The sequence below is a fragment of the Vulpes lagopus genome, chromosome 7 (assembly GCF_018345385.1).
Source record: "Vulpes lagopus strain Blue_001 chromosome 7, ASM1834538v1, whole genome shotgun sequence".
Classification (NCBI taxonomy): domain Eukaryota; kingdom Metazoa; phylum Chordata; class Mammalia; order Carnivora; family Canidae; genus Vulpes; species Vulpes lagopus.
Window position 1 is genome coordinate 76,921,068 of NC_054830.1, and position 489,299 is coordinate 77,410,366.

The 489,299-nt window shown below is 47.6% G+C and overlaps 3 protein-coding genes, 1 non-coding gene and 1 pseudogene across 8 annotated transcripts; 3 read left to right on the forward strand and 2 right to left on the reverse strand.

The window, feature by feature from the left end:
• Nucleotides 1-364: 364 nt before the first annotated feature.
• GALNT12 (polypeptide N-acetylgalactosaminyltransferase 12) lies at nucleotides 365-38,634 on the reverse strand. Of its 2 annotated transcripts, none has more exons than XM_041764485.1 (10): nucleotides 38,204-38,634; nucleotides 25,877-26,046; nucleotides 20,601-20,790; nucleotides 16,748-16,933; nucleotides 13,991-14,108; nucleotides 12,412-12,588; nucleotides 9,991-10,122; nucleotides 4,288-4,401; nucleotides 3,205-3,351; nucleotides 365-792 (listed from the first exon to the last, which is right to left on the reverse strand). In XM_041764485.1, exons 1-10 carry the CDS (start codon nucleotides 38,566-38,568, stop codon nucleotides 655-657), a joined length of 1,737 nt encoding a protein of 578 aa, XP_041620419.1. In that variant the 5' UTR covers nucleotides 38,569-38,634; the 3' UTR covers nucleotides 365-654. The 2 variants fall into 2 exon arrangements, with proteins under 2 accessions (XP_041620419.1, XP_041620420.1); XM_041764486.1 differs by lacking the exon at nucleotides 38,204-38,634 and adding an exon at nucleotides 26,387-26,505.
• On the forward strand, nucleotides 7,140-7,241 carry LOC121496349. Its single transcript, XR_005989177.1, has one exon. It is a non-coding gene; the product is annotated as a U6 spliceosomal RNA (small nuclear RNA).
• Nucleotides 38,635-53,311: 14,677 nt separating the features above from the next.
• On the forward strand, nucleotides 53,312-101,387 carry ANKS6 (ankyrin repeat and sterile alpha motif domain containing 6). Of its 4 annotated transcripts, none has more exons than XM_041763050.1 (15): nucleotides 53,312-53,701; nucleotides 58,207-58,709; nucleotides 61,536-61,580; nucleotides 62,247-62,451; nucleotides 63,444-63,550; nucleotides 65,514-65,662; nucleotides 66,905-67,103; nucleotides 68,092-68,141; nucleotides 71,149-71,358; nucleotides 72,285-72,438; nucleotides 73,347-73,516; nucleotides 80,973-81,159; nucleotides 86,425-86,492; nucleotides 92,237-92,353; nucleotides 99,175-101,387. In XM_041763050.1, exons 1-15 carry the CDS (start codon nucleotides 53,349-53,351, stop codon nucleotides 99,277-99,279), a joined length of 2,622 nt encoding a protein of 873 aa, XP_041618984.1. In that variant the 5' UTR covers nucleotides 53,312-53,348; the 3' UTR covers nucleotides 99,280-101,387. The 4 variants fall into 4 exon arrangements, 3 of the variants coding, with proteins under 3 accessions (XP_041618984.1, XP_041618985.1, XP_041618986.1); XM_041763051.1 differs by having other exon boundaries at nucleotides 80,976-81,159; XR_005989003.1 differs by lacking the exon at nucleotides 86,425-86,492.
• Nucleotides 101,388-128,444: 27,057 nt separating this feature from the next.
• On the forward strand, nucleotides 128,445-477,303 carry GABBR2 (gamma-aminobutyric acid type B receptor subunit 2). Its single transcript, XM_041763142.1, has 19 exons — nucleotides 128,445-128,897; nucleotides 238,370-238,507; nucleotides 268,732-268,902; nucleotides 304,949-305,050; nucleotides 317,857-317,922; nucleotides 323,659-323,859; nucleotides 338,792-339,028; nucleotides 377,418-377,478; nucleotides 390,727-390,807; nucleotides 394,168-394,318; nucleotides 397,403-397,535; nucleotides 412,512-412,619; nucleotides 421,706-421,828; nucleotides 457,551-457,661; nucleotides 462,035-462,259; nucleotides 464,647-464,829; nucleotides 467,358-467,487; nucleotides 471,215-471,332; nucleotides 474,453-477,303. The coding sequence occupies exons 1-19, from the start codon at nucleotides 128,574-128,576 to the stop codon at nucleotides 474,616-474,618; spliced, it is 2,829 nt and encodes a 942-aa protein (XP_041619076.1). The 5' UTR covers nucleotides 128,445-128,573; the 3' UTR covers nucleotides 474,619-477,303.
• On the reverse strand, nucleotides 355,357-357,441 carry LOC121494542 (annotated as a pseudogene).
• Nucleotides 477,304-489,299: the final 11,996 nt, after the last annotated feature.

A 489,299-nucleotide genomic window follows, 5' to 3' on the forward strand; every position in this document is an offset into this window, starting at 1 on the left:
TCTCTGCCTCCCCTTCTGTGTCTCTCATGAATAAATAAATAGATAAATAAATAAATAAATCTTAGAAAGAGAAAGAAAAAGAAAGAAAGAAAGAAAGAAGAAAGAAAGAAAGAAAGAAAGAAAGAAAGAAAGAAAGAAAGAAAATTTCAATGATATGAAATGATATGACTCAATACAAAGTTCCTAGTGTCCATCTGTCTACCCTGAGAAAAACCTAACCCAATGTTTGAGGTGTTAATCAGCTGATGCAGAGTACGCTACGTGAGTCTAATTTCCACACATGCTAGGAATCCTTGCAAACGCTGAAAACAGAATATTTGTTTTTTGCTAGGAGTAACAGAAAGGCATGACAGTAGAACATACCTCTTGTTAGAAAAATATTTAAAGGTTTTTAATTCTCTGAATACCAAGAGTTAACATTTTATGATCACCCTTTGAAAACAGGGCACTTGGGAGCAATTTTGAAGTTTTCAAAATCAGTACAGAGCTTATTAAATCCAACATCACCTTCACAGATTGTAAAATGACTTCCTTATCAACGTAGAGCGGCCAGGTTTCAGGTGGGTCTGTCACTGTCGTCAGCCAAGTCTCTGCTGGGCAGAGTCCAGGGGCCTTCCATACCTTCAGTGAGCTCCTCGGTACAGTGACACTTCATTACATGTGTTCCTTGAAGAGCCATTTCTGATGTTCTGAGTCGATGCAGTCCCGCAAGAGTGGTACGAAACTGTCACTTAACGCCTTCCTCTCAGCCTGAACGCATTTTTTGGACTGTACGTGAAATAGAGAACCATCCTACAAGAGATAACCAACACTGGATGCTTAAGATAAATAATTCCCCCAGAAAATATTTTTCCTTAAAATGTGTTCTTAAGAGCTCAGGTGATTTTTGTCATTTCAGAGATAGTTTACTGAGCGCTAAGTGTCTGCCCTGTGCTAAGGGGACCCAGGACCACACGTGCATAGGGAAGGCCAGGTGGGTAACAGGTGCCACAGGCTCGCCTCTCCTGGAAGCTCCGCACCGGGGTCTCCAACTCCACCGTCAGGCCTGGTGGCGCCACCTGCTGGCTGCTCTGGGGACCTGTCAGACCCTCTGTCTCATTCCTACCTGTTACCTTCAGGGAAATCAGGATCAAAGATCCTTCATTAACCTCTCTCACTTCCCTTAGGTCAACTAATTCCATCCCTGGTGATGTCTTTCTCTTAGACTTTTTTTTAAAATTTCATTTATTTATTCATGATAGACACAGAGAGAGGCAGAGACATAGGAAAAGAGAGAAGCAGACTCCTTGTGGGGAGCCTCATGTGGGACTTGATCCTGGGACTCCGGGATCATGACCTGAGCCAAAGACAGGTGGCTCAACCGCTGAGCCACCTAGGTGCTCAGATTTTTAAATGTAGAATCAGGAAACTTGGCTGTAGTCCCAGATCGGCCGGAGAACAGCTGGGTGAGGGGGCACGTCACCTGCGACGACACGGGTTCTACGGGGACCATGCCAATTTCCACAATCCCAAAAGATCACAGTCCTCTTTAATGCCTCCCTCTTCTCTTCTTTTTCCCAACTGTTGCTGGCCGCAGCAAGTCTCTTCCCAGTCCTGTAGTTTGTCTTTTCCCTCCACCACTCTGTGCTGAAGCTGTACACCCCAGGGAACTTAATCGTGGCCAAGGAGTAAATGGACACAACAAGTGATGTACCTGTTCTACGGAGAGAGAAACTTTGGGAATAAAATTATATGTAGAAGAATCTCAAAAATCTTAACCTTTGGGGATCCCTGGGTGGCCCAGTGGTTGAGCATCTGCCTTTGGCCCAGGGCATGATCCTGGAGACCCAGGAGCCCATGGAGCCTGCTTCTCCCTCTGCCTGTGTCTCTGCTTCTCTCTGTGTGTGTCTCTCATGAATAAATAAATAAAATCTTAAAAATAATAATAAATAAATAAATAAATAAATAAATAAATAAAACAATAAAATCTTAACCTTCAAAACACTTAAAGGAGCTCGCAAGCTGCCTTCAGAGTACCATGAAAGGAAATGATTAAGTACAGCATCCCTTTTCCTCCCCTTCCAAGGAAACTTACTTTTCCTTAAATGGAAAATCTAAGATAAAATTTTAATGACATTTCAAACCAATTTTACGATTTCTAGCTTTCATTACTATTCCTTAAGGACTTACAAACAGGTTCTTGTTAGAAGAAAGAAGAGAAGGGGCCGGGGTGGGGGTGGCAGAGAAACACAGACCGGGGGAGTCTTCCCTCTTGTTTTTTATATCATGGATAGCACCATGGTGCAAGGCTTGTCCAGGAGCCTGCAGATTTCACTGCTAACCGTAATACTGTCTACAGGAAAATGTACTCCAGCTTCTAATCATACTTAGAATTAACCCATTTATAAGCAACAGAGACCAATCCTTCCATCCCTGGGGGGCAGGTTGGGAAGGAAAGCTTCCTATGGAGATAAAAGAGAACTAATTTTTTTCTTTTGAATTATTTTCTTTGGATTTCTTCCCTGCTTTTTAGTGAGTCAAAGGGTTTGACAGATTCATGAGCCCCCTTACAGCTTATAACAAGTGTGGTGGGGCTAGCCTTTCAGGCTTGAAATAATACGCAGTCCCACACTTGATCTTAGCTAAAAGGCCGAGAGCGATAATACCCAGTTCCAAATCAACAATAACTATTCTGATGGAGAGCCAACTCCCTCAGAGAGATGTTTTTTTAGTGATTATCCTGCAAGTAACAATTGATCTCTGCAGAGCCTTGTGGTTCCGAGGACTATTTCTGCTTCACATCTAATCCACACTAGGGGTGGACAGGTTGCTACTACTGTTGCCATTTTACAGCTGGGAAAGACGAGGCCTTAAGAAATGGAGTAGCTTTTACCTGGGTCTAAGCTCACATCCTTACACTTTGGCTATTTGTTTCACTCATTTAAACCCCATTTCATCTTCAAATGTGTTTGCAACAGCTCGTCTTTCCATTACTGTGGCTACAGGTCTCGGAGGGTGGGACTACTGGAGGGAAGCCAAAGCACTACTGATGCCCGGTGCTGATGCTGGATGCTGGATTCCAACCACGCTGGGGGAAGCCCCTGGTCTCCCTGTATGTGGCCACATCCCCAAGACAAGGACTATGCCAGGGGGCATGCTTTACTTTCACTCCCCCACGCTGGCCCACGGGCCGACAGCAAGGAAGGCAGGAGACAGCTCGCTTACCTCTTGCAAGATGAACTTCTGATTCTCTGGGGTGATCTCCTGGCAGAGATGCATGACGAGAACATCCGTTCCTGCGTCCACAGCGATGCAGGCCTCTGGCTGGTGGGTGTTATAGCGTATTTCATTCTGGGACGTGTACTCAAAAAACTAAAAACAGAGAGGCCAACGAGCACCAGTTACTCTCTGATGTGGAAATAGGGAAGTCGCTGGACAGGAACCTGAGGAGACTCCAGGCTAGAAGAAACTCGAATCGCACCCCTTTGTCTAGGTGTCTGACACCTCGTCTCCTATGTCCCCCATGGGGCCTGTCCTGGTGGTTTATCTCCCTTCCTGGGCTGGGATCCTGTTCCAGTCTACAGACCTTCGAGGACTTGCTCCCCTGCTCAGCCTGAAGTTCAGCACTTCACCCAGACAGGCCTCCCCAGGCCACCAGCAATTGCCCTAAACACTGCTTTGCATGGCACTGTGCATCCAAACGTATAATTCTGCTTAAGCATTCATTCTAAGGAAGTTATTTGAAATACAGATCTATTGCTTTTTTCCTTCTCTTTTTTTTCTGACAAGAAGTCAGTGGCAGGGTTACATACAATCACAAAGACAGGCAAGCAGGGACTCAGTTATAACTAGATAGTAATATAGCCGTATAAAGGATTATTAAGAGGCCATTCAAACTGATATTCTCAAAGGATGTCTAATAACACATGAAAAGTATGATGAAGTAGAAATAATGGGATAGAAAACATATAGACATTATGATAATAACTATATAAAACAATAATCCAAAGGCCTTGCCTACAAAAATATGGAAAGTAAATATGTCTTCATTCTAATGGCAGTTGCTGGGTCCTGTCATTTTCTTACTGCTTCTATTTTTTTGTATTTTCCAAATGTTCTACAATGAGCGTATATTACCTTGATAATGCAAAAAAAAAAAATCAAATGTTTAATTTTTTTTTTAAACAGAGAGATTTCCCCCTCATTTCCCTCTTTAAAGACCCATACCAATAGCTCTTGAGAATAGATCCTCCTGCTGTCTGCTGCCCCTGGCCCAGGAATGTGAAGCTATAGAGAAGCAGCACCTACCTGGTTCTGACCCATTCCATGACAGATGTACAGAAGGACCTGGTATCCCACGACCTGGTTTTCATTGGGTGGGTTGTAGTCAAAGCAGTAATCTTTCAGTCCTTTGTTCTGGAGCTAAACAAAACATAAAGGTGGCATTTTGGTCCAGGTCCCGATTTATATGTAACACAGATCCCACCCCAGGCTCTGAGAGTAATCACTCCATCGGAGAGGAGTGCCTGCTTTAAGAACTGGCAGGACTCAATGGGCAGTCCGGGTGGCCCAGCGGTTTAGCACCACCTTCTGCCCAGGGCCTGATCCTGGAGACTCGGGATCGTGTCCCACGTCAGGCTCCCTGCATGGAGCCTGCTTCTCCCTCTGCCTCTCTCTCTCTCTCTCTCTCCCTGTTTCTCATGAATAAATAAATAAAATCTTAAAAAAAAAAACAACTGGACTCAATGGTAATAGCCTCTTACATTTTGACTTTTGAAAACGCTTTCCCATTCTATACTATAGGCAAGAATCATAACCCCAGTTTTCAGATGATAAATCTGAGTTGCAGAGAGTTTAACTCTTTTAAAAAAATATTTTATTTATTTATTTGAGAGAGAGAGCACAAGGGGAGGGAAGGACAGAGAGAGAGGGAGAAGCAGACTCCCCACTGAGCGGGGAGCCCAGGACCCTGGGATCAAGATCTAGCAGAAGGCAGACACTTAACCTCTTAACCACTTAAGAGCCGAGCTACTCAGGTGTCCCAAGTTTAATTCTGTATGGCCTGAAAGCTTCTATCTCTCCAGTTCTCATTAGTGGAGCCTTATTGCTGCACTGGTCCAAGTATAACTGAGTTGTTGCCTCACACATGCACCTAGGTCTCCTGCAAGTGTGCATCTGCAAAAAGATATCCAGACTGAGAGACTCACCATGCCCCAGATCAGAAGTCCACCATTCTAGACCACAAGAACAGCATAATACAGAGCCAATGACTTGCCCAAGGTCACACAAGTGCAGACACCTGTGTCTGAATCCAGGCCCCCCCCCAGCTCCAAATCCAGTGCTCTCCCCATGGCTCAACACTATCTAATCTAATGTCATCTCTAAGGTACCTTTTAGATCTAAAATGCTTCAAACATTCTAAGAGCAAAAAACCACGCTCCATCATCTTCCCTTTCAAAAGCCTCTAACAAAAGACACATAACTTTCCAAATCCCTTTCTGGAGAGTTCAAAGACTCCCTCAGTGAACTCCGTGTGAACCCCACTCTTGCCCTGGCTCTTGTCTACCCTTGACTAGTCTGTTCCTGAAGATAAGATGCAGCCATATAGAAAGAAGGTTGCACAATCCACTAGCTTATAAGGCATAGACTTCCGTGTTCTTGAAGTCTCTTTGCTTTGTGAAGGAATCTGGGAACAGGGGATGTCTAAAATAATCAGAGCATCTCAGATTTGGAAGGGCTCAAATGTCATCTAGCAAAGTCTTGACCACCAAAGGACCTTGATCTTAAATGAGCTCCCTATGTTCAGAAAGATTTGAAAAGAAACCGCAAAAACATTAAAAGAGGTGGGAACCTCTAAAGATGAAAACTGAGATGAACTAAGGTAGCTGTATCAAGTTGGTGAGGTATAGAAAAAAATGATATTAAATGACTTTAGAACATTCCGTTTTTTAGAACATCCCATATTTGATTACATTTCCTTAGTGAATTATGTTCTATAAACAAATAGATCTGCAAAGAAATCTTAAACTTCATTCAGTATTACACTGTCAATGGTAATGATGTGTGATTACTTTGAAACTACTTTAAATATAGTTTAAGATAAAGCAAATAAATAATATGCTAATATTTTTTGAAATTAAGATTTTCAGCATAAGAAAAAGAAATATAGGTATAATATTAAAGAAGACAAATTTTGTGAGATTGCATTTGAGTTTGAGCATGAGCTCATGATTTGTTTCTCAGAGATATGCAGTTCCTTTCTCTGCTTTCTGAAAAACTATAGTTCTATGCCCTCTCACATGGTCCCCACTGGTCACACGTGGCCACCAGGCACTTGAAATGTGATTAAGTCCACACTGAGATATGCCCTAAGTATAAAATACACGGTAGATTTCAAGATTCAGTATGCACTCAATAAATTTTTACAACTACCTGTTGAAATGATGATACTGGGGATATATTGAATTAGATAAAATGTATTATAAACTTCACTTGCTCATTTTAAAAATACGGTTTCTAAAAAATATTCCACTACTTATATGGCTAGCATTATGTTTCTGTTGTAGATCGTGCTCTAGAGACAAAGACCACTGCTGGCATCCAGACTGTGGGCTCTGACCACTCTTCCCCACTCAAAGGGTCAGGGCTTCTGGGAGGGATGGCAGCAAATGTAGAAGATGAGTGTGGCCAGAATCAAGGAAAGAACAAACCAATATAAAGAGTCAAGATCACAGAAGCCAAAATAAAGAGATTTTCACTAGCCAAAGATGGGTAACCCAGTTAAGACAAACAACAACAACAACAAACGCAAAACAGACTAATTGATTGAAGCACACTGGCCATATAAAAACCCCACTGCTTTACAGTGATGCTCAAGAAAAGAAAAGGCCAAAAAGCAAATAAGCCAACAAACAAAAACAACCCATTCAGTACAACTGGAGGAAGTTAGAGTGCCAACTCTTACTCTGGAAACAGGCAAATAGAAAAGACTTAAAAATGTGTTGTGCCCTTTCTGAATGAACTCAATTTCATGGACACCCAAATGTCCTGGTTAACAAGGGAATGTCCTTCTTTACAGAAGAATCTCAGCTAATAATCCAGAAGAAATGAGAGCACTAGAAAAAGCACCATTTGGCAATGCCATTTAAAATATGGGTCTAGGGCTCGCTTCAGCAGCACATATGCTAAAACTGGAATGATATGGAGATCAGCATGGCCTCTGCACAAGGATGACATTTCTCTGTGAAGCCTTCCATATTTAAAAAGAAAAAAAAAAGAAATACAGGTCTAGGTAAATGATTATCAACAGCCACCAAAAAACACAAGAGAGAAGAGTGAGGTGGCCCATGATAGCCTGTCCAGGAGAGGCTCCTTGGACCCACTGATCAATCTTATCACCCGAGGCAGGACAACCAGAGGTGAGGTGCTCCTGCTATGACACAAGAGGAGCACAGAGCGCCCATGAAGTGTTCTCGCCATAAACAGTTGATTCCAACTCCAATCAGACCTTTAGACCTAATTTCCATTTTCAGAACTATGGGTGAGAGAAGCACAATTTAAAAGACACCACAGGGAAACAATTATGTAACTCCAAGGGTGAGATGCTCTACGGGACAACAGATGCTGTTTTTTCAACAAGTATTTGCAAAAGGGCAGAAAAAAAGGGAAGAAATAAGAAGTTATTAACTTATTAATTTATTGTTAATAAGTTATTATTTTGGGTTTTGCTATTTGTGTTGGTGACTTCACTGTTCAAGTTATTAATAACAAAGACAAGACAAAAGACCTTAAGCCTTAGATGAAAGAGCCACGGGAGGAAAGACATGGCAGCCAAACACAACAGGTGGACTGGATTTGAATCCCAGTTGGAATGAGCCAACCACCCCAAGAAAGATGTGAAAAATCGGGCGGATCTGAGTAAAGAGAAGGTAATAAAGGATATGAAGAAATGACAGCTCATTTGATTGTGTGTGATAATGGTCTGTGGTTCTGTAAGACAATGTCCATACAGACATGCAGGTGGCAGTGAACAGGACTGAAATGACAGGATGCCTGGACAAAGAAAAATATGAGAGGATGGAACAGAGGAGACAGAGAGCAAGACAGGCAAAATCATGATAATTCTAGAATCTCGGGGTCAGGGTTCCTTACACCATTTTCTCTGCTTGAACATTTTCACAGTGAAAATGGAATTTGCTGCATTAATGATCTGCTTTGTATTTATTTTGTATGTGTATTTAATGTCCATCTCCCTAACTTCTAGAAGGTGGGATAGTGGTTGTCCTTTTGCCATCAAATCTCTGATGCCCAGGGCAGTGCCTAGCACAGGGTAAATTCCATGTAAATATTAAAGTTGGAATATTCTGAAAGTTCTTGATACTCTTGAGGAGCACAAATACATTGAGTAAGTGAAAATTTCAACAAAATAGGCAGAGGTTTAAAAACAATCAAGAGACCCTGCATATTAGGGAGATCATTGTTGACAGTGTTTACTTTTTTTTTTTTTAAGATGCCTGAAGATGTAGTTGGTTCTGATTTAGTTCATAGTTGTGGAGAACTTATGTTCCATGCAATGTGCTCAGAATTCTCTCTCTCTCTTTTTTTTAAGTTTCAGGGATAGAGTTTAGTGATTCATCAGTTGTATACAACACCCAGTGCTCATTCCATCACATGCCCTCCTTAATGCCCATCACCCAGTTACCACATCCCCCCACCGACCTCCCCTAAGCGACCCTCCATTTGTTTCCTATGATTAAGAGTCTCTTATAGGATCTCTCCTTCTGTTTTCATCTTACTTTATTTTTCCTTCCCTTCCCCTATGTTCTTGTTTTGTTTCTCAACTTCCACATGAGTGAAATCATATGGTATCTGTCTTTCTTTGATTGACTTATTTTGCTTAGCATAATATCCTCTAGGTCGTCCATCCACGTTGTTGCAAATGGCAAGATTTCATTCTTTCTGATGGCTGAGTAATATTCGATTGTACATATATGCCACATCTTCTTTATCCATTCATCTGTGGATGGACATCAGGGCTCTTTCCATAGTTGGGCTATTGTGGACATTGCTGCTATAAACATTGGGGTGCAAGCGCCCCTTCGAATCACTGTTTGTATCTGGATAAATACCCAGTAGTGCAATTGCTTGCTGGGTCACTGGGTAGTCCTATTTTTATCTTCTTGAGAAACTTCCACACTATCTTCCAGAGTGGCTGCACCAGTTTGCATTCCCACCAACCAGTGTAAGAGGGTTCCCCTTTCTTTGCATCCTCGCCAACATCTGTTGTTTCCTAGGATTTTGATGGATTTTTATCTTACATCTAGATCTTTGATCCATTTTGAGCTTATTTTTGTGTATGGTGTAAGAAAGTGGTCCAGTTTCATTCTTCTGCACGTGGCTACCCAATTTTCCCAACACTATCTGTTGAAGAAACTGTCTTTTCTCCATTGGATATTCTTTCTGCTTTGTCGAAGATGAGTTGAACATAGAACATCCTGCTTTGTATCTATCAAAGGCTTCCAGAATGGAATACGGGCACCTCTGATCAACATGACACAGCAGAGGAGACCTCCCTAAGTTGGTGTAGTTCCTCCCAAGAGCCTAGGCACTGGACATTTTAGTTGACTTCATTCCAGAAACATTTCTTTCAGGTTCTTTGAAATAACCTAAGTGGCTCTTCTTTCCCCACTACTGTCTTTATGAATCCCTGAGTTGGGAATTATTAACTGGTCCAGGCACTGAAGCCTGACATTGGACATGGAAGCACAAAGTAAGCCTAAGTTTCCTCATCTATAATACAAGACTTCTACTCATCAATTTGGAGATGGCTTCTAGTGCTGACATTCTGGACCCAAGGCCCAAATGTGGGGAGAAGGAAAGACAGTGCATGAATGTGGGGAGGGGTGGGGCCACGAGGAAGGCTAGTAGTCCCCCGCTAAGGGGACTTCCCCAGCCAGGAGTTGTTGATCAGGAACCCCCTGCCTACCAGGGACAGGGGCCCGCCTCGCTCACCATCCCGAAGAAGCCAGGCCTGTCTTCAGGCACGTGCAATTCTGGGTACACGTTCTCCAAGAACCACCTGAAGTCCTTACACTGGAGCTTTGCACGGAGCTTCTTCCTCTCTGTCACATCCCCAAAGGGTTCCTGAGAAAACAGCAAAAATGGTAAGTCCCTGCAGGTCACATATCTCCTATCAAAGTCCCATCTCCACAGATGTCCCCTCTTCAACAGCGTTTAAAGGACACAACGTGTCTGGTGATGAAGTCAGGGAGCTGCAGAGCCCTGGGGCTGCACTGGATCCTTGGTCCCGGGGATTGGTGAGTGCATGATCACAGAGCAGCGAACATCAGCGGAGCACATACCCCATGACGTTCTGAATTACTGTTGATCCCTGAGTATTCACTTTCAAACAAGGTTAAGTAGCCTCGATGTAATCACACTCACAGACCTTATGTGCTCAATATACTGAAGTCTGAATCTATACTTACAGCGGTAAGCGCAAAGCGCTGGGAGGGTAAGTACTTGTGAAAGGTTAGTTTTCTGGACAAAACCAATGATTCAGAACTTCCAAATAGCTGAACAAAAGCAAGCATCTGTTTAGCATGGCCACAGGAGCAATGCCAAGTGCTGACATATGACTGTCCCTGCACTATAATGTTAAAGCAGTTTACTTTGGGGCACCTGGGTGGCTCAGTCGGTTGGGCATCTGCCTTTGCCTCAGGTCATGATCCTGAGGTCCTACGATTGAGCCCAGAGTTGGGCTCCCTGCTCAGCGGCGAGACTGCTTCTCTCTCTCCCCACTACTTGTGCTCTCTCTTATCTTTCTCCCTCTCTCTCACATAAATAAATAAAATCTTAAAAAAGTATTAAAATTTGACAAGCTAAATATTTAACAAAATGGTAATAATAGGAAAACATCTGAGTTAACGTTCAGATTTTTTTACTTAAATTTCCCAGTGGTTCCTTCTTTGGGGAGTCATGGTGCCCTCATCTTCAAATTCCCATTTTAACATGTGGCCCAGGCATCCAGATAAAAAAGGCGTACACAGTGGCCTTCTAAACAGGTTATTCTTTGGGAACCCTCAGGAAGAGGAACTGTGTCTTCTAGAGTGGGTAATGGGAAGGAACAGATATTTCCACCCTGCAGCCTTGGACAGGACAGAAAAGCAACAGACCCTGGCACCTAGAGGCAGAGAGGGGCCAAGGGGTGGCCAGGAGCAGGTCCGCAGGAGGGCACATGCCCCAGGCTCAGCTCTGCATGATTCGCCCACAAGGCCCTGGACAAAAATCTCGCAACTTCAGTTCTGTCACCTAAAAAATGAGAACTTCATAGCTACCCTGAAGGGCTGCTGGAAGAATTCAGAAAAAGATTTTCTTGGTGGCTGGAAAAGAGAGGCTTTAGAGCACACCTCATCTTGCCAAGTGGCCCTCTTAGTTATGCAGATGCAGGGTGGGTGTTCTGTCCCGGGGGCCTGCAGAGCTGGCCAGTGCAGAGGCAGTGCACCTATCTGAAGTTTATTTGGAACCCTAAAATCAAGACCTGTGGTTGCACACCTTTGTCGTCATTCGCAAACATGCACAGAGCGGCCGAAAATCAGAGTCACCCAGCGTGATGGTCCTAACAGAGGTCATGACTCAGGTCCCATACTGTCACCAAGTGTCCTGTTCACGCTCTGTCTAGTGCCCCGTTTTTTGGGTTTTGCTGTTTGTGTTGGTGACTTCACTGTTCAAAAGCCCCCCAAGCACCATGCTGGAGGGCTCCCTAGAGTTCCTAGGTGTGAGAAGGCTGCGCTGTGCCTGATGGAGAAAATACACGAGTTAGACAGGCCCCATTCAGGCACATGTCATGGTGGTATTGGCCACGAGTCCGATGTAAAGGATCAACAATATATCCTTCATCATGTCTTTCAACAGAAATACACACAAACCAAATTATGTCTTTTTAAAAAAATTTTATTTATTCACGAGAGACATAGAGAGGGAGAGACATAGGCAGAGGGAGAAGCGGGTTCCCCACAGGGAGCCCAATGTGGGACTCAATCCCAGGACCTCAGGATCACGGCCTGAGCCAAAGGCAGATGCTCAACGACTTGAGCCACCCAGGCATCCCAAAACCAAGTTATGCCTTGCTCAGTTGGCAAAACTGTCAACCTGCAAGAGGCATGCAGGGAGCTAGCCCTGTAGTCCTGGGTTCAGCAGTCTGGAATTCAGGGTTGGCAATGACTGCACAGACTGTAATTACTGTGAATAATGAGAATCAACTGTGTGTATTATTATTATAAGTAGAAGAATAAAGTTTTCCCACACTGGTATCAGGAGTGCCCAATTTATTCTCTATTTCTGGACCATAGGTCCGCTATGGTGGGGAGGCCAGACTCAGCTGCTTTTGTTTGGATGAGGCCAGCCAGGGTGCAGGCGGGCCAGGGAACTCACCAAGCGGGCATGGGGGTTGCGATGGTAGTAGAGCTCCTTAAAGTCATCCATCCACACTTCAGCTGCTCGGACGCTGTTGGCCAGAGCCTTGTTGCGGGAGTAGGGAGCTTGCTTGGGGAAAACGTGGCCAACGTGAGAGCACGGGTGTGTCTCCAGGGTCCCACCGCATTGCCAGATCTGTGCACAGATTAGGGAGGAGGCCGGTGGGTGAATTGGGGGGTGAGCCGCTGGCCTACAATGCCCGCAGCAGGCAGACTGGGCACACAGATGACATGAGGAACACTGCCAGGGCCTGGCCCTCCATGGGGCAGGAGGCCACCTCCCTGGCACACACCGAACACAGATGCAGCCCAAGAGCAAGGACACAGCCCCGAAGACAAATAAGCCATCGAAAGCAAGACCCCAATGTCCATGCACTAAAGCTCATGCACTTGACTCACAGGAACACCCATAGCTGACCTCAGTGGGGACCCCTTTACTCATTATGTAAAACACAGGCTCATTACCTGGTCTCCTAGCCACAGAAGATAGGAAAGCAGCAAGGAAGGAGAGAGGTTTGGAAGGGGGAAAGGAAGAGCTTCTAGAGGCAGGCAGAGCAGCCTGACACCTAGGGAAGAGGCAGAAAGACCATTAAGAGCACACCCTGAACCTCAACCTCAGGCTGAGTTGTCTGAGACCATTTCACGCTGGGGCAGATGGCCACAAACACCCCACTGTCCCCAGGATGTGTGACCGGGCAAAGTATCTGGTACTTAGAATGGAAGTGGGTGAGTTTTCCGTGGAGGGCCAATTCGTATTTACTAACCCCGTCTAAGCAGGAAACCACATAAAATATTGTTGAAATTTACAATTTTCTACTAAAAAGTACAGACATTGACATAGATTTTTGATACATAAAATGCAAGATTTGGGGAAACCCACCGAAATGCTAGAGGTCTCTCAAAGGGGCATCTGTGTGCCACATGCAGCAGAATCAGTAGGTGGGCTGGTCTCAAAAAGCAGGTTCCTAGTCCCAACCAAAAATCTATCAAACCTGACTTTCTGGTGACAGTACCTGTAAGTCTGCCTTTTTGGCAAGTCTCCCTAATGATTCTGACGCGTGGCAAAGTTTGAAAGTCCCTGTGCTAAAGAGGGTACTTCGTAAGTAATTCAGCAAATCAAGGTTCCAAGAGATGGGATCGGGAGGCAGGGGCCTGTGTTTTAGCCCAGTCTCTGCCACTCACTGTTTGGGTGACCTGGACCCTGTTACCTCCCCTCTCCGAGACCCAGTCCCATCCTGTGGCAGCACGAGAATAGAACTAGGTGACTTGTAAGGCCCTCCCCTGCCCCAAATCTGTGAAAAGTACATTTTTTAAGAAAGTTCAAATAAGAAGACAAGGATGTTTATAGGATGTGTGCATCACTACTCTATCATCTTTCAGGACCGTTAGATACAATCTACCAACATGGAGGAAAAATCTACCAGGTTCTCCTGGCAAATCCTATTGTGCTCTGAGAGAGAAGGAGAGGGGGAGAAAGAGAAAGAGAGAGAGAGAGAACAGGTTAAGAATAAGACCAAAGAAAAGACTGGAATACTTACCCTAAAAGAGAATTCCAGGTTTTCTCCGCCCCAAACTTCCATTCCTGTATCATAAGACCCCAGATATTCAAAATATTTCTTACTCACAGCAAACAGCCCTCCAGCCATCGTTGGAGACCTAGAAGAGTGTGATAACCAGATTGCAACGTGAGCCCCGGAACTCATCACAGTTGAACTCCTGCCCACCCATCTCCAGGCACAGCCTGTGTTCCTGCCCTGGGCCAGGGGCTATGCGGGGCCTGGAGGCATAGATGTGTCCCCACAGTCCCTGCCCTGGGGAAGCTCACGGACATCTCCACACATACTGTGCATGAGATGACTCATCTCAAGCTGGGGTCCTTGCACACACATGAGAAGTCATGCGGCAGGTGAGGGAGGGTTCGGCCTGAAGAATAAGGGGAGTTGGCAGAGAAGGGGAATGGGATGGTTCTCCAAAAAGACACGAGCATGAGCAAAGGCTTGAGGGTGAGAGAAAATCTCATACTTCTAGAAGCATAGACAACAAGGAGAGTCAAGAAGAGAGATGTGTTCCCCAAGATGATGGCTAGTGCTGGGCTGCGGTGGCCTTGGCCATGCAACCACAACGCAAACACAGACGCCCTTAGGGCTGCTGAAAGCACCTAAGGCAACGCCATCATCTTAAATCTCCCCCAAGGCCCGGGCCTCTCCTGCATGAGTGGCCTCTCCTGCACCCCAGGTGGCCAGCTTTGGCCTGCTTCTTCTGCTTCTGTTTTCTCCCCATGAGGTTCCTGTAGAACGAGTACTGGCTCCAGAAAGGGCCCAAGGCTTCCGTCCTACCACAGCAGAAAGCTGGAAAGGTCAACACACCCAGAGATGCAGACTCAAAAGGATGCATTCAGAAATGGAGAACCACATATCAAGAGCCTAACTGTTTAAAAATTGTAAGATCTTCCAGGAGCACTTCTGGGCCTTGGCAATGTATTGGCTTAGCCTGTGCTCCAAGCTCTGGGCCAATGAGAAAAGGGCAGCAAGACTCCTTGTGGAAGGGAAGGCTCTAGACTACAAAGCACTTCCATGAGTGTTCACCCTAAAATTCTAGAAGTAGGCAGGGTGGATATGCCTGTACCTATTTCACAGGTGAGGAAACTGAGGCCCAGGGATATTACAGGAAGGGAAGGGCAGCTGGCCATAACATCCCTGAGCACATATGTGTGTATGGGGGGGAATCACGAGAGTTCGTGTCAGCCTCCCAAGCTGAATATGTGACCCTGGATAGGATCCTTCCTACTCTGAGCCTCAGTTTACAAATCTGTTCGGTGAAATGTTGGGGAGGATCGCCCTCAGGACTCTTACAGAAGCCTAGGCATCATTCAATCTCTCCCTTCCCCATTCTCATTCGGTCTCTCTCTTTTTCCACAGCAGCATTTCTGGAGTCCCCACTTTCCCTCCATCTTCTCCTGCACCATCCTTCCTGGCTAGAAGACTACAACACCTCCTAATGATGTCCCTGCCCGCTGCCCCACCCCTGCAGGCCCCTCATCACATGGCATCCAGCGACCTTTAAAGACTGCAACAGGCAATGGTCATTTCCCAGCCCCAATCCCTTCAATGGCTCTACCCTCTCAGGGTAAAGTCCCAAGCCCTGTCCTTGGCCTTCCAGACTGGACATGCCTTGGCCCCATTCATCTCTCTTCTCCCATCTCTCAACCAATGTCTCCACAGGCATTTCCCTCTAGCCACCAGTGGGTCATCTCAAGGTCAGAACTCAGGTGGCAGATTCAGAAGCCCATCTGCCAAACATGAGTGCAGACTGAAGACACCGTTTCCAAATCAATACACCAGCAATATAGCTGATGTCTGACCTCCATCTGCCTGACTCCTGTATCTGCCTCCCATTTGATCCTGAACTTGGAAGGGGAGGAAGAAGCCATATTATTAACTTCTAACACCTCAAAGAATGAGAGCAACTGATCCCTCTTTGAGCCCACTTTACTCAGACTCAGGTTTACCCACTGGCCATAGGTGGCCCATTCACCCCCAGGGCCATCTCTGCCAGTTGAAAAAGGACCTGAAAGTGTGTCTTCAAAATGTTAAGCATGAAATTACCATAGGACCCACCAATTATGCTCCTATGCATACACCCCCAAAAAACTGATAACAGGGACTCAAACAGATAACAGTATCCTAATATTCACAGCAGCATATAATAACCAAATGGTAGAAACAATCCACGTGTCTATCAGCAGGTGAATGGATAACCAAACATGGATATATATTCAGCCATAAAAAGGAATGGAATTGTAGAAGAATCTTGAAAACATTATGTTAAGTAAAAGGAGCCAGACACAAAAGGACAAGTATTGTGTGATTCCACTTATATGATCTATCTAGACTAGGGAAATTCATAGAAACAGAACGTAGAGCAGAAGTTACCAGGGGTTGGAGAAGGAGAGACATGGGAGTCATTGCTTGATAGGATGATGAAAAAAGTTCTGGAAGAATGCAGAGGTGATGGTTACACGATACTGTGAATGTGCTTGATGTCACTGAATTTAAACACTTCAAAATGGCTAAAGTGGGAGATTTCACCACAGTTTTTAAAATAAGTTAATAAATGAAATATACCAAAATACAATCCATGTGTGTAGCTAAGATTTTTAATAAAAATAAATAAATGCTCTGGAGAAAATGGGAGAGCAACAGCAAACCAGCCCTCCCAAGAGCCCTCCCCAACACGGCAGCCAGATACAACAAGGCATGCTCACAGAGCGAGCAGCCTGCAAGTCACCCCCTAACCTGATGACATCAATGGGGGACCGCATGCGCATCCTCTCCCTCTCAGGGACCACGTGCCACGTGAACACCAGCCTCCAGTCGAAGCCGCCGATCTGAGGCTCCCTGGGGTTGCCCAGGTACTCAAACGTGTTCCAGTCAATCACATCGATTACAGGGCACACCACAGCCGACTCTTCTTCGTGGATCCTGCAAACACCAGGACGCCCCATGTGCCTCGCCATGTGGATGGGTGGCAAGAGGACGAGAAGGGAATTTGGGGATGAACTCTCCTCATCCTTTCACTTGGAAGGAGGAGCACCTGTGTGACAAAGCCTTGTGCCTCTTCCTATGGGTCTCTGTAGCCATGGCAGGCCCTGGCAGGTGGTTACCGTAGGGGATGCTCAGGTGACAGGGGAGGCCGAGGAAGCAGGGATTCTGGCCTGAATATGAAAGGTCCCACAGTTTTAATATTCTTATTCCATCTACGGATATTCTGGATAAACTTGAATCCCTCAATGAAAGTCGAGACATGTGAAAATCAAAGATCACTTTTACAACAGATGATCGATTTTCAGTTTCTAAAGATTGCAAGAGGTTTCTTCATTTAATCACAATGAAACATCTTCATGTCAAGAAATAATTACCCCCTTAAAAAACAGAGATGTACCCAGACCAAAGGATCAGCTTTGCAGTTGGAATAAAAATTTGAGTCCTGCCCCTTATCTGCTGTGTGACATTAGCCAAGTCACCTAACCTCTCAGAGCCTGTTTTGTGTGTGGCTAACGCTGGCACAATAATACCTACTCAGAGGGTTCATGGGAGGACTCTCTGAGGGAACATCTGTAGAAGATGGCTCGCAGAGCACCTGGTACTATTGTTCTTCTTTTAATTCTTATTATTGTGAGATATTATAGCAAAAAACCTGGTCCTCTCACTTTCCACTGCAGTTATCAACCTGCGTGTGTCTGCTTCATCTCTTCTCCACAATCATGATTACAGACCCGGGCACCCTTCAGCAGGCTGTCGTATCAGTTTTTTGTATCTGATAGCACACCAGGAAAGATGCACTGAGACTGGGCCATGTCCAAACGCTGGATTTTTCTGGGTTACATTTTGGGAGCTTTTAGGTGGAATTTGAGACCTAAAAATCCTAAGTCACACAGGGCAATGCTGTGAAGAAACAAGGATGAACCAGACTTGAGCTGTGAGTGTCCTTAGAATAATACTAGAACTGACGAGTCACTAACCTCCACCTCTGAAAGGAATAATACGCTGAAGGTTAATTGAATTTAAATTTAAAAAAAAAATTTTTTTTTTTAAAAAGAATAGGGCAGTCCCGGTGGCTCAGCAGTTTAGCGCTGCCTTCAGCTCAGGGAGTGATCCTGGAGACCCGGGATCGAGTCCCACATCAGGCTCCCTGCTTGGAGCCTGCTTCTCCCTCTGCCTGTGTCTCTGCCTCTCTCTCTCTCTCTCTCTCTCTCTCTCTCTCATAAATAAATAAAGTCTTTTTTTAAAAAAAAGAAGAAGAATATCAGGAAGTCAGGGTGGGGGAATGTGAATACCAAATTTGGGTGAGAATTACAATATTAGGTGAAATTTCACTGTTCGAGATAGATTATATGAATAAAACCTGTGAATTCCCCAAAGTGAGGAAGTTGTAGGGTGGGCACCCACCAGCACCTAGTTATTAAATAAACTGGGGCCACTCTTAGATGGTTTGAAGGGACCAACAGCAGACCTCTCTGGGTAGGTTCAAAGAAGCTTCTTACTTAGCCCCTGGCAGAGAAAGAACTCGTGACTCGCAATCAAACTGGCTGGAGGCACGGGGAGCCTAATTTTTATAGAAAATTAGGAGGTGCCAGCATTGGAGTAAAGGCCCCTGGGTCCTGGTCACACAACAAGCAGACCCTGTAACAGCACATCCCACAGATGGGGGGCAGGGGCAGGTGTACTACTAGCACCTGGGGCAGAACCATGCTCTGCTGTGTGGGGCTAAGCTGCCTGGCATGAGATGTCTGGCATCCCCAGGACGAGGTGTGCAAAATGCCAGGAGCACTACTTACCTGACTTGAGAACTAAAGTACACCTTCTATTTTCAAAACCCCCTGGAATAATGGGGTACTGTTCCTATTGGACCATCTGAGTGGCCAGTGTGCCAACTCCGGTGCATACCTAGGTCCCTGGAGAGCTTCTGAACCATCCAGAAGCCCAGGCCCACCCCCAGAGATCCAGATCCAAAGAGTCTGCTACGAGAACAGGAGTTGGTATATTTTACAAGTTCCCCAGGTGGGATTCTTTTGTCTAGAGATACGGAACAAGGACTTGTCTATGGGGAGGGCTGCCTTGCTGCCCTCCACAGGATGGGTTAGAGTGGAATTCTGGGCAGCATTAGCACATCAGCTGCCTTTGACCAGCCTAGAGGAGGCCATCTGTGTGCAGGGTGGGGAAGGGGTGAGGGGTGAATCCACTGGTCCAGATTCCAGAGGGAATTCTTTAGCTGTCACCATGTTCTAAATAACCTCAGACTCCATCACAGGCTTGAGGAACCCTGGATGCTTGCTGCCAGTGAAGTTCATCAGAGCTGAGGAGGAGAAAGAGGCAGCTATGGCATCCATAGGGGACAGGACCAAACATAGCAGAAGTAGCAGAACAGGGGACAGCCTGGTCTCACACAGGAAGAGAAGCAAGTGGGTCCCAGCTCTTCCAGACAGACTCTAGCAACCAAAGTGCTAGAGGCCATAGGAAGGCAGTTTGCCAACTGCAGAGACCCAGATCCTCTGACCCTTTGCCTGGTCCATAGGGAGGAACCAGATGCAGAGTCCCCTCTGGGGGGGAAGGGAGACCCCCCAGAGCAGTTCCTAGTCTGCCAGCCTGGCTCCTGACTGCTATGATGCACAATTAGGAGAATGGGGAGAGAAAGAATGAAGAGAACAAAAGTTGGGGCCCAGTGACAGTAGTTTTGGGGGACAGTCAGATTGGAGGGGTCAGGGGAAGACACTGTGGGACAGCAGGAGGTATGTCGTCCTTGAAGACTTTTCATGGCTCCATAAAAAAAAAAAAAAAAAAATATATATATATATATATATATATATATATATATATATATATATATATAACTGTATTTTATGACTATATTGGTATAAGGATAAACACAATTCAGGCTAGATTCATTATTTTTTCCTCTGGTTTAAAAAAAAATTATATTCATTTTTTTCCTCTGGTTTTAAAAAAAAATGCAGGACGTCTGGGTGGCTCAGCGGTTGAGCGTCTGCCTTCAGCTCAGGTCATGATCCCGGGATCCGGGATCGAGTCCCACATCAGGCTCCTTACAGGGAGCCTGCTTCTCCCTCTGCCTCTGTCTCTGTCTCTGCCTGTCTCTGTGTATCTCTCATAAATAAATAAAATCTTTAAAAAAATAAAAACAAATTTAAAAAATGCAAAAACATTTTTATGGGTCTGTTAACATTTCTCGGGCCCTAAGCATTGTAGACACTGAGTATAACAGATAAGACAGCCTTGCTTGAAAGAAATACACCAAAATATATATTCTTTAGCAGTGTGATTCTATATGATTGATTTTTTTTTTCTTGGTTGATCGTACTTTCTAAGTGTTCCACAGCAAACAGGTAAATAGTAATAAAAGCAAACACTCATACATGCTAGCCTCCTACATGCTAGCATGTTCTAAAGACTGCATGTGTATTAATTCATTGAATGGCCTCCACAGCCCTGTGGGGCACAGACTGTTATCATGCCCGGTGACAGACGACTGCCCAAGCAGCATCTGACCCCAGGTGCCCAGCAGCTCTAATGCCCCACGTAAGGAGCTTCCGCTTCTGCATGATGTTGGGCCCACACCCACATGCTCACGCACCTCTGCAGCAGCGGCTCGAGCCACCCCTCGTGGCACTCACAGTGGCAGTCCAGGAAGGTCAGCACCTCGCCCTTAGCCGCAGACGCGCCCAGAAGCCGGGCTCGCACCAGGCCCTCCCTCTTGTTGGCACGGATAAGACGCACCTTGGGCAGCCCAGATAGCTCATTGGCCAAGCGCTCCTTTAGATGCTCTGCGGAGGCAAGTAAGACAAGCAGGGTCACCGCCCCACACCCCAAAGTCATGTCCTGCCAGGGCCTCACTATCCCAAAAGAGAACACACATAAGCCTCCTTTGCTCTGCACCTGGGATGTCCTGACCTCACCCAGAACCGGGGCGGGAAGCGTAAGAAGGCCAGGGCAGGCTGGAGCAGAGGAATTCCAGAACCACCAAATGCTTCCCATCAGAACACACATGCACTGAATTGTATGCTTGAAATGGGTGCATGTGGTATGTGGATATATCTCAACAAAGCTGTTACTCTCTCAGAAATACATCATACCTTGATGTGTGAGCATTTAAAGAGACAAAACATAAAAATTGCCCAACCACAATGTTTCAGAAAAACTGGCCTACTATAAACTTGGTTTATTTACGTTAATTAATTATGTAAAATGCTATAAAATTTTAAATTATGTGGAATTATGTTAACAAATAATAACCTCCCGTGCCTAATTACTGTTTAGGGGATTTACCTATAAGTCACATGAGTCTTAAAACTATCCCATAAGGTAAATACAACAATTATCCCCATTTATAGATGAGAACCAGAGAGGCTAGGTGATATGTCAAGATCTCAGAACAAGTGAGCTAAGGAGCCAGGATTTTAACCTGGTGGCCCTGGTTTGAATCCAACAGTTAACACTGCCTCCCAGAGCTTCCTTGTACAATCTCTTATCCTTGTGAAACAAATCCAAAACTTGTCAGGAGGATGTGCTCATCACATTTTGCGGAAGAGGAAATGAGGCTTTAAAAGTTGAAAAGTCATGCCCACAGCAAGGGCTGGCCCCCAGACTTGCAACTCCACACACGATCTGGGACTGGAGGCCCTGATTCACACCCCTCTGTGGGTCACATGGAGGTGGGTGGGAAATAATCAGGCAACCTAAAAATGAGACAATCTCTCTAGGTCAATGTGGGCTTTGTCTGAAGTCCTCAATCATCAGCAAAAAGGAAAATTTTATGAACTGTTCTAGGTTGCTTCATAGTTTGTAAAAATGTTTCCCTAAATATTCTTGGCACTCAAAAAAAAAAAAAAAAGAGCATTCATTGGTTGATTTTTTTTTTCAATCCTAAATATAACTGCAAGTAAGCTGACAGCAGGAATAAGGGAGCTGACTTCCCAAGGAAAGCTAATTAGTGGCAGTGCCCAGTAAACACCCAAGAAAATGCAGGTGCAAAAAAAAAAAAAAAAGGAAAGGAAAGAAAGAGAAAAAGAAAATGCATGGGTAGCCGTTCTTTATGGATTTGGATTTGCTCAGCATCAAATTTATGTCTGTCTGAAATGTCTCCCCAAACCCTGGGAGGGGCTGACACTGGTTCAACCCTGCTCAGACTGACACACAGAGGGTGGCAGGGAGGAGGGGCAGATCAGGGCTCTGATCTCATTACAGGCTGTGGGGGGATATGTGGCCCACGCTACAAGCCACCACTATGAAGAGGGAAGCCTCGGCCCCACAGGGCCTTACACTGACATCCACGAGAGAACAGAGCTGTGCCGGAAGGGCTTCAAACCATAGCCCTGTCTGTTGAGGTGCTATTCAGTCCCACGAGGATAAAATAATTAATCTGATCCTTGCTTCTAAACGAATACATTTCTGAAATGTTTTTGGCACTCTACAGGTTTTTAATATTTCATAAAAGAATAAGTTACCATTTAACAAATGCTAGCAATACTCCAGGCACTGAGCCAGCACATGATCAGCCTTCATCTCAATCCTCACAATAACCCTACAAGGTAGGAACTGTTACCCCATTTTATGGGGGCCGAGGTCAAGGTTGACGCTGGACTCGCTCAAGACTGTGTAGCCACAAAGCACTGGAGCTGGGCTCCTTGTGCACTATGATCCAGAACCAGTGCCAACGCAGATTTAAAACAGCCCTGGGGGCAGCCTGGGTGGCTCAGCGGTTTAGCGTCGTGTTCAGCCCAGGGCGTGATCCTGGAGACCCAGGATTGAGTCCCACGTCGGGCTCCCTGCATGGAGCCTGCTTCTCCCTCTGCCTGTGTCTCTGCCTCTCTCTCTCTCTCTCTCTCTCTCTCTCTCTCTCTGTGTCTTTCATGAATAAATAAACAAAATCTTTAAAAAAAAAAAATCCCTGGGAGCAAGGGAGCAAAGGAGCAAAGGAAATAGATGAGTACCTACTACGTGCCAGTGGACATGGGGTTCTGTCCGGCATAAGATCTCATTTATTCCTTGTCGCTCTTTGACATAAGTATGGATAAACCCATTCACAGATGAGAAACTGAGGCTCAGAAAAGACAAGTGACTTGTCCCAGGTGTCATGATAGGTTCACAGTAAAGCTCACCTCCAGCCCAGATGCCCTGACCCAGAACTTCACTCAGTAGGCTTCACTCAGCCTCAAGCTCGGGTCTGGCTTACACGGTGTCCTAGAGAATGCCAGCTGTCCCCAAACACCCACTCTCCCTGTGGGTACACACAGCTACCCATCATATAGGCTACAGTTCCCAGCCTCCCTTGCAGCGAGGTTTGGTCAAGTGTCCCCGTTCTGCTAAGTGGGATATGAGGGCAACTTCCCGGTCTGGCTCCCCAGCTCCTTGAAACCCTACTACTACCAGGAGTGAGCAGGAGGGGAAGAACCAGCCTGGGGCATGCAGACCAAGGCAGCACCACATTCTCGAGAATGTGCAGCTACGGGGCAGAAGGAGCTGGGCCCTTAACACTGTGGAGCCCGCCACACCGGCCCTAAGACTGTTATGCAAGAGGTGTGATGTGAGAGACACCAATTTTTATCCCGTGTAGATTACTGTTATTTTGACTTTCTGTGAGAACACCCAAACACACCCACCAATTAGGACACATCCTCCTGGCTTTGAAGTCAGACAGACCAGGCCCAGAGCCTGAAGCAGCAGAAGCCCATGAAGCAGTAGCTGCCCAGGGATGGTGATTTGGCTCTCCCTGTTGCTGCGGCCTTGACATTTCTCCTCAGTTGAGCTTAGGTGCCCTCACTTCGGCTAGTCACATGGCATGTGGCATGATAGCAGCAACCCCAACACCCCACCCATGGGGTGTTGAGTCATGGGTGACTGAGTGACCTTCCCGTTTCCTCCAACAGCCCTCAGATAATTCCCATGAGGTTTATTATATTGAAGCCTACACCCCTTATCCTGGCCTCCAAGGCCCTACTGGCCTGACCCACCTGTGCAACCTGTTCCCATGTCACCTCCCCACTGACGGTCGGCCCGAAGAATACCTGTTCACCCTCGCTTCTTCCTGCACCTGCTACCAGTTTGCCTCCTTCTCTACATCCTAGCTATTGGCTTAAAACCACCTCCTCAGGGAGGCTTCCTGCCCCCCACCAGCTAGAGGAGGACCTGTCCCCAAGCTCCACGTAGTCTCCCACTTCTGTTTCATAGCACTTTCCACCTTGCTATATTACATTTGCTATGTCATTGCATTATGCTATGCTATTTTATATTGTGTTGTATTATATTATTCTTTACATGTTCATTGACCATCTCCATCCACATCTCCACTCACCAGAATGTGAATTTTATGAGAGCGGGGATTTGTGTTTCCCACAGAATCCCCAGTGCCTAGAACAGTACCTGGCACACAGCAGAAACTCAAAAAACATTCAGTGAATAAATAAGGGCCAGCCCTGGACTGCATGTAAATTGCTGGACCCCAGGTCACACTGGTCGGGCCTATAGGGATGTTGGCCACTCTCTCAATGGAATATCTCTCCCTGGCTTCAGTTCTCCTGTCTGGACTGTCTTTCTTTCTTTCCTTTCTTTCTTTCTTTCTTTCTTTCTTTCTTTCTTTCTTTCTTAAGAATTGAGAAAGAAAGAGAGGGAAAGAGAGCTAGGTGAAGGGGAGAGGGAGAGGGAGAGAGAAAATCTCAAGCAGACTCCTTGCTAAGCATGGAGACTGATGTGGGACTTGATCTCAGGGCCCTGAGATCATGACCTGAGCCAAAATCAAGAGTAAGATGCCCAACTGACTGAGCCACCAAGTACCCCTGCGCTGCCCCTTTTGGATCTCATCTCAAACTTGACACATCTAAAGCCAAATGCCCCCTTTCCTCTCCCAGACCTGTCACTCCTGCCCTGGGTGGCTTTTCCAACTCTGGGATAGCACCAGCACTCATCCGGAGACCTAAGCCAGGAGCCTGCAGGTCCTCTAGATGTCATGTCTCAAATGTCCCTCCTCCCCTCCCTACCCCTTCCCTCTACCTGCACCTGACTCCAAGCCTCCACCTGTCACCTGGGCCACCTCTACAGGACCTGGCCTCCCCAAAGAGCTTCCCTATACACCATTTTCCCACAGGTATCTCTGGCCCAGAGGGATCCCTCAAAGGGCAAAACTGCTCTCCTGTTTAAAATCCTACCTTTGGGGAAAAAAAAAAAATCCTACCTTTGCTCTTCCTGCCCCAGGACAAAGTCCCAGTTGGGCCTCATGTCTAATGCTGCCTATACCCTTCTCATGTTTCATCCCTCTCCTCTGCCTGCCCCCCTGAAGCAGCTGCTCTTTCCTGAACTACCTGCAGATCCTACACAATCCAAGCAACACCATGCCTCCGAGCCTTTCCACATTCTGTGCCTCTGCTCAGAACACCCTCCTTCCACCTCTGCTGCCCAGAAACCACTCAGCCTTCAAGACGTAAGGTCAGGGATCCCTGCGTGGCTCAGCAGTTTAGCGCTGCCTTCAGCCCAGGGCGTGATCCTGGAGACCCGGGATGGAGTCCCACATCAGGCTCCCTGCAAGGAGCCTGCTTCTCCCTCTGCCTGTGTCTGTCTCCCTCTCTGTGTCTCTCATGAATAAGTAAATAAAATCTTAAAAAAAAAAAAAAACCCAAAAGACATAAGGTCAGACACTATTCCTAGGTGTTGTGTGTTCTGCAGCACCATGTGGCAGAGCCATCAGCACTCCCACATCCTCAGCCTGCTCTGAGCTCCCCGAAGGCTGGGGCTGGGCACAGGGGGACACAGGAAGCCCTCCCTTCCTGGACCCCTACCACCTCCCATAAGTCACACCTTTGCCTCCCAGACACTACTATGGAAAGCCAGGCCCCTCGGGAGCCCGTATCTGGGGCTTACCTCTATCACTGTAGTCATCTACAAGGATGACTTCTTCTAGCAGGATGTCTGGGGACGTCTCAAGGACACTGTAAACTGTCCGGAGGAGAGTTGACCAGGCTTCATTATAAAACGCTATGACAACAGAAGTCGTGGGCAAATTCTCATAATCATATTTCTTCTCTTTGCACCTGCAAATACAAGACAGTTTCAGGAATTGAGAACCCGCTGCGGACTGTGTGTACCGGGCCCAGGATGGTGCTGGGGATGGAGGCATGAAGGCGACACAGGTCACGGTTGCGAGGCCTCTTCCTGGGGAGTAGAAAATAATCTGCTGGCATCTTCCAGAGCCCCCCGTGTTCCACTAGGAGCCCGAGCAGATTCTAAGAAAGGCTTTAAAATGACGCCAAGAAGCTTGAACTGTGGGACACTGTTTTTAAGCTTTAAAGCCATTTTCAGATTTGAGCAACAGACAAGCAGACTCCAAAGGGAGGGAGACTGCCAATCCTGCCTCCTCAACAGCTCTCTCACCTTCCAGCCCCACTGCCAACTGCCAGGCCTGTGCTCGGCCGTGCCCTCCGCCTGGAGCACCCTTTCCTCATTCTTCTCCCTGGGAAACTCTCTGCCCTCTTTCTGCCCCTGTGCAGGCTGCTGCAGGCTGCAAGAGGGGCCCCTGGCCACGCCTCCATCTCAGCAGGTGTCACTCACTGGCTGGCTCTGGGCTCTGGCCCTGGCTGGAGTCTCACTGTGCTCCCCAGCACCACCCTGGCCACACCTCTGCTTACAAAGGCGGTGTGCTGACCACAGAAACTGGAGCCACCACTAGAACACTAGAACAGTCTAGAAGGGCTCCGGGGAGGACCCTGACTACCCCCTCTTCCTGGAGCCGTGCCACCCCTCGCCTCACTCAGCTGTGGCCTAGTGATAGGGGTGAGGGGATGGGCCTTTGACTGGCAATGAGAGGAACCAATAAGCTTTCTCCTTCTTTCCTAGAGTTTCCTGTTACCTTACAGGGAAGTTTCCCTACTGGACAGAGAACTCTCCTCACAGTGGCTGATGATAAACTCCCAGGGTCATTCCAGAAAACTGGGCCATGCCTGGAAATCATCAGCAAGACATGGCCAGAGACAGGCAGGCACAGAAACCCAAGAAGGGCACCTGCAGGCCCCTGGGCTGGAATGGTAGGCTGGCAGTGCAAGATGGGCAGACGTGCCCAAGACCGGCCACACTGCCTGGGCACAAGGGAAGGCCTTACAGACGGGCGGGGCAGCACGTCACAAGAGACGCAGAATCCAGTAGGATGAGGAATGAATCTACTCTGCTGACCAAGTGCCATGGGCCAGGCGATGTACCACTGTGCCCTTACCTGTAACCAAATATTTCCCAATTACCTACTATGTGCTCAACTGAAAAAAGAAAAAAAAAGCTCTCCTGCTCCCACAGAGCTTACATACAAGGGGACAATAACCAAATAAGCAAGCATGTCAGTAATTTCTGAAAGTGATGGTGCTATGAAAAAAAGCGGGATGCAAAACAGAGCAACTGTTGAGGGGAGTGGGAAGGGGGAAAGGGTACAACCTGCAGAATGGGTAATCAGGGAGGGCCTCTTAGAGGAGGTGACATTGAGGATGAGACCTGAAAATGAGGGGCCTGGTCCTGCAAAAAGCAGAGAAAAAGACCTTTAGGTATGCATTTTATGTCTTTGTGGTTTTTCTCCTTTTATTTTCTCCTTTTTCAAACATTCCTTAAGAAAATTTTCAAACATACAAAAAGTAGAGAGAATATTTTAAGAAATTCCTGGGACCTTGTGCCCGACATTCTCAAGGCAAAGTCAATCTTGCTTCATCTATGCCCCCACCCATTCCCTCCATCCCAGACTAGTTTTAAGCAAAACCCAGCATAGCCCAGCATCCATAAATATTTCAATAGATCTCTAAGAGATAAGGACTCATGATAAAACACAAGAAAACTGAAACACCTTAAAAAACTAGTGACTCCTAAGTGCTTCCATATCTCCAGTCTAAAATATTTCATAAAAATTCAGACGGTAATGGTTGGAAGACACACCATTCTTTTAAGAATCTCTATGTTGTGGGGAATCCCTGGGTGGCTCAGCGGTTTGGCACCTGCCTTAGGCCCTGGGCGCCATCCTGGAGTCCCAGGATTGAGTCCTGTGTCGGGCTCCTGGCACGGAGCCTGCTTCTCCCTCTGCCTGTGTCTCTGCCTCTCTCTATGTCTATCATGAATAAATAAATAAATAAAATCTTTTTTTAAAAAAAGAATCTCTATGTTGCTTAACAGTAGAATGAGTTGATTTTAAGATGCATTCAAATCTCAGAAATGTTTATATATGAAAAAATGACTTAAAATTAATGCAGTGTAATACTTTAACTCCCCAAAACACTTCCCATGTTGGCATTTATTGAGACTAGGCTCAGAGAGGTGAATTACTGGGGCAGTTCACAGAATTCCTGCGAGTATGTACCTGCCCAAGGTCCTTATGCCCAGACACCTTCCCTCCAGGATGCTCAGGCAGGATCTAAATATAGGTCCCAACACCGTCCCTCCCTGCCCAGCCCTCCTTCTTACAAGACCTGGGCAATTTCTCCTGTCCTTCCTCTCAGGGTCCTGCTCTAGGCCCTCCTTCCTAAACTCCAGAACAGCTTCTGCCGAGAGCTTTGCTGTCACTGGGATGGCTTTTGTACATGAACAGGCTTATCTGGGAGACTCTGTAAGAGGCTGGCTCTTCTCAACCACCTTTATATATCTGCTGCATTTGCAGGCCTTGCTCTGGACACTTGAGGAAAAGCCAGCCAAGGATGGAACATCACAGCTCTGATGTCTTGAAGTGACAGGGCATCCCCAGCAGCAGGACCCGAGTCCTTGGACACCATGGGCTTCCAATTCATGGAAGCAGTTATTTAGCACTGTGCTCCTCAGTGGGGAGTCCAGCCCAAGCTCAAGGGGAGGAGAAGTAGGCTCCATTCTTTGCAGGGGAAGATAGCAAAGAATGTGTGGATATGTTTTAAAACCACAACACAGGATCAGAATGCAGCAGAATGTGTCTTCCAAGATCATGTGCTAAGACACTGAAGTTTCCTCTTTGTTTCCTCCCATGGATCATCCATTCTGTCAGAAGCCAGCTCCACTGCAGTGAAATGAGGATACTCAAGCATCCTAGGGGGAGGTTTCTGTCTCGAGGGCCACCAACCAACAGCCTGTCCTAACCAACCAGCATGGATTGAGCCCTCTTGAAAGCAGCTCTTCCAGCCCCAATTAAGCCTTGAGATGATGAAAGCCCCAGGCAGCATTTTGACTGTGATCTCATGAGAGATTCAGAGCCAGAACCACCCAGCTAAGCCACTCCCAAATTCCTGACCCACAGAGATTATGTGAAATCCCAAATGTTTATTGTTGCTTTAGGCCACTAAGTTTATGGTACTGCATAGGCTGAAATAAATCACAAGGAAACTGTCAGCTAAACCCAAACTGAGAGACGTTTTATAAACCAATAGGCCTGTACTCAAAAACTGCCAGTGTCCTAAGGGACAGAGATAGGCCCAAAGAGACACAACTAAATGTCACCCTTGATTCTCAATTAGATAACAGAGCAGGAAGGAAAAGCTGCACCAAAAATTGGCACAGTTGGAAAAATTCAGTATTGTAGAAACGTCCTGAATTCGATAACTACGTCATGGTATTACAAGAGAATGTCCCTGTCCTAGAAAACGCATGCAGAAGTAACAAAGGATAAAGGGCGCTTAGCACTGAAATTTATTCTCAAATGTGTATAATACTATAGTACAGAGAGAGGAAAAAAAAAATAAATGGAGCAAAATAATGAATGGATCTAGGCGAAGGACGTACAGTAGTTTCTAATGCTATTTTTCAATTTCCTCTGGCTTTGAATTTTTCAAAATCAAAAGTGTAATATAATAAGAAGGAAAAAAATGTTATGGTTGCCAAGGGTATATCCAAGCACCAAGCTGATTCTGATTCTAAAAATACGTATGTCAAGGCTAGTGGCCCTGTTCTATCTCACTCTTTCTCAGTTCCACCAAAATAGCTGCCTTCCTCCAAATATGTTACAATAAATGGAAAACATATATGTGTATAAAAATATAAATAAGTGTATCTGCATTTTAAAAGCCCCTGACGAGTAGTCAGAGTGCATGAAGAAGCCAGAGCCCACTAGAAGCTTGAGATAGAGTTGCTTAGACTCCATGAAAAAAAAAATGTGTTTCTGTGCAACCTAAAGATTTTTTTATTTAAAAAAAAAAAAAAAAAGGCAAAAATTTAGTTTCTCCACAGGCCCAAGGAGGAATGAATGGGAAATAAGGACAGTAAACTGAGGTTTTCAAAAATGAAGTTTATTCAATTTAAGCAATTGTCCTATTGTGCGAAATCACATTCTTACTGTTCAGTATTAAAATGTATTTCTTCCAGGATGGGAATTAAGTAGGAGGGCAGAAAAAGCTCTGCATGACCAAATAACGTCTGTTCCTCCTCAGTATCTTTGTTTATGTGTTTTCACTGCTCTGCAAAACCCCAAAGCCCATGACCACTGTTCTCGAATGTCTAGGTATGCTCTCTATTTGTCTCCCTTTAAATCACAAGAGTTCTGGGTACCAGTTGGCAAAACATACTTAGAGCTTCAAAATGTTCCTCTTCTCTTTAATCTCATATCAATATATCTAAGACCTCCTTACAGACACCCCTAAGGAAGCCTGCAGTAACAATCTTTCTTTGTAACATTATTTATAACAGTGAAAAGCTATAAACAATTTGAACATCAGACAAGAAAATGCGAAACAGTGCAGCTGCATGAAGAAAGGCTACAAGACCATCCAAAACCACGTTTTCAGAGACTATTTGACAGTAAAGGAGAACAGCCTCACTGTAACGGTAAATCAAAAAAGCAGGGTACAAATCTATAAACAGCAGTGTGTGTGCCGTGCTCACGTGCTCACATGCAAACAATAAACAATAGGAAGAAATATGCCAAAAATGTTAGCAGTGGAGATCTCTGAGCAGCAGAATTATTACGGATTCTTTCTTCTTTACAGTTTTCTGCATTTTAAGATTGTTCTACAATGAACATGCCTCATTTTTATAATCACAAAGATTATTTTTAAAAGATTGGATCATATTTCTTTAGCTTCCCATAGCAAATGTCCTCACTGAGTGATAATTTCACACTCTGACCACTCCTTTTCTCTTGGCCTGGTAGAGTTTCTCCTTCTTTCTTTAAACGTACCTTAAAGGCATTCTCCTTCACAAAGTTCAATATATCCTTCTGGAATGTCTAAGTTTGTTTCCAGGAAAAATACTTTCCCCCCTTTTCCTTTTTTTTTTTTTTTAAAGCAAATTCCCAAAAGTTCAAATTGCAAAATAAACGCTGCTGAAAAAGAATATGCAATTCACTTTCATTGCATGATCAAAACAAATTGAAAGGCTTTTACAAATGTACAAGTCTGACCTTCTAGAACTGTGAATTAACTAAGTCTTTGATTCAGTGACCCAACTTTTCATTTAGATCAGTTAACCAAAAAAATTATTTAATAACTCTGATGTGCCTATCCCTATCTTAGGTGCTTTGACAGAATATAAAATAATTATATGGCATCCTTCTCCTGGCTGATAAAAAGCGGTGCATCCTCTAATTAAATAAGAACAGCTATGCATCCATCACTCAGGGTTCCACTTTTGCCTAGTGGAAGCTCAGAGCCAAATTCACTGCTAAATCATAGTGAGCCATCCTTTCCTTAACTTTCTGGTATAATCCATGTGTTTTGTAAGGGCAGTGGCTGAACTGCGGTTTTTGCTATATTTTCCACATGCTTTGTATTGTACTGGTAATAATAATATTTATTGAGTGCTGACCACATCATGGGCAGTGTGCTAAGCACTTATGTGTTATTCCACTTTCCCTCCACAACAACCCTCTTGGGTGGAGAATATCATAATCTCCATTAACACAATACAGGTCTATTATAAGGATGTGAATGAATGGATGCAGTAAATGCCTCCTCATTTTCTTTTATGTTTATATTCATGTTATCACATAAATGTCTTTAAAAAAAAAAAAAAAGAAAAGAAAACCTGGGGCACCTAGGTGGCTCAGTCTGTTGGGCATCTGCCTTCAGTTCGTGTCATGGTCCTGGAGTCCTGGGATCGAGTCCCACGCTGGACTCCCTGCTCACCTGGAAACCTCCTTCTCCCTCCCTCTCTCTCTGCGTGCCTCTCCCTTTGTTTTGCTCTCTCTCATATCCTTTCTTCATGTTACTGCATTTTCTCTTTCAGGAACCATGTCTCCCAGACTCTCAGTTTGCGTGGTCTGTGCAAGGCTACACACAAGTGCATGCACACACACAGATGAATGTGTGTGAATACACACCCCTAGGAAGGTTACATGCTCCCCAGGCCTGACCAAGGAACATTTTCCTGACGACATCAGGTGGGTCCCTGAATCCAGGGCCCAGAATAATCCAAAGTTTGTCCTTATCCCACACTTTTCTGTTACAGAAGTCAATATATTTTCTTTTATATTCAGGTCAGTTTGCATTGGGCTTTCAGTCGCTTTCAACCAAAAGAACTACAGCTAATAGAGAAATAGAGGGTTTTTTTGTTTGTTTGTTTTTTGTTTTGTTTTGTTTTGTTTAAGTGAATGTAGGACTTTCACTTCTGGCAATATGGAAGAGTACAATGCTTAGGAAACCCTGTTGGAAAATTCTTGATAAGATACTGGAAAAAAAAAGAATTAAATGGATGGCTCAGCTTACAGAAAAAGAAAAAGTCATCAGAGTCCAGGAAAATATGAAGATACAAATCTAGATATTAGAGTTATGAGACAAAGAGCATTAAATGAATAGGCTTAAGATGATGAAATGAATAAAAGAGGCCATCAAAAGAATGCCAAAGAAACAAGAATGATAGGCAAATTTCACTTAATATCAACATCTCACAGCAATGGTGCAAGTCAGGGGACCATAAAAAACTATCTTCAAATGCCAAACTACCTATCTAGAATGATATACCCAAATAAAATTATCTTTCAAGAACAAGAGCAAAATAAGAATATTTTCAGATAAGTAAAACTGAGAGTTTACAGCAATGGCTTTTCTCTACAGTAATGAATATATGATATGTTTCAAGAAGGAAAAGAACCCCAGAAAGTTCTCTGAGATCCAAAGATCACCCAGCATTCAGGAATGAAGGGCAGAGACAATGATAACCTCAAGGTAAATGTAAACAAAATAATGCAGCATTTTAAAAATGTTTTAACGTGTTAGTTTAAAAAGCAAGACAGGGCAGCCCCAGTGGCACAGCGGTTTAGCACCGCCTTTGGCCCAGGGTGTGATCCCAGAGACCCGGGATCGGGTCCCATGTCGGGCTCCCTGCATGGAGCCTGCTTCTCACTTTGCCTGTCTCTCTCTCTCTCTCTCTCTCTCTCTCATGAATAAATAAATAAAATCTTTAAAGAAATAAATAAAAAGCAAGACAGAGGGGTGCCTGGGTGGTTCAGTAGACTAAGCACCTGCCTTCAGGCTCAGGTCATGATCTTCAGGTCCTGGGCTCAAGCCCCGCATCCTCACATCAGGCTCCCTGCTTAGCAGGGAGTCTGCTTCTCCCTCTCTCTCTGCCCCTTCTGCTCTCTCTCTCTCTTATTTGCTCTCTCAAATAAATAAATAAAATCTTAAAACAATAAAAATAAAAAGCAAGACAGAATTAAAATCCTGCAGTAAAATGGCATATAAGTTGGGAAGGAAGGTTATCAACGTTAAAGCATCCTAAGGCCCATAGTTAGTGATTAACTTTAGATCCTGCTGAGTTGAATACGTTTTTAAATTTACCACTCAAGATGAGAAATAACAGAACCGCCAAATTAGTAGAGAAGAAAAAGTGGAATGAGAAGAGGAGAGAAAGACTTCTATTGACTCAAAAAGGCAGCATTTTTAAAAAAGGAAAAAGCAAAACATTTAGAAAGTATAAAATAGGATGGCATAATCAAAATAATCAAACCTTAAGTGTCTTGTAAGCATGAGAAATATATATATACACATTTACATATAGACATTTTATATATATACACACACACATATACATATATATATATATACACATATGGACATAATTAGTTAAAAGTCAAAGATTGTCAGTCTGGATGTTTTCTTTAATGATCACACTAAATCTAGCAACATGCTATTTAGAGACAAGCCTGAAACATAAGGACATAGAATGAATTGAGCGTAAAAGGATGGAAAAAGGTATCATGAAAATACTAACTAAACCTGAACACGGTTCTGCAGACCGAAAGCAGTGGTTCAAAGAAAGGATGCTACTCGGACAACCACAGATGGCTCTGGGAAAGATTAATAAAATAGCCTGTGCTTTACAACCTTGTTGGGGAAGCAAAGAAACATCAGTCTGACCTCTGCGCCATGTGTGATGTTGCTCGAAAGATACTGTTGTGATGACAACAGTCAAGCAGGCTGCCTCTCTGCAAGAACGGAAATCCTAACCAATTCCTTCCTGCCAACCCCAGTAAGGTGAACTTTTCTTTTGCTGAATTACCTATTTAGACTTATTCTGAAACTCTTCACCATCCCAGCACCCAAGTCCTGATCCCTGAACTCAGATGCACATCTGCAATTACAACATTAATGAGGCTAACACCAGAGCAAGCATCCAAGGAACACCTATGTATTGTTGGCACGCTTTCCTCAACAGCAGCTCAAAACTCTTCTTCTACAGCAGAGAATGTCTGATGCTCGCATATGGCATGTCCATCCCCGTGCCCGTAGAAATGCCCAGGGCACTGTCCCTCCACCACAGTTTTCTCATCTCCTAAATAGGTCAGAATACAAACAAGAATGACATTATAGTGATTATCTTAAGGCTTCTCTGATCTACAAAAACTGACGCCCTTTGCAAATATTGGTACATCTGCAACTATTTACTCATGACACATCTTACAAGTGACTGTAATGTCATCACAGTTTCAGGTGCAGTCAGTCTGTTTTGAATCCCTATTTTGCCTACATTCTGGTATTCTCCCGCTTGCTCAAAAGCACCCACCCTTAATCTTCTGAGTAATTAAAACCCCGAAGACCCTAAGACAGTAGTTTGCAATCTTATGTGCACATTAACCTCAACCTAGGCCCTACCTACAGAAATTTCTATTTAATTGTTCTGAGGAAGGTCCCTGGCATCAAAATTTCTCAAAGTTCCCCAAGGCCACAAATCCAGTTTTCTGGCTCCCCACTTTGGCCTACTGCCATCTCAGATGGAAAGTTCTGTCTCCTTGCTCGGCTCAGAGGAGATGGTGTTTGTGAGTCTTGTAACAGAAATAAATAACAGGAACAGAAATAAAGCTATGCTCTAATCCACCGGCATGTGCATTATCAGACTTACAGAAAAGCTGGAGTCTACACCAAGTTTCAAGGAATTAGAGCTGACACTGAAGCATCTCTACAGGTCTGGCCTGTCCAAGAGAGGAGACGCAGTATCAAGGCTTGCAGACGCCAAGAGTCCCTGCGTAGTTCCCAACTCCTTGCCTGTGGTAACAGGTTCACCCACTGTAGTGTAAAAGGCAGGCTAAAAATGTGTGTGAGTCTATGTACATACTCACGTTTGAATATATTCTCACTCACATACCCATAGATATATTTTTCAAAATCTATTTCTTTTTCTCCAAGATTTTATTTATTTATGAGAGAGAGAGAGAGAGAGAGAGAGCATGAACAGGGAAGAGGGGCAGAGGGAGAGGGAGAAGCAGACTCCCCACTGTGCAGGAAACCCCATGTGAGGCTCGATCCCAGGACCCTGAGATCATGACGCAAGCCGAATGCAGACGCTTAATCAACTGAGCCACCCAGGCGTCCCTCAAAATCTATTCCTATACCTGGAAAAGTCTAAAAGGATACACGGCAAAACGTTAACAGCAGTTCTCCTGGGGCAGTAGGTTTATAGATAATTTTTATTTATTTATTTTGCTTCTATGTATACACCAACATTTCTAGAGTGAACATGTATTGCTTTTATAATTAAAATAGATAAATAATTGCTTGTACCCCAAAAGGGAGGAGGGAATAAAAGATCTGGGTTCTAGATCAGCTCTGCCCCAGATCTGCAAATTACCTTGGGAGCACGGCTTCTCCTCTCTGGTTAGACTGGATGCTCCCTCGGGGCCTTTCCCTTTGTGACACTCAAGGATCTTAACCATCCCTAAGCAGAGGCTTATCAGTTAGAGTCCCAAGGGACTCCCCCACCTGTACCTCCACTCCAATCGCAAATTTATATTTGCTGTTCTAGTTTCTCAGGCTAAAACCGCAGGCCCTGATTAGGTGCCTACCTTTGTATGAACTATAATAAAAGTGAGTCTCCGTAAAAGGCCCTGACCTTTCAGGCCACACTGAAGTTATGGCTCAAGGCCTGGCCTGGCTGAGACCAACACAGATCAAGCTCACCTTTCTCTCCAGCTAGGCGAGAATAATCCAACAAGCCTTGCTGCAGGAATTAAAGGCAGGAGGCATTCATACTTCTTATCACGCTGGGTTTGGATTAACTTCCCAGAGTCAATGCAATAGCAGGATCTATAAGCAAATCCTGATAGGACGCAGGGCAGCTGTGTCACCATGGAGACGGGATACCATAAGCCCCGCAGGTTATCCACAGTGCTTGAAAGAGGTTTCTCAACCTGGGACAATAAAGCAAGTTGGAACCAGGAAAAGAAAAACTTTACCACCGATCCCTGGATGACTCTTAAAAAGCGACCTCCAGACTACATTGTTGGCAACAGGGAAGGGAGGAAATGTAGCTAAGAATTGAGTGCACGGTGTGTTAAATGTTTTATTAACTCCTCGGTTGTGTTATTTCTACTCATTCCTCATTTTGCAGACAGGGAAAGTAGGGAGAACTGCACCAACACTAACAAAGTTCTACTCAAAAAGATTAACAGTGAAAACGCCTCAGGCCAAAGCACCAGGCTACACATGAACAGATACCGCAAAATAGGAAGGACAGTGAAGTGCAAGTCCATCACAATTCTGCCAAAGGGGGGATGGGGAGCCACTTCTAAAGACAGTACCCATGTTTTCTCTGGCCTAGGATTCACCCACCCCCAAATCCTGCAATGGGCACAGTGCCAAGGGGGCCAGGAGGGTCACATCCCCCACAGCCAGCTGCACCACTTCCTACCTGTGGGGCTTTAGGTGAGTCACCTGTCCTCCCTGAAACCTCTGCCACACCTCTAAAGCCGGAATGCCAGAAAACAGGGAGCAGCGGCAGGTGCCTGGTGCTCGCCAATCTCTGAGGTCTCTTTTCCTCAAAGCCTTTAAGAATGGGCTCAAGAGGGGACCTGGAAGATCCCCACCAACGAGGGAAGGAGAGAGAAAGACAGGAGGTCTTGCTTCCTTTTCTTAGGCAGTGAGCACAACCTGCTGGGCCAGCAACTCCAATAGGAATTAGGCCTCTGGCCACACAAGCTTGGGGCCTGCTGGGTGCACAGGAGTATGCTGAGCTGGCCCTCAGCCAGAGGGAGACTTTCCCACCACCTCCTCCCTGCCTTCCTCTGCCTAAAGCTCAGCAATCCAGCTCCCAGTGAGGGGGGAACCCTGGACTTGGCCTTCCAGGGCGACCTTTCAACTCTCCAGCTGGAGCGCCCTCCCCTCCTGGTTCATTCAAGAGCCTGGCACACCCAGATAAGTGAAAGGGGAGCCTATCTCCAACTCTAAGAGTTCTGAGTTTCACCAAGGTAGGGACATACTGGCAGAGCTGGGGGTACGGCAAAACCAGGAAGCACCCTTAGACCTGTCTGCCCAGCTCCAAGCCTCTGGCCACTTTTTCAGGGCCGAAAGACAGACCTTCTTTCTCAAGGGGGAAGGAGACAAGAGACCACCTAGTGAAAGATCCATCAATTTCTGAGACTTTGGGGATCCCTGGGTGGCTCAGCGGTTTAGCACCTGCCTTTGGCCCAGGGTGTGATCCTGGAGTCCCGGGGATCGAGTCCCACATCGGGCTCCCTGCGTGGAGCCTGCTTCTCCCTCTGCCTGTGTCTCTGCCTCTCTCTCTCTCTCTCTCTCTCTCTCTCGAAGATCTATAATTTAAAAAAAAATTCTGAGACTTTGCTATTTTCATTTTTTAAAAAACTCTCGTGTCCCGTCCCCCTCCCCGCACAGGAGCCCTTCCACCGCCCACTTCCGAGGAAGGCTCAGCAGACGCGCGATCCCCAGGTATTCCGAGACCCTGGTTCCACCGGCCCCTTCGCATAGAGAAACTGAGGCCCGAGGCCCCGCGGGCCGCGTGCTCCGCCCCCAGCCTCGCGCCGCGCCAGCCCCGCGCACTCACAGCGGGTTCCAGCGCTCGGGCAGGCGGCGGTGCAGCGAGATGCGGTCGCTAAGGTAGATGTTGATCTGGTGCAGCCGCACGCTCTCCTCCTGCAGCCGCAGCTCCTCGCCCTGCAGCTGCAGCCGCACCGCCTCGCCCCGCGCGCCCAGGGCGTCGCTGGGCACCGGCGGCCGCGGCAGGACCGGGGCGCGCCGCCCGGGGCGCGGGGCGCGCGGGGGTCCCGGCTCGGCCGCCCCGGCCCCGCGCCGCGCCCGCAGCACGGAGCCCAGCCCGGCCAGCGCCAGCAGCGCCAGCAGCGCCAGCAGCGCCTCCCGGCCGCGCCGCAGCCCCCGCGGGCAGCGCCTCCGCGCCGCGCGCCCCCACATGCGCCCGCCAGCTGGGGCCAGCGCTCGGCTCGCCCGGAGGCGGCGGCGCAGCCCCGGACCCGGATCCCGGAACCGCAGCCCGGCGCCGCCCCGCCCCCGGCCCGCCCCACCTGCGTGCCGCCCCCTTCCCCGCCCCCCGCGGGCGCCGGTCCTCCCCGGGGCCCCGCGGGCTTGCTGGGACCCGCCCTTGCCCTTCCCCGCGGGGCCGCGTGCGTTGGGACGGAGGTGACGGCCCTTCAAACCCTGAGCTCAGCGCCCGGCACGTCGTCTGCGCCGAGTAGCGCTGAGTGCGCCCTGCAGGATGCTGCGAAGTTTACTCCCTTATCCCCTCCGACCCTATCAGGGGTAGTAGTAGCGTTATCAACTCCATTTTACAGATGAGGAGACTGAGGCACAGTGAGGCTAATACACCCCAGATGGTCCCGGGAGGGGGGATCCCTGGGTGGCTCAGCGGTTTGGCGCCTGTCTTCGGCCCAGGGCCTGTTCTTTTTTTTTTTTTTTTTTTTTTTTTTTTTTATTTTTTTTTTTTTCCCAGGGCCTGATCTTGGAGACCCGAAATCGAGTCCCACATCGGGCTCCCTGCATGGAGCCTGCTTCTCCCTCTGCCTGTGTCTGCCTCTCTCATGAATAAATAAAATCCTTATATAAAAAAAAAGGATGGTCCCTGGGGGCCTGTAGGCCTAATTATAAATTAATTTTTTATTGGTCTTCAATTTGCCAACATATAGGATAACACCCAGTGCTCATCCCGTCAAGTGCCCCCCTCAGTGCCCGTCACCCAGTCACCCCCAACACCCCCCCCCCCCCCCCCCCCCCCGCACACCTCCCTTCCTACCACCCCTAGTTTGTTTCCCAGAGTTAGGAGTCTCTCATGTTCTGTCTCCCTTTCTGATATTTCCCACTCATTTTTTCTCCTTTCCCCTTTATTCCCTTTCACTATTTTTTTATATTCCCCAAATGAATGAGACCATGTAATGTTTGTCATTCTCCGCTGCCGAAGGTGCAATACTGCTTAGATCCCTTAAATAACACACCTTCCCCTGGCAGCCTGTTGGTCAATCTCGCTGTTTTTTTACTCCTCACTTTACAAAAGCCTCCAAGATACTGATCACGGGAATGAGCCCCCTGAGAGAAACATATGCAGAAGCACCCATCATATGATCGCACACCACCCCAGGCCATTCATTCCCCTGACCTTGGTCAGAAGTTTCCTTTGAGGGGATTGAATAAATGAAGGAGCCACCAGGGTGCTGGAAATACTAAACAGTTTCAAGACTAGAGTGAGGTATGAGGCTGTCTCCAAGGCAGAAGATTGTAGGATGGGCAAGGCAAAACAAAATCAGTGATCAAAAGAAACAATATTTCAAAAAAAAAAAAATCAAAATGAAAGCAAAAAAAAAAATCTCTGATGAACAAAACATAAAAATTTTAAATAAAGGTAAAATCTGATACTGTGCTTGCAAGGCTCATCTCACTGGCCTCACTCACCCTAAACGCAGCCCTGATTCCATGTCTTGATTTTGGTGGGGATTACAAGGATATATAAGTAAAAAAATATCAAGTTCTTCTTCTTTTTTAAGATTTTATTTATTTATTCATGAGAGACACAGAGAGAAGCAGAGATGTAGGCAGAGGGAGAGGCTCCCTACAGGGAGCCTGATGAGGAACTCGATCCCAGGATCCTTGGGATCGCTACCTGAGCCAAAGGCAGACACTCAACCACTGAACCACCAAGGCGTCTCCAAGTTCTTCTTTTAAAAATAAGCACTTGACTTATGAAAGTTGTAAGTCAATTCAAAACATAAAGAATAAATAAAAAGAACTAACAGAAATAAAAACAAGGGAGAAGCCCTGGCCTCCAGCACAAATGCTGAAGTCCTCAACTTGACAGGAAGAGGCCCTCAGAACGTGACTCCAAACTCTGCAAGGTCTACCCCATACCACTCTGGAAGAAGGGAGAGGAGTCTCGCTGTTCCATATTTTTGCACATGCTGTTCTCCCTGCTTGGAACGCCCTGGCCCACCTGGCCCACCTCTATCCACCCTTTGAGGCCATGCCAAAAGTCACCTCTTCTGTGAGGCCTTCAGCAACTTCCACGGCCTTGTAGGCAAGTACATTTCAAGATTTCATCATCCTTTTGTGTGTGGGTTCCACCAGAGAAACAGAACCAGGAGGAAATATGTTAAGAGATTTATAGAAAGGAATTGACTTACACAATTGCCCGGGATGGCTAAGCAAGTCCAAAATCTGTAGGGCAGGCCATCAGGAAGTGAAGGAAGAATCTGCGTGAGCTGAATCTGCAGTCCATGGGCAGAATTTCTTCTTTTCTAAGGCAGCCTCAGTTCTGCTGTTAAGGCCTTTCAACTGATTGGGTCAGGCCCACATAGATAATTTCCATTAGTTAACATCAACTGATTACAGACATCAGTTATATCTGCAAAATATCTTCATGGCAACATCTAGGTTAGTGTTTGATCCAACACACTGGGGATTAAAGCCTAGCTAGGCTGACGCATCAAACTGACCATCTCTATTAGTTTCCCAGGGTGGCCATAACAAATACCACAATCTGGGTGGCTGTATTCCCTCTCAGTTCTGGAGGCTAGAAGTCTAAAATCAATTTGTCCTACCAGCAAGGCCATGCCTTCTTGGAAGGCTCTAGGGGGGATTGCATTCCATACTTTTCTCTTAGTTTCTGGTGTTGCTTGAAATCTTTGCCACTGCTTGGTTTATGCATGCATCACTCCAACCTCTGCCACCGTTGTCATTCTTCTGATGTGCATCTGTCTCTATGTGTCTTCTATTCTTCTTCTAAGGACACCAGTCAAATTGGATTTGGGCCCACTCTAATGACCTCATCTTAACTTAATTATGTCTGTAAAGACCCTATTTCCAAATAAGGTCACATTCCTGGGTACCAAGGCTTAGGACTTCAACATATCTTGTTGGGGGACTCCATTCAATCGGTAACACCATCATACTTTGTTACAATGCTTGGTATGCTGGATCGTGTTTAATTTAACCGTAGCCTTGTAACAACAACAACAACAACAACAACAACAACAACAACAAGAACAAAAAGTAAGGGACTTAGAGTACAGGCTGTGGTCACTTCATGATCACAGAGCTTAGTATAGTATCAGACACAGAGAAAGCACTCAATTAATGGCTGCTTTTGTGTCTCCTGCTCCCTTCCGTAGGCATTTATTTGAATTCCCCAGAGAGGTATCTGATGGAAGGCACAACCTGGTGAAGTGCAGGGAGGAGTTACTCCCAAAATGTAACGAACATAAATTCTCCAGGTCTTGTTGGAAGGGCCTCGGTGGTAACCCAATATGGGAATTTTCAAAAGTCTGCTCCTAGAAAGCCAGGGGACCACCCAGGAAGGTTAAAAAAAAAAAAAAAAAAAAAAAAAGGCTGGTTGGGTGGGGCTCCAGTTCCCTTCCTTAAAACCGGAGTGTTGACACTTTTATCTGCTTAATGCTTTGAGCTTCCTTCTTAGATTATAGCACCCTCCTTCCCAATGACCAGAAGAACCTGTTAACAACACCAAATGAATTGTGCCACTCAAGCCACAGCAGGTCAGTGGCAGAACAGGAAATAAAACAGAGTTAAGGTGTGGCAGACACAGGTGGATGTCTGCCAACACCCATTCTCCTCTCCTTCCTTAACAGTAGAACCATGGGTTTTTGTTTGTTTGTCCCTCTGGGCCCATGGTCTTCAAACATAAAGACTAGAATCTCCAGCCTCGTTTGCAGGCAGGTTATGGCCACGGGACTGAGCATGCAGCCAATGGGCTGTAAGTGGGGTTGGTGCTTCTGAGCAATGTCCTTAAAGGAAACTTCCTTACCCTTCCCTCTTCCTGCTGGCTGGACTGTGGATATGAAGACTAGAGTTCAAGCAACCACCTCAGGTCATGAGGTCAAAGTCATGCAAGGAGGGTGGTGAAACAACAGGCCAGAAGGAACCCAGGTCCCTAACATTGTGGACAGTGAACCAATCCTGATGGGCTCCTTTCAGGCTTTGCTTATGTGAGGGAGAAAGAAGCTTCAGTCTTGTTTGAGCCACTGTTTTTATGGATGGGGTTTCTGTCCCATCCAGCCAAATCTAATCGCAAGTGATATGCAGGATAAACTGCATAAGAATTCCTCCCAAATCTGGCTCTGACAGTGTGGCTGGTTTTAAAACAAGGCTGCAAATTATTTGACACTCCCTTGCCTCCAATTGGGGCAGACCTGTAACTGCTTCAACCATGAGATTATGATAGAAGTGAAGCTCTGTGACCTCACTGGCTAGGAATAAGAAGCCAGGAAGCTTCCATCTTGTTTAGAGGATTACTGTTCTTGGAGCCTTGAGCTGCCAGAGAAGAAGTCCGACTATATCGGTATCATCCAGTTGTGCCCAAACCTCTGCTGGCCCAGCCAGCCCTGGCATCAAACAGGTGAGTGAAGAAGTCATCTTGGAAGTGGCACCCTAGCCATTCAAGTCACCCTGGCCATTCAGGTCACCTCATCTGTGGCCCCAGACATCATGGAATGGAGAAGAGAGGTGCCCTTTTCAAATTCTTGACCCACAGGATCCATGAGTACAATATAAGGTAGTTGTCATTTTATATCATGAAGTTTGGGGATGGTCTGTTATTGAGCAATACATAACTAGAACAAATGGATGATTTTAGTCAATTTTTTTTATAATTCATGAGAGACAGAGAGAGAGGTAGAGACACAGGCAGAGGGAGAAGCAGGCTCCCTGCGAGAAGCCCAATGAGGGACTTGATCCTAAGACCCCAGGATCACGACCTGAGCCAAAGGCAGACACTCAACAACTGAGCCACCCAGGCGCCCCTAGTAAACAGTTTTTTAATTCAGGAAATATTTATTAATCATCTACTATGTGCCAGGCACCATGCTAGGGTCTAGGCATGCTATAAAGAGCAAGTTTCAAAGAGAAACAAAACCAAATACTAGTAAAAGTGATGAGGACAGATCTTAATCAGTAATGCACTATTGCAGTAGGGAAGAGGGCCCAGCACTAAATGATCCAACTTTGATTTATACACAATGACTGAACATTTTAAATAGAGTCAGGGAAGTGAAAAATTACAAAGGAATGATCAGTGTAAATGCTGATAATGCCAGCTGTGTCTGTGGCTGGCATGTATCAAAGTTAGGATTCTATTCTCACGCAAAACCTGGGAGGCAAGAGGCCCTATCCTCCCCAGTGATTACATTTGTAAAGGAAAGGCTTTTGGTCCTCGGAAAAGACATTCTAGATTTATAGGAAATACACATACATCTCAAAGGGCTAGAGAAAGGATTTATAATTGTAAGCCCTTCTTACTAAACTCTCTAAGAAAGGGTAGTTGGGGCCGACAGTTAGCTGTTAGCTATGATAAACCGTCAATTCTTTGGGTAGCCGTGAGCTTCTTCCAGCAGATACTTAAGGGGGGCTGGGGTCATACTGCCAGTTCAGCCTTGAGCTGTTAAAAACTCTGTTGCTGTTTAAGTCTTTAATATGAAAGCAGGTAGGTATATAAAACCATCTGCGTTCAGAGTCTTTCCTGTTTATAGGCCAAGCTTGAGGCCTAGATGAGAAGTGGGGTCAGAGGAGCCTGGCTAGGGTTTGATCAAGGAGAGAGTCTTTGTCACAAGAGAGATTTTTGACATCATGGTGCTTAGAATGCAATGGAATAGACAGGTATTAAAAAGGTAACCTTCTAGAGTTGTGGTTAGCATGTTGAAGAGGAATTACAGGTGCTAAAAGGGCTTATAACAGATTAGTTGAGGGTTTTAGAAAGGCCCCTCTGAGAAAGTAATGTTTACATGGATACCTGAATGTTAAAGTGATATCAGGGATTTGAAATCATATTTTAGGTTAATGTGGAACTCCCTTTGCTGGTTTCCAGCTCAGGGCAATGAATAAGCTGGTTTTTTTTTGTTGTTGTTTTTTAATTTTTTACATCCTGGGAAGCTACTTCCAAAGCTTTTTTTAATCAAATATTTTCTATTCTCAAGAGGACCACAGCCAAAAAAAGTTAAGAGGCATAAATCTGGTCCAATGCTTTCATTTTACGGATGGGGAGCCTGAGACACAGAGTAGGGAAAGGGCCCTCCAATAAGCTGGTGTCTCAGGTACAGGTATGATCTCACCTGCTGCCCTTGTAGATTCATAGCTGCCCTGGAGGAAAGTGCCTGCCCACCAGCTCTAGGAGGAGAATGGGCTTAGAGTGAACCTACAAAGCAGCTCCCACGTAGGACAACCTGCTGCAGACACCAACTGGTAGGAGGTGATTCCACCCATGGGACAGAGTCTGCCAGTTGGTACTAGAAGGCAGGTGTGAGAGGAAAGGCCTGGAGCTGTGCCTTCTGGACTCCGTCCAGACGCTCAACACAATTAAGATCTGCGGTCAGATTAGAAAACAGACAAGGATTACAACTCATAATGTCTTGGATCACCTTACCAAATTGGAATGCTTCCTAATACAAGCTCGGCTGCAGAGAAGGAAGTGATGGGCCTGACACAACACGGGTTCAAGTCCCAGCTCATAGTAAGAGCTGTCGTTTACTGAGCATCTGTGTGCCGTAAAACACCAGACCTTATTCTTCATGTCCCATCTCATTTCACTGTCCTGACAACGTTGCAAGGTAGACAGAAAAGGAAGTTTTGGCTCAGGGAGGGGAGATGATTTTAGCCAGGGCTGAAGGACATGGCAGTGGCAGAGCAATGATCTGAGTCCAGGCCCCTTGATTCTGAATTCAGGATTTTCCACCACACAGGATTTACTGGCAGACTGCTATGAGACCAAAAGGCAACTTAGCTTCATGTGTAGAAGCACAACTTCACAGCTCCCTTGCCTGACATCATACCTCAGCCCCATCACGTTGCTCTGTGACCCTATGCAAGTCACTTAACCTCTCTTGACTCAGTTTGCTCATCTGTAAAATGGTGGTGATAATAATTGTACCTCTCAAGTAGGATTTTGGGAGGACTGAGTGATGTAGTCCACACAGCCAGCCTCCCCAGGCTCAAAGCAGGGTGGGAAGAATTTCTGGAAGGGCAAACGGAAGGGGTCCAGCACTTTGCCATTCAAAGAGTGGTCCATAGACCAGCAGCACTGGAACCACCTGGGAGCAATTGGAAATAGTACAGCTTGTTAGTACAGGTAAAGTACGAGGGGTGGTCAACAGTGAGAAGCTGGCACCCACAGACAGCCAATTCAGCTGGGACGTTAATTCTTTTTGCTCCACTTCCCAAATTGAGTACCTTGTCCTTTCCTTGGGTTTGTTGTTCTTTTGGAGAGCTTATTTGTTTTTTTGGCTACACCATCTCATTTCATCAGCTGTTCAACCAACAAACAGACTTCTCTAGAAGGCACTTGTGATTTGTTGTATTAGCTCCCTTCAAAGGGGTCATTACATCCCTTTTAGAGTTTAACCTGATGTACGGTAGATGTGGTGTTTCAAACATTGGTGGAGCAAAGATGGCTTTTTCAATCAATGATTAGGGCAACTTGATAGCCATTTGGAAAAAAATAAACTTACATCCCAACCTCACACCCTACACCAAAACGAATTCCAAATGATCTAAAGATGTTAAAATAAAATAATAAAAAAAAATCCAACAAGTATTGGATGAAAAATCCCAGAGACCATTGTAGAAAAGATGTATAAAGTTGACTACATAAAAATCTTAGTATTCTGTAAGGCCCAAAATAATATAAACTCAAGAGACAAAAAACAAATCAGAAAGAGATATTCGCAGATGGCATTTCCCCAACAAAGCAATAGGGAAATAAAAAGAACAGAAATAAAAATGGCTGAATGATTTAAATAGACAGTTCCCCCAATAAAGAAATGAAAATGGTCTAGAAACGTATCACTATGTGTTCAATTTCTCTATTTAAAATGAATGCAAATTAAACTTACTCTGAAATATTTCTTCACTTATCAGATTGACAAAGATTTAAAAGGTTATTCATTCCAGTGTTGGCAAGGATGTGAATAAACAGGCTGTATATTCCTACCACTGTTGGTAGGAATGCAAACTGGTATAAGCTTTTAGAAAGCAATTAGGCAACCTTTATTAGAAGTGTTAATGTTCGGGCAGCTCTGGTGGCCCAGCGGTTTAGCGCCACCCTTGGCCCAGGGTGTGATCCTGGAGATTCAGTCCCACGTCGGGCTCCCTGCATGGAGCCTGCTTCTCCTGTGTCTCTGCCTCTCTCTGTGTCTGTCATGAATAAATAAATAAAATCTTTAAAAAAAAAAAAAAAGAAGTGTTAATGTTAATATCCGTTTGTTTTTTTGCTTTTTCAAGAATTTTATTTAAATTCAATTTGCCAATGTATAGCATAACACCCCGTGCTCATCCCATCAAGTGCCCTCCTTAGTGCCCATCACCCACTTACCCCATCCCCACCACCCACCTCCCCTTCTGCAACCCTTTGTTTCCCAGAGTTAGGAGTCTCTCATGCTTTGTCTTCCTCTTTAATTTTCCCCCACTCAGTTTCCCCCCTTTCCTTATGGTCCCTTTCACTATTTCTTATATTCCACATATGAGTGAGACCATGTTAATAACCTTTTGATTCTGCATGTCACATCAACAGAAATAGATTCACAAGTGCTCAAGAGATGGGCTTACAGGAAGCTTATTGCAGTATTGTGTATAAAAGCAAGAAGTTATTAATAACCCAAATGCCTATTAATATGAGATTATAAAATAAAGTATTGCACATTCATACACTAATATACCACAGTATCCCTAACAAGAATAACACTAATTCTAGGTGTTCAACATACAAATGTGTTTAAGATGCAGTAAGTCAAGAAAAGCAAGCTATAGAACTGTATAGATGGTATGACCCTATTTTAATAAAATACGTTAACATATATAAAGGAAAAATCTCTAAAGAAATATTCACCAAACTATTAACTATTATATTTATTTCTGGTGAATGAGATTCTGTGGGACTTTCCTTTTCATTCAATTTATTCATTTTTTCAAATATTTATTAATTACTTACCACCTATGTATCATTGATCTCAAGGTGCTCGCATTCTATATTTGCACAACATTGGAATTCTTCTCAACGAACATTATTATCATATTAGAGAAAACAAGTTAGACATTTAAAAGTAAATAAATACTCTAGAGATTATTTTACTTCCAGGCCCTTCCTACCTCCTCTCTAATCCACTGCACAGATCTCTGGAATTCAGTACCCCTGCTCCCTCACTTTTCCTACCACTACCCAGATCTTGCCCAGTCTTTCTGCCCAACTGGTGGTCAAGTTCTCCCATGAAGCTGTCAGTGATACTTCCAAATCGAGACACCTTCTTCTGAATTGACAGTGAAAGCTCATAAACTATCCTCTCTGCAATCATGTGGAATTCCCTGGGATCCAGCGCCATCCCTATCAACCCTAATATGCCATCACACACACAATGCCTAGTGCACAGAAGGCACTCAATAAGTGTTGATTGGATGAGGACTGTGTTGGTGATGGAGGTGCACTCCTCAGATCACCCTTCAAGAGAACCTGCTGGGGGGAGCACAACTGATAGAGCCTCCAGCTGCTATGCCTTCCTTTTTTTTTTTTTTTTTTAAAGATTTTATTTATTTATTCATGAGAGACACAGAGAGAGAGAGAGGCAGAGACACAGGCAGAGGGAGAAGCAGGCTCCACTCAGGGAGCCCGATGTGGGACTCAATCCCGGGTCCCCAGGATCACACCCCGGGCTGCAGGCAGTGCTAAACTGCTGCGCCACCGGGGCTGCCCTGCCTTCCAATCCTTTATGAAGTTCTTGCTGAGGCTATGTTTCCCCTGGTTTCTCTCAGCCAGTGACTTAAGCATGGGTGGTACAAGAACCCAGCTGCTACTGTCTGATGCAAGACACCCTAGTAGGCCATCTTTACCTGGGGACTCCCCATTGGCTTGGCCAAGACATTTCCAAAACTGCAGAGCATTCTGGAGCCATCCTACCCCAGCCTCTCCCATTCCCCTCTCCCAGTTGTACCATCTGCCTTAAGGTCTGAAGGCCCTCCTTTCCTTTTCCTCCTTCTTCCTCCTTTATCCAAGCATTTCTCTTAGGTAAAAGACAAACAAACCCACCTTGGCATTTGGTTCTCAGAGGACCCAAAACAACACAGGGATCAATGAAAAAATACTGGAAGAGAGTTCATACATAATAAGACTACAGATACACTTGCATAAGAGATTTATGTACAAAGATGTGCTGGATCCATGCTTCAAAACCTATGTGCATGTGAATCATCTGGGGATCATGTTGATATGACAACACGATCTGGTTCAAAAGGTCTGGGGTGGATGTAAGATGCCGTGTTTTTAAGAAGCTTTCAGGTGGTACGGAGGCTGCTGGTCCAAAGACCACATTTTGAGCAGCAAGGTGCTGGAATATGTATATGCACCACTGGATCTCTCTCATCTGATGACTGTGGGGATCATAGTAGCAGGCTCCAACCTCTCTCTGGGTAACAGTTGGGTTCAGCCAAGGAGGAGCACTAGAGGGCAGGAGGAGGGTGAGGGCAAAAGATTTTATTCCTCTGGGGACTGTTCCCTACGAGGTTATTATAGGTTGGCTGTGTCTCTCTACCCCAGGTCCTAACTCCCATCAGCTAGATCTCTCCACTTTCTCTCTTACAGAATTTCAGTAACTGTTCCCTTCCTTCCTCCTTCAGGCCTGGGGTGGCAATGGCTCCCTACTGTTAGCAGCTTTGGACGACTGCACCAGCTCTTGGGGCTCTTGGTAAACTCTGCCCGCAGTTCTGTAATTAGTCCTTTAATAAATGTTCCTCATTTCTTCAGCCAAGTGTACCATCTGTCTCCTGCTGGGACCCTGACTGCTGTAAGCACTGTCAGCGCAAGATTTTTTATAACAAGCAGAGCACTGGAAACAAGGTAATTGTGCATCATTTAAAAATGATTAAATAAATTACGGTACATCTGCTTAATGGTGTTACATGCTACCACTGAAAAGGATACATTAGATCTGTATTCCTATTCACCTACCTATGGAAGGTTGCCCGAGACATTTGTTAAATTTTTTTAAAAAGCAAGATTCTGAATAGTCTGCATAGTATGAATTCATTCATTTGAAAAGTAAAATATGCATTTGTTAAGGCAGAGATTGCAGGGGGTGACAACCCTGCCTCTAAACGAACCAAACAAAAAGAAGGGTACAGTGGCAGGGGGAGTGGCGAGGATTTCCCAACTCCCATCTCTTTCCATCACTTATTTCTGCTTTCCTGTGCAGTAGCTTCATTCCCAGGGAGACTGTCTTCAAGTGGTGGCAGAGCAAACACCAGCATGGCTTACAACATCTGGACATCCTGACAGCTGACAACCTCAGCAGAGAGGTCTTGTTCCCAATTGCTTTAGCAAAAAAATCCTGGGCTGAAGCAATCAGGGTAGGCTTGGGCATATGCTAACCACTGAACCATTCTTACAGAGTGGGTAGGGAGGCTCCCTAAAAGAAAGAGGACATTTCTTCCGGAGTGGGAGAAGCAGGGCAGGTGTAAACAGCAGATATTCACTCTTACGGGAATATTTGTAGTAGACATTTTTTTTTAAAGATTTTATTCTTCCATTCATGAGAGATACAGAAAGAGGCAGAGACATAGGCAGAGGGAGAAGCAGGCTCCCTGCTGGGAGCCCGATGTGGGACTCGATCCTAGGACCCCAGGAACACACCCTGAGCAGAAGGCAGATGCCTAACCGCTGAGTCACGCAGGTGTCTCTGTGGTAGACTTTGTTATTCTTTTTGGCCGCCCAGCATCTGAAACCCCTATCCAGGAGAGTCTCCTACCTTCTAGGGCACCTATACTAGAGCCTACCTCCGGCTATACATGCTGAAAATGCCAGAAATGCACTTTCTCAGCCTCCCATTTTATCAGGCAAAACACAGGACCCAGGCTGAGCCATTGACATGCTCTAATCTCAGGCTGGAGATTGTAATTCTGGAGCTGGTAATTCCAGAAAGAGCCTGTGCAGACTTCATCCTGGTATAGGGAGCAGCCATGGCATGATGTGAAGCATCGTTCTTGGTTGTGGGGCTTCCAAGATTGGCCCTCATAGGATCTGTGAGCTACAAAAAGAACCTGGTATTAAATCCCCTTTCTACTTAAATTATCCAGAGGGTTGATTTCTACGGCTTGCCATCAAGAAGGTTGATCGATGCCTATATGTACGTATGCATGTTTGTATACGTGTGAAATATCCTTGGAAAGATGAGACAAATGTGAATATTACCTATGGGGAGGAGAACTAGGAAAGTGGGAGGAGTTGGAAAGGGGCTTTTTACTTTTGTCTTATGCCCTTCTGTACCGTTGGAATTTACATTTTACCACACATATAACTTTATAATGAAATAACTAGTTAGTAAAAAGTTACCTGAATAAATAGAATAAAAGGATGAGGTTATTCAGGATTATCACAGAAACAAATGTATTCATTTGACCTTCGAAAGGAAATCGTCCTCACCTCTGCTGTGGATGGAGCCAAATCTGGAAGCAAGTGAGCAAGCGTGTACCACCTCAGACACTTGGCCTACGTGACTAGCTCTAGCCCTGTCACTCCCCTGCTCACTTTCCACGGCTCCTCGTTACTCACAGAATAAATCCCGCAGTCATTCTGGCACTGAAGCCCTCAGTAATGTGAGCCCTGTGTACTTTCGAGACTTCTCATCTTTAAACTTTTGCTTAGAAGACTTTTTCTTCCAGTCCTGCTGGCCCACCCAGATCCTAAGGGTATTACCACCTTCTCTGATGGGCCAATGCCATGACCCTTTTTCTGGCCCTCATCAAGTGTTGATCTGTGTTATAATTCTATGTGTACAGGACTTAGTCATTTACACATTATGTACCCTGCACATCTGGCCTTCTGCTAGGCTTTCAGACCACAGCTCAGAGTCTCTGGAAACGGGTTACCCCATATCAGAATGTTAATGTTATCACAATGAGCAGGCGGTGTAGGCGTTTGCGAACAGGGCCGCTCTTGTTAGAAGTTATTGTTCCCCTCTGCCTGGATTGCACTCTCCCCCAAATGTCACCGTGGCTCCATTTTTCAATTTCCTCGGATCTCTCTGCAAGTGTCACATTCTCAGCGACCTCTACCCACCCTATTATAACATCCCATCCTCTATCTGATTTACTTGGACTTACGCTCTAATTTATTGTTTCAATAGCACTCAAGTTACTTGTTAGTGTATTTACAGTTTGTCTTTTTCTACCGTCAGCTCCAGCTTCTCCAGCACCTAGAACAGTGTGCATAGTTGGCACTCCATCAATACTTGGGACCAGGGTCCCAGTCACAGCGCTCCTGGAGGGTGTCGTGTGCCTCAGTCTCCCTTAAACTCAAGTGTCTCCACTGTAAATTGGGGGTGGTCACCTGAACCCTCGTTGGTGGCTGACAGCATGCTGCGAGGATCAAACACAGGTCTCAAACTTCAGTAGGTATCAGAATCACGGGGGGGAGGGGGGTTGGGGGGGAGGCTTGTTAAAATACAGGTGCCGCCCCTCCCCCCCAATATAATTTCTGATCCTGTAGGTGTGGGGTAGGGTCAGGAAATCTGCATTTGTGGCAACGTCCCAGAGGGAGCTGATTCAAGAATCAGCGGTGAAAAGCGAGAGGCACAGGAGGCGCTCGTAGCCTCAATCCTCAGGTGAAGGCCCCGCAGGACGTCCCGGGGCGGGGGGCGGGGAGGTGTGGGGTACAGGGTGGACCACCCGAGCCTCACTTCAGCCAACCACTATTTGGGAAGCCGCAGCGAAGCGCAGGCGCCGGCGGACCCAGACCCGGGGGCTCTGAGCTCACAGCGCGAGCGGGCTGCAGCAGCCGCCCCGACCTCCGCGCGGGGCAGAAGCCCCCGGAGCAGCCGGGCAGGGCCGCACCCGCAGAGGCGCACCCGCCGCCGGAACGCGCGGTCCCTCCCCGCCCGGCGAGGACGCGCGGCTCCGGCCCTGGCGCGCGCCCGGCCCACAGTAGGAGCGCGGCTCCCACGCGCGCCCTGCACACAGTAGGGGCGCGGCCCCGGCCCCCGCGCGTGCCCAACACACAGTAGGCACACAAGAGCGCGGCCCCGGGTCCTGCCCGCGCCCGGCACACAGTAGGCACACAGTAGGGCGCGCGGGCCGGCCCCCCCCCACTCAGCACGCAGTAGGACCAAGGCCCCCGCGCGCGCCCGGCTCCCCCCCGCCCGCCCCCCGCGCGCCCAGCACGCAGTAGGACCGCGGCCCCGGCTTCCCCCCTCCCCCCGCGCGCCCAGCACGCAGTAGGCGCGCGGCCACGGCTCCCCTCCCCCCACAGCGCCGGGCACGCAGTAGACGCGCGGCCCCGGCTCCCCCCGCCCCCCTCCCCCCGCGCGCTCCCGGCACACAGTAGGCGCGCGGCCCTGGCTCCCCTCCCCCCCCCAGCGCGGGGCACCCAGTAGGCGCGCGGCCCCGGCTCCCCCCCCCAGCGCGCTCCCGGCACGCAGTAGGCGCGCGGCCCCGGCTCCCCGCCCCCCCCCAGCGCGGGGCACCCAGTAGGCGCGCGGCCCCGGCTCCCCCCCCAGCGCGCTCCCGGCACGCAGTAGGCGCGCGGCCCCGGCTCCCCGCCCCCCCCAGCGCGCTCCCGGCACCCAGTAGGCGCGCGGCCCCGGCCCCCGCGCGCTCCCGGCACGCAGTGGGCGCGCGGGCGGCGGGCGGAAGGGGGCGCTGGCGCGCGGTATCCGGGGGCGGAGCCGGCGCGGCGGGCCGGGCGGACGGGCGCGGGCCGCGGGGCCGCGATGGGCGAGGGCGGGCTGCCCCCGGCCTTCCAGCTGCTGCTGCGCGCCTGCGACCAGGGCGACACGGAGACGGCGCGGCGGCTGCTGGAGCCGGGGGCGGCGGAGCCGGCGGAGCGCAGCGCGGAGCCCGAGGCGGGCGCGGAGCCCGCGGGGGCCGAGGCGGCCGGGCCCGGGGCGGCGGCGGCGGCCGGAGCGCCGGTGCCCGTGGACTGCTCGGACGAGGCGGGCAACTCGGCGCTGCAGTTCGCCGCGGCCGGGGGCCACGAGCCGCTGGTGCGCTTCTTGCTGCGCCGCGGCGCCTCGGTCAACAGCCGCAACCACTACGGCTGGAGCGCGCTCATGCAGGCGGCCAGGTGAGCTCGGGGTCGGGTCCCCAGGGCTGGCGTCGGGCCGTCCCCGGGCGAGCGGGCTCAGGTGGCCGCCCCGCCCGGAGCCCCTCCCGCAGACGCCCCGGGAGGTAAAGGGTCAGGGACTCGTTCGAGAGAGCTGGAGTGGTGAACTTGGAGCAGCTCGGGATCCTAGAAGAAGTGGAACCGCTTTTTAATAATAAAACCAGAATCTTTTTTTTAAAAAAAGATTTTATTTATTCATGAGACAGAGAGAGAGACACAGGCAGAGGGAGAAGCAGGCTCCCTGCAGGAGCCCAACGTGGGGCTCGATCCCAGGTCTCCAGGATCAGGCCCTGGGCTGAAGGCGGTGCTAAGCCGCTGAGCACCCGGGCGTCCCTAAACTCAGAATCCTAGGAACAGTGGGCCTTTCGAGAAACAATCTGAAGACCTCGTCGAATAGAATCTTAGAGACACATGGTCTTAGGGGTGTTCGTTCATGCCTTCTTGCAACCTAGGTTTCCTAAGAACCTACCTACTACTCTCCCTAGCCTAAGCGAGGGGGACCCTGCGGGATCCGGGGAGTCCCACCGTGAGCAGCTCGCGCACGCGTGGGCAGGCCAAAGAGATCGGGCTGGATGAGTGGGGAAAGTGCAGGGAGCTCTGGGCAGGGCAGACCCAGTTTGGGGAAGTGGAGGAAGGTTTTTGGTAAGGATGATGTATTTATTCAGGTTGAGACTCTATAGGAATTAACCAGGACAGAAGTGGGAGGTGGGAATGGGGTGATAGGAGGCCTACGCAAAGGTTCGGAAGCAAAAGTGAACCTAAGGCATAAGGCGTAGGACTGCTAGAACCGTGATCAGTACTAGGAGAGGGCTAGAAGTAGTGGGAGATGAGCCTCCCCTGGAGAGGAAGGCAGATGCCATGTGGCTGGGCTGAGAAGGATGAGCTATCCTAAGGGCACTGGGGAGTAATAGATGGTTCTAGGCAGAGTGAGCGACACGATCAGATTTATGTTTTGGAAAGAAAGATCACTTTCACTGCAGTGTGAGGACAGATTGGAGGGATGGGCTAGAGTCGGAGAGCCTGGTTAGCAGCAGTCTAGGGAGAAGTGATGGTAGCCTGGACCCGAGCAGAGGCAGCCGTGGGAGAGCAGTGAGGTGTTCGAGATGTACTCAGGAAGCAGGGCGAACAGGACTTGAAGCCCTGGTGGGAAGGAACTCCGGTGTACAGTAAAGTCACTCACCCCTGTTGGCCATCTTTTCAGGCCCCACCCACTCCTCAGTTTGGTCTCTGGTGGATGTTCTAGTAGCAGGAATGGTTACATTCATGTTTTTTCCTCTTCTGGACATGATAAGCTTTATTGAGCACTTATTGTGTCCAGCACGGTGCTAAGTGCTTTAAGTGAGGTAACTCATTCAATCTGCAGAAACCTCAGGACGTGTAGGTACTGTCGTCATCCCCATTTTACAGATGAGGAATTGAGGCTCAGAGAGTTAACTTGCCCAAGGCCACGCAACTCATACTGTGGCAGAGTCACATTCACAATGAGGTGGGTGACCCCAGAGCCTGTGCTCCCAGCCTGTGCTCTCGGCCACCAATCGTGTAACCGACTGTTTCCCCTTAGTGTCGACCACAGGGAAGCTACTCGCCAAATTGGCCAAATGCTAAAGGGACAGGTTCCATGGTGTTTGCTTTGGCCCCAACTTCACCCTTGGCCTCTTTTGTTCTCCTGCTCTGTCCATTTCTTTACCTGATTAGTGAGTGTGGCCTCTGTGCCCAGTGCTTTGGGTGGTAGGCGTTTTTGCCCGGTCTTTATTTTTTTTTTTAAGTTTTTATTTATTTATGATAGTCACACAGAGAGAGAGAGAGGCAGAGACACAGGCAGAGGGAGAAGCAGGCTCCATGCACCGGGAGCCAGACGTGGGATTCGATCCCGGGTCTCCAGGATCGCGCCCTGGGCCAAAGGCAGGCGCCAAACCGCTGTGCCACCCAGGGATCCCTTGCCCGGTCTTTAAACACAAGTGTTAATTGACAAAATTAATTGGTAATCACAGCAGCTGTTCAGAAATTCCCACGCTTCCCTATCCTCAGTAATTACCTATTAGAAGCTTAGCATCCACAAAACTCTCAGCCTTCCTTGAATTCTTTTAAGTTTCCATCGTAATTGAATGACCTCCCGAGCTACCTGTGAGTTCAGAAATGTCAATCCAAACATCAGCACTTCTGTTCAGATTCACTCCTTTCCTTTCTGTCAACACTTTTTATACCAGAAGAGCTGGGGTTTCAGATTTTCGGGTCTAGGTTCCAAGTTTTGACTCCATCACTTTCAAAAGGAGACACTCTGCTTTCCACTCAAATCTTCAGTTTCCTCATCTGTGAAAAAGGCATTATTAGTTTATTTTAGGGTTTATTAAGATCAAATAAGATAAAAATGTGACAGTACTTTTTAATCTGCTGTAAGGAATTATACTAGATTTTATTTTACGCTTGATAGCTAAATAGTGGGATTTTTAAAAATTCTCTACTTCGGTGGAGGATACATGAGTTCTGTAGTCGTTTCCCTGGCCTTCATCCAGACCATCCTCTGCTTGGTGATGCCAGTTATTCATTTGACAGAACCTACTGAGCCCCACTGCAGGTCAGCCACCAGTCCTGTCCTCGGAGAGCGTACAGTCTAACAGGAAGACACAGTGGTAGAGGCGAGGACTGGGAATGGTGGGTGCCCGGATGAAGGGCACCTGAACTCTGGAAGCTGCTCAGAGGAGGTGAGCTCTGAGCTGAATCCTGAAGCAGGATGAAGGGCCTACTGAGATCTGGACAGGAGGGTACTCCGGGCAGGGAGGCAGGATGGCAGAGGTGTGGGAGGAGTAGAATTGGTAGGTACATATAGGCCAGTGAGAAGGGGATGACATGGGGGTTGGGCAGAAACGAAGTTGACCAAGTCCAAGTGGACAGGCCTCTTCGAGCAGTGGGAAGCTGGAGAGTGGCCATCAGGTTTGGGTTTGGCGAGTCTTCTTTTAGGTTTGGGCATCCCCACCACAGGGGATGGGCGGGAAGGACTGAGACTGGAGGCAGGGAGACAGATTGGGGTTGCAGCTTTCTGCATTTGCATTCTTGTCCTTTTGCTCCTCTGCTCTTGGAGAAGAGGAGGGACAGGCCCATCCCCCTACAGGTGGAGGAGCCAGTTCACCCAGCTGTCTCCCTCCAGAGGCTGAGGTGACCTGGTGCCTTTAAGGTTCATGTCCCCAAAGGTATTTACAAGTTCAGGTCAGGGTTTGGCATTGGCTCTGCCTCCACGGGGAGAAGGGAGGCCCTGGGCTTGCAGGAGGTACCAAACTCACTTCCGGAAAGGAGGGGAATGCAACCAGAGATTCAGAATGCGGCCTCGCAGATGCAGATGTTCTGCAGGCGTTATGGTCTGGTGCCGCCGGCCCCTCTCTCGTCTTTCTTTCCCGGTTAGTCCTAAAGTTCCTTCCAGCTCTGACGCTGGCCCCGCTGAGCCAAGTGTGCCAGCCCAAACCCTGCAAAACAGATCTTTTCTGCCCTCTGGCGGCAAAAGAAGGTTTGATCTTTGCTGGGAAGAGGCATCTGTTTTTTTGTATTGGAGTTGGTGGTCGCCCAGCTGGCTCCCTGGCAGCTCCAGTTTCCTGGAGGAAAGCCCCGCCCAGGCCCAGTTCCTGGCCCCTGGCAGCGGGCATTCCTGCCAGCAGGTGGCAGCAGGCCTCCGGTGAGAGGTGCCTGAGCCCGGCTCTGCTGACCCAGCTGGGCTACACCTCTTGGCGTGGGGTGCACTGGCTCCTCTGCTGACCCAGCTGGGCTACACCTCTTGGTGTGGGGTGCACCGGCTCCTCTTGAAGCACCTTCCTTTTGCGTTTGAGGATGGGTAGACGGGAGTCAGACATGAGCCCTGCCCACGGGAATCAGCACAGGCAGAGAAGTAGATGCCAAGGCCACAAAGCAGAATAAAATGAACTCTCTGAGATGTGGAAAGCAGTACGATATAGTGGAAAGGGTGAGGGCCTAAGTAGTTTCAGACAACCCTGGGTGCTGACACTGACACGGCCTCTGACCAGCTGCGTGACTTTGGTACTTGGTGTAAATATAAAAGGTAAAATGATTATTTTAACATCTGATGCTTAGGCAGCGCTCCTTTGGCCAAGCACCGTGTTGGGTGCTTATCTGTATTATGTATCTTTACCTAGTAACTCATTTAATCCTCAACAGCCATTGAAGTAGATACAGTTCTAACACTATTTTTCAGGTGAGGCAGTGAAGGCACGTAGAAGCTGAAGGTCTTTCTCAAGGTGGTACAGCTAGTGATTGGCAGAGCTGGATTTGAACCCAGACAGAGCAGCTGTTCACCTTTGTGATGGTGGATAGGCAGGGCCAGCACAGCACCTGGCAGCAGAAGACCTCTTACCATGAGTGGCTATTATGACTTTAATGATGAATGACAAATGAGGATTACATAAGCTGTCTCCTTGTCAGTGTTCCATGTTTGTGTCACTAATTCTCCATATTCCTGGCAGATTTGGGCACGTGAGTGTGGCACACCTCCTTTTGGATCACGGAGCTGACGTCAATGCCCAGAACCGGCTAGGAGCCAGTGTGCTCACTGTGGCCTCTCGGGGTGGCCATCTGGGTGTGGTGAAGCTACTCCTGGAAGCTGGTGCCTTTGTGGACCATCCCAACCCCTCAGGCGAGCAGCCAGGGGCAGGGGACAGCAGGGACGAGCTGTTGGACATCACAGCCCTGATGGCCGCCATCCAGCACGGACATGAGGCCGTGGTGCGTCTACTGATGGAGTGGGGTGCAGACCCCAACCACGCAGCCCGAACCGTGGGCTGGAGCCCACTGATGCTGTCGGCACTCATTGGGAGGCTCAGCATGGCCCAGCAGCTGGTGGAGAAGGGGGCCAACCCTGACCACCTCAGCGTGCTGGAGAAGACCGCCTTCGAGGTTGCACTTGACCGCAAGCACAGGGACCTGGCAGACTACCTGGACCCGCTGACCACTGTCAGGCCAAAGACAGGTCAGGCTGTGCCACTGCCAACCCTTCCCTTCCCCGTGGCTTCATAGAGTCTCTTAAATTCTGTTTAAATGACAAAAGCTGAGGATTGCCCAACCAGGGGGCAGGTACAAATCAGAATCAGTGGATCTTAAGATGTGCTATGCAGTTGGGAGTGCCTATTGCTTGCAGATTCCTGGGCCTCCAAAGAGCAGTTTGGTATCTGTGGGAAGAGTCTAGAACCGCCACAGCAAGGCCCTTCCTTTTTTTTTTTTTTTTTTTTTAAGATTTTATTTATTTGAGACAGAACATGTGCACTTGAGCGGCGGGAGGGGCAGAGGGAGACAGAGAAGCAGACTCCCTGCTGAGCAGGGAGCCTGATGCAGGGCTCAAAGCAGGACCCTGAAATCATGACTTGAGCCGAAGGCAGCCGCTTAACTGACAGCCACACAGGTGCCCCACGGTCCCTTCTTTCTAACCAGATGATTCTGATGCAGGAAGTTCTAGAGTCTAGACTCTAGAACAAGAATCAGCAGACTTTTTCTGTAAAGGACCAGATAGTAAATATTTTAGACTTTGAGGGCCAGCCTCTGTCGGAACCACTCAGTTCCACAAGAGTGAAAGCAGCCATACATTATATGTCAACGAGTGGGTGTGGCTGTGTTCCAATAAAACTATAATTACCAAAACAAGCTGAGGAGCCGATTTGACCAAGACTATAGTTTGTGGACCTCTGCTCTAGAACCGTGTGCCCTCTGCCTGTGAGGACCGTGGCCTTATAGGGGAGACAGGAAAGATACAGGAAGTAAGCATATTAAATGTGCTAAGTTACATAGTACGTTAGGTGGGCAGTACCATGGTGGGGGGAACGGGCAAGGTTGAGGTGTGGGATGGGGGTTGGGACGGTGCAGGCTGTGGTGTGGTGGGTGGCCTGGAGCACAGGAGATTGCAGCTGACTTGCAGGAGCTGAGGGAGCACTCCAAATAGGCTCTCAGGGAAGAGCCTCTGGGTAGGCCAGCAGCAAGGGCAGAGGCTGTGTTATTACAGATAGGTTATTAAATACATAATCATTAGCCCGTAGCTGTTTTTGTGAGATGCCAGGAAATTTGCCTTGAAGACCCCTCAGTTCTCTCCCTCATGTTAGCTGCAGGACAGGGTGTCTCCCTACCCCCACTATGGTTGTTCCTTGGGCTGGGCAGGGTCCGCAGAACTGCTCTGCTATCGATGCCAACCTTGGCATCCGGAACAAGGGAGGGACCAGTCCAGGGTCACGTGGCGTCAATGGCACAGCTGCCCCAGCCTCCTGGGGTCAGGCTAGAGGGTCAGTGATTCTTTTGTATCAGATGGTTGCTTAGCAACCAACAAGAAGGCCAAGTGACACACTTTTTCATCCAAGGGTCCTGGCATGAGAGGGCCCCGCCCACAGCAAATTAGACTCTGAGACACCTAAAGGAATGTGACATATTTAAAACAAAGATGCAGAATTTTTCTTAATAGTATTGCACAAGGAGAATTAGACATCTGGTTCCATGGCCTGTCTATACTTCTCTGTAAGAACTCTGGAGTTAGGGGATCCCTGGGTGGCGCAGCGGTTTGGCGCCTGCCTTTGGCCCAGGGCGCGATCCTGGAGACCCGGGATCAAAACCCACGTCGGGCTCCTGGTGCTTGGAGCCTGCTTCTCCCTCTGCCTGTGTCTCTGCCTCTCTCTCTCTCTCTCTCTGTGTGTGACTATCATAAATTTAAAAAAAAAAAAAAAAGAACTCTGGAGTTAATGTCATTTCTGGGGTTGATGCTAGTTGTAGTAAAGAGAACAAAAATTGCTGTTTGGGTGAGGCCTAAGGCTTTCTTTTTTTAATATTTAAATTTTTTAATTTTTATTTATTTAGCTTCTTCCCAGCTGCCTGAGGGGGCTGACCTGGATCAGAGATTTAGCCCAGAGTTACAGGTTCCCCTCCCAGCCACTCCATCTCTAGAGTTAGTCAAAGATTGCAGGAAGTCTTGCATTTGGCCACCTGCGAGAGGATGATGGGTCCTGAAGTTGTCTGCTTTCTGACAGTAGCACAGTACCTACTAGCCCAAGCTTGGAGGAAGATAACAGATGAGCAGATAGGGGCGAGCACGGGGTGGGTGCAGCAAGGCAAGGTTTGGGGGTAGACATGGCTCCCGTACCAGCTGGGCTGAAGGGACCAGCATGAAAACATCAGGTGGGCAGTGGTCTGCAGGGGGCCATGTCTGCAAGTCTGGGGCAGGGGTAACTTGAAGTCATTCAGATTGCTTCTTCTTTGGGAAAAACAAAAATTAACATTGGCTTTTCTGGTGGCCACATCCACGACCTCCCACTGGCTCAGCTGTTCAGTGTCTCAAGGGCCCTCTCCTTTGGAATTATTTCATGGTTGTACATTTAGTTTTTACTAGAAAAGAATTGCTTTTTAAAAAAATTTTCATAGGAATCCAAATGTTTTCCAAGACTATACTTTTCCATTACATCTAAGAGGGGACATCCCAAAGTTTGGAATGCCCCAAAATGATTGCTTTGGGTGTGGGATGAGGAAATGTTCTACTTATTTATGGTTTTTTGGCCAGATGACTTCCCAAGATCTATCTCTGGAGCATTTGCAGGCACTCTCTGATAGTAACTCTTCCAGCAAGGGCCACCGGATTCGTCCGTTACATGGGTCTCTGATCAGATTGGTTTTGGAAAGTAGATCTCTTTCAAAACTAGGCTGTATTAAAAAATAAAATATAATATAATATAAAAAAATAAAACTAGGCTGTATTGTTACATGCATGTGACTTTTTCTGTTCTATGAAACCTTTTGTGGTTAACTTTTAAAATCTTTGTTTACCTAGATGAGGAGAAAAGGCGGCCTGATATTTTTCACGCATTGAAAATGGGTAAGCGCTTTAGAAAATCTTTTTGGAGATTTATGAATATAGGGACACATCCTCCCAACCTAGTATTTATAGTGCTTTTCAAGGCCACCCAGGGTGTTTGAGAAAGAAACAAGCGTTTTTGTTATTTCCTGACTCGGTAGTTTCACACAGGGAGGTTCAGCCCCTGGAGACTGGTAGTTATTATGGTGCTTTATACACAAGTTCCAGACTACCCTCCCTGCCACTCCCATCCCCAGCCAAACCCTGTGGCTATGTTCTGGCTTTTCCCTACCTATGAAATGCCTCACTGCCTACCTACCCACTCCACTATCTTTGTGATGAAGCCTAAAATCTCCTCTCCTGATTTAGACCCTACCTCCGGGAAGCCCTCCTTGATCTCACCCCCCAGGGAGCTCTGAGCTCTCTGCATGTACGTTGCCTTTCATGTTTCCTTCATCTGTTCTCTTAGGATATCAATAACACTGCTCTCTTTTAGTAAAACTATCTGGGTGCTTGCCTCCAACCCTCATAGATTGAGAGATGCGCATTGGGACTACCTCTTCTTCACCTTTGTAGCCCCTGTGATGCCCAGCACAGAGGCAGGCTGAGCACCTGTTTGTTACATAAACCTGCTGGATAAGTAAATCCAGGCCCACAGATCACCAGGTCTCCTGCTTCTGTTTGCAGGAAACTTCCAGCTGGTCAAAGAGATTGCAGATGAAGACCCCAACTATGTGAACCTGGTCAACGGGGATGGGGCGACCCCATTGATGCTGGCAGCTGTCATGGGGCAGCTGCCTCTGGTGCAGCTGCTGGTGGAGAGGCATGCTGACGTCGACAAGCAGGACAGCGTGCACGGCTGGACGGCCCTCATGCAGGCCACCTACCACGGGTCAGTGCCAGCTCCACGCCCTCAGAAGGAGGCTACGGATGCCCTGAGCCGAGATAGGGTTCTTGATGGGGGCTTTCTGGTCCTGAGACGCTGCAGACAAACTCTAGGGCTGTAAAGACCTTGAGGCACACACAAAAAATCAAAGCCACGCAGGCTCATTCTATCCTGCATTCCTCCTCTGCTGTGTCCTGATTCCTGTTACCTCATCACCCCATTTACCAGTGATTGTAAAGACCCCATGCAGCAGGAACATTTTATGCAGGAAGAGAAGTTTCTGTAGGTTGATTTCAGTTGAACACAGTAATGGGTCTGTTTGGAGTGTTCACACTGATGTCCTTATGTCTGTGTCCTTTTGGAAATGCACATTGGCCATTCATACCATTGGCTCCTCGGCGACCGGTGGTGAGACTTGTCTTAACCCTCTCCTTTTGAAGAGGTCCACCATTGGCTGGTGCTTCTGAATCCCTTCTCATCCTGTCCTCCTGGAGGCTGCCTCTTTCGGGTAGACTGACCCAGAGGCTGGGAGCTACAGACAGTCTTACAGGTGGTCTGAATCCAGATTACCAGCCCTTTCCTTGCCCTCTTTCAGGTTATCACAGCACTTTCCTATGTCATCTCGAAGGGGTTTGTCTTTCAGTTTGGTAAGCCTCAGACTTCTGCATCAGACACTTTGGCCTATGTGAGGCTTCCACGGAGGGGCAGGGGGAAGGATTGGGGGCAGAAGGAGTAGGGACCTGCGTGTGGTAATGGTGACCCTGTGGTTTTCCTTTTGTTTGTGGAAGGAATACCTAGGCTTTGGATTGCATCATGTTCAAGGCAGACCTGCCCATAGGGGATGGGGACAAGGAGTATGAGACTGTTTGCAGCTTTCCACGGCCTCCTTTCAGGCTTGAAGATGGGCCACTAGTTAATATCATCAGCTTCTTGCCCAGGAGCAAAGCCAGGCTTTTGCCTTCAGTGCATCTAACTCCAGCTTTTTCTTTCCTTCCCAGGAATAAGGAAATTGTCAAATATCTGCTAAACCAAGGGGCTGATGTCACTCTTCGTGCAAAAAACGGGTACACGGCCTTTGACCTAGTGATGCTGCTGAGCGATCCTGGTGGGTTGTTTCAGGGAAAGTGTCGTAAACCTGCGTGGCCTCTCTCTGGCTAGGAAAGGAATTAATTGCTTTTGTTTTAAGCCCTTGCTTACTGTTGGGGGAAGTCACTCTCAAGCTCCAAGGGCTCACCACGTGTCCTCAGGCAAGTCCCTTCCCTCCTCAGCAAAGGCTTGGCTGGTCCCAGGTAGTCCCTTAGGCTCCTCCAGCGCCACCCTTTGGAGAGTCTCCCAGGAGGGAAGGCCAGTGAGACATACATCTGCCCTAGCAGTCCGCACAAGTCCTAAAAAGGTAACTGGGCTCATAGCTGGAAACCCTGACTCGGGGAAATAAAAATACCCCTTTGACGAGCAGAATCAGAGCTGGAGCAGTGGCCTCCTCTGCTGCATTGTGTAGGTGGAGGCCACTGGGTCAAGGGCACCATGCTGGGGGTGTGGCTGTCACTAATCCCACCTCTCTTGGTCCCCACTGGCACCTGCTGCTCCCCTTGAGCCCCAACCCGTGTGACAGGCCCTCCTCTGGCACCTGAGGCATCCAGTTAGGCAGCTCAAGAATTAGCGTCTGTCTATCTGTCTATCCTCTCTCCTGTTGCCTTGGAGTTTCAGCCCAAGGAGGTTGAGAGGCTGGAAGGCCTTTCTGACCCACAGACTTTGAACCTGCTGGCCGTGGGAGAGGACTACTTCCGCAGTCCCAAGTGGAGTTACTCCTGCCTCTCTTGGCAGGCTGGTGGCAGGCTGGAGTGCCCTACCTCATCACCAGCATTGCCGCCCTCCTCACCCCTGCTGCAGGCATTGCCACCCTCACCCCATCCCTGCTCAGGCCCCACATGTCTCAGATGCATACTTGGTTCCATTTCATCCTCACAGGGCATGTGAAGGGAAGCAGAACTGCTTATCCCCTTGTGGAGGGGAGGTGACAAGGGCCAGGGGAAATGACCTGACCCAGCTGGCGGGGTGGGGTCTCTGCCCAATTCCAGTGAACTCACTCTGCCTCACTGGAGACCCTCCTGGCATGCCAAGAGTTGGTGTCATCAGAACCCGTCTCCTGCATCACACACGCTTTTCTTTTCTTCTTTTTTTTTAGATTTTATTTATTCATGAGAGAGAGAGAGAGAGAGAGAGAGAGGCAGAGGGAGAAGCAGGCTCCATGCAGGGAGCCTGACACGGGACTCTATCCCAGGTCTCCAGGATCACACCCTGGGCTGAAAGTGGCGCTAAACCGCTGAGCCACCGGGGCTGCCCCATGCAAGCTTTTCTTGAACAAACTCCTGTCTCGCTGTGCCTCTTCTCTGTTACCCTCTCCCCCCAACCACTTCCCCACCCCTTGCGCAGTAAGACAGTCTCTCCCTAGTTGATTTTTTTTCTAGTGGGTTTTTCTAGTTAAGTTTTTGCCTGAAATTTAGAAGAAACACATGCATATTATTGAACACTGGGAGAGAAAAAAGTCAACAAGAGGAAAACACCGTTAATAGTTTGTAGCATTTTCTTGTCAGTTTTGTTTATTGTGGGTTTTTTTGGTAAAAATAATAACAGTTAATAATAATAACAATAATAATAGCAATACTTAACCTTTCTTAAGTACTTACCTTATGCCAGAAATCCCCTCAGATCCTCCAGACACCTTTATGTGATGCCTACTGTCACCCCTTTTACAGAGACATGGAGAGGTTCCCTCATTTACCTGCAGTTAATGCAGTCAGGGAGGGGCAGAGGGAGAATTGAAGCCCCTGCCATCTGGCTGCAGAGTCTGTATTTTTAAAACACTACTCCTCTTTCTGTGGGGAGAGGGCTTCTGGGTTTTCCTTCTGGTTAAGTGGATTGAGCCCTGCTGGCCTGTGCGCTGGCTTCTGAAGACCAGACTCTGGAGTGCAGGGTTGAGTTCGAAGGCCGAGGGGGTCGTCTTGAGCCCTCTCTCCATGGCCTAACAGACGTATTTGCAGGTAAAGCGCTGCCTTTTATGTCCATAGACACAGAACTTGTTCGACTGCTGGCGTCTGTCTGCATGCAGGTGAATAGAGACAAGGGCCGGCCCAGCCACCCACCACCTCCACCTCACTCGAAGGCCCGACAGCCCTGGAGTGTCCCAGTGCTGCCCGATGACAAAGGCGGGCTTAAGGTTAGCCTTTTCCCATCCTCAAGGGCTGTAGAGAGAACCTGGCTGATGGGGTGGGGGATGCCTGCTGCTTTCTGCTGACCCAGGAATGTTTTAGGCTAGAGTGAAGGTAGCCCAGCAGGAGCAGGAAGTGAGCAAGGGGGTGGGCATCAGGGGAAACGGAGGTGATCCTAACGCATTATGGTTGCTTTGCAAAACGTGGGTTCATGTTGTCAGATTGTCCCATTATTGCAGGAGAAGCTAGAAAACCATATTTTGATGTGGAGACTGAATTTATAGATGTCGGGAACTAAGAATTTTGCCTGATATAGTACTGAGCCGGTCGAACCAAATGCCTCTCCTCCCAGGCCACGTGTGTGTGGCATCTGCATCTGCACGTGGGATACTGCTGCTGGCACAGTTCTCGGGTCTCCCCGCAGCCCACGGGCCTCCAGCCACTGCTTTCTGGAAATAACAGAACAACCTCCAGTTGCTCGTTTCTAACTGCAAGCCAAGTATCTTTCTTTGAATTTCTCAGCCTCCCCATTCTGTTCTACTTGCCTGAAGTCAAACTTACCTCTCCATCCTGTCTGGGGTCCCAGTGCCTCCACAGGTCTGCAGACTTTATATTCCTTTCCTATTCATAACTCACGCAAGCCCCAGGTCTTCCTTTCAGTGTTGTTTGCATGGGTCCCTGCAGTCCTGCCCTCCCTGCCATCTCCCTCAGCCAGGCCCTCACAGCCTCCCCTCCCACTGTGTCATAGCCTCCGAGCTGTCACGGGGCTAGGGGACACCCTGGGGGGTGGCACTAGTCCTCTATCTAAGTGGGGAGGCATCAGCTGGTGGAGCAGATGGCCCAGGCCTTGCCATGGACACCCAATACCTCTCACACTGTCACCGGAATGGGGGGAAGAGGTGACTGATGTTACGGTGTTTGTCATTGCCTCTTGTCCATCTGTGTGTCTCTGACTCACTGTAAGACTGAGCAAGTTGGCACCCCACCTGGGTCTCCATTTCTCAATCTGTGCAATGCAGAGATTGATGAGATGAAGGGTGGCAGGTAGGGTCCACTGTCAGAGGTGGGCTCCCAAGGGCTGAGTCAGGAATGATTTAGAGAGAACCGTGGCTTTGTGGGAGAGGGTGTGGTGGCTGATTGGTAGAACTTGTGTGCCCAGGAGAGCGGAAGGGAAGGGTGCATAAAGTGTAGTCAGCATCCCTAGGATGGGTGCTCTGGATCATGACCTCTACTCTGTGTTCCCTTGGCAGTCCTGGTGGAACCGAATGTCCAATCGGTTCCGGAAGCTCAAACTGATGCAGACCCTGCCCCGTGGGCTCTCCAGCAACCAGCCTTTGCCTTTCTGTGATGAGCCAGAGTCAGCGCTGGACTCCACAATGAGGGCGGCCCCCCAGGATAAAACAAGCCGCCCGGGGCTTCATGATGTGGCCCCCACAATGAAAGAGAATGGTGAGAAAAAAAAATGCATGTGCTGTAGTATTTCCAGAATGGTCAAACCCAAATTCTCTGCCCTTTGTCCTACCTCCTGGGCTGATGTCAGAGCTGAGATGATATTGGAATGGGACACTGGGGCAGCCCCGGTGGCGCAGCGGTTTAGCACCGCCTGCAGCCCAGGGCGTGATCCTGGAGATTCTGGATCAAGTCCCACGTCAGGCTCTCTGCATGGAGCCTGCTTCTCCCTCTGCCTGTGTCTCTGCCTCTGTATCTCTCTCTCTTTCTCTCTCTCCCTGTGTCTCTACGAATAAATAAATAAAATCTTTAAAAAAAAAGAGCAATGGGACACTGGAGTAAAGTGGCTTGTCTGGGGAAGGACAGACAGGGACACAAATACGGTGTGGTAGAATGGGGACATAAGTGTCAAGAGTCCCTGGTTTCTGTCCCCCACACCGTGCTGAGGGACCTGAGGCTAGTCACGGCCTCTCTCTTGCCTTCAATAGGTGATTTTAGCAGCTATCAAATGTGATTGTTCTCTGGCACTGGAAGTGTTTTGAAACAGAATGAGTTATCCAGGGTGGGGATTTGGGGGGGTGGATGGTGAGCTTCGCACCACTGGAGGTATTCAACAAACGGGATGACTTTGCCAGGGCATGAAAGGAGATTTCCACGCTGATTTGACAGTTGATTAGATCATAGCCCTCTGACAGACGCCACACCCAGACTAGCTCCTTCAGCACCACTGTTTGAGACAGACTATTGAGCTGGATGCACCACTGGTCTGACCCGGCATGGCAGTGGCTTATGGAAAAGTTGAGAACATGCTTTGAGAGATACATTTTAAATGCTTTCCTTCTATTCAAATATTGAATACCAATTATCATTAAATATTTAATCACCCAGGAGAGTTGGTTTTCCAGGATGAAGGCTGACCTGGTCACTCATCCTCATGCCGTGAACTTGTTGGGAGGGTCATTTCAGGAAATTTCCATTTGTCTCTCAGGTCCTGGGAGCGCAAGAGGAGACAAAGAAGATGTGTTATTGACAACCATGGTGAGTGTGGGGCTTTCCTAAAAGCATTTCAGGTCTCTCACAATCATTAGTTGATTGATTTACAAGGCTAGATGTAGACATGTCTGTCTGTGGTGGTCACACATGGGGCTGATAGCCAAATGTGTAACAATGGAACAGCTCTGGCACTGAGGAATCAGAACCAGCCCTAAACTGTGGGTCAGGCTGTGCTGGTGCTTAGTGGCCAGATGTAGGCCCTGCTGGTGTTTGCAGGGAGGCAGCAGTGAGGACAGGGCTCTGAAGGGTAGGACTTGATGGGTGATGTTGGACTCCCCATTTTGGTTATAGGGAGTCGAGGGGAGAAGAGTCACGGAGGAGGCTGTGTTTCCAGCCTGAGAAGCCTCAGTCTCCTCATCTGTGAACTAGAGATGTGTCAGGATTAGGTTTTGCTACGAGTAACAGAAGGTCCTCAAATAACAATGGCATGAATGAAACAGCAGCTTATTTTTCTCAAATGCAGTTCAGGACTGGTACGTTGACCCAGGCAGGGACCTGGTTGGTTCCTTCTACCCGTGCTTGGCTTCTGTTACCAAGATGACTCCCAGAGCTGTGGCCATTGCTGCCTTATTCCAGCCAGCAGGAACGATGAGGGGAGAAACCAGTGGCCACAGGGGGCACATACCAGGTGTCAAGTTTCCTGGGAACTCCCACATCACTTCTGCTTATATCCATTCAGCCAACGTCCGGTCACATGGCCACATCCCACTGCACGGGAGGCTGAGAAATGAAGTCTCTGTTACAGGTGCTTGTGTTCCATCTCAATGGGTGTCTACTAAGGAAGCTGTGGAAGGTGGATACTGGGGGACAGCTAGCAGTCTCTGACTTAAGGGATGCTCTCCCTCACAGTTGTTCCTTTGAATAAGATTATCCCCAGGAACTTCTTAGCATAGTTCCTGGCCCAGAATGAGCTCTCTGTTATCTGCTCTGTGACCTTAGACGTGTGACTTCACCTCCCTGGGCCTCACGTTCCTCAAGTTTTAAAATGAGAGCCTTCTGGTTGGGGTTGAACTCGTCCATTTAGCTCGGAGATCCTGATGTGGGGGCCGGCCAGGAGAGGGCAGTATTGGAGAAGAGAAGGGAGCAGGGGCTGCGGGGAAGGCCGCCTTCCTGCTGCCTCAGTCCCCCAGTTGCCAGTGCTGAGCGCTCCAGGGATCCACTGCCTCCGCCCCGCCCGGCTGTGCAGCAGGTGTGCACCCCGCCTCTAGACCAGTTTACCAAGGTGGGAGCTTGGGCTGCCCGACGTTTGATAATCGCATTAAGTAGCGGTAATTACTCCAGTGAAGACAAGGGCTGTTACTGAAATTTGGGAAGATGCGGTGACCTGTAAAGAAGAAACATAAAATCACCCTTGCTGACACATACATGATCAAGAGACGTCGTGTGCTATTTATCTTTTGAATATTTTGCTGACCATGTTTTAGCACCTACAAGCGTATCTGTATATATAACGACGGCAAATACGTGCCGGCACTAAGTGCCAGCCGCTACTCAGAGCACGTAACATACGTTCACTCCTGCGGTCTCCCCGGCAGCCCTGCGAGGCCGGCACTGTCCTCTTCCCCACGCTGTGCCGAGCCTGCCTTATTACCGGTTTGTCTGACCAGCTGTTGCATGTCATCAAACACTCTTTAGCCACGTCACGTCCAGTGGCTGTGCGATACGACATTCCATCAAGGGAACGTGCCTCACTGACCGGTGGAGCCTCACCTGTTTGGACTTTGTGGGAGTTTTAGTTTTTCGTTATTGTTTTCACAGATCTGATGAATATTCTTATGCCTCAATTTCCCCCGCTTGCCTGTGGTTTCCTTGGGGTAAATGTCTAGGAATAGAATTTCTGGGTCAGTGGGTGTGAATGTCATTGGCTTGCAGAAAGTTTGCAACGATTTAGACTCTGTCCCCGAGCAGTGAAAATGCCCATCTGTGGTGGGTTTGCAGCTGCGAGCGTCCCTAGTGCTCGCCCAGCCCAGCCCCATTGCTGGAGGGGGTTGCTGAGGTCCACACGGGACAGCACCATTCCCAGACTCGCAGAAAAGCTCGGGACGGCCAGGGTGGGACCGAGGATGGCCACACGCCTGCCTTGGCACTTGCTGTCCTACCTCCCCGTGCCCTGTGGAAGGCACCAGCATGCTGGCCTGCCCCTCGGCAGATGGAGGATGGCCAGGGAGCCCTGCCGAGGGGGCGTTCGCAGCCATCCTTGTGGAGACGCAAGCCTGCCCGGCTCCCGAGGCGGGTTTAGCTGTGGGATGCCCTTCCCTGCAAAGCACCATCTGGCACCAAGTCCACTGTCTTTTCTTAATTAAAGTTAGTGTGGACCGTGTGGATGCTTTTCCTTGACAATCCACCAGTCGCCATTGTATGGATTTTATACTAGTCCTAAGTCACATTTCCAAAATATAAAATTACAGTTAAAAATGTCAGCAGTGGGAGGTGTGGCTGGAGTAGGAAGGGTGTGGTGGGATGGGGAAGGGAGTGAGTGCTGGGCTCACAGGGAGCCGACCTGGGCCGCCCACCCCCCACCCCCACCCCACCCCACCCCACCCCCACCATGCCCTGCCCCCTCCTCCTGAGACCCCCCCCCCCCCCCCCCCCCCCCCCCCCCCCCCGCACGCATATCCTGCTCCTCTGGCTGCCAGACCTGGCCCATGCTGTTCCCTGGGCCTGCAGCGCCCTTCCCCCAACCCCCTCAGGGTCCCTGTCACAGCACACTCAGCCTCCCTTGGGCCCACCTCAGCCCCCCATCCCCTCTGTCTCCATTTTAACTGCTGTGATGACCCAAAAGAAGCTGAGGCTGGAGCAGAGTAAACAAGGGTATTGCTTAGTTGCTGGGAAGAGAGCAGAGGAGACCACATGGGTTCTGGCCGGGTGTGTGTTGGGGATGACGGGGTAACTGATGGTGCCATTCTCTGAGAAGCAGCAGAAACCTGGAATCTTCTGTGTAGAGCTGGGAGCCCCCGAGGGGCTCATCTAACCGACAGCCTGTCTTTTTCAGCTGCGCAATGGAGCCCCCTTCCCCAGACTCCCGAGTGACAAGCTGAAGGCAGTCATCCCCCCTTTCTTACCCCCTTCCAGCTTTGAGCTGTGGAGCTCCGATCGGTCCCGGACATGTCACAGCGGGAAAGCAGAGCCCATGAAGACTGTGCTGTCCCAGAGAGCCGGCCGGGGCGCCCCCGTGGGCGTGGCTGGTGGGAGCACAGATGCTGTAAGTCGCCCAGCCCACGTGCTTTGACATGTCACTCACTGAAGTTGGGGTGTGTTGCAGGCAGAAGGGACATCAGACCTGCTAATCCAGCAAGGCCAAAGCTTTTCTTTTCTTTTTTTTAAAGATTTAATTTATTTATTTGAGAGAGAGCAAGAGTACATGAGCAGGGAGAGGGGCAAAGAGAGAGGGAGAAGCAGACTCCCCTCTGAGCAGGGAGCTCGATGGTGTTTTGTCATACCCACAAGGAGTGTGACTTTAACTTTTTGCCCTTAGCGGTCTGTGACTTTGTGACCCTTGGTGTGTCTCTGTAATGTCCTGAGGTAGTCCCTCTTGATGTGGGAGATTATCTCCACGTGTGTAGACTGTATACACTATAGATACAGTAAATGGCAAACCAAAGGTGGGGATTTAGGACCTTGCGCTGCCACTGTGTGATGAATGATGGAGGCTCTGAGCCTCCATCTCTCTGTAAAATGGAACTCAGAGCCTCCATCTCTCTGTAAAATGCGGTTGACCTTTGCTTGCTTGCTGCTGCCTCTTGGGGCTGTTGCAACAGCAAATCTCTAGTGGGAGAGTGAGAGCCTGGCCTCTGAAGGTGCTCGAAACAGGCAGGGCTGGTTTGCATCTAGTGTGCATTGTGGGAGGGGTTGAGTGATCGTGAAAGTGGGGTGAGTCGGGGAATGTTACGTCACAGGATCTCAGCCTGAGCTAATAGTCTGGTTGCCAGCAGAGAGAAATAAACTCTCTCCTCTTTTGGGGGGCTCCTGGCAGGCTGAGCACGAGTTGGCAGGGGTGTGCCGGGCATGTAGGCATCAGCTAGGGTGAGCCAGTGGAATCTGGGTTCCTCCCCACTGTGATGATGTGTGTCCAGAGAAGGGAATAACAAACCCTAACCACAACACACAACACCCACCTTCTTCTTGCAGACTCCTGGCAGGCCGGTTAAATTTCCATCTCTCTCCAGAAGCCCTGCCTCTCCTGCCAATTCTGGAAACTTCAACCACTCACCTCATTCCTCAGGTGGCTCCAGTGGGGCAGGGGGCTCAAGCAGGCACGGTGGGGAGCTGCATAACCGCTCAGGTGGGTACCAGGCAGGGCCACTCAGGGAAGCCCCTTGGGGCTGCGGGTGTGACCTGCCCTCTGCACTTGCTCGGTGGGCAATCCCAGAAACAACTGCATGCGCCCTGTTTTCCTCCTCCATGTGGCTCAGGGCTTTTTCAGTGAATTCAGTTTTGCCCTTTGCCCTCCAGAATGGCACTGCTCCTACATGTGAAATATTTACAGCAGTATGTGGTACCTAGTTATTGCCTTACTGATGTTGGTTATCGGTGTTCTCCCTGGGATCCTGTCTGGCCCTTGATATTATCATTTCTCCCTCTTCTTTCATAGTAATGCAAGGTTACTGGTGGGTTTGGGGCACCTGGGAGAGGGAACAGGGCAATCTACTCTGAGAATTATGGGATGAGGAAGTTATTGACAGCTGTGGGAGTGGGCTTGGTAAAGCTCTGGAGAGGGTGGGGGTGGGGGCGGGAGCGGTCAGAGGCCACACAAGCTGGCTGCAGAGTGGGAAAAGCGAGGATTGTACCTGCACTGCCTCTTTTAACACCTGTCACCATGATGCCTTCAGAGAACAAGGGCTGCTGTGTCCTGATGTCCTGATTAACTGATGCCTGTTAATGCGTTATATAAAAAGAAATTTTTTTGTGAAAAGAACTCTTTAGAGAAAAGAAAGCAAAGCATCACATTCCTCTCTTTTTATTTTTACAAATATTTTCTTTGTAATATATCTGATGGGTTTGGCCTGGAGACTCTGCCTTCAGTTTTCATGCGCAGTCCTCTTGTGGTCAGCCCTGACCCCCAGCCACACGGGGTCAGGGTGCGTCTGGGAAACACGTTTCCATCTCAGCAAGGGCAGCACACAAGGCCCACCATGCTCACGTTGCTGGACCCTGGGTCCCTGGCAGTCATTTCTCTTCCTTTTTCCTCAGGTGGCAGCATAGACAGCGTCCTGTCACAAATTGCTGCCCAGAGGAAAAAAGCAGCCGGATTATCAGAACAGAAGCCCAGCCACCCGTCAGGTCCTGTTGGGCCAGCGCCAGGGTCCAGCTCATCTGAACTCCCAGTCTCCCCAGCAGGCAGCGGAGGTCCTGGTGGCAAGGTGCGTGTTCTGGTTCCATCTCCTCCTGTTCGACTCCCAGGTTCTGTCCTCACAGGGCCCACATACTAGGGAGCCCGGGCAGTGCTGCCGCAGTCATGGGATGGCCCTAAAGACAGGGCCCTTGCAGCGGGCTGCTCCGGAACTTTTTGGGGAGGGCTGATCATGCAGGTGGCTGCCAGGATCCCAGCCAGTGCCCTCCGGCCCTGCACACCTGGGTCTACCTCCCACCTGCTCTGGAGGGCACCTCTGGGTGCCTCGTTCAGCCTCACACTGTGTACGTTTATTCATTGTCTAGAGCAAAGAGGTGTGGAGTGTGGGATCAGGAGCAGACTGCCTGGGATCAGATCTCAGCTCCACACCTGAGCGTTTCCGGGGTTAGGGGTGGGCGGCACCTGCTGAGCCTGCGTCAGCTGTAAGTGCTGATGTGAGCAGCAGTAGTAGTCATGCTTTGACATCATTCCTTCACTGTGCACACTTCTGGGGCTTCTGCTTTGAGCCTAGCACTGCTAGCAGTAAGGGTGTAGCAGTGAACCGGGGGTGACCACTCTCGGACTATCACTGCAGACTCCGGCAGTGAGAGGGGGGATGCTGCGGGGGCACAGATGGGGACCACTACCCAAGCTTGAGGGCATCAGTGACACCTAAAGGAGGTCTGAAGGATGAGGAGCCAGATGAGGGGGCAGGGTGGGGCAGGGCAAGAGGCAGGGATGAGGCTGCTCCAGAGTGAGGAGTAGCACGTGTGGCACTTTAGCCGGGGAAGAGCTGAAGGAATGTTGGAAGACAGGCCACCTCCCTGCTCTGGCACCATTCCTCCATTAATGCAGCCCAAGAGCCATCAACACGTTGTTAATCTCTATGGAGTTTGCAACAGACAGGAAACTGCAAATGCCTCTCTGGAGTGGGAAGTTGTTTAGTGTCTTTAGATCTGCCCCTCCACCTCCCGAGCCCCTCCACCTGAGTTGTTACTGGAGAGAGTCCCCCCAACTCCAGTGTGGATTCCTGGTGGTAAGTATAAATGGACTCTTCCACCAGGTGGCCCACCAGGTGCCTTCCTCCAGTGGTGCCATGTAGCCCATTTCATCCTCTGAGAGGACGTTCAGGCACTATTCCACTCTTCATATTTTTTAGATGTCTTAAGTTTTTTTCCCTGAGAAAAGTTAGATCATCTGAAAGCCTCACCCCTGGCCCCTTGCCCAGAAATGTCTCCAGAGATTATGTTTTAATGGATGTATGAGAAATAGACTTTATTTTCTGCCCACCCCTGTTGGTTACATAACTTTTTGTTACTCAAAGCCCCTTCTGCAATCAGGCCTACATAATTAGATTCCCTTTACAATATAGCTCCAGAGAAAGTTTCTTTTTCCCTATGCATTAGCATGGTTTCCATTATATTGAAAATTACTCATGTAATAGGATCTATGTAATCCTTGTAGAATTCAGCTCTAAAAAATGTCTCTACTGTTACTTTCCTACATTTTCTTTCCTCAGATAAAAAGAATTATATAACTATTGTATTTCTCTTTTTGCCTTTGCTGCTAGGAAACTCAGAGCTACTAATTAAAGTAAGTCTTCTAATCTGGGCTTTGACATAGTTTTCCTCTTCTCTGTTGTTTAAAATTAACTTTTTCTATTTTTATGATTTTATGATGTGTTAGACATTAATGGTTTCCTTTAACCAGTGTTCAAAATAGGTAAGCGTCTAAATTATAAGTTAACTATTATCTCACTTGACTGCATCTTGTCAAATAATATAACCTATGTACAAGCATATTCTAATGAAAGGAGATTGTGTCAAAAAATACATTCAGGAAACGAACTGGAGAAACCATTCGGTTCAGTAATCGCCTGATATTCTTTTTTTAAAAAAAAAGATTTTATTTATTCATTTGAGAGAGATACACAGAGAGAGACAGAGACAGAAAGAGCAGGGGGTGAAGGAGAAGGAGAGAAGCAGACTTTCTGCTGAGCAAGGAGCCTGACTTGAGACTCAATCCCAGGACCCTGGGATCATGACCCGTGCCAAAAGCAAATGCTTAACTGACTGAGCCATCCAGGTGCCCTGATCACCTGATATTCTTAACAATATGCTGTAGTCTTGGGGAGCTATCTAAAAATTCAGATTTCTGGGTTCCTCTCAGCATAACTGAATGAGATACTTCAAGACAGGGTCTGAGGACTCTGATTTTCCCCCTAGAGGATATTGCAGCCAACCCCATCCAGGTCTCTTAGAAACCACTGCCCTAAATCAAAGGACACAAGAGTGGGCTTTCTGTCAAAGGCTCCAGCAGGAAAATGGAGACATGAAGTGCTTTTCAAAGACTCCCCTAGGAAGAATTAGAAATTAGTATTCAAAATAGGAGCCTCCTGAATCTGGTTTTTGTACTTTGCTGAAGACAAGCACCACCACAATGGTGGAATATTCACAAAGTATGGCTTCTATCATGTTTACGAATCAGCCTAAAGTGAATCTGAGGAGGAACAGAATCGGCGAGGGTGGTCAGAGTGTGTCCATGCTTCCCGGACCTCTAGAAGCCCAAAGTCCCACTGAGTAGATCAGCTCTCTGTTTCCACCCTAAAGTTTAGTGGTTTAAAACAAAAAGCATTTCTTTAGCTCATGAACCTGTGGGTCAGCATTTCAGTCTGGACTTAGCTAGTCAGTCCTTCTGGTCTGGAGTGAGGGGGATCACTTACACATTCAGCTGTTTGCTGGGGTGACCAGGATGACTGGGCCATGTGTGCCCACAACAAGTTTAGATGTGTTCTCATGGCAACAACCAAAGACATGAGTTGAAAACCAACCATGTTGTTTAAGCAAGTCAGCACACCCACTGCAGGAAAACAGAGTTACATGGGAGGAGTTGAGATGACACCACTAACATAGTCTGCTATACTGAGAACATAGGGAATAGTTCAGATATTTCTGAGCATCTCAAATAATCATATTAATCTGTCCCCAACCCCCAACAAATATTGCTGCCCATAAGGTCAAGAGTATCATGTTTCTTTGCGTTGATATATCTGTTTAGTAGGGATTTACTAAGTGTCTCCTGTTTTAATCAGAAGCTTTATTATTGAATGTCTTTCTTTATAAAAAATCAGAAAGAAGAATTTATTAACAATATAGGGAATATAGGGAACTAATTGACAAAGTCTTTCAAAATCTAAGAGAGGAGACTTCTTGTTCCACTCTGGGATGTAGTTAGAAGTAGCATTAAAGGGTTAGCAGAAGGAGAGGTGTACCCATTTCCTAGCATTAGAACTGTTTCTCTTAGCTTCTACTATCCAATCAAGATGTCCAGTCTTACCAAAAATTACAAGACATACAAAAGGGCACGAAAATCTGCACTCTCAAGAAACACAGCGTCATTGGGATCTGACTCAGATATGACACAAGAGTGGGAATTACCTGACGGTGTATTTTTAAAAACTACAATTAATTGTTAAATACTCTAATGGAAAATTTGAGCATGAAACGTCATAAATTGTTTCAGCAGATAGGTGGAAACTCTAAGAAAGAATCAAATGAAAACTCTAGAAATAGAAAACATGTAACAGAGATAAGGCATGCTCTTCAGTACACTAGACACAGCCAAGGAAAGAATCCACGAAGTTGAAGACAGGGAAATAGAAGTCACTTGAACTGAAACACAGAGGAAAAAAGAAGTTAAAAACAAGAACAACAACCAAAAACAGTTGTGGGATAATATCAAGTGCTCCCACATACAAGTAGTAAGGATCCCTGAAGAAAAAGAGAGAAAGATAGAAGGAATATCTTAAAATAATGCCTGAAAGTTTCCCCAAATTAATGATAGATGCCACATCACAGATCCAAGAAGTTCAGAAAACACTATAAACACTATAGGATAAATGTCATAAAGAATACACCTAGCCATATTATAGTTAAGCTACAAAATAACTCTCAAAATTCAACAATAAGAGGAACATCTGGGTAGCTTAGTTGGTTGTGTGTCCGACTCTTATTCTTAGCTCAGGTCTTGATCTCAGGGTCATGAGTTCAAGCTCTGCTTTAGGCTCCACCCTGGACATGAAGCCTACTTAAAAACATATTTTTTAAAACTCAACAATAAGAAAACAATCAACAAATTATAAAAATATATTGTGCAAAGTGTCTGGCTATTTCATCAAAAATATGCAAATGGTGAAACATACGAAAAAATGTTGAACATTAGCTATTGGGAAAATGCAAATTAAAACCACAGCAGGAGCACCTGGATGGCACAGTCGGTAAAGCATCTGCCTTTGGCTCAGGTCATGATTCCAGGGTCCTGGGATCCAGCCCCACATGGTTCCCTGCTCAGTGGGGAATCTGCTTCTCCCTCTCCCACTCCTCCTGCTTGTGCATGCTCTTTCTCTTTCTCTGTCAAATAAATAAGTAAAATCTTTAAAAAAAATAATAAAACCCACAAAAAGATATCAGTATAAATTGGAAAAAATTGGGAAAAAATATAAAGTTATAGGTGCTAGTGAGCACAGGGAGCTACTGGCACTCAGTTGCCAGTGGAAATACAAAACAGTATGGCCACCTTGAAAAAGTTTGGCAGTTTCCATCAGGCTCCAGCTCAGTGAGGAGTCTACTTGTCCTTCTCCCTCTGCCCCTCAACCATGCTCGTGTTCTCTCTCTCGTTCTGCTCTCTCTCTCTTTCAAATAAATAAATAAAATCTTTTTTTTAAAAAGGGAAAAAAAGTTTTGCAATTTCTTATAAAACTAAATATACACTTATCATACAAACTGGCTATCTCCCTTTCTCCTAGGTACTTACCCAAGTGTATTTCCAAAGATTTATTTTATTTTTTACTTATTTGAGAAAGAGAGAGCACAAGCATTGGGGAGGGAAAATCAGGCCCAGGACCCTGGGGATCATGACCTGAGCCAAAGGCAGACACTTAATCAACTGAGCCACCCAGGCGCCCCTCAGATGCATTTTCAAAAACCATTTGTGCCAAAATCTATTTGTGAATGTTTAGAGCAATTTTCTCCATCATCATGCCAGAGTGGAGACATGTCATCAACAGGCAAATGGATAAACTAACTGTGGCACATCCATATGATGGGACATTGCTCAGTAGTGGAAAGCAACTTGAATGGATCTTCAAGGCAGTTTGCTGCACCAGACCCAAAAATCTACAGATTGTATAATTCCATTTATGCAACGTTTTAGAAAGGACAAGACTGTAGGGATGGAACATAGATCATTTATTTCCATGGGTTGGGATGAGGAAGAGATTGACTAGAAAAGGATAGGCCAAGGGAATCTCAGAGGTGATGGACTGTTCAGTATGTTGCACAACTCAGCATTTATCAAAACCCAGAGAATTATACACAACAGTTATTTTTGCGGTATACAAATTTTAAGAAACAGTATCAACCAGGAACCAAAGATGGAAGCAGACCATGACAACAGATCTAGCTATATTACAGATGACTGACACCACCACACGTTGGAGAGTGGGGCGGGGGAGAGACTATGTCGGGTGGATATGGTAAGGCCAAATAAAGACAAATAACCATACCCAAACTCTGTATTCTAGTTGATATATTTTTTTCTCATAGGGATATGGGTTAAATTTTGAAACCATTTTACATGTAGATACTTTTTGTATACGTATATATGCTTTACATATATACTGGGGCTGAACAAATAAGTAAATAAAATGAGCCCCGTTTTTAACTGTCAGAGATTGAATCAAATAAGAAATGCTAGAACAAACCCCATGGATGGGTTGGACTGTTGTCAGAGGTGTCAGTGTGAATCAGTATGAACGCATGCTTGTCAATATGTGTGCTTATATGTATACAGATATAGTAGTAAGTGTGGCTACATATATACTTGGCTTACTGTGCTTTATTTCCTTGCTCTGTCCACTGAGATCACCTAGAAGCAGTGACATCCCAGTAGCCATGAGCAACCTAGTACCCAGATTTTGGTTTCTAAATACCACTCTCCAATAAAAGGGACCACAGCCTTGGAGAAGTGCTTTATTCCAGTACTGGATCAGTGAAAATATAGGATGAGCCTGAGGCATTTTTATGGTGTCAGAAAGAATTTTAAAAAGGTGGGCATGTCAAAAGGACATAGGAGCCAACCTGAAAGATCTCAGTGGCCAAAACTGGGACAATTTGAACAATAAAATAAATAGCAAGCTATTAGATTATAGCCCAAAGAATAAAATAAATATCCATGAGCCCATACTGATAAGGAATAAATAACTGAATAAACAGGGAAAAGGAACAACTCTTCCTTACAGAATCCCAAATAATAAATGGGAAAGAAAGAAGGGAAATAGCAGATCTTGTATCATTAGAACATCACAGTAGTAATTGTTATAGACAAGATCAACTGAAGAATGCTAAAATTACTGGGAGAAACATGGTTTAGCTCAAAGCCTCCTGCTCCCCAAGTACTTTTTCATTATAGAGGGCAAAGGTCATAACTTCATCATGGGGAAACTGGACAGATGCCACCTTAACTAAGTGATGAAAGGCAACATTATCTGTAATAAGAAATGGGTGCTTGGAGACTCCTGGCATGATGCAGTAAGAATGGCTCATTCCCCCTGGGGCCATTAACCCCCAAGTCCACAAGCAAATCTAATTATGAGAAAATAGAAAACAGACCCAAACCAAACTGAGGGACACTCTGTGAGCACCCCGACTCTCTGACAGCGTCGAGGTCCTGAAAGGTAAGAGGGATCTGTCACAGGTTGGAGGAGGTCAAGGGGACACGATAAGTCAGTGCAACATGGGATCCTGGACCAGAATTGGGCCGTTAAGTGGAACAACAGTGAGATCTGAGTGAAGTCCGCAGGTTAGCCAGTAGTATTATAAGACTGTTAATTTCTTAGTTTTGATGATTGTGCTACGGTTATGTAAGCTATTAACGTCAGGGGAAAGGATACACAGGAATGCTCTGTTCTATCTTTGCAACTCTTCTAAAATCTAAAATTATTTAAAAATCAAAAGGCGCCTTTTTTTTTTTAAAGCTAAATGACACGCATACAAAGAAGGGAAAAATGATGTGTTCTTTGGTGAAAGGTTGGCAATGACTGGTTTAGATGAAGGAACATTAGGAGCGGAAAGGGACTTCATGTATTTATGAGCCACACTTGCACTGAGAGCTGGATTAGCTGAGAGGTAAGGGGACTTGGCCAAGGACACAGCACCGGTAGCTGTATGGGCAGGACCAGCACCTGGTGTCCTGGCTCCTCACATGCCACATTTTCCACCTTACCCCCTGCCTCTCTGCTCCAGGAGATGATCTTCCTGTGACTGTTCTGACAGTCCTGTTCCTGCTTTGCATGGGTTTTGCAGTAGATTTCATAGTCCTGGTTAGAAATCTCGCTGAGTCAGATGTCGCTCGTGTTCCCTGTTGGTGTCTGTCTTAATCGCTTCTACCCTCCAGGTGATGGCTTACATTATTCGTCTTGTTCTTTTCAGCAGAAACTGGAGACGAGCAAAAGGCCTCCGTCTGGAACTTCCACTACCTCCAAAAGCACCTCCCCTACACTCACACCCTCCCCTTCACCCAAGGGACACACGGCTGAGTCCTCAGTGTCATCCTCTTCATCCCATCGGCAGTCCAAGAGCAGCGGGGGCTCCAGCAGTGGCACCATCACTGATGAGGGTGAGTCCCCCAAAGTCCTGAAATGCCACACCTTCCTCTTTACCATTGAGACCTGGCAGGTACTCTTAAATTCTACAGCCATCCTCAGTCAGGTTTTTAAAATTTCCAACAAAAATACCTATCCCTTTTCTTCCCTGAATCTGCCTTGTATTTTTATCTTTACTGTGCTGATGGTATGGTAAGCTCCCTTAAATAGTTTTTGAATTATATGTTCACGGTGAGTTTTGTTTGTTTACACAAACATGTACTTGTAGAAATACATCTCCAAGACCAGTTATGGACCTTTCCCTGGACCTTGTATAAGTCAGAAGTCTATCATTGGCAAGTAATGCAGTCTTCACTCAAACTGGTTTAAACAAAAGCAAACAACAGAATTTGTTGGCTCTCATAATGGAAGTGTCTAGGGTGTACTTCAGGCATGTGTAGGTCCAGGTACTTTGGGAGTGTTTCTCTCCATATCTCAGGTAGGCTGTCTCTAAGCAGTGGCAAAGTTGTCCCTCAGAAACTTCAAGCTTGCTTACTTTTGCTGCTAACTTGGTAACACCAGCAGAAAGAGTGCTACTTTCTTAGCAGGTCCAGCGAACTTCTGGAGTAAACGTAGTTGGCCTGCCTTGGCTCTATTTACAATGACGGGTCATTTGCCCATGCTTGATGTGTGTCCATGGCAGTGGAATGTGTTGATTGGTCAGGCACAGGTCATGTGTCTGCTTTTGTAGCTGGGGTCAGAGTCTACGGAGAGAAGTGGCTCCTCAGAGGAAAATCACAGTGCTATTTCCAGAAGGAGAGGATGAATGGTGGGCAAACAGAAGCAGTAACTGTCCCCTATAACCAGAACTTTGGAACCTAGGCGTGTGAATTGGCAGTCCCTTCCGTGGAGATGATGCAGAAGGGAAGATTGACAGGGCAGGAGTGGAGGCTCAGCTGCAAGGCCCCAGATAAAGATAGGAAGAGATAAAGACAAAGGGAGAGGAAGAAGCCTGTCCTTTAAACTGCCCTCTGTGGTCCAGGGGTAGGAATAGAGGGGGGAGAGGGAGTAGAGCTTTGGTGAGAGATGCGGCCCAGGCAGGTGCCAATCGAGTAGTATGTCAGAGAGGGGAGAGAAATTTCAGGTGTGCGAGGGCCTCACGCTCCTGCAAGGGCACCTGGCTGCAGCTGCCAGGAGAAGGGGGCTGAGCACGCTCTGCCCAGCAGGTTAGATAAGCTGAGAGCAGCTACCCAGGCTGTGGTCTGGACTGAGTTGATAAATGCATGCTGCCATTGGCATCTTCTTTATTTGGGGGCTGCTTTTATTGTTTTGTGATATCTAATGCCATCATTAATAACAGCTTCAGAGAGTCACTAGCAAACCCCATTCTCCCCTAACTGTGTTTTCTATGTGGAATGTAAGGTTTCCTGCCCATGAATTCTCCTACCTTGGAGGCTTTTAGGAATGTAAACTCCTAGAGGTTCAGTTAGGTACTCATACTCCACCTTTCTCTAAGACAGAGTTGAGACTGTATCTGTATGCACTGTCTGTGCCCATGCTTTTCCTTCTCCTTCATTTTTTTTTTTAAGATTTTATTTATTTATTCATGAGAGAGAGAGGCAGAGACACAGGCAGAGGGAGAAGCAGGCTCCATACAGGGAGCCTGATATGGGACTCGATCCCGGGACTCCAGGATCAGGCCTTGGGCCGAAGGCAGCACTAAACCACTGAACCACCCAGGGATCCCCTCCTTCATTGTTTTAAAAAGGATCGCAAAGCCCTAGTTGAGATAAAAATAAAAGAGGACCTGACAGCAATTTCTTTTTAATTTCTCTGGCGTAGAAAGCCTAGTTTTCTGTTCGAGTTCTGTGTCCTGAAGCAACAAGACCTCTGTCCTATGGGCATGAGATTGTCACTGGACAGAGCTGCAACCTGTACCCCAAACAACATTCTTGTGGGAAACATGTGGCCCCAGTCAAGGACCGCCTACAGGCCTCTGCCTGCCCCATCTTTCCACCTGCTGTCCTCTCTAGACTCTCTAAGTAGTGGTGAAGCCTGTGCACTGGGTGCCTTAACTTGTGCTGGGTGTTAGGATAGCTCACGGTCAGGCCAGGGATTCGGACGCATGCAACATAATAGCATTATATGATTTTGACACAAATGGGATCAAATCTGTTTTATCAGCAAACACGGAGTTGCCATGGCAGACTTCACCAAAGAACAAGCATTCAGGCCAGGCCAGAGGGCTGAGAAGAGGCAGGGCAGTGGCTGGCCAGAGTCAGTTGTTGAATTTACAGGAAATGTACAAGCCAGCGATTAAACACAACTATTAAAAGTCATTACAAGAAAACACTACCACCTAGATATAGAATAATTACAGGTATTATATGTGTAATATCTGTATATTACATATAAACATATTCACTTACATATATATAAAAATACATAAGCTATATATTTACATATTATATAAAATATATAAAATATATTATATAATATAAATATACCTGAAAACAAAATATACATAAAGCATATGTAAATATACATAAAATCAATATAAAACATAAAGCAGGGCAGCCCGGGTGCCCCAGCAGTTTAGCACTGCCTTCAGCCCAGGGCATGATCCTGGAGACCTGGAATCGAGTCCCATGTCAGGTACCCTGCATGGAGCCTGCTTCTCCCTCTGCCTGTGTCTCTGCTTCTCTCTCTCTCTCTGTCTCTCTCTGTCTCTCATGAATAAATAAATAAAAATCTTAAAAAAAACATAAAGCATATATAACATAAAATCTATAAATATAAAGATGTAATATATAATATATAAATTATATATAAATGTATATAAGCAAATGTATATTAAAAACATATATAAAAAATAAAAACATAAAAACATATATAAAAGAATCCAAAGAAAAGAAATAAAAAGTCAAATTATGTGAATTTACATAATGACACTAATCATATTAAATTAGGGGTATGTGGTATTTAAAACAAATTGTATTATTAACTACTTTAGTACATTCTACTAATATCTGTGCTCTTTATGCGATAGGAATACTATATAACGGTGCATTACTATGCACATCCCTTCCCAGTTCCACTTCCAGGAACATGGGTTGTGTTGGCATCTTGAAATCAGCCAGGAAGGTGTATTGACTCCATGACGTCAGCAAGTGCCCCTGATCAGGGTTTGGTTTATTGTTTGAAAGACCATTATGATGTAATCTAGACAATGATGGAGAGAATGTGCATTTTGCAGGCGAAGGTTAAAAGTGTGTCTGTTACATTGTGACTAACACAAAAAAATTGAGAAAATCTTCTCCCAGGATTTTAAAACCATTATCTCACTCGGCAGAGTTGCTCACGTGCAGGTCCAATATGCGTCTTCATTGTTCCATTTCATCTTACATGTTCCCATAAACAAAACTATCTGCCAACACCCATGTTGGAACTATACTCACTGGCGAGGGATTCAAGAGGAGGGCAAAAATCAGTGAGAGCATTCAATGAGGTGCCTGGAATGCCATGCAAGCATTGGCTAGATGGAATTTATAAGAAACGATATCGTGTAGTATATTCTGATACGTAAATTGTGTGCTACACACCCCTTATCTTAATAAAATCTGCAACAAACTTATGCACCTACCTATCTACTACCTATGTACATACATATATTTTCCCTTGGAGAGCCAGTTGTTAGCCATTTACCAGCATGCTGCTGTGGAGGGAGCCCCAGGAGCAAAGGTTGGGCATCATGCAACTGTCGGCGGATTCTGTGTGGACCGGGGACTCCATTCATCTCATACATCCTAGCTCAGTAGCACTCTTCTGTGAGTCTTCACCCAGTCCTTCAAGCTGGTCGGCCGTCATCCCTGTCCCCACACCCCCTTGGTGATACCCCTCATCATGCAGTTGTCACCAGTGATGACAGAGAGGTGTCAGAAGGGGTCGGGTGCATAGCACAGGCCTGGGAGCTGGACCACTTGGTGTGAATTCCTGCTCTGCCACAGACTGGCAGTATGATCTCATCCAAGATGTGGTAGCCAGCCTTGTGACGCCTGGCTTCCCCATCTGTAAATGGGGACAATGATAGGATGGATCTCAGGGGGTTGTTGGAAAGAGCAAATGGGTTATCCATGTGCAGAGTGTCTGATGGTGCATCAGCCTCATCATTTTTATCTTCCCAGCCACACTGAGCTCCTTCACAGCACAGACCTTTCCATCTGTGCACTCCCAACATGTAGTAGGCATGTTGCTAGCTGCTGTTGAATGAATGAATTACAAAAGGAACTCAGGCCCCCTAACCTCCAGTCCACTCTTCTGTGAATTGCACCCACTGCCCCAGGACCTTTGCACTTGCTTTCCTTCTGCCTAAATACTGCCTGGTGATCTTTCCCTTGGTATTGCACAGTTCACTCCTTCATTTACTGCTCAAATGGTACTTTATAAAGGAGACCTTCGTTATCCGCCCTCTATAATAAACAACATTCTCCCATTCCCTGTCATCTACCCGTACCCTGCTCCATTCTTCCTTGCTGCCTTTGGCCTGGCAGCCTGCTTATCTGTTTTGGTCTCTGTTGAGTCCCTAATGCCTTATCTGGTAAATCCCTGTCGAATGTGTGAATGGATATTTTTTCAAGCCAGTCCCCCCTCCCCTTTCTTGCTGATGCTATTCTTGTCTCCTTTCTTCACCCTGAAATCTTGCTATCCAGAATCTTCTGTTTTCCCCTGCTCTGGGCCCCTCTGGCTCTGCTGTTCCACTCGGGTGTATCCATCCTTCCTTTGGGAAGCCCACAGCCTCCTCACACTGAGCCAAACTCCAGTTCTGGTCTGAAGCCACCTACTTGTTCTCTTAAGTTTTTTCTCCGCCTCGCTGACAACTTGCTGGCATTAGCATTTGCCGCAGGTGTGGCCACCAGTATCAAGAAATCACAATTAAAAGCCATTCTTGGACAGAAAGTAGAGTTTTAGTACCATCAGCTAGAACTCCGAGAACTTAGGGGTTGCAGCCGTTGGAGGGTCACCTGGCCATGGATCTCCCCATCTTCTGTTTCCACTACCCAGTTTGGGATTTGGGGAGATGCCAAGGGCGTGCACGGAGGGGAAGTGTGGCTGACAGGTGGCTCAGACCCACCCCCCAGCTGCATCCCCATGAGTGGAGCTTAGATCTGCTTTCTGTGTTGGGGTTTCTTGTGACATTTCATTTGAAATAAGACTGCCACTGCTTTATGAGTTTGAAGACCACTGTTCTGATGCATTTTGCCAAATTCTAAAATATCTTTTCACATCTTTCCCTCTCAAAGATGAACTGACTGGAATCCTTAAGAAATTATCCCTTGAGAAATATCAGCCCATTTTTGAGGAGCAAGAGGTAAGGGTGTTATTTTTGAACGTCCATCTGAATCTTACTGTAAAAAATATATCATCTTAAATATATGGGTTTTCATCCTGCAAGCTTCGATTGATCTTTTTCACTGAGACAGCTGAGGAAATGGAGTTTGTGTTCAGCACATTTAGTTCAGTTCATCACAGTGAAATCCTGGGGGCCTTATGGCTTGTTTTGTTGTAATAGAATTTTGTAATTTTGAGCACTTCTCCCCCTAGTAAAGTTTGTGTCTGTCCTGCACACACTTTTGTTGAAGGGGATCAACTGGCAGGCTTTTAGATTTAAAGTGGGTCAAAAGCAAATCCTAATGAATCTGTGCTAAGTGTCTGGATGTAGGGTCTGTGTTAATCCAACAGAGTTCCTTTTGCTTAAAAGCGCTCACAATCACATTTAAAAAAAAAAAATTACTGTTCTGCAGTTTGGCAGTTTCTCAAAATGTTAAACATAGAATTACCATGTGACCCAGCAAGCCCACTCCTGGGTATATGCCCAAGAGAACTGAAAACATATGTCCCCACAAAAAACTTGTACACGAATGTTCACAGCAGCATTATTCACAATAGCCAACAAGTGGGAAACAACCCAAATGTCCATCAATTGATGAATGGCCAGATGCGTTATCACTGTACCATGGAATATAATTCGGCCATAAAAATGAATGAAGTGCTGAACGCGCTACAACACGGATGAACCTGGAACACATTATGCCAAGTGGAAGAAGCCAGACACAAAAGGCCACATATGGTATGATTCCATTTATATAAATGTCCAGAATAAGCAAATCTGTAGAGACAGAAAGTAATTAGTGGTTGCCAGGGAGTGGGGGGAGGAGTGACTGCTTATATGGGTGTGGGTTTCTTTTTGGAGTGATGAAAATGTTCTAAAATTGAGTGTGATGGTTGCACAACTCTGAATATACTAAAAATCACTGAATTGTACACTTTATTTAATTAAACATTTTTTTTCATTTGCAGAGTTGACCCACGATGTCACATTAATTTTAGGTGTACAACTCAGTGATTCGACAGGCTAATCTTTCATACTGTGTTCACCACAAGTAGAGCCACCCTCCTTCCCGTTACATCACTATTGCAATACCACTGACTGTGTTCCTTGTGAGTTGTACACTCTAAATGAGTGGACATTGTCGTTAGGTGAATTATATCTCAATAAGTTTTTGAAAAACTTACCATTTTGGCCAAATAAAGCTCCTCTGCAGGGCCACTAGCCACCAGGGTATAATTACTGGTTTAGAATATTCTGGTGCCTGGTCAAGTATATGACAACTGTCATAATTTCGGTAGCAATCCTGAGAATCACTCACTGTCCCTGACAAGCTTGAGATGCTACTGAAGAGTTTGTATTTTGTTTTCAGCAGCAGAGTGCAGTGGCTTTCTTCTTCTTTTGCTTTCTTGCTGTGTCCAGCATGTCCTTCTTGCCTCTTTGGCATTTTCAACCTTAGCAGTGATGTTTCTCGTTGCCAAGAAATCTTTCCTGTGTGCTACTGGCAGCCTGCTTTTGTTTGCTGTGTCCTGTGCCCTCTTGGAGTACACAGGGAACACATCTCAAGGTGTGCCTCTGTTTCTTGAGGTGTCTTTGTTTCACAAGGCAGCATTTGTCATGAGTTCTTGGCTGCGTCCCCGTTTTGCAGCTGGCGTGCCTGGGGGCACACCTGCCCTTTGCCATTCTCTGGTTCTCACAGTTGTCCCTTGTAGTGAACTGAAGTATGTTCCAGATGAAATTTGATGCTTTTGGAGGTTTTTTTTTGGGGGGGGGGGGGTGTTTTTGTTTTTGTTTTTGTTTTGTTGGGTTTTTTTTTTTTTGCTTTTGGAATTTTGAAGAGAAGGGAGACCATGCAGATTTGCTGTGGTCTTCACTCACCCACTTGAAAGTCTCCATAGCCTTTGGGATCAGGGAGGGTGCTGAGGCCTCAGGCAGCACTTGGGGAGGGTTGGGAGCCACTGGCTGGAGGATTTCTGAGTGTATTGGGTGGTGTGAGGTTTAGCAGATGCAGTGCCCTTGTCAGGAGCCAGCTGAGCTGTCATGCCTCCCCAACCCCCAAGCCCCACCCAAGTGCTTAGCTCCTCTCTGGACAACATATAAGCTAGGGTAGCAGCGTGTGAGAGTTGCTGTCTATCCATACAGAGATCCCGTGTGCCCTCGAAGGCTTTCATGGGACTCAGGTTTTTTGTTTTTGTTTTTTTGGGGGGGACTCAGGTTTTAAAACCATTGATTGCCCCTGCCCTCACCTCCACACCCATCCCCACAGGTACAGAGCACTGGTTAGTCCCTTAAGAAACTCCTTAAAATACCTGACATGCAGTTAGTGCTTTTCCCTCATTTCCAGGGCTCATAAATATTTCTCCCTATTATTTTATGCTTTTAGTCCTTGCTGAGAATTTGAAGAAGAATGAAGTTAATACATTTTCTCATCTTGCCATACTGAAACTAAAGACAGACTAATTTAAATTTTCAACTCTCTACCTGCATCAGGATGGATTTGGTTACATATATTGAAAAATCCCCAAATAATAGTATCTTAAACAAAAGAGAAGGTTATTTTCCCCACAGCAAGTATTCAGGGGAGTCATCTAAACTCTGTCTGGCTCTGTGCTCTACCGTCACTAAAGTGTATGGTTCATCCTCCAAGTCTAGTATGGCTGCTAGCGCTCCAACCATTACATCCATATTCCAGGCAGCTGGATGGAAGGAGATAGCGGGAAGACACATGCTCTCCTTTTTAAGAGACTTCCTCAAAGTATCATAAACCCTCTTATATCTCATTAGCCGGAAGTCTGTCAGTTGCCATACTCATATGCAAGGGAAACTCAGAAATATAGTGCCTTAGCTTCATGGAAATGTGCCTGGCTGACAACTAGGATGCTTTACTAAAAAAAAAAAAAAAAAAAAAAGAAGAAGAAGAAAGAAAAGAAAAGAAAAAAAGTAGGGCATGAATATTGAAAGGACACAGATGTTTCTGCCTCATTCTGCTAACCCTTCAGAAGTACTCACGTGAGGAGAATTTCGTCTCTGGTGCTCTCCACCTAAAACGAGCTGTGAGGATTTGGCAGCCCCCAGGGGTGACAAAGGTCAGGGATTGAGAAGGTCAGTGCAGGTGGGGAAGCAACAGAATCCTGGTGGATGCGCTCGTTCAGTCAGCAGCAAACACAGCTCAGGTCCCTGCCCCCTACCCGGTCCCCTTCCAGAGCCTGACCCCAGCAAGCAGAAACACCCAGAGCATTCTGAGAGCCCAGGGAAGGGGGTCTGCGGAGTGAGGGCCAGGGGACACCTCAGCCAAGCCTCAGCTGAGCTTTGAGGGGCGGGAGCAGGGCTGGCGGGCCTCTGGGAAGAGGAGCAGACGTGCGCAGAGACCATCAGCGCTCGGGCCTGGCTCGTCCGGAGCAGAGAGCAGAGCCCGCGCAGGCAGGGCCCGGCCGGCCTGGCCGCGCTCCTGTGTGGACGTCGGGAGGCAGCCCCGTGGCCTCTGTGTGGGGCGGGCCAGGCTTGTGGGGGAGTGAGGGGCAGACTCAGGGAGAGCCCCCAGCTCCTGGGCAAGAGGGCAGAGAGGTGCTGAGGAGCTGGCCATGGGGGCAGGGGGCGGGACAGTGGGCACGGGGAGGCGCAGGCCTGTCAAAGCCCTGTCGTCTGTTCTTCCAGACCCGCAGCCCCGGGTGAGCCGTAAAGTCCCGGAGCCATGCCGGGAGGCACCTCGGGCTTGGGGCAGGGGAGCGGCCCCTACCCACCGACTCAGCCTGCTTCAGGTTCTTTCAATCCGGGACAGTAAAATGACTATTAAAACACAGAGGGAATGATAGGGGACATTTTTCCAGAAAAAAAAATACCTCTACCTCCATCAATTGTTTTGAAGAATTTTTTTTTTTTTAATTTACTCATGAGAGACAGAGACACGGAGAGAGGCAGAGACACAGGCAGAGGGAGAAGCAGGCTCCATGCAGGGAGCCCGACGTGGGACTCGATCCTGAGTCTCCAGGATCAGGCCCTGGGCCGAAGGCGGTGCTAAACCGCTGGGCCACCCAGGCTGCCCTGAATGCCTACATTTAAAGTGAAGAACTGAGGATTTCCAATAAGTTACAAAAGTTTTCTTTTAAATTGTTGCAATATTATGTCACATAAAACTATCATGTTTTTATAATTTAGCTTGTAAAGCTCCAGGTAGAACCCACAACCACCCATAAGTTAGGTTGGGGGAGGGTTCGTACATTTCAGGTGGGAGACTGAGGCAAGGCCCGTGCCCAGGCGGGGGTGCAGGCGGGGCCTGAGGCCCTGTCTGGCTGTGTCCACGCAGCACCGTGGGGGGCAGCGCCACCTCCTCTCCCGAGCCCAGGCCGGACGGGGGGCTGTGGGCAGCCCAGCTCACTTCCACCTCTCCCAGGTGACTGCCCTTTGGGGTCTAATTTGCGAGGACCCATACGGGGGACATAACTGCTTAATTCTTAGGGAACATCAAGTCGCATTAGCACGGAGGCCGCTGCCCTGCGGAAACGGCGAGAGGGCGGCCGAGCAGCCGCGGCACCGAGGGGTGATGTGGCCCCGCAGGGAAGAGCAGGGGCTCTGGGACCCGCTGCCCGGGCTCCAGGCTTGGCTTCCACGGACCGGCCCCTTTGCAGACTGAATCTCTCCGTACCTCAGTTTCCCTGTCCCCCAACAGGGGAGATTAGCAATCACACCTTCTGTCATCAGGTTTGAACGACTCAGTCTGTGTAAAATACTCATGGCATGAGCTTCTGCATCCTCCCCTCGTCACCTCGCGGTGAGGCCCTAGGACAGACGTGGGGTGCACACCGCAGCGTGAGGCTGGCACCGGCCACGTCTGACCCTCAGAGGACGGGCGCCGCCACCTAGCAGCCACACAGCTGGGCGGCCCGTGCACCCTTCGCCCGGAGCTGAGGCCAAGCTGGGAGGACAGAAATGTTAGGGTTTCCCCTGTAGCAGCCGAGGGCCACGCGGCTTTGAGGCGCCCTTGTTCTCAGCCCTTCTCCACTTCCGTTCTCCGTGGCCCTTCTTCCTTTATCGCTTCTGCTTATTGATTTGCTCACTGCGTCTTCCCACAGTCTGCCCCTCCCTTGTCCTCTGGTGGGGAGCGTGCCGAGTCCTGCCACATATGCACATTTGCTATGAGGTTTCCAGGATTGCTGGAAACGCAGCAGCACTGGGATCAACTATCTATCCTCCTTCTTTCCTTTCTTTCCTTCTTTCTTTCTTTCTAAAGATTGTATTTATTATTTACTTATTTATTTATTTATTTATTATTGAGCAAGTGTAAGCAGGGGGAGCAGCAGAGGAAGAGGGAGCAGCAGACTCCCCGGTGAGCAGGGAGCCGGATGCAGGGCTCCACCCCAGGACCCTGGGGTTATGACCGGAGCCCAAGGCAGGCACCCTTGGGATCAGCTTTCTACTAGCAGACTTGGATTTGCAGCACGCCGGCCACCCAGACTATGGTCTCAGAGACTCCTCTCCCTTGCTCAGTGGTCAGGGTCTTTCCACAATGCACCTGTCCTGGAATTCCCGGGCCTAGAGCCGAGGAGAGTTAGTCCTTAATAATACTTTGAACTAAACTCTCGTGGTAAAATCAGGAATTGGAAGTAGTAAGCCATAATTAATTCACTGCTAATAAGCACGCATGGCCCATAATCATATTTCCATTGTGGTTGGGAAGAAAGAGGTGTGCGTCAAGCCGATGGCAGCGAGCCCCCCTTCTGTTTTCCCAGGTGGATATGGAGGCATTCCTCACGCTCACGGACGGCGACCTGAAGGAGCTGGGTATTAAGACCGATGGGTCCAGGCAGCAGATTTTGGCAGCGATTTCTGAACTGAATGCAGGCAAGGTACTGTTCTCCATCTTCTTCTCCTGTTTCAGACGGCAGAGAGCATCACTAGGATCCTGAGCCCTCTGTGATCCCAGGGACGTTTGGGGTCCGATTGCATCTCCTCTGGCACATCTGGCAGAGGACGGCCCCATGGGCACACTTCTCCGCACTGAGTGCTCACTACCCACCCCCACACACACACACACCCCCCCCCCCCCCCGCTCCTTTTCCAGACCTCTCCTCCCTTAGGTGCCGCTAAAACCCTCCCTGTGGTACTTTCAATCCACGTGGCTGAGTGTCGCCCTCCGGTGACAGTGGAAGCAGAGCTCCTGGTGAGGAGGGGCCTTGGAGTCAGGCCCTCCTGGGTGTGAGCCCACTCCTCCCCTTACTCACCATGTCCCCTATGAGCCATCACCTCCCCTTGCTCTCCTCATCCACTGCGGATGGTGGGGAGGCGACGGGGTCGTTGCCAGGACCAAAATGCCTACCAGCGCCCCTGGCACGCACAGACCCGTCAATCACTGTTGTTATTGTTGGCACCCCGCTTCTTGTCCAATGTGAAGTTTCTGTTTCATCAGCTTTAAACCAAAGATTAACAACGCACCCCCCGCCAAGGGCACACATGCGAAAAACAATTGGAAAAAAATGCACAAGAAGCAAACCACCACTCACTTTGCAAACCTTAGAGCACGGCTGGGGTTGGGCTATTCCAGCTCCTTTGCTTTCTCCTTTTTTCCCTAACGTGGGATGGACTTTTCTGCCTCACTGCCACAACCTAGAGGACTTGCTTACCTGTTGCTTTTTCACGCTTTGCCTGACAGCCCCCGTCTGGGGAGGCAATCACGCCCTGCGTCCTGGGATTTGCCATTACAAGTAGCACCTTAATGGCTCTCTCTGCCTCGTTCCTTTTTCTTCTGTTGTTTTGTTCCTCAGGCTGTGCTCCTTGATACGAGGTTATGTCAGAGAGCATGACCGGTCCTACGGTTCTGTCTGTGTATTGCCGGGTATGCATAGAAATATTGAACAGACTTAGAGTGCCAGCAGCAAATAAATATTCATGTAGCACTTTATCATTCACAAGACACTTCACATACGTTTCCCCAGTTAATCCGAGGAGGCTGCATCCTCACCGTTCCCATGTCCAGCTGGCGAGGGAGCAGAGCCTCAGGGTGGGAGGCGGGCCGGCAAGTGAGGCAGGACCTGCACCCGGGTCTTCTTCGTATGTTCCCACACGCCGTGCTGTGTGGAGGTGGCTCCTGCCAGCCCCACCGGGGCTGGGGGTGGTTGTGTCTGTTGCTGTCACCATTATGATCATTTTATCTGTTGATCGGCTATAAGGTGGTCCTTCAGGGTGATTTAATTGGCAGTGCTTCCAACACGTGTGTTTTATCTTGAGTTTTTACTGTCTGTTCTTTTTCTTCTGTAAGTGGCCTGTTGCTAAACACTGCTCATCTGTTCTGTGGGCCCGGGCTGCCTCACTTTACAGACAGGGAAGCTGAGGCTCAGAGATGGAGAGTGAGCCCTGACACCCAGACCAGACCGTTTCTGCTCTGCTATCAGATGTGAGGGGCAGGGGAGGGGGTGAGGCAGGCACGGGGGTTGCTGGAAGTTGCTGGAAATGGACCAGTCTTGGCTGGTAGTGAAGCCCCAGGGTGGCTCATGGGGCCTCAATCAACCAGAACAAGCCGTACAGTCTTTGGAGCGTTAGATCTAGTCATGAAAAATAGCCCATGAAAAATAGTCTTGGAAAAATAGCCATGTCCCAAGCATTATATGGGTGTTGAGCACCGAGGATACCTTGTGCCCAGCACTGCTCTGAGCATGTCACATCATTCATTTAACTTCACAAAAGCCACTGAGGCCAGATCCAGTTTGTAGGTGGAGGAACTGAGGCACAGAGATTAAGGAACTTGACTGAGATCACACAACTGGTAAGTGGCAGAGTCAGAATTGGAACCCAGAGTTTGTATGCTGACCACTATGCTGCCCTGCCTCAGTGTGAGCCACAAGTGCATATAAAGGAGAGCTCCTGACCTTGAGTGGGGGCTGGAAAGGCAAAGTTCTGGAAGACATCCCCATGGTGGTGGCAGGAGGGCTGGGATCTAAAGAAAGATGGAAACCTTCAGGTAGAAAGGTAGAAGAGTGCAGACTAGGCAGGAGGAAGCACATGTGCAAAGGCCCTGTGGTGAGAGGATGTGCCATGCATTTCAAGAACTAAGGAAGTGCTGGACCTGAGAACAAGAGGTATGGTGTGAGGGAAGGCCAGAGGAGACAGATGAGGGCCCCGGTGGTTGAGGGTGACCCAGTCAAGTAAGGGCAAGGGCTTTGTAGAGGGAGTAGGTGAGTGATGGTAGGGGGATTTGGCTCAAGGGTTACAGGACCCTTTCTGCTCTTGTCCTCCAGAGGCCAGACATGTGAGCCAAGGAGAAGATGGAGGTGGGGGAAGCCAAGCCAGTCAAGGAAAGACAGGAAAGTTTCTAGTTGTAGGGCCAGTGAGGATCATGGAGGGTGTGAGAAGACTGGCCAGGAGCTGGGCGCCACTAGAGTGTGACTAGATGGTAGGGAGTGGGGTAGGGTGTGGTAGATGGTAGCTGCTGATGCTTCCAGAACCTCTCCTCTGCCCTCAGTGGCCATGGCCTTTGTGGCCCAGGATCACAGAAAGAAGACAGACTGGGCTGGTTTGCAAATCTTAGGAAACTTAACTGCCATGATCAGAGTGGATGATGTGCCATCTCAAGCCCACTCCAAAGGAGAACATTTTTCTTAACATTTGCACAAACTGGGACCTTTTTTCATTTTCTCTAAAATTCATTGCCCCCATACTCTGTTCCTATAACAGTCTGTCTCCTGTACCAAACAAGGCCCAGCATAGAGAAGCAGAAGCGTCGATAGCTACTGGTTCTTAGTTCAGGCTGCATACCAGAGGACCATCTACCGGGTGGCTTGTGGGCAACAGGAATTGTTTCTCACTGCACGGAGGCTGACCATTTCAGATCAGGGTCCCAGCGTGGTTGAGATCTGTGAGGGTCCTCTTCCCAGCTGCAGACTGCCCACTCCTCATTGTGTCCTCACACGGCGGAGAGCAGGGAAGCAAGGTGTCCCCTCTGTCGTCTTAGAAAGACTCCGCTGCCGTCACAAGAGTCCCACCCTGGTGACCTCATCCAAGCTCCGTCACCTCCCAAATGCCCTCACCCCTCACGCCATCACGTTGGGGGCAGGGTTTCCACATATGAATGCGAGGTGTGGGGACACATTCCTCCGTAGCAGTGGTCTTCTTCGGGGGCCACCGGCTGACTAGCTCCCAACCAAGAGACCTGGATGCTTCTGACCTGCTAGATCGAGGGGACAGCTCTGTCCCACTCCCATCCCTCCCACAGGCAGCATCCACCCTCAAAGTCAGGCTGTTCCACATGGCAGCATGCAGAGGGAGGGTCTGAACTACAAAAGTCCTGTGGAAGTGAGGACCGTGCATCACAGTGTGCCATGGAGCAAAAGCATGATCGGGAGAAGCTAAATATTACAAAAGCAGTTTATCCTCTGCACTACTTGGGAGTAGTGCAATTACCATTGCAGATATTTGCTACTTTTTAAGGCAAAGAAGTTCTCAGGCCGAGCGTGGCTTCCAGAAGCCCTTTGGATGGCCTTTGGATACCCTGGGCCTCAGCTGTTCTGGGCCAGACCCGCTGGCCAGACTTTAGGGCATCCTGCCTCTTTCTTGATTGTCTCAGGACACCCACTCCGCCTTCAGCATTCACACTCTTTTGCAACCCAACCTCAGCCAGTGGAGTGCCCAATGGTTCCAATGCTCTGGACATATTCGAGAACCCAGACCGGTACCCATAAGAGAGGGGAGGCCCAGCTTTCCTTGTCCACCAGTGTCTTCATGGCTGTGGACCCAATTTAGGGTTCGCCAGCAGCATTTTTAAAAACAATAGCGTAGAAAATATCAATATTCTTTGCGGGTAGGAGGGTAAAATTTGTTTCGGTTGTATATATTTACACATAACGAGGTGATCTAAAATGTGTTTCTTACACAATCAAAAATAGTTTGAACATTTTAGCTTAAAACGTTTTGTGTTTTGTTCTGTTTTGTTGGTGAATATGAACCAAAAACCTGGCTCCACCATAAGAATTCCAGCAAAGCAGTCCTCTAAGCCATGGGCCTTCCGGCTGAACCTCCCCACTCCAGTATTCCAGCTGTGATGTGTACTCGGGTCCACTTATTAGTTTATTAGTTTCAAACAAGTTTGTATGTTGGAGAAGGTCAACCAGAAATTTCACCTTTAGTTGATCCTAAGCCATCGTTTCTGTGTATTGCCATTTTGTGTGTGTGTGTGTGCACGTTCAAAGCAGTGCACGTTCATTTTACTAAATTTGCACAGTGCCAAAAAGGTGAAAAGAGTTTTTAAAGGAATCACGATCCAACCACCCAGAGGCCAGTGCTGTTCACATTTGGGAAGATCACTGCAGTGTTTTGTGCCAAATGTTTTTCTCTCTGTGGCTGAGATAAATTTGGATCTATAATTTTACATCCTTCTTTCTTCATTTAACATTAAATATATGCAGTTACCCATGTCATTAAAAACTCTTTTTAATATAATACATTTGCATGGATGTACTAAAATTACCTTATTTTAAATCCCTACTAGTTGGATATGTAGATATCCGAACTTTCTATTAATAGTGCTGCAGTGGGCAACTTTGTGTATAAGTCTAATTATCTCCTCAGAATAGATGTCTAAAAGTGGAATTGTGGAGTCAAAGAGTCTAAATCAAGGTATATGGCACTTCTTCCTGAATTACTTTCCAGAAAGAGCCAGTGAACATCCCCACCAGCTGTGGGCGTGTGACTCCAGTGTCAGTGAATCCCCGCCAGTCCTGAGTACTCTCAGTTTACTTTCAAATTTTTATTAGTTTGGGAGGCTAAAGAGTGTGCCTCATTTTAATTTCTATTTCTTTAGGTACTGGATAGACCGGAACACTTTTTTTCTACTTTTCATGGCCTTTCGCTTTTTTCCTTTAAAGAATTATCAGGCAGGTCCTTTGAAACTCAGGGGCTTCTAAGAGGCAGATATTGTCATCATCTTCAGTCAGCTGTGGACATGAACAATGATGGTTTTCATTATCCACAGCTCTCTCCTAAGTAGGAGGCATTGCTGGAACCCTTGCTCACCCTGACCCCATCTCTCAGGCAATTCAGGCTAAGGTAGCATTTAACAGTGACCTTGCCGTCACCCTCCTGTTTATTTGTTAGCCCCCTGCAGTTTGTAGGGTGTCACCCCATTCATTATCTCTGGTGGAGCCCCCTCACAGCCTCAGTGTGTCCTCCTATCCCCATTTTACAGATAGGAAACCCAGCAGCATAGGGTCCTGCCTGGGATGCCACTGAGAGGGAGCCGTAGACTAGGGAGTCACGGTCCTCTGACCCCGAATCCAGTGCTCTGCCCTCTGCCCTGTTGGACTCCAGGGGAGGTCTTTTTTTTTTTAATTTTTATTTATTTATGATAGATGATAGTCACAGAGAGAGAGAGAGAGGCAGAGACACAGGCAGAGGGAGAAGCAGGCTCCATGCACCGGGAGCCCGACGTGGGATTCGATCCCGGGTCTCCAGGATTGCGCCCTGGGCCAAAGGCAGGCGCCAAACCGCTGCGCCACCCAGGGATCCCCCAGGGGAGGTCTTTTTCTGGCTTATTTAACTTACTTGGAAGGATTGGCATGCCGGGAGGTCTTACTGCCTGTTCAGGTGTCCAGGAGGCCTTGATGGGAGATGAGGTCCCCGCTCTCAGGGCTCATGGAGGAACCGTCTGGGGTCTGGAGAGTCCATCCATGGAGAGTCCACAAATTGTACAAAGAAGAGACAATTTGTAATCCGAGCTCATTCTGTGGACTTATTTTTTCCCTGTCTACTCTTAGAGAACAATCTGCCAGAGATTATTCATTTTTAATCTGCTTTACATTTGGAGTGCATTTGTTGGTTTTAAAAAATATGTGTTTAGTCCACACTGCTGTCCTCTGAGGACAGGACCTGTCAGCCTCCTGCTGCTCACACAGGGTCTGATGTCACCAGCCACATTTGAGTACTATTATTATCCCCATTTTATAGATAAGGAAATGAAGGCTCAGAGAGATAAAGTGTCTTGCCTCAGGGTCACCCAGATAGTAAATGGGAGGAATGGGATTTGAACCCAGGCTGTTTGATTCCAGTCTCTGCTCTTAACCTCTGTGTGTCATTGCCTCTCAGCCGGGCATTCAGTGAAGATGTTCTCTGGGCTGAAAGAAACATCCACCCTCTCCCTCTTTTCCCATCTCAAAACACGTGCGTTGAGGGGGTAGGGATGGGGGGAATGTTGCAGGGATAGAGTGAGAAGTGAATCACTGTGAAGAGCAACCTGACATCTTTTGGGCAAGAGGGAGTAAGGCAGTTCAAACTCTCCCTGTGTAGCAGAAAGAAGTTCAGCTCCCACTCAAATTCCCTGGAAATCTGAGAGCTAGAAAGACACAGAGTGAGTCTGGAGGAAACCTCCCTTGCAGGCCATGTGACCTGGGGCAAGTCGGTCCTGCTCCCTGGGCTCTGTGTCCTGTCCTTGTCTGAGGGATTGGACCCCTGCATCTTAGGGGCCCTCTCCAGCCTTGATGTGCTGTGACCGTGGGTACTGGGGGACATTCTGAGTCAGCATGTTTTTATTAAACTCAGTACTCTTATAATTAGATAATTTATTTTCCCCAAGACACCCATGGGTTTCTCAAGTATGAGTCGAGCATTAACAATACTATGTCAATTGAACTAATAGTTAAAATATTTAACAAGACTTTGTGTCTGTTTTCAATTTCCTCCACAGGGACGCGAGAGACAAATTTTACAGGAAACCATTCACAACTTCCACTCTTCCTTTGAGAGCAGCGCCAGCAATACCAGGGCCCCTGGAAACAATCCCTGTACATGATCTCCCCTCCTGTGGTCACCAGCCTGAGCTTTCTGAATCCCAGTATTGTCCTGTCATAGCAGTGCTCCAGCCACCATCAGCTCTTCCCCATTCCCTGAAACATGCCACGCTTGGACACACCACCATGCCTTTGTCACATTCCCTCTGCCCAGAATGCCCGTCTTCTCTTCCCTGCTGTAGTAGTTGGTGACCCTTGTTGCTGTCACGCAAACGCAGTAGACTTAGCCTCACATGAAGTCCTGTATGGCTGCTTCTGCTTGGCAGGTGGCTTCCCGCTGTGATTTGGGGACCCAGTTCCTTCCACCTCATGGCCCTGTCATCCCCAGGGGCCTCAGCATCTGGCTGGCAGTTTCTGGCTGGCAGAAATGGGAAATGCATGGTGGAGAAGGCACAGCCATTCTTAACTACCTTCCTCTTGACTGCTAGTGTTCCATCCACTCCTGTTCACGTTCCATTGGCCACCAGTAGTCACAAGGCCCCACCTGGCTGCAGAGGAGGCTGGGAAATGCAATCTTTGTTCAGGCAGTGGCTGTCCAGCTGCAAGTCTGCACTAAGCTGGGGCAGCACATGTTCTAGAGGAATCTAAGCCTTCCCTGGCATGTCTTCCTGTAAAACTTCTAACTTGTCCTTTGGTATACAAGTCGCCTACCCAGTGAAGCCTTTCTTGACTCCCTTCCATAGAACTAACTTTTCAGCCCACACGGTCCCTTACTGCTTGTTTGTAACTCTGTTCTAATGCTTGGCTGCACCTACAGCATACAACATACAAGTGTTCAGGACATGTATGTTGAATGCATTTTTCTTCATTGCAACAGCAACCTTTTCTGTAGGAAAAAAGAGTAGGCCCACTGTGTGATCTTGGATTCCCTTCTCCTCTCTGGCCTTCAGTGTCCTCACCTGCAAGATCAGGGGTTGGGCAGGATGATGCTGTGATAGTCTACGCACCTCACCCCATATCACTGTAGGGCTTCCTGCACTTCAAGTGGGAGAAGACCCTAATTACGTTGTGGAAGGATTTTGGTGCTCAAACTTTCTAGACAAAGGAACCAAGTGTTTGGAATTTCTTGTACACCCCATTAATGCTATGTTCCTCAGAAGGGAATTGGTGCTTATAGTTCTCTGCGGTGTCATATTACTTTAGTGGGCTCCGACTTCGAAAACCCAGTAGCTTTTGGAAGTGTTTTCAAATGAGTAATTTGGCCAACACTTGCTGCATTTCTGTAATGTGCTGGGTGCTGGTGATACAGAGGCAAACTAGAGCCAGCCCACCCTTGGGGACCTTGATAGGCACGAGAAGACATGAGTGGACGGTCCCAACCTCGAGAGACAGCATGGCACAGGGGAGCTTGTGCTCTGGACTCGGGCTCCAAGATCACCTGCAGCCCCATGCCTGGCCAGCTGCGTGGCCTGGGACAGGTCACTTAACCTCTTGCTCGGAGCTGAGAGCCACCGTGCAGAAAGCATTGGGTCTGCACAAAGTCCGCAGTTGACCGCAGCCTTCACAGAGTTCCCATCTTTGCCATGAGCCCTGCCAGGCCACATGATGATCTCCTTGGGAGGTGTGGTCTCTCGTGTCCCTCCCCAGCCACGAAGGTCTGCTCCCCCTCCATGGCTTCTCGAGGCAGCCATGACCACGTCGCCCAGAGCCACCTCATGCTCACCCTCCACCTGTTGAGCCAGCTCGTCCTCCATCCTCTCAGCCTCCCACCAGCCCCAGCCGACTTGCACCGTGACTGGAGAGGGCGGTTTCTCTCTAGCCGTCACTGATAGGCTTCTTTATAAAGGTCCCTCAAGGCCAGGCCTTTAAGGAAGACATGGTCATTGAACACCTACTGCGTGCATCAGCCTGACCTCCCCACCACCCCAGGGAATCCTGTGCACTCGGGAGACCCAGAGGGAAGCTGCGTGCTGGTTACACAGCCCGGGTGGGCAGAGCTGGCCAAGAACTGGACTGGCGGGCTCCCGGGCCCACGCCTCTTCCACTGATCCACGTAGCCTCCTGGAGCTGGAAGCGCCCGGGGTTCTCACTGTTGTACTTGTGGCTTCGGGGGTTGGTTATCAATAGGCCGTGGGTTGTTTGCCCCTGAAATACATTGGCCCCCGAGTTATGTGCTTTGAGTTCTTGTGTCTGCTGCTTGCTGCTGTCCTGTTTTTTTCCCTTTTTTTCATGAGCCCGATATTTGTGCAGCTTCCTGTCAGGTAAGTTTATTTGAACATCCATCATACACGAAGAGCTATGCTGGAGGGGGTCCGCTTTCCACAGTGCAAGCTCCCCTGATCTCATCCGATGACCCGAGATGACCAGCAGGGCTGCTTCCCATTTTACAGATGGAAAAACTGAGGCTCAGGGAGGCACCTCTCTTGTCTTTTTCACTGGACTCAAGTGGTTCTTTCCTTCCAGGCAGTTTGTGTGCTGCCTGGTGAGATTCCTGGCACCCTTTCCAGGCTGTGTTCTCTCCCCTTCCTGGTGACCCCCCACCACCCCACATGTACCTTCCACCTGCCTGCAAGAAGCTGTTCTCCATAGTGTTTCCCTTGCTCGATGACCTTAGCCAGCATTCCCAAAGTGTGTTCCTTGGAACACTAGTTCCATAGGATATTAATGGGTTTTTCATCAAGAAAAAGGCAGCATATATGTGAAAGTGCGGTGAGGCTTTGTGATCAAATAGGTTTGATGGGCACGTCGGTTAAAGGCCGGTTACATGATTGTCCAGGGGCAGGACATCTCCCAACCTTCAGCATGCCCACGTGTGCTGGGCCCTTCATGGGGGCCATGTAGCAGGTGACACTTCCCGTATGTTCTCTCCCAGAGCGCTGCTTCACTGTGCTCTTACAAGACAGGTTCCTTGGACACTGTCAGGGAAATCTGCTTTGACTGTGGCAGCCGTGAGGACTCACAGCCCCTGGGAGCAGGGGAGGGGACACTGAAGGGCCATGGCTGGGTCAGGGGTCCTTGGTCCTCCTGTGTCCCCAGCATCTCTTGGCAGAGGTGCCCTGGTTGGCAGTAGGACGTCAGGGTAGGGGAGTCTCCTGACTGAGGTGATTGGGACCCTGCTCAGAGGACTCCACATCTGTTGCAGGGTGTCTTCGGCAGGGTAGAGGGCCCTCTCTCCCGCCTGCTGTGTGCTAGCTGTCCAGCCACGCTTCCCCAGGGGATGCTCCCACCTTTTCCCAGACCGTTACATGGAGGCCAGCTAGTTTTGCAAGGAGAGTGTTTACTCTTGCATCCCTTCACTCGCCAGACATGCACTGAGCATCCAGCCTGTGCCTGCTCCTGCTTGTGTTTTGGATCCAGGGGTGAAAATACACTCAATCCAGCCCTTAAGTAACCCCCAGTGTCTTCAGAGGTGTAGATAAAACTCTGCAGTGCCGTGTGAGGAGTCTTGTAATGAAGGCCTGTGCCAGGTCCGTGGCTCCAAGAGCATCATCTGTGATGGCTCAGGTTTGGCCCCATAGGAGAGCGCTGGCGGATGAGGAAGCCAACGGCCCCCAGACGGGGCGGGGTGGGGGGGAGGGGACAGCCTGTGTGAAGTGAGTCCACATATGACATTTGTGGATTACATATTGCTGGTGTTGAGTTAAATACCTGTTTTTCTGACTTGGGTTGGTTTTGTTTGTTTTTGATTTGGGTTCTTTTCTTTGAATGCATAGAAGCGATCTGTCCCCCTGGAAAGAGCACTGAATCTAGAGTCAACTCCAGCACCTGGTTTTGGCTCAGCCACTTATATTGAGTAACAGTGGGCTTGTTTCTTCCTGAATCTCAGTTTCCCTTTTGGTTAAGAGGAGTTAGTGCTCCCCAAGGTGCTAAAGATCAGATGCAAGTGAGAAAGCCCTTTTCACACCGTGTGAAGCTGTGCAGATTTGAGAAATCGCCACTGTGGTTGCACATCTGAAATCAATCTCCATCTCCCTCCCTCTGGCTCCCTCTCCCCATCTCCCGGTCCCCTTGTCCTCCCTCCACCACCTCCCACTTGCCCAGATGTAGCTGCAGCTGGGGTGGGGAGCAGGGAGTAAGGCCAGAAGAAGAGGCCTCCTGCCAGAGGGAGCAGCAGCTTAGATGGCTTGTGCTGGCATCGGAGCCCGAGGAAGCAAGGCTTGACAGTGGATCCCCACACTCCAGCAGTCCTAACTCGGGGTATTCGTGTCTTTGGGATTCCCAGCAAGGTGGACAGAAAGAAGCAGGAAGGCTTTCCAGCCAAATTGCAGGAGCTGATCCAGCAGACAAGGAGGCAGGAAACCCTTCTAGTTTTCTCTTCCCTTGGAGCTGCCCAAGGACACAGCTACGCAGGCCAGGATTGGACCACACAGCTGTGGGCACCTACCCTGACCCGTGCCACCCAGAATGCCTCCTAAAGCTCGAGACCCTTCTAGGGAAGCTTTTGCAGCCCAGCCTGAAGATGTTGTGAAGCATCACCCGTGCCCATCTGTCTTTGTCCCTTTCAAGCAACATAATCACGTCTTTTTAACTAATAGATCTTGTTGAACATGTAAGGATACCTGATGTTTTTCCCTGATAAAGTCAATACTAAATTCTGTAGGACAGGCCGGAGAATGAATCTCCTCCCTGGAGGAGGTGGGAGGTGAATCACCTCCTCTGGGCAAGTTCTCCTTAAATATTTCTGGAAGGCTTGCCAGACTGTCCTCAGGGGGCCTCTTCTCCTCTGTACCATGCAGTCTAAGAGGGGATTAGACCCTGCCTTGAATTTCAGCCCCTCATCTAAACAGCCAGTCGCTATGGACAGTGATTCACCAAAGCTTGGGATGACAGAAGGGCAATCAGCACAATCACTGGAAGCCCAGTTCATCTGTCTCCAGTTCTTTTTAAGGTAGAGACCACCCAGGGCTCGCTCCTCAGGGCCCTGCCCAGTGGGGTGAACCAACGCCAGCAGGTTCCCAGTTCGGTCAGAGCCAGTTCCCTAGGGCTGATGGACAAGGGGCATGGCTGTCCTCTTCAGGGAGACCTTGTCCTCCCCTCCTGGGTGAGGCTGGGGTAGAGTTTAGCCTTATCTAAGTCCTCAGCAAGGCAACTATATCTTTTGATAAGAGACCAGATTGCCTTTTTGTTTTTTTTGGGGTTTTTTTTAAGATTTTATTTATTTACTCATGAGAAACAGAGAGAGAGAGAGGCAGAGACACAGGCAGAGGGAGAAGCAGGCCCCATGCAGGGAGCCCGACGTGGGACTTGATCCCAGGTCTCCAGGATCACACCCTGGACTGAAGGTGGTGCTAAACCACTGAGCCACCCAGCTCAGCTGCCCCGGGTTGCCATTTTGCTGCAGCCCCCCAGAGTTGGGTTTCCATGTGGCTCACCACCACACCTTACTTTTTATTATTATTTTAGTGTTATTTCCACGCAGGGACTTGATTCTGTAAAGGATTTTTGTCTGCCAAATGTATATTAAATAACAGTGAATTTGTCTTCCCACTTTGATTTTGCTCGTCGAAGGCACAAATGCTGCTCAGATTTCTTCCAGTGATAACCGTTGCGGAGCAGGTGCCTGTGGTGTGTGGTGCATCTGTGAGCTCCCTTGCCTCCCTTACAATTGCCCCGTCAGGCCGGCCTTCAGGTTCCCTTCCTACCAATCCAGTGACTGTGGCACACAGATTTTGTTTTTTCATCATAAGTATACTCTTTAGTCCTCATCACCTATTTCATCCACCCGCCCCCCACCACCCCTCCAGTAACCACCAGTTCTTTGTGGTTAAGAGTCTATTTCTTGGTCTGTCTTTTTTTTCCTTTTGTTCATTTGTTTTGTGGCCCACAGATATTAACCTTACCAAGGCCATTAACAAGGCACAGTGGGTTTGAATGCAGGTCTCACCTCTTCACTCCTAGGAGGAGTCACATTTTCTCCATGCTGTCTTGCTGCCTTTCAACACAGAGAGAAGAGAAACGTTAAATTGGTTTAAGCCCAGCCAACAACAAAAATAAAACCTGTTAGTCTGTATGGCTTGTTCACAATTTTTTTTTGGCAGGCGGGGGGTGGGGGTAGTGCTCATGAAATACTATAAATAGCTGGGAGATTCTCTTTGTTCTAAGAATTCCTACAAGTCAGGGGACTGCCTCATCTCCACCTCTTCTGGTGTCAGTACCTCGTGTTGGTGTGCTCAGGACTGTAGCACATAAGGGGGTGAGGGTTCCAGTCCAGCAGCAGCTGGAGTAAGGCCCAGTGGGGCCCCAGAGGGTGGAGCAAAGACACTGGGAGTAGAGCAGGCTTTCTCTGAGGAAGAACATTCCAGAACCAGAGCTACCCAGGAGGAGGAGCATTCCCCAGCAGGGCCTCCAGAGGCCAGGCCAGCCCCTAACAGGGCAGCTGGAGAGGTGAATTCACACTTTAAGTGGGGATTGGACCATGCAGTTGGTTCCCCAGTGACCCAAAGGTAGAGATGGTGTGAGGAAAACAAGAAGGCGATGAGTTTACCTGACATGAAATATATGCAATTTTCTAAGACTGGCCTTGGCGCAAGTCCCTCCTACTTTGCGAGAGAGGGTGGTGGTGATGGTCAGTTTAGTTTTATTGATGTGTGAATCCAAAAGTCTGAGAAAAACTTTTCTGCCCTGTGATTCTATGAAAATCTATAAAAAGAAAGGGGAGTGGCTCTTCAATAAGTTAAATATAGAATTACCAGGTAACAGCAATTCCACTCCTGAGTGTATACCCAAAGAATTGAAAATAGGTATTAAAAATAAAACCTAAATGCAAATATTCAGAGCACTAGGCACAATAGCCAAAAGATGGAAACAATCCAGATGGCCATCAGTAGACAAAGGGATAAACAAGATGTGCTAGAGCCACACAACAGAATATTATTCAGCCATGAAAAGGAACGGAACGCGGACACGTGCTACCACATAGACAAACCTTGAACACGGCGCGCTGAGTGAAAGCAGCAGACAGGAGGCTACGTATTATGCGATTCCATTTAATACGAAACTTCCAGGATAGACAGACATGTAGAGACAGCCAGAGTTTGGGAGGCTGAAGAAATGGGGAGTAACTGCTTAATGGGTAGGGGCTTTTCCTTTTGAGGGTGATGGAAACGTTCTAGAACTAAATAACGATATGGTTGTAGATCGTGAATGTGCTTAATGCCACTATATTGTGCACTTTAAAACGGTTAATGTGGTTAAGTTTTATGTTCTACGCGTTTTCTCCTAACTTTTTAAAGAGAAAAGGGGAGCTCATCACCTGGCTGGCCTTCCATCCTTCTCCTGTCGCTCTGCTCCTCTGGACCTTGTCATCAAGGTGAAAGACCCATAACCACCTCGGGTCCTCCTCCCCTCTCCCTCCCACTCACATGTGGACACACACTTTTCTGTCCCCTCTGCCAGAGGGCCGAGAAGGACAGTGGGTCTCAAGTCGGGGTCTCCAGAGCCTGTTACAGAACCTCTCATGCGTGAGCGGGGCTGCCCTTGTCCTGGCTCTGGGGAGGCAAGTCCCTTTGGAAGGCGGGAACCTTCCAGGCACCAGATAACCCCAGGCACTCCAGGCCGCTTGCCCTGTCTCTGGCTCTCATTGCTTTTCCCCAAGGGCCTCGGAGCTTCTCCGCTTCACTCGCTCACAGCTCTTTCAGTTGAATAATCGTCTCCACTTTCATCACAATCAGCAACGCTCCCTTTGAGTCACAGACGAGTGTTGGCAGAAGCCCTTCCGTGTTGGCGTGGACACCCGTCGGGTGAAGGACTTGAGCCGTGGAGTTGATGCCTCCGAGGGGCTCAGCCCCATCAACTCCCCGTTACCTGCCACTGCGGCCTCCTGCCCTGGGCCCAGCTTCCCTCTGCCCAGTCCCATCGCCCTGCCCCACTACAAGGATTGCTCCCAAGACAGCTCCTAAACCACACACCACAGGCTGATTTCTACTTGGGGTCAGCTCCTGGACAACCCAGCCTGTGAGCAGGGTTTATAAATGGGGAGGCTGTGTGTGCCTAGAGGGGAGCCTCAACCATGAAGAAGGATCTAGAACTGGAGGCTGTATGCCAGTGTCGCTGCACCTTCTGCAGGTTGGCTTCATTGGTGAGGTGACCTCAGGGAGGATTGATTTTACTAACTCCTCATGGGGGACAGCGGTCAAGAGCCTGAGTCAGAATCCTCTGAGAGAATGCCCACCAGGCCACGTGGAACTGCAGGCTCACGACAGGCGTGTGGCTGGTGGCAGCCCTCCCCAGGTAAGCAAGCTGTTTCCTCGTCATTGGAATGAGGGCTGACATGTTCTTTCACCGTCTCAGGCACTGGCGATGCACCAAGGAAGCAAAGTGTCTGCCTTCGAGGAGCTTTTGATCCCTGGGGTTGGGGGTGAGGGTGGTAAAAATCCTGGCTCACTGGCATTATGAGGATTAACTGAATAATCCAAGTCCGGTGCCTGGCACAGAGTGAGTGCTCATGGGGCATCGGCCACTTTTATTTTTAATTTTTTTTTAAGATTTTGTTTATTCATGAGAGACACACACACACAGAGGCAGAGACATAGGCAGAGGGAGAAGCAGGCTCCATGCAGGGAGCCCAACGTGGGACTCGATCCCGGGTCTCCAGGATCAGGCCCTGGGCCGAAGGCAGCGCTAAACCACTAAGCCACCTGGGCTGCCCGCATCAGCCACTTTTAGTCGTGCTTTCCTCTCCTTGTTCCTTGGGGGTCAGGGACAAAGGATCTCTGCACCAGCCATGGTGCAAGGGACACCGTGCTTTGCCACATGAATGAGCCCCGAGCTGGCAGCTATTAGAGGAGCATGGTTAAGGACCTGCAGCAAGGGCCAGGGATGCACCCAAACAAATTGCAAGAATGAATGGAGAATATGTGTTTATTGCAAAGCAATGGACTTAACGCACATAATTCAGTTTACAATCTGCAATTATATACAAAGAATACGGAAGAAAGAACTGGACAAGAAAATATGAGGTGCAGACTGTTCTTTGGACCTGTGTGATAGCTCCACCTTGATCTCCATTGTGTCACACACTTGTACATGGATCCCCTAGCATTCCTGGGTCATGTTGATTTTTTTTAAAGATTTTATTTATTTATTCATAGAGAGACACACACACAGAGAGAGAGAGAGAGGCAGAGACACAGGCAGAGGGAGAAGCAGGCTCCATGCAGGGAGCCCGACGTGGGACTTGATCCCAGGTCTCCAGGATCACACTCTGGGCTGCAGGTGGCGCTAAACTGCTGCACCACAAGAGCTGCCCTAAAAATAAACTTTTTAAATAAAAAAAAAATCAACTTGGGCAGCCCCGGTGGTGGCAGCGCAGTGGTTGCAGCGCAGGTTTTCCCTGCATGGAGCCTGCTTCTCCCTCTGCCTGTGTCTCTGCCTCTCTCTCTCTCTCTCTCTCTCTCTCTCTCTCTCTATGTCTATGAATAAATAAATAAAAATCTTTAAAAAAATAAAAAGTTTATTTTCAAAGAAGTACACAAGTCATTAACAATGAGAATATTTTGATGTGCAAGATGTAACATATTTACGTTTTTCCATCCTCTGTTGAGAGCCCTGAGATCAGGGACAGCTCTCACCAGAGCCCCACGGGGGCTCCAGGATACAGAGCAGGGCGGGGGGCGGGGGTGGTGCAGCTGGAGGTCTAAGGAGCCCTTCTCTTGATGGAAATCTCCCACCTGGGAAAACTCTCCAAAGGGCTCCTGCTGACACTCCCAGTGAGGTCTCCAACTTCCAGCGTTTTTGACCGAGCTTGTAACTGGAGGCCATAATCTATGAGCATGGCTGTCTGCATAGTCATGCAGAGACTTTGTGGTAACGTTTGCATGATGTTCTTAGAACCTACAGCCTTGCTACTCAAAGTGTGGTCCTCAGACCAGCAGCTCTGACACCCTTTGGAGGCTTCTAAGAAATTGAGGTGTGCCCCCACATTGCTGAGCCCAAACCCGCATCCTCACAAGACCCCCTGGGGATGCATGTGCAGGCTGCAGTGACAGAGGATGCTCTCCGAGGTCCCTTCCATGTGTTAATCCCCTCATCCACGACATCCTTATGAACACCATGATGCCTTCATCTCTTACACGGAGAAGGAAACTGGCTCCAAAAGCCAAGTGATCCACCCAAGATCACATGCTGGTTAGAGTAGAACTGAAAATCACCTGGGCTTCTCAGGCCCACTGACATCCAGTAAGCACTCATTGTGCTTTTACACACATACTAGTTTAATCCTGTCAGCCATCTGGAGATACCGTTATTGTTAACCATTTCACAGGTGAGGAAAACACATCACAGAGACGTCAAGTAACTTGCTGAGGTTACATTCCTTGATCTAGACCCAGTATATAGGACTGGAATTGAACCACTTAGAAACTGTAAGCAAGTAGATGGTCTGCAGGGCAGGGCATTCATACTCACCCTGGTGTAGCCAACTTCACCTGAGGTTCCAAGTCATAAAACCTGGATCTGAGTCCTGCTGACACTACTCTGGGCTGAGAGGGCAGATCAGCCCATCTCTGAGACCTTGGTTTTCCCGTCTGTGAAATGGAGAGAACAGCAAATGCCGTCTGTTGAGACTGTGGTGAGGAGTAAGTGAGATAATAAATACTGGAGTGTGTTGTAAACTGTAAAGTACGGTGCACATGCTACTTAGTGGCTTAATTCTCCAGGGACCCTGGCACAATGGTGGAAGAGGAAGAAGCTTGGAGACCGGGGAAGTTGCAGTAGGTGGAACTTCGAGGTTGTCATGGGAACCAAAGCTCTGAGGCTGATCAAGGCAGGAAATACCATCTGGTTTTAAACACCAAAAAGCCTCAACTCACACTGGACTTATTTCTGTAAACAGCAGAATTAACATCATCCTGTAGCAGTAACGTCAGCCCAGAGCAATCTAGAGATTGTCTTCCTGCTGATTTCCCTGGTCAGATCCAGACAAAGCACCTAAGGTACTCCTTATCCATTAGCTGGCACTTCCCCCGAAAAAGAAATGTGGACAAGTCACTTAGCAAATCTGAGCTTAAATGGAAAGAAACCATGCTGGGAGACACTTTCCCAGCCCTCCTAGGCTTTGCAAGCCAGGAGGGAAGGCTGGAGGTGGTGTCCAGGGACAGCGATGGGGGTGCCTGGAGCCAGGCAGAGCTGACTCTGGAAAGGTGAGAGCATCTCAGTCTTTCCTCCAAATTATGAGAGAGAAAACAGAATGGGATGACACCTGCCTAAGGTCACACAGCACATCGGTGACAGAACTGGCACATGCATCTGAGCCTCCCAAACTCTAAAATCCCCTTTTTGTCCTTCTCCACCAATCGCTGCTGCCTTTGGTATTTGCTCCTGCATTGTCATGTTGCTCCCCGGGAAACATGAGACTTGGGATTTCTCTGGTTCCCCACGGGCTCTGTGAGATGAAAAGCAGAACGTTTCTTGAGTCCTGCACCTCCCAGGGATTCGGCTCAGGAAGCCATCACTTCTTTGTTGTTTTCTTGGGAGTAACAAGGTTTCTGCAAAGCACATTTGTCCAAATGAATCAGGATGAAATTTTAAAAACGAGAGGGTGACGCCTTTGAGTTTTTAAAATCTAGAGGAACGTCCCGCTTCCATTGCAGCTCCGGATTCAGCAGAGGTCTTCGAGGCATGAACGCTTTTCTCGCGGGGGCTGCTAGGAATCATTTGAGGTGAGCGCTCTGCTGGGAACGCAGGCCCAGGGAGGCTGCCGTGCAGTCCGGCTTGCCCTGTTTTCCCATGTGCACTGTGAGGCAGCTTCCACGTGACCACCTCTGCAGTTCCTGTCGGCTCTGATACTCTGTGACTTGCTAATCATTTTTTTAAGACAGGAAAGAAGACCCACTGCTCCTAGAGTTACCCTGATACTTGTCTCCACAGCTGACATGTACCTGAGTTGAGAAGCATCAGGATTTGGCCCTTCAGCTCCTTGGTGGCTGGGCCCTGGGAATGTCCTCTGAATGGGGCTTGGCTGGAAATAGTCTCTATCCAGCCTCGGGGAGAGGGGGCATCTGAGACCACTGTCCCGACATGAACCCAGGACCCTTGGCCGAAGCTGGCGCGGGACACCCCGGGATAGCAATGACAGAGCGCATGCCCACGGCTGTGTTTTCCCCAAGTCACCTCACCCCACCTCAGACTCCCAAGTTCTGCCCTCAAGCTCCTCTTCCCTTGTCCACCCACCAGATCATAGGCAGCAGCATCTCCTGGCAGTGGAGTAGGCGCTGAGGACCTGGGATGTCTCCTGGCCCCACACTCCTGGGGATGGCCCTGCTTGTTCGGGATCCTGTTGTATTAATGGGAAGCTCCACTCCCAGGGGCTGTCACTCACCCTCTGTCCATCCCACCCCTTTTCCACTTGCTCAGAGCCATCAGAACCACCTCATTGCCATCTCAAGGAAGTCCCTGGGGCTCAGCAGCTGGGGTTGGGGAGCCCTGGGGCTGCCAGGGCTATAAGAGAGCCTCAGCTGGGAGAGGGGAGGGAAGATCCGGGCAGCACTGTCTGTAATTTGGTTCCCAGGCAGGAAAGTGGGGACTGTGGTTCTTTCATATTTGGAGTTACTTTTTTGGCCTGAAACAACTTGAGAGCTAAACAGCTAACAGAAGAGCTAACCCCCCCACCCCAGATCACTCCATGTTTCTGTTGTTTCACGAGCTACTTGGCAGCTTCCCAGATGTAATCTGAAAAGGGCCCCATATCGGGGAGGGCAGGGAGAGATCCAAGAAAGAGGCAAGCCACTCTAGATTGGTAGGCCGTGGGGTTGATAAGCAAGGGAACTTACATACAAGGCTTGTCTTGGACGGCTGCAAGAGGAGTGGATCTCTTAAAAATTTATACAGAGGTCTTAGCTGGGTTTAGTCATGTATACATCCAGATGGCCTTAACACCCCCTTACGATCCCCAGGCTGTGTCCTTAGAGCAGCCTCTGGGAGTGGGGAAGGCAAGTGGAACCTGCATTCTAAGGACAGGTGTGAGATGAGGACCTTCTGGTACCGGGGTCCAGCTCCCAGGTACAGTAGCAGTCACATCGCCTTGGTGACCTCCTCCAGCAGTTTCTAGTCTAAGGGCAGGGGGATAGCAATCCTAGATGTTTGGGCCTGAGAACTCTATGAACCTCGGAATTTCTCAGCCTTCTCATCTGTAAGATGGGGATAATAAATTTCTTCTCCTGTGATGACTGGGAAGATTAAATGAGAAAAATGAAACTTGGTGCTTAGCAGACAGTAGGTGCTTTAAAAATCTATAAAAATTGCAGGGTGCCTAGGTGGCTAAGTCAGCTAAGTGTTTGCCTTCAGCTCAGGTCATGATCTCAGGGTCCTGGGATTGAGCCCCATGTGGGCTTCTGCCTAGTGGGGAATCTGCTTCTCCCTCTCCCTCTGCCTCCTCCCCGGTGCTCATGCTGTCTGTCTCTTTCTCTCAAATAAATAAATAAATGAATGAATGAATAAATAAATAAATATTTTTAAAAATCTTTAAAATTGCAAACACTTCATTTCCACTCTCTGAAGCTTTTTTGGAAAGGTTTCCATGGTAAATCTCATTTTCCACGTTGGGGGAAACTGAGCTCACAGCAGAGGGGTGACTTGTGAGAAACCACAGATCAGCCACATGTTGGTGTTGGTTATGTCCAACATCTGTCCAAAGCTCCTTCTGTCTTGCCACAACTATGAAATGTATGACTTTCTGAACACTTTAAAGCAATTAGGGAAATGAAAAAGAACTTGAGATACGTCTGTTTCCTTGAGATATGACACCTGAGAAAAGTGAGAACTGAGAAATGCCAACTCTCAGCTTTCTATTTACTTCCTTTCCTAACAGCTTCCTGAGAGGGGCCTGGTTTGGAAACCAATTTTGTTGCATGCACCTGTCCTTCATATTGTGCCTCGCTATTTACTACTGTGTTGTTGTTTGTGAAGACAATGTCTAGTATGTTCTCTGGGAATTTGATATCCAAAAACAAAGCCTGCTTTAGTGATGAATACTCAGCCTGGGTACAGGGCAGAGAACATCTCCCTGAGACAACAGCTTGAAACCAGGCCACAGAGGGAGCCTGGAGAAAAAGAGCTTTCCCTCCCTCTGTCTGCAGTCATACACTTAGAGAATTCCAGCACAGCCAACCGGAGGGACACAACCTGCCCAAGGTGACAGTGCTGCCAAATTGTGGATTAAATGTTCCTTCTTCTTTTTTTTAAAAGATATTATTTATATATTTGACAGAGAGAGAGAAAGTGAGGGAGAGAGAGCACAAGCAGGGGGAGCAACAGAGGCAGAAGGAGAAGCAGGCTCCCCACTGAGCAGGGAGTCTGACATAGGCTCCATCCCAGGACCCTGGGATCAGGGCCTGAGCCAAAGGTAGATGCTCAACCCATTGCACCACCCCAGGTGTCCCTCATTTCTTTTTAAATGAGTGTCACAAAGCTAACAGATAGGGAGGAGATATTTTCAATGCTTAAATCTGATAAGGGACTCATAAGGGGTTAATAGCTAGATTATGCAAGAACTTTTGGCAAACCAGGAAGAGGCCATCTCACAGAAGTAGAAACTCGGTTAAGTGTCAGCAGAGGTGCTCAGCCTCACCAAGTCATTGAGATAAATGCAACAGCAGCAGGATTCCATTTCATACCGATCAATTTAAGAAATTAGAAAGTTGGATAATGCTAAGTGCTGTTAAGGATGCGGGCTGTGTGAAGCTGGCACAGCCATCTGGAGAGCAGTCTGGCACATTTTCATGACGTCGGGTGCCAGTCCCATGTGCCCTAAGATCCGTATTTCTGGTCTTCTCCTGCCCTGCTTTGTATTTTGGGGGGTCTGGTCCCTGCAGGGTGTGGTTCCCAGGTTCCTCATCAGCGGCAGCCGTGCCTCCTCCAAGGGGAGTTACTGACTCCAGCTTTGCCAGATAAAGCCTCCTCTCCCTGGTTCTCCGGTAGCGCTTTCCTGTTGTTGCTGACTTCTGACTGCCTCCCTGACCCCCGACGTAGCTTCTCAGCCCTTTCACTCGTGGAGTAACCAATTCCCCATGTGCAAGTCTCTGTGTTTGAAACACTCGTGAAGTTTCTGTTCCCTGGTTAGACTGATTCACATCCCTAGGAGCCCAGTAGTCCCAAATCCTGGGTGTGCAGCTTACAGCGACTCTCCTGTGGGTGTGCAAGGACAGATGTGCAAGAACATCTCCGGTGTTTGGGGAAATGGAGAGGAGGAGGTGCAGTGGCCGCCCATTGCCAGAGGAATGGATATTGTACAAGGCTAGGTAACATGCGACATGTAAGGAGGAGTGACCATGTTGGGGGCTGGGGAGGAATGGGGCCCAGGGATAAGGGAAAATCAAGCAGGTGAAGGGTGCTGCGTGGAATGAATGAGAATGTGCCCTAAGCTGGAGAGGTGGTTAACTTGACCTCTGCAAATGAGGATTAAAAATGTACCGTATGCCTCACAAAGGTGAGCGGGACAACAATATGATGGTCCAGGGAGAGACAATAACGTGTGAAAAGGATCAGAGGCCTAAAAACAGCCTACCCAGGGAACAGCCCGGAGTGGCATGTGGCTGGGGCACAGGCCTGTGGTCAGTATCACACCCACCAGAATCATGGAACATCAGCTGCGCCCAGAAGATCTTAAAGATCGGTTCAGCCTCTCAGGTTGTGGCTGGGCAGACAGGTCCGGAGAGGGGCAGGGATGCCCTCCCTGCCCAACCAGAAGCCAGCTTTCCCGATCCCCATTTAGGGAGTGTCCTCTCATTTTCTCCTAAGTTCTTCGCTCTATGTCAGGCACTGTGCTGGCCCTGGGGATGCAGCCCCTGCCCTCGGGGGTGCATTCGTGGGAGGGGGGCAGACATGGAGTCAAGCAGTCCTGCTGTGTGGGGTGGTCGTGGGGAACACCTGTGGCCCCAGTGAGCTCCTGGGGTGGAGGGAGCACGATGCTCTGAAGTCCTCTCCCCTTGAATCTGGGTTGGGTGTGTGACTTGCTTTCCTATGGGATGTGATGGGGTGACAATGTCCCTGTTCTGGGCCTAAACCTTAAGGAAGATGGAGGTTTCTGCCTCTGTCCTCTTGGAGCCCTGCACGGACCCAGAAAAACTGGCTACCCTGCCGGGGAGACCTCATGCTGGGAGCATGTACAGAGGCCATGTGGAAAGGGAGAGGCTCCCGGACAAATTGGAGAGACGGAGAATCCCAAATGTGCCAGCCTCCCCAGCTGAGCCCAACCTCGGCCAACCTGCCAACTGAATGCAGCCGCCCGAGTGACCACCAGCCGGACCGGCCGAACTGCCCAGCTGAGCCCAGCTCAGATGATAGCCGTAAGCAACGGGCCTGCTATTTTGAGCCACAGATCTTGGAGTGGTTTGTTCTGCCAGCAATGGATTACCACACCCGCCAGTGTCAAGTGAACAGCGGGGGGGGGGGGGCGGGGGGGGGAAATGAGGACAGGGTCCATGGAGGGCCAGAAGGAGCGACAGTGGATCCGACCTGGAGGTTAGGGAGAGCTGAGCGGGGAAACAGGAGAAATGATGGAACATGAAGACAAGCCCTGGGCCTCACCTGGGTGCTTCAGCAGATGCCCTCCAAGGATTGAGGATCAAGGATCGAGGATTGAGGATCGAGGATCGGCTGCCTGCCAGGCCCCCAGCCGAGCTGGGAAAGGAGGCAGAGAAAGACGGTTGCAGCCTGGTGGGAGAGGCTGGGTGCTCGGTGCCCGGCAGGAGGCGAGGGGCGAGGGCTGAGCCTTTAGAAGACAGAGGGGTCGTCTCCGCGGAGGGACAACCAGGGAGGACTTCATGGAGGAGGTGGAATTGAACGAGGGCCCTGAAAACCAGGTGCAGTTTAGAGTTGGAGAGAAAAGGCTTCCAGGTGGAGGGGCTCATGGGCGCAGAGTCGGGAGGTCGGCTTGTCCAGGGGCTGGCAGCGGCCAGGCTGGAAGCAGAACAGATCGCCGCAATGAGGGACACCAGTCCTGCTCTCTGTTTTGGCTAAACCCCCCTGATGCATGTATACAGAGATAATGTAACGTGGCAGCAAGCCCTGGTAGCGGTCTGGTTATGTGAGGAAGAGAGGAAATGAACCCCAACCGAATGATATTTCTCCCAAAGTTAGTTCATGTTGTCGTGGTGGATTGGGAGACAAATAAATGCCTAAGAATAGATACACAGCATTAATTTTTCATTGATCATAATATCATTCTCATGCACATTAAAAATGTAGACTTTGGCAAGAAATAATTTTCAAAAAAAAGAGAAAAGAAGTATTTGGAAGGGTGTGGCATCTCCTTTCACATCCCTTTGATCTGTCTGCCAGTCACTTGGGGAGAGTGGGCCTGTTAGGGTATCATAGTAGGGGTGCTAGAGCATAGGGTAATAGGGTAGAAAGCCCTGGAAGCTTCCAGACCCAGGATAGAATCCCAGCTGCGCCCTTTTCTAGTTATAGAGTGCCAAGCACAGAGTGAGGCACATGGCAAAAGCTTGCAACATGCTTTTGGAGTTGTTAAGATTACCGTGATCCTCATTCACCCTATTTTAAAAAAAGATTTCATCCTTTCTGATGGCTGAGTAATATTTCAATGTGTGTGTGTGTGTGTGTGTGTGTGTGTGTGTGTGTATTCTTTATCCATTCATCTGTGGATGAACACCTGGGATCTTTCCATAGTTTGGCTATTGTGGACATTGCTGCTATAAATATTGGGGTGCAGATGCCCTTTTGGATCACTATGTTTGTATCTAGTAGTGCAGTTGCTGGGTTGTAGGGTAGTTCTATTTTTAACTTCTTGAGGAGCCTCCATACTGTTTTCCACAGTGGCTGCACCAGTTTGCATTCCCATCAACAGTGTAAAAGGGTTACCCTTTCTCTGAATCCTTGCCTACATTTGTTGTTTCCTGACTTGTTAATTTTAGCCATTCTGACTGGTGTGGGGTGGTATCTCATTGTGGGTTTGATTTGTATTTCCCCGATGCCAAGTGATGTTCAACATTTTTTTCATGTGTCTGTTGGCCATTTGTATGTCTTCTTTTTTTTTTTTTTAATTTTTATTTATTTATGATAGTCACAGAGAGAGGGGGGTGGGGCAGAGACACAGGCAGAGGGAGAAGCAGGCCCCATGCACTGGGAGCCCGACGTGGGACTCGATCCCCGGTCTCCAGGATCGCGCCCTGGGCCAAAGGCAGGCACTAAACCACTGCGCCACCCAGGGATCCCCATTTGTATGTCTTCTTGGAATAATGTCTGTTCATGTTTTCTGTGCATTTCTTGACTAGATTATTTGTTTATGGAGTGTTGAGTTGATAAGTTCTTTTTTTTTTTTTTAAAAGATTTTTATTTATGAGAGAGAGAGAGAGAGAGAGAGAGAGAGAGAGAGAGAAACAGAGACACAGGCAGAGGGAGAAGCAGGCTTCATGCAGGGAGCCCGATGTGGACTCCATCCCGTCTCCAGGATCACGCCCTGGGCTGAAGGCGGCACTAAACCGCTAAGCCACCCGGGCTGCCCAAGTTTGATAAGTTCCTTATAGATCTTGAATATTAGCCCTTTATCTGATATGTCATTTGTACCTGGGTGGCTCAGTCAGTGGAGCATTTGCCTTTGGCTCAGATCATGATCATGATGTCCTGGGATCGAAACCTATGCTGGGCTCCTTGCTCAGTGAGGAGCCTGCTTCTCCCTCTACTCCTCCCCCTTCTTGCACTCTCTCTCTCTCTCTCTCTCTCTCAAATAAATAAATAAAATCTTTAAAAAAATCAAATCCTAGAGGAAAATCAAATCCTAGAGAACATAGGCAGCAACTTCTTCAACCTCGGCTGCAGTAACTTCCTGCTAGACACATCTCCAAAGGCAAGGGAAACAAAAGCAAAAATGAACTATTGGGACTTCACTGGGTACCCACTTCTAACAAAGGGAACACAGCCAGTAGGAGAAGCTAGAAAATCAACAGCTCACTTAACCTTGAAACTGTGGAGTGATGGAAAAGACCAGTTGGCCTCTTAAGTCTAGAATTACAGCCTAAAATTTGTTCCTTCTCCTATACTGTCACCTCATTCAGCCTAAGACTCCATTTTATCTTTTGTAAAATGGGCATACGAATGCCTTACAGAATTATTAATGAGATCATTTAATGAGATAATATAAACAAAGGACATTGCACACTAGATTATGTTGAGTAGATATTCAGGGGGTGCATCTCCTGAGTCTGTGCATCTATGCCTCTCTGTCTAGTGGATCTCCAGATTCTCCCCTAGATTCTCTAAAGTGTCCCTAACTCCCCCCAAAGAAGTTTATTTTTTAGAGACTTAAGGGTTTTATTTTGTTTCTGTTATAAGATTAAATCTAATACTGAAAAAAAAAGTCAAAGCAAAGATAAAAAGAAAATTGAAAAGGAAAAGCAATAGTAAACAATAGAAACCAAATGTAGTGGGATTTTTTTTCAATCTTTTTGTTGTTTTGTTGTTGTTGGATTTTTTTTTTAATGAACTGAGTCATCTTCTGGCTGAATGTCTCAAAATGAAAATATAAGAGGGAGAAAAATAGAACCAAAAGCAATAATAAAACAGAGAGTGAAGTGATACAGGAAGCCTTCTTTTTTTCTTTAATAAAAGAGATACATGCTCATAGTAAGAAAAAAAAAATTCAAACAGTACAGAAAGATAGAAGGTGAAAAATAAATCTGTTTTTACCCTTCCATTACCTCTCACTCCTGGTCCTATTAGCCAGAGGTCACTGTTCTTGACAGCAAGAAACTTTTTATTTGTTGTTTTCACATTGCAAGTGATTGTATCCATCTTTTAAAGGAGAAGATGGGATTTAGAAAAATCCCCAGAGGCATCTAATTTGCTAAAAGATAATGAACATTGTATAAAAGAATTAAGTGCTTTCCAAGATCCTGACAAAATAAAGATATCAATCAAAAAAACTCCCCAAAGGAAGTCCAGATGGCCATGCAATTGAACTTTATCATGCTCATCGGCCTGGCAATCTCCATGCCCTTGAAATACTCAGGAAAACCATCCAATAGAAAGCAACACATATAGTGTTGCTTATAGTATTGCATATAGTAAGCAATACATATTGTGAATTCTTCATCAAACTGACCAAAAACTGTAGCAAATCTGATAAGGTTGTAACCGGGTTCAGGGTCCCTGATGAACACAGGACCGAAGTTCCTTCTGAACCAATCCTTTAAACCTAGATACAGATCCATCTGAAGTCAGAAGATCTTAACACCTACTTGTGCAAGATGGCACGCTACCAGGAGGATACAGTATCATTAATCACACAAAGTGGATCATCCCAAAGCATCTGACAATGTACACTGTATTTCCAAGTTTTAGAAGCACATGGAAAACAATAGAACATGCTGGATTTTATTAAAATCACCTATGGAATTTGAACAACGGCTGGAATACTAAGAAAAGGGCAAACAGTAGCTAAAATATCACCAAAGTCAGATGCCAGCCTATCTGTGTCCTTTGGTATTTAATATAATATAGAGCTGGGTTGGGGTGGGGCAGAGAGAATAACTGATTTCATTAGGAAAAAGCAAATGAAAAGACTCACTGGTGTTATTTAAAGCTTGGAATAAGATTGGCAGGATAGGACGTACAGCTTCCTGTCTCAGTGTGCTCCTGAAAACCAGGCCATAAATAAGATCCTTGAAAAGCAAATCATATTTACCCGATAGGAAGGATGTTATAATTGAAGCTTGCTTTGCTGATCAAGGATTTGGCATTAAATTAATCCTGTGCAGCTTCCCCCCGATGCCCCCCCGGAAGCTGTGCCAGCCCCAGGGATGTGAGACTCCCCCAATGTCACTTGGCCCTCAGCACCCTGAGGAAGGAAAGAGTAATCGTCTGCCCTTGGTGAGGAACCTCATGAAGAGCCACACTGAGAGACCTTCCCATGCTACTCCCTCTCCCCATGGTAGAAGCATACGTAGAAGGTGTTTGGGTAATAATGAGTAATATACATCTATTAATTCAACAAACCCATATTGTATGCTTTGTGTGTGCCAATGGTCTCACACGTGGAAAAGGATCCAGAGATGTAGACTAACCATATAATGCAGTGTGGTGTCAGAGTCTTTCTAGAATGTGCTGAGACCAAAAATGAAAAAACTGTATTTCATAAAAGCTAAGACACCATTATTTTATGTATTACGGAGAAAGGAAAAAAAAATGCTGCCAATTATAAGATGCCATCAATGGCAAGGTGCCTCCCGATCCTAGAGATGAATACAAATGTGTGTCTCAGAATGGGTGAAATATGGTAATTAACTTTTAAAGAAGTGATAAGTGATATCTCTCAGCATGAGCCAAGCCTCACCATGGGAGCTGACAGGAGGTAGCAATTACTTCTGCTGGGTGACTAGAGGAGGCATCACAGGGACATGACACTTGATCTGGGTCGTGAAGGATTTCACCAATGGAAGGAAGAGTGAGAAGAACGTTCCATGTTGAAGGAGTAGCATGAGCAAATACATGGAGGCAGAAAAGGGCAGGCATGGTTATGGACCCACTAATACATTCTGAGTAGTCAGAATATAGAAGTGGGAGTGGGGTACAGCTGGTTGCCGACGCTGGAACCATTGAAACCACATTGTCAGTTGCCGGGAACCGCAGTCTTGGAAGTTCATGCCACAGAGGTGACAGGGAGTCAGAGAAAATTCTGAGCTGGGAGGATATGATTGGAGCCAAGCTCTGGAGAGGCTCATCTGGCAGGGTTGATGAAGGGTAGATTGAAGGGTGAGACCAGAGGCGGGGATGCAGGTTAGACTCGCAACCAGCCTGGTTGGGTGATTGGAGAGAAAACCGAGGGGCTGCACATGGATCCAATGAGATGAAATCAGATTATAAAAGGTGAAGGCAGTCACAAGGCTATGAGAATAAATGATCTACAGTCATGCACAACAATGTAGGTGAACCTCACAAACAATGTTGAGTGAGAGAAGTCAGACACAAAAGAGGATAGACGGTGATTCCATTTATATCAAGACCAAGAAAAGGCAAAAAGCAGTTTGCAGTGTTAACAGTCAGGACGCTGGTTACCCTGAGAGAGGGTAGGGACTGGCAGGGACCCAACAGTGGCTTAGGGATGCTGGTCGCTTTCTGGTTCTTCTGGGGTCATTTACATGTGTGTATTCACTTTATAAAAATTGGTTGAGCCGTGCATTAAGATTTATGCACCTTTATGTATGTTATGGTTCAATACCATTAACCCTCTCCCTCCAAAAACTAGGGACCCAGAGAGACACTGGAAGTAGGGCTCTGAAAAGGAGGGACCTGCTGAAACACACAGGTGCTTTGGATGCCAGAGTGAGTCACAGACCACTCGAAGCTTTGTACAGTGTACTTGGAGACAGCATGGGTGGACAAAAAATATAGAACCTTCTCACCTCTGGGCCTGTGAGAGAGACACACTAGACATTTTGGTGCATTATGACCAGCAAACAGAAATAGTGGGGTGATCATAATTACAAGGCAAAGGAGAGATGAGGATGCTCTGAGCCCATGTGCCCAGGTCCATGGAGTACCTGTGAAGGCAGAGCAGGAAACTGTGGATGATATCCAGCCAGAGCCTCTAAGAATCTTTGAGAGATGAGTGAAAGGAAGGGCCAGGCGATGGGGACACAGTAGAGTTTGGGAGTCCTGAGAGGCTAAAAGGATGAGGTCAGCAATATGGGATCTGGGTGTTGACCCTCAGCGGCATGCGAGAAGTACTGATTTTATAAACGCTGTGTGACCACACAGAGGAGAGAGGGATGGTGCCTAGGAGTGGGTGTGGGTTCACCAAGAACCATCCCAGCCACACTCACCTGTATTTGTTGTTACTAATCTGGCAGGTCAGAGAAATTCAGGAGATAGGGTACATGGAGGCTTCAGCAAGGGCTGTAGCAAGAATTCTCACGACATTTTGGTGCACAAGCTGGATAAACATGGACTGCAGAGAGCAGAGTTTGGGGGAATCTTCAGTGGGTCTGGTCAAAAGACCAGAGGGGCAGATGGCCACTACTGTGGCCAGTCACAAAGCTCTCGACCCTCTGCTATTTAACAATTTGACCGATGCTTTAGGTTAAGAGAGCAAATGAGATTGTCCAACAGCAATGGCATCAACTGAGACAGATGGTGAATATGATAGAAAAGAGATCCATGATGCAGGACACCCTCGGTAGGCTGGAACATGGGGACATAATCACGGTGAAATGTTTCCACCCCGTTCATGGACCCCTGAATTACCCTCAGGGGTAACTGGTAAATAGGATCAGAGAGATCTGGCTTGCTGCTCACTTGAAACACCCCCACCACAACTCCGCAGAAAGCAAACCTAGGGGGGTTGTTGGAGGACCACAAGTTTCCCACAAGCCACAGGGTGATGTGGCTGCCAGCAAAATGCAGGTAGGCCAGTAAGGACAGCAGCATGGCAGCCCGGAGCCCTGAACGCAGAGGCAGGGGGCCTACTAGTCTATGTGCTTCTTTGTCGGGATGGAGGGTTTGTGGTCAGTTTTGAGCATCACCCTTGAAGAAAGCGAGGAGCAGACTCATGGCCAGGGCGAGTTGAAGAATCTGGGGACATTTCTCCTGTGCGACTTAGTTGGCGGTGGAATGCGGCAGTGCCTAGGAGCTGTTTTTCGTGGAGGGTGCCAAGGGTGAGGGAGAGCACCAAGATTCCAGCAGCAGATTGGGATCCAGGGTGAATGCTACAGGAAGGCTGACTTTGGTGGCACCTGATAAATAAGGCACAAACCGCCCTTCAATCCAATAACGGAGTGGGAGCCTCAGGAGGCACTCATTTTACCACTGTGGTGGTATTACTACTATTATCATTATTAGTCACATGCCTGATAAGAGTTTAGTACTGTGTTAAGTGCTTTCTATGCACATATACATTGTTTTATTAGCAAGGGAGTTAATGATGTGAATGATGTGAACAGTGCTTGGAACAGTGCCCGGCACGTGTGAGTACCCGAAACACATTAGCTGTTATAATCATTTAATCCTCATAATAAGCTCGGGATGAAACACGAATTGTCTATTCCCACTTTACAGATGAGGAAACTGAAGGTCAGGATCGTAAGTGACTCCCAGAGTTGAGCCACTGATAACTGGTAAGCCAGACCCGGAGACCAGCAGGACTACCTGCTTCCTGAGGTTTGGCGAGTGGTTGGACCAGAGATTTTGCCATCTGTCCAAGGTTCTGTTCCTATACCGTGCCCCTTGTTCATATATAATCCCCTTTCTAAAGGATCTTATTGTTAGTGAAACCTGTACACGAGAGGGGATTTTGGCCCCCTTGCTAGTCCCCGTTCTTCTGGAGACCACTCAGGTTTAAGGTACCTTTTATTCCTGTGTCTGCTCAGGGCTTGTCCAGCTGAAATGGGTCAAGGTGACTCCCCCGTCCTTCCACTGTTCTCAAAGTGACAAAGAGCATGGGTGGAAGGAGAGGCTCCAGGCTCTTCTGGCCTACCCCAGGCTCGGCATTAACCCCTGAAGGGTTTAGTCATAGACTCTCTCCAGGCCACAGCTCTCCTCTGATGATAACTCAGGAAGAGGGTCAGCTTCATCTCTCATTTGGTGAGGGATCCTGGCCAAGTCATTTTACATTCTTCTGGTGTTGATCCTCAGGAATGTTCCTTACTTCTTCAAAGGTAATTTTTAAAAAGATATTATTTATTCATTCATGAGAGACACAAAGAGAGAAGCAGAGGCATAGGCAGAGGGAGAAGCAGGGTCCCTATAGGGAGCCTGATGCGGGGCTCAATCCCAAGACCTCGGGATCACGCCCTGAGCCGAAGGCAGATGCTCAACCACTGAGCCACTCAGGCATCTCTTCTTCAAGCCTCAGTCCTTCTCAGTCATATGAGTGTATCTCCAAGGAGAGGCATGTGGAATAGAGAAACGTGCAGGAGTTTGGGGTCAGACAGACTGGGTTTGGGCCCCGCCACCGTCTCTGCCAAGTATCATTAAGCATATTAGTTAATCCATCTGGACTTCAGTCTTGTAATTTTTGCAAAACTGGGATCCTAACACCTATTTTTCAGGCAGTTGTGAAGATTAAGATGATGCATACCAAGGTGTCTGGCACAGAGTAGGTAGGTGTTTAATAAATGGTAGCTATTATTATTACTCGAACTGTGTCACCAGACCACGTTTGATGCCTGAAACCCAATTTTACGGTTTAAAAAACATGCCTTGTGAAAAGGGAAAAGCAACTTAGATTCATTCAGCTAATCTTTTTTGGAGCCATCATTCATAACTTATCCATTAAAAAAAGAATTGAAAACAAACAATGTACTTAAAAAAAACAGCTGAGCTACTTGGTTGAAAGAAACATTTCAATGTAAACAGAAATAAGAAATACACGGGGGAAAGGGGAGAAATACATGGGAGATATTTGTAAGATGGCTTATGGTTTTTTTTTTTTTTAATTTTCTTCTTCTTATTTATTTATTTATTTATTTATTTATTTATTTATTTATTTCTAAAGAAAAAAGTGAAAGAAGATCTCCTTATCGTTGGAGTTAGGGCAGAGGCAGACATGCAGAGCAAGTCAGATTGGGACCAGGGTATTGGAAACTGGAGCCAGTTCCTGTGAGGAGGCAGCTGCAGGAGGGGCAGATCCCAGCCTCTGGCACCAGGGTAGTGAGAAGTGTCCAGCCCAGCCTGGAAAAAAGACAGATAGGAGGGAGAGGCCTGGTTAGGCTCTCAGTGTCGGGATCCTGCTCAAAAGGCAACCAGATGGATCACAGAGCCCTAAAAGTTCTCAGAAAGGGAATGAGTGTCATCCTGCAAAGCAGCCCCAACCTCTAAGCCAGGGTTCGGACACTGGCTTCTGGTTCTTGTGTGTGGGGAGAGGGCACGGGAGAAAGGATTGCTAAGGAGGCAGGGTTTGGGGAAGGTGAGAATTTAAGCCATATGGACCTGGGCTGACATGCATGTTTTGTCATTTTCTGGGTGTGTGACCCTGAGCATGATGGTTTCTTAAGACTCTACTATGTCCTCTGTAAGGAAGATGAGCAGATAAATCAGTGTTTACCATGGCCCCGGGACTTGGCATCTGCTGATGCATATTATTCCCATTAATAATGAGAAGAGCAATAATTAACCTAGCCACCTCTCATCACCTCCTCTGTTGGCTCCCTGGCTCCTGCCACCATACGTGGCTTTAGTTATAGCTGCCTCCTAGCTGGTTTCCCTGCTTCCACTTTTTCCACCTTCCCTCCCTCACCAAGGATTCTTCACTTGGCATCCAGCGATCCTGTTCAAATACGTCAGATGGTGTCACTGCTCCGCTCAATATCCTCCAGTGGTCCCCCACTTCGCCAGGTGCAATTGGTCCTCCTTGATCCCGCCTGCCTTTGACCTTGGGTACTACCACCTTCCCCTTGCTCACTCAGCTCCAGCCACACAGGCCTCCTGACTGTTCCTTGGACATGCCAGGCACACTCCTGTCTCGGAGCCTCTGCCCTCACTGTTCCTCCACCTGGAACACTATTTGCATGTCTCGTTTGCTTACCTCCTTTAGGTCTTTTGCTGAAAAATCACCTCATTGTCTCCTTCTGTGACCCCTTATTTCAAATTGTAGCCCCACCCTGTCAGACTCAAGCCTCTTTGCTGCTATGTTTGTTTTTCATGGCACTTTTCATAAGCTGTCATACGAAGATAGCTTCTTCTTACCATTGCTGTTTATTGTTTCTCTTTCTCTCGACTACAATGTACATTTTATGAGAACAGGGATTTGAGTTTGGCTTGTTTATTCCTGCCTCCTCAGCTCCTAGGACACTGCCCAGCACATAGTAGATGCTGCAAAACGTTTCTTGAAGGAATGATTATTATAAAGCCAGAGGCTGGACTCCAGATGTAGGAGAATATGGACTCGGGGCTGGTGACCGAGGCAGGAACTCAGACCTAGGAAGCATGCCAGGAATCCAGTTATCCAAACTATCCAATTTCTATTCTTCAAACTGGAACACTGGCCAGGGTAGGACCTGGGAACCAGAGGGATGCCCAGGCATCAGAAGTGGGCATGAGATCAGAGCCTGGCCTGGATCCAGGCTGGCGGAGAGTGACACTGGTGCTCTTCGGGTCAGGGCTGGTCCCGGGCCACACGTCTTGGGGCCAGGTCACCCCATGAGGGGAGACACTGGGGCTGAAAGGCAGGTTGCCAGGCAGGGCCTTCAACTATTTCGTAAATGTCAAGCAAAGTTATCCCAGCTTTCAACTTATTCCCAGATGTAGGTGTCAGTGAATACTCCATATTGGCACAGCTTACAAGGAAAGCACAAATGACTAAGGGGAAAAAAAAGGGGGGGGGGGAGGGAAAATGCTCATTGAGAAACCTGAACTGAGAAGTCGAGGAAGGGCAGATGCCAGAAGCGGATGGCTAGAGGACAGCTGTGATGTCAAGTGAATACCAGCTAAAAGAGATCACCTTGTCCTCTGGACCGCTTTTGGTCTTGTTCATGGGAGATGGTCAGGTGAGCTCTGCCCATGTAAAAAACCCTCTAGCTTAGTGAGCTCAGGAGTGATGTGTGCAGAAGCCTAGAAAGAGGAGTTGGGACAGGGAGTTCTTGGCCTGGGCTCCCTAGAGCTGTCCAAGACACTCTCCAGGATTGGGCTTAGCCTGCCCTCTCTGTCCTCATGCTTCCTGATAACTAGCCTGGGATTCAGGGCTGCCTCTACCGCACTCCAGAAGAGCAAGTCTGTGGACATCACGTGGCTCAGCTCCTTCACCACATCACTGAGGATCCAGAGGCTCAGCTCAGAACAACCTAAAGTCAGAGCAGTGCCCCTCCCATAGGGAAGGTTGCTCCCCATCCTGGCTCCTGCTGTACTGGGTACAGAGCTCCTGCTGGCTCTGGGTTCCAGTCCGACCCTGGTAGCTCTGTGTACTTGGACAAGCAGTGGAACCTCTCTGAGGTATTCACCTGTAAAGTGAGGATGACAAACCCAGCGCTTAGTTCACTGGGCTGTTGTGAGGATGACATTATAAGGCATATAGTAAATGTTCGGTGATGAAGGTTAAACTTCCATCCTTGTGGCAAGGCCGTGGATGTGGCCCAAAACGGTTGGCTCAAGCACAAGGATGCTTTCTCATTTGATGTCCTGCGGTCTCCCCTCATTAGTCACCCCTTGGGATTTTATATCTTAATGACCCACAATTTCCATTCTTCAAGCATGGAGGGGCCTAGGTCAGATCACACAGGACGGCTCTGCCTAAGGTTGGCCAGCGCAGCCCGCGCGACCCGGCCAAGAGAGGGCCAAGCCAGGGGAAGCGGATCTGCGCTGGGGGGAGCTCCCACCCAGAGGGGACCTGCAGGGCGGAGCCCTCGGGGAGTGGGGACGCGGGGAGGTCAAATGCCTGGAGGGGGCGGTAGCACGCGCAAGGTGGGGACCCCGGTCTCCTCTGCGGCTGGCAGAGGACGGCTTCTTTCTCTCAGTCCGGCGGGGAAAGTGGGGGTGGGGGGCTCTCAGTCAAGGCCCTAAGCTCCGGACACCGAGCAGCAAGGAACGCTCGAGCGCCGGCGGCAGCTTGGGGCGCCCCCTCGGGCTCAGCGCGGGCCTCCCGGACACCCGCGCGGGGCGGAGGAGCGCAGGGCTGCAGGTGCCTCTGGGACTCCTCCGTGGCGCGCTCGCCCCAGACCTTCCCGGCTCGGCGGAGCGGCGGCCGCCCCTGCGTGTGCCAGCGCGCAGTCCGCACCGCCCGACCCCGGCCCCGGGCGCGCAGGTGCCCCGCGGTCTGCGGAGGGGGCGCGTGTGTGCGCGTGCCGGGGAGGCGGCCCTCCCTCCCCGCGGCCGCCCTGCGCCAGCGCCTCCCCTCCCCTCCCCTCCCCCTCCCCCGGCGCGCACGGCCCGTCCCCGTCCCCGTCCCCGTCCCCGTCCCCGTCCCCGGAGGCGGCTCGAGCCGCCGCCGAGCAGCCTCGCCTTCGCCTCCCGCGTTTCCTGCCGCCCGCGCTCCCCGGCCGGGCTCCAGGGGCGGCCGCGGAGCAGCTCCCGGCGGGAGAGCGGCTCGGAGCGCGCACGCGGGCGGCCGGGCGGGGGCGGCCTGCTTCGGGGTGGCCGCGCCGGGGCGAGGCGCGCGCGAAGACGCCGGCCCCCCTCTCCGCGTTTGCTCTCCGGCTCCCCGCCTCCCGCCTCCCCGCCTCCCGCACTCCGCTCGCTCCCACCCCTTCCCGGCGTGATTGATCCGTCACGGGCGCCGCCGCCGCCGCCGCCGCCGCGGCCGTTCGGAGGCGAGCAGGAGCCGGAGCCCGAGCCGGAGCGGGGGCCGGGGCCGGGGCCGGGGCCGGGGCCGGGGCCGGCGCCATTGCGCGGGCGCCGCGGGGAGAGCTTGGCGCGGGGCGGCGGGCCGGGCCAGGCCATGCGGGCCGAGTGAGCCGGCGCCCGCAGCCCGCGGCGCGGCATGGCTTCCCCGCGGAGCTCCGGGCAGCCCGGGCCGCCGCCGCCGCCGCCGCCGCCGCCGCCCGCGCGCCCGCTGCTGCTCCTGCTGCTGCCGCTGCTGCTGCCGCTGGCGCCCGGGGCCTGGGGCTGGGCGCGGGGTGCCCCCCGGCCGCCGCCCAGCAGCCCGCCGCTCTCCATCATGGGCCTCATGCCGCTCACCAAGGAGGTGGCCAAGGGCAGCATCGGGCGCGGCGTGCTCCCCGCCGTGGAACTGGCCATCGAGCAGATCCGCAACGAGTCGCTCCTGCGCCCCTACTTCCTGGACCTGCGGCTCTACGACACCGAGGTGAGCGGCGGCGCCCGCGCCGTCGGGGCCGCGCGGGGCGGTGGGCGAGGGAGCGCCCTCGGAGGCAAGCCCGGCGCCCAGGGCCCACCCCGGGGTCCCTCCGGGCTCGGCTGGCACAGCTGGTACCCAGCTTTGCTGAGCATCTCCCCCCCTGGGATCCTATGCCTGAATGTGCGTGCTGGGGAGGGGGGTGCGGTGGCGGATGGAGGACGGGGCTTCCGTGGCCACAGGAGGAGTGTGGACGGCGGGGACCGGACCCTCCAGAAGGCCGGCCGGGGTCGCCCCTGGCCGGGTCCCGCCGGCGGGGCTGTGGGCTGCGGGTGGGAGGAACGGCGCCTTGGCTGCAGACCGGGCCACCCGGGGCTGGGGAGGCCGTGGCCTGCCCGCGGGCTCCCGGGAGAGCCCGGCCGCGCTAGGAGGTCCGGAGGGCGCGGGGCGCCAGGGGCCGGAGCGCGCAGGAGGGCCGGGCGCGTGGTGCGCGCGGGCAGGTGAGGGGCCGCCGGCCGGGAAAGGCTGCCGCCTGCGGCCGGAGCGGGTTCGTGGGGAGACTCCCCCCTCGGGTCCGCTGCTCGGGGAGCGCCCGGAGCTGGTCTGGCTGCGGACGCGCGGAGGTGCCCGGCCGCGCCGCCGCGGTGTGCGTGCCCCGGGCGCAGACTTGAAGCGCGGACTCGGAGCGCGGCGGCGGGCTGGCCCTCCCGGCCTCCTGCTCCGAGGAGCCGCGGCGCCCAGGGCTGCGCGTCCCGAGCCCCCTCGTCGCGCCCGCGGCCGGTTCGGGCTGAGGCCCCCGCGCGGACCTGACACCCGCCGCCCGCACGGCTGCAGGGGTGCGCCGAGGCGGCCCGGGCGAGCGATCGCCGGCCGCGCCGGGTCGCGTGTGCGAGTTTCCCCGGACCGAGGGGGCCCCCACGCTCCGGCCCAGGCGTCCGAGGCGCGGCCTGAAGGGGGCAGTGATTTCCCGTGCGGTGCGCTCCGCCGGCGCCTTCCCCGCCGCGCCAGCCCGGCCGCGCGCTCGGTCTGACCCCGTCCTCCCCGAGCTCCTGGGGAGCTTCTGCTCCAGCCCAGGTGCCTCTCCTCCTCCCCCCCTCAGAGAGGAGGCGGCGCTGCCCGTGCAGCCTGGGGCTCTGCCTCCTTCTCTGCCTGCCTCCCCCCCCCTTTTTTTTGTCCTCTGAGAAAGAGCAGAAATGTGGATTGCATCTTATTCCCCACCTCCCCCCTTCGCGGATGAACCAGCCTGCTCTGCCCTGTAAATAAAAGGTGAAGGAACGGGTGGCAGTTGGTGGCGGTGCGCGCAGGCTGCCTCTGCCCTGCGAGGATGCAATCTGGGTGGCTGAGCAGAGCTAACCGGGCTGGGGAATTCTTTCTGAATGACATTCTCGTCGCCTTCATCTTTGCCCGAGCCTTTCAAGTTCTCCGGGGTACTTGTCTGGCACGCATAGATGCGCAGCGCACCTCTGTGCTAAGGAGGCATGTCCTGTGGGCACGATTTCCCTGTTGCCTCCATACAGATTCTTTCGGAAGGGACGGGAGAGAGCCAGTTCTTTGGAGGCAGAAACATTTGTAGATAGGGCAGCCCTGCTTGCATCATCACTAAATGTTGTCAACTGCATAATGTTTTCATCATCAATTTATTCCCTTTAGAAAGCTTCCCTGAAAGAGATTTCACATTAGCTTGATTGTGGCAGCAAAGGGTTGGGTGCTTGGTTTCAGGGTGTGGGTTGAAGCTTTTACATTTATTTTTCAAGTGTGTCTTGATGACTCTCTGAGTGAGAGGCCCTGAGTCCGGAGGATAAGGCTCCTCCGCTGGTGGTGGGGGATCTGCAGGAAGCAGTAGGAAGGAGGGCACGGGGTAATCTCAGTGTCATGCAAACAGAGAAACATCTCCATCCATGTGAAGGGGCACAGAGCATGGGTGGATCGGCCCTGGGTTCTGCTCAGACACCAGTTATCTTCCCCATGGGTGACCTTGAGTGGGGTTATTGAATCTATCTCAGCCTAGATTCTCAAATCTGGGAGAGTAGGGCTGTTGCATGTACTCAGTAGGGTGGTGATGTGGTGCTCACGGGGATAGCAGGCCCGAGTGGAGAATGCCGTGAGCTGGCAGGCCCGGCAGCCAGGGCTCCGTCTGGCATGCTGGAAGCACCAAAGAAATGTTTCCTGCCTCCCTTCCTTCGTTTTCCTCCGGTACGGATCCACGAGTAAGACCTTGCAGCTTTAGGTGTGATAAAATGGTCACAGCTAAATATTAAGCCTGCTGATTTTGTTGATCTCACTTTTGAAGTCTCCTAAAGGGTCAGTGAAGTTATCGCCAGAAAAAAGGAACTCTGGCTTACAATCAAATACATATGTTATCTCCTGCCATGAGGTGTCATGTTTGGGAGAACACCCAGGTGATATAATACTTGATTTTTTTCAAGTGGTCTATCCCCATAGTAGAGGTATTTTTTGCTGAGCCGAAGTAAAGGAATGACTGGTGTGGGTAATTGCAGCAAGATCCACAGTGATCCGGAGGGTGTCTGGGGCCTGTGTTAGAGCGTCTGGGGCCTGTTTTATTCAGATGGGCCATCTTTGCGGATTGTGTGTACTCACTAATCACTTCCTGGCCGTGTCACTTGTTGTCTGTAGACTTGAACACAGGATGGATGTGGTGAATAGGTTTTGGCTGGCTTTGCTGACATTTACTGTCAGTCAATGGCCAGAGGCTATGGGCAGCCAGGGTGGACCTTGGTCCACACAGCCTTCAAAGAGATGAAGATTTACCAAATAATGGGTTAATCTGATCAGTGGGAGAGCCTCCCTCAATAAAGGAGCTTCCTGCTCAAATTTCTCTAGGTTGACCCTCCTACTGTAATTAGAATAGCAATAGAATGTTCAAAGCCCACTCTGTGCCTGTGTTTATAAAAATGAAACATCCCAACAGAGCATCTGCTACTTAGGACCTCTTTTCTCTGCTGTAGATAGAATCATTTCAACAAATACTTTTTTATGTACTCCAAAGTAGAGTTGAGTATATAAAAACACAAGCAAGGAACTGAATATACAAATAAAAAGAAACATCAGAAACCACATAGAAGCATGAAAGTTACTATTACCAAGAAGCTGGGTTATTGCCATTGTGCATATTACATTTTAGGTCTGAGCTTCCTGGCAGTCAAGGTAAAAAGGTAAAAATGGTGATTACTTAATTACTTACTAAATTACCAAATTTAGTTTTAGAATTACTAAAAGAAACTACTTACATGTTTGATTAAAAAACCCTGAAGGACAGTGCCTTTTTAAGCAAGTTTTGCAGGAGATTCAGAATGTTCTTCACATGGCTGTCTCTCATTCTTTGGTAGCCACATTAAGAAAATTAAATAATAGCTAAGGGGTGAGTTAAGAAATAATGTTGGCCTTTCTAACTTGATTAAAGTACTTTTCATTTTAGAAAAATGGAAAATTAGGGAGAAGCATGAAGAAAAATAATAATTGCTCACAATCCACCTATACAAAGATAATTACACCTAATAATTAGCAGTATTCCCTTCTAGTTGCCAGTTTTTACTATATTATGTACTTGAGATCTTACTCTATTTGCCCTTTTATACTTTGTTTCATTAAATTAACATTATGAGTACTTCCCCATGTCCTCAATTGCAAAAATGATTTTGAGTGGCCATATACTATTCTGTCCTGGGGGGTGTACCATAAATATCAAGTCATTTCCCTCTTGTTGGATTTATTTGTTTTCCCACTTGTTCCTACTTAAATTGTTATGTGACAAACTTAGGGAAAGTTCAGGGAGCCAAAGAAGCACATTCTAGGTGTGCACCTTTCAGGAAGTCTACCCTGATGCAAGGATCTAGCTGAGAAAATCCAGAGAAGACATGGTGATAGACGAGCAAGTTCTTTCCTTGGGCACCTTTGCCAAATATCTGTCCTCTCATTCACTGTGCTTTAGAAAGGGTCCAAACAACTGGTGGATGGAGGCTGAGCTTTTCAAGGATGTCTGAGTACAACTCAGCAGGCATTAATTGAATACTGACTACAGTTACTGGTACTGCAGAAGGGGATAAAACCCAGCCTTGGGTTTGAGGGAGGAGCTGGTGCATGGAGGAAAACAGGGCAAGCACCTATTTGCCGTTTTCAAGTTAAGATAGAAGTGATTGTGGTGATGACTGCACGGTTCTCTGAATATTCAAGAACTGTAGAATCATATACTTTGAAAGAATGAATATTGTGATATATGAATTCTGTTTCAATACAGCTCTTCTTAGAGGTAAAAAGAAAGAGAGTGAGCCCTTTTAGGGTCAGGTTACCTCTTCTCTGTGGTTATAGCCCTACTGCCCAGCATGGTACCTGGCCCTTAGGAAGTGTATTGCTTAGGACTCACTCTAAGTGATAGAAACCCCACTTTAACTGGGCCATGTGCCTGAAAAATCCTGGAGTGGGTTGTCTTCAGGCATGGCTGAATCCAGGGACTGAAAGGATATCTTAAAAAATGTCTCTCTCTGTCTCTTGGCTCTCATTTCCTCTGTTTGGCTTCACTCACAGGCAGGCTCTACCCATGTGGTAGCACAGATGGCCCCTACCAGCTGCAAATTTACACACTCCCAGTTTAGAAACTCCAGTAAGAAGAGTGTTTCTTTCCCAAATGTTGCAGCAGAAGTCCCAAACTCAGCTCTTGTTGGCTTGAATTGGGTCATGTGTCCACCCCCTGAGCCCATCACGTGACACTGGTGGTCTGGGACATCAGCCAGCCTTTCACGGAGGGAGAGGGCAGGGAGGTCAGCCCTGCCCAACCACATGAGTAGAGAGTGAGGAAGAGGTCGATGGTCGAAGGACGTCTGAGGCTGTTGAAGGTGTGGATGCCAGGAGCGTCTGCTCACAGATATCCACAAAGACAGGCCCTTGGGAGATGCTGCATTCAAGAAAGAGACCAGGGATGGCACAGGCATTAAGAGAAAGAGATCATATCTAGGTCAGGAGAGGCCTCCTGGAGGAGAGAAAACAAAATGGGCCTGAAAGGGCCAATATCATGTTGACACAGAGAAGCAGGGACTCAGGGAGATGGAGGTTGAATCCCAGGAAGGGGCCCCAAGATCAAAGGGTGGAGGAGACAAAGTGTGAGGTGTGTTTGGGGAGCATGACTTGTTAGGTTTTCTCCGGAGTGCAGGGCTTGTGGAGGGGTAGGTAGTCTGTTGGTGGGTGTGGAAGGCCTTGAATCACATGCAGAGAAGGTTGGACTTTATTCTGGAACCATGAGGAGCCGTGTGTGGGTGGCGGGTTTGAACGTGGCTGTGATATGATCAGGGCCAGTGGGAATGCAGAGCCTAGGTGGCAGACTGATGAGCCTGGAGACTGAGAAGCCAGGAAGCTACTCCAGCAGTTGAAGGACAGATGCTGAGGCTTGAACAGAGGTGGAGAGGCTGTGGGAGAGGATGTGCAGGAGAATGGGCATTGCTGAGACCGGACGGGGCGGGACGGGCAACAGAGAGGGCCCCACGGGGGACGCAGGGGGTGGATCTGGCAGGCAAGAGTCACCGAGTCCAGGCACTGCATGGTGGGGGCACGAGGAGAGAGTGCCCAGTGGAGGTGAGGTGGGCCCAGAATGGCATACGCCCTCTCCAGACCCTTCCGCTCCCCAAGATGAGCTCCTCAGTATGTCAGGAGACCAGTGGTTCCCTGTTGGGTACCACTTACCTGCTTGGTGACCCGGGGCAATGCGCTTTGCCTCCGTTTCGTCATCTGTAAAGTGGGGCTAACAAAATGAGACTTCCCTGGTCAAGTAATCAAGTCAGTGCTTGGTACACTGGGAGTGCCCAGTAAATATTCGCCGCTATATTGTCACCATTGTCATTATTCTTGTCCTGTATGGGGACCATTATGCTGACCTCACAGGGTTGTAATAAGGAATAAATATCTTGGATGTGGAACCTCACAACAGGATGCAAATGGAAAGTGGTGTTATCTGTACTCTTGTCCGCCAACACCATGTTGCCGAGAGGGGTGCTGGAGGAAGGGGACCCCAGCAGCACATCTTCCCTTCTGCCATGGATCCTAGCATATTGCTCTCTTTCTCTCCCACCAGACTTTAGGTCCGTGAGGGCAGGGTATCAGGGAGTGAGCGTCTGCTGAACTGCACTGTGAGCGAGCAAATTCCAGTCTCCTTTCTGAATTAGCATCCCACCAGTTTGTCCAGATCATCTCTCTGGGGTCTTCACCCCCACCCCCATTACCACGGGATTTAGGTGATCCCACCTATCAGGATTAAGTTGACGGACAGGCTGTAGATGAAATCAACCCCATGCTTCTCAGTGTGAGGGCACGTGCCCTTGGCCATGGTGGCCCCCAGCCCATTCCCCAGACCTCACCAGCTGCCCATGGGGGCGGTGGGTGGAATAACATGCTAGGGCCTGTTTAGCACTAGGTATTGGGCTAAGAGTTTAACTCGTTAACTCTGTCTTTGACGGGGGCTTCTTCCTGTGTTTGGCCTACCCTCTCAAGGACACAGGGTAACATCAGCCTCTTCATGCAGATATTTATGGTCTCAGCAGGTCAGTGAGCAAGTCTGAAGGGTAAGAGAGCCATGAAAGCAGAGGTGCTAAACACATACGTGCGTAGGATACATGTCTTGTCAGTCAGGGTGAACGAGGCCCTGCTGCATTGACAAACAATTCCCGCAATCTCTGGTGCCTAAATAATAAAATTTATTTATCTGTTGTCCAAAGTCCAGAATGTGTCAGAAGTGCTCCTCCTGACTGGCTCTCCTCTAAGTGGGAACATAAGGATCCAGGCAGACTTTGGGTGTGACTCTCCCATCTTGTGACCTCAAGAAGATGGGAGTGGGGAGGACTCCCTGGGGAAGGCATACTGGATTTTTAACGATCTTTACTTGGAAGTGACTCATGCATTATTTCTACTCATATTCCATTGACTGGAAATAGTCATGGGTCAAGCTAACTTCCGAGGAGGGTAGGGGAGCATGTGGATGCCATGTGGACTTGTTCTGGGTTCTTCAGGAAGTAAATGCCAAGATGGTTTTAGAAGTACAAGAGCTCTGGGGGGTGATGCCTGTGAATGATACAGGAGGAGGTGGGGAGACGCTCAGCCCATGACACTGTGCTGATGATAGCTGTGAAAGGAGGGGGAAGGAGAGATGGGTAGGAAGAGGCTCAGCAAGTCTGGGCCAGGCAGTGGACTGCTCTGGAGCAAAGTCTGCCCATAGAGACGTCCTGCCTGGGACCGAAAGAGCCAGACAGTAGAATCCCTGCCCAACTCAGTCACTGACCACAGGCTGCCTGGGAGCTTGTGTCCTTAGCAGAATTAAATATGGTGGCAGGTTTGAAACTGCAGCGAAGGCCATCCGCTGACCCCCCTCCTCCTGTAGGTCCTGCCTGCAGAGGAGATCTGACCCGCCCACCTACGTGGCTGCTGCAGACGCAACCTGCTTCTGCCTCAGTTCCCTAGTGGGACGTACCCTCATTGATAGAACTTTCTATCAGGCCCCGTCTAGGCTCTGACACAGAAGTGGACAGGACATGAAAATTGCCCTCGAGGAGCTCACAGTCTAAACAGGTGGACAAAACAGGAAGACAGAAACCCTCGCACATAGTGTGAGCCAACCGTGGTAGGGGTCAGAGGAGGGTGCCGGGGAAGGTGACCCTCTTCTGGAGGCACCTGTTTGGTCAGTCCCTATGTTTGGTTGTGAATGTAAGTGGCTCCTTGTTGCTAGCTTTTTTGATTATTTATTTTGATTGTAGGAAGGTCAGAAAATTAAGTGACGTAGTTCACCCGATGAACATCTGTATCCATTTGCTCCTTTATTTCATTCTTATTCTCTATGCTTATGTAACGCTGCCCAGGGAGGCTGGTGAGATGCCTTTGTCTCTGTACCTTTCTAGGAACAAGCAGGTGTACCAGGCTGGAACCATGGGAGTGTGAGCCCCACCTGGGGTTGGCGGTCTGGGTTCTGGTGCTAGATTAGTTGTTAAGACCACGGGGAAGTCCCTGCTTCTCTCTGAGAATTGCAGCATGGCTTGAGGATCTCTGCTCTGTTGTAAGCATTGTGAGAGCAGGTGCTGAGTGTGTCTGGCTCCCTTGTGGTCCTCTAGGCACTATCTCAGGGCCAGGCACAGAGCAGGAGCTCAATGGGTATTTCTTGAACAAACAAATATATCTAAAAGCTTGGAATCCGGCTCTCTGGTTCTAAGAGGATTAATGGGCATAGTTTTAATAAATCGAGGAGATGTTCTGTATGCCAAGACAAGTGGGGTGAGCTTCCTGCTTGCTCTTCAGTTGTTCGTGTGGGTTCTTCCTATTTGGTACTTTTGGGGTCCCTATAATTGTGGAGCACAAAGGGAAAAGGTTACTTGTCGGGTGTTCCAATAGAAGATTATGTGCAAAGCTGGTGTCATTCTTCTCTTCCCCGACGAACATACACGGCATCTTCCAAGATACGTTAAAACCTAGGAAATAAATTCTTTCCAGCATCTGCGAACTGTTACGGTTTTAGATCGGTTTATTGGAACAGTCCTCTAAGCCAGCAGTTGGTGGGTGTAGGAATCAGGTTGTGATATCCCATTCCCACCTCCAGGGAACATGAGAGCCAACAGAGGCTGGACTGGGCTCCGGTCCTGGTAGAAATTGCCAGAATGGAGCCAAGTCATCAGCCTTGGTGAGCCAGGTGGTCTAGTGGCAGGTCTGGGTATAGTGAATGAAGAGGTCCCTGGGGATCCTCTGAATGGCAAGACTTAGCCCATGCTCCCTGCTCCTGGGCTGGAAGCTTCTGCTCTTTATCCTTCCATGGTCCAGACTGACCCAGGAACTGGGTAGACTCAGCCTAGAGGTGACCATCTCCCTGATCTGGTTTTGGTCTGGACCCCAAATCAGATAACCAAGGTTATTGGAATCATATGCAAAATAAGAGTAAATCAGTTATGAGCTGAGCTTGGGGCATCTGAGCATTCTTGCTTGACTAAGGAGCATGAACCTTGTGACACCTTTTGGGGCCAGTTGGGGAATTCTTTTGCAATTTTCTACTTTTCCAGTCTTTTTGAACAGTCTACATTGCTGGAAGGATGAAGTGTCATTGTCATCTAGAAAATTAGTGGTAGATCCAAAGTACTGAGTAAATGGATTCATCTGTCTTCATCAGTGCCCACGTTCCACAGCTGCTGGCTGAAGCAGACCCCTCTCCTGCCACTTGGCAAGGACATCATCAGTCACCATTCAGATAAAATCTAGCCAAAGAAAGACTTTGTGGAGTGATGCATTATTGCTGCTCTCATGGCGCAGGGTCAGGAGGTGGCAGAGAGAAAACGATATTTTCACACTCTGCTTATGATCCACTTGACTTTGTTCAGAGGGAACTGATTTTGAAAGCAACAGCCACCCTTATAATAATCACTATATTATCCAAATCACTTTGTTTCTAGAACTACCCGTTCACTGAAGCTTTTCTGAGAATGCCCAGAATTGTTTCAGGGATTTCACTGGCAGGCAGGGACCTGGAAGCCCACTCCAGGGCATACACCTAGGCTCCTCAGAGCTCCCACCTAGGCTGGCCCAGAGGGCCTTGACTTTGATAGAATTGGCTCCTCTGTCACACAGTGGCCCGAGGGAACCCTCTGAGCTCCTTGCAGGACTCTGTGAATCCCTGAAACAGAAAGCCCTTGGAGAGCTCCTCATCTTGTTAAAGAAGAAGGGAAAGGGAATGGAAATGTTGAGTTGCAAGTGCGCAGGTGAAGGAGACGAGACCACAGCAGCAGCTAGAACTTATCTGTATCCCAGGCTCAGCCCGGGGTGGTCCGTGTGGCTTTTGCAGGACGTTTCTGCAGGGTTCACTCATGTAATCCTCTCAACAGCCTGGTGGGGTAGGTGCCATCAGAGCCCGCGGTTTGCAGGTGAGGCTTGGCAGGGTCACGTGACATGATGGTCACCCAGGTGGTGAGTTGGGATTTTAATCTGGACGGTTTGACTTTGACGTCCTGTGCATAAGCACCCGGTGAGTGGCATCCTCTTGTCCTGTCTTACCTTCCTCCCATAGGGGCATGTGTTGTCAGTAGCTGATGCTTTTTTTATTTTATTTTGTGAACTTCACGGAGCCGCTCGTCTCTCCCTCTAACGCAGCCCCATTTCCCTGTCCACCCACTCAGTCACACGCAGCCAGCGCCGCACTCTCTCCTCACTTTTAGCACGTCTGTCTACACACCTGGCTCACACAGACCCACTTTCTGCTCCCCTTGCACCTGCGGAGCTTGTCACCTCCTGTGGTGTTTCCTTGGGGTGTCAGTGTTTGTGTCTGTATGTGTCTCTCCTGGATTACCTCGAAGGCAGCTGTGCTGCTTCCTTTGTACTTGTAGCTCAGTGCCAGGCCTGGGGCTGGTTATGGGGTATGTGGAGATGAACCCACAACAGCCGTGCTCTTGAAGGCATGCAGCAAGGTGGCCTGTCATCATTGCCTCGCAGCATGAGAAGGGTGAGGGGACAGGCCAGGGGTGGGGGCAGGGGCTGTCCCCCAGGTGCAGAGGACTGTTAGGACCACTGACCCAGCACTCAATCAGGTGGCCTCCCTGCCTGACACCCTGCAGGGTCTCACCCTTGATCTGGGGGTAGGAACTTTTTGTGGTGGCCTAGAGGCCCTGAGAGTCTGCCCTTCCCGCTCCCCAGCTTTGGTGCTGCATGCTCTCCCTTCCTACTCTGGGCCGAGACACACACGGTCCTTGCAGTTTCTCAGGTGAGTGCTTCCCCTCCCCCCCTCACCTCGCACAGGGCCTTTGCACAAGATTTTCCACTGTCTGGAACGCTTTTGCCACCTCTGTTAGATAGCAGCTCAAGAGGGCTTTGTCTGTCCTCTCTGATTGGGAAGAATTGTTTTCTCTGAGAACCACAAACCCTTCCTTTCTAGGGCTTTCCACAATTGCAGTTTGACGTTTGTTGGACTCTTTGATCCCTCTTGATCTTCTGTGTTCCTGTGGGGGACCATGAGCTCGTAAGTGCAGGAATAGCTAGGTGTTAGCTCCCCACTGAGCCCAGCACAGTTCCTGGCACACAGTTTGTGCTTGGTAGATATTTAGGGGGTGAATGGTTGAGAGCTGAAGCGTTCTGAGGCTATCTACATGTTTATAATGTCTTGCAGTGTGTTTTCCAGTGCCCATGCAGTGTCGAGGAGTCAGCTGGGCACTGTGGAAAGACTGTAAAGGTAGGAATCAGACAATGCATATGCGTGTGCTGCCTCTCAACCCAGCCTCCCCACCCCCCCCACTTGCTGAGCCTCGGGTTGTCCTCTGTGGAATGGGGATGCCACTGTCTCGGGAGGTTCTTTTGAAGGTTGATATAGAACATTCATGTAAAGTACTGAGCACACAGGGCACATGAGTAGGTGCTCACTAAATTTTACTGTCATTTTATTATGATGTATGTGAACATGTAAAATGCTATGTCATCGCATTTGCGGGGGAAGTATGTCTGAAGCCCATGAAAAAGTGTGATCTGTGTGTAAGCCTCACCCGATGGGTATTCTCTGTCGTTGTTTCCAACACCATTCATTCCTGGGATGATTTGACACATAGTGAGAGCTCAGTGGTGAACTTCCCTGGCCCTTGGGGCCAGGCTGCTGTTCCTGGTGAGGCCCTCATAGCTCTGTGTTGTCACTGCTAGCTATTGTCCATCGCCTCAGCTGGCTGAAAGCTGGGCCAGCCCACGGAGACCAGCATGTCATATGTTTGGCACCTGCCATGTGCCAGTGCCCAGCACAGAGCCTGCAGGCACTTGGTAATGTCTGTAAGTGGATGAAGGCCTTTGTGTCCAAGCACCTAGGATGGCCCCTGGCACATTGTAAGTGCTTAGCAAACGTTTCTTGCATGAGAAACGTTTGGTGCTAAACAATGTAAAATATAACACTTTTGGATAAAATACAACCACACCTCTAAATGGAGCAGAGGGAGAAGATGTTATCAGGCATCTATGAGGAATGGATTGCTTCAATTGAATACCGCAGTTGAAGGCAAGAGAGAAACATCCTGGTGTTCCTATGTGATGATATTTACCTTTAGGCTCAGGACAAAGCTTTTAGCTTAGAGGGCAGGGCAGGTCAGTGGGAAGAGCTCTGCACTCCACACAGATGGCCCGTCTCTGATACTCAGTGGTGGAGGACCTTGAACTAGTCATTCAGCTTTTCTATACCTAAGTTTTATCATCTATAAAATGGGGATAATAATGATGCCTGCCCTGTTTCTCCATGGAGTTATTGTAGAGATCATTGATGGGGGCAGGGGGAAGAGAATGAGGAAAGGGAGGCGAAGAGAAACAGATAAATGTGAAAGTGTTTACAAAAGTTGTAAAGAGGTACAGATATACGATACGCCTGAAACTAAGCACAAAGAGTAATTAATTCTGGGTTGTTCTCTCAGGGCCTTTGGCTGTTTCCAATAACATCTTTATAAAAGACATTGAGATGTTGTTCACACGGGTGATTCATTCAACTTCGTAATAAAGAAGGAAGGCATAGTATTAGATTATAACAGTGTGCGAGCGGATATACAGAGGGCGCTGAGGTTTTCTGGCCCTTGCTGGTGCTCTTACAGAAGTGTCTAGAACAAGAGGTAGTTAACACGTCTTCCTCTCAACTGTCAGATGTCGTTGGTCATCAGAAATCCAGCCACCCATCTTTGACACGTGTCAGACCCAAGACCATCCACAGCCAAACTATCTAACAAGGGTAGATGTGGGGTAGAAATTTGGGGGTGTGAGAGTGAGCGAGGGTGTCTGCTGTAAGAAGTGACTTGGGGTTCAATCCAGCAGTGGGGGCCCAGCTCTCCAATGAGGGAGGGCATTGCAAATTTGGAGGCTGGGGTGAAGCCTGGCACACCACCTTGAGATCCGAAATGGCAGATCTGGCCAATTGGCAGCATGCAGGACTGGGTGGCTGGGATGCCCAATGTGCTGCGCTAATAGTATGTATTTTCTCCAGAGGAGCCTTGGCTCTCCCCAGCAGGTGTACAGGTATTTGGTTTGTACCTCAAGAGTCCTGGGCTAGACAGTGTGGAGATGAGTGTGACTTGGGGGTCCCAGTAGCCCCCAGCTACCAAATCCTATAGATTCTTTTTTAAAAAAATTTTATTTATTCATGAGAATACACAGAGAGTAGAGAGAGAGGCAGAGACAAAGGCAGAGGGGGAAGCAGGCTTCATGCAGGAAACCTGACGTGGGACCCGATCCCAGGTCTTCAGGATCACGCCCCGGGCGGAAGGCGGCGCTAAACCGCTGAGCCACCCGGGCTGCCCACATCCTATAGGTTCTTATGAAAGCAGGGTCTTTAGACCACCGATCGCTGTTGCTCCAGCTCCTCACGATCCTCTGGGAGCAACAGCCTCGCTTGGCCCTGATTTTAGTCTTGTGGCTCCATGGTGGTGAAAACCAAGTGACACATCCTTATTGAGGTCCCACCGTGCGCTGGCACTGTGCTGCATGCTTTCACATGTGCACCCAGGAAGGCGAAGTGGCTCAGAAAGAGCTTGGTCTTTCAGCCAGAGAGGCCAGGTCCAACCCAGGGCCCTGCTGGGTGACCTTGGGTGGCCCCTTTCTTGAGCCTCCCTTCTCTGATGTGTGATGTAGAGGTTTTTAGCAGATAACCAGCGTTGTTTTGGGGACTAAATAGAAGTTTGTGGATCTGCTGCCTAGTGAGTGTTCTACAGAGTGAGGACCCAGTGGGAATGTGACACACCTGTGTCCTGGTGAATGGTCAGGGCAGAGAGTCATGGGACTGGCCTCTGAGAGGGGCTGTGGTTCTGGCTTCCAAGGGTGAGGCCCTCTGTTGTGTTGTGGCTTGAGTCCCTCAGATGGCCTTCACTGCACACTGAGAAAGCCAAGGGCTTACAGTTGGGGGTGGCAGGGATGTGGCTCCCACTGGAGGAAGCGCTGGCTGTGTATTCAGATGACATTCTAGGGGTGGCAGGGATGTGGCTCCCACTGGAGGAAGGGCTGGCTGTGTATTCAGATGACATTCTAGAAGCCCTTCCGTTAGGAAGCTTCGAGGGTACTGTCTGAAGGACACAGGGGCCTCTGGAAGCCAGAGGAATGAGACTGACTCTCTCTCCCTGGGGCTTGACACTGGTAGAGCGGCTGAGGAGTGCCAGAGCCCTGAGCAGGGTCCGCTGCAGGAAGGGGCCAAAAGAGCTCCCAGGGGGACGTTTGCTTGGAGTGGGGGTGTGGGGTGTTGAGGGCAGTGTGCTCTGGAGGAGCCGATGCTGGAATCCCTCCTCCCTTGGGACTGTGGCTGTGTGGTTAAATGCAAACTGAAGGTGCTCAGTGTTGAGAACAGCAGCCCCCAGTTTCCATCTAGGCCCTGGCACAGCCTCTGGCACTCCCCTATCCCAGGGTTGACCCCCTCAGGGGACAGGATCCTGCCCTGGTTTCAGTGGAAACGCCTGGCCTCTGTGGCTGCCGTGGCAGTCTCCGGGACACCCTGAGGGGTACAGCACGGGCTACCCCAGGGTCCCGAGAGCACTGTTGCCTCTCATCTTTGAACGTTCAGAGAAATATGCACTATTTGTACCCCAGTCTGGTAAAGGGAGAAGTGCACTTGGTTTCTAATTTAGGTCTTATAGTAATCTTATTTAGTAGATATTCTTTCAACAATTAAAACAATAAGGGCACCTGGGTGGCTCAGTGGTTGAGCGTTTGCCGTTGGCCCAGGTCGTCATCCTGGGGTCCTCTCAGGGAGCCTGCTTCTCCCTCTGCCTGTGTCTCTGCCTCTCTCTCTGTCTCTCATGAATAAATAAATAATATCTTTTAAAAAACCAAAACAACGAGAATTACATATCTTGGGCGGTGCTAGAGTGTACTGTTTCTTTCAAATGCGATCATCTGGTAACAACCTGGTAAGAGAAATCCTGTTAGCTCCACTTATATAGATGGGGAAACTGAGGCTCAGAATGATGAGCCCATGTGAGGCAGTAAGAGGACACTTACTAAGTCTGCTAGACTCTAAGCCCAGTGCCCTTGGCACTACCCCTTAGCAGCCCCTCACACTCCAGTCTAGCCATATGGAAGGATCTGGAGTCCTGCATTCTTGACTGGGTTTACTGGGATCCAGCCAGAAGCTGGGGGAGTCATCCATCGTGGCTGTTCCCCAGGGCCTTTCGATCAAGCCCTGGAGAGGGTGGAACAGTTGTAGCTGGTGAGGCGTGTGTAGAGATGCTATCGGCTTCACGGATGACAAAGTGCTTCCTATTTCATCCTCTTAAGCATCTTAGAAAGGACTGCCAGAGGTGGCTGCCCACAGGAGGAAGGCAGGCGCTCAGAGTGGCTGGAAATTTGGACCAGCATCGGTACTGTGTGCCGCTGTCAGCTGGCCACACGGGAAAAGTGACCTCATGCTGGACCCTGAGCTCCATTGAGGAGCTAGCACAGAGGCCCTGCCTCATGCCAGGCTGTGGGGACCTGGACAGGACTTAGATGTGATCCCTGCCCTTAGAGGGTATACAGGACATTGTAGGCAACTCATGCAAGCAAGTGACCCTAGTGGAGTGCTTACGAGCAAGCACAGATTCTGGAGGAAGACCGCCTGGCCCCCGCTGACTAGCTGTGTTAATTTGGGGCAAACCACTTCATTTCCCATGCCCCAGTGTTCTTGTCTGTATGAAGGAGTGACAATAGTACCTACTCCACAAGATAGTTTACAACCGAACTCAGTTAAAGTTTGCCAAAGACTTCAACCACTGGCTCATACGAAGGAAGTGCCACAAAGTGTTTGTCACCTGGAATAAAGGATATGAGGCTGATTTGTACATCCTCTTTGAGGAGGCACCAGTGAGGGGTACGGGCGCATGAGGAGGGGGAGATGGATTCTCACTGGTACAGCTCTACAACCTGGGAGGGCTTCGCAGAGCCGCTGACCTTGAAGCTGGCCTTGAAGGACACTGGTGGAAGATATGGGAGAGCTGCCTGTTGGAGGAGGGAGGCGGAACTTTGAAGGGTTGATGTTGAGCCATTCAGATGTGGCAGGCACATAGGTGACCTACCACGAGAGACTCTGGGGGAAAGGGACCTGGGAGACCTGGCAATGCAAGCATCTTTGGGCCTGTAGTGTCGGAAAGCATGTTTTAAAATCAATCAGTGCTCTCTGAGAGCCTCCTGCAGGGTCCTGGCTTCTGATATTTGCTGTCAGCGAAGAGGCTTCCTGTTGGTGAAAGCTGAAGGACACACTGCCATGTCACTTGGGAGCTGGGCAAGGTCATCTCCCGGGGCATCACGAACACTAGGGTGCGGGGGAAGGAAGGTGCATCGGGCAGATTTGGAGTTAGATCTTGGCCTGGTCACTTCCAGCAGTAGGGCCTGGGACAGACCCGTAACCCCCTCCCCCCAGGCGGTGTTTCCACCTGCCTGGCAGGGATTTAGGTACCTGCTGGGTAGGTGGCCAGAAGGCGAGGAGCAGAGGAAGTATCCCCAAAAGCCCCAGCTGGAGCTGCAAGCACCACCGATGCCTGAGAACACTGAATGGGAACAGGACCCAGCCTTGTTTGACAGCACTTAGATTCAGAGGTCTGCCATGAGACCATTCTAATTTTAACAATTGAAAAAATGACTCAGGGCCTGAAGAGGGCCCAGGAGTGATTTCAGATCTCACTCTGAGTTGGGTCTGTAGGTGGACCTAATAGATGCACTCAGCTTTACGTTTCTCTTAATGGTTTTCTTGATGAAGGGAAACAGAGTAGCAGTGAGCCGTGCTGGAATAATAGTCGTAGAAGCTCAGCAGCCAGAAGCCAGGTTGGCAGGCCTGGCCGTGCGGTCTGAGGGCAGGGGACGGGCGCTGACAGTCCCTGGCCTGTCAGGGTGATGGGCAAGCCAATCTGGCTGCAGAGGTTTCTCCTTTGAACATGGGCTGTGCTACACACTGTGCTGGTGCTGGGGGACCTGTCTCTGACTTTGTCAGGATGCCTGGCGAGGATTAGGTGCTCCTTTTGAGACCTGCCAGGTTCCAGTCCTTTTGCAGCCAACCACAGATCACTTCTCTGACCAGTGAAGCGCCATTCCTAAAGCCCATTTGGATGGAAGAGGTTCTGAGCAGAGCAATAAAGTGCTTTTCTCACATCCACTGATAAAGAAGTTGATGTATGAAGACTCAATTGGATTTTTACCAAAGCGACTCCATTCTGAGTGTTTGGAGAAAGGGAGTTGAAATGGCTTGGGGGAACTGAAAGGAAGGGAGGAGATGTGTTCCGAATTTAGGATGTTGGAAAGGTGGATCCTGGGGTCTTTCTAAGGGAACCAGGATCTCTGAGCCTTGGTTTCTTTATCTGTAAAATGGAGAGGGCACTTGCTCTGACTACCCTCCCAGGGGGATTCTATGCTTCAATCAGATAATGGCACTGGAAAGCCCTTGAGAAAAGCCAAGATAGGCATATCTAGGATTGTTAAGTGTTTTCATGAGAGAGCCCTACAGTGGCAGTTGTCTGAACTCATGAAGAAGGAAATCATGAAAGTTACAGAAAAAGCAGCGTTGTGAAAATAATGGAGACTAAAATAGGTCCTTTAGGTTTGGGGAAAGAAATAGGGCAGTGGATGTAAAGATTGAACTATCTATTCTTCTTTTTAAGTCAGAATTTGCTTTTCAGGGCAGAAGGGTAGGCAGTTGGATTCATCTATCCTGTGTAAGCTAGAAGTCAGGATGTCAGGAGATTTAGAGCCCACCAGAGCAAACTAATAAATATATCCTGAAAAGATTTTTTTCGTTGTGGTTTGGATGCGTACAAGAAGCCAGTTTAAGGGCTTTCAGATCTTTGTATGGTATAAATAATCAGACTTGATGTAATAGTGTTAGGAAGAACACAACAGTGCCACAAGCCCTTATATTCTGAACTTGGGGAAAAGCTCAGCTAGGAGACATCTGGAATAGATAATATTTTAGAAGACAACACTGGTCCCTCTTCTGGCTGCAGTGATTTGCTTTGTCCAGGCCAGCTCTTCTTGTTTGGAGCTGTACAATATACCCCAGGAAGCTGGTATGTGGGAATCCTGGCTTGTTGTCTGGGTGCCCTGGGAGCATGCATGAACTTGGCTACATGAAGCCATCTCTTAAGTGAAGCCTCCTGGCATTCCATGGGCTTAGCCTCTGTTCTAAGCCTTTATGGTAGTAAATCATCTACATTTCATCAAGGCCTTATGAGATAAGCATTCTTATTGCTTCCGTTTTTCAAATGAGAAAACAGATACAGAGAGCTGGGAGCCTGGCAAATGTGAACTCCATGAAGGTATTTGACAAAGTCTCTTGTAACTTGTCAACTATGTAGAGAAGGTGGTCCATTTAGGTGCCTCTGTTAATGGCTTGGATCTCAAACCCAAAATGTATCACTCTGTACATAGTCTGTGGTGGTTGTCCACCAAAGAACTCTGTTTTTGCTTTTTAAAGCAGATATATCTTCTTTCCTTAAAAGAAAGATATATGTTAATTCTTTAATCAATAATTTGAGTAAGGTCATAGAAGTCATACTGCTCATAGATATACATGATATATATAATATGTATTATATATATATACTTTATATATATATATAGCTTGAAAGAACACATATATCATTTCTCTAAAGAAAGATATATTGATTCTCTAATCAAGGATTTGAATAAGGTCATAGAAGTCATACTGCTCAAATCTTGCTGATGTCAAGCTAGCTAGGAGGATTAGCCAAAAAATAAATTTTCACTTAATACATTCACCCCTTTGCTCTAGGATTCCAAGTTTCCTTTTCTAGGACTCACCACATCAGCTGACACTTGAGTTCAGAAAACCAACTGCTTAATGACGGGACAAAGTTGATGAGGCTTAAAGCCATTGGGAATGTAGAGACTAATGTAGGCCCTAGTTGACCATGACTCATTATGGAGCAAAGGAGCACATAGGATCTGCTGCTCAGGGTGTGTGTGTAAATTTGGCCATCCGGGTAGGCTGGAGTCTCTGGGTCCTCTGAGGCTGGTGCCTCTTTCAGGGACTGCTGGGGAAGGCGATGCCAGAATGACCATAAAGATGAACACAGACTAAAGAAAAGCTCTTATTGGCAACCTTGGCTTCATTTCAGGTCAAACCCCACTCCACCCCACCCTGTCCCCTCTAATTCCCCACCCCTTCCCTCCTACCCCCCTCCCTCTGGCCAAAAGATGCTTATTGAATAAGACCTCTCTGTGTTGGCATTGCCCTGGGACTAGGTGCTGGTGGGGAGTACCAAACATAGTCCTGTCCTAAGTCATGGAGGTTGGAAATAGTGTCTCTCTGGTGTGTAGTTGGTGCCAAGGAGGTCTATGGGATGGTGCCCTCATACTGGTCATGGGGAAAATCCAGTCATTCTGAGGTTGGCAGCCTGCAGGCAGGAGCTGGCTGGTGTGCTCACAGAGACCAAATGGAGGAGCGAGGAGTGGAATGGTCATCCTGTTCTGCAAAATAGTTCATTCTGCCTTGGACCAAGCAGGTCAGGGAGGGGGTGATGAGATGGCAGCTGGCCTTGAGGAAAGCACAGAATTTTTTCCTGAGGGCAAGGAATTTGGGTTGAGGCCACTGCACATGTGGGTACAGGTAGCTAAGAGGAGAAGCTTTGGACTGGGGTGAGGTTTCTCTACCACAGACACTGTAGTCACTCTGTGTTCTTGAAAAATGTTACTGTAGAGTATTGCAAAATATGTTTGGTTTTGATCTTTGGGGATAGGTACACTATCCTGGAATCACAAGCCCCCTTTTCCAGAATGAGGACAAATGTACTGAGGAATAAATAGATACCATTGAGTACCAGGAGCAATTTCTGTTTGGGACTTTAGTCAATATCACGCTAATGGAGTCCATCTCCACGGTTGGACCTTTCCCAGCTGGGAAGGGAAATGCATACTGACAAGCTCATTTGCATCTTTTGAAAAGCCATCCTAACAACCAACTTTCATATTTGGAGAGTTTGCATAAAAAAAACAAGATAACTTGTAGTGTTTTTATCTTATTATGGAAGTAATTTATGTGTATTGAAGAAAATTTGTAAAATGAAAATAAAAAGAAGAAAATTAAAATCACTGTCACCCCACTCGCTAACATAATCACTGTTGATATCATGGTGTGCATCATCACACTTTTTAAAAATAAAATTTAGATTATCTGACGCTTGTTACCTGCTCTTTTTTTCTTCAGCTTTATATTATGAAGGACATTTCAGAACCTGGGCCATGTCAGACCCTCTACTCCATATTTTTAAGTGTCAAAGAGGGATATGAAATTTAAGTATTTGAAAACTCAGCTATCTCTATTATTTCTGAAAAATTTACTCTGGACCAGAGTCCAGTGCTTCTCTGTGCATCATCTTGTTTAGTCTTTGTAGCATAGGTAGGAACTATTATTATCCTTTGAGGAGACAATATCTCAGGACATAGAGACTTGCCCAAGACCTCAGAGGTAGGATGTAGAGGAGCTCCGCACCCACTCAGCTGCCTGCAGGACCTCAGTGGAATTGTGCACTACTTCTTGCTAAGCTGACCTCAGATGGCAATGGATGGTTGGGGAGGGGGCCCTTTCCTGGAGCACATAATTGGGAGATATTATTAACTAAAACACAAAAATAAAGGCTCTGCCAATTGGGCAGAGGATAAGCTTTTATTTTACCCGTTCTTTGTTTATCAGAAAGGTTGATGGTATTTCAGTGTTTAACGAGCCCACTGTTTAAGTGAATTGATTTGTCGTATCTGTTGCCTATTTTCATTAATATGCATAACTCACTCCTACTGATTTGTGAAATTGATTTTTACATTTTTGTATGTTAACTATAATATCAATTTAAATATATTAATATATATAAATAATAAATGGCATTTTTCTTTTGCTTAAAATAGTGGTTTAATTTTTAAATATTTAACCCTCTCATACATTTAGAATGAGGCTCCAATGATATTTCCAAAGGAGCAATCCAGTGTTCTGGCGCTATTTTTTGGCGACGTATTTCTCCACTTATTGGAAATGACACTTTATAAGTAGTGGGTCTGTTTCTGAATTTTCTACTCTGTTTCATAGGTATGTCTGACACTTTGTGGGTTAGTGCCCCATGATTTTAAATCACCTTAGCTTTATATTACACTTCAGTATCTGATAAGTGGTCTTCTCCTTAACAATAACAATACTTCTCAGGGCACCCAGCTGGCTCAGTTGGTGAAGCATCTGACTCTTGATTTTGGCTCAGGACACAAGCTCAAGGTCCTGAGATGGAGCCCCAGTTGGGATTCTCTCTCTGTCTCCTTCTCCCCTTCCTTCTCAAAAAAACCTCAAACAATAATAACAATATGTCTGTTTTTCAAGGATGTTCTCAAGTATCCTCACCTGTTTATCCTTGTGCTGGAAACTTCAAATCATTTTGTTGGGTTCAAAATATCATGCTAATATAGCTGATATTCTGATTGGAATTTGGTGAACTTAAAGCCTGGATTTGGGGAGAATCATAATGTTTGCAGTATTGACTCATCCCATTCAGGAACAGGGGACATCTTTTCTTTCACTCTTACCTCTTTTATGTCCCCTCTGGAACAATTGGTGATTATTTATGCAACAAATATTTCTTGAGCAGCTCCAGACGTTGCAGTCGTTTTTGTAGAAATCGTTCTCATTTCCCTAAGGTAAGCTCGGTGTTTTATGTCTTTGTTAGTATTGTGAGTGACATCCTTTTACTTTATAGTGATTCCTCTTTGTCACTGTATTTTCTGATTCTTGTTGGTAGGTAGAAAACTTTGATGTGTGAATATTATTTTTGTAATCGGCCACCTAACGGAGCATTCTCAGCGGTCCTAATGGTTTCCCACGGGTTTTCTTGGACCCCGGAGCCAGTTGGTCATATTATTGGTGAACAACAATACTTACGCCTCTTCCCTGCCTGTGTTTTTACCTGGCTTCTTTGCCCAGAGGTTGAATTGTCGTCACCTCTACAAACAGAACTGGGTAGAAGTCGTGAGTGTAGGCATCTTGTTTGCTGCAGGGACTGCTGGGCATGCTGCCTGTTGTTGGTGACAGACCACGTTATCGTGTCCTGGGAGTACCTGCTTTCTCATTTACGAAAGAGGGTTTGGTTCGGTTTTGTTCTTTTAAATGAGAAATGAGTGCTGAACTTTATTAAGTGCTTTTCCGGCAGCTCCTATATGAACTGTTTGCATTTCAAGGAGTCCCTTCGGTGTGCAGGTGGATGACTTCATATCTGCAGCTCTTGACTGTCAACACCCAGTGGGGGGGGGCTGTCCTCAAGGTTACCCACAGTCATTCGTCCCAGCCAAAGTGAGACACTGTGGACAGCACACAAAAGCCATCCTCGTGCTTCCCCCCAGTGGATGCTCCATCAACGTGTGTGGGAGCTATCTTCAGCCAGTGGCACGTATTTTAGGGGGCCGCTAAAGAGAAAGTGTTCTCAAAAGTTGGAGGTGGGACGGCTGGGGAGGCCCACTTCCCCACGTGCACTAATTAGGAGGCCATCAATGCAAGGAGGCATTTCATCCAGTTTCCTAGATGAGGTTAGTATCATGTTTGCCTCATTGAGGAACTGAATTACAATGCCATAGACATTTAAATTGTGGACCATAAAGTGCTTGTCAAGTACTAATTGCAGCCTTCCTGAGCTCCTGGTATTACCAACCTCATGATTATGCCAGCTGCCGGGATGGCAGGCGGGCTTTCCAGCAAAGCACCTCGCAGTAAAGGTGTAGTTGCGATGGGGGGCGAGTTTTGCCTGGAGAATTAGATCCGCTTTGTAAATAAATACATGGTTAGGGCGCCAGGTGACAAGCTGGACGGTAGTTGGAAGTGCCACCAGAACAGTACCAGTTGCTTTGGCTGAACATGAGCTGTTCTAAAACAATTTGGTTGAAAACACTAGGGTCAAGGTGAAAGTTAGGTTCAAATGATGAGCTGGCAAAAAACGAATAGTCCCTATCACTGGCTTTTTGTGTATTGGTGATTTGGTGCACTGCTCATTTATTCAATGAATATTAACCGTCTACTGTGTGCCAGGTACTAATGTAGGCAGTGGGGGTACATCAGTGAACAAAACAAATATCCTGCCCACAGAGAGCTTGCATGCTACTGAAGGAGATGGGTGAACAATGAATAAATAAACACTCCACCTTAACTAGTTGACCAGAGATGGTGTCAGGTGGTGATAGTACTAGGAAAGAAAAATAAAGCAGAGGAAGAGGGTGAGTGATCATGACTTAGGGACTGAGTGAGTTCTATTTGCAGTTGGTGTCCAGAGAAGACCTGTCAGGTGGCATTCGAAGGGAGATTGAGAGAGAAAGGGAGCCTGTGATGCTGTAATGTCCAGGCCAGAGGAAGAGCATGTGGGGGGCCTATAGCATCTTGCATGTGGAATCTGAGACCCATGAGGAGGCTCTTGGGGCCCCAGCAGAGTGGTGGAGAGTTATAGGACTAAGCCGGAGAGAAGAAGATCCAGAGAGCTTTATGGCCATATGACACTTGAGCATTTTGAGCAGAGAAATGATATGAATTGTGTTTTAGAGCCATTTTCTAGACCTTGTCTTAAAGCATTTGGGGTTCACTTCATTCTCTCTGTCTTCCCACCCCTATATATATTGGCAGACCAGACATAATTAACTGAAAATGAAAGTGATTTAAAAAAAAAAGATAGAAAAAGTAGCCAACAACCATCACAAAAACCAGAAAAACAATTCTGAAAAATTGGCAAAAATGCTTGAGTGCCTTGAAGATGTTGTAAACCTGTCCCAGATGGCCTGAGGTAATTAATATGGGAAAAGCCAATGAGTAGCACTCTTTGTTTTTGCCAAGATTGTTGTCTGGGCCAGGCATTCATCTATCCTGGGGGTGGTCAGTGTGGAGTTTGCTAGATACCTCCCTTTGGTCAGGAGCCTGTGTCTGGAGGCACAAATGTGTTTCAGACCTATCTTCTTGAACTGAGAACAACCACTGCTGATGGCGGGACTTGGGCAATGGTAGTACAGTTGGGCTTCAGACAATACAGTTGTCTTCTTGGCCATGTGAAATGACTCTTCTTTAGTGCTACCCCTATTCTAGAGGACTGTAAGGCAGGAGGGGTTAGACTGAGGGCTTATGTTGAGTGAATAATAATAATAATAATAATCTGAGGTCCTGGATCACAAGGTTTTTTTCCTTTTCACCTTAGGGGCTTCCTGGACCACTGGGCACTTAGCCCACCTGTGTACCTTAGCATCATCCTATAATAGTGTAAAGATATGTTTCTGTGTTGTTTGTCCACATAAATTGTCCACATAAATTGGGACTTCCTTTAGGCAGTGTGTTTGGGTTATAGGAAAGCTGCTGTAATAAAGATACTCCAAAATACAGTGCCTTAAATAAGTTAAAAATTTATTTCCCTCTCAGCCAACAATCTGGCTATTCCAGGCTAGTGGGGCATTTCTGCTCCACAAGGTCATTCAGGGATCCAAGCTCCTTAATTCTTGTTGTCTTGCCATTTATCGAATTTGTCCACATTGGTGCGGTTGGAACAGGGTCACTGCCATATCTATATTCCCGTCTACCAGAAGGGCACGGGGCAAGAGAATGTGCACAAGTCCAGAGCAAGCAGCTTGTCTTAAAGCTGAAGACAGTCCAGGAGTAGTACCCATCATTTCTGTTCAATCCTGTTGTTTAGAAATTAGTCACATAATCACACCAGCTGCAAGGGAGGATGGTTACGTTTGATTTCTAGCTAGATGGCAGGTTCCCAGCTTGGATTTGATGTTGTGGTATATTAGTTTCTTATTACTGCTAAAACAAATTAACACAAACTTAGTGGCTTAAAACAACGCAAATGTATTCTCAGACAGTTCTGGAGTTTAGGAGTACAAAAGGAGTCCTGGTAAAGCCAAGGTATTGGCAGGTCTGGTTCCTTCTGGAGGCTCTGGGGGCAGGATCTGTGTCCTTGCCCTTTTTACCTTCTAGAAGCAACTGCATGCCCTTCCTTCCTTGTATCACTCAAACTTCTCGATTATGTCATCACATCTCCTGCATCTTATCACTCGGGTCTCCTATTTCCTTCTTGTTAAGGACAATTGTGATGACATGAGGCTCACCTGGATGATCCAGGACAATCTCCCCATCTCAGTTTTTACTTAATCACATCTCAAAGTCCCTTTTGCCATGTGAGGTAACATGGTCACAAGTGTTTGGGGTCAGGACATGGATATCCTTTGGGAGCCGTTATTCTGTCTACCGCAAGTGGGAAGTGGTTTTATTACTAAAAGAAGGAAAGGGAGAAAAGCTATCAGGACAGTGTGCTTACTGCCTGGCACACAGTAGATGCTCAGTTAACGTTGAACAAAGGACCATTTGGTGGGGTATCACATACCATGTTTTCATGCCACCCTGAAATGCATTGGTTCATCCACCTTCCCTGTAGAAAAGCAAAAGGTGTCAGCTATCCTGTGGGGATCCTTGAGTGTATACACTGTAAGCTTGGGGAAGGGAATGAGACAGATCAGTTGTCCACGGCTGTTACTCTTAGGTTCTGCACTAGACTGGGCTCCATCACCCACCCCACCTCAGAATGACAGGCATTTGGATCAGATGTCTCCTTCCACAGACACATAGCTCTACAGAGCTAATACTGAGCTCATTGCTGAACCACCAGCCTGGCTCCTTCTCCTGGTTTCCCTGTACTGTCCTCCTCTGGCACACGGACCGAGGGCTTTGGCTTCATCTCCAACCACTGCCTTTCCTTGGCCCTTCTACCATGTCAATGCCTCTGCAGATCTCACGATGTGTACTCCTGGCCTTTCTCTGTAGCCTCGCTGCTCATGGAATGGGCCCAGGGCCCTGTCCCTGCAGGTGTGCACACTCGCCATGCTTTTATTGGGCCTGGTCCCTCCAGCCCGAACTCTTTCAGGCATCTCCTGCCATGGCGGCTCCTGCTGTGGACTCACTGAGCAGAGAACCACTGTGCTTGCTCAGACATCCCTTCCAGGTTCCCAGTTCCTAGCACAAAAAAAACACCTGAGTTCTCAGTCTCCATGTGTTTGATCAGTGTGGGAGCAGGAAAGGGCCCTGGGAGTTGAGGCTCCGGAGCCAGGGCCTCATCCTCAGCTCTGGACCCCTGGGAGGCCAGGGACGAGACACCAGTCTCTTCCCTGAATCTGAGCTTTCTCCATCACAAGCTGGACAGCCCGGCCAGCTGAGCGCACCTTCTAGGATATGTGGTGATTTCTCTCTGACCAGTGCCCAGGACTCCTGTAGCCGAAGGCTGGCCAGGCCGCAAGAGAAGCGGGGCTGGAGGGAAACGAGGCTGGCTTCCCAACTGGCCCCTGTGCAGCAGCCCCATGCGTGACTCAGGATGGCCGCCTGGCCTGTGAGGCCTCCTTGGGCTCTGGAGGGCAGGACTGTGCAGCTGGGCCTCTGTGCACTTGTGACTGGGGCTGTACCAGCTCAGGACCCACATTCCCAGGAGCCCCATCATGCACAATGGTTTGGTTTGGCTCTTTGGCTCTTCTGTGTGCTGCACCACTGCCTGTCGTCTCTCTTCTTGTCTCTCCTGTCATCCACTCCAGGGGAGGTAACTCCTGTCTTCCATCCATCACGAGCAATGAGCCTGTTCTCTGGGCCAGTGATATGCCAGGGGCTGTTCCCAGAGCTAAACCGGACTCCGTGGTGCAGAATCTTCTCTTGCTCATTTCTGCTTCTTGCCAGGCCCCCGACCTGGTCCATCCAGCCAGATCCCAGCCCTCAGGGCCCCTGAGGCAAGAGTGAAGAGTTGTGACAGTAATGTAAATGCAGGAGAGTGGAGGATCCTGGGATAGCCCCAGATGTGAGTGTGGCTCTCATGGCTTCTATGGATAGGCATGTTCTTTCCCCTCAGAATGATGTTGAAGAAGCCTCTGTGATTTCTGGCCGTGTGGGTGGATATAACCCATTTGTAAGAACGGTAACTATTGAATCTGGACATGGGAATCCTGTAGAGGGTTGGCTCTACTTCCATCCAGAAGCAAATTGTTAGGCTTCTTTTGTGTTGTAGCAGCAACCTGGGCACCAAAGGGAACTGCTAGGCAGATTTATGAAGCCTTCTGGTTCCCTCCCTAGAAGATGATAGGGACCCCAACAACCAAATACTGTGGGCCAAGCAAGGCCCGCAGCATCAGAGGAGGGGAGTGCCTGGCTGTTACAGCAAAGTTGATAAATCTTGACTTCTTCCTTTGAAGATTGATGTGGGGCCTGTGTGTGGCGCTCATGGTGACTTGTGGACTCCAAACGAGGCTTCCTCCTTACAGAAACCATTACCATTTATCTCCTCCTCAGCTGGCTCCCTATGACCTTCAGAGAGCAGCTGAAGAATTAGTACTAAGTGTCAGACAGACAGGGCCTTGTTTGTTGAGCACTGCTTTAGAGCAAAACCAAAGTGACGCTGGCGGTCACGCAAGGCTTCCATGGCCGGTGATGCCACAATCATGACATTTGTGATATTTGGACATGAATTGCCCAATGTGCTTATTTTCAGGAATTATGAGTTCCACCTTTCCACACTGGAAATAACTGTATTTTCTTTTTACATATTTGCCATTTTGTATCTTTTCTAAAATATTCTTATTATTTTTTAAACTTCTTTTTTTTCCCGTATATATATTCCTTGTAGCAAAAAACAAGAAAATTCTTATAAGCAATAACCATGTTCTCCCTTACACTGCTCTTCTCAGAGGTAAGCTCTCTTAACACCCCACTTCTCTGATGTGGTACTCTTATTTTTATCTTTTATTTTTTTTAAGATTTTATTTATTTATTCATGAGACACAGAGAGATAGGCAGAGTCACAGGCAGAGGGAGAAGCAGGCTCCCTGTAGGTAGCCCGAGGTGGGACTCCATCCTAGGACCCTGGGATCACCACCTGACCCAAAGGCAGATGCTTAACCACTGAGCCACCCATGTGGCACTTTTAATTTAATATTTTATCGATGATTCCAAATCTTTATCTTAGTCCTCATTACTTGTCTTCTGTTTTATTCTGGGGAGTTCCATGAGGCATAGAGGATTTCTTGATCTTGCATGATGACTCTTGAGTATGAAAAGTGCCATATGTGCTTATTGTCTGTCTTGTGTTTCTTCATTCTCTTGGCACCTGCTAGTACTTTCTGCTGCTGTATGTAAACCTTCTTTATGTTCCTTTTGCCTCTCTCCATGTACTATATCTTCTTGATTCTGAGATGTACATCTTCCCTCCACATTTTAATGTCTCTGAAACTAAAATGTGTCTTGCCAGTGGGCAAAGGACTAAGATCTGATGAGGATTATCATCATCTGTGTATAGATGGACTTTTGTGTACTTTTTTTAAAAGATTTTATTTATTTATTCATGAGAGACACACAGAGAGAGAGGCAGAGATCCAGGCAGAGGGAGAAGCAGGCTCTGTGCAGGGAGCCCAACATGGGACTTGATCCTGGGTCTCCAGGATCACATCCTGAGCTGAAGGCGGCGCTAAACCACTGAGCCAACCAGGCTGCCGTTTTGTGTACTTTCTACTTTAGTTGCTATGGTCACTTATTTCATTGGAGACACACTTGAATTTTAACTTGCATTTGGATCCCTAAATGATTGCTTGTTATGTGTTCTAAAGAATTACGCTATAATGAAGTAATAAAATTATTGCGAATGCAGAAGATTGCCTGTCAGATGCCAGGCAAGGTGATTAAAGGCAGCAAAAATTGCCAAATCTCTCAGAATAGATCGTAGAACTTTCAGAGGTAAGGGAGGTAGATGTGAGCAACTTTTGTAATGGAGGAGTATCAAATGCCCCAAATTATTAAAAGGTTAGGACTGATTTTTCAGGAGAAAGTATTTAGTTTCCCCCAGTAGATTATTTAGTTAAATAAAAACGACTGCAAATAACCAAATAGGAAATTTGGATGAAAATCCTCTATCCCTCAGGTTGTCTGAGAATTATACTGTAATTTGAAAGGTGCTAAAGGGGTCAAGGTTATGAAATGTGAGGTCACGTACAGCAGGGTGTCAGCATAATGCTGCACTCGTCCAGCCGAAGCAAGCACTAAGTTGGAAGAATCTTGAGAATCTGAATCTGAAGGTGGCTTAGATTAAAATTTAGAGTCATAAAAAAAAATTGAGAGTCATTATATTGAAGAAGAAAGTTTAGATAAACCTGTACTTTTTGTTGGTCAGCAAAAAAATATTTCTGTGTATTCATTTAAAAAGGAAGAAAATCTGTCACGTGCTGTAACATGGATAAACATTGGGGACGTTACGTTAAGTGAGATAAGCCAGGCACAAGAAGACAAATACTGTATGAGGTTTCTAGAATATTTGAATTCATAGCGACAGAAAGAATGTTGGCTGCCAGGGGCCGGGTGGGGAGGAAGAATGGGGCGTTGTTGTTTAATGGGTGTAGGGTTTCCGTTTTGCAAAGTGAAAGAGTTCTGGAGACGGGTTGCACGACCACATGAATATACTAGCACTAAACTATGCAATTGCCCATGGTGATGATGATGAATTTTATGTTATACATATTTTATCACAGTTAAAACATGTACTTCTGTGTTCCTTTGGTGACGACTCCACTATCCACCCAGTTGACCAGACACTTGATGCCTCCCTTGTGCCCTCATCCGGTGATCTCCAGCCCTTATGGAGTTTAATCCTGTTTCTCACTGTTCCCTTCTTGCTATGTCCCTCGCCATCAGCTTCCCATCCTTCGCCATCAGCTTCCCCATGCAGCTGCAGGGGCGTCACCCATCACGGTCTCACATCTTCCTTTCTGTCCTCAGATCCTTTTACCAGAGTGAACTGTTCGAAAGTTTGATTGTATCAGGCCCTCAGTTAAAAGCCTTTAGTGATTAGGGCAATGTAAATCAAAACCACCATAAGATGCTCCTTCAGACCCATGAGGATGGCTAGAATCAAAAAGTCAGATAATAACAGGTGTTAGCGAGGATGTAGAGGATGGGGCACTCTCATATGCTGCTGATGGGAATGGAAAAATGGTGCAACCACTTTAGACAACAGCCTAGCAGTTCCTTAAATTATTAAACATAGAGTTACCATATGACCCAGCAGTTCCACTCCTAATTGTATACCCAAGAGAAATGAAAACATATATCTGCACAAAAACCTGTGCACGAATGTCCATAGCAACATTATTTGTAATAGTCAATCAAGTAGAAAGAACCCAAATGTCCATCAGCTGATGAATGGATAAACGAAATGCAGCATATCCATAACATAGACTGTCCTTTGGCCATTAAAAGGAATGATGGACAACCTGAATGAACCTTGGAAATATTATGGTAAATCAAACAAGAAGCCAGTCACAAAAGACCACATATTATATGATTCCATTTACATGAAATGTCCAGAATAGGCAAATCTATACAGACAGAAAGTAGATGAGTGGCCGTGTAGAGCTTGGAAAGTAGGGGGTGGTTTACAGTGGGTATAAGGCTTCTTTATGAGGTGATGAAAATGTTCTAAAACATTTTCAATATCTCAATAAAGGTTTATTTATTTATTTTTAATGTCTTTAGCGGCCTCCTACTGTTCTTAGGAAAAAGTCCAGAATCCTTTAGCTGACTCTTGGGGGTCCAGCCTGCCTGATCTGGACCTTCTTCCCTAGTCCTATCCCTGTCGGAGATTGCATGCAGGGCTTGCTGCCCTTTGCCTGGAGTGTGTCCTCTCCACCTCCACCCGGTCCCCTGCTCAGTGCTCCCAGATAAGTTATCCTACTTACACCTGCTTGAGATCCTAGCTCAAACATCACCTCCTCAAGGAGGCCTTTCCTGACTCCTTGTACGACTTTCCCCATGATATGCACTTACTGTTTCCTGTGCATGTCTCTGCTTGATTGCCCATGTGTGAGCCCCCTGCCCTCGGTCTGTTCTCTCTGCTCCGGCCCTAGCTATACCGCTCCATGGGTATTTGTGGACTGATGAATCAATAACATCTGAGATACTAAGATCTATGGCATTAATGTTCAGGCTTATTCCTAAAATGATTCAAGGGAGCTTAAAATAAAACAAAGTCACAGCTAATAAAGTTCCTTACAAAGCAGGACACCTGGGTGGCTCAGTGGTTGAGCATCTGCCTTCAGTGCAGGGCGTGATCCAGGGTCCCGGGATTGAGTCCCGTATCTGGCTCCCCGCAGGGCGCTTGCTTCTCCTTCTGCTTATGTCTCTGCCTCTCTCTCTGTGTCTCTCATGAATAAATAAATAAAATCTTTTTTTTTTAATGACTTACAAAGCTACATTAACTAAAACAGTGTGTTCTAAAACTTGAAAGAGAGAGACTGGTCCATGGAACAGAGTAGCAACTCTAGAAGTAATACAATAATGTCATATATAGTAATTGTAGCATGTAAAATAATTTGGAAAAAGCTGAGTTATACAGCAGAGGGTATTGAGGCTGAATGGTCAACCACATTCAGAAAGTTAAAATATTAAAGCAGTCCAACTCATGAATGGGTAACCACAGAGGAAAAGACTGGTCCCTTCCCACCCTCCTGGGCTCGGACCCCAAAGCTGGCCTGGTCCTTTGGGCTGTCCCCAATAGAAGCTATAGGCTCTGGTGTTTGTTTCCTGCATCAGCCAGGGACTGGCCCCAGGGATGAGGTGGCTTCCGGAGGCCATAAGGGACTCCATGGTGAGCCACCGGCAGCATATATTCCCCACAGCCTGGGGATGGGTGTGTGCCCCACGGGATCCACTGTAGCCATAAACAACAGCCAGGGCAGCAGATATTCATAAGGTAGACGTCTTAGGTATGATTCTCGACCACACTGAATCTGAGCTCAGTTCTGCATGTGGGTTTCCATTGGAGGGAATGAGGGAAGCAGGATGGGGCCAGTAGAGAAGTTGAACTTCCAGGCAGCTGTAGCAGAGGCCTCCACTGATCCCCCTCAGGGAGGTGCAAAGCTAAGATAGGATAGGTGGAACAATGACTGGTATGGGCTGTCCCTGGGGAGGGGATGAAAACTTGGGTAGGTGACTCACTTTGTCTAGGGGCAAGTCCTGGAGAGAGCTCAGCCGTGAGGTGGGCAGCTTGGGGAAGGGGTGTCTGGGTCCTGAAGGGGAGCATCTGGGCAGTGCACCCCGGCCACCAGCCCATCCGGTGCCTCTGCCATTTGCATTCATTTTTTTTGATCAGTAAGAAAGATGTCTGGAGCATCTTCTCCAAATTTTTGCGGTCTCCTAGGAACCTCCCCAGAGGAAGAGTAGGGCAGACTACAGTCACCCCACTGCAGCTGGTCTTGGGGGATGGCTGTTTCTCATCACCTCTCCCCTTTGCCATGTATTGTGGATACTCTGGTTTCTCTGCAGCCTAGGTGGCCTATAGGTAGGGTGACTCTCAGGGCCCGGGGCCTCTGACCACCACATTCTTCTCAGGCCATGAGTGCTGCACTGACCATTTACTGTCAAAATTGGGAAAAGGACCACTGAGAGATATGTCAGTGGATCACCTGGAAACAAAACCACTGGGTAGTCTGTGAATTTAGTAGAATCATTATGACCTGGAACTGGGCCAAAACTCCTTTTATTGGCTATCCCCATATAATTCCATTCTAACGGGGAGCTGTGATGATCCTTTGGGTCCTCAGATATTGACATCAGCTCAGACCCTGTGTTTAACCATCTTCAAAACATCTGAGTCTTTGTCTTTTCCAAGTTTATGATTACGGGAATAAATTCTTTGAGTCCCTCTGGGGAGAGACTGAGAAAATCATTGTTATATATACTTGCTGTTCTCATAGGGCCTTCCTCATGGGAATCCCTAGCCTCTCAGACAGAGGTGTTTTCAGGTCTGCAGGACAGCTGCCTTCAGCCTCCTGATCACCCATTCTTGATCTATTATTTTTTAGTTGTATAAATTAAGCAATGCTCTTGTTGGCTGCCCATCTCTCTTCCCCCTAGGAACACTGTGTTCTGTTAACCATCTTCCTGCTCCAGTTTCTTTTCTTTTCTTTTTTTAAAGTAGGCTCTGCACCCAATGAAAGGCTTGAACTCATGACCCTAAGATCAAGAGTCATGTGCTCTACCGACTCAGCCAGTCAGTCACCCCTTGTTAACCATCTTCCTAGATCTCTGTGGAGCGGCCCCTCTGACTGCCACACTGACCTTATCATTCATTAGGATAATTGCACCCACCTTGCTTTTAGCAGTTAAGTGCTGCTGTCTGGCCCCTTATTATTTGGGACCCTGTCATCCCTGTTGCTGTCAGACAGCCCAGTCTATATCAGCATTTTCTGCCATCAGCTCTGGGCTACAGAGAGAGGAGTGCCACCATTGAGCATCTTGATGATGCTGGGCACCTGTGTCAGGTACCTCCTCACCCTGCCCCTGCAGAACATGGTCGCATGTAAGTTTTCTGGCCTTGGCAGGATAGCTGCTTCTCACATGCTCACTTCCCTGAGCTTTTTGATCCCTTCTTCCATTGCCCTCATGATACTCCTGACATTTCTGGTTTACTTAGTGGGAGCCAGGCTTCTAAGAGCCACTCTGTTAACACCTCTTAGGGTACTTGCTAGGGTCTTATATCCTGTGTCATGGGAGGGTCCTCCCATATTGATAAAGTCTCCCTTAACCAACTTAGTGTTCCCCCCACCCCAACTCTTGATCTACCTCCCTCAGAATCCAGGCACATACATGATCTCCTCGTTTCTGTGTGTATGTTGGCTGGGTCCTGCAGCACCTGGTGTATGTTACTCATCATGCCTTAGCAGGCCCAGGGCTTCTGTCTAGGCTTGTGTTGTGACTTGACTCTAGTTTTTGGTCTAGTGGTCAGGAGGGAGGATGGGGATGAATCCTGAGGGGGAGCATATGAACTATTGTTTCTGGATCATGTTTAAGCCTACCATAGGGAGCAGTGGGTCACAACTGTAGGCTCAGAGGACTCAGGAGAATCTGAGGATTCGAGTTTTCAAGTGCATCATCCTGATGTCGCCCCTCCAAGTCTGATGGCCTCTTTTTTTTTCCATCAGAGCCCTGATTTGGGCATGGCAGATTATCAGGGTTGAAAATGCAGCCTCCCTGGAGTTCCTTTACCCTTTTATATGAGTCCTGGGTCTGATGCTCTGCTTTTTCTGTGCTTCATCTGCAGGAGATGCAAGTATCTTTGTATGCTTCTGAGGCAGGCCTCTGATCTTCCCGCTTAAATTGGTGATTAATCATTGTCAACCTCTCTGTACCTTCCTCCAGCACGTGGATTGGACCCACTGGCGACTATCCCATCCTAAGCTCCTTATAGTTACTCCTCCTCTCGGTGGCCATCCCATCTTAAGCTCCTTAGAGTTACTCCTCCTCTCGGTGGCCATCCCATCCTAAGCTCCTTAGAGTTACTCCTCTCGAATCTCTCAAATGCCTGTAGTATCACCCCTACCAATAGCCTATTCCACTTCACCGTAGTGAAAGCTGTCCTGAAGGGGAAATCTAGGCAGTATACCATAGTATCCACTATGATAGTCAAAATATCTGAATGTACAAAAGAAAAAAATGAGAAAGAGATGAATACTTCATGGAGCAATGGACAAAAGACCCACTGTGAATAATAATACCCCTGCCCAGAGATGCCCACATCCTAATTCTAGAACCTGTGAATGTTACTGTCTGTGGCAAAAGGGACTTTGAAGGTGTAATCATTTGGCAATATTGACAGGGGAAGGTTCTCTTGGATTATGCAGGTGGGCCTGATGTAATTACAAAAGTCCTTTTAAGAAGGAGGCAGGAGACCAGAGTGAGTAGTAGGAGGTGTGACAACAGAATCAAGAAATTTGAGTGATGTAAGGAAAGGCCCATGAACAAGGCATACAGGTGCTACTAGAAGCCGAAAAAGGCAAGGAAACGTTCTCCTCTAGAGGCTCCAGAAGGACCCAACCCTAGCCACATCTTGTCTTCAGTCCTGTGTGGTTTTGGACTTCTGTCTCCAAAGAGAGTAAGTATGGGTTGTTTCAAACCACTAGGTTTGTGGTACTTTGTTATAGCAGCAACAGGAAACTAATTTGGACCTGAACAAGAAATTCACCAAAGAATAAATACAATACAAATGTAGTTAAACATATATACCCTAATTACAGATGTATATACTAGTTATCAAAAAAATTAAAGCAATAAGATACCACTGTTACCTATCATGTTGGTAAAAGATAAAAAATGGTGATTCTCATTGTTGGTAAGGATTAAGGAGATATGTATTCTCATGCTGCTGGTGGAAATATTGTGTAAATTGGTATAACTCTTCTGGTGAGTAATCTGAGAATATTTATCAAATGACTTTAAAATATGCATCTTCTTTAATCTAGAAATAACATTCCCAGGCCTTTACCCTAAGGTAATGATTGGAGTATAAACTATAATAATGAAAAATGGGAACCTCCTAAATATTCAAGGAGAGAGGATTGGTTGAATAAATATTGATATATCTATACAATACTTTCTGAATCCAGTTTTGGCATAGGAAAATATTAATGACTTACCGTTAAATGAAAAAGGCAGGTCACAAAATAATATTTATAATATAACCTAGATCTCATTAAAATATGCATATAAAAATGTCTTGAAGGATATGCACCATAATTTGAATAGTGGTTATTTCTGGTAAGTATGGTCTGGTTTCTAATCTACATCACAAGTCAATAAACTACAGCACCTTCTTTTTAAAAGCCTGCAAGCTAAGAATGGTTTTACATTTTTAAAAGGTTGTTTAAAAAAAGAATATATGACAGAGACCATATGGTCTGCAAAATACTAAAGTATTTACTCTCTGCGCCTTTACTGAAAATCTTGCTGACCCCTGATCTATATCTTTTAATTTTCCACAGTGAATAAAACAATGTTAAAAATGTAAGACCAACAAAAAAGATTTATGAAAATTTCCATAGCATAGTGGTCTAAAATAAATAGATCAGTTGGAGAATCAGTGAAGATATGAAAGGAAAGATGAGATGAAGAGAGGAATAAAGCAAGTACAGAGAAATGTGTACAGAGAGTCTCACACAGTTGCTGAAAGTGAATCAGAAATCTGGTCCTGTGCTTCCTAGGGCCCAAAGCAAGAATACAGACATCATCCATAAAACCCAAAACACCTAGCTGCTTCAGAGAAGTATCCTAGTTTTTCCTGGCTGAGATAATAACCACCTCTGAAAGTGCAAAAAAGTGAATTTTTGGTGTGACCAGATTTAGAGTATACATTATCTTTGGGGTCTCTCAACTTAAACGTGTGTGGCTTGTGATCACTAAGAGCTATAATTGTTACCACGTGGCGTTCATCGGGTCAGATGCTGTCCCCTGTCCCTAAGCCAGTGCTTCTCCCTCCTGTATTACTGGAACACAGTGCTCTACATGCATAGCCCTGAAGGATATGTCACTGGTTTTTCGGAAGAACCACTTTTAGGGTGCCTCACTGAAGAAAGAGTGGCTCATTGTGTGACAGATGCTGGTTCTGCCTTTGTAGGGTTGACAGAGTGATGGATTAGAACAAGCACTTGTCTGCACATGAAGAGGCTGCTATGAGGCAGGTCCTAGTGACACCAGCTTATGGGAAGAGTTAGCCTGTTTTACTTGTGTTAGCCAATTCACTCCAGCATTCATCCACTGAATAAGGAGGCATAAAGTTCTCCACCAAGCCTGTGCATACAGAGCACCTGGGGAGCTCTATAAATAAATTGCCTTGTCCAGACTCCACTCAGACTTGCTGAGTCAGAATCTGCTGGGGTGAGGCCCCAGGCCTATGTATTTCTAAGTATCTCCCTTGGTGATTCTGATGTGCATCTCCATTGGAAAAGCCACGAGGGGTGGATCTGGATCTTGGGTTTGGAGTTTGAATCCTGATTTCCTTATTAGTCACATCACTGTGGGTGAATGACTAACCTCTCTGATCCTCAGAGTTTCTCATCTGTAAAATGGGTTAAAATGAATATACGTAAAGCTTGTATGGTGGTTGGTACACAGTCAGTCAGTGATTAGTAATGGTTCTTGTGACTCTCATGGTCAAAGTCATCATTATCATTGACCGGGCTGAGTTGGCCCTTACCCTGGATCCTGGTTCTAATTACTCAACACTGGCCTTTTTTTGTGGTCATGTCGTTTTCATATCCCCTTCCCCTAGAAAGAGATTTTTTTGTATCTGAATGCCTGACCTGGGCCTCAGTGCCTTGAGAGGTTGTAAACTCAGGAGCATACGTGGCCTGACAGGCACGCAGTGAGCAGCTAATATAAATGAATGACGAGGGCAGAGGTAAGAGAAATCGACACAGACACACTATGTGAATTGTACCTGTTGGAAGAGCTTTTAATTCTGCTAAGAAATATGCTGTCTCTGTTTTTCTTGGAAACACACTGTCTTCTTGGTTTATGTTTTGTTTTCCCACTTTAAATAAAGACATGGGTACAGAGAAATATTTCTTCACCATAGAAAAGAAGTGGCATTACAAGTACAGTGATCAATATCAGCTGACACTTACTGTTGGGTAAAGATGGGTAGTCATGGGGACACGGTAGATGGGAGAGGCCTGGCCATCGGAAGAGCAGTAGCTGCTCAGCTTCAGGTAGTTGTTACCACATAGGAAGGTGGCCCAGGTTGGCCAGATCTCCTACTGATATTTCAAGAAAAGTCAGAAATTTGAAAATTTTAAAAATATGTATTTATTTATTTGAGAGAGAGAGCAGAGGCAGAAAGGCAGAAGGAGAGGAATAAATCCCAAGCAGACTTTGTGCTGAACTTGGGGCCTGACGTGGGGCTCGATCCCACCACCCTGAGATCACGACCTGAGCCAAAACCTAGAGGCTGAGGCTTAACCAACTGTGCCGCCTCAGTCCCCCAGAAATTTGGATTTTTAAAAAAATGTTGGCTTAGTTTTTAAAAACAGTACTGTATGGGACAGACAAAAGGTATTTTAAGGTTGAATATGGCCCAAGAGCTACCAGTTTGCAACCTGTGATCCAGAATCAAAGAACTGCTTGCTCTTGCCAGTACCCCCTACCACCTACCTGTTAACAGACCTCCCAGTTGTTGACTGATTCTTGTCTGGATCTCCTTGTATTTCATGTTTCCATAATCACGCCACAATGCTCTGCCCTCCTGCTGGGACACCCTTTTTCCAAAATGCATTTGGGCAATGTGTCTCTCTTCCGATAGGTTTTCTTAAGAATGGATGAAATGAGTTGAGGCATAACTGGTAATTGGCTCGCTGTTCTTTGGCAATGGGAAAATATTCCTTGCCAATAATTTCTCTCAACACTTTTTCAGGCAAAGCAACATACGGGGTAATTATTTTTAGATCAGAAATAATTTGGGTGTTATAATGTCAGTGTACGTAAACCTGGTAAGATTATAGGAAGGTTTTAAAATGAGTTTTGAAACTAGTGACATATAAATTAAATGTTGAAGTACTTGCCCACTTATTACTCAAAATATCAGCTCAACTGTTTTTTCTTCTCTTCATAATAAGACGGCAACACAGGGCTGGGCTGAGCCCAGTGATGGAGCCTGTCGGATGTGATTGCAGCACCTCGGTCTCTACTCCCTGGCTCTGGTTTCCTTCCAGGGTTCCCCTCCATGGTATATGGCCCCACATCCATTTGTTTCTGCAGGCTGGAAGCTAGAGGTCATCCTTCACACCCCTTGGTCCTCCACACTGTTCCATCCTAAATATCTCTTGGATTTATTCGCTTCCCTCATCTCTGCCACTGCCCTGCTCCAGGCCACTATCATGACAGCTCTTCGGAAGCTGCACTGACCTTCTGTCTCCCTCTATCCACTTTGACCCACTCTCAGTTCATTCCTTACACTGCAATCAGATAAGATTTTCAGAATTGAAATCTATGTATCACCTCCTTGCTTAGGATTCCCCTCCCTGCAACCCCCCACCCCCCGCAACCACCACCAGTGGCTCTCATGAGCCTTCAGATAAAGACCGAAATCCTTAACGTCTCTGTGAAGGTCCTGCATGGACCATCACCATTCTCATCTCTCACCTCGGTCCCCTTGCTCTCAGCACTCCAGCCTCTGCCCCATCTTTCATGTTTTTGAACATGTTATGACGTTTATATACCACCCCCCTTTCTAGCAAACCCCAATACATCGTTCAGAGCTCAGCTCTGACCCCATGTCTTCAGGGAGTCTTCCCTGACCCTTCTGATCAGGTCCTTCTCTTTCTGCTCTGTGTCCTCTAACGACCTGTGCTTTTCCATAGCGCTCATCAGCCTGTAACTGCATGGGCGTTCACGGAACTCTTAGACTAATACCCGTTTTCACCGCTAGCCTGTAAACTCCGGATTGAGTCCGCACAGTCTGGCACATAGAAAGCACTCAGTAATAAATATTTGTTGAGTGAATGGATGGTGAGAAGAATGTTCTTCCTCCCCATCGTGGCTCTAAAGGAGCTCACATATGGGACCAGACAACTGAGCTGGCGGTGAGAATGGCGAGTTGGAACTGTGCCTCGGTGGCAGGGGGGCGCACAGCGGGGGCACCTAACTGGCGCTCAGCTCTGCGTCCTCGGTGCCTGGTGACGCAGGGGCACCAGCAGTCAGTCGTGCTGTCCCCGAGGTCTGCCCTCCCCAGCGACTGTAGCTCTGTGCGCACATCTGTGTGGCCACATGAGAGGGATGGTTATGGCCTAAGATGGGGAGCCCACTGAATTTAGAGTCTGAAAACCAGAATGTAAGACACAAGGCAGTCACGGATGAACTTTGTGACCTTCGGCAAGTGACGTGATCTCTCTGAGCCTCTGTTTCCTCATGGGTGAAATGGGAATATGGAACGTGTAAAGGGCTTAGTACCTGGCATACCAGGTGCATTGGGTTGTGTTAGAGCTCGATTGCTCCGTGAGCTAAAGGGAGGCACCGTGTGTGAATCCCCCTCCCTTATGACTAGATAGTTTTAGCTATTTATGATGCTGAAGACTAGTATTTTTCATGACCTCAGCCTAGCTATTGAGTCAAGTAGATAGGTGAGGGGTATGCATGTGTGCACGTGCATGTATGTATATGCACGCGTGTGTGAGTGCTCGTGCCTGTGTGCTTGCATGTACACTACAACCCTCTGGAGGGTCCCTGTAGGCCTGGAGGACAGAGGCCATGCTAATGGCCACCAGGGATAGAGGGATGATGTCATATCCTGCTGGCTTTTGAATTCATGTCCAGAAAGAAAAGTTAGAGGTTTTCTTCTTTTAGAACTGGGACAGAAGAGGGGGGAGGCAGTGCAAGACACCTCATTCTATGTAGGGACCTCAAAGTTGCATTCTTTAAATCTTGGTCTACTTTAATCATTTTTTCCAACCAGTGTTTACTGTGCATTTCCATTTATGTGTCATGTTTATGCCACTGATAGTTTTATTTCAGCCATTCGTTTTAAAAAGCTGAAGAGTCCCATTTTATAGGTGAAGAAGCTAGCAGATTAGAGAAAAGGATCCTGCTGTCTCTGTGGCTGTATCAGAAACCTTGGCTGCACTTTAGAACAGCTGAGGAGTTTAAAAAAACAGGATGCCTGGGGCCAGGCCAGACCAATTAGGTCAGTATCTCTGGAGGTGGGGCCCTGGTGTTGGTGCTTTTCAGATCTCTCCCGGTGGCCTGAACATGCAGCCAGGACTGAGCACCTCCGGCTCCTGGGGACCAGGACTGGAAAGCCTGGCTGTTCAGACCTCAGAGCCACCTGGTAAGGCCACCTGGTGGCTGCTCTTCTAACCTGCGGTGCCTGGGAGAGGACCCATAACCTCAACATGTAAACCTGGAAGAGGAGATTGAGAATTCCCGCTCACCTGGGAAATACTGGGGGAAAGCCTTTAGCCTCAGTGAGGAAAATTGGTAGGAAATGGGTTCTGGGGTCACTTTGAAGGAGAGCAGGGCAGAGAAAGCAAGCCTTTCTGTTTGGGATCAGGAGAAAGGCGGCTGCTTGGAGCAGGGGAAACAGGACAGCTCTGCAGCCGCAGATCTGGGTTTTTGTTGTGATTCTGCAGCTAAGTTGGCAAGAAGAGACTCAACTAAACTCTCAGGGACTTGGGTCCTCATCTCTAAAATGAGGTTAATTCGGCTGAAAAGTGCTCTCCAACTGTGAGGTTGTTGACTCCTGTAGCACCTTAAATGGATGAGCAGTAGGAAGGTCTGCGTTGGAGTGGAGAGTGCAGAGGGAAGATTCCAGGGAAGAGCTGTGCTTTTCCATATTCCTTAGGTCGTGGGTAACAGCAGTTATCCAACAGCTGTGGTGTGCCAGGAACGTTCTAGACCATGGAGAACAGAGATAATGCTCATAATGTAAGAGATCGTTCTCAAATGATAAGAAACGATGTGACCTTATTTTATGATGGAAGTTTACAAACATACAGTGGACAGAATGGTAGAAAGAGCCCTCTGTAGCCATCACACAGCTTCGACAATTTTTGCCTTGTGGCCAGTCCTGTTTTATGAGAGCGTCCCCATCCACTTCCCCTCCCTTATTGCTCGGAAGCTAATCTCACAACTTAACCCATTTCATTAGTACATGTTTTTATTTGTAGCTCTAAAAGATAAGGGTCATTGAAAACCACGATCATATCGTAAAAAAACAACATGAATTCCTTAATATTGTAAAATATCCAGCCAGGATTCACACTTCCAGTTGTCTCATGAATGGCACACATTTTAAAGTTTATTTTGAATCAGGTCGACATGTTGTGATTGGATGGTATATTCTTAAGCATCTTTTTAAAAAAAATGCAGTAAAATATACATAACATTAAATTTACTATTTTAGCTGTTTTAAGTGTGCAGTCCAGAGGCATTAAGTATATTTACATTGCTGTGCTACCATCACCATCATCCATCTCCAGAACTTTTTTGTTATCCTAAACTGAAACTCTGTTCTGTATCCTTTCAGTGGGACTTTGGAAGGTCACTACCTCTTTGGGAATTTATGGGGTCAAACTGGGTCACCACTAGGCCTTTCCAGCTTTGATAAGATGTTTGGATGCTAATAAAATTACCTTTTTTTTTTTTTTTGACAAAAAAGACGGCTCTATTTGTCTCTGAGCTATAAATGTAAAGGATTTACATTATATTTCTGGAAAAAAAAAAAGAACACATCTCAGCCACCATTCTTTCTGTCTCTATAAGTTTGACTACTCTAGGTACCTCCTAGAAGTGGAATCTTGCAGAATTTGTCTTTTGTGAGTGGCTTTTTTCACTTAGCATAATGTCTTCTGGGTTGCTCCACATTGTAGCTTGTATCAGAATTTCATTTCTTTTTAAGGCAGAATAATGTTCCCAATATTGTATTTATATACCACGTTTCATTTATCCACCCATTGGTGGACACTTGGCTTTCCTACACCTTTCAGCTGTCGTGAATAATGCTGTTCTGTACTTGAATGTATGAGTAACTCTGGAAGTATCTTTTAATCTGTAGGTTTTCCCCTTCGTCTCCCTCTTTCCATTCTTCTTTTTTTCTCCTTGCAATTTATTTGTTAATGAAACTGGGTCATTTGTCCTGTAGTGTTCCCCACTATCTGGGATTTTGCTGATGACCTCATTAACTTTTGGGCTGGTGAAAGTATTTTAAAATATATCAATTATATTGTACTTATTCTATGCCAGGCACAATTCTAGGTACTTCAAAAGCACCAATGGAATTAACCCTATGAGGTAAGTAGTATTCTTTTAACCCTCGTTTTGAAGATGGGGGAATAGGCTAAGTGGGGGTTGACTCCTTCACCCTGGGTCACCCAATTAGCATGTGTGGAACAGGATACCGTCCCAGGTCATCTAGTTGGATTATGCTACATTGCCACTTAAGCAAGGGGCTTAGTTAGGTAAAAGGAGGTCATTATTTTGATTCTTAGGGAAACAAGACCTAAACATGTGAATAATTAACAAAATAACACAATAGAAATTGCAAATAAAATTTCAAGTCAAAAGAGGGATTATTGCAAAACCACACTTGATTATCTTCCAAGTGAATAGATATTCTGGGACTATCTGAGGGGAGAGGCCCCCTCTGAGCCCTCACTGAAGTCAGTGTAGATCCAGACATATGAATCACCACAAGGCCTTTGTTAGCATGAATGTGAATGCTTATTGTTGGAATATCCAAAATAGATGGTCATAGTATTTAGCAGAAATGAAGCAAGGTAAATGGCTGCCTTTTTTTTCCTTTTGTTTTTTGATAGTCCTCGGATGTTCCCTTTCCAAGAGCTTCATGTGTTTTTGTAATTAGAAAGTTTCCATGTATTTTTTATTTTTATCATTTTAGATTTATTTATGTATTTATTTGAGAGAGAGGGAGAGCAAGAGTAAGAGCTTAAGTAAGGGGGAGAGGGCAGAGGGAGAAGCACACTCCCCCACTGAGCAGGGAGTCTGATGTGGGGCTCACCAACTGAGCCGCCCAGGCGCCACTACATTTATTTTTTAAACAACACAACAGTATTTTGGAAAATGGAGAAGAAAATCATTAATCCCACCACACCATCATGTCTATTTTTCTCAGTCTATTTTTCCGGTAGGCATAAAAAATATATGTTTTAGTTGTTGCAATGCTATGAAACTGAAAGTCTTATTTCTAAGTGTCTGAAAACCCTAGTGTCTGAGCTTGTGAATGGAGAGGAAAACATTTTCCTTTGCTGCTGTTCGTACCCCATTGCTTTGGTTAGTTTGAGGTAAAAGGAAAAGCTTAGGCCTGGGGAGGGTTCTTTTGTAGCCTTGAGGTTCCTGGGAAGGACCGTGAATCCAGCTGGAGGCAGAGGGGTGTGATGGAAAAGGCACTGCCCACGGATCCAGAGCACCATCCTCCTCCTGACAGGCCACAGACTCTCAGCAGGACTTTGGAAGGTCACTACCTCTTTGGGATCTTACAGGGTCAAACTGGGTGACCACTAGGCCTTTCTAGCTTTGACATTCAAAGATGCTTGGATGCTAATAAAATCACCTTTTTTTTTTTTTAAACAAAGAAGAAAGCTACATTTGTCTCTGAGCTGTAAAGGAGGCTTTAAGGTTATATTTCTGAAAAAAGAATGCATCTTTTGTTGGAGAAAAATTGGTCAAATTGAGTCCTTCTGACTGGAGAGTTAAATCAGTTAGATTTAAATCAAATCTACCAGCCCTGTCCTGTCATCACTGAGAGATGAATCAGGAGAAATCTACCTTTGAAACTGACCTGGATTCTGAGACATTCATCATTTTTTAATGGACCTTTAGGATGTGGACTTTCTGTTGGGCTCTATGTTTTCTGTGGATGCTTATGAGTGAGGAAAAATGATAGCTGGCACGACCTATTTTAAAAGAATCATGTTTAGGAAAATGGAAAATAACTCAGATGCCTGGAAATTGGGAAATGATTAAGATTATTAAGATTATTACCAGGTATCAGTTCTTTGGGGTCATCCAAGAGATGGACTATCAGTCCTGGAGGAATGTAAAGCTGGTCTGGTCTGGCAGGATGCCAGACTGGCTGCATCCGAGCACCTGGGGATTAGGAGTCATAAAAAATTCAGATTTCCAAGTCCCATTCTCTAGAGGCGGGTCTGGGTGAGGCCTGATTATAATGCTAACTGTTGGGTTTGAGAACCCCTGATCTAGTCCATGACCACCCCTTGGCAGAGGAGGAATCTGACTCTGAGAGAGGGCAGGAGAGGAGTTACCTGGTGCAGAACGAGCCCTGGAGAAGTGCCCTCAAGTACCACAGCATACCCCCCTTACCGTGGCAAGCATGAAGGTGATGTCAAAACATGGAGATACGCTATTAAAGTGCTCTCAAGTGGTAGAAGCGCATCCTGCATGATTATAAACATCTAAATTAAGATAGAGTAGGGGAGGGGACTTAGCCAAATAGTCATGTATTTGGGTGCCATTCCTGTCAGCTGCTTTCTTTCTTGATATTCCTGGGAACTTGCTCGGAGAGAAAAACCAAGCATTTAAAAAATAATTGCCATTTCACCTGATGATGTAAGAATGACATTCATTCTTACGTAAGTGAAGTGGTTCTTGAATAACTGAGATCTCCTTCTCAGTGACTAAGCCCCACACCATGGGTAGTACCCAGGGTAATGAGGTCAAACGTTTTAACGTCATTTAGGTAAGAACTTTTTACATTTATTTAACTTGTGAACAAAAGATGGGATTAGAGACCTTATTACCGTCTTGTCTTTCTTCTCGGTGTAATTAACCTAATTCTCCCTCCTGTTGGCGGAGTGGAGAAAGGAAAGTAGGTGGCCTATTCATAAAACTGGCACATCCAGCACTCTGAGCGTTGAGGGGGGTAGGACACAACTTCTGTGACACTCCTGCTGGGTGACAGGCACGTGGCCAGGTACAGATTTCACGAAATCTCCCAGGCCCCTGTTATTCATAGATGAGGAAGCTGAGAGTCAGAGGGCTTGTGGCACTTGCCAGATCCCAGAGCTAGTGTGGGGTAAAACTGAGATCAAACATACGCCCATCTGTTTCCAAAGCCCACTGTATTCTCTGCTGGCTGCCTGCACGTTTCCTGGGCTGGGCTTTCTCTGAAGAAGAACGGTTGAGCCGAGGGGAGGAATTGGAGAAAGAATATGACAGGCCTGAGGAATGCTTATCTGGCATTAGCAGCTCAACAAAAAATTACTGAATCCCTGCGTCGGGTGCTAAAAGGCAGGGGTTCCCAACAGGCAGCCACCCAGCCTCTATTTGACATTCCTGGTGATGGGGAGCTCAGTCCTTAAAATAAAGCCTTTTCCTAGATGTGAGCTCCATAGGACAGGGACAGTGTCTGATTCTTCTAGCATCCCCAGCACATTACCTGTGTTTGTTCAGTGCATTTGGGACCACCCCCTTATATCGCACAAAATGTTCTCTCTGCCTCTTCTCTTCATTGTACCTGGGACAAATCTTGGGTAGTCCCTGGATAGGAAGTCAAGAGACCTTGGGGGGCCCTGGGTGGTGCAGTCACCTAAGTGAGCAATTCTTGGTTTCAGCTCAGGTCATGATCTCAGGGTTCTGGGATTGAGCCCCACATCGGGCTCCACACTCAGCAGAGAGTCTACTTGAGGAATCTTTGCCTCACCTTCTGCCCCTCCCCCCATGCATACTCTTTCTCTCTCTCTCTCAAATAAATAATCCTAAAAAAGAGAGAGAGAAAGAGAGAGAGAGAGAGAGACTTAGATTCTAGTCCTTGAAGAAGTCACACAACCATTCTGAGCCTCATTTTCCCTGTAGGTAAAACAGTATTGCTGATATTACTGATGGCTGAGGACCTGTTTTGGATGCCCCAAAGGCCAGAATGGGTGTTGGAGGTTCCTCTTGAAGGTAGTCCTCAGAGAACCCTACCAGCCTTGGGACCATGGGATGGTAGTCCAGTGCCTGGCGATATACTTTAGTCCATATTGTGATACCAGAGAGATAGTCATATGTAACATATAAATAGGGGCCAGAGAAAAATGCCACCCAAGTCCAACTGAGCCACAACTTTCTATGATGTTCTTTCAAATGATTAGCTTTAGAGTTTTGGAGGATGTGTTGGGTCTCCCAGACCACCTCCAGGTTTCATGAGTCGCTGGGAGGACTCACAGGAGTATTGTGGTGCTCACAGCTATGAATTTATACAGTGAAAGGAGACAAAGCAAAGTCAGCAAAGGAGGAAGGCACATGGGGCAAAGTCCAGAGGAGCCAGGTGTAAGATTCCGAAAGCCTCTCCCAGTGGATCACACACGATTAGTGACAACACATGAAGTGCCATCTACCAGGGAAGCTCATTACAGATTCCGTGCCCAGGGTTTCTACTGGGGTCACTTGGGGGCAGCCTCTGCCTGGCACATAGCGAAATTCCAGGGTCCCAGAAGGAAAGCCGTGCAGCATAATCCATGGTGTATGTGGTTTAGGAACACGGAGCCACCGTCATTGGTTCTGAAGATGACAGGAGCCCTTCTGAAATCCATTTTTTTACAGACACCGGCCAATGGCCAGTCTCCCAAACAGCCCTTTCTCAGTATATGGTCTGAGGCCTGCTCTGTTGACCCTTTTCTGCACACAGGAGGTGGTGCATGATGATCCTCAGCTGGGACCCCCAGCCAGACTGCCCGGGCTCACATCCTGGCGTGCCGTTTAACCTTCCTGTGCCTCTGTGTCCTTCTCTGTAGAACGAGGAGGACAGTACGCAGCAGGGTTGAGGATTGAATTCGTCCATCCCTGCAAAGCGCCTTGAACCATGCCTGACAGGTAGAAAGTGCTAAGTAACACTAGCTTAGCTGCTATTCTTATTACTATTTTCACTGTAATTTAAGGTTCTGTCCTGCTAAATAGGCATGTTTGGTTGCAGTAAAGGAGCTTCCCAAAGGACCTGTACTCAGAAATGTCCTGGCCACGCTGCACCTGGCCCTAGGCAGGGCTGGGGATGGTGACTTTCACATACACGTGGGTGGGATGGGGACTCGGTTGCTGCAGGTCTCCTGAGCACTGGAGAATACGATGTGGACAAAACCCCCATGGGGGGCGCTGATGGCAGTGGGGAGGGCAGAAGGTGCAGAATAGCTCACCAGCAGCCAGCGGCCCGGCAGCAGTAACAGAACGAACTGGACCGCCTTCTGGTAGCTTCAGCCCCGGGTGGTGGGAAGAGCACTAGCTTGGCTTCCAGTTCCAGCAATGCCTCGGGCTTGCCAGGTGACCTCCGGCCAGTCCCTGCACCCCCGCCACGCCCACCCCCAGGGCTGGACAGGATGTTCCTCGGTCCCCGGCTCTGACAAACTGTGTTGCCAAGGGCCCTCACTGGAGCTGAATCTGGGTTAATATGCTGGCAAGTTCCGAGGTCCCTGTGGTAGCACCCAGGGGTCCTCTTAGACTGCCTCAGGCGCCCCGACATGCCTGCAGTCCCGGCCTCCTTTCCCGCATCCTCCCCCTCTCGGCTCTTCGCTGCCCCCTCTCTGGGCCTGTGACCATCTACTGCATCTCTTCTGGAGGTCGGGGTTAGGTCGGGGCCAGGGACGGCGTGTCTGTGGCTCCTGAGTGGCCTGGGACATGTGTCTGGGGGGCACCCCACCTCTGCCCCCTGCAGACCCCTCCTTTCCACTCCCTAGTGCAGCAGTGTCGAGGTCCCCAGGTGACAGTGCAATAAGGGACAGAAGGCGGGCTGCGGTGGGAGGGATTCAGGGTCGCATGTAACAAACTCAGCTCAGGCTGACTTCAGGGGAAAGCAAGAATCGATGGAGAGGGAACAGAATCTTTCAGAGGCTTTGAGGAAGGCCGGCTCCAGGGGCCCGGACCAGGCACCAGGACCTGGTTCCCCTCTCGCTTCCCCACCCCCTTTTTTAAAGATTTTATTTATTTATTCATGAGAGATACAGAGAGAGAGAGAGAGAGAGAGAGAGAGAGAGAGAGAGAGAGAGAGGCAGGCAGAGACACAGGCAGAGGGAGAAGCAGGCCCCACACAGGGAGCCCGATGAGGAGCTCCATCCCGGGACTCCAGGGTCAAGCCCTGGACCAAAGGCAGGCGCTAAACTGCTGAGCCACCCAGGGATCCCCTCACTTCCCCTTTTGATTCTGTGTTGGCTACATTCTCTCGGAGCTTCTCTCCTCTTGGTGGGAAGATGGCAGCCAGCAGCTCTCAGCCACAGGGATTCTTTTAACCAACAGAGCAAACACACGTCCCTGGATTGCGCCTCCGTGTACCTGTTGGGGTGAATGCCCACCTCTGCCCCCCGTCACTGTGGCCACAGGAATATAGTGGCTGACGGGGACTGAGAACAGAGGAAGGGTGTTCCCCAAGGAAAATATGGGCTTTGTTACCAGGAAGAAGAGGGCATGAGTATTGAGCTAATTCGATCCCTCCGAGAAGCTCCCCGTCTTGTCGGGGGGAACCTACAGAAATATCAAAAGGGACTCTGACTAAAATAAAGGCAGAATGGAGTCCCTGCTCTATTAAGATTTTTGTATCAATGAATTTCAAGAACAGAGGTAGAAAAGGGAATGTCTGCTACACGAGTGGAACTGTGAGCCCAGCCTCTGTGTGTGTGTGTACAGGATGGGCGGAGCATAAGGCCAGATTTCATCCAGAAAATGACTTGTGTTCATCTTTGTCACCACTCCATCCACAGCCTTTGGACACTCACTCCGCCCCTCCATGCTGCCTAGACAATACCCATCTGTCGGGATCTTGTAGTGATGACTGGCAGGAGGGGGTGGATGAAAACCTCGGCTCCCTCCGCAGGGGCCCCGGTGGACTGAATCCAGGTGCCCACAGCAGGAACCTGCCACACAGCACACATAGATTGTTCTAGTTCCTTTTCTGTTTCACTTCTCCACTTCCTTGCTAGTGCTTTTTGGGGTCACTTCCCAAATAAACATCCTTATCTCAGGGGTCTTCTTCACACAGAAGCCTGCTAAGCCGGTGTGGATGGGGGAGTAGGATTTGGGTGGATGGAGGTGGCTCCAGTGGAGGGGAGGAGGTGACAGGGCAGGAGGAAGTGGAGAAGGAACAGCACGCACAGAATAGAGAAGAGAAGCAATGAATTCAATTTGGCCTGAATAGCGCTTTTCAAACCTTTTTGACTGTGATCCATGGTAAGATGTGCATTTTATAATGTGGTCCGGTACATTCACACCTACACACACACACACACCTAAGACAGAATTGTCATGGAATGGAAACTTCCTATGTGCAATGCACTCTGGTATTTCATATTCCTTTCTATTCCATTACAAATTCCTGGTCGGGACCTGCTAGATTAATTTGATGTCTTACTAATAGGGTGGGATCTATAGTTCCCTGGGCTGGAGAGGCAGAGGAATCAGAGGAGTGGGTGATGAAGGGGAGTGAAGTTATATCAGACTGCAGAGGAGCCTGAATGTCAGGCCTAAATACTTGCTCGTGGTCCTGCAGCTGTGAGGAGCCATTGTAGGCTTTTGAGTAGGGGCATGATCGGTTCCTGGCTGGGCTTCTGGAAGGTGATTGTGACAGTGCGGAGATGGGACACAGGGAGTGGTGAGGAAACTGTTGCCGTGGATGGTCCAGCTGAGAAGCTGCAGGGTCTCTGTCAGGGCTGGGGCAGGGGATGGAGACGCAGGAGCAGATGGTGGAGGCAGTGGGCCTTGGCAGCTAATTGGATGTGAAGACAGAGGAAGGAGACAAAGAGGCAGTGGGATCCCAGGCTGGCACTGGGCAGAGGGCGAGACCGTCCCCTTCCGTAGCTCCTGATGAACTATTTATCAGGGCATGAAGCTTTCATTAATATTATTCTGGTGCGAGAGTCTGGAAATGTCATAAAGAACTTGTTGAGTGGTCAAACAGCTTGTACTTAAGGCTCCCAGGGCTGCTGTAAGTGGGAAGCAGCGGTGCTGCAGGAGGCTTGCTTCCTGATGGATTCCATTCTGACCATTCCTCACAGAGCCACTCTGCTCCTCTCGGGTGAGGCCATCGGGACCCCCCAGCCCATCGACCTACTTGCTACACAATTAACACCTGCAGGCTGAGGGGCTGAGGAGGGGTGCGTTTTGGCCTTCCATTCACAAGACACTTAACTGGCGAGGGCCCTTCTGGAAGCTGACGATGCTAATTTGGTGCCTGCCCCTCAGAGGCCCGTGGTCTTGTTGGAGGAAGCAGACACAGAAATATATAAAAGTGGCTCCAACTAAAATGAAGGCACAGTGGGGTCTCTGCTCAGTTAAAATTTGGCAACGATTTTTATGAACAAAAAGGAAGGAAGAGGAAGTAACTTGTTGAGTGCCACTTAAGTGCATACTAGTTGCTTCATTTACATTGGATAATTTAAATCTTACAATAATTCATTTGCTGTTTTATGGATCCCTGGGCCTCCCCCCCACCATCAAAATTGTGTGTGCGACTGTGTTTGTAGTATGTGTCATGTGGTATGGGGTGTGTGTGTGTGTGTGTGTGTGTGTGTGTGTTTGTGGTATATATTTGTGGTGTGTGTGGTATGTGTATGGGGCATCTGAGTATATGTTGCTGGTATGTGTTATGTATGGTCATGGTGTGTTTGTGGTCTGTGTGATGTAGTGTGGTGTGGTGTATGCAGTGTGTGTGTGTTTGAGGTATGTGTGATGTAATATGGCACGGTGCGGTATAGTGTGTGTGTGTGTGTGTGTGTGTGTGTGTGTGTGTTGTGTATTACAGTAGATTGCTGGGTCCCATCCCAGACCTACTGATTCAGATGCTGTGTCTGTGTGGGAGTGGAGGGAAGAGGAGGAAAGCCCAAGAATCTGCATTTCAGTAAAGCCTCCAGGGTACTCCTATGTGTGTGAGGTATGAGAATCACTAGAGGAGGGAGGCTTTCATACCTTCACTTTACAGATGAGGAAACTGAGGCTTCAGAAGGTTTAGTAACTCAGTCAAGCTCAGTCTGTGAATAGCTTACTCCAAATCCCACTTGTCAGACTCACTGATCTGCTACTGGTTCCCTCAGAACCTCTGAGACTCTGCAGTGGGGTTCCTCCCACCTTGCATAGCCTGCATATTACCCACTCTGCTCAGATGGAACCACCTCCAGGAAGCCTTCCAGGATGCATTCTCGCTCTCTTTCTTCTCCAGTGGGTTACACTTCTCTCTCCTCTGGGCTCCCAAAGCACAGCTTGCTCACAGTCTAGGATGATCCTTGTCTTCCTGTTGCACCTTCCCCCGCCCAGAGGGCATCTCTCACACTCCTTGTATGCCCAGTATCTGAAACAGGGTAGGACTGTTCTGTCTGCGGTCCCTTAGTATTGCTCAAGGAGCGACAGACTCTGACTGGCAGCGAGGGGCACATCAGGGCAGTTTCGTGAAGGAGGGATATTTGAACTGAAGCTTACAGGATGAGGAGAAAATGGGGATAATCTGCCCCTGTCTACTGCCAGCGGGTTTCCTCTGCATTAGTAGCTAGCAGCTTAGTGTAGGCAGCAGGGTGAGCCGCGTAGTGTCTGTGACTAATAGTGTCCACGGTCTATTCCCAGGCTCTGATGGGGTTAGGGAATGCGGTTCGGCTCAGCACTCAGCACTCAGCACCCACTAGGTGCCCAAGATGCAGCTGATCCAAAGGTGAATAACGTCTTGGTTCTGCTCTTAGCAAGAGGACTTCTGGCTGTTTTGAGAAATCACAAATTGTTGGAAGTGTTTTGTTTATACTTGGTTGCCTTTTCAAAGGTTCAAAACTTTAAAAATTATTCAAGTACCACGCAAGTCTTAAATGTTGAGTTGGGGGGATTTTAGCCAAGAATCCTTTTTAAATACAAACAAGGTGATTGTGCAGAAGAGCAGTAAGAGGGACGCCTGGGTGGCTCAGTGGTTGAGCCTTTGGCTTAGGACGTGATCCTGGGGTCCTGGGATGGAGTCTTGCATCGGGCTCCCTGCATGGAGCCTGCTTCTCCCTCTGCCTATGTTTCTGCCTCTCTGTGTCTCTCATGAATAAATAAATAAAATCTTAAAAAAAAAAAGAGTGGTAAGAATGGAGGGCGCCTCTGAGCCAGTTGCAGGTGGTAAAGAAGGCCTGTCCTGACTGCCACCACAGTGCCTCTTTCTCTGGCTGGGAAGGAGGCACCTGGTTTTTTCCAGGCCAGGCAGGGCAGGTTCTCGATCATTAGGGCGCCTTGGAGGCAAGGCTGTTTTTAATGAGGCCGCTGAGACCCTCTGAGGGTCCTCTTAGCAGACATCTCTGCTGACACCGCAAGTGGGCAACTGGGCACCTGGACCTCTGGCCCAGGAAGGGGGCAGGTGTGAGGCTGTCTCTAAAGCAGAGAGCGAGGGGTGTCTGGGTGGCTCAGCAGTTGAGCATCTGCCTTTGGCTCAGGGCATGATCCTAGGGTCCTTGTATCGAGTCCCGCATCGGGCCCCCTTGGGGAGCCTGCTTCTCCCTTTTTCTGTGTCTCTGCCTCTCTCTGTGTCTCTCATGAATAAATAAATAGAATCTTAAAAAAAGTAAAGCAGAGAGCGGGAAACCAGGATTTTCTTGAGCCATCATAAATGGGTCTTGTACCTGAAAATGTTTTCTCTGCTTATGCATGTGTGAGAGGAATGGCTGATGATTAGAGATGAGGCTGAAATGTATGCCAGGTTAATTGAGTTGTATTTGTAGGAAAAATGTGTCACGGCCAGGTGTGCTGTTTCTCTTCTCCTGGGAGGGGGAGGGCACCGGGTCCCTAAGGTCCATCCCAGGGCAGTGCCAATCTCCTGGCAGCTCCCATCTTCCTGGGTGTGATGGTATGGGTCAGTCCAAACGTGCAGGGTGGAGACAGGTGTCAGCACACACAACGGATAATTGGGGTGAATATGGCCTGTTTCTGCCGTGATTGCTGGATATGAAGAAGCAGGTAGCCCTGCCGGGGGAGGACACTGTTTTGAGACACCGTAGGCTCTGAGCAGTCTCCATCAGTGTTCCCCCGGCAGGGGCCGACAGTATTAGTGTATTAGATTTCTACTGTGGCTTTCACAAGTTGCCACAAATTTAGTGGCTTAAAACAACACGGATTTATTCTTACAGCTTTGGAGGACAGAAGTCCAACACGAGTTTCAGTGGCATGAAGTCAAGGTGTCGGCAGGGATGCATTCCTTCTGGAGGCTCCAGGGGAGAATCTGTTTTCCTGCCCGGTCCAGGTGGCCATAATTCTGGCCTCCTTGCCCCCCACCCCTTTGATCTTTCAATGGGCAGTGGGTGCCAGTGGCCTTTTCCACGTGATATCACCCCAGTGCTCTCTCTCCCTCTCCTCCCCCCCCCCCACCTACTTTTAAGGACCCTTGTGATCACATTGGGTATGCCCAGAGAATTTAGGATAATCTCCCTATTTGAAGGTCAGCTAACGAGCAACCGCAATTTTCTCTGTAACCCTGCCCTCCTTGGCCGTGGAACCTGATGTGTGTGCAGGCTGAGGATTGGGATGTGGACATCCTTGGTGGGGGAGGCGCTACTTCTGCTGACAGTAGGCATTCAGTAAGTGAGGCTTATTATTAACATCATTACTCTCTCCATTCCTTTAGGAGGTAGAATGAGGGAACACCAGAAAAGTGGCAGGGAGGGGGAGGGGGAGGGCCTTCTCAGAGCGGCCCTGGGTGCTTTTCTTTTTCACGTTCAGTATCCGCAGTCAGTAGGGCCATTCCTGTGTGTGGATTTTGCCTTCCTACCAGGCTGCCTGCAGCAGAAGGCTTGGATTTATGTGGAGTCAGTGCAGAGCCTGGGAGTTTGGAGCGCTTAGCATAGGAGGAAATTTTCAGCTCAGGGTCAGGTGGGAGTTTTAATTTTTATTTTATTTTATTTTTTAAAGAGTATTTATTTATTTATTCATGAGAGAGACAGAGAGACAGAGACACAGGTAGAGGGAAAAGCAGGCTCCCTGCGGGGAGCCTGGGCAGGACTTGATCCCAGGACCCCGGGATCATGCCCTGAGCTGAAGGCATAGATGCTCAACCGCTGAGCCATCTAGGCATCCCAGGTGGGAGTTTTTAATGGACACAGCGCTTCAAATTTGGAATGGGTCACCAGACCCACTGAGTCAGTCTCCAGTGGAGGGCCTGGGACTCTGCATTCATGGGCACCTCGGAGCTAGATATCTGAAGGAGACATTTTAGCAATGGTTGGCAGATTGGCCCAAAGGATCTTTTACCTCTGAGATACTTTGCTCCTGGAATTCTTATGCTTCCCCATTTTTTTTCCTTTTCAAAAACAAAATGAAACGTCCTTCTCGAGAGAATGACTTCTCTCCAAGGGCATGTGCTTCAATTTCCCGAGAGCTTTTGGGGTGGAACCGTGGGCTCCCCCTGAAATGACCCGAAGACCTCTCTGTCAGTTCCAGGCGAGTCTGAGGGTCAGGAAGAGAGGGCCAGGCAGCCCCACAAGTCACTGCTCTGCCCACAGAGGTAATTCCTGATACATACTTGGCCTTTTGTTTTCAACAGATACCTTGACGGGGAATCGAAATTGGTTTTCTCTTCCAAGTGCCACTTTTCATAGGAACTTAACTTGCCAGTATTTCTGGCATAACCTAATATGTTGCCATGCCACCTGTAGTGTTTTCCATAATGAAGAAAGGTGGGGAACCCAAGGCTGCTGCCTGTGTGAGACTTGCTCCCTCCTGCCTTGGAATCATGGCTGGAGCATATGTTATGGTGCGGACCCAGGCTCCACTGTAGTCCATGCAGTCGGACTGGGGCCGCGGCGGGGTAGGCAAGGGAGTGGGGGTGCCAGGGGCACGGCGCCGGGAGGCCGGGGGGCATGTTGCTAAGCACCCCGCACAGGTGGTTTCTAACACACACTGAAGTTTACGAGCCACCATAAATGCTTGGTTTCTTGGGAAGTAAAGCTCCATAAACAACCCTTTATCCAGTCTAAGACCATTTTTGACTTCTGCTTTCATCTCTGCCTCTTGCAATAACTGGCGTGATCCCTCTATTCCAGCCACACTAGATTTGTCTTCCTCCCGTAAACGTCGCCTGAGGGTTCACAGGTCTTTGCATAGGCAGTTCCTTCTGCGTCAGTCCTTTAGGTTTTGGTTGTCACATCTGACTTGAAGGCCCAGCCTTCAGATGCCTCCTTCTGGAAGCCTGTCCTGATTTCACACCAGGAGGCGGTCACACCCTCTTGCCTCTTGTGTGAGCCTTCCCCTTTGTTTAAGCTAGAGTGTGACAGTTGAATTAGATTGAGAGTTGTAGAGAGTATTTCTGGCTCTGTCTCCCACACTGTTGTTCTGGGAGTAACTCGGTGACAGTTTACTTTCATTCTCTCCCTCTCCAGCCTGTCTGCCCTCACCTTGGCCTCCTCCTCCCCACCCTCACCCCGCCAAACCCCGCACTCCAGACTCGGGTACCTAGGGGTCACTCTCTAGGTCTATGTGGAGCGAAGGGACCACTCACTCTTGTGGTGCTCTCCCCCTAAACTTGGCCTGGTGTGCCCTCCCAGCCTGAGTGGCTGTCCTAAAATGCCCTGTGGTTGCTAGAAGCTCTGGGTGTGCCAGTTCTGTGAATCCCTGATGAAAATAGAGACAGAGCAGTATGCTAATCAGGGAAAGATTGTCTTTATAGAGTACAGCTGATAAGATGATTTGCATATTCTGGTTCATTGTTGTATTTCGAGTAAGTTACATTATTCCTTAAAGGAGCTGGGGCCGAGTAGCCTGAAGGAGGGAGATTTTAGTAGGAGCAGTTTGGGTACCAGAGAACAAAGCCAGGCTGGAAGCTGGGGGATCACTGGGAGGCAGATATTTATAAGGAAGGGCTTTGACTGTCAGAGCTGCCAGAAATGCAGAGGCTTTCTCTTAAGGTGGTAAGTTCCCGGGCCCTGGGGGGCTGTTCCAGCTGCAGCTGAATGAGCTCTTGTCCAGAGGTTTGTCAGAGGGTGAGAGGCTGGCTCTGACCGTTCCCAGGCCAAGAGTCACTCACTCCCTGCTTGGGCTTTTTCTTCCTTTAATTCTGTGACGTCTATATTTTCGATGGGCTTAGAATTATTAGCTTATTCTTTTATTTTCACTAATTTACTATTTTATTTTTGCTAACAGTCATTTATTATTCATTTGTTGGTCTCTGAGTTTCCTGGGGCTGCCCCCGGTACATGGCCACAAACTGGATGGCTTAGAACTCCAGAAATCCATTGGGTCACATTTCCGGGTGCTGCAAGTCCCAAGTTAAGTGTCAGCAGCGCCGTGTTCACTCTGAAGCCTCTGCAGGAGGATCCCTCCTTGCGTCTTCCAGCTTCTGGTGGCTCCTTCTGTCCCTTGGCTTGTGGCCCCTCCGTCCTCTGGTAGCCTCCTTCCCTGCATGTCTCTCTGTCTGTGCCTTCTCTTCTTATGAGGACACTAGACATGGGATTGAGGGCCCACCTCAAATCCAAGAAGGTGTCATCTCTGGGTCCTAAGCCAGTTACATCTGCAAAGACCGAATAAGGTCCATTCTTACTCTTTCCAAATAAGGTCACATTCTGAAGTTCTAGGTGGACATGAATTTGGGGGGATGCTATTCCACCCATTAAACAGAGGTATCAGACATTCTACTGGGGCTGTGTACTCACCATCTAATGCTGTACCCCAGGAAGCCTCGGGTTTCTATTGGGCAGGCCTCGCACGTGTATAGACTGAAGTAGTGGGCATAATGTTTCTACCCAGGGTCCAGGCTGGAGGACCCAGTTGTAGCTGAGCTGATGCTTTCACCCCCGTCCCATAAGCTCTGGGCACCCCTGGGGTCAGCTGCAGTCTTGTGCAAGCTGATGGGGTTCCCCTTCAAGGCCCCACAGCACTTCTCCGGGTCCCTGTCTCTGGGCCACTCGCCCCCTGCCCCCTGCGACATGGCATCTATGAAGAGGCACCTCTGCACCCCCAGGAGTGGTGAGTGTAACTAGCCAGAGCTCACGCTCTGCCTTCTGAAGTCCTTCCCCACATTCACGCAGAGGCTGTGCTCCCGTGGGCTGCCCCGAGGCTGTACTGAGCTGAGTGGGGACACTAGGGCAGGCCCATGCCTCTGATGGGTGGTTGGCTTGAGGACTGCCCATCTACTTTGCTGAGCACCCCTAGCAGTGCACTGCGGCCCAACACCCTCCCGCTGACCATCCTCCCCACCTGCCCCCGGCCTGCACTCGGGTCAGACCCGGCTCTCCCAGCATCCTGGCCCTCTTTCTCACAGTGTTTCCCCAGTAATCTCTTGCACATCTAATCCTCTGCTAGCATCTGCTCCTCAGAGGTACTGGACCGACACAGGGTGGATGCCTCAGTCCCCCTCCTTTGGAGAAGCATTGTATTGGTTCCTCAGCTGCTCATAGCGGTGTGCAGCTCCATGGTACCCCAAAATCTACTTTGTTTCTGGCTGATCCCGCCTTCCTTGCTCCCTTGCTGATCACCTCTTGGCCCTCAGGCAAGCTCTGCTCCTAGGGAACCACATATAGACACAGAATGCTGCATATGTGGAGGGAACCCTGCATTGCTGTAAATTATGCTGTATATAAAATATGGACTCATATACGTTTATTTTTTAAAATTTTTTTTTATTTATTTATGATAGTCACACACACAGAGAGAGAGAGAGAGAGAGAGAGAGAGAGAGGCAGAGACACAGGCAGAGGGAGAAGCAGGCTCCATGCACCGGGAGCCCGATGTGGGACTCGATCCCGGGTCTCCAGGATCGCGCCCTGGGCCAAAGGCAGGCGCCAAACTGCTGCGCCACCCAGGGATCCCCTCATATACGTTTAGACCTGGACACAGCCTCCTTTAATAGATGGGACAGTATTGGCATTGCAGAGACTCAGACACTGTCCCTGACATTTTTTTCTTTTTAGGGGAAGGGGAGGGGAGGGCTTGCATGTCTTTTGATTTTCTAATTCTTTCTTTTTCTTTCTTTCTTTCTTTCTTTCTTTCTTTCTTTCTTTCTTTCTTTCTTTCTTTTTCTTTCTTTCTTTCTTTCTTTCTTTCTTTCTCTTTCTTTCTTTCTTTCTTTCTTTTTTTCTTTTCTTCTTCTTCTTCTTCTTCTTCTTCTTCTTCTTCTTCCTCCTTTCTTCAATCCTAGAGTCCCCTCTCATTTCTTTTCCCCTTCACTGTGAGGCTGTCTATGGCACTTCTCTTTTCCACGACTCTTCTTCCTTTTTCCCCCCAAGTATTGCCTTTCAACGACCACCTCCATGTACCGCCTCCTTATAAATCCCTGCCATGTAGTAGGTGGTAGGATCCACTGGTATTTCTAGAGTTTCTTACTTAGGGTGGACTTTCTTTTCCTAGGATGGTTTTAGATCAGCTTTGCACCTGCTGCTAGCTCCTCTCTCCTCTCTATACAGTTTGACCCAAACTGCTCTTGTCCTGGGCACTTGCTCTCCTTGAGATTTAGTTTGTTTTTCTACTTTCAGGTGATTGGAAGTTTGAGGGACTCTCTGTCTTCTAGCTATAGTGAACATGCATGTTTTATTTGTTCTTCTTGTTCTTTATCTTTTTTTAAAGGTGATATTGGGAGTTTTGAATAAAAATGGCAGCCATTACCTCAACCACCTGGAATCCCCCTTGCCCCTGACATTTTTGCTGCCTTTCTCATAGCACTGCCCACCCCCTGCTGAATGCTCTGACAGTGGCGTGCTGGAGCCAGCTCCTACCAGCTAGTAAGAGCTCATGTTACATTCTCAAGGATTTTTCACATCAGTAACTGGAATTGACACCTATGGGAGTGTTCACACCCTGGAAATCTGCCAACACTGCGAGGCAGGGCTTTCTCCCACCCTCCAGGTGTTTATTTATTTTTTTTTAAGATTTATTTTATTTTTATTTTATTTATGATAGACACAGGGTGGGGGGAGAGAGAGAGAGAGAGAGAGAGAGAGAGAGAGAGAGAGAGACAGGAGGAGGGAGAAGCAGGCTCCATGCCAGGAGCCGGACGTGGGACTCGATCCCGTGACTCCAGGATCGCGCCCTGGGCAAAGGCAGGTGCTAAACCGCTAAGCCACCCAGGGATCCCCTTCTCCAGGTGTTTATTAACGTTTACCAGCACACCACTAGCTGTTTACAGTCAGGTTTCTCCACTTACCTATGTACTTCCTGAGGCTCTCCAGAGCTCACTGCATTACTTTGCACATAGAAAGGGCCCAGTGAGTGTTGAGTGAATGATGCCTACTGAATGTTCTAGTTGCTTACTGCTCCATAACAAACCATCCCAAACTTTAGGGCAAACTCACCACCGTTTTGTTATATTATCCTGTGGGTCAGGACATCAGACCATCTGCAGCAGGGATGGACTGTCCTGCTCTGTGATTTGGGAAGACTTGGTAAGTTGAGTTGACTCAGGCTGGGCTTAGCTGAGACCATTGACCAAAAGACATACACACAGCCTCCCCTACATGGTTTCCAGTACGTGGCCGGGTTTTGAGAGGGAGCATCCTGAGATGGCAGGATAGCATCCAGAGGACGGCTGCACGGCCTATATGACCTAGTCTTGGAGGTCACAAAGCCTCACTCTCACCATACTTTATTGATCAGAGCGGTCACAAGCGCACTCAGATCCAAGGGAAGGTATGTCTAAGAGTTTGGGTGCCATGTTTTAAAACTGCCACACTGAATAAGACTATAAGGTACATTTATTGAGCACCTACTGTGTGCCAGACCTTTATTTCTTCACAACTTCCCTGAAGGTATTATTACTGTTTCCATTTTACAGATGAAGAAACAGGCTTAGAGAGGTTAAGGAGCTTGCCTAAAGTCACACAGCCGTAAATCACCATGACCCTTCTACTAGGACTCACTTCATTTATTTGTGGAGTGTGCCGTGACCTTTGTCAGGCTGGGGGAGACAAGGATAAGTAAGACCCAGCCTTGCTTCAAGAGAACACAACACAGACTCAGTCTGGTGTATGTGTACCCCCAGGCATCCCAGCATCCAGCCAACTGTGGTTGGGTGTGAGTGGTCGCCTACAAGTCAGTCAAGGCCATGTGTGCTGAAAGTGCTGAGTAATTGTTCTTGTCCAGGCTAATTCAGCTTCATAACCTCAAGTCTGAAGTCAGTAGTGTGGAGTACTTTAAATTAGCTGTAAAATTTCAATCCAATTGCTAAACTGCCTAAATTATCAAGTTTGCTCATTGCTAGTTGAATGCATGCATAATTAATTTTTTCTAAAGTCTGGACTAAAAGCTGCTGAAATCAGATCTTTTTCTTGAATTAGATTCAAATGTCAGAGGGAAGTCTGGTTTTATGATGTAACCCAAAGCCGTGTGCAAGCTTAAAGAATTCTTAGTTGAGATCTATATTTGGGAGGAAGATAAAAGTTAGAGGGCCCGCTTCTTTTAAAATTGAAATCATGCTTTTACTAATTGAGAGAGAGGGCTCCATTAATGGCGTGTGTGAATCATAGTATCCTTAATGGCATTGCCAGGATTAATATGTAACATTTGCCAAAATCTTTCAGAAGGTAAGCTCCACAAGGGCAGGGACATGCATATGCTTCACTAGCTACCTGCTTTATCCCCACGGGAGTAGAATATATAGTTGCTGATGCATAGTAGTCATGTAATGAATATAAGTTAAATGGGTATGTCAGCTAATGTGATCATCAGAGCACCTGCTCTAAGATAAAGGCTTTTATTAATCTCATTTTTTAAAAATGAGGAGCCTGAGGCATGGAAAGGTAAGTTGTCTTTTCCAGGGTTACAGAGTCAGGAATCGTGAGAATCGAGGCTTGAATACCGATTTTTTTTTGGACTCCCTGTCCTGTGCTTCTCTTTTCCTAAGTTTGTAAACACAACACAGAAGTTGATGAGGTATTTCTGCAGTTGATCTTAGCCAAAAGGTGGAGAAACGATTGATGAGGTATTTCTGAATTGAGAACCCCCTTGGTCAGATTTTGATGGGTAGCATTGATAGTTTTCTATATTAGCAGAGCATTTAATGGTGGTTTATTTATCTGACAGCAGTGCTGTACAACAGAACTGTCTGTGGTGGTGGAGCTATTCCTTCGCTGCTTTGTCTGAAATGCTAGCCACTACCTACATATGGCTAGTGAGTGAGTGAAATGGGGCTAGTGCAACCTAGTAACCGACTTTTTTATTTCATTTCATCTGAATTAATTTAAATGTAGATGTCAGCCACATGTGGCGAGTGGCTGCTGTGTTGGATAGCACGGCTCTGAAGTTGAAAAGTATTCAACTTAAAATGTAATTTTTAGTGGATACACAATACACTTATTTATTTGCTTTTTGATTAAGGAAGGGGCCAGGAAAGCATAAATACCTAGGCCCACTCAAGTTGTAATGGGGGTCCTGTCCCGTAGTGAGAAGTGTCAGCAGCCCTGCCCCTTCTTCCCACCTTGGCTCCTCTTGTCCCCACTGTGCTTATGCCAATTACCTGCTGACAGGTACTGTTTGACAGCCACAGCCAAACCTTAATCATAATGAAAGCAGGATTCTCGCAGTCAGCACCACCATGGCATGAACACCCCCTCAGTGCGAGGTGCATCCCTCATTGAGTGATCTTGCCTAGTAGGTGGTGCTATCCCCATTTTACAGATGCAAAAGTTGAGACCCAGAAAGATTAGTGATATGGGTATTTGAACGGATGTCTGATTTCAGATTTGGACTCATCTGCCTTTTCTGAGTGCTTCTCATCCAGCAATCCTTCCTGGCCATTGTTGCAGGGTGACTGGATACTCTTGGCTTCAAGGCATAAAAAAGCCACTCAGAATGGCATCAACCATCAGGAAATCCATGGGTTCAAATGAGAAACCCAGAGTAAGGGCGGGTGTTGAGTGTCAACTCAACTCTGTAACCGGGCCAATTTTCCTATAAGGTACAGTAAGCACAATGCCTTTTAGAAATCGACAAGGTGTTTTAATACATTGTAAAATAAAAACAAGAGGACTTTTACGCTGGAGAAAGTGCATTGATATGTAATAGTAATGCAGTCTTTATATCATTGTGGTCTTAAAATGTAATTTTTAGTGGATACACAATACACTTATTTATTTGCTTGTTGATTAAGGAAGGGGCCAGGAAAGCATAAATACCTAGGCCCACTCAAGTCGTAATGGGGTCCTGTCTCGTAACGAAAAGAAACTTTTTTTTCATAGTCCATTAGCCCAAATTTTCCAAGCACATTCCTTAAGGGAACTGTGTGTTCTCATTGGCTTACTCTTGCACCGGTCATAATCCAGGAAAATGGTTTAGATCAAGCCAGGACTGTAAACAACACTGGCTGCTACCCCATGGGGGTAGCCCATGGGGGTGAGCCCAAATGAAAATCAGGGTCTACCAGGGTTGAGAAGATGAATGCTAGGTAGGAGACCATCCATGTCTACTATAACCATTCAAAGCACTCAGTGGGCAGATATGGTGAAGCCTTTAGGGATATGTGGAAAAGGACAGCCGCCGCTTTCAGGCTGGTTTATGTTATCTGCTCTTGAGGAAAGGAAAATTGCTTGTAATTTAAGGAGCTCCCAGCAGTAAATATGCTTGCTCAGCTTAATGATTGGAATCATCATAGGTAGAAATAAGAGCACGAAGAAATTTTAGGCTCATTGCCTATCGCTTTTAGTCTTTTCTGTGAAAATTGTGATTCTTTATTAAAATAATAGCACAAACCCAGTAAGCTCTCTTTTCTCTTTTTTTTTTAATTTCTTTTTTTCTCTTTTCTCTTTATAAACGAAGGCACCCATTATTCTGGAACACATTTGAAAATATGTGACCATCAAGTATGCATGAATTGCCTTGCTCATTAAACCTCAGCTCTTTAGTCTGGTTGGATCAGGACCCTCATGATCAGGAGCATGGATGATAAGAATTATCCCTTTCCTTACCCAGAATGGTCTGTGGGGATCTGAAGCCTTGGGGCTCTTACTCTTGGCTCTGACTTAGACCCAGTTTTAAATCTAGCAACCAATTTAACAGTGATCAGAGGGGGAAGGGGCTCAACCTTGCTTTAACCTATATAAGACCTATATAAGGATGCAAGTGGAGATAGGGCAAAGCAGTGAGGGAGCTGCAGCAGCTTTAGATGTGTGTACATACACACGTTTGCACATATGGACACACATGCAGGTGTCCTAAGCTACACAGCAAGAGAAGTCAGCTGACTGGGACCCCGCACTCTGTCATGCTGCAAACTCTTGCCCTTTCTTCTTAGGGAAAGATCCTGCAAGCAGTAGTTGGCAGGAGGCATTGGAGGCAGGGTGGTATGTGAAGGCAAGTTCCATTTTCAGGTGACGTTTGGGTCACACACACAAAGAGTGAGGTGTGATTGCTTGGAGGAAAAGTCAAGTACGGTGGCTTGGCTAATAGAAAAGCTTTGAAATAGCGATGCCTCTACTTTTCATGTAGGAGAGAAAGAAGAAAAGGTTCTTCTGCCCACATAGAGCGGGCAATTTCACAGCAAGTGCGAGTGTTTCACAGCCAAGCAGTGCCCTGGAGCTGGTCAAACCCCAGCAAATGTCCAGAGAGGACTCTAGCCTCAGCAAGTGCACCTGGGGTGGGGGTCGGGGTGGGGGGAGGTTATAGCTAGCTGCTGCTTAGATGACCAGCTGCCTTCCTTTCAAAATTTGTGTGTCTTTATAACATGTGGCTTTAGGACACCAGGGTCAGGGCCAAAGTCCTGGATTTGAAGTCAGCCCAGACTTCTAATTCTTTCTTCTCTCAGGCTTCACTGGTCTCCACTCATTTCATCTGTGAAGTTGGGTTAAAATTAAAACAATTTAATCTTGGGTCCAAGTGGGATCATTTTAAACACATGTAAGTTATTGTTGTATCTCACATCTTGTAACTTCTCAAAGCATTTATTCTGATTTTTACTTGTTAATGGTTAAAGGGGAAAGCTACGTTTTTCTAGAATTCTCCATGTTTGAGAAGCATCCGATTAAAGCCATTTGGCTATAATTCATGGAAAGAAAAAGTCTTGAAACATTTTTTTCAGCAGTAAGTCTGGCTGCCAGTGTCCAACGTCAGGCCCAATTGAACACGCCAATTTAAGACTCCAGGCTCTGCCCCAAATAGCTATGTGACCTTGGGCAAGTTCACTTCTCCTGTATAATCAGTTTTACCCATGGTATAGCAGAGTGGCCGGACTGGATCGTCTCTGAGGTCCCTGCTAGCTCATTTGGTTTGTGATTTTCGTAGTTGACTGAGCTCCAGGTCGAGGGGTCCTGCTGACGGTTCAGAAAGGAGGGAGAGTGGCTGTGGGATGGCAGAGATCATCCGCTGGCATGTGCATCCCCTTTGAGACATCCTTGATGGATGCTCACCTGTCATCTGCCCTGTGTGGACATGTGACAGGGTGGTTGCTACTTCATGAAACAGCTTTTCCCTGTTCAGCTTCTCAGGTTGTTAGGTATTCATAATGAGTCTAACAGACCTGCCGGTGAGGACAGCTTGACAAAGCCCTCTGGAATGCAATATTCTACATGATTGTTCTGGATGATTCCTGCATCAGCCAGAACAATGAACAAGAGATGGAGGGGAATAGCTTATCCCAGCTCTATCTCATTCATGGCACTGAAACCCTGGACATTGCCGCCAGTGCTTTGGGGCTCTTCTTCGCCAGTCTCCCGTACTGGGTCACGGAGCGGGTGCTTCTGGTGTGGCCCACGTATCCTTTGGAGGCCGGATGAGGCTGACCAGGGAGGTGATGCAGGCCAATCACAGCTTGTTGACAATTATGCCTACAATCTCAGCATCTTATTCAAGGAGAAAGTCCAGGGCTGAAGGTGGGCTCAGAGCATCATGTGGATCTCTGAAATTGAGGCCACTCCTCCAGACTGGCCTGTCAGGCTGAAGCTAATTTACCTGAAGCCAGTTCCTATGTCCTTTCTGCTCAGCTGCCTCGTCTCGCTCAAGAAAGGGGATTTCAAACCGAGACATGTTAGGTTTCCACATCCTCTCTCCTTTATTCCCAAAGCAAGATGATCTCAGTGGTATCTTAGAATTCACTTCCTTGTAACTCCTCTGCTGGTTCAGCTCTCCAGGGGAATCCAGAAAAGTTCTAGCCACAGGCAAGAATGAATACTTATGACTGAATGAATGCTTGGTTCTCTTCTTCCAAAGAGAAGGCATTTTAGGTCCCTTTGTGGTGGACAGACAGACTGAATGGGCAGCTTTATACGTACCACATGCAATGGGGACTAAAGGCCATCATGCTTGGTGTTTCTTCAGATAACAAAGATAAGAGCAAGGACTTGTCTAGGACTTATAACGAGCCAGGCCTTTTTAAATACAGGTATTTGCATCATTTCAATAAAATCTTGGGGCTCCTGGGTGGCTCATTCGGTTAAGTGTCTGACTCTGTTTCGACTCAGATCATGATCTTTGGGGTCATGGGATCAAGCCCTGCATTGGGCTTCACACTCAACATGAAGTCTGCTTTGCATTCATATTCTCTCTCTCTCTCCCCCACCCTAAAATAAATAAATAAATACAATCATAAAAAGAAAATAAAATCTCATAATCCTAAGAGTATTGTTACCTGGATTGTATAGCTAGGGAAATGGAGAAACAGAGAGGTTAAGTAAGTAGTCCGAGATCACACCATAAGTAGCAGGGTTTGAACCCAAGCTCTTACTACCTCACTAAGATTTCACCTTGAGCTAAACCAGAAATCAGACTCATTTCCATATCTTTTTTAAAAATAACAGATATGATTCACATACCATAAGATTCAGCTACTTAAAGTACACAGTTCAGTGATAATTGGTATACTCACATTTGTGCAGCCATCACCACAATCAACTTAGGAACATTTCAATCACCCTAAAAAGAAACTGTTACCCATTACCAGTCATTCCCTATTTTTCCCCAATTGCCTTAGCCCCTGTCAACTACTAATCTGCTTTCCATCCATATGGATTTGCCTGTTCTGGAAAATCTCTGTAAATGGAAGTATACGCTATGTGGTCCTTTGTAACTGGTTCTTTGACTTAGCATAATGTTTTCCAGGTTCTATCCAGAATTTTGGTCTTGCCCTCTTGTGTGCAATTCCCCTTCTCTGGTTGGCAGGGAATGTTCCCTCTACTGTTCTCCCTGAGTCTTGTCTTCCTTGGTTGTGGCATGTTCCTGCACAGGCTTTGGGGGACAGTGGACTTGGTGTGAATCCAGATCACTACATATTGTGTGCTCTTTGGCAAGCAGCTTAAACCTCTCTGCACCTCAGTTTCCTCATCTGTGAAATGGGTATAAGCTAGTCTTTCCCTCTTTGGGTTGCTCTGAGGATTAAAGGAGATAGTTGCCTAAATGCATTCTACCACACAGTGACTGGCCATGGGGCCAGTAGAATTTGGATCCAATTTGTTGTGGAACTGTCTTAAAAATTCACAGGGGGATGCCTGGGTTGCTCAGTGGTTGAGCATCTGCCTCTAGTTCAGGGTGTGATCCTGGGGTCCTGGGATCAAGTCCTACATCAGGCTCCCCACAGGGAGCCTGCTTCTCCCTCTGCCTATGTCTCTACCTCTCTCTGTGTCTCTCATGAATAAAATAAATGAGATCTTTTTAAAAAAAATTCAGAGGAACCTCTGAGCTTATAACTCTGTGTCATCAAAGAGGAGTGAGCCTAACCATCACTGCCTCCATGTAGAGCCTTCTGGTAGGAGGTACAGTCATCCTGTTGTCCCGTTTGACTCTGTCAGCAACCTGGTGAGGGGAGCATCATGGCCAGCCCCACAGAAAGCCCCAGGTCCTCCCCAAGATCCCCCCAGGAGGAAGTGGTCGAGGTAGTTTCTTGTGGAGCCTGCCTTCTCTCTGCCCCCACAGTCTCCTTGTACCATGCAGGCCACACAGGGCCTGAAGACAGGGAGTCGCTGGTAGGAGGCCGATGATGCACAGGAGCAATATGGGCACTTAGGTCTCCCAGACGATCTGGAGCTCTGTGCTGGGTGTTGTTGATGTCCTGGGGTTTCCTGCCCCAGGAGATGCATAGAGACAAATGCGGGGGTGGGTGCAAGAGAAGAATACAGGTGTCCTGTTGGTGGGTGTATGCAGTGTGGCAGCCGGGGTGTGGGCTAGATTTGCTTCCCCTCCCTGGGAGCCTCAGCTGGGAGTCGTTCCGCCTGGCCTGGGGTGTACGCTGGCCACAGTACTGGGATCCCAGGTCCTGGTGCCACAAAGGGCAGTGCCTCCTGGCTGGGGGCAGCTGGCAAAGCCTTAGGAGGTCAGGAAGAAGGGTCCTTGAGAGGTGTGCCAGGCCTGGTGATGAAGAAGAGATTGGGGGTTGCAGAAAAACTCTGCAGAGCCACAGGCAGATCCTTCCTCTCTCATATCCCCCTGCCTCCGTATACATGGGAAACTGAGGCCCAGAGAGAGGCTCTTGCTCAAGGTCCTACTGTAAATCAATGCAAGCCGCCCTCCTGTCTGCTCTTGGCTTGGGCCTCTTGCCTGGCCTGCCGTTCTCAGAGCATTTGCCAGTGCCCACCTTCCCTCGAAGCTGGGGCATTCTTGCTTTCCACCTTCCAACATCTGCTGCTCCCGAGAGGCCCCTCACTGCCCCTCCCCCTCCTCCCCAGCCACTCTCTTGCTCCCCCCCACTGCCTCCCACCCCAACTCTCTTTGTTGCAGCCACCCACCCACCTTTTGTTTAACATCTCATTTCTTTTCTATTAGAAGACAGTATTTGAACAATTAGGATAATCGAAGCCAAAATCTATCAACCTTTCATTGCAGTAGGGCAGGACACCAGTGCCCCAGCGGGGGTCAAGGTCAAGTTGCCCTGCAGGCTGAGTTGGTCAAGGTGTCTCTTCTTCCGGTGCTCTGGCAGCACCAGTGCGGTGAGCTCATGTCTCCTGAGACCTGTAGGCACCCGCCTTGCTGCGCCAGCCCGTCCTTCATGCATGCCGGGATAGCTGACCCTACTGGGGCTTCCCCATCGCCCTCAGGAGGAAGTCTGTCTTCCTCACAGCTCACAGGGCGTCTGCATCCTCCCCTGCCCGGCTGCACCTGCTTCAGCTCTTGCTGTTTCCCATCGTCCTTGGCTCTCCAGCCACATGGAGTTCTTGCAGATCTGTGCACCTGCCACGTTGTCTTGCAGGTGTGGCCACTGTGGAGACACTGTGCCTCTGAATCCTGGGTCAGCCCCCATCTCCCGGAGGCCTGGGAGGTTACAGAGCTGCCCAGAGCCTTGGGGGCCCCCATCTGAAAAATGCATAACAAGAGGACTGTGGGGGATCCCTGGGTGGCTCAGCATTTTAGTGCCAGCTTCGGCCCAGGGCGTGATCCTGGAGTCCTGGGATCAAGTCCCAATCAGGCTCCCTGCATGGAGCCTGCTTCTCCCTCTGCCTGTGTCTCTGCCTCTCTCTCTCTGTTTCTCATAGATAAATAAATAAAATCTTAAAACAAACAAACAAACAAACAAACAAACAAAACAAGAGGACTGTGGTGAGCCAGAACCATGGCCCCTTAGGATATCCCTGTCCTGATCCCAGAACCTGTAGAGCTTACCCTAGGTGGCATTAGGGTCTTGGCAGATGAGATGAAGTTAAAGACCTGGAGATGGGAAGACTGTCCTGGATTATCTGGTGGGGCCAGTGTCAGCACAAGGGTCCTTTGAAGTGAGGCAGGAGAGTCCAGGTAGAGAAGATAGGGGAACAGAAGAAGGGGTCAGAGTCAGAGCAAGACCTGAAGAGGGTGCACCGCTGGCTTTGGAGGTGGAAGACAGGCCCAGGAGGCTAGGAATGCAGGCCGCCTGTCGGAAGGAAAAAGCAAGGGGATAGAATCTCCCCTAGAACCTCCGAAGGGAAGCAGCCCTGCCAACACCTTGACTTTAACCCAGCCAGACTGGTTCTGGACCTCTGACCTCCAGAACTGCAAGATACCCATATATTTATGCTGTTGTAAGGCATGAAGTTCGCAGTTTGTTACAGCAGCCATAGGAAACTAATACAAGCAACTGCCTCATTGGCTGTGACCATTCAGTGAGTTAAGACAGGTGCTCAGAAGAGCACGTGGCAGGCCTGGGTGGCTAAGTTGGTTAAGCGTCCGACTCTTGATTTTGGCTCGGGTCATGATCTCAGGGTTGTGAGATTGAGCCTTAGGTCGGGCTTCATGCTAAAGGTAGAGCCTGCTTGGGATTCTTTCTACCATCCCCTTCCCCCTCCCCCTACAACTGATGCACTCTTTCTGTCTGGGAAAAAAAAAAGAAAGAGAAGAGCATCTGGCTCACAAGCACTCAGGAAATATCAGGAGCAGTAGGAGGTGGTGGTGGTGGTGGTGGAGGTGGTGGTGTCACATCTCTTAGAATGATGCGTGTCCCACCTGGAATGCCTGCCTCTGCTGTCTCCCTCCTACCCAGTCCCCCAGCACTCGACTCTTTTATTTGCCCTTCCTGACACTGCTCAGAGATCATCTCCTTTGAGAAACCCACCTTCCTCTGACCCCACCTTCCCATGTTGGAGCCAGACCACTGCTTCTCCAGATCCCCACAGTCACCTGTACCATGCCTCAAAGCCCCTATCACCTTGTATTGTCATGTGCTGTTCCATGTCCACCTTCCCTCACATTGGGCCATTCATCCATTCAACAAGTGTTTAGAACATGCTTATCATGCACCAGGCACTGTTCTCAGTATGGGGGATACATTTCACAAAACATATAAAAGTCCCTGCTCTCATGGAGGTTACATTTTACTCTAGTGAGGAGAGACAGACAAGCAAATCAGTAATTTATTCAGTCAGATAGAAGATACGTCACCTGGGCAACAAGAAAGCAGGCAAGTGGGATAGAGAGTGTGTGAGAAGTGGGGATGTCACCATTTTATGTGGTGTGATTAATCAGGAAGGTCTCACTCAGAAGACTGGATTTGAGCAAATTCTTGGAAGGCATGACAGTGAACTGTGTAGGTACTGGGGAAAGAGCCTTTGACATAGAGAATGGCAAGTGCAAAGGCCGTAAGGCTTTGGGTGTGTTATGGGTTGAATTATGCCCCCTCCAAAGATATGTTAAGTTCTAATCCCCCAGTATCTGTGAATGTGACCTTATTTGGAAATAGAGTCGTTGCAGATATAATTGGTTATGATACAGTCACACTGGAGTAGGGTGTGCCCTTAATCCAGTGTGACTGGTGTCCTGTAAGTAGAGGAAAAGAGACACACACACACACACACACACACACACACACAGAGAGAAACATAGGTAGAGACAGGGGGATGGTCTGTGCAAGGATTAAAGTGATGCATCTATAGGACCAGGAATGTCAGGGATTGCCAGCTGTCACCCAGAAGCTAAGAGAAAGGCATGGAACAGATTCTCCCTAGAGCCTTATGAAAGAACATGGCCCTACTGAGACTTCAGACTTCTAGCCTCCAGAGCTGGGAGAGAATACATGTCTCTTGTTTCCAGCCCCTTGGTTGTAGTAATTTGTTACAGTAGCCCTGGGGAAGGTTTGCAGAGGCAGCTGCGTGCATGGAGCAGTGAAGAAGCCAGCGTGGCTGAAGAGGTAGAGGGGTGACGTCAGGGAGAACCTAAAAGCAGCCAGGGCCAGGCAGGCCATGTGGGGCTGGGGGATACAGTGCAGGGGCATTGACCTCAAGTGAGATGAGGCACCAGGGGAAGGCTGTGAGCCTCAGAGTGCCACAGTTTGACATATTTTCTGCTTCTTCAGCCTGTTTCTCTAGCAGCTTGCCCAGACCGGGGCGTGTAGCCGGCACCCAACAAACATTCCATCCTTTCTGTCCCAGCTCGAGGCTCTGGCTTGGTGGCTGTGACATGTATGTGTGATCCGTGGGATGGAGGAAGAGTGACTAGGTCCTTGCAACATGGAGGATGCTCTGCTCCTTATAATATTTAGGTTGATAAAAGAATATGTGTTTCACTTGGGGTGCCTGCAGACATTTTTTTTTTTAGTGGCAAGACACAGTTTTCATCTTAAAACCTTATAGTCAGTTATTTTCTATTTTGATTAAAAAATTGTGCATTTTTAATGCAAGCCCATAAAGTATTGATTCCCAGATTCTCGACGTGGCTGATGCATCCTATAGAAAAGCTTCCACTCCTTCTCCATGAGGTTTTCACCACCGGATCTCTGTAGGCATATTATTATGGGGAGGCATTGATTTTTGCCTGGTACAATATACCTTCTCTTTGAGGAAATGAACATTATGACAAACGAAAAGCCGTTTATCAAAGTGACTTTGATTCTTGTAGTTTGTGATTCAGAAATGAAGTCTGGGAGAAGGAGCCCTAATCTTCTGTGCTAATTATTTGGCTCCACACATAAAGGGACTCATTTCTCCTGAAGGAGCCCTTAGTAGGCCCGCAGGAGTCTGGTGCTAACAGTGGTCACCCTCATTCTCTAAAGCTGTCTGCAGCTCCACATACTTCCCTGCTTCCCATTTCAGAGCACTAGCAGCCTGCCGGCCCGAAGGTTCACATTCCATCCCACAGATGGCAGACGGAAGCTCAGAGAAGCAGAGCCTCCTCTTTGCCGTCCTATAGCACGATGCAAGGTGTGTCCAGATTTGACTGGACATTCAAATGAGACGAGATTGTGTTCTGAAGGCAGAAGTGGATGGAGAGCTGCCCAGTGCTGATGCCAGGGTAATAGAACCAGAGCTCAGAACAGGAGGGCAAGGCAGGGTGGGGCCCCTCTGAGTCCGGGTTCTGCAACCGGTGGGGTAACTTCAGCCAACCTGCTCAACCTCTCTGAGCCTCCGGGTCCCCTCTCTAAAATAGGGAAAATTGTCTGCCTCGCTGCCATCTCCCTTGACTGCATTCTACAGGAGATAATAGTGAAAGTGCTTCATAAATTGTGAAGGGCCCTTCTTAAGCCAAAGGCAGTTGCTGTGCAGATAAGAGCATTGATTGTAGAGTCCATAATTTCTGGAAGATTAATAACTAAAATATTATTTTAAAAGGACGGAGCCATTACTGTGTGCTGGCTGCTGTGTCTGGTGCTTCATACAAATCATGATGTTTGATTCTAATTCTGAATTACGTCCCTGTGAGGTAGGCACTAATGTTAACACACCCATTTTGCAGATGGTAGTGGTGAGGGCTGCACCACTAGGGGAGTAGAATTCAGACCGGGCTCTGTATGACTTCGAAAACTCATAAGCCTCAACCCCTTCAATGGGAGTGGTAACTTACGGGTCCCAAGTTGGGCCAGTACAGGGCCTGAATCCAGAAGATGCAGCAAACATCTGTAGGAAGCATCAGGCCCAAGGTCACCCAGAACCAGCGGCTCATAGAGGAGTCAAACCTGGTTCCAAGGTTTCCTCTTTGCTTCTTTTGTCGAGTTACCATCTGCTTTTTTGTCCCTGCTTACCCTGGAGAGTGTCTTTGTTCCCGTATCACTTAAAAATCCAGGGACACATTGACAAAGAGAAATTGACAACCAAATGTAATGTGTGAATTTTTTTTTAAAGATTTTATTTATTTATGAGAGACAGAGAGAGAGAGAGAGAGAGAGAGAGAGATGCAGAGACACAGGCAGAGGGAGAAGCAGGCTCCATGCAAGGAGCCTGACGTGAGACTCGATCCCGAATCTCCAGGATCATACCCTGGGATGAAGGTGGTGCTAAACTGCTGAGCCACCCGAGCTGCCCTAATGTGTGAATTTTTTTAAAAAACTTTGGAATTAAAGAAATCCAGAAATGACATTTTTGGGACAATTGGGAAGCTTTAAATACAAATTCTATTTTAAATAATATTATTTTATGAATACTACTTTTTTAAGTATACCGTGGGAATGCTGTTATGTGGGAGAGTATCCTTATTTCTAGGAGATCTAGCCCAAAGTGGTCTTACATTTGCAACCCACACTCATAATTCAGGGGGAAAAACAACAGAGAAAGAGAAAGAAGGAGATGTGGGCAAGTATTAATGATCGGTGAATAAACGAAAAATATATGGGTGTTAATTGTCCTATTCTTCCCAGTTTTTTGTAGATTTGAACATTTTTAAATAAAATGTAGCAGTGGAAGGAAAATGATTCAAGGAGCAATCCCATTTGCTGAAAGTCTTTTGTGGGCTGGGCTCTGGGCCAGATACTGGCATGAGCTGGCATGAGCTCTCATGCGTCTCTCAGCCTCTCTGTAAAATAGGTGTTGTTATTTTCGTTTTGCAAATAACCTAACCAAGCTCAGAGAGGGCAAGTGGCCGGCCTAAGGTCATAGAGCAGGTGAATGGTGAGCTGCAGGTCAGGTTGGTATGAAGCTTTTGAAGCTTTCAACGAGAGGACAACTGAACCCTCCTCCTCCCTCCACCTCACTCTTCCTCTCCTGTTTTTTTCATGATGGGCATACATACAGTAAAAATTACTTTCATATCTGAAGAGGAAATTCAAAAGCTTGGTTAAAAAAAAAAACACCCCACACTATTAATTAGGACCCAGTATTAGAAGCAAGAAAAATAGGAACTCCCAAGTATCAAAACCTTCATTCGCTGACCAGAGTCCCCATAGGAGAGAGAGTTCTGGAAAAATAAATGTTGACATTTGACACCACAGGAGCACCAATTTAAAAAGGCACTTTAAACCAAAATTGACTTCACAAAAATCAATATTGAAAAATCAGACTTGGATTCCAATGAAATATCAGTCTCTTGATGTTTATTGACTTGGGTAAATGTTGGCATTTTACAGCCCAGAATTAAAATAATGGAATTTTAGAGCTAGACAAGACCTCTGAGATCATCCTGTTACCTACTAACATCTCTTTCTGGATACTTCTTTTAGCGGGACATTGTTTTTAGTATGTTTAATTATCCCTTCTTAAACCGTGTTTAATTTTATAAATATCCCCCAAATATTGGTCCTAAGGGGACAGGTTCTAGTAACTATTTTACTTTCAGAAAGAAGAGCCAGGGTAGGCTGTCCCTTTAGAGGGGAGGAAGCTGGCCTGGGGTCCAGGAGCTGGGGACCGATGAAGGCAGAAGCCCACGTGCTCACCACTGCACTGCATTTCCCGCTCCAGCCCCTTCTCTTCTGGATCCCATCTGTCAGGTGGCGTAGAGGAAGTAGGAGTGGTCAGCATTGGCTGATTGACTAGACCGCCTCGGTGAGGCAGGAACTGTGTGTTAACTGGATGTCAGCTGGGGAAAAAGAGAGAGAGGGAGGGAGGGAAGGAGGGAGACACTCTTTTCTTTCAGATGGAAGCATCCTTTGTCATGGTTTTAGGGATAAGACGCACAATAGGCCATTAAGTTAGAGATACTATTGTTTCATTCCAACATGTTTTCATCTGCCTAATTAAATACCGCACACAAGCCTCCAACTATTGTGATCAGACAATCCCCACGAAGTCAAGATTACAAGGAGGGCACAAGAATGGTAATTATGCTGTGCCTGGCTCTCCTTCCGAGGGCCCCTGTTATTGAGCCATTGAGAGGGATCTTGTGGAATAAACGTGGTTGCCTTTTTTGTGAGATCTGAGACCAGAGAACTGGGGTCACAGGATCAGTTTGCCTCCAGGCCTGACTGCCCTGGCGATGCAGGCATCTGACCCAAGTGAAATGATGGCAAGGAGATAGAACAGCTACTTTTTTGGAGCAATTTTTTTTTTTTTTTTTTTGAGCACTTGCTACTTACCAGGCACTGGGTTAAACTTTTTTTTTTTTTTTTTAAGATTTTATTTATTTAAGAAAGAGAAAAAGGAAGAGACAGAGCATGACTGGAGGGAAAGGAGCAGAGGGAGAAGCAGATGCCCTACTGAGCAGGGAGCTCGAAGTGGGGCCCAATCCCAGGATCTTGGGATCATGACCTGAGTTGAAGGCAGACGCTTAACCAACTGAGCCACTCAGGTGCCCCAGGGCTAAGCTTTTTATATACTCCTTTTAGTCTTTAGAGATAACCCAGTGAGATGGATATCATCCCATTTTATAGATGTGGAAATCCAGACTTAGACTGGTGAGAGGGGCTTGCTCCGGGTCATAAGGCCTACAGGTAGTGAACCCAAACTGGACACCAGTCTCTGGCTCTAAGTCCAGGTCTCACAGGAGGTCAGCGCGTCCAGGAGGGTCCCAGTGCCTATCAGCCACACCTCCCTTCCAGCCCTCACCCAGCTCCTCGGTTGGCTCAGTTTGCCAAGTATGTTGGGCCCTGCTGCCTGGATTCCTAACCAACCCCTCCCGCAGCAGTCATGGTTGACACCGCTTCTGTGCTCAGCCTGTCCCTACTGTGACTTTAGCTCTTGGTTTACTGAAGCTTTTTTTGGGTAACAAATGATTTGGGTCTCCCATATTCACCAGAGGAAAGGTAATGATTTTGAGGTGATCTAATCAGAGAATGGAAGCCAAAAAAATCCATTTAGGAACCAAGTTATCTGATTGTGCAAAATAAGCCGAAAAATCCCATCTCCCTTGTCACTCCTGCTGAACCTTGGTATTTTTGTGTGGGCCACCGTGTGTGTCTAATGCACATGCTTTCATTGTGAGTGCAACCAGCACAGGAATGTGACTGAAATCAGAGATCTTAGAGGCCCTTGGGGTCAAAAAGAAAGCGTGCTGTGTCCCTATCTGTCCCCAAACTACATTTGTACCCCCTCCTCTGGATATCCTCAGCCTCCTTTTTGACTCTTTCACGGAGTTTCACACTCTACCTTTTATTTCTCTCTACTCTGCTTCCCGTCACTCCACGGACGCTCACCAGCTTCAGGGTGACCTGGGTCTCACCTACCTTGGTGCCTGAGGGCCAGGCCCAGGGCTGTGGTACAGACGTGTTGGGTTCTGTTTGGTTCACAGCACAGTTTAGTATTCAGATGCACACGTCTGACAGCAACCTGCGACCATCCATCCTAAAGAGGATTTATTGTGGTGAGTGGGGAAGTTGTTTAAATGCAACCCGGCACCTGGTGATGATCCTAGGTCCCACGTATGCTTTGAGAATGTGAATGGTGTATGGCTCCGGGGGAAGGCTGGAATATGGAAGTTAGATGTAACACACCCTGCCAGGGGTCTGGGAGGCATGGCTCTGCATATGGAGAGCAGGGAAATTTTAAAATGCCTAGGTCAGAAACTTTTGTTTAAAAATATGGAAAATACGGGATCCCTGGGTGACGCAACGGTTTAGCGCCTGCCTTTGGCCCAGGGCGCGATCCTGGAGACCCGGGATCGAATCCCACGTTGGGCTCCTGGTGCATGGAGCCTGCTTCTCCCTCTGCCTGTGTCTCTGCCTCTCTCTCTCTCTCACTGTGTGCCTATTATAAATAAATAAAAATTAAAAAAAATATGTGGAAAATAGGGATCCCTGGGTAGCGCAGCGGTTTAGCACCTGCCTTTGGCCCAGGGCGCGATCCTGGAGACCCGGGATCGAATCCCACGTCGGGCTCCCGGTACATGGAACCTGCTTCTCCCTCTGCCTATGTCTCTGCCTCTCTCTCTCTCTCTGTGATTATCATAAATTAAATTAAAAAAAAAAAAGGAAAATAGGGATGCCTGGGTGGCTCAGTGGTTGAGCGTCTGCCTTTGGGTCAGGTCGTGACCCTGGGGTCCTGGGATCAAGTCCTGCATCGACCTCCCCGCAGAGAGCCTGCTTCTCCCTCTGCTTATGTCTCTGCCTCTCTCTGTGTCTCTCATGAATAATAATTGTAATAAAAATCCTTTAAAATATGGAAAATAAATCCATATATCAGTATCTTGCTTATCCGGAGAGAGGTGATTAAGCTACCTCGCCTTTCCAGAACCCAGCCTGGAGTCAGCAGGTCCCTGAGCCGCTGGTAGAGAAGACTTTTATTAAGATTCATTCAGTTTATGAATGGGAGCTCTGCTTAGGGCTTTGCTCATGCCTGGTTGTTCTTGTTTTGTTCACTGTTCTCACCAGCAGCGTGATATTTGGTTCCCAGTCGACAGCAAGTCAACCAATGGGGGAGCGGGTGTCAGGCTGCTGGAGGCAGGGAGCTAGCAGCAAGAAGTGACAGCTTACCACCTGACTCAGAGGGCCAGGGGGAAACAAAATGTCAGCCCAGGACCTAAAGACTAAACAAGCATTTGGGGGAAATTAAATCATGGAGCAGAATAAGCCGCACACCCTGTGCCTTCTGGAGCAAAGAGCTTCATACCCCTGGTGGGTCCACACTTGATTTCATAATCATCAGTTGGGTTTGCTAAGTCCCTTAACCTCTCTGAGCCTCCGTGTGCTTATCTATAAAATGGAAATAATAATTTATTGGGTTTCTATGTATTAGGCACCGTTCTTAGCTCTTGACCTGTGTCCATTCATTTAATTCTTACCACTTACTCTGAAACAGCCTTCATTTCTTAGCACCGAGAAACCAAAGCACAGAACTGAGAGGCAAAGCAACCCAAGCCCACAGAGCTCACGAAGGGCAGGCCCAGGATTCAAACCAGGCAGCCGAGCTCCAATCTCAGTTCTGATCGTGGCTGTTATTCCGGGGACAAGAATCACCCCCTGTCACCAAGCAGTTAGGAGGGTTAAACTGCACACACCGAGGGGTCCGAATGAAAGCGCCCAGGCTGGGTATAGCACCGCTCCTGTCCCACAGCGGGGAGGGGGTCGTGATTATTCCTGGACTGAGAGGAGGTGGGAAGGAGCTTGTCTTCCCCACTGGACTGCTGTGCTACTGTATTGTTGGAATTTTCTACAAGCATGTGTTACCTTAGCTATTTAAAAAAAAAAATGTTTATGGGGGGAAGAGAAAGAATTGTCAAGATTAAGAATGTGTTTAAAACCTGCAGGAGTGTCTACACGTGTATTGCATTTTAAAAATGAACCTATTAAAAAATAACTCAAATGTTTGGGTATTTGAAGATATACACTCAGGTTATATAGAAAGTCAGCCCCGTGGATCAGTCAGTGCTGTCTCGTGGTTCCACTGTGGACCTTGCCTGTTGCTGTGCCCTCGGGCTTGTGGCCACTCCCCGTTTCCTCAGTGATTCTCGCACTGGAAGCCACTCTCCGTGCCTCTGGGGGCTATAACCATCATCTGGTCCATCTGCACTGACATGAATGGTGCAGGCTGGTGTGTTTGCACCTGTTGGGGCGGGCGCTCCGAAGGCAAGGAGATAGCATCCCCACCTCTGGAGCCCATCATGGGTGGCAGAGGTTGACCAGCTAGCCGCCGGTTGGACTGAGGGACAAGCTCAGGGGAGCAGTTAGTTCTGTGTTGTGGGGGATCAGGGAAGAGAAGCTGTTCTGGGCTGAGAGAACAACATATGGCAAGGCAGAGAGGAGGTTTATTTACCTGGAAAGTCTCTATCTGGGCAGTAAAATCCTGTAGAAAGAGCCAGCCTCTGGATGAACTGATTTTATGGTCTCAATTCCTGGTCAAGTTCTGTAGGGCTGATCTTTACATATTTGTTCCTCCCTCCCTTCCTTCCTTTTCCTGCTTCTGGGTACCTGGTTTGTTTTAATCAGGTATAGTAAGATGTGCAGACATGGAAATGACTGTCACAAAGGAAGGAGTTTAAACCCTCAGAAGTCCCCTGGAAGCAGGAAGCATGCCACACCAGGCGGGGCGCACAGGGAAGCCCCTGGATCTGTCGGGAAGCAGAGGGAGTGAGGGGAGAAGTGGCAAGAGCCTTAACTGTGGTTTCCATGGGAAGGATCTGGCGAGGCAGGGTAAACAGCTTGGGATTGGCTAGTTCAGATAACTTCCCTGGGCGCTGGGGCTTAGGGCTGTCTGTCCTTTGTCTTCTGGTACCTGGATCTAGGGTGACTAAGGCATGAGTGTGGAAGCCCCCCAAAATGAAGTGATTGGGGGTGTGGGCTCTGAATCAGCTTGCATATAAGAGGCTCACAGGTTAGTTGTTTATTATCTTTAGGAATTGGCTAATCCTGGGAGAGGCCGTCAGCAAGGCTCCAAGTGTCAAAACTAATCCTTCCCACCCTCACTCCCTCACTGCTTTCCTTCCTTATCTCTTTCCTCCTTCCTGCCAATGTGAAAATACATCACGAAATATTTCAAACATACAGAAAGAAAAAAAAAACAATATAGCGGCAATATAGCTTGTACTTACAGCTCTGATTTTAAAAATGTGAATATTTTTCCCCCGGATCTCATTTCTCAAAGGACTAAGGCATTGCAGATGCAACCAAAGCCCCCTCCCTCCCCTCCCCTTCCCATTCCCCTCCCTTCTTCCATCCACAGAAATAACAACTGTCTGGAAGTTGGTTGTATTTTTCCCATCTCTATTTTTATATTTTACTACAGATGTACATGTCCATAAACAATATATAGTATTTTTAAAGCTTTATATAAACATCATACTGTACATAACATTCTGCATCCCATTTTGTTATACCCCTTTTAGTTTGTCTTTTAATAGGTGGTTTTAATTGGTTTATATTTATTGTGATTGCTGACATATTTCTACCATCTTATTTCGGGTGTTCCTTCTGCCATTCCCATTTTTCCCCCTCTACTGACGTAGTTATACCCTTAACATTTTAGCATATATTCTAAATTATATTCCTTTTTTTCTCCTAAAATCTAAAGTTACACAGTATCTTTCTCTACTGAATCTGACAAGAATTGTCACAGTGCCTAACAACCTATTAAATATCTGCTCTATATTTGTTTCCTAGTGTTTAGGGTCCACTAATTTAAAAATATTAGTTATTTTTAGTTTTTAGTTAATAATTACATTTGCCAACAAATGTTACCAACATATTTGCTCTTTTTTTTTTTTTTTTTAATCTTCCATTCCTTTTTCTAGGTTCCCTTTCCTTCTTGGTGAGTTTATCCTTAAGTAGTACTCAGGGCATATGATGGGAGCCAAGGGTGCTTTTACTAGTATTTGGAAGTCTTAAAAAGTCTCTGTGTTCCTCTCACTCTTGCATAACAGTTTAGCAGGGTATAGAATTCTAAGCAAATAGTAATTTACCTTCAGAACTTTATCTTTTGGATCTCTCGTTACTGATGAGAAGTTTACTGTCCATCTGGTTATTGATGAACTGTCTTTGTCTGGCACAGCTCTTAAGGCTTGTGCTTAGAACCAGCTTACTGCCAATTCTATTGTATTCATTTGGCCAAATCAAGTCACAAGGTCAACCCAGATTTAAGAGATGGGAAGGTAGATTCCACCGTGTGATGGAGGGAGCTACAAACTTATATTACAAAGGCCATGGGTACAGAAAGGGGCTGATAACTAAGGCCATTTTTTGCATTCGATCTGTCATTCTGTTCTGCTTTCTTGTCTTGCCACCCACAAGCATGCAGCTTCATGTGGCCTGCAGTGCCAGGCAGCAGTTGGTAGAACTTTGTTCCAGCTTTTCTTATAAGTAGCAGAAGCTGTTCCCTACCTGCTTTGCTTTAAATAGTGAGCTTGGCTCTGGTTCCCCTTTGCATTGAATGTGGCTCTGCCCCTGCATTTTCTGGGGATGCTGTGAGTCTCTTTTGTCCTGGAGAATTCTCACTGCCAGGCACCTTTGGTTATTTTGTACCCAGAGCCCATGAAGGCCACCAAGCCCAAAGCTTCATCTTCACTTACCCCATTGTAGGGATTTTTTTTTTTTTTTTGCTTTTTTTCCTTGAGAATTTTGTCTTATTTTTGAGTAACTTATATCTTTAAATTTCTATTTTTGTCTTTCAGCTATCATTGCTATGTGTTTGGTATGGTGGGGAGGAAGGGATTTCAAGATGTGAATTTAATTTGTGATACCACCTTGGCTGGGATTCCTGTGTTTACTTGCTTCATAAAACTGAGCTTGTCACATTCTTTAGGAAACAGATGAGGTTGTGACAGCTACATCAGAGTGTACAGAATTGTGGCAGTGAGAACAAAAGCTCAGACTCTCAGGGTTAGAGGGGGCCTTCCAGTGCTTTAATCTCTTCTATACCCATCCCACAGCGGGAGCATCTAATGCCTGGACCCCTCCAGGGATGGCTGGCCTGCCTCCTCTTCATCCCATCTCTGAATAGCCCTGGTTTTTAAAAAGTTGTCCTTTTTCAGCCTCCTTATGGATTCTCTTACCCAACCCCCCACCCCCCACATATTCTGTTTTTATTCTCTGGAATAAAACAAGTCACATCTGTGCTTTCTGCTTTTGAGAACCCGTCTCAGTATAGAGGCCATGACCAGGCCCCAAGGGAGCTCTCCTCAAGATTGAGCAGCTCCTGGTTCTGCAGCCTGAACTTGTGTGATCTGATGGCCCATCCTCTCTCCACATAGCTCCCTCCATGGACACTGCACATTTTCCCTGGTCTCATAGGCAGGGCCTGGATGGAGCCTCAAAGGTGGATTTAGACAGATCAGCCTGAATTGGAGCAGGTCTGCTTCCTACCTCCTTGATTCTGGGACCCATTCTCCTATAGGTGCACCTGTGAGCCATGTTGGACCCTCATGATTCCTCGGTCAACCACCATTCATTCATTTGTTCATTTGTTCAGACCTTGAGGGCACCAAGGATGTGGTGGTAAATATGACTACCATAAACTTTGGATCCATTGCGAGAGATGTAATATGACCATGAGCAGGGCTAGATACATGGTGAGGTGAGCATATATAAAAGGGAACCTCACTAGGTTTGGGAGGAAGCAATATGTGCTCTGAGAGCACTTCCTCATTTTCTTAACATTTCCAAATTCAGATTCTCAAGAGAGGAAATCCCTGCCTTGCTAGCTCATTGTTCCTTGACCCACAGAGTTATAGGTCAGTGACTTGCCTATGACCTGAATGTATATACCTTGTCCAATTAGCTATGCCTGGGATGCTCTCAGCATCTTTGCACATCATCCATCCATCCATCCATCCATCAGGTATACTGGGAATTCATTAAAAGAATCTGTGCAATCTTCATTGCTGGGGAAGCTCAAATAGGAATTACATAGGTCAAGGATGGGGTGGGGGTGACACTAAGTATGGTGACCTTGTGGTTGGTAGGAGCATGGTGCAGTATGCTGGAGCCTGGGGCATGAGGGCGAGCATGGGACAAGCTCTTCCATCCCCAGCACTGGTGTGGTGAATGGCACATAGTGGGTGCTTGATATTTTTCACTGGATCAGAGAAAGAATGATTGACTCCTGGGAGTTATGAGGTCTGAATTTAGCACCAGCTCTGCAACCAGCTAGCTTTAGGCCCTCAGGAAAGTTGCTTAACCTCTCTGAGCTTCAGTTTCCCATTTGTAAAGTGGTATGATGATGTTTGCTCTGGCAGGGTTATAGGTGACTAGGAGGGTCAAAGGGAAAATGCATGACATATCTTTATAAGCTGGAAAGAGCTTTATATATGGAATCTTATTGCTAACATTATTATTACTAATTTTTAAATATTTTATTTATTTATTTATTTATTTATTTAGAGGGTTTGAGCAGGAGAGGGAGAAAGAGAGAGAGAGAGAGAGAAAATCTCAGGCAGACTCCCTGTTGAGCATGGAGCTCAATGCAGGCTCAATGCAGCTCAATCTCAGGACCCTGAGATTATGATATGAACTGAAATCAAGAGTCAGATGCTTAACTGGCTAAGCCACCCAAATGCCCCATTATTACTTTTATTGTCAACACTAATGTCCAGGTAGCATTCAATAATGCATATTTAAGGAAGGAATGCATATTTTCCAGTGAGTGGCTGTAATCCATGAAGGTGTTGCCAAGTGTTGGGCAATCAACAAGCAGTTTCTGAAGGACTCTCCTAGAGCTCATCCTTCTGCACATTGCAGGTGGAAGAGTGAAACTTGGAAAACATCATCTTCTGGAACAAAAGGAAATTTTAGGAGCCTAAAGGGTGGCTGGTGGCTGTTGCAGGAAGGGGAAGGGGGTAGTATTGGGCTGCAGACAAGACCCTGAGAACTTTGGAAAGGCTGAAGTCCTTGGGATCCCACAGAGTCCCACTGATGTCCTGTCTTGCAAAAATAGTTACTCAGTAAAGTCTGAGGAATGAGTTTGTGTGGTGGGGGAGAGGGTAGCTGGGGAGGGGATGTTGAATAAATTTCCTTGGCAGAAAAATGAGTTGGATATCCCAAACTTTAGTGTGTATCCAGATCTTCAGGGCTGCTAATTAAAAATGGACCAGCCCTAGAGATTCCTATTTGGGGATTGTGGAATAGAGCTTGGGAAGCTGCATTGTAAGGAGCCCCACCCCACCCCAGGTGGTTCGGAAGCTGTTGGCAACCTTGTCTTTGAAGAACACCATCCTGTGCCTGAGGCGCACCTCCATGCCCCAAGCTTCCACTTGTCAAAAACCCAGCCAAACAGAAGCTTCTTAAAAATGCACAGAACACCATGGGAAAGCACAGATCTGAATCGGAGGTGATATTTTCAAATGGAATAGGACGTTATTTTTGTACCTGTCAGTGGAAAGGTTCTTGGGGGTTAGCAAACTGGAGTTGAGTGTGTTGCTTTCACGCTACTCTAATTGTGGTCCCTAAAGCTCTCAGTGGGAGGTTAAAAACCAGAATATGTTTTCTGAAGATGCCATGTGCTACCCTGTAAGGTCTGTTTTTGCAAAATTAATTAGCTTTGGGCCAGTTTCTTATCCCGAACCATTTGGGATTTCTGAGCTGCCGTTAGAGGAAGCATAGGTATGGGAAATAATTTCTTCTCCTGGTCTTTGTTTCCAGTGCATTGGCTCTGCTCCGCCGATGTGCTGGGCACAGGGCCGGGATCCAGAAATCGTAGGTATGATCTTTGCCCTTGAGGGAGGACAAAAAAAGCAAACACACAACTGGAATATGAAAAAGAGGAAAAGAAGTGTAAGCTGGCAGGCTCCAGCATGGTCTTGAGAGAATAATACCAAGCAAGGGGAAACCGGATGAAAATCAATTACAACATTTCCAGGGGTAAACTACTCCCTAAAAAGTAATTAGAAATATTAAATTCCTCCTCTCTCTAGCATGAATGAATGTCGGCTAGTGAGGAAACACAGTGGAAAAGTTGTTCCAGACCAAATTCTTTGCTTGAGAGCGTCTACCCAGATTTGGTTGCAGCAGGAAGGGAGGAAGTTGCTGGAAGAATGATGTACAACCTTCAGGGATCTTGTTTATCTCCTTGAAACAGGGAATGCCTTGGCAAATGAAATGAGGTGCGCCGAGTGAGGCAGGCCAGGAGAGCCGGGTAATTATTCATATGTACCCCGTTTCTTCCTTAGTTCACACTTATTAGCAGTCTTGTTAGCAACAGTGACGATGCTCCTGGCAGCCATCCCTTGCATTCGCTCAGTCCTGAAATATCCAGAGCCTGCGGCCCCCGTGTCTCAGCTCATCCCCCACCATAGTTCTAGGAGGCGGGTAGAGGAGGAATGTGCGCCTTATAGGTGAGGGTGCTGAGGCCCAAAGAGGTCACCCAGCGGCACCCAGGGGCTGTGCCTACTCTGGCTCTCCTGTCTTGGGCTCTCCATTACAGACTGTTGCCCCCTACTTTGTGGAATCCAGCAACTACTTGGGGGACTCAAGGAAAATAAAGACTGTGGCAGGTACAAGGTAGTTTGCTAAAAAAGAAAAAGAGAACGAAGCCAAGCTTCCCTAATGAGAGACTCAGTTCCCTGTCCTGCATCTTTCCCCTCTCCCATTGAATTAATTAGGCGATGGCAAATTATTCCCAAGTGCTTGGGCAGGTTTGTTTATATTTTTTTATTATTATTATTATTATTATTATTATTATTATTATTATTATTATAAGGAGTGTTTTCTGAATGGTATTAGGAGGAGCAGTTGTACAAGTAAGATCTTTCTAAAAGGAACTCAGCCCAGGGCCTTCACTGTGGCTGGATTGTGTTGTGATGGTGTGTTATTGGAGGTCATGTTCCCAGGCAGTGGGGGATTGGGCAGGCCCTGACCCCCGCTGACCTGAGCAGCCATGCCTGCACACTTGTCAATCTGTGAACTCACAGAGCACCTCCCCACTCAGCCTCGTTCCCCTGGGGGGCTCACGGAGTCTCCCATGGGAGATGCTCACAGTGACCGGCCCTTGGCCTATACTGGCCTTGACAGCTTTTACCAACCATGGCCACATGAGAAAAAGAAGGATGAGTTTTTCCTAGAGCTAATGTGGTTCTTGTAAAGAACATCCATTCCTTGGAGATGGTTTTTTTCCGTTTCCCTCCTCTCCCTCCTCCTCCTCTTGCTTCCTATCCTATCCTCTTTACAATTAAATCAAGGTGATTGAAGATGTTAGTATCTGTTTGTTCATTTTATTTTGTTCTTTAATGTCCTTACATGTGAAAATAAAATATGACAACTTACGCTGGCATTCTGGATCTTTTTTGGAATTGTGTGCAGGAGTCTGGTGATGTTCCAGAGGCAAGTGTGAGGTCCGTGGGGCACAGGGGAGAGGTGGTCAGAACGGCCTGCTGTGATCAGGGATGATCTGGGCAGACAGGGACATCTGAGCTGAGCCAGGGGAAGGTAAAGTGAGGGGGTGCTCACCAAGGAGTGGGCGTTCCAGGAAGAAGATTGCTGAGCAAAGACAGGCCGAGCTCAGGATCCTGCCTGCCAGCTTGAGGAGGAGTCCAGGCAAGGAGAGGGGAGGCCAGCTAGCCAGCAGTGAAGAACTTTGAACAAAGTGCCTCTGACCTTGGAGGGCCACAGAAACCTTTGAGCGCAGTGACATGATCAGCTTTGTATTTAGGGAGCTCACTTTGCATGGGAGGGTGGGCAGCAGTGGGACGGAGCAAGGCTGGGAGCGGAGGAGCCTGCCACCGTCCAGGACTGAGATGGCAAGGCCAGACAGGAACACATGCCAGCGGGACAGAGAGGCTGGCCCTGTTCCACGGATCTCCGTGAGCAGAACCTTTGGGACTTGAGACGGGCTGGGTGCAAGGGATCATGCAAACCTGGAGTCTAGGGTGGCTCCTCATTTTCTAGTTTAGGAGACCTGCAAAGGGGAATGCTAATACTAATACTAATGCAAATATCAATACTAATAATAGTGATGGCTGACATTTACTGAGCTCTCCGTGTGCTGAGCACCTGCTTAGCGCCATACCTATACGGAAGGCTTACAGAGAGAAACAGGTTTCTCAGGGTATGACTTTCAGGATCTCTTATAAGTCACGTCTACAGTCTGCCTTCTGGGACACTGGCCCCATTTAAGGTGGTGAGTCTGGATTTGAACTTGTGGGTCACCCAGGTGGAGACGTGCAGTCTGGAGGTGAGGGGGGCAGCAGGGATGGAGGTCGGGATTTGCAGTTACTGCCTGCAGCAGGTGGTTGATGCTGTAGGAGGGATGAAATTGCCTGGACATACTGCCTGGGAAGACGTGCTTTGCCCAACAGAGAGAAGTGGGAGCTGTCCTGCCTTTCCAGCCCCCTCTGCCTCTTTTCTTAGCAGATTTGGGTGTTGGGTTGTGAGTTTCCTGGAATCATTGAAATGAGGAAAGGGGATGAATGTAGGGCTTGCTTGGCTCTTCCTCTTCCTTTTGTTTTTTCCTGAGCTCTTTATTATGGATGACTTCAGATACAACCTGCAGGAGGAGGAGATAAACAGCCTCTGTGAAGCCAAGGCTCAGCTCATGTTCGTTCAGCAGTTACCAAGCACACACCTGCCCCTTTCCCAGCTGACCTCCTAGAATCCAGACCCCCGTGTCCAGGCATCCTCTACTCTGTCCGTCTCCCATACTGTCTGCTTCAGCCAGTCTGAGTTGGCAAATCCTCAGCGTGCCTCGTGGTCTGGTGTGTGTCAAGGGTTCACAGCTGTGCCTCCTTGGACCGATCACGATGTAACTGTGTCCCCGCCGTGCGAAGCCCGTCAGCACTGTATACTGTGCATTAGGACCTGGGCTACATGCTCCGTAGGACAGAGGTGATACCTCTTAGCATAGCAGTCAAGCTGACTGCATGTGTCCCTTATCAGAGAGATCCTTTGCCCCTTTCACCACGTGTGGGTTCAAGGGGAAGACAGGCTTCTGTGAACCAGAAGTGAGCCTTCACTAGACACAGAATCTGCCCGTGCCTTGACCTGGGACTTCCCGGCCTCCTTGAACTGTGAGGAATAAATGTTTCTTGTTTGGGCCAAGTCCATGGCATTTGAGATAGCAGCCCCAATGGAGTAGGATACAGGCCATTTGTAATTCAACCCCAACAGGTCAAAGGAAAACCCTGGTCCCCTCACTCTGTGTTGAAACTCTAAGCTTATACTTATTTCCTAAACATTTGGTTGTGTTTTACTTTTTTGCTATTGTCTTTTTGGCCAAACCTTCTGGACCTCTTTTGGGGCAGAGCTTTTTCTGCTGCGGAGGCCTAGCGCGCTCATTGCAGGTGGCGGGTTTCGAAGACCTGGCTGATGGAGAGGGGCGCTGTCACATGGCGGACTACCTAATCTCCAGTCTCTTGGCATGGGCTCTTCTGCTGAGCTTACAGAGCCCTCCATTTGAACAGAATGTCTTAGATCCCCAGTGTATTGAAATCAGTAGAAGGGAATTTCCTGGCTAGACGGTGGTGGGGATCCCCTGCCCAGTGGGGCTTACTCTATGTCAGTGCCTGCTTTGAGGGGCCTCCTGTGGAACAGAGTTTGAAATTCCTAGGGTGGACTTCTCACCATTAAGGCCCCACCCAGGAGTGAGACCATCCATGTCTCTCCCCACTGATCCAACAACTGAGGGTGCTCGTCTTATCTCATGCTCAGATGAGCAAAATGGCACAGAGCCCAAGAGAGATGGCTCAGGTCTGCCCACTTGCAGGAATGGGGGAGCCAGCCATGGCAACAACAGGCTGGTTAGGAAAAGAATGAAACTCGTGGTGGGGGTGATGGTGGGGGTGGGGGTGGGGGGAGGTGGGGATTGGATGTGCTGTGACCAAACAGGGAAAACCCTGTCCATTGGGCATGGCCTGAGGGCAGGTGCTGAGCCTGACGAGGGGTGCGATGCTGCCCGAAGGTTAACTGCGTTCATGATCCTTGCATCCACCAGCCATGTGGAAAGCATTCAAGGCACCTGAGGACTATCCACCGCGTCCCTGCCCCTAGCTAGGCCACGCCACCACAGCGGAAAAATGAAAGAGCACCCCCACCTCCCGGCCCTGAGGTGGATCTGTTAACACCGAGTCTGTTGATGATGGTGCCCAAGTTTGGGGATTTGTGTTTCTTCTGGCACATGTGAAGTTTCAGTTTTTCAGTAAATAATCATTAAAACAAGTGTACACAAAGCGACAACAATGCCACATTTTAATTTATTTATTTCAGCTGACTGCATCAGCCGGCCTCCTCGCGAAATCCCTTTGTCCTCCAGCATGCTCTGTGTTAACAACGCATCTCCCCTTCCATGTCCTGCTGTTTCTAGAGAATGTGGAGAATTTAGTGTGGGTGTGGTCTCTGGGTGCAATATCGCCTACTTTGTTATCTGGGAGGTAGGTGATGCGTTTCCCTGAGCGGTGGAAAATCCAGGCAGTCCCATTGTTTTAACAGTTAGAGAGCTTCCTCCTCCAAGAAGCCCCTTCCAGCTTCTGCAGTTCCCGTCACTGACCCCCTGTCCCCTAGGAAATCCTTAAGCGGGTGGACCGATGGTGCCATCAAAGGTGCCTCGTTCTGTGCACGGCTGTTAGAATGGCTTAGAAATGAATGCTCTTTCCTGCTCCCCGCCGCCTCCTGGGTCCTTCCCTTCCCCTTGCCTGATTTCATTCTCCCTCACGTCTCTGAGCGTAGTGCTGGAAGTTTCCTCATCGGTGTGCTATCACCCCAGGTGACTCAGGGATGCCTGCCACCACGTCATCCTTGGTGCCCCCACCTGCCAGGCTTCATGAAGTCATGGGCCTGTGCCTGCCTAGCCAGGCTGGCTCTGAGCCCCGCTCCCCCTCTGCGGCCAGTATGCCCTTGATGCTTACTTCAACTCTCTGCGCTTCTGTTTCCAAATCTGCAAAGTGGGGGTGCTGTAAACATTCAGCTACTTGAGATGAGGTTTGTGAAGAATTGAGGGCCTTGCCTGGTGCCCAAGGAGCCTCAGGAGGTGAGAGGTGCCATTGTGATGATTTCTGTCATTGTTATTGGCACCCCAGGGGGCGCTCAGGCCGGTGTATTGTCCCTGACATGTTGTTTGTGGTCACAAAGTTGCTGGTTTAAAAATAAAATTCTCTGTGCTCTGTTGTGATGTAGGAGAATCCAGCACATTCTTTCACCTGTTTCAGAGCAACATGAATGGAATCTTGATGGGGTGTGGGGACTCCTGTGTGGCTGGGGGGAGGTTGGGGGGGGGGGATCTGTGTGATTTCAGTAAGCCACACACCTTGGATTCTCTCAACAGTGCAATGCATTGCTTGGCCCAGATGACCTCTGTGAGACTTCCTGGCCTGATGTTTCCTAAAATAGGAGTATCAGGAGATTGAGTGGGGCATGGTGGTGGGCCCTCATCAGTAACTGGCTGGGGAAGGTGAGTCAACCTCGGGGTGTCCTGGAAAGCCCTGAGATGGGGGTCACCCCTTCCTCTTTGCTCGCTTATGCTCCACCTTTGGGCCTTGAAGAGCAAAGCTGCCGGTTCCGGGGCCCACCACACAGGGATGCCTGGCCTAACATCCCCATCTGCTGCTGTTGAGGGGGAAGGATCTTGATAGAATCTGTGCAAATACCTCTCTAACCTGGGAGACAGCTGGTAAAGGATGTTCCTGGCACAGCACAGACCCTAGGATGGAGGCTGTGTGGCAGGGTCGGGAAGCCTGGTTGTCATGTCAACAGATTGGCCCAAAATAGCGAGGGGCGGGCTCCCATATGGTGCCTGTCGTGACCATCCCGCTCGCTCCTTCCATGGCAGGGCTGCGCTGGCCCAGGCTTTTAGAGGAGTATGGAGAGCGGGGAGACTTGTGAGGATATCCCCTTCCCGTCGCCTCAGGAAGGACCAGACAGGGTGGGGACTGTTCTGGGGTCTCCACTGCTGTTCAAAGTGAAGCCTCAGGGACACGTGGGTAGCTCAGTGGTTGAGCGTCTATCTTTGACTCAGGTCATGATCTTGGGGTCCCTGGATTGAGTCCCGCCTGGGCTCCCCGCAGGGAGTCTGCTTCTCCCTCTGCCTATGTCTCTGCCTCTCTCTGTGTGTCTCCCATGAATAAATGAACGAATAAAATCTTAAAAAAAAAAAAATGAAGTCCCAGGAAGGAACTCATAGGCTGGTGTCCACCCTCCAGGTTGCCATGACTCTTTTCATTCGCCCATTGGGTGGCCAGCAAACCTCCACTCAGCACCTCTGCCTGCCAGGGGTACTGGGTATCTGGAAGAGAGAACTGACTAGAATTGGCCCAAGATCAAATGGCTGGTAAGCGGGAGGTTTGAAACCAGGCACCTGGCTGCAGAGTAAGGGCCCTTGACCATTACGCTGCAGAGGTACAGGATATAGCGCTGCCCTCAGGGAGCCACACTCCGGGGGCTGCCCGGGGCCATTCTATTCCAGAGAGTGCTGGGTTAACCCATGGAAAAGGACATTTCACCCAGTGGAGGCTTCCAGAATGAAGCAAGACATGCCGGGCTTGGCCAGGCACAGAGGATGTGGAATGTCTGTTGTGCAGAACAGAAGCCACGTGGGGTCCAAGGAGTGGGGCCTGTTGCTGAGCAAGGGGGGCATAGTGTCTGGGGCAGGAGGGCCTCCCCAGCTGGCCCAGCCACCTGCCGTGTGCCCTGGGCCCCTTCCTGCTCTCTGCTCCAGTCTCCTCACGAACGCAGGGCAGGGGGTAGCTGGGCCGGGAGCCCGCCCACCGCACGGGAGTCGGCCCTCCGGACAGGGGCGCACAAACTGCGCTGCTGTGTATCGGCCGTGGAATCCCATTTTTGTTTCCCTTTAGTTTCTTTGTCTAGTGCTGCTTGAAAAACACTTTCCCGGCCTGGCAGAGAACAAAGGCGTGTGTTCTCTTTCCATACCCAGGCTCAGGGCGTCGGGAGGAGCGGATTTCTCTCCCATTTAGGGTTAGAAAACTGAGGCCCCTGGAGAGGCCGCGGAACCTGTCCTGGGGAAGAAACGATCACCTTCCTGCTTGTTTATTTCAAATTGTGGCAAAATATGCCTAACATCGAATTTGCCATTTGAGCCAGTTTTAAGGGTACGCTTCAGCGGCATGGAGTACGTTCCCGCTGTTGGGCCATCGTCTCTACCACCCAACTCCAGAACTCACCTTCCCGAACTGAAACTCTGTACCTGTTAAACACTGACTCCCCCGTGCCCCTCCCCCAGCCCCTGGGAGACACCAGCCTACTTTCTTTCTTCATGAATTTGACTCCTCTAGGTCCCTCATCGAAGTGAATCATGCAATATTTATCTTTTTTTATCCGTCTCATTTCACTTCACTTCCTGCTGGCTTTTTTTTTTTTTTTTTTTTTTAATTTGAAGAACTGCATTCAGATCATTTTTTTAAGGCTCAGGAAAGATCTGTTAAACCTAAAAGGAAGACAAAGTAAGAATTTCACAGCAAGGTCGCTACTTAGGGAAAAAAAAATCATATTTTTTTCTGCATGAAAATGAATAAATCCTGAAAAATTCTCCTATTTTGTTTGCAGGATTTATGAAGGCAATTTTTCTTTGCCCTCCACTTGGGAAATGGCCCAGGAGGCCATCACGGGTGTTTACAGAGCAGAGTCCTGGGGAGGGGGTGGTGTGGAGGCCATGGGCAGCCTTACTTTTACCCTGAGTCTGGCCTGGGCAGAGGTCATGGTTAGAACTGCACCCACTTTTGGGGGGTGGTTCTGGCAGGACCTGCTCTAGAGATGCCAAACTATCTGTAAGTCCTGTAAGAGACCTCCCAGAACCTTGGAGATCCTAGAGTCTGTCCCAGGACCAGAAGCCCAGACATAAGAGGAGCCTAGTTCAAGATCACCCAGCAAACAGCAAATAAACAGGAGCCCAGGGCTTCAGTCCCAGGACAGGCTCTGCCCTAGGATCAGGGTATGAATGGTGACAAGAGCCCCCTGACCTGCCCTCTGCCTTGTGAGTAAAGGGAGGCTCCTTAGACCTGCTTTAGAAGCAGCTCAGGAGGGTAGAGACCTGCCCAGCTGGCACCAACCAGGAGTTGGCAGAAAAGATGGGGATCAGGCCATGGCCCCTGGTTTGGCAGATGCACCACCTTTGGTCCCCTGGGTCCTGGGCTCAAAGACCCTTCCTCCAGCTCAGAGGTTTTCCCACTTGTGTTTCCATCACCTCCTGTGTTCTTCTGCCTCTGGCAGGTCACACTAGCCTGGGGTGAGACCATCTAGAGGGTTCTCCATCCCTAGATTCTGAGATTCTGAGTGGCTGTTTTGTGTGTGTGTGTGTGTGTGTGTGTGTGTGTTTCTTTTCTTTTTTCTTTTTCTTTTTTTAAAATTTTATTTATTCATGAGAGACACACACAGAGAGGCAGAGGCATAGGCAGAGGGAGAAGCAGGCTCCCCATGGCGGCTTGATCCCAGGACCCTGGGATCACGACCCAAGCAAAAGGCCAACGCCCAACCACTGAGCCACCCAGGTGCCCCATCTGAGTGGCTGTTCTCATTGGCAAGGCTTGGCAGCTTCTGGCACTGGAGGAGAACTTTTCCCAAATTATTATGATTCTCAGTTGCTCTGACCTTCAGTAGTACATTAGGAATGAGAGCAGTGGTGCTGGTTTAATGATAATTAGGATTACTGTGACTAATTCGCTATGATGCTCTCTGGGGTCTGATTTCGGTTGCACCCCCCCCCAAACTGGTCTCCCGTGCTTCCCGTGACACTCTTGTCCTGCACACCCTCTCACCTCCTCTATGCTCCCCATGATCTCTTCTGTATGTGGGTCATTGCTGAAGGGGAATCTAGAGAAGTCAGTTCACTGTCTCCCCATCACCACCCCAACATGACCTGTGCCCCCACTGCATTTTTCCTTTTAGCTCTCATCGCCGTAGAACACGCTCGACTTACCGTGACACGATCTAACGCTGCCTAACATTTTACTTATCCTGCTTATTTATTCTCTCCCTCCTTGGCTGGAATGGCTGAAATGGAAGCTCTCCAGGGGTGGGGATTTTGTTCCCTGCTGCGTCCCTGCCACCTATCACAGTGCCTGACACATAGTAGGTGCTCAGTAAATTCATATAGCCCGAAAGAGGGAACAGTCTTCCCACGGAGGGCCACCCTCTCCACCCTCTGCATCTGGTGAATTTCTCCTTTGTTTTAAGACTCAGCAGAGGTGCCTCCTCCTGCAGGACACCTACCCTGGTTCCTGGTATCTGGTTCAGTAGCCCCTTTCGGGGCCCCACACTGCAGCCCTTCTTCTAGCTTTCCCGCCCCCTGCTGTGATTGCTCCTTGGCTTCTCTCTCATCCCCACTAGCCTGTGAGCTTTAAAGAATGGGCTCTGACTTGTTTCCCTCTGTTTTCCCGGTGCCTGGCACAGAGCATGGCTTGCAGGAGATGCTTATTAGTAAATGCTAATGCCTTGAGTTGATAAATAGCATTAATAGATAGCAAAAGGCTCTGCCCCACGTAGCCCCCATTAGTGCCCAAGGGTTAGGCCTTCTCAGCATTGCTTGCCTGTTTCACAAAGAAGCAGTGTGAGCTCCCCACCCTGGTTGGGATGGGCTGCCCTCTGAGCGTCTGCACCTGCTCCTGCCTTCTAAAGGCTGCTGCTCTTGGAACTGGTCAGGGGTCTTACAAAGGGGCTTCCTCAAAATGGATCATACTCCTAAATGCACTGATCCCAAACTGGTGCCCCAAGATCCACAGGACCCTTTCCTGGAAACCCAGCCCTCAAATGAATCCCCCTTCTGGAGCCTCCCCCCACACCCCCACCAGTACTTCCTCTGGGTCCTACTCCTCAAAAGAATTCCTTCTCTCAGAGCCTCCCTGCTCCCTTCTCAATACTTGGTGTTCTCTGTTTTCTGCTCTGTCTTTCCAGTGAGGCATCAGGCTGAAACCCCTTTGCATGTTTTCTGGGCAAGGAGAAGCTTCACCTCTTTCAGAGTCCAGGGGCAGCCCCAGGCGCTACAGTCTTGGTGGGCAATGCCACATGGGCTTGGAGACCACTCAGCAGGATCTCAGCCATGGGGGAGTTGGGGGGGCAGGCAAGGATGGGGTCCTGGGGATGCATACCTGGAAAGGTGTGGTAGGACTTCAGACTCAGAGAAGCTGAGGTATGGGAACAAGATGCCGAGATGGGGACCAGCTAGGTCCCAGGCCGTGCAGGTTGGACCTCTGAAGTCACCCTCTACGTGCAATGAGCACCGTGCCTGTGGGCCCGGGTGACCATGGCGGGGTTGCTACGGGAGCTGGTCCAGGGTGCCAAGGCATTGGGGAAATCACCTCCAGAAAGGAACTCTGGAGATGGGTGCCTGCAGCAGAGATGGAAGGATGTATGACAAGATTGAAGAATTGGAAAGTCCCTGAGTAGAGTCCCCTGGTCACGGTGGTGTGTGACAGAGGCCCAGCCTCCATCCATCAGGCAGGGAGTGACCGTCATGTCCCCCGCTGGAGGACAGGAGAGACACATAATTAAGTCCGGCTGAGCTGTTGCTGACGGAGGACGGGCCTCCTGAGTGATGAGTGTGGCTCTGGGCCGACGGGGTGTTGATCCCATCAGGCCTGCAGTCACCACTCACCTCTGAGCGGGTGTCCAGTGAGTGTTTGAGCTCAGGCAGGAGCCGTGTTAGGCCACAGACCTCTGGGGTTCCTGGGGGGCCAGCTCTGGCCTGTGTCCCAGGAAGACCTGTCGAGCTTGGATATGGCTCCCCAGGGAAAGTCGGTGGAGCGGGCAACTGGCCCAGTCCCTCACCTGCATCCAGTCCAGTGCTGGACTCGGCAGCGTCTCCTGAGCCCCGCATGGTCTCCTGGTTTCCCCAGCTCACATCCTGGTGGCCCAGGACACACAGGGGCCTGGAGGAAGCTAAGACTCCCCTCTCCCTCTGGGGTTTCCCTTTCTCTGCTTTCTGCGTCTGACCCTGCCCACCATCCCTCTGACTGCCCGGCCTTCGCTCCTTGATCCCAGGACCCCGGGATCACGACACGAGCAGAAGGTAATAGCCTTCTGCCTGGACCCCCACGCTGGCCTCATTAGCCATCCCCTTGGCCAGCCTCTCTACCTTCAAGTGATGGGAAGGAATGTCTTCCCGGCTCAGCTCTGGTGATGTCGTTATCAGGTTAAGCCCTTTTAAGAACGCCCCTGGGTTTAATAGATACTGAGCTTTTCTGTTTGCCATGATGCAAACATTCTAGAAATAGATCCTGATGATAGTCATACCACATCGTGGGGGCACTTAATGCCACTGAATTGTACACTTAAAAATGATTAAAATGGTTAAAAACAAACCAAAACAAAAGCTCACTGGGGCCCCCAGGTAGGGTGCAGCCCCATAAACAGGTGCTCGCTCAGTCCCCCATTCCAATCCATCTCTCATTTCTTTCATCTGCTCACGGAGTGCTCCAACCCAGAGAAACCACTTGCTCTTCCCAAGACTGACCCCACTTTTCCTGTCTTGTTTTCTCTTCCCATGGAATTTCAGGATTAAAGTCTTTTACTAATTTAGTCCTTTCCTCGGCGAAATAATCCTTTCTTATAGCATTCTTCTGCAGACTTCTGCTTGAACACCCACAGTGACAGGCAGCCCGCTGTCTTCCCAGGCATTTTACCCCATTTCTGGATGGCTCAGATGGTGAGAGGCAGAGGCAGGGTTTGGAGCATTAGGGCCTGGTTTTGAGTCCTGGGATCAGGACTTAACTAGTCACGTGACCTCGAGCTTGTCAGTTAAGCTCCTTGGACTTGTATCTTCTCCTCTGTTAAATGAGGGGTAATGTCGGTATCCTTTTCATAGGGTCATTGCAAATATTATGTGAGATCCATTATGAATGGGGAAAGAGATGATGCATGTAAAGAATTTAGCGAGGTGCCTGTTACATAGGTCAGTTCTGAAGAAATGTCAGTTTGATATGTATAAATTGAACCAAAATCTGGCCTTGAGCTCGGACCAAAACACAGACTGTTTGGGCATGAAGGAATCGGAGAGATGAACCGTGGTGGTCATTTGTAGGTCCTGGGTCCCCTCTCCTGCTGGTCAGCTTGCATGTGGTCCCTGGGACTTTCCTGGGTCATGTCTGGCCAATGAGTTCCACTTATTTATTTTTTATTTTTATTTTTTAAAGATTTATTTATTTATTTATTTATTTATTTATTTATTTATTTATTGAGAGAGAGAGAGAGAGAGGCAGAGACGCAGGCAGAGGGAGAAGCAGGCTCCATCCGGGTCTCCAGGATCACACCGCTGCAGGTGGCGCTAAGCCGCTGTGCCACCGGGGCTGCCCATGAGTTCCATTTAAATGCTGGTTCAGTCTCTAGAGAATTTTCTTTTTCCTACTCCTGTGGCAACTGGCAGCATTTAAGACGGTGGTTATTCCATCAGTATGGTTTCCTGAGTTACTGTGATGCATTGAGCCCTCATCAATGAGAGAGAAATCAATTTTTTCTGGAATGTCCCATTGAGATTTGGGGGTCTCGGCTCCACCGAGATTTGGGCATGTTTGTTGCCACAGCATAGCCTAACCTCTCCTGACTGATAGATCTGCTAACTCTACCTTCTCGTTTTTTATAAGTGAAGGCCGGTGAAGAGGAGGTCACAGGGCGAGGCAGTGGCAGGCCTGGCCCTACCCTTTGCAGGATCGCAACCTGTGCTTGACAGAGCTGGGTTTATTCTTTCTTTCTTCATTGGTCTTGCCCATCACTGGGTCCCATTAAGGAGACTGTTGAGATGGACCCATTTGACTGGGTCCTGTTGATGTCATGTGCTGGTCAAGCCTAAGCCTCAGAACCCCTTCGTTAAGGGGCCTGACAAGTGAGCTCTTCTCTGGGCATGTGTTTTTCCCAGGCGTCCTAGGCCAGGTAGCTCATCAGGCCTCACATCTGGACCATGGCCACCAGCTCCCAGCTGACCTCCTTTCCCCCCCGAGGCCTCCTTCCTCTACACCAGCCTCCAGAGGCATCTGTGTGAAGCCGGCTTCCATCTCAGCACTCCGCTGATTAAAGTTCTGCAGTGCTTGCTGCTGCCCGAAGAAAAGAAAGCACGCCCTGCCTGGTGTCCAAGCTTCCCCAGGGTGCCGGCTCACCCCACCCATCCCTTCTGCCACTCTGTGCTCCCACCCCAGAAGCAAAATACTCCATTTCTCCAGTGTGCCCTGACCTTTCCCATCCCGGGACTCCGCTCATGCCAGGTACCTCCCCATCACCTCTATGTCTTCTACACCTTTCAAGGCTCAGCCTGAATGCACCTCCTCCAAGAAGTCTGGGCAGAAAATGCCAGTGTGACTTGAATATGCCTTTCTTTTTGCATGACTTGTGTCTCTGCCATGGTTCCCACTTTTACCTGGCCTTGTGTTACAGCTTTTTGTTTCAATTTTCTTCCTTACTCCCTGATGGCCGAGACTGACCCCAGCACCTACCATGGGGCCTGGCTCTTAATCACCGCCCCCATGAGTATTACTGGAACAGAGGAGTGCTCTGTGACTCATCCAAACCTTCGCTGTGCTCCGCACCAAATTTTACCAAATTGTTCCTGTCTCACCTCCTCTAGGCGAGAGGAGTCCCTGAGGGCAGGGACCATGTCTTACCCCCTCACACCACCCGTCCTTCCTCAGCAAATGTGGAGTGAGGGCACCCCTCAGAGAAGCACATTGTGCAGGCATATGTGGGGTGGAGAGGGGCAGATAGCTTGATGCCCTGCAACCAGTGTGTGGTCCCTCTTTGGCGGGTGACCTGGGCCCCCGTCCCCTGGGGACGGGCTGACAATTTGTGATATTTGTGCAAACCTGTGAAAGGAGCACTCTCACCCCCATACCTCCTCCTCCTCCTCTTCACCCCTCCAGACAGGCAGCCTACACATGCTTCGTGTTCATGACCCTGACTTTTTAAAAAATTTTATTTATTTATTTATGAGACACACACACAAAGAGCCAGAGACACAGGCAGAGGGAGAAGCAGGCTCCGTGCAGGGAGCCCGATGTGGGACTCGATCCCAGGATCCCGGGATCATGACCTGAGCCAAAGGCAGATGCTCAACCACTGAGTCACCCAAACGTCTCATGATCCTGACTTTTAAACATGTCACACCTGCATCTGCGGGGGTACTTATGGAGAGCTAACCAAGAAACACAGTTTGTATCCACCAGTCTGAGAAACATTTTGTAAATTTGGGGAGATGGCGGCTTTACCCGTGCAGAGGAGAGACGTGAGCTGTGTAGCTCCATCATCCTCAAATAACACAGTCTGCAGCTGGCCGAGAATTCAGAGTGACAACTTCAGGGAGAATACAGAAATGCCAGTTTTTCTCAGTATCCAGGATGGACAGTCTGGCTCTCTGGAGGCTTTTAGAAGCAGATGGTCTGTCCATCACCCCAAGGAAAGGGTGTGAAAAACTCAAGATGGCTGGAGTTAATAAGCTCTTTGGGACAGAGTTGCGGATATGACTACTCTTATTTCAGGCTGTATCCACCCGCAGGGACTGCATCCACCAGGCAGCATAATGTTGGGCAGCCAGGATGTACTAAACACACCTGTTTGGAACCAGGCCCTCCGCTGGGCATGGGGGACAGAGGGCAGCAAATCTGAGCTGTATCTGCCCATGTCCCTTCAATTCTGGTTGGACATCAGTCTCCCGCATGGGAGGGGGAATATTTTAAATGCACAGCACGCTTGCTTTCTGCCTCTTCCTGTAATCTTTTTTGGTCTCCCTTTTAAAGTTTCACCTTTCTCTAATCGTTTTCCAGACATTTTGATTTCTTACATTTCAAAATTTTTACAGCAGGTGGTTGGGAATGTTTATTCGTCGATGCTAATTGCACTAACAGACACTCATGTGGCTTCATGTATGAAGGTGATTTCTTGCTCGGTGTCAATAGTCAAGCGCAGGTGGGAGGGGCATGTTGGTCGTGGCCTCTGGGAACAGGTGCCCAGATGGAGTCAGGAGGTGCACTGGGAAATGCACAGGGCAGGGGGTGAGTGCTGAGAAAGGCAGGACAGGTCTTCTGAGCGTGGGCAAGTCTGACACCTGTTAAAAATGGGTGGGTAGGAAGGGGTACAGGCAGCATGGTAGCTCTGAGGAAGTCCCAGCCAGACCAGGGACGCCAAGCTTGCCTGCTGTGGACTGGTGCTGGCTGGAAATGGTGAGCCCCTTTTCCACCACCATGCTCCATCAAGGTTTGGGTGGCCTGGCGAGAGTGGGGCGCATCCCAAGGGCACGACTCCCAGACACTGTCAGCTCTTGAGACTGTCCTCCTAATGACAGTTTCTCTTGGAGTGGCAGTGCTTTTCCATGATGGCCACAGGGATTCACAGTTGGGGGAGCTCCCCCACTTGTAGGTCCTTGGAGTCTTCCCCACTCATGCTGTGGACAGGACAGAGAGCACAGAGCATCCACGGAGTGGCTTCCTAGGCCAATCCCTGGCAGAGCGCACATCCCCTCACTCACCTGCCATTGCCCAAAGCTTGATGGTCACATGTGATCGCAAGGAAGGCTGCAGGATGTCATGTCACTGGAGTGCCTCTGGAGAAAAACAGAACCCAGATACCCTGGAGCAGGGATCCAGAGTCCGTATCCTGACTGCCTCTTCCTTGCCGGCCATGTAATACCTTGTGCAAATGATTCACCTCTCTGACCCTCAATTGCTTCATCTATTAAAATAAGAATAATAAAAGAATAATAAAACAACCAGGTTGTTGTGAGGATTAAGTGATTATTATTTATTAATATATAAATGAGAATCGACCTGGTACAAATAAATGCTGTGTTATTACTGTTACTCTTAATGTTTCCAAATGTAATATGTTGATAAATGTTTCTTGAGTATCTACTTGGTTCAAGGAATTTTGTGTCACAGGGACCTGCTCTGTTCTCCTAGCACTTAATAGAGGCTCAGAAAATGTCTGAATGAATTAATTTCACTGGCAAAACAAGATAGTGTTTAATTCAGTTGGCCATGGTGCTGGGCTAATTTTAAACATGAGTTAGCAATAAGAAATGTAAAGTCCTGTTCTTCAGCTCAGAAAGTCAGCCCCAGAACAGGACGAGAGAGACTTAACACGGTTGTGAAAGCGTGCCTGGTGTGAGAAGCTTACTGGTTTCAAAATGACCTCCCATCTTTTAAGAATAATATATGCATTTAAAAAAATCTTGAGTAAAACAGGTACAAAGAAGAGAGCAAAAAAAAAATCATTCAAAATCTCACCATTTTGAACATTAGATAAGTTTCATTCCAGACATGTCTCCATGCATATGTTAGAGAGAGAGATAGAAATAATTTTATAAATGAGATCATTATTACATGCTATCTAAAACTGATGTTAAATTTTATTTTTTTGAATGCCACACAAGAAACTAAGGAAATATAAAGAAGGAATTACTCTACATTAAACAATTTTGCCTTCACTACAGAAAATCCTGATTTCTAAAATATCAAGGGTAATAAAAGACAATGAAATGCAGTGAGGTTAAAGTCCTGGCTTTTAGACTCCAGTTTTCAATTTTAGATGATATCGATTCAAGTTTTCCTGTCTAAGAAGAGGAAATTTGCAATCTTATGACTCCTTTGCCTCCTCCTCCTCCTTCTGAGTTTTATGTTATGTTATTGTCTTCGCTTTGCTGGCTGATTCACGTGAAATGGGTGCAGTACTCAACAATTGCTTCTTTTTAACCACAAGCCTCCGTTCCTGAGATCTGTGTTTTGAATCATGTTTTGGTTGGCTGCATTTATCATCAAGTTGTCTTTTTCTCCCCTCCCTCTAAGAAAGTTTCTTTCTTTCTTTTTTTTTTTTTTTAAAGATTTTATTTATTTATTCATGAGAGAGAGAGAGAGAGAGAGAGAGAGAGGCAGAGACACAGGCAGAGGGAGAAGCAGGCTCCACCACGCAGGGAGCCAGATGTGGGACTCGATCCCGGGACTCCGGGATCACACCCTGGGCCAAAGGCAGGCACTAAACCGCTGAGCCACCCAGGCGTCCCTCTAAGAAAGTTTCATAGGTGTTTTGTTACCAAGATTGTGTGTGCTGATTTAGTAGTTTTTACTGACAGTAAGGTCTGTGTGAAGTAGATGCCAGTTACAAAGATTGCATTCTAAGGTCACATTAATAGAAGTCCATGCCCAGAATGTGGCAGGTGATCATTTTGTTCTGTTTATCATTATGTCTAGGCATGCTCTGAGCGAATTGATAAGGAAAATACAACCCAATAGAAAAATGGGCAAAGTCACTGGTCCCAAAGAAGAAACAAAACACCTATAAACATATGTAAAGATGGCTCATCCTATTTAATAATCAGGAACAGACAAATTGAAGTGACATCAATGCTCACAATATTGGCAAAAATTAAAGTTAGTAGGGATGTGGAGTAATGATACCTGTCAAACACTGACAGTGGGAGTGTAAAAGGATAAAAGCACTTTGAAAAGAATGTGGGAAATCCTGTGATTTAACACTTCCATTGCCACATTTAGACACTAGAGGAGCTCTGCACATGACACATGTAGGAATTTTCAACCATCTTATTTACAACAGCAACCAAACAAAATACTGGAAACAATCCCAGTGTCCTTCAACAGGGCAAGGATGAAACAAACCATGGCATATTCCTGCCCCGGAATACTATGCACCTCTGAAAATAAATGAACTGCCACTGTGTTCAGCAATAAACATCCAAATGTCTCACACACGATGCAGAGCCATAAAGGGGTCTTTGGTTCAAGTTTCAGGCAAAATTTACAGCATGATTCTAAGTATATATACATTTGAAAACAAATACAATCACATGATCTAGTGTTTAAGAAACACAGACATGTAATAAAACAATAAAGAAAAGCAAGGAAGGATAAATCCAGATGAGGAGTGCCCCTTGGGTGAAGAAAGGTGATACAGGGTGGCTACACACACAGGCTTCCACACTAGCTATGTATTGGGTATCCTGTAGGTTTGTACTACTGTTTTTCATATTTTATGTAAGTTATATATCTGTGATATATTCTTTTCCACACATGAAATATTTCAAAATAACATATTCTTATTTAAAATAAAACAGTACTCTGAAGCGACACTGCCTGGAATGGAATCTTCACCTTTATGTGACCTTGAGCAAGTTATTTAACTTCTCTGGAGCTCAATTTCCTTTTCTGTAAGATTGGAAATAATAATAGTAAAACTACCTTATAATAGTATTGTGAGTAACTAATAGGATAATTTACATGAAGTTTTTAGGACCATGCCGAACACAGTGAGATCATGATGCGTATTAGCTAGTGTCACTTTTCAGTGCAGACAGTTGGAGATATCTGGGGGTGCATCCTAGAAATGTCTGCCTTCTGAAGCCTTTCTGGAGGATGACCACAAGTGGAAAGGGTGTGACACCATATCCTACAGGGGTGATTAGAAGAGCTAAGTGTCATTTGGCCTGAAAGCATTTCCTGGAGTCAAGTCAGGCTGCCTGAGTTTGGGTGTCTGAAGGGCTCTCATGGGAATGGGAGACTAATATATTTTAAAAGGTTCCAGAGCAGAGGTGGGCGAACTATGGCCCAGGGCACAAATCTGACTGCTGCCTGTTTTGGTAAATACAATTTTACTGGAATGCAGCCATGCTCATTTGTTTATGTATTGTCTGTGGCTGCTTTTGTGCTACAAGGGGTTGACAAGTTGCAACAGAGACCATATGGTCTCCAAAGCCTAAAATATTTACCACCTGACCCTTACCAGGAGAAGTTTGCTGACCTTTGCTCTAGCATGAGAACTTGAAAGGGAACTACAAAAGGAAGGTGATTTTAATACTTTGTAAGAAGCAGAGCTGGCCAATGACACCTTAGCTCCCTGGTGAGGGAGTGAGACTCCTGCCACTGGAGGAATGTAAGCAGATGCTGACTGCTCCTGGAGCAGGGGGCACAGAGGAGGACTTTGTATCTGGGGCAGGTCGGACACATCGGGTTTTAAATTCTTCAATTCTGAAATTCTGTACAGAGAAATTCTCAGTCTCAGATTGGTCATTATTAACTCTGACATTTTCTTGGCATTTCTACATTTTAACTCTCAGCAACATTGGCTTTGAAATTTTTGAGTCAAAAAAAGTATTTTAATTCTTTAAAAATGAGATATAAATGAAAAATGGAATGTATTCCAGAGTTCTACTTTTCCATTTAAAAAAATGGATTTGCATGGCTTTTGGATCTATTCTCATTTATAGCCTATATGTGCTGATTATGATTTCTCTGTGACAAGTGTGTCCTTACCAGGAAAGAGGAGTCATCCGGGAGAGGAGTCAGGGAAGGGAGTTTGGGGGCAGGGACCATGAGCTGCTGTAGATGTGGAGTCAAGTCAGTAGAGGGCGAAGGGGAAGCATACTGGACGGGACAGGACGCTGGGGCGGGGGAAGCAGCAGTGACTGAGGGCCAACCGTGTGCCAGAGCCCGTGTCCAGGTGGCAGAAATGCAGGTCAGAGGCTGTGCCCCTTCGATAAGCTATGTACCACTGCATCATGGGAATGTGAGCAGCGATGGAATTACCTCCCCTGTCTTCTGGGGGTCAGGTCTGGCCAGGCCAACCCCCAGGATGCCCCCAAGAGGTGAGCAGGTGGGAGGGGGCTAGTCCGGGAGGTGGGGAAGTCAGAGAACCTGATAAAACCCATCGCTTCTTTCCGGGACTCAAGACCCCCCTTATAGGGGCTCTGACAGCAATTCATCAGAAGCCAAATCGCCCAAAGACAACTTGCCATAAACAATTTCTCAGAATGATAGTTTTGCCCAGTGACCGACCAGCTCACTAAAAGCCATCTGACAGACACCTTAAATGGGGGGAATGGAAAAGCTTTGGCATCTCCCTGGCTCACGCAGGGGCGGGTCTGGAGTCTGCAAGAAGAGGGAAGCTAATAAACAGGCATTAGGGGAGCATCGCCAAGTGCAGCCTTCAGGAAGGACTAGAATGTGAAATACAGGTGAAATGGACTTTCACCTGAGCCTGAAGTTTGAATCCTCATGAAATGGCCGTGTGAAGTGTCTGCAGGGAGTCCTTCAGGACACTCAAATTTAGAGAAATTCCCCCCAGTGATTTGGTGATTGATTATCAGGCAAACCAATGTGCTGTGGCCTGGCGCATCCAGCCTCACCTGCAGGGCACTCACCTGTCCTTCCCTAGGCCAGAAACCAAAAAATCATACATGGCCGGGGACCTCTGGGGTCATCCCCCTCGTGGTTTCCTGGCATTTCATGCTACTGGCAATAGAATCCCCTCCTCAAATTAAGTATCACATGGAAACTTGATGTTAAAGACGGAACAGATCCAAGGAGAGCCTGCCGGTTGAAGTGAAGGCAGGGAGCCCAGAGGCCCGCTTGCTGGCTCTAAAACAGCTATGCCAGGTCCTAGGCCCCCGAGGGGCTGAGCGTGATGACCAAACTGGTCCCTCCTCAAAGACTCAGCTCTGGTCAGTTGGAAAAGTCCCTCTAATTAGGACACTATTTGTATCAGGCAGGAAGGGACAGTATCAGAAATGAGGATGAGGGAGAAAGGTATCTAAAATGGGACAGACACATGCATGTGATTTTTATTTGGTAGTCCCCATAAAAGTGTTCTCTTTAGGGGAGCTGAGGGAGTGAGCCGGATGCCCAGGAGGTGGCTGCCCCTGCCTCAGGTCCACAGAATGAATCAGGAGGCCTGGCCTTGAAGCATTATCCTGGGGGAAACAGCCCTTTCTAGAACACTGCTAGCTTCAGCATCTCCCTTGCCTATTGAGCTGAGTTCTCCAGATTATTGAGAAAGCTCTGAACTGGGAATTGTGAAATCCCTCCCCTAATCCTGATAGGACAGTGACGAACCCCTTTCCTCCCCTTCTTCTCCTTGGTGTGCATCTGAAAATGAAGGTACAGGGCTGGCTAGATTAGTGATGCCCACGTGTTTGGATTGCACACATCAGTAGAAGCTAAAGGAGTGCAGTGGGGAGAAGGACATGGAGGAAAAACTTACATTAAAGAAAAAAAAACATTTTATTTGGGTGGGGGCACTTGGGTAGCTCAGTCGGTTAAGCATCTGTCTTCGGCTCATGTCCTGATCTTGGGGTCCTGGGATGGAGCCCCTAGCCTAGCTCCCTGCACAGCAGGGAGTCTGCTTCTCCTTCTCCCTCTGCCCCTCCCTCTGCTCATGCTCTCTCTCTCTCTCTCTCTCTTTCTCAACTAAATAACATCTTTAAAAAAAAAAAACGTTATTTTGTCACATCAGGACATTACAAACAAAACCCTTCTGCTATTTTTAATTTCATAATAGAAAAACATTTCAACACCATACAAACTAGGAAGTATCTATAAATTAAGGATAGTTTTTTAAATGGAATGCATTTAACGTGAAGAAAAACCTCACTCTATTATTCTTACTTTTCTCATTTTACTTCACCGTGTTAGTTTTCTGTTGCTTCTGTAACAGATCACCACCGATTTCATGGTTTACGTCACAAGCATGCATCAGCTCATAGTCCAGGGGCCAGGAGTCCAGGCATTGCGTGATCTTGCTGGGTCCTCTGTTCAGGGCTTCACGAGGTCAAAAATCAAGGTGTCAGCTGGGCAGGATTCTTAACTGGAGGTTCACCTGGGAAAGAGCCAGTTCTTTTTGATCCTAAGACTGAGGCCCTCATTTTCTTAATACATGGCCCCTTCTTCTTTGAGCCAACAGGCACACTGAATGTATCTTATGGTTGGAATCTCTGATTTCACTCCTGCTACCAGAAAAAAAAAATCTCTGCTTTTCAGGGCTCGTGTGATTACATTGGCCACCTGGATAATTCTTTAAGGTCAGCTGATAAGAAACCTTAATTATATCTGCGAAGGTTTTGCATGTAACATAACATATTCATGAGAGTAAGATCAAGGAGCACAGGTCACGGGGGCCAAAATTCTGCCTTCCACACCCAGCCTGGTGAAAACAGAGTCAGATAAACAGTTGCAAATGTTAGAAGATTCTTCTAGGTCAAATACTGGTTGTCAAATATTTTCTCCTATTCTTGAGCTGACATTCAGAAGTGGTGTATTTGTGAGACATCGGGACATCATCATTAATACAGAGTTTTGCCCAGACAAGATGCCAGGGAAATGTTTGCAGAGCAAACAAGTATTAATAAGTTCATTGTTGCTAATATTATTTTAATGCAACTTTGATGATAAATCTTGTGGTACTGTATTATCATTGTCATTAGCAATAGATTAGAAAACAAGCTAAAATCATTATAAGAATGTATTAAAATGGGAAATGATTCAGTAAATCATGGTAGAAACAATTAAAACATGACTTACTCTGTTATATCTGCTGTGTTCTGCTGAGGGTGGAGAGTGTGTGGCTTTCAATCAAGGAACGGGGACAATTCATGGAGGGCCCCAAGAAGCAATGAGAAGTTAATCTTTCTTCTTTGCCTCCCCCCTTCCTTCCTGCATTTCGTCTTCTCTTTCTCTCTTTATTTCTTGGCAAAAAAAAAAAAAAAAAAAATTTAGCGTGGTCATTTTTTAAAATTACACTTAAATTTTAAAATGGCCTTATTTCCCAAATCTCTGCAGGCTGCAATCCAGCACCCTGGCTTGGTCCTTAGGCCTTGCCCAGGGCCCTCTGCTGCCATCCTGGGGTGTCCACAGCCTGGCCTCACCCCTGCCCTGCATGATCACTGTGCCCCATGGGACTGGCCACCTCTTTGAGGTCTCACCACTGGACAGTGGGCTCTCTGAGACCAGCCACCCCTCACACTCGTGCCTCCAGCCCTGTTGACACCCACTGTGGGTCAGAGTCTCTCAAATGAGGAGGGAGCGGCAAGTACTAACCCGCTCCCATCCCATGTTATGACCACTTAAGGGAGAGGGAGCAGAAAGGAAGAGGAAGACACAGAATGGAGAGGAAGACAAAACTAAGTAGAGAGATGTGGGCATAGAAGGAAAAGGACATTCTCAGGGAGAATGTCCGAGGGCTCCTTCATGCATGCTATAGATTCTTGCTGGGTCCTCACTGAGGCTCTGGGAAGACAGCTGTGAAAACAGTGACAAAAAAGTGACAAAAATCTTTGCTTTCGGGAGCTCATGTTCTAGTTGGTAGGTCAGTCAACTTGCAACAAAAAATAGACAACATGATTTCAGAGAATATTAGGAACTTTCTTAGGGCAATAAATGAGGGGGCATGTTATGGATGACTGGGGGTGGGGGGACATTTTGAATAAGGGGGACAGCGATGACGTCTCTGGGAGGTAACAGCTATGCTGAGACCTGAATGATGAGAAGGAGTGAACCATGCCGAGAACCAAGTGAATATTGTTCCCAGCAAAGAAAACAGCAAGTGCAAAGGCCCAGAGGCAGGAAGGAAATTGCTTTGTGTTTCAAGGAGCAGAGAGGAGGCTGGTGAGCTGTAGTTGGTGAGCCAGGGAGAGAGTGGAGGGAAATCAGGTCAGCATGGGGAGGCAGGTTGGGCCTGTGGCTTCTTGTATCCATGATGACAGGGAGGGTTCAGACCCTGGTACTAAACTTGTAAATAATACAGAGTAATTATTATTTAGCCTAGCAGAGTCTTTTCTAGCTGCCCTGCCTACGAGTCATATGACTGGGGGAATTTAGCCCCAGATACCTTACAATTCTCTAAAACTGACAGGATGTGCCAGTCTTTAGTGATTTTCTTTTCTGTCCCCAAAGGTTATTTTTATTGCCCCGTAGGACATTAACTAGTTTTGTATCTGATTTGGCAACATTACTTATTTTTACCTTTCTTATTTTTCCATTCACTATAAAAATCCCTGTCTCTCAAGTTTTCTTTTGAATCCACTTTGTCTTCCTGCAGATCCCTTTATTAATGAGTTAAACAAAAGGTTGACATGTACCCACTACCAGTTTTCATGAGAATTATGTTTTTAACCTTTTGAGATTTACATCCTGCTAGGAGGTTGGGCTTGAAGTGTGCGGAGAGCAGGACAGTCAGAAGGACAGGTTTATGTTTTACAAAGAACCCTCCGACAGTGGCTGGGTGGTAAGCAGGCTTCTCCAGGCCCCAGGGAGGGCGAAAAGTCCAGCGAGGCGCCAGTGACTTTGTGCAGGGAAGAGATGACAGGGCGGCTTGAATGACAGAGATGGAGGTGGAACTGAGTCCCAACTCCCTACATTTGAGGATGTTTGTCCTTGTTCGTTTCCATACTGGGTCACCGGGATCTGCTTTAGGGCTCAGTTTTCCTCTCTAGGATGTGAGCACCTGGGCAGGGGGCTGGATCCAACTCGTATGTTACCTGAGCACCCAGCCCAGACTGAACACAACTGCGCTTGGCAAGTGTTTGCTAAGCAAACTCTTCCCTCTAGAGTCTCCTCCTCCTCCCTCTCCTCCTCCTCTTCCTTTTTCTTTTCTTCCTCCCTCTTCCTCCTCCTCTTCTTCCTTCTTTTTTTATTGTGGTAAAATAAGCATAACATAAAATTTACCCTTTTAACCATTTGTAAGTGCACAGCTGTGGCATTAGGTACATTCAATGGCTGTGCAACCATCACCACCATCCATCTCCGGAACCTTTCCATCTTCCCAAAGTGACACTCTATGCCCATTAAACATTGACTCCCCATTCCCTTCTCCCTCAACCCCTGGAAGCCACCATTCTGCTTCTGTCTGTATGAATTTGACTACCCTAGAGACCTCTTCTGAGTGGAATCATACACTACGTGTCCTTTGCGTCTGGCTTATTTCACTTAGCATAATGTCATCAAGGTTCATCGGTGATGTAGCACATGTCAGAATTTCCTTTCTTTTTAAGGCTGAAAAATACTCCCTTGTGTGTATATGCCATATTTTGTATATGTTTGGAATCGTCTCTTGATGGATATTTAGGTTGTTTCCCCCTTTTGTCTATTGCAAATAGTGCTGCTATGAACATGGGTGTGCAAACACCTCTTGGAGTCCCTGCTCTCAGTTCTTCCGGCTGTCTATCCAGAAGTGGCATGCCGGCTTGTTCAGTAATCCTGTGTAACTTTTTGAGGACCTGCAGTGCTTTCCCTCCTGCAGCTGCCCATTGGACATTCCTACCTAAGCAACTACCAGCATCCCGGTTTCTCCACATCCTCACCAACACTTAACCATTTTGTGTGTTTTTAATAGTAGCCATTCTAATGGGTGTAGATTTGTCCTCTTTTAACATGTAAATGACCCCAAGAAGGGGGAGACCCCAGAGTGAGGCATTTAGGGGCCCTTTCCTCAATGTGCCCTGCAGGGAGATAGCTGGAGAGCCAGAGATCCTGGATAGGGAGGGTGCTCAGTGGGAGGAGAGCCAGGATGGAGGGTACCAACATCACACTCTGAGCTTGTAGCGTGGGCTCGGGGCTGGCTTAGAGAGAGGCCTTTCGATGGGGGAGCTGAAACCCAGCAGGTTTCCGATGAGGAAATTTGTTTGTGTGAATCCGCCGTTGGGCCCTTGTCCCTGGGGAAAGCCGTTTCTAATTTGGGCTATTCTTTCTGTCTGTTGCTCTCCAGTGTGATAATGCAAAAGGATTGAAAGCCTTCTACGATGCAATAAAATACGGGCCGAACCACTTGATGGTGTTTGGAGGAGTCTGTCCGTCCGTTACATCCATCATCGCGGAGTCCCTCCAAGGCTGGAATCTGGTGCAGGTAAGGTCCGGGTCACCTTTGGTTGAAGGGCTGTCTTTGGCCACCAGCCTTTTGCAGGAATGCTTTCTTGTGCAACACAGCTCTTAAGTTGCCTGTTCAGGCCTCCTCAACTCTCCCCTGGATGATTGATTGTCCGCCACCACTGCTGCCCTGACTCCTGGCCTGACCCTCGGCCTGTCATGGTATGGCCGACATGGTGGGTCTCTATGGGGTAGCCCCACCACCTCCACTATGTGTTTGGAATCTTTCAGTGACTCCCTAGCCTGACTCTGTCAGTGCCACCAACGTCCAGCCAGTCTGCTTGTCCAGTATCCTCTCTTGACCTGCCACTCACTCTATGCCTCAGCCCCTCCCAACCACCCACCCTTCCTCAAAGGCATCTTGCACTTTCAGGCCTCCGAGCCCTGCTCTCAGTGTTCCCTAATCAGATGGGCCTTTATCTACTCACTGCCAACCCCCCCTACCCCCAACCTGAAGTTTTCCTGTCCACCAAGACTGCCTCTTCTCTCATGTAAGCCTTTGTTGGGGCTCCTGGCCAGTATTCACTCTTTACACTGGCAAATGTTATACACCATCCACCATCCAGCCAGTGAGTGGATGGTCTGATGTAGGCGAAGCTCACTAGTGCTAGCTGTTATTTGGGATGGAAGAGAGAAGAGCATGGAAAGATGTGACCACCAAGAATGAGTGGTGGCCCATGTAGGTTGTTTACATCTTTGCTTCATCCATCCAGCCATCCCTCCATCATCCACCCATCTATCCATCCAACAAATGTAATGAGCAGCTCATTATGCTCCTGGAGTTTTGGTAAACTCTGGAGCTATGGTGCTGGCGGGACAGCTAGGGCCTGCCTCTTCCCCTGCAGAGCTTACATGCTAAGAGGCAGCCAGGCAGTAAACCAGTAAACAAGTAATGATACTGAGCGTTAACGCTTGTGTGATGCATGTGCCAGACTCACAACGTACCAGACACTGCTGTGAGCACTTATTTGCATTAATTCAATCCTTATGCTACTCTGTGCTACAGGCACTGTTATCATCCTTATTTTATAAATAAGAAAACCCGGGCACACAGAGGCCTAGTGACTTGTTCAAGGACCCACAGTGCATAGGTAACAGAGCAAGGATTTAAACTCAGGTAGTCTTGAGCTGAGACTGTGGTAGGAAACAGCCAGGAGAGAAATAAGCAGAGTGATGGGACCAGTGGTGACTGCCCCAAGGCAGTCAGGAGTGCCTCTTGGAGGAGGCAACATTTGAGTGGAGACCTGAAGGGTGAGAAAGAGCTGGTTGGGTGGATGGAATAGTAGATGCAGATGGCCCATGGGAAAGAACTTGGTTCATTCAGGAAGCAGAGAAGTGGGGCAGTGGGACAGGAGCGTGGTCAGTGGGGAGCCAGGGTGAGAATGAGGAGGCCAGAGGAGCCTGACCATGCTAGGGGTAGAACCCTGACCTCACAGCCCAGAGGGAGGCAAGAGCTACCCATTGCTGAGATATGATGAGGAAGGAATGAGGTCCCAGGGAGGGCCACCCACTTGGCCCAGGGGCAAGGCAGGCTTCCCAGAGGAGAGATGTGGAGCTGGCTGTGGAGGAGGCGAGGACACTGGACAGCTGGAGCCATGGAGGAGAGCACTGCTGGCAAAGGAAATGGGGTGCTCAGAAGTGGGAGGTGGGGGGAGTGTGTGGGCCTGGGAAGCAGTGAGTCATTCGCCGTGGCCAAAGTGGGCCATGCTGAATGTGGGTGGATACAGCAGGAGATGAGGCCAGAAGAGCAGCTTGGCATGCTAGGGTGCCAACCCAACCAGCACCGCTCACCTGGCTTCAAGCCCTGTGGTGCCTGCAAACAGCCGCGAGACCTTGGTCAGGTCCCTTTCTCTGTGCTTGGGCTTCCCTTCCTGAATACTGAGGAGCACACCACACTCCCTACTCACTACACTCTGAGCCCCAGCCCATCTCCTATAAAAGCAGGGGAGTGAGAGGACTGACCTCATAGGACTGCTGGATGGCTTCAGTGATAAAACTGTGATTAGAGCCAAGCTTGGCACATCCTAAGTGCTAAGTGTTTCTTGTTTTATTGCTACCCCCTGCCCTGCCTCCTACTGCTCCCTGAGTTGAATACCCCGACTCCTCATAATTCTGGGTCTTTCCGCCCTCACTGTTCCCACCCCCCTCCCCAAAATGCCCCCTTCTTCCCATGCCCTGTCACCCATTCTTAGAGACCCAGCTTAAATGCAGCCTGTCTTTACTGTATACTCTAAGGTAGCTCCTCTAGAAATTCTTTTTCTCACTTCCCTGCATTTACTTCTAGCATGGCGCATACTTAGCCCACCCCTCGGGCCCCTCTGCCTGTTGCTCTCTTAGGGGGTTGCAGATGTGGGACGATGTTTAGCAGGGCTGTAAACTCCTTAAGGATGGAACCTGGGCCTGACTTAACTCCTGTTTATTCCTGTCCTTAACACTATGCAGACCTCATTCTGTGTCTGTTGAGTGAGCAGAGGGGTGGAGGGAGGGAGGAAGGTGGAGGATGGAAAGACCTGTGTGCAGATGGACATTTTGCTCAGCATGGCAGGTCAGGTTCCCTGGGGAACCTCCTCCTAGAGGGGAATCCAGGGAGCTTCCTGACCTTTTCATAGTCTCCCTTGGAATGATTTGACCCTCAGAAGTCTCTGAAGAGCTGCAGGAGTGAGTATAACGTTGGGAACTCCCAACTTGCCAGCCAGAGCTGTCTGGCCTTAGCATGAGCAAGACAGGTGTCTGGCTTAGAGAAGTAGACCAGACAGGAGACTGGATTATGAAATGGGGATTGTGCTAACTATTGCCGCATAATGAGTCATGCCCAAACTACAATTGGGGCTTAAATCAACAGTGATCATTACTTCATTATTTCTGTGGGTCAGGAATGCAGACCCAGAGAATGGCTTATGTCGGCTCTCTGACATTTGCGGTCTAGCTGAAAGATTTGGAGACCATGGTCTAGCATCATCTGAGGGCTTGACTGGGGCTGGACAATCAGCCCCCAAGGTGGCTCCCTCATAGGGCTGGCAGGTTGATGCCTCGCCATGCAGGTTTCTCCATCGGGCTGCCAGAGTGCCCTCATGGCATGGCAACTGACTTCTCCCAAAGCAACTCACCTGGGGACCCAGGCAGAGGTAGCAGAGTCTTTTAGGACCTTGCATTGGAAGTTGCATACTGTCACTTATACCTTATTCTATTGGTCATGCAAATGAGCTCCTATTTAGCATGCAAGAGGACTATACAAGCTGCAGTGAGAGGTGAGAATCAGTGGGGCCCATCTTGGAGGTTGACTACCATAGGAAGGAGGGGTTCTGGAAAGAAGGCCAGACCTCATGCTGCCCAGCAAAGGAGGCTTCATGCTGAGTCCCTCCTCTGTTTCAAGGACCTCCTGCTCATCCTTCAAAACCCTGGATAAGTACCTCTTCCTCTGTGATGCCTTCCCTCATCCCTTTCCTTGTGTGCCTCCAGTCCCTAGACCCAAAGCAAATTAAATTGCTCCTTCCTAAATAAAGCCTGCTCTGTGAAGGCCATCTCCTGCAAGCCGGTGTGAATTAATCTTTGGGGAAAGGGGGCAAAATATCCTATTCTTTTTATGTACAAAGCACAGAAAAACATACAGTATGTAAGATTTATAGTATCTGTGTTGTTAAAATTTCATGAGCCGGGCATGGTTAGGAAAACATGTCTATGAGTGCTGCTTAGAAGAGTAAAGGCAAAAAGAAGATTGGGAAACGTAGTTCTATGTCACTTCTGTTGCAGCTAGTATTTTGTCATTAAAGGCATCACATTTTGTGGGAAATGGCTTATTCTATATCCAGGTGTTTCCTACTGGAGTATAAGCTTCTTGGGGGGAAGGGCCCCCCCATTGTCTTTGTCCTCTAGTTCCCAGTTCCTAGCACAGGGCCTGGCACCCAGTAGGTCCTCACTGAGCACTGAACTGAGCTAAGTATAGGGCACAGGCTGCAGAGCCTGGAAGCCTCCACAGCAACAGTTTCGTCACTGCGTGGACATGACCATGGGGAGGTGGAGGACTCGGGGGAATGCAGATTCTCCGTCCCCATCTCAGCAGGATCATTCTGCATTGCTCCAGACACGCGCAGTCCAGCACCACCCCAGGCATCTGCTGTTGGACGCTGCACCAGGTCCAGGGCTCTGGCTGACACCGACAGCAGGCACCCAGGGGCTGGGACCTGGATGGTAACCAGCAGTTTTGAGAGCTCCAGGGACCTAGGAGATGGAATCACAGGATGAGCCCAGGAGAGTTAACTTCTCCCAGGCTGTGGAGCCGGCCAAGGGGAGTGGGGCAACAGAGATCAGGATCTCGAGAAGGAGTAGCCTTGAAGCTTCAGCCTCCCTCCACGTTCAGGGAGCACAGACTCTGGGGACTTCCCAACCCCCTCCCCATCTCCAAGAGGCTGAGCTGGCTTGTAGAAATGGAGGAAGGGCTGGAGGAGCGTCCTACAATCACTCAAGGGATTCAATGAATCCCTTAACTTATTCAAAACTGGGCTCCCAAACACAGTTTCGCAAATGGGAAAATGCATGTAATTTGTGTAATTGAAAAGGAGCTCTGACTGCCCTTTGGGGGAACAATGCTTGCTGGACAGAGACGGCCTGGAATGTGTAATCAGTTGTTTCTGTTTCCTGGTGCTACAAAAATAGGGATTCGCGCGACAGAGGGGTGAAAATTCAGCCTGGTGCCAAAATCGGTTAAATTTAACTTTTGCCTTTCGCTGGGTTTCTTGATTCATGGTCGCTGCGTCGAGAGGCTAATATTGTTTAAGTCATGATGTGAGTCACTTGGCCACTGGGAGCGTCAGTTCCTCCAACTAGATGCGAGCACCTTCTTAGAGTCCAGGCTGTGACATGCAAGCTCTGTCCCTCTCTGATCTGGTCAGACACTGCCACTGGGGAGCTCAGAGCTGGGCCTCACTAGCAGGGCCTATCAGGGCATAGGCCAGGGGGCATCTGGGAAGGGGTGGGGCCTGGATATTGGAGACAGCACGTTCAGACAGGAGAACACACAGGAGTCTTTGTCTCCAGAGCTGTGTGGCTCTTTGAGAGATGTTGCTGGTTCTCTGTGACGTAGGTGGGGAGACCAGGGAGGGATGGCTGAAGTTAGTGGGGAGCAGAGCCCCCACTCCCTGCAGGCAAGCCCTTATTGCAGGAGGCATCCAACATGGGGGGCAGGCTGCCTGGCTGTGAAGTAGGCGGTTCCCTGTTGCCTGACGTTGCCCGAATGTTCTAGTCTCACCCAGGAATGCTGCTGGGGAGATCTAATAGAGAGAGTAAGCATAGACCAGGTTGCAGGCTTTCAGACTATATTGTAAGAGTCACTTATGGGCCGGGGGCTGCTGAGGATGTGCTTGTGTTAGTGCAAATTCCTGGGCTCTACTCAGCAAGTCGAGGTTAAAGGATTCAGCAAATGCCTTGAGGGCTGCAGACCCACTTGTCACCCTGGCTGCCATTTTAGTGCTCACAGCTCAGGCAACTTAGACGCAATTAGTTCTTGGAGTCTTGCGAGGCCGGGTGACCTCTGAGGCACATTCACCTCCCAGACACTGGGACTCTAAGGACTAGGACACCAGGGACTCTAAGGAGTGCTCCTGGTCTTCAGAACTTCAGTGTATGCTGCCCCTGTTGGGAAGGCATGGAGGAGACGGCAGGGCAAATATCCCAGGGCCACTAGGACAAAGCCCGTGGTCCCAGGTGTGGCCAGAGGGTGCTCCGTTGTCACCCCCCTATTCCCCTGCCACCTCCTGCTCCTTCATGCTCCTATGCTCATGCTTTCTGCTGTGGTCTGCTGCCTCGTTTCCTCCCCCATTTCTCTGTGCCATCCCACCCACACCCACCCTGCCACGGTGTGTGCTGCCCTGTGCCTGCGTCCGGCCTGGCCTGGAGCTGCCTGAGGTCAGGGTCTGGGTCTGGGTCTGCTCTCATTCAGCCTCGTACCCGGGCTTGGCGCCGGCCTGGCTCCCATGCTGAGTGGTCCGGCGGGGGTGGGGGGTTGCTTGCAGACAGGGGGCTGGATGCCTGCCTTCTAGGCCTCGGTCTGGATCATCAGATCATCAGAGCCTGCCAGACCCTAGGGACCCAGAGTGGTTCTCCACCTGCAGTCCCTTGGTAAATAGGAAAGTGAAGGGGAGACTGCAAAAGACCTCCAGCTCAGGCTCAGCCTACCTGTCCCGTCTCTGGACCCCATGTTGTCCTTTGACACTTTTTTTCAGATCCCCTCAGCATTCTGAAGGGGGTTTGCTTTTGACCAGTTTACTTTGCTCGACCAGTTCTGCTGACCTCCACCCAGCCTAGGCTGTCTTTCTGCAAGCATGGGGCGGGAGAAAAGGCAGGAGAATTTGGAGCCGAGTTGGGCTGGGGGATAGAGGCAGGGCAGCTGAACCCAGAAATGCAGGCAGAGCCCCAGGGAAGAGACAAGAGCTGCAGAGAGAGGGGGTTGACATCCTCAGAGACCAGGACAAAACCCCTTCCTTCTTGGGAGCTAGGTGATAGCTGCCTCAGCCAGCAGACAGAAATAGTCTTGCTGATGAAAATAAAGTCAGATTCCTGAAGGGATAAAGGGCTGCTCGCAGGAAAACGCAAACACTATTTCGTCAAGAACCGTATCCCGCAGAGCCTGTCCTTTAAAAGGCAGCGCAGCAGATATTAAATTGTAGATGCGTTTCTCCTGGCACCGTCCCAGCTTCCCCTCGGGGCCCCATCCCGCGCTGCGGTGCTCCCGGTGCTCCCTCCAGGACCTCCCCCGGGCAGGAACATCTTAGCTTGTGTGATGGGGCTTGAATCGGAGGAGAAGCTCCTGCCAGGGAGTGAGGGGAAGGAGGTCATGCAGGCAGGGGAATGTTGACTTTGTGTTGTTCAAGTGTTGGCAACTAGGGCCCAGAACATTTAGGACTTGATTTCTGCAAAATCTAAATCATGCTTGCTTTTGACATTTAAAAAACCAAATCGGTGAAACCCCCTCAATCAAGCCCTTTGCTATTTACTGAATTCAGGCATAGCTCTAAACTGTCGATCGAAGCCATTTGCATCATAGGAACAGAAATTTTGTCATCTGACTTGATTGTCTCAAGTGATTATCCTATTAAAGCTGTAGGTTGCCTGAGAAGTCAAAGGGTTTGTTTGTTTGTTATATTTTTTACTTAGCTGTGGGTTATGGAGTTTGAGATAGATTTATAGAAAGCCAGAGCTGTAGGGTTTTGGCAAGCATCAGATCCTGTCTCCCCATTACATAGACTGAGAGGCAGAGGCCCAAGGTGGAGAAGACCTTGCCCAAGTTCTCACAGTAATTGCAAAGCTGGGTCCCATGGCTCGCCCTCCGGTGCTCTGCAATACCCACCAAAATATGGTCTGAGTTCCTCTCTCTCAGTCTGGCTTTTCTCTTATGTAAAATGGGAATAGCAAGGGACGCCTGGGTGGCTCAGTTGTTGAGCGTCTGCCTTTGGCTCAAGGCGTGATCCCGATCCTGGGATCAAGTCCCACATCGGGCTTCCTGAGAGGAGCCTGCCTCTCCCTCTGCCTATATCTCTGCCTCTCTCTCTGAATCTCTCATGAATAAATAAAATCTTTTAAAAAAATGGGAATAGAAAACCAGGCTCTTGTGTTTCATGCTGTTGTGAGAACCACTGAAGGCTTTCCCTTTTCAGTGAAAGCATTTCTATGTAGACTACAGGACAGTGACAGGGACTCCTCCACCAGAAGCAGATCTCTGATTACAGCTATCAGAGTTTAAACATCACCTCATTTTGCATCAACAACCAAGGTGGTTTACTCTGGCACCAAAGACCCTGAAACCAAGGTGTCAGGGGCAGGATGGGTGTTCTTCATCAAGACACTCAGGAGAAAAAAAAAGACAGGTTGCATACCACACCTGTTTCTCAGCCCCTGTGAGTCAAAATCCACTCGGCTGGAATCCCACCCCTGCCCAGCCCACGCAGGTGGTGACTGGGTGGCCAGACTGTGGACCTGATGGAAGACCCATTCAGGAGGTGCTCTGTGATTGAGCACAGCTGGAAACTGCTCCTGGGGCTGCTCTCTAAGAAAGACAGCAGAGGCCAAGAATCCAGGCCAGGCTGGAGCCATTTCTTGGCGCTAGTCTCCAGAGGGGCCATTTAGCACATTAATAATCTATGAGATGCTTCCACCTTCTGGATTCATAAGAAAAAAAAAGGTGGTGCAAGAGAGGGAGAAATGATATTAAGGGCACACACCGTGGGCCAAACAGAAGCTATGGGTGGCCCTTCCTGACGGTGTCACTGGGCACCTGGTTCCGGGAAGTCCAGTTCTGAGTGTGGGTGGAATGTCATGCATGTGGTGACGAAAGGTTGCTAGCTTTCGATTTGGATACAAATAGATGGGAGGAAATACAAGCCGTCGACAGGGATCCAGGCAGGACTCGTTGATCCTCTGGAGGTAAAGAGGGGGTCCATTCTCACTCATTTATTCCTTCACTGACTCATGCTCACAGATATTTATTTATTCATTCTCTCACTCAAGCAGTGCTATGCCCACTGTACACTCCCCCAGGCTCTCCCGGACCAGTGTGTATCCCACTGCCCAGCACTGCCACCCCAGGACAGGCCGACATGGCAGAGAGGCAGTTTGGTGCAGTAGCTAGAACAGAGCTCTGGAACCCAGATGCCCTGGGTCGTCACCCCTCCTGTGTCTCTCATTGACAGAACCGTCTTGGGCATATCAGTAACCTCCCGGAGCGTCCCTGCAAAACTCACCTGCAAAATGGGCCAAGTCTGCCCCTCTTTCGGGGCTATGGAGAGCATGAGACAGGACGGGGTCATGGAGCAGGCTGGAAGCACTCAGCAGACTCTAGGCCCTCGACACACTAAGGGTAATATTATTGTTGCTGGTGCTTTCACCATCTGAGACACCAGCCAGGCCCTGGCCAGGGAATTCCTTGAAGATTTATGTCTCCATTTGCCTCCAGATTCAAAGTTGTATGGATGAAACGAACCATTACAGACCATGAAGGTGATTCAGAATGGTGAAATTAAAACAGAGAACCTACAGGAGAGGCAAAATAAGCCCAAGGCAGCTGTAAGAGGCACACATGCTCTCTTGGGTTGAGTTTTCACAGAAGCAGAGGCAAAGAAGGGCATGGTGCTATCGAGCGAGCGCATGGCAGCTCCCAATCTATTCCTGCCAGTGACCCAACCCGTATCCTTCCTGTCCATCTGGTAAAAGATTCAATTCAAGGTTCTGACCCCCATTTTTAATTCAGGACCATGGTATCTAAAGTAATATCAGTTCCCAGCTTGTAAGCCCAAGCAAGCAATGGCTGCATTGCTTATGTGTCCCTCTCTGCCTCACCTCCTTTCTGGAAATATGCGGGGTGTAAATAATTCATTCTAAATAAATAAATCACTCACACTACTTACGGTACAGCTGATGCTGCTAGTAAGCAGCACAACCGCAGATTACATTGAGTTGAGTCGGGAATTACAAGTTGAGACTGGAAAGACCTGGAGAGGGAACCAGGGAAGTAATTCCCTCCAGGAGGACAGACCTGTAAAATAGTGTAATAGCAACCTCAGAGGGTGAAGGTGGAAATAATGTGGATGGGGAACATGGAGCAGGAGAGTCTCAGGCCCATGGGGGTGAGTTGGTCAGCCTGGCCAGGCTCTGCCCTACTTCTAGGACCCTGGACCTCTGGGCACGTCATTAGTGCTTCCCATGATTCTGACATACAGTCGGTGGGAGCCCTGCCGGAGGGTGATGAGCCAACCCTTGGATGGAGACTGGGTGGGCATGCTAAGAGAGGCTTCGGGGACCAGACGAGGGGATGGGACTCCGCACTGTTGCCCACGTGTACCTGGCAGTAGGACTCGGTGGGGGAGCGGAGTGGGCGTGGGGCACTGGCTTACTAATTAAGGATCAAATTCCCACGTCCAGTCCACCGACCACATCCTAGGGAGGACACCTGGGAAGCTGGCTTGGATAGTTCTTACCATCAAGGGACTGGGGGAAATGGCCTAGAGATTCTCTAAAGCTATATGGTCCACAGACCTGCAGCAGCACCATGTCGGAAGGACACACTCCCAGGCCCCGTCCCAGATCTACTGACCTTGAATCTGAATTTTGACAAGATCCTAGAAGATTCTTGCTGATTTAAAGTGCCTGAGTTCTCTGAAGGCAGGGATGTCATCCGAGGGGGAAGGATTTGAGGGTAGGTATTCAGACTCTGGAGGAGACATGAAGGAAATAGCTATAATTCAGCCCCTGAATCTACTTGCAGGATGTCAGGGGGAAAATGCAGGTGCAGTAGTAGTTTTGCCACCTTTGGACATTCCTGTAGTCGGGATCATGGACCCCAAGGACTCTTGTCAAACTGTGGTGCAGACAGAGCATGTCCTACTTGAGCCTTGGTCTGACACACCAGCCTGGAAGTCCTTTGAGCCAGCAAGGCCCTTGACCCCATGGTGGCCAAGAGCATATGGAGGGGACCTATGGCTCCCAATAAGGAGCAATGGAAAGGGCACTGGGTCAGCGTGTGGAGACCTGGCTTCCCATCCTGGCCCTGCCATCTCCCAGCTGGGTGGCCTTACACTAGCCATTTCTCCTCTCTGGAGCCTGAGCACCCTCATCCGTGGACATTCTGCTTTCCTTCTAGGACTGTGCTGATGCTTATGAGAGGTGGGCCCTGGGGGGCTTGGTGGCTGTTGGGCAGGTGCTCTGGAACAAAAGCATGGCGTTCATGTCATGACATGGCACCCACTCCCCTATGTTTATCCTGTTTGATGAGGTAGTCTTGTGGCCAGAGGCCCAGAGGGGCTAATATGCTTGGTCAGCTTGTAATAATGACAGTCTCTTGGGTTTGGAGTCACATGGGCTGGGGCTCACATCCAGGCTCTGGTACTTACTAATTGGCAGCCCTGGGGAGGTCACTTAGCCTCTCCCAGTCTCAGCTCCTTGTCTGTGACATGGCAGTGACATGGGAAACCCTGGGCTGGTTATGGGATGAGACGAGACACTCAAGGTCCCCTGCACTACCTTGCACTCCTTCCTCCCACTCGAGGACCAAGGTGGCCTTCTGGTCTATCATCCAGGAAGCAGTGGGACCCTGGGATCTGGGATCAGCTCTCTCAGATGAGCTGTGTGGCCTCTGCACATCCCTTGCCCGTCTCTGGGCCTCCTACTGTAAGGGAGACGGTTGGGCCAGCTGATGATGACATGTCATTATTCCCTGTAACCTTGTAGCTCAAAGCCATCAGCACCTTCCTTAAGCCTGTCATCTTCCCTCTTGTACCCTGATGTGATTCCCTTCTCTGAGGGGCTCCTGGATTAGGCCAGGTTCCCCCTCCATTCCTAAATCACTTACCACTTAGACATACAGACGAGCTCTAGGTAGAGACCTCATTCTCCAGGTGAAGGAAGTGAGCCAGAGAGCTCAAGCAGCCTGTGTCGGGCCACACCATAAGCAGAGGCAGAGCTGCAGGGCCAGCATCTCTAGTAGGTCCCCCTCTGGCCCATTCCCCCTTGTACTTGGGGATAGAGCCTACTTTCCATAGCTCCGGGGCCTTTGTTCATGCTGTTCCCACTGTTAGGTGTCTCTCTGATTTCCCTTCTCTCCTGGTTGAATCCTCTGTATTTTCTGATATTTAATTCAAATGTTACCTCCTCCAGGAAGCCTCCCTAGTCTTCCCCAATCTTGCTCCTCAGCTTTGTATTTTCTTCACTCATTTCATCTTGCCCTTTCTTCAGTATCTTACAATTTTCTGATGAGGTTTCAATGTTACCCAAAGGGAACTCGCTCGGGACAGTCCTTGCCCATCTGAGCCATGGCTGTACCTCAAGGATCTTGCACAAGACCTGGCACCGAGTAGGTACTCATAAATCAACAGTGGACACATCTGGATGGCCTATTACAAAACCAATTTGTAATACTCCTGGGCCAGGCAGGGTTTTAACCCTGTGCATAGATTAGTTCACTCATTCCTCACAGCAACCCGATGAGCTGGATGCCATTATTCTCATTTCATTCATAGGTGAGGACACCGAGGCACAGAAAGATTGAGTGTCTTGCTGAGAAATTGCCAGGACTAAGTGGCTCCAGAATCTGTGCTGCCAACCACGGGGTCTTCTGCCTCTCACTCACTCCTGTTTAACCCTCAGACAACCCTGTGGGGAAGGAAGAGCAAGTGTCTTCCTACTTAGGCTGTTTTTACAATGAGGAAGGGGATGCCTGGGTGGCTCAGTCGGTTAGGCATCTGCCTTCATGATCAGGTCATGATCCCGGGGTCCTGGGATGGAGCCCCGCCTGGGGCTCCCTGCTTAGCAGGGTGTCTGCTTCTCCCTCTCCCTCTGTCCCTCTCCCATGCTTGTTTGCTCTCTCTCTCTCTCTCTCTCAAGTAAATGAATAAAATCTTTTTAAAAAAATAGAATGAGGAAAATAAGATGCAAAGATTGAAGAGACTTGCCCTGCTTCCTGTTGTGAACAGACCTCAGGGTGTGGGTGTGGGATCTCCAGAGGAGGCCATGCTGGCTCCCTCTCTGTGCCCAGAGTCCCTCCTCAGCCTACCTCGGTGAGGAGCCTCCTGCCTGGCACCAAACGACCACCCAGGCTGGCTGGAGCCCCTCAGTGCAGATCTGTGTTCTTCCTCTCCCTGTAAGTCCTTCATCTCTCTGTCTCTCTCTGTCTCTGTCTCTCTCGCTCTCACACTCACACACACACACACACACACGCACATGTGCACACACACGCATGCATGTGTGTGCACACATATACACATACCACTTTTAAACCTATTCCTCATCCACTTTTAAACCTATTCCTCATCCAGTAACTTGCTGTGTATAAAAAATAAATGGTTCCTTAGAACTCAAAAACTAGGGGATCCCTGGGTGGCGCAGCGGTTTGGCGCCTGCCTTTGGCCGAGGGCCCGATCCTGGAGACCCGGGATCGAATCCCACATCAGGCTCCCGGTGCATGGAGCCTGCTTCTCCCTCCGCCTGTGTCTCTGCCTCTCTCTCTCTCTCTGTGACTATCATAAATAAATAAAAAATTAAAAAAAAAAAAAAAAAAAAATTTAAAAAGAACTCAAAAACTAGATGACTGGTTGTTGATGAAAACCAATAACTATGCTAAGTATTTCAAGCATATAGTACTTAGAGTTCTACTCTGGGTGGTTTTATAATGAATGGGTTGCTTTTTTTTTTTTTTTTAATAGAACCTGGCCTACTTCAGTGCTGAATTATACAGAAGACATTTGCTTTGGATCTGTTTACCAAGAAAATTAAATAATTTATTTTTTGCCATGATGTGGAGAATGAGCCTTAGAAAGTGGGAAGTGCTCAACCTCAGACAAACAATCCTGGGTTAGATGATTATTTAGACGTTATGCCCAGACGCCAACACGAGCGTGGTTTTCTCAGATTTCCCCCGGGTTCCCACACGAGCTGCCATAAAGCCCTATCCTGGTTTTTTCTGAGATGGCGAGTTGGCTTTGTGTGTACTGGGAACGCTCCCCCTTCTCATCCTGGGTGTCTTCTGAAACTCCAGGTCTGTTGCTAGAATTGTGAGGATGCGCACAGCCAAGCAGCTCTGGCCCACCCCTGCAGCCCCCACTAGCAAAAAGGGATCTGTCCTCAATTTGCAGGTTGATCACCACTGCTCTGGGAAGCCTTTCCAGCCAGATAACAGCCTCCAGTAGACACATCCGTAGCACCTGTTTCTCCCCACCCTGCATTGTCATCGAAGGTTCAGCTTTCTGTTCAGTGTTGAGCTTGCCTGGTAGCTATCAGTCCCCTCTGTCAGGGGCAGCTGGGGGCAGGGAGGGGGCCTCTCTTGTCAGCAGATGGAACCCCAGAGCCCAGCATATGGCCTGGAATCTAGGAGAACCTCCAGGAATCTTTATTTTTGTTTGGTTTGGGGGTTCTCTCTTTCTCAGTCTCTCCCTTTTATGCAAGTGGCATTATGAATTCATGGATCTTTAAAAATTATATTAAATGGGCTGTATTCCAATCACAGACATTATTTTTTAATGCAGTGTTTTTGTTGCTCCACTTATGTTTCTACCTTTCCTCCAAATTTTCTTCCAAATTTTTTGGAAAATTTTCAAGCCTGCAAAAATGAAAAGAAGGTGCAATGATCATCGTTTACCCTTTACAGAGGGATGCCGGTTGTCAACGTTTTGCCGTGTTGGTTTTCCCCTCCCTCTCTTTCCCCTGCCCGCCCCCTCCCTCCCCACATGCATTTTTTTTGTTGAAGCCCTTGACAATAGTTTGCAGACATAATGACACTTCACTATTACATATGTCAGCATGAATCCCCAAAGAACAATTATATCCTCTTATATCACCATAATATAATTGTCACACCTAAAAATTTAAGTGATGTGATAATATTACCCAAAAGATGGCCCATATTCAAATTTCCCTGATTGTCCCCAGAATGTCCTTAGTGTCAGTTATTTTTGGGGGGCGGGGGGATCAAGGGACCCAGTCAGGTAGCATGCACTATAAATCCTGTCATATACTTAGTCTCCTTGAAAGTCTACTCCTTTTAATCTCGTGCCTTTTTTTTTTTTTTTTTGACTTTTGGAACATTAACCTTTCTAAAAGGCCCAAGCCAGTTGTTTTATAAAATGTTCCCCAGATCCCAAATCCAGATATGGATTTGTTTGATCGTTTCTTCACAACTAGATTTGGGTTAAACAGTTTTGGTGAGAATGCTACCTTTTTTTTTCACTGTGTTCCTTCCAGTGCTTTGAGGCAGGAGGCCCACCTTTGAACCATGAACCATTCTTGATGAGGCTAAAAAAATCAATCACTCAGCTAAGGTGGCATCTGCTAGATTTATTGTAAAGATATGTCCTCTGCTTAGTAATTATTAAGTAATCTATGGGGTGAGACTTCGAGGATAATGTCCTGGTCCCCCAGATGGTTTGAGCCTCAGTCGATGGTCCTGGCCAAGCCACCGATACATCGAGGCTGCCAAATGGCAGCTTTCTGATTCGATTCCCTCCCTTCTTCACTGAACCTTGCATCCTCCTCTATAGAAGAGCATTTTCTTTTTGATGCTTTCTTTCCGTCCTGCCTCTTTCTCTCCCTTCCTGCCTTCTCCTCCATTCATGTGGGCACTTAATATTTTACCTGCCTTAGGTTTGGAATCTCCCATTTCTCCAAGCATCCCTGATTCTTTCTGCTGAAGAATCATATTTGGGAACCAAGACCAGACTGCTAGCTCTGCTCATGGCTCCTGGGGGTCACTGCTTCTAGGTTTTTTTCAGTGGGCTGAACTAGAAAATATAATTCTCAATGTTTTTAACAAAAAGTGTTTGAATTTGAATATGACTCCAAGGAGATAATCACACACCAATATAGGACATTTTACAAGCTGCCTGGCCTCGATTCTTCAGAAAAGTTAATGTTGTGGAAAACAACAAGAACAACAGAAAGACAGGGGACTGTTCTTAGATGAAAAGAGATTATAAAAATATAGCAGCCAAATGGGAGGCGCGAGTGCTGATTAGATCCTGATTTTTTTTTGTAAATTTATTTTTTATTGGTGTTCAATTTGCCAACATATAGAATAACACCTAGTGTTCATCCCATCAAGTTCCCCCCCTCAGTGCTCATCACCCAGTTGCCCCCACCCGCCGCCCACCTCCCCTTCCACCACCCTAGTTCGTTTCCCAGAGTTAGGAGTCTCTCATGTTCTGTCTCCCTTTCTGATATTTCCCACTCATTTTTCTCCTTTCCCCTTTATTCCCTTACATTATTTTTTATATTCCCCAAATGAATGAGACCATATAATGTTTGTCCTTCTCCGATTGACTTACTTCACTCAGCATAATACCCTCCAGTTCTATCCACGTTGAAGCAAATGGTGGGTATTTGTCGTTTCTAATGGCTGAGTAATATTTTTAACAATGGAAAGGGCATTTTGGGGAAATTGAAGAAATCAATGCGGACTGACCATTGGATGGTACTGAACTGCTCTTCATTCTCATGAGTGTGAGAAGGACACCGTAATGCTATCGGGGAATGTTCTCAGGGGGTTCATCCTGGGCTGATGGGAGTGAAGTGTCAACGTGTTTATAATTTCAAATGCATCAAAATCAAAAACTAATGTGTGTGTGTGTACATGTGTATACGTATGCATGTATGTATACATATGCATATATGTGTGTATTTATATAGAGAGGAAAGCAGATACGGAAAATACTGAACAGTGAAGGGTATATGTTCACTGTACTGTTTTTTTCAACCTTTTTGTGGGTTTGAATACTTTCATAATAAAAAGCTGTGAATGTGCATGTGGGTGGGGTGGGGAGTGAGGGAGACTATATTTCTCCTAGTGGACAGTGAGGATGTATCCAGAAGTCCCTTTATAGATTTTTCTCTATGTGATTGATACACTCATAAGTGCCTTTGTTTTCAGTTCTTAGGGATTGATTTCTTTCTTTTTGTTGATTAATTTTATTTTTAAAACATATGCAACATTTAGATGATTCTGCAGTCAAGAGTATGCAGTAAGCAGAGAATTTCTCAACCCCATACAGCTTCCCTCTGCTATGTTCCGTGCCTCTCCTGTAGATGGCCATTTTTCATTTATCCTTCCAGTGTTTCTCTTCCAAACATACATAAATGTGCTTTTCTTCCTCTTCCTCTTCTGTACTCAAAAAGGAAGGTACATACTGCATTTGCTATCCTGCACCTTCCTTTTTACCCGCTTAATTTTCCCAGAGCTGTTTTATCAGCATATAAAGACATTCCTTATTTTTTTAACAGCTGCATAGCACTTCTTGATGTGGATGTTCTACAGTTTGCACAGCCCAGGCCTCTATCAGTAGACACTGGGGTTGTTTCTAGTCTGTTGGAATAACCTGGGACCCCATGTCATATATGTGCCAGTGTGAAGTGGGGATGAATTCCTAGAAGTGGGATTTGTGGGTCAAGGGAATGCATCTGTAATTCTTCTAGAAAATAAGTATTTGCTGAATGAGAAAACTAATGAATGAACTTGATTAAGAAGAGCAGAAAGTAAAAGGCTGATCTCCAAATGGAGACGTGAAATAATCAGACTGAGTAACTGTCTTGAAGGAGGCTGGCTTCAGACCCCTCTGACGTTGTCTCCAAGGGCAGCCGTTTTCGTTCCCTCAACCTAAAGAACGAATTCCTCCTCAGTTTGAGAAGCAAACACGGAACTGCAAAGTCATGAAAGGGTAGAGCTGAAATAAAAAGCCACCCAGTGCCATCTCCTTATTTTAACAGCAAGGAACCCGGGGGCTGAGAGAAAGGTGGAGAAGAAACCCCAAATTCAGCTCAGTTCCATCCAAAGCAGTAAACACTACATGACGTATCTACTTGGGAATAGCGCATACTTGTTTGTAGGTTCTACCAAGAGTCAAGTGTCAAACTGTACTGCGGAGAGCCCCCGAGATACCACATGAAGAGCACAGTGGTTCAGACCCCTGAGTGCAGGCCGTCATGGCACCATCGCCTTCCAGGGACTCTCAGTGTAAATGGGTTTTGTTTCCCATCTTTTATGTTATTCTGGGGCATTCAAATGTAGTCATGATGATAAATTGGATCAGGTGGAGGCTTTGACTGGCTGTGTGCGTTCTGGCCGGTGATGTGGGTGGTCATGTTTGCTGAGGATAGTCTGACATTACATAACCGTGGCGTTGGTGGCATTCTGATTTGATTCTAAGCAGGCAGCATGGAGCAGCAAATGAGTTTAGCCCAGTCCAGCTGTGGACTCGGGCTGTGAGCCTGGGCGAGTCCCTTGTCTTCTCTGGTCCGTGTTGTGTAAAACCAGGAGTCAGGCAGGTTCAGGATGGCAGATAAGTGAATGACGTCGCTGGCATCACTTCCCCATCCTGTGCCAGTTGCAGGCATGACTAATTGATCACCTGACGCTCTTCACTGACTTAACCCACGTCGTCAGCCTGCTCGTGATGTCACACAGGCTCAAGCCCCTTTACCATTTCTGGTGTGGATGGTTACTTAGGATTTCCGGATAGAATCCAGGTGCCCGGTTAAATTTAAATTTCAGGTAAATAAAGAATAATCATCTAATACAAGTATATCCCCAATATTGCTAAATATGGCAACCCTCTTAGGGCATTTCTACTTATGCAGTTATTTCTCTTTTTAAAATGAGATAAAAAAATAAATAAAATGAGATTAACTTCTTTCATTTGAGAGATCTACTACCCTCTTTGTGGCGCTTCTGCCAATGCTCGTTCTCCAATGCCCAGATACAAGTCTAGCTCCTTCTGTATTGTTTAAATTCAGATTATGACTTAATTTAATGGCAAGTGATGGAGATTTGAGTAGGAGATTTTTATTTCTGAGGACTGTAGATTCTTGTAGGACTCCTTAATGAACCTGCAATCCAGGGTTTCCCAGACCTCAAAGACTTTTGGGTATATACCACTTGTATTGTTAAATGATTATTTTCCTCTAAATACACTCATCCTTTTATTTAAATACCATGAATGGAAAATCAGTATAATTGTCTGAGATGTTGTAAATGTTAAAAAAAGAAAACACACCTATTAAGATATAAAATATTAATCTGGGGCTCAACTAAAATCATCAGGTTTGCCATCAGCAGTGCACATAGAACAGGACAAACTCATGCAAACCCCCTGCTGGTATGGAAATCCCCTCCATGATCCTGATAGATAGATGATTCTTGAGCATCTCCTTGAATACTTCCAGTGATGGAGAACTGAGTACTTTGCAAGATTTTGATTCATTCTTGAACATCTCACCGTTAAATATTTCTTCTGTATATTGATCCCTATCAAGCTCCTGGGAATAGTCATATATCGATCTTAGTTTGCTCTCTGGGGCCCCACACACTAAGTCTGCTCCCTTTGCATCCATTCATACATTCATTTATCAACAAATATTTGAATGCTTCTTCTGTGACAGCTTGAGTGGTTGTTATCTGACAGTCGCATTGAGGGAAGTAAGGATGTGCTTACAATACAGTGTGATGAGGTCTGGGGGGTGGGGGGGAGGGGCGCACATGACCTAGATGGAGATGTGTGTATGGGTGATCAGGAAAGCCTCTTCATAGGGGAACGAGAGAGGGCCTGATGTGCTCTGGGAAATAGGAGGCCAGAATGAGAGGGAGAGAAAGGAGGCTGACCAGTAGCAACGGTGAAGGGCGACCAGACCAGGTGGGTTTTGCAACCTTGCCTTCCATCAGCACAGGGCCTTATTTCCTATACATTTTCACATCCAAGTTCTCATGTATTTTTTAAGAGCCTTGGAGAGTCAGTCTGGACAGAACTTATTCTGTCCATTTCACAGGCAAGGAAACTGAGGCCTAACATTGCTGGCAGACTTGCAGCTCCATCTTTATGTTCCATAGCCACATATCCAGGTGGGCTCATTTCCTTGTGCCCCAGCTCCAGCCCCACTGGTTCAGGATGACTCAACTTAATTTTCCCAGTGCTGACCACGAAGCAAATCTCAGCAGTCTGGAGTCCAGAATTTTCCTGCTCCCTTCCTTGGTTATGGGAGGCATTAGCTCCCATTGGCTTAGGTGAACTGAACCTAAGATGACTCCTTCTTTTGGAGGCCTGATGTCCCTGGGATCCAGCCTTCTCACAGCAAGGGGAAAAACAGTGCTAGGAGAACTGAGGGATAGCAAGGAAGGCTCCCTGGAAGAGGTGGCCATAAGCAGGCCTGGACGGATGAGTAGGAGCTGGCCCTGAAGAGATGAGAGGATCCAACGACAAAAATCCTGCTTCCATTTTCACTGCAAGCATCAAGGTGGGCCCCAGCACACCTTTCTCCCCCTATAGATGTGATTTCAACCTATCCACTAATTAGAGGTGCTAAATTGACATGAAGAGACGTGATTTTTGCAGTGTGGTAATTAAAAGGCAGTTGGCTTCACAGCTGTGATCACACGAGAGCACTTCTTACCCATAAAGACATCAGCTGAAAGCAAAGTGCAAAGGAGCAGAGGAAGCCAAAGAGGATTCTAATGTAATTTGCTAATTTCCTACATTTGTCACCTGTACAGCTGTGAGGGAAAATGGAACATTTTAACCAGAAGTTTAAGAGAAAATTAAAGACATACATTCTAATTGTACACAATTAGACAAGCAATATAATCATTATTATTTTTTTAAATTAACAAGCCATTTTAAATTCACCTGATTAGGATTTGGAAGGCCTGATTTAGAATTATGTCCCTGCCTGGTGGCAGCCACGTTGCAGCTAGCAAACCCAGGCATTCACTGGAGCATCTCATCTGTGACATGGGTATGCTCCTCTCCATTCTGCCTTCCTTGGGGTTAAGGTATTACTGAGGGAGAAAAGCTTTGTAAGTTAAAAGGTCTTTCATAAGGGTATGAAACACCATCAAATCCTGGTAACTAAGTCTAGAAGTTGTGATCTGACATTAGCAATCATTCTACTCGGATCCTGAGATGGGGGTGAGGTAGATTAAATTAATCTCCTGGAATACAGAGAAGACAGATCCCAAAAGGTGAAGGAGGGTTCCTAAATTGCACAGTGGGTAGTGGAGCTGGCGTTCAGGCCCAACCTATCCAAACTGAAAACGGAATTCCTACCCTTATGGACCATACTGCTTTCTCAACATTGTCTTTGTCTTGGTTTTACTGTGCTTCTATTTTGCTCCCATTTTTGGCTTAAAAAAAGGAAAGAAAGGATTTGAGGAAGTAATATTTGTTTTCCAACCTTCTTTACGTAAAATAGTGATAGAACTGTTTTGGTGGGGAATGAAGGAGTAAAACTCACAGGGTGCCGCATAGCAAAAGGTTGTATCTAAAAGAGCAAAAGAGTAAATTACTTTACAATTTAATATTTACAAATAAATAAAAGCTATTTCTTAAACTAGGTGATGGGCAGTTCAATATTGGTTTCATTATTACTCCTTAAGCTGAACGTATTTTGTATACTTACACAGTTATATGTTGCTTATATATCATGATAAAAGTTTAAAAAGCAATATATGAAGAACTTTCTCTTAAATAAAGAGAATATATATATATATATATACACACACATATAAGGTTTGTTTCATATAATTGAATTGGACCACCTTAGAGAATCAAAAACATGATAAGTCAATGATTCAGTATTATTGTTTCTTTTAAGAAGATTTTATTTTTTCTTCTCCTTTCTTTTAAATTGCCCTACTTGCTTTCTTGTCCTGTGCCAGGTGCCCCCCTAAGAAACAGCCTTGCAGATCAGAGAGAGAACTGTGGGCCAAAACGAAAGTCCCAAGTTCAAACCCTAGTCTTGCTATTTGCTAACATGTGACTTTGACCAAGTCACTTAACCTCTCTGAGTTTCAGTTTTCTTATTTATAGAACGGGAGTAATAATGTCTACTCTGCCAGCATGGTGGATTTTTGTGGAGATCGAAGTTAGACTAAAGAAGTAAATATGTTTTAGTGGTTGTTGATTACAGAAAAGAGGCATAGCGGTCTGTGGAATGAGCAAAGGCTCATGCAGTTTCCCTGCTCTGCCTGTTGCTTGCTGTGTGACCAAGTGCAAGTGACTTGACCTCTCTGAGCCTCAGTCTCCTCATCTGAAAAGTGCAGATCATCATAGTGTCTACCTCGTAGAGGTGTTTTGCTCATTCAATGAGAAAGTGAATGCTGAGCCCTTAATGCAGTGTCTGCCCCATGGCAGGTGCTCATCATACCATAACTTTAAGGAGTCTGATGATCTGAGCTCAAACCCCAGCTTTGCCCCTTACTAGCTGCATGGTCTCAGGCAAGTCACCCCAGCTCCTTGAGCCTGGTTACTCCATGAGGAACAAAGACAAGCGATGCTTCCTCTCCCTCCCTCACAAATTGTTTTGAGCTCCCCAGAATATGGCATGAAAGTGGGTGGTGAAATCCGAGCTGCTGTGCACCTCTGAGTGATTAAAAACTAAAGCTCATCAACAGGAAGGAGACATGATTGTTCCCCAAGTGGTTCCAGCCCAGGATCTCTGACTGAAGAGGTTCCTTCCCAGCCTTACAGCAAGTCTCTGCACAACACCCCAGCAGGCTTTTTGTGGGAGCGGGACTTCAAGAACTCACCCCAGTGCCTGGGGTGAGTTCCTTTCCCCTGGCTAACTCAGAAAATGCTTTGCAGCCGCTCCACGTCACATCAATCTCACGGGCATCTGTGGAGAGGCACTCTGTGTCCAAACAGTTTTCCGCCAGGGCTTGGGTGCAGCAGCGACCTGGCGCAGGCCTGATGTGGGCCCGGGTTCCCAACGCACTCAGCCTAGCGCCTTTGTATACATCCTGGCACTGGCCACAAACAGGGTTTTGTCAGAAGCTTCCTGAGAAAGTTGCGTTCCATTCATCTCGGCTGAAAGGGACCCGAGATGACAAATACTTCCCTCATTTAATTACAGAAACGGTCCGCAAACCCATGGAAAAAGATTAAACCAAGCAGAGAAAAGAGCAAGCCTCCATCATATTTTGCCCTCCTTGCTTCTGGCCGGAGTTTCCCACCTAGGATCTAGCGATGGGGGCCGCCCCTGGTTGTATTTCCCACCTGAAACGTGCCGTAGCTCCGCAGAAAAGTTAAAGTCAGAGGCCCCAAACCATGGAGAGAATGAATTGCATTTAGGCAAGAATTCATCAGTGGCTTGGAATTTAATAAAGATTCTGAAGTTGGGAGGTGTATTTACATTTTTCATCTGGGCTTACATCTGCAAAGAGAAGTGAGACACAAAGGCAATTATCTGAATAAATCAGAGCAAATGAAACATGTACCCACACCAGGCTAACAGACCTCTTCATCATTTTCCTCAGTTTTTGAAGAGAAAAGCAGAATTGTGTGGTTGCAAGGAACCTTTGAAATCCATTGTCCATCATAGTCAAGAGGTCAGAAAACAGATAACCTAGAAGAAATGATGTCCATGTTCTCACAGTCACAGAGACAGGTAATAAGCCCGGTTTCCCAACTCCCTAAAGTGGCCTTGTAGTGGCCTCTGTTTAATGTTAAAGTGACTTGTTCAATATGCAGACCCTAAACTCACAAAATATTTCATGCCAGGCTGGAGCTTCCCACCTGGGGAGAGATGCTGATGACTCTCTCCCCATCCCATGGCGCTGGTTAAAATGAGTCCCCCAGAATCTCCCAGGACCAGCCATGCCCACCATGGGAACTTGCTTTGTGTGAGACTCTGGAAGCCTTGGAATCAGCTGCCTTGCCGCTGGACTACTGGGTCTCAGAAGAAGGAGTAAGACCCAGATCATTGCCCTGTCTCATTTGGGACTGGCAGTTCAGAGCTGGTTGAAGAAAGAGAACCAGATATGAAGTTAAAAGGCCAGTTTCATCGTTCCTGTACTGACCTCACGAACTACATCACCTTTCTTTTCCATGGTTTCTTCAGGTCTGAAATGGATGGTTATTTCTACCTCAAAGAACCGAGCGTCTCTAAGACCAACTGACATTCTACATGTGTGGCAGCTTCAATGATTATAAAGTAGATGGAACTGGATTGATAAAATCCTACAAAGCTTTGCCTCCTGGCACTCTGAACACTACCTCATAAAATAATAATTGTTCTGAAAAATAATAGACTTTTCCCTCTCTCCTCCACCATCTGAGTGAGAGCCCCAGTTACCAATCACAGAATCTGGACAGCTACGCCTCTACTCACAGTTGCTGATCTTAGAAGCAACCAAGATGCTTTATCCTCTTCATTTATACCTATCTTTGTAAATTCAAACAGAGCTATAAATTCCTAGGAAAAACTGGATAGGAAGAAGACAGGAGAACACTAAGGGTACGTTACATCCTGGGAAGCAGAAACCTCCCAAGTAAAGTTTTATGGGCAAGAAAGAAAAACCCTGACAGCAACGCATGATGGAAATTTAATGTACTTTGTTGATTCACAGTATCAGAAAATTAGGCACCGAGGGCCAAGAGGTCACCTCATTAATGTAGAACAGCAAATAGTGAGCACCTCCTGGACACTAAAGACTATGCTCAAATATTTATTTTCCACTTTTCTCGGAAAAATATTCAATTATAATGTATAAAGACAGGAAACAGGGCCACGGGCAGTCTATGTGTTGTGGTATTTGATAAGCCATGTCTGAAAAGACCTGCCTTGCTTTTGACAGTGAGTATTTTGGAAACACCTAACATTCAGCCTTTGAAAAAGTATTGTTAAAAATAATTGAAGGTGCATAATACCCAGAAGAAGCAGAGGAAGAGTCCACCTCTGAAAATTATCTGTTACAGAATAGAGAAGAAAATTCTAGAAAAACATTTAACATCCTCAATCACATGCAGAAAATATATGGTCTTGATGAATAAGCCTGAGATAAGATGACAGGGTAAAAAAAAAGTGTGATCATAAAAAAAACTTTTAGGAAATGGAAAATCTCAATAACACAATAAAAATATATTAGAGACAGTAAAACTTAAAAGTGAGGCTGTTGAAAAGCAGATTAGCAAACTCATAGAACGAAGAACCTAAGAGGCTAAATGGTTTACATACAGCTGTTCAACCACATTACAGCCAAAGGATTGCAAAGTCCAATAATATTGAAGTGCCACCATATCCCAGAAAGATTAACAGATAATACCGAAGATTGGCCAGGATATGAGGAAATGAGAACCCTTGTGCCTTGCTGCTGGGACTATGGATAACCCAGCCACTTTGCCAGAAATTAGCGAAACTAAATATGCACGTACTCCATAGAAAAAGATATGGAATAAAATGAGATGCTCTTGTAGGATATAGAGGTGAAGTAATGGAAAAAAAATATGATCAGTATGGAAGTAAAGAATGAAAAGACAACATCTAAATAATCAGACTTCCTGGAGGAAAGACAAGAATATATATTATTATATAATATATAATATATATGTATTATTATATAATATATTTATAATCAATATAAGATTACATATAATACTACATTTATATTATATATACATATTTTTTTTCTTGGTTGAAAAGCTTGAATGTATAGATTGAAGGACTCCCAGTGTCTCAGATAAAACCAGAGTGCCATGCCAAGATCTGTCTTGGCAAATTTTTTGAAATCTAAGGGGAGAAGTGTAGCCCAGGAATTTCATACCCAGCTAATTCTACTGTGTGTCAAGTCAGCAGGGTGTCATCCTCAGCAAGATTTCAACCACTTACCCTTCTTCAGAATATCAGAAGATACTCCAGCAGTTTGACACAAGAAGCAAGATTAATATATCTAGAATGGAGAGGAGTAGACATACAGTCTGAGTACTAAAGAGAACAAGAGGAAACAAATAGGAAGCATACAAAGAGAGTAAGACTGCCAGGGCGCCTGGGTGGCTCAGTTGGTTAAGTGTCTGACTCTTGATTTCGACTCAGGTCGTGATCTCAGGGTCATGAGATGGAGCCCTGTGTCAGTCTCTGGGCTGGGCATGGAGCCTGCTTAAGATTCTCTCTCTATATATATCCCTCCCCCACTGCCTCCTCTCTCTCCCTCTTTCTCTTTCTTAAAAAAAAAAAGCAAAAAAAAAAATGAGTAAGACTGATAACAAGATAAGTGCAAGATCAAGTATTTACAGCAATAAGCTTACATGTTTTAAAATCCAAGTGCTCTTTTCAAGAAATAGACTTTAAAACAATCTTAATAGAATGCAAAGAAAAGGAGGATCAGATTTATGACACAAATGCAAGCAGAAATAAAGGTTTCAATATTAATATCAAGCATGATATAATATAAATCAAACAGTAACAAAATGACAAAAAATAAAATGACAGGAGGTTTTTTTACCTTGATAAATATTTTAATTCTCAGTTCATGTAATGATTATTAAGTGCCTGCTATTTGCAACTATATACATTGCTAAAAAATAAAGATATAATTGTAATGAACATTTATGCTCAAAACAACATAAAATCAAAGCATAGAAAACAGGGATTGTTGAAATACTTAGAGGAATTGTCACAGATGATAGAGAAAAATTTAACAAGTCTTCCAGTCTTTGACAGATCAAGTAAACAGAAATACAGAGCATATGATAAGTTACTTTGGTTGATTATACCTGTTATACATAAGAAATCTGATAAAGACTTTTATAATTTACAACTTGAGACTGCATTCTCTTTTCCAGCCACTGTGGAACTTTTACAAAAATTGATTGTAGAATAGACCACAAAGAAAAGTCTCAATAAATTCCAAAAGCAGGCACTATACATGCCAAATTCTCAAAATAATGCAATAAAACCAGAAATGATAACAAAACTGTAAAATAAGTTTAAAAGTACTCTCTGAAATAAATCTTTGGTTAGGGATTAACCCAAGCCTCAGTAACTCAGAGCCTCAATCGTAGTGTGTTTGGGAACAAACTTGGTTGTGTAAAATAAGGAGGGAGAGCCCAGAAAGGGTGGGCACTGCATTGAGGGCCATTAAAGCAGCAGTCCTGGTGTTTCCAGATGCTGAGTGACAGCCACTATGCCAGTGGGCAGCCATCAAGGGGAGAAAGAGCACTGGTGTTGGAGTCCTGTAGACCCAAATTGGAGTCCCGCTTCTACCTCTTAGTGATGAATATCTCAGTATCTCCCATTTCTAGCTTGCTTCTTCAAAACTCAGGATGTTGAGCTGTATTTGTGGTTCTCAGCCCTCCCTGGGCATCATAATCACCTGCGAAGTTTTTTTAATAATACTGATGCCTAGTAGTCCTGGGCCCAGAGATTGATTCAGTTGGTTTGGTGTGGGACCAATGCATCATATATTTTTTAAATCTCCCCAAGTGATGCTACTGTGCAGCCAGGGTAGGCAACACCAGAGCTAGGTGAATTCTCAGGTTGCCCCAGTTCTGAAATTCAGCAGCGCTGCTAGGCACCTGCAGCCTTTGCCCATAGAAGAAAGTTTTAGGAGGCTAAAGCCAGAGGCACGGTGATGCAGAGCAATCTAATCAAAGTGAGCATTATCTCAAATGGGGCAGAAAATGCCAGTGCCAGTTAATATTTTGCACCCAACATGATTTAGACTGGGGGCATATATTGTATTCCAGGCCTATTGTAAACACAATGGGCCATTTATTCACTGAACAGTAACCACTGTAATTACCTACAGGGCAAACATATGAGGTTGTTCAAGCAACAATTAATTGTGGACCTGAACCTGATGGGACAATAGCGATAAAGTATCAACCAGAGTGTGATTCAGAAACCACATTAGAAAACCAATATTTCCCAAATTGTGTTAGATAAGCATTTGGGGGGATGTGATGACAGATATACCATCCCAGGTCCTGAAGAGTTACTCCCTGATTTTTTTTAATAGCTCCTTCTTACCCTGGTAGCCGTGGGAGGCTTGAAATGTTGTTTTAATTCTGAGAGAGGAATCACAGATGCTGTGTTCAAGGGGACCGTAGAGAGCATCTATCTCTTGTGCTCACTCTGGGACCCAAATATCACCTGCAGGCAGGGGTGCTGACCTTGTTTGAGTTATAGGACCCTCTTGATGAATCTGATTGGAAGCTGAGGATCCTCTTCTCAGAAAAATGTGCGTGTCAGTATGCACATACCCACACAACTCTTTCATATAATTCTTGGGGAGCTCAGGGACACCTTGGAGCTCCTCTGTATTCTCACTGGGTCGTGCTCCTAGTGAGCATCCTCCATTTCCATACCTCCAGAAACAGGGGTCTCACTACTTGAATTGCTGGACAACTCTGAATGCTGGTGTTCCTCAGTGTGTCCAGCTGAGATTTTCCTCTCTGTATGTTCTTCTTCCCATTGGTCCTTATTGTACTCAGAATTTTTCTAAACAGTCATTCTGCCCTTGGCCTTTAACAGTCTTGGGATGATGTCCTTCTGTCCATGATGATCTTAGAAGTTGGCTCCTCCAGGTACCCTCCAGCTCCGAGTGACAGCTGATAGGATATTTTGTGTTCATCTCCAACAGATGGGATGTGTTGAGGTTGCTGATCAAACCCAAGAGATGTAGGAATCCTAGATAGTGGCTGTTTACCCTCTGAGCCAGACTAGGAAAAGGGACAGGGTCTCTGCTGCCCCACTCTGTGTAAGTCCTAGGGAGGAAAAGAAGGAGCACTTTCTCAGGTGACAGGAGAGGCAGTAAAAGCATCTTCAGGTGGGGCCTGATCTTATTTCTCTGGATGCTGAAATTGGACTCTGGGATGTATTAGATCTAGAGCTGCGGCTGGGAGCAAGGGCTTAAGGTGAAAGCCGGTGGCAAGGGCGTGAACTTGCCTCAGCTGTGTCCTCTTTGGATCAGGGATGTACACTGAAACAAAAGAAGGAAGGAAAAAGGAGAGGAGAGGGATAGAGGAAAGAAGAGAGCAACAGAGGGAAGGAGGGAGGGGGTTATGGCAGACTGAAAGAAACCATGGAGGAATTAATTAATAATCCCAGTGGGGGAAAATCCTTTTCCAAATATGACCCAAAGCTTGAGGACATAAAAGGGAAAAAATTGATAAATTCAACCACATTAAAAAAAAAAGTCTCTATGCCATGAGACACTATAAGAAACATGAAAAGAAAAAGTACAAACTGCAGGAGAGGGGGTGGTGAAATGAGCAACTTCTATTGCAAAGGGCTAGTTTCGTTAATGTAAAAGATCACTTCTACCAGCTGATAAGAAAAAGACTAAGAGTCAAATTGGAAAATGGGTAAAGAATGTGAACGGTTTCCAGAACAAACTGCAAAGTGCTCTTGAGCATAGGAAGAGGAACTCAGCCTCACTTATAATAAGGTAAATGCAAATTAGAAGTGCAACCAGATACTGAGCTTCCACTGGCACACAGCAGAGATCAAAAAGTGTGATAAGCACCTTCTGTGGGTGAAGCCGGGGGACAGGGAGAGCAGAGATCAGAGGAGAAGCTACAGAGGAGGTGACATTTAAGCGGGGCCTTGGAGGACAGATCATTAAAATCCAATTTAGCAACTTACTGGCACTTAAAAGAAAAAGAAGGAATAGTGAAGGGGAAGATAGACACAGATTTGACTACTGAGTATAAATTAAAACACACACACACACAATGCAGAGCAAACAAACTGAGAAATTCGCAGTAACTGCAGTAGTCTGAGTTCAGATGCTGTACGTACAAAAGTCTTCGTTAAACTCAATAATAGAAGCATTAGAATACCAGTCAAAAATAAACAAAGACCATGACAAGGCAACTCCTAAAATAGAACATACTACTAGTTAACAGTCCCATGGAAATAAGCTCAGCATTATGCATAACCCATGAATGCAATAGGAATCATTTATTTTTTAATGATAAATCAGTATAAGATTATATGGAGAAGGGTTTAATTTCTCTCTGTTGATAAGACTGTGGTGTGGCGAAATTGGCCGTCTAATTATACCTGGCTAGTGGGTGTATAAATTGGCGTAATTTGGGGGTGGCAGTGGCGGGGGGATAAGTATTAAGTCTTTAAAAGCTCATCTCCTTTATGTGGGAAATTTTGTATCATGGACTCTATCCTACAGAAATAGCCTAAACTGTGGAAAAAAGATGCTCTGCACAAAGATGCTTGTAGAATAACATGACAATAACGACAAATTGCAAACAGTCTAAATGTCCCCAAATTAGAGATGATTCAGTAAATTATGGTATGTTCATATGCTGGAGTATTATGCAGCTATTAAAATGTTTGCAAGGAGTTTTTTAACAAGATGGTTTCAAGGCTTGTAGGATAATGTTAGGAGGGAGCGGGGGGTTCAATCGTGTACGTAAAATGATCTCAAAAATCTCTCTTTTTTTTTTTAAATCTCTTTTTTAAAACAATCACTGTGTGGGGCGCCTGGGTGGCTCAATAGGTCAAGTGTCTGCCTTCAGCTGAGGTCATGATCCTGGGGTCCTGGGATCCAGCCCTGCCCTAAGGCATTGGGCTCTCTGCTCAGCGGGGAGTCTGCTTCTGCCCCTCCCCCTCTGCACCTGCTCTCTCTCATTCTCTCTCAGATAAATAAATGGAATCTTAAAAAAAAAAAAAATCACTGTTTATGGAAAAAGGACCAGGAGGAAATAAACTACCTTGATGGCTCATTGTCAAGGAATAAATTATTGGTCCTCTTTTGTTTTTCCTTCTTTCTCCTTCTTTTGCATTTTTTTTTTTAAAAAAAACCTCCTCTTCAATCATAATGTGTCACTTTCACAAATGTCTTGCCCCACGTGTTGGGCCCCCACATCAGGGTCTCTGTTCCGTTTCTAATGGTCCTGGGCGCCCAGCCGTGAAGCCCACCAGTAAAGGTGATGTCTCTTTCGTGTTTTCCAGCTTTCCTTTGCTGCCACCACGCCCGTCCTAGCTGATAAGAAAAAATACCCTTATTTCTTTCGGACCGTCCCATCAGATAATGCGGTGAACCCAGCCATCCTGAAGCTGCTCAAGCATTACCAGTGGAAGCGAGTGGGCACGCTGACCCAAGACGTGCAGAGGTTCTCTGAGGTACGTGTGCCGAGGGCGTGTTCACACTTACCTGTCAACTCTTGTCTCCCGCCAGCGGGCAAGGTGGCCTCATCGGGGATGGCTAATGTCACAGGGCTTTTAAGCAAGCTTTTACTGGCAGGCTCAGAGCTGTTTCACCGCCGACGAAACAGAGCCAGTGGCTGAGGAATTTGCACACGGGACAGGTGAACACTTCCATCCTAGATGGCTCAGGAGGGGGACCTTCCCTTCTGTCGTGCCTCTCGCTAAATCGTGCGGTGGATTCCCTGGAGACCCCTGCAGGTTGACTATCCTCGTCACTGATGCCGAGTGACCACCTAAAATCATGATGTGCCCCCAAGAGCATTGCTACTGTGAGGGGAGTTTGGGGAGGGGCCGGCTTGGAACGAAGGCTCCTGGGTCACTGTGGATTGGTGGGTTTGTTTGGGCTTTTATTTGGTTGTTTATTTTAATGGCTTACACACATACATCATACGTGGTGTTTCAGGGTTTCGTTGTTTTTTTTTTTTTTTTGCTTCCCCCCCCCAAAAAAAGTTGAGTATAGATGGTAAAAAAACAAAAGCATTGATTTGCTCAGTTCCCCCCAAATCCCACTTTCTCTCCCAAGTGAACCCCGGCTTTCAGTTTACTGTTCATCTGCCCAGAACTTTTTCCATATGTTTGTTTAGACTCAGATGGCTTCATACTATGTATTTTGGTTTTCTCACTTCACTACGGATCTTAGAGGGCTTGACTGACCTCATTCCTATTCATGGGCCCTGGTGTTCTATCGGACCGATAGGTGGTAATTTACTGACTGTGTGCAGCTTTTTCATATCACAGCCATCATCTTCTGTCTCGGCATGCATCTTCTCAGTAGATTTCTAGAAGTGGAATTATTGTATTGAGTCATTTATGATATTGCAACAAACCGACCTCCAGGAAGGCTGTTCGGATTCCTAGGTCCCACCAACTGTGTTTGAAAAACCCCCATTTCCACACTTCTTTACTAACAGGGGATATTAACAAATGTTTAAGAAGTTTTCCTACGTGGATGAGTGCAAATTGATTTCTTTCCTTTTCCCCCATTCTCCCTGGAGCTCCTACTTTCCTTTTTTTCTCCCACATGTGCTCTGGATACTCAGAGTGCCCCAGCAAGGTAAGCTATTCCACCTGTGCTTAGCAGCCCAAGAGGAGACACTGTGAGCTGCGTGGGTGGAGGGTATGTGTGAGGCAGGTGTCCTGGATGGACCTCAGCGGGAGGAGTCTCAGAGAACTGGCCCTTTGTGGCAGTGGGGGTGGGGGAGGGTGTGTGTCCAGGAAGGTGGATGCAGAGCAGGGTTGGCAATCACAAGACCTGTTCCCACTGCAGCCCCACACTTACTCTCTGAGGCTTTGCCCCACCTCTCTCGTGGGAAGGAGAGCACACTCCCTGCATTGGCTGTGGGACCTTGGAGAAGTCACCTCACTTCTCTGAGCTGTGGTTTCCTCCCCTATAAAATGAGGGCAGTAGCCCTTCTCATGTCTTCCCCGTAGTTCTTGCCCAAATCAGCCAGATTTGAAAGAGCGTTGTAAATTAGAAAGTTCATGCACAGAGAGGGGTGTTTTTGGAGGTGCTTGAAAGGAGAAGTGTTCAGCCCTATGGTCTGTGATTATCCAGACAAGGCAGGCTTTCCCCAGGCAAGGCTGGTCCTCGTCTTCCCACCTCTCCATTTCTCAGTCCCTAGGGAGAGGCCGTGGGAGTGACTCATTGCCAAACACTGCGGAGGCTTTGGCTGGAAGATTGCCTTCTTTACAGCAGTGACCAGTGCTCTAAGATGAGTGTCAAACAGGTAGATGGTGAGGGTGGGGATGCCCAGTCCTGTGGCCCTATTGACATGGGGCTCTGCAGCCATGTGGAGAGACCTGCTTGTTTCCATCAGTCTTGGCTGTCAGAGCGTGAGGGGCCTTTAGGGCCCAACCCACTCATAGTGTGGAAGTGAAAACCAAGTCCCAGAGAGGGGAAGGGACAAAGTTCTGGCTTTCAAAGCACCTCTGAAGTCATGAAGGATTGTTCACAGAGAACTCGGGACTGAACCCCGGGATCCTGACTCCCAGCGCAGGCTTCCCATTGCTCCTTCTTTCCATCCATAACTTCCTGTTGTCACATAGGAACTGCTTGCAACTTGGGAGGTTTGAAATACCCCCAAGCCCTGGTTTATTTTTTTTTAAGATGTTATTTATTTATTCATGATAGGCAGAGAGAGAGAGAGAGAGAGCCAGAGGCACAGGCAGAGTGAAAAGCAAGCTCCATGCAAGGAGCCCGATGTGGGACTCGATCCGCAGACTCCAGGATCAGGCCCCGGGCCGAAGGCAGGCACTAACCCACTGAGCCACCCAGGGATCCCCAAGCCCTGGTTTAAAGAAGATAAATCATTAGTCCTGACTTGATCAAGTGCTTTATAGATTCCCGAACACTCTAGCAGCCAACAGCCTGGTAGGAAGGGGTTATGCACCTGTTTAACAGCTAAGGAAACCGAGGTTTGCAGAGGGCGATGGGCCTCTTCCTCCACGGCATATGCTGATAAAGGGCCCACCCAAGGCTGCCTGCCTGACCCTGCACTGCTTTCCCGGTCATGCTGTCCTCACTGGGGTCAGGTATTGGCAGTTTGGGAGCACATCTCCATCCCTACACAGCTGTGTTAGGGCCCTCAGCTGTGGTTTCAGGGCATCTCAGTGGGAGACCTCTTCTCTGAGGACAGGATGTTGCTTGGTGGTGTTGCTGGCAAGGACCCCTCTTGATTTAAATCTCTCAGCCCAGCTGACTCCTCTGTGTGCCCAAGGGTTTTGGCACCCCGCTCCCAATGTCTGGGCTGCATCGCTGGAGTGCAGGCTCTGGAAGCTCGCCAGGGGCTAACAGCTTTTCATGAGTGCAAGGGAAACTGGATTCCTTTTATGAAATTGGTCGATCAGCAACGTCAAGCACTTCTGTTCCAAACTGGTGCGCTGGAAGGATTGTCCAATGAAAATAGTCCTGATGTTGGGGGGAGCTGGGAGGGAAAGCTTAATCCCAGAAGCTTATTACATTGGGACTGCAAGGGGTGCCAGCCCACCTCGGGGCCAGCTGCTCCTGTGGGGCCCAGCTCATGACCAGGGCCCAGAGGCTCCCTAGGACTTGGATCAGATGGGCCACTCTCCAGACTCCACTTTGCGGAGCAAGGGCTCCATGGGCCCAGACAGTTTCCTTCACCTTGTTGACTTGGATGTATAGGATCTAGAGCTGCTCCGAGACAAACAAGCGTCCCTAGTGAACACCGGTGGCTGAAAAGATAGAGCCTGCCCTGCCCTCTCTAGGAGGGCAAAAGATTTAAATGAGCTGAGAGAAGAGGAAAGAACGTGGTTATCAGGCAGGCTGATCTCTAGGCCCTGCTTGGCCAGGCCAGGCCAGGGCTGTGTGGTCACAGCAATCCACTTCATCTCAGTGGGATTTAGTTTCCTTTGTGTAAAACGGGGATATTTACCCCAGCCTTACGGGGACTCAGGGATGAGAGTTGTTAGAACGAGACAATGAAAGACCTCTGCCTTGTAAGTGCTCACTCAACGGACATCCTCTCCTCCACTAAGTCCTGGGACAAACTCTAGGAGTGCGTATCCGTTCACTCACGGAATACTGTGTGCCAGGGTGTGTGATGGGCACAGGCCCTGTACTGTGAGAGGGCCGGGGAGGGATGGACATGGCCTCGGGGTCAGTGGGTGTCGGGCCTCCTTTACGGGGTTCTAGACTCTGACTGACCATTAGAATCACCAGGGGCTTTTTTGTTTTTTAATACATTGGTTTCTGCCCCTTCTGTCTCTGCCCCCACTTTTAATGGCTTTGCTGGGCTCTATACCATACGGTTCATCCATTGTCAGGTTCAGTTCTTTTCAGTAAACTTGTGTGGTTATGCAGCTGTCACCACAACCCCGTGTTAGAACAGCCCCTTCACTCCACAAGTTCCCTTGTCCTTGTTTGTAGTCAGGCTTACCCCCAGCCCCACGTTCATTTATTTGCTCCATACTTTCGCCTGTTTCTGGAAATTTCACAGAAATAGAATTATGCAACATGTGCTTTTTTTGTGTCTCGCCTCTTTCATTTAGCATCATGTTCTTGAGGTTCATCCATGGAGCCTGTATGAGCAGTTGGTTTCTTCATTCAGCTGAGTAGTATTGCCCCTGTGTGGATAGGGCACATTCCAAGGATCACCTGGGGAGCTTTTAAAATCCTGATGCCTGGGCCATCCCCGCAGAACAGTCGTGTCACATCAGATGACCCTCGGCATCAGATCCCGTGTGTGTTCTCCAGGTGATTTCGGAGACCTTGGTTCCCAGTGGGCTCAGCCAGAAACTCAGGGAGGGAAATGGCGCCCCCTTGTGGAGGGGGCCGTTGCTGTCAGAGTAGCCCCCGTCTGCAGGCAGCAGGACCCCCCTTGGCAGGTGCAGGTGCAGGTGCAGGTGCGGTGACGGGTGCAGCAGGGTGGAGAGGGTGGAGGGTAGCCTTGGCCCAGCGCCGGGGCTCTACCGGGTGGAAGACAAAGGTGGGGGCGGGTGATGAAGATTGAGGGTGCTGCTGAGTGGGTGCTCCACGGGGCCCGGGCTGGAGAGGGATGAACAGACAGATGGCCCGTGGGCTTGGAGGAAGTGGAGCTCTGGAAGTCTCTGGGAAGCTGGAGGGAGCTGGAAGGGTGGGAGACGTGGTCAGAACTGGAGGAAGGATGTAGGGATCCAGGGGCCGGGCCCTGGCTCTGTGTGCATGGCTGAAGTGGAGCGCTGGTAGATGTTACTGGAACTAAAGAATAGGAGGTGAGAGACCAGAGTACTGAGCGACATCCATGTGAGCATGGCAGTCAGAGGATGGAGGCAGGGCTTGGGGTGGCGATGAAGGCAATGAGCAGGCTGCCTGGGGAACCAGCAGACAGCAGCAGGGGTAGTCGGGCTCCTCTTCCACCCCCACCCAAGTTCCAGGTCCTGTGGTCTACGAAACCATCTTTGCCAAGTTATTCTATAGTTTCCCAATTCCATGACGCAACTAGTTGGCTAAGCACCCTTAGATAAACCAGTTTCTCCAGGCTTCAGTTTACCCTTCTATAAGATGAGGGAGTGGGCGGGATGCCTGGGTGGCTCAGCGGTTGAGCATCTGCCTTTGGCTCAGGTCATGATCCTGGGGTCCGGGGATCGAGTCCTGCATTGAGCACCCTGCAAGGAGCCTGCTTCTCCCTCTGCCATTGTCTCTGCCTCTCTCTGTCTCTCATGAATAAACAAAATCTTAAAAAAAATAAAAGAAGAAGAAGAAGAAGATAAGGGAGTGGGGCGGGTTGTGTGTGATCTCTCCTAGCTCAAAGAATTTGTGTTGAGGGCCTAGGGAGATCTGGTCTTCGACCCTGTTCCAGCCACTCCCAGGGGTGTGGCCACGTGAGAATTACTTCGCCTCCTTATACCTCAATTTCTTCATCTGGAAAATGGGGCTGATAAGTGGTAGCTAACTCTCTGGGTGGTGGTGAGGATTAACTGTGTTTAGAAACTTAAAGTACTGCGAGAAGTGCCTGGCTCATAAGCACCATGCAAAGGTGGCTGTTATTTTTATGTTCATCTCGAATCTGGCTCCTTAGCCTGAGGCTGCCCCCGCTCAGGAGCCCAGCTGTGTGGCTGCATGGCTTCCCTTCCTCCATGCCCTCCAAGCAGGCTCTGAGACTCCCGGCCCTCCTGCTGGTCCTCAGTGATCGCAGGGCTTCCGGGGCTGACCTTTCCATACCAGAGACCTCCTCCAAGTGATGGGATCCTCCGAGGCCCTTGATCTGTCCAACACCAAAAGGGCACCATCTGCAGAGTTCCTCCTGAAAAAACCAGCCTTCTCAGCCCTCAGGAGCCCCTTCTGGCCCTTTGAAGCCTTCCAGGCTTGCCAAGTCACCAGCTGTCCCACCAAAGGGACCTCTGCTCACCTTCTCTAAAGTTACTGCTTTTTTTCTTTTTAATGGAGCAGTCGCCTGGGGGACAGTCCTGCAGCGAAGGACAAGGACCTTGTGCTTGCATCTAATCCAGGAGCCAATCTTAGTAGGCATCAGCCCTCCTCTGTTGCCCTAAGAGGGAATGAACTCCTTGGCGTGAAGAGACCATCCATGGCTGGAGAGACCATCCATGGTCCCCTGAGGCCTCCTTCTTTCTCACCTCCAGTCACTTCCCCTCCATGCTGGCTTCTCTCTGCAGGAACATCCTCCTCCACACCTGGCCAACCATCCTCCCCAGGCTGGATGACACGTGCTGTCTCTGCTCCACACACCTCCCTCTACCCTAGGCTTCTCTCCCTACGTGCTCCTTGCACAATGTGGTGTGATACACCATCTGCTTTTTCGCCCATCACCCATCACCGCTGGCCAGGGAGTCCCTATGGACAGGAGCCAGGCTGACCTCTCTGTCCCCTCCACCTACATGCTGCCTGACACAATGCTGAGTGCTCAGCAAGGATTTCAGTCAATGACTCTCTATGCACTGGGCCAGATTCTTAGGGGCAAATGCAGTGATTTCCCCTCTGTTGCCCTCATTCTGCTTGCACCCAGGATGGTGAGATGGGGAAACGGGTGCAGAGAGATCTCTGCCCCTAGCTTGAGTCACAGGAGCCATAGTGAGGAAGGGAGGAGCTGGTACAGTCAGCAAGTCACACTCCCATAGAAGTCAGGCAAGCCATTCTGTCGTTTCTCAGCTGGGTTGTTTTTTTTTTTTTTTAAAGACTATTTATTTGAGAGAGAGAGAGAAAGAGAGAGAGAGATAACAAGCAAGGGGAACAGCAGGCACAGGGAGAGGGAGAAGCAGGCTCTTCACCAAGCAGGGAGCTAGATGCAGGGCTCAATCCCAGGACTCTGGGGTCATGACCTGAGCCAAAGGCTGACACTCCACCTACTGAGCCACCCAGGCACCCTTGAGTTTTAGTTTGGATGTGACATTGTTTGTTGGTGGAAGTCCTTCTGGAAACCTCACTGGAAAGTCCTGGGTCAGCCACTGGAATCAGCAGGGGCCGAGCACCTGCCTTGTGGTTGTTTCTGGGTGGCAACGATGTTGGGTGTTGGAATGCACCCATGGTACTTTGTGTCTGAGTGATTTTTCTTGGCTGTGTCATCCTGGGATGTTCATCCCGAGTGGTTGACACTTCAGAATCCTGGTTTACCAGGATCAGGTAATCCCATCCTCTAAAGCAGTGGTTCTCAAAGTGCAGCCCTGGACCAGCAGCATTGCATCATTGTCACCTGGGAACTTGTTAGAAAAGCAAATTTGAGAACTCTGCCCGGCCACCCTGAGTCAGATCCTTTGGGCTGGGGCCCAGTCTACTGAAGTTTTCAAACCCGCATCTTGGAGGAATGGGCAGCTTTCAGCCGAGGCCACTGTAGCCCTAGGCCAACTTTATCTGAGAAAAGGGCCAGGCATGCTGGAAGGGCGGAGGCACCTCTGGTCTCTGTCCTTGGCTTCCCTCCAGGCTGCAGGATCACCTGGGCCCCCCACACAGCCGCGGATCTTCCATCATTAGGAGGCAGGAGGGGACTCCTGACGGACCAGATCCTCATCCCAGTGGTCCTAGGGCCCCATCCTGTGCCCCAACTTTTATCTGAAAACTTGCTAAGGATTTTAGGTGACTGGCTGTGTGCCCTTAGGCAAGAGACGTCCTCTCCTTCTCTGGGCCCTTACTCCAGCTCCGGGAGAGACCTGGCCTGCGGGCCAGCCAGCCGGGATTGCTCTGTATCCGGCCTGCCCACACCCACACAGCTGTTTGTGGCGGCCTCTTTTGCATTTAGAGGGGGTCCATTATTTCCCAGGGTGTATGTATATATGGTTTTTGTATAATTTTAATAGCTACCTGTTTATGTTATTATATACCAGGGGGGAAAAGATTACTAGCTCATCAAAACTGTACTTCGGTGATGTTATTGTTGAGAATGGAAGCTTCATTTAAAAAGTGAGGCTGTTCAAAGGAAAAAACTAATCTAGCAAGCACCTGGGTAGTGCACTTAGGTGGTGAAATTGCCTCTAAGGGGTACAGGAGGAACTGAAGCTTGGGGACCCCTGGGATAAATAAAACCCATCCAGCTGCCTGTTCATTTAACAGACAGCAGTGGATGAGGGGTGGAGGGTAGTGCTTTCCTGGTACTGGTAGTAATAGGCTTTTCCTTGCAACCCTGGTCCAGTGCAGATATTCAATAGGGGAGGGTCAAGGTCAAGGACTGGACCTGAAGACCTTCAGCTTTCTGAGGCTGAAGCTCCATGGGGCAGACTCTCGGTTTTTGTTTTTTTAAGATTTTATTTATTTATTCATGAGCAACACACACACACAGAGAGGCAGAGACACAGGCAGAGGCAGAAGGAGGCTCCATGCAGGGAGCCTGACATGGGACTCGATCCCGGGTCTCCAGGATCACACCCGGGGCTGAAGGCGGCGCTAAACCGCTGAGCCACCCGGGCTGCCCGACTCTCGGGTTTAAGCATCACTTGTTCCTTCATGTGAGTGCTCCCAGGGGCAAGTGCAGCCCGCTAGCAGGTGCTCTGCTGTGCCCATCCCTGCAGAGTGGGGAGAGCCCATGTGGGTAAAAACCATCCCCAGTCAGGGCCTGCGGTTTCCAGGGCTCCTGCCCTCCTGGTGGCAGCATTCTATGGCAGTGAGCACACACCGAGGAGGGCACTCAGGGTGGCTGCGGTGACCAAGATTTCTGAAGAAAAGGCGCATCTCCAACCTGGATGCCCTTGATCTGCCCCAGAACTTCTGCCCTCAGGAGAAGCTTTCCTCCCTCCACTCCAGAACATGGAGGAGATGGCTACCCCCTCTGTGGTGCGGGAGGAAGACCCTGGGGTCTGGCCGGTGCTTCCTCCCTAACACTTCACACCAGGTCCCCAGAGCTGAGCATCCCTCTACCGCTCACACCCCAACTCCTACAGGAAGGACAGGAGGGGCAGCCCGGGTGGCGCTAAAGTGGTTTAGCGCCACCTTCAGCCCAGGGCCTGATCCTGGAGTTCCAGGATCGAGTCCCACGTTGGGCTCCCTGCATGGAGCCTGCTTCTCCCTCTGCCTGTGTCTCTGCCCCTCTCTCTCTCTCTCTCTCTCTCTCTCTGTCTCTCATGAATAAATAAATAAAATCTTAAAAAAAAAAAAAGAAGGACAGGAGGCTTGGCTGTGGGCATGTGGTGCCAAGCACCAGGGCTCATCCCTGGCCAGGGAGAGTGCTAATCTTTCAGCTCACCAGGGCTGTGACAGCAGATAAATATACCCCCTACCCAGGCCATGTGGATCCTGGAACACAGGGGTGAGTGAGGGCCCAGAATGAGATTCCAGAGATTCTCTGGGTAGGGGGTGGGGGGTCCTGCTCTCCATGACAACCTCAGAGCCCTCACCAGGGACACTTCCTAGGGCCTCCTACACAATCCCTGGGCCTGGTTCCCAGAGCATGACTCTAGCCCCGTGAAGCAGAACTTTTGGAGTGGGAAAATGTAATTATAACATCATCTCTGCCATTTAGGGGGTGCGGGTGGGGGACTGTGTGCAGGTGATGACATTCAGTCACCCAGCATGGGGCAAGCTCTGTTTCATAGACTCAGAAAGGATTAGGTCACTTTGCCAAGGTCTTAGAGCCACGAGGTAGCAGGTGCAGCTATAAACCCAGGTTTGTGCCCGCCCCTGTGGAGAAGAGACCACCAGCCAGGGCCAGAATCCCTACCCCGATTCCCACCACAGAAGCAAGGAGGTGGATATATAGACCAACCAACTCATGTCTCAAGGAGAGCTCCTCGCAGTCCCCTGCCATTTTCATCAAGGGATTCCGCATTAAATTTTTATTATTTTCTCAGATTCTGAATCTCAGAGCCCAGCTCTTCTTTCCACACCTGCTCCTGCTGAAGTATCTCAGGATGCTTTGTTTCAGCTGGGCCTCTTGGCTGACAGGGCAGTGCATCTTGTAGTATACAGGTCCTCGGGGCTATTCTGGTACCTTCTGGCTGTGGTTCTCCCCCCGAGGCCACCTGCCAGGGTTGGATAGTGCCAGGGCAACAGGAGCAAAGGAGTGGAGTTGAAAGGTGTGTGGAACCTTCAGGAAACGGTGAATAGCCAGTGTGGAGTGGGAGAAGTGAAGAATGGGCTGGGAGGAAGGAAGAATAGTGAAGTCCCTGCATGACTCTATGTCTGGGCTTGAACATGAGCAGTAGGGAGCCATGGAAGGCTTTTAAGTAGGAAGTGAGAGATGGTAGCAATCTTCAGCTGACCAGAGTCTGGGAAACCAGCCAGGACGTTACTGCAGTAACTCAAAAGAAAACTAATAAGATGGTAGTTATTTTCTTACAGAAAAAAATCAAGTTCTCTTTGTTTTCGTTTTTTTCCTTCTTTATTTAAAAATACTCCTCTATCGTTTCCTAAACTGTAATATTGATATGTACTCAATGCAGAAAACTTGGAAAACACAGAAGAGCAAAAAGGAGGGCTAAACATCAGCCATAACCTAGCCACCGAAAGGTCATTGTTAACGTCGATAGCATCTGTCTTTACAATTTTCTCAAAGCTTATGAGTGACTATGTATAAACAAACACATGTAGTTACTTACTATAGAAACATCTTCTTGAATCTAGGCATCCAGGGGCAATGCTCTTCCAGGCCAGCAACTATTCTCCATCACTGTGACTCATAACAGCCTGTCCACTGGGCCTGGTGACCCCATGAGCGCCCCCACCTCTGCCACAGTCCTGTGTGTTTTGGACAGCTTCCCCCCCCCCCAGTCCTATTGATCCTACGGTCTGCTCCCTTTCCTCCTATATTCCAAGAGTTCTGCAAATATTTTGTCCACTCATGGTCTTCTTTGTTGCTTTCCAGAGCTATTAATAGATGTTTTTTATAAATCTTTGCTGTTGAGGAGTTTGAGATGGGACAGGAGGTAGGTAGATGTATATTTTCTGTTGAAGTTTTTGCCAATATCTGTTGAAAAAATTCCACCCTATGGATATGCTATAGTTACTCAAGGAAGCTCTTACTATTGAACATGGAGATGGTTTCCAATCTCTCCTGATTACAAACAACAATGAAGGAAATTCGTACTTGTATTTTTGGGTGAACATCTCTGATTAGTTTCTGACGATAAATTCCTAGAAACAGTGTGAGCACATTTTGGAACCTTTTGTATACATCGCCAAATTGTCCTCCAGAAAGATCATACCAATTTAGAGTTGCATAGAAGTATATGACAGCAGTCATTGCCAACATTATATATTATTCTTTTTTGATCCTTGGCAATTGCTATTTTAATTTGCATTTCTTTGATTACTACTAAGATTGAATTTCTTTTTTACTAGGAATCTCTCTCGTTTCTGTTTTTCCTTTTGAAAATTGGCTGTTCATGTTATTGGCACATTTTCTATTAGAGTGTTCCTTTTCTTACTTGATTTGTAAGAGGTCTTTATAAGGTAGGGATTTGTCACATTGATTGCAGATATCTCCCCATGTTTCATGTGACATTCAATTTTGTTTCATATGTTACTTGACAATTTTAAAAACTTTCGTATTTTACATAGTCAAATTTATCAAGACCTTTTTTTTTTTCATTTTTCATTTTGGGCTTGGCATGCTCTTCTCATCCACAAATTCTTATAAATATTCACTTACATTTTCTTCTAGTACTTTTATTCATTTTTCACTTTATCTGGAATTTTAGCATACGGCCTGTAATATCAAAACTATACTTCTCATGTCCTCATAGTTAGTTCATAGTTCTTCCAGCATTTCATTAATATATCTTCCCTCTACTCATTTAAAATGCCTATGCCGGGTGGCTCAATAGGTTAGGCATCTGCCTTCAGCTAAGGTCACGATCCCAGGGTTCTAGGATGAAGCCTGGCATCAGGCTCCCTGCTCAGGGGCGAGTCTGCTTCTTCCTCTCCCTCTGCTGCTCCCTCTGCTTGTGCTCTCTCATTCTCTCTCACTCAAATAAATAAAAAAAATATTTTTAAAAATGTCTATGGTGGGCAGTGGGGTGGGTTAAATGGGTGATGGGTATTAAGGAGGGCACTTGTGATCAGCATAGGTGTTGTATGTAAGTAATGAATCACCAAATTCTACTCCTGAAAGTAATATTACACTATATGTTAACTAATTGGATTTTAAATAAAAACTTGAAAGAATAAAAAAGTAAAATGCCTATGCTGAATTTTATTTTTAGAAAATGAATACACTACATTTTTTATACTTTACACCAGTTCTAATAGAAATATAATGCAAGCCCTATCTGTGATTTTAAATTTTCTAGTAACCACATTTTAAAAAGTAAAAAGATACAGGTAAAGTTAATTTTCATAACATATTTTATTGAATGCAGTATATCCAAAATAGTACCATTTCAACACATGACGCTATCCATGTCAAATTCTCAGGAACCACAGGTGGCTAGTGACCACCATAGATGGTGCAACCATAAGACTGTTCTTGGGTTCTTGTTTCATTTTGTCCCATTGATCTATCTACTCTAGAATTGGCATCCCCATGTTTGAAATGTTATTCATGCAGAATACAATTTAATATACAGTCCTTCCTTATTCTGTCACAATGCCTTTATATTCACCAATTTAAGTTTTAGAAGTTTCCAAAAATGCAATAGGTGCTTTTTGAATTTTAGTGACTGCAGAATTAATTTGGGGGACACCTGACATCTTTATAATACTGAGTCTATCCATTCATGAACATAGAGCATCTTTCCATTCAAAATTTTTAATTAGGTCCTCAGCGAATTTTTGTCATTTTCTTCATACAGATCCTTTCCATTTCATGTCTGGCTTATTTTCAAACATTCCACATTTATGACTGCTTTAGGGAAATGGGATCTATTTTCTTTAGTATTAAGTTGTTATTGCTGAAATAGAGAAACACTGTCGATCAGGGTATATACATATTTTGACCGTGTTGAATTCTTAGCACTTCTGGTAGTTTTTTCTCACTTGACTCCCTTGGGTTTTCTAGGTAGACAACAACAATACCGTCTGGAACGAGAATAAATTTGCTTTCTGTTTTCCAGTGTCACAGCATCTTTATCTTGATGGTTTTTCATGGAGGCTGTACCACATAGTGGTTAGACTGCGGGGGCTCTCTCTGATTCTAGCTCAGCTCCTTTCCCGCTGTGTGTGTGACCTTGGGCAAATTTTTTAACTTTTCCTTGTCCCTCATAATGGAGACATACTCCTATCACCTCTGCTGTTGTAGTAAAATAATAAATACATATAAGGCAGTTAGGACTTAGAACAGTGACCAAAAAAGCACCCAATATATATTAGCTATTAGTATTGTTATAATTATTGCCTTCTTCACTAAACGTCTTAGAGTTATATTTTAAAAATAGGAAAAATAGTAGATATTCTTATTCTTGGCTTTAATGAGAATGCTGTTTGTAAAGGATGTTAGAAGAACAGATATTCCTCATCACATTAAGGGGATGTTTTATTTATTCAGTGTTTGAACCAGATACACACACTTAAGAAATCAGGTATCTTTATTATTTATTCATTCATTCATTCATTCATTCATTCATTCATTCATTTTTTAAAAAGATTTGCTTATTTATTCATGAGAGACATAGAGAGAGAGAGGCAGAAACATAGGCAGAGGGAGAAGAGGGTTCCTCACAGGGAGCCTGATGTGGGACTCGATCCAAGGATCATGCCCTGAGCCGAAGACAGACACTCAACCACTGAGCCACCCAGGCGTCCCTAGAAATCAGGTATCTTTTTAAATCTCTATCCATGGGATCCCTGGGTGGCGCAGCGGTTTAGCGCCTGCCTTTGGCCCAGGGTGCGATCGTGGAGATCCGGGATCGACTCCCACGTCGGGCTTCCCTGCATGGAGCCTGCTTCTCCCTCTGCCTGTGTCTCTGCCTCTCTCTCTCTCTCTGTGACTATCATAAATAAATAAAAATTTAAAAAATTAAAAAAAAAATCTCTATCCATAGCTATGCATTTTTTCTTTCCTCTATTAGTGTGACAAATTATAGTCCTCGATTTCCTTGTGTTCATTCTGCAGTGCATTCATTCATTTAACATATATTTATGGAGTGGCTGCCATGTGTTGGGCAGCCTGTCCTAGGCCCTGTGACACACTGATAAATGAAACAAATACCCTACCCTCAAGGTGCTTGCATTCTAGTGTGGGGAGACAGAGAATATAAATAAGAAGCAAATACATCTGTAATATGTCAGGTAATAAGTGCTAGGGAGAATAATGAAGTAAGGGAAAGGGAATAGGATATGCCATGTGGGGTGGGGTGAAGTCAAGGAGAGCCCCAAAGAAAAGGTGACATTTGAGCAAATATCAGAAGGCTGTGAGAGGCAAGTCAGAGGATATCTGTGAGAAGAGCATTCCAGACAGCGAGAACAGGACATGCAAAGGTCCTGCTGCTGGTGGTGCTGGAGCCACATCACAGACACCATTATGGCTGGAACAGAGTAGGTGAGAGAGGAGTAGAGCTGGGTTTTGCAAGAAGAGACAGTGGATGTCCAGCCCCTGCAAGACATTTGTGAGGACTTTGGCTTATACTTTGAGTCAGTTAAGAATTTACTGGGTATTTTTGTTTATTTGTTTTTATTGGGAAAAATTTCACATAACATAAAATCCATTATTTTAACCATTTTAAAATGTACAATTAAATGGTTATTGGTATGTACACAATGACATGAACCATAACTTCTAATTCCAAAGCATTTTTTATCACTCCCAAAAGAAGTCCCATATCCATTAATAGTCACTCCTTTCTCCCTTGTCCCAGTCCAACAGCCACATATCTACTTTTTATATCTATAGATTGCCCTACAATAGACATTTCATATAAATGGAATCGTAGGGGTCAGAGGTAGAGGAAATGGGTGAAAATGATCAAAAGAAACAAGCTTCCAGTTATAAGATAAATGGATTCTGGGGATATAATGTACAGCATGGTGACCATAGTTAACAATACTGTATTGTTTATTCAAAAGTTGCTAGAGTAGATCTTTGAAATTCTCATCACAAGGAGAAAAATTATAACCATGTGAGGTGAACTTGTGGTAGTGATCATTTTGCAAAGTGTACATATGTCAAATCATTATGTCATAAATGCTAAACTTATACAATGTCAATTGTAAGTCAATAAGTCTATTGTATCTCAATAAAACAAAAAAAAGGAATAATAAAATATGTGGCATTTTGTGTCCAACTTATTTGTATATCTTCTTCGGAGGAATGCCTATTAAATCTTTTGTCCAGTTTTCAATTGCTTTGTTTTTTTGTTGTTAATAGTTGTTGTTTTTTGCTATTGACTCATAAGTGTTCTTTATATACTCTGGATATTAAACCCATCAGATACAATTTACGAATATTTTCTTCCATCCTGTGGGTTGTCTTTGCACTTTCTTAATAATGAGCTCCTTGCACAAAAGTTCTCAATCTTGGTGAAGTCCAATTTATTGGTTTTTATCCTTTTGTTTCTTGTGTTTTGGTGTCATATTTCAGAAACCATTGTCTAATCCAAGGTCATGAAGACTTAAACTATGTTTCCTTCTAAGAGGGTTATAGTTTTATAAAATGTAGCTCCTACATTTAGGTCTTTGGTCCATTTTGAGTCAATTTTTGTATATGGTGTGAGGTAAGTGTCCACCTGCATTCTTTCGTATGAAGCTATCCAGTTGTTACAGCACCGTTTGTTGAAGAAACTGTTACTTCTCCATTAAATGGTCTTGGCATCCTTACTGAAAATCAGTTGGTCATAGTAGTGTGGATTTATCTGTGGACTACTGGAGAGTTTTTAAAAGGAAAGATTTGATCTCTTACATTTTAAAAGGATCACCCTGGCAGCTGAGTGGAAGGTGGTGACTTAGATAAAATGATGAAAACCAATCAGATTCTGGATCATTTTTGACGGTAGAGCTGACAAAGTAAATTTCTTGATGGAATGTACGTGTGATGTGAAAAAATGAGGCATCGAGCATGGTGCCAAGTTTTCAATATGAGCAACTGGAAGGAATGAATTGCTATTTATTAACTTGAGGAAGAATGCGGAGGAGCAAATTTTAGAGAGGGGACTCAACAGTTTAGATATGCCTACTGGGTATCCAGATGGAAAAGTTGACTAGGTAGTTGGATAAATGGATCTGGAATTCAGAGTTACATTAAACCATGGTAGCACCCCTGAAATAAACCTGTCTTTGTTATACTGCATTATTCTTTTAATCAATTTAATTATTTAGGGTTTTTTTTTTTCTGTAAGTACATGTGATAATAGTTTATATTTTACTCGATGGTGCCACCTCTAATCAGGTTTAGTTGATGGAGTTATACTAGTTTTACAGTGTGAAATAGAAAGCTTCCCATCTTTTTGGATGCCCTAGAATAGTTTATAGAATCTACAAATTAGCTGCTCATGAGAATCAAAAAATGAACCTACAAAACCATTCAACATTCTCCATCTCCCACCTTACTCTTTTTACAAGTCGTCTTTTTGGCTTCTGCCACGCTTCTTGATCAGGTTTATACTTCTTGTGTGGATTTTAGTAACTTATATTTTCCAGAAAGAGTCCCTTTCCTTGAGATTTTCAAATTTATTAGCATATATTTGAGTACCATGATTTTTCATGTCTGTGTCTTTTGTCATATGCTCTCTGTCATTATCGATATGTTTCTCCACTTTTCCCTTGATTAAGCTAGCTAGTTTCCTTTTTTTTTTTTTTTTTACTGATTTAGCTGATATTAACATCTTCAATTCAACATGCACAAAAAAGGTCACATTTCTTATTTTTCCAAATTAAATTAAACCTGAATCAAGTGCACCATCTGCCACCAGATTTGCCAGGGTCAGCATTTTGCATCTCAAAGCATCATCTTCCTCCAACATGACCAGTATCCCTGGTGGTCTTTCTGTCACCAAGCTGGGAGAGCCTGCATTCTGTAGCCCCTGCTGCCTGCTGCCACTTGAGTTTGACACAGATTGGACTGGTTACCGCCACTGATCTAAGTCCCTGAACAAACTTCTGGGCATCACCAAGCTCCTTCCTAGGTTCCCAGCCTGCAACTTTCCACCAACAGCTTTTTCACTTCCATATGGAGCCACTCCCAGGATGTAGGAATACTTTGTTGGGAGTGATTTGCTCATTTTCTTTGCACAGATCCATGGCTTTTTCTCCTCTGATAGCCACATTCCCAAGAGTCACAGAGGGTCTCTTTTAGAAACCTGCCCCTAAATGGTCCTACTGTCTTTTGCAGCATAGTAGAGCCCATCCTCCTAGAAGCAGACACCTTGGTTTCTTCTGGGGGTCCCTTGTCCCCCCTTTAAAGATTACTCTCCCTACCAGACATGAGTAAGTTTTCCAGATACCTGTCTCAGAACATACAGCAAAAAGCACAAGTTAAATCATCAGTGAAAGATGCTGTTACCTTTTTTTTTTTAACCCAAGGAACCATCACTTGGATTTTTATTGGCTCTGCTTCTATTTACCTACTTTCTAATTTATTTGTTTCTGCTTTTATCTTTATGAATACCTTCCTATTTTATGTTTGCTTGTTTTGCCATCCTTTTTACTTCTAGATTTGCACACTTATTTTTTACTCTTTTTTAGTTGCTACCAAATATATTTAAGCCAATAAATTTGTCTTTGATTATAGCTTTGGCCAAATCCTATGCATTTAGCTAAACAGTATGTCATGTTCATTATAATGAGACTATCTGTAATTGCCTTTTCAGTTTAAATATTAAGTTTCTATTTCTCTAAGTATATAAAATGCAATATAAAACATAAACATGCAATATATATTGTTGGCTACAGATATTAGCATTTTTATTTACTGCCCATCCCTCATCACCTCTAATTTTGTGTTGTTATAATTTGAGTTTTTATTTGACTTTATTCTTTACATTGTGGATATTCTTCTTCAGTTGTTATTTGAGATATTTTATTTAATTTATTATTTTTATTTTTTTAAGATTTATTTGACAGAGAGAGGGAGCACAGGAGGGGGAACCAGCAGACAGAGGGAGAAGGAGAAGCAGGCTCCCCATAGAGCAGGGAGTGTGATGCGGGACTCAATCCCAGGACCCTGGGATCCTGACCTGAGCCAAAGGCAGGTGTTTAACCGACTGAGCCATCCAGACACCCCTACTGATTTTATTTTAAAACTGTTATAATAGCTATGATTTTAAGATTCAGATCTGTATTTATATGGCTTCAATCTCTATTGACAGATCCTTAATGATTGTATATTGATTTGTCTCTCCATGGCATGAGTAGGACTTTGAGTCATCCTTGTCAGGAAGGCAACAGGGGCTTTATACCTACCATGCTCTTCCACGGATCTGTTTCTCTCTATTGCATCTGCTAGGAAATATAGATTTTTATGAGCATAATCTTCTTCCTCAAACCTCTCTAGACATTACCTCAATGTTGTGATGACGTCTGATGCAATCTGGTTTGATTCTTTAGTGGATAAGTCTTTTCTTCCCCTCTATGCTGGATGCTTGTAGGATTCTTTTCCCAATCCTTGGGATTAAAAAAGAAAACACAGCACATGTCAAATGTTAGCCTATTTTGTCTAACATGTGATTACCATTTTTATTTGAAGAATTGAGTGCTCAGATTGCAGAAGTTTTCTTCTATTATATCTTTAGTTATTGCTCTTTTTTTCTGGTTTTTTTTTGTTTTGTTTTGTTTTTTTAAGAAAAACCAGTCATTCGCACGTGAATCTCTGCCATTTATTCTCCATATTATGTTGTCTCTGGTCATTTTTACTTCAGTCCTTGCTCTCAGCATTCTCAGAAGACGTCTCACCCTTATCGCCCTCTACATCACCTATGCTCTTTCCTGCTTCAGATGCTTCTTAAAATTCTCATAACCTATTCATTTCCCATCAATACTGTCTTAACTCTGCCAGCTTTCTTTTGGTTTTAATCTTTTATTGCATCATGTTCCACTTCTTAGGTTTAGAGCCCAGGTCTTAATATCTCCTTGAAGTACAAGACAGACACTACAACTTATTTCTGATTCCTGCAGCGAATCTTTCTGGAGGTGATGTTCTTCCTATGCATGCATTCTTTGTTCGCTTCCTTTCCATTTCGGGAAGTGTTCATAGGTTCCATGAATATCTTAAGTCTTTCCTGGACCTGGTTTTTGCTTATAGCTGAGTTAGTTATCCTGGGGCCCCCTCCTCATGTGACTTAGATGCTATAAGATTCTTCATGTGAGATATTAATCTGGAAGACTGGATGATGAAATTTTATGTTACCAGCCAGGGACCAGCAGCCGGGGGGTGGGGGTTGGGGGGCATTCTGTGCTGTGGCCATTTCTTCTCTAGTTTGTTGGCAGAGCAGCGCTCCAGATGTGTGCTCCTCCTCCTGGCCTCTCCCTTGTTCCCCTGCCTGTTATGTCTGGGAGCTGCTCAAGCCTATCATGGGGAAAGCAAGCTTGAATGGGCTTTGCTTGTTCTTGGATCTAAAGGCCTAGCCACTCCAGAAGGCCATGGGGCTGCGCACAAGAGATGGGCTTCCTGGGGTAGGCTCTGCACCCCTCCTGTGACCCAGCCTCTCCTCCAGGACTCAGTCACTCACCCTCAGAGACTGTGAGGTCGGTCCTGTGATTATGGCCACCCTCCCTGCAGTACCATGCTGCTTTCTCAGGAAGGAAAGCTATGAGTCAACCTTCAATCTGGTTCCACTGGCACTGTACCTAGCAGAAATTCCTCAAAGTTGGTGGCATATTGATGGCACTCTTTCCTGTTCTGCATTGCTGGAGCAGATTCCCCCCTATTTTTATATTCCTTTGGTCCTTTCTGTCACTTTCAGAAGGAGGTAGCTTAGGTAGGAGTTGGACATCTGTGTTCAGCTTTATCATCTTTCCCGAAAGTTTCATAGTTAACATTGTTCCCCGTACTTTGTATTTTGGCAGACAAATGACAATTCCCGAGCATTTCCTTTTCTGCGGCCCCCTTTTACATTTTTTGTATATACCGGCCTCCATCATATCTGGCGCTATCATTTCTCCTGGGCACCTTTCCTCTCCCTCTCAAATGTCAGTAGCCTCCTCTCAATCAGACGACGGATTCTGTCAAACGTGGTACTGCCAGTCTTGGGGCCACGAGCGCTGTTCCTTGCCAGGGGCTCATCATCTGGCATCGTAAGCCACATCCTGGCTTTCAACAATATTGATGGAATTTCTGCACATCCTCCTCTGTCTGCCAAAGCTACGACCTTCAAGTGGAAACAGAGGAGAAGCCATGCCTCTGCCCCAAGTCCGCAGTCTCCTCCTGAAGCCTTGTGTTTCACAAGAGAGCCCCTTCGGATTCCTCCTGGCACACCCAGGCCCTCCCGTGTGAATCAGCAGCCGTGGGCAGCCGGTGGCGGGGGAGGGGTTGCAGAGCATCCCCCCCCCCCATCACTGCTTGGCCGCCCGCCCCAGGAAGACAGCACATCACACAATTTGCCATATCAAGTCTGTGAACAGCTGCCTCCCTACCCTTCGTGGGGACTCACCGAGCACCACACATCTGCTCCTTCCGGGGATGGCGAGAAGATTCCTCCCACTGTGGTGCCTGTGAATTCCCTCTGGGGTTTCGTGGGGCTCGCTTGGAAGAGCATTCTCCTGCAGAAAGCCTGCGACCAGCCTTTGCGGGAGTACACTGCCTGCCAGGGAGCCTTGGAGCCTCGTCCTGCAGCACCGCCAGCGCTTCCTGCCCTTCCCAACCTCACATCAGGTTTCCTCCACCTCCCCTTCTTGACTGATAATAAATACAGCCATTCATGGGACCTCAGCCATGCTGGACATCTAGCATGCATTAGCTTCTTTTAACCTGCTTCACAGTGTTCAGATAAGTTGTAGTTATGCCCCTTTTACAGATAAGAGAAGCTCTCAGACTTCCCTTGCTCCCTGCACGTGGCCCAGAGGGTGGGGGCAGAGGCAGCCTGCTAGTCAGACTCCAGTCTGTGCTCCGGCGCCTCTCCCACCACCTTCCTACAGGGGAAAATAAAGCCACAGGCTTTCTTGTAGGCTTAGGGTGGGGGCCTGCCCCTGTGGACCCATGAGCCAAATCCAGCTCTCTGTTTTTGTAAATAAAGCTTTATTAGAACACAGCCACAGCCATTCCTTCACACATTGTCTAGGGTTGCTTTTGCAACATAAAGACAGAGTTGAGTTGCTGTAATGGAGACTGTATGGCCTGCAGAACCTAAAATATTTATCATCTGGCCCTTTACAAAGTTTGCTGACTCCTGGTTTAAGGCATGGGCCGTGGAAAGAGACCTGAAGTTACATCCCTGGTCTCCTACTCCCCAGCTGTGGGACCCTGGGCAAGTGACTTGACATCTCTGAACCTCAAACTCTTACCCATAAAGGGTTAAAATTATACCTTTTGAATTTACACCCAGTGGTCAAGAGGAGTGAGAGGACATGTGCTGTGGACTGTTAGGAGGGATGGTTAGTAACTGTGAGCTGTCACTGTTCCTTTTCTCACTATCCCCAATATGCAGCAGTCTCCCACCTTTCCTCTGTGGCTTCCTTTCTGGAACATTCTGGCATTTTTGTCTAAGAACCCTTCATCTTTTCTGATACCCTCTGATACGGATGAAATACAGATGCTTCTCAAGCCTCCTTTGAATGCTGGGCAGTGGGTGTGAGTGGCACTCACCTCTGGCAAATAAATGGACGGGACACTGTTGGTCTCATTCGTTCATTCAGCCAGTGTTGATGGAGCCAGGCCACAGTACTAGAACCTGACAGGCACTCAGGGCCTCGGGCTCTCTGGGAGCTCTCAGCCCAGGGGCAGATGGACAGATTAATAGTCCACGACAACCCTAGTGACTCCAGATTCTAGTCCCCTTTGGAAAATTCTCCTTGCATGGTGCACAGTGAATAAATACCTGTTCCCTAGAGTCTCTGGATATGGCTTTTATGAAGACACATTATAAAAACTGCTGAGCTTAGCACAGCTTCAAGCCCCACTCGCGGGCTGTTGGCCTGCTCAGCACTTTGACGCAGTGTCCACCCAGTCGGCTCACCTGACCTGCCAGCTCCCTCCCAGGACACACACTCAGCACCTCTACAGGCTGGGGCTGGCTCCACCTACTCTGGGCCAGGGCAAGAGCAGACTGTCTTTCCTGACCTTGGAGGAACTTTTGACCTTGGTTCCTTTCCATCATCTGTCCTCAAGGCCGACATTCTCTCCTAGCCACCTGTACTAGATCAAAGGAGCCCTTGTGCCGTGTGCTATTATGGGGGGTGTGGATGACCCAAAGAATTTGCCAGTTCTTCCAGAACGCGGCCAAGCAAGCATACACCTGAAAAGGAAGCGCGTTCAGGAGTCTTCATCCAGAAGGACTTCATGGTGGAAGGGCCATTTGCAGTGGGGCTTAAAGCAGCAAGCAGGGCTTTGGCAGAAGAGAGCAGAGGTCAGGAACTTAAAGTGATTGGTGTATGTGCTTGGTGGCAAAAATGAATTATCAAGGTATACGATAAAATGTGAGGTGAAAAAAAATCAGGGTATAGAATTGTTGACGCTTCTATGACTTCTACCAAAAAAACCGGTTGTACCAGTGAAGGTCCTGGTAGGAAACAGGTGGCATATTCAGAAGGCTGACATGAGAAACATGTACTTTAGAGGAAGTACTTTGGGCAGGACCAAAGGAACCAGCTAGTGCTAAAGCAGCGCCAGAGACTCTGACCCCCTGGAAGACAAGAGGAAGGAGTGGTCACTGGAGGCAGGGGGGGAGGCGCTGCTCTTCTCTCCTCCCACCCACCCTCTGCTCCCCCTGGAGCCTGCGGTTGGCCCAGCCCACCTGCAAGTCAAAGGACAAGGTAGCTCAAGTCCATAAAAGTCACATTCCAGAAACAGAGGAGCAGAGACAGACTCGTGTGGGTACAGACGAGGGCAACCAACACAAGAAATTGTACTGGTTGGGTTAGCATGTTGGGAACATGGGTAGTTGTGTCACTACCCTCCTTTTCTCAGGCTTGAGGGGAAGTTGGGAAATCACTTGGCTAAGTTAGAAGTCTTTGAGTGGACAGGACCTCAGAGGTCTGAGCCAGCCCCAGGGTCCCACCACAGAAGAACCCCAAAGCAAGCAGCTGCGTTTCTCCAGCAGCCCTGGGCTCTCAGCACCAGCGCCCTGTCATCTAAGCTCTGGGGACAAAGCGCGGGTTTGGGCTGAGTCAACGCACACGTGGATGAGCCTGACCCGGGTCAGGTTTCCCTAGAAAGGGACTCAAGATCTGCAAGAGGTTTACTGCAGGAGGGAGGGCGGTGGACACGAAATGCAGTTGTAACAGAGGCCTCAGGAGAGCCCCGGGGGAGCTCTGGAACTATGGTGGCCCCTCAGGGATGGTCCAAATCAGGCCTGAAGCCTGGGCCAGTCACAGAGATGGGTTGGGGGGGGGGTGCTGTGATCTTCGGACAGGGGCAGAGCCCCAAGGGACACTCAGCTGCAAGCCATCAGTAGCTAACACTCCCAGCAGCTGGGAGGCTGGAAAGTTCTGGCAGCACAGCGCAGTATCTGTTACAGGGCCCTTGGGAATGAAGGAGTCTAGACTAGCGGGCCCGGTAAGACCAGGACAGCTGAAAGGGCATCACTTGGCCAGTAGCCCCCAAATGTGGCTGTATAATGAGGACCCCAGGGTGCTTTATGCAGACGCATTCCTGTCTCCCTCCCCTCCTCTCATCCCCGGGTTAGAAGCTCGTGGGCAGGGCCCTGGAATCTGTATTTCTACAAGGCTCCCAGAGAGGCGTGATGCACAAGCTGGCCTGGAGCCACTGCTCTTCAAAACTCTGAACCCGAGTGTGACTGATGTCAGGGAAGATTTCCAGTTCTGTACAGTGCTTGCCGAGCAGCTGCTGGGTGCCAATCCCTGGGCTCGGTGCTGGAACATCAAGGAACCGAGCTGGGTACTGCTGTCAAGCAGGTGCCATCTTGCAGGGCTTCAGGAAAGGGACCTGGAAGGGTTGCAGTGGGTGGCTCTTTGAGGGGGGGGGGGGGGGGTTACTGTTTGCAGGGGGGTTACCATTCTGTTGCTGCTCTTAAAGATATGGCTTTGGGCAGTATCGACGTGGAAAGCAGGAAACTGGGTTTGAATCCAGCTCTGCCCCGAGACAGCTGTGTGATTTGGGGCAAGTCCCTGCCCCTCTGCAGACCTCAGTTTCCCCTGCGGTCCAGTAAGGCCTGGTGGGTCAGTGGGTCAGAGATGTGGGGAGTGAGCCTGAGGGTGACCATGCCAACCCCACTTGTAGGACAGAGGCATCCCTTTGCAATGACCTTGGGGCCAGGAGGTGAAGTACATCTCAGGCATGTGCCACCTCCTCTTTGTTGTCACCCTCTGATCTTGATGCCGCATCCCTTGGATGTGCCCAGCTCTGCCTTCTTCTCTCTCTTACTGATTGTAAAGCCTCAGCAAGCCACTTAAAATCCCAGGCCCCCATCTGTAAAATGATGTCTGCTTTATAAGACTGTGGAGGGGATGAAATGCACCCAGAGTCATCCTGCCAAGCCCCCCAAGCCTGCTTGCTCCCCGAGGGCTGGGAGTGGGGGGCGGGAGAGGAAAGGAAGAGGAGTGGGCTCCGGGTGCAGGTGGCCCTCAGGCCTTCCCTTCCTCCTCCATCCACACTGCCAGTCAGCAGTCCCGAACAAGTAAGGGAGGCCCTGTAGACAAAGGAGGAGGGCCATAGGACATTTGGGCAGGTCACTGAGCAGAGGACAAAGGAAAAATACTTTGAAATATAGGACTGGAAAGAAAAATGCACATGAGAAGGGCAGGGATGCCCTAGGGTCTCTGAGGAGTCCTTCAGCTCCTCCTTGGGGTGAGAGGGTGGACACAGATCCACCTGTTTATTGGGCTTACTGAGCTGCTGGAGCTGCCCCATTTCTGCAGAGGTGAGAATGTGTACCAGCAGGGCTGCCCTTGTAACTGGAGTAGAGGCCCGAGACATTCCTTGGGGTTCCAGCTGTCTCTCCTCCCCTTCCTCTGAGGCCCAAGTACCTACTCTAGCAACCTCACCTCTGCTTGCATACAGCAGTGATGGGAAGCTCACTCTCCAGCCACAGCCATTCCTTCCATCCTTGTTAGAAAGTTCTACCCCTGAGAGAGCCGAAAGCTACTTCCAGGTGGCTTCCCATGCTGGTTCTGGCCATTGCCTGGGATCCCAGGGGTCACGCTGGTCCCCACGTCTCGGTGATAGCTCCTCAGGATATGCAGGTGGGGCTTTCTGTCTATGTGGCCCTCTCCCCTCCCCTCTGCAGTTCCTCAGATGCCAGGGAGCAGGGGAGGAGCTCAGAAAGCAGGATGTGTGTGTGTGTGTGTGTGTGTGTGTGTGTGTGTGTGAGACTCTGCACCCCACTTCCTCCGGTGCTCTCAGGTGAGAGCCCTCTTCTTACCTGCTTTATTAATATCTAAATTTTCTGTAACTATTGGTCTGGGTCCCACAGGCCTGCTGCAATTAAAGCGCCAGGCACTTCGTCACAGGAAAGCAGCCAGGCTCTGATGGCTGATGTCTTTCTGCCATAGCTCAGCAGGGTCTGACTTCATGGAGCTGACAGAGCTGCAGAAGTGGCCGGTGAAGGGAAGGCTGCAGGCTGGGGGTTTGTGCATATCCAGGAAGGGGACTTCAGCCTGGTCCCACTTCCTCAGGTCCCACGCCCAGCCCGGGGCTGGAAGCCGAGGGTCCCGGATGGACGACGTGTGGACTCTTAGGACTGTTTCTGGTTCTCCAGAGAGAGTGGCCCTGTGCTCAGGAGGAGGGGTCACCACTAGCTTGGGAATGAGGGAAGACTTCTTATTGTAGGAGGAGGTGTCTAAGGATGTGTGGGATTTTTTTTTTAAGATTTTATTTATTTATTCATGAGAGAGAGAAAGAGAGACAGAGTCACAGGCAGAGGCAGAAGCAGGCTCCACGAAGGGAACCAGATGTGAGACTCGATCCCAGGTCTCCAGGATCATGCCCTGGGCTGAAGGCAGGTGCTAAACCACTGAGCCACCCAGGGATCTCCGGATGTGTGGGATTTTAAAGTCAGAGCTGGTTGTAGGAGTTTCCAGGTTCTGCTGTAACAAATCATCACAATTTGTTACGTTATGGTAACAAAGCTCGGAAGTTCAAAATCAGCCTCACTAGGCCGAAAGCAAGGTGTGGGCAGGACTGGTTGGTTCTGGAGGCTCTAGGGGAGAATCTGGCCCCTTGCCTTTTCCAGCTGCTAGAGGCCAACTTCACTCCTTGGCTCGGGGCCATCCTCCACCTTCAAAGCCAACAGTGTGGTTTTGGCACACCCACCTCGCTCAGAGCCCTGCTTCTGTTGTCAGGTCTCCTTCTGGGTCTACCTCCCTCTTTCCCTTAGAAAGACCCCCTATGACTACCCTGGGCCCACCTAGATAATGAGACGATCTCCACATTTCAAGACCCTTCACTGAATCCCATCTGCAAAGTGCCCTTTGTCGTATAAGGGAAGGGATTCCAGGAATGAGGATGTGTGCATCTTTTGGGAAGGGACCTTATTCTGTCTATCACACTTAAGCTTCTTAGGAATTTCTAAAACTGTGTGAGGCTGGACGGTGGGAAGAGGGACTTGAGAGCCAGAGAACCGTAGCTCCCCTGAATCATCTGCCCTCCCTATCCCCCGCCCCCAACAGATTGGTCTAGGGTGTGGTTCTGGGAGTTGAGCCCCTGAGGAGCCCGTGGGGCAACAGGGCAGACGAGAGTGGTCTGCAGGCCCTCCACTCTCCCTCTGATGGACTCCCCGAACAGGTAGGTGATGCCAGTGTTGGCTGCAATGCAGGAGGGAAATGTCGTGGGTGGATCTTGCGTACAGGAGCCTGTCACTGGCCAGCTCTGCCAGTAGGGATCCCTGTTCCCAGCCACCATGGGGGCTGGCCACACGTCCACCAGCTGGTGGGAGCTGATCTAAGGGTTTGATGTGAGCGGTTAGGTGGGTTCAGGTCACAAGGCCCCACACCCTGTGCCACAGCGGTGAGGAGAGCAGAGAACAGCCCCCCCCTGCCCTGGGAACTCTGCATCCCCCAGGGGTGCCCACAGGCAGCCTAGCACTGTTCCCAGAGCCAGGCCCTGTGTCAGCGGGCTGCGCATTGAGGCTGAAGCATGCAGGCCAGCTGCTGAGCGTTTGGCTCACCCCTGCAAGATCATCTCAGATGGTCTCAGCATGAACTCTTCGAGGCTCAGACTAAGGACCCTCTGCAATGAAGCCTGGGCGGACACAGTGCCATCAAAGCCCTTCCCTTCGGGGGACTGCTGCGCTAATTGGGGAGTAGACGTGACAGCCCCAGTTCTCATGGTCAGCTCTATAACGGCCAGCTCAAAGCCAGCAACCCGAACTCCAGAGCCTGCCCCTGAGGCCCACCAGGCTGGTGGCCCCACCTGGGCCCCCACATCTCATAACATGACAGCTCCTGGTCCACCCCTTGTTTTCCTGCTCTTGGTAACTCTGGGGAAGTGAGAAAAACTGTCATTTCCTTGGGATAGACAAGTGGCTGTCAAGTAGAGGGGAACCTTACCTGTGATGTGGGGTACAGGCAGGACAGGAAGCCTGGCTGCTCCGTGGGGTCACGGTTTAGACCAGCAAGCGGCTGGGTCCTGGGCGACCACAAATGTATTTGTTTCCGTGGCTGCCACAACACATCACCAGAAACTGCCTTAAAGCAACAGAAATTCATTCCCTTATGGTTCTAGAGCCAGGGGTTCTGAAATCAAGGTGTCAGCAGGGCCCAGTTCCCTCTGAATGCTCCCCAGAACCATCTTTCCCAGCCTCTTTCAGCCTCTGCTGGCTCTAGGTGTTCCTTGGCTGGTGGCTGCATCTCTGCAGCATCTGCCTCTGTCATCACATGCCTCACCCCTCCTGTCTCTGTGTCCCCTGAATCTCCCTCCGCCTTTATGTCATAAGGACACTTCTTATTGGATTTAGGGCCCACCCAGATAGTCCAGGATGAGCTCATCTCAAGATCCTTCAATTAACTACATCTGCAAGGATGCTTTTTCCAAATTAGGTCACATCCACAGATCTTGATGGTTAGGGCTTGGACATACCTCTTTGGAGGTCACATTGGCTCTGCCGTGGGTGAACACACAGGTGTCCCCCCACACATGTGGGGTCTTCACATGGACACAGCTGCGTATATGCCACAGGTATTACCCTGTGCAAGTGCTACACATATACAATAGAGCTAATGCATGTTCACTTGCGTACTTGACATGATAAAAAAAATTCACTTGTATTCAACTCTGGTTATAGCTTATTAAGAGCTAACGTTTATAGAAATCTGAAAGCTCGATGGCTCTGTTTTTTAAAAGGAACGCTTTCTTCAATGAATCTTCATCAGGTTTAGGAAAGTAAGTACAACCACATGGGATGTGGGGATTTAAGTGCATGCCCCAAATCTTTGGAAAACTTCAGAGATGCAGAGGGGTACTTCGAAAAAGGCAGAGTGCGGGCAGATGGAATTTTGAAATGCTTATTTTCTTGGAACCACATGCATTGGTGATGAGAGAAAACTCCCTTCTCTGGCATCTCAACCAGCTTCTCCTTGTACACCTCTGATGACAGGCAGCTCACTACCTACCAAAGCAGCCTTCTCCATCATTAGAAAGTTCTTTTGGCTTGAACCAAAGTTTGCTTTCCTGAACCATTTACTGTTGGCCCTTCCTCTACCATGGGCGGGGGGGGGGGGGGGGACGGGGGTGTGCCAGAATCAGGTGCCCTCTCTTCCACATGAGAGCCCTTCAGAGTTTGAACCTGGTTATCACTTCCTGCCTCGGTCTTCTCTTCTGCAGGCTAATTTTTTAATTAGCTTAAATTAATGGTGGTTCCTGGGGAGCTCCAGCCCCAGTAAAAGTGACCTGAATTATTCAAAGATTTGAGTGTTTCAAATGCCTGTTTATCCTAATTAGCATCTTAACTACAGCGGTGCCCTCTACCTCTAACGAGCCACATTTTAACATGTTCCATATTTTAATGGATTTTACTTGAATGAACTGTTTAATCAAGTGAAGACACATTTCATGAATGAATAGAAGTAAATCTATAATTATACGCTTTAGTCAGGTAAAAGGAGTGACATTTTGGCACAATCCAGGGCTATATATAGCGAGTGCATTTGAATGACAAAGTAGGTTACCTCCACTTCCATAGGAGAGCTGGGAATTCGCTTTGCTCTCAAGTTCATTTCGTAACCTAATTAGAATTTTCAAAGAGTTGTAAAGTGCATGTGGCACAGATCTGGTTCTCCCCATCTTTACCTGGATGTCTGCCTTTCGAGATGATTCCTCAGCTGGTGCAGCAGCCTCATTAGGAAAGGCGGCCGGGGAACTACTGGCCACAGAAGCCAAGTGTCCCGGGGGTCTCCGATGTTCCCCATGGCGTCCACCTTGCATTTCATGTCAGAGCCTTCACTGCCTGGGATGTGTGGTCGGAAAGTGATCGCTTAGAGCTATGACAATGCTTTGCTTTCCTCCTCTGCCTTTCTTACTGTCTCTTATGCCTTCTCCCTCCCTTCCTTCTTTCAGTTCACAGTCAGGACCTGCTCCTCACGCTGGGCGCCAGGAGTAGAAGGACCTGGGGATGAAAGAGGAGAGATAACTATGGGACAGGACAGGAGAGAACAGGGAAGCAGTGAAGGAAGCTGGAAAGGAAGATGGTGCCCTGGACCTGGAGAGAGTGGGGACAGTGATGTGGGGAACTTTTAGGCAGGCTGACAACCCTGCTGTAGCTTGGCAGTTCTGTTGCTTTTACCTCTCAAATGTGTGGTCCCCATCTTTAGCTGCATGCTGGAGCCACCTGGAGAGCTCTAAAGATGCTGATGCCTGGGTGCTAGCCCAGGAGTTCTAATTGGTTTAGGATGCAGCCTGGGCATCAGTTTTTTCAACCCCCCCAGGTGTTTTATGACCGATATGCCATCCAGAAGGCTCCGGGTGACTGCAGCCCCAGCCAATACCTTGACAACAGCTCAGGGAAGACTGAGCCAGAACCGCCCAGCTAAGTTGCTCCCATATTCCTGACCCATGGAAACTGTGTGAGATAATAAATGTTTCTTGTTTGAAGCCACCAGGTTTTGGGAAAATCTGTTACATAGCAATGGATGACTAATACAGATTATTAGTTGCCCCCAATGCACCCCTAAGTAGGTCACTTCTTGTACCTCCACCAGTGCCTCCAGAATCTGTTACCCAGATGGTTGCTGGAGCTGCCTCCCTGGCCTTCCTCCTCCCCACCTGCCTCTGCCCCTCACTGGCCCCACAGCAGCCTAAAACACAGTTCTGGTCATGTCACCCCTCCTTGAAACCTTGTAATGGCTTTCCACGGTGCTTAGGCTCAAGACCAGCATCTTTGATGTAAGTTATGAGGCCCTGACGGCCCACTCTTCATTTTGTGCTCACAACCTTCCCTCCTCCCTGGCCCATGCTCTGCTTTAGCCCAGCCTGACTCTTCTCACTTTCTTTCCCACTGTGGGACCGTTGCATGCACTACTCCTCAGCCTGGAATCCTTCTCCTGCTTTACCTCCTGGCCTGGATCCAGCTTCTCCATTACAGCCTCTCCCAGAGCATATTCCTGAACTTGAGAATACTCCCTTGACTTGGTAGGTACAGGGCAGTCATCTGATGAATGTTCCTCACCCTCAGTAGATATAGACCCAGGACTGGGGATGGTTTTGCTCACTATCAGAGCCCTAGTACCACCTCACATGGTGAGTGGAATAGAAGAGATGTCAGTATCATGAATGTATGAATGAATGAATGAATGAATGAATGAACGAACAAGTGGATGAATGAATGGGGGAATGGGAAAATCAATGAGAGAGACTGGCAAGAACAAACAGAGCCCCAGTCTAGAATAACCAGAGCACTAGGTAACCGTCCAGAGAGACTCAAGCCCATTGGCAATGACTGGGCATCAGATGGAATCCCAGCTGCAGGAATGAGGCAGGAGCCCAGACTGAGAGCCTGAGATCTAAGATGTCTAGCCAGTGACATACTTATTCCTCTGGTCTCCTTTTCCTCCTCCAACCTGTCTGCTTCTCCCCCTGCATTTCGCAGGATGATAAAGACTGGCTGTGTCCCCGACGCCTCAGTCAGTTGGAGGAGTGAGACCAGTGTGATGGCTTCATTGGAGTGACAAGTCCTCATCACCCCTTCCCTCACGGCCCTGTGACCCAGCTGGGAGGGAAACAGTGTGCATACCTACTGGGCCTACTGCTCAGATGGCTGATCTGACCTGACGGGGTTTTTGCCTGCTGACCGGGAGCAGGACTATCCCCACAGCTCTGGGCTTTCCCCCAGAGCCACTGATTCTGCTTAGCTCTTGACTTCTCTCAAGATGTTGGGCTTCCTTAGAGCTTAAAGTCTGAGCTTAAATGTTAAAATTCTTGGACTTGGATCTTGGATTCCCAAGGCTGCAATGGGATGCCTTAGGAGACATTGTTGTCATCCCTTATAACCTTTGTACTCCCCAGCCCCCTGTGTCCATGGCTTCCCTAAGGGTCCTTGGTCCCTATCCTAGCCACAGCTCCCTCCTCTGAGCTTAAGCCACTTTGTCACTATCCCTTCTAAAGGCAACCAGAACTGAGCCCAGCGTCCTCGGTATGAGCTGACATGGACAGAGGACAGACCAGAGGGTGACTGCCCCCTCCTTCATTCTAGCTGTGATGCCTTCTAATTATGGCTCCTAGTCCTGCTCACCCTTTTGGGTGGCAGTAGCCTCACTCAGTTAACACATTCTGGTCTTCTAATAAAAGGGGAAATATCCAAGCCATTGGAAACATTTTTCCCCACTATGATCAATGGTTGTTATAAAACTTATCCTGCTTCCTTTAGGACAGAGGTTTTCAGACTTGAGCATGCATCAGAATCACCTGCAGGGCTGAATAAACACAGGTCGCTGGACCCTATGTCACTGTGTCTGATCCAGTAGGTCTGGGGTAGGGCCTGAGAATGTGCATTTCTAACAAGTTCCCAGATAATGCTGGTGTTACCATCCAGGGGCCACCCTAGGACAGGCTTTCTGACACAACTTCATATCTAGCCCAAATCAGTTCTTGAGCCAGGGGAGGGAAATCAGTAGCTCTTGCCCCCAAGCCTATCCAGATTATTTATTCCTGGGGCTCTGACCCTCTGGTTCTATTTTCTGGCATCAAGTGACTTGGGCTTCTTGGAGCTCCTCTGCAGCCTGGGCTCAGATCCACTATTGTGGAAGCAGAAGTGACCTCAGCCCTGTGAACTGACCCCAAAGCCCCAGCCTTGAAGGATTCAACCCCTCTCGGTTCTTCTCCTAGCACCCTGGAAACCCTACCCCTGGCCCTGCTCATTTCCCCCAGGGGTCCTGGCTCTTCCTTCAGGGTAATGAGGCAGCCTCTGTCCTATCCATGCCCATCCATGCAGATTAGGTTCCCTGGCGGGACTCCAACTATACTGGAGAGTGTGTGTGTGTTTTATTTTCTTGGAAAAATTGAGAGTCACTCTTTTCCCAGAAGAATGTATTTCTGCTTTATAATGGAGGCAAATGAAAACATAGGACTCACTGTGCAGAAATGCAGTTTATAGCAAGACATCAGCCCCATTAAACAAGAGAACCTACAATTCCAGAAGGAAAAATAGGCGTTTACAAATTCATGTCGTACCTCTTTGGCCAGTGGACTGAATAACTCTCCGATCTACACGTGAGGTTGTGGCTACTTTTCCTTAGGAGTTACATCAACTCCATTGTTTCTTTTCCATGCTTTGGTTACTTAAAAATACCATTTATTACTCATTTCCTCCATTTGCTTTCTCTAAAGAGGTCCATTAGAGTAAATACTTGAGCTGAGCTCAGACTTCTTGGTGCTAAAATTATGGTGGCTGATCGTACTACCATCTGTTCTGACCTGTTCTGGCTCATCAGGCTTCCAGAACTGTCCACAGCTGGCAGGATCCAGAAGAACCAGCCTGGGAGCATGTGGAGAGCACAAGACTGGGAATGACACTTCTGTTTCCTCATTTGTGAAATTAGGGGCAGAATGAGATGACCTCTAGGGTGTTTTAGTTTTGTTCGTTTTGAGTTCTAACTGCCTAAAAAAATAGTTTATTTTGCCATAATTTATACGGCTCTCACACACACCCTTATTCACAGATAAGTACTCCAAGCCACTGACTGCCTTGAGGCCTTGCCCTTACCCCTGGACATGATCATCCCAGCTTTTAAACTGCGTAAAGAACTTGAGAGTTTACATTTTGCATCATTGGTGTTTTTGCTGGTCTCTGAAACAACCCCGTATGTTACATGCTGTATTGCCCCCACTTCAGAGATGTGAAGACTGAGCTCCAAGAGAGATCCCCTGAGTGTGCATGCCAGTGGTGCGTGCATCAGCTGCACTGCCTCCAGCAGGGGTGACTTTGCACATTTTCTGAAGTGTCTAATCGCTGTTGTTTCTCTACAACACCCCCCGACACACGAAACTAACAGTGGGGCTCCACCTGCATCCAAGAAGGATTTGTGGCAGCAGAAATAAACCACAATGCCAAAGTCAACTTTCTTGGTCCAATCAACTCATTCCCAGTCTTCCATCAAAATAGAGGTAAAAGGGCAGCCCCGATGGCCCAGCGGTTTGGTGCCGCCTTTAGCATGGGGTATGATCTTGGAGACCCGGGATCGAGTCCCACGTCGGGCTCCCTGCATGGAGCCTGCTTCTCCCTCTGCCTGTGTCTCTGGTTCTCTCTCTCTCTCTCTCTCTCTCTCTGTGTGTGTGTGTGTGTATGTGTGTGTGTCTCTCATGAATAAAAAATAAAATCTTTAAAAAAATAGAGATAAAAACTAAGAATGGACAAGGTTCCATGTGATTGCAGCAGCTTCATTCTGTTTTATTTTTTATAAATTTAGTTTTTATTGGTGTTCAATTTGCCAACATATAGAATAACACCTTGTACCAAACATTTATCCAGAGCATTTCAAGCATTCAGGAAACACAGAGCAGCAAACACCCATGGACTCGTTACCCAGAATTAAATAAACGTTCACTTTTTGTTCCATTTGTGTCATATTTCTCTTAGAGAAATAAAATACAGCAGTTCCCATTGAAACCCTTTGGCTCCGCTTCCACGGTGGTGGCTTCCCAGCGACCATCCTGCAACGTTCACAGCCAAATTATTCAAAATAACGCTTTGAGATATACATGGGAAGAAATATACCACGGAAATAAGAAGTGCCTTTTTTTTTACTGTGATAAAATATAGGTAACATGAAGTTTCCATTTTAACCATTTATTAAAGATTTATTTATTTATGTTTAGAGAGGGGGAGGGGCAGAAAGGGAGAGAGAATCTTAAGCAGACTCCACACCTAGCACACCCTACACAGGGCTCAATCCCATGACCTTGAGATCATGACCTGAGCCAAAACCAAGAGTTGGATGCTCAACCAACTGTGCTACCCAGACTCCATGTCCATTTTTACCATTTTTAAGTGTCCAGTTTGGTGGCATTAAGTACATTCATACTATTGTGTAATCAGCACCACCATCCATCCCCAGATCTTTTTCATCCACCCAGTCACCCTACCCTACCCATCAAACACTAACTCCCCATTCCCTCCTCCCCAGCCCCAAGTAATCACTGATCTACTTTCCATCTCTATGAATTCTACTCCTCTAGGTACCTCTTGTGAGTGGAATCCTACAATACTTGTCCTTTTGTGTCTGGCTCCTTTCACTTCACATAATGTCTTCATTTCATCCACATTGTAGCGTGGATCAGAACCTCATTGGAAGGCTGAATAGTGTTCCATGGCGTGTACATACCACGTGTTTATCCCTCCATCCATTGATAGACATGTGGGTTACTTCCATCTTTTGGGTTTTGTGAATAAGGCTGCTGTGAACATGGGTGTGCAAGTACATCTTGAAGACCCTGTTTTCAGTTCTTTTGAGATAGTAACCAGAGGTGGAATACTGGATCATATAGCAATCTGTGTTTAATGTTTGAGGAACTGCCGTACTGGTTTCCACAGTGTCTGCACCATTCTGTGCACAGGGGTTTCCATTTCTCTCCATCTTCGCCAATGCTTACTGTTTCCTGTTTTTTAATAATGACCATCATAATGGGTGTGAATGAGAGGTGCTTGTAAGGATCATCTTCTCCTAAAGAAGAAGACACTAAAGCCCTGAGACAGGGTGAGTCACACAGCGAGGCAGAGGTCACCACCAAGTTGGTGACAGAGCAAAACCTAGAATCTGGGCCCCTACACACGCCCCCCCCGCCCAGTTGTTTTTACTGACACACACAGTCCAGTTTCCATTGCTTTACATCAGGGGTTGCTCAGCCATGGCCACAGGCCAGATACAAACTTCAGATTTCTTTGGTTTGCTCCCTACTTTGTTGTGTGTGTTTTAAGTAATTCAAAATCATGCCAATATTTTCAGATATGAAAGGATCTTATATTTTAAAAAACCTAGATTTCTGAATTCTTCCCCCAAACCAGAAGGTCTAGTGACCCCGGTCTAGCATTCTGGCACAGTGCGATTACAGCAGCTGCCACCTTAGATGGGACATGTGGTCACCAGTTTGCCACTGTCCCCACCACTCCCTAATATCCTTCCACTGCTTCACACATTGGCTGCACTTGGCAAACCTGGAGTTCACAGACCTCCGCTTTCCAAGCACAGAGTTGTTAGCCGCCCTGCGTGTCAGTGGGCAGAGTTACATGTAACAGCATGGGTTGGCTCCATACCCCCTCGCCATAAGTAGAGATGTATGTGAATAGTCTGACTTGGAGACAGTATGATAGGGCAGAGAAACACCAGCATGAAAGCCTGGAGATTGAGGTGCTCATCTTGACTCTCCCAGGAAAACCTTATGCAATCAGTTTCTTGTCCTTTTGCCAGTGTGTCACCTGCGGGGTGGGACAGGCAGGTCTCCAAGGTCTCACAGGGCCCTCTAGTTTATAATAAAAGGGGGAAATTGCTCGTTTTACATTGTTGGTGGAAAAAAACAGCCCAGTTGAGCTGCTTTGCCGGGACGACCCTTCTGACCAGACCCTTCCTGTCCTTCCTGTGGCCACCAGCACACCCACCCACTCTTTCTCTTTGTGACAGGTGAGGAATGACCTGACTGGGGTTCTGTATGGTGAGGACATCGAGATTTCAGACACCGAGAGCTTCTCCAACGACCCCTGCACGAGTGTCAAAAAGCTGAAGGTAGGTGTGTCTGGCCATGGCTTGGAGGACAGACTGTGCCATGCTCCGGGCTTCCCCGCATCCCTGACTGTGAAAGAGCCTTGAGTTTAGGCTGTTCCCTCTCATCCTGGCATTTCACACGTGGGGAGAGGCTCCCTGGAGCTGGCTTCCCTTGGCTCTCCCCTTGCTTGGCCAGCAGGGGCCAAAGGTCTGGTTGCCGGGTGCATAGCCATGTAGAGCTTACTTGGTGACTTTGTATCTCTCACCCGAGCCTAAGAGGCAAGCACGATGTGAGTTACCACCTCCTCCGTTGTGAAGAGATGGAGAGAGAGGGACTATGTTGCCCAAAGGCACAGCAAGGCAGTACAGTTACTGGGACTGAAAGCCTAAGCTCCTGACCCCTCTTATCCCATAAACTCTCTCTCAAACACCTGGTTTGTGCCAGACCCCCTCCTGGGCTCACAGATGCCATCAGGCATGTCCTTGTCCTCAGGTTGCTCACAGCTGGTGAGGAAGCCAGCAGCTTCCTCTAGGGATCAGAACAGAGGGGCCTAGGAACAAAGGGAGGAAGTGACTCATCGAGCCTGGGGAGAGGGTTCAGACAAGGCTCCAGAGAAGCATTTGCACCTGGCCAGGGAGGATAAGCAGGAGGGGGGCCTGCAGGTGCCCAGCAGGGAAAAAGGGGTGAAGATAAGAAGGCAGGGCAGCCATGCTCACCATGCATCAGGAACAGGCAGGAAGTCCACAGTGGCAGGAGTGTAGGGGCTGGAAAAAACATTTGGAGCCAGGTTCCACGAGCCTTGAATGCCGAGCTAAGGACTTTGGTCTTTTATCCAGGGAGTAGTGGGAGGTGCTAGGGGTTTGTAAGCAGGTACAGACGCAGTTAGAGCATCTCTCTCCCTCTCTTCCTATCTCCCTCTCTTCCATTCCGGCATGCCCACATTTAGGGTTGTTGACAGGGAGACCCCAGATGCCGATTGCTGATAAGCCCCCTTTCATCTTGGGCAGGTCCCAGGCTACACCAGTCAGAACAGGTGGCAGTTTAGAATTCTTATCTTGCAAAGCCCTCACAGTTCACAGATGGAAAAGACTGAGGCCCAGAGACAGGGAACAAGGGGAGCAGAGTGCCAGTGGTTTGTTTCCTGACCTCAGGAGCTTGCCTGTGTGTGACATTTCAGCCCTGAGAGTCCCTGCAGAGAAGGAAACAGTGGGTGGGAGGGCCTGCTGGCAGCCCAGGTAGCTGGGGCTGGATCTGCCCACACTGTTCCCCCACGGGCTGTGTGGGCAGAGGGTCCAGTCAGGCTGTAGGGGTCAGGAGGACCCAGAGCAGTGCAGAGTGCCTACTCTCCAGGGAGCCGGTGGGGCTGAGGGTGAGGGAGGAGCCCGATGCTGAGCTGACATTCTCCACCACACAGGGCAGCGTCTCCCCAGGGTGGGCACTTGAAATAGCTTCCTGCATCTCGGAGGCCTAGAGGGCTTTGGAGTTGAAAGAGCCTTTGTGTGTGGAGCAGAAGCACTAGTTGAAAGTCTGAGAGAAATTAGGAATGGAACTGGGTGCTCTGCTCTTCGGCCAACTAGCTCCAACAGAAGTAGGAGTGACAATACTGCTGACGGAAGTAGCAGCCTGCCGGTCCAGCGCCCTGAGCCAGAGCCGGCCCCGATGCAAACCCTCCCTGGCTCATTCAGTCCTCCCCAGAGCCCTCAGACGGAGGCAGTTTTTGCATCCCTGTGTCACAGGTGGGGAATGTGAGGCTCAAAGAGGTTAAGGATTGCCCCGAGTCACTCAACTGGAAAACAGTGGGCTGGATTCAAGCCTGGATCTGGGTGACAGGGCAGCTCAGGTCTCTCCAGCACCCCACACAGCTGCGGTGCTCAGAAAGGATGACAACATCACATAAGCTGGAGGGGAGGGGGGAAGCGGGAGCCTAGTCTGTCTGCTGGCAGGAGTCCTTCTGGGGGAAGCACTCTTCCCCCAGAGGCTTGCACGGCTGCTTCTCCAGCCTTCTTCTCATCTTTGCTCAGTTGTTCCCCTTTCCCCGAGGCCTTCCCAAATACTTCATTTAAAAGTTAAATCCTTGCCCACTTTCTGCTGATTTTCTTCATTTCACTGATGGATGTCTGTGTTCGTTTCCAAGGTCTGCTGAAACAAAGTACCACAAACAATGTGACTTAAAGCAACAGAAATGTATACTCTCACATTTTGGAGGCTGTACGCCCAAGGTCAAGGTGTCAGCAAGGCCATGTTCTCTAGAAGGCTCTGGGGCTCTCCTGTGCCTTTCTTTTCTGGTGTTGCCAACAGTCCTTGGTGTTCCTTGACGTGCAGCTGCATAACTCCCAACCCCTACTCCCTAGGCATTTTCCTCTTCCTCTTCACATCGTCTTATTAGGATACTCGTCGTGTTGCATTACAAGTCTACCCTACACCAATATGACCTCATCTTAACTAATTACATCTGTGGGGAGCTTGTTTTCAAACAAGGTCACATTCTAGGGTATTGGGGGTTCAACATATCTTTGGAGGACACAATTCAACTCATCACAACATCGGACCTATTGCTTATTTTGTGTAGTTGTTTTATCATCTATCTCCTCCCACCAGAACATAAATTCTGGGAGGCAGGAGTTTCTGTCTGTTGTGCTCACTGTTTTGTTCCCCATCACCCAGAATCAAATTAATTTGAGTGTGTGTAAGTAAAATACCAAATCTGGGCAGATAAAGCCAATAGAGAACATAAGGATAGAATACTCAGGAATAAAGTAACTTCTGGAAAGCTCAGAGTAAAACCACATCTCTGGTTTACTGTGGGATAAGATAGAGAAGGAGGTACAGAGGACAAGGAAGAAAACTGAATACCAAAGAGCAGAATTAAAATCTGCATTGGAGGTATTAGGGAGCAGAGTTAATGCCAAGAAAAATGATCAATAGTGTGAAGGACAAACTTGAGATATTTCCCAGAATTCAGAGGAAATGGTGAGAGTGATCAATATAATGAGGGAAGAAGTAACAGTTATGGACACTAGAGATGGGAGACCCTAAGGGAAAACCAGAACAGGTGAAACGGAACCAAAATCAACACGAAATAGGCACCATGATAGCAACAAGCACACCGAGCACCCAGATGTTGGCTTCTAATACCATTCTCTAATACCATTCTTCTAATACCATTAGAATAATGGTATTCTAATACCATTCTCCAATACCATTCTTCTAATACCTGGTTCTCCAAGAACTAGGACTCCTTGGAGAAATGGCTAATTCTAGGACTAAGGCAGGAAATATGCAAGACGATCCTGGAGCATCTTCTAATGCCAGAAAGTGAGGAAGTACTCAAAACATCAGCAAAACACACCGATGGGGGCACGTTGGAGGAGTACAGCCGCCAACCGAAAGAGTTCCCAGTGGCCAAAGCTGGGACAGTTTCAGCAACAAAATAAAATAGTATGGAATTGTAACTCAAAGTATGAGACAAATACCCATGTGTCCATACTGCTATGAATAAGTTAATGGGAAAGAACAAACAAACCTCCTATACAGAAAAATCCCAAATGATTGATGTAGCTATTTTATACTCATGGAGGTGGAGCAGAACAACCCACTTCTTAAGTGACTTTCTCCCAAAGAGTACACAATGGAAAGAGGGGAGAAGAGTAACTTGATGGTGGAGAAATCAGACAAACATGACCTCAGCGGGGTGACCAAGGTCAGCATCAACAGTGGTAAGTCACACTTAAGTGATAAGTTCATCCACAAGAGGATGCACCCTTGCTATGAGGGGATGAGATGGACAGTTTGCCTCTGTGGTCTTCCTCTCCAGAACTCATGCCCCAAGTCTAGCCATGAAGAAAACGCCAGGCAAATTCTAGGCCATTTTCCAAATACTCCCCAAAACTGTCTAGGTCTTTAAAACGGAGGAACATCTGAGCCAAAAGGAGCCTACGGAGACATGACAACTAAATATAATGTGCTCTGGGTGCGATCCAGGAAGAGAGCAAGGACATCAGAGAAGAAAACCCAAAGGAAATCTGAATAAAGTATGGACTTTAGCTAATAATAATCAATATTGATTCTTTAATTGTATCCAATGTACCACACTAACATAAAATATTAATAATAGGGGAAGCTGGGTGGGGAGCATATTGGGGACTTTCTGTCTTTGTCATTTTTCTGTAAATCTAAAACTAATCTCAAATAAGTTTATTTTTAAAAAGGGAGACAAACTTAAGTGCGCTCAAGAGAGTCCTACTAGGTTGGACTGACAGAATTGCTAATAGTCAACCATTTCTGAACTACAAACTCAACAATCTCAGAAGGTAATGTGCACACTGCTATGTGCACGGTCTCACTGGCCTTTCCACATTCTAGCAGAATTGGTGAAAAGAGAGTCATACCAAGACACATTTTGGCAGAAGCTTTGAAGTGCAAACATAAAGGGGAAGAATCTACAAGTATCTAGGCCAGAAAAAAAAGCAAATTTCCCACAAAGGTGCAAAAACCAGGCCACCTCGACTCCTCTGTAGCATTCAATCCCAGAGACAATGGAGCCGCTGGGAGACAGCCTCCCAGGAGTGCAGCTGACGAGGCCTACTAGCCAGGTGCCCTTCTCGGAGTTAATCCTTGAAGGTTTACATCAGCCAGCCAAGAACAATGGCAAACTTCATAGCAGGTTACTGCAGAAATGGCTGAGTAGGGGCCACAGGAATCCGTGGACAGAAAGCTAAGTCTAAATAAATTGTTATAAAATTGCATACAGATGCAGAAGTTCATTTTGAAAGCAAATGTACATGTACATATAGTGCAAAAATAGATACTTGAATAACAATAACTGAGATAGAGAAATCCAAATTCCATTAAGAGGGCCAAAAAAGTGGGTGATATAAAACAGGGGTGGTAACCTCCTGGTCTTAGATAGAAGAGGGACTCAGCGGAGCCCACCTAACTCATGAATTTCCTAAATAAACATATGAGCTAAAGGATGCTTTGAATAACTTGATGGTAAATATACTATAATGCAAGCAGAACCTGAAGCTTTTGAAGCATAGAAGGTGAAAGCAGGGAAAATCTAGTCCACATATTGAAAAGCAGAAAGCGAATGTGAACGCCGGAAAGCGTACCAGGTAGGTAATTGCAGACCAAATAGAGCCATTCTGACCATAAATTCAAATAGGTCAAACTCCGTATGAAAAGGCAAAGACTTCTACAATTGTGTTTTTGAAGAACTAACTGTAGCTTTTGACGGCAGAGGAAGTGACCCCGAAAAGGCAAAGGTCAGAAGTCGGGTGGAGGTAGGGCAAGCCAACCAAACGAAGCCAACCCCAGTGTTCACAGGAGACCAAAGGGAATTCAAGGTACTGACCGTTAAACGGGATTAAGGAGAGTCATTCTCTGTAGATCGGGGTACCATTCACCGTGAGAACTACACACTCATGGACCATTATTGCTGTAAATTACATCTCATTGAAATATATAAAGAAAAGCCTGTTAAAATACAAAGGAGAATTGACAGAAACACAATAGCATTGGGAGCCATAACCCTCTCCTTCTTGGACAGATCACCCAGGCGAAAATAAGCAAGAGCACAGAGAACCAAATAACAAAATTAATCAGGCTGGTTTAGCAGATACGTACCGAAGTTCGCCTAAAGGAAGTCAAGAAATAAAACCATCTCTGCGTGATGGAGACCGGAGGCCTTTAAGCTCCTTCCAGGCCTGTTCCAGACATGGGGCTTTATAGGGGAACTGTTGCCAGGCTGGGCTGGGGGGATGGTGCGGAGGCTGCCCCTGGGTGTCTCCATGGTGCCTGCTCTGAAGCTTTGGGCCCTGTGGGGCAGAGGGCCAGGCTTCAGATGTCCTGCTCTGTGCACTTTATTTGCTTTCTCCCCCTTCCCTGGAGCAGCCCCCAACCCATCATTCAGGATTCAGATTCCGGGAACATCTCCCTAATTTATAAACCAGCCGATGAGCCACCTTAATTCCGTCTGCAGCATTAATTCCCTCTTGCCATGTCACAGAGCATAGTCACAGGTTCTGGAGATGAGGAAATAAGACGTTTGGGGGGAGGCCGTTATTCTGCCTAAAACAGGAAGACGGCAAAATTAGACCTTCAGGTGAACTGTGACCCCCCACTCTGCTCCATGGGAGAGGCCTTACGGGAGCTCCCCTCTCATCCCCACAGGCCAGGAGCCTACTTGACTGCCGGAAATGGTTCACATAGGTACCCCAGGGGGATGCAAAGCTACAGCATGAACATATTACAGTTTCCCAGTGGGCCAGTTTTGCTCAGAAACATGGGAAGAAAAGCATTATTTTTATCTTAAGATAAGCACAGATACGTAATTGGAATGCTAAATATACGTGAATTTTCAAGATAAAATAATAAACTTACAGAAATGGCATGCTTTCCCAGTGGCTGCTGTGGGCCATTCCTTCTTTACTTCCATCTTTAAAAATATAAAGCCTCCTTTGGGTACAGACTTGTCCAATCCTTATGTTGTACACTTGAAACTAATGTAACATTTTATGTCAACTACACTCCAGTAGATCGACAGACAGACAGATAAAAATGAAAAATAAATGGAAGGGCTACCAGAATAAAAAGATAACGTAACAACAGCAACAAAAGAATATATGTCTCCTGCTTCTCTGCCATTAGGCACATTTCTGGTAAGGAAAAAATATGTCAAAACTAACTAAATAAAAGTACTCATTCTGGGTATGGAATCGGTGTGTCAGGGCCAGGAGGTACTTTGGGAAGCATCTAGGCTAACCCTCCTGGACTTAACCCCAGGTCTCATAGCCAGAGTCAGGGGGCAGGAGTGAGCCTGGGCTCTAGACCCCTTCCCCAATGCCCACTGGCCCAGGTCGTACCACCTCCCAGCCCCATCATGACCAGCTACTAAGAGCTCGGCCGCTCTGGGGTTTGTAGCACCTCCTCCCTTTCTACAGCATCATACACAGTTTATTCTAATTTTTCAGCATCCCAGTGGGTCTATAGGGCTGGGCACCTGGGAAAACCAGGAAGCGATTGCAGTGGACCAAGATGGATGTACAGGTGGCAGGAGATGCCAGATAACACAGAGGTCAGTGTCCGGTTGACCTTCCCTTCTAGCAGGACCCCGCACTCTGGCCACAAGGAAGGCAGGATGGGGCGGCCTCTGCTTTCCTGCTCTTTTAAATGTATGCCAGTCATTTTAATGTCTCAGGATCACCTCTCCTGCTGCAGTGCTTTCACATCCAAGTCTACCCAACTTTCTCCCGAGAGCTGTTGCTGCAAGCTGGATGTTTTCTCAGCCCAGGAGGCAATATATAGGGGTGACTGGTCAAGCACTCCAGCTCTGGGGCCAGGCCCAGCCAGAGTTGAGACCAGCCCACCACTTCCTACATGACCTGGTGTCTTAGGTTGAACTCCTGAGAAACAGAGCCTGAGAGTCTGGTGAAAGTGATTTATTGAGAACACGCTCAGGACACAGGAGAAAGGCAGGATAAGGCAAGAGGAGAGCTGGGCCAGAATGCTGTCTTGGCTCGAGACCAGTTTAGCCTGGCCTCACGGGGTATCTGGAGCATAGCCTGCACCCCAGAGCTGGTGCCCCCTTTCAGTGAGCCAATCACTGGATGCTGCGGAATGTGGGGCACAGCACAGTCTTCAGGGCCAGGAGGTTCCCATTAGCAGGGGGCAGTTGTCTAGAGAAAGGAGCAAGCCGTAAGCAGCCTATGCTCACTGCTCTGGGATGGATGCAACAGTCCTGAGTCGAACCACCAGAGCTGACGGTGTCTGCAGCACTTGGAAAAGCTTCTTAATTCTTTGGGGCTCAACTGGCTCATGAAACTTTCCAGAGTGGACATAATAACACCTATCTCCTTGGGTGGGGCTGATATACCGCTTAGTACCACAGCTAGAGAGAGCTCCAAACTTGTCCTTGCTTTTTATTTGCTAGGATCCCTTACACACGGGGGGTTATACACAAGGTCTTTGAATTAGGTTATCCTGCTGAAGTGTCACTTTTGTGTGTATGTGATCTTAGCTGGCTTGAAGTGTCCCAGAGACAAAGAGGCTTTAGACAAGAGATGAGAAGAACCCAGGAAGGAGGAAAGGAAATCCATCCAGGGTTTGGGCTGAACACTCCTCCCACCCCATCGCTGTCTCCTTCCATTCTTGCCCCTTCCCTGTAGGCGAGGCCTCTTGTGTGAACATAGGTCTCCGTGTGCTCTACAACCTGAGGTCTAACCATCTGAGGACAAGACGTCCTTTGTCCCAACTCAAGCCATCTTTCTCTCCAGGTGGCCCCCTGCAGAATCGAGAGTCTGTGGAAGGGTGCAGGATTTTTGGACCCTGTCCTCTGCCACATTCTGGGTTCTCTGAACCATCACAACCCTGTTCTGTTACTCTCATCCTCAGGGACGTTCTTAGCTCTCCTGCCCTACCCCCTGGCACTCTTCAGACTGCCCCAGAGTCCTTTCCACTGCAAAGGAGGGTGTGTTCAAACCCCTGGCAGGGAGATGGGAGGTGTGGCCAGAAGCAGGGACCACTGCCAAGACGCAATTTCTTTTCCACTTTACAGATTTTCAGGAAAAGATACAAGTTATGTAACATTGAACAGCGTGATCCTGGAACTTTTGCAAGAGCGTGCATGTGTTAAAAACTTCTCAGACTCTCCAAACCCAGGAGTGCCTCAGTGGAGCACTGGTTGAGCATCCGACTCTTGGGTTCAGCTCAGGTCAGGATCTCAGGGTTGTAAGATCAGATCCTGCATCAGTTCCACTCTCCATGTGAAGTCCACTTAAGATTCTCTCTCCCTCTCCCTCTGCCTCTCCCCCTGCTCTCTCTCTCTCTCTCTCTCTCAAATAAATAAATAAATCTTTAAAAAAGATCCTCCTTCCCTCTGCCCCTCCCATGTCAAATAAATAAATAAATAAATAAATAAATAAATAAATAAATAAATAGTCTTGATTTTAAAAAGAATCCCGAAATCCAAAACCTTTCCCCTCATCCCCTGAATCTTCCAATAAGTTGTTGCTCTGGAAAGAAGAACAAGGTATATCCATGCTTTTCATACTCTCAGGAAAACTCCTCATGCTCCCGGAGTACACATTTTCCATTCTGAGAAGCTGTTCCACCTCTTTCTACTGCTCTCAGGGTTCCTGCTGAGGATCCCAGGCGGGTTCCATCTCCCTTTGTCCACTCCCCCAGCTCCAGGTGCACTGGGTGCTGCTGCTTCCCTCCCAGACACTGCAGCATCTTGCCGCCTCTTCCTGGCTGGAATCAGAGTGGGTGTGGATAGCTCCCTGCAGCAGGCACAACCTGGCTCTGGTTAGGATCTTTCTCCAGGTCCTCTGATGGTCAGAAGGCCACCGAGGTGAGAGTACTGGTTCTGGGGTGTGGTGCAGTCTTGGGGAAAGCTTTTTGCTTCTCTAGGAAGGGGTTCAGTAGATCAGTGATCTCTTGGGTTCCATCCAATTCTAACAGTCTGGGAGCACAGAACCAAATGGTCCATGCAACTTGGTTGTCATGGCAACAGAGACACGCAATTGTCCACGAGTGGTAGAGCTGGTTATTTATCTATCTGCAGGTGGTCAGGTGGTCAGCCATGAAGATGTGGGCTCCTCGGTCCATTCAAGAAATGGACATGGTGAACCTAATGAGTGCTGAGGCCCTAGGCTAGCAGGATATTGGTGCTCTGGTGATCATAGCTACCAGTAACTGAATAAGGAGTGCAGGCCAGGCATTGTGCTTGGTACTTCACATAGCATCTACTCCCTCATTCATGCATTCAATGCCTGTTGTTGATGTATATATGTCATGTATGCCCTGTCCCCCTGACCTGGGACCCAGAGCCAAATCAAGTTACCCTCAGTCCAGAGGCGCCTGGGTGGCTCAGTTGGTTAAACATCTGCTTTCAGCTCCCCTGGGGTCCTGGAATGGAGTCCCACATCGGGCTCCCTGCTCAGCAGGGAGCCTGCTTCTCCCCTCCCTCCTCCCCCCTACTCATGCTCTGTCTCTTTCTCAAATAAATAAGTTTTTTTAATCTTAAAAAAAAAGTTACCGTTAGTCCAGTGGAAAAGACAGGCAAGTAAGTGGACTTGTGCCATGATAGAAGGAAGCAGAGTGCTCTGGGCTGACAGAAGAACAAATGACCACCTAATAGGACAAAGATTGTTTCTCAGAGTAGGAGGTGCCTGAGCTAAAGCATGAAGGGTGAGTGGTAGCTCTCCACGCAAAGGAGTGGGGTGAGAGGGAAGGGAATTCGAGATGGACGAGCTCGCAGAAAGCAAGAGGGGGAAAACGTGGGGAATGAGCCGGTGAATGAGTGCACGAATGGCAGACCTGTTTTAGAGAACTGCACATAGCTCATTCTCAAGCCCTGGAAGAGTGGTGAGGGCTGAGCAGGAGTTGGCTGGCAAAGCATCTTTAATGTCCTACTAAGGAGTTCAGTTGACCTATAAAGCTCAGGGAGCCACGGAAGGATTTTGCACAACCATGTTTAAATCTTGGAATGATTCCTTCATCTGCTCTGTGGCGACCAGGGTGGATGGAGCAGGACCAAGGGTGGGGATCCAGCCAGGAGACAGTCGTAGTTCACCAAGGAGGGAATGATGGTGGCTAAATCCAGTGTGGTGGGGCTGCGGGCACAGGGGTGACTTGGCACAGGATGGAAGGCAGAACCAGCGGACCCTGGTTAGGGCTTGGATGGAGGTGAGTGAGCCTGAGTGGGTGGGAGGGTGGTGACAGCATTCTCAGAGATGGACAGCACGACAGGGGGAAAGGGCTCATTGGCAAAGAGGATGAGTTCAGCTTGGGATGTGCTGAGCTTGAGGTACTTGGGAGAGTCCAAGTGGAAGGGTCCAGTGGGCAGTGGGTGGGAAGAGTGGTCAGGCCTCCATAGCACACAGAGGGCAGTTGTGGCTGGGCTCTCAAATGACGATGCCCAAGGAGAGTGATGAGGACACAGAGCTAAGGGCAAAACTGGAACACCAGCATTTAGGGATGGGCGGAGAGATGATGAGCTGACCCGGAGTCTGAGCAGAAGGGACCAGGAGGTAGGAAAGAACAAAGAGGAAGCATCATGGAGGCCAGTGGGTAGGTTTAATTAGCATGAATCCCACAGCCACCTGGCAAGATAGGTTGTATTATCCCTCTTTCAATGATGAGAAAATTGAGGCTCCAGGGGATTAAGACTCAGGGCCACACAGCTGGTCAGTGGTAGAGCTGGGATTTGAACTAAAGTCTAAAATCCAATAAGCTATTTCTACTATATCATGTTTAGCAACACAGAGCTTGGCACAAAGTAGATGCTCAATAAGTGTTTGCTGGCTGGTTGGATGAATACTATTAGCAGCAAAAAAGGCTAAAAGATTTCAACAAACAAGCAGAAAAAATCCTGGAGTGTGCCTGAGAGCATGTCCATAGAACGGAAGCAGCTTAGAACTTTTTATAGCATTGCAGACATTGTGATGACAAAGGCTTGCCTTCCTTCAACTGCTCTGTTAACGATCTTTTAAAGTCCTTTCAGAGCAAGGTTTTTTTTTTCTCTTCTTTCCATTCTTGCTTGCAAACGAAGGATGATTTTAGAATCCAAGCCTTTTTTATTTTGCTAAAGTACATGATGAGTAAAATGGCCTCCCAGTCAGCACTTTCCAATTTTGAAAGATGCTAAAAACTGATCTTTAAAGGCATGTTTCTCTTCTTTATGCATCAAAGAGCCTTGAGTCCTGCTGGAAGGGACGGGTGGAACGGCGGGAAGGTGGCACCACCTGCCAGGCAGAGCCTCAGTGCGGAGGGCAGGAAGTGACTGGGGTGGGGAGCAGGCCAGTGGGCCAGGGCCCCGGCTGGTCTCCTGCAGGCTGCCTGGCACATCCTCCTGTAGCCTGTTCTCTATGGGGCGGGGCCCCGCCTGCATCCCCGTCCCCCCAGCGAGCAACAAGGATCCCTTACCTGACCCAGGAGGGAGCCTCAGGCAAGCACCCAGTAAATGTTTGTTGAATGAATAAATGAGTCACAGGAGCTGCTTGCTGTACAGTGCACACATTGAGATCATAAGCGCAGTCCTATTTATAGAGTTTTCAAATGTAAGTTTTTCTTGGAGTTAAAGATGGGTTGGGATGAGGCTATAAAACCCTAATAATACTCGCCAGTACTTTTTGGGCGTTGACTATGTGCCAGGAACTGTGTGAAGCAGTTGATGTGGATTGTCTCATTTGGTCCTCCCCAAAACCCCGGAAGCTAGGCACTGCCATTTCCCCCATTCTACCAATGAGGAAATTGAGGCCAAGACGGATAAAGGAGCGGCCTGAGGCGCCCTGAGGCTTGTGGGTGGAGGTGAGATTTGAACAAAGCTCAGAACTCAAAGAGACTCTGAAACTTCTTAATTGGGAAGCTCTGTGGGTTCCAGGAGGGTATAGAACAGTCTAGAATACTAGGGGAGGGTGGGGCCGCTGCAGTCTGATTTCTGCCACCACCAACTCCCCTGGGGACCTTGGGAGCTCCTTTCTGTCCTCTGGCCTCAGTTTTCCTGGGTGTCAGGTGGGGAAGAAGATCAGACGCTACCTCAGTGCCCTGTAGGGCTGGCCTGCCGCTTGTTGAAGGAGATCATGGATGCTGCTGGAACTGCTCAGAGCTGCCAGCTTTATAAAGCCTCCAGCCAGTGCAGATTTGTCCCAGGGCGAGCCCCTGAGACCAGGGAGGGCGGCAGGAGCTGAGGGGAAGCTGGCCCCATAGAGGCCCGAGCTCTTGGCCGGGGAGCTGGGGGTGCACAAATGTTCTCTGCCCACGGCTGCAAGCCCTCTGGTGTGCCTGTCGTCCACTCTCCTTCACGTACGTGTCCTTCTGTCCACAGGGCAATGACGTGAGGATCATCCTCGGCCAATTTGACCAGAATATGGCAGCAAAAGTGTTCTGTTGTGTAAGTAAAACTTTGGTCATGTTGCTGTGTCTTTGGGGAGTTTCACGAAGCTTTTTCTCAGACTCCTCCTCACTGCCCAGTCTGAGTCCGAGTTGTCAGAAGCAGAAGTGTTCTTGTCACTGCTCTTTCCTCTTTTCAGGGAGCTAAACCGCACGGGCTCAGAACAGTGCGGTCTTGGAAGGCACTAGGGACCTCAGGTGACCAAACCTCCCCTCCAGCTCCCTGTCTAAGACCCGTCGGCGAATGCTCCCCCCATCCACTCAGCCATGCTTGATGGAGGCCTGCCTTGTGCAGGGCAGAGAGTGGGAGAGGCCAGACGTCCGGGCCAACAGATCCAAGTTGGGAACAGATCCAAGGTGCAAGGAACCCTAACAGGCTGGAATGTGCAATTCAATCTAAGATTAAGTCAAATAGTCCAAATAGAAGGCTGCATGAGCACAAATCATGTTGCCTATGTCCAAAGTGGTTAGAGGCCTAGCTGAGGAGTTCTGTGCATTTAGAACAGAAGAGATTTGGGGGTCTTGGGGTTGCCGTGAGTCACCAATGCAAGCGTAACTGTCAGGAGCCATGGGGACCTCAGGCTGCGCGTCCACACCCAGGGACGGTGGTCCCTCCGCTGTCTGCTAGAGAGACACTGCCTGGAGTGTCCTGCTCAGCTCCTGGTGCCCATGGCAGGAGAGATGCAGGAATTGAAAGCGCACCAGGAGTGAGGACAGAACGATGCCTGGAAGCCACAGTCACATGGGGCTGTTTTATCCTGAAAGCTCAAGAACACAATGAGAACTCTGATCATCTCTCCGTTTACTGGGGAGGAGGGAAAAGCCACGAGGCTGACATTTCTGGAGACCCTGGACGGAGTCGGGAGCTCAGGAGCCAGTCTGTTGCACAGTTGCTGAATGTGGGCTTGTTATTGACACCTCTTGGAGCCTCCGTTTTCTCATCTGTACAGTGGGGATGATAGCAGCACCTGTCTCGTGGGACTGTCACGGAGATGCAGTGAGCAGAAACGCCGAGTGGCGCCTGATGGGTAGTGAGCCCTCGGTAAACCTCGGTAAACGTCAGCGACCTTCGTTTGTTTATGTCAAGGCCCAGGTGTGTGCGAATGGCACGGACCGCGGCTGGGCTGGCGAGTTTCCATCTGGTGGTCTTTACAGGATGGTGTGAAGCATCGTCTGCTCCACTCAGGGGTAACGAGGAGTCTTTCCATATGAAAATCTAAGAACGAATGTGAGAAAAATTGAAAAAATAGAGCAAATGGATTTAATACATTTAACTTCAGAACCTGGCTCATAGTTTTACTCATAAACCTTTACTCATACAATACAGCCTTGCATATTACCATCTGAGGTCTAAAAATGGCCCATTTTAAAAAGGAAAATGATGCTCCATATTGGAGAATGTCATCTCTTTGGGGGGAAGAAACCCTCCCCCCTCCCCCCCCCCACCCTTCCCCATATCCCCAAGGCCTTACAGACAGCTGGAGGATGATGTGTAATAACTCCAGGAGAAATGGATTCAGAAAAATGATCCTTGAAGGCACCACACTGGTCACTGGCCATCTCCCTTTTACAAGAAATGTAGTCAGACCTCGTCCTCCGCTCTGAGCCAAACCCAAGTGGAGGAGTGGCTGTGATTTCCCTCTGGGCCATGCACTGGGATTATATTCTGAGTGGCATTTCCAGCCATGGTTTCTGCTTCAGAACAGACGGTGTGGCTGTCTTCCTCTTGACCCAAAGCCCTGGGCTGCCTGCCTTCCACATGGCCTGGGACACCATCCACCTCCTCATCCTGCTTTCCTCATGTTGGACCGTGGGCATTTTGCAATAGGCTCCCTCTTAGAGTCTGCGGGTGGATTTGTGTATTGAGGAATTCCTTGCAAATTTTTTGTTGGGTGTTTATCCCAAGTGTCAGACCCTCAGATGCAAGCCCTCCAGGGCTTGAGTTCTTACCTGGTAGGGAAGGAATTCTTCTGGCAGGTCTGGAAGATCCTGAGGAGAGTCTGTTCAGTGTCTTCCTACTGGATCAAGGCTGGCGTGTGACAGAGGGAGGAGCAGCTCAGAGCAGAGGCCCCAGGAAAGAGCCTTCCTGGCTGTGTCAGGGTCAGAGTGCAGATCAGATGGAAACAACCGCATCTTTGCCATCCAAATGCCGCAGTGCAAACTTTGCAGCATGTTGCTGTGTTCTTGAGATTGGAACCGCCACCCAATGGAAGCGCAGACTCCAGCAAATGCAAGGCCTATTTATAGCCTTGTGGCAAAATGTTCATTTGGGCTTCAGCACAGAATGAGCATGTCTCCTCGCTTTTGTCTTCTCTTCCAACCCCCTTTCCCCCCCCCCCAGGAGGGGTCTATTCTAAATTCTCAAGCACTCTGGCCTGGGTTCTGGTTTTAGCTCTACCAGCTGTGTGACCTCAGGCAGGTCACTTGACAGCTCTGGTCTCCAGCTCCCTCACCTCCAAAGTGGAGTCAGCAGTCCTCGCCCCATCGGCCTCACGGGGTTGGCAAGAGGCTGAAATTAAGGTTGCAGAAGGAGACCATCATCCCAACTGTGAACTGCCTTCCTGATGTGAGGGTTCATTACTGTCATTGATGTGACTGGATTAGGAAAAGGGAAATGTCCCTCTTGCGTGTGGAAGGGAGGAGGTGAAAGGAAACATCATGAAAAGCAGAAACTGGATGTTTAAAAATAATTTACGTCATGGTTACCTGTCTGCAGCTAATAAGAACCAAAGTGATCCCTGAGGCTGAAGAAGGTGAGCTCAGGACTGCCCGTCACCACATGGCAGGGCCCACTGGTGGCCACAGGTCCTGAGATCACATTCCTACCAGAGGCAGAGAGAGGGAAAAACTAAGGTGACCGAGGAAACTGGAAATGCGTTCAGTCGCCCCACACCCATTTTTCTCAGGTGCACTGTGCACACCAGACACTGTGCTAAGCAGCGAGGACCCAGGGAAAAGGGGACCCCCACCCTATAAACACTCCCCCTCTGGCGAAGGAGACAGATGAGCATTCCAGCAGCTTCTCCCAGCTTATGTGTGTAACAACCTCAGCCCCTCTGAACATGGGAATTGCAGAACAGAAGACCAGAGCCTTCCCCTCAGTTCCTTAGATGCTGGAGGGTATATTTAAACCAGTCTACTTACTTTGCCTGGGAGCTTCTTAGACACTCACTCGAAGCCTATTGACTTTTGCTCTACACATACGCTTAACAACCCAGGCGCCTGCTTTCCAAGCCATAGCAGTTTAAAAGCAGCAAATTCAGAGAGGACAGAGACTCGATGGCAGTGAAAAGTGACACCTGAGACCCAACAGCGTTACTGTGCACAGGACATCAGTGACTGGCGTTCAGGATAAAGTCGTGCGTTACGGAGAGGAGAAGGGAATGAGAAGGAGCTTGCTAAAATGTTCCCGAGTGTAGTGATGGCCAGGCATGGTGCACGGATTATCCCATTTAATGCTTACGCCAACCCAGTGAGCTAGGCTTTGCTTTCCACAGGCTATAGATGGGAAAAGTGAGACCTGAGGGGTTGTGTGCCAGAGTCACCCAGCTGGCAGGTGGCAGAGAATCTGGTGCTGCATGACTGTAATCTTTTTTTATGTGGTCAGTAGGAAAATGTTTATCTTCCACAAAACTGAATAACATTCTAAATAAAATCTGTTGTCACTCAAATGGACGAAGCTTCACTTTTCTGGAAAATTCACTCACAAGAACAGCTCCTAATGAGACAAGGGCAGGTCAGAGAGCTGTCACAGCAGATCCCTGGGAGGCTCCTGACTTCCTGCTCCGGGCTGCCTCTACATTATCACAAGATCTTTGTCCTGGGAGAGTAATGCAGATCTGCCTCTGTAGATTAGAAGGCCTCTTATCCTCACTCTGTATCTATTAACTCCTACTTAACATAACTCCTACATAACATTCCTGGATGGAATGTTCCAGCTCCCTCACCTAATATACGTTCCTTAACATACTTTCCTAATAAGTGAGGCTGTCTTCTTGCCTCAAACTTTTAAGATTTAAAAAGCTTCCAAAAAGTATTGTTGTACTTATTTTGCTAGGGAAAGAGGGGAACTTCCAAAAATGGACTTTGAATCTTGTCCCCTTGACTTAGCTGTGTGTGTATATATATATATATATAGGCAAATCCTTTGATCCCTGAGCCCCAATTTCTCCATTTATAAGATATAAATAATAACACATACCTCATAGGATTGTTGTGAAAATGAAATAAGAGAATGTGTAGAATTGGCCAAGCACATAATAGGGGCTCAAGACATCTGAGTTCCTACCTTTCAATAAACGATGTGAGTTGTAAAGTCTCACAAGTTCTGCTGTTGATACAGTGACCTGGAATCCCTGGGATGAGCCTTTTGTTCAAAAGTCTAGCCCCCAGACAGATCTTGGATTATCTATTCTTTAGAAGAAAGTTTCCTGGGACTAAACCCCATTCTTTAGAGGGAAGACCAGGAGATTGCCTGCCTTTGTTGAACTGGGATGTTATCATGCAATGAGAATATGAGGGCTGTCTGTGTTTTCTACAACAATGGTGATGGGGACAAGATTATAATGTAGCTGCTGGAAAAATGACTATGATCTGAGGCTGCATTATGAAAAATATATTATCTATAATTGGGGAGGTGAACGCCTCATATCATCAGAGGAGTCTAGAGAAAAGGCAGTGTGATCGCTGCCTCAAGGCAGTTGAAGGGCTCTTTCATTAAATAATTTCGGTTTAATCTCCAGAGGCTTCACTGAACTAATGAGCAGAGGCCATGGAGATGGGATCTGAGGTTACATTAAGGAACAAACATTTTAACTCACATTTATCCCAATGAGATGCTCCACACTGCGGGATGGGCTTTCTTAGGTGTTAAGAGAATTCTAGAAGAGTCACCTCCCAGATATTGGAATGCGAGGAGCTCTCCCCCAACTCTCAGACTTGACAGTAACTTTTCTCTAATATACAGATGCCCTTAGAGTCTCTGGCCTACCCTGCTATGGGGCAGAGCCTGGCTTAGCATCCCAGAGCCTAAGTGGAGGGAAACCAGAACCTTCCTGGAGTCCAAAGCAATCCTGCAGGCTCCCCTGCCACATCCTCCTGGCCTCTGTGCTGTGCCTGTTGTAGGCCAAGGAGTGCAAAGGGCTGTGACATGAATTGTTTCCCCATGTGTTCATGACCTTCCAGAAATGAACTGAGGGGTCATTTAACATTCATGTTATAAGACGTGCACAGCTCATCACAGTACACAGGGAGCATCTGTTGCAATGATCATGTGATTTCTATCTTTAATTCCACTAACGTGATATATTACTTTTATTCATTTGTGTGTGTTGAACCATCCTTGCATCCCAGGGATAAAGGCCACTTGGTCACAGCATATAATCTTTTCAGTGTGTTCTTGAATTCATTTGGCCAATATTTTGTTGAGAATTTTTGCAACTATGTTCATCAGAGATACCAGTCTATAGTTTTCTTATAGTGTCCTTATTTGGCTTTGGTCAAGCCCTCATGTTTAAATTTTTATTTCAGTGTTTATTATTTTATTCTATATGTTTCCAGTAAACCACCTGGGTTCTTTTGAGAGATAATGAAAAGAGATAACAGAGCAAATAATAGAAAAATTAATAAACCCTCTGGTAAGAGGATGTCTGAGCCCCCTCCACCTGTCTCACAGCCCACAAAGCCTTGAACAAATGTTTAACTCTTGGTACCTTCATGGTCAACCCATCTGTTACAGGCCTATGAGGAGAACATGTATGGTAGCAAATACCAGTGGATCATCCCGGGCTGGTATGAGCCTTCCTGGTGGGAGCAGGTGCACACAGAAGCCAACTCATCCCGTTGTCTCCGGAAGAATCTGCTTGCTGCCATGGAGGGCTACATTGGCGTGGACTTCGAGCCCCTGAGCTCCAAGCAGATCAAGACCATCTCAGGAAAGGTCAGTGCCATGGTCTGCCCACTTCACCCCCCAGGCCTATCTCTTTTGATCATCTTGTCTGATGATGTTGGTACAAAGCACCCAGATCTTGTTCTTGCCTTTGCTCTGTGACTTTGAGCAAATCACTTGGCCTCTCTGAGCTTGCTAAATGGGGATAGCCAGACCTCCACTGCATGCCCCCTAAAGAACTTGAGAATCAAATGAGGTAAGGGTGCTTCGTAAGCACAAAACACAGTGTCCATGTAAGCGACGGAGTCATGATTTTTGCAGCATCAAGTACAGCCTGCCTTTCAGACTCTGTCAGGCTTTCACTCCATGGACCTCTGATGTGGAATGTCATTTCTCAGGCTCACTGATGCTCCTGTCAGCCTAGAGGAGAGGACTCACGTAGACTTTGGGAAACATGTGCAGGAGACCAGCCAGACTGGCTTGAACCCCAGTTTTGCTACATACCAGCTGTGTGACCTTGAGCTTGAGTTGTCTGAGCCAGTTTCCTCATCTGCATAGTAGCGGTAAAAATACCCTCCTCTGGTGGCAGATTGTGCAGTGTGGCTGGTGTGATGCCTGGCCCCTCAGTGCTGTCCTTACCGGGAGCAGCACTTTGGACAGGGTGCTCCGCATGTTGTCATGGGCCTTACTAACCCCTCCCTGCTTATCTCAGACTGCTGCGAGAGAACCAAGCACTGTGACATATATAAAAACACCTCAGAAGTCCACTGTTACCTATCAGTGTTAAGTGTTATCAAGAAGCCGGGGATGGTGGCCCTGGTGAATGAGGTTGATTATATCTGTCTCTTAGTTCTAACCACCAGCGAGAATCAAGGCCAGCAGTGCACACAATTCTCCTTCGTCTTCTCTGAGCTCAGACTGTTCATTTCTCCACCCAACTCCAGTTCCATTAAAGGAATTAAACTTCATGGCAAAGCTATATATATATATATTTTATATATATTTATATATATAATTTTTTATCCATTATTCAATCTCAATCAGAGCCAGCTCTATAAGAATGATTTATTGATTTCTCCAAAAAATGGCAAATTATGAGGACACATTTTGTAAACAACTCTTTAGATCATGCTGGCACCTGGGGAATGCTGGAAAAACACTCTGGCTAGAAAATGTTGGAAGAAATTATTTTCATACAAAAATCGATGAGCATATAGAAAGTTTTGTGAGATGTGGAATAATGGGCAGAAACAACTCATTTCATTTCAGTAAGTGTTATTTTTAAAGGCGTCAAAGTTTGTAGTTTGTTAGCAGAGACTCGAGTCCAGGGACACTCTAGATTTAATCTCAAAATAATATAAAACCTTAGGAAAATGCAAAAACTAAAAAAAATAATTTCATGCAAGCAGGCAGCATAGTAACTGAACTGAGGACTTCAGGGGACCAAAGACAGAAATGATTACACTCAAGATCTGTGAAGCTGGGGGCACCTGGGTGGCTCAGTGGTTGAGCATCTGCCTTTGACTCAGGTTGTGATCCTGGGATCCTGGGATCGAGTCCCACATCAGGATCCCCTCAGGGAGCCTGCTTCTCCCTCTGCCTGTGTCTCTGCCTCTCTGTGTCTCTCTTGAGTAAATAAATAAAATCTTAAAAAAAAAAAGATCTGTGAGGCTTTGGGGCGTAAGAGTCGCAAGATGCATGCAAAGGGCCTTGAATGTTGTTCTAAGGAGCGTGGACGCTACAGGGTGGGTGAGCCACGCATGGATGTGAGCAAGACACAGGACTGCGTTTTGGGAAGATCATTTTTTTGCAGTGTCTTTTGGAGGAGGTGCTCTGACTTTATAACAACATCTCCCAGGTCACGGATTTTCATTTTATTTTTTTTTTCATTTTAATGGTTTTTATTTGGGATTGGTGAGGAGGCTGACCTCACTCCCATAGCTCTGTGCCTGGGAATATAACACTTTGTGGCTATTCCTGGGGCTGTTCACTTCACCCCATAGTGTGGGTGACCCACTCATGGGCCTCTCCGGATATAATAGTGCCATTAGAGCAGAGCCAGGCTCCTGGCATGGGAGAGCTTCCAAAATTCCATGACACCCAGTCCTTGCCTCTGAGATGTTTGAAGCAAGAGACTGCATTTCCTACATCATCCTAAGGTTACAAGATGCTTGAAGTTATGCGGGAAAATCTGGGGCATCTGCCTCTTGAAATCAGAGGCTTTAGGGTTCTCCTACAGATTATCTAGACCAACCTCCTATCAGATTCTCAGATCCTTCTAGTAGTAGAGGACTTATTACTTCTTCTCAGGGCCCGCACAAGTCACGTCCAAACTAAATAGCCCTGACCCCTCCTGTTGTAAGTCACACAGCCAGTGCAGAGCATGAGGGCAAAATTTAAAGTGTTGTTAAAAACCTCAGTCATCAAGGAGAAAAGTATTATAATGCAATATTTTTTAAAATTCAAAATTAACATGCAAAAAAAATCCACAACAGGGGACGCCTGGGTGGCTCAGCGGTTGAGCATCTGCCTTTGGCTCAGGTCATGATCCTGGGGTCCTGGGATCCAGTCTCACATTGGGCTTCCCTCAGGGAGCCTAATTCTCCCTCTGCCTATATCTCTGCCTCTCTGTGTCTCTAATGAATAAATAAAATCTTAAAAAAAAAAAAAAGATTCACAGGACTGGGATTAGGGTGAGCCAAGTGATTTTAATTCCACAATTGCAAGACTGGATCTTGTCTTTATTTAAAATTGTTCATCATGTTTTTTTTTTTTTGCATTCATTTTGATTTTTTTTAAATATCATTGATTTGGATGCCTGAGGTATTTGGCCCCCTGTTCAGTTACACACCTTGCTTGCCTCCCGCCGGTCCTGGCCCTGAACAGGTTGTGTTTATCAAGCTCCTTCCACGCTCAGCCTATCCTCTGCACATACTCTGGTTTTTGTTTTGTTTTTGTTTTAAAGATTTTATTTATTTACTCATGAGAGACACAGAGAGAGAGACACACACACACACACGCACACACACACACACACACACACACACACGGAGAGGGAGAAGTAGGCTCCCTGTGGGGAGTCCAATGTGGGACTAGATCCCAAGGTCCCAGGACCATGACCTGAGCCAAAGGCAGACACTCAACCACTGTGCCAGCCAGGTGCCCCTTCACGTGCTGTGGTTGCATGCTCTTTTCCTGGGGCGTGGGGCCTGCAGTTGAATAAAACATTCTTATTTGTAGTCTGACCACAGCCTAGTTCCTCAACTAATCTCCAAGAGTCTATGGTCAAAGGAAGGTCAAGAGACGTGGGAAATGGTTCTTGAATTTCAATTTCTGCCATACATGACTCCTGGGGACTGTGGTCATCCTTCATGGGCTGCTGAGCTGAGGCCTAGATTTTGGGGTCCATCAGTGTCCGTGAAGACAAGCAGACACTTGTAGAATCCAGTCAGTGAGCTCTTGCCATCCTTCCTTAGGAAAGCTAAGCAGCAGAAATGGGAAGGGACACACCCAAGATTTTTGTAGTTGGTTAAATAGCAACCCCTAAAAAGATATGCCGGTGTCCTAACCCTTGGAAGCCGTGAATGTGACCCGATTTGGAAAAAGCGTCTTTGCAGATGTAATTAATTTAGGGATCTTGGATAAGATCATCCTGGACTGCCCGGGTAAACCCTAAATCCAATGGCGAGGGTCTTATAAGAGAAAGTTAGAGGCACCTGGGTGGCTCAGCCAGCTAAGCGTCTGCTTTCTGCTCAGGTCATGATTTCAAGGTCCTAGGATGAGCCCCGTGTCAGGCTCCTTGCTCAGCGGGGAGTCTGCTTCTCCCTCTCCCTCTGCCCCTCCCCCTGCTTGTGCTCTCTTTCTCTCTCCCTCTCAAATAAATGAATAAAATCTTTTAAAAAAAGAGAAAGGCAGAGGGAGATTTGCCACGTGGTGATGGTCATATGATGGCACAGACAGAAACTAGAGTGATACATCCACAAGAAAAAGAATGCCAGGGATTGCCAGCAGCCATCAGGAGTGAGGAGAGAAGCATGGTATAGATTCTCCCTAAGAGCCCCCGGGGAGATCCAGCTCCCCAACACTTTAATTGCAGACTCCTGGCTTCCAGAACCGAGAAAGAATAAACTTCTGTTATTTCGAGCCACCCCCATTTGTGGAAGTTTGTTATGGCAGCCCTAGGAAACTGATACAGTCACCCAGAGGGTCAGGGACAGCTCCAGGACCTGAAGCCAGGACTGCTGATTCCCTACCCAGAACTTCTTCCCCCTCAAGATCTCCCCCCAAGACTTGTGACAAGCTTAGAACAGAATGCACCCAAATCAGCCCTTTCTGTCTCAGTGGGGTCACTGCCAGTAGGTGACATAACAGGAGAGCGTGGGTCTGGTGATCAAGAGATCTGGCACAAATCCTGGTATTCCCACCAATTAATCTACCTCCACAGCTAGTCCTTCTCACCCCACCCCCACCCCAGCCTCAGTTTCCCAAACGAAAATGAGAGATTTGGACCAGCTAACTCCTGGGGTCCTTTCGCATCTACGTTCTCTGGCTCTGTGTAAATACAGTACTGGGTTCTTACAGTGAGCTGTGTGACATGGTCATAATGTTAAACCTTGGAATCCCCAGAATAAAGGTGACTTATGGCAGAGAAAGGTGCAGAATCAGACAGAACAGTGGCCCCTCTTGGACTGTGTTCTCTGAGGTTCCCCCTTCCATACACCTGTTGCCAGTCCTGCCAGCCCAACCCTTTCATGGGCGCCCAAGAGAGTTCTGGTAGGAGGAATAAGGTAATGGGACTCAGAGGGCATTCATCTGTCTCTTCCTGTTGGAATTTCCAGTGATGGGGTAAGTGCAGACGTTCAGGCTTCCCTGAGCACATCCAGAGTTCGGCCTTCTGAAACCACATGAGGACAGTCTCTGGGCACTGGCTTTGGCTCTACTGTCAGGCTCGTTCTCCTCACTGAGATTCCCCATTACCACTCTGCTCCCCCATAGGAACTCTTTGACATTGGTGATTTCCATTGTCAGCTTTCACTTTTCAAAGTCCTCTTAGGTTTGTTTCCATTGTGAGCATTTACCACTCTAGCCAGGTTCCTCTGGTGATGGCTCAGCCTCTCTGGACATTTTTCCCATTTTCCCACTGAGACACAGAGCTGAACCCAAGCACCAGATAGAGATGTGCACAAAACCCTGGAATCACTGGGGACCTCAGAGGTGGCTCAACCCCCCAATCAAATGCACAGGTTCATTCTTTGGAAGAGTTTTGTAATGTTTTCTGACTAAAGGCTTCTGCAACCACCCATGACTATTGATTCAAGATGGCAGAAGTGAAAGAAACACCAATCAAGTAAGTCCTCAATGTAGAGCCAATGACCTAGGAAAAATTGCATCCATCCCATTGTCACTGCCCTGTGAGCTCCCTGACAAAAAAAAAAAAAAAAAGTAAAACTTTTAGAGAAGCTCTGGGCTCTAGAGAAGAGGAAGGGAAGGGGTTGTGGAAAAGCAGGCATACTCCCTGGAGAGGTAATCCTTCACAATGCCAATGCCTCTGCCTCCCACCTTCCCCACGAGGCTCTTGTTCCCTACTGCTGCCCTAGAAATTCAATGGGGGATAAGTAGTGTAGCAGAGGAACATGGGATCCGGAGGAAGGGTGTGATAGCCCATGGAGGATCATAAGTAATAAGGGCACTCACTAGATTTGAATTTCGGCCACCACTTCCCAACTGGGAGACTCTGAAAGATGACTAGTCATCCATACCAACATCCCTGGCCCCCCAGTCTACCTCAGTAACACAACTCTGGTTTTTAAGTAGCTATGTTGCCATGCAGCTGAAAGGGACATGTAGTTAGATAAGGCCAGGATTCTAAGTCTGGCCAAGGAATATAAGTAGGAGTGTTATATGGGACTTCTGGAAGACTCCTTTAAGAAGAAAGCCTGGCCTTCTCTTCCCTTCTCCTTTCTGTTGGCTGGAATATGGATGGGATGGCTAGATCCCATCTTGGATTAAGAAGTGACCATGAGAAGGAAACCTCATTCTAGGGTAGTGTTGCATACAGATGGGAGCTGGGTCCCTGATTACACTGTGGAGCTGCCATAGCAGCCATGCCCTGCCTACACATGGACATCTTTTACATGAGAGAAAAATAAATTATCTCTAAGTCACTGATAATTATTTACTGCTATATACAGCTAAATCAGGTGACATAGTGATAGTGATACAATGACATTGGGCAAGGCATTTGACCTTTTGGAAATTGTTTCTTATCAATACTGGGATATAATAATATAATAATATTATTATATATATTATATATATATATATATATATAATATAATATCTCATTTATAAGGTTTATAAGGATTAGATAAAGTAAAGCAGAGAAAAGTATCTTATAGGGTGCCAAACACACAATAGGTGCTTGACAAATGTGCTTCTTTTCCTTTAGCACAGCAGCCTCAGAGCTGGAGAAAGGAGCAGTGAGTCAGTTTACACACACATATACACAAATCTGCCCTGGTTTGTTATTGGGATTTTACTGAATTTGTAGGTTGCTTTAGGAAAAATTGACTTACTAATAGTCTTCCAGTCCATGAATTTTGTATATCCCTACATTCACCAAGGTCATCTTGAATTTCTCTTAGAAATGTTTTATAATTTTCTGTCTGGAATTCTTGCACATACTGTGTTTGGTCTATTTCTAGGTATTTGATGTATTTTGGTGAATATATGTGCAAATTACTATTGGGTGCATACGTAGGGGTGGAATTTCTGAGTCACAGAGTATGCATATGTTCAGCTTGAGTAGACCCTGCCAAACAGATTTCTAAAGTGGTTGTACCAATTTACACACCCACCAGCAGTGATTGAGAGTTCCAGTTGGTTCACATGGTCACCAACATTTGGTATTGTCAGCTTTTTAATTTTAGCCAATCTAGTGGGTGTATAGTCGTATCTCATTTGAGTTTTAATTTACATTTCTCTGATGACTGATGAAATTGAGTACCTTTCCATATCTTTACTGGCCATTTTGATACCCTCTTTTACAGATTTCCTGTTCAAGTCTTTTGCCCATTTTTCTACTTGGATTCTCTGCCTGTTTCTCATTGATTTGTAGAAGTTCTTTTTAAATTTTGCATGTGAATCCTTGGATGGTTATATGTATTATTTATATCTCCTCCCAGTCTTCCATTCTTGAACTTATACTTTCACTCTCTTAATGATATACTTTGAAGAACAGAAATTCCTAGTTTTAATGTAGTCCAGTTTGTCTTCTTTATGAATAGTATATCTGTGTTCTGTTTAAACACCTTTGCCCACCCACCCTCATGGAAATATTTTCTATCTTATCTTTTAGAAGTTTTGTTTTCCCTTTCACATTTAGATATAGAATACACAGGAAGTTGATTTTATGTATGATATGAGTTAAGATCTAGATTCATTTTCTGCCCATATGGATAACCAGTTGATTTGGGACCATTATTAAAAAGTCCATCATCCTCACCATCCTCTCCCCATGCTATGGTGTCAGTTTTGTCATAAATTAATCATTGTATATACTAGAAATCTATTCCTAGACTTTTCATTCTCTTCCAGTTGCATATCCACTAACCAATATCACTGTCTCAATAACTAAAACTTTATTATAAGACCTGATACCTAGTCGTGTAATCTTTCAACTTTGTTCTTATTCTTTAAGATTTCCCTGGATATTCCTGGCCCTGTTGTCATTTTTCATTTAGATTTACTCACATATCTACACTTTCCATTTCTTTTCATTCCTTCCTGCATTTCTGTTCTTCTGTTTATGACACTTTCATTCTGCCCAAAGAGCCTTTCTTTTACTGGGGGTTGGCTAGAGACCAATTCTCTCAGTTTCCAATTGTCTGAAATTTTCTTTTTTCATCTTTAGCTTTGAGGTGTAGAATTCTAGCTAGCCATGATTTGTCTTCTGGCTTCCATTGTTTCTATTAAGTCAGCTGCTTGACTTTTTGTTGCTCTTTTGGAGGTAATGTATTTTCTTTCCTCTAGCTACTTTTAAGATTTTATCTTTGCTCTGGTCTCCAGCAGTTTTACTGGGATGTACTGACGTGAGGTTTTCTTTGGATTTATCTTGATTGTAATTCACAGAGTTCATGCAACTTCATGAATCTGTGAATTGAAATGTGTTTGGAGAGATTCTACCATAATATCCCTTTAAATATTGTTTCTGCTTATTCTCTCTTTCCTCACATTCCAAGACAACAATTATACGTATGCTAGACATTTTCAACATATTCCATATATCTCTTAGGTTTACTTCTTATTTTCTAGCCTTTTTTTCTGTCTGTGTTTCAGTCTGAATATTTATTGCTATTTACTACTACTACTACCCTTTCTTCTAGTTCATTAACCTACCTTCTGCTGTGTCTAATATCCTGCTCCATCCATCTTATTGAGTTAATTTCAGTTGTCCTATTTTTCATTTTTAGACTCTGTTGTTTTCTTTTTTTCCTTCATAGCTTCTAGTTCTCTGGTAATATTCTGTATCTTTTCATCTATTTTTTGAACACACAAATATTCTTTTATTTATTTTTTTAATATATTTTACTTATTTATTCATGAGAAACACAGAGAGGAGAGAGAGAGAGGCAGAGACACAGACAGAGGGAGAAGCAGGCTCCATGCAAGGAGCCTGACATGGGACTCGATTCCGGGTCTCCAGGATCACGCCCTGGGCTGAAGGCGGCGCTAAACCCCTGAGCCACTAGGTTGCCCAGTGTTCCTCTTTTAAAGTCATGTCTAATAACTTCAAGATTTGAATCATCTGTGGGTCTGTTTCTATTGTCTATTTTTCTTCTTTCCTTTATTCTTTCCTCCTTTATTCCCTTCCTCATTTTTTGCCTGCCTGCCTGCCTGCTTTCCTTCTTCTGTCCCTCCTTTTCTCTTCTTATTATTTGGTCCTATTTCCTGATATACCTGTTAAATTTTATTGATATAATTGGAGATGAAAAAAATGTAGAGGCTACAGATGGCATTATCTTTCTTCAGAGAAGATTTCTTTCTCTCCAAGAAGGCAGTTAGACTAGGAAAAGATCACCTAATCCAATCCAGAATTGAGATGATTCCAGGCATGGTTTTGGTTTTTATAAGACCCGGCCTATTTTTGGTTTGCCCTTATTCCTAGTATTTATTCTTCATTGTTATTAGCTGAAATCCTGGGGCGTTTACTGGCCTTGGGGTTCAACTTCTTTCTTCCTGATACTGTGATACTCCAAACACTTCTTAATTTCTAAACCCCTTAGCCACTGCTTTTTCTTGGTTTCTCAACCTCTTGCTTTATGCAGCTTGGTTATCATGAACTATTTCAAGTGCAAAGGCCAGTCTGAATACTGGGCTTACTTTTCTGTGCTTCGTTTTTCTCCAAGACCTTGGTGTTACAAGCCTTGCTACCCTGATAGCCTTGAACTGCAGTTTTTTAATCTTCCCTTCCCTTTGGGATGGCTGAAAACTCTGATTCAGTGTTTTGTTGTCCTGCAACTAGCTTTCCTACTTACAAAGCATCAAATGCCCCAAGGGAGACAGCAAAGAATGCTGGATTCTTCTCAAAGCATTCTCTTCTCTTTAGCATCTTGCTCCTCAAGTCCTAGATGTCCTGCTTGCTTTATGAAGCCTTTGAATAGCTATTTTTATATTTTATTCTGCTTCTCTGAATGTTCTTCGTGGGAACTTTGGTCTGATATAAGCCATTTCATCACGATCAGAGTGGAAGTATGACCTGAGACTATTTTGCTTCAAAAGTAGAAAACAGCATGCCGGGCACAGGGCAGCATGCCGCTGCCTTCAGCTCTTTGAGGGGCTGTTGTGTATAAGAGGGAACAGACATGATTCCTGCAGCTCCAAAAGGAGACACTGCATGCAGAATACAGGTCATAGGGAGGTGCTGGAGATACTGTATCCAGAACACTAGTCTCCTAGACAGCAAGCACTCTTTAGGTGGAAATTCTTCCTGAAGGGAGAGTTAGCTTCTCCGCACTGAAGGATTCTAAGATGGAGCTCAGCAAGTATCTGGAAATTGCTATTGAGAAGATCCAATAATCGGATTGTAGGAGGGACTTAATCAGTAATAACCTATTTATATAGTCTTGAGATCTTGGAAGGTTTATAGAAATACAGATTCTTAAAAATATCCCATAGGCATACTGAATCAAAATGTAGGGCTCTGGCATCTGCATTTAACAAGGTCCCCAGGTGATCCACAAACTGGGGTATAGACACAAAGAGATTAAATACTCCCTAGTGTATCTCCCAAGTGAGACTCTGGGATCCCCAAATCCCACAGGGGATGCCAGAGAGAAACTCTCCTAGTTTTGCCACTCTGAGGGTGACAGCTGGAGATGTGGAAGAGGATGAGTTCACCCTCTGCTGTGTTCTGTCCATGAGGCTCCTCTCTCCCAGAAAGCAGGACTCTGCTTGGTTCTGCTGGAATGACAGACCCATAAGGTTTAGTCACATTGTGGGTTAGCAAGCTTGTGTGGGCTAGCCTAGGAGCCTAACCACTATTTATAACATAGTTTCTGTGGAAAAATATGTTCCAAGTTTCAACAACTGCCTTTCAAAAATATGCTGGAGCACAACCTGTCAGTAATTGGGACTATCTATATAAAGTTATTTTCTCAGAAACTTTTAGCATCTCATGATAAACCTGACCTCAGAAAATGAGTAATTAATCAGCCTTCAGTGTCAGCTCTACAATGGAAGAAATTCTTCTGCCCTGAATAATCGGAGGCCGGCTTGAAGAGCAACTACTACTTTTTCTCAGACAATTTGTGAGAGTGTTTCTTCCTGCTGTCATTGTTTTGCCCAAGGGAGATTGGTGCTGGCTTCACCTGGGAAGTGATGAATGGCCTGGGATATAATGTGGTAGCAATGTCTTCAACTCGGTGCTTGCTAAGACAGTGACAATGAGGTCACCTTTCCGGGCTTAGTTACACCTGTCCCATTCCAAGGACTCTTCCCACAGAAATGAGGTCAGCAGCCAAATTTCCAGTGTTCTTCACTTGAGGGATGAAGGACAGTGCTGTGAGATAGAAAGATATGGATTTGTAAGTACATATGTAAAAAGTGCACACAGGGGCTTGTGTTTGCTCCAAGCTCAAGTTGAATAAATGATATGATTTTGTGCCCCCTGCTGTCTCCACAAAAAAATGACCCCAATAAACACCATTAAGGAAGGTAAAAAATTATACTCATTTATCCCTTGGTGAGAGCACACTGAAAATGTTCGCCTCAGGTCTGGACTCCTGACTTTAAAAGGGTCATAGAAACCTTGAAGGATGACCCAGGGGCATGTTCTGGTAGGGAAGAGGTCTGGAAACATCATCGGAATATAATTATTAGATTGAACAAACAGGACTCAAATATAGACACCACCAGCCCTGGATGCCTTTGTATCCATCTGAGCAAGTTCACAGGATCAAAATCCAAGAGAGAAGAAGTCAGAGGGGCCTCGTGACTTTGATGCTTAAAGCAATTAGAAAAAAACAAATCCAATTTATAATTTATAATACTTTTAACATAGCCAGTAGCTAAATTAATAACCAGAAATAGACCCAAATCATATTTAAACATCAAAGAAAATATATAGCCAAATAGTAAAGGATGGAATAATAACAAGAATGCATTTAAACAAAACATTAAAAGGTGTGATCACCTTAGCAATATTGAATAAAAAAGAAATGCACCTAAAAAAAAAAAAGAAAAAGAAAGAAAGAAATGCACCTAAGAAGTAAAAATTGCCTATTGGTATTTGAAAGGAGCTCACTCCAATATGCTCTTTTTCTTACCCTAATAAACTGATGGTTTTTAAAATTGTGAAATTCGTTGTTGTCAAAGATGCAGAGAAATGGGTACTTTCATACCCAGTGGGATTTTAATTTCTCATATTTGGGGAGAATATTCTGGCTGAAGTATGGGTGAATCGTGTTTAAGTTTGTTATACTCTTTGCCTCAGCAATTATACTTCTGGGAATTTATTCTGAAAATATAAGTACCAGTACGTGTTCAGAAAGTTTAGATACAAGGATGCTCTTTGCAGTCCTGTACTTGGGACAAATTCGAGACATCCTAACTGTCCAGTAATTGGGGATTGGTTAAGGAAGTAAGGTAGGGCCTGCATGCTCTGGAGGACCGTTGACTCCTGCCAGCACAGATGTCGGCACAATCTTGGCTCTTCAGGGCGTTCTGGGTTAGCAGGACCCAGCCGCGCTGGGTGGCTGGATTGGGCAAGCCACCTTTACTGTTAGTAACAGTGGGTAGCATTTATGGGGCACCTACTATATCCTGGACACCAGACTGGGTGCCTTGCATGCTTCACGTCACTGAATCCTCATGGCCACCGAGCAAGAGAGGACATAGAAACCTGCAGGAGAGGGGACTTCGCCCCAGGTCACAGCAAACCCAGAGCCAGAGATGGAGGGCAGGGCTGCCTGCTTCCAAATCCTCTGTCCTGACTACCGTGCCAGGGTCCTACCTATGTTGCCAAGAGGAAACTTCTAGATCACCTGATCCCACTTTCTCATTTTTCAGATGGAGACACTGAGGATTATCAAGGACCTCTGTAGGTATTGCCATAGGTGATCAAGACAGAAAGCATCTTGACCCCACAGAGCTTAATTCTAGCTGTTGAGGTGTAGGGAGCAGGGAAGAAGGGAGGGCTGGAACAGACAAGAGGCAAATGATCACATAAGTAGAACCATTGCAGGATATGAAAAGGGCAGTAAAGAAGATAAAACCAGTGGATGGAGAATGCCTAGGGTGAGGGGTGTTTAGAAAGGGTGTGTCAGGGAAGCCACCCCTGTGAAGTGACAAGTGTTGACGTCTGAATGCTGAGAATATCATGCAAAGAGTTGGGGAAGCTTTCTGGCAGAGGAAACAGCTGGTGCAAGAGCCCTGAGGTGCAAACCAACTTGATGTGATCAAAGGACCCAAGAGATCTAAGTGAGAGAGTGTGCCTCATTATGGGCCCCTCAGCCCTTGTGCTCCGTGAAGAGGAGTAAAAGGGTGGAGGGCAGAAAGCCGGCCCCACAGGAGTGCATGAAGGTGGAGGGCATGAGGGGGGCGTGAGGAGCAGCTCAAGGCTCTGGGCCAGGCTGGACATAGAAACAGTGCTGCCTCCTGGAAGAACCCTTGGATTTGAGGAGCTCCTGCTGTGTGTTTTGAGTGATGAACAAATGTGATGGCTGGACATGACGCATTTCCAAGGAAAACTGTCAACAGGGATGAGACCTGAGTCATCCAGTGGGAGCTGAAGCAAAAAAGGAGGGGGTGCTATTGCTGGGCCACCAGCATTCCTATGTGGTCAGGTGAAAAGCCTCTCCTAGAGTCCACAATTATACTTCTGGGAAGCCCTTGGCTGTCCCCAGGCACAAGTGAGTGTGAACCTGTCCTGCTAACACCTTGAACCATGGGCAACAGACTCACTCGGGCTCCAGCCGTGAGACTCAGCCCTTGAGGGCTCAGCTTCACCACCCTCCTTGGGCACCAGACATGGCCCCAAACAATTGGGGGTGGTTTGCAAAAAGCAATTATGCCCTCAAAAGTCAAAAATTAAAGACGTAACAGAGATGGAATGGGACCAGTGTAGCTACACACACACACACACACACACACACACACACAGATGCACACATACACGCACACAAGCTGTGTAACTTTGGGCAAGTCTCTGGACCTCTCTGTGCCTCAGGCTGCAGGTGGGGGAAGCACGTGTGACCATCTCTAAGAGCCCTTCCCAGTATAAACTGACAATGGTTTCTATATGTGATTTGTCCCCAAAGAGGGTTTTTCCAAAGACTTAGCTATAGACTCTGATGACGTTTCTGACAGAGGAGTTCAGAAGTGACTTGAGAGGCCCATGGGAAGGTTAAGGGTGATGAGTTCCCCTGGGGTGGTATCCATTTGAATGTGTAAGCCTCAGCAATTGGAGTAAAAAGGTTTTCATTACTTTGTGGCCACAATCAGAATGTTAATATCACCAATGAAATTCTTTTGTGAAATTCAGTTCAACGGGAGAAAAAACTTTTTTTACAAAATGCTGAATTATTCACAGACCTTGCTTTATTACAGAAGAGGAAAGAAGAGGGAAACAGTATAGGGTCAGAACAGCCCTTACATCTGGGCACCTGGGACCAGCCCCAGGCCCCATGCTCTAGGAAGGCCTCACTCAGGCTCCACGGGGCTCAGAATCCACAAGGCCACTGGGTCATGCCCCCCACCCCTGAGCTTGCACCCCCTCCCTCCTAAGAACTGGAACCACTTCCAGGGCCAGGGAGCTTCTTACCAGGGTCTGCACTCTTGAGATTGGGCTGTACCTCTGGGGTTGTTAAAGGTCTATGATGCTGGAAGGGGAGGAGGTGTAGACTGAGCTGGGCTACAGAGGTGGGCCCCACCACAAAGCCAGCTCCCTCTATGCCTCTATCTCCAGCCTGAAGCTCCAAGGAGCCCCAAAATTCTGTATTCAAACTTGCCCTTCCAGATCATTAGGAAGGTATATTTATTATGATGGGGAGACAAAAATATTTTACCGGGCAGTTTATTGGCTTGTCTTTAATGTAAATATTTAGACATACGGAATGTGGTCCTCCACTGGTACTGTAGCTCCAAACCCTGCAAATATCAGAGGGAGGCCTAGTTAGGGTGCATTATTCCTTCACCCTAGCCTTCCTAGACAGCCAGGGTGCAAGTCTCAGCTTTGCCACTCACCAGCCATGTGATCCTGGGCAAGTCAACTTTCCTGAATCAATGTTCTCATCTGGAAAATGGGGACAATAACGGTACCTCACTGTATGAGGTCACTGTGTGGATTAAATGAGATAATGCCCATAAAGAGCCTGGCACCATGCCTGACTCACTGTAAGCATCGGAGAGTGTTAGTTCTTGGCACCATGTGCCTGATGTCTCTGCCGGTTATAACCTGGTGTCCCCCTATCCCCCTGTTTTACAGACTCCACAGCAGTATGAGAGAGAGTACAACAACAAGCGGTCGGGTGTGGGGCCCAGCAAGTTCCATGGGTACGCCTACGATGGCATCTGGGTCATCGCCAAGACGCTGCAGAGAGCCATGGAGACACTGCACGCCAGCAGTCGGCACCAGCGGATCCAGGATTTCAACTACACGGACCACACGCTGGGCAGGATCATCCTCAATGCCATGAATGAGACCAACTTCTTCGGGGTCACGGTCAGTCCCACGCCCCAGACTCCCCTTTCCTTCAGGCCCCTTGGTGATGTACAAGGCAAAGGGGGCTGAGTCACACACCCTTTGATACTAGATCCATTTTCTCCAGTCATTGACATAACTTCCTGTGGGTTGTAGGATTGCGGGGCTGCCAAAATGAGGGACAGGTTCAGGGATACTCTCTGACATGCTGGGGAAATGCTTCTCTGCTGCTCATGGACTGCAAAGGGCGTAGTGAGCTGACTGTTCACAGAGCAGTTGAAATTCACCAGCTGGGGGATGGGGGCAGCAAGAGGCCTGGACCCAAAGTCAGGTTCAAATCCTGGGTCTTTCAAGGTACCTTCTCCAAACCATAGAGTTTTCATTCCCAGCATGGAAATAGTACCTGCTATAAAGGTATAAAGATGGACCATTACAAAGTAAAAACTGCTAATATTTGTTGAGCAGGCTACTTGCTCTGAGCCTTGAGAAATGAGGATAATAACATAGGACTTGCAAAGAAGTTGGGAAAAGCATTGATAATAATTGTTAACATTTCCTTTATGACTATTATGTGCTACATACTTTGCTAAGCATTTCATGTAGGTTAGCTATAAAAATGTATGCCCAGGCCCAGAGTAGGCTCTCAATACATGCTAGGATTGCTGGTGTTAATAATGATCCCGTTGCATCCGTATGCCATCCACAGGAAGTAGATGCTGTTATTATCACTATTAGAGGTGAGGAGCCTGGAGCTCAGAGCATTTACGTTCTCCGGCCAATCAGAGGTAGAACTGGGATTTGAACTTGTGTCTAGCTCTTAAATGCTGCATTACACTACCTTCTGGTATTGGACGTTAAGTGGCAGTTATATCTCGTGATGATGTGTTCGTCACTGACTCTGCTTCAGAATATAAGGAAAATTTGCCTAAAGCATGGGTTGAAATGGCTAAAATCCTGTCTTGTGTTCTAATTTAAAGAGTCAAGAGAAGTTAGTCTGTCTTGAGGTATTAAGAGTTGTAGACAAGATGAGTCGATTAGTGCATTTCTTAAATGTTCACACTTCCTTTGTGTGCGTGCGCTCAGGCTTGCCGGTGGTTGGTCTGGTGGGCGGGGGCTGGTGCAGGTGAGGGTGTCGACAATGATGTGGATGCTGAGGTAGATAAGATGGGCTCCCTGTCCTGGAGCCTGCAGGTCCAAATGAGGAGGCGAGAGCTGGACACCGATGATCATAAAAATTAAAAGGGCCCATCACCATGAGAGAAAGCGTATAAGCCCAGAGGGGTGTCTGTGACCATGGATGAAAAAGTCAGGGAGCTTTTTGGCAGAGATAGCATTGTGCAGCGCCTTAGACATGCAGAGTGGGGGCCGGCAGTCTGGCCAGATGGAGCGTGGTGAGCGAGGGAGATATGCGTGAGTGTGTGCAGGGACAATTACTTTGTTGGGATAATTGGAAAGGAGGAGGATGAGGCTGGGAAGGTAAGTTGGGGCCCACTCCTGAAGGAACAAACGAAGAAGGCTGGCCTTCATTTTACAGACCACCTATTCTCAAAGTGCTCCTTGACCAGCAGCACCTGTGTCCCCTGGGCGCTGGGTAGAAATGCACACTCCCCAGCCCGACCCCCGAGGACTCACTGACTCAGAGTCCTGGTCAGGGGCCCAGCCGCTGCCGTTTAACAGACCCTCCAGGCGGTGCTAACATGCTGGAGTTTGAGTGCAGCTGCTCCGGGTGGTGGGCAGCGGCTGAGGCTTCCTGAAAAGAAGTAGATCTCCAAAATCTCAGACCAAAGCCACTCTTAACCAGACAGTTCTTGGCCTCTCCTCCCACAGTTCAGATGCAAAGCCTCTGAATAGTTAGGGGCAATACCCGTGCTTATGGTGCAGCTTGGATTCAGACAATAAACAGCTTTCAAAAATTTAGTTTCCAAAAAAATGTTTTTAATCCTCAGAACCTCTTATAAAATCTCACGTGGTGCTGGTATATAACACAGATTGGAGAGAAGCTTCTCGGTTGAAAGGAGGAGCAGCCCAGGGCCCTACCTGTTCAGCCACTCACCCGTAGCCCCTGGACCACCCCCCAACCCCCTGCCCTCGCTCAAACCCCGCAGAATGGCCCCACCAGGACCCCAGAGGTCCTCCCTCTTCTACACAGACTGAGCCTTGCAGAAGGTGAGACTCGCCTGTTCCACACCAGGAGCACTGTGGGCAGAGCAATCTCCAAACGTGGCTACACTTCCTCAGGTCGTCCTGCCACGCTTTGCTTCTTATTTAATGGAAGGAATCCACAGTATCTCCAGCCCAAACAGCTGGATAGAGAGCTACAGAATCTAGGAAGCCTTCTGCGTCCCTCCTCATCCTAGCACTCGGCATTTTGCCCAGATGCCTGATGTATCTTGGTTGGAGATCATTTATAACCACTCTCAAGGGCTCCTTTTCATCTAAGCCAAATAATACGTAATCTCCACTTGATGAGCAATTAGATAAAACTGCCTGGACACTTTACACGACTTGAAGAGGAGTTTCTTTCTCATGAGAAATTTCTTGACACATATTTATGCCCTCCCCGGTTTATAATAATTCAGCGGATGTTAGGATTCAAGGTGCTCTTCACAATCCTCAGATTCAACCCCCTGATGTTGTAGATGAGTATCTGAGGTCCGGAGAGGGCGCTTGCAAAGTCACACGGAGGGACGGTTTGGCAGAGCCAGGATGCTGTGGCTGGCTCACTGGGCCCTGTCCCTGCCACAGCAGGTGCCACCACTTTTCTCATTGTGCACATTCCCCTTTACTGAAGAAAGGGATTAGGATAATGAAAGAATTCTACACTTTTCCCCCCTTCCCCCTAATCTCCTTTGTCACATATTAATATGTGCTTGTCACTGGGCTGTAGACAGGTTTCATTAAAATTGTCTTCTGATCAGAGAAGAAAGGACATCTTCTGACAAAATAAAAAGTGTCTCTGTGGTCCAAGGAGACCACAGAAGGCCAAGTTCAGCCATAAATAAAGAGTTGGAAAGGAAAGGAACAGGAGGCAGAAATAAATTGAAGCATTTTCTATTTGCTAAAGGGTTTTCATTATACGGCACACATGGTGTCCATTTTTCCACTCTCAGGCAGGCACTTTATTCTGGGTCACCCTCATTCAGCATGTTTACTATACGGAAAATCGTTTAAACACATTAAATTAATTATATCCGTGACTCAATTTCAATTGATTCAGTGTGCACACTCTCGTCTGGGAGCCAGGCCTGTGGTTCCTGGTTGGCATGTTAAAGAAGAGATTTCTTCCACGCATCCTGGATTGGGGACTCCGGCTTCAGCTTGGGCCCAGTTCTGTTTTATCTTCTTAGGAGCTCCTCCCAGGTACCCTTCTCAGGGAACACTGATATAGATTCTGTGTCCCCCTACCTTGCACACCTGATGTCCTAGGAGGGAGGGCGGGGGTCTTGCCTCCCTCTGCTTCCCTGAGGGTGCTTTTCTGATTTTTGGCCCTGTTATTAACCTCTTACCTCTCTATGGTCTGCAAATCTCAAAATGCTTTCCCACGTGGACATACCCTCTTCTGCCAAACGTGTGAACAGAAACTCAGGCTGGAGTTGGCGATTTAAGGTATCGCAAGCCCAGAGCATTCTGAGAATCCAAGCTCTTCAGGTTTTGTCTAGGGCAACATTCCTAAACTTCTATATGTATAAGATGCTCCCAGGGAACTTCGTTAAAAATTTCAATTTCTCAGCCCCACCTAGAACTTCTGATCCAATGGCATTGTGATAGGGCCAAGGAATTCACATTATTAACAAGTAATCCTAGTGATTCTCAAATAGTAACCCTGAGAATTGCTTGGGCTCTGATGGGCACGAGCACATGTGTAGACTTACGCACGCATGCACACATGTATGCACTCACATATGCGTACAGGCACACACTTTTTGATTTTAGACCTGACAAATGTATTTGTTCCTACATTTATTCACTCCTTTACTAGCCTCTGGGCTGGGTACTGGGATCTGGAAGCATAGAAAGGAATAATGTGTGGTCCCTCCCTGAAGAACTCCCTGCCCAGTGAGGGATATAGACAAGTAGATGAATAATTGTTGGTCACTATCCAACGGTCTGCCCAAAACCCTTGGAGGGAGGATTCCAGTCACCTTATGGGAGTAAAGACCAGGGAGCTGTCCTCAATTTTCCTGCAGGTCAGTAAACGAAACCCCATGTGTGGATAATTGCAAGGTGCCCCTGCTGTGCGTTCTCACCTGTGCCATGTGTTGGGTAGCGAGGATGCAATGCCAGGCTCCTCCATGCCCAGGACTGATGGTGATATACTGTGATTTAACAGACTCCTCTAATTAGGTGTTCTTACCAAGGATACACTAAATTCATCGACAGGCTTATATCCATAACACTTCAAAACATGCTTGGGAACATGTGCTAAGTATCCAGGTAAAAAATCAAAGCCTTCATTTTCTTTGGGTGATCACTTTTTAAAAAAGATTTTATGTATTTATCTGAGAGAAGGAGAAAGAGCATGACCAGGGGAAGGTGCAGAAGGAGAAGCAGACTCCCTGCTGAGCAGGAAGCCTGATGTGGGGCTGGATCCTAAGATCGTGACCTGAGCCGAAGGGAGACACTTAACCAACTGAGCCACCTAGGCGCCCCAGGTGATCACTTTAATTTTTTCCAGTTTCCAAACTCTTAAAACAAGGATGACATACCAGATCTCAAGTGGACAAATCATTTGGGCATGTCACACTGAGATTCGATGGCTCTAACTTTCAGTATACCCCCTTTAGCAAATATTCTTTCATATTTGTCTCTTAAAATGACACCATATTTACTTCATAGTGCCTAGGATGGAAGCTAAATTAATATAATCTCATTTTACTCTATTATGAAAACATAATACATGTAACATTTTTCCTGGAAAGTTATTCAGAGCATATACCAGGTTTGCATGGGGGCTATGAGGCTTCCAAGAGCGTTCAGCTATGGAGAAATTGAAAGAAGCTCCTGGGGAATATCTTTGATTGTAAGAAGAGGGCCCATTCTTTTTAAACTATTTCCTGTGGTTGCCTCCTCACTCCCCGTGGACGGATCTAATGTAGAAACGATTCAAAGTTCCTCCAAATAATAGCCCCATTCTTCATTGTCTGCTCAGCCTCTCAACCAGCTGTGAGTCTGGACACCTCGGTGTAACATCTGTCGGGGGAGACCAGCAGCCTCAGGTTCAGGCATGTCACCTCTAATGGCAGTTATCTCTAATTGATCACATCGAGGAGGTGACGAAGAACTGCAGATGGTGATTTGCAGAGTTTATTGATCTATTTGCCTTTGTTGTTGGAAAACAGGAATCCAGCTTTTGCTGCTGGTGTGTCCCTGAAACTTCAAATCGTTATGCAAGATTTGCTTTAAAATATATATATATATATATATATAGTCTCCACTAAGATTCAAATACAACCACTGTGCTCCCCCTGCCAACATCTTACCTGGAAAGAGGGCATCACAGAGTAAACTCGGTTCAGTTGGAATTCCAATGACTGCAGGTACTTGGAAGCAGGTAGTTAGGGCAAGCCGGTGAGATCCTCATCCCAGGGAAATGTTAGCTGAAACCCCATTCTATGTCACATACACTGCTGCCTTGTCCTACTGGGATGCTGAAGTCGTGCAGTTGAGTTTTTATTCAAATAGGAAACTTCACACCACACACACACACACACACACACACACACACACACACTCCCATGAATTAACCATCACCTTGCTAGAGTTGGCCCATCTTTGCTGCCTGTCCAATCTTTTGGACTCCTGGTTTTATTCTCTAACACAAGTTAACCTACAGGCTTTGTACCAGCCACCCATTTGATATTTATATCTGGTATCAGCATTTAAGGTTGAATTTGAGTGAGATAAGAAACAGGGCACTGGAAAGACTACCCAGAAGTAGAGAAATCTCTCCCAGTCCTGGCTTTGACCCCCTTCTGGGACTGGTCATTCGCCAGTCATGATTCCTTCCCCTGGACTATCAGGATTCTGGCTGTTTCTGGATTTTGTACTCAAGGCTATCACTAGGAACCTGTCAGAAGCTCTGCAACAGTCTGACTGATGTGTCTACTGTGCGTCCTAGAAAATGGGACTTGTCCCAGTGACCTCGTGCTAGCTCCCGACACCACTCAGGCTTTCCTATTTTAAGGCTTCCCTTTCATGAGCCTCTCTGGGCTGTTCCCAGGAGCAACAGCCAACCCGCCAAGGACTTCTCCTGCACCCCACCTGTCTCTACCCCATCCCAGACTCCTGGGAGTTCCAGGGGAAGTAATCATACACAAACTTAAAACGGAGGAGCTGGTCTGAGAACCTGGCTAATGCCCCCCTCCTCCTCTTAAACTCAGGTAAAATGCACCATGGCCTGGGGCATGGCAGTGATGAACTATAGCAGGAAATGTGAATTTGTAAAGTCAGACAAAAGGAGGCCACAGTCCACTGCTTAAAGCCTACTGACCTCAAGGAAATTACTTACCTTTCATCTATGGAGGGAAATATAACCTACTTCATAGGGTTGAGATGGTAAGTAATGATGGTGTTTAGCTTCCCAAACCGCATCATCATTATTTCTATTATTATGACTACCGCTGTCACCATGGTGACTTTTCAAAAAACAGAGTTTCTTCGGATCTAATCAAGCAGTATTCAGAATCAAGTCCAGCAAAACAGTCGTTCCGTGCCTACTAAGTGCCAGTCTGTTTCACATATACTATCTCATTTAATTGTCTCAATAATAAGCAAATTGATTAACTTGTTTACAGGTCGTAGGGGTTTAATATCAAAACAGCATGGAGTAAACCCTGCCTGTAAGCAAGAACACTTTGCGGGTTTTCCACATTTTGCAATTTGATACTCGCCTTAAAAGTGGAAGGCTTTTGCTCACAGACCCCCCTTCTGTTCTTCCCTTTAGTTTGGCTCAAATTCCTGTGGCCCTGAGAATTAGCACTCAGCACTGCACACGAAAACTAGCTACAGCAAATGTTGCTGGTCCCAGCCAGATCTCCTGGGATCTCTTTTAGGGCTTTGGTCAGGTCTGCCCAACACCTAGCTGTGCAGGTGTCCCTGCTGATGGCTCACACCTTGGGTGATTGGAGTCTCCCAGCCTGGAGGTGCCTGGGACCTATACCCTAGCCCAGTGGCCCACAGTGGATGACTGGTTGGTGTGACAGTACAACACCAGTGCCATTCACGCTCCAGAGCTCCCTGCAGGATTAGGATGAGGCTGCCCCTCACCTGAAAGCACATTCTAGCTTGGCCTCCTCTCCCTCCTCTCTCCAAGCTTCTCCTGAGAACACGTCTTTAAAAAATCACTTGCACATGATTCCTTGTCCTGGACTCTGCTTCTGGAGGACCCAATTGAAGACACTCATGTGTCTTTCTGGGAAATTTAAACATCCTCAGGAGGGAATTTTTACTGTAACCTAATTGTCATCTGTGCATCAAGTTTAGCAGCAACCCTCTCCCGTCGCCTCCCTCACACCAGTAGAGGGTTCTGGACTCTTCTCCCTTATACTCACATTTTGATCCTGTTCCTGCCTGTTGCAGTCAGCCTGCAGCAGAGCCATACTTGCCTCCTCTGATGAATTAGCAGCTCCCAGATTTGCAGGGACCACAGTTTTACATGCCTCTGGTCGCACAGTTCTGCACCTAGCACTTTACACCTGGTAGAAGCTAACCTTGAGTTTGTTGGATGGAATCCACACACGATTGAGAAATTCAGTCACACTCTCCCACTCTGCTGCCTTCCAGGCTTCTAGAAACTAAAAAGACTTTTTCTGCCCAATAAATAATCAGAACTGACAAGAGAAGTATTAACAGGATCTATAGTTGTTGAATCTGCTAATAATGATCCCCTAATTCTTGCTGTGATGGCTGGCATCACTGTTTCGCACAGCTTGTGGAAATCATCCCAGCATGTATGTGTGGGGCTGGGGACAGGGGCTCCTGCCGTGTCCTTCCCTTCCCGAGGCAGGAAAGAAACCCGCCCTCTGTCCCCCTCCCCTGTCTCTCCCATCAGTGTCTCTCTAGGGCTCAAGTCCTAGGGCCTGAGGGAGAGAGGGGGCTGCTGATGGGCCCTTTGTGACTTTAGACTGTCAGGGGTAGTTCCTAGAGGTAATTGCTAGTAATAAACAACTATAATAATAATAATCACTGTGTGACTGCCCTTGTGCACAGAGTACATTTATAGTCTCTGTCTCCTTCATTCCTCAATGCAATTACATTTATTAACATAATGCTAATAATAGCTATCAATTAATGAGCTCCTACTGCATCCCAGGCTGAACCCTAAGCAGTGTACCCATGTTATTGAATGTGATGCTCAGAACAGCCACCGGGGTGGGGGATGGGTAACTCCCAAGCCTGGAAGCCACCTGCTCCCAGTGAGCTGTGTCCAGCTCTCTCACCTGTGTCCCATCTCTACCCACGTGTCACCTTGTCAGGGAGGCCTCACCGACACCCTGTTTAAATTCACAGTTCCCAGGACACCTGGGTGGCTCAGTGGTTGAGCATCTGTCTTCGGCTCGGGGCATGACCCTGGAGTTCCAGGATTGAGTCCTACATCGGGCTCCCTGCATGGAGCCTGCTTCTCCCTCTGCCTGTGGCCTGTGTCTCTGCCTCTCTCTCTCTCTCTCTCTCTCTCTCTCATGGATAAATAAATAAAATCTTTAAAATAAAATAAAATCACAGTTTCCACCCCATCATTCTGCCTCTCCACAGTTACCCCCATCTGATGTCCCCCCACCCCCACTAAGACTTAGAGCTGGGTGCCCAGGACTTACTAGGTGCCTGATAAATCTTTGTTTAATGAATGCAGGATTTGGGTCATTAATGACCATGTCATAGATTTTAAAAAACAAAAAAACAAAAAACAGGCTAAGCAGAGATAAATGATGTACCCAGTATCCTCCAGGTAGCAAGTGACAAGAGTTTATTCAAAACTGGCTCATGTGGCTAACTCAGAAGCCCAAGTTGTGGGCCATTTGGGTGTCCCCTAATTCAGCCAGCATTGCCAGCACTGCCTATAAGCCAGAGCTGGGCCAGGCAGAAGGAGCAATCTGGAAGGTTTGCCACCGCTGCCCCCCACCCCGCCCCCAAGGAATTTGCTGTCTGAACAACCTGGTGAGATGCATAGGAGGGAAGCAGGAACCACTCCCTCCCCCAAATTAACAGTGGAAGATGTGTGGGCTCTCCACCAGCACTTGAGTTATTTATGTGTCCATCTGCCCTTTCCCAGGGGACAGTGAGCCTGGGAGTCCCTTGATTGGGACTGGGGCCCATAATTCTCTCTGTACCTCCAGTGCCATGTATAATACTGGCTCTAAGTCCTTGAAACACATGTTTGTTGATTGAATGAGTGAGTGGTGAATCGTAGCTCAGAGCGGCAGAGTGGCTTGCTGGGCTCCCACGGTGTTACTGGTGAGTCTCATTCAGAATCACATCCTAGTTCTTCTGATTCTAAAGGCAGGTGTCTCCAAATCTAGTGTTCCTAGGCACTGCTTGGCTGCCCTCCCCCCACCCCCGTTTCTTTAAACACAATTACAAATGACTGCAGATAACGCACAGCACAGGAAAGAAACCTACTCCTTCTGCTGTCAGATAAATTTGAAAGATCAAAATAATGTGGTTTAGCAATTTGTTTCAATTGATGCCTAGCCTTCCAAAGCTTGCAAGTTTGACTTCCTCTAGTCGGGATAAAAAATAGCTGTTTCCTTATGAAAAGCAGTGTGGGGGAGTGTATCTTCTTAGGAGAGCTTCAACAGAAGCCCTACGTACAGACACTATCCAGGTCTCTGTGAGAAACAAAGGAAGGAGCCAGTGACAAGGTGGTCATAGTAACAATTACTGTAACGACAAATGTCATGATAATCGGAATGGCTGTGATTTTGAACGCTCACTATATGCTGGGTGCTATGCTAAGCTCTTAAATGCATTATCTCATTTGATACTTGTAATAACCTGGTTATGGATTGAATTGTGTCCCCCTGAAGATCCATACTTGAACTCCTAACCCAAAGTACCTCAGAATGTGACCTTAATTGGACATAGGGCCACTGCAGATATAATTAGTTAAGATGAGGTCCTCCTGGAATGGGGTAATCCAATATAACTAGCATCCTTATAAAAAGGGGAAAATTGGAGACAGACACGCACACAGAGAGAACAGCACGTACAGATGAAGGCAGAGAAGGGCTGATGCTTCTACGAGCTGAGGAACACCAATGATTGCCAGCAAACCACCAGATGCTGGGCAAGAGGTGCAGAACCCACTCTCCCCCGCAGCCCTCAGAAGGAACCAGCCCTGCCGACACCTTGATCTTGGACCATTAGCCTCCAGAGCCATGAAACGTTAAATTTCAGTTGTTTCAACCCCCCGGTTGTGATATTTTGTTAAAGCAGCCCCTAGCGAATGAATCCAGCCCCAAAGAATGGAGACTGTTGTAACCAGCATTTGGCAGGTGAGAAAACTGTGAGGTTCGGGATCCCTGGATGGCGCAGCAGTTTGGCACCTGCCTTTGGCCCAGGGCGCGATCCTGGAGACCCGGGATCGAATCCCACGTCGGGCTCCCGGTGCATGGAGCCTGCTTCTCCCTCTGCCTATTCTCTGCCTCTCTCTCTCTCTGTGTGACTATTATAAATAAATAAAAATTAAAAAAAAAAAAAGAAAACTGTGAGGTTGAATAATTTACCCAAGGTTGGACACAGGACACAGGCTGGCTAACTTTCGACCCTCATGGTTAACCATTACCCTACACCTATACAAGCTGTCCTCCATTAGGGGGCAAAAGAATCCCCAGCCAGGGAAGGACAGAGCTGAGAGGAGTCAGTGAGACTGGCTCTTCTCACCACCCACTGTCCAGGTAGGGAATCTGTGGCCCCCCTGAGAGGCGAGGCTGGAGCCAGGGCCCCCCCCACACCCCTCATCTCTAGGAGGGCAACTCCCTGACGGCTGGTTTCTACCACCCAGGGGAAAGTTCTATGCCTCTTGGTTTGGCCAGCCAGTCCCTGGAAGCAGCTCCTTACATTTTACTCACTTCTTCCCTGACTGGGGGAGCAAGGGTATTAGAACCCCATGTTTTGTCATCTTCTCATTTGTGTATTTAAAAATCACATGTACGTTTCCTTTCTGGACTACAAAGATAACACATGATTAGAAGGAAAATGTAAAAAGTACAGACAAATACCAAAAAGAAGGTCAAAGTCACCCATAACTTCATCATTCAGATTGCTCTACTTAAGTACCACCCTTCACACCCAGCTGTGATCTTTTTTTTAAAAAAAAATTATTTTATAGCTATTTGTTTTGATCTCTCACATTATAAAGCTTTTTCTATCTATGGCAGTGGTTCTCAATCATTTTAACTCCATCTTTTTTTTATTGTGATAAAATGTACATAAAATTTACCATTTTAACCACTTTGTAAGTGCAGAGTTCAGCAACATCAAGCACAGCCACACTGTTGTGCAACCATCACCACTGCCCATCTCCACGACTTGTTCATCTTCCCAGACTGAGCATCTGTACCCATTAAACACTAACTCCTCATTCCCTGCAATCATTTTTAAAAAAGATTTTATTTATATATTTACTTGAGAGAGAGAGAGCGAGAGCAGGAGGGAAAATCTGAAGCAGACTCCACACTGAGCTGGGAGTGGGATGCAAAGCTCAATCTCACGACAATGAGGTCATGACCTGAGCCACTGGTTGAGCCACCAGGGCATCCCAAGTGATCATTTTAAAACTATTATTTATTATGGGAAAGCTGGTTTTACTTATGTATTATTTATATTGAACATTTTTGTAGGGTAGCCCGGGTGGCGCAGCAGTTTAGCACTGCCTTCAGCCCAGGGCATTATCCTGGAGACCCAGGATCGAGTCCCACATCGGGCTCCCTGCATGGAGCCTGCTTCTCCCTCTGCCCATGCCTCTGCCTCTCTCTCTGTCTCTGTGTCTCTCATGAATAAATGGATGAAAAAAAGAAAAGTATTTGTAAAGATATAAGTAGTTTGCTGACTAATTTTAGAGAAAAATTATTTGCAAGCTACTGCTAACCAAATAGTTATTAGCCTAACAAAAGGTTTCATACAGAATTTAAGAAAGTACATTTTAAAATGTTGAGAATCCAGTGAGCAAAATTTTTGAAGTAAATAATTAAGTTTATTTTAAAGTAAAATACAGTTAAATATTAGTGATATACCCACTATTGAGGAAAATACTCAGATAAAGATAGACCCCGATCCTGTGTGAAAACCAAATCTGAAGAGCCCCCGTAACACATCACATGCTTTTCTTGTAGGAGACCGGAGTACCCCCTCAATGTGTGTCAAGGTATGTTAGCCTGTGTACTTGCTAAATAGGAGGGAAGCCTTCTGCCATCGGGGGGGACAGCTAACATAAATTTCAGTTGACAAGACACACAGCTTTAAACACTGATGGATGCCCGCTCCGCCTATGTGCACTGGTACAGCGGTGACTTGCACACACGGCTGTGACCCCATGTGAGGCCAGCCCTGTGTCAGGGGTCAGAGGGAGCTGGGAAGATCCATCTTCTCATGGAACTGCAACCCCCTGCACCCTCTTTCTTTCTCAATGAAATTGAGAACATTCAAGCTTTCTAGAATTTTTGTTTAAACAGTAATTGGCAGGGGCACCTGAGTGGCACAGTTGGTTGAGCATCTGACTCTTAGTTTCAGCTCAGGTCATGATCTCAGGCCCATGAGACTAAACCCTGCTGCATTGAGCTCCGTGCTTATCTCTCCCTCACTCTCTGCCCCTCCCCATGCTCTCACACAGAGGCTTTCTCTCTCTCTCCCTTCCCCCCCCCCTCGCTAAAATAAATAAATCTTTCATAAATAAATAAACAGTAATTGGTAAATTACTCAGTTGCTAGGCCTAGAGTCTGGTCAGGGCACTGTAAACCGTGGAAGAAGGTGTCGGAGGGGCAGAACCACCTTCCTAAGAGGCAATAGTGTGACATGCTTAGGATTGCAAACTCTGGAGACAGACTTCCTAGATGCACATCTTGGCTGCACTTGCTAGGCAGGTAAACCTGGGCAAGAATTTAATCTCTGTGTGCCTCAGTTTTCTTGTCTGTAAAATGGGGATAATGCCTTAGATTGGGCTCCCTGTGAATAGGCTCTGAGCCAGAGCGCTGTGTGTGGCAGATCTGTGGGAGGGTGAACTCAGGAAATGCACTGTAAGTGAGTGAGGACAGTAGCTTGGGGCAGAGCAAGAAGCTGATCCAAAATGTGGTTGCAATTGAGGCTACAGTTGATGCTGGGAGTGCTCTGGAGCTAGGATGGCCCTCACCGTTGTCCACAGTGAGGCATAGAGCCGGGGCCTTTGTAGCTTCCCATCAGCTAGTCACTGGCCATGGCTGGGCCCTCGCAGTGGAGGGCAGGTGTCTCCGTAGGCAAGGAGCTTCCCCATAGTGGAGGATAATTGGCAGTAGGATACCCAGCTGGGATCCTCAGTCGCCAGTATTCCCAGGAGCTGGAGGGTGATGCTCCAGCCATAAAGAGGAGAGCTGAGCAGAGCTCCTCCAAGATACCCTACAGATAACAACAAGCCTACTGTATAGGGTCATGGGGCTTAAAGAGGTTTTTGCATGTAGGGTACAGAGCCCGAGCTCTGTACTGAGTGTGGAGCCTGCTTGAGATTCTCTCCCTCTCCCTCTGTTCCTCCCCCTGCTTGTGCTCTCTCTCTCTCTCTCCTTCTCCTTCTCCAGAAAAAAAAAGAAGGCCTCTTCGAAGACTTCTCTATAAACCCACCTCATTTATTAAAAAATAAGCAAGCAAATTTCTGCAGTAACAAAGATGCAGCAAAGCCTTAACAGGGAAGCTAGCCTGGGCCCCCAGGTTGGCACACCCCAGTCAGGCCCCCAGGCAGGGCAGGAGGATAGCAGCCTCAGCAGCAGGTCCAAGCACAGCACCTCAGAGGCAAGAGAGGTGCAATCTCAGCTGGGACCCAGACCTACATTCATTATTTTAATAGCTGTGTTTGATTTTAATGTGTACAATAAAAATATAAGTAGCGCTTGAGGTAGCAAGAAGGGGTTTCTTTTTTAGTTTTTTTAAGAGGCAGATATTTAGTAAAGGAAAGCACAGATGGTACGTGGATGCTGCAAAAATCACTAAGGTGATACACACATCACGGGGGTTTCATACTGCTTTATCTTTATCTGGAAAGGCACTTTGGTCGTCCTCTTCGAAGGCAAATAAATGAATCACAAGAGTGGGAAAGACAGAGAGAGAGAAACCAACAGCAGAACAGTGGTCATCTTGGGCAGCCTGTCTCGTCTCCAAAGCAGTAAACAGTACTGTACTTTAACACACCAGATTTTTGTGGTAGGATTAATAGCCTTTTTGTTTCATGCCCTTTCACCACATTCTGTGCATTCTTAGTAATAAAAAAAAAATGTTGTTTGGCCAGGGGGTGGTGTCCATTAAATGAACAAGAGCCAGGCTGTGTTGGGTAAGCTGCCTGTGCCAGCTGTTGGAACCTGGCCATGGACCCCAGGCAGCATAGTGTGGAAATCCTTGCTCTCGTCCTTGTTGTGCCATCATCTTGACTCTGAGTACTTGGTTAGCTTTATGATGGAGGCTTCTCCTACCCACTTCTTGAGGGTGTGGTCTTAGAAAGACCTTTCTAAGACCCCATTATTCTCAGTTGCTAGCTCACAGTCTAGCCTATACTAGACTCTCAGCTCATGGTCAGTGAACAAATACAACACAGAGATTTTTATCACCACCTGTCCCTCACCTCCTCAACATCTCCTAAGAGCTTTATACATAGTAGATATAAAGGAAAGATCAGTTAGCTGGTGGGATGGGTGAGTGGATGGGGGGGCGGAGTGGGTGGATGAGTAGATAGTTGGAAGGTTGAGTTGGATGGGTGAATGGATGGATAGATGTGTAGGTAAGTGGTTGGATATATGAATGGATGATGGAGAGACGGGAATATACAAGGATAGATGGGTGAATGGATGAGTATGTGGGCGGATGGGTGGATTAGGTGTGTGGGTAGATGGATGGATGCATAGATGGAGTGATGGCAGGTGGGTAGATGGGCAGGTCAGTGGCTAGACAAAGACAAATGAGTAGGTAGGTCAGTGGGTAGATAGGTGGGTGAGAAGGAGTGAGTGAGTGAGCAGCAGGACCAAAAGAGGTAATTGCAATTCCTATGTGTCTGCTTCGCTCTAATCAAAACACATTTTCTCCGGGAGAATCTACAGAGGTGATGGCCCTGATGTCTTGACTCCTCTTCTGTACAAGTCCTGACCTCTAGAGAGTGTTTGCTGTATTTTCTGATGTGAGACCCCATCTTGTCAACTGACTCATGGAAATACATGTTTCATTTCATGCCATTATTCTTCACTCACACTTCACCCTTTCAGGGATCGGGCCTCATTAAAATCTGTCCTCTACCCTGTTCCTCTTTGAGGAAGTTCCTTGTTAGGGCATTTCTGCTGTGAAATGTATCACACCAACTGATGTGAGTGCCAACCTGAATGCTAAAGACTGTTATTAGCAGATTTAGCCTAGAGATGTTTCAGAGTTGTCAGTTCTGATGTACATAGGATTATATTTTCAAACATCATCACACATCCTCTATGACAGACTTGATTACTGTGATGAACTAGTTTTCTTCCTTTAAGAAATGTTCCAGTTGCAAAAATGATTCTGAAAGCAGTGGTGAAAAATGCCGGGCAAAACTGAAGTGACACTATCTCATTTGGGTGGCTCATTAACCATCCTGGGAGAGGCAGCTCAGTGTGGCAGAAAGAGCACTGGACGTGGAGTCTGCAGACCTAGGTTTGCATGCTGTCCCCTCCATCTTAGCAGTGGTGACCTTGGAGAAGTCTCTAATCTTTTGCCTTCTCTTCTGCAAAATGAGACCAGTGATCAAGGGCCCCTTGCTGGGTTGCTCTGGAAATGAGTTAAGGGAGGTGTGTTACAAACTATAAAGTGCAGTGTATGATTGAGGGATCCCCCAGTAGAAGAAGAAAGAAAGCCATCATTTCTCTATATCATTTGTTTTATTTATTTATTTATTTTGGTTCCCAAGTTTTATCCCAGAACTCAAAAAAATATTCCAGTTAAATAAATTTTATTTTTTTAAAGATTTTTGTTTATTTGCGAGAGAGAGAACAAGAACAGAAGCAGTGGGGAAGAGCAGAAGGAGAGGGAGAAGCAGACACCCCGCCGAGCAGAGAGCCTGATGCAGGGCTCAATCCCAGGACCCTGAGATCATGACCTGAGTGGAAGACAGATGATTAACCTACCGAGCCACCCAGGCATCCCCAGATAAATGAATTTTAATCTTCATCTTCCTCCTCGTCCTCATCATAGTTAATCTGGAAGTAACACAATTCATAATTCTCTTTGCCAGTAGCAACTCCATGCAACCAATCACAGAGATTATTCTCTTTGGATATTTTTTGATAAGCTATTTCAAATACCTTGTTGGGAAAAGGCATGTCAGATGTTACAGTAATCTTGCTCTCCCTCCTTTCAATGGCTAGAACCCCTCTACCAAGATTTACAGCTTTGCCATTCACTTAGATTCTCTCTCAAAGAAACTGCTCAAAATTGGCAGCATCCATGATTCCATCTTCTACAGGGTGGGGTGCAGTCAAAGGTCAGCCTCAGAACTTGCTTCTTTTTTTGCCCCCCTTCACTCCAAGCCTTTCACAGGTGCCATGGTGGCACCATGTATCGCTTTGTTTTTGTTTGGTTTTGTTTTGTTTTTGTCTTAAATAAGAGGAGAAATAAGATATAGTGAAAAAATTAACTGTATGTCCGAGAACTAATAAAACACCCTTTTGGGCCATGGGATTTTGATTATCAGTGATGGAACCATGGTGTAAAAACCTGGCACAACCACAGGGAAGTGGCTGTTTCCCTTTGTTCATTCATTCCTTCTACAAATATTTCCTACCACCTATAGTATGAGAGGCATGAGGAGGGGGATGCTACAGATACAGTGTTGAGCAAGGCAAATGAGGAGACAGATGGTAAGCAGATATTCACCTGAGTAACTATTTGAATGTAGACTGTGGAAAGTGCTCTGAAGAAAGCCCACAGGGTATTTTGAGAACTTATGGCATGGAGGCCTGACCAAGACTAGGGAACGGGAAAGACTTCCTTGGAAAAAGAAAAGACAAGACAAGACTTCCCTGAGGAGATGACTTTGAGTTGAGATCAAAGAATGAGTAAGAGCTAACTAGGCAAAGGGGATAGAAGGGCATTCCTGGGGATCCCTGGGTGGCGCAGCGGTTTAGCGCCTGCCTTTGGCCCAGGGCGCGATCCTGGAGACCCGGGATCGAATCCCACGTCGGGCTCCCGGTGCATGGAGCCTGCTTCTCCCTCTGCCTGTGTCTCTGCCTCTCTCTCTCTCTCTCTGTGACTATAATACATAAAAAAAAAAAAGAAGGGCATTCCTGGGAAAGGCAAGAGCGAATGCAAAGGCCCTGGAGTGAGGAAGTGTGGCACCTTTGAGAAAGCAAAAGAAAGCCAATGCGGCTGGAACGGAGTGGCCCAGGATGAGCCTGGGGAGTGGGCTAGAAGGGTTGGGTGGAAGCCAGATCACGACGCCCCTGTTATCCTAAGACGAGTGAGACCCTGTGGAAGCACGTCTGGCAAGGGAGAAACTGATTGTTGTTCTTAAGAAGCTTCCCCTGGCTGCAGTGGAGAGAACAGATTAGAAAGAAGCAAGAGCACCTGCGGGGACACTGGTACTAACCTGTGGTGAGTGGGGAGGGAGAGAAGCAGGTGGATTCGAGGCATGTTTTGGGAGGAAAAAATGCCAGTCATGACAGAAAAGAAGGGGTGATCAGGGGTGTACTTTCTAATGCAGTTACTTCTCATTTTGAACTGAATGGCTCTCAAGTTCCGTATACTGTAAACATTGCTACAGTACATGAAAGAAAGGGAGCTATCCACTGTGCAGTTTGCCATCTGGCAAATGTGAAAATTGTTCAGGTGGTCCAGGGGAAACTGGATGCTTAGTTACCCTTCCCGATCCTGCAGAAAAAATATTCCACACAGGCAGATGCAAAGAAAGGTGTGCTTGGTAAAAGCCAAGAATGCAAGTGTGCAGGACACCTCTATCTGAGCCTTTAGGTGCTTGCGGTCCCTAGGGAAGCAGACTTAATGTAAATGGCTAGAACCCACTCTGGCCTGTCTGCAAATGAGGTTACAATGCCAGTGCCAGGGAATCCTCCGTGTTGTGCTGCCCCTACCTGCCTAACAGGGTGACCTCAAGTCCAGCACACCCCCCATCATTCCTCTAGTCTTCCAATCTGGGACCCTGGAAGCATCTCAGTGTCTTCACAAATGGTCCCTTGCCTGGCCCAGGGCCACAGCTCCTTGGTGACATCCAGTGCCTGCAAGCCATTCATGGAGGCCTCTCAGCACAGGATTGCCAGATCTTTGTTCCTCCGGGCCCCCACAGGGCCGTAATCCCTCAGTCCTCTCTGGGGGAGAAGGCCACTCTGGCCCTTGCTCAGCTGGGCTCAGTGCTGTATGGGAGCTGACTTACCTCGGCTGGTTAGAGCCAACTGTGTACGTGTCTTCCCAACTTCCTGTTCTGTGATGTCACATTAGTAGTGTGAAATTGGCCATGACAGGAGTATTTACACCACAGTAATCAGCGAACGCTACAAATCAGGACTTCTCCGCCTCCTCCTCGGAGAGCTTTTTGTTAAGCATTTCCTAGCACGCCACTGACTGGGCCCGGAGCTCACGTGCTGTGTCCTGAGCTCTGCAAGCTTGTCTGTGAACACAGTCCCCTTAGCTTCCTACTGGGTTCAATCCCTGGGGTCAGGCTTAGAGACAGTGACTACATTGTCCTCTCAGCCCCCACTCCCTACCTAACACACCTAAGTACCAATACCAAACATTTCATTGTCTGGGGGCTGTGGCCTCATCAAGCATCTGACAGGGCTAGGCTCTGAGTCCTGTCTTAGGTGCAGTAGTGACCCCCTATTATTACATAGCTGTGTGTTGGAAGAGACTGGATATACTTTGTTTTTTTTTGTTTTGTTTTCTTTTTAAAGATTCTTATTTACCTATTTTGTGTGTGAGAGAGATTGAGAGTGCATGTGCATGCATGAGTCAGGGGAGGGGCTGAAGGAAAAGGAGAGAGAATATTGAGCAGACTCTGCACTGAGCAGAGTCCAATGCAAGCTTCGATCTCACCACCCTGAGATCATGACCTGAGCCAAAACCAAGAGTCAGACGCTCAACCAACTAAGCCATCTAAGCACCCCTATACTTTGGAGAGACTTCAAGGACTATTTCAAGGTTCAAGGGTGTCATAGCAGAGAGAATCACTACCTGCTAGAGATAGGATGAGACCAGTAGAAGGAGGGGCATTCATTCTTTCAGTGATTGACTAATTCATACCAGGCCCCATGTTTGTGGGAATATGGGAGAGAGTAAGACACATTCTACACCTGTGCTGTTCAGTGTGATCACCCCTCGCCTCTTTCAAGAGCATTTAAAATGTGGCTGGTACATAAATGTAAAAAAACACACCAATTTAAAAAACCTAGTACCCCAAGAAATATAAAATATCTCATTAATAATTTTTATATTGATTATGATTGGAATGAGATTATTGTGGATAAATCAGGTTAAAAATTTAAAAATTGACATTAATTTCACCCATTTCTTTTTTACTTCTTAAATGTGGTTCCTGGGTTCTTTAAAATGACAGATGTGGCTCATATTCTATTGGTCACCATGGTTTTGGGGAAGGTTTTTTTGTACTTTTTTTATTGGAGTTGGATTTGCCAACATATAGTATAACACCCAATGCTCATCCCATCAAGTGCCCCCCTCAGTACCCATCACCCAGTCACCCCATCCCCCTGCCCATCTCCCCTTCCACTACCCCTTGTTCGTTTCCCAGAGTTAGGAGTCTCAGTCACCATGGCTTAACATTTGAAGTCAATCCTAGGCCAGAAGAATAAACTTCTGGTCAAGACAATTGGGCTGGACTTCAAAGGACAGATGAGGTTTGGAAAGTCAGAGACAGTGGGAGCTGAGAAGAGAATGTTTTATAGAAATAAGCACTTGGACCCTGCCCTCTAAGAGGAGTAGTGCATCCCTTTTGACTTAAAAAACAATACCTCTCAGTAGTTTTTTTCAAGAAACAGTGGAGATATGGGGCAAAATAACCCGGTAGAGCGCTCATGGAAACATGGTCTGTCTTGGTGTGGACAGGGGAAAAACTAGAAATATCCAAAATGTCCAATGCTTGGGCTGAGCTAAATAAATGTTGATGCATCTATACAGAATTATTGGCAGCTATTAGAAATAGTTGTTGCAGAGCACTAATGACTTAGAAGACTGTACGTATAATATTTTGTTTAGTGAAAAAGGGAGCAGATTGCAAAGGTGTTTATGGCAAATCCGCACTTTTGTTAGCAAACTTGTAAACACATAATGACTAGAAGAAGGTACTCCAAAATGTTAACTGTGGTGTCTCTGGGTAGAATTCTTTCTCTTTTCTTATTTCTCTTTTCCAAATTTTCTACAATAACTATATATTACTTTAGGTCTCAGTCTAGGGAAAAAAAAAGACTTAAATAACATATTAACTTTAAAAGACCTAGACTTTATTCCAGTCTTGGCCCTTACTAGCCAAGGAACTTAATAAGCTAATAAGTTCTTGGAATCCCTTTGCCCATCTGTACAATAGGTATATGAATACTTGGCTCACAGGGTTGTCATGAGGACTAATTGACACATCACTACCTGGCACCTGTCGGCTCTCAGCCATTATTAATATTCTTTCTCTCTCTACCCCATTCTATCTTAGATGGACTCTGATTCTCACTTGGAAATGAATGGAACAGGGAAGGAAGAGAACATGTCCTGCTCTCCTGTAAGCCTCAATCTTCTGAGCCTGGAGGAACTTCTTTCTCCTCAATGCCAGACTCTAGTGAGCTGGATCCCCACTAGTTGGAGTCCAGTTAACTGAGGGCATATTATGTCATTTAACTTTCAGTATGCAGGAAAAAAATATGTAGGGCATTGCCTAACATGGGCTAGAGGCCAGCTTGAAAAACTCTTGAGGTCTAAGACCCTAGGGTACATACAAGTAATGACTGTTGTGACAGATCAGCCCTAGACTGTGACTCTACTAGACCCTTGGTGTAATAATATGAAGAATGCAGAATCTTGTATATGCATATGGATATATGATCTACATACATGTATATATGCACAAATATATTTTTACAGGCCCACAGGGTGTGATAAAACAGTGACCTAGATACTCCCTCAGGCACACAGGGTCTTTAGTAGGCCATATGTGGTGATAGTTAATCCATGGAACCACTGTCAATTCCCCTTTAGCAATCTGGCAGGGTCCCTGCAGTATGTACAGGCTCTACAGTGCTTTCCGAAATGTACCAGAAAAATTGCCTATTCATCCTCAAATCGAGTAATTCTATCAACTGGCTTATGAAGAGCTGCCTCGTAATCCATGCTTAATGACCTTAGCCGCTGGACAGCTGTCTTAGGAATTCTAGTCTCTTGCGAACAGAGTATTCTGAGGTTCTAAACTTCAGTGTAATAGAAACATGTCCTATTTTCCCCCAGCAATGGGATGTGGAGATGTTCAGCTTGGTGTCTTCTCCTTGGGCTCACTCTCCTCAGCCCAACTTTTATGAGGAGTAGTGACCATCACAGGAAGTGGGACTTACCAAATGTCTCTCCCATGGGGCAGTCAGCGGATCTCAGTTGGGGCTGAGCTCTGTGCCTCCATTCATCTATAGGATGAGGGGGTATTGGCTGGCATGGTCAGAGAAGGGGCCTCTAAGGCCTCTTGTGACTCTGAAGTAATGAAAAAAGAAATGTTTTCAAGATGGGAACCAACATTTACTAAGCTCCTGAAGTACTGAGTTTCCTGGGGAAAAAGCCCTACCTGTGAAGCAGACGTGCTTAGTACCATTTTTTTTTTTTATTGGAGTTCAGTTTGCCAACATAAAACATAACACCCAGGGCTCATCCCGCCAAGTGCCCCCCTCAGTGCCCATCACCATTTTAAAGAAGAGGCAACCCAGTTCAAGAGGCCTTGTGGCATGCCCAGGCTCACGAGGTAGGAAGTGACAACTGTGCCTTGGTTCATAAGAGGGTTTCAGGCCTGATGTTAGTCACCTCTAATGCCCTTGGTTTGGGTTTTTGTTTTGTTTTGTTTTGTTTTTTATACTCTTATCCACTCCCCCACCTCCCTCGATGGAATTCTTTGGAACCTAAGTTTGCACTGTCACACCAGCCATGTTTCTGCAGACAAATCTCTACAGGTATCATCTCAACTCCTCCTTCCACCTGCTGAGCTCTGCTGACTCTCTGAACTCCCAAGCACTCTCTTCTCTCCCTCCTCTGCCACTCATTTATTCTGGCTCTCACTTTTACACTCACCAGATTATTCTTCTTAAATAATCTATGACCATGTTATTCCTCATTAAAGGCCTTCCATGGCTCCGCACTGCCTACAGGATAGAGCCTGGCATTCTAGGAGCTCACCTCCAGTCATAACCTGTGCTTCCAGCTATTTCTCTCATGCTGCTCTTTACACAGAGGGATATTAGCTACTCTCCCACACACACATCAAATTTTCAACCTTTGCAGCTGCACTTATGGGTTATTGGGGGTCTTTTGGTTTTTGTTTTTGTTTTTTTTCTTATTATCATCTTCTCAACCATGGATTTATTCAAAGAGTGATTTTTGAGAACTTACCGTGAGCCAAGCACTGTACTGGAAGCCAAGAAGACAGTAGTGAACCAAACAAACTGAAATCCCTTCCTTCAAAGAGTTTACAACCTAGTGCAAGGAGAGAGTCAATAATCGACATATTAAGTAAGTAAATTATATAGTATGTGAGAAGGCAGCAGTTGCTATTTAAAGAAGCAAAAAGAAAGAATATGCAGGAAAGGAAGGAGAATTGGCAATGGTACCAGTGGAGGGGAAGCAGAGAGAATTAAACGGGATGGCCAGAGGAGGCCTCCCTAGGAAGGTGGGGCAAGGGGGAGCTGTGCTCCCCTAGGGGAGAAGTGACCCAGGCAGGTGGACACCAGCGTAGAAGCATCGGTGACAGTGTCTGGAGCACTTGGGGTAGGAGGAGCTTCTAATCCCAGCCAAGATGGAGGAGTAACAGGGACTAGATTTATCCTCTTGCCTTAAACAACTAAAAAAAAAAAAAAAAAAAAAACAGTCAAATCATGTGAAACAACAGTTTTCCAACTCCAGACTACAGGCAGGAGAGGAGAGTGATTCCTAAGAGAAGGGACACAAAGGACGTGAGCCTTATGATTGTCCAGCTTACTACCTGGAGAGTTGCCAGGCCACGGCACAGGAAGGGTGGCCCAGACATACCCCTGTGGACCACCAAGCTGATAATCTGAATTGAGACAGTTGAAGATTTGAATGAAGAGAGACTAGGAAGGCTAGAATTTGTGGGCAGAGTAGCAGAGGGAAGAGAGCTACATGAAGAGGGGAGGGCAGCCGAGAGCTGCAAGGGGCTGCCTCAAGTCTTCAGCTGTGGGCTCACTGGCACCTGCTGATGGAGTAAGGAAACACCTGAGACCTGGGAATGCACCAGCAGAGGATCCTCAGAGCTCATGCAAGGCCAGGAATCCTTTCTCTTCTCACCAGCCAGGGTGGAACAACTTCATAATGCACAAGGAGAGACTCAGAAGGCTATTGTCACAGTAGTGAGGGTAAAATCAACCCTAGACTAAAGGTGGCTCTGATCTCACCTAATAAGGCTTAGAAGCAAGCCTCATAGGGGCCAAACTCATTTCAACTAACTTAGCTATGTCCTGGACAAAGCTTAAGAATATTTAAAGGAATATTCAGAAATATCTAGCACCCAATGATGGTCTGATATCTGGTCAAAATTATCAAGCAGGCAAAGAAGCTGGAGTGTGTGGGAAGTGTGAGGAGGCCAGTATAGCTCAAACGTGTCAGTGAGGGGAGAGGCAGAGACACACCATCAGAGAAATCAGAGGCCAGATCTCATTGGTCTCAGTAAGCCCTGAAAGGTCTTTGGCTAACTCACTTGTCAGGAGATGTTTTCTTTCTTGCCTCCTCTACTAGACTGAAAAGTGCCCCTGCGTGGCTCCAAACTTATAGGGCACCATGGAGCAACTGGCCTGTCCTTAGCAGGCTAGCCTTGAGCACACACCTGCCCATGACCAGCCTTCCCACTGCACTCCCAGGAGTATCGGTTTAATGCAGAAGCAGGAAGAAGAGGAGAGTATGAGAAAAAAAAGTACTGAAAGGAGGACATTTCCCATTTGGGACAAGAAGGGGCCTGGGGAACTGCATCAGCCCTGCCTTCCAGTCTCAGATCCCGCCCCTGAAAGATGTGTGACCTTGGAAAACCTTCTTAACCACCACGACCTGTTTGCTTGTTTGATTAAAATTAATAATTGAGTGCCACCTACTTCTAAAGAGGGTTTGAAGCAGCTTTTGATAACAGGCATACACACAGCAAGGCCCCTGAAATCTACAGTCATATAACATGAGGACAAAATATATTCTGAAAACCTAGGCTAGTATAGTGAACTTAATGATGAATTTAAATGAGCCAGCTGCCAAGTGATAAAGAGAATGGAACCTCATTTTCTCCATGTGTAAAATGGGATTAATGATCTCTGCCCAGCCTACCCCAAAGAGCTGCTATGAGGATCATCGGGGCTCTCTGGATGAGAGCGTGCCTTCAGGACTCTTCTGCAAGTAATAGAAAACCGTCCTCACTCAAAGATAACAGTGAAGTCCAGGATGAGGCTTCTCCATCTCTCCGTCCCAGGGTCTGCTTTCTCCTGTGCCAGTTCCATGCTCAGCCAATGCACATTACTTCTGGATCCCATCATCACTGTACCACGTCCAGCAAAAGAGGAGGCTCGTTCCTGCAGCAGTGCCAACAAAAAAAATCCCTGGAAGTGAGTCCCTTTTGCCTTGATTGGCTGGCTTGGGTCACGTACTGGTCCCTGAACCAATCACTATAAGCAGAGGACCACACTGATTGGCTTAGTCTAAGTCATGTGATTCAGCTCTACATAGAGTAAGTTTCCTAGAACTTCTTCACCTCAGAGTGCGGCCAGGTGGGTCTCAGTTGGCTCTTCTCTCTTCTCACTCCTCCAACATATCCATTCTCTGCCCTTCTCTGTGCCCTGGGAAGCTTTTCTTATGGTCAGCGTCACCCAGGACCCCTTGTCCTCAGGCTTCTGGGTAGATTTAGCCAATGGGAAGTACAGGCAGGAGATTGGAGGAGAGAGAGAGAGAGGTCAGGGAGCAGCCCCCAACCTTGCTTTAGTGCTGTATCTCTTGAAATAAATGTGCCCTCCTCAAAGCTATGGATCTTCTTTGTGTCTCCACTCTTATGAAGCTCTGAGGACACTATTTCTTCCCTTGCTCCTCTGCTCTGAGGGATATAACAGCTCCTGCCATTGCTAGTCTATGGGCACAGCACTGTCTTTTGTCTGTTCCCATAATCTGCTCCCTCGCTCCGTAGTAGTCCTTAATTAAGTGTCTTCCTTTGAACCATGCAGGGTGAATTCTCTTACTTCCTGTGACCTTGTATTTGTTATCTGTTGCTTCATAGCAAATTATCCCAAAGTATAGTAGCTGAAAGCAACGATAAAGATTTATTATCTCACATAGCTTCTGTGGGTCAGGAATTAGGGAATGACTTAGCTGGAAGGTTCTGGCTTAGGCTTTTTAATATAAGTAATTGCAGGCCAGATGGGACTGCAGTCATCCTAAGACTTACTGGAGCTGGAGATTTGTTTCCAAGATGGCCCACTGACATGACTGGCAAATTAATGGTGGCTGTTGGCAGAAGGACTCAGGTCCTCACCACATGGACTTCTCCATAGGGCTGCTTGGGTATCCTTATCATATGGTGACTGGTTTCCACCAGCATGAGTGATCCAAAAGAAAGCAAAGCTGAAGCTTCAGTGTCTTTGTATGGTCTAGTTCTGGAAGTCACACACTGCCATCTCTGTAATATCCTACTGGTTACACAGACCAGCCCTATTCAGTGTGGGAGGGGACTTTACAGGGTGTGAATACCAGTGGGTGAGAATCACTGGGGCCATCTTAGAATGTGGCTATCACATTCTAAGATGTTAGCCACATCCCCTGGCTAACATCATCCCTAAATTAAAATCGGGGTACTATTATCATTCAAAGGGGATTAAGTGGTGAGCCAGAAAAATAAATGCCCACTGCACGGTGTTCAATCCTATCAATATAGGAAATTGAGACTTAAATTCACCAGCTGGATCCATAAGTCAAGCAATGGTCTTAGAAGAGCCCCTGTGGTTGGGAGTGAAGGACCCCTCAAGCCCATGCCAGAGGCAAGAGGGAAGAGAGAACCCTTTTTATGCAAAAAGATTCCTAGATTTATCTTTCTGAGCTTCCACTGGCCTCACTCCAGCCTGAAAACAGCTTCAGACACCCACTGCGTTTGTTTCAAGTCCACTCCTGGCATTTCTCAGCCTCCCTTCTGGTTTCTGCTGCTAGAAGTAGCCTCCTGACCCTCCTCAGCCCGAGACCACCTCAGTAGGCAGGGCTGCCAATAGCCGCCCTTCCCTCCCTCTCAGATTTTTCCCCTGCTGATGCCTGTCTCTTTGTTTCTTTCCCTGGAGAATTGATGGAAGATTTTTTAATTGATGGAAGATTTTTAGGCTTAGCCCATGAAGCCAAGTGAATAGTCCCCAACCCCCATATGGAGCCATCTGGGTTTCTAACGGGGAAGCTGAGCCAAGAGGGAGAATGGGTTCTCAATCAGGCATGCCAGGACACCTTCCTGCGAGCCCAGTCCGCTGTTGCCGAGGTGGAAGGTGGGACTGGTGACTCATTGGGATTAAGAGCTGAGGGCCACTGAGGCTGGGAGAAGTCTGGGAGACAGTCACGTCAGTATGCCTTGCCCTTGCCCTGCCGCATATGTATGCCCTCATGTGACATACACTTCAACTTACATACCCATTGACAGATGTAGACTCACACCCAGACTGTTGTACAGATGGAGAAACCAAGGCACACTCAAGATTTAGAGAGCCTCCTGCCTCCCCCCCCCCCCCCCCCAGCCTCTCTGTGTAACTTGATGTCAGCCATTGGGAGCTTGGAAAGGTTCTCAGGAAGCTCCATCTCTCGGTTCAGGCATGAGCACGACCAACCTCAGGATTTCTTCACATTCCTGCGGGCTTACACCCTCATGGTTCCGCTTGAGCTGAGTTCATTTAGGATTCAGACCATCCCAGATCCCTGATGTTTTCCTCAGACCTGGGTCCCCTTGGTCCATGTAGGGAATGCAGACCCCTCCTCCCTTATGGCAGCCACGCAACACAAAACCGCACAGACCTGAGAGCCAGCCTCTTTTATAAGGGCTTGTGAGGGGTCCCAGGGAAGACTTGGGGGCCAGGCGGAGGGGGTTTGCACCACGCAATGTCATTTGATGACTTCAAGTTGGACGTTGCTTATGCCTGACCCAGTTCATGCTCCGCCAGCCTCCCCACCTTCCGCTTCCCCTGCTGGGGTCTCACCGGGCCTCCTGCCCTTCTTTGGGCCTTCTTCTCTGGGGAGACGATAGCTCCCTCCTGTTCCCCCTGCTGAGGTTCTTACCTTCCACCCAGGAGGCTAATCAAGATCTTCCTACACCAAGATCATTTCCTCTTGAGAGGGATTCTGGGCCCAGCTGTCAGGTAATACAAACTTGAGCTCCTTACAGGCCAGGAGACCACCACCAAAGTGATGAGGGAGCCCCAGACTAGAAGCCAGGTGACCCACCTCCCAGCACAGGGCCCTTCCTGACTTCCCAGGACCCCCACAGCCCTGCCCATTTTTCCTGTACCATTCCTCTGCTGCGCATCTCTCGCGCTCCGCCTGGCCACCCTGCGGGCTGAGCCCTCTGGCCTGGCGCCTGGACTGCTGTAGTACCAGCTGCCTTGTTTGAGACCTCCCTCCCCACCTCCCCCTCCCCATCCCACCCCCACCCCAGCCCCAGGCCAGCCTGCAGCCCACTCTGGCTTAAAGTGAAGATTCCAACAGATTGCAAATTGCCTATCTCAGACTTTCAGGTCGACTGGTCAGCAATTTGGTTTTCCTGGTGGAGACTAATCTATTTAACAAAAATAGAACATACAGTAAAGCAAAATTAAATATTTCTAATCATGGGGATGCTTGCATCTGCAAATGATCAGGAAAGAAGAGGAGCAGTGGGTGGGGGCAAAAGGTCCGGAGGAGGGTCTCATGATGTGTGGCTTTAGAGCTGTAAAGCTCAACTGGCCACCCCGGAAGCTGGGCAAAGACCCCACTCACTGGTCAGGGCGTCTCCCCGCTGCTGGCTACGCAGGTAAGAAGGGCACCACCATCTGCCTGCCAAAGCAGAAAGCCATTCTTTACTTCTCCACCTTCCTCAACTCTCAAATGGGGCATCTCTAAGCCCTGTGGATTTCACCTCCTTCCCAGCCTGCGAATTATGGACTCCTCTCCCGGCATGTCATCCTCCTCTCTCACTTGGATTCCACAGTAGCTTCCAACTGGCCTCCTTGCACTCAGTCTTCCCTCATGCCGACTCATTTTCCAGTCTAATGAAGGTACAGCACCAGAGTAGCTTTTTTATTCAGCTTTATTGAGGCATACTTAATAAATAGGATTTATATGTATTTAAGGGATACTTACTCCTTGATGCTTTGATATACATATTTATTGTGAAATGGTCACAACCATCAAGCTAATTAACATAGCCATCACCTCACACAGTTTTCATTTTCTCATTTTCTCTTTCTCTCTTTCTTGCTTTCTTGTAGTGAGAACACTTAAGATCCACCCTCTTAACGCTTTGCAAGTTGACAGTAGAGTATTGTTACCTAGAGCCTCCATGCTGTACATTAGCTCCCCCAGAGCTTATTCATGCTGTGTAACTGAAAGTTTATACCCTTTGACCAACATCTCCCCATTTCCCTCTCCCTCCAGCTCCTGGCAATCCCCATTCTCCTCTCTGCTTCTGTGAGTTTGACTATTGTAGATTCTACACACATAAGTGATGCCAGGCAGTATTTGTCTCTCTGTGTCCTTCTTATTTCACCAAGCATGATGACCTCCAGGTCTATCCATGTTGTCACAAATGACAGGATTTCCTTCTTTTTAAAGAGGACATCGGACATGTTACCTCCTGCCCTTCTGTGGCCCCTACTTGTAACATGAGGTCCAAAGCCCTACTTGATATGATTCTTGCCTTCCTTGCCTCCACCAACATCCTTACCACTTGCATATCACTCACCAGCCACCTTGCCTTTCCTTCTGGCTCTTCATAGAGCCAAGCTCTCTTTTTGCCTTTAGGCCTTTGCATGTGCTTTCCCTCTGTTTGGAACATTCCTCTCATCTTCTTTGCCTGGCTAACTGACACTCATTCTTTCCTGTTCCCTCCAAGCCCTTCCTTGAGAGAGTGCTCTTCCTTATGTGCTCATACCTCTATGCCCACCCCCTCCTATCACCTGTCACACTGCCTTGTAACTACTTCTTTTTTTGCCTCTCACCTTCATTAGACTGGGAGCTTCTACAAGACTAGAGTTTGGCTTAATCATGCATTTCCCCAGGGTCTAGCATAAACATGGCCTGTCCCAGAGTGAGCACTCAACAAACACGACATATGGCAACTGCTCCCTCATTTTCTGTGAGGAAACTGAGACCCAGAGAGAGGAAGGAATATAATTAGGAGCACACAGGTGTTTGTGACAAGCCTAGAGCTAGAGCCCCGAACCTCCCACTCTAAGTGCAAAACTCTTTCTGGCTTAATTGTGCAGAAATGGTCTTAGCAAACATGATTCAGCCCAGGGGACACAGACCCCAGTACCAATAGCTTGCAGGGGTGTCTGGATCTCCCAACCTGTGATAACCTTTGGATCTTCATGATAACCACCTCCTCTGCCTTCGGCTCCTCATCTCTCTTGGTTCAGAGCAGAGTGGAGCAGTACAGTTTTGGGAGCTGAGACAATATTAGGCAACCAGCACAAGCCCCTTCTTGCCAGCTCTTCCCTCTCTGATATGAAGTCCCTTTCCCCATTTCTCAGAAGAGAGTCTCACTCACCCCTTGTGCAGGTAAAAACTAAGTATTTTGCATTCTTCCTCGCATTTTTTTTACTATGGAAGCCCAAGAGGACTGGCTTGGCCACCAATATGCTGGAGCCAGATCCTACAAGCTCCCAAGAGAGCCAAGAGCTACTTGTTAAATGATCAAGAATTGATGAGCCAGGTGTTAAATGGTAGATAGCTGGAAATCTGCCTTGGTGGAAGTATTACAATATGGAAATTCTCAAACACTGCCACCCAGGGTCCTCTCCCCTCCCACCCAAAGAGCCCATTGTTAAACATTTATCAGCACATCCCTGACTAGCTACCTTCCTTCCTCCTCCACCTACCTCCTACTCTACCCTTGCTCCCCCGCCCCACCAAGGCTGTTTGGGTCTCACTCTGATCCCCTTCAAAGAGCTCATTCTCCCATCAGTGAGTGGTTCTTGCACAAGAAGCAGGGTAGCATGTGGTTAGAAACAGAAGGTTGAAGTCAGACGCATCTGGGATGAATCCCGGTTCTGCCCACTAGTCACATGACCCCAGGCAAATTTCTTCTTTCACTGCCTTTGTTGCCTCATCTGTAAAACAGACATAATGGTAACACACAGTACACTGCATTAGGGTTGCTGTTGAGAACTGATTAATGAAGAACAATCCCAGGAAAAAAAATCTCAGATAATGTACAAAAATGTTTCAGCAGAGCTAAAATTAACTTGAAGGGTGTCATCTCTGAGAGTTCTGCAGTGGAAAACCAGAGAACAGAGTTGAGAAAGGATTCATCCCAGGTACCCTTCCTAGAAAACAGCAAAGCACAGCCTGCATCTATGTGTTCAGAAGACCCCTTGCTCATGGCTCTTTCCATTCTTCTAAGTGGAGGGGGAAATGTGCTTATGCTTGCACAGATCTCTGGCTCTTACTCACGAAAACTCGAAGCTGTCAGTAAAAATTAATCTATTCCAAGAGGGAGTATTATTTTGTTGGTGATGATGTTGCTATTTTTGCTTGTTTAAAAAAAATGCCTTCTAATCTTATAACATCTTTTCAAAAAAAGTTTTTAATAAAGTTTCTCTGTTAGGAAAATAATACATACTCATTATAGGATATTGGAAAATATTGATAGGATAAAAAGAAGAAAAAGCCATAATCACACAACCTAAAAACCAACCAGCTTTAACATTTTTATTTGGTGGGAGTGATTTTTGCATAATTGTGAGTGTACTGTAAATATTATTTTTGCCCTTCTCTACTTATGTTATCAGTTAGGATAAGTAACACTAGCTGATGTAACAAAGACATCTCAGAGTCTTAGTGGATCCACACAGTAATAATTGATGTTTCCCATGTGCAGAGTCCAAAGTGAAATGTGTCTGGTTGGTAGAAATTCTTTCCTCACAATGACTCATGGACCCAGACTCTTCCATCTCTGTGCCTTGTGCCTCAGAGTTCACTGAAAGACCCTATGAATCTAGTTGGCAGATGGGGGAAGTGAAGGAGCAGGAAGGGTCTTGTGGGACTTCTACCTACATTCCATTGGCTGGAGTTGTCACATGGCCACACCCAACCTATAAAGGTGGCTGGAAACATGTGCTCCAGAGGAGAAGGAAATGGATTTGGTAACCCACCAGCCAGCATCCGGCACAATCAGAAATCACTTTATTCAATCTTTAGTAATTTTTGTAATAGAATGCTCAAGTGTGTATGACTAAGTTTAAGTCACCCCTTGTTTAAAACCCTTCAGTGGCTTCCTTTGCATTCAGAATTAAGTGCAGCATCCTTGATACAGCCTGTAAGGTTCAACATGAGCTTGCACATGTGCACCTTACCAATCACATTCCATGCTCATTTCCCTAGTGACCTCTTTCAGCTCCATGGGGATCTTTCGCTCTCTGGCTTCCCAATCTCTCTCCTGCCTGGGAAACTTTGCACAGTGCAATCCCTCTTCCCAGGACCCTCTCTCCCACACTCTTAGCTAACTCAGATCTCGGTGTAAATTACACCTCCTTAGAAAAGCCCTTCTTACTGACAGTTTCCATTAGGTTTTTGTCATAGTTCACTCTCGTAGCACTCTGTTCTTTTCCTTCATATCACATATTATAGGTTGTAGTTATGTATTTATGTCTGCATCTCCCACCAGACTACAAGCTCCGTGCAATCTAGGACCATGTTGACTTTGCTCACCCTTTATCTGGTGCCTGCCCAGGATGTGCCCAACACGTGTTAGGTGCTCAACAGGGCTGGTTGGTTGAATGCATGTATCATGTTTCATCACATGTCTATTTTACATGGCTCTTCCCCTACTTTATGGACCTTTCATTCATTTCTGAGATTTTGCTGTTCTAAACAAGGTTGACTCTTGTATTACGACTGGAAGGAAAGAGGAGTTGATCCACCTCTCTTGGCCCATCCACCCCACCATCTTCTCTTCATCTCTCCCCTCCATTGCATCCAGCCCTGCCTTAGGCCACCACTCTGCTTTGTGGCTGGTGACCATTGGAACCCTTTAGGCCATCTGATCACAGTCCCTCAGAAAGATGCCTCTCCATTTACTACGCACTAATAGAAGGGTGGCATTGGAGCTTGCCACACCTTCCATCCTCCCTCCTCTTAATTTGCTGCAAACCCGCTGCTCCAAACTCAATGGATACATCAAAATTTTCTCCAGACTTGGGCCTATCAAAAACATTTTCATGTAAGAAAATATTTTAAGTAGTGTGCAAAATATGACTTAATTTAGCCTAAGGCACAGGCAGAAAAAAATATTTTTCACTTTTGTAGAACATGTGGGTAGACATACACAATTGTTTGATATTTCTCTTTTACGTCTTGCCCTCCCTTGGAAAACAGAAGGCTTCTTCTTCTTCTTCTTCTTCTTCTTCTTCAAGCCAACATAATGAGGGTCTGTACCCTTGACGGAAAATCTGACCAGCATTCAAACCCCAGTGTTTTCTCCAAGTCCTCATTATTTATTTGAGACCAGCCTTGTGCTGTTTGGAGGGCTGGTAGCAGAACAGTCCAAGGTGGGCTTGGGTCATCTACATAGATAGCAGCATGCCGACCAGAGGCTCCTGTCACCCTTCAACTTCCATCTCCTGAGAGATTTCCCTGCCTGTGTAACATGTCAGGGTAGATCTTGTTTCCCTACAGCACAAACCAAACACACAGATGAGCATGCATGCTCACACTTTCCAGAGACAAACACGACTGCCAGAGACAACTGCGTACTTGCAGTCATATTAAAGAAGGAAATCCTTCCCTAAATGTGCCATGATCTAAGAGACTGTGTCCCTCAGTGGGCCCAGGGTTCCTTCCAATCAGGCTGAAATGAGCAAGTCTTCATTTGGTCCAGCCTCCAGCTCTAGCCTGAAATCAGATCATGTTTGGGACTAAGGCATCCATTCCTGTCCTCCTCTGTGAAATTGAAAGAGACAAAAAAAAAAAAAAAAAAAAAGTTCCAAGTAGGGCTTCACCCATACAATTCATAAACTGCTATTGGAATAGATCGTACTGCTACTTAGTAGTGAAACATTAAAGATGAATAATGGAAACAATTTTTCTAAGAGTAGGCTGCTGGAATCCTAAGTGAACATCTCACTATCCACTGATTTTCCTGGGGATTCTGAGCTGACTCCAGGTGAAATGCTGCTAACCAGGATTACCTGGAGGAATTATGAGTTACCCTTTGGCCAAGGCAGCTCTGGGTTATGCCTTCTTCACAAATACCTTCTTTAATTCTCACAAACCATCCTGACAAGTAGGTACCGCACTTCCTATTTTTCAAAGAGGAGAATTGACACTCAGAAGCACTCCATGACGATGTGGGGTCAGGCCGGGAGCCGTGTTGGCTCTTGACTGGTGAATGCTGAAGTGTATGCTTTTTCCGTGTGTTTTCCTGTGCAGTCTGAAGATTTCTCCGACAAAGAAACACAGGTTTATTGCTCCTGATTCAGCCCGAGCTGTTTGGATTGCCTTTTATGAAACAGACTGCCTTCTTTGACATTAGCAACATCTCTTTTCAGGGGAAAAAAAAAAGTTCCTTATAAATTATCCACTTGGCAGCTTTACTTCCATTATTTTATTTGCATTCCAGATCTGCTCCGTGGTCATTCTTTATAAACTCCTCAGAAGTTAGAATCCATTATCAATCAGCATGCCGTCAAGAAAACAGAAACCACTTCAGGCATTTCAGAAGGAGCTTTAATACAGGGAACTGGTTACAACTTTGGGGAAAAGGGCGGAGGAGCAATAGAGGAAGGTGCTATCACGGGAGATGAGTATTTACAAAAACAACCAAGCCCCTTGGGCTGCAGGAACAAAAAGGGAAATGGTGTCGCCGCTGCCTCTGAAATGCATGAAGTGATTTCTGTTTTCTAGACAGCATGCTGATGGATAATGGATTTTAACTCCCAAGGACTTTACAAGAATGACCCCAGAGCAGATTAGGAATGCAAATAAAATAATGGGGACCCAAGGACACTGGCCTGTAAGGCTCCTGCCACTGCTGATCCTGCTGCTGGGGGGACCCCACCACTGGCCACCGAGCAGTCAGCTCAGAGCCCCCCATGCTGACAGTGGGGGGCCTGCTGAGCCCATGGACACCTGCAGGCACTCAGAACTCCTGCTGCTACAGCCAAAGCAGAAAAAAAAAAAGATAGCTTTTCCCTTATGCGTACTTTCTAATCTCCCATGAATGCTTCTCATTAGCAGAACCTAAATGGAAACCAGCTGGCAGGGGATGGTGGGAAATGTGGTTTCTGGACTTTGGGCCCTGCAACACAGAGGAGTGTGGAGAAGAGCGGGTGTGGGCTGTGAGCCCACAGACAGAACTCGGCCACCACGCCAGCCAGAGCTACCAGACTCCAGCTTCAGAATTCGGCGCCTCCTATGGATGGGTCTTGGGTGCACGTGATGATCCTCAGCCCTGGGATCGCACACGGAAGAGCTTAAGGAGCACCCTGTATACATAAAGAATACATGTGTGGGGAGAGGAGCAAGACAAATCCCCGCTCAAGCTGGGGTTTAAGAAAGCCAAGCCCGCCCGCTTCCCTGGCTGAAATGCCAGGCCACAGTGAGGCTGAAGCCTGGGCGACACTCGGGATCCGTCGGCTCTGTTCCCACCACCTTCTCACGCAGGCTCCTTCAGGTTGCAAGGACGGCATAGTGCCAGTGACCTTTGATGCAGGGTCTTAGGTGGGGTTGCCCAGGAAACATTCTGAGACAAAGATTTACAGACAGGAAATCTGTCAGGGAGGGCTCTCAGGAATAAAACCTGGGAGGGAGGAAGGGACGCGGGATGTGGCCAAGGGACAAGTGAAGTAATGCAGCTGTAACCCTGGCCTCAGTCATCCCACAGAGACCTCTGGATCCCATGGCCCTTCATGTTTGTCCTGAATTGAGGCAATGTCCCTTTGCGACTATTGAATATCGGCTGCCCCCAGGGAGGGGGCATAACCATCACTGGCACAGCTCCATTTGGGTGCCAGGCACCTTGGCGGCTGGGGAAGGTGAGTGCCTCCGTCCCAAGGGGGCACTGGGGCAGCTCACTGCAGTGTCCAGCAGATGAAGGGTGGGGGTAGGGTGGAAGCCCACTATTGTCCAGGCCACAGTGCCCAGCCACCTTGGTGGTGCCATCTGAGCTGGCAAGAGAGAGCATCCAGCCACCACCCTCGCCTGAGCCGCTGCCCCCTCACACCAGCATTACGGCTGCCAAAGCCCCCAGGTTCTCTGCGTCTTTGTTTCCACTCTATCATCCCTTCTCCATCCAGTACCCAGAGCCATCTTCTCGAATCTTATATCAGATCATAGTACTGCTTTGGTCAACCTTCTCCCCCTCCCCCGGGGCTCTTCCCTGCACAAAATCACCTCCAGAGCCCAGTCATGGGGGTGTGACCTGGCCCTGTCCACCTGCCTGCCCCCTCACCAGGCTCCACCAGTGAAGCACATGGCGGCTCATTTGGTTTGAGAACTAAGTCACTTGGGGGCTGATGTCTCTGAGAGGTGAGGACGCCGTGGGCAAGGACCCAACAGTTTATCCCTATGCCCGATGAAACCGTGTGATACGGAAAATCTCTTCCCAAGGGTTAGAAAGCTTCCTGGTGCTTAAAATCTTTTTTATTTCAGTTCTCTGCTATTCGATTTTTTTTTAAAGATTTTATTTATTCATTCATGAGACAGAGAGAGAGAGAGAGAGAAAGAGAGAGAGAGAGGCAGAGACACAGGCAGAGGGAGAAGCAGGCTCCATGCAGGGAGCCCGAACGTGGGACTCGATCCCAGGACTCCAGGATCAGGCCCTGGGCTGAAGGCGGTGCTAAACCACTGAGCCACCCGGGCTGCCCTATTAGATTTTTTTAAAATAAAAATTACTACTGCCATTTACTGAGTGCCCGCTGTAGGTCAGGAGCTGCGTGAGGTCCATAACTCAGGTGCTTGGGAATTTGCCCAAGGGAGCACTGAAGCCAGGTTTGTGATACTCAGACTCTGGCCTCCTTCCACTGCATTACCTGAGAGACTAAGGAGCTGCTGTTAGTAAAAATAGTTATTGTGAGGAAAATAAAATGTGACAGCTCTTACTTTAAAGATGGACTAATTTATTTTGTTTACAAAGTAAAAAGAGGGTCTCATTCCCCACCTCATACTCCAATCCAGTGTCATTCCATCCAGCTTCGAAGACCATTTCATAAACTTTATAATTTAATAAATATTCTGCAGAACTTGTCCACGTTTTATATCTAGAAATCTTTGGAGTTCTTCAGAGCTTGGAGGGGATGGGCAAATTAGATCTCCAAGAAATCAAACCAGGAAATGCCCTCCTTGTCCACCATGTCTGCATCTTTCCCAGCAAAGTGCTCTATTTGCATAAAAGTGAGCATTTCAGAAGATGTTCTGTGTTTTTCAATCATCCCTAGAAATAAAATCACAGCTCCCATCTCACCTTACGCTGAAGTGTTTTCACACTCCCGGGAATTGCTTGCCGTCACCTGAATATGGAATTCGGTGGGCATTAGTTTCTAACCAGTACCGCTTGCAGCTGTCTACAGGATTTCAAAAAGGTGTCAAAGTGGCCTTAGGAGGTGTTTCTCATTCTGAGAACAGGTTGAGTGATTCTATTTGTTCGAAAAGCCACAGGGCCTCAGACTTTGGGTTTCCACCAAGGGAAGATACCTCCTGGCACTTTGTCCTGAGAATTGAGTGGGATCGTCTGTGCCATGACCTGATGATGCAAGAGCATAGTGAGGGTAAAGCAGTGTCCCTTTAAGACCATTGCTTTTCCTAATTGCACATTAATGGAATGATAGGAAGGAATTTATTTCTGGATGAGGAGCAACAGGCTGCAGTGAAATGGCATGAGCATTAAAATCAAACTCGGATTTGGCTCCCAGCAGCCTCGTTTGCAGTGACCTAGTATAGAGCACATCACCTCTCTTGGTCTCAGTTTCTTGATCTGTAAAATGAGGATCATCCCCCTTTCCACTCAAGCTTGCCAAAAAGATTCATTGATACAATGTGTCGATTTCTTTATACCGTGATAGAATTTCTATGGGTCCTGTATTAGCCAGGAGAGACCACACCCCCTTTTTATGTTCCCGATTTATTTAACCCAGCATATGGAAGCCCAGGATCAGCCAGCAAGGCAGATGCAGCAGATGATACTGTCTGTAGCCCCCGGGGTCCTTAATGAGGGATGCTCAGCTGCCTGTGACACTAGGCAGGTCTCACTGGCTCAAGAAGCTTCATTTTGTGCTGCCCCATAGCCCATTTATAATTGCAGCTGATGTCACCACTCAGGAAGAACTTACAAAAACATTCTCTGCCTGTAATAAGAAATCCTAACTGACCTCCAGTCCCCTTCTGGTCCTCATACCAAACAGCCTCAGCAGAGCCACACATCTTAATGGGTAGGACCCAAGAGCAGAGTCAGGGCCAGGCTCTGTGGGCCTCATCTCTGCCTCCATCCCTCCAGCACCATGGAAGACCTTGACCCAGGATAGCACAGGACACGTTGGTGGATTTTGTGGATAATCATGATGATAATGATGATGCACATCTCAGCTTTAATTCACATGTGTTCATTCCCTTATTGATTTCATGCTCCTCAGATGAGCCAAATAGTCACAACCAGCTTTAAAACAGCCAGTTTAATTTTGCATCTGCAGCCCCACAGGGACCTATTTTTTTCCAATACTAATATCATAGTGTACAATTAATGAATTTCATTTGAGATCAGGAGTGTTTAAGCTAACATGGCATTTCTCTTTTGTTCTTGTTTGTTTCATTTTGTTTTTAGGGTCAAGTTGTGTTCCGGAATGGGGAGAGAATGGGGACCATTAAATTTACTCAATTTCAAGGTAGGCTTTCTGATGCTTATTCTTTGTAGTTGATGAATTCTACATTTGGGGATGTTGTGTTTCTGCAATAAAATACATCAAAAGAAATGAAAGTGTGATGTTCCAGATAAGAGAAAGCAGAGTCAATAGAAAACACTTCTCTGTGAAAACATTAGTTTCAACTTATATAGAATATTTTTGTCAACCACATGACGTCTCAGGCTATCCGGTCTCCCCACATGACTCTCAGAGGCTCATGGAAGTACAGGGAGGGGGTTCAGTCCCTTCCAACATTCTAAGAAAGCTTGCATTGCTTTTGTGTTTGATTATAGAAATTTTCAAACAGACCCTCAAGTTGAGAGGAATCACATAATAAGCCCCATGTACCCATCACCTGGCTTCAACCATCAACATTTTGCCAATCTTGCTTTATCTTTACTCACCCGCTGAACTCTTTTTTTTTCTGTAATGTTTAAAACAGCTCCCAGACATTATCTCATTTCAATCTATAAATACTGCAGTATGCATTCCTACTAGATAAGGACTTTTCAAAACATAACCATGATACTATTACCCCACCTAAAGCGTTTAACAATGATGCTTAATATCCTTTCACTTTGATCCTTTGATTATCTCCAACATGTCTTTACAATTTGCGGGAGAATCCACACAATGGCTGGTTGATATTCCTCTTTAATTTGTTTTAACCCATAATCATCTCCCACGTGCTTGTAACAGGTCCTTAATTTTTTTAAGAAACCAGGTCACTTGTTGGGCTTTTCTGTTGTCCACATTGGAAGGGGCTCAGGAACCTTCCAGAAGTAGGTCCCTCAAGTGACCAGGTGGAAATAGAGGAGAAGGACAGGGGCTTGTCAGAGCCCACAGGGCATCTGTGAGGAGAGGGGGCTTTCTTCCCAGGTAGGCACCCCCTTGTAGCCCAGTACAGAGATCAGCAGCATTGTTAGCTGAAACCACTAGATGTGCCATTCTTCACTGCAGTGTTTTTGGCCTCTGGATATTTCTGGAAAATCCAGAAACAAGAGCAGTGCCTTCTGCGTCAGATCCCAAAGTCATCCAGGCGAAGGCAAGAAATGAAATCAAGTTATTCGGGTTCATTCAGACAAATCCCACCGGATTTAGATCAATGAGGAGAGGTGTTCGGTACTGTGGCTCCGTAATGCAATCTTGTAGATTTACCCATTCGTCTTCCCGTGGCAGGTAATTGAAACGCATGTCAGCTCTCTGGCATGCACAAAAGATGTAATTTTCGGCAAATGTAATTATTTTCCCATTTGTTAAGTTTTGCTTCTTCATTGGTTGAACCAAGTAAGCATCTTGGCAAAGATACTGACTTTTTTTTTTCTTTTGAGTGATTGTAACTAAATTCTCTTGTCACATTTCCAGTTCTCAAATTATATCATTCTAGGAGAATATTTTATAAAATATTGATTGGCCGATCACAGCTACAAGTGCGTGCCAATTTTATTGCCTTTTTTTTTTTAATTTATTTATTTATTTATTTATGATAGTCACAGAGAGAGAGAGAGAGAGAGAGAGAGAGGCAGAGACACAGGCAGAGGGAGAAGCAGGCTCCATGCACCGGGAGCCTGACGTGGGACTCGATCCCGGGTCTCCAGGATCGCGCCCTGGGCCAAAGGCAGGCGCCAAACCGCTGCGCCACCCAGGGATCCCTTTTTTTTTTTTAATGTTAGGATTAGACACCAGCTCCGGGGACTGGTTTTAGGGATTTATAAGGAAAGCCGTGGAGCAAATGGTAGTTCGGAGGGGGGAGGGAGGGCCGGGGTCTGACCCTCCTTAACTCAAGTCAACATAGCACATTAGGCAAGTAACTTCACCAGTGTGAAGTCCTCATCTGTAAAATAGGAAAATAATCCTGCATACCTTCTTGGAACGGGGGAAGAACGCAATGAGATAACTCAGAGCAATACATGCATATATTTCTTGCTCAGCAAGCAGTAGCAATTATGGTTAGCACTGTGACACTTGTCTGAGGCAAATCCAGATTTTATTGGTGTGTTGAAACCCCCCCAGGTGCCTTTATGTCTGCCTGCCCTTTATAGCTTCTCCCCACACTTAGCCATATGTAGGATGTCAGATGGGGCAGGGTCTTAGAGATGATCCCATTCCATTATCTCCTGGTATAAATGGGAAAGTAGGGCCCAGGGCAGGGAGGTTTTCTCCCCAGGGACACAAGCTGGTTAGTGGCAGAGCTGAGACTGGACCTCAGCTTCCTCCTTGGACTCCTATGCACACCTGCACCCGAGTGTTTTCCCTTCACCACAATAGTACCCCATTTTTAGGGCACATCAGAGCTGGGTCGGCATGTACTCCCCTTTATATGTTTTTAAATCAAACATTGATCCTGTCGACAGAGGGCTTCTGTGTTATTTTGGGGACTGAGATGAGCCACTGGAATGCTGAAGGCATGTTCATGTCAGCACAAGAGTTATTTCTCCAAATGTAAAGGGTCTCAGAGGTGCATCGTCTGCCAAGATGGAGCGGCTTTGAATTATTGAATAGGCTGACCACTGGCCCGGGAGGGTGTGTGGTTATCATTTCATTTCACAGAGAGGAAACTGAGGCCCAAACAGGGGAAGGGACTTGCCCTGAGGCCCTGACTCATCATACCTTCCCTTCTATGGGCTGGTCCAGACTCTCTTTTCTGGGGACTTCCTAGGACTGACCCTGAGAATTGCCTCGTGCCATTGGCCTTTCAGAAAGGCTCTAAATAGAACCACCATGTTGTTTTCTGCTGTGTCCTTCATACCATCTCTCTGTCTGCTTCTCTCTCCCTCACCTCCTGCCCTCTCTTTAGAGGGCACAGAGAACAGCAGGGCTCACAGCAGAGCTGGCTCACAGACAGTCAACCCCAAAGGGGGGCTCCCCTTGCAGGGGCTGCTTCAAGACTCACACCCAGGCTGTCTCAAAGCTCACTAACCTGATCTCAATGCTGGCCCCTCCCACCCTTCCTCTGAAGACCTCACAAGATGCTGTTTCCAAGCCTAGTTCCTGGGGCCTTCCGAACCCTTTTATCTATCTTAAAGGAATCATTTTGTAGGAGGCTCTGTTAATTCCTTTGCAAAACTGAAACCCAAATGAGTTAGAAATGGGAGGCAGTTTTGAGAAGAGGGCTAAAAGGGAAGCCAAAAAGCCATGGTCCTGCACTTTTTGATTCCAAGGCTGTAGGGTAGCTCAAATGCCTGGCACTCAGGGCCTCCAGTACAAGTTTATTGAATTAATCTGGAGGCCAAAGACCTGGGTTCAAATCCTTGCTCTGAAACCTAGGAACAGTGTAACCTTGGGCAAGTCACTTCGTCTCCCTAAGGCTCGGTTTAATCCTCTGGAAAATGGGGATGGCATGAATGCCAGCCCTGCCCAACCCCCAGGGCTGGGGAAGGGGCCAAATGAGATTTTGCTCTATAGAGTCTCAAGTGCTGGGAAGCTCGTCACATTATTGCTGTATGCCTGGCTTCTGGCTGTCTCTTGGTAACGCTTACTAGATTTGTTGGTGAGAGGACTTGTAGAAATTTAAGAACATCTTCATTTACTTAAGGTTTCCGGTGACTTGTCTGGCAACCAGCAGTGAGCCTTGACAATGGAAGCTGAAGCTAATTCAAGATGGTGCTCATTGTTGTTTCAGGCTGGAGAAACTACCTAGTAGTAAACTTAGGAGTGCTGGATAAACAGATCTGTTCTAAAATAATGTACCATGGTTAGCCCCATGGCCCCTCTTGAGACAGAGGCATTTTTGATCCAGGGAGGGCTCTTCAGATCCCTAAAAATGATCTTCCTCACCCCCAGCTTCCCTCTGTTTACTTTGTTTTCAAGGGTTCCCAAAGCTTTTAGCTCCCAGCAGGACAATGGTAGATGGTAGGCGGCAGATGCTGTCAGTGACACATCCATATTCCCTGAGCATCCCACAAGTAAAGAACAAACGCCTCAGTAAAAGCACCTGCACCCTTTACCCTGTGCAAGGAGTAGGCCAGATGTCCAGGGAATGGGTGCTTCCAGGGATAGCATGGTGCAAGGGAGGAGAGAGAAGCAGAGGATAAGCCACCCATCATCCTTCCCTCTTGAGTGTGGCAACTGCAAGTTATTCTGTACTCCGTCTCCAGGAGGTCCTCAGTGGGGTTGTGCCTCAGTTGCCCACTCAGAAACCTGCTCATTGGAGCAGCTGGGTGGCTCAGTGATTGAGTGTCTGCCTTTGGCTCAGGTTGTGATCTCAAGGTCCTGGGAGGACCCCGCAGGAAGCCTGCTTCTTCCTCTGCCTATGTCTATGCCTCTCTGTGTGTGTCTCTCATGAATAAATAAATAAAATCTTAAAAAATTGAAAAGAAAGGAAAGAAAGAAAGAAAGAAAGAAAGAAAGAAAGAAAGAAAGAAAGAAAGAAAGAAAGAGAAACTTGCCCATTAATGCCCCCCTACTGGCTCCCTTCCCTCCTCTGCCTCCCCTCCCCACAGCTCTTCAGTGTGCTCTAGGACCACCTCCCAAATCAATTCCACGTCCTCACACTCTTGTCTTGGGCGCTATTCTGAAGGACGCCCATGTGGTCAGAAGCAGGCATTAGTGTCCTGTTGGCCACACACCACGGGTGCAGTGGGGCCAAGGCCCGAACCCCTTCGACTCCCGTTCAGTTGCCTGCCCCCTACCCCCCACCACCCCCCAAGGCATCGCTGACTTGCATCACGTGGACATGAGCATGAATACCAGGGAATTGGCTTCTTTTTTCCCCTCAAAAGAAGAAAGAATCCATGTTCCTGCCGAAGTCTAAACAGGGTTCAGAATTTGCAGCAGGGAAGGAAGTTGAGTGAAGCCATGATTAGAGCCTTGTTTGTGCTGTTCTTCGGGGCTGGGAGCATCTGCGTGCTCGCTCACTCACCGGCCCTGCCTTCATCAGGCCTGCTTGTCAGAGCCTCTGCGAGCGACAATGTGCTCGAATTCCACGCGGCGTCTGTGCGACAGAAAGGGCTCAGGCTTCGGACTGTTATGTTTCAGCACCTGATTTGAAGGCATGGGGTCTTCCATCACTCCAACAGCATAATTGTCATTCAGAAGGTACCTGGTGAAATGTAGGCTTGTCCTCCCCGTTTGCAGACATTAATTACCGTTTGGTCTTTGGGGTAAGAGATACGGTTCTATTCAGTGCACATTTCCTGAGCATCTGCCAGGCGCTTTACCAAGTCCTCTGAGGGAAGCCAAGTTGAATAAGATACAGTCCCTTCCCCCCAAGGGGCTTCATAATTTCTCTGGCCGAGTGCCAGGGCCTATAAAAACAGGAAGATTATTTCCCAGAACCTACTAGAAAACTTTCAGAGCTAGTTTGACCCTAGTTTGAGATGCTTGAGGCCAGTTTTTAATATCCTTTGCCTTCTGTCAAGTCATGTATTGTGTAGCTCCCTTCACCTGGCCGGTGGTCTGGAAAGGCCAGGTTGTCGGACTGCCACTCAACTTGATATAATTAAGAGTGGAGACATAGGCTGCTAAACCGCAGGATACCCTGGCAGGCTTGAGTGTCAGCAGGAATGGAAGGACACACGCAAATGTGGGCTCTTTGAGGCTGGGAGACTGACCCTGACACTTCCCAGCCTTCATGACCCAGGGCTTATCTTTCAGAGAGCCCAAAGAAGGTAGCCTGAAAGATGAGAATTATGTAGCAGACCTTGTGTTTCATTGAGCCGTAGATAGACTTCCATGTTGAAGGGAACCCTGACTCTCTTTTGCAGCATTACCTCTGCTTGAATGCCTCCAGTGATGGGGAACTCCCCTCCTGGCATGTATATGAGCTTTGAAGTATATGAGCTTCGAAGCAGACATGCCTCTTCCTTACTAGCTAGATGCTGGGGCTTAATCTCTCTAAACCCATCATTTCAGCATTCAGTTTAAAATAGTAAAATTAAAGGGGGTCGTTTCCTTAGCCTTGAGGGATGGTGGAGAATTCCATGACATGAAGCAAAGAACAGTTCGGTGACTAGCACAGAGAAGGGCCCTGGCAACCGTGGGTTTCCTACTCCTCTCCTGGGCACTTATGACCATAACCCCAGGTTTGCCCCCCACCCCTGCCAGAATTTCTCCAGGAAAGTACGACCTTGCTTCCTTAGAACACATTTCACTCTCCTCATTTCATGAGATGCTGTTACCACTGGTCCAGGAAAGCCCCTCTCATTTGTTTGTCTGTGCCCTTATTTCCAGCATTTGTTCTCACCCCGCAGCGAAAGGCAAACACTCTAAGTGTTTAATGCGTATATTGTGTTGGTATGTCCTTACAAAACACGGGCTGCTGTTTTGTATGCATGTATTATGATTTTTGTCAGTGCAACTGGATTATGCATCTTCTTCTATTTCTTTCTCTTTTTCCCCCTCCCCATTCAGCACATTGTTTTTTGGAGATGCTTCCGTGTTCCTCTGTGTGCATCTGAGCCATGACTTTCACTAATTGTGCTTCACTCATCCACTCTCCCAGTGACACATACCCAGGCCGCCTTCAACTCCTGTACAAAAAATGGGTGTCGTTGTACATGTCCCCTTAGGAACCTAGCTGGGCATTTCTTTAGGACAAATGTCCAGGAGCAGAACTGTTGGATGGGATGGTGTGTGAATGCTGAACATGCCTAAGATCTGCCAGATGACTCTTTCAATGCCCACACCTATCTCCACTGCCACCAGCATGGGGATTCCTGTGTCCCTCCTCCCAGCAACACTTGCCAGCCCCTGGCTCTCTCATTTTTTTCCAGTTTAAAGGTATAAAGTAATATCATATTGTAGTTTTAAATATTATTTCTTTGATTACTAATGAGGTTTGGGCATTTATTCCTGTGCTTCTCAGCCATTTGTTGTTGAATTTTTTGATCCTTTGACCACTTTTATTTTGAGGGTGTTGTCATTTTCTTGTTGATTTGCAAGAGTTCCTTAAGTACTCTAAATATAAGTCCTCTTTTACCTTTAGGCTTTGCAAATATCTTCTCCCATTCAGTCACTTGTCTATAGACGTAAAGTCCTTGATGAACAGAAGTTCTTAATTTTGATGTGGGTAAATTCCTTTTTCCCCCTCTATGGTTTGGGCTTTTGAAATTTCTTAAGAGTCATTTCTTTTTTTTTTTTTTAAGATTTTATTTATTTATTCATAGAGACACAGCTAGAGAGAGAGAGAGGCAGAGACCCAGGCAGAGGGAGAAGCAGGCACTATGCAGGGAGCCCGATGTGGGACTCGATCCCGGGTCTCCAGGATCAGGCCCTGTGCTAAAGGCAGCGCTAAACCACTAAGCCACGGGGGCTGCCCCTTAAGAGTCATTTCTTAATGACCCAGGTCCTTATTGGGCACAGAGGAGTGCTGAGCTGGGTACGATGTGACCCCTGCCCTCACAGAGCTCCTGGTCCAGGGGGCACAGACCTCAAGTGGTCCCATGTGATACGTGATAAGGGCGTTCAGAGGAGGGGCACTTGGCTCCACCTGGGAGATTAGGAAGGCTATATGGAGGAGGTGGCATCTGAGTTTCCTTTTCTATCCCTGAGTTTGGGATTCTGAAGGGCCAGTGGAACGTTAGCTAAGAAGAGGAGGAAAAAAGGTCTGTTCTAGGTGCAGATAATCTGTTGTGTTTACATGTGGACTGTGCACCCCAATATACTTAGCTTTTGTCCCTGGCCTCATTTGCCTAAGTCGATAAACAAATCTGTCCTTAGTAGAGTTATTATATTACCAAGCCATTTGGCCAGTGTCCCCCTGGCCTGTTAAAAATTTCCAAACAAAGGTCAATGATGTTAATTTGTTCCAAACATGGCAGTGGCATATTGTTTATAAAGACAGAGAAGAGTGTGTGCACGATTCAGGCCAAGGAAGCATGCAAGTCTGTCTCTGCTCGGAGCTGCTGAGAGGTGCTGCTCAGCCTTGCTCCTCACCCAGTGACAGGAGAGTCACCCTCTAGGGCCTGCTCACAGACAGTGACCTGGCTGGGAATCACCTCTAGGAAGGGCTGGCTATCTGGAGAAGAGCAGAATCAAAGCCCACGAGCGCCATGTCCCCACCCCTGATGAACCACCAGGAGCAGGGTCCATGCGATGTGTGGCCCCCAGGCAGAGCCAGGACCTGGGGGACAGTTTTTCAAACCAATTGCAGAATCATCGAACAAGAGGTGGAGGCCCTAGAGATCTCCCCTTCCAGCCCACTTGCTTTAGCAAGACCCAGGCAGAGGCCAGCACTCCCTGGGGGCTCCTTGCTGAGGTGACAGCAAAGCCAAGACTAGTTCCAAGGGTTCTGTCTACCAGCCAGAGCTCTTCCCTATCCCTGAGTTTGGGATATTGTCAGGAGGGCCTAGAATGGAGTCATTGTATACTATTTTTTTACTTTCGTTGAGTCAAAGCCATCCAGTGTTTTATTCCTCAGGGTCACACGTTGAGCCTATGTAACAGTTCTTTAAAGAGCACATATACTTCCCTCCATTCAGATCTAGAGCCAATTGAGGACAGATGGACAGTTAGAGGTGAGGGGAGTAGAACCCATGTGACAGGCTATGGGCACCTGGCAAACGCAGGAGGTTGGCGACCCTATAACTCACTCTCCCCCGCCTGGAGGTCACAGTTCCAGAAGAAGGCAGGACCACTGATGGAAGCTGTTTCCCAGCCGTCTCTCATGGATGCTCTCAGGCCCACAGCCAGTGAATATTTTCAGACTGGGCTTTTTTTTGGCAGCCTAATCTTCACCAATAGGACCTATTTCCTTTATGTATCATCCAAGTCTAAAATCTGAAATAAAGAATGGGCTTTTTAGGGAGAACACCTCTCTTTGCCCCACAGTGAGGAAGCAGCATTGTTCTGCAGGAGAGGGGCTCTGTGTTCCACACTATTTTTAGCCTCTTCGAACAGAAAACATCGGCATCGAAGGACCTTGAGTCAAATCTAGGGGTTCTCAAGTCTGGCTGTGCAGTAAGGATCAGTGTTAGGGGGCTTTTAAAAATACTGCTGCCCAGAACCCACCACTCATCCCCTCAGAAGTTCTTGTATAATCGGTCCATATGAGGACTCTGACATAGGTGTTTTTCCAGCACTTCCCAGGTGATGCTGTTGCCCAGCCAGGGCTGAGAACCACTGGAAGCCCTGCCATGTCATTTGCAGATGGAGAAATTGAGGCTCAGAGAAAAAGGCGGTCTGTCCAGAGTTACATAATAAGTCAGCGGCAAGCTGCAGCAGAGTTACGGGGCAGGGAGTCCAGCAAGTGACAGACTCAACCCTGCAGCCCTCTGCTCGATTCCTTCCTCACCCCCACCCCCTGCTGGATCTTTCTGGCCTGTCCCCTAGTCCACAGTCCACAAGGCCCAGTTGGCATCCATTGGGTGGCTAACGTTGTTTGCACAATGGAGTTGACAAGGAGGCCAAAAGTTAAAAATTGAGAGCACTGGGTGCCTATCGTGGTCACCACCAGCTGGGCCACAGGTGGATGAAGGAGTGCAGAGACGGCACCATCCTTCTACCTGCAGACCCGGGAGGGGCCCTGGGTAGAGGACGGTGGACGAGACTCTATGCTGCCTGGGGACGCCATATACAAGGCTTCAAGTTCCACTCAGGGACTAACTGGCTGACAGGAATCATAAGGCCAGGGCACACCTAGGGCATACTTCCAACACTGGGGGCTGACATCCATGCCCTAAGCCCACAGTAACTGAGGTGCTGTGGGGAGGAACCCTACTCAGGGAAGGCTTTCTGGAAGAGGTAGGTGGGTGTAGGGTTGGGCCATGTTGATACAGGAGGGGAAAACCACCTTCCAAGCAGCAGGACCATTATGGGGAACCATGGCAGTAAGAGAACCTAGGGAGTGTTTGGGGACCTGGCAAATAGCTCAGTTACTTTTATCATGAGGCAGACTACTATTTACCAAACACTTATTGTGAGTTAGACTGCAAGCCAGAAACTGCCTGTATTCTCTTCTTTAACCCTCATGGCCACTTTGAAAGTTCCCATTTTACAGCTACAGCCACCTGCTAACAAAGTGCAGGCCAGAGGGAAATATTATCTGCAAATGAGAGTAATTTTACCTCCCTTGTAGGGCTGGGTGAGGCTGTAGTCCCTAAACTAACGGCGGAGATTATGATTTTTTTTTTATCTTTGTATCTCCAGCCCTGAGCCTGGCACATAATAGGCACCCAGTCAATGTTTGTTGAATGAATGAATGAATGAATGAATGAATGAATGAATGAATGAATGAGAAGTTAAGGGATTTAGCATAAGCGTCCCTGGTCGCCAAGATGTTCAAGACCACCTTGGTCAAGGATGAGAATAGAACCTCTTCAATCACCCACGCTGCTGCTTTTGAGGGATCTTTTATGAGGAAATACCTGGGGCTGGGGCTGGGGCTGGGGCTGGGGCTGGCATGCAGTAGGCACTCCAGAAATGTGGGCTGAGTGACCAGCAGCTCAGCTCAGCATGGGTGGTCTGAATTCAGAGCCAGGGGAGCCAACTTTAGGCGCCCACTTGGTCACTGTCTGGCACGTGGCCCTGAGCGTTCACTTAACTTCTGTGAGTCTCCTCCCTCATCCGCAGCTGGGGGCAAATCATGCCCAGCTCATGGTTTGCCACGAACCTTACATGCAAGAACATGGGAAGCCCCTGTAAGTCCCCAAGCAGCACCCCAGGGAGAGATTCTGATGACTATGGCTGTCCTGGGAAGCCGAGTATGTGAGCCCCAGCCGGCCAGCAGCTTCACTTGGTGCCATGGGACAGTACATCAGGGTGTGTGAGTCAGAGGGGCAGGCTGTGCAGCTGGGGGTGCGGTGGGGTGCCAGCCACATCACTTCTTGGCTCCTGGTGATTTGTTCCAATCAGCCTGCATATTTCATGAGCTGCCTCCCCACACCAGATAAATAAATCAGGGCTTCCTCCTTAGAGCAGCAGGAGCTGATTGGGCTGAAGACTTCAAAAGGCCAGAGCAGGGATGCTGGAGCTCCCAGCAGAGTCTGCTAATGTGACATTTAGGAGCTGTGACCCAGGCGCCAGCCACCTGCACCATGGCAGAGAGACCGTCGTGAGGAGAAGGAAGTGACTTTTACCGCCCTGTTTTCCATCCCACAGTCAAAGGAACACAGGCAGAAGTGTGGCCTATGGGATTCCCTGTTCCGCTTCCTGAATGTTTATAAGGGACCAGCAGTACATCTGCATTTCTGCAAAGAAATTCACTTAGAGCCAGAGCCCCAGCCAGCCAGCAGCTCCTCTGGGTGCACGTTTGGAATTCCTGCAGCTGTGTCACTTGATCACCTCTGGGCATTCTGATGCAGGATCTGCAGCTCTGGGGACCTGCTTGGCCTGCGGGTGGGCACGTGGGCATTCCTCGCTGCAGTTATTACACTCAGGAGGCACACGCAGCCAATGGAGGGGGCAGCTTGGCAGGAATGGTCACCGCTCAGGGAGCCCATTGAGGCAGCCCCGTGTCAGCCGAAGAGCATGGCCTGTGGGAAGCACTAGATGTGAGGCTGGGCTCCATCTACTCTTAGAATCAGTGAGGCAGAGCGACAGGGGGGCATGCAGAGGTGCAACCTGCTGAGCTCTTTCCTCATCTGTACCTTGGCACTGAAAACACCAATTCCAGCTGTGAGAACTGAACAAGAAAAGGCACAGAAAGTTCCTAGCACAGATCCAGGCACACTGTCGAGGCTCAGTGATTCCTCGGTGGTTCTCCCCACCTCTCCTCAACCCTGTCAAAGCCGGGTCAGCCCCGGGGGCTTCACCCTCCAGTTCCACACCCCTTGTCTTTGGTCTTCCTTCCCTGGACCTGCTTTGTCTGTGGTCACCAGTACCCCCACACGCTAAATCCGCTCCTCCCTTGCTTAAGGGGCGTGTTGTTCTAGCCTCTCGGTGACATCGGATATTGCTGGCCAGCTCCATTGTGACATTGTCCCTTCCCTTGGCTCTCATAATGCCCACTCTCTCCTGCTATCCTGCCCCTGGCACCCTGGCCTGTCCTTCCCAGTCTCCCTGCAGCATCTTGCTCTGCCCGCCCCTCCCCACCCCCAAGAGGTTGGCGCTCCCCCCGGATTCTGCCCTTGGCACTGTCCCTAGGGATCTGCCCCCAGCCCCCTGCTCCAGCTCCCAGCTTACATGCTGATGGCCCCAACTATCAGCCCAGACCTGTCCCCTGTCTCCAGACCCAATGACGTCTCCACCCTCGTGATCCATGATCATGTCAGGCTCAGCACTTCCAAACCAGAACATGGCAATGTCCCCACTTCTCTGACCCTCTCCTGAGTTCCCCATTTACAGAATGGTACCTGAGCCCCCAAGACACTGGCTTCATTCCCCTGTTCCCTATATCCCCCACACATTCGATCACTCAGTTGTCCACATTTTACTTGGAGAAAAGAAACCTTTGTTAAATCTGACCCCCCCCCCCCCCATTCTCCATTCTTCTTGCCACTGCCCTGCGCTGGTCCTCATCATCTTTATTTCTGGTGATGACCAAAACAATGGCCTAAACCTACATCAGAATAGTATCAAAGATGAAGGTAAATCCAAATGTATCACTTGGGCTTGAAAATACACCTAAACAAGTCAGTGTATATGAAGGAGATTGTGCTTGGTATGACGTAGCAGAGCAATGTGGCCTCTGAAAGATGCTAATTCCATCTCAGGATGCATTAATAGGAATATAATGTGCATAAAGAAGGAGGGGATAGTACCCTGTACTTGCTGCTGACCAGATCATGCCTAAAGAAGTACATTGGTCAGTCCTTAAGTCTACACTCTTTAAGACACAGTGACATTGTGTGGCGTGGCCCAGGTAGGGACCTGAAGAGGGCAGAATTAGAAATGATATTCTGTGAAGTGAGGTTGGGGGCTGGCACCAGGAGGGATGATCTGTCTGTGTCTTCAAGTCTTTAGGGCTGTCCTGGAGCAGAGGGAGCAGCAGCGGTCTGTGTGGTCCTAGATGACAGAGCCAGATACCAGGGGAGAATTACAAAGAGACCGTTTAGCTCAACGACCAGGAAGGACTTGGTAACAGAGAGAAGCCAGTTATGAGGGGGGTGGGCTGCTATCCACGAGGCACACAGCAAAGTGGGGGTAACCAGTGGCTGAGATGGTATAAGACGGCATCTTTTCCACCCCAGATCCAGTTGGAGGTTTTGCAGTTCTATCTGGAAAAGGCCCCAGGGAAAAGGAAAGCCCGTGAGAATATAGGCAGGGCCTGTGGGGAACAAGAGCTGGGACAGGAGCAGCCAGCCACGGGCCCGGGGCTCCATCTAACCAGCCACTGTCTCTTGCTCCCTGCAGACAGCAGGGAGGTGAAGGTGGGAGAGTACAACGCGGTGGCCGACACACTGGAGATCATCAATGACACTATCAGGTTCCAAGGTAAGGCAGGGGGGCTTCTCGTGGGAGGGGGTCTGCTCAGTGGCTCTGAAGCCCAGATATTGTGTGCCGGTTGGGGACAAGCTCAGAGTCCTTGGCTTCCTGGGGAAGAGGGATCCTCCTTTCCTCTCAACACATTGATTCCCTCACAGGGTCCCCATCACTCACATGGGAGCTGGCTTCCAGCTCCTGGGGTGGGTCCCTGAATTTGCATGGAGTGCTGTCTCTCTCCCAGGCATCTTCATTTAAACCAGTCCATGTGCCAGGAGGAATCTTGTTTAAATGTGACCTGGCTTCATTTAGCTCTGTCTCGTCCTTTGGAGAACAATTTGGTTGGGTTAGAAATAAGGCCTATCCACCTGCTGGTCTTCCTGAAGATCATTCTCTCCTCTTCTGCTAAAGAACTCTTCCTCAGCTTCTAGAACCAGATCGAATGACACCTCATCTGTGCAGTCTTCCCTGATTGCCCCCAGTTGAGCTAATGGCTCCCTTCTCTTGGCTTTCACAGTGTTTGACTCTGCCTTCCCATAGTCACTGTCTTTTGCATGGAAATTTCTAAGTTGTTAGACCATGAGCTCCCTGACTAGATCCTATCTGACTTTTAACTCCTAATACCAGCCAGGCTCTGACACATGTTGAAGGTCCATATTTGATTAAAACAACAACAACAACAACTAAACAGGTGATGGATCAAGTGAAGGGATGACTGGGTGGGTGAATAAATGGATGAACAGGTGAGCATATGAGTCAATAAAGTAGTGGGTGAGTGGATGGATGGACAGGTGGATGGATGTGTGGGGAGTAGGTGGGCTTAACCAGGCTTAATTTGCTTAAGTCCATTCTGCCCTCAACAGCCAAAATACCCTGGCCATTGTGCTATGCTGAAGATTCTTCACCTCTGCTCAGAGCACTACCTGGTTCTGTTGTTCAGCAGAGGGCCCCACTTCATGGTATCCTCTCAAGACCTTCCTGAAGGGACTCCTCTCCATTTCTTGGCCTCTTCTTTCCGATCTTCCCAACCAAACTGCTTATAGTTCCTCAAATATACCAGGACACCACCGTGCCTTTGCCCCTGCTGGGTCCTCTGCCCAGAATGCCTTTTCTTCCTTCTCTTCCTTGTGGGCAGCCACCTTATTCATCTTCTGATGACCAGCTCTCCCTTCTGTAGCCTTTCCTGACTCCATCAGGGAGAACTGCACTCTTCACTCTGCTTCATGTTCGGGCGTCTCTGTGCCTGATGGACCACTATCCTTTGGAGACAGTTTGCAGAATGGTTAGAGCACAGGACTCAGGCAGGTCTGGGTTCAAATCCTGCCAGCTTTGCCACGTACTAGCTATAAAAGTCACTTAACACCTTGAAAACTGTTGCTTCTATGTAAAATGGGAATAAGCATGTCTATGTGTGACGCTGTTGGATGGATCAAAGGAGAAAATCTCTGTAAGGCGCTTAGCCCATCGTAAGCATTCAGTAAATATGCTTGCTTATTACTGCCTTTTTCTTTTTACGTAGCTAGTCTATAAGTTCCTTGAGTACAGGGACTGTATTTTGGTTGGCTCTGGATCACTGGTGCCCAGTGCTGGGCCCAACAGGTAGAAAGTGATAATTAATGATGATTGGTCATCATTAATGATAATGAGTGAAGGTATAATGGTGGATGAAGGAATAGTGAAAAATGGGTGAATAATGAGTGAATGGATTGAGTGAAGAGCAAGAAAGAAAACTCAGGGCTGCTGCTACTGACATTTCTGAGAAGTCATTACCAAGTAGCTTCCATAATATCTCAGTCAAGGTGTCATTTTGGGTGGAGGAAAGGTAGAGTAAGGAAGAAGAGATGTTGTCAGTTTCCTGATGTTGCTTCTACGTGAAGGACTAGTGGTCATAATCATCATGTAACTGGTCCAAACCTCAGCCCTTTTCTCAATGCCCAGAGAGGGACTTGTTCCCAGCCAAGAACCAAGGGCACCCCCAGGTTTGGTAACAAGAAGCTGCCTGAGCCAGCCTAATGCAGCCAGAGGTTCACTTGGGGGTAGCAGGAGGGAAACAGAAGAATGGGCCAAGAAGTATTCAGATGTAGAGATTTCACTTCTGGAAGCAAGAAGTGATGTTACTTCATCCACCTTGTGTCTGCTTTTGCCCTGACTTTCAGCCCTTGAAGCCACTCCTTAAAAATGTTCCTTTACATGGAATTGCTTAAAGCTTTACATTAACCATGCCAGCAGGTCCTAGCTGTTTTCGAACCTGGCAACTTCCCTAGACTACTTAGATGGTTCTAACTCTTTTTATCCACTGAATGTTTCCAAACATATTTGAACCTGCTAGCAGAGTTTTTTAAACACAGATGTTCAGGGGAGATCTCAATCCCTGCTGCCACACCTGCCCATCCTCTGCTCATCTCCTGGGAACAGCAGGGTAACCATGGCTGGTACCCATGGCACGGCCATGGTGGAACCATCATGACCCCTGGTGGGGCTCCCTGGGCTCCCTGCTTTCCCCACCAGAGAAAAAAGCCCCAGTGTTTCACAGTTCTTCAGCAGAGGCCTGACTTGGAATAGCAGCTAATAAAAAAGGGATTTGTAGGAAGTGGGGTGGAGTCGGACGGGTCCCTGCACCCCTCCTCCCAAGCCAGCCTGTATCCAGTCGGTTTTGCCAGTGACCACAAAGATGAGTCTTCTCATCTTTGGCCTCAGGGCTCCCCTAGGTTCCTGGTGCCCTTGGAGAATGAGCAGAGACAGCTCTGCAGTCACACAGAGGAATGGAATCCCACAGGTCTGGTCCAGTCCTGGCACAGCAGGGAGGGCAAAGCATGCCAGTAGCTTCTGCCTCCCACAGTGAGTGAGACTTATGAAAATGGAAAACCAGGAAAAGCTTTTACAACATAATGACCTTGAGGCAGGAAACCCATGCCCAGAGACATACATGTCTCCATGGGACTGACAGGCGAGCTGTCTGCCCTGTTGAGGGTGATCATTATCATGTCTCAGAGCAGAGAGCCCAAGCCAGGTTCCTCACCCCCGGTGGCACCCAGTGGTACCCACTCACAGCATCCAGCCCTGTGCCTTCCGAGCTGCCATTACCTTTGGGGACAAATGGGGATGGTTTTTCAACAGGGTAATTAGACCAAATCAAATTCTAGTCTTTTAATGGCTATTAAATGCATCACAAATTCCTTATTGATTCTATTTAGAGAAAGAAATAAGTCCTAGCTAGGGCTCCCTGCCAGTAGACTGGCCAACCACTGGAGCCCTCTCGCCCAGTAGATGTGTCCTGCACAGAGGTTATGCACAGATGCCAGATGGCAAGACACACAGGCAAAGATGTTCTGTGCCCTGGGCTTGGCTCATGTCTGTTCCTTGGCCTTTTAGGATCCGAACCACCAAAAGACAAGACCATCATCCTGGAGCAGCTCCGAAAGATCTCCCTACCTCTCTACAGCATCCTCTCTGCCCTCACCATCCTGGGGATGATCATGGCCAGCGCTTTCCTCTTCTTCAACATCAAGAATCGGAATCAGAAGTAAGCCGTTCACTCCCTCCTCTTGGACTGATGCTTTCTGGATTGACAAACCTCATGGATAAAGTGTAGGGGCGTCACATGACAGATGCACCAGGGCACAGAAGAGGTTCTCAGGGTGGCTTTCTAAAGTGTTTGTTCAGTCACTAGGATGTTATTAGTTGTTCCATGTGCATGTGTGCACACTGATACACACACACACACACACACACACACACAGCATGCTGGTTGCACAGGAGGGCTGGGTTAAATCAACTCTGAGTCCATAGGCCTCCTCGGAGCTTTGGCTATGCTCCTGCACTTTGAACCAGTCCAGGAGGAAAAATACAGAAGGGAGAATTTGCCCAAACCCCCCATAATCCCGCCCCCAGCATCTTGGGGAAGCATTGCCTGAGGCAATCACTGAGTTTACTAAGGGGCGCTCCCCCTCCGTACAGTACTTTACCATCTGAGAAGCTTCTCCCTCATGTCATTCTCACTAGCCCCTCAGATAACTCCCCAGATCACAGACGAGAATACAGAAGCCCAGTGACAGAGGGAGGGCCACTGTCTGAGCCACACCTGTCCCCTGCCTTTCTGGCTTTGGTTTCTTCTCTGCCACACATGTTCTTCACTCTCTGGAAGAGAGCAGCTCACTCACTGAGTTATTCTGGTCGGCCGTGGGTAGAACAGGCCACCACCCAAGTGGTGGTGTTTACCGAGCATGGCCAGCTTCTGTGGTTTCCTTAGCAAATCCCTGATCCCAGCTCCCTGTGTTGTTGGGGAGCCGCTGAGCAGGGGCTCAGAGTGGGGGCCACCAGGGGCACAGCCTCAGTGACATGGAACCCAGAAGCCCCACGCTGTGTGACCTTCCCGGCTGCCAGGAGCAAGCCTGATTCCACAGAGAACCGGGTTTGTTGTTGTTGTTGTTGTTTTCTATCTCCTTGCATCCAAAGGAAGAATTTCGAGGCTCTATATTTTGTTGTTATTGTTTTCGGTTTTTATTAAGTCAAACCTATTTCCTGAAGACCAAAAAGACTTGTGTTCACCGTTATTTTATTTTCTATACATCAATAACACATATGCCGAAGAAGAAGAAAGAAGAAAGAAGAAAGAAGAAGAAGAAGAAGAAGAAGAAGAAGAAGAAGAAGAAGAAGAAGAAGAAGAAGAAGAAGAAGAAGAAGAAGAAGAAGAAGAAGAAGAAGAAGAAGAAGAAAGAAAGAAAAAGAAGATAACTTTGTCTACTCTGTACAAACTTTAACCGATGACCATACCCATTAGTATTTGGCACAAGGCCTGGGCACATAATCAGCTCTCAATTAATAATCAGACTCCCTTTCTACAAGTTTCCAAAATACCTACCTTAACAGCAAGCTGTCCCTATCATAACACTAAACTCCTTTAATTCTTTCACTGCCCCGTTTTGGCCTCCTGTGGAAAATGACAGTTACTCTCTCCAGTAGGCTGGCATCTCTGAATTTTTTACTGGCCTTGCACATTAAAAAATCTGAAAGAGAGATGCCTGGGTGGCTCAGTGGTGAAGGGTCTGCCTTGGGCTCAGGGTGTGATCCTAGGGTCCTGGGATCAAGTCCCACATTGGGGTCTCCATAGGGAGCCTGCTTCTCCCTCTGCCTGTGTCTCTGCCTCTCTCTGTGTGTCTCTCATGAATAAATAAAATCTTTAAATAAATAAATAATTAAAAATCTGAAAGACATAAGAATAAATGTCACAGGAGTTCCAAGTTCCCCTCACTTTCATGTCCCTACATGGTACCTATCTGTTAAGGTCCTTTTACTCCAGGTAACCAGCTCTACTCCTGGTCTTTCCCTGCCCCGGCTTCCTGTGGTAATAAGGATGAAGGGGCCTTTCCAGTCCATGGTTTGCAAAAGGACCCCCAGGAATCCAGTGTCACATCAACTTCACATACACCCTGGGCAGTGTGATCTGTGCTCCCGCTTTACTTATAAGGAGACTCAGCCAGGTTGAGTGGCCCTGCCAAGGGGGCACCTCTGTACGGTGGCCCCACCCAATGTCCCAACTCCGAAGCCTCATGTGATCCATAATTTGCATCAGGCTTCTTGTCTCTCTCCCATTTGGACACATTGCATTTTTTCTTAAATGTGAAAGGATTCAGAGAATGGCAGAGTGCAAAAAAAAAAAAAAAAATTGGGCAACAACTGAACCTAATTACAACCTGCAAAAGAGCACCTGGACCAGGGGGCACCTGAAAACCCAAGACAGACTGAGTGGATGGTCCTGGGGTAGCCAGGCACTTCTGAGGGGGAGTTCCAGCTGGCTGTTGGTCTGACCCAGGCCTGGCTTGCTAGGCAGCTGGGAGCCAAAGCAGAATTCCTGTAGGAGGTGAGAGACAAGCATACTCCCAAGTCTGGGAGTATAAAGAATGTCCCCAACAGTAGCCTAGTAAAGATAGGGGCAGGGGTGAGGATAGAGACTCCATTGTCCATTTTATCACCTAAAGCCTAGGTGAAGCATTCTTATCCACATGTGTGACCCCTTTGTGCGTAAGACTGGGTGAGCTTCAGATGACCAAAGTGAATGCTCATGTACCACCTGGCAACCATACTTCCTGAGCAGCCCTGAATGCTCACCTCTAGACCTCCTAGGCCTGGCCCCCGCGACAAGGTAGAGGGTGGTGTGGCCTTCTTCCCCTCATCTCCTTCTTCCCCGAAGGCTGCTGAATTAAAATGTAGAATTCTCTAGACTTAGCATATATCTTCCCAGCCCCAGAGGGCAAAACAAAACAAAACAAAACCTGTTGACTTAATGTTTCTGTGTAAACTGAAAATGAATGGTTGAAGAAGCTTGGTGTTACAAGCTGCCCCTAGAGAAGTGACAGGCGAACTTGACGGAGGAAAAATCCACCAGTAGAATTAGACAGCATCCGGGTCCTTCAGTGAGAGGGAAGCGGCCCCACAGCAGGTGCACAGCCTGGGGTGGCGGCAGGGGTGGGAAGTGGAGGAAACCAGGTTTGCACTTCTCACTCCTCTAACCGTGGCAACACTCAACACCTAGTAGGCATTCAGGAAATGTTTGCTGGAGGAATAAGGACCTGCACAGTTCTGTTGACTGGAGTCTTTCTCTTGGCAGGCTGATAAAGATGTCCAGTCCCTATATGAACAACCTCATTATCCTTGGAGGGATGCTCTCCTATGCATCGATATTTCTCTTTGGCCTTGATGGATCCTTTGTGTCTGAAAAGACCTTCGAAACACTTTGCACTGTAAGTCATTCTGCATGTTCCAGGGGGATGGGATATCAGGTTTTCTTGGTTTTCCATCCTCCAAAACACAGATACAAACCCAAAAACAAAAATACGTGAACAGACAAAAGACAACTCATTCAGCTGTTCGTGCGGTTTCAACCGGGCAGTATGTTGTTGCTTTCAGACCAGAATGGACTTCAGTGTTGCCTACAGAATTAAGATCAAGGATTTATCAAGCCACCGCTAGAAAAAAGCCCCCCAAGAGATGAGCAGATAGTCTATAAAAGGGAGGGAGGAAAACCACCACCCAGAAAAGGATCTACACCTGGCGTCAGGGTCAGGGCCATGTGAGAAGGAAGAAGTCTGCCCATGTATCTCAAGAACTGTTAACAGAATATAATGAGAGGTGTCTGTGCCTATGACTTTGAGTCATGTAGAAAAAATCAGAGCCACTATTTTCTATTTAAGCAGTGTTTCTCAACCCATTTTTTTCCTTATTGCTCTTCTAAGAAGCCTTTTTAGACTTGTTTATAATTATCTCCTCATAAAAATTTAATACCAAAGATATACTATATGTTTGTTTATGTACTATATGTATATCTATAGTTTATACATGAAAGAGTAGTATTTTCACATTTAAAAAGCAATGTTTGCAGAACGCATGGGTGGCTCAGTTGTGGAGTGTCTGCCTTTGGCTTAGGGCATGATCCCGGGGTCCTGGGATCAAGTGCCACATCGGGATCCCTGTGGGGAGCCTGCTTCTCCCTCTACCTATGTCTCTGCATCTCTCTATGTTCCTCATGAATAAATAAATAGTCTTTAAAAAATAAAATAAAAATAAAAATACAAACCAAATTTGCCCCTTGGGAACTAGATCACCCCTGTTGAGAATGCATGTGCTTAAGGAAACCCAAGACAGTGTAATTTATTTACTATATCTTAGAAATCCTATTTTGAAAATTAATAACCGTGTTCTAAATATTTGCTGCCTCTTTGGTGGTGTTGGTGGTGGTTTTTTTCTACAAGAGAAAAAGATGCATTAGCAATTAACAGTGGTGTAGAACTAACTCTCAGTTGAAAGTATCATCGGCTCACTATTTAAAATGAGAATGAGCAGTTGGGATTTATTTCTGGACTTTGACTACTCTGATCTCTCAAAACTGGGTTAGCCATTTGGGTCTCTGTATTGTCCCAAACGCAGTAACTCATCCAATTCCTGGCCTGGAGGACCAGAGCTAGAAGGGATGGCCAAAGGATCCATGTCGGCTAGATTGATAAAAAGCAACTCTTGTTGTTACTGTTTTCTTATAAGGTATTAAGAGCAATGTAAAAAAAAAAAAAAAAAAAAGCAACGTAGACCCTTTTTTGCACAGCAGTCCCTTTTGGATTATACTTGCTGCTCTGAAGTCTCAGTGTCGCCCACTACTGGACATTTATGGATTGCAAACTGGCAGGGAGGGGTAAACAGAGCGGAGGACCTCTTCCAGGTGCTGCAGGTCAGCACCCACACCTTGGACTGTCAAGACTGCATCCGGTCCCCATGCTCTGAGACAGCATGTGGAAAGAGGGGAAGCCCCCTGAGTCCTGCAGATGATTAGATTGGACTGACTCTCACCTGGCATCAAGAAATTGTTAATATTACCAGTAATTGGATGTGAATTGCCTAGCGAGTGAGATGCCTACAGAACACTTACTTTGTCTAAAAGGTCCCATGTGAGAAGTGTGTGGTCAAGTCTCTGATACCCTGGAGGACAGGGAACTTTCAGAGAAGCACCATTAGCTGCTCAAAAGTCCCTGTGGGTGTGGTTTAGCTGTTTGTCACCTCAGGAGTATGACCCTTTGGCACAAGGATGATGACCATGGCTTGTGGGAGTCTTGCTCCTCTGAGGGATGCTGTGAAGACCTTTCAGTCCCCCACATTTAATTCCCCTCCATTTGTGCTCAGCAGGTCTTTTGACTTTTGTGCCCTTGCACTTTCATGGATGCCAAGTGTGTCCAAGGTCAGCTTCCTTGGGCAGAGGTGAGGCCACAGTAAGGGGCTGCTTCTGAATACTCAGAAGAAACTAAGTGAGGAGAGTGGGGATTTCCTTCTCCCCTCTGCACCGGAGGACACCCCCCCCCCCATGTTTGAAGAGGCAGTGATTACAGCAGTAACGAAAACTGTATCAGGAGCTAGTCTGGTGACTTGTATTTTTATATAGCTTCGATATCTCAGTGGAAGCCCAGAGAGCTGAGGGGCCCATCTTGGTCTCCCAGGCAAGAACCAGGGAGTAGAGTTCCACCCTGGCCACTCCCAGGGCCCCTCTGCCTGGCTCGGTCACCTGCTGCCTGCCACCTGAGACTGCATCCCCTGGCCCAAGTTTGAGTCTTTGGTGCAGAGAGAGTCTCTTCCTCCCAGAAAGAAGCTCCTGACATCTTACCCTGCCCAGGATCCAAAGGCTGTTACTGCATAGGTGCTTTCTTGACTTTGACCTGAATCCTGCAAACACAGCGTGACGCAAGCTAGGGAGCAAAGAAAAAGGGACATCCCCCACATCCGGATTTTTTTCTTTTAATGAAGCCTGACATTCTGTTCTGGGAGTCGCACTCATTTGTGTGAGGGGAAGGTTGTCCTGGGAAGCCTGGCACGGCGGTATGAATAAATCATAAAGCGCTTTACAAATCAGCATTAGCTCCGAACATGAGGGCTCGGAAGATGTTAGGCCCCAGTTCTCACCATCCCTGAGGATTCATTTATTTGCAGTCAGGGCTGTTTCAGAGGCTCTGTAAAGGGGAGCCCACATTCATGACTGTGGGGAAGAGGCATAGATTAACTACTCTGGACTGAATTGGGTCAGCACAAATGTGCACATGGGTGAGGCCTGGGGTCACCTATTTAATAATTCCCGATACCGCTCAGGAAGGGGGATTGAAAGCTCTTGAATTGAGAGCCTAAATACCAGTCCCCAGTGAGTGCAATTTGAGTTGTGCTCCACCTGCTATTCCAGAGGGGTTGGCTCCTTTATTTTACCTGGTACCTCGGATTCTGTTTACTCTGGGCCAAACAGGCTGCTCACCGGTAAACACCCCCTGAACTGGGAGAAGGAAATAGAAGCAGGGCCAGGTAGTTCAGTGAACACAGATCTTAAACCCCCTGGGTGTGACTCCCACTGCCTGCATGAACTGGCCCCTGACGGTGGCCGATGACTTAGCCTCTCTTGGCCTTAGTTTCACCATCTGCAAAATGAGCATAGCAAATCCCCGTGCACGATGGTGGTGTGGGCTGAATGAGATGATTGCAATGAGGTGCCTGGAGCACCAGGGACAGCAGGTGGTCCCCTCTCTCCCTGTCACAGTTACAGTCCTGGTGTCCTGCTCTGTGTTCTAGAGGAAATTTTCATAGGACAAAGGACAAGGCATATGGAAGTCATTGTTCAGTCCTTCCTGCTGCTAGGTGAATGCTCAATCTTTTTTCTTTTCATTTTCAATATGGAAACTAAACACAGTGATAAACCGCGAACACTACCTCAGGAAGAAACCAATGACAATCATGAGATTATGCCTCTCTAGGGGCTGGGCCTCGGCTCATGAGAGCCATTGTAACTTGGACGGGGGTGAGGGGGTTGCATGTGTGAGCATGCACTTGCACGCATGAGTGCACACACACACATACACACACACAGAGCAACTGCGAGGGAAGCAGTTATACTTAGTTCCCATCCCTGCCCCCCCACACACACTCCCTCTGACCCTTTCAGGAATCTTCCCAGCCTGGTTTCAGCAAGTCTTGCTAACAGCTCCAGCTACACTCTGCTATCTCCCTGGACACTGTGTGGGTAGTGGAATCACCATAGCAACATGGCCCCTATGGGCAGGGAGCTGCCTATGAGGACAGTGCTGGGCTGGGCCAGAGCCCCCATGCCAGGGGGTGTGGGAGGGCCGGCTCAAAACTTACTCGCCGACCTGGCTCAGGAATCCCAGCCCCTGGCAGCCCAGAGTGGGAGCAAGGTGGGTGAGGAGGAGGAAAGGTGCTTGTCTTCCTTGTGGAATCTTAAGCAGAAACCCCAGCATGAGCGTGGAGCATGGAGCATGAGAAGGGGCTCTGCAGTGAAGGCGAAACCCAGAGGGGCCTCAGGTCCCAACCAAGTTCTCAGGAGCTTCGAGGGCTCTGAGAGCATCCCTGAGGGTGGAGGTGGTCAGCAGCACCATGTTCACTCCCCAGGCCTGTGCCCTCCCAAAACTCAGTACTATCCACTTGCTGGCCGGTGCAGACATCCCTTCAGATCCCCACACCCCCCTGACAAGGCAAGGTTCGCTGTCCCTTGTGACACAAGAGAAAACCAAAACTCTGTTGCCCATGGCTGGGTGGCAGGGCTGAAGTTTGGAACTTAGATCCGTTGGACTACGGAAGTGCCTAAGATACTGCATTCTTAGACAAATATATATATTTGTTGTTAACTAGTTCATACCAGAGAAACAGATCCACCAAATTTGTAGGGAAATGTGGTCAACATTTATCCCAACCTCTAAAATTTGTCCATTTGGATTTTTAAAACTTGGGATATTATTTACGTACCAGAAAGTTCACCCTTCTAAGGTGTATAATTCGGTGGTATTTATTCATTCAGATTTGATACGTCCCCAAGCATTTCAGATACCCAGCATATAAGAGAATTACAGTCACACTGCTTATGTTCAAATCCCAACTACGCTATTTCCCAGTTGTGTGACTTTAGTTTACTTAGTGCCTCTGAACTTTAGTTTACTTCTCTGTAAAATGGGCCTAAAAATAGGATCACAAGGATTCAACAGAATAGTGTATGCAGAGCATTTAGTGCCTGCCTCACACTAGGGTTCAATAAATGTTAGCCATTATCTTTATGAATGATGGGATTGTGTCTGGATCATGGTGTTCCCTGAGAATACCGCTAAGAGAGACACTGATAAAGCACAGCAGATTTAGGGTAAAGAGGAGCCTGCAAAAGTGGTGTTGGTGCTGGTTGATTGAATGGAGATCCGTCCATGGAGACTTCTGGCCTCACATGGCCTTCCTCTGCTAGAACTGGGGCGGGCACAGACTCAGGCCCTGTCTAAGTCAAAGCCAAGCTGCTGTACCTCTGCTGCGTTCAGAGCCAAAACGGGCCTCGGGCGGCCAGGCAAGGTAAGAAAGAAGCAGATGAGAGTCCCCAGGCATAGGCATGTGATGGGAGAGCTAGGAGAAGCCAGTTCAGCCTGGGGCCACTCTCAAGGCAGCTCAGAGGATCATGGCTTAGCTGTAGATCCCCCACTGCCTCTACTTGCTGACAATCCTGATTCCTTCTCTTTAAAAAAAAAAAAAACAACTTTTTATTAAAGTATGCACACACCCCCACACACATAGCTCAGTGAATTTTCACAGACCAAACTCAGCTGTGAATCCATGAACTCAATCAAGAAACAGCTCACCACTAGCATCCTGAAAGTCCTTCCCTTCCTGTGGCGATCCATGCCCCCTTGGAGGTAACCACCAGCCTGTCTTCTGCCTGCATCCATAGTGCCGTGAGCATTTAAATCAGCTAAGGATCTTGTGAATGCGGATTCTGACTCAGGAGCTCTGGGGTGCACCTGAGAGGCCTCATCTTTAACAAGCTCCCAGACCACACCTAGAGTAGTACAAAGGTCAAGGTTAGAACCCTGCTTTATTTTTCTGTTTGTCTCTTGGAGACTGGTCATGGAAGAGAAATGTAAGCATCAGAAATCTTGGCTCTTGAGGATCAGCTAGGGGCCTAAGGGGGCTTCTGTTCTCACACACACACACACACACACACATACACACACACACACACCCTCCCCATGGAATCTCTGGAAGCAGAGCAGCCTCATCACAGGAGGCAAGGTTGGATTCTGGGTCCTGGAGCATGCTCTCAGCCATCCACGCTGCTCACAAGAGGTGTATGGATGATCTCAGGATGGGCAGTGGCTGGGAAGGGTGGGGTGGTGGGGGCGCAGGCACTGGATTGAGGGACAGGATGTGCTCTTCTAGCCCTTCTGAGATGCTAGGATTTTCTGACTCTGACTCAAAAGGCAAAGGCTATCTGGGAACACCCACCTGGCCTCCCAGTAAACTCAAGTCTAGGAAGAATTAGTGATGTTTTGATTCAAAAGGCCATACATGTCTGTGATATTGTTTGCTTGGGGATTTCTTTTTGAGGCAGTTGAAAGATAACCTGATGCAATAATGTGGTGAGGGGGCTGCCTCAGCATGCAATCCTGTGTTTTGTGGCTGGCCACGGTAGAGCGCTTTGTGATTTCTGAAGGTGGCTGGAAGGCTGGGTCAGGGGATGCCCAGGGTGTCTAATGGTGGCCTTGCCTGGCAGGTGCAGACCAGCAGAAGGAGGCAGCCATGGGGACTAGAACTGAGCTGACAAGGTCTGTTGGAGCCAATCGGAGTCTTGGAGAGGCTGCAGCTCCCCTCTTACAGTGGTGGCCTCCCCACCCCATCTCCATCCTGAGCCGGATCCTTCAGTTGTGAAGGGTTGCCTCTGGCTTCCAGGAGGAGGCTAAGAAGGGCACCAGAGGCTCCCCAGATCTCCAGCAGATGATGTGCTCTCATCCCTCACACTCTCCTGTGGGCCTCACCAGGCCCTAGCTCTGGTCCTAGAAGTCACTCATTCACATGATAACATTTCCCAGGTACTTACTCTGAGCACAGTAAGGACTGCATAGATCGCTGCCCTCAGGGAGCTGGTAGTATAGACAGGAAGATGTAGGTAAAGAATAACTACCATTCATGGGGCTCAGTAATTGAGCATCTGCCTTTGGCTCAGGTCATGATCCTGGGGTCCTGGGATCAAGTCCCTCATCAGGCTTCCTCCAGGGAGCCTGCTTCTCCCTCTGCCTATGTTTCTGCCTCTGTGTGCCTTTCATGAATACATAAATAAAATCTTAAAAAAAAAAAAAGAATAACTGCCATTCAGGATGCTGTATGTCTCGAGGGAGACAGGCCTGGGGGAGGGAGGGAGGGAGGGCCAAAAGTGAGGGGACTGATCAGGGAAGACTTTATGTAGGGGACCCCTTGAAATGAGCAACAGTAATTTCTGGAAGTCCTAGAAGATGCCTCTTACTTGCCTGCAAGTTTCATAGCAGCTGCAGTCACTGTAACGCATCCACTCTGCCCTTCTCTTGGCCCAGCACCCGCTCATCTGCATCCTTGGTTCCCAGAGCCACGGGGAGGCACCCCACTCAGCCCACGCAACACCCCCCCATGCTGTCACCACCCATCTTGAAAACATCATGCATCCAGAATATTCGCTGGCCTCTTGTGGCCAAGGCACCTGCTCGGGTCATGGAGAGAAAGGGAAGAAAGACCTCTCCCCTCATTCTGCATCCTGTCACCTGAGCAAGGGCCACCAAATGTACATTTTGTGCACTCTACAAGGGTATTGATATCAGGGGCAGTGGGGGCTGGATTTCATCCTGTGAAGTGCTCAGTTCTTCAGCTGGGAGGGCTTTCAGGAGGGGGTTCAAAAAAGTCCCCTGAGGGGGTGCTTCTCAGAAATTCCTCCTCCCGGCAAACCAGGAGGAATGCCTGGAGGCTTTCCTGGTGGTGGAGCTCCTCCCTCTGGTGGTGCCTCCTTTGGGCCTACCATTGAAGAGCCAACCTGATGACAGGTCTAGCATTGTTCCACACATTTGAAGGTCCCAAATTTGTGGTAAATTCCATGGCAGTTTTAAAGTCAAGCTGCTATAGTAAATATACTGGGCATTGTTGATACTTGAATATGGAATATGTGCACAGGGAAAGGAAATAAACATTGCACTTTATAAGCACTGTATTGTTAAGTGGAAAATGCAATGTCTTAAATAAAACTGTATTTAAAATTGACCAAAAAAAAAAAAAAAGAAAAAGAAAAGGAAAAAGAAAAAGAAAGAAATTCCTTCTCCCGAAAGGAAAGGCTTTAAGTGGTTTGCCCCAAGGCTGCTAAGACACCCCCGTGGGTCCCAGAGTGGCCCTGTTTGTGTCCAGCCTCTCCCGTGGCCCTCTGAACTGTACCTACCCTCCCCTAGAAAGGTTTTGCTGTACTCCAAACCCTTGAGGGTATTTTCTGTTCAGATCTTGCTTAAAGGAACCTGGGCAAGACAGGGTCTTCTGGAGCAGTGTATAGCCTCCCCAGAGGCTTAGAACCTCAGGACGCACACCAAATCTCACCCCCTGCCCCAGGAAGATGTACATAGCAGAGGCTTGGATCTTGCTTTTTGGACAGTCTGGGTCTTCTTTTCCTGCCTTCTCGCCATTGATTGCCTGGGGTGAATGGTCAGAATGAAACCAAAGGTTCTAAAAAAAAAAAAAAGAAGAAGAAGAAGAAGAAGAAGAAAGAAAAGAAAAAAAGAAACCAAAGTTTCTAAAAAGAACCTTTCTGGACAATGGGAAAGCATCTTGACCCCCAGCATCCAACCAGCCACCAGAGCTTCCCCTGCCATCTGACTTCCCGGCTTGGGGCTCATATGCCTCTGTAGTGACAGGAGGCCCAGAGCATGGCAGCCCCGGTCATCTGTCAGAACCTGCGAGAGAGGCCGTGTGTCCATTTGCCCACTGGTCCCCCAAAGAGCAATGAAAGCCCTTCCCTCTGCCAGGCAGGCCTTCCCAAAATCAATTGAGCAAGCAACTGAGCCGAATTGTTCTGGGCATAGGTTTTTCTTTCCATTTGGAGATGTGTCGAATTGTTTTTTCCTTTTCATGGTTGAGACTGATGCGGACATCACCTGCCTCAAGGTCTCCCTGCCACGGGGATGTATGTGTTCAAGGCAGTGTGCAGAGGCGGGCGGCCACTTTGCAGCTGAGGGGAGAAAAGAAAGACCTTACCGTCAGAAGAGTAAATATGTTTAAGACTTTGGGAGAAAAAGTAGCTATTTGTCTTGTTTTGATGAATCAGTAGAGACTTGTATTAGAGGTGATGTATTGGAAACAGAACTGTAGAGCCCCTCAGAACCTTCTGGTGTATTTGGCATCATAGGGACACACAGAAGGGAGATACCTAGGTCATCATCAAGTAAGCGCAGGAGATACTCCTACAGCATTCCTACAGGGGGCCCTCCAAGCTCTGCTTGAATATGTCAAGTGATCGGGATCTCACCACCTTACAGCAGACTTTATTTGGGTAGAAGGGACCACTGATGCCATGAACTCAGTCTTTTTTGCCATCAAATACCCCTCTATGGTCTTCCTTCCATGTGCTTGACTCAGGCACATTTCTGGTGACAAAGCACTCATTACCTCCTAAGCTGGCTCATCCAGCCCGATTACTCCCTTCCCACCGGTGCTGGTCCCAGAGATGGAGCATTGGAGGCCCTCCCTCCCCCAGCACCATCTCATGGGAGAGAGAGACAGATAAGCAGATAGATATGGTCTCAATGTGACCAGCACAGCAGAAACGTGCAGGAGGCCACAAGTCTGAAGGAGGAGGCAGCCATGATCTCCCTGCGAGGTCTGAGAGAGCTTCTCAGAGGAGGTGACTCATGAAATTGGATTTCAGAGGACAAATAAGAATAAGAACTTGTGAAGGAGATCAGAGAGAGGAATAGTATTCTGAGTAGAGGGAATAGCTGGTGCCAGGCCCAACAGCATGAGCCAGAGCAGTTGGGGTTGGGAACATTCAAGCAGCATGGGATGGCTTGGATGTGAAGTGCCCCATGGCGGGGTGGCAGGAAAAGTAGGGGGCGGTAGGGGCTACACCCTGCTAAGAATCCGGTATCTAACCTGTTGTTTCAGTAAGGCAGTGAAGGACTTAAACCCAAGAGACTTGCTTAGATTTGCCAAGGGGCAGGGGGACAGGGTTGGATGGATGAGCAGGAGGGGAGGGGAGGGGTGGGAAGAGCAGCAGTGGCTCCCTGGTGGACCAGTGAGGGGTGGTAAGGAACACATGAACACGGATCAGACATTGATTGAGAACCTCAGCACTTCACACACCTTTCATCTAATCCTTGCAACCATTCTCTGAAGAAAGAGGCATTACTGTTCCCATTTCACAGATGGGGAAATAAGTCTCAACGACATTACACGCCCTGCCCAGGTTCACAGAAATAGTAAGTGACCAAGATAGGATTTGAGCCCCTGTCAGTCTGAGCCCAGAGCCCTTGCTCATCATGACTGCCAGGATGGCAGCTTGAGCACGCAGAGGAGAGGGTGCACCAGTGGCTCTAGTGGAGAGACTAGCTCCCAGGGTGCAGGAGGGTTAGGGAAGCAAACACAGGGGTCAGAGCACCAGAAGACTAGCAACCACAAGAAGCGCTTTCACTTCTAGGCCGGAAGGGTTAGAGAGAGGAGTGTTTTCTGGAACCCAGAGAGGGCCTGAGCCATGTGAACAGACCCAGCTTTGGCCAGAGATACAGCTCAGAAGCAGTGGCAGCAGGGAGCAAACACTCTCTCCTGGCACCCTCCAAGCTCCTGATGGAACCTTCCAAGTCCAGTCAGAAGCCAGGGGGCGAGGGAGCCCGGGAGGTGCAAGCATGGAGCCTCACATCTCAGACACAAGGCGGGGCAAAGCATGGTCTGGGCGGAAAGTGAGGCAGAAGCAGGGCTTAGGGGTTGAATAGAGAGGGATGGGGAGGATTCCCCAGGGGGACTTCCAGGTCCCTAACGGGGGTGACAATCGATGGTGTGGATAGTGGCACTTCCCTGGGGTGGGAGGAAATGGAGCTGCTCAGAGGAAGAGCCAATGGGCTCAGCTTTGGCTGTGAAGCATGAAGTTTTATGGCACAGCCAGGTGTCACCTAGGTCTGTGGTGACAGTGGCTCATGCAGGTCTGGAGCTCAGGAAAGAGACAGAAGCTGTGAAAGATACAAGGGACTTGTCAGCTCAGAGAAAGTGGTTGAAGCTGAAAGTGAGGCTAAAAATCCAGGGAAAGCCCTTAGAGGGAAAGAGGGTCCAGGTCTGAACTCGAGGGTCCATTTCCATCTTAAAGAGCCAGTGAATAAAAATAAATGTAAAACATATATACATACATACATACATAAAGTACACTAGCGATAAAAAAAATCTTAATAGTAGCTATATCTCAATTTTCATAGCATTTAATTCACATATAATTGTCATTCTTACTATATAGTATTCGGAATGTAACTTTGATAGCAACATAATATGTATTGGTTTACCTTAACCATACCTCTATCATTGAATAAATTGGTCGTTTACCAAAAAAATTTAAAAAGAGAAATAAAGAAAAGAGTCAATAGAGAAGTGGGAAGAGAAATAACCTCCCTATGGCAGACGCCTGGCCCAGCAACGACCCTGGGCTGGGCCAGCCCGCGGAGGGCAGCTCTGCCAGTGGGGGTCCCATTGTCCAGCTCTCGGAGTCTTTCCTCCAGTGTTGCTCATCATGGTCTGAGGGGTTGTCTCTAAATGGCACGTGAACACCACAGTGTGCAAGGTGACCCAGGGACTGTCTTGCAGAGGAATACCGCTTCTGGGTTTTTTTTTTTTTTTAATGTAGAATACAAAAGAAATTAAGCTTTACTAATGTTTAATACTGGGACTGGCCCTGGAGCCCTGGCGCAGCGGTGTGTCCAGTACTCCGGTGCAGGAACGCTCCAGAGAACCGCGAGGTTCATCAGTCCGTTATGCCAGATGGCAGTGGGGTGTTGTGCCAAGGGTCCCCAAGACAACCCCCGGCTCAGTGATCCACTAGGATGACTCAGCATATGTTTGTACTCACAGCAGTGATTTATGACAGAGAAAAAATATAGAGGCAGATCAGCAAAGGGTAACGGCACCCGGGGCAACGTCCCAGGGAAGGCGGGCATGAGCTTCCCTGATTAGGACACCGAATCCCCCAGCGAGTGAATGGTGACAACACGTGTGAAATGCCATCTGCCGTGGGGGCTCCCTAGAGACTCTGTGCCCAGGATTTTTGTTGAGGGCAGGTCACCTGGGCACCCTCCGCTTAGCACATGCCCGAATTCCAGGGTCCCTGAAGATCAGGTGTGCAGTGTAAACCACAGTGCCGGCACAAACAGCTCAGGCAAACAGTCACTCTTATCACTGAGGGAGTGGTGGGAACTGTCCCCAAATGCAGGTTCCCAGATGCCAGCCAAGGGCCAACCTGGCCAGAGGCCTTTCTAAGGATGGTGTGGACCCTATCCTGCCCAGGCCTCCTCAGCCACTCTTCGATTCCCTTTATGGCAGCATGTAGCCGTTTCCAGATGCCAGGCTAGATTAGTGTTGTCAGGGTTTAACTAACTTAGCTAATTTATATTCTTGCATCTTAATGAACTTAGCCTCACAAAACAGGCAAGTGGCCCAAAAATGGTTACTTTAAAAAAATGTAAGTCAAAGCAACTGTAAGAACGCTAAGAGCCCCAGAGCGACCCTTCTCCCCAAAATAAGAGATCTTTGCCAGCCGCATAAAAATCAAATGAGACAACTTCATCCCCTGCCGTCCTTTTTTTTTTTTTTTAAATGTCCACGTTGCCTTTATGTTCCTGTTTCAAATTGTTTTTTTGATAGAAGAAGGTGGCCAAACACTTGGACGCCATTCTACCAACCTGTTAGCACTAAAAGTGTGTAGAGGTGGCCCAGGAATGTGTTCTCGGGCGGTCAGCTACCCCCGGGTGTGTCCTGTGCCTTTGACAGCTGACTCCTGGGTGTGGATGAACCAGCTTCAGCTTCGGGGTAGGAATCTCTATCTGAGGAGGAGTAATGGGATGCGGGGGAGAGAGGGCTCAATGGGGGCCAGTGGGGGGCAGGGGTTGCAAAGCATTGGGTTCCAGGCCCAGCTCTATGGCTGTGTGCATCGTTCAGAAAAATGTCTTAAATGCCCTGAATCTCTGAGTTTCTTCATCTGCAAAGTGGTTTCTCACTCAACTGGTGGTTCCAAAAAAAAAAAAAATTGTTTTATTTGTTGTTTTTGTCGTTATACACTTAGCCTCTGGCCTAATACTACTTACTGAGTGAACAGATCAATGAAGGAAGGAAGGAAGGAAGGAAGGAAGGAAGGAAGGAAGGAAGGAAGGAAGGAAGGAAGAAGGAGTGGTCTGTAAGGTCCTATGCAACTCTGACAGACTAGAGATTTGTGATCTGGTCATTGATTAAGCTCAGGTCTAAATTTCCAATAACTGGGCATGATTATTCCTCCCACACCTGTTCTGTTCACTTTTCTTGCATTGTTAGATTATAATATGGGTAATAATGTGGCCCTCCTGTGCCTTCTCTAAAGTACTGTGATTCATTCTTGCCTGTCTGATTTATCCTTGCTTTTGAAATTTAAAAAAAAAAAAAGGATGAAGTCTCTACCTGTCCCACTGCCAGCATTCACACCTGGCACATCCATGTTTCTGAACAATCGCTGTGATGCTGTTGTCTTTCCTTGGGGGGCCAGCCTTGCCATCTTCTCAGCCAGGTCCTGCTCTCACAAATAAAATAGAAAGGGGAAATATTGTCTCGGTATAACTAGAGGCTGGAGAGCCAGGTGGCTAGAAGGGCAGAGTGAAGGTACTCTGTGCAGGAACTCGGCTGGGAGTGTTTCTGGGAACTTCCTGCACCTGCTGACGGCACCCCTGGGCTGGAAGGGCGTGCTGTGGCGGGGCAAACCTGCTGTGTCCGATTCCTCTGGACATGGAGACTCTAAGCTGTCCGCTCCAGCCTGGCTGCCTCCCTTCTTTCTCCTACTGCATTTACCTTCCTGCTGTGTTCAACTGAGGCAGATGGGGATCTTCTTTTAGAGGGAACTTAGCATAACAGAGCTGAGGGAGAGGAGAGGACAGACCAAAGCCAGAACCAGACACTCACAAAGCACACAGCTTGCTCACCCCAGTGAGCGGGAGGCCCCAGGACTCAGTGACACACAGCCTGGAGCTAGGCGAGTCTCTTCTGTTTGGAGGGCATCCAGACCAGCCGGTGAGGGTGGAATCTGGAGAGACTGGGGTCTGGCCGTGATGAGGGTGTGGGAAGGGAATAGGCACCCAGGAGGCCCCCACCACCCAACAGATGGTGGCCAGCCATCCCAGCCTGCAGGGGCCAGCCTGTCAGTCACCAGCCCAGGGCTGGGGGTCAGGAGATACTTAATTCTGGGGAACAGGTGACAGCCAGATAGGGCCTTCATCTTGAGCAGGAACCCAAGGTCTGAGTGTAGGCTCAGAGACCAGGCTGGCCTGGTGCTATCCAGACTCTGGGGTCACACAGAGCAGTTGGAACAGCATGGCCTCACCATGGAGGAGGGGGCCAGGTGAGAGGACCCCGGCAGCACTCTCTCCTCTCTTCTCCCAAGGCCCAAGGAGACAAGTCCCTAGTGGGAGCAGGAAAGTCATGGCCTTTCTCCTCTGGCCTTCCTCCCTAGCTGAACGGCCCCTGCCATGGCCTGGAGCTGGCCTGGCTGCGGCTGCCAGCTAGGTGTCCCCAGGGCCTGCTCTGGCTGGGTCCTGGCCGGCCCCACCAGAGCAGTGGGTTTGCTGAGCACTGGAGAAGGGCCACGACAGGCTGGTTCTCCTGCCCAGTCTCCACCCCTATGGCTCAGTGCCCACCCCTCCCCCATGCCCACAATCTGGGAGCTGGGAGTCCCATAGGAAAAGTTCCCGGGGCCATCTTGTCTCCTACAGACTCAGGTGAGGAGACAGGAAGTCCCAGCAATTATGTTCCCTTCTACAGGTCTGTCTCCTCACCTAAAAGGTTTTAAGGAAGAGAGGGAAGGAGGGAAGACCAGAAGGCTGATCTGTTGCCCCTTAGTGATCCCTCGGTGGTCCTGGGAGCCTCTGTGCCTCTGCCGATGACTGGCTTCCTCTAGGCTGTGAGCCCATGGCAGGCAGAGTTTGAACCTCACAGGCCCCTATGCCCAGGGCCCTGGGTCTGGTGAGTGGCCGATAGAACTAAATGTCTATCAGATTGAGATCCGATTGAAGGACTTTTGGTGAGAGTAAAACTTTATGGGATATAAAATAGAGCATCTGTCCCCATCACCTAGAATCCCCCTGTTGGGATGCGCTCATAGATGGTGAGGTCGGTCCACCTAGGAGATGTTAATGTCTCTGTTTTCTCATGGCCTCTAGGTCAGGACCTGGATTCTCACCGTCGGCTACACAACTGCCTTTGGGGCAATGTTTGCAAAGACATGGAGGGTCCACGCCATCTTCAAAAATGTGAAAATGAAGAAGAAGGTAATCACTCCTGCTTCAGGATGTTTGCGATGTTCACTTACCATTTATTTAGCAAATATTATTAGATACCTACAGTGTGCTTAGCACTGGCCTATCTGCTGGGAATTCAAGCTAAACACAATGCCTGCCCATCCCCAACACCTTCAGCCTCCTAGGGAAATCAAACAGCTAAAAAAGCATTAACGACACATGGGGAGAAGGGCTGGCTGGTAACGTATGGGGCAACAGGGGTACAAGCACTCAGGGAAGGCTTCGTGTAGGAAGTGACACTGATGCTGAGACCCGAGGGTGAGTGGGGGTTAGCTAGGCAGAGGCCCGTAGAGGGAACTGCACGCGTGGAGGCCTGGGGAGGGGATGGATGTTTAAACAGAGCTGGTGGGGATCCCTCGGTGGCTCAGTGGTTCAACACCTGCCTTTGGCCCAGGGTGTGATCCTGGGGTCCTGGGATCAAGTCTCACATCGGGCTCCTTGCATGGAGCCTGCTTCTTCCTCTGCCTGTGTCTCTGCCTCTCTCCCTCTCTCTCTCTCTCTCTCTCTCTCTCTCTCTGTCTATCATGAATAAATAAATTAAAAATCTTTAAAAATAAAAATAAATAAATAAATAAACAGAGCCAGCAAAGGCTCATTAAGGCCAGGACATGGTGTTTGCAGGGACAGGGTGCAGGAGGAACCACGGTGAGGCATCTGAACTTTAACTTTTGGGCAATGAGGAGCCCTTAAAACAGGGGAGCGAACAGGACACAGACCAAATTTAATGCTTCCATTTCAAAGAGGCCCTTAGAGGACAGGAGCCCGGCCTTCATGTGGGTGGGAAGCATTTGCCACCCATGCAGGGAGGTGTAACCAGCATGTTGGCTCAGCTTGACTCTTTCAATGTAGTCGTAAACTTTCTCCACCACTGTCCTTTTAACTCTTCCGGTGATGCGGTTCTTCCCTTGCTTCTAGAGAAAAATTCAGGCAAGTCTCATGACTAGGAAGGCCCTCTGGTCAGCAGCTAATATGCGGAGTCCACTGTAATAGTCAGATCTTCAAACTGCATTCAAAGGCACAGCCTCCCCTAGCTCAGACCTGCCACGGGCCAGCCACCCGTCCTGGGAGAGGGGGTGTGCAGAGCTGTTTCTCTCCTTTGCCAGCCTGAGCTGTTGCCCAGTCATCCCCCTTCCCAAGGTTTCTGAACCCTCTGGAGTTGGAGCTTGGAGCGATAGAAGGAACTGCCACGGGGCTTGCTTGGCCTCACTCAGACTCTCACAGGGTGCTTTTGTGGGTTTTTCAAAGCCCCCAGGATGGAGACTTTCCCTCCTGCAGGGCCCTGACATGGGTGCAGTACTCCCTCAGGGGGCCATGTGCAGTGCCCCCACTCCTGGGCTCATCTGGCCCCTGCACATGTCTGGGACAAGGCCACACAGCTCCCCCTCTGCCCTGGACCACCTCTGGTGCACAGGAGACAGGCAGGCATCCTTCACCCACACAAACTCGAGGCGTGCAGGTTGATCCCACTGCAACAGCTTTCCCTCTTGTTCCACTCCCTGGAGCCACTGGCCAGCTGGTCCTCTCAGGAGTCTCGGGCTTCCCCACGCTTCAGGGAGCCCCATCAGTCAAGCCATCGGAGTGCTCTCCTTAAAGCCTCCCTCTTCGTTTGGGGTCAAGGGGGAAGCATAACTCATCCTCTCGCTTATGGGGAGACGTCTCAGCATCATGATGCCTCTTTCCAAAAATCCTCTTCTCGATTTGACCCTGCCCCATCCACACACACTTTTTAAACCCCCAATGTGGGTGTAACCTGTTTACAGACATCCCCTCCGCAGATCCTGCTCTTATCCCATCTAGCGTGTGGTGCTGTTGTTTGTCATCTGGTTCCCTTGGTTATGAGCCCTGGTCCCTGTGGCAGACAACAAGCACGCTGAGGGCAGTGGTGCCAGCAGGGGAAGCAGGAAAGCAGCTCCCGTTCTCTTCTGTACCCACCACAGACCTGCTGTTGGTCTTTGAGCAGACGTCTTCATCCTTCAGAGCCTCTTTTTCCTTATCTGTAAAATGGGCCATGTTGAAATGATAACTGTCTCCTGAGCTGTGATCCTGCCTGGTAACCAGTGGCACCACTCACTCATCAACACTTCCACCTGCCAGGGCTGCTACAGGAGCTGCTGTTCAGATGAGGGAGGACCATCTTTTCTGTTCTGTCCCTGGCCCCCTACCTGGGCTACCTGGGACAGTACAGGCTGCATTTAGAGGGAGGAAAGAGTCTGTCTCTGCCACCCACTGCCCATGCTCACCTGAAGGGGCCTCAACAACATTTATGACAACTCTCTTCCTTCTGTAAAATGAGAAGCATGGCCACCAGTCCTTTTCAGTCCTGACTGCACATTTCAATCAAATGGGAGCTTTTGAAAACTCCAAAAAGCAATCTAAGCCAAGCCAGTTGAAACCACCTCCCCAGAGCTAGAACTGAGCATCAGGAGTTTCTAAGACTTTCCCAGATGATGCTAATATACAGCCAGGGTGGAAGGCGTCTGATCCAGATCATGGCTACTCAGAGTGTGGGCTGGACCAGCAGCATATTCTCAGAGCACCTGGGTGGCTCACTTGGTTGAGTGTTGGACTCCTGATCTCAGCTCAGGTCTTAGTCTCAGGGATGTAAACTTGGGCCCCATCTTGGAGTCCACGCTGGGCGTGAAGACTACTTTATTTTTTGTTTTGAGATTTTATTTATTTATTTGAGAGCAGAAGAGCACAAGAGCTGAGGGGAGGGGCAGAGGGAGAAGAGACTCCCCACTGAGCAGGGAGCCCAATGTGGGGGCTCAATCCTAGGACCCTGAGATCATGACCTGAGCTGAAGGCAGATGTCTAACTGACTGAACCACCCAGGCGCCCCTTGTGGAACCTAGTTTAAAAAAACAAACAAAAAAAAAACAAACATGCAGATTCTCAAGCACCTCCTCAAGCTCCACTGTCCTAGGTGGAGCCCAGGATCCTGCCTCCTCTCACCAGCCCTCCCTCATCCACGCTGGTACAAGCCAAAGTTTAAGGCACCAAGGAACCAAGTGACTTCTAGGGCCCCTCCTGTGCTGTGGCTGTGGTTAGAATTGCTCAGCCATTTATTTTTTTTTTTTCTGCCATTTATGACAACTCCACCCTGGCTTTGAAGAATCACAATGTTGATTCCTTTGTGTCAATATATGATTCATCCATATTGTCATGTGTAATAAAGAACCAGCCCTTATTTTCCATTACTCATGGTGATTGCTGAGCAAGAACACTCCCAATTGTCTGGCAACAATTGACAAAACATGTCAAGGAAGACTTGGGGAGTTCAGTTATCTGAGAGCTCCACGGAGGGCGGGGCTGTGGTGTGGCCACACCTGCTGCACTGCCAGAGCAAGGCAACTGGTTCCACCCCTGGGCCGCTGGGCCAACAGAACTCAAGCTGGTGGTGGGCCAGGCACCCCCCAGGCCGGGCTTGTCTGAGAAGCTGCCAAAGACTTTGTACAAGATTTGGTCTCCTGTTGGTCACCTAGTACAAAAGAGGAACACACCATTCCAGGGAGAGAAACTTTTTGCTCTAGTTTTGCTTTCTAGTTATTCCAGAACAGGTTTGCAGGGCTGCCGCCAAGCATCCTTTTTCAATAAATAAGAAGAGGTTAAAGGTATAGAAGAGAAATTTATATCTTATATGGATCAAAAGCTCAGGTCCAGGAACCAGATTGTCTTAAAAGGGTTGCAGCAATTACAAGTCAAAACTGGGAGTGACTTCTTCATGATTCCAACCCTTTCTATAGCCAAGGTTGGTTTTCATTGTTGTTGTTGTTTTTTATTGGTTTCTTTTTAAAGTTTAGATTTTTTTTTTTTTTTAAGGATGGGCTCTCTCATTTTTTTACTGCACGTTTACTGGATTCACATAAGTTTGTAAATGCAATATACACTTGTTTTCATAGTCTTTTTATCCTTCTCTTTCTTCCCTGGCTCCCGCCTCCTCCTCCCTCCCACCCATGATGGCATGCCCTCCCCAAACACACATACACAAAACTTCACCCCAGATGGCCACATTTTTAAAAGACATTAAAGGAAAAGAAGCCTATTAAAGGACATATTGACATGTGGTGACTTAATGCTTCCAAATCTGGTATTTTATGACATGTTACTGTTTTTTTCTAAGGCTCAATCATAAAATCTTGAATTGGAAGACTTACTACAGTCTTTATTCTGCCTCTTAAGAGGACCAAATTGAGACATTGAGACAAAAGCAGTAACTCAGAGATGAGATCTTTTGTTCCAGGGGTAGATGTGGGGTTTTTTATGAGGACAAAGAAAGTTCACTACAGGGGTGCCTGGTTGGCTCAGTCAGTAGAGCATGCAACTCTGGATCTCAGGGTTGTGAGTTCAAGTCCCACGTTGGTTGTAGGGAATATTTAAAATATTTTTTTAATTTAAAAAAAAGTGAGTTCACTACACACGTGACTTGGTACTCTTGCAGACAATAACATGGGGACATCATCTCAGATCTTCATATGGGCTCAGCTCCAGCAAAATGCCAAGAGAGGGCTTTTAGCAGCTTCACCAGAGAGCACCAGTCGTCTGAGTGATATGCATTGCACAACTTCAGAGGACACCATTCACTTTGTTACTCCCCCTGGAATGGCATCCCCAGAACTAGGCAATGAGTGGGTCCTAGCAGAAGGACAATCTGAATCAGTCAAAATATCTGAAGTCTCTTGAAGAAATAAAGAAGTGCTGTTTTCTGCAAATCAGGAGTCAGACAACTTTTTCTGTAAAAAGCCAGATAGTACACATGAGCTTTGCTGGCTATAGAGTTGCTGTTGTAACCACTAAACTCTGCTGTTGGAAAATGAAAGCAGCCATAGACAAACACATACGTGAATGGGTATGGCTGTGTTCCAGTAAAACTTTATTTACAAAAACAAGCAGTGGGCCAAATCCCAAGTTTGCTGATCCCTACTCTAGACAACAATGGAAAGTGACCTTTAATAATAATAGCTGACAGCTGTTGAACAGTTATAATAAGCCAGACTTTGGTAACCTAATATAGTTTATGTGATTATTGGCCCCATTTTGTAGATGAGGAAACTGGCTCAGAGGGGTTAAGAAACTTACCCGAGGCCACACAGCTCATTGTAAGAGTCACACTGAGATCTGATTCCAGAACCTGTGCTTAATCATTATTACTATATGCCTTTACACCCACTGAGAATAAAGCACTCGTAACCTCTTGGCTTGAGAGAGAAAACTCAGTGTGATAGCATCAGTGTGCCCTGACATAATCAGTGTTGAGCATGTTCAAGGTCACTGCCTCCTGGAAGGTAGACTGTGGGAACAGCCATAGACCTTTTGTCTCAGGGGATCTAGAGGTGCTGGCACTTGCTGGTGGGGAGGGAGAGAGGACTAAGAGGCTGAAGCCAGCAATTCCACCTCCAGATATTTATGGTACCGGCATCCTCCTGACCATCACGGTAGTCACTGCTCTGAATCCAGCCTCCTCCCTGCTCACCAGGACACCTGCACCAGCTCCTATCTGGCCTCCTGTTGCAGGCTCCCTGCCTGGAGTCTACCCTTCCATGCTGCAGAGAGCTCCGCATCACTCCTCTGCTTAATGATGCTTACTCCCTCAGCGGCCCCAGGTAGGGGCCCCATTCCAATGTCATGCAGGCTTCCTCCCTCCACCTAATCCCTTCTCCAGCCACCCGCACCCACCCCACTCACACAAAGCCTCTCACAGAAAGACTAGGTGTTTCAGACAAAAGAACCAGCACCTGCAAAGGTCCAGAGGGCAAACATCACAACTCAGCCAGAGACTCAGGCGTGGTTAAGTATTAACAATGTGAGTTTGGGGAGTAGTCAAGCTAAACTTGGGGAAACCCTTGAATGCCAAGAAAAAGAGCTTGGCTGGATTTATACCCCCAGGTGATGGAGAGTCACAGGAGAATCCTGAACCAGGGGTAACATGATGCCATCAGTCCCATGACCCAGCCCTCAGCTCTTCCAGCTACAGTGGCCTCTAGCAGCTCCTCTGAGAAGCCACCTCCTCTCCTCTCGGCACCCTCTTGTAACCTTCCGTGACAAGTCTGTCTCTCCTCCCAACCCTATGGGCCCCTGGAGAGCAGCACCAGGGTTTGTCTTTCTCTGTTTGAGCCCCAGCCATGTGCCCATGCTGTGCCTGAACTTGGAAGGTCCTTCTCCCACCTTCCTGCTGGCACCCTCCTCCCCTGACATCAGCACTGAGCCCGAGCAGCTTCTTCCCAGTGATCACAGGCAAGCCCTGCACAGGGAGCATGTCGCAGCCAGGTTCTGGTTCCAAGTGGAGGCAGGGACCAACATCTCTCCTCGCTGTGCACCAGTGCCTTGTCCAGAGGCTGGCTCTCTGACCTTCCTGGGGAATGAATGAATGAGCCTCAGGAAGAGGCCGGGAGAAGGCGGCACAGCCTCCTGCCCAGGGTGCAGATTCCTCCCCTCCTCACCTGACAGCCTCCAAACTTTCCAGGGCATGTGCCTTCCTCTCCCTGTCCTTGCTACAAGGCTGAGGGGCGTTCACTGGAGGTTATGGCCACATTCATTGCCTTCGGAGCCCCAATGACAGTTGCAACATCACATTTACTTGTGCGATCATTTGGTTTGTGTCTCTCCTCCCTTCTAGACAGTGAATTCTGTGCGATTGGGTTTTGCTCATCACTCTACCCTTAGTACCTGTCTGAGGCCTGGCATAGAAGAAGTGCTCCATAAGCACTGGTTGGTGGTTGATGGCCTAAGAAAACGTGCCCTGGGTCCCCACTCTGGAGGGAGGCCCCTGCTAGCCTGTCCTCCTTGTCCTAAGCTCCTCGGGCATGTCTTCCTTTGGTTCCACTTTCTCAAGGTTAGCAGGGAGCTGCCCAGCTCCTCAGAGAGCCAAGGTTAAGCAGGATTTCTGCAGAGCACCAGTGGTTCATGAGATGCTCTTGGAAAATCTCAAAGAGGGACCTTTGCGAGTGCCTAGACCCCAGGTGAAGCAGTTTTGGTGGATTTGATCTCTTTGACAGGAACTCAACAATACTTCCCTGTTTTTTTACAATTTGGCAACAGAGGGACCTCCTGAATCTCTATTTCTCCTTTTAAAATGACTTTAATTGTTAAAAGCCAGACCTAGTGATATTTCTTAAGCTTCTGCCTCAGTTTTGTGTGTTTTTCTATAGTCTCTTCCAGAACAACTTCATCACATTAGCTTTGAGGGGAGGGGCACATAACTGTACAGAGAGTGAAATACAGGTTTTCTTGGGTGCTGGCAGCATTTGTCGTCAGGCCAGTCCCTGTCAAACAAATGTAAAGTGGAGTGGGAGTTTCACAGTGTAATGAAGACATCCCAGGCTGCAAAGAGGGTGGAAACTATTATCTTTTATGGCTGTATTCCAGTAAAACTTTATTTATGAACACAGGAACTTGAACTTCATATCATTTTCACATACCAAAAGATGCTCTTTTTATTTTTCCCCAACCTTTTTTTTTTTTTCAGAAAACTCTGCTTCTATTTATTTTTGTATGAAGTTCGATTTGCCAACATAACTAACACCCAGTGCTCATCCTGTCAAGTGCCCCCCTCAGTGCCTGTCACCCAGTCACCCCATCCCCCCACCCATCTCCCCTTCCACTACCCCTTGTTCGTTTCCCAGAGTTAGGAGCCTCTCATGTTTTGTCACCCTCTCTAATTTTTCCCACTCAGTTTCCCTCCTTTCCCTTATAAGAAATAGTGAAAGGGATTATATATGAGGGTGGAAATTATATTCCTTTTTTTTTATATATTCTTTCACCTCAATTTGATCCATCGAACTTTTAAGTGCCTACTGCATGCCAGCCCCTGCAAGGTACTGAGGATGCACAAAAAAATTAAATCGGCCTCCCTTCTGTCAGGGGCTCCCTGGTTTCTGAGGAGGACAGACATAAAACAATGTAGCACCAACTATAGCATCTGGTTGGTGCTCTAAGTGTCCGAGGGTGAGGACTTTGGAGAAAGGAAGAGCTTAGTTCCCATCTGGACTTCATCTCTTACTAGCCGTATTACATTGACCAAGTTACTTAGCACCTCACAAACCTCAGTTTCATTATCCATAAAATGGGAATAATAAGAGGCTCCTGGGTGGCTCAATGGCTTGAGCATCCAACTCTTGGTTTCGACTCAGGTCACGATCTCAGGGTCATGAGATGGAGCCCCATGTTGGGCCCCATGCTCAGCATGGAATCTAGTTGAGATCCTCTCCTCCTGCCCTCCACACCCTCACTCCCACTCTCTCTCTGTCTGTCTAAAATAAAGAAATTGGAGTGGCTGGGTGGCTCAGCTGGTTCAGTGTCTGGCTTCAGCTCAGATCATGATCCCGGAGTCCCAGGATCGGGCCCTGCATTGGGGTCCCCACTCAGTTGGGAGTCTGCTTCCCCCTCTCCCTCACTCTGCTCATGCTCTCTCTCTTGCTCACTTGCTCACTCAAATAAATAAATAAAATCTTTTTAAAAAATTAAATAAACAAATCTTTTCTTAAAAATGAGAATAATAATAGTATCTACCTTTATAAAAGATAATGTATGTAACCTATTAATCAACCTAGAGCCAGACACAGAGTAAGTGTTCACTGAATATTAGCGATTCTTTCCTTATTGTTACTATTACTACTTCTTCTGTTAAGTACGGGAACGAAGTGCTATGGGAGCAATTAATTCTGCTGTGGGAGTTAGAGGGGACTTCATGGAGGACATGACAATGGATCTGGGTCTTTAAAGGTTATTAGGAGTTTGCCAGCCAGACAGAAGAGGGTGTTTCAGACAACAGAACTGGCACCTGCAAAAGTCTGGGGGTGGGAGTCGGGGGTGAGAATCACAGCAGGTCCAGAAACTAGGAGTCTTCCAACCTAAGTGCACATGGTGGGGGCAGGGACGGGGAGGGTGTGGGCGAGCCAAGCTTATGAAAGGCCTTGAATGCCAAGCAAAGGAGTTTGGCTGGATTTATCCTGCGGGTGATGGAGAGTCTGGAGAGGTTCTGAAACCCCTGAGCCGGCCCGTCAGCTGCTTTCGGGAACCTGTGTCACGTCTGTTACCTTCTGCCCCTGCCCTCTCTGCAGATCATCAAGGACCAGAAACTGCTGGTGATTGTCGGGGGCATGCTGCTGATCGACTTGTGCATCCTCATTTGCTGGCAGGCTGTCGATCCCCTGAGGAGGACGGTGGAGAGGTACAGCATGGAGGTAAGCGCCGACACCGGCAGGAGAGGGTCTGCGGGGACACTGCTCCCAGGCCCTCCGGGACGGGGAGGCAGCATGTCGCCCTGACAGCCCCAGGGGTGCTGCTTAAGAAGAAATCACGGTAGTCGCAGGGGAATCTTCACAGCTCCACATGGGCCCACATTCCCCATCAGAAACTCCTCAGTCAGTTCTGTTTCCTTCCATTTTGAGACGTGTTTCAGAAAAGCCAAATAGAAAGTCTTCACTCCTGGGGAAAACACAGTGGAAGAATTGTCTAGTGATATTAATAAATGCAGAAATAAGAAATGTTGGGCCATTTACATGAGTATATTCTCTGCACATTGTGGAAGCCACCATTTATGTGATCCGTCGGTGCAGAAATTACACTGCATTTCAACCTCCTCTAAAGCAAGCTCCCCAAGGAGCCTACTCCGGGGTGAACATAGTTCTGTTCCTTCTCGTTACTATGTGGTTTTCGAAGTGATAAGTTCTGTTAAAATAAAGAACCTCACACAAAGGCATATAATTTAATAGTCTTGCATTGACCCTTGCCCTTTACTCACATTGGTCTTTCCAGGATGCTCCAGATTAGGGAAGGTCAGGATCCTTTGGAAATTGTGGTTTTGTTAACTTGCCTCCTGGGGGGGGGGGGGGGCGGGGGGAGGGCTGGGCTTGAACGGGGTGTGCCGCGCATCATGGTTTCCATAAGGCATAGCGAATTCTACTGAGAGAACCCGAGTCTGCATTATTAGAGAAATCTCTTTTGTGGAATGTAGTGTGGATTCTTAAACGAACGTGGAAATGATCATTTTACGCACTGGAAACAGAGGTTTTTACCCTCCTGGACGAGAAGGTTTTCTAGCAAATAAGATGCCCATCTGCATTTGCAGGGGAGCAGATAGAGGGTTTACTCAGCCCAGTGAGAAGTGGCAAAGCCAAAACCATGACAGAGAATCCTGTTTTCTGCCGGCACAGATGTAGGAGACAGCTTTAGGGCCGGTGCCTCTGTCTCACGGCCTTCAGCCTCACTTTGGAAGGAAGCAGGACTCCAGACAGGCACAGCCAGGACTGCCGAGGAGGAGGAGGGCCCAGACGCGGGCTGTACCCATGGGCCAAGGGGGCAGAAGGTCACTGGGACAGACAGGCTGTTTCCAGAGGGGAGGCGACACCTGGTCACCACTCATGGTGCACAGTTGGCAAAGGAACAGTCCTGCCCCCCACTCCATCCTGGGGAGTTCCCATCCATTGCCAGGAGTTGGAAATCCAGACAGGATGTCAAGAGGAGAAAGAACTGTCATGGCCAACCAGGCCTCTGGGCTACGGAGAGCCAGGGGGCTGCTAATCACAAGCCCTGAGGCCAATAACGTTAGCAGCAACGACGGCGATAGCTCGCTCCCTGTGTTAACTCGCTGAATCCTCCCAATAACTCTGGCACAGGTGCTCCCCTTAACCCCATTTTAATGCTGAGGAAACAGACCCCCAAAGAGATTATTTAACTTACGGGAGGCTACCTAGCAGGTTCGTGGCAACACCACTACCCTAGCCTGCCTTTCAACACACAGATGGCACTTTGCCATTCTTAGGGGCTCCCGCGGACCTTGGCGGTGGGCACAGGTCCTTGAAGGGGGCGAGGCAGGGAAGTGCTTTCACATTGTGCAGACGAGGGCTCCGACTGGAGCGGGCCAGACTGGGCCGGGATGTCCGGGAGGGGGAGAGCGAGTCAGGCAGAGCGGCCTGAAGACCTGGAGCCGGGCGCGGGGACCGAGGCCAGACCACCTCGCTGGCTGGAAGCCTGGTAGCCGTGGGTGGCTGGGGAGGCGGGCGTGCTGCCTCCACCCGAGGTTAAGGTGGAGGCCGGGCCCACAGCGGGGTCCCCCCCATGCTCTGCCTGTGACCCGGAGGGAGAGGCCGCAGGGCTGGCGTCGGCCTGAGTCAGCAGACTCCAGAAATGGATCCGGGCAGCCTGTCCCCCTGGACCCCGTAAAGGAGATCCACCTCGTGCAGTCTGATTACTGGCAGTGACAGTTTGCTGTCGCCGACCTTACCTTTCTTCCTTCCTTTCTAAAATAAGTGCAGAGGCTCTCGGTGGCGCTGAGCAGAGAACCCCACCTATTTACCACCTTCCAGGGCAATGGGTCTCAAACGTTGGAGCCGCAGGGTGCCACGGAGATGCCTCCCTGCATAGATGAGGAAACTGAGTCCGGGGAGGGCACGTTCCTGCCCAGGGGCATCCAGACTTTCCAAGGTGGGGCCTGGAGAACAGCCAGCTCCCTGGCTCTTGGCCCAGATACTCCGTCTCGGTTTCCCCCCAGGTCTCTGCTGAGATTTCTCTCTGAACCTTTTCTGGCCCGCTCCTCTTTTTCTCGTCTTATTTTAGGGCTGCCCTGTCATTCTGTTGCCATGGTAGCAGAACCCTTTGATTTGTCGACCCGCAGCCCTGTCGGCTTATTGTCTTTTTTCCACCAAACAGCACCAAGCAGTCAGTTGATTTCTCAGACCCTCCTCTGTCAGACGCAGCATGGTGGCTGAACAGCGTGCCCAGGGGATGGGGTGTCCTAAATTGTCCTTCAAGGGGCTGTTTTTTCCAGGAACCCCAATGAGAGAGAAGTCTCTGCTTGGGGGAGAAGTGATCAAAGATCTCTGTGGTCTGTCCCCAACTACCCTTCCCGACCTTAGATGCCTCTGGTTCCTCTGGTCAGTCCACTCTGGACACTCTGAACACCTCAGGATTCCTGTCATAGGCCTTGCTCAGTGTTACAGTTTCAAGCCTTTGCCCATGCTATTCCCCCTTCTAGAACGTTCTCTGGCAAGTAAATGGAACTTCAGTTCCAGGCCCCTGTGTTATCTCTACAGGGATGTGTCCTTGGATTGCCTGGCTCCTCCACAGTTAAGCTCCTGTTCTTCCCCACTCCTGTGCCTAGTTTCCTGATATTCCTCTGTCAGGACACTTAGCAAGCTATTCAGATCTGCTGTGTGCATTCCCGCCCCTGCCCTCCATAGACCGCCAGCCTCTCCAGGACAGAGCCGTGTCACAGAGACCACACACACCCCGCCCAGCACTCCTGCACACATCTTCCCCTGGCGAGATAGAGGTAAGCACAGTAGCCATGGCTACCCATAGCCATGGTGCCCATAAGCTAGTTGGGGTCAGATAGTAAACACAAAGACAAAGAATCATGAGCTCTTTAGATCACATAGATTCTGATAGTGGTTAGAAGTAAATAGGATGAAGAGTTAGCGAATAACGGGAAGGACCCATGGAGGAGAATTTCCCAGTGAAAGTGTGTGCAAGTGTCCAGAGAATACAAATCTGGTTCTGGAGTCCTCCTGGAGATATCACAGCTCTGCACCCTTATTCATTTCCATGCAATAAATATTTATATAGCACTTGCTATGTGCTGGTACTATTCTAAATGTATGATACGTATCATTTTTTAAATGTATGTCTTTGTTGCTTAGTCTTTGTTGCTTAGAACAGTTTTTGGTTTATAGAAAAAATTAATGGAAAACACATATATCCTCCACCCCACACCCCACACTTTCTTCTATTATTAGCATCTTGCGTTGTGTAGTGTATCTGTTACAATTGATGAACCAATACTGGTTTATTATTATTTACTAAAGTCCATAATTTATGGTCAGGCAGGATTTACTCTTTGTGTTGCACATTCTGTATGTTTTGCCGAGTGCAAAAGTCACATATCCACCATTACACTGTCCTAAAGAAGGGTTTCACTGTCCTTAATGCCCTCAGTGTTTGGTCAACTCCTGGCAACCACTGATCGTTTTATTGTCACCATAGCTTTGCCTTTTCCAGAATGTCGTGCAGTTGGAACTATATGCTAGGTAGCCTTTTCAGACTGGTTTCTCCCACTTAGTCATACCCATTTAAGGTTCCTTCATGTCTTTTTGTGGCATGATCACACATCACTTTTTATCACTGAGTAATATTCCATTGTACAGATGTACCAGTTTATCTACTTGCCCATCAAAGGACATCTTGGTTGCTTCCAGGTTTTGGCTATTATGAATGCTGTAAGCATTTTTGTGTAGGTTTTGTGTGGACATAAGTGTTCAACTCATTTTCAACCTAGGAACATGATCACTGGATCATATGCTGAGTCTACGTTTAGCTTTGTAAGAAACTGCCAAACTGTCCTGCAAAATGGCTGTACCATTTTGCAGTCCCATCAGCAACGAATGAGAATTTCTGTTGTTCTACATCCTTGCCAGTATTTGATGTTATCTGTGTTTGGGATTTTAGCTATTCTAATAGGTATGAAGTGATATCCCATTATTGTTTTAATTCCCGTTTCCTTAATGATGTGTGATGTGGCGAATCTTTTCTTGTGCTTTTTGCCATCTGCAAATCTTCTTTAGTGGTATCTGTTGATGTCTTTTACTCACTTTTTAATTAGATTGTCTTCTTATTGTTGAGTTTAAAAGTTCTTTGCATATTTTGGATGCAAGTTTTTTATCAGATATATTTTGTGAATCTTTGCTCTCAGACTGTATCTTGTTTTTTCATTCTTTTAACATTATCTTTTGCAAAACACAAATTATTTATTTTAATAAAGTCCAATCTATTTTTTCTTCCATTAAGCATGTTTTCGGTGCCACATCTAAACACTCTTTGCCAGGGACACCTGGGTGGCTCAGCGGTTGAGCATCTGCCTTTGGCTCAGGGTGTGATCCTAGGGTCCAGAGATCAAGTCCCACATGGGACTTCCTGTGAGGAGCCTGCTTCTCCCTCTGCCTATGTCCCTGCCTCTCTCTCTCTATGCCTTTCAGGAGTAAATAAAATAAAATCTTTAAAAAAATAAAATAAGCACTCATTGCCAAACCCAAGGTCACCTAGATTTTCTCTTGTTATCTTTCAGAAGTTTTATAGCTTTGCATTTACCTTCAGGTCTATGGTCCATTTTGAGTTAATTTTTGTAAAAAGATACAAGGTCATTTTCTAGAATCATTTTTATGCATGTGAACATCTCGTTGTTCCAGCACCATTTATCAAAAATACTATTCTTTCTCCATTGCCTTTGTGTGTTTGTCATAGATCAGTTGACTGTATTTATATGGTTCTATTTCTGGACTCTCTATTCTGTTCCATTCATCTATTTATGTGTTCTTTTGCCAATACCACATTGTTCTGATTACTATAGGTTTATATTAAGTCTGGAAGTCAAATAGTGTCCACTTTCCAACTTTATTCTTCTACAGTATTGTATTTGCTATTCTCAGTCTTTTGCTTCTCCATGTAAACTTTAGAATCAGTTTATTAATATTCACAAAGTGACTTGCTGGGATTTTGTTGGGGATTGTGTTGAATCTATAGACCAAGTTGAGAAGAATGGTTATCTTAACAATATTGACTCTTCCTATCCATGAACATGGAATGTTCATTTGTTTAGATCTTCTCTGATTTCCTTCACCAGAGTTTTGTAGATTTCCTCATAGAGATCTTATAAATATTTTTGCTAGATACATACCTAAGTATTTTATTTTGCTTTTGGTGAAATGCAAATGGTGTTGGTTTTCTAATTTCAAATTCCAGTTGCTCATTTTTGGCAAATAGGAAAGCAACTGACCTTTGTATACTAACCTATATCCTACAACCTTGCTATATAATTGCTTATTAGTTCCAGGAGGGGTTTTTGTTGACTCTTTGGAACTTTCTACCTAGATAGTCATGTCAACTGCAAACAGACAATTTTATTTCTTCCTTCCCAATCTGTATACCTTTTATTTTCTTTTTTGTCTAATATTTGTATTAGCTAGGGGTCTAAGTACAATATTGAATAGGAATGGTGAGAAGGGGACGCTCTTATTCCCAATATTAGAGGGTAGCACCTAGTTTCTCACTATATTAATGATGTTAGTATATTATTTTTCTCTTAATGTGTGTAATAGTTATGTTGGCCAAAGGCAAGGGTGTTTTGGGGAAGGCGACAGGAAAGACAAATGAAGATGTGGGCAGAGTGTGGTCATTAGAGACACTATGTGCTAAACAGAGGAGTTTAAACTTCAAAATTAAAGACATTTAATCAGGGGAGTGACATGATCAGATTTGCCCTGGCTGCAGGGTGAGAACAGATGGAGGGGCAAGGCTGGGGGCCCAGAGATGGCTCAGAGATGGTTTTTGCTATAATCTAGGCAGGAGCTGATGGTGACCTAAAGCAGGGCAGTTGCAGTGGGAACAGAGAGAAGTTGGTGGCTTTGAGAGAGATTAGGGAAGTGGCTATGACAAGACTTGATAATTGATTGACTCTAAGGGGTGGGGCAGGGAGACAGCAAGGCAATGCCCAGATCTCTGGGTGGTGAATGGCAGACCCGTTAACTGAGGCCAGGTGCAGAAGAAGGATCAGTTTGGGGAGGGAATGTGAGGGTCTCACTTCTGGGTAAAGGGGCTCAAAAGATTGGATACAGAGTCCTAGAGCACAAGGGATAGAGATGGAGGTGTGAGGCAGTTAACACATTGAGGATGGGATCACACATTAAGGTGTGATCACCCAGGGAGTGGTGGGTACAGTAAGAAGTGAAGATGTCCTGACAGGAGCCTAAGCAACCACAAAGCAGTGACGGGAACAGAAGCCTGGGAAGAGAATTTTGAGGTGGTGGTCAGGAAGGAAGGAGGTATCCAGGGGAGAGAGCTGTCCACACCTGGGGAATGGGAGAGAGAGCTGCCACACTCACGGGGCATTTGAGGGAGGGAGAGCTCTCTGAGACAAATGCCACAGACCAAGGTGAGAACTGACAGTGCTCCCGCATTGCATCTCAGCCCTCCCTTCGTCTGCTTTACAGAGTCTGATGGGAAGATTGGCCACTTCTGCATTTCAGATAGAGCAGATGTGGGCAAATCTGCCAAATATGCCAGAAGGGGTTTTTTAACTATGATTTCTGTTCTTGAGAAAAAGGGAAGACACTCGTTTTTGAATACTACTCTACTAGCAGTGATGGTGAGTAGGTGTTATATACACTGGTCTGGAGTCTGGGGAGACATGTAAGCCTGAGATGGGAACTTGGATGTGGTCAACACATAGATGGCATTGAAAGCCTTGGATAGGGCACCAAGATGGTGCTTGGATGAACAGGGGGCATTAGATGGAGAAGAGAAGGGGACCAAGGACAGACTCTCAACCACTCCAGTGTCCGGACATCAGGAAGGTAAGAGAAAAAGCAGTAAAGAACCTAGAAGGAGAAGCCACCAAGATAGGAAGAAAACCAGATGAGTTTGGTGTCTAGGAAACCAAGTAAAAAAAAGTGTTTCAGGAAGGAAGTTTTGATCAAGTGTGTCAAATGCTGCTTTTAGATCAAGTAAGATGAAAACCAAGAATTGACACTGTGTATGTGTATTCATACACACACACCCATATGGGGCTTTTTTCTTTTAAGAAAAATAATTTGAGATAATTTCCCTCCAAACTAAAAGTAGTATATGCCAGTGGTATGAAGATAGCCTATGAATCTAGGTAGAAAGGTTGGGTTTTTTCTCCCAAGCCTTCTTCCTTCTACACCAGGCCACCTCTTACACTTCCACTTGACCACTCTGAAATGGTTTTGAAGTGAAGAGAAAATGGCGGATAGCACTAAAAGTTGCTGTAAGTTGAACACCCCACAGAGCCACAGGGCAGCCACAGAGACAGCATCCTGAGACCACCTGCCCTCCCTAAAGACATCCCTCATCTGCTCCCAGGCAGGTTACAACAAGAGATGGAATTGTGTGCAGTCCAGTCACCCATGGGAGCCATGCGTGTGGAATTTATTTATGGAAATGGTGAAAGGCTGTCTGCACAGGCTGCAAGCAGCCTACATCAAGAATCCCCAGCACTCTGGGTTCTATGGCTTTCTGGCCATTTGGGCAGAAATCATTAAGGGCAGTCTGGAACAGAAGGGTATTTCAAACTTCCCTCCACATTCCATGCTTCTGCCATCCTTTTTTGCGGAGGCAAACCGGGGCTTTCAAAGTCATAGACTACACTTGGCTTTGAAACTGGTGGCTTATTCCAGTATGTTTCTATGGAAACAGATATTGGAAGAGGCAAATACATAGAGTTTTAAATAATTTTAACTCTCATCTTCTACCTCCCTCCACAGTTGCTCTGCAAAAAAAAAATCCAATCACAAAGCAGATACTTTCTGGAAACATCTGGTATCCTTATAAAGCATGTCCAAGTTCCATCTCACACTATTTATTTTGAAATAAAGAGATATCAGAATGGCCAGGGTGAGCATAGTGCTAAGGATCACTCTGCTCTGTGGATTGTTCATAGGTAGCCTAGTGGTCCAAAGCTTTGAGGCAAAGGGTCACATTCCCAGTGAATGACCATCACTGCCAACCCTGGATAGCCCTGGGCGGTGAGACTGGTCTTTGTCATCCATAGTCTTCCATGGGGTCCTGAATGGTTGGGCTGGGGCCCTGGCCAGATGCAGACCAACTCCAGGCAGGGTAGTGGGACCCCACGGGGACCTCTGGCAGAGTCTGCTAGCTGAGAGCTGCCCCAGTTAGCCTCACTACTCCCCGGAGACAGCCATACCATCTGAGCTTCTGGCCAGTTCATTCTCCTGTTTAAAATCCTCCCTGTCAGCCAGAGGATGAAACCCATGTTCCTCAGCAGGCCCAAGGTCCTTGATGTTCTGACTTTGTTTGCCTCCCCGTGTCTGAACCCCTCCTCACTCCTTGAGCTCAGCAACCCTGAATGACTGGCATTCCTCTGAAACATCACGCTCCCTCTTCCCACACACCTTTGTACGTGTTGTCCTCTCTATCCGTAACACCCTCCTGACCACCCCAAGATGCCATCTTCATGCAAAAATTTCCTATTTGACCTTCAAGAGGCAGCTCTGAAGCATCTTATCCAGGAGCCTTTGGAACACGCAGACTGGCCTTAGATGCACCTGCCTAGATGCTTGCCCCTGATTCTCATCACGACACTGGTAACTGACTATCTGTGCACCTGGCCCCCCAAGTCCGTGACCTCCTCGGAGGGCAAGGCCATCTGTGTGTCCCCCGTACCTACTCAGTGGCAGGGCCTGGCTCAAAGTAAGTGCTCGGTAAATATTTATTGAATAAATTGTTTCCTCCACCTGGAACTCCCTCCCCATGCCTCCATATGTCCAAATTCAACCCATATGTCTGGGCCCATTAAGCCGGCTTCTCCAAGAAATGTCTCTGCCGAGTTGCAATTTAATTTAATATTACACCCTCACCTTTTATCAAGGGCCCACTTCTGAGGCTAAAGCTGCCAATTGAAGAATGATTCAGCATCTCCTCTAAAGGACTAGTGTTCATTTTGTGACTTAGTACCCCTGAGATGAAGATCCACAGGCTAGATCCTCATGGAATTGAGTGCCAGGAAATGGGTTGTGATCTCCCTGTGAACTTGTATCTGCGTCCTTCCTTCAATCAGGCAGTCATTACTGAATAAGCCACTCTGTTTTCTATTTAACCTTGGCTGCCAGAAAGTAGGAGCCAAATCCAACACTCTGGCTGCAATAACCATCTTATCTCAGGTTCCTGGAGGATTATCTTGCTTTCTGATCGTTTGTCTTTATTTTTAACTGTCCTGTTGTGTTTGGGCTTTTATTATGTGCTGCCTTAGGCCCTTTGGGAGAGCAAGCAAGGTGTAAATTCCAGATTAAGTTATTAAAATGAGAATGCAGGGCAAGATTTAATTGGAATAATATGCCAGAGAGACATTTAAGGATGTCCGCAGATACTCGCCTTCTGGCACGGGTCCCAGCTCAGCCCCGCCTGCAGTCAGCACTGTGGGCCCCATGTGTGGACAGACGGGCTCTGCTGGCCACAGCCACATTTCTGGAACATCTTGTATCATCAGAAGGCATCTTAGATATGTGAGAGATTACAGTTTATTTCATCTTCCTTGTTGGCTTCGCTTTTGCCTTTGGGAGGCACTCAGGTTCCAGAGGCCCCTTCAGGACACAAAGCCAAAGACACAGAGCCACCGCATCAGAGCACCACCCTGAGGCTAGAAATTCCCTGGTCCCTACCTGACCAGGAGCTTTCCAGAGGATGATCTGTTTACTAGAAATTCTCAAGTACCTGGAACAGAATGGCTGGAGAATTGGCTGTGATACTGGCATCTTCTGATCACTGTGTGTCTTGGTTAAACCATTTCAGTTCTTGAGCAAAACGAGCCTTTAGATTTTGGTGACTTTTCCCCCAACCCCACACATCCATGTCAGCAGAAATATAGGCTGTTGCACCCAGAGAGACCTTCCCTCTTTTTGGTGGGGAGAATTCCAAACAACCTACTCTTCATAAATTATGTGCCATTGGGGTGCTCCTTCAGCATTTATGGAGGGGGGCCCACTGTATGCTGTGCTCAGGCTCCCTTATGGACCACACAGGCTGGTGGGCAACATTAGACACACACACACACACACACACACACAGACTGGGTTGTCATCACCAACTCTACCTTTCCTCTGGCACAGGCTTCCAAATTCTTGGTTTAAAGTTTAAGTTATAGTGCTGAGCTACTGGGCTTCCTTTTCTAAAGTATGAGCCAGGATTGAGTGTGGATTTAATGCCCCTCCGAGGATGAGAAAGTAAGAGAGAACATGTATTAGTCAGGGTGTGCTAGGTTTTACTGTGGTAAGAAAAAAAAAAAAGAACACAAAAACTCTGGACTGAAAATAATAAAGATTCTTTACTCCTCAGAGTACTTGTCCATCCAGAGACAACTACAGCTTCCCCCATGATGTCCTAACTCCAGGACACAGCTGGTGGGGCAGTTTCTGTGGTAAAAGGAAAGAGTACATGGTAAAGCATGCGTTGACTTTTAAAACCTCCACTTCCAAGTGTCACGTGGCACTTTCACACAAATTTAACTGGGAAGAACATGTGAACAGCCCATGCCTGAGTTCAATGGGGCAGGGAGGAACAGTCCTACTATGTGCCCAGAAGGAGAGAGAGAAGCATGTATTGATATACAGGGTTCTCTATATATAGTATATGGACTATAGTACATTCTATATGAATGAGTATAGTACATTCCATCCAACTCCCTATTGCTGTCACAGATCCTACCCCATCCTAGAATTGAGTGCTGTAAGGACACGGAGGGAGAGAGTTGTCTTTTATTCACTGCTGTATCCCCAGGACCTGGAAAAGTGCCCAGCACGTAGTACACACTCAATAAATAATATTAACTGAATAATTGAATGAACCCAGCCTTAGAGCAACTGTATCAGTACATCAGTGGGCTGTCTCTGAGAGGTTTTGTGCTAACCCGCAGACTCCACTGCCAAATCCTTTCCCAGTCCACCACTCTGGCCACCTCCACTGCTACCCCTGAGGTCCAAAGCACCATCACGCTCAGTATCTGGCCTCCCAGAAGGGGGCGCTATGAGGCAAAGCCACAGTGGACACAGTGCACAAGAGGTGTGATTAAGTGAAGAACCATTATCCAGGAAGAAACCGAGTTGTTGTTTATTGTTGTTATCACAAGTTTCTAAGCGGGTTCCCTGCTCCCACTCATCGTCACTGCCAAGTTATTCTCCACTCAGCAAAGAGATTCATTTTTGATGGTTTATTTTGAGATACAATTCAGATGCCATAAAATTCAGTTTTAAAATGTATGCCATGGTGGCTTTTAACACATTCAGAAGACTGTGCGAACATCCCCACTATCTAGTTCCAGAACTATCTCATCATCTCCAGAATCAACCCGTTTCTTTGGCCCATCACCCCAGATTTTGCCTTCCTTCCAGCCCCTGACCACCAATGACCTACCTTATACTTCATGGATTTGCCTACTGTGGACATGTCACATCGGTGGGATCATACAACATGTGGCCTTTTGGGTCTGGCTGCTTTCACTTAGCATGTTTTTCAGGTTCCTCCATGTCATAGCATGTGTCAGTACTTCACTCCTTTTACGGCTGAATAGTACTCCCTTATATGCCACATTTTGTTTGTTAATGGAACATTTACCAGTTAATGGGTATTTGGGTTATTCCCACCTTTTGGCTATTATGAATATTGCTGCTGGGAGCATTCATGTACAAGTTTTTGTGTAAACTTGTTCTCAATTATCTTGGGTACCCACACATACACAAGTAGAATTGCTAGGTCATATAAAATCCTGTTTAACATTTTTAGGAACATGGTGGCTGCACCATTTACATTCCCACTAGGGGTGTATGAGGGTTTCAATGTCTCCACATTGTTGCCAAAAATTTTATTTATCTGCCCTTTTGGTTATAACCATCCTGTTGGGTGTGAAGTGGTAACTCATTGTGGTCCTGAAGAGAATTATTTTCAAATAACTAATGATGGTGAGCATTTTTTCACGTGCACATTGGCCATTCGTACATCTTCTTTGGAGAAATAACTATTCAAGTCCTTTGCCCATGTTTGATTATTTGTCTTTTTGTTGTTGATTTGTAGGTGTTCTTTATGTATTCTGGATACTACTAGATCCTCATCAATATATGATTTGTGAATATTTTCTCCCATTCTGTGGGTTGTCATTTCTCAGTACTGTCCTACATTTAGGCATTCATTCTGTGTTCAGTTAACTTTTTATATGGTGTGAGGTCAGAGTACAAATTATTTCTTTTGCATGTGGATATCTAATTGTCCAAGGACAATTTGTTGAAAAGGATATTCTTTCCCCCATGGAATAGTCAGTCCTCTAACCCCTATACAAAATCAGTTCACCATTGATGTATGGTTTATTTCTGGATGCTCAGTTTTTATTCCATCAATCTACATGTCTATCTTGATGCCAACACTACACTATCTTGATTATTATCACTTCTTCATTATTCTTTTTCAAGACTGCTTTGGCTATTCAGGGTCTCCTAATTCCATTAGAATTATAGGATCAGTTTTTCCACATTTGCAAAAAAGACCATTAGGATTTTCATAAGGGTTGCATTGAATTTGTAGATCGATTCGGGAAATATTGACATGTTATTAACTAATTAACAAACCAGGGATGCCTGGGTGGCTCAGCGGTTAGGCATCTGCCTTTGGCTCGAAACGTGATTCTGGGATTCCAGGATCGAGTCCCACATCCGGCCACTGCATGGAGCCTGCTTCTCCTTCCTCTGCCTATATCTCTGCCTGTCTCTGTGTCTCTCATGAACAAATAAATAAATTCTTAAAAAAACTAATTAACAAACCATACATGGCCACCAACATTCTATCTCCCCTCAACCTGTTTTTCCATCACATTATTTGTCCTTCACTCTCTCCTCCACTAGAATGTGAGCTCCATGAAATCAGGCCCTTGCCTGTCTTGCTCAGTGCTCTATCCCCAAAGCCTAGCATAGGGCCTTGCAGCCACATAGTAGGTACCTTATATATGTTGGTTGAATGGACACATGAATGATGAGCAAAGGAGGAATGCATGCATGAATGAATGCATGTGTGAATGAGCACATCTCCCTGGCATGCCTCTTTTCAGCTTTGGCAACCTCTTGATGGGGATGCAGTTACTCAGCAGCTGGGTTAAATTATTGGGTAAATATGTTGATGCTGACAAGAAAAATAAATCATATTTTAAAGGTGGAGGAGGAAGGTTTTTCAGTGTTTTAAAGACAGGCTGCATTTGTGGTTTTCAGTCCTGGTTGCATCACCCAGAAAAGATCTTTTTAAAAATACTGGTGCTAGCCTCTCACCAAGCTCTAGGAAGGGCCCAGGGCTGCACTATGAATGCCAGAGTTAGATATAGATTCAGGACAATAAATTATAGGCCGAAAAGGTAAGAGAAGAAAAACCGGAATCCAGAAGACCTAAAGTCCAGATGGTCTCCTACCAACCCTTACCCTGCCCCCACCCCCACCCCACCCCCGCCCCCAAGCCAGCAGATGCGATGGTGACAAAGGACAAGCCGACTCAGAGAGAGGGCCACCTGGGGAGGCTCCCATGTGTGAACCCCACAGCTAAATGAGCTCCAGTCTCATGATTTTCTAAAAACCCTTCATCATCATTTAAGCCAGTGTTTCCCTCGTGGAAGAGAGAGAGCAAGGAAAAGGAAGAAGGAAAAGCTACATGTTTTCCGTTTCTGCCATATTTTTCATTGCAGTTGACAGGCAGGTGGGTAAGTTCCAGATCAAAACTTTAGGCCAGGTTAAATAAAAAAAGCGTGGCCTGCAGTTGCAGGAAGCCCCCAGCCACAGAAACCAACAGGAAGGCAAAGGGCATGGGGACCTCAGTGTCTGGGCACCCAGCACTCACAGTGGCCCTGAAATGGAACCATCGGCCACTTGGTGTGTGTTTGTTAATTTTGGCCAGTGTTTGGCTTGACATTTCTCTCTAAATTAGCAACAGTAGATTAAACTTCAAATGCTGAGTCATTTTGACCTTGACACAGGATGGGACACTTAACATGACCCAAAGATGCTCGGTTCAGTGCAGAGGACACACTGACACAAACTCTGGGCCCCTCCCAAGAGCTCAGAGGACAGCAGCATACTCTCAGGCCCAGCCTGCCCACTGGCCTGCCCTTCTGTGGACTGGGGCCCTGACCCCAGGTCTGTCCCACTTGGGCACAAGGCACTCCACAGTTGGCAAACATGTACCATAATGACAACAGTGCCTCACATCTCCATAGCGTGGCCCAGCTCACAACACACCTGGACATCCCTACTTTCAAGATGGGGAAACCAAGCCTGGAGAGGTGAACTGACCAGGCTGAGACAGACCTTGCTACATTCTGGAATTGTCCTCAGCCTGAGCCATGTGGTGTCAGAGGGCGTGGGATCTCTTCTGCCAGAATGAGGCTGTTGATCTCTTGATCTTCCTGCTTTTTCTTTTTTTTTTTTTTCACATCCATCCTGTGTTTTACTTGTTTTGTTTTAGGGAAATATTTTCTTCATTGACGCTTTTGAAATTATTAGCATCCATTGTGCTTAGTTGTTCTCTTATAAATGTTTAAATGTCCTTTACATCTGTGAATTGTTTCATGAGCATGGAGCGCTTCTGAGCAGATGTTCAAACCCAACAGAGTGAGATCTGGGAGCATTGTCTCCCAGTCCAGCCTCAGTAGCAGTGTGCTCCCCCTTCATGCAGGATTCCAGCTAAGCTGTGTTGTCTTGGTAATAACAATAGCACCAACAGTAACACCAGCAGCTCTTGGGGAGTGCATACTATGTGCTAGGCGCTGTTTCACATGCTTTACTCCGCCAGCCCTTTAATCCTCACAACAAGCCCATGCAGCACTTACCATTATATTCAGACAAGGAAACCAAAGCACAGAGGGGTTAAGTGACTAACCCAGAGTCACACAGCAGGTGCGTGCATAGCAGATGGACTCTGGAATTAGGCTTAGCTTCAAATCCCAGCTGAGCCTCCTACTGTGTGAAGTTACCTAAGTGTAGTGGGTGGAACTGTGACCCCCAAAAGATACATCAACATTCCCACTCCCAGAATCTATGAATGTAACTGTATTTAGAAAAAGGGTCTTTGCAGATGTAATTAAAGATCTTAAGATGCAATCGTCCTGGATCACCTAGGTTGGCCCTAAATCCAGTGGCAAGTGCCCTTATAAGAAACAGAAGAGGACAGACACAGAGAGAAGGCCGTGGGAAGGGGAAGGCAGAGGCTGGAGCAATGTGGTCACAAGCCAGGGAACCGCAGCCACCGGAAGCTAGAAGCCACACAGGATTCTCCCCCGGAACCTTCAGAGGGGTGAGCCCTGCCGACACCTTGCTTTCAGACTCCTGGCTTCCAGAACAGTGCAAGAATAAATCTCTATTGTTCTAGGGCACCCAGTTTATGGAAATGTGTTACAGGAAGCCTGGGGAACTAATATGTATAGTGAGTGGCAACTTCTGAGGGCCAACTTCTGAGGGCCTTCTTCCTAATATTCTTTCTTCCTAATATTAATAGTACCTAGGGCTTTAGGGAGGATTAGAAGAGCCAGTTCCTGCAGAGGCCTTACCCTGTGCCCAGCACATCAAGAGTCCTCGATGAAGGTTAGCTATTACATGGAGCCGTATTTGTTACCTGGCCATTGGCCACCCTGCCCCAGGGCCCCCTGAGAACTAGTCCTAGATCTTGCCATTGCCCTATGTCTGGCTCCTTATCACTGGGCCCCCTGAGCCCAGACCAGCATGTTCCTGGCTCAGGAGCCTCAGAGGAATCGAATCTGACACCCAAACCCAGACTGCAGAGCCTGCTCCTCTGAGCCATCGTCACCAGAGCTGCCAGAGCGAGACGATGAACATCCACTCATGGCGTTTTAATATTTCACCCAAGAAGTCATTTTCTTACATGAGTCAGACACAGAAGGCTCAGAGAATTAAATCAGAAAGGTAACTCTGGGCCAGAGTGATTTCTGCCAACGGGTGTGGAGGATTTTCCTGTGTCCATTCGGCTCTTTCTTTCTTATCTGTGTCTTACAGCAGACGGGAAGCCAGCTGACGAGAGATTGCATGTTCATACCAATTATTAAAAATATATGGCAGCCTTCTGGAAGTGCATTCACATGCCAAGGAAATGGAATGCATTCACAACCCAGGCTCTTGCACTGTGGGCTTTGGAGGAATGGTGAGGTAGCCATAGATGCTACAATCCAAGGTTCTGATCCATATTTGGCCATCTCCTAGCTGTGTGACCTTGGGTGAGTGACTCACCCTCTCTGAACCCCAGTGCCTACTAGGAAAAATCCATGCCTCCCTCACAGGTTTACGAAGAGCATTAAGTGGTCTACCACGTTCAAGTGCCTAACACTGAACCTGACCCATTAAAGAAGTTCGATCATTGCGACTTTTGTTCTCACTCTTGACTGAACTTCCTGACTCCATAAGGAAAGTAACACAACTGCCCTGCCAGCCTCCCAGGGAGATCCTGAGGAGCAGTGCTGTGTGGGGTAGACTAATACATTCCGGTGCACTCCTACCAAAGTCTACTCACTTAATCCTTGCAGTCACCCTGAGCAAAGAGAGTTATGTGCTCGTTTTGCAGGTGAGCATCTAGAGGTGCATGGAGTCAGGTGACAGGCTCTGGACCATACAGATAGAAAGTGGGGCCCAGAGACATGAAGCCAGGCCTGCTGCTCCCCAAAGCCATACTCCCTCCATGCTCCATGCTGATTCTCACATGAGACCATGGATGAGAAATTGCTTCAGAAGTAGCAGAGCTCCACCCCAGGGTGAGGCCTATACTGTTGTTGTCTCCAGCATTGGTCTGTCATTGGACATCTAACTGCTCTCTGATCCACGTTTTCTGCCCTCACTTCCCCCTTCTAGGCATAAACTCCTTGGATCAGTCTCATTTGACCCACTGCATGGTAGTCTATGAACTTGAGCACATGTGGTCAGAACGCATCCATGCGTGCACATTCCTCCTGCCCCATGCCTTCTCACACACCCACACCGCATGCCCCACCCACACACTTTCATGCCCACATCCAGGAGGCCCTCAGCACAACCTAACTCTGTTATGAAGAAGCCCTAGTGACGTTCAGCTGCACCAGGAGGCTGCAGAGAGACAGGAGCCATTCATTCATTTGCCAAAACCTCATTTGCTGGGCCCATCTGCGTGTCAGAGGCTGGGGCCACAGCAATGGGTGAGGCACAACCGCTGGTCTCAGGACTCCCCCAGTCCCAGGGGGACAGAAATGTTCATTGACCATGTCAGTATAGGTGAAAGTGCTAGAATAGTTCAGCTCCCCGCCCTATGGGATCACAAAGGAGGTGGCTATTCATCCTGCCTTGAGGAATATTTCTCAAAAAAAGGACAGAGAGAGGACTTCTCCCCCACCCCCAAGTCTTGAAAGAACAAGTAGGATTTGGATAGTTAAGGCAAATGGGAGCTGTGTGAAAGTCTGGCATTTCCTCAAAAATTAAACAGTGTTACTATGTGACCCAGCAAATCCACTCCTGGGTATACACGAGAAATGAAAATGTGTTCACTAATAAAGCAGGAAGAAAAAAGTGGAAACAACCCAAACATCCGTCAGTGGATGCACGAAAGGTGGTCTATCCTGGTAATAGAATATTATTCAGCCATAAAAAGGAGTGAAGTTCAAATACACACTGCAACATGGATGAACCAGGAAAGCATTATGTTCAGGGATTGAAGCCAGACACTATAAGCCACATATTGTATGATTCTGTCCATATGAAATGTCCAGAAGAGGCAAATCCACAGAGAAAGGAAGAAGATTAGGGGCTGGGAGAGCGAGGATAGGGAGTGACTATGAGGTCCTTTCTGGAATGATGAATGTGATTTGAAATTAGATAGTCGCAATTGTTGAACAACATTGTACATATACTAAAAAACCACTGATTATACATGTGAAAACAATTAAGATGATGAATTTTGCCATGTGAATTTTATCTCAGTTTTTAAAAAAGATAAGTAAAGGTAGACAGGGGCTACACCAGGTGAAGAGCATTCCAAAGCAAGGGTAGGAAGAGTGGGAAATGCTTTTGGGGAACAGCAAGTTTTGATCCAACTGGAGCATAATACATTGTATTTTTCTACTGTTGCTTCACAGCTTTAGAAGACTAAGTGATTGTCAGCCCTAATCCCTACAGTAGCCATTAGGATATTTTCAACTGCAAGTAACTTAAGTTGGAATGTACAGTACAGGCAACCTACTGGCAATTTGGAAAGGTCCAGAAGTAATGTGGACTTCAGGCCCAGTTTGATCAGGGATCTATTCCATTTCTCCATTATTCTTTTGTCCCTGCCTTCCTCTATGTATGAAATATGTCATCACACTAGCTTCCCACATGTTATGGAGATATGAAAAGAAAGATGCATTACATTTAGAAAAATCTTAGAAATTTTGGACCAAATAGAATTTTAGCTGAGCTTTATTTTTTTTTAAGATTTTATTTATTTTTTCATGAGAGACACAGAGAAAGAGGCAGAGACATAGGCGGAGGGAGAAGCAGGCTCCCTTCAGGGAGCCCGATGCGGGACTTGATCCCAAGACCCTGGGATCATGCCCTGAGCCAAAGGCAGACACTTAACCACTGAGCCACCTAGGTGCCCTTAGCAAGTTTTGCCCTGGGCAAAACCTCAAGGAGTAGATATTAGAAGCAATGGCATTCCTGGTAGATGAAAATCCTTGAGCAGGAAAGTATATGCTATGTCTGGGGAAGAGTTCAAGAATCAATTAAATCTGGCTGTTTTTTAGTAGAAAGAAGGTAAGGGGCTGGAGGGAGATTAGACTTTAACCTAAGAGATAATTGGGAACCATTAAAGAAATTTTAGCAGTGGACCAACGTGATAAGCTCTTTATCAAAGTTCACTCCAGTTATCAGATTATATTTTGGCATTATTATTACTTTTCTTAGATATGATAATATTGTTATTGTGTAGGACAAGGAACACATTCATAGTGAAGTGCTGTGGAGTCTGAAATGTACTTTCAAATGGTCTGGGGAGTGGAAGTGTGTGTGTATGTGTGTGTGTGTACAGAGAGAGAGAAAACGAGAAAGAAAACTCATCAGGAAGCTTTTGGGGGGTATAATGCAGCAGGTGTAATAGTAGTAACAGCTGGTCCTGAAGAGCCCTTCCCAGGGGCCAGGCACTGGTCTAGGGGTTTTCCACATCAGTCCATTTAAACTTCAATCCCATGAGTTAGGTATCCTGTTCATGCCCATTTCACAGGCGGCAACAATGAGGTTAAATCGCTGCTGCAAGCTCCCATCATTTGCAAATAGCAGGCAGACTGGCACTCAGGCAGTCTGGCCCCAGGGCTGGCTGGCATCTTGAACCACCTCATATTAGTCTCTCATCCTAGACTAATGCACTTCCTCATATTCTCAGTGACTGGCTGGCTGACGGATGATTGATCTGTTTATCTTGCCAGAGAGAGAGTCAACAGCAAATTTTGGCCGCAGCCTCATTGGTATTTTTGCAGCGAATCAAGACCTATTTATTACTCATAGAGTATTTTGGGGGTCTGTGGTAAAAAAGAGATGCAAAACTGAATTTCACTTCTCTGCTACACTGCTCATTCTTTTTTAATAACGCTCTCTTATCAGCCTCCTGGCAGCTTTTGCGTTTCCTGTGCATGTTAATTTCTTTATTATTAACGTTGGTCTCTTTGGTTCAGCCCAGCATATCTTGGTGCTTTTTGTTTCCAGCGCGCACTCATTTTGCCTTGTTCATTGGCAGACGTGGGCCCAGTTCCTGTTTCTAAAAGGGATTCTTTGAGCCTCGGTAAACACGTGGCTTTCAATGAGTCCTGCCATCCTCATTCCCATTTCCATCTCGGCCACGACACGAATAGGGTGTTCTTAATGTTACCTCAAATACAGGCCGTCTTGTATCAGGTTTCTGACATTCTTCCTCCACCATTGTCTTCTCTCTGGGTCGCAGCTCAGAGAACCCCACAGCCCAGCCCCGAGTGAAATGATAAACAATAAGATGTCCAGGGATTGAGCCCTGGTGTAGAAGGAGATGGGGGTTTGTGAGATGTGCTTGGAGGGTGATCCGGGACCATATCCCGGGAGGACCTAAGCATTAAACTGAGAACTTCAGATTTTATCCTAAAAGCCAATTCTATAATATTAAATGCTAATCCCATTAGGTGTCCCAAAATAAAAGAGAATGGGGGATTTCATGGTCCAGTCATTTAAGAAACCCCAGAAACTATACATCTGCCTCTTGGAAATGTGCAATAGGGTTTAAGATGTTAAAGGCTCTGAAAAGTCCTACAGTTTAAAAAATTGTTTAATTTTGGGGCACCTGGGTGGCTCAGTCAGTTAAGTGTCCAACTCTCGGTTTTAGCCTGGGTCATGATCTCTGGGTTGTGAGATTGAGCCCCACATCAGGCTCCAAGCTCAGTGAGGAGTCTGCTTCAGATTCTCTCCCTCTGTCTCCCCTTTGCCTTTCCTCTTGCCCCCCACTCAAATAAATAAATAAATAAATAAATAATCTTTTAAACAATTTTTCATCAAACATTTTAATATTTAATAAAACAATTTTAATTAGCATTTCTAAAAGTTCTTTGGCCATGGAGCCCTTTTTTTCATGGAGCATATTTACATTTACATATTCTGCAGAATATAATTTAGGAAGTGCTGCTGGTGGGGACAGGGAGTCTCTGTGGGTTTTGAGCAGGAGGGAACATACTTAGACTCTGTTCTAGAAAGGTGGCCCTGGCAGTCAGTCACCATGGGGGGAGACCAGAGGCAGGAGGGAAAGAGGCCCCTGAGCAGTTCAAGCAAGACGTAATAAGGATCTGAAGCAAAGGTTTCAAATGTTTCAGTGTTTTCTTTCTCTTTTATTTCAAGCTGCATTGTTGTCTTAAAATTGGAAAATCAGTGTTGCTATAATAAATCATAGCACAAGGATTTTACTCAGGCATAAAATCTGAATGAGAAAAGCAATCTGTGCAATCTTGCATCTTCAAAGGAAGCATTTAGCCCAACAGGGTGTTGGAACACAATAGCCATCTGCTTCTGCAAATCACCAGAGTTCATCAAGCCTTTCCAATCAGATAGACCCAGATTCACATCCCAGGTCCACACCTTCATGGCTCTGTGACCCAGGGCAAGTGGCCACACTTCTCTGTGTCTCTGTTTACCCACACCATAGAGGGGAGAAATAATAACCCTTTTCTCACAGGGCAGGTTCAAGGCCTGCATGCAGTGACACGTGCAAAGTCCCTAGCCTGGTGCCTGACATGTGATGGCAGAAACAGATGTCATTGCTCTTCTCCATTAGCAGGGATAGGCTGAGCGGGGCTGCAGTAATAAAGAAGCCCTCAATCCCAGCAGCTAAACGCATCAGAAGTCTATTTCTCACTCATTCACAGTCCACCTGTGAATCTGCGTGGTCTCCAGGGTAACGGTCTTGCGCAAGGCAGCTCAGCCATCTGGGTCCCACCCCCTGGCACTGGCGTGGATCTTACGACACACAGGTTCTAGGCTCCAGCCCACAAGGGGAAGATGTCACTTTCTGCACAGCACACTGGCCACTGGCCATGTGACGCCCACCTACTGGTGAAGGGGCTGAGAACCGTGGACCAGCAGCCAGGGTGTCAGGGGAAGCCCCCTTGTTAGCCCCCTCCACTTCTCTTGGCCTGTTTCCTCATCTGCAAAACAGGGCTCACACTTCCTGCCCTACCCTGTGTGAGATTGTTAGAAGGGCACACAGTTCTCACATAAGTACGTGAAAAATGCTAAGTTAACGTTGAGAGGTGATGGTGTGCTTACTTTTCACTGTGCTGAAGCCACGCCACTTTCTTTGGCTCATAGGAAACACCTTCCACCCTCCTTAACTCTAGGTTCCTCTTATCTCCCCCAACCCCCACACCCTGGCTCTAGATTGCTCACTCTCTCCTCTCATTTTGGCCTTTGAAATTATTTTTCAGTTCGATCATTAAGGTCACCTCGCAATAGGCTTAAGCAGCTGAGTTTTGGAGTGGCACAGTACGGCCGCACATCATGAGGGATAACAGGGAGACGGCAGAGAGAACCCTCAGGGGTTCTGCTTCATGGGATCTATGGTTTCTTGGATCTCTAAGGAACACCAGACGGGTGTGTGTGTGTGTGTGTGTGAGAGAGAGAGAGAGAGAGAGAGAGAGAGAGAGAGAGAGAGAGAGACTATTTCAAGCACTGATATTCCCTAAAATGTGGATGATGGCAACGTGGACTGTCAAGCTCCGTGGTGTCCTTCAGCTGCCAAATAAGCAGTGCAAGCTCAGGGGACAGCCCCAGGTGAATAGGGCTCTAGGTGTAGGGAGGGGACAACACTCTTGCCCTACTCAGATCCCCTGGGAAACTTGTGTTCTTGTAAGGGACCCAGACCCTTACAGGGGGTGGAGAGAGTGACAAGATGAAGGATGGCCAGGATAGGGAGAGAGCCAAAAACTGTGCCATGTCGAAAGGGTTGATGCCAACCCAAGCAAAGAGAGGTCTCAGAGGAGCACAACCATTAGAGCCAAGGAAGGAGCCCTGACCTGCAAGGCCCAGAAGGCAGAGCCCAGGACCAGTGGGGGAAGCTCTGGGGCTTCAGATCTCAGTCTAGGGTGAGAGAGAACATTCACGGTTTAATGTAACCTATCCCAAAATGAACTGGGCTGCTGGGCTGCCTTCGGAGGTAGTGGCTCATCACCAGAGGTGTGCACAGAGAGGTTGGATGAACCCCTGGCAGAGAGTACACAGTAAGGAATGGAAGTAAAAGAAAATGTCTAGGTCTCTTCAAGCCTAAAAGGCATGTGAGTCCCCAAACTAGAACAATATGATCTCAGAAGACTTTATATATGTATCTATAAAGAGGAGAGAGAGACAGAGAAAGAAGAGAAAGCACTGGCAAGGCGGAAAGAAAGAGGTCTAGAAAGGCGAGCCGGCTGCGGAGTGAGGCTGGGGGCAGGTCCACTTGCCAGGAGCCGGTTGCCCCTCAGGGATCCCCAGCGAGGCCGGCGGTGGCAGCACCAATTACTACATCCGATTTTGGAACAATCTTTGCAGCATTGCACTTTGGGGGCTCCCAATCCGCCTGCCTCCCTGAATGACAACAGGAAAATGAAACGGATGCATTGTTCTCACTTGCATTACCCTAGGGCGTGTGTGTCTCCGAGCTTTGTAGTCTTTTGTCTGACTGTGCTCTTGCTCAGTGCTTAGAGCAACCCTCAAAGCAGGTGACTCTGGCATTTCTCAGAGGAGATCCTGAGGCTCAGAATGAGCACGAGACAGAGCTGGGGCAAGAACCCTCATCCAGAGGCAAGCCGGTGGCTGTCCGTCATCCCAGGGCACTGTGGTGTCGCCCTACTGCCTCTTAGCCAAGGGCAAACAGTAAAATCCGAGATGCAGCAGGGAACGGGAGAGGGGGCACTTGACACTCACCCAGGCAGCCACCTTCCTTTCTCCTTGACGAGCTGGAACTCCCAGAACTAGCCAGAGTTCCCAGGAGGAGCACCAACAACAGACAGGGCCCCTGGGCTAAGAGTCAGGACACCACTCAAGTGCGTGCCCTTGGGTGAGTTACCAAGCCCCTGTGCCTGGGGCTTGGTTTTCTCTATGCAAAATGGGAACCAGGCTGATGGCCCTACTAAATTTTTAGGGTTGTTAGGCAGATCTAATGCCTTTGAAAAACCATAAAATTGAGTGTGCGTGCAGCAGCAGTGGTTGACTGCTCTGTCCATGATCCACAGGCTTCAGCTTCCTGATTCAGAGCATCCTCACACCCTGGTTCTGTCCCCTCCCTGTTCACACCATGCTGGGCATGGACTTGATAGTGGCCAGTCGTGGTGAACCACCAGCCAGGCCGTGCAGCTGACCCCCTGTGAGGGAGATGAGGGACACAGCACCTGCATGGCCAGGCCAGGCCTGAGGAGGGCCAACTTGGTGGCTGTGAGGTCTGGGCTGAGCAGCAGGGATGCCAGTCCCCACCACAAGGACTGGGGCCAGTCCTCTTGAACAGGGCCTTGTGTGGGTGCTACTCAGTTCTGGGGCCACAGACCTCTCCCCAGACCAGTGGCAATTACCCCCACAAAGAGGCCCTTCGGCCTGAGGGGTGCAGGCCTAGAGGCAGGATGAGGTGGGTGGGCACTTGAGCAAGCATGCCTTGGCCAGACTGGAAAGTACAGGAGAAGGGGCTGCCTTTGGCCAACTTGGGACGAGGATGAAATCTGGCATAGGGCAGGGCACCAGAGTGGCCACAGGGACAGCTCATGGCTGGAGGTGCCTGGCCATCTGTGGGCCCTGAGGCCGAGGAGAGCCCGTCTTGGGACACTTGAAACCCATTGCTGGCACTGTAGTGACCAGGCCACACTTTGGCATAGTTCTGGATTTCTGGGTTTAAAGCAAAGGTTTGGGAAGTCGGGCAAACCAGGTTGCAAGTCACAGCTCCATCATTTAGTGCCTGCATGACGTTGGGCATGGCACTTAGCCTCTCTACGTCTCATTTAGCATCCCCTGGAAAGGGGCTCCCTAGAGCTCACCCATGCGGTGATCGTTGGGACGCAAGGGACAGTGTATATGACACACTTTGCCCGGAGTCTGGCACACGGTGAGCGGGCAGGAGGTGTGGGGGGAGACAGGAGATACAAGAGGGGGAGGGGGTACTGGGGACTGGAGGGAGAGGAAATGTCCAACACGGTACGTCCAACACGAGGCGATGGTCCTCCCTGAGGAGAGGCAGGAAGCACAAGGAGCCTTGGAGGGGCAGACACAGGACTAGGAAGATTTCAGAGACGAAGGAGTGGGTGCCGTTCACATGGTGGTGAAGAAAGGACATCCAGGACCAGGAGCAGGAGCAGACATTACGGGGCCTGGCCATGGATGGATGAGGCTGGGGATGGGCAGAAAGGCTGGAGAGATTGGGGGTGCGGGGTGGGCATCGCACAGGGTTAGGATGCTGGAGTCACGGGTCAGGGCATCTTTCCTGTGAGTTGAGAAGCCATGGAAGGTCTCTGGGGTAGCAACCAGGGTGGAATCGGAAAGGAAGAGACTCCCAGAGTCCTGGTCTCACTTGGGTGGAGAGTGGAGCAGTTGTCTGAACTGACCACCCTAGGAGGAAGGGCAGGTTTAAGGGCGAGAGCGATGAGTTCAGACTGGAAATGTCAGGTCAAGGAAAGGAACGCCCCTCTGGGGGAGGACCAGGGTGGGAGCTGGGGCGGGGGCAGGGGTGCTGCCCAGGAGAGGGGGTCTCGGTGGAGCACAGCGTGTGGGGCTTTCCTTCCCTCATTTTGCAGGCAGTTCCAGGTATTTGCCTCGTGAAGCTCTGGGTTTTGTTTATGCTCGAGGTTTGCTTTACAATATCCCCGAATCTTACTGCCCCTGTGGGCTCTGAAGGACCCAGGTCTCCCTTCTCGACAGCCCCTCTCGTCTCCCACTGCTCTTTTTATCAATTTGCTCCTCCTCTGCACCCAGATTGGGTCCCCCAGATCCTTGCCGGGCCCAGCCTCAGAGCTCACACACACCCTGGGAAAGGCCATCCTGCGGATTTCTGCCCCATGGGTTGGGCCTGAGGGGTCCTGGCATCCCGGTCCTGCCGAGGTGGTACAAGCCAGACCCCAGGCATCAGAGCCGCATCCCATCTGGTGCTGCTACCACAGAATCGCCAAATGTTGGCGCTTGAGGGGACCTCAGAGGCTAAGGGGCTTGCTTGCCCCATGTTGGCTGGCAGACTTGCTGCTTCTACAAAACTCAGGCGACCATATGAATAGTTAGCTCGTATTTCTACATATCCCAGAGTCAGCTGGGGACTCATGGGCCTTGAGATCTGGGAAGAACTGGACAAGCAGCACAGACGTGGGTAGACACCAGACAGACCCAGCTCACGCAGACAACCCTGGGCTGCCTGGTGTGTCTCATTCAAGGGAAGCCAGAAATCTGGGTGTTCCTGTGAATCACCTGAGTTTTAAATCCTGACCGTGAAGACAAAAAAATTCTAAGTGCTGTATAGATCAAGTAAAACACATCCATGGCCCACACACCACCCAAAGGCCACAAGCTTCTCTGTTCTAGAACAGTGGGGAAGACTCCACACCCCAGCGCCCAGCCGTGCCCCGGTGACGCTCTCTTTCTTGAGGATGTGCTGCTGGGGCATCATTCCATCTGTGGAGGTGTGTTTGGGCACGGGTCTCCTTACCCAGCACATCCAGGCTTGGGGAAAAGCGCATGATGCCACCACCCCCATGTTGGGTGGGCGCTGCAGACCATGAAGCCAGCACCTGAGAAGCAGCAGTGCCATCGCCCGTTTCCAGGGGGCCTGGTGAAAACCCCTCCATGATCAAGCACCTCTTGGCTTTGGGTCCAGCAGCAACACCTGTGAGTTCTTCCTTCTCCAGGCTTCCCCCAGAGGCCTCAGACACAGGCCCAAGGAAAATAGGAACTCTTTTGAAGACCCTCTCCCCAGGGAGGGGAACAGAGCCAGGCCACAAGGAAGGATACAAGAAGTTGCAATGCCCCCCACCTGCTCTGCAGGAAAGAGAGCTGGCTGGCCTTTGCTTCTGACTTGCTATGCAACCTTAAGCAAGTCTCTTGTCCTCCCCAAGTCTCAATTTCCTCACCTGTAACACAGGTATAAAATCCCTGGCTCCTCCACCAGACTGCTCTGAGGTCAAAATCAAAGAGAGATTCTAGCATGAACACATATGGGCTGCAAAGGGCTAGAAGGGTTAGGACCTCTAACTAAACTTGTCAGCCCCTAACTTCCCCAAGACGATTCCCATCCCACCGTGATCCCTATACAACACGGGATTCCCGGCTAATTCCAAGGTCAGATTCAGAATGTCTCTCTGAATGGGACCAGGCAGGGGTCTTGCTGTCCCACTGGGGTCCTGATGCTGACCAGGGCTGCTTACCCTCCTCAGCCAGGTTCCAGATACCTCACCTCCTGCCACCTCATCTCCCCTCTGCAAAGCAGGATTCCATGAGGATGTGGCCTGCAGGCATTGGGTGAGTGGCTCTGGGGTCCATGCTTATTGCTCTGGAAGCTGTTGCACGTGCACCTGAGCAAGAATATATAGCATCAACAGATTGGATGCATCCAAAAGCCAGCTCCAGGGGACTGATGGGGCAGTGCCAAGCACCCATGAATGTTGACTGGTGAGCAACTCGCGAGGCCGGCCCCTCTTATGCCAGCCCACGGCGTGGTCCAGTGCACAAGACATGGGACCAGGGTCAGGATAACTTTATCTGGGTCTCCACTCAGTCACCCAGGTGCTACGAGTCATCTTCTGGGCCTCAGTTTCTCCATCTGTATAAAGAGGAATTGGACTAGTGCATGATCCTTTTCGTGTTTGGTAATGAAGAGCCAGGGGAGGGAGATTTGGCCTGTCACGGTGACCACAGGACACTCCTGGCAGTTGGGGCCCATGGTCTAGGGGCTCTGAGTGCCTTGCACTGAATCAGACTGTCCCTCACAACAAAGATTTGTACCCCCTCCAAAGGAAAAAAAATGCAGAAGCACCCCTGTTGAAACACCCTGGTGGATGATCTCACAGGTCCCTTCCAGATCTGGGATTTGGAAAACTTTCACCCAAATTCACAACCAAACATTCTAAAAAGAAATTCTTACCTTGAAGTGACAGCTTCTAGCTCTGCTGCCTCAGAGATGTGGGACTGCTGCTGTTAAGATAAGCAGCCCAGCCCCGGAGGGATCCGGAAGGTTCCTCCCGGCTCCAGTGCTCTGTGACTCTGCAGCTGGAGATAATGACGATGGTTTACACATAAGGAGCGGGCTTTCCAGCCTCTAAAGCCTGCTAAACACACCATTTACCTCCTTTGATCGTCTTGCCAACCCCGGGAGGTTGGAGATGAGCAAACCATGGCTCAGAGAAGGCTTAGAGATGTGTTCAAAGTCACACAGCTGGCAAGTGATGGACCTGGGGTCTGAACCCAATACCCTTTCCTCTCGCCCAGACTTCTTTGACGGGACTCCCTCGTCATCTCCCCCAGAAAAGGCAGTGCTGACTCCCCTGCCTTCCCAGAAAAAGAGAAGCACCTCAAAACTCTGAAATGCATCCTCCCCTCCCCTCACCATACACACTCAAACTCACATTGATATACGCACATATTCACCTCCAGTAGGAAAACCCACCAATTTTACCATATATTTCAAAAATCAACTTTAGAATTAGAAAGAAAGAAAGAAAGCAGCCTGAATGGCCCAGGGAAAAAGTTCTGAAAGCCAGCTTCTGGGAGCTGGTCAGAAGGTAGAAGGCACCCCCTCCTTCAAAGAAGCACTGGCCAAGTGGGGCTGGGAACCCGACATTCACAGCAGTGGGTCCGAAGTCTGAGGGACCAGGACCCTGTAATCACAGGTACAGCATGTGACCCCCTTCACTCCTGCCACCCGGACTCCCCACCCTCCATGCCCAGACCTGCACCCTGACCAGCCCTAACCACCCCAGCCAGCTCCACACGGGACACCCAGAAACACAGTACTATTGGGGTCTGATCTGCGGTTAGAATATACCGACCATCCACGTCAAGACTGCGCTTGTGCTAGGCTGTTGCTCTGTGTCACAGGTGTGCGAGTGATGAGAGAGTCTGCATTCTTAAGCAAAGATCTGGTAAGCCAAGGACCAAATGTCACTCTGTTGTTTAAGATCCCTTAAGGCCTTGCCGCCCAGATGGCAGTCCCTGGACCAGCAGCATCAGTGTCATCTGGAAGCTGCTAAGAAATGCCGCATCCTGGGTCCCACCCAGACCTCCTGGCCCTTTCTGCACTTCAGCAAGCTGCCCGGGTGGCTCAGTATCCAGTGGGAAGCAGGGCTGGCCCCTCACTACTCGCCAGCCACACCGGCCTCCCTCTGGTTCCTACAACACACCAGAGCCCTTGCTGCCGGCTGTTCCCCGTCTCAGGAATGCTGGCCCCCCTAGGTTCGCACGTGGCTGCTCCCCCTCCACCTCCAGGCCTCAGACCTTATGTCACCACTTCAGAAAAGCCTGCCCAGGCTCCCTGATCTCCAGTCAATGCCCCTCTTGGCACCTCTCAGAGTAGCTCGTGGGTCTCTTCGGCAGCTCTGATCGTGTTCTCGCCACAGCTTGCTGTGTGGTGTGCCCGTGCCAGCGTGCCCGCTCCCAGAAGGCTAGCACACTGTGGGCCTTATGCGCCCAGGCCCGACGCGGAGCACAGCACACGGCACACAGCAGGCACGCAAGACGGAGTGGATTCTGAACGAGCGAGTGGAGGACAAATACAGGCATCCCTAACCGCGCCGTCAGTTAACCCTTAGACTCACTTGCAAGGCAGAACCTGAGGTCTAGGAAAGGGTGGGACATGCCCACGGTCACCTGGCAAGTCTAGGTGGAGCAAGACCAAAGCCTTTGACCTTTCAGGACCGGGCACCTCAAGCCACGCCCGGCGCCCTGCCCGTCGGTGCACGGGGCCTGACAAAGCAGGCCGTGAGCAGGGGCCACTGACCTACATTGTGAGTAATTGCATTCTGCAGAGGGACTCTCGGGCCAGCTGCTCTCCTTTCGCCGCACAGATGGGGGAGGCTTTCCCGGGCAGCTTCTGCTGCCGCCCGCTGCGCCGCGGTCGGGCCGGGAGTCAGGTGTGAGCACTTGCGGCCTTGGCCATCACGGACAGGCGTGGCCTCTCTCTGGCCGCTGCGCCCTGTCGCGCAGGAAGAGCATTTTATCAGCTTGCATTCAGCTTGCCGCCCCAGAGCACGGCCTTCACGGAGCTCCGGGGGCTTCGGGGGGAGGCCTCTGCTGAACGCCTGGCGATGAAGTCATTCCTCCCCCACGCAGCACCTCACAGTTTATACAGCAGGGTGCTAGGATTATACCCACTGTCCCCTTGGAATGTGACACGGTGCTTGCGAGAGGCAGGGCAGGCTGGGAGAAGCAGATGGTGAGGGAGGAAAGAACACTGGCTTGGGAGGCTGACAGGGCTGCGTTGGAACCCAGCTCAGACACTGACCAGCTGGAGATTTGGGGCACGTTCTTTCATCTTTCTGTGCCTCTGTTTTCTCATCTATAAAATGGACACAACAGGTTGTTGGAGCCTCACGAGGCTTTGACAAGACGGCATATGCAGAGTTTGCAGCTGTCATCCATGACAAGTGGCACTTGGCATTCTTGGGGCGGCTGTTAGTGAGGTCGACTCCCTCCCCCTCCGAGGCTGTCTCTCGTGGAATTGTCCTGATCTTACTAGGATGGAAGAGCCCTGAGGACAGGGCTTGTGGCAATGCTGCTTGTGGCTGTATCCCAACCCCCTCATGCCCAGAACAGTACCTAGCAGGTGGCAGTGCTTCATAGTTACATTGGAATGAATGATTGATTACTTGGGTAGTTGCCCAGGTGGGCAACAAGTCAGGAAGAAAAATAAAGCAGAGAAAAAAAACAATTTGAGAGCTCTTATAGGCCAGTCATGCATGGGAATTGATTTAGACCAGTGGAAATGCTGCAGTCCCCAATCACATGGAGAGGCAGGGCTGAAATAACGGCTCAGACCCTGATAGGAGATCACAGCATGGCATCTGCAGGGGTCAGGGCCCTGGATCGCTGGCCCGCACTGAGAGCAGGATGAGCGTAGGGTCAGCAGGCCTGGGTCCCGCAACCCTACCTTACCCTCCCACCCCACTCCTGCTGTCTGGAAGGGGTGGGGCTGGTCCTCCAGGGTGCCTGGAAATCTGGCTTCCTTTGAGACCACTGGGTGCCTTCTAAAGTAGCATCGGATGCTGCTGATGGCTTTGCGGGCCCCACTGAGCCACAAAAGTAGCTCTGCGTCCTCAGTAGAGGGTGAGCCGCAGCGGCTGGGCCGGACCCTCCGTGTGGGCCTTGGGTGCCCCCTAGTGGCACTTTGGTGTATGACAACGACCCCAAGTAAGTGCTCAGGCGGTGGCGCCTTTCCACGCCCCCACTGTCCCCTCCCCTCACCCCTGCAACCCACCCTTTGCATCATCGAATGCGGCTCTCCCCCTGTGTGTGACTGCTCAGACCGCTCTGAACCCTAGTCCCAGGCACTATTACAACTGATCAGATGAGCAAAGGCATGGCTTTTACGGTCGGCTTTGAGATTCAGTACAGGGGACCTGACTGTTCAGACTCCCCGTCCCCTAGCCCCAGAAGTACATGAACCTCCTCACTCCTAAGACCACCCCAGCCCCTGCCGCTCTGATTCACATAGAGTGTGCAGAGACATGGGGTTGTGTGAAGATGATGTTAACGATCAAGAGATTTTTGTGGTTTATTTCTGGATCTGCACTTGGGTGGTGGGAGCATAGGATGGAAGCAGCTCTGCCCACCCCCGGGACCACTGAGTTCTCTGAACACTGGACTGGCCCTTGATTTTTTTTCTGCCCTCCCCACCTCTGCAGTGGAGGCTGTGCTTAAGCTTATTGAGATGGGTGGGGGGCTAAGAGACCGGATGTAGGAATTAGGATTCAGGATGGGAAGGGTGGGAGCAGACGAGGATGGGGATTGTGAAGGGGAGGGTGGCTCCTAAGAAGTTAAAAGATAACCTGGCTAGAATGTTAGCTGCAGAAGGGGAAAAACAGAGCCAGCAGCAGTTCAATGAAAGCTACCTAATGGTGTCTTAGGCAACCATAAGGAACACATGAATCACCAGTGGAAAGTAGTTGTTTAGGAAGCCGAGCAGACGTAGAGCAAGGGCACAGGCGGACTCACTCACTACCACCTGGAGCGTTGAGCTGGATTACAGGCCTATAGATCAATGGTAAAGTGAAGGAGGTTGAAGGACCCTGTCGGCTCATGGCAGGAGGTGATGTGTATGGTCACTGCAGCTCTTTCCCTCCTGAGGAAGGGCTTGCAGGTGCAAGGAGGGGGCTTAGGATTATTCTGAGAACCCCAGAGGAAAGGAGGCAAAGACCAGTGGGTAGAGGTACAGGAGAAGGTTCTGGTTCAATAAAAAAGATTGTGCAGCCACTCACCAAGAGTGGAAGGGGGTGGGCTCTCTGTCACTGGGACTGTAAGAGCCAGACAACCACTCAGCTTCCCATGAATAGAGTTTTCATAACATTGAACAATGGTATATGACAGCATCGGTCCTTTATACACAGAGAATCTAAGAGTCCATCATAAATTATTACCTTTCATTATAGAACAACAGATACTATCATCATTAATGGGTTTGCTATTCATGCATGACCGTAATGGGCCTCTGCTACTGCATTCTGATGTCTGCTTGGTTGTCAAGCATTAGAGAAACCCAAGTTTCACTGTTAGAAGTCACTGTTGACCTTGGGACCAGCGCCTTTCTCCATCTCCTCAATTAAACAATGGAAGGACATCAGGAAACCCCCATCACCATACTAGAATCCAGCCCAGTTCCTGGGTGGGTAGCAGTGGAGGAGAAATCTCTGGCCTCTCTGACTGTGGTTCTTGGTGATCACCTTCTGCTGGGGTGACTCTTACTAGTGCCCACAGCTGCCACCACAGAAGCCTCAGGGAACCACTAGAGCCTGTGTGTGGACTCAGTGACCATGGAACCAAAGCAGCTGAGCTAAGGCTGTCTGTGGCTTGGGACAACAAAAGGAAAATCAAGCCTGAGAGAGCATGCAGCTGGATGGTCTGGTTACAGAATGGCCTGAGTGCACAGGCTCCACCTCCCTCGCTCTTCCTGCTTCCATGTGGAAGCACCATCATTCCCCAAATCACAGGAGCCCAGACCATTGCTCACCTCAAAGGCCAGACTGAGAGAGCAGGGCCAAGAGAAATAGGGTGCTCATTCCCAGTTACCTAAGGCCTGCTTTCCACATCCAAAATATCCATTCTTGAGTGACGCTGTCGATGTCTACCTCTTACCCTCAGGCATGTGGCTTTTACCCTAGACCTTAACAGGACAATTCCATCCTAGACACAGTTCTTTGATTAAAAACCCTCAGCGGGTATCTGTTCTAAAGGCAAATAGATTTGCAAATATACCTTTAACTTTACTTTGTAAAATTGTTATTGGTAGTGTATGGATGTAGAAATTCTAAAACTATTTTGTGTCTATTTAGTATTGAGCAAATGAGTGACTGTTTTGATATTGTGGGAAACCAGGGATCTTACTATGAGAGAAGAACAATGCAAATACAGAATGGGAAGAAGCCAGAACCCTGTGGCATAGGATTTTATTTACATCTATCTATAGACAGATGGTAGAGAGACAAGGATAGGTACATAGAATAATGATGAATGGATGGAAGGATGGATGGATAGATGATAGATAGATAGATAGATAGATAGATAGATAGATGATAGATAGATAGATAGATAGATGAAGAAGGAAGGAATGAAGGAAGAAAGGAAGGAAGGGCCTAGAAGTAATGATATCCTAGGAACAGCAAACACATCTAGTGCCCAGATCTTGGTTTTTTAATATCATTCTCCACCAAAAAGAACCAAGACTCCTCAGAGAAATGACTGATTCTAAGGTTGGAGAAAGGAGAGTACAAAGTCAAGTACTTATTGTGCCAAGAACTAGGAAAGTGCTTCCAAAAAAGTATGGGGACGTATTGAAAAAACACACGAGGCTGAACAAGGGAGTTTCCCACTGGCCAAATCTGGGGGAATGTGAACATCGAAATGAATGATAGTAATGGAAATGAAAAAGAAACCTATAAATGCATACTGATAGGGAAGGCCCAGTGGCTCAGTGGTTTGGCGCTGCCTTCAGTCTGGGGCGTAATCCTGGAGTCCCAGGATGGAGTCCCATGTCGGGCTTCCTGCATGGAGCCTGTTTCTCCCTCTGCCTCTTTCTCTCTGTCTCTCATGAATAAATAAATAAAATCTTTTTTAAAAATGCATACTGATATACATAAATAAATGGGAAGAAAGGAAAGATCTTGTTTACAGTGGAGTGCCAAGTATTTAAATAAAATTATAGAGTTAAAAAAAAAAAGTCACCATTTTACAGCCACCAAAAGAATGTGACTCAGGTAGAAACCATCACTGGATGCTGAAAACACTGAGTTGGCATTTGTGAGGAAATAGGACACTCACACGGTCTCAAGGTATCTCCTACAGAGTATTTATTAATAACACGGGGGAAATGGTACCTTTGAAGTGAAGAGATTGGGCAAACATCACCTGAACCAAATGATCAGTTAGCATCATCAATAATGGGATAAAGTGCCACTGAGAAGAAGCTCCAAGGAGGCAAAAACCTCACTTTCCATAGGATTCCTGCCACAAACGCATACCCTGGATCTAATCATGAAAACACATTCGAACAAAACCAAATTGAAGGACATTCTACCAAATAACTGACCTGCATTCTTCAGAAATATCAATGACATAAAAGACCAAAAAAGACCGAGGAATTGTTGAAGATTATAGGAGACTAAACGCATGACAAGTAAATCAGGACATGGTCCCAGATTGGACCCTGCTTTGGAAAGACCACAATTGTCTTAAAGGGCATTATTGAGTCAATTGGAAAAATTTGAAAACTGATAGCACTTTAAATACTGTATCAGTTAAATTTCCTCAATTGGGTAAGTATATGTGGTTATAAATGAGAATCTCCTCATTCTTAGGAAATACTTGCTAGGTACTTAGGGGTGAAAGGTCAGGATATCTGCAAGTTACTCTTAAATGGTTCAGAAGAAAACATATGTAGAATATGCATTTTTTTTCATTCTCTGGGTATGTTTTCCTTCTATTTCCACCATGTGACTGCTTCTCATCCAGAGTTTCCCAGCTCAAATTCCTGAGAGAGAGAGAGAATGAGTTTGGGTAGAGTCGTCTCCACCATCCGTCTTTGAGCAGAACAGGGTACTAGGAAACCTCCTAAGTCTCCTAGCAACTCTGGATTCACTGCTGTGGGTCAGGTTCCCACCCTCTGTCCAATCAACTTTGGCCCAGGATGGGTCATGTGGTACATTAACATTGTTGCCCCCCACCGCTCCCTCACTGGGTTGATGGGCAAGAAGGCTTCCTTAGACAAGCTTGGCAGGTCCCAAGGCTGGGCCAGCCAGCAGCTACTGGTGTTAATCCCAGAGACACCTGAAGGCCTCTTGACATAACTTTGTGCCCTGTTCTCACCTTCACTCTTTCAACAAACATGACAGATGCATGCTCTGGGCCAGGTCTTAAGCTAAGTACTAGAAGCACAGGAAGTGACCCACTCCCTACCCTCAGGAGATCTGACTCATGTTTGAAAGGCATGAAGAGCACAGATAACTAGGGTGCAGGGCTGAATCATGACCAACAAATATAAGGCAGCCTCATGGAAACATGGAAGAGGAGTCCAAAAGGCCTCCTGGACAAAAGACTGGCTGTAGCTCATGGGAGTGAAGGTGGCCGTCAGATGGGGCCCTGGCTGCTGGAAAGGTGCCCAGTGCCATCCCTGGGTTTCTGTTTTCTCTTTGCACAGCCGGACCCAGCAGGACGGGACATCTCTATCCGCCCTCTCCTGGAGCACTGTGAGAACACCCACATGACCATCTGGCTTGGCATCGTCTATGCCTACAAGGGGCTTCTCATGGTAGGTGCAGAGCAGAAGGCAGAGGTTGGGGGGCTGCTTCTCTGTCAGAGCTCTCTCTCCCAGGGGCCTCTGTGAATGTAGAAATAAACAGGACCCCCAGGATGAAGCACTTACCTGCCTACCCCCGTGTTCGCCACATGTTCTCTCAATTCCCACAACAACCCTCTGAGATAGGTGCAGATTATACCCCCATTTCACTGATGAGGCTGATGAGGCTTGGTTTGCCCGAGGTCACTCAAGCTAGTAAGTGGCAGATTCAAGAGCTAACCACAGAGTAATCCCAAAACCTGTTAGTTGGCCTCGTGTCGGCCACCATGATACTCCCGGAACAGCAGTCTGTCAGCATCTAGCACACGCTCACATCCCACATTTTACTGGATTCTCTCAAAATCTGTGGGAGGTGAGTGGAATCATCCTCATCTTATAGATGGGGAAGGTCAGGCTCAGAGAGGTTAAAGGGCACCTGGTAACCTCCAACCTCCAACCCCAGTACTCTTTCCACTCTACCCATTTGTTAGATCAAAGATCTGTTAGATCTGTGATCAAAGGTCACATACCAAGGCCACCCCACACGTCTGGAAAGACTTGAAAGGGCCACCACACCCCACCTTATCCCACATTGACCCTTGAAGCTTCTCTCCAATCCTATGCAAACTGCGCCTCCCCTAAAATCCCTCCAGTGAAGGATTTTAGTATATGTGCTGCCGAAGCGAGCACCCTCCAGTGAAGGAAACCAGCTCCCATACCCTCCTCAGGTCTTGCCATAGGAAAGTCAAGCCACCATCCACGTCTGTGTAGCCTCTGCTTAGAGCCAAGAATGAAGCCCTCTCCAAAACTCATATAAATTGGGATTTCTTGTATTGCTCAAATGCATCCATACCTGCTGCCCCTTTGGAGAACTGTTTCTGAGGGGCCACACACCAGAAGAGCATGTGCTAGGAGACCCTAGGCAGAGAGTGTCCCCCACTTCATACTAGTTGAAACTAGTTTCCATAGGGAATCTATGAGGACCGCTGGACTGCAATCTGGGCCCCACAAAGTAATGCCCCAGAAGGTGTCCACAGGAGGCTCCCAGAGTGGAAATGGGACTTTGAGGACTGGCCAACAGCCCTAGGCTTAGAGATGGGCACTTAGGAGACATGGTCACCGGAGTTGTGAGAGACAGGTGGCATAGGCCTGAAGACAGATTCATCATCAGTGGGCAAAGTTGCCAGAGGGCGGCTTTCAAGTCCACATTAAAGAAGGATTTTGTACAACAGAGCAGTGGCCGCAGAGGTGGCGGTGCCCCCTAGGAAGGAAGGCGCCCCCTTCACAGGAAGCATGTGGTACCCACAATTGAGGCCCCCAGCCCTTGCTGAAGAATGAGACTGAAGCCAGATGCTCCAGGACCCTTCTAGCTCCAGGTCCCCCGATCTTGAGACTCTGTGAAATTAGATTATGGAGAATCCGATTGACTCTTTAAACTGCATTTATCTGTAATGTCTTGACCATCCATTATCTTCTCCACCTACTTGCAAAAGTGGCTGGAGATGACTGTATCTCTTCCTGTGAAGCTAATACCTTCAGCTGGATCGTGTCCATAACAGCTGTATTTAGCAGCACAAGTGTGTTACTGTTTCCAGTGTGTGCAAGGAATTGTCCTCAGCCCTCCTGGCCCCTAGGGTTTGTGACTAAAATTCTAGCTCCTAGTGCCTCCTCTCTGAAACCACAGAATTTCAAGGCTGGGGAGAGAGTGCCCAGCCCTGAGGCCCACTCTCCCCTCTCAGAGTTTCGGCACTCCCAGCCCACGCTGAGCATCCCCGATATCCCCATTCATTCAGTCACTGCTGCCACACCTCCAGGGATGGCAGCTCACCTACCTCACTGTGACCTGTGGCATCATGGATGCTGTATCAGTGTCCTGTGGCTGCAGTCACGAATCACCGCAAACTGGTAAACGCAGACTGGCTTGAAACAACACACATTTCTTCTCTCACTGCTCTGGAGGCCAGGAGTCTAAGACCAAGGTTGAGCTATACCCCCTCCAGAGACTCTAGGGAGAATGCTTCCTGCCTCTCCACCGCAGCTGATGGCTGCAGGCATCCTTGGCCTGCGGCCGCATCCCTCCAATCTCCACCTCCATCTTCACGTGGCCATCTCCTCTCCATGTCTCTCCTCTGTGTGGCTCTTGTGAGGACACTTGTCATTTGATTTAGGGCTCACCTGGATAATCCAGGAGGATCTCATCTCAGGACTCTTAGTCATATCTGCAAAGACCCTTTCCCCAAATATTCAGTCTCTGTGGATTGGGATGTGACTTGTCTTTTAGAGCCCCCATTTAACCCACTATAGGCAGGTTGCTTTTCTAGAAGGCTCTTCCTTATCCTCAGCTAAAATCCACCTCAATGTAACTTGTGCCCATGAACCCTCATTCTACTCTTTGAAGGCCTAGGAACAAGTTACTGTTTCCTTCTGACACTCTTCAGAGATTTTGCAGCCAACCACCAGGTCTCCAAACTTGCCCACATTTAACAACTGGTAGAGACTCTCACGATGGTTTGTGGGCCCCTGGGCAGGTCACTTAGCCTTGTCCAGCCCCTGCTTCTTCCCCTAGAAGATGTGGACAGCCAGGCCCTGCTGGCACAGCCACTGTGGGACTGAAGGGACCACACACACACAGAGAAACCGGCACAAAGCAAGGCTTTCAACAGCCATTGGGTTCTTTTCCTCACTTGGTATCTGCTTCCTGGGCTTCTGGTTCCCCCATTTTAAAAGGAATCTTTAAAAAATAAATCAGTCTGGGTGCCTGAGCATGTGAGCGGAGCATGTGACTATCTTGGGATTGTAGTTCTGGGCCTCACATTGGGTGTAGAGATTACTTTTAAAAAAAGAAAATCTTTAAAAAATGTTTTAAATAAAAAAATGTTTTAAATGATAATAATAAATCAGTCTATGATATAATACACTTACAGAAAAGGAGAGGAAAGCAACCATAGTTGTATAAATAATACCAATTACAAAATAACCGACTCTTGTACTGGGCACTTTGGTTTACAAAATGCTTTCACAGCCATCCTCTCATTTCATCTGGACACAAACCCTGTGAGATGGTATTATTATTTATTATCTCCATTCCACAGACCGTGAAACTAAGGCCCTGAGAGGTGAAGTGATTTGCCCAAAGTCACACAGCTGACGAAAAGCAGCAGATTACAGCTCCTCCATCCTTGTGCCCCCGACCCTTCACTACATGGCACCATGCTGCCATTCTAAGTCGAACCGGAAAACAGAAGCCCTCAGTGTGATATTAAGTGGCTCATACAGCTTTGGATGCCCTGAATTGCAGTGGTGAGGTCAGAGGGAAGAGGGGTCTTTGGAGAAAGGCCTCCTGAAAGGGCTGGACTGCAGCCTGGTCAGCATCCTGGTCAGCTCGCCCCCCGACCCTCACTACCATTTTGCCTGCCATTCCATCTGCACTTCCTCCTCAATCTGCCCTCCCCTTAGACCACCCAAGGAGTCTAAACCCTCCACATCCTGCTTCAGATCACACTGGGCCTCTACCTTTCCGTTTCTGTTGGGAGATGTATTGGTTAGGAGTAGAGTTACAAGTAACAGGAAACCCAAAATAATAGTGGTTAAAGAGATAGTTAACTTCCTCCTCAAATAGCAATCTAGGGCTAGTGGGGGTACCCAGGACCTCAGCTCCTTGGACCTTGTGTCTCCCCCATCTTCATCATACAGCTCCCACATTGTAGACTAAGATGACTTTTTGGTCTAAGATGGCTGCTCAAGCTCCACCTATCACACTCCACTCCATCTACTAGGAAGGAAGAAAAGGAACACAGTTTCCCTTTATAGATACTAACCAGAACCTGTCCTGAACCTTCTCATACACCACATCTAGCCTCAGGACAGTTTGGATATATAGTCTCTATTCTGAGTGACTTTGTGCACTGAGAGGTAATAGAAGTCCCAGACATGGGGGCTCTGTCTTATTTAGTGGTAAAAAAAAAAAGGTGGGGGGGACTGAACTTCTAGAAACCATTCACTTTTGTCCCTGTATGACTGTGTGGCCTTGGACAAGCCCTTTCCTCCTCTCTGGGCCTCAGTGTTCTCCCTAGAGCGAGGGGAGGTTGTCACAATCATGTTTCTGGAAGCCTTCCCACCACGGCCTGCTATATGTGAACCAGTGTTGGGGCGCAGAAGAACCAGATGCTGTAACATCCCCAGTCTGCATTTCCTCAGCAGGACTCAACCCAGGGCCACCAGTGGAGAACCGGGGTGACATCCAGAAGACCCGGCCCACGGCAAAGCTCCCAGCCCCACTTCTCAGAGCAGCAGGTATGTGCCACCACGGGATAATGACCACTTCCCCTCTCTGCTCACCATTTCAGTTGTTCGGTTGCTTCTTGGCTTGGGAGACACGCAACGTCAGCATCCCTGCCCTCAACGACAGTAAGTACATCGGGATGAGCGTCTACAACGTGGGGATCATGTGCATAATTGGGGCTGCCGTCTCCTTCTTGACCCGGGATCAGCCCAACGTGCAGTTCTGCATCGTCGCTCTGGTCATCATCTTCTGCAGCACCATCACCCTCTGCCTGGTGTTCGTGCCCAAGGTACGGCCCGCCCTCCGCATCCTGCCGTCCGACCTCTGGCCTCTGACCCTGCCCAGGGGACTGCTAGTTTCCTACACTTCCTGGCAGTTCTACGCTTTCTCTGCTTGTGATGATTATAGTTCACATCACGGAAAGTTAGGAAATGCAAACAAGTAAAAATCAGATTTTCCAGTCTCGCCACCCAAAAACAATCACTGTCAACGTTTTGTTTTAGTTTTTTACTAAAAACTATGTATTTTTGATGTTTCCTTCCAGTCTTTTTTTTTTTAATATGTTGTTTATTTATTTAAGAGTGCACACACATGTATGTGCGCACCGAAGAGAGAGAGTAGGGGGAGGAGCAGAGGGAGAGGAAGAAGCAGACTCCCCGCTGACACAGAGCCCCAGTGCAGGGCTCCATCCCAGGACCTGAGATCATGACCTGAGCCAAAATCAGGAGTTGGACACTCAACTGACTGAGCCGTCCAGGTGCCCCTCCCAGTCTTTTTTAAATGGTTAGGCAGTGAACTTTCTCAGTTACAGCTCTGATTATAGCTCACGTATTGTTTCATAGTTTGCCTTTTCCACTATGAATTTCTCCTTTGTATTTCTCACAGTCATAACCACCAACGAGAGGGCAAGCTCAATGTTTTCTTGTCCATTTGATTCCCTTATTGATGAGCATTACAGCCATTTCCAGATCTTTTATGTTATAAATGAACTTCTTTTCTCCACATAACACATGATCCCTGCTTCTGGCCACACTCTTCAGACAGGCCCTCAGAAGTAGTATTAGTGGGAAAAAGGACTAAATGACCACTTTTAGCAGCCACTGACATGTCCCATTCATCTGAAGCACTGACCTCCAAGACCAGCCTGAGAAGTATTTTTCAAACCTTCACCTTCCCGGCAGTGGGCAGGTGAACCAAAGGCTCCGGCATCTCGGGAGTCCCTGCAGGAAGCTGGTCTCAGCATCAGTGAAGAACGGGAAACAGAGAGGGTGGAGGGAATCATTGGCCTGAGTGGGGTGGGGTGGGGCATGCCTTGGAGTACGGTGTGGGGGGGCCCGGGAGATCAGTCAGGACGACTGTACCCTAAACAGGCCGCCCGTGGCCCTGCATCCAGTCAGTCCCCACGTGGCAGCTTCCCCTGAGCACTGCTGCCCTATATGCCTTCCTTCTCTGTCTGTCACACCCACCCAGGTTCTAGGCCAATGCTAAGACCTTGTTGCCCGCACTCTGACATTCTTTGATTCCGGTCAAAGATGCCAGATGGCTCCAAGCCCAGCTCTGACCGTGTCCCTCTCCTTTGTCAACCTCGGGAGCTCCTCATTGCCCTCCTGGTTCCAGAATCAAGTCCCGGATACCAGGCTGCCTTTTAGGGCCCTTGGGTCCCCTCCAGTCTCCCAGAGAACCGTATGCACCATCCAAACTGCTCTTCTTCCTAAGCATCCCTCTCTTCACCCTGCCCCCCCAATTGGCATAGGCCACTTCTTGCCCCCCTTAAATTCCCTTCTGTCACTGTCCCTCGAGCCCTGCATAGAGCCCAGCCCAGGCCCATAGCACCCACAGCCCAGCCTGCCCTCGATACTTCTGGCCTCTAGACCGTGGGGTCCTGGCGGACGGGGGTCCTAGCTCCCTCAGCCCCTGCTCTCCAGAGCAGGCCCATGTCAAAGCAGGAGTGTTTCTTGAAGAAATGAGTAAGATCAGGGTCAAGCGGCAGCCTTATCTCTCCTCTAACAATGCTTTTGTCCATGACCGAGCTGGTCACCGGTCTGTCCTCAACACTCACCAATGGTTCCAGTAAGAGAAGCCTTCATTTGCCTCCATCCACTGTCTTCCAATGTCACCCTCAGGATTATTTTCCATGCAGAATGAGGCCCAAGGCAGAGTGAGGCTCAGCTGGCATCAGGCCAAAGGGGAGCTGGTGGGCTCCACGGGGTGGTTGGGATGCAGGTGGAGTCAGGATCAGGAGACCAGACTTCTGCTGATGAGGAAGGGAACTGAGGGATGCCTGGGTGGCTAAGTGGTTGAGTGTCTGCTTTTGGCTCAGGTCGTGATCCCGGAGTCTTGGAATCGAGTCCCGCACTGGGCTCCCTGCAGGGAGCCTGCTTCTCCCTCTGCCTATGTCCCTGCCTCTCTCTGTGTGTCTCTCATGAATGAATAAATAAAATCTTTAAAAAAAAAAAAAAAAAGAAGGAAAGAAACTGAGACTCAGTGAGAGGGGGGAGGGGCCTGCTCAAGGTCACAGGCAAGCAGGTGGCAGAGACCAGTCTGAGCCCAGGGCTCCAGATCCCAGCGTGCATCCACGCTGCCTCCAGCGCAGGACCTGCTGCGGCGGAGTGGACGGGAGATGGTGCGGGGGGAGGACCTCTGGCTTCTCTCTTCAGCTCCACCTTGTCCTTTCAGCTCATCACTCTGAGAACAAACCCAGACGCAGCGACTCAGAACAGGCGATTCCAGTTCACTCAGAATCAGAAGAAGGAAGATTCTAAAACGTCCACCTCAGTCACCAGTGTGAACCAAGCAAGCACGTCCCGCCTGGAGGGCCTGCAGTCTGAAAACCATCGCCTACGAATGAAGATCACAGAGGTAGCTCCCCCAGCACTGGCAGCCAGGGCCCCAGCCTCCCTCTGTCCTAACGCAAGGCTTCTCAGAGCTGCCCCTCCCAATCTCGCCCCCCCTCTAAGAACCCCCCTCCCCGCATCGGTCTGTGCAGTCCCATGTGCTGGGATTACAGCCATGAGAACCAGGGGGGCCGTGCACTGGACAGAGGCAGTTTGTCAGAATCCGCTCACCAGGCCCAGGCTCGTGGAGTCCAGCAATGCCTCGATTCAAGACACCCTCAGAAAGCAAGGAGTTCTTAGAGATTTGTGAGCTCCCAGATTATGGGAGCTTCCTAAGTGTGTGGAGGAACCCCCCCCCTTAATTTTTCACTCTCCCAACCCAATAACCACCCTCATCCATATGATATACAGCAAGACAGGAGGGGGTGAAGAGAAACTTTTCAGGCAGGAGAGATTGCTGAAGTGGACCTCACTGTTGTCTTGAGGGTCCTTAACTCTTTCTATAGCATTCCAGGGAGGCTATACCTAAATTCCTTTGTGCCCAAGCCAGACCTCAAATTCTGGACTTTCTGTACCTGAGAGGGGAGACCAAATTATCTTCCCCTTCTTCACCCTTCTCTTTGAGTCCAGCTGTGTGACTGGCCTATGGTCTGAAAGCATGTGTTTCACAGAGAAACCCTCATTTAAGAGTGGGATGGGGAAGAAACAAAGGAGTGTGTTGGCAAGGATACTTGCTAAGTTACTGTAACAAACAGGTCCCAAAACGAAGTGGCCCAAAGAAAATATTTCTCTCACCTAATGGTCCTCAGGAGATTGATCCAGGTTGGCAGGTAGCTCTGCCTCCATGGCCATGGCTGAATGAGGTTCATTCACACTTGCTGTTTGCCACTCCCCAGTGTCTGTTCCTCACTAGGACAGTTAAAACTGGGTGGAAGGCATGGCCTGTTCCACCATGTCTCAGGAAGGGAAGAGGGAATCCACACAAGAGATAAGCAAGTAATAGAAAAATTGTGCACCTTTTGGGTCTGCTCCAGTTACCTTGGCAAGAACTTAACATGATCATACTTAGACACAAGGTAGGCTGGGAAATGATGGTCTCTAGCTGGACAGTCGTGAGAAAGGAGTGGGATCCGGGGTTGCCAGAGTAGATACAGGATGCCCCATTGAAATTTGAATTTCAGACAGCCAATCATACTTTTAGTATAAGGATGACCCATACAGAATTTGGGATATACTTACACTAGACAAATGATTCATTGTTATCTGCAATTCAGATGTGACTGGGCATTCCATTTGCTAGATCTGTAGCCTTTTGGGGTGCTCACATTTAATCTGTCACAAAGATCTATGACACAGAGTTCTGTGCATCTAAACCTGATGGTTTAGGATGAGATAGCCCCCCATTAGACCCCAGAGCAAAGTAGGAAAGGTTTCCGTCTTTCAAAGGCAATGGCCGGTTCTGCTTTAATATCAGACCTCTCTATGACTAGAACTACCCTAACTTGACACTTGACTTTTACTTGCATACTCCAGCAAAAAAGAGTTCACTCACTTCAGGAAACCTGAAACCGAAGCCAGTGTCAAATCCCTAAAATGTTGGGTTGTTTTTCCTGGGATCAAATCACAATTGGGCCTTCTCTGATGCTAGCCCTGCTGTTTGAGTCACACACACAAAATGTATCTCTCCCTTGAAACTTATTTAAAAATTAATGACTGTGCTCTTGACATTAGAACAACACTTTACAGTTTATAAGTTCCTCTCCCTTATACTATAGTAGAATGCCCACTGCCTTCCCCAATTACCACCATGTCCCCAGCACATCCACAGGCACATGCGCGCGCGCACACACACACACACACACTCACATGCACACACGCCAGGTTTTTCAAGGGCTAAAGTGCCCCAGGGCTTGCATCCGACTTTTCTATGACCTGAAGGCAACTGCAGTGCATCCTCTAGAGGAGCACCTACTGTCTTGAGCTTCAGTGTCCATGTGCGACTCACAGCTGACCAGCCCACAGATCTGTCCTCCCCTGCTGGGTATCAACAACAATTGTAGTACTTTTATTGTAGTAGCAGGTTTCCCTTACGATGTGTCAAGGACTGGGCTAAAGTTTAAGTGCGTTGCCTCATTTAATCTCCAAATAACCACAGGAGGTAGGTACTATTATTACCGCATTCTGCAGATGAAGGAAGTCAGACTCAGTCTCTCACAAGCCTGTACACAGACAGTAAGGAGCAGCCCTGGGTTTGCCCCGAGGCCTGTCGAACTTCAGAGCCTGTACTCTGACACCACCCTACCTCCCTGGGCTTGCCCAGCTGTTCCCTCAAGGCACAAGCCTGCATTGGACACATGACTGCAACAGCTCCTTGTTGCCATTCCAGCTCCTCCTGCAGCAGCAGCCAGCAGGGGCCCTCTGCAGCTCTGCCCCAGCCGGCAGCGGTCTCTCTCATCCTCCAGAAGCCTGCCTGAGGCCCAGTCCCATGTGCCTGTGAGCTGGGGGAAGGGCTGGGTCAGGGGCTCTGACTCAGCTGGAGCCTTTGTCTTTTAGCTGGATAAAGACTTGGAAGAGGTCACTATGCAGCTGCAGGACACACCAGAAAAGACCACGTACATTAAACAGAGCCACTACCAAGAGCTTAACGACATCCTCCACCTTGGGAACTTCACGGAGGGCACAGGTAGGAGGAGACGGCGTCCCTGCAATGTGGGGACCTGGGTATCACACACCAGCTGGCCATCTTCCACCTTCCCGACAGAGAAACTGAGGCTCAGAGAGGGGGTGGGGATTATCGGAAGCCACACGGGCGCAGCTGGAGTATCTGGAATCCACAGTTCGGTGTCCGTTTGAAGTCCTGCCCTCCTAGAGCTGGGGCTTCTGTCTCTCAGTCTCTTGGATTCCAGTGGCGCATATACGTGACACGGCCAGCAATCCCAGGGTTCTGATTGGAGGCACATTGTTCTTAATGAATAGTTTACTTACGTGTCCCAGAGACATTCCACAGTTTCGAATGTGCCTTCTCACCGTATAGGAAAGGAGTGGTCAGTTAGATACGATGTGACACTCAATCCCACCAGCCACTTGGGAAATGCAAACCAAAATAACACAATCCAGTCTTAGCCTACATTTCAGCAAATTTTTTGGAGATCACCAATGTTGTTAAGGGTGTGTAGAAAGAGGCATTCTCCTGCAATGTTTTGGAAGTCAGTCGGGCACATCCAAATGTTTAGATGTTAAACCTCTTGATTAGCATTTCCACTGGCGAGATCTTGCCCCTGGGAAATACTCCCACATGGGCAAAAAATATATGGGTGGTGTTCATCACAACATTATTTGTAGGTGAGAAAAACTGGAATTAACTTAAATGTTCAGCATTTAGGGCGGTTTCATTCATTATGATGCAACCAAACAAGGTGCATAATGGGGTGGATCTATTTGTACAAATATGGAGAGCTCTCCAAGTGGAAATAGCAAGATGAAGGCTAGCATTACAATACACATACATGCACACACGTGTACACGTGTGGTATGTGTGTTAAGTGCATTTTTAAAAGGCTTGGAAGAACAAACACCAGATGGTAAACAGTATCCCCCTGTATGAAAAGGAACAGTATGTGCAGAGAAGGAATTCTTCTTACATTTCATTTAATATACTTCTCTGTTGTTTGCATTTTGTTGGCATTTATTCATTGATATGCTATAAAATTATTTTTACATCAATGAAAAATCTTTAGTTTCTTTTTTTTGGTTTTTACAGTTTCTTTTATTCTAATTACATAAGTAGTAAGTATTCTTATTATAAAAGCAAATTATAAAATTCTTACTATGTAAGGTGTTGATTGCAAAAAAAGTTTAAGATAAATAACAAGTAAATTGAAAGAATAAAAATTATTCACAGTAATTTTAGTATCTGGAAAAGGTGGATATTTCAAAGTAGTGGAAGGAAATGAATTATTCAATAAATTTAATAGGGGCGATCCCTGGGTGGCGCAGCGGTTTGGCGCCTGCCTTTGGCCCAGGGCGCGATCCTGGAGACCGGGGATCTAATCCCACGTCGGGCTCCCAGTGCATGGAGCCTGCCTCTCCCTCTGCCTATGTCTTTGCCTCTCTCTCTCTCTCTGTGTGTGACTATCATAAATAAATAAGTAAATTTAAAAATAAATAAAAATAAAAAAATAAATTTAATAGGGATAAGTGGATAGCCATCCGGAAAAGAATAAAGTTAAATTCTTACCTCACACCTAACAGAAAAATAAAGTCTAGCTGGATAAAAGATTTAAATGTAAAAAGTGAAACCATGAAAGAACTAAAAGAAACCACAGGAGAATTTTTTTTAATAATCTCAGCGAAGAAGGCCTTTCTCAGTTTGATGTAAAACACAGAAACCACAATTGAAAAAACTGATAAATTTAACTATAAAAAAAATTAACAACACAAAAGCCACCATAAATAGTCAAAAAATCAAACAAACTAAGCCAAAAAATATTGTAACTCAGGAAATGAGCTTATTTTCTTACATATGCGAGAAATTTTATATCATTTATATGAAGTATATACAACTATATGCAAATTAATTTTTAAAAAGACCAATAACAGAAGAAAAATGGGCAAAAGAGAGTTCTCACAGAAGGAAGTGCAAGAGGTCCATATGTTTATGGAAAGATGCTCAAGCTCTCTCCTCAGTAAAAGCGTGCAGATGAGGGGTCCCTGGGTGGCTCAGTCAGTTAAGCATCTGCCTTCACCTCAGGTCACGATCTCAGGGTCCTGGGAATGGGCTTCCTGCTGAGGGTGCTTCCCTGACCCTCACCCACCCCACTGCTGGTGCCCTGTCCCATCCCATGCTCACTTGTGAGCACTCTCTCTCTCTCTCAAATAAATCAATAAAGTTCCTTTTTAAATGCAGATGAAATTTTTAGTGAGATGCCATTTTCACCAAAGAGACTGGCAAAGACAAGAGATCAAAATATTGCAGTTTGTGGACACAGTTGGGGAAATGGGCATTCTCAAACATTGCTAGTTGAATTTGAAATTGTTATGACCCAGTAGTTCCTTCCATATTCTAAGAATATGCAGTCAACTTTATCACTTGATAAAGTTGCTGTGAACCATGAATTAATTAGTGAATACTGAACCACTGCTCCTGGATGAAATACAAGGTTTGGTTCCTGCAACGCTTTCTCAGGTTGACATTTTGGTCAACCAATCAATGAATCAATGCACAACTTTGTTGCATGTGTGTTTCTGTTTGAAGACATCTTATTTAATATATTGTTGATTCATTAACACTATTCATTAGCACTATAATTCATGCCTGAATGAAGCCCATCTAACGCATATATTTTCTTCATCAGACACATCACAGCCTTCTTGCACTTATGCATGCGTTATAGTGCTGTTAACCATCAGGGCAATGTGAACTTTTCAACACTGTGTGTGTGTCAGCAAATGGCCCTGAAAGCATTACCAGTATTGATTTGGGGGTTGCAAATAAATTTGAGTGAGTAGACGAGTTCACAGATACAGAATCCATGACTAAAGAGGACCCACTGTCCTCACATGGGGGCAAAATGACATTCACTAAGTGACCTACTGCAAAAAAATCTACAAAACCCCGGTACTCCTCCAAACCCCTCGGTGGGGGCCAGGTTTTTGTATTCAATATTTCTTTAAATCTCTCCAGGTAGTTCTGAAGCACATAGGGTTGAAAGCACCCACATCATCATGTTTTGTGCCTACACAGTATTTCTTTCAGTGGAGCCCTCATACATACATAAGTTGTAATCCGTTATTACTTGAAAAATTCAGATTAGTCCCCACTTCTTTATATTATAAACAATGCTGATGTGAACATCTTATGTATAATTTCACACACTACCTTCATTATTTCCTTAGGATAACTCCCTGAAGTAAAAATTCTGGGTAAAAGATACATACTATTTTTTAGTGTTCGATGCTTATTGACAGTGACCTCCAGAAAGATTACACCAATTTAAATTCCCACTAGCAGTTTACTGACTATTATTATTCTTTTCAGTCTTTGGCAGTCTTATGGATATATATTTTACCTTGGAGGGTTATTTCCTTTGTCATTACATCCCTGTGCACCAGTGAAAAAGGCTTTTGTATATTAGAACTTTTCATGTCCAAGCTATGTTGCTTACATTGGTTGACTGGATTTCCTCCCTTTTTTCTTGGAAAAAAGAAATTCCCAGGATGCCACTTCCATCCCTGGGTGGAAACTTTTGGGTTCATTGCCTTAGTCCTGAGAGAACTACTGCAGAAACCACAGCTCCAGAGGGGTAATAAGGCTCTTTTGCATTCTCTCTCCTTGGGCAGCATCCTAGAATGACTGCATTTTTTTAATGAAGTTAACAGAATGTATTGTGATATTGTTGTTTTGCATTCAGATGGGGGAAAGGCCATTTTAAAAAATCACCTCGATCAAAATCCCCAGCTACAGTGGAACACAACAGAGCCCTCTCGAACATGCAAAGATCCTATAGAAGACATAAACTCCCCAGAACAGTAAGTACTTTCTCCTCTAGAATTCTTGTGAAAGAGCATGTTACTCATGCACAGCAGTTTCCATCTGCACCACATTTTCCCATGCATTATTTTTTTTTGAAGTCCACAGCAACCTCATGACACAGGTCAAATTACAATGCTCATTTTACAGATGAGAAAACGAATATTCAGAAAGGGGAAGTGACTTATCAAAGCTCGCCCAGTTTCTAAGTGCAGGAGATCAAATTTGAACCCAGTTCTGTCCTATCATCGAACCCACTGAGGCACACTGCCTTCGTTATATATAAAACTTAACCTTGCTAAATGCACTTAATCCACAACTATTCACTGACACCTACTATGTGTCAGATGTTAAAGTGAAGAAAACTGATCCCACTGGCTTCATTGGCTCCAGAACAATTATTGATTGTTATTGGCAGTAGCCGTCAGTGGTTTACTTATTAGTACCCTCTGCTAGAGTGTAAGCACCTTGAGGATAAGATATGAGCCCCTCCCATGTCCCTTGGACTCAGTGCAGCTTCTGGCACTGAGTCGGCTTTTGGCAAGTGTCTGTTGAATGAATAACAAAGATGCCTTCCTTCACAGAGCTTATTTTATCCAGTGACATAATAACTTCATTAAAAAAGCAAAATCTGGTGTATTAAATTGTAAGTGCTTTGGAGAAAAATAAATTAAGGAAAGGCGTTAGAGATTGTAATCTTAAACAGAGCAATCGGAGAAGATCCAATGAGAAGGTGACATCTAAGCAAAGACTCGGACATCTCTGTTAGCTTTGATCCCACTGGCAATTTTTAGTTCTTCCTTGCTTAGAGCATCTTGGAAGCAGAGATTAGAAATGTCAACACTGATGGCACCATCGTGGGTGGCTCAGTTGGTTAAGTGCCCGACTCTTGATTTCATCTCCGGTCATAATCTCCAGGTCCTTAGATCGAGCCCCACAATGGCCTCCACACCCAGCATGAAGTCTGCTTGATATTCTCTCTCTCTCTCCCTCTGCCCCTTCCCCTGCTTGCTGTCTTGTGCACTCCCTGTCTCAAGTTAATTAATTAAGTCTTTTTTTTTTTAAATGTCAGCACTGAAACTTGGTTCCTGGGAAGTGAAAAGCACCAAAGACAGCCAGATCACCGACTGTAGTGTAATTTGGGGCCATTTAGTGTTAGAGCCAATAGTCTCTCAACCCAGTTAGCTCCAAGGCTTCATTGGCTCCAGAACAATTACTGATGTTTATATGGCAGTCGTCAGTGGTTTGCTTATTAGTACCCTCTGCTAGAGTGTAAGCACCTTGAGGATAAAGTATGAGCCCCTCCCATGCCCCTTGGACTGAGTGCAAGTTCTGGCACTGAGTCGGTTTTTGGCAAGTGTCTGTTGAATGAATGACAACATAAACCAGGACCTGCAGACAGCAACATGCCATGGCTCTGAGAGCCATAGACAGATGTCCACCTTGCCCAGGCAGATAACCCTTCCCAGGAGCCCGGACAGGGCCCTTTTATCCCATGATAAAGAGTTTCTTCCTCAGCTCCCCATTCCTGGACTCTTTGCCAGCATCCTCTTGTGTTAAAGAGTAGATCATAGCTCAGGTTACACAGGTACAACTTGAACTTCAAAAGGAGAACTCCAACACACTAACCTTGTGAACACCTGTGACATGTCCTTGGTAGAAACTCTCCCACGAACAGGTCCTTAGGGAGTGGGGGCAGCACTGCATCCATCCCCATCCGTGTCAGGACTCCATCCGTGCCAAATATACACACCAGTGGCACGCCTGTTGGGATGAGTTGATTTGCCTTCCTCACAAAGCACTGCGGTTTTCCAGAAGAAGCAGGAGCCCCACCTTCCCCAGTTCTGGCTTTGTTTCCTCTTAGTAAGTTACATAAACCCTGTACCCTTCCCTAGCCTTTATAATAGGAATAGCAATCCTTCTTTTCTTACTGGGCTTTTTTTGTGGGTTTTTTTGTTTTTTGTTTTTTGCTTTTTTTTTGAAGAGCTGAGGGTAGGGGGTAGGGGGGAAGTCCTCACTTGAGCGGTCAGACACTGAAGACACAAGGAGGCCTAAGGATTCTGAGAATGCAGCTTCCCAGGTACGAGAGAGAACCACACAAGATGCAGCTGAGCAGAGCACATCCTGCCCCCGCTCCCCCCCCCCCCCAGCCCAGCAAGCAACCTTTTCTACAGTCAAGGTGACTTCTTGGCCTGGGGCAGCTCTGATGGGAACTTGGGCCCAAAGACCATGGCAGTGAGAAGGGAGTCAGAAGGCAGCTGCCTTTCCCCCTCCCTGCACAGAGTCCCATACCACCCCCACCTCGCCTTGGGGCTTCTCTGGCTGTGCTTCTGCGAATTCACCCAAACTCTGGGAGCTCGGAGGCAGAAGGAGCTCATTCTCTGAGTTTAAACTGGATAGTGAAGGGAAAACAGTTCATCGGCATCGGGAGGTAGAGAAAGTATCCCGGGCTGGGGGAAGAGCATGTGCAAAGGCAAGGAAAAGTGGCCATAAGCAGCGTTTTAGGAGAAACCAGCCGCCAGAGGGCAGGGTTTGGGTGCAGGGCCAGTGGAAGTTTCACCTGGAGAATTAGGCAAGAGATCTTAGGCAAGGTTTTACCCTCCCTCCCCCCCAAGGTTGGAAAGGTGACACTAGTCACCAAGGAAGCTGAAAGACAAGGAAGGAACCTATTGGAATCAGCCCAGCAGAAATGGCTGAGGTCCTGGCAAGGCAGGGGCGGAGGAGCCAGTGAGGAAGGATGGAGCGCCAGATGCCTCCCGGTGCATTTGGAGGTTCGAGAGAGAGTGAGAACTGTCTATGTCAGCAGCAAAGCCCCATGAGATGAGCAAAACCTGTTCTTAGGAATCGCTGCATGCTTAGGAAGGCTGCATCCCCTTCACCTACTCTATCTCCCTGGTTATTCGCAGGACAGTCATTGGCAGGTGTAGGCCTGCACCAAATACCTGCTATTTGGGTGAATAAGGTTAGATGATGGGAGGGACAGATCTTGGATGCAGGATAACTGTTCTCCCACCATCAGCTTCTTAGCCAAAGCGAGCCCAGGGAACATTCTGGTGAGCGGCCAGATAGCCTTCACTAAAACTCCTCTCTCCCCCTCCCTCTCTCCCCCCTGCCCACAGCATCCAGCGCCGGCTGTCCCTCCAGCTCCCCATCCTCCACCACGCCTACCTCCCGTCCATCGGAGGCGTGGACGCCAGCTGTGTCAGCCCCTGCGTCAGCCCCACCGCCAGCCCCCGCCACAGACACGTGCCACCCTCCTTCCGAGTTATGGTCTCTGGCCTGTAAGGGTGGGAGGCCTGGGGCCGGGGCCTCCCCCATGACAGAACCACACGGAGCAGAGGCTACAGGAACGCTGTCAGCTCTGGCTGCAGAAAAGCTGGGCGCCACGGCTGGCCTTATGGGACTGCTCGATGGCACTCAGGTGGACAGGATTGGGGCACTTGGCACCTGACCTCGCGCCTTATTTGTGAAGTTTTTATTCTTTCACAAAGAAGAGGAATGGAAATGACTTCTTCCTTGATGTCTGCAAAGAGGAGGAGCTGGGATATTGGAAACTTGGCAAAAAAAAAAAAAAAAAAATCCTAGACAAGGAGAAAATCACTAGAACTCCAGCTAGAAGTCACCGAGTGTCCCTGAGCAGCCTTGAGAAGAGGCGAGGGGCTTCTGGAGAAACCACCTCTGCCTCTGCACATGCATCTCTGGCTGTGGGCCCCCGCCCCCCGCGGGCCAGCCCTTCTCCCCTCTGGGGAAGGAGGCGGGCAGGGCAGCCAGGCCCCCAGCTGCCAGTCCAGCCAACCCCAGCCTTCCTGGAACAGGGAGTCTGCAGGGCAGCCAGGTGGCCCGAGGGCTGGGGTACGGGACCAGGCTGACTCACGTGCCTCCCGGTGGGACCTTACTCTCTGATAAATGCCACACATTAACACAATAACACCCGTTCTGGGACTGTGGGGATTTAGGGCACGTCACTGCAGACACACTCTGCAGCAATCACTGACAGTCGGTCATGCACCCACCACGTTGGCCACGTCCTTGTGTTTGTATCAGGTGTTCCAGTAATCAGGGGGACCACCCGAGCTAATCATGGAATGTCTGTTCCCAGCAAACACACTAAAGAAAGACTGTGCACTTTAACCTCTCATCAGGGCCCAAGGGCTGGCTGGGGTTGGTTTTTTTCCACTGACTTTGTTTCTGACCAAAGTGAATGGGGCATTCTGCTAGAAGACATCCCTGTAGTCGTAGGGAGAGAGTTGTTAGCCAAGGGCTCCCCTTGGCTTCCATCTGGACAAGCCAGGGAACACCCCCGCTTGGGGGTCACGGGGGTGACCTGTCAACACACTGGTTCTCATTCATAAGATCACTCTTCCTTTTCAACTGAACCTCAGAGAGCACTGGCCTGGGAGCCAGGCAAACCCAGGCTCAAGTCCTTACTCCATGGCTGACTCCCTCCATGACCTTGGGAAAGTCACTGGTGTCTCTCTGAGCCTGTTTCCCCTCCCCAACAAATTGGGGTTGGAATAACACCCGTCTCCTGCCTACCTCATAGGGTCACTCTGAGGATCAAAACTTGATCTTGTCCAGGAAAGCTTCCTACCAAACAGTGAAGCAGCCCTGACCCATGAGGTATCAGGATGACCATGACCTTCGGCCCCCACGACCGCCAGGGGTTTGGCCCAGAGAAGCTCCCAGCACAGCCCTCTACCAGGATAAGCTGGTGGAGAGAGGCTCCCGACGACTTTTGTGACATTCCTAGACAGGTTCGTTCTTTGCTTAAAGAAAGACCTGAATGACAGCGTCCAGGACGTCTGCACAACTGAGCGGTCGCTCACTCCCTAAAGAAACCTAATGGCAGCTTCAACAGGCAGGCAATAATCTCTTCCCAGACCACTGAAGTCAGGAATATACTGCTGTCACCACCAGACTTTGACAAAAAGGGCCCACAGGAATCTTACCATCGCCAACATTTCAAAACACCCTCTTTCACGTAGCATAGCTCCCCCCTCCCCTCCCCCCCCCCAGAGAGGTTATGGAGGTACTGTAGCTTTTAGGGAAAAAAAATGTCAACACATCACAGGTCAAATTGAAGTCATTGTCTGTTTAGGCACTACGAATCTCGAATCTCGAATCTCGGTGTTGTCACTCACTGTGTATTACCAGTATTTACTTGCTTTCTTGATTTCACCAAAACCAGATTTAATTTAAAGGACCACGTTAATTTTTCCAAGGGAAGGAGACAATTCATTGTACATAATGTATACACACACACAAAAAAAATATACCTGTAGAAATATTATTCCAGCATAGCAGGAAACAAAAAGAAACAAAAGTATTGGGCAGTCGGAGGTGAGTGTGTGCGTCCGTAACCCGTTGTGACCCCCTCAGCGTGCACAGTCTTCTAGGTTAACCCACGAAGTACATTTTCTGTCTTAATGATACTGTAGGTTTACCCATTTTTTTTTAATTTCCCTGCAAATAACGAGACCCACAGAAGTGACTCTAGCTATCTAACGGTTCTGTTCTTTTATACGCAGCAAACACACCGTACATTTCCGAAGAGGCTTCAGCCTGAAGGCATTTTCCAGTGACGTTAGTGCACAAACGCTTTAAATTAGACTGGGACTGCCAGAATCAAATGTAAATGAGGAATTTCTCGTACCCCTATTGCATGGTATCAATTTTTAATAAATTGTTGCAAATTTGTTTTTATGAATAAAAGGGGAAAAAAAAACACAGCCAGTCCTCTTTAATGCCTCCTCATCCCAAAGTGCAGGTCCCATCAGGTCCCGTTCCTCCGCTCAGACACTGGGGGCACAGTTCTGGGGTGCCTCCTCAGCAACGATGTCCCTTCCTTCAGAAGCTGCCCTGCCCTACCCTCTGCAGATTGTAACAGAGCAGCGCTGCCCCCCTGCGACTGCAGCTGCTGGATCCCAGGGTAGAGACATGACCTGAGCTGGGCCAGGACTTGCCTTCTGCAGGATTCCTCCATTTAAGGAAATTTAGCCATGAAAGAGAAAAGAGAGCCGATATAGAGAGAAATAGGATCTAAAGATGGGCCCTGATGGTGTCTGAATAGCTGGTCAGCTGTTCCAGAAGGCCGGCAGCACCCTGGCCTTTCCCATGATGGGAAGGATTCTCAGTTCTCCAAATATATTACTTTTTTTGGCTAGTTAAGTCCAGTTCCCATCTGTTGCAAACAAGAAGTCCCTAACTAACCTAGAAGCCTCACTGCCTCCCCAGCCACGACTCTCTAGGCCTGACAGCCTGTGGTTTGGCCCCATTCTTTCCAGCCTCCTCACGTGCTTCCCCACTTAGAGTGCGCTTCCTGCACCATGCTGAGCCCTCAGCCTGCAGCTCTATTTCAGATACCCCCATTCTTCAAGGTCCCATCCAAAACACCCTCCGAGATCCCTCCCCATGAAATTCTCTCTTCCTGTTTTCTCTACTCAGGACGCTGTCCCCCTCTCGTGGCACTGGGTACATGCTCACACTGGCTCCTTCTCCCCACTCCACACCAGGAGCTCCCGGAGGATGGGAGTCACATCTGCTTCCTGTGTGTCCCACCCAGCAGCAGGCCCTCCCAGTGGTTCAGAACAGTCTTCCATGAGACTTTTGCAGAATTAAACAATTTGGCTGAGGCACGTCCATGTTGGTGGCTGGGTCTGAAAGACAGAGCAAAGGCAAGGTGGCCAAAACAGCCTGGGGAGGCCTGTGGCCATGTGACTGGGTGGAGGCCAGAAGCGGGGACTGGACCCACAAACATCATTGGAGGACTGGTCCCAGGTTGGAGCTTTCTAGTGCCGGATCCTCAATGATGAGCCTGCCAAGGAACAGGCCTCTTGAACCTTGGCTGGAAGAGGACTCTGCTCCATGACATCTAGGTTACCTAAGTAACAGGGAATATTTTATTCCACAGAGCCGAAAGTCTTAAAGACGCTGAATGCAAAAGTAGAAATCTTAGAAGGTGATACCAGTAACGCAATGGTCACTTGGATCACAAAATCAAGTCCACACTCAGAGCTTTGGAGTGGGGTGAGATTGAAGGGGTTGCTGGCCTCCAGGCTCCCGTGATGACAAAGAGCTATTGGCTTGGCACTCTTCGCTCTTGATGTCTTGGCTGCTGTCTGGACCCTGGTTTATCATATCTGTAACTGGAGAGCTCTGGCACTCGTGGTGAGTTAGGGCTCTGTGTCAAAAGGAAAAGCCTTTGATTTCCCTCCATCTGAATTCCAATGCAAAAACCCCAGAGCAGTGTTTCTGAAACTAAAAACCACGGGGACACCTTTTAAGACACAGTGTCGACTTAAATTGTTTTTATAAAGTTACCCAAATATGTTCAAACGAAATATAAGCTCATGCTTACATCTTTCATATAAAAGCAAAACAAATTTATAAACTCAATGCAAATAAAATGACAAAACCAATAAAAATCGTATTAACAACATTGATTTAATGGGATAGATGAGGTTTTGCAGAAAAATAAATTGCAGCTCACAACATGAGCACAGCACCGACCGCTCCCAAGCACACTCCTTTGAGCTCAGCCTGCCTGGTGTGATGACTCAATTATCACACTGCTTTTCTTTATTTAAACCACTGTGAAAACTTCATTTGTTCAGCACTCCGTGATATCATGTGGCCTTCACTTGGCTCTCACAGATCACTTCCTGCTCAATTCACCTTTGTGTTTTTCTCCTGAGCCATCGACAATGATGGGGCCACCCAGGTAATACACACAAATCAAATGGTGATTGAGAGATGATGTTCACTGAGCACTAGGCAAAGTGCTTTGTGGGCATTAAGCTCATTTAAATCTCGCGGGGACCCCAGAGTCGGAACAATTATTGCCATCCTTTTGCAGCTAAAGGTACTCAGGCGCAGAGGATGAGTGCTGTCCTGAGCCACACAGCTGAGATTGAGAGGGGAGTTTAGCAGGCACAATGCCAGGACACACCCTCTTCACCACTTCCCTGAATTGCTCATCAGAAGCCACTGGATTCCGATGACCAGGAATATGCCTAGTTAGATGATCTTGAAATAAAGGTACAATCTTTTTGAATTTAGTAGATTTGCACACCTCTGTGATTCATCCCTGCATCCCCCGAGGCTCTAAGCCCCAGTCTGAGCATCTCTGGCCAGGACAGTGTGAGCAGGGGAATCTCCCACTGTACTGACACGCAGGCAAGCCAGCGATATGCAAAAAGCTACAGCAGAGACAGAATCTGCCCTACCTGCCCATTGCCTGGCCCCCACCCTCGTCCCCGACCACTGCACCAGGAGCGCTCAGGCCTCCAGGGTCCAGTTAGACTCTGCTCGCCTGGGGCAGAGGAAGAAGTTGGAAGATGCTCGCTCTTCTGGGGAGAAATGCCAGCGTTAGGTGGGATATTTGCTGCTTAAAAATGATCAGGCTGGTAAAAACTGGAAAATAACCAAATGCTATCAACAGAACAGGGAAAAAAGTGATATAGTATATTCACAGCAAGGAATTACAAAAAAAATTACAAGTACATGTGATATGAATGGATCTAAAAAAAAAACCATGCAAACTGAAAGAAGCCAGACATAAAGAGAATGTACCGGAAGATTCCAATAATATCAAGTTCAAAAACAAGCGAGGCTAATCTATTAGACATCAGAATAGTTGTTGCCCTTGGCGGGATGGGTAGTGGGAAAGATGGTATGAGAGGGGCTTCTGGAGGCCGGTAATGTTCAAGTTCTTTTTTTTTTTTTTTTAAGATTTTACTTATTTACTCGTGAGAGACACACAGAGAGAGAGGCAGAGACATAAGCAGGCTGCCCGCAGGGACCCCAATGCAGGACTCGATCCCGGGTCCCCAGGATCACACCCTGGTCTGAAGGTGGTGCTAAACCGCTGAGCCACCCAGGCTGCCCTCAAGTTCTTGATCTAAGCACTGGTTACACGGGTGTGTTCACATCATGAAGATTTTTTGAGCTGTACACTTATGTGTGATTATACACATCTATACACACATGCATATACATATAATCACACACAATATATAAATATATAGTCACACACCGGAAGTATATACCTCCATAAAATATGCCTTTTCCTGGGCAGGAAAAGAAATCAGTGTAGAGTCTACGAATATTCTGCAGCATAAGGACAAACAGCAGAGAACATGCTAAGCCTGGGGGTGCCTGGGAGGCTCAGTCACTTAAGCATCTGCCTTCAGCTCAGGTCACGATTCCAGGGTCCTGGGATTGAGCCCCACGCTGAGCAGGGAGCCTGCTTCTCCCTCTCCTTTCTGCTGTGCTTTCTGTCGCTATCTCTGTCTCTTTCTTGCAAATAAATAAGTAAAATCTTCTAAGAAACCAAACCAAAACAACAACCAAATAAAAAAAAAAGGAAAAGAAAAAAACACGCTAAGCCTGAACATGCTCTGGGAAAAGATGTCCTGCAGGAAATAGAAGGAAATGTCAAATCTCGTTCAATCTAGAGTCTCAAGAAAAACAGTCAAACCTGATTTCTGTGAGACAAATATAGATTTATAGGTAAATCGGTGAGGCAGTACACTGAGTAGAAAAGGAGAGAAGAGAGAGAGGGAAGGCAGGAAGGGAAGATTCTGGGATCACGGTAGTGTCAGCAGCCCACACATTTAACTCCTTCCTCCTTCTAATTCCTTGCTACAGTGGCTCACCCAATAGGGGAAAGTCATGCGACGATTCTACCTAGACCATTCCTGAAACCTAGAGAAGATGTCTCATGCGCACTCCTAAAAGCTGTTTCCACTGTGTGGGGAAGAGCCGGGGATGAGAGCACCACGGGCCAGCCTCTTCCTACCGCCCGCGGAGAAGGCCACTTGGGAGTAAATTTCAACTCCGTAGTGGGAAAGCCACTGGAATATTACCAGCGTCTCCCGATTTGGTTTCAGAGCTTCCGCCCTGAGGTCTAAGGACCACGAGATGTGAAGCTGTATTCTCAATATAGGCTTGCAGGAAGTCGTGGTTTCATGTGATTGCTGCAGAACAGACCTGCGACCTCCACTTTCGCTCCCCCTGCCTTCCCCAACCCTGTGCGTACAGCCTGAAGGTGGGGGTGAGGTGGGCCTAGTGGATCAAAACTAGAGGACACAAGAGAATGTGGAGTCCAGGGAGCAGCAGCCAACTCTTTTGTATCCCCTGGAGAACAGGGTGGGCATCAGACAAGTTCTCCTCCCCTATAAGGTGAGGGGCACCCAAAGTTTTCTTCGCTTTCGTACCCTCTTCCCACCACCATGTAGGGGACGGTCAACACCCTTTAGCTGAAACCTTCAGAACCACTGGACTGCCTGATGCTGGTGGGGTGTGGAGAGATGGCCCAGCTGTGGGTGGCTATTCCCTGTGTGACTTGGCAGGAGACATGGGTTTCCCGTCGGGTGGCTGGATACTGAGGAAAGTTGTGGAGGGACCGCTCATCTTAAGAAAAGCAAAGGAGTGGTACACCTGTGGGCAGGCTGAAGAGGAAGGAGAAGACTGAACTTCTGGAGCAGGCTTCTGTATCTCCTTGCTGTTCTCAGAGCATCCCCAGGCACCAGAGTAAACACGAACACAGCATCAGTAAGAATCCCTTGTGTCATCTCCAAGGAAACTCCTACCCCAATAAAATCCTTCCTTTTCCCACATGGCTTTGCAGAAGCAAGATCTTTCTTTTTCCGATTGCCTGATTTCTTCAAAATATATGTCAAAGGGGGAAGATATGCCTTGGTAGGACAGATGTTCTCATTTGCTTAGCATCTTGGAGATGAACGTTACAAGGGGTCTGCATTTATTTCCCTGCCAACTTACCTCCAGTTCTGGTCATGCGATGTCTAAGGGGCCATTCTAGGGGAGGCACAGCCGGACAGGGACAAGCCTAGCAATCATGTCATGGTTAAAGGACAATTTGGGGGTAGTGGGAAAGCATGGCATGGCAACTACTACCTTCTTTGGGAAGTCGTCAAATATAAGGTGCTGTCCTACTCCTCATAGCTTCAAAGTGACCAAGGAGGATGGAATGCAGTAAATTCCACCGAGACAGTTTTAGCTCATGAACAAAATCGTTTACATGATGAAATAGAGTGGCCACCCCATCTCTAGAAGGGTTCAAATCAGGAGGCTAGAGACGGAATTCCTCCACTGGGTGAGAGGTTGGAATGGATAAGCCCAAAGATCTGTATTTCAGTGGTTGCAAACTGACCACATGCATGTCATATGTGGCAAACAGACATGTTCGCTTCTGTTAGCACAACGTTTCCCTACAAAGTGGTTTTTATCATCATCATTATCATCATCATCATTATTATTATTTAAATAAAATCTGCATTTCTAGTTTCTTTTGAGAAGAAGAAAAGAGCTGATTAGAGGTACTCCTTTATGTAGGTCATATGTTCTTTAGTTCCCCATAGCCACACCACACCCTATTATTACCCAACATCAAGGCCAAGTGTCAATTGACATTTACATTCTGCTTGCACTGCAGGTTTTTTCCCTTACACTCAGCCCACTTCACTCATGTATATTATTACTTCCTTTCTCTCTGTAGGCATTTGAGTGGATGACTTTTGCTATATTCTATGGCTCTCAGCCTTTATTTAAAACAATGGCAGAGAGCTATGTTCATCTCAATTTTCCCTCTCTCTTCATGCTCCCTGGAGATTTGCAGTGCATGTGAACAGCATAGAAATCACTCAAAAGCCATCTTCACCCAGTCCTGGAGCTAGTAGGCTCCCAATAATCCAATGGAAAGAAGAAAGGCAAAAATATATATAATCAATTAACTAACTAATTATTAAAAAAAAAAAAAAAAGAAGAAAGGCAACACCTGAGATATGCTTCAGCTGATGGGTCATGAAGCCACACCAGCTCTTCAGGATGATGGTCATTTTCTGTTTTAAAGGGACATTATTCCTCATTGAAGGAACATTACTATCTAACTGACTCCCATTTAGGAGACTCAGAGCCCCCTGTTAGTTAATGAAACAGGAAGAAACAGAAAAACCTTTTTGTCTGCAAGCCTGAAATAAAAGTAAGAGAGTTTGAGCAATGATCTAGATCAAACACTTGTTGGGAGATCCCTACTAGCTCAGAGAACCTATGATTCCTAGAATTCCTACTAATATTAGTAGCTAGCACTTCTTAAATGTGTTCTATAACCAGGTATTGTATAAACACTTCACATGGGTATCTCACATAATTGTGTAATAACACCACAGGAGAGGTATTATGATTATCCTTAGTTATATAGATAAAGAAACTCAGTCACGGAGAGGTTAAGTAACTTATCCAAGGTCACACATCTAGTGATGATGGAGCCAGAATTCAAATTCAGACCATCTAACTCCAGAGACTCTAGAAGTGATGAAGGAACCACCAAGATTTGATACTTAACACCCCAATGGGATTTCCTCCCCCTACCTGTTAAATAATATTGCTACATTTCTTGCCAATCATATCAAGAACATAAAACACAGATATTCTAATTTTCTTTTCTCTGCCTTATAAAGATTAAACTAAAAATAAAAAGATCAACTTAAAAATATTAAAACCATCTCATATATATTGTATGATACAACAATGTTAATAAAACATGTTAAAAAATAAATAAATAAAATAAAAATAAAACATGTTTACCAAAAAAAAGCCCTAGAACTATTCTGTCTTGTTATGTGATTCTTTAAAATATAAAATAAATTAAAAAGCAAGTTTCCCTGGCACCAAAGTTCCTTTGGCAGAATTTGATTCACTTTTAATTTATGTTGAAATATAAATATATTTCAATAAATATAGAAAATAGAAAATAGAAAAACTCTCAAGGTCTGCAATGTCCAGTCATCCCTTCAAGGTTCTTTTTTTTTTTTTAAGATTTTATTTATTTATTTATTTATTTGAAAGAGAGCACAAGCAGTGGGGAGGAGCAGAGGGAGAGGGAGCAGCAGATTCCCTGCTGAGCAGGGACCCTGACTTGGGGCTCATCGTGGGGCTCAAACCCAGGAGCCCAAGATCACAACCTGACCTGGAAGCAGATACCCAATAGACACCTATCTGAAGATTCTATATTAGCTAACAAGTATTTAACCTGTGGAGTCAAATCTCCATTGTGTTCAGTCATGCGAACTTTGATGGGTGGACATTTGTTACAGTGATCCTACTGGGGAGGGGGGCTATTTTGACTTCTGAGATTATATCATATGATGAGGTATGCAAACAAAACTTAACATTGTTTCTCTAATTCAGTATTTTACAGAAAACTGCCTGAGAATCCTATTTGCAAATGACTTGTGGATTTAAATGAACCTAATTCCCCTAAAAAATTATGTTTCTGAAAATCATGTGTGCCAAATAAACATGAATTCTTTAGGCTTTTTATGAAATGAAAATTATACTACTCATGAATAGATCCATTAGAAAGGACATGATGATGTTTTGCTGACCAGAAAGCCTAAAATTTTAAAAATGTATTTTCAGTAAGACTGTACTCCTTCCTTAATAAGAGACTAAAAATTATCCTATAGTAGAGGAGGAAGAAATTTGACAAGGAAGACAACTCCAATAACTTGAAGCATAATGGTCATTAGTGTATGTAATAAACCCCTGTATTGAACAGAAAGAAATACAAGATTTTGTTGATAGAAAATCCATTTCTCTTGCCTTCAGTAAATAAATGAGTCGAATGAATATGTAAAATATACTGACTTTAAGGGTGTCAAATTATTGGAGGAACCGGGTGGCTCAACCACTTGAGCAGCCAACTCTTGGTTTCTACTCAGATCATGATCTCAGATGCTGGGATTGAGCCCAGGTCACATTGGGTTCCACGCTCAGCAGGGAGTCAGCCTGGAGGTTCTCTCTCTCTCTCTCTGTCTCCCTCTCCCCCTCCCCCTGCTCGTTCTCTCCCTCAAATACATAGATAAATCTTTTTTAAAAAGGCTGTCAAATCAGTCACATATTGTAGGGGAAGGAGGTGGGTATTGCTTGGTGCTTTAAGCCCTTTGACAAAACTGAGAATACCCAATACACCCAGGGACAGTACAACATGAAGGCCACAAGGCGTCGCTTTCTGACAACCTCTAGCATTGCAGCTCACAATAGTCTTCTGAAAACCACAAATGTTGGAGAGGATGCAGAGAAAAGGGAACCCTCTTACACTGTTGGTGGGAATGTGAACTGGTGCAGCCACTCTGGAAAACTGTGTGGAGGTTCCTCAAAGAGTTAAAAATAGACCTGCCCTACGACCCAGCAATTGCACTGTTGGGGATTTACCCCAAAGATTCAGATGCAATGAAACGTCGGGACACCTGCACCCCGATGTTTCTATCAGCAATGGCCACAATAGCCAAACTGTGGAAGGAGCCTCGCTGTCCATCGAAAGATGAATGGATAAAGAAGATGTGGTTTATGTATACAATGGAATATTACTCAGCAATTAGAAACGACAAATACCCACCATTTGCTTCAACGTGGATGGAACTGGAGGGTATTATGCTGAGTGAAATAAGTCAATCGGAGAAGGACAAACAGTGTATGTTCTCATTCATTTGGGGAATATGAATAATAGTGAAAGGGAATATAAAGGAAGGGAAAAGAAATGTTGGGAAATATCAGGAAGGGAGACAGAACATAAAGACTCCTAACTCGGGGAAACGAACTAGGGGTGGTGGAAGGGGAGGAGGGCGGGTGTTGGAGGGGAATGGGTGACGGGCACTGAGGTGGACACTTGACGGGATGAGCACTGGGTGTTTTTCTGTATGTTGGTAAATTGAACACCAATAAAAATTAATTAAAAAAAAAAAAAAAACAATAGTCTCCTGAGAAGGAAGGGAGGGTAGGGAAGGGATGTTAACTACATTTTGATGTAATAACCAGAAGTGCATATATTAGAATACACAATTAATGTATCCAGATCAAAGCAAGTTTCCCTAAGCTGAAAACTTAAATCTTTTTTTTTTTCATTTTTATTTTCTTTTCCTCTGGAACTACACTGAGCCTGTCGGTATTACCACGGATTAGGAATACCAAGGTGAAAATTTTCCATCATTACCTCTTGGACTTCACAAACATTCAGTGGGATGTCCTGGGTATAGATTATGACTCTTATATTACAGATGAAGAAACCGAGCCTAGAGAGTTTGTAAGGAGCCAATGAAAATTCCAGTGGCCAGGTTTTCTGACACCTGCCACCCCAACTGGGGACTGTACGCCTTGCCCCACATCCCTCAGAGTGAAGGTGCTTGGGAGCAGGGTGTGGGTGTGACTATTCTGCTTTCTGGAAGTTGGCATAAATATTTTATATAAAACTGCCTGATATTAATTTGTATTTATTTATTTTTATAACATAAGGCTTCAAAGAGTTTTCCTGGGTGCTCTAAGCCACCTTGGGCTTTGTCTTGGATGGGTTTCCAAGGAAGCTCATTTTGTTGTGTATTTGTGTGTATTTGTTTGGTCAGGCTGCCAAAGTATAGATTGTGTGGTTGAAACAAGAGACATTTATTTTCTCACAATTCTGGAGGCTAGAAACCCAAGATCAAGAAGTCAACAGGACTGATGTCAGCTGAGGTCTCCCTCCCTTGTTTTTAGATAGCCGGCTCTCTTCTCCCTGTGTTTTTACGTGGTCTTCCCCCATCTGGTCTGTGTCCTAACCTTCTCAGTCAGATTGGAACCTCATTTTGCCTTAATCACTTCTTTAAGGGCCCTATTAAAAAATAGTCACATTCTGAGGTCCTGGGGGAGGAGGCAGTGAGGGCTTCAACACATGAATTTAGAGGAGACATAATTCAATTTGCAACAGGGTGGAAAAGTTTAGAAACCTGCATTACTCCCTCCAACTCTTTACCATGACAATGATGGTATTCTAGTCTGTGTTCTTAATCTACAGCTCCCAAGAGTTGGATGTCATGTATTTCTTTCTCTAAGAAAGTTCCTTAACTTAATCTGCTTTTTGTATGTGACTTTCTTGATTGTTTCCTGTAGCTCAGAGAAAAGGTTTATTATCTCTATTCTTTTATTTTTTTCTTTAATGCTCTCCACGGTAAGTGTCGTCACCATCTGTCACCATACAAAGTTATTCCAAGACTACTGATGATATTCCCCAGGCTGTACTTTTCATTCCTGTGACTATTTTACACCTGGAAGTCTGTATGATCCCCATTCTTGAAGTAAGAAATTATATCCAACTTTGGAGCTGCTTAAAAACAGGAACAGATGTGTACTTACATTTTTTAAAGACTTATTTTTTATTTTTTAAAGATTCTTTTTATTTATTCATGAGAGACACACAGAGAGAGGCAGAGCCTAGGCAGAGGGAGAAGCAGGCTCCCTGCAGGGAGCCCAATGCAGAAGCCGATCCCAGGACCCGGGGATCACAACCTGAGCCAAAGGCAAATGTTCAATCACCAAGCCACCCAGGTGCCCCTTTTTTAAAGATTTAAATTATACTTTTTTAAACTGGAAAATACAGAAAAGCAAAAAAGAAGAAAAGAAAAAAAATATGAGAAAATGAGAATTATTCTTCATCCCACACCCTGGAGAAAATGCTACCAACATTATGCATCATCTTTCCAATCTTTTATATATACATATTTAAATTATATATATAAGACATATATGTGATATATATATAACCAAATAGTAACTTTTGTGAAAATAGTTCTGTGGTCTGCTTTGTTAACCTAGTATTTTCCATATCATTCCATATCCTCATGCAAAAAGTACTTAATCAGTTACCTAACCAGCTTCAGATTTTTGGACATTTATATTGTTTTCTATTTTTTTAAGTAGTAAGTAATGCTGTGATTAACATATTTGTAAGCATGTATGATTTTTTTTTATGACAAACTCTTACAAATGGAACTCCTAAACCACAGGACATGCAAGCTCCAGGACTTTTGGGAAGTTGCCAAGTTATCTTCCGTCTTCCTTGTCCCAATTTCCACCAATCTCTGATCCTTCCCCCAGCAGACTGGCATGGCTGTTTTCCCCATTTAAGAGATGAAGATTACAGCCTCCCCCGCTCCTAAAAATAATCTGATCAATATTATAGGTCAAAATTACTGAAGTAGTTAAAAGGTTCTGCTGTTTACACATTTAGTCTTTTTTTTGTGTGTGTGAATGGATTGTTGATCTGTCCATTATTTTCACTGCTTCTCTGACTTATTGACTTGTGTGTGCTGCTTATAAATATTAACCCCGTGTCACGTGTTACAAATGTGTTTCAAAAAATGTTCTCACTCATACTTGTCTTTTTAGGTGGTTCCTGAGATTTTCTGGCACACACATTTGTAATATTTCTAAGGTCAATCCAGCAATATTTTGCTTTCTGTGTGCTGTTTTTGATGTTGGGTTCATGAAGGCCTTCCTTTCCTCGATCCAAGAGTATATAAATATCTGCCTTTATTTTCTTTGGGTATTTTATGGCCTCACTTAAAAAATTCTGTATTGTGGTAAAATATACATAACAAAATTTACTATTTTAACCATTTTTAAGTGGCAATTCAGTGGTATCAAGCATATTCACAGTATTCTACAATTACCACTATACATTTCTAGAAGTGTTTCATCATCCCAAACAGAAACTCTATACCCATTAAACAATAATTCCTCATTTCTCCCTCCCCATCCCCTTGTAATTTCTATTACACTTTCTCATAGAGAAATTTGCCTATTCTAAGTACCTAAAATAGGCATTTTGCCTATTCTAGGTACCACATGTAAGTGGAACTATACAATATTTGTCCTTCGGGGTCTTGTTCATTTCACTTAGCAGAATATTTACAAGGCTCATCCATATCATAGCATCTATCAGAATTTTGTTCCTATTTAAGGCTGAATAACACTCCGTTTAAATATATATTATGCTTTCATTTTAAGGTATAATTTTCTAATGTACATAAACACGATTTGATATACAATATTATGGGAATATCTAAACTAACTTACTGAAGAGCTAGCTCATCATGTCCCCCACTGATTTGAAATTCTAACTTTATCTGACATTC

What these genes read in the sequence shown, in the direction of transcription:
- GALNT12 (XM_041764485.1), bottom strand. Translation starts at nt 38,568, where the DNA reads ATGTGGGGGCGCGCGGCGCGGAGGCGCTGCCCGCGGGGGCTGCGGCGC. An exon ending in GCAACCCCCATGCCCGCTTG is followed by an intron (nt 10,123 to 12,411) that starts GTGAGTTCCCTG and finishes CTGTTTTCTCAG; the next exon opens with GAACCCTTTGGGGATGTGAC. An exon ending in GGCCTGGCTTCTTCGGGATG is followed by an intron (nt 4,402 to 9,990) that starts GTGAGCGAGGCG and finishes TGTTTTGTTTAG; the next exon opens with CTCCAGAACAAAGGACTGAA.
- ANKS6 (XM_041763050.1), top strand. Translation starts at nt 53,349, where the DNA reads ATGGGCGAGGGCGGGCTGCCCCCGGCCTTCCAGCTGCTGCTGCGCGCC. An exon ending in CACTGTCAGGCCAAAGACAG is followed by an intron (nt 58,710 to 61,535) that starts GTCAGGCTGTGC and finishes TTGTTTACCTAG; the next exon opens with ATGAGGAGAAAAGGCGGCCT. An exon ending in ATGCAGGCCACCTACCACGG is followed by an intron (nt 62,452 to 63,443) that starts GTCAGTGCCAGC and finishes TTTCCTTCCCAG; the next exon opens with GAATAAGGAAATTGTCAAAT.
- GABBR2 (XM_041763142.1), top strand. Translation starts at nt 128,574, where the DNA reads ATGGCTTCCCCGCGGAGCTCCGGGCAGCCCGGGCCGCCGCCGCCGCCG. An exon ending in ACGTGCAGAGGTTCTCTGAG is followed by an intron (nt 268,903 to 304,948) that starts GTACGTGTGCCG and finishes TCTTTGTGACAG; the next exon opens with GTGAGGAATGACCTGACTGG. An exon ending in GAACTTCACGGAGGGCACAG is followed by an intron (nt 467,488 to 471,214) that starts GTAGGAGGAGAC and finishes TTTTGCATTCAG; the next exon opens with ATGGGGGAAAGGCCATTTTA.